This window comes from Mustela putorius, unplaced genomic scaffold (assembly GCF_011764305.1).
Source record: "Mustela putorius furo isolate JIRA1106 unplaced genomic scaffold, ASM1176430v1.1 tig00000129_pilon_pilon_pilon, whole genome shotgun sequence".
Lineage (NCBI taxonomy): Eukaryota > Metazoa > Chordata > Mammalia > Carnivora > Mustelidae > Mustela > Mustela putorius.
This window is the reverse complement of record NW_025421290.1, coordinates 36,083,200-36,653,790: the sequence shown is the minus strand read 5'-3', so window position 1 is coordinate 36,653,790 and position 570,591 is coordinate 36,083,200. Positions and strand designations below refer to the sequence as shown.

Below are 570,591 nucleotides of genomic sequence, written 5' to 3'. Positions count from 1 at the left end.
CCATGAAATCCTGTGCAGCTGTCCAAAGGAGTGAGCGGCTCTGACTTAGGAACAGGCCCAGAGGGTGCCCGTGGTAGATGGTTTAAAAGACGAGCTGCAAAGCAGTATGGAGAGTATAACCCAAGTTTTTGTTTTTGTTTTTGTTTTTGTTTTTAATGCAATAAAAACAATGTGTGTGGAAACATGTATATGTAGAAAATGGTCTGAAATGATAAATACCAAAATGATAATAGTGGGAAGCAGAATACTAGAGAGGAAATGGGAAGAAAGCGAGGACTTTTCTTTCTTTCTTTTTTTTTTAAAGATTTTATTTATTTATGTGAGAGAGAGACCGTAAGAGAGCGCATGTGAGGGGAGAAGGTCAGAGGGAGAAGCAGACTCCCCGTGGAGCTGGGAGCCCGATGCGGGACGCGATCCTGGAACTCCTGGATCCTGAGCTGCAGGGAGTTGTCCAACCCACGGAGTCACCCAGGCGCCCGAGGACGTTTCATTTATCTGTCTATTTCAATAGTATCCATATTTTTATACGAATATTTCAGCTTTGTAATGACTCTTCAAAATCAGTAACAAAACATGAACTTTTCCTGGCGCAAGCAGCGGCTTGCCAACTGCCCCTACTCCCTTATCTGTCCCTCCTTTCCATCCACAGTCTTGTCTGTTCCTTCCATCATTCGCTATCTTTGGACCTCAGACTCCTGACCAGGCTGCAGACCCCAGAGGCCCCTCCAAGCCACCCTCACTTAATCCCTCCCTCATCTCGGTTCCCCAGCAGCTTGTTCCAGTTGCTGTCTCCTGGGGGAGGTGGGCAGGAGTCCCCTTAGTTAATGCCCATCATGAAAAGAGGAGCAACAGAAAAAAAGTGAGAAAGAGAGAGAGAGATTGAAAAACAGCTGTGGCCCTATGGATGCTCAGAGCAACAGGACATGGGGCCCAGATTCTCCCTAAAGAGTGTATTTCTTCCTCTCCTTCCTGCCACCCATAGTGCTTGCTGTCAAAGCTTTTTCTAAGAATCCTGTAGGATTTGAAGATGGTTTTGACCATCAGTCTCACCTGGCAGCTGGGGATCCTGCATCCAGACCAAGCTTTTGCCACCTTCGTCTGTCCAGATGGGGTCCCTTAAGAGTTTGAGAGTCTGCAGACTCATTCTGTTAATGGCTCAGGGAAGGGATTGCATCAGACAAGCAGCTGTCTATACCCGTGATTCTCAGGCGTGACGGCACACTGGAGTTACTGGGAGAGATCTGCAAGCTACTGACATCTGGATCCTACCCCTAGAAAGTTCTTTTTTTTTTTTTTTTCCATTGTAACTGGAAGGTGGCCTGAGCACTGGGATTTTGTTATTCTCCAGGTGTTCTAATGGGCAACCATAGCTGAGAACCACTAGTTTATGGGATATGAAATATGTGTGTGTGTGAACCTGTTGTATGCATATGTAATCCAGGTGTGGAAACTTACACACACACAATATGCAAAACTGTTTGATTTCCCAATATGCAAAGGACACGGTGCTACAGAGATCACCAGCAAAGCAAGACACCCCCCCAAAAGTGTGATATTTAAAAAATGGAAAGGTCATCATGGGGAGAATCAGAATCTTTATTGGGCTTTTTTATACTTATTTTCTGATGTGGTTTTTCTTGTATTACATGTGGGGGAAAGGGACCCCACAATCCTTCCTCAGCTGAGCCCTGATCTGGCCCCACAAAGAGGGCTGTTTGCCCAAAATCGTGCTCAGATTTTTCGGTAGAAGCGTCCAGTCCCTCTGAGGGAGGGACAAAGCAGATTGTCCCCTGACTTCCCTAGGGCAAAGCCCCAGAGCCCTGACACTGAGGAGCCCAGGGGAGCCACGTTCCCAGGCCTCCAGGAACTCCGGGCCCTGCCTACTCCCTTACAGGAACAGTGTGACTGAAATAAGTGCACCCCTGTATCTGCAAGTGGCCTCCGGTATTTGGGGTTCTGGCCTCGGGGAGAGATGCCCACATTTATGAGATGTTAAGTGTGGGCCTGCCTGAAGCAGACGAGAGTTGGCTGACTTCCAAGTCATTTCCAAATCTAAGTTCCATGAGTCAGGTATACAAAGCGCATCCAGAGGAAGACCTTGTGAAAGTCCTATGGGGAACTGAACCGTTGATTTTGATCTGGGCAATCAGGGAAGGCTTCCTGGAAGGGATAAAATTTGAACTGTACCTTTAAAGATGAGCATAATTTAAGAGGGAAAGGAGAGAAAGAAGCTAGGCCTGTCTCATTCCTTCTCTCCTCCTTCTTCTCCTCCTTGACCTCAGAGAAACGGGCTCTGACCCAGGAGCCTTCTGCAGCCTTGAGGGGACAGAGGGCTCTGGGAGTGGCCTGGAAAGAAGGCATAGGATCCCTCCCTCTCACTGACCTCCTTGTGGGACTATCAGTCCCACAACTGAGCCTGCATATCTGTACCAGCTGGGCTCAGTCCTATCTCCTCTGACCTGGCTTTGAGGCCCTCCATGTTCTTCCAAAGGTCCCAGGCCCACCTATCAGTGTATTAGAGCTCCAAGTCATAGCAGGGAGAATGCCCATAGGCCTTCCCTATAGGTCTTGGAGCTAGAATCACAACCTGCCTCAGAAAGATCTGGAGAGCTTTTAAAATATCTAGAGGCCAGGACCATCCCGAGTCCATACCTACAGAATCTGACTGTCCTGGGATGGGGTGTATGCTTCATGAAGGTTCTTCTAGGCCTTCCAATGACTAGCCAGGATGGAGAGCTGTGGCCAGTGTCAAAAGCTAGGGGAGCGAGGAAGGAAGTCAAGATGGAAGGGAGGAAGAGGGAGGGACAGCTGCCCAGGAGAAAGGCTTAGGGGCTCTGAGCACAGGCCCAGCTGGCAGGGGCTCTCTAGGAAAAACATGTGCAGTGGGCAGCCCCTGAATTCTGCTCTGTTCCCCAAGCTCTCAGGGCAGGACCAGGGACCAACCGAGGGACAAAGACACAGAGGCCCCAAGAGAGGGCCTCCTGTTTTCTGTAATCGGTGCCTCCAAGAAAGCAAAGGCCATGTCCTTTGGTCGCTGCTGTGTCCCCAGGGCCTGGCACATAGTAGATGCTCAGAAAAACACGAACATCCAATGAAATGGCTGATAGAACTTTAAACACCAGCCCTTTTCCTGTGTCAGGACTGGCACAGTTTTCTCAGCCTGTGCGTTTGTTGAACAGAACAGGGTCAAAATAGTGGAGCTGAGGAGAACTTTGGGAAAACGGAGGTTTCTCTCTCCGTCTTCCCCCTGACTCCACTTCCTTGGTTTTTTTTTTTTTTTTTTTGTCTTAAAATTTTATTTATTTATTTGACAGAGACAGAGAGCAAGTGGGGGAACACAAGCAGGGGGAGTGGGAGAGGGAGAAGCAGGCTTCCCGCTGAGCAGGGAGCCCGATGTGGGGTTCAAGCCCAGGACTCTGGGATCATGACCTGAGCCGAAGGCAGATGCCTAACAGAATGAGCCACCCAGGCGCCCTTTCCTTGGGGTTTCGGATTCAGGATGTAAGGGCGGTGGGGGGAGCTTTTGGCTGCCCACAGCTGCCCTTCCAAACCCGAAGGCTGGAGGATGGAGGAGAGGGAGAGAGAAGGGCTGGGTGGGGAGAGGCGTGTGCTGGGAGCATGCAGGGGCTGCCGGCACCGTGAACGCTGTTTGATTGTCCAGAGAGAAGGGGGACAGCCAAGGGAAGGCCCCACCTGGTTGCTGAGCTCCCAGGCATCTTGTTCCAGAGCCTTGGTGGAGAGGACCCAAAGCCCCACCGCTTGGCGTCCCACACCTGTGCAGGGTACCACCCCCACTTGGGCCTGGGAATGCTTCCCCATAGGTGGCAGGAGCACAGGGTCAGCCTGTCCCAGCCTCAGGGGTCTGACATTCCCACACACCCTGACCTCCAGACCTCAGCCTCCAGCTACAGCCCATCCAGCCCTAACACATACCTCACTGCTGCCACTAGCAACCCTGTCATGCCCAGTGGGGCTCTGCTGCCTCAGGGCTGGGAACAACTCAGGGCTGGTGAGTGGCTCCGCCAGCAGCAGCCTCAAGGCCTGCGGGGGGGCACTGCTGTGGGGGGCGGCGCTGGGGCTGGCAGCTCTGGGCCCCAGGGCCTCCCTGGTAAGGGGCTCCCATATGTGGCCAGGGCTGCGTGACGTGGGCACAGACTGCTGGAGTTGCAAAGGCCCCGAATTTCGCAGTCTCAGAAACCAAGGCCTAGAGCCTGAGGGAGAACCAGTTACCTGTCCTGGCATAGAAGTCGCTACACCAGTCTTCTGTCTTTTTTTTTTAAATAAAGATTTTATTATTTATTTGAGAGAAGGACAAGAGAGAGCATGAGCGGGGAGGGACAGAAGGCGAGGGACAGGCAGACTCCCGGCTGAGCACGAAGCCGGGTGCTACTGGATCCCGGGATCCTGAGATCATGACCTGAGCCGAAGTCAGGTGCTTAACCGACTGAGCCACCCACGTGCCCCTGGGATGGTTTTCTGGCACATTGTAGAAATAAGTGAATAGGCCTTCCTGTGCCGCACCGCCCCCCAACCCCGCCCAGCCTTATGCACACATTGGACTGACTCACAGCTCCCCTTCCCCTCCCCAAAGTCTCTCTGACTCAAAATCATTAGGCTGCCTGATTTTTTAAAAAGATTTATTTATTTTAGAGACAGGTGGGGGGGCTGGGGAGGCAGGAGGACCAGAGGGAGAGAGAGAACCCAGAGACCATGACCTGAGCCGAAATCAAGAGCCAGCCCCTCAACAGACTGAGCCACCCAGGTGCCCCTGGGATGCTTGATTAAAATGCAGATTCCTGATCCCCATCCCAACGTTCCAAACCCTTATGTCTGAACATGGAGTCCAGGCCTCTGCCTTTCTCTCTAGGACCCCTCCCCCAACTACCTTCTCTCTAGGACCCCTCCCCCAACTACCTTCTCTCTAGGACCCCTCCCCCAACTACCTTCAACCAGCTCCCCAAATGTGGCCAATATGCATGTCTGGGACAGGCCTCCAGATCCATCCCCAGCAATCCTGCTTCCGGAGGGTGGAGGCTGGGCCTGGAAGCTTACATTTGTTGCAAGCCTGCCCCTGGCCCCCAACGGACCACTGGCAGACACGTCAGCATTGGGGGCAAGGTTTGTATGAAGAATCCCAGGACGTGTCCGCAAATGGGCCTGGGCTGTAGCACCTAATGCCTGTAGGACTATCTTCCTGGGATGGGCCCCATAACTGCTACAAATTCCTCATAGTGGTCTCTAACCCCACATAGGTTGGGAACAAGATCTCTTTGTTCTAGAGCAATGTCTGGAGAAGAGGGAGGCCGGAGGCAGTGTCCCTTTGGGTCAGATATGACGGGAGGCCTGGGTTCAAATATCCCCCTTAAGCCAATGCCAAGAGCCTAGGTCTGCCTGAAGCCTGAGCTGAGGCCTGGCCTCCCAAAGCCATTGCATCCAATGCAGACACCCCACCCTGGCTCCCACCTTCCCACTCGTCTCCTCCCCTGCCCACCCTAGTAGTTCCTTAGGATGCAGCCGCATCACCAGTGGGGATCTCCGAGAAAAAGCCAGGACTGTGCTATGATCACTGTGAGCCTCCGTCTTGAGCACCCAGCTCTCCTGGCCCCCAGAGGGGAGCTGTGTCTAAGTCTCTGCCAGTGGGAGGGAGGCTTGGCTCTGGTATCCTGGGATGGGAGACTCAGCCCCAGGTAGGTTAACCCTTTCTTCGAAGAGCCAGCCTCTGTCCCGAGTGGCCTTCAGCGTGGGGTAAGGGCCAAGTGTGGAGAGCAAGGGAGGAAGAACGGAAAGCCTCAGTCTCTGTCTGGGCAGTGCCGACAATTTCTCTCCCTAGTGTCTCCACCCAATAGGAGATGACCTTGTGATAATGACGCGACGCTCTTTCTGTGGCTGGGGATGCCTGCTTTGGAGAGCTGGCCTGGCCGGGCTTAGGGTCTCAGCCAGGTGTGTGTGTGTACAAATGCAGGTGCAAATGTGGCTTAGGTGTGCTCACAGGGCCAGGCGGTCCAGCCCCCGAGACAGCAGTACAGGTGAGTGTGTCCTTTGGCTCACTGTAGCTGTACGGGGTTCATGCTAAGCAGGGTGCACAGCGGGCCAGGCCCTGGGGAGTTTATTTGAAGGCCATCTTGAATGAGCACACTGTCCCTCCTGTAGACTTGGTCCCCCAGGAAGAGCAGGTGGAGGCACCGCCCTTGACATTCCATTGCACCTGAAACCCCAGCCCTGTCTGAACACCGGGTGGGGGGGGGGTGTTGGAAGTTACCTGCAGCTGCTCTCCTTTGTGAGGATCTGGTTGCAGGCCTCGGTGTGTCTGGCCTCTGGGCGAACTCGGGGCTGGCCCAGGGGGTGAGGAGAGGAGGGGGCCTGCCGGAGGTGCTTCTGACGGCTGGCTGCCCAGGACTGCTCCTCCCTGCCCAGGGCTGGACCCTGGATTCTGCCCCACCATGGACACGCACCTCCCCCCCGCTACTGCACCTTCTCCCCAGGAGTGACGTTGGAGTGGGGACAGGTGAAAGGCATTACTTGTTCTTTTCCTGCCAAAATTCCCCGGCCTTGGCTTACCAGAGAGGGAGAGCCTCCGAATCACAGACCCCAGATACACCAAGATGAAAAGCCAGACCCGTTACCAGGCAGCCAAGGGCATTGCGTCATCGCCGGACACCCCACCTCACTCACCGCCCCAGCAGGGCTGTCCCTGCTTGTCAGAGGGCGGTCATGTTCCTGTCCCCAGCCCAGGGACTTCCCAGGCACCATTACCAGGGTAGGAGTCTCCAGAAGGTGAATGGCCCTTTTGAAACAGATCTACCTCCTCCACTTGCCCCCACCTTTTACCCAAGAATCAGACTCAGCAGGTGCCTGGCCTGCCCCCCGAACCCCCACCTCCCTGGAAACATCTGGGGGTCTGCAGCTGCTGGGCCTGTCTGCCTTCACACTGAGGTGCTGGTGTTCCCAAGCTTTCCCCGAAGATGTCTGCGTTCCAGAAATGGCCAGATAGCCACGAATGGAATTTCAGGTAGTGGAGTGCAGTGGTTATGAGCCTCAAGGAGTTCAAATTCCAGATCTTGAGCTGGGCACGTTGCTTAACCTCCTGGGGCCTCCACCTCCTCACCCACGAAATGGGGAGAGAATTATCCCCACCTCGCACCTTGCGAAGCTGCTGAGAGAATGGAGTACGTGGCCCCTGAGGTCCGTGAGTGTAAGTAAACAGTAGCCACTAGTATAATCTGTGGTGTTTCCAGGACCACATCTGTTCAGACGTGGAAATATCTTTCAGTGCTTCTCAAACAGCAAAGGTGCTTTCTTCTTAACTCTCCGCCAGGCGCATACTCTCTCTCAGGGAGCTGGTAGAGGGTCAGTCTCGTCTGGGTTAGGAAATCAAGGCCTTTGAAATGTGAATGAGGACTGTGTCCCAACAGAGCCAGTTCCCAGGGAGACGGTAGAGCTGCCTTGCCCCCTGGGAAGAGGGCAGGAAAGCCCTAAGATCATGGGGGGGAGGGGAAGTGCGGGAGGTGGCCATAGGTCAGCAAACAGCTCTGTGGAGAGCTGAAGAAATCTGTGATGTACCAAGTCAGATCCTACCCTTGTACAGATGGAGAAATCGGGGGCCTTACCCACTGGTGAGTATTTACATCTTCGGAGACTCAGCTTTCCTATCTTCAAAACCAAAGGTGTAACCTCTGTTCTGCCCAGCTGCTGGGTACATGTAGGAGCCCCTTAAGAGAAGTGTGCCTTCTGGCATAGGAGGCACCATGGGGTGCGGGGGTGGGCAGGGCTAGTCAGGCAGAACTGGGGTGTGGGGCCCCGTGAGTTTGCTTACCCCTGACCCATACCTCTGGCTGACCCTCTCATAAGGAGGGAGAGCAGTCCAGGCCCACCCTGTGGGAGTATGGCAAAGGATGAACTGAGGGCAGCGCACCTCCAACAAGGACCCTGGGAGGCAGGTTTCACCTCACCAGCCCCTGTTCTGTGTCCTCTCCTGGATCATATTTGTGCTGCCCTAATTTCTAAGAGTTTAGACACTCCTTCGGGGAACCAAACTCATCAGGGGAATAAAAATTCAATTCACTTCTCCACTAAAACCATTTCCTCTGTTGAGACACTTGGCTCAGACATCAGAATCCGACAAATCCAGGTTTGAATCCCCGTCCTGCCGCTTACCGGTGGAACAACATGGAACAAACCTGGGTTCTTGGAGCCACAGAGTCCCCATTGACAAAGTTGGAAGAGTAATCTCTGCCTTACAGGCTTGTTGAGAAGATTAAATTAATTCAGTGATTTATTTCAACAAATCTGTACTGAGCGTCTGTGGTGGGCCAGGCCTCGAGGATACAGCTAAGAATACAAGACACATAGGGATATGTCCCCATGAGGCCTTCAGACAAATATCACCCAATCACAACCCCAATATCGATGTTACCAATTGTGTTGAGCACTATGGAGAGACAGTACTCATGAGGAAGCAGCATGACCTCAGTTTTGAAGGATAACGAGATGTGTTCTATTTCACTGGATCTAACACACTATTGACTGATGATACACTTTTATTTTGGATAACAAGGAGAAAGAAAATTTGTGCCAATTAGCCATGACCTAGAACATTCTTACCCCTAGACATGTTCTTTTGTGCTTACTGAAAAAGTTCTTTTAGACTTTCCTTCAATCCCAGAGGAGTTGCCAATCTCCCAGCCAATGTAAAACCAAAGGGTAACATCAGAGATCAGTGCAGGGTAAAATCCAAGAGAAATGTACGGTGCTCTGCAGCAAGCTTCCTGACCTAATACCCCTAGGTTGACACCGGATAGGTTCCTAGGTGCAGGTTCCATGGAAGGGGAAGAGACAGGACAAGAGGGCCACGCAGAGCCAGCACTAAGAAGGGCAGGAAGGGTGAGGATGGGGTCCTGGCTGTGCACTGCTCCCCGCTGGGCTCAGCTTCTGCCGAAATAGAAGCAGCAGCAGAAGGAAAAGAGCCAAATGCCAGACGGAGGGAGTCTACAGAATGGAACCTGCTGTCAGAGATTTAAAACAGGCATCTTCCCTAGAAGTTCAGAGCACCCCAGTTTCCAGATCTTGGTTTCTAAATACCATTCTCCACTGGGTGGGGGTGGGGAGGAACCAACAAACAAAAACAGGCCACTGTGGGGAAGCAGCCAGTTCCAGGGCTGGCTCAGGGAAAGTACAAGATGACTGTGGAACATCTTGTTGTGCTAGAATGTGATGATGTGCTAAAAAAAAATAATGAGGACATGTCGATAGGAATGGAAGCCAGTGTACGAGGATTTCTACCGGACAAATCTGGCATCCTGTGAGCACTGGAATAAGTACTAAGAGTTATAGAAGATAAGCCAAAGAATAAAATAATAATCTATGAGTCCATCTGACAAAGAAATAAATGAATAAATGAATGGGCAGGTGGGGAAGAACACTCTTCCTTACAAAGAATGCTAAGAAACAAATGTAGAAAAATGATGGAATTAGGAAATCATCGTTTGCCAGTTACCATGATATTTTAGACAAGAATTATGAATGGAGGGGCGCCTGGGCGGCTCAGTCGGTTAAGCATCAGCCTAAAGCTCAGGTCAGGATCCCAGGGTTCTGGGATTGTGCCCCACGTTGGCATCCCTGCTCAGTGGAGAGCTTGCTTCTCTTCCTCTGCTGCTGTCCCTGCTTGTGTTTGCTTGCTGTCAGTCAATTAATCATTCAATTAAAAAACAAATCATGAATGGCTGCTACCAGTAGTAGATGATCAGAAACAGGACACTTCCACAGAGTAAGACAGTGCACAGAGCAGAAAATCCTTCTCCTTTTGCTCTAAAGACATTAGTAGGACAGCTGGGAATGTTTGAGTAAGGTATGTAGATCAGACAATAGAACTGTAGCCATACAAATGTCCTGATTTTGATAATTGTACTATGGTTATTCATTATATGAGAATGTCCTTCTTTTTAAGAAATACAGGCTGGGGGTGCCTGGTGGCTCAGTGGGTTAAGCCTCTGCCTTCAGCTCAGGTCATGATCTCAAGGTCCTGGGATCAAGCCCCACATCTCAGGCTGAGCAGAGAGCCTGCTTCCCCTCTATCTCTACCTGCTTCTCTGCCTGCTTGTGATCTCTCTCTGTCAAATAAATAAATAAAATCTTAAAAAAAGAAAAGAAAAGAAATACAGGCTGGAAGCACCTGGATGACTCAGTCAGTTGAGCGTCTGACTCTTGGTTTTGGCTCAGGTGGCGATCTCAGGGTCGTGGGATCGAGCCCAGCATGGGAATCTGCACTCTGTGTGGAGTGTGCCTGGCACTCTCTTTCCCTCTGCCCCCACCCCGCCCCACGCTCTTTCTCTCTCTCTCTCAAAATAAATAAATAAATCTTTAAAATTTTAAAAAAAAAAAAAAAAGGAAAGAAATACATGCTGAACTCTTTAGGCTAAAGGGACATGGTGGTCACCTACTCTTAAACAGTTCAAGGAAAAAAGTATGTAAAGCCCGATGACCAGTTTCCATGGTGCATATACTCTACTTCCATGGCCAATTTCCAGTCACCCACACGAAGTCACCGAAAGGAAGTTGGGAGCAAAGTTGCCCTGGGGAAGGGGAAGGGGGTGATCTCTGTATCCAGCAAACATGGTAAAATGTTAACATTTGGGGGAACTGAGTGCAGGGAATATGGGAAGATTTGTGCGCTTTTTCTGCAACCCTTAGGTAGTCTGAAACTTTTTCAGAACCAAATGTTGGCTTTTTGAAAATGCTACTCGTACAACCGATCAAATCCAGTAAACGAATTGGGGAAAGACAGTCAAGAAGCATCCAAGTAGAGAAGTCGAGTGTCTAAAGCCCAGAGACGGAAAAGGCAAGATTCCTTTGAAAACCCAAACCAGGAGGGGCACCTGGGTGGCTCAGTGGGTTAGGCCACTGCTTTCGGCTCAGGTCATGATCTCAGGGTCCTGGGATCGAGTCCCGCATCGGGCTCTCTGCTCAGTGGGGAGCCTGCTTCCCCCCCACCTCTCTCTGCCTGCCTCTCTGTCTACTTGTAATCTCTCTCTGTCAAATAAATAAATAAAAAAAGAAAAAAAAAAAAAAAAAAAAAAGAAAACCCAAACCAGGAAAGCCTGAGCGCTGGGGGCAGAGAAGCCCAGAGATGGGTTGGGGTTCGAAGGCCATTTGGGGTCCTGGGGAGGACATCAGGGAGAAGTTACCCAAGCACTTTGAGCAGGGGGAGCTGGGCACTGTGGGCTTTTTGCTTTTATCATTCTGGCCCCTGGCTAACCCTCCATAAATGGTGGCCATTAATACTGCCAGGTTCTCTGCTGTCACTTCCCTGACGAGACTTTTTGCTCAACTGTAGCTGACCGCAGGCGGCCCCGCACCCATACCCGGGCTGCCAGGCCCAGCCCCACCTCACCCCTCGGACCCAGTCAGACCTGCTTTCTGTGCACACAGGCCCTCCCCCTCCTCCACCAGCTTCCTTCTGTCTGTCTGGGTTTCTAGTCTGGGAGTCCCAGAGCCCAGGGAGGCCCAGAGAGGTTTGAGTTCAAGGTGGAATGAATGGGCTGTTTGATGGGAATCTCCCGGGGCAACCTCCAGGCTTCGTACAGTGTGAGTGGCTGTGGGCTTCCTTTTTTTCCAGATGAATCACCGCTCTGTGCGTCTGTAACTCTGAGCACTGCCCCCTCCCCGATGTGCCCTGGGGCCCTGCAGTAACAGGAGCACAGACTGGGGATATGCTCTGGGCAGCTCCTCCTGTGACCAGCAGGAAGGACAGCGTGCTCTGCGCAGAGTGTCCTACAAGGCATTCCTGTGCGATTCCTCATCCGTCTTGCCAGCGACGGCACACCTTATTACGTCCATTTTGCAGGGCAGCAAACTGAGGCTTGAAAGGTTTACCCTGACTATTCAAGTTTACACAGCTGAGCCAAAGATTCCACGGAGGCCATCTGACCCCTAAAGGCTGCACTTCTGCCCATCCTCCCACAACCCCCCAGGCCATTTTCCTCAGCCTGGGCATCGGTGTTGATGGCGTCCAGGCCACGTGGATGGGAGAGCTGGGAGTGACCAAGGGCTGCGGTGGGCCAGGAAGGGGTTCACTGGGATGCCTTCCGCAAGCTCTGCTTTAGCCAGGCCGGTTGCCATGACAATAGCCAGGTTTGCGGGAGTCGGAGGCCAGCAGGGCAGGCTCTTCTGAATCGCTGGGTGTTTATTCTGCGGTAAACCCCTTCCAGAGTCCTCTGGGACTGCACAGGGCCACCAGCGGTGGCTCGCAGGGCCAGGGTGAAAGCACAGGTTCTCGGAGAGGATGAAGCCCAGAGGCCTCAGCCACGGCGCCCCTCACCCGCCCCATTCCCATCAGCCTTGCTCTAGCGGCAGCCACCAGGAAGACCCCAGGCTTTTGCTTTCAGTTCCCCAGTCCCCAGACTAGGTGGAACCCAGGCAAGAGCACAGATCTGGGGCCGCAGGGAGCTAATCCAAACTTGATTTATTCATTCTTTTGCCAGCTTTTGATTGCTGGCCTGCTGTCCACTGGTCACTACACCAGGTACTGTGACCTGGGGTCAGCTTCCAGAAGCCAGATAGGCTCTGCACTCCTGGAGCTGGCCTTCCCGGGGGCTGGAAAACCCCACCCATGCTTCCTATGTCACCTTGGTTAAGTCCCTTTCCTTCTCTGAGCTCATCTGCAAAATGGGCCCATCGTGCCCACACTCAGGGATGCCGGTGGGGATAAGACCTTGTATTTGAAGCATTTATTGGGGTGCCCAGGGCATAGTGGGGTTCAATACACAGTTGTGGCATGAATGTCTGTAGGCTGCACTTGACCATTCTGTTCCACCCTCTAGGCCACCCCCAGAAGAGCCTAAGGCCACCTCCCCCAGGCCTGGTAAGACTCCACTGTGGCCTCCTGGTCCTGACCGCCTTCTCCAGCACAACTAACTTTTTCCCGTGATATGGGTTTCAGCAGTTATCTGTTGATTTGATTCAGATTTGATTTTCTAAGCTGGGCTACCCTAGCCAAGGGGAAAGTTTCTTCCCAATACCAGGGACCCTGACCCCTCTGCTCCCTACTTGTCTCGCTGCCCCTCACTCCTGTCAGCCCGAAGCTGGTGTGTAGAGACAATAGAGGGAAGAACCTGATCGTGTGATCCACCCAACACTGCCCACCAGGCCTGTTGTCACAGAAGGAACCCTGCCTGACGTCCTCAAAGTCAGCCTGAGCCCCGGCCCCCCTCGATCTCCGCACAGGGCAGGCCTGCCGGGGAGCAGGAAGATGAGTGGGCTGATTACAGGGGAAAGCAGCATGGTCCCCAAAACCCACACTTAGGGAAGAAGCAAAGAAGGAGAAAAACACTTAAGAATTTCATATTCTAGGGGCACCTGGGTGGCTCAGTGGGTTAAGCCTCTGCCTTCAGCTCAGGTCATGATCTCAGAGTTCTGGGATCCAGTCCCACATTGGGCTCTCTGCTCAGCGGGGAGCCTGCTTCCCTTCCTCTCTCTCTGCCTGTCTCTCTGCCTACTTGTGATCTCTCTCTGTCAAATAAATAAATAAATTCTTTAAAACAAACAAGCAAACAAATATAATGCACTTAGATCCTTAAGGAGGAAACTGAGGCTCAGTGGTTTCAAAAAAAATAAATAAAAAGAGTTTCATATTGGATATTTCAGAAACATGAAACTACCAAGTAATCATCATGGGAAAACTCCAAATGTTGGAGCGTTTCCTCACACTTAACTCGGCGGCCCAGTGTTGATACTATTCTGCACTGCTCATGGTGGTGAGAGCCATGGGGTTTGGTGCCTCTAGAAGTCTTGACCAAGGCCTGGGAAATGGAAGTGGGCGCCCAGTCTGTGGGATCCCCCCAAAGCTGGGCCCGGAAGAACAGAGAGGGAAGATGTCTTCCTCTAGCTTCTGTTGGACACCAAGCGGCGGTACTAATGAGGTATGCAGGATGTTCTTCTCTCCTCTCTTGGATTTCCTGCTCCTCAGGCTGGGAGTCTGTCAGGGTGCACATTTATACCAGGACGGACCCTACAGAGCAGCCGATGGCTGTCATTGCGGGTGAGAGGTCGGTGGGCTGGGAGGAAGCTGTCGGGGGTGCCCGGAAGGATGACAGGAACTGCAGAGCTGAAGAAACTCCCAGCCAGCCCAGCCTCCCTGAGCTGGAAAATCTTGAACAAAGGATCCAGGCAAGCCATAAAAGAAAAGGACAGGCAGACAGACAGGCCCAGCAAACACAGCCCCCATGAGGAGGTCAGAAAACACTTGCACAGCAGAAGGAAAGGATGCAGAGGGCCGAAGAGGGGAAGGGAGACCAGAGAGGAGATCTGAGGATTTTTGTTCTGTTCTGTCCTGTTCTCTGCTTTTTTCCCTTTTCTTTTCCCTCCCTGCCTCTCTCCCTTCCTTCTTTCCTTTCTTTTCAAATAGACTTTGTTTTTTAGAGCATTTTTAAAAAATATTTTATTTATTTATTTAACAGAGATCACAAGTAGGCAGAGAGGCAGGCAGAGAAAGAGGAGGAAGCAGGCTCCCCGCTGAGCAGAGAGCCTGATGTGGGACTCGATCCCAGGACCCCGAGATCATGACCTGAGCCGAAGGCAGAGGCTTTAACCCACTAAGCCACCCGGGCGCCCCTAGAGCATTTTTTAAGTTCACAGCAAAATGGAACAGAAAGTACACCATTCTCGAACACCCCTGCCCCCTCACAGCCTCCCCCACCATTCCCATCCCCACCAGAGCGGTATGTTCCTTACAGCCAATGAACCTATGCTGACACATCATTATCGCCCAAGTATAGAGCTTACATTAGGGTTCACACTTAGTGTTGTACTTTCTGTGGATTCCGATAAATATGTACCAGTACTTATCAACCAATACGGTACCATACACCATAGTTTGGCTGCCCCAGGAATCCTCTGTGCTTCAGCTGTGCGGCCACCTCCCACCTAACCCCACGCAACCACCGATCTTTCTACTGTCTCGATAGTTTTGCCTTTTCCAGAATGCCATATAGTTCGAACATATTTAGCCTTTTCCAAATGGCTTCTTTCACTTAGTAAACAGCGTTTAAGTTTTTCCCGTGTCTTTTCATGGCTTGATAGCTCATTGCTTTTTAGTGCTGAATAATATTCCACTGTCTGGGGGTCCCTGGGTGGCTCAGTCAATTAAACGTCTGCCTTTGGCTCAGGTCATGATCCCAGGGGCCTGGGATCGAGCCCCACGTGAGCCTCCCTTTTCAGCAGGGAACCTGCTTCTCCTTCTCCCTCTGCCTCTGCCTGCTATTCCCCTTACTTGTGCTCTTTCTCTGTGTCAAATAATAAATATATTTTTTAAAATTTTATTCATTTGAGAGAGACAGAGGCAGAGAGAGCATGAGCAGGGGGAGGGGCAGTGGGAGAGGGAGAAGCAGACTCCCCACTGAGCAGGAAACCTGATGTGGGAAGCTCCATTCCAGGACTCCAGGATCATGACCTGCCGAAGGCAGACTCTCAACCATCTGAGCCACCCAGGCGCCCCTAAATAAAATCTCTTTAAAAAAATATTCCAGGGCGCCTGGGTGGCTCAGTGGGTTAAGCCTCTGACTTCGGCTCAGGTCATGATCCCAGGGTCCTGGGGTCGGGCTCTCTGCTCAGCAGGGAGCCTGCTTCCTCCTCTCTCTCTGCCTGCCTCTCAGCCTACTTGTGATCTCTGCCTGTCAAATAAATAAATAAATAAAATCTTTAAAAAAAAATATTCCATTGTCTGGTTGGACAACAGTTTGTTTATCCTCTCGCCTACAGAAGGACATCTTGGTTGCCTTCAAGTTTGCGCAATTATGGTAAAGCTGCTATGAACATCTGAGTACAGGTTTCTGTGTGGACACAAGTTTCAGCTCCTTTGAGGGTTGGATTGTATAGGAGAGTATGTTTGCCTTTGTAAGAAGCCACCCAACTGTCTTCCAAAGTAGCCGTACCATGTTGCATTCCCATCACTACTGAGCGAGAGTTCTTTTTTCTTTTAACTTCTTTTTTAATGTAAGCGCTACACCCAATGTGGGGCTTGAACTCATGACCCCAAGATCGAGAGCCCCATGTTCTAAGGACTGAGCCAGGCAGGCACCAGCATTTGGGGTCATGCGTGTTCCAGAATGTGGCCTTTCTAATTGTGTGTAGGAGTATCTCACTGTTGTTTTATTTTGTAATTCCCTCATGACATAGGATGCGAAGCATGATTTACTAGGCTTACTGGCCACCTGGATCTCTTCTTCGGTGAGGTGTCCGTTCAGGTGTTTGGCCCATTTTTAAAATTGGGCTGTTTGTTTTCTTATTGCCGAGTTTTAAGAGTTCTTTGCATATTTTGGATAACAAATCTTTCTCAGATCTGCCTTTTGCAAACATTTTCTCCCAGTCTGTGGCTTGCCTTCTCATGCAGCGGAGGCACTCAGCTTTTTTTTTTTTTTTTTTTCTTTTTTTAAAGATTATTTATTTATTTATTTGAGAGAGAGATGGTGAGCACAAGCAGGCAAAGCAGCAGGCAGAGGGAGAGGGAGAAGCAGACTCCCCGCTGAGCAGAGAGCCCGATGCAGGACTTGATCTCAGGACCCTGGGATTGCTACCTGAGCCGAAGGCAGCCGCCTAACTGACTGAGCCACCCAGGCGCCCTGAGCTTTTGAGCTAATGGTTCCAGCCCTTGACCAAGCCAGATGTGGCACAGGGTTGAATCTTTTCCACCTGCTTCAGGACCACTCCAATGAGCAGTCGTTGCCCTGGGTGCCCCCAAGGGGCTGGCAGAGACCTTGTCAACTGCACGTGGTCTGATGGCCCCGCCCAGTCCTTCATGGGGACTGCTCCCACCAGCCCACCGTGCAGACCTAACCCTCGGCTCTACTTCAGACCCAGCTGACTGGTGCTGGGGAGGAAAAAAGTCAGAGTGATGGACCAGAGAGAAACCGGAGGCACCGATATTTTTTTAAGCTTATTTATTCTTCTTTAAGCTTCTTTATTCTTATTTATTCTTTTAAGTAACCCCTGCATCCAGTGTGGGCTCCAGCTCCATGACACCAAGATCAAGAGTCCTGTGCTTTCCCAGCTGAGCCAGCCAGGAACCCCTGGAGGCACCGATTTAAACTGGGAAGTCAGAGAAGGCACCACAGATAATGGCACCATTTGGGCCTGAAACCTGGAGCCAGGACAGCATCCTGCTGCAAACGGGTCCAGAGGGAAGGTCAAGCGAAAAGCCTCTTGCCTGTGTGGCTGAGACAGAAGGAGTCAGAGGAGGGAGAGAAGATGAGGCCACACAGTTTCAAAGACGGGAGCAGAGGCAGGCCATCGCCAGAAGTTTGGACTGACTCCAGATGCAGTGGGAAGCCACTGGAGGGTTTTCAGCCTAGAAATGACACGGTCTGATTTGCATTTTTAAAAGCTTGCTCTGGCTACTCCGTGGAGGATGGATTACAAAGAAGCAGGAGGGGAAGCAGGAAGACAAGCTCGGCATGTTACTGCTCTGGTTAATACAAACACCCCAGCCTAACAGCAGCTCCCCTGCCGACGGTCACTGGGGCCAGTAGCGTAGAACCCCGTGCACACTCACTGCAATCCCACACACACATCGGGTCTCCCACACTCACAGACACCCACGGCCTGTCCCCGACACGCGTGCGTGCGCGTGTATTCACGGTTCCCCGCGCACACAGATGCAGATCAGGCTCACGCACCCACGTTGCCACTCATGGCCCCAGCAGAGACATTCTCGAGCACAGGCGAGGACACACAGCCCCGTTTACACACCTCCTTACACGTCCATGACATGCTTGCATCCAGACACACATCTCAACATCCACGCTATTTCCTATTTTCCAAAGGGAAGCAGGTCTGAGCAGGGGAAGGGGCTGGGAAAAAGGAGTGAGGGGTTTTATGAGAGGAGGCGATAGTGCAAGCCTACTTAGTCACTGGAGAAAGAAAATGCTCTAACGCCTGCTCTAATGCCTTCAGTTGCACCTGATGGCTGGGTCAGCCAATTATTAGCAAGACTGCCTTAAAGCCTTCTTTTGTCAGGTTGGGGGCTCCCCCCCATCCTTACTTTGCAGTTCCTCCTCCTGCAGCGGCTGTGGCCCAGCTGCCGCCACCTCCAGCCCTGACATTAAGCAGCTCTCACTGTACTCCTAGGGACTCACGGGGCCTTGGGGGTGGGGGTTGTGGGGGTGAGAGGGCTCTGCCCTCTAAGGCCTGAGAAGCTGAGAAGCCCTGTAGCTCCCAGGAGGTTTCCTTTCAGGACCTCATGAGTCATGATAGGCAGAGGACAGAGGGACAGAGGGGGGTGGGGGTGAGGTGGGTGGAGTGGGGGCTGCTTTGGGAAAATCTGGGCTCCTCAGAAAGACCTTTTTCAAGGCCCCAGAGGACTCCCCCACCCTCCCCCCAACCAACTCCTGTCAAGCACTTCCGGCTTCCAGCTCTGAGACCCAGCCACCGTGGCCTGCTAGCCACCAGCAATTCTTGGAGCAAGCACCTTCAAATCTTTGCTTATGCTGTTCCCATGACCACCTGGAATAGCTTCCTTATCTTCCAGACTCAGTTTAGAAGCCACCTCCTCAGGAAAGTCCTCCTGATTGTCCCACCATGTCCTCGCAAGTAAGGACCCTCCTTGTGCTCCCGTCAATACCAACACTTGATGGGCACAGCCCAGCACCCACAGGGTTACGCTTGGCTGCTTCCCCACTGGGGCAAAGACGATGTCTGATTGATGCTCTGCTGGCTGGCACATAGTAGGTGCTGAGCAAATTTTTTTTTTAATAAATAAACAAAAGTTGCTCCTATGTCCCAATGAAACTGGACAGGAGATTATTTCTGGAAAAGAGTCCTTGCTCCCTCTATCTTTTTTGCTAGTCCAAGAACCACCTGCTGACCACTAAGTCTCCAGCTCATATCATAGGGTATCTGGGGCCACAATTCTCTGCTACTTCCTCTGTCTTCAGCCAAGTCTGGTGCATGTTGCTGAGGAATGCCAGGCCCCCTGGGTTGGGGTGGGAGGTAATGGGGATGGGGGAGGGGAGATTTGGAAAGTAGGGTGACATAGGATGGAGAGAGTCAAGTTAATGTATATGATTCCCTATAAATTTCTAGGGGGAGAGGGTGGTGGACACAGGGGTGTATGTGTTATCTGTTGGTAGAGAGCACTAGGCGGGGAATTAGGAGATGAAAAGAACAGGAAAAAGACCCCAGAGAAAGAAGACTTTCAACAGCCTAGACAGAGGTGAGCAGTTTGCTGATTTAAGGAGAAGGCTGGCCAGAGCATCTGCCTTGTTGAGAAGTCTGGGCTGTGCCAGGAGAGGGGGTCCAATGACTCAGAATCTGGGCCATGCTGGTGGTCAAACAGGATCCTGGCCTTTGTGACCCCAGCAGAATCCAACTTCCCTTCCCAAGGAGCAAAGAAATATAAAACCTGATAGCCATCATTTAGTGAATGTTGATGACAAAGAAGGTGAACATAGCTCACTGCCACTTTCCAGGCTGTGCCATGACAGACATCACTAATCAATCACGAGCGTACGCATCCCCTCCAGGCCAGGATGAGATGTCTAAATTCCTACACAGTGCTCCAGGAGTCCTCACCCATCAGCTGGAGCTGGCACGTAAGGGGGACCTTTTTTGCCACCACTGATCTCCTGGTGCTTAAGTGCTTAAAAATTTATCTCATTCAATTCTCACACGAAATCTATGAGATAAATATTAACTTTCATTTCCCAGATGAAGAACAAAGGGCGGTCAGCATGATTAAGGAACTTGACCCGAGTTCATACAGGCACTAAGAGTAAGACTGAAAATTCAGACCCTAGTAGGTCTGTGTCGAAAGTCCAGACTTTTGCCACTGTCTCCCCGGGTCTCCACACCACCCCGTTGTGGGTGTTTGCTGGGACTCTGTTGCCTCATAGTCTCCAAACTTCCTGTACCATGTAAGATGACAGCAGGAGAGGGGCATTACCCTCGGACAGGGCATTTGAGGAATCTTTCAGAAGGGGATTATTTGCCAAGGGCAGACAGTGCTGAGACCAGAAGAAGTAGTGAAGACCCTGGTAGTAAGGGAGGAAAAAATACCCCCATCTCTCACCATCTCCCTTCCCAGTCTCCTCCAGTGGGAGACCCTGGAAGCCAGAGGCCTGAAGTTTGGCCGATGTAGCCCACACAGGTCAGCCTCCTGGAAGTCAGAGTGTCTGTGTGTGTGTGTGTGTGTGTGTGTGTGTGTGTGTGTGTGTGTGTATGTTGGGACAGGAGGAGATAGAAGGATGGAGGTCTGGAGGAACACACTGGGAAGGCTATCCAGAATGTTCCTTTCCTGTTTAGGGGAATAAGGTGAGAATTTCCCTTCCTGAGGAGAGTTTATGGGCCAATAGTGGCAGTTTCAGTCTGAATCCAAAGACCTGGAGGACTGCGAAAGCCAGTTGGGTATGTTGAAGTCCAATGGCAGGAGAAGACCGATTTCCCTGCTCAAGGGTCCGGCAGACAGAAAATTCTCCCTTCTTCCTCCTTCCTGTTCTCTTCAAGCCCACCACACTGGGGAGGGCAACCTGCTTTACTCAACCTAAGTATTCAAATGCTAATCTTCCCCCAAGATGCCCTCACAGAAACACCTGCAGAATAATGTTTGACCAAATATTGGCACCCCGTGGTCCACTCAAGTTGGCACATCAGATAACCTGCCATCATACCATTGATGGTAGAGGGCCAGTAACAGCAAAGGCATTCTAGGCAGACCGCCCAACGGTGTGACTTTGGCAATGACGTTGACTGCCTGGCATCCCTTGGATCCTGCCCATCTTCCCAGCTGGGAGTCCAGCCTTCCTGCGGATGCTGTGAGCAGCCCCAGATCTCTGCTTAAGAATGTCAGAGTCCAGGGGCGCCTGCAGGCCCCCGTCAGGCATCTGACTCTTCGTTTCTGCTCAGGTCATGATTTCAGGGTCATGAGAATGATCCTGGCGTGGGGGCCCTGCCCTCTGCGGGGAGGCTGCTTAAGCTTCTCTTTCTCTCCCTCTCTTCCTCAGCCCTCCACCCCTCCCTGCTCCACCCCGCTCACATGCTCTCCCTCTGAGGGTTGGGGGAAGGGGAAGAACGTCAGAGTCCATTCCTGCTGCTAGCAATCAGACAACCAGGCAGGACAGCGTGATGACACACTCAGTGGTGAGCCCTAACAGGTGTGGCAGGGATGCCTCCGGCGAGGACACAGCCTCAGAACCTCCAGCTTCCCCTTCTGAGTGTCACGGCTCTGCTGGTCCCCTAATCAGGCAAGCCTGCTTTGAGGTCATTTGTATTTTCAGCTGAGGTGCCTCTGGGACACCCCAGGGGATCTAATTCTACAATGTGCGCCCCACTCCCAGACGTGTTTGCTTTTGGGGGCTGAGAGAGAAGAGACCCCCTCCATGGCCCCGAGAAGACACGACGGGGGCCACTTTGGAAGTCCACAGTCGTACAACAGAGGTACCTCCCTGAAGGAACCCCCCGAGGGAAGGGCCCCACCCTGCCCCCTGAGCCAACCCCCACCCCCAGCCTCTCTCTGTCAGAGCCCTAGGGCCAAGCTGCCCCAAGAAGCAGCCAGCCACTATTAACCATCTCCCCCTCCACCCCTAGCCCAGGCCTCGGATGTCTCTCTAGATGTTCAATATTTGCTCAGAGAATTAGAAGAAAGGCAAAGCGAAAACTGCGGACGTGATAGGCTGGTGCCTGTGGTGACAGGAGCATGCCACCCCAGGGTTTCCAGGGAAAGTGTGGGGTGTGTGTGGCGGAGAGGCCTTCCACCCCAAGGACAGCCTGAGGACTAACAGGAGGGAACCAAGCTGGCCCTGCTCTCCCCAACCCCCAACACACACTTCCTCCCAGGGCTCCAGTCTGTGCACCTGTTGGCACCAGGGTCCCCCTGTTCTGCAGAACAGTTGCACCAAGCCTGGCCCCACTGCAGCAAGGGCAGTGGTGTTTATGTTTCTTGCCCCCAGGAAGCCCGGCCTTAGCAGGGGACACAGCCAGACAAGCACTCTTGTGGGCTACTTCGGTTAGGGCATGTCACAGGGCTGCCTCAAACCTGTTCCGCCACCCCCCCACCCCAGACCCCTGACCCTCCTTTTCCTCCAGTCCCATGGATTCTGAGGACAAGCCTATGGCCGGGCTCCCAAATGTCTCCCTGCACCTCTTCTATCTGCCCTCACAACGGCGTTGGAGACAGCTCCTGGAAGGTGACCTGGGGAGACCAGGGTGCCTCCTTCTTGCCCTCTCACTGCCCCAAATACACTGTCTATCTCTTCCCTGGGGTGTCACTGTCCTGGCTCACAGCTCGGAAGTTCTTGGAGAATGTGACCCCTTCCCAGGCCAACAGGGTGTTCGCCCTCTCCTGGAAGGTGGGGGCAAGCGTCCGCTCCCGCAGGAGTCTTAGGCCAAGCCCAGCTTGGTGGGATTTGCTGACGTCTCACAGAACAAGTCCCTGCCCAGAAAGAACAAGAATGGAGGACTGCTGGCCTAGGCTTCAGGGACCTCATCAGACTGGAGCCCAGCTATGTCTGGACCACCTGTCGACCCCCCTGGTCTGAGGCAGCTGAGCGAAGGGGGCTCCCCCCTACCCCAGGGCAGGTCTGCACCTCTGCCCACCCCGTCCACTGCTACCTGATTTTGCTGACCTTCCCTAGCTGCCTCCTCAGAACTCAGCTCCAGGGGCGCCTGGTGGCTCAGTAGGTTAAGCCTCTGCCTTCAGCTCAGGTCATGATCTCAGGGTCCTCGGATCGAGCCCCGCATGGTGCGCTCTGATCAGCGGGGAGCCTGCTTCCCACCTCTCTGCCCGCCTCTCTGCCCGCCTCTTCCTGTCAAATAAATAAATAAAATCTTTAAAAAAAATAAAAATAAAGAACTCAGCTCCAGGCTGCCCAGGACAAGGGGGGAGTCTAAGCACTTGTGAGCCTCTCTCTCTCTCCTGGGCTCTGTGGGTGGGGAGAGAGGGACTGGGAGGATGGGGGGCTCCAGGGCAGGGGTGCGGCCCTGGGAGTGGGGTCTAAGTGGGGGAGAGTCCGCCTTTCATCCTGGCTCTGGAAAGCGAAGCCCCCCCAGCCCGGAGCTGGCTGGCATTGGCATGCACCATAAATCTCGAGGACGTCGCAGCTGTGACTGGATTATTTATAGTCCCCGTCTTACATTCCTAACGCGAAAATATCACACAAAGGGAAAGGTAATGAAATCTCACCTCTCCTGCATGTCCCTCACTCCAAACTGCAGGGCTTTTTCCAGAAGCCCTCGTGGCTGAAGGAGGGATAAGAGAGGCCCGCCGCCCGCACCCCTGTCTCGCTCCCTCCCTCCTTCTGTCAGTCACACTCCTTTCCCCTCACCCGCCCCTCCACTTCCACCCGCTCTCAGACACATTCTCTCACGTTCTCTCTCTCTCACACATACACTTCCTCCCAGATGCACAGACAATCCTGTTCTCTGGCTCCCTCTCGGCTCGCCCTGCCTGAGCCCTGCCTAGCCCCCAGACACACCCCACACACATCCTTGCCCTTTTCCTTCCACTGCCGCTGCTGTCTCCCCGTGTGACTAACTCCCTTAGCTTGCGTATTTGCTTTTTGTGTGTCCGTGAAGACGCCGGCACATTCGTTACCAGGTCTGTCTTCCGCGAGGCATGTCAGCACCTGGTCGATAGTGGATGGAGGCGTCCGCTTACGTTCATCTTGCTCTGCCTTTAAAAGTCCCGTGGGCATGGCCTCCCCTGGGAGAGCCCTTCTGTGGCACGTGGCCGTGAGGACACTGGTTCCTGGGCTTGACACACTCAGACACGCAGAAAGCACACGCCACCGAACACGCTTCTCACCCCGCAGGAGGGGACATCTAAGGTTGTGCTCTGCAAATCGGACGCTGGGCCTGGGTGGGGTGTTTTCTGGTGCTGAGGATGAGAAGGGCCTCCTCCTGCTTCCTCCTGCCTCCTCCTGCCTCCTGCCTTGCTGTCTTGGTGGTGTTAAGTAGGATGAGTATGGTAGGACAGTGTCCCACAGGCACAAACTGAAGCTCTCGGAGCCCTGCGCAGGCTCTGGGGAAGAGCCAAGGCCCCACCCCTTCCCTGCCCAGCACCCCACAACGCATACCCCTAGCCCAGGCCTAAGGAAGAAAATAATCAGAAAGCAACACTTCCTACTGCATCCTGGTCTGACGCGGTCCATGACTCACTTCTGTCCAGACAGTCACAGTGACTGGGGACTGTGTGTGTGTGCGCACACACATGCATAGATCGGTGCATGCATGTGCACACACCCAAGCTGGGATGAGGACAAGTCACAGATTATGACAGTTCACCCTCGGCTGGGGGTCTGGGGAGGGGTCCTGGGGATAGAAACCTTGCAACCCACCAATAGGGTGCCATTTCTTGGAGGCCTCCTTTTTTATCTTAAAAATTCACCTGGCTTTTTGCGTTATTCACAATAACATATAGTTGTATAAAAATGTTTTAAATGACTCATAATTAAAATTAATTTTTTTTTTCTGAAATCTTTGCTTATTGTTGACCTTTCCAGAAGTTGAATCTCAAAAACCCTTTGGCTTATCCCAGAGACTCTGAGGGTACAAACCCCCCGAGTGAAGGATCAAGGTAAGGATATGGAGTATAAATTTCAGGGTAAGGATACGAACAAAGGTTCTTGGGTTTACGTCCTGGCTCTGCCAAGTATTAGCCATGCTGACCGTAGCTGAATCACTTCAGCATCTTGGCCTGTACAACGGGTGTGTGATCATAGCACCTGTCACCTAGGGCTTTTACGAAGTGTAAATGCATTAATGTATGCAAAGTGCTTAGGACAGCAGCTGACATGATACAGATGTTTGCAATTATTTTTCCGTAGAAGACCAACACAAAGCCACCAAATCAACAGCAGCGACTGAAATTAGAGAGCACTCTTGCCTCTTCCTAGGATGTGCTCTGCCCTCGGCCTGGGCTACCCACTCAGCTCCAGGCCACGGCTCGTGCCTTCTGTCTGCCGGGCGCTCAGTCCACCAATGTCTGTCCCAAGCAACGTTCCTGGACTGGCATTCTGTGTTACAAAAGACCTTCTAGAGGGGGAGACAGAAACAGGCCAACAGCACATAGACCATATGCAGAACGAAACCCAACATAAGTAAGTGTCATTCCTTCTTTCAAAGAGTTACTGCCTAGCGGCAGGGTGCCAGAGACAGACAGGTTAAAGCGCTGAGTGCAGTACCGTGGGATTATGATGACGTCGTCTAGTGGCATGGAAGACTCCTGCCTCGTGTCTCTATCAAGCCTCTTCTTTGATGTCATCTCACTTGCAGGGCCTTCTAGAATGCGCAATGACAACACTCTTCCCCAACCAGTCCATCACTCTCCCCCACCTACTCTATCCATCTTCTTAGCACTTACCACCGCCTGGCATGTTCTGACCTGATATTTACTCATTGTCCATCTGTCCCACCAGAATGGAAGCTTCGTGAGGACAGGACCTCTGTTTTGCTTCCTTCCAAATGGATCCCTTGTGCTTGGACTGGAAATTGGTGGGTAGTAGGTGGCCCACAGGTATCTGGCAAATAAAGGACCTGGGAGCAAATCACTCTTTGGTGTCTTGCCTTTCCCGTTGGTGAAGTCGGTAAAGAAGCCCCACTCTTACCGGCCACATGGGGAAACTCGAACTTGAGAAGAGGTTAAGACACGGGGACGCCTGCCTGGCTCAGTACTAGGGCATGCGGCATTTGATCTTGGGGTCGTGAGTTCAAGCTCCATGTTGGGCACAGACCCCACTTAAAAATAATAATAATAAATTTTATGTATGCATATATAAATAGAGGGAGAGATAAAAGAGGTAAGACGTGATAACTGGCTATGCCTTTAATTCACTGAAAAAATTCAGCTGAGACCAAATCTGCACATGGCTTTGCATTCCCTGCTGTTTAAGTAATGGGGAGCTGTGGTCATAGAAAGACAAGGTGTGCCTGCTCCACCGGCAGGCCCCGCAGCTGGTTCGTCTGGTCCTGGAATGGATGAACCCAGGGTCTGCCATGTCCAAGTGGGTGACAGCCTGTGGGCACATGGGCACACAGCTGGTCTGGGACCACGACTTTTGCGGTTCACGAGGACTTATCTGAGAGTCATTGGGGGGCTGCAGAATCCATCAGGCTATTTGTACAAGCTCAGGACCTTGGGAATGAAGGAAGATAGCCATGGAGGAGCCTGGGCTCTGAACCACTGAGCCCAGCGAGAGAACTGGAAAGGCCGGTCGGGCTTCAGTGGGGCTGTTTCGCAACCAGGCAAGAGCAGGTTAAAGAGGATGAAGGTGGCCGGAGAGGGCAGTCAAGGCGGGGCCAATGGCCTCCTATCTGTATATTCACTGTCTTCAGCACCACTAAGACGGCCTCCCTTGACCTCTGTGCTCCAGCCATGGAGGCATAGGATGGCTTCCTCAGAGAGAAAAATTTGGTTTGGGCCAAATTTTCTTCCAGGAACCCAGGGAAGAGCTAGAGATCTGACCAGTGGGGCAGAGACCAAAATTACAGTATCGGAGAGATTCCCCAACAGACCAAGAATGGCTTCATTCCTGAGTCATGCTTTCCTGCAAACCCGGAGCACCTCCCAGCGCTCAGGTATTCTGCACAAGGGTGGCTTTTTAAATTAAGCGTTGAACAACTAAGACCTGGAATTTTCCCCTTGCTGCTCATTGAACTCCTACTCACTTGTCAAAACCCAAGCCAAAGTGCCCAACCTAAAACAGTGGCTCCTGCACTATCAAGCTGTGTGTTTCTGGAACTCTTCCCCACTAGGCTGAACCTATCAACGAGGATTCTGGCTTATTTATGACCATATTCCAAAAGCCAAATAAATGGTAACTGACCAGAAGACCCAGCAGAGCAAGGACAGGCCAAGCTTTCTGACTCTGAGAATGTGATTACACTCTCACTCCTCCCAAATAACCCAAGCATCTGCTCTGCTAAGGGAGGCAGGACATTCCTGTTTGGCAGGGACTGTTCCTGGTTTCAATGACCTGCCCCAACCAGATCAGTATCTCTTCGGAGTTATCAGTTGTTGTTTGTGCGTCTCTGCAGGGGGCTGGGGTAAATGGTTACATAATCCAGGAAGAGTGTGTCCTCCTCCTCTAGCCACAGACCCCTGGCTCTGTGTAGGCGCTTTCCTTATATCCCCCCAATGGCCCCACAGCTACCAGGCTCTTTGGAAACAAAAGTCCCTGACAGGTGCAGCCAGTCAGCTTTCCGGACAGGTCAGAGAGCCCCTCTACGGGGGGGGGGGGGGGACCTCTTGGGGTGTTATCAGTTGGGAAGGGAATGTCACTGCTTCTGTCTGGCAATAGGCCCTGGGGCCCTGCACTCTGGAAGGGTCCATTGGTGCATTCAGCCTGGGGCGGTGTGAGCACCTGCCGCTCCCTTCCTCCCCCTGCAAAGCTGCCACTTTGCCCCCAGGCAGAGTGAGTTTCTTGCTACCCCTAAGGGCCCAGAGGACAGCTCCCAGGTAAGGCAAAGCCCATCTGCTGCTTTCACTCGGTCCCCAGTGTCTCAGGGCTCTGGGACACACAATACACTTTATCAACAACCTGTCTCTCCCCAACAACCTTCCCTAACCCCACCCCGATTTCTTCCTTTAGAATGATAATAACACATCACGATCCACAAGTAGAGGACTTCATGCTTAGTTCACAATCATTTGCTATCTCATTCGATTCCCTTCATCATGCTTGGAAGGAAGTGCAATGCTTTCTGCTTCACAGAACAGAAGTTCGAAGCTCTGAGTGACTTCGCCAAGATCACTAATACAGAAGAACTTCGAACCCGCTTCTGTCTAATCCCCAAGGCTGAATGAATTCTTCCCTAACACCCCATTTCTGTCCTTTATGGCCTTTTCTTAGGGGAGCCCTGAGGGAGGAAGGAAACATACAGTCGGTCGGTCCCCCGGAGCAAGGAAAACAAAGCTAGAACGCCAAAAAAGGGCAAGAGAGCAAGACACACATGTCAAGCTGCACCCTTAGCCCCTATCTGCAATTCCTCCTTGCCAAGCCTTTTGCCAGAGTGGCCATCTGTCAACACCAGCTTCGGAATGAGGACCCGCAGCCCCTGCCCTCCCCCGGGAGACTCTGAACGGCTGGCTTGATACCCCCAAGCCTACGACGACAGGACGGGGGACGAGGGGCTGAAAGTGTAGGGTGGGGCTCGGCGTCTGCCACCCTGGGTTCAAATTCTAGGTCCACATCTTCCTCGTGGAAAGTCCCTGTGCCTCAGTTTCTCCGTCTGTGAAAAGGCGGGATAATCATAGCTCGGACGTGGGCGTCCTGCGGAGGAAATGAGATAGGGCAGCCTGCTCAGCGCAGGCCATGGCCTTGAGTGGGGCCGTAGGGTACAGTGCTGCAGATGCAAAGGGCACACACAGGTGGGGAGACAGGCTCCGGCGCCCAGCATGGCCACGAGGAGACCTTGAGACTTGAGCCTGTGCCTTGACACTCTGGCTCTGGGGCTGGTCTCGGGGACAGAGTTTTTCACAAAGGGCTGTTCCAAGGCTCAGAATCCAGTAGAAGAAAGGCTCTGCCCTTGTAAAGTGCTCCAAATCCACTCAATTCCTTTCCTTCTCTTTCCTGGAATGTGAAACTAACTGCAGAAACCTTCTAACCTCTGGCTTCGGTTTATTAATCGAGAAGACTGTATGGCTTCCTACGGGCTGGACCCTCGATGAAGGTCTCTTCCCTTGGTGAGATGAGGGGGCGACAAGCTGGACGGGTGCAGGGCACTGGCTGGCTGGGGGGCAGCTGAGCAAGAAAGCGGTCGGGGGAGCAGGCGGGGATATGGGGCATCTCCTGACTTTGTCAGGGAGTGCTCAGGGGAGGAGCAGACAGGAGGTAGAGGACTGTCCTCCTCCTGCCTCACCCAGGGACAAGGGAGGACTGAGACGACGGCCATTTGTCTGGTGGCCACCTTGTGGAAACTCCCTGCCCTTCTCTTTCTAGGCCTGTTTTCTCTCTGCAGAATGAACCGCTCTAAAAGGTCCCGCCCACTTAGAATTTTCTAGGATGCACAATCAGCCTCTCTTTCTGGGGTGTTCCCTGATGGTGCTTAAGGAGGCCTGCCTGGTCTTCCTGCCGGTGCAAAGCTTTCTGCCTGCCTTCTCCACCTCCCACCAAGCACCCTCCTTATCAGACACGTGAGGTTCATTTTTCACCAGAGTTTACAAGCAGGATCTGGAAGAGCCGGTCTGCAGAAGTAGTGCCGGCACTTGCTGGCTCCCGCTCCAACAGGGAGGCAAGTGGCTTGGGACCAGGAGACCTGCCTGACAGGTGTGGAGCGCGGGGCAGCAGGCCTGGGGACTAACGCAGCCCAGCCGTCTTTGGCCAGCTGGAGGACTGGCCGGGGGCCCGAGCTGGCCCTGGCTGCTCTAGTGGGGAGGAGAGGGTGCACCCGTGGCGGGGGCGGAAGTGGAACCTTCTGGGCTTTCCTGACGTCACCTCCCCTGCAGCAACTGATTGGCCCAGGGCTTCCCTCTCCCTGGGGCGGGGTTGGGGTGGGGGAAGTCTCTGGGAAGAGTGACCCAATGCCCCAGTCCTCTGTCCGGCTCTGGCACAGGGGAGGGGGCAGGCAAAGCCAGGTGGCCCAACAGACAGATTAAGCATGTGCTTAGGGCACCGGCAGTAAAAGGGCATCAACAGCGCTCTGGTTTGCTTTGGTTTTTTAAAGGGCTGGCTCCTAGTATTTCAAAAATAGCAAGGAAATAGTCATCCTGGGGGAAAAAAATATCAGAAGTCTGTTGGACTTCCGCACACTGATTTTAAGGTTTAGAGAGGTTTTTATTTTGAGTTTGTACGTAGATGGGTTGCAGGCAAGGGAGGGGGTTTACATCTCAACCTCTCAGCTCTCAGGGCTGCTTAAAGGTCTTAATACAGCTCAGGGTAAATCAAGGATCAGGAAAGGGGAGGGGACATGAGGGGGTTGAAAAGAAGGCAGCACAGTGACTGCAGCCCAGAGCTCTGTCCCCTGGAGGGGGAGGCTCTCTGGAGAGAAGCGAAAGCTGGGTTAGCCCCACCTTTGGGCAGAGCGAGGCCTGTGTGAGAGTGGACAAGGTCTTGGGAAACTAGGGTGTGGAATGGTAGGGGGGCAAGGAGTGGGGTCCCACACGGCCCCAGAACTAGATCTGGCAGCTTGAAATTCCAACCGCTGGACCAGAGGTGGGATTTGTTCTCCCTCCGCTCATTCTGGAATTGGCAAAGCTCTTGGCCAGAGGTGGCCAAAGATGGTGGACGGGGAGCTGGCCACCCATTCCTTGGAAGGTGATTCCCAGGGTGGCAGGGAGGGGCAGGGCCTCTTCTCTCACAGACTTCGTGTTACTCACGTGCCAAATACCTTGCTACCCCAACCACACGCGTGACAGCAAACACTTGCTAAGCATGAACTCTGAACCGGTACTGTCCGTGCAGCAGCCGATTGAACCCCCGTACCGCCCTGTGATGTGGTCACTCCATCTCCATCCTCCAGCGAGAAAACAGCCTCAGAGATGTTCACTACCGGCTTCAGAGCACACAGCTGGCTGGTGGCAGAGGGAAGCCACACACCCAGTCGTCCAGCAGGCTTTATTCAATACTACAGGTCTTAGTCTAGCTCTGGGCCTCTGGAGGGCCAAAGCCGCAAGCTGCCACCCCAACTCACTCCGGCCTGGCCATGCTGCTCTCAGCTTCTGCCACGTCCAGAAGTAGGTCCTGATAGTCATTACAGTCAAGCACCCCAGGCCTGAGAACCAGGACAGGCGACCTAATTAGCAGACACCCAGTTCCATCCCAGGCGAGTCCCTCCCCCTGTGCTTTCTATGCCCCAAGCCTTGCTCTGAGTGTTTTACAGGCATTTATACCTTAAATCTACCCAACAGCACTGTGATTTTGGTAGAATTCTTATGCCCATTTTCCTGGAGGGGAAACTGAGGGACAGAGAGCTGAAGCAAATAAGTGGAGAAGCTGAGATACAAACCCAGGCTGCCTGGCTCCAGAGTCCATGCCCTTGACATCGCCACACCTCCGGAGGCGCCGTGCCTGGGTTCAAGTCCTGGCGCACCAGCCGCATCGCATGGTAGGTTTGCAATCTTGGACAAGTGACTTAACCTTTCTATGTCTGGGTCCTTCTTCTGTAAAATGTGGGCAATAACAACACCCGCTTTGTAGGGTTATCATGCGGACCTAAGCAGGTTAGGGGATGTAAAGCACTTAGAACAGCACCTGGCCCGTAGTCAGCGCTATGTGCACGGAGACTCCCAGTTTGACTTTGTGGAGTCCCATACTGCCTCTCCTGGAGTCTCCTCCCATGGGGGCTATCACTCATTAATTACATCCCCCTTCTGGTACACTCAACCTCTCCTTCTCCACTAGCCCTCCCCTATGGACATGCTTCTGTCTCCTCGAGCATCAGAGAGACTCCGCCCACCTGCCCCCTGGCTGCCAAGTTCTCTGTTTCCCTTCAGAGCCAAGACTCTGGGACAAGCTGGGTCTTCTGCTGCCCCCCCCCCCACTACCCTCCATCTCCATCCTGCACATACTGCGAGGGCCAGGGTCTCCAGGGACCTCCCTGCTGCCTTATCTTCCTCCTTCTCAGCCAACAGCCAGCCCTATCCGAGACACCATCCGGCAGCATCTTCTTCGGCAGGTGGGACACGCCTTCCTGTGGCTGCCCTCCCACCTCTCCGGCTACTCACCTCCTCCCCCAGCCCTGGAAGGTGAGTGTCCACAGTATTCCACAGCCTTGTCATTCTGCCCACCTGGGACCTCATCCAAACGCATGCCTCTGCCACCACTCATAAGGAAGACAACCCCTCTCGGCTCCTGCCCAGACCCGTCTGCAGGGTTCAGGCAGGCACATCCACCTACTTACCTGGCTTCTCCCCCCAGCTGGCCCATGGCACCTCAGGCCCATGTCCAAAAGGGACCAGACCTCTTCCCCTAAACCTGCTCTCATGCTGCATTCCCAGGGCCTCCGAGCTGAGGGCGACCCCTGCCTCCTTCCTCCCTCTGCCTGTCCTTCATGCACCAGAGCGCATCTTAGCACCAGAGCCTGCCTTCTCTCCACCTAACACCTCTGTGCCCCTCCCCCGACGCCACGGTCCCTCCTGACTTTGGCTTCATCACCTCCTGCCTGAATCCTGCAATTGTCTTTCTTTTTTTTTTTTTTTTTTAAAGATTTCACTTATTTATTTGACAGAGAGAGAGAGAGACAGTGAGAGAGGCAACACAAGCAGGGAAGAGGGAGAAGCAGACTCCCCGCTGAGCAGGGAGCCCAGGCTGCTGCGAAGGCAGAAGCTTAACGAATGAGCCACCCAGGCACCCCTACAACGGCCTTCTACCTGGTTTCACAGCCTTGATTCTCTTTCTGAGCTAATCTAGTCCTCATGCTCCTGCCAGAAAGATCTTTTCAAACGGCACACCAGACGGCGTCCCTCTGCTCACCGTTTTTTTCAAAGGCCCTTCAAGATTAATTTCAAGCTCCTCAGCTTAGCTCAGGAGGCCTTGCTTGCTGGTCCCACCTCACCTCTCCCCACATACCAGTGAAACCAAACCAAACTCCTTGCCCTTTTCTGGTGGAACCATGATCCCCCGCCTCCTAGCCCCTTTCTCCCCAACCTTCTGGAAGGGTCTTTGCCAGTGCCCCAGATGGGACAGACCCCATCTGTGCTCCTGTGGCCTCATTGTCAGAGCACTTACCCATCCCCTACCCCCTGCCAGCAGAGGGGGTGGAGGCACGGAGGGGAGGGGGCACCTGAACTAAGCAAGAATAAGGGTGGCGACAATGCCCACACTCACTGAGAGCCTTGCCGACTTGACTGTGTGTTTTAGCAGAGGGGCTGGGAGCGTCAAAAGGAGAGGCTGCAACCTTTTCAGACTAGCGACAGCCTGGGCTCTAGGTGTCTCCAGTCGCCTCTACCGTCCTGAGGGAACAGGAACCCTGCCGCAGGCGCTTGGCCTCAGTGGGGAGGAGAGGGAGCCCTGGGAGGAAGCCACTGGCAGGTGGGACAGGAGATGAAGTTGGATAAGGAGGCTGCAGGCTCTGACTCAGCTGCTTCCCAGGGAGAAGGGCTTGACCTGAACCACGTGGGATTAAGAAAAGTTGGTGCAGGCTGTCAGAGGCCCTCCCTTTCCCCAGGGCCCTGGAGGCAGCGGCTGTGGCTGGCAGGTACCTGCTGACCCCTTCTGCCTCTGCAGGGGAGGGGCGAGGCTGAGCCCAGGTAGGAGTCAGTTACAAGGCATGGGGTGTACCTGAGGCTGATGACCAACTGCAGGTGCCAGCTCCCCCTGCCCGCCTAGGGCCGGCCCTGCCTGCCCCAGCCCCAGCTGAGTTGTCCCACTCACCCAAATGGCATGAAGACCCTTCTGGGGCAGGGCCAGGCAGCTTAACCCCGGGTAAGGGCCGGGGGGGGGGGGGGGGGGCACCCCGCAGCATCTCTTTCTCTGGGGAAGCTCCCAGCCGCCTCTCTCTCCCCCTCCCCTAAGGCGATCCTAATTCCGGAGGGCTCCCTGGCCCCCCAGCTAATTGGCCATGCAGGCAACACCATGAGTCAGGAACCGGTTGCCCGGCTCTAGCCAGACAGAGCACTGCGGGCCTACATCAGACGAGGAGGGGCGGGGGCTGCGGCAGGAGGGGGTGGGGGCGGTGGGGGTGGTGTACGAGGTGGTCACATGACCGTCTGGGCCAAGACCCAGGGGCGCAGAGTTAATTCCTTCGCGTTCACGTGGCCGGCATTCCACAGCTGCCTCTCCCGGGGTGCTGGCGGCCAGCGTCGCCCCGGCGCCCCCGGCGACCCAAATACCTGTTCTCCTAGGCGGCCGAACCCCCGGCACTGCGGCTGCTGAGCCACTAACCCGGGGGATTTCAGACGCCTGCTCCTCACTCCTCGCAACAAAACCCAGGCGTCCATAGAAGGGTCTGCGCTCCTGCGAAGGGAAGTGGGGAAGCCCGGGCGAGGGGAGCCTGTGAATCACCTGCAGCAGTGAGGTCGGGCAGGGGCGAGGTATTTAGGGCTCCCTGCTTTGGTTATCTTGTCTGGAAAATGGGAGCAATAACAGCACCTCCTGGGGGTATTTTCCTGTCACAGGAGAGTGAGAGCAACAAGCAGCCCTAATGAAAGAGAAATAGGATATGACAATGCCTGACCCACTGTCAGCTCCAAAGGTTACACACAATAATGTTCCTCCCTTGCTCGTTCTTTTAGTCACAGGTTTCTGGTCTGCAATTCTGCCGGCTTCACCAAGCTGTCTGTCGTGGTGCGGGGAGAGGAAGGGACACAGCTATTGAGGAGAAAGGCTCTGGACGCTAGGTTGCTGGGGATACCTGGCCCCTGCGGCCACTGCCCCACTTCTCCCCACCCCCATTCCCTCCAGAGAACCCTCTGAACCACACAGGAGCTCACTCAAGGAGCCCAACACACCACAGCAAAGCAGGTGCACTGTGTGTGGGCAAAGGACATACGTCGCGCGTGTGCCTTTTGTCCAGGAGTCTATGAAGAATTACAGCTAATCCCTAGCTAGGGGGTCAGGAGACACCCCAGACCCAGACTGGGGCTCTGACCCAAGTCAGTTGCTTGTCTTGGACCTTCCTTCTTATCTTTGGCTTGTCCCAGGATCTATCCCCAGGAGATATGTATTATAAACCTAAGCTTCTTTGTGCTTCTAATACTAAAACTGTACCCGAAATAACTGTCAGAAATTCTTCCCTCGGGAGAGGGGGACTAAAGACCTGAAAGTGGAAGGAGACTGACCAACTTTTCACTGAGGATCTTTTCATGCTGTTTGATTTTCTTTTTGTTTTAATCATGTATATGGAATATCTTTTTTTTTTAAGATTTCATTTATTTATCTGAGAGAGAGAGCAAGCACAAGGGGGGAGGGTCAGAGGCAGAGGGAGAAGCAGATTCCCTGCCGAGCAGGGAGCCTGACGTGGGGCTCCATCCCAAGACTGCAGGACAGTGACCTGATCTGAAGGCAGATGCTTAACCGACTGAGCCACCCAGGCGCCCCTGTAATGTCTTTTTAATAATTAAATTACCCTCCCCCTCGCAGAGGGAAATGGTGGAGCCAAGGAGTTGGTCTGTATCCTGTAGGGCAACAGGGAGCTAACGGAGGTTTCCAAGCAAGCATGGGACATGCTCAGATGTGCAGAAGAATTGACTGCTACAGAGCCATGGCCTGGAGTGAGCAGCAGGACACCTGCTAGGAGGCTGGGGTACTTCTCTGGAGTCTAACCTGGACAGGGGGCCCATCAAATTCGGGGCCCACATTGTGGTGCTCACAGAGAGGTAAGTTTTCCTGGATCAAACCCCAAGACTAAACACAGACTGCATACACACTACACACAGTCTCCTATACAGGGTGGATGCACATCTGTGGCCCCAACGAGACAGGACAATCAGGCCAGGCTCAAGAGTTCGTTGCCACTTCTGTTCCCCTAAAACAAGCAAGAATGCCAGAGAAGATGGTGGCTTGTGAGGTTGATGCTCTCCAGAGGAGCAAGGTGCCTTAGAAATGAGAGAAATGAGAACCTTTCTTTGCTTCATGCCCACCTCTCTGTTCAGTCAAAGCTGAGATAGATTAAGATTTAATGAATTTATTTATTTAGAGAGAGTCCGAGCAGGGGGAGGGGCAGAGAGAGAGAGACTCCCTGAGCTCAGCGCAGAGCCCCTCTCCTAGGAGGTTCCCAATTGCCCCTCCTGTGTGCATCCTTGCTCCCTGGCACTGGCCAGGTTCACACAGAGGCTCTGAAAGATGAAAGAGGGCTGACAGTTGATATGTAAGCTCAGAGCCTGGATTTCTTGGGCCCTCAGGATCAGAAGTCAGAGACCTTTTGCATGGAACAACCTTGGAGTCCTGGGATAGAGTCCAGGCTCCAGGGTGCCCTGGACTTGAATTACGTAACAGGGCTGCCCTTGTGTATTTAACCTCTCTGAGCTCAGCTGACACATCTGTAAAATGGGAGTCATCAAGCCCTCCTCCAAGGCTGGCCCAAAGCTTGGATGGCCTTGTGGGCATCTACCCAGCACATGATGCCAAGGCGGGGAGGGAGGGGGCTCTTGTCTCCTTCAGTTCCCTCTTTGTCAGCAGGGAGAGAGGGCCAAGTAGAGGAGGGTGATGGAGAGGAAGGAGAGAAGTCCCAAATTAGCTCAGGAGAAGGCAGGAGGAGTCCTGGTTGATCTTTCTCTCTCCCTATTTACGTCTATGCCCAGATGGTTGCTTATCTGTTTAAAGCATCAGAAGTTTCTTATCAGCAAAGGGGGAGGTAGCGTGAAGATCCACAGCTTAAAGGTTAAGACCCCATTGGTTCCGATTCCCCTCACTTTTACAGTCAGAAACCTAGAAACTTCTCTGAACATCCCCATCCCCAAGTGGAATGCCTACAAGAGACCAAGGGATAAATGCTTGTTCCTAGTCCCTTGAGAGTTAATGCAAAAACACTGAGCCCTCCCCGCGCAGGCACTCCTACTCCTTTTTCTACCTCATTGTCACCTTTTGCCATACACTGTTCCAGTTAAGCCAGGTGTCCTTATTTTATTATTTACTTATTTTATTTTTTTAAAGAAAATACCCATTAGAGCTGGTCCTTAACAGGGACCTAGTCCAAGTTCTGCCACCGCGTGACCACAGGAATTTATTCCCCCGTCTATGCATTGGCAGCCTTATCTTTACAAGGTGGATGGACCAGACCTAAGTTCTAATCTCAGGTTCTGTGGCTGAACTTTAGATGTGCATAGACTCCTTTAAAAATTGAGTAGTACTGGTGGCATTCCAGAAGGGAACGGGGTGGGGGGGGGGTGCAGAGGGGCAATGACACCGAAAAGCCCTTATAGGGCTGTATACCCCCTTGACACCTTCTGAATTTTGTAGCAAAGAAATGTTTTATCTATTTAAAAATAAATACATAAAATTGATACTAAAGAGGAAAAAATGTTTACAAATCCATGTATACGAGGGCACCTGTACTTTCTGGGAAAAGATCCGTATCTTTATCAGATTTTTCTGCGGTATCTCTGACCTCAAAACGGTTTAGAAAGCACTTCACTAGATGACCATAGTAAGGTCATTCCCAGTTCTCCTTTCCTTGATTTGATAAAGTATGAGAGAAAACAAAAGTGAATTTCAGTAGTCATTACATTAACAGTCTGGGCCGGAGGCACGTGAAAGTGCACCCACGAATCTTCCATTCGATAACGTAGGCAAGTATGCCCACATGAGCTGAGTGGGTTCATGTGTCGATGCAGGACACAGTGACCCTCTCCTATGGTGCAGTCTTTAGAGGTCAACGTCAAAAAATGACCCCCATCAGCCCCTTCCCTCAAAACTCTCCTTGCCTGACATCCATGCCCATTAAAAGAAACATCCAGCTTGGATTAGTCGTATAAATAATACATATAAGTAAATACAATATGGGTTGTTAAATGTTAGCCACCTTGGCTCTGCAGGGGAAGGGATGGAGATGGATGGGAAGTGGGGGAACTGGGGAGCTCCAGCCAGGGGTAATGAAGGAGCCTAGGCTCACCCAGGATCCCCGACTGAATCTCTGAATCCCTAAGAATCCTCACGTGCCAGAGAAGAAAACGTTTCCTAGGCGTGCAATGTGGAAAGCTTTGGGGAAGGGGGAACCTAGCCGCGGAATCAGAGCAAGACCCGTTAAGACAACCAGACTCCCGGCTGAATGGGTCAGAGCAAAGAGAAAGGTCACATGGTTCCAAAAAAAGAGAAGGGAGAGCCGCCATTTAAGAAATGGCCCCTGGCTAGGGTAAACTTTAATTAACTGTGCCATTATAATTCACTTCCAGCCTGAGTTCCACCCAACCCTCGCTCTCCCTCCCACTCCCTCCCGCCTCTCCCCCAGGCCTCATCAAGGCAGTCTTCCTTCGTGAAACCAAACTGGCCGCCTTTGCTGGATGCCTCATTATTACAGCTACCGCCGCTCCTGAAAATAATGCACCCAGCAACAAGAAGGGGGAGCAACTACGCTGTTCTCAGCTCCTAATGACAGGCTCTTTCCTACCTAAGTGCACTAAGGCAAGGGTCTTGTAATCCTGAAAGTTCCTGAGCATAACACCCCAGCAATGAAGACACAGTGGCAGGCCCCCAGCAGCGGCGGTGCCCACAGAGACAGGTAACAGGACCCACTCCCACTTGCAGCCACTGAACTGGACCGCATCTCCACAGGTAATCCGCACATCGAAATGCACATGCGCAGTTAAGTGCTGTGGCGGCACCCACGGCTCCTTCATTCAATCGTGGTTAAATTACACCCGTGACACTCTCTGTATTCTCAGGCTGCTGAGCTTTACCCATTGGAAGAGTGTGTGTGCTGGGAGTGGGGGTTGGGAGTACCTTACAGGATCTTCCAGGCGAAACATGCTTGGTTTTTATTAATGAGCTTATGAGAAAAGCCAACCCAGACCTTTAAGTGAAATACGTGATTGGTAGCCAGGCAAGGATGGGTTTTAGAATTAACTCTTCCTACAGTCTGCTATGCATTATCACCCCCAAGTTAATTACCCCTGAGGATGAAAATAGGTTTCATGACTCATAAGCACCAATACAACACTTGGCAGCAGATGAAAATGCACGGACACATTTGCAGGAAGCTGACACGCATATCTATTTATATGTGGGGAGATTCTTAAAGAGGTGAGACAGCCACCTCCCATGTACCAGGATTAAGAGGCTGCAGATCCATCAATTGCCACACCCTAACACACACACACACACACACACACACACACACACAATCATGGTTTCCACTATTTCAGTGATGGTGGTGGTTAATCAGGAACAGAAACTAAAAGGGTGTTATTAACAGCGAGTCCCAACACCTACCCAACCTCCACACCGGTGTTCTGGGCTAACCAGTGATTTGCTTTTCCCCAAACATGCCTGCACCCATACCCACCTCCCTACCCTCCTGCTCCTGCACCCTCTTTGATAGGAGTAGGGTGAGGCACCAAGTCTCTCCCCTTATTCACTTATTCCTCACCTTCATGGGAGCTGACCTGGCCCAGCATGCCCCCTTCCTGGGAGTCCAGGTGTGACCAGGAATGAATTTCAGACAGGTTTTGTTTTGCTACCTCCCTCCTGTTTTCTACTGTTCCATTCACCTCCCACAAAGTACAAGGTCCATACCAGGTTTGTTTGCCTTGCCCTAGCTCTGGGAGAGTTCCACTCTGGTCTCAGCCAAGGGGGCTCAGAGCTCTAAAGGACATTACTGTCCTGGTCCCCTACCCTTCTGTACCTCTGTACCTTCTGTACAAACACCGCCAGGAAGATTGATTAGATGAATACTTGAATTTTTTCACCAGTGGGAATGGTTTTATTTGGTGTCATAAGTGACCTTTGCCTCAGGAACTGGATTTGGCTTTTTTCTCTCTTGCCTCATTCCCCACAATGATCTTCCGACCAGTGAAGTGTTCTGCCTTTAGAAATACTTATCATGAAGGAGGGAGGGTAGAAAAACGAGTGATGAATGAGGTGGCACTGCTTTTCCAATGCATCAGCTGGAAGCTGCTGGCAACTCTCCTGGCTCAGTACATGCATTTGTTTCCCTGGTGCCCACACCCCGCCTGCCTCCACTGACAGCTCCCAGCTCTGTGGCATTTTTGCTTTATATGTGCAGTTAAGTGTGATTTCTGCCACATCTAAGAGACGAAGCATCCTATTTTTTTTTTTTTCCCCACTTGCACAAGTCACAGCTGCACTGGGGATCAGCACACACTTGAGGGCACAGGGCAAGTTCCCGACAATGCCATTTGCAGCTGGGGTGCTCACTGGGAAAATAGAGATGCAGAAGAGTAAACAGAAATTGCTTAGTCAGCAACTGTCCCCACCCCCCCCAGAGGTGAATGTAAATAGCCTGGTGGGGGGGGGGAGGGGCAGTCCCCCAGCACGGGGCATTCCCCAGAGGCCACCTCCTCCGAAGGTTTGTGGCGGCACCAGCATTTGTGTTCTATGTTGGTAGGGAGGGTGTCCCCTATGTTGGAACTATGTGGCCTTAGCTCTAGAAAAACACACTTGCTGACTCGGGGCAGAATTAATATCAATTGAATTTATTACAAGTTACTAAGCTCCAAGGCACATTACAGTGTTCTGTTAACTACAGAAATGTATAAAGGACAAACAGAGCAGATTCCCCATGTCTAGCATTTCGCTCTACTGTTCAAAAGCATCCGTGCATCAATAAAGCAAAAACAAAACAACACGTGAAGATCCAACACATTCAGGTCAGTAGAAACAAACCAAAACATTTTCCCTCACAAACTTGCAACAGAAAACACCCCGCCCCCCCCAAACACCCCCCCTTTACCATTTTGCAAACAAAACAAGAAAAACAAAAAACAAAACAGAACAAAATGGAACAAAATAAAGTGAAGACTTCAACTCTTGGGGCTGTTTAGAAAGAAGCTTTCACCATTTTATAGCATCTTTTTTTTTTTTTTTTTTTAGGCAGCAACACTGGCCTTGGCAAAAAAAAAAAAAGTCATTTTCTTTTGTGTTTTTTTTCCTTTCAGAGAGTGCATAACATTTACAAAAATACACACCAGCAGCAGTCGTTGCTAAGGGCTATTAATTCTGTACCTAGGCAAACACTCTGCCACCAAATAAATGCTAACGAAATGATGCAAATGACCCAACCAATATTATACTGCTTAACACAAACCAGCTTATCCTTCAAATGAAGAAGTTACATACCTTTTGTTTCAAAATATAGAAACATACGACGAAAATAATGTCTATACATAAGACTAACTTTTTGCAGTTTGTTATATTCACAATTCTACATCTTGGGGGTGAGGGGAGGGAGGGTCGCTGTGGGTGGGGGAGGGGCCCTCTGGATCGGAGAGAAGCTGGTCAGGGGCAGAGGAGGTGGCGGTCTTGTGGTTCAAGGGTCTCTCTCCTTTTTCACTTTAACATCTCCAGCTAAGATCGTCGCGATTTCCCCCTGCATGAAGGCCCAAGGTACATTCGACCCAACCAGAGGGCATTTTTCTCCGCTGGGGCAGTACACCTCGCCGGTGGCCCCCTGGGCCTTGATACTCTCTCTAGAGCAAGGGAAACAGAATTTGTGGCTGGGGACGGATGGGCACTGAACGAAATGCGTGTCCTCCAAACGTTCGTGGCAAATGGTACAGCAGAGGGGCCCGCTGTTGGCCATAGGGGAATCCGGAATGTTTTGGGGGTGCACTTGGTCCATGCCCGGGTGGGTGCTAGGCGGCGGGGGCGCCACCTGTAAATTCAGGTCCCCGTTCCGAGATGCCAAGCGGCGCTGCCCGGGCACGGAGGCCGGTGACACCGGGCTGCTGCTATTGCGCCTCGCGGATGCAGTGGTGGAGTGCACGGAACTGCCGTCCTTGGGCGAGTGCGCCGTGCCCAGAGTGTCTGCCACCGACATGAGGGCGGCCATGGGGGACGGCCCGTTCTGAGGGGCTGACTCGGGCGGGGTGGTCCGGTTGGAGTGGGGTCCCAGGGGCGGAGGCGGTGGGGGCGGACCCCCCGCGGCATGCCCCGGAGCCGCAAAGCCCCCGGCCGACATGGTGAGCTTTAGGGCCTCGCTCTGGTTCGCCATCCACTGCTGCCTCTGCTGCTCCTCGCCCAGTTTTAGGGCGCCCTCGGCGGAGTCCGGGGGCTCGGGGGACGCCTTCCTCTTGCGAAGACTGGCGGCTGTGCCTCGGCCCGAAGGGGTGGCGGGCGGCAGGGTCCCGGTGCCCGGGGGCGCACTGGGGGCGCGGCTTAGACTCACCAGCGCCGTGGGCAGCATGGGGCAGCTGGCGTCCAGGTAGGGCTGGGGCAGCATGTCGGCGCCGGGCACGCCCTCCTTGAAGAAGCGCACGGCCTCAGGCAGCAGGTCTCCAAGCAGACGCCAGTCCCCAGAGCCGTGCTTCTTCTCGTACTCCAGATACTTGAAGCCGGAGGAGAGACCCCGGCCGAAGTCCTTCATACAGTCCTGGTACATCTGCTTGGCCACACCAGATGCGCTGGAGTACACGTTGCCTGAGCCCGTGGGGTACTCAATGAACAGCTTCAACTCGTAGTCCATGCCTGGCTTGGAGACAGCGTCGAAGGCAAAGACGCGGCCCAGCAGCGAGTGGTCCTTCTTGAAGCGCACCTCGTAGGGCGTGCAGCCAGCCAGCGTGAGCAGCGTGTCTCGGACCATCTTGGGCTTGTTGGCCCACTCCTCCGCGCGGTTGCGCAGGCTCTCGCTCAGCTCGGCCAGGGCCTCGGCGTTCCGCTGCTTCTCCTTCAGCTCGCGCTCCTGGTCTGTGCTGGAGACAGAGCCGGGCCTTTTTCCACCAGCACCCACAGCCACCTCCGCCACCGACGACGAGGTCGAAGACGACGCCGAGGACGACGCGGTTGACACGCCCGGGGCGCCCCCAAGACAAGCGGGGCCCCCGGGCGCCCCTGGGGGCGCGGGCGTCGGGGGCCCACGACTGCCCAGGCCGTGGGGCGGCGGTGGGGGCAGCACGGCGGCACTGGCCGGGCCGTTAAGTAGAGTCTGCGGCAGCAGGTTGGGGGGCACCGTGAGCTGGGGGCCTCCACCACCCCCCGGGTTGGGCAGCCCCGTCACTAGCCCACCATGCGTCCCGCGCCGAGACGCCACCGACGCCGCGGCTGAAGAGGAGTTGGGGCTCTGCCGGTTCAGCTCCGGGGGTCCCTCCTCCGGTGTCGGCTTGGGGAAGCCATTGGGGCCCCCCAGGCCGTTGGGCAGCCGCGCGGCGTGGCTGCTGCTTCCCAGGCTCACCGGAGGTGGCGGGTACTCGAAGCGACTACGCTGCTCCACCGCGGCGGCGGCAGCTGCGGCGGCGGCGGCGGCAGCGCTCAGGCCATAGCGCTCCAGGCCGGACGGGGCCGCCAGCACAGCAGGCTTGCTGGAACCATCGACGTGGTTGAGCTGCTGTTGCTGCTGCTGTTGTTGCTGCTGCTGCTGTTGCTGTTGCTGTTGCTGCTGCTGCTGTTGCTGCTGCTGCTGCTGCTGCTGTGCGGCGGCGGCTGCCGCCGCTGCTGCAGCCGCCGCCTCCTTAGCCGACAGGGCCACCGTCTTGACCCCGACGGGCGGCGGCGGCCCGGGGGAGCGGCCGTCCTGAAAACAGCCGTGCGCCCGCTTCAGCTGGCGCGCCGTCTCGATCACGAACTCGATGCGATCGGCGCCCTCGTAGTTGACGCAACCGCGGCATACGGGTTCCGAGAAGTCCCAGATCATGGCCCAGGGCATGCGGGGCAGGTCGCACAGGTAGCAAGACTGTCTCCGGGACGAGGACACCTGCGCCGCCGACATGATGCCGGCCCTGGGGAAGGTAGGCCCCCGCCCAGGCTGTCTCCGCGGCGCCTTCTCCTCCGGGAGGACTGGCCGGCTGGGGAGGGAGTCCGGCTGCGGTGGAGGAAGGGGGGGCGAGAAAGTTCTGCCCCAGGGGCTGGAGGGAGCGCGAGTCTCCACCGCCGGCGCAGCGCCTCTCCGCGGGGGCTCCACTGCCGGGGCGGCGGACGAGTTCAGCCCGCTCCTCGCCCCCACCTCCTACTGCGGCTGTGTCGTCGGGAGGGGAGCTCAGGCGCCTTCTTCCTGGTGCCGCGGACCCGGGCTGGAAGCTCCGGGCCCGAGGGGAGGGGGCGAGGGTGCCGGGTTCTGGCCGCCGTTGGCTCTTGGCCCCCTCCCCGGAGTGGCTGGTGCTTGGAAGCTCGAAAGGGGGCTGTCTCTTCCTCTCCCCTGGGGGCCCCCCTACGAGCTGCGTCCTCTCCCCGCCAGGCTCCCTGGGGCGAAGGCTAGAGGGTTCAGTGCCACCCGGTGCCCGGGTCCAATCTTGCTGAAGTCGCCGCTTCCCCGGAGGGCCGGGGGTTGGGAGGGGATGGCAGCCGAGAGGAGCTTCTCCCCTCCGCAGCGTCGGCCGTTCCGCTGGCGGCGGCTGGGTTTGCACGGCCGGAGGGAGCCGCCGCGGCCACTGCTTCCAGGACGCACGAGAGCAGAGGAGAGGAGCGCACGCACGCAGGCTCCCGCCGCCCCCAGGCCTGGCCGGCGCCCGGGCCGCCGCGGCTGGCGGCGCTCACGTTGGCTGCAGGGCGCTCGCGCGGCGCCTCGGCCCGGGTCGCATCCCTTCCCGCTCGCACTCGCCCGGAATGTGGGGTTGTGATTGTTACTCTACGTTCCGGAGGCGCGTCTCGGCGCTCCAGCTCGCGCTGCGGCTCGCGCTGTCCCCGGCTTGGCCGCGCGGGATGCCGCCCGGGCGGAGCGCTGACGTCACCGCCATGCTCTGCACCAGTTCTCCCCCCTCCCTCCCCTTTACACTTCCTCTGTCTGTGGAGCCCACTTGTTGCTCGGGAGAGGCGCATGCGCGGCAGGACGCCCAGATTCCTCCCAGTAGGCCCCGCCTCCGCGCCTCCGCCTTCCCCTCCCCCCTCGCCGAGTGTGTACAACAGCTGAGGCCTGGCGAGCTAATGCTGGACGTCCTGGCCCGGGCGGGGGGGGCGGGGGGGGGTGGAAATTAAACAGACGATGACCTTTCCTTTCCCCGCCTGGCTTTCCCAAGTAGAAACGCATTTAAAAACCACAAGCGTCATTTCCGATCCCGCTCCCCACTCCACCCCGAGCAGTGCATTTAAATGTCCACTTTCAAGATTTTCATTGCGAATTTCGTATAGGGTATTACTCATTTCATCTGTAATCAAACCTCCCCCACCCACCCCCGATATGGATGTTGCATTCATTGCTACTACTGATGCCAAAGCACCTGCAAAATGAGCTGTTTCCCATTGCCCAGAAACTGCCTTTTCGATTTGTTTTTGTGCTCTGGTGTAGGAACCTGAGTTTCAACGACAGAGCTAAATGAATTCAGGGTGAGCTACTCCTCCCCCCAGTCGCACTCTAAAAATTTTGGCTGAATGTCTGAAGAAGCTATGAGCAGCCGGAGGCCTTTATGGAAAACAGTCTATGGGCTGTGCACAGCTGCAGTTGGGGGCAGGGAGGAGGAAGGTGCTGGAGAGGCCGAACAGGTGAGTGGTTTTTCCGGGTTTGATAAAAGAAGGTGGGGCAGCATTTAATGATATTGCTATCTCTTTGTAAAGCACGGTGGCAGCTTTCAAAAATTCTCACGTGCTGTGATTTCATTCCACAGTGCCCCAGAAGGCTGAGCAAGGCCATACTTTCTCTAACGTTAGGGAACCACTGCTCCTCATTATTGCTTATTGTGGAACAGATATGTTGGTCATAGCTATAGTGACGGCAGTTCAACTGATTCTTCTATGTACTGGGTCTGCTCCCCCAACCGCCCTGAAAATTGAGAGAATCCTGGGCAAGGCTGGAGGAGGAGAAGCAATAGAATGGCATTTCAGGTTTTGGAGTTTGGCGGACCAGGTTGGAATTTCTTCTCTATCACTTACTGGCTTTGTGACATTGATGTAGTTACTTTCTTTCACGGACTCTCTCTTTTCCATCTGTGAAATGAGATCATAGCTCCCAGCTTACTAGGATGGTTTGAGATTTCATTTTGTTTCTTGTCACAATAGGAGGTAACTCACTGAGGTTGCTGTTAGCCAGACACTGCTAGGTAATTTTCTTGCATCATCATTAAGCTCTCAATATTATCTAAAAGGTAGATTCTGTCCTGAACGCTAAGAGGTTAAATAACTTGCCCAAGGTCACGCGGCCATTAGAGATGGAGCTGGGATCTGAATCCAGTAAATCTGGTTTGAGAAGTAGCTGTGACTAGCTCAGGTTCTCAAAGATGGTTTGTAGTGCTCGAAATTTCCATCAGTCCCCCCATTCTTCTGTAACATACCCTCTCATGTAAAGTGCTATGCAAATACACGTTCAGAACCAACCCTTATCCTTCCCTTTCCAAACAGGTTGTACCAGTGAGTTCTTACACATACAGAAGTTTTGGATCTGCCACTACCACAGACTAAAACAAATACAGCAGGTGGGCATGTTTGGAGCACTGTGTCAGCCCCCCAGGAAGCTGGCAGTAAGTGTTGGTTATTATTAGTATTGCTATTAACGTGGGTACTATCGCTAGTTAACATATGACAACCCTTTGTAAATTGTATAAAATATAAGGATCATTATTCTCATCACGACTGTTAACTACTAATTGTAATAAAGTTCAGTTGAAGAAACAAGAAGTCTTTTTTATTTTGACCCTTGACCTTCAGAGCCTGTTCTCCCATCCAGCAACTCCTCAGCACAAGGTTCTCCCACTCATTCTGGGGTCCTAGGAGCCAGGGAAGGGGAGTTTGAAGGATAGGGAGAAAGGGAGAAGGAAGAGCCCGGGGGAGCCCCTCTTTCATCTCAGAGCAGCCGGATTTCTGTTCCTGCAAAAAAAAGTGAGCTCACTATGCACCCCCCAACAATAATAAGCTTTCCCTGACTGACTGGCTCCCAGCAGTGACCGTTCTGTAAAGAGCTGCTCTGCAGCATTGCCTCACCCTTCCAAACTTCAGCCCTCCCCACACCCCAGCCACCCTGGAGTGAGTCAAAACACAGGGCTGGAAAATGTAGTGACATCCCCAGCAGCCCATGGCTCCAGGCTCATTAGGTTTGGCTAGGCTGCTTCACCCATTTCTTTACATTAATATTTATTCATTCTATCCCTTTATTAAACCAAAAATACTGAGGAACAGCAGACTATTCCCAACCCTCTAGCCAGGCTGCTAGAGAAAGCACGTTGGGAGTCTATGTCACAGTGTTATGTTTGGTATGCGCGCACATATGTCTCCATCTCCCTGTCTGTCTCTGTCTTTGCTGTTACTAAAGGAGGGATATATATATACACATACATGCCGGGTGTCTTCAGACACAGTGAGTTAGAAATAAACATGCATTTAAACAAACTTCCATTACAGTCTCATAATACTTTAATTTAAAAAGTATAGCTCTCATGATTCCCTACCCCCGTCCAAGAATCACCATCGTTTATGGTGGTCAGTTTTGTCCTCACTGCTTGTCTGAGATGGCCTGTGTTTGGGGATGTCAAGGACCATGAGAGGCAAGAACCAATGTTTTGGAGGTGGATTTTCCCCTGGAGGCGAATCCCATGTGACAGTACTGCGTCCACAGTATGGGAAGGAAGGAAGTGGGGAGTGCTCAGCCTACTCAGCCTAAGGCATCTGGTGGAGAGACTCTTCTTTGCAGTGGGGTCTGGGAAACGAGCAAAACCAGAGGTTCAACCAGGCTCCAGGGGAAACGCCTGCAGTCCTCCCTAAATGTCCTTCCTAAGTTTGTGTCTCCCGTCAGTTTGCCATCTGAGCTGGCACCCTCAGAGAACTCGACCCCCCATCCCCAAACTGGACCAAAAGGTCAGCTCTCCACTTGGCCTTTCCAGAGGCCACAGCCCAACCTTAAGGGTGAGAAAGCCACACCGAGCGTGTCCACGCACTTCTAAGCTCCCTTCTAAGCTCCGGTGCAGTCTCCCTTCTGATCCCCGAGCCGGTTTTTGGCAGAGATGGGTCGGGCTGGGGACTCTTTGGCCTGGCATCCCCGCAGCCAACTGGCTCAGCCTTCGAAGAGGCCCGGGCTGAACCTCACGTCACCCCTGCTTTGCAAAGCAGCAGGGCCAAGTGCTCTGGCAGGAGAAAGGCCTTTTTTGGTAACGCTGAGCCTGGCGGTTAAGCAGGACCCGGTCAAAACAAACGTCTGGGCTGGGCCCTCCTCCGGCCTCTCCAAGGGCCCCCATCCCCGCGAGCCAGGAACCACCCCCACCCACCGACCCCCGGGCTCTAGGGGTGGGAGAATCGATCTGCGATCCGCAAGGTAATTTACACATTTACTCCTGGGCGGGCTCTGTGGCGGAAGTATTGGCCTTTTCCTAAAGTATTAATTCTGGTATTTAAAGAAAAAAAAAAAAGTATTAACTTAGGCCAGGGCGTAGGGTTACGCAAGAGCCACTAGAGCGTGAAAGCTCAGGCACAGCGTGATTCGCTGAGAACCCCTGGGGAGCGGAGTCTGCGCCGCCCGCCAGGACCTGCCCAGCCTGCGGCGCGCGGGCCACCGGGCGCTCTGAGCAAAACTGGGTGGAAGGAAAAGGAGGACGTAGTGGTTGGTGCTGGCACGGCGGCCACAGCGAGCGATCAGATCTCCGACCGCTTTCTTCCTGAAGGGGCGGGGAGCAGGGAAGGGAAGAAAGGCAGAGGCAGTCGCGTCTGGTTCCTGCCTCCTCCCTGCTTCCTCTTTGCCAATGTGCCAGGGCACGGGGGTAGCCTAACGCTGTCCTCAGCAAAAGCTGGTGTGGTTTTTTTAGGTCCAAAAATAAAGAAACCCTGGAATGAGCCTCCTAGGGACCTGGTCTAGAGGGGGAAAGAGGGGGAGCGCTAGACAAGGGTGCTATTCACTGACCAGTTTGAGTCAAAACAAACACCCGCACCCCAAGAAGGGGAGTAGCGGAGAAGGAGGGCTTGGAGCTGGGAGTAGGGTGGGGAGTTGCCAGGGTCACAGGTGCGCAGACCCTGGACCCTCCATCCTGCCACGTGTGCTCGTGGGCCTCAGCAGGGAGCCGGAGAGCCTGTGGGTTCCCACCCTCCCCGCACCGGGGCTGGGGATTTCCACTGCCCGGCTTTGGAGACCCGAGGCTTTGGAGACCCGACGCCGCCCTGGCTTTCCTGCTGGGGGCCGCCAGAAGGCGGGGCCTCAGAGCTGGAAGCCCTCCCTGAGGCCTCTGGGTCCCACGGTCAAGTCTGCTACTGACAGGCAGCCATCACTGCTGTCACGGGTTGGGGTGGATGGCCACTATCTGCAAATGCGTTGACTTGCCTGAGCTGGCCGGTCAACCCCTAATTCGGGAGAGGAAGGAAAAGAAGGCGCTTACATTGCACATATTTACAATGCATTATACATTACATTTATACATTTACATTATATACATTACATTATACATTTACATTGCATTATATTGTTCAACTTGGACTTGGGTGACCCTAAATAGCTATCTGACCTCGAGCAAATCACTTGAACTTTGGTTTCTTAGTCTGTAAAATGGGAGTAATTTCACTGACTCCTTTGTCTGCCTCATTGGTCTGCATGGAAAATACAGTATTATAATACTGTATTTATTATAATGCTTAATAAAATGTAGGAGATTATGAACAATAAAATGACCGACATTTGTCTAAGGCCCTGAAGTGCATTCCCAGACATTATCTCACCGATCCCCACAGCAGCCCTGTGAGGTAGGTGTGACTTTCATCACCATCCTGTATAGGTGAGGAAAGCAGGTCCAGAGCTAGTTCCGATTACTGGAAACCAGGTTCTCTTGGCTTTAAACCCAGAATTCCTTACTCTCTCCCACCAGTTGCTAGCTGTTTTGGGGGTGGGCATGGGAAGAGTTCCCAGATGCCTCTAAGAAGCGGGAAGAAAGTAAAATGCCTCTCCCCACAGGACTTTGGGGGTGAAGAATGTCACTGCCATCCCAACAGATGCAAAATTATGCACACATTAACGCCAGTTATTTCGGAGGTAAAATGAGTCACTGGTCAGCTTTGAGCAAAATGTTATAACTGTGCTTCTCTGGCATCCTCTGAGACTTTTCCTTCTGTCTCTCCCTCTCTGGGTTTTCAATACCCTGGCCTTAGGTAGGGGTGATGGAGGAAAATCTGAAGCTCTAGAATACAGCAAAGTATTAGGGAACTCACTGAATTACCCTACCTACCTTTACAAGAACAGTTGCATTTTAAATATCCACCCCCGAGGAGGACCCCGGGCTGAATGATGAAGTTTGGGAAGGAAGAATGTGGAGAGGGGGCATTTTATGGTGGAAAGACCCTCCGTCCAGATCTACAAGCCATCTCCTATGAGAAACCACCCTTTGCTCTCACCTAATTCAGGTAACATGGGCTGTGCACACGCACCCAGTCTTTCCTGTCCTATCTTTGGGCTAGAGGCCCTTGAATAACTCTAGCTGTTGCCCTCAAAACACTTGTAGCCCAGGGGCGCCAGGATGGCTCAGTCAGTTAAATGTCCTACTCTTGAGTTCCCCTTGGGTCATGATCCTGGGGTCAGCTCGGGATCATGTGAGATCAAGCCCCTGGAGGGGGGGGGCGGCTCTGCGCTCAGTGAGGATTCTGCTCAAGATTCCCTCTCTCTGTTCCTCCCCCCACCCCTGTAAATCTTAAAAAACAAAACAAACAAACAAAAAACCACTTCTAGCCCAGGAGAGGTCTACACCCCTTAACAACCAAACCTGGCCTAGGCATACAAGAGACAGAAAGTGAGGGAACAAGGGGTACCCCGAACCCTGACCCATCTAGAGAACCACCATGCTTTCACACTTGACTTTCCCTCTCCAGCCAGACCCAGAGGATCCCGGCCTGATATGTCCCTAATGGGTGTGAAACTATTCTCATTACTTTCTTTTGCTTCAAAGCTGAAACGGGGCCACCAGATGGCCTGGTGGGTTCCCATTCCCCAGCTCCTTGACTGTGTCCTGCCCTTTGCCATTGGTTCCGTTTCTCAACTATTCTTTTAGAGCACTTTCTCTGTCAGTCCCGGGGATCTCATGATGAACCAAGTCTGATCGGCTTCAGCCCCAAATCTAGAAACCTCCATTTCCTCCAAGATGTCCTGGTTTCCTGAGGTAAGGGCATAAGACTTCTCAGAGAGGGGTGCCTGGGTGGTTTAGTGGGTTAAAGCCTCTGACTTTGGCTCAGGTCATGATCCCAGGGTCCTGGGATCAAGCCCCGCATAGGGCTTTCTGCTTGGCAGAAAGCCTGTTCCCTCCTCTCTCTCTGCCTGCCTCTCTGCCTACTTGTGATCTCTGTCTGTCAAATAAATAAATACAATCTTAAAAAAAAAAAAAAGTTCTCAGAGATGGTGACGGTGCTTCTTCACTGCTCCTCCTAGCCACATGACTGACTTAGCCAATCTATTTCTTCTCTCTGGGCCTCAGTTTCCTCACCCACTGAGTGTGAGTGTGATGTTAAAATGTGTTCTCCCTGCTTCAGGGGCTTACCATGTAATTCTGCGTGTTAAGGGCTACAGACAGATGAACCATTGTCCCCAATCTCTTTTCCAGCTCTAAGCACATCTCATTAAAATGGCTGGAAATCGAGGCCTGCCCACCCTCCTCACCCTGCCCCTGAGAGATCTCCTTCTGGGGTGACCAGCCTGGCATGTCTATTCTTCTGCGCTGGCAAATGCATAAACACAGACTGCCCCTCTCTACCTAAGAACCAAAGTGAGAAAGCAGAAGGTCAGGTTGTCTTCGCTCCTCTTTCCTAGAGGGACATGGATTTCCCATCCCCAAATCCCTGGTGTACGGAAGCTTGGAGCGGTTGGATTTATTTGGGGTTTTTACTTTTTTGTTTTGGTCAATTTGGAAAGAAAAGAGGCAATGACCTCTTCTTTTAAAAACAAAACTAGGCAGGAAGTGTGCTGGGCCTGAGTGGCAGGGACTAAGGGTGTAATTACAGGGTTTTGTTCGGCATTTTTGTGCAATTAAATCCAAAGGAAAGCGAGCCTGGCCCAGGCTTCTTAGATGCAGGGTGGACAAGGGTGTGTGTGTGTGTGTGTGTGTGTGTGTGTGTGTCTGCGCCAATGTGTTGGGGTGGGGAGGACAGGCAGGAGGTGAGAGGTAGATTTGCTATTCAAGCTGAAAAGAAGCGGGTTTCTCGCCTTTATCAATATTTTTACGTGTCTTTCCAAAAGGCAGCCCATTATTCACCTTGTATTGGGTCCCACTGCACTCTCCTTAGTGACATTTCCCAGCCACACACAGACTTCGCACTGATTTCTCTTCAACTGGAGCCGCTCCTCCTCCCCACTCTTTCATATTGCTGCTTTCTGCCTGCGTGCCCACACAATAAGCCCACTGCCAAATCCACAGCCAGCCTTCTTGCCTACAGTTTCCGTCCCAGCGACCTCCGACGCAGGGAAATGGTCCGTCCTTTTGTTTTGAACATCTTCTGGCTTTCCCTGTTCAGCTTTGCAATACACCAAGGGCCCCACCCAGCCTCCCCCCTCCAACCCGCCCCGTCGCTGCCTCAGTTTCCCCAGCGGCAAGCCGCACAGGAGCCCATGGTCTGTAACCCAACCCCACCCCACCCCCATCCCGCGGCTGCCCTCCCCTCTCCTCCTGATCCCCGAGGCCTTGGTGTCCCTCCGACATTTCCTGGACGTTGTGAACTGGCAGCAAGAATGGATTCACTGTCTGCTCACATTCTTAAGGGCAGGAAACCTGACCCACCCCAAAACCACGCGCTCCAAAGGAAGGGCACTTGCGTTTTCCGGGAGGGCGGGCCTCCCTACAAGAGTTAGCTAAGCTGGCCTCCACATCCCCTCCTCTCCTCCACGCCCCCCTCACTCCACGGTCCCCCACCCGCGGCCACCACGCCCCAAGATTACCCCTCCATTTACGCCCCCTTCACCTACTCTTCCCAGGAACAGATTGTTTATCAGAACGGGCAGCCAAGAAACCTACTTCTGTTTCTGGCCTCTGCCAGAGATTAATCACACTTGGGAAAGGCACAAAACTTGACTGTGCTGGGGGGTGGGGGGGGGAGGGCGGTAGTTAAAAGAAAAGACCAATAATTTTGACATTTGACAAGCTGATCAAATTGGTGCTACCTTTCCCCTGCTTTCTTTTAGTAAGTCAGTTACAGAGGACTGAATTATATTTCAGCCCCACCCCTTCTACCCCCACCCCCATATACCCCTCCTCTAAGTCTTGGTGTTTGATGCTTTAAGAGTACTGACTGGCTTTTAATTCTGATTAACATTCTCAGCTGGGGTGTGTGTGTGTGTGTGTGTGTGTGTGTGTGTGTGTGTGTGTGTGTGTGTGTGTGTGTGTGTGTGTGTGTGTGTTGGGGGCTGGAAACACACATTCACAAACCTGACCGCCTGACAAATCCCCCCTTTTCATCCTTCTCTTTGAAATGACATCAAGATGGACTGGGGAGGAGGGATGCAGAGGAGACACGAAAAAAAAAAAAAAAAAAGAGGGAGGGGGAATCAATTTATGTGCTTTTCTAAGGCAGCTAGTAAAATTCCTAAGGGAGAACAAATGCCAAAATTGACTGTCTTGGTGTATTTTAGACCCATTCGTTGGGGTGAATCATGTCAGGGCTTTGCACTGGACCTGGAAGCCTGGGACAGGCACACAAAACATCCTGTGGCCTGGAGGTGCCCTTCAGAAAGAGGCAAAAGATAGGTATTTGCTCTCGTCAGATTCCTTTCCATCAGGATTTTTTTTTTCTAATTCATTGCAAGATGGGTTAAAAAAAAAAAAAAACTAGGGCTGATAAAAACCAAGGATAGAAAATGCCCCATAAAACATGGCCCCCAAAGGGAAGGTGCAAAACCCATTTGATCCAAGATATAGATATCTCCACCCTGGATTTTTTTCCCTTTGCTTTACAACTCTGCAGACATCAGGTTAGCAAAAGGTAATAAATAGTCCTTGCACAGCAGGGTCTGGACTAGTGAAAACAGTTTACTGAAATTAATGGGCCTCGCCTGAACCAAAACCTCCACTTTGGAATTAATGCCAGACATAGTTTTCCTGAACTCTATCCAACCGCCTAAGCGGCAGACAATTTTCGTTCTATTTGTACTGGAAAATAAAGCTCGGGCCCTTGATCTCAGTGTAGATTATAATTTAAAAAAAAAAAATTCAACACAGTGAACACTATGCCAATTTCCAGTTTCTGCTAGCAGAAGCCCTTGTGCTCTGCTTGACGGTCAGAAGTTATCTGGTAAACTTTCCATTGAAAACCATTTCCGAACTCCCTCCCCATCGGTGGCCTCAGAGCTTTCACGGGGACACCCTAGAGATTCAAGGAAAGCTCCAGAAACAGGCTCAGTTCTCAATAACAACCCTCTTCCCCAGGGCTTTTGGAAAGGCTGGATCTGAACAACGCTGCCTGCATGACCTCCATTTTCCACCCGAAAACGAAGCTTCGAAGCACCCAACCGAAACCCACCCCTACACGCCCCCGGTACTCAGGCTGCGCACCATTCTGAAGCTGCTTTTATTTTTATTTTCATTAATGTACTTTTAAGGGTGAAAAGCACGCGTGTGCGCGCGCACACACACACACACACACACACCCGCTCACACCCAGTGGTTATGGCAGGTACAGCGGAGACGGGGTGTCCCGACTGTCAGTGTCTGATCCCGACCTGCCTCGTTCCCCGCACCCCCTGCCCTTATTAATAGAAACCCGGTCGTAGGCAGCCTGCGTTCTGGTTTTCATTGTACAGCCTGCACTGGTGACACAGGACATGTGGAAAATTTTGAGAGCACTGCGGTGAATGGCGTGGAGGGGGGAGTGTGATCAGGGGGAGGGGAGGAGGGGAGGGGGGAGGAGGGAGCCGAGCGAGTTACTTTTTAGCTTCCGCTAAGTACTTGGCAGCTTGCCAGGCCCGGAGGATTCTGGGAAGCGAAAGCCTCCCCAGTATAAACTGCCAGCTTTAAGCAGCCCTGACAGTTCTGCTCCTTCCAAACTTGGCAGCCGTTCAAAGTGCTCTTTCATTTGAAATGCTGGAAGCCTGCCATGTGCAATGCAGATTTGCTGTGCCTGTGCGCAGAAGGAACTGATAAATGCCGTTGCAGTTGCCATGGGGACAGGAGGCTATCAGAATGGCCTTGTGATCCGCAGCCTCTCAGCGCGGCAGGCTCTCGCTCTGCCTCCTGCCCCTCCTCCCTCTAGTCAGTGAGATGGTGAAATAAATGTTCTGGAAAAAGGTTAACCCTGCCTGCTCTGGTTCCAAAGCCGAGGGAAGGTTCACCTCGAAGCACTTCCCCGGGCCTAGAGCGGCCGCCAGGACGGAGGGCCTCGGCGCCGTCCGGGGCGGGTCAGCACACCCCCGCCCCCACCCCCTGCTCCAGCAGCCCCGCGCACCCCCCCCCCCGCCCCGACCCCCGCTTCCTGCTCCCTGGGGGCTTTCACAAAGCTGTGTTTTTAATAGAGCTTTTCAGCAAGCCCGAGTGTAAGTCTTTGAGTCATCAAAACCCGGATGTAAACACAGCAGCCTTACATTCTGCACGGTTTGCGTGTATTTTATCTTTTTAATAATATTTTGCTGGCAACTTAAAACTGCAAGGATGCCAGATAGTTGGCCAGCCGCTTACATCATGCAGCATCCATCTTAGGGAGAGTGGCTGCCGGCCCTGTCCTGCTCGCTAGCGCGATCTCTCTCTCTCTCCCTACCTTGAGATGGCAGGAAATGTGGGTCTTTCTGAAGCCATTTTATTGCGGGAGAGGCACAACCGAGTCCCTGAGAACCCTGGGTTTAAGAATGAGCATGACATCACCTTAGGCAGCAATAACTGTGGCTATGTTCCTATCTGGGACCAGACACTGGGTGATCAGAGGTGAAACCGAGCTGTCATTGACACTGTAAGCGAGGGCGCACCGGTCCGGATGCGGGGCCTCCCCCGCCCACCCCCCATTTTGCACAAGCTGCTCTTTGAAACACAGCCTGATTCAATGTACAGAAACAAAATAGCACATTCAGATTTGGTACATGTTCAGGTCTCTAATGCCAACTCTCCGGGTGGCCTGTTTAATGGGGGAAAAAATGAAATACTCCATTCCAGCCAAGGCCCGGGAAGGCCAAAGAGGTTTAGGGATTTATTTACATTGCACAGTATTCCTCCTCAATCCAACTTGCTCTTTCCTCGGGGTTTCCTGAACCTAAACCTTTCGTTAACATCCCAGGAAGAGAACATATTTTTCCTGTGGCTTTCAATATTTTCTGCTAAATATATCTCAGCCCACTGTTTATCTAGGGTTTCAGCTTTTAGACCTTTATGTACTTTTGACACCTTGAGGCTGTTCCACTGAAAAAAAAAAAATGGTGTATGTTTATTAAAGAGGACTTTATATGCTGGGCGTTAGGGCCGGGGGAAATTTCTGTTTGGGTCTGTCTGTATAAGGAGGATGTCAGGATGAGATCCAAGCCAGAGGCCCGTTTGGTTCTTAAAGCCCTTTCGACAAAGCAGGCCCTACATAGCTCACAGGAACCCTTGAATACCACAGAATGTTGAGCCAAAGGAGCTATTTCTTCATAAGCGCTCGGCTGACACAGAGGTCGGGACAGGGGGAAAAGACAAAAAATCCAAGTTCCTGGAGCTTAGCTGCCGTTTCTTTTAACCCACTTCTCTCTGGGTGTCTGCTGAGGATTGTCACAGCGGTCCTGGCCAGGGCAACACGCTGTCTCGCTGGAATTTCCTGACTTCAAAGTAGCCCCTTCCAAATAAATAAATTAATCAATAAAAGCCATCTGCTTCACCTTGACAGCAGGCTCAGAGCTTGAAGGGGTAGCGTTCAACGGGATTTTTAGGAGCAGTAGGCCCTCAAGCCATTTCGAGGTGGGGTTTGGCTTGGAATTAAACAGGAGGTAGAAGCCCAGATCAGGTGATTCAGAAAGCCCCTCTCTACTCACCCCCACCCCTTGCCCCCACCCCAACCACCACCTTCCCCAGACAATCTAGGCAGCTGGGTTTTTGGCTCTGGCAGCTGCTAAGCTTTGGCAAGCCAAAAGCACGTTTTGTGGTGGTGATTCCTTTCCCAAGTTGACGGACATGTTTCTGTACCGAGCGCAAGGGATGTTTCCTGACTGTGCACATGAATCAGAGGCTGCATTTTTCATCCAGAGCTTCTGGTGACAGTTTGAAGCTGCGAGAACAAAGCAGATCACGATGAGCCCCTATCATCAGGGTCCAGAAAAAAAGACTCCCTCCGAAAAGCCAGCCACATAGAGCTCGGATGTATGATTTTTTAGGTTTCAAGCATGCCCAGAACAGCCCATTCCTCTGGAAGGCGAGGCCCCCTAATAGGATTTCAAATGCTGCCCTTCCTCTTTCTCTCCAAGTCTTTGTGGTGCTTGCTGATTTGTTGGCTTCAAAAGTTCTTCCTTTTTTTCAGCCTTCCTCTCTTCCAAATGGGAAGATTTGCAAAAGCCATCTTGTGGCCCTCAAGTGCCTTCCCTGATGGAGGCCAGCTCCAAGATGCCGAAAAGCCCAGATTCCGCCCGTGCTCTGCCCTGTGAGAGCAGGGTGACAACAGGGGCACTCGGCGGCGTGGCCCCTCTGTACCAGGGCCCGAGGAGCCAGCTTCCCAGAAGTCCATGGATTGGGAAGGTCTGTTGGGGCTGCCTCAGGAGCTGCCCGGGAACAACTCCCTTTTGTTTTGCTGTCTAGCATGTGACCAGAATGCTGCCAGCTAATTTTAACCCTACCAAAGTACTGCTGGGGGAAAAAAAAAAAAAAAGCCCAAAAAACAAACAAACAAACAAACAAAAACCTATCTTGCATCTGGGGAGAGGAACATGGTGGGCTGGAGAAAAGCTTTTTCAGCCCGTGTTCCTTCCTGTTTCAGTTTCCAGACTCGCATTATCGGTAACCTGAAAAATGATGAGTTTCACCAAATTCCTGGATATTGCACAAGAGGACAATGAGTCTATTTCGGGTACTGTGATTGTGTCTGGCACAGACCCTGGGAGCCATTGTTTTCAGGAGGGAGAACGCTTTGGGGTTTCCTGGTACTTTCCTTCTAGGGTCTCAAAGCCCCAAATGGTCTGGGGGTGGGGCACTTTCCATGGCAACCATGGGGGCTGCTCTCTCAAAGGACCTGGAGGAGAAGTGGGTGGCCCTGGAGGTGTTAAAAAGGTGGATCCCAGGGAGCGTTTGAAGTGGGACAGCAGGAGCAGGAAGAAGGGAGAGAGCATTTTCACAGTAGCTTGGTGGCCCTCTGCGACACAGGCCACCAGCTCCCCAGCTAAATTTCCATATCCGCTTCCAGCCTCGGGAATTAATGGAGAACTTCGTGGGGTTCCTCACCCTGGATGCAGGATTCTCAAAGCATTCCCTGGGCGGTTAATTGTTGCTGTCCGGCTGTGTGGCCGATGAGGCTAGCGACAAGGTGCAGAATCACAGGAGCCAGGAAATGAAGCGGTTTGGGCAGGACAGCAGGTAGCCGGCTAGGCAGCTGCCGCCAGCCGGTCTAAAACCAGGTAGTGAGATGGTGTCATTAACCCAAGGGTCTACAGTGCAGTCTCCGAAGGTCACATGCTGGCGGCGAGAGCGAGCAAGGGGAGAGGTCCCAGTGGAGGCTGAAGGACTCTCAGCCACCAGGCGCGCGTGGGGGCCGTTGTTCTGACAGCTGCTGAGGGCTTCAGCTGCCTAAAAAGCCATTTGCTCAGGCCTGCCCTGTCTGGCCAACTTCTATGTATTTAAAAGATCCTCGTTGGTCTCTGAGCCTTCCCCCACCCCCCACCCCATCTCCATCTGGATGGTCAGGCAGAGACACCGGTCTCTGGGATCTGGGAGGGTAGGGAGCATCCCCGGGAGACCTTCGGGGGTCTGTCATCTGCTTCCCCTCTGCTGCCGTAACCTGCCCGCCGTAGTTGAGATTGCCTGGCAAATTCCTAAATTAAGGTTCTGTTTACTCTGCTGTTCCAAAGGCTTGTTTTGAGCAAGATGTTGTGCTTTAATTAAAAGACGAGAGCTCATGAGTAAGTGAAAATATTTTTGAGTCTTCGCAGAAATGTCTGCATTTGGTTTCTTGTGTTTCACAGTGGGGGGGTGGTCATTCTGGTCAGCACTTTTATCTGGGGGACCACGGAACACTCATGCTGTAAGTGGACTCTTCCACGTAGTGGACGTAGGGAGGGGACCCTAAGTCAGAAATGTGTTCCTGCCGCTTTTCTGTTGGCATCGTTAGCCTAGCCGGCTGACCAGGTGTCACCAGGACACATTCCTCATTTACCTTCCCAGCCAGAGGCTTCCTAAATGTTTCCTAAGAGCCCCACAGCTGGAAGGCAGGTGCTGCTGGGTGGAGCAAACATAATTCCTTCTGGGTCAGCAGGGTGACTGAGGGCAGGGAATCTTGGAAGGTTGGGAAAGTCCTTGTTTCTGAAGCCAGAGCTCAGGAATGAGTGGGTCCTCTGGTGTGAAAACTTTCCAGATGGGGGAAGGAAGGGCATGTTTTTGCCCTCTGGGTAGATTCCAAAAAATCGCTTTGGGGAGGCCAACTATTTTGAAATTGCCTTTAAAGCAAACAGCACAAATGTTTAAATTGACCTGGAAAACCCTTCCTTTTTCCTTTCCCTACAATCCAAGTCTGTTCCCTTGAACATTCATCAACAGGAGCGTTTGCCCAAGCTTCTCTCCTCCCCCCTACCTCTTTTTTATTATTATTGTTATTATCGTTGGTTCGGAAAACTTTTGGAAGCTTTCCCAGGCTGGAGCTATAGAATGTTTCCAGGAAAACGCATAAGGAGTGTCTGTGTTTTGAGTTTCTCTGGAGGGGACTGAGCGTGTTTTTTTCGAGAGACTGAACCGGGGGCAGCCAGGTCTTAGACAAGAGTACAGCCAAGCAAAGGAGCAGACGGTGGGGGAAGATGTGAACGCATCCGAAAGTGCTGCACCAAAGGTGTGGTCTAGCTGGCCTGCCTGTTCTCCACTTCCTTCAGCCTCTCATTATCACAGTAGCCTCTGTGTGGGTCTGTGCTCAGAAGCAGCCCAGCTCCAGGAGATATGCTGAGAACTCCTGGGGGCCGGGCTTTGAACTTCCTTCTCAAGCTAGCAGCCCTCGTAATTTCTGTCTAAAGAGCGAACACTTGAGATTTAGAGGCAGAAGAGCTGGGAGTCCATACCCACCTGGCAGGCGGGAGCCCCACCCAAGCGTGGAATGTAATAAAACCAAAGGTATCCTAGGGCTAAGGCTGCCAAGGTGGTGCCAAGCCCCAGCCCGCGCCAGTGCAGCTCCGTCTGGGCCCGGAGATCCAAGCACGCAGGTATCAGAGACATCTGTGCACAAAGCCAGAATGGTCCAAGGGCATGAGGTCCAAGGGCAATGGGGACTGGCAGGACTCCTCGCTGATGCACTGTGGTTCTTGAAAGCAAGAGCAGCTGAGGTATCCTGGAAATACAGCCATTCGGGCTGGTTCCTGGGGCAAGGAGGCAGAAGTAGCTTCCTAGGAAGGCCACCCTGAGTGTGAGCAGAGCTGTCCTGGCTACTCTTCCAGTAGGAAGGCTACTTCCCCCTGGGTCAGTCCCCTGTGGCCATGAGAACCCAGAGAGCTCAGGAGAGGAAGGAATAAGCAGAGGCCGGCGGCGCTGGAAACGAGAGGACGTAGCTCCTGGCTCTCCTTGCCCTGTGAGCCCAAAGACTATCAGTAACATTGATCTGGTTCCTGCAGTCAAATCTCTTTCCTATCTACCCAGGGACACAGTGATTCCAGAAGGCAGCTCTGTCCCAGCAGGTTGGGAGAGGTGCTTCAAAGTCCAGGCTTCAGAATATTTATGGAAGTGATGATAAACACGACTAACATTCCCCAGGAACCTCTCCTTGGGCTAAGCATTCTCTCTTCTAACCCACACCTAATGAAGTGGGTTCCGTTATGACCCTCATTATGTAAGTGAAGAAACAGTAGCTTAGAGAGGTTAAGTAACTTGTCCCAGGACACACAGCTAGTAAATGGGGGCCACAATGGGAACTTAGGGTTGCCTTACTTATCAGACCTGGGTTCGGATTCTGGTCTGCTGCATGTGACTGTGTGACTTGAGCCAACCTCCAGGCTTCCTCATCAGTTTTCATAGTTAGACACCTCACATATGGGCAATTTAGTTTAAACCTTCCTTACAGGGTTTAAATAAGAATTAAATGAGACAATGCAGGACTTAGCAGAGTCTCTACAGTGTAGCAAGCAAGCACTCAATAGACACTGGCTTTTTTTTTTTTTTAAAGATTTTATTTATTTATTTGATAGGCAGAGATCACAAGTAGGCAGAGAGGCAGGCAGAGAGAGGAAGGGAAGCACGCTCCCCGCTAAGCAGAGAGCCCGATGCAGGGCTCGATCCCAGGACCCTGGGATCATGACCTGAGCCGAAGTCAGAGGCTTAACCCACTGAGCCACCCAGGCGCCCCAAGCTATGCAAGTTTCTGCACATCCCCGTGCAGACACTTTGGCCCCAATTACAGCTGGACATGGTGCTGATACCAGGAAGGCATCATTCCTTGTCAATGACTTCTCTTAACTTATTCCGGAATCCACATATCTGGAACACACATCTGTGTCTGAGCTATGGCGGCCTCCGTTCTGCATTGTCCACTCACATTCACTTGAACTCATCGCGAAGTTCCAAATCTTCAAAATCATTCACAGTTTTTTTTTTTTTTTTTTAAATCATTCACATTTGATCGCTTTACTTTCCTGCTTCAAAATCTTCCAAGTCCTAACAATGCAGGCAGACTCCTCAGTTTGGAAGGCAAGACTGCTGGAAGACTGCCTACAACCCCCTCTTTGCCTCTCCCTGCCCCTAGATTACTTTCTGACCCCATTAAATCCCCTTTTGTTCCTCAAACACAACATGACCTTTCAAGCCCAGTCTTTGCAGGGCTCTTTTCTCTGCCTAGAAAAAAAGTTGCCCCCTCTTCTTCTTTGAGCAAACTTCCATGCATCTCTCAAAACCCCACTCAGTTTTTATCTTTCCTGTGATACTGGTCTCCAGCATTTCCTGGCTCTGTACTTCCATGGCGATCTGCATATATTGCAAAGAGTTGTACCTAAGTGTTACACACAGTCCCTCATCAGACACTCTCTAAAGTTCAAGACTGGGGCTTACCAGTCTGTCCCCAAAGTCAAAGTCTCAAAAGGCCTTGGATAAATGCAGGTCAAATGAACATACCTGAATGTAAATTCTTATGACATAATTTTATGGACAGTGAAATAATATGTGAGTGTATATGGATGTTACTTACACCCTTTCTCCAACAGGAATTTGAGGTAGATGCTGGTGGACCAGTCTTTCTTATTCATAAGCACATATAGAATGGTGCTTGGTACCTCCTATAGTAGAAAGAGCCAGGGCTTTGCAGTCAAACAATTCTGGAGTTAAGTCCTAACTCAGCATCTTACTGTAACTTTAAGTCACTGCTTCATCTCTCTTAGCCTCAGTTTTTCCATCTGTAAAATGGGGTGTGGGATAATTGCCCACACGACAGCCATCCAATGGTCAATCCTGCTTTTTCCTTAATGGTCTGAACTTTTCTTTCAGGAGTCTACCCACTCCTGAAGATGACTGGAGTGGGAGGGGGAAATCCTAATTAGTCTAAACTGATCTTGGTATGCCATTCCTCTGGCCAGTGATTAATGTCCTGATGGATTTGCCGCCCAATTCCAGTCAATGAGATGTGAAGAGGGTTCTTTGTTGGGGGGGGGGGGGGGGAGAGTTGTTCTAGGATGTACTAACTTGCTCTTAAAACATGAGAGGAAATAATTGTTCTTTTGAGACTTAAAAAAAAAAGATTTTTTTATTGGGGCACCTGGGTGGCTCAGTGGGTTAAAGCCTCTGCCTTTGGCTTAGGTCATGATCCCAGGATTCTGGGATTCAGCCCTGCATCCATCAGGCTCTCTGCTCAGCAGGGACCCTGCTTCCTCCTCTCTCTCTGCCTGCCTACTTGTGATTTCTGTCGAATAAATAAATAAAAATCTTTTTTTAAAAAAAAGATTTTATTTATTTATTTGACAGACAGAGATCACATGTAGGCAGAGAGGCAGGCAGAGAGAGAGGAATGGAAGCAGGCTCCCCGCTGAGCAGAGAGCCCAATGTGGGGCTCGATCCCAGGACCCTGGGATCAAGACCTGAGCTGAAGGCAGAGGCTTTAACCCACTGAGCCACCCAGGTGCCCCAAATAAAATCCTTTTAAAAAGAGATTTATTTATTTATCTTAGAGAGAGAGAGAGAGAGAGCACAAGCAGGTGGGCAGAGGGAGAGGGAGAAAAAGAATCTCAAGGAGGCTCTGCACTTAGTGCGGAGCCTGATGTGCGACGTGATCCCACGACCCTGATATCATGACCTGAGCTGAAACCAAGAGCTGAGCGCTCAATTGACTGAGCCACTGAGGAGCCCCAGCAATTGTCCTCTTGCAGCCGGATCTTCTATCTGGAGTGATGGCTGGAGCAATAGCAGCCACCTTGTGATAAAGATAACTAGCTAAGCCAGCACACTGAAGGTGATAGAATGGGAACATGGCAAGAACCTGGGTCCTAGCAGTACAGTTTAGCAGCTGGAGGCATCTACCTCTGGACTATTCCCTGTGTTCATGAGTTCCTTCATTGTTCAATGAGGGGCCCTGGGCTCAATCCGGTATTGTTGAGGTCAGTTACTTGCAGCCAAAAGCGTCAACTCCACAGGGTTGTCATGATGACTAAATAAAATGAAATTTGTAAAGTACCTAAGTGGACAAAGTGCCCAGCACACAGTAGGTTCTTAAAAAGGATGAAAGACTTTACTGCTGAGACCTTCTGAAATGAATGCACCAATGACTATGAGGAGTGGCCCCAGGAACTTGGCAGATGGTAATAACGTTGAGAGCCGTTCAGAGATGGGTGGGTGCTGGGATGACAGCAAAGATGGCGATGATGCTGAAATTCAAACATCATGTTAGTAAATGTCCTGATGGAAATTCTCGGGACTGTCACAGTGGTTCCCCTTTGTACTGTTCGGGCCTTTTCTTACCCTGGTCAGAGTTAAACCATGCACGACACAGGCTTTTCTAATTGTGGGTGGCCACACTTGCACGATCCAGGGTGGTCCCTATTACCCTGGGGCATGGAAGCCCGGCTATGGGATGAAGGCTAGAGTGTAATTTGTAGCTTCAGGAGGAGCCAAGATCTGGAAGCAGAACTAACATACGGAAAGCACACTGTGCATCTGACAAAGGCACACCAAAACCGTCCCGCTCCCAGGGTGCCCAGAGGAGCCGTGCAGACATCCGCAGCTTTAGAAGGACCTGCCTTGGAGGGCCCACCTGGCTTTTGGCCCATGGACCAGGCCGCAGAGTTCTGCTCCGTGCCAGCCCCAAAGCCCTTTCGAACCTTGTTCCAGGAGAGCTTGGCCACACCGATGTCTGCCAGACTCAAGTCTACCCAACTGTGTGGGCGGCCCTGGCAGCAGGGGATGGGGGCAGGGTTTGTGCAAGGACACTGTGGCCCCTACCCGAGGCTTGTGGAAGAGGTGGTGGTGCACTTACTGGGCAAGCCAGGAGGGAACCCGGAGGAGGAAGGGAGCGGAAACCACAGACTCCAGGCAGCCTCAGCCCCTTTTCAAAGACCATCTCCACCTTAGAAGCCTGTTCCTGGTCCCTGTCCTCCTGGCTGCCTCCTGGCCATTGACTTCCTGCTTGTTTGCCCCTTCTCTGCTTCCCAGAACTGCCATTCAATCGCATCCCACGTTTGTTTATTGAGAAGACTGTGTGAGATGCTGTATTTCTACTAACAACTAGTGGGTGAGTAAAGTATGAACATTAACAAGGTTAGAGTAGAAAGGACCTCAAAATGGTTTTCAAATCATCTTTACCACCTCAGAATCTTCCCCTCCGAAAGAAAAAAGGAAAGACTGCTGCAGCCGAATTCGGGCACGGGCAAGGCCCTGTCCATGGGACAGAGCCAGAGGCAGGCCCTACGGACAGAGTCTGAAAAACACTGATCTAGACCATGGGGGAAACTGAGGCTGGAGAAGTAAGGCGACCTCCCTGAGACAACACATGTCAGTGGTCCAGCCAGGTTCAAGTGCAAGTGTCTGAGCTCCTGGCCCAGTGTCCTATCCCATACACTGCCCTCCACCTGTCGGCACCTGTTTCAAAGATCAGGGGGGATGAGGCAGGTCGACCTAGATTGGAAGGCATGTGCCACGGGCTAAGGAGAGCCCCCGGTTGTAATCAGGGAGCGAGCCTGTGGGAAAGAGGGGTAGGAGTTGGGGCCTAGAATAGGACAGGACAGGCAGGACATGATGTCAAACATGGCCTGGATGTGATGGGAAACCAGGTGGTGGGAAGAGGACAATGCCAGGCCCCGGCAAACACGATCAGCTAAAGCCTGAAGAAAGCCTGATGGCTCAGGGACCTGGGTTCCAGCCCTGGCTCTCTCATTATCATCCAGGTGACCTCAGATCAGTGGCCGCCTCTGTCTGGGTGTCCTTGCACAAAGAATGGTGGAGGGGTTGTCTAGCTGGTCCTATTATTAGAAGCTATGATGCCTTCTCCCCTCCCATGGGGCTCCCCACCCCCCATTGTCACCGCTGCTCATTGACACCACTCCTCAGTGTGTGTCATGAGGCTGGGAGTGACACCAGGAGGAAAGGTCCCCAGGTGCCCCTTGAGAGCAGCCCAGAACGGCAGGCCTTCTTAAGTGGCCCACCCAGAGCTTTGGAGAACAGACCACAAGGAGGCAGGAATCCTGGGCAGAACTAGAGCATAAACTATTCCTTTTCTGAGAAGTATTCTTTCCAGTCCAGTTCCCTCTGGAGGCCCAGGCCTCAGCCAATCCCCCCTGCCCAAGTGCACTCCCTGGGAGCAGAAAGGGGAGATCTCAAGGGTAGGGGTCACAAGCTACTTACTGGCTCCAAATCTCAGTATTGTCATTTGTAAAATGAAATAAAACTAGTATCTTAATATTCTCACTTATTAAATTGATCATTTCAGTAGTTTGTGTGATGAACTGAGATAATCCTTGCCAGGTGCCTAGGACGGTGCCTGGTAGAAGGAGGCCTCAGTCAATATTAGTCCCACCCATGGCCAGAGGGCTGCCTGCTAGGAAGACCACACAGTTTGAAGGCTCTTGACACTAAACAGACTGGTTCATCAAGGGCCCCTGTATGTCTCACACATGGCTCTCAATCACAGGAGGGGAGAATGTGCCCGGTGCCTGGGGAGATTGTGGGAAGCCCACTGGAAACAATGTGTGCACGCCCCCTGCTGGCCAGGAGCAAAGGTGCAGGTCTCTGGGCTTGGGGAGTTTGGGGGTGATGTGGGGGATCCTTGTTAGCACAACCTGCTGCTGCCCTGGTATATTGACCCAATATTCAGAGCATGCTCCAGGTGTTACCAAGCAGGCTTTCAGAGGGATGCAAAATGAGTGACAGGTAAACTAGGTTTTTTTGGAGCCAACTAATTTTGGAGTCAACCATAACCCGGCTCGGGTTCAAGCTCAAACTCCAGGCCCACAGCCCCAGAAACCATCAGTGTTGCATACAGCAGTTGCAAAATTCCTTGCACCTTGAACTGGTTGTATGTGGAGTGACCTTGGACAAGGCATAGAATCCCCCTGAGCTTCCGTGTCCTCATCTGTAACACACAAGTCTTCTTCACCCTTCCTCCCAAACCAGAGGGAGGAGACAAGGTCACTTGGGAGAGTTGAAAGCAGTTGAGTCTTCTCTAGGGAAACCTCATCTCTTTGAACCTGGGCTGTCACTCGTTTGGCTAACCCAGAAAGGACCCTGTGATGCTCTTGTGACATGCCAGGCTCCCCAAGTGCTCCTATCCACCAAGTACTCTGGGAGCCTGGGCTCTGGGCCCTTCTCTTGGAGATTAATGGTGGAGCCCTAACCTCTCATGTGAGACCATCAGACTGGATGTGGCAGGATCGTGCAAACAGCAAACCTGAGCGTTCAAGTGCCCACACTGCACATTCCCTGCCACACGTGTGTATCTTCCTTGAATTACCTGGACTGCTTAGTCTCACGGTGTCAGCCTGCTGAGGGCTCTTTGCCCTCCTACCTACCTTGTTCTCTCCCAGACTACCAGGCAACTTCCGTCTCTCGCTATGGCTGCGAGGGTTTGAGAAGGATAGGAAAATACATTCTCAATGATTTTTTCTTTATAAGATTTTTTTTTTTTTTAATTTGACAGAGATCACAAGTAGGCAGAGAGACAGGCAGAGAGAGAGAGAGGAGGAAGCAGGCTCCCTGCTGAGCTGAGAGCCCAATGCGGGGCTCGATCCCAGGACCCTGAGATCATGACCTGAGCTGAAATCAAGAGTCTGTCACTTAGCCACCTGAGCAACCCCGGTGCCCCCGTTCTCAATGAATTTTTTTTTTTCAATGAATTTTTATTAACAAGTCCCATCACTACCACAATAAGCAATTTTCACTCCCAGGGGCCTTTACCACACACACACACACAACAAAGGTGAACACTGGAAACCCTCCATTCTAGAGAGATACTTTAACACCTGTATTAACACAACCCAAATTGTGTCCAGTTTATTTTTAAAATATTTTTAAAGTTCTTTCATTTTTTCATTTTTAAAATTTTATTTATTTATTTGACACAGAGAGAGAATAAGCAGGAGGAGTGGTAGGCAGAGGGTGAGGGAGAGGCAGCCTCCTCAGTGAGCAGGGAGCCTGATGTGGGGTTCAATCCCAGGACCCTGGGACCATGACCTGAGCCGAAGGCCGACACTTAACCAACTGAGCCACTCAGGTGCCCCTGTCCAGTTTATTTTTTGAGGATGTGTTTATGTGCTTTTGCATTCATTCACATAGCAAAGTTTTACTGAGCTAATGATTGCAAGGTATTGGGACAATAGCAGTAAACGAAATAGACACAAATTCTTGCAGTCAGTGGAGAGTGTGTGTGTGGGGGGGGGGGGGGGGTCATGGGATAGAAAAGTAAATAAACAAGTGGCATAACCATGTTTGATGGTTACGTGTGCTATGGAGAAAGCCAAAGCAGAGTAGGGAGTTTGTGTGCCCCACCATGGGGGGCAATTTTAAAGGGCGTGGTCAGGGAATGTTGTGTTAAAAAGGTGACACATAAGTAAAGATCTAAAGAAAGTGAGGGAGAGAAGCGTGTAGTTGCTTGGTAGAAGAGAGTCCCAAGCAGAGGGAAAGGCCAGTGCAAAGGCACTGGGGCAGAAGCACACCTGTTGACAGAGAAGCTGTCCTGGAGACAACAAGGGGAGGAAAGGGACATATGTCAGAGAGAGAATGGGGAGGGGCAGTGGGTGTCAGGCTTTGAGGGCCACTGGAAGGACACTGGTGTTTACCCTGAGTGAGCTGGGAGCCATGTAGAGTTCTGAGCGGAGGAGTGACATCATCTGTCCTACATTTGAATAAGCTCATTCTTTTTTTTTTTTTTTCCATTTATTTATTTAACAGAGAGAGAAAGCACAAGCAGGGGGAGCTGCAGACAGAGGCAGAGGGAGAAGCAGGCTCCCCTGGGCTCATGACCTGAGCCCAAGACAGACGCTTAGCCAACGGAGCCACCCAGGCACCCTGAATAGACTCATTCTGTAGGAGGTAAGTGTGGGAGAGCACGGGGGCCAGGCTGTGGGAGACATGTAGGCAAGGGGAATGGTGGCTGGTGCCACAGTCATGGTGGCAAAGTTGGTGAGAAGAGGTCAACTTCTGAAGACAGGGCAATGAGCAGGGGAACGGGTGTGTTAGAGGAGAAATCATCCATTTTGATTTGTTCAAATATTTCCCTTGCGTATTTTGTCATTAGTCTACAATCCTGAATGTATGTAGGGAGCAGGACTAGCGTGCACACCCACACCTGCTCGGCGACAGCAGCAAGTTACCATGTCCCCTGCAGGACTCCACCGCCCTTCTCGGGTAGGAGAAATGATAGCCAGGCCTCCCTCCCAGGCGTGCTGTGAGGACAGTGCATGCCAAGCACTTAGCAAACTCTTGCTCTCAATAAAGAGGAGCTGTTCTCATTAATAAAGTAGGATCAAGGGTCCCCCACACCCTCTGTCCAACCAATATGGCAAATTCCAACCCTCTTCTGAAATTTCAGAGACTAGCGCCTGGCATGTAGGCAGGGTGTGACAAAGCTCTACTTCAAGAAATGGAGTGTGGAAAGGTTAATCAGGGTAGGCTTCCCGGAAGAGGAGCTAGCCTCACTGCCTCTCTTCTCAGGTGAAGAAACCAAGGGTCAAAGACTTTAAATAACTCATGTGAGGTCACAAAGCTAGACACTGGCAGAGAAGGGCTTGTGTCCGTGCCTGTCTGGCTCAGAAGCCACCTGTTGACAAGCCATTCCCATCAGAGGAGAATGACGGCCATTCACGCGACGACCTGGGACAATGCCATCCGCATGGCCTCATTAAGTCAGGGTGGAGCCGGGTACGGGAACCTTGACGCCACCTTGCTATCCAGCCCACATTCTCGGGGTGAGCGTGAGTGGTGGGCTGGGCCCCATGCACGGGGTTTTGGCCGCATAACCTCACTTGACTGTTACCTCGAAGATGAGAAAACAAGCCCAGCAAGCTTCTGGAGCTCACCTGTGAGTGTCTTTAAAGAGACAAGAACCCAAGTGTTTTAGTAACCTATTGCTGTGACACCATCAACTAGAAGAGTTATGGCTTAAGACAACAATTTATTCCTTCTCGTGATTCTGTGAGTCAAGAATTTGGGCAGGGCTCAGCGGGGTGGTTCTCAGAGGGTAAGTTACCTGGAGCTGTGAGACCAGGAGGGGATGGACCAAGAAGGCTTCATTCCCATGCCTGGCACCTCAGCCCTCCTCCACGTGGCCTCTCCAGGTGGCCACACAGTGGCTTGAGGGTAGCTGGATTTCTTACGTGGCAGCTGACTTCCAAAGACATGAAGGCAGAAGCTGTCAGGCTCCTGAGGGGCTAGCCGTTGGCTGGTCAGAGCAAGTCACTGGGTCAGCCCAGATTCAGGAGAAGGGGAAGCATGTTTCTCCTCTTGAAGGGCAACATGCACATACCAGAGTGGGAGACATTTGTGGCCATCATGGGAGACCGACTACCATCCCCAGCCTCCTCACTGCCTTCACTCAGGCCCTGGGTATGACCCAGGGCACTGTTATTTTGGGGGACTCTGTGAAGTCTGGTGGACCCCCAGGACAAGGCCCACCATGGTTTGTCTTACGGTGCCCTCTTGCCCGACAACACCTTCATGTTCTGGGCCTAGATTCATAAGAATGTATGGTATCTTGTTTCCTTGAGGGCAGGCACCAGTTTTTCCTCCTTCCTAGGATCCCAGACCCTGAGTTAGCCTAAACCTGTCTTTTTTTTTTTTTTTCTCTTTTTTAAAGGTGTATTTATTTATTTATGTTAGTAGGGGAGGGGCAGAGGGAGAGAGAGAGAGAGAGAGAGTCCCAAGCAGACTCCATGCTGAGTGTGGAGCCAACATGAATCTCGATTGCAGGACCCTAAGATCACAACCTGAGCCAAAATCAAGAATTGGATGTTTAACTGACTGTGCCACCCAGGTGCCCCACTTTTTTCGGTAAGCTCTACGCCCACTATGGGGCTCGAGCTCATGACCCCAAGATCAAGAGCGACACATTCCATGGACCAGCCTAAGCCTGTCTTTTCTCAGGAACCTACAAGAACCTGACACTTGCAGGTAGTCAACCACCTGAACAAAACAGGGTCAGATTCACCTTTGCAGACCCAGCACGGGGCCTTTCCCAGAAGAAGATCTTCATAAATGGGGACTTTCTGGCTCCTGCGTTCATGCGCTTGAGCTGGAACAAAGGAAGAGTTTCTTACTCCAGGACCCATCCTGTCTTCATCCCCTGGGAATGTGTTTAAGAAGCAGGACAGCCCCCCACCCCCACCCCCCAACAAGAACCTGCATCTAACCAGATGTCCAAGTGATTCCTATGCCTGTTAAGGTTGGAGAGGACTCAGGTAGCAGTTCCCAAGGTAGAGAGAACAGGACAGGTTGGGAGGGCAGTTGCCAGTTGAACCCCGTGGGGTTGAGCCCAGACATCAGAATTTTCTGAAAGCTCCCCGGGTGACTTCAGTGTTCTTCCAGGGTCAAGAGCCCCTGGTTAGTATTAGCTATGCCCAATGTGGGGCTAATACTTAGAGTATTAGTTCTCTAAGTGTGGTGTGTGAGCCGTCTGCATCCAAATCACTTGGGGGCACTTACCAAATATGCAATTCCTGCCTCCCACACCCAATTTTGGAGTCTCGTTCTCCTGGGAGTGGGGCCCAGAAATCCACATTTTTAACCATCTCTCTAGGTGATGCAAATGCATTACTGAGGTTTGAGACCCATCGTTCAGGGCCGCGAATAAGGCAGCAATGAGGTTTGCAAACTCTACAAATGACAATGTGCGAAGAGTTAGAAACTCCAGACAAGCAGAAGTAGGAAACAACAACTCTCCACACTCCTACTGTCTGTAGACAATGGGAGGCCCCGCGGCACCCACTCAGGAGACAGGGAGGAGCCCTCCTCCTCCGGAGAGGATGCCCCCCCCCCAACCCCATGCGGCGGTTGGCAGTGATTTGGGTTCTGTTCTGCTGGTGGGGTGGAGCCTCTCAGCTGGCCCGGACAGAATTATTGCCTCAAATTACATGGTTGATTATCAATTACTTGTGTCCGTGTGAGAGCATGTGTGCGTGTGTGCAGAAGTGTCTTTGCAAGTCATTAAGGGTCGTAATTCTGGATTATCGTTGATTAACGAGAGGGAGGCCTGGTACCTCCAGCAGCCGGGATGGCAGCCCCGCAATTATGTCCCAGCTGATCAGTAATTGGCGCATCGCAAGATGATTTCTCTCTCTCCTCTGCCACCTCCCAGCCTCTCTGGGCGGCTCCGCAATTAGCGCCATTGCTCATTCCCTTCCAGCCCGGGGTTGGGTTCACGGGTCTGCTTTCTGGCAGGCAGCGCGGGGCTGGCTGATGGTGGAGGGGCGGTGGCAGAGGCGCAGTGGTGGGGGCGGGGAGCTGGCATGGGCGCTCTCTGGCTCGCCGAGAACTGCTGTGCCTGTCCCGTCATCGCTCTTCCCAGGGAGCCAGGGAGCTGGTCTCTCCCTCCCTGCCTCCACCCCCACGGCCTGGCTGGGGAAACTGAGACTCAGAGAAGGAGGGGGGCAACTTCGGAAACAAAAACCCCGGTGCACCAGGAGGGCTCAGTCAGTTAAGCTTCGAACTCTTGATTTCGTGTCAGGTTGTGATCTCAGGGTCGTGAGATCCAGCCCCACATCAGGCTCTGCGCTCAGCGTGGTGTCTGCTTGTGATTCTCTCTCCCTCTCTCTGTCCCTCCTCCCCATGAATATGTAAAACCTAAAAGAAAACCAATAAGTCAGAATGGTATGGCTACCTGACCCCAACCTTGCAGAGCCAAGGTGAAATCAAAGACATACCTCCTATCATCACTCCCACCCTTGGGAGGCTGTGAGGTGCCTGTTGGTTGTCTCAGTTTTTGTCCTAGAGAACTTGCAAATAGATGCGCCAGCTCCCAGGTTGGAGGAAGAGCCCTAAGGAATGTGTGGAAGGCGGCATCGTCGCCTGCTTGGATTATGACAATGGCCTCCTAACTGTTCTCCCACTTCCATGTTGGGCCCCCAACACCATCATGCTGGAACAGAGGGACCCTGAGGCACACTCCACTCCAACCCAGGTACCTCCCTCCCTCCAACCCAGGTAACTCCCCGTTGCCCTCAGGATAAAGTCCAGGTCCCTGGTCCTCACTCCAGCCGTCCTCTCTGCTCTAGTGTGGACCCCTCAGTGCGCCAGCTCCCTCCACACGCCCGTCCTGTCCTTTGCCCTGTCTGGTCCTTCTCCCCGGGTCCCGATTCCCTTCCCCCATCTTCCTTCACCTGGGGCACACACCCTCGGGAGGCCGTGATACTGCTCACGCTTGGGCTCCACTCTCAAGAAAGGGGTCCTGTCCTCCCCAGGGAGCAGCAATTAGAGAAGCAGAAATTGTAAGGAAGGCTTTACGGGGTTTTGAGGGTATAGGGAAGACGGGACAATTCCGGAACCTTCCACATAAAAGACTCTGCAAAGCCACCAGGCAGTTTGTTTCTGAGCCTTGCAGCTGTCTTGGCCATTTTCATTTTTATCTACTTAGGGTGGTCAGCAGGTCATGGCAAGCGGGAGACGTGATGCTAATGACTCCGGCTCCACGTGGCGACCATTCAGGAAAAAGCTGCAATGTTCTCTCTGCCACATTAATCAGAGAAACACATCAAGAGCTGTTGCATGGAGACAGCTTTCCTCCCAGTACCTGCCCTGCATGCTAATCACCACCCCTCCTGGCGGTGAGTCAGCTCCATGCCAGGCGGGTGGTGGGGGGAGGCCAGAAATGCCAGCTCCCTGCGGTGGGGAGCAGCCGGGGCAGGGGAGGGGGGAGCTAGGCCCCACCCCCACACCCACTGCATAAGACCATCATCGATGGGTGGACAGGTGGAGATGGCAAGTCGTGGGAGAGTCCATCCCAATGTAAACCCTGGGCTACCTCCTTGGGTCTACTAGAGAGAATTCTCCAGAAGCTGATCCCTGGACAGAGTCCAGGCTTAAAGCAAGATGGATCTCACTGCTAGGCACTTTGGTAACAATAGGACATCGCTTCTGGTAGAGCTGCACGTGTGGCAGACACACCTGGAAGCACTCTCCGTATAGATTACTCATTTAACCCTTTAGGAATATTCCCACTGTGCGGATGAGAAAGGCGACACACAGACAGGTTAAGTAGCCAAACCAGGGCTGCACAGCTAGTAACAACTGATCCGGTGTGAACCCCAGCAACCATGCCACAGTGCACTCCCCTCCACCGCCTCTCTTTGCTCTGCTGGAGCTCAGAGTCCCCTGAGGCCCTGGGTGCAGTTTGTATGTTTCATTCATTCACTTACACAGCTACTGTTTGCAGAACACCTACCATATATGAGGCGCCATACCAGGCACAAGGAGAGACAAGGAGGCACAAAACAGGCATCACCGTAGTATTAGCACCAATACCCGATTGCAGAATGTGGTAAGAGTCATGAGAAGCAGCGGGTTCCATGCAACTGTGTAATGGGAAGCCTGTTCACACGTGAGAGCCCTCATCAGGTCGCGCAGGTTTGCAGACCCCTCCTTCCCTCATTCTGTCCACAAGTACCTATCAATCGTTCATTCGGGCACGGTGCACCAGGACAGGGTGGTGGGCGGGGCACAGAGTTTCTCCCTCAGGAGTAGCCTGGTGGGGAAGACACAGAAATACAAATGTACCAGAAAAGGAAGGAACGGTGAGGGTTCTGAGTGTTATTATTATTTTTTTAAATTTTTATTAAGAAAACCTACATTTCTTTAAGGGTCTCTTGCAGGGAGAAAGCAAGAGAGAGAAAATGCATTCTGCTAAAGACATTCACCTTGGCTTTGCCCACAGCTGCTCCCGAGCATCCTTGTGGGCCCCGGTGGCGATTGAGCTGGGCCGTGCGCCAGGCCCTTTGCGTCTCTCTGAGGATGGGCTGGCCACTGTCCGCAGCCTCCCTCTCCCCCCTCACTGCCCTGCCTCTCCGTGGGGCTTTTCCACTGATGCCCCGGGAATTCCCCCATCTCCCTATAGAAAGGACGCCCCCTCCCCTCCCTCCCCATGTGGCGTCCTGCACACCAGACATGGGAGGCCACGGGCTTTGGAGAACGATAGGGAGCAAAAAGAGTGTTTTAAAACACGTCTCTGTTATTTCCCTTCTTGGCCTCCCTCAGCATCCCACCTGGCATATGAACTTGTTCTTCCCTTATATGGCTCTGAGAAAAGCACCATATGGCCATTCATCAGGCCCACGGGCTGGTTTCCATCCAGCCCACTCTGATTTCCTCCCAGGCTCGGGTCTGCCGAATGACCCGCCCTTCAGGAGGGCGCCCTTCCTGAGGGGGGAGGAAGAGAGACAGCGACGGTGAAGACATAAAGAGCTCGAGCCACCGGCCAGGGGCTGTGCCGAGGACTTGCATGTGGCGATGCTATCACTGTCCCCTCACAGATGGAGACACTGACACAGGGAGGTGTTTGGAGACATCCTCTAGGTCACTTGGCTGGTGATGGCAGAGCTGGGATCTGAGCTGTACTGACCATCAGATTTTGCTGCTTTGCGCTCATGGAAAACCCAATCTTAGCTAAAGGGTCTTGGCGGGAAGGGATGAGAGTTTAGGAGAAGGGGTCCTGCCCACGTGGTCAGGAGGAGGGATGCCAGAGGAAAGACGGATAAATCCATGAGGCAGGACAAAGCCTGGCCGACCCCCTGCCCTCTCCCCCAGGAGAACAGGGTCTGAGCTCAGTAAGTGAAGCCAGCACAAGCCAGGAGAAAGCCAGGAGGATCTGGAGGCAGCCCCCTTGCAGAGCTGGCTAGGGAGCGGCAGGGAGCCCTCAGGAGGCCCGGGGGGCCAGTTTCCCCCTTGGGCTCCTTGCCTAGGTCCTTCCCACTGGCTCCCTCCATCACTGCTTTCTCTGCTCTCCGGGACTGAGTGACAAGGGCACCCTCCCGGAAGCCCGCCCAGCTGCGAGGCTGCCTTGGGAGTAGTGGGCCCGAGGGACCTGGGCACGGATCTCAGCTCCGTGTTTGCTCCATGACTGTGTGGCCCAGTAGCGCCCACCCCCATGCCCTTGAGCCTCACCTACAGGGTTGCGTGGGGAAGAGGTGTGAAATGAACTAAGGGTCAAGAACCTGGGCAGGCTCCTGGCACAGAAGAGCGGTGTGATCCGGGCGTCCGGCCCTCATTCCCTGTTCTTCCTTCAAGAACAGAAAGGAGGAAGCAGAGGTTCCTGGGGGATTGGGGCTGGGCCTGGCAGAGGTTCAGGCCCTGGCGTGGCCCCTCCCCCGTAGAGAAAGGAGCCTTATTGGACCTGACTCCACCCTCTGTACCCCCTCAGCCTTGCTGGGCTCCTTCCCCCATGTCTCCCCTGCTGCATGCCCACAGAGGATGGACTGTCTCCGCTGTGTCTACTGGGAAACACAAGCCCACAGTGCAAGACCCAGGTGCAGAATCCAGGACGGATGTCCGCCTCCGTTGGGCCTCTCCAGTGTCCTGGGGCCTTTGGATGGGAGGCCAGGCAACCCCCCGCCCTTCACCCCAGGACATCCCCCTTGAGAGGACGCATGAAGGGACCCTGGAGGGACTCACTGCCCCAAAAAGTATGGCAAGGAATGGGAATTTGGTGACGACTGTGGTGTATGAGTGAGCCAGGCAAGCAGCGCAGGGAAGACGAGCGCGCTTTTCTTCACGCTGTTTTTTTTCTCTCCATTAAAAAAAATGTGAACGCAGAGGTAAAGAGAAAAAAATGAGAAGTTCCTTTGATTCCCATCTCTCATCAATTATCACCACTATCCCCAGCAATAACCTGTGTAACAGTTCACCGTGCGACATCATGGACTTTGCCTAGCATTCACACATGCACGCGCGCACACACACACACACACACACACACGTGTACACCCATGTGTATGTGGGTACGCTGTCAGGGTCTTTGTTTCTCTTTGCTTCTACACAAACGCTGTCCCGTTGACCACATCGCTCTGCAGTTATCTCCCCACAACAGCATATGCTGGACATTTTCTCCTGTCAATATACACAGAGCATTCTCGTTGGTGGGTTTTTTTTTTTTTCTGTGTAATATTGCACACGAAGACAACACAGTGGAGTCAATCATGCCTTTTCCACTCACACCCTCACTTGGGGTCCCCGATGCTCACCCAGCTCTGGGGAGCATGAATCAAAAGGCTTTTTTACAGTACGTGGTGGTTCCGCACAATGACAGGGGACACCACATTCGGAATGTGGTGGTCCCTTCCATCCCCCTGGAACAGATAAGGTGTCTCTGGGTTTTTTCCATGCACGTGACTCTGCAGTCAGCATCCCTGCCCGCGCCTCTCGGTGCACATGTGTGGATAGTCCTCTAGCCATTGCTAGCTCGGGGTGGAGCCGGTGGGCAGAAGCGCACGCGCCCTCGGTTGGACAGACCCTGCTGCACTATGTGTGTGTTGGGGTGGGGGTGGCTTATAGTCTCCTGCGCTCAGCTCGGCCGCACCGGTCCCCCTAGCACATATCCATCATGTGGCTGCCGGCCGGCTGGCAGCTTCCAGGAAATCAATTGCAAAGACAGGCAATTGTCATCAGCTTGAACACTGGAAGCCATCCAGAGAGTAGATTCAATTGTAGGAGAAAATCATACTGGGCTCAAGACCGCTTGTAATGGAGACCCCTTGGTGACCTTTCTGGAGAAGTTAAAAGAACACCGGCAGACACACTCCCATTCTTGATCATCTACCTCCAGTCCAGCCCTCTGCCCTTGGAGAAGCTGCTCCTCTTTAGCAGCCATATGGGAAGGGGGAGGCCTGGTCCAGGGCGCAGGCTGTCCATGTGCAGACAAGGAAGCCCGTGGGGCACCTGCTCCCCTGGAGGGTGGGCCCAGGTGACCATGAGGTTCCCAGCTGCTCAAGGTCACGGTACCCACCCCCTTCTGCTCACTGGAGAGGTGGTCTGGCCGCCAGGCAGCAGTCCTCTGGTGACTGCTCCCTCTCCACCTGTTCCCTGGGGCCAGGATCCTCTGGCTGAGTACAACCCTCTCTCCCCCACCTGCACAAACACAGGTGCAGGCACCACTTACCTCGTTCTTATGATCCATCTGGAGACCTTTGCCCTGCACCCCCAGGAGGAGGGGGCTCTCTTCCAGCACAGTGAGTACTGGAGAAGGAGGTGCGGTAGGGACTGGCCCAACATGTTCCTTAACTGTAAGGGTGCCCAGACCCTTTACCTGATTTCAAAGGAGCTGTGTTGATAAGCGCTCACCCTCTAACCCCCTGCTCCATTACTTCCTCTCTAGATCCCTGCTGCCACACAGAAAACTCAGCTATAGCCATGAACTTGGAGTAACACCCACTCATCTTCTATCACAGCTGTCCCCGCTCTCTAGGTAGGCCTGCTTACCCAGTAATGATGGAAATACCTCTGACTACCACTGACGGGGCTCACGGTTTAGGACACCAAGTGCTTTACATGTATTACCTGACGTCATTTTCACAAACTTGGCAAGGTGGGTGCCTCTATGATTTACAGGTGGGGAAATGGAGGCTCAGAGAGGTTAAGTAACTTGACCCAGGTCACACAGCTGGTTAGCTCCAATGCCAGGTTTGGAAACCAGGTCTTTGTCAGACTCCAGAGCCGGTGGGCTAAAGCGGTGGGCCACCTTGGCTCCCACTTACTTCACCTGCACCCTCCCCTTCCATGCAGCTCTGTCTTCTGTTCACTCCCCTCCCCTGGTGCTCTACTCTGCCAGGGGCTCAAGAGGTCAAGATCATCAGGGTTCTGTCGGGAAGGCAGGTCCTTATTCTGATCGTGTCCAACCTCCTCCAGCTGCCCAAGGACCAACATCTAGTCCCAAGCCCCATGTAGGTGCCCAGGTCATTTTGCGGCTGAGGAAAGACAGGCAGAGTGATGGGGGCAAGTTCTAATCACCATTTAACACCCCAGAGCCAGTAATACCCATGGAGATAAAGTATACTGTATCTGCTGGCCTGAAAAGATGTCCTCGTATAATGTTCTATTGAAAAAAGACAACAAAACAAGGTTGTTTTTTTTCTATTTTAAATTTTTCTTTCTTTCTTTTTTTTAGTTATCTCTTTGTCTAACCTGGAGTTCGTACTCACAACCCCAAGGTTAGGCGTTCCACCAACTAAGCCAGCCAGGCGCCCCAAGAAAGCAGGTTTAAAAGCAATGTACAGTAAGAAAACATTTTATTGATGAAACAAAAGTATTGTCTATGTATCTAAGCATAGAAAAGGGATATTTGCCAAGATGTTAACAGATGACTTTTGTTGTCTTCTCTTGGCTTATCTGTGCTTTCTAATTTTTTTTCAATGAATGTAGATTATTTACATGATTTTAAAAAGCAATAAAAATAAACCAATCCCAGGCTGAGTTTCTCTCTCCCAGTCCCTGACCCTACCTCCAACAGCTCTCCAGAAAACCCCACACTTCCTAGTCCTGGGCATTCCCTTCCCTCCCATTCTCTCTGCCTCTGAGTAGGGGTGGGGGTGGTCCTACCCACACCAGGTCCACCACGGGAGGGGTGCAGATGCTGACCGCCTCCGTCCAAATACACAGTGGCTAGACCCTAACCCAAATGCACAGTGGCCGGAGGCCCACTTCCTTCTCTCCTGCTACCATTTCACGGAGGAGGAAATGCTCTGCTTTTTACTGCATTGTTTGCTTCTCAGGCGCAGGAGCTGGGAGGCAGGCCCTCCAGGTGCTGTGGATTGGAGCCCCAGGGCAAACGGCTCCTCTGCCGAGAGGTGATTCTGCCAAAATGAAGAGGGAGGGGAAAGAAATCACAGCACTCCCGATCATCATCATCATCATCGGAAAAGAAAGAGCAGTACCTTGGGATGGGCTAGGCTGGTCCCTTCTAGAAGGCTCCGAGGAAGCGAGAAAGGAATGAGAACGGAGCTTCCTGAGCATCTGCTGCGTACACGCCGTGGCCCCTCCACAGACAGGCTCTGGCCCCTGAGAACGGCCTTCCCTTTGTGCAAGTCAGGCACCTGGGCCAGAATTCTTGCCTCTCTGGTGCTTCACTTCCAGTCAGAGTAGGCTCTGGACAATGACTCTGGGTGGAGACATTTGTGTTGGCTGGGAGCCTCTTCATGCCAGAGTTAGACACTGCCTGGGCTCCCCAAGAACTAGAAAGACCCCTCTGCTCAGGAGCAGGGGCTAGGAGCAAGCATTTTTCTGAGGACCTGGCTTTGTGAGCACCTTCTAGTCTAAGAACGAATTGCTAATTCCATTGTTCCTGCCATTCAACAAGCAGAAATCAGAAGGCAGCCTCGGGGGCCTGCAGAGCTGGCCTGGGGCTCAAGGGAAAGGAACAGAGGCCCTCCAGTGGTCCCCTGAACCCCTGTCTTCAAATCACATTCCCTGGGGTGGCCATCCTAGAGACCCAGAAACCAGGTTCCTGTCCCCACCAGCCTCTTACACACGCTGGACAGATGTGCGGTTAGCACACCTCATTGGGACACAGGAGACCCTGGTCCTCTTCTAGCTCCACACCTAGCCACCTGGGTTCCCCAGGCCAAGTCACTCTTGGCCACCACCACCCCTCCCCCGCTTCTACTCACACTGCGTTGCCATTTAAAGAACTGTTTCAAAGGGTGTTGCTGAAGATTGCTAAACCCCTGAATGGGGGTCTGCTATTGAGTTCCAGGCCCTGAGCAACCGGGTTTGGCTGCAGGTAGTCGAAGAGTGATTGTTAGCGACATCCTGTGGACATACTGGGTAACTGCACTCACCTGGATGGAAGCCATGGGGTGACATCCAGCTTTCCTCATTATGTGGAGAGGAGCTGATTGCAATTAATCACACTCATCACCTTACACAGGGAGCTGTCTTAGAGCTGGAACAGAATCCCTCCCAAAAACAGAAAACAGCCTTCCAGCCACAAATTTCCATCAGCCTCCAACTTTACATCTGTTTCATTTTAATTTGTCCCTTCTCAAATACTGACCTGATAGAAGAGTCTGATGGCCGTGGAGGGACAGTGCTGTCAATAATAATATTCAGACAAGAAAAGTGCCGTGGGCTGTTTACTCTTCCCATGAATTCCATGTATTATCTAATCTTCCTGACAACCCAAGGGGGCATGGGCTCTTATCCCCATCTTTCAGATGAAGAGTCAGCAGCTAGGAGCACTGTGGACCCTGGAACTTCGCACTCTTCCTGCCTTTGCAGGATCTCAGTGCTGAAGGCTCCTCCCCCTAGTGTCCCCAGGCCCCCTCCTTCTCGGGCCTCTGCAGAGGAGGGCCGTCTTTTTTGCCCATAGCTGCCTAGTCAGCAGAGGGATGGCCATCATGGCGGCTGGCCGTGAACAAGTCTGTTCACACCTACAGCCCCAGCCCCTAACACGGTGTCCAGCACACGGAAGGTGTTCATCCATAAAGGAATGACTGGGACACCTATCCACAAATGGTGGAGGAGCCCACAGCATGAAACGTCCCTGAAGAGAATGGTTCTGGGGCCCCTGACAGTTCCAAGTGATGTAGGAGGTTTCCACGGTGCCACCCTTCCTGTTTCCGGTTATCCCAAGGCCCCAGTACAATAGACATCAGTCTTAGTTATCTGTTGCTGCCTAATGGATTACTTCAGTTGTTGGTAGCTTAAAATAATAATAAGCATTAGTCCTCTCACAGTTTCTGGGAGCCAGGAATGGGGGAATGGCTTCCCTGGGTGTTCTGGCTCTGTGCCTTTTAGGGGGCAATACCCAAATATCAGCTGGGTTTGCAGCCATCTGAAGGCCCGCCTGAGGCTGTGGGATCTGCTTCTGAGGCTACTCACTCATAGTGTGGCAAGATGGCGTGGGCTGTTGACCAGGTCCTTGGCTCCTTGCCATGTGAGCCTCTCCATAGGTCTGCCTGAGGATCCTCATGTCATGGCGGCCTGCTTGCCTTAGGACAAGGGATGTGAGAGAGAGCAGGGTAGAGAGCACAGTGTCTCCTATGACTGTATTAGCCTCTTAGGGTTTCTGTGACAAAGGTGGTTTAACACAACAGATACCTACTCTCTCACATTCTGGAAGCTGGAAGTGTGAGATCAGGGTATCGGCAGGAAGCACGATCCAAGACGAGAAGTGAGGAGTCCAGATCCTAGTTCTAGCTCTCCCACCAAAGGACCTAGGGGAGAATCCTTTCTGGTGTCTTCCAGCTTTCCCGGATGTTCCTTGGCTTGTGGTCACATGACTCCAAACTCTGCCTCTGTCTTCACAGGGCCTTCTCCTTGTGTCTGTCTGCTCTCTGTCTCTCTTCCTAAAAGGACACCAGTCATTGGATTTAGGGCCTGTCCTAACCCATCGTGCCCTTGATTATAGCTACGAAGACTCTTCCTAACTAAGGTCCCATTCACAGGCACTGGGAGTTAAAGCTCCAACATGTTTTTAGGGGACACACTGAAACCCACACAATGATGTAGCTCGGAAGTCAGATACCATCATGTTTGTGATAGCAAGTGGTTGGTTACAAGGGTCAGCCCTTTTTCAGGGTGGGAGGAACCCACGCAAGGATGAGAAAAATCAGGAGGTGAGGACAGCTGGGGGCCTTCTTGGAGGCCCTAGAACCGCATCAGAGAGCAGACGGAGCACAGACTGAGCATGAGACACACCCCAGGGGAAACAGTGGAGAGCCAGATCACAGCACTTGGGTCCTTCAGCCCATCAAGGATCGATCTGAAAAGGGCCAGAGCATAGAGAACAGCCCAGGTAGGAAATGGAAACCTAAGAGTAAAGTGTCCTGTGAGTTCTACCCTCAACAAGGTGGGCGCCCTACTACCTTCATCGCCAGCCTCAAGGCGGGGGCTTCCATGAAACCATCCAGAGCCCCAGGCCCCGTCAGGCCTGTGAGAAGAGGATGCGTTTTGCTGGGATTGGGGCAGGGGCCTGTGAGTGCTTCCCAGGGAGGAGATGCAGGCTGTGGGAGAGAGGCCCGGCGTGGGGTCATTTTAAGCCCTCTGAAAGCGTCCAGGGATCTTAACAGGAAGAAGCTGGAAGGGGCTGAAGACGGCGTCACGAGTGGCTTACCCGGAAAGGAAATGAAGATGGGACCCTCAGGACAGAGCCTCGAAGATGGGAGTCTCTGAAGAACCTGGGAGAGCGGGAGGTGGCCCAGGAGACGGTTTTCACCACCTGCTGGGCCCAGAGAGCGGGCAAATCTGTGGTGACGTAAGAATTGCCCTTTTCAGGGTGCCTGGGTGGCTCAGTCGGTTGACAGTCTGCCTTCAGCTCAGGTCGTGATTCCAGGGTCCTGGGATGGAGTCCCGTGTTGGAATCCCTGCTCAGCAGGGAGCCTGCTTCTCCCTCTGCCGGCAGCTCCCCCTGCTTGTGCTGTCTCTCTCTCTCTGCCAAATGAATAAATAAAATCTCAAAAAAAAAAAAAATGCCCTTTTCCCCTGTTCTCATACATCTTCCCTTTCCCCGTCACCCCTTTAGTCCCTCCCACTCAGACCTTGAAAGCAAACAGCAAGGAAGGGGAGGTGGTCAGGTGAGAAAAAAGGTCAGTGAGAAAAAGACGGACGCTGGCCACGGGCCTCTCCCTACAGGCCAGCTGCCCCGGACTACAGAGCTCAGAGCAAGAAGAAGATTTCTTTTCTCTGACGGGAGACCAGTGTCATTTCTATGTCTGGATGTTTCCCCCCACCCAAGATTTTATTTTTAAGTAATCTCTACACCCAATGTGGGACTCGAACTCAGAACCCAGAGACAGAGTCACAGGCTCCCCCCACCCAGCAGGGCAAGCATTCCTGTGACCGGATGCTTTTCATCTCTAGATGGGTCGTGGGATTTTGTGACATAACGTGACCTTACCTGAGCCTGAACAGAAAAGGCGTGTCTCCCTGCCCGAGCTGCGCCCGGGGACAGTGAGCGGCAAAAATTGAGGGGCGTTTTGATTACACCCCACATTCAAGGGGTTGGCTTCTCTGAACTTGAACTTTCTCAAGGAAACTTAGGTCTTCCGTTCCCCACCCACTACCTCCAAGGACAGAGCCTGGACCCACAGGGAGGTTCCTGAAGAAAATTTCATCTCAGCATTTGTCCAGAATTGAACAATGTTTACTACTTCTTTCCTTCCTATCTGTCTGGAAGTGACACCAAGAACAACAACAACGACCAAAAAAAAAAAAAAAGGGGACTCCTTGTCCCCAGCAAAACACCCACACCCTCTGAATTCTTCACCCTGTCTTGGCCTGACTTCACCCCTGGAGGGGGAGGCGAGGCCCGAGGTCTGCAGGCTGCAGGGCCTGGAGGCAAGGTTCCTGGGAGGATACAGCTCCGCCTGGAAACAAAAGCTGTTTTTCGAAAGCTGTGTGCAGTCAACTAAGTGGGGAAGGAGTCTGGGCAAAGCCAGATTGAACACCAGGGGGGACATTCTGCTAAAAAAAAAAATCTAAATTCCCTAGGGTTGTTGGAGCTGTGATCTGATTAGTGCTTTAAGGGTCTTATTTGTTAGTATTGGGGAAAAAAAATCATCAAGTTGCCTCTGAGTCCCCCTCTCTTTGTCCTTGATGCAAGTTTGGGCAGCTCGGTCCCTTTTTAGGAGGCAGGCTGATAAGGAAGGGGGGGCCTTGGAGAGAAGGCACCAGGACCAGAGTCCTGGGTCTTTGGGAGCGTTGGTCTGCCGCTCAGACACCCACCAAGAAGCTCTTAGAAAGGACCCAGCTGAGCTGAGGGCTGGAATGCAAGTGGGGATGGGAGCCTGGGAAGCAAAGGCATTCCACAGTCAGAGCTTCTAGAAAAGCCCGCCTCCCCCAGCACAGAGGATGCAAGGAGTAGAGAGACCCCTGGTTCTCTGGATTTCAGTAAAAAAACATTTATTGTGCTAAGGATAACAGTGATATTTCAGACCTAAACAGGCCTCATTTTTCCATCTTTTGGAGAGAGGGCTCCAACACTTTTAAAAGATGCTAGGCCTGGGGTGCCTGGGTGGCTCCGTGGGTTAAAGCCTCTGCCTTCGGCTCAGGTCATGATCTCAGGGTCCTGGGATCGAGCTCCACATGGGGCTCTCTGCTCGGCAGGGAGCCTGCTTCCTCCCCTCTCTCCATCTGCCTGCCTCCTGCCTACTTGTGATCTCTCGGCCAAATAAATAAATAAATCTTTTAAAAAATAAAAATAAAAATAAAAGATGCTAGGCCTTAAATAAAATATCTTTGTCACAGGCCACCCATTTCCCTCTCCCGGGTGCCAAGAAGCATTCATAACCCCCACCAGGCAATGGTTGATCTCTTGGATCAGTTTCCCAAAGAGCTTAGTCATGACAGAGTTGCTGTCTCTCTGCCTGGAGCTGATGAGCCCTGGAGGGTCTCAGGGTGAGGCCTTCCCTGGTGAGAACACAGCTGTTTCAAGGAGCTCAGTTTCCCAAGTGTGTTTGGACTGGGGATTAACTCGAGTGTTTGAACTCTGCGTGGGGTTAGCCGGGCTTCTCAACCTCACCACTGACGACATTTTGGGCTGGAAGATTCTTTGTTGTGGGGGCTGCCCTGTGCTTTGTAGGATGTTTAGGATGTGGCCTCCACCCACAAGATGCCAGGAGCTTCTCCTCCCTCCCCTTCCCCCTCACTATGACAATCAAAACTGTCTCTAGACATTGCCAAATGTTCCTGGGGGACAAAGCCTTTCCTGGCTGAGAACCACTGGCTAGAAGCAGTGCCCATTCAGCAATTAGACAGCTATGGAGATCTAGGGCAGAGCTAGGCTACACAGATCCCAAGAGAATTTTCCTCACTCTACCCCAAGTGTTTGTGGTCCTTGTATCAAGGCTATCTTGGTTGCACTAAGTGACAGAAAATTCAACTCTATATGACTTCAAGGAGGGGGGGAGGTGGATGTCATCTCTCATAACTGAGAAGACCAGTGACTTGGCATAGAGCTGCATCAGGCCTAGTTTGATCCAGGAATTCAAACAACAGTACCAGGACTTGGTTTTATCTTTTTTTATTTTTTTTTTTTAGTATTTTATTTGTTTATTTGACAGAGGGAGAGAGATCACAAGAAGGCAGAGAGGCAGGCAGAGAGAGAGGGGGAAGCAGGCTCCCCACTGAGCAGACAGCCTGATGAGGGGCTCCATCCCAGGACTCTGAGATCATGACCTGAGCCAAAGGCAGAGGCTTAACCCACTCAGCCACCCAGGCATCCCTTGCTTTAATCTTTATCTCTTGACTTTGCTTTTCCTCACATTCTGTTCGCATAGGGGCAAGATGGCTGCTGGGGCTCTAGTCCTATATGTTCCCAGTTTGAGACTTGTGGAGGAAAAAATGCCAAGTACTTTTCTTTATGCATTCTCAGCAAAAGTTTCATTGCACTTCATTGCTCTGATTGGGTCAAGGTCCACCACCAAGCAATACACTGGGGAATGGGATCACCCAATTAGCCAGGCTGTAGTCACATGCCTGCCTCTGGGTCTAGGAGGAGAGTCAACTCTGTGTATAGGACATCGAAGATGGAAAAGTGGGGGTTCCCAGTAGGAGAATCAGGGTACAACTCCTGGAGGAGAGGAGAAAGGATTCTGGATGGCAAAAAACAACAGAGAGGTACCAGTTTTCATACTGAAAAGAAGCTCATTGTTGTGAAATACAGCAAGGTGAAGGTTGTATAAGGAGAACTTTGCTGAATCGCAGTATAAACCTTGTGTCACGACTGCCGGAATCAACCTCCAGGTGACAGACAAAAGCTTTGTCACATGTCTCTTACATGACAAAGTGGCAGCTGATATGGTTCACTCAAATGGGTTCCTAAAATGGAGACTACTAGAGTTTCACCAAGATTCTTCCTCCCCTTCCTCCAGAGTAACAGCTATAGTCATGCCCTGGCTGCCCAGCCAGGGATAGGACTCTTTTGCAGCTAGGTGTGACTACGTGACTAAGTTTGCACTCTATGAATAGAAGGACAACCAGATCTATGCTTTAAGAGGATGGGCCTGCCTCGTGACACTGTTTCCCCTTCCCTTGAACAGAACATGAACTTGCCTGAGACCTGGCTCTGACCATGAAGTGAGAAGCATGCCCTAGAGGATGACAGAGGAAGGTGCAAGGAAGCTGGATCCCTGAATGACCCCATGGAGCATAGCCTCTTTCCAGCCTGGAATCAGTACCTTCAGTGAGATAACCATTTCTGTTTTTTTTTTTTCCTAAGCCACTAACTTATTGCATTTCATCTATTTTACAATCAGATTTTCTTCATATTCTAATATTTCTGAAATTCACTTTGTCGTTGGCCATACACCACTTTAAGCCAGGCCCCAGGAAAATAGGTCATGGGGCTCCATTCTATATAACGAAGTAACTTAGAATCAGCACATTACAAAATGGGGAAGTCCCAACGCACTATAGTGATTTATCATTGAAGATTTAGAATAATGGGTAGAGAAGACCCGCTTAGGTGTTTATTATCCAATCAATGCACATGAGGTTCCTTGTGGCTGGACACCACCTCTTTGTGTTAAGACCCAGAAACCATCTCTTCATAATTCAGTCTCAGCCACGATGAGAAAACAATAGCAACATGTCACCCCATTGACTAAACACTGAGCACCTAATCATATCTTTTAAGAACACTTGTGCCGATGATCTGTTTCAGCCTTGACCTGCCTTTGTCACAGACTGTTGATTGCTTGATGCTCACTGAGGCTTCCTCTCTGTTATGGATATCCTATATTATGTAGAAGTGATGTTCTGTGTTCGTTTGATAGAGATTCTGTGTATTTCCAGCCCCAGACACCCTCACTGGCCAAAGGCTAATGTTGAAAGAGGGATATTAAACAAGTAACAGTGGAAACAGAACATTTGGTTTTGAACTTAAAATATACTTAGACCATAAAAGTCAATTTCTACAATCAGTTTCTCTCAACATTTGAAGAAGATGTAAAGTGTATTGCTGACTTGTCTTCCAGACTTTGGGCAGGGCCCATTGCCAAGGAGTCCCATTTTCCAAGGCCATGGTGTCAAGTGCCTACAGACACCAACCCTCACACCAGTCCTAGAGAACACCATGTATGTGCATGCACATATTGTAGGGTAGCATCCTCACCCCGCTCACCCCCCCCCCCCCCCGAGTGCCCTGGGTACTTCTAGTCAGAGGCCTTTAGGTTCATATCTTCCAGAGGGGAGAACCAATGGCTTGGACATCAGGGAAGAAGAGGATGAGAAAACCCTAGGAGGGGAAGAGTGTGACGGAGGAGAGCTACAGTATGGCTAGCTGGAAGAACATGGGAGGTGATGCCTCCTGCCCCTCATGGGGCCAAGAGCTTCACCTTGGAGGCTGCTGAGAGCCCATTAGACAGGGGACAGCAAGGTAGCCATGAACGGGTGAGCAATAGGCCACAAGATGGGCAAGATAAATATTAGACTGAAACAGGAAAAGGGACAAGGTTCTAAGTGGCAAATGGCAGCAAGTCAACAGAGCCTTTATATCAAAATCAATTTAAGGCCAATCTTTTTTCTTTTAAGATTTTAATTTATATATTTGAGAGAGAGAGAGAGAGAGAGACACAGAAGAAGAAGGAGAAGCAGACTCATCACTGAGCAGGGAGGCTGATGTGGGGTTCGATCCCAGGACCCTGAGAACATGACCCGAGCTGAAAGCAGCTGCTTAAATGACTGAGCCACCCAAGCACCCCTATTTAAGGCCAATCTTTAAGAAAGCAAGCAAGAAAGAAAGTAAGAAAGCAAGCTAGCCAATCCATCTGCTACTGTAACTCTAATCATCATCCAATACAGAGAGCGTCAAAACTCCCCCACTTAGATGGATCCGTCCCAAAGTTTGGGAGGTGGGTGAGGGATGCCTAGACCGAGAGCAGTCTTTGCTGCTGGGGTTGGGACTTTGGCGGAGGCCATTCACACTACAAAACACTGTTAATGCCAAAGTCATGACCATTTAGTGACACCCACTGGACTTTCCAAGGATATGACACAATATAGCATGCCTTTTGTTGTCATAATATATTTTTGTGCCAATGGTGAGTGGGTCGTAGGCAGGAGCTCTGCTTTTCCTGGTTTCAGAAGTACTGTTGTTTGTCACTCCCTGCATATGAAGGATCCTTCTGGTAAGATCAAGAAAGTGCCAGCATCAAACTTGAAGAAAGTGTCCACGGCTTGGAAAAGATCCCAGGCATCATAGTGAAACACTCTTTCAAGATCTGCTGCATCACCAGTGCTCTTGGTAGGAAGAACAATGTTGTTGGGGAAAACTCAGCAATGATGCTGAGATGAGCAGTGGCTCAGAGAAGCTGGCCTCCAGCGGCAAAGGGGATTTGACTGATGTTAGATGTCAGGGAGCCCACTCACGTTCCTCTAGCCACTGGTTCTAGCACTGGTCTCATCAGACTGAATATTCCACCGCAACTCAGGACAAGGTCATACATCTGGATGGGTTCTGACAGTTCCAGGCCTCAGAGTTGTGCTGGAGGCACAGGTGGTACGATGTGTGGGTGCAGAACCACACCCAGGAAAGACTCCGCCAGCCCCCCAAAGCCACACCCATGGGACTGAGCTGCTGTGATTTCTTCCTGCTTTCCCTCAGGAGAATAAAAGATACTTTACTGTTCGCAAAGCATTCTTATTTCTATTTATTCTATCCCCTTCCATTCTCACAACCCTGAGAAGGAGGGCAGACATTGTCATCACTCCATTTTATAAATGAGAAATAGCAGTTTAGAGAGGTAAAGGGACTTTCTCAGGGGACTCTGGCTTATAAGTGACAGGGCCTGGATTCAGATGAGATCTTCAGTGCCATACCCTGGGCTCTGTCCACTGCAGAGTGAGCTCTACTTTTAGGGCAATCCCATTTCTTTCTTTCTTTTCTTTTCTTTTCTTTTTTTAAATATTTTATTTATTTATTTGACAGAGATCACAAGCAGGCAGAGAGGTAGGTGGGGGTGGGGGTGGCGTTGGGGGAAGTGGGCTTCCTGCTGAGCAGAGAGTCCAATGCGGGGCTCCATCCCAGGACACCGGGATCATGACCTGAGCCGAAGGCAGAGGCTTTAACCCACTGAGCCACCCAGGTGCCCAGGGGGGTGAGTAGTCTTGACCTCATTTTCAAGTCACACAAGAAACCAACACTTCTGAGTTTCATGAATTATGGGATCGAGTATCCAGAACACCACCAACAGTCCCCCCCCCAGGTATTAGTATATGTTTGCATCAGTTGACACACTTCTGTTATTTTTTATTGAAGTAGGAAAGTTTCGAGATTTATTTGTTTGGTTTTGTGGGAGTTCCTTTGTTTGGGTGAAGAGCTCCCAGTGGAGAAACAGAAAGGAAGGAACGAATGAGCCCTCAACTCCCATCTTGGCCAGAGAGACTCATCTGCAGCCTCAGTGAGGGATGAGGTTGGATGAAAGGGAGTAATCGTGTAAGACTTTGAGCAACTGAAGATGCAAACAGTTTTGCTCTGGAACCCAGATGGCAAAGTACAGCCAGTCTGCAAGAAGTTCATTTGTGCCCCACGGCTCCATCCTGCTCTCTACTTCGGGCAAGTTAGTGACTTAGGATGGCCCCAGGAGAGACTGCTGTGCTCAGCACAACAGGAGTGACATTATTTTTTTTTTTTAAGTTTATTTCTTTGAGAGAGAGCGCGAGAGAGAGCGCGCGTGCGCACACAAGCAGGGGGAGGGGAATGGGAGAGGGAGAGAAAGTCAAGCAGGCTCTGACTCCCACTGAGTGACAAGCTCGATAAGGCGCTCGATCTCACCACCCTGGGATCATGACCCACAGGTCATGATCTGAGGTCTAAATCAAGGTGCCCCCAGGAGTCACCATGATAAGAACACCGTTCTCACAGAGGCCCCACAAGCTGATGAGGTACCCCTTTTTAAGGGGGTGTGATGGGTAGACCACCAATGGGGGGGTTGCCATGGGAAAGCATCATGGATCTGCTGGCAGATCTGTTCAGATCACTGAGGAAGAGTTGGGTGGCAGGGAGGGAACCAGAAGAAAGTTCGACAGGTGTTCAAGAAGACTCAGAACTAATGAAATTTAAGTCTGGATGTCAATATAACAACCCACAGGCTGGCGAAGTCTGATATCAGGGTGCTGTAAGACACTGGACTTTATTCTTCTATAGTCATTCAGCTTCAAATATTCTGTCTTTAGTGAAGACACCATGATACATGCTTACAGTACATACTCTTCCAAGGGCCGTTATCTGGGGCAAAGCCCCCGGTAGCCAATTGCCCTATCTCCTCCCACCTTTCCAGGCAGAGCCCTCGTAGGTAGATACTACTCAGAAACTCTTCCTGGGGTCGTGGACAGAGAAGTCTAGCTGCAGGATTTTGGGGTGGAAGGAAATCCTTTTATTCTATGTTAAGGTAGAGCCCCACATAGGATGTGCTAGAGGCTTCTGAGTGACTAGGTTATTGGGCAAAGATTTCTGCTACTTCGCCTGACATGGTAATGAGAGGGAATACAGGGTAAACTACTGGGGAAAGGGTTTAGAGGAGAGCAATGAAGGATTTCCCAACACTGAAGGGAAACAGACACTCCATCGTAGCCCCCCTTAAATAAGTAAATAAAAGAGAGAGACCCCCCACCTTATCTGCCAACCCCCCAGGTCTAGTTTAATGGCTCTCTGCACATCTTTTCCTGAACTTACCCCCCAACCCCCCATCTGAATTCACTGCTCCTCTGTCTGTGTTCCCAGCCCTCATTACAGCACTTCACAAAACCAATCTGTGACCTGCTCAGGGGTAGAAATTACATGCTATTCTTTACTGTGTCCCTGACCATTAGGAGACATATAGCTCATAGTCAACGTTAGTTGGTTGGTTGGTTGGTTGGTTGGTTGGTTGGTTTGACCGGAAGTGGAAAGCTGAGGTTAGTACTCAGTCGTGTGATAGGTATTCCCACTTCTGGAGCTCCGTCTGTGGAACACGCAGGAGGAGCTAGGGAGAAGGTGTGAGGGTAGAATATAGAAGCATAAGGCAGGGGTGCCTGGGTGGCTTAGTGGGTTAAGCCTCTGCCTTCAGCTTGGGTTGTGGTCTCGGGGTCCTGGGATCAACCCCTGTGTCGGGCTCTCTGCTCACTGGCAAGCCTGCTTTCCCCTCTCTCTCTGCCTGCCTCTCTGCCTACTTGTGATCTCTGTCGGTCAAATAAATAAGTAAATAAATCTTAAAAAAAAGAAGCATAAGGCAAACATTGATACAGTATCTGCTTTGTCCAGTGCTCTCATCCCCTCTGCCCCCTTTCTTCTGCCTGACATTGGGTCAGAAAGCAATGGCCAGGCGCTCCATGTGGACACAAGATGTCTGAACGATTTCTTGAGAAATCGCTGGCAAAGGATCTGAGGGCATGAGATGGTGGAGGCAATGAGCGTGAAGCAGGTCCTGCCCTGGGATCCGGGGAGGGTGAAGCAAACCAAAGCGTGCTAACAGAAGGTGGGAGGCAGAACTCTGGTGCCACGCTACAGCTGTCCTCAAGAGCTTTCTCTTTTCTCTATGGATTCCAGCTATAGGCCACTCAGGGGGGTTCTTAATGAGTGTGCACAGGATTCGTGAGGAAGGTGGGAAACCAGTCCACTAAACACATCAACTGCAGGGCGAGGAGCTAGTCGAACCCCAGGCTCTGCCTAGCAACTGTCTCCCCAGCGGGAAAGAACTCTCCTCAAGGGATCAGAAGACCCCCTAATGCAAGATCTGGAACATTCTGAAGTCCCTCCTTAAATGGAGGGAGGTGGATGACATTACTGCAAAGTAGACAAAGGAAGGCAAGGAGCCTCTTTTCAACTGGAAGGTGCAGAATAGAGGTGGGGAGGCTGTGAACACCTTGGCAGCAATTATGCAGAAAGCGTGCAGTATAGACGTGGGGCGGCATCACCCCACCCCACAACACTGGCAGTGTCACTCTCCAACAAGAGCTGTGTAAGAGCTGCTAATTACTGAGATTCCAGTAAGAGCTATGCCTTAGAAGTGATTCTGAACTGATTGCAGCTTTTTGAACTGATCGTGGCTACAAGCTATAAAGGAAGGAATTCAAATAAAAGTGAAAAGTCCTTTGATCAAACACAAAGGAACTCTTCCAAATAAAAATGCCTTTATTTTCCCTACACATGAGAGCTGTCTGTTTCACACGTGTAAACAAATGATTTATACACATCTACTAAACACAGAAGTTCCCTGAGACAGGGACCATACTTGTTCTTCCTCCTAACTCTTTACTGTATCTAGTACACAATCCAGCGCACAGAAGATGCTTACTGAATTGAATTTAATTGAAGCAATTGCTGTATTAATGATTTGATTAGAGATTTGTCTTTTTTTTTTTTTTTTTTTTTTAGTAATGGGCTACTCTGAAAGGAATACTACAGTGAAGCAACACAAAAGGCCATTCTAATAGCTTTAAATCCAGGAAAACATACCTATTTTTCTAGAGCCCCCAATACAGTCATTCTGGAAAGCCAACCACCCTACATTCCACCACAGAGACCGTGTTGATTGTACTGAGTTGCTAGGCAACCACTGAGTAATTCCCTGTGTAATAGAGATGAACCTGTCATCTGCTTTTTTGGCTGTATGTGACATGAGGAGACAACAGGTAAAGGACAGCCAGGAACCCCTGCACCTGGATGACACAATTCTTCCTGAAATTGATGACACAAGAAAATCCCCACACTCTGTCAGAAAGTGCCAGGGGGAGAATTTGTTAAACTATTAGCACAAGACATTCTGGTGAATTTTCTTGGCTTTACCCTGTGGGTCAATGCTGTGGGTTATCCTGTTATCCCCTTCCAGAAAGCAGGAGACCAAAAGCCCAGTAGTTCTGTGTGGGGATGGCTGTCAATTCCGGAAAGAGCTCCGGAGCAGCCGGTCCCTTGACTCCAGCTGGGATGAGACTTTTACCAGATAAAAGCAGCCTTTTAAGTCTTAAAAGGGACGCTAACCATCTCAAAGAAACCCTAGTTCTGGGGGCATAAATTGCACTTTTTTATACCTGAAGAAAACGCTCTTAGTAATTTCTTTGTCTGGACGGCACTTCCCAGACCTTTTAGGCAAATGAGTTGCCTTGGAAAGACTCCACTCCACTGTAGGTATTGACAGCACTGTCTTCCAAATAGGCTGAAAACCTGACAAAGCACTGGAGAGTGAATAAGGAATATCTCAGAGCTTCTCTAACATTAGGAAAAATGGAAATCAAATTTAAATGTTCCTTCCAATTTGGAAGGCTACTTTCTTGTAGGAAGTTTTAAAGGGACCACCTTCCAGATTAAAAAAAAAGAATATTTACCCACTCTTTACTCCCACAAATATATTTGAAACATCTTCAGAAAATCTCCTGTTTGAGACAGAATTTTGAGTTTTTGGACTCTGGGATCAGGCCATCAGTTAGAGAGAGAGCAGATTGAGAATTGAGATGAAATCAACCAGGTAGTTTTGAGAACAGTTGGGTAAGGCTTTAGCCCAACATCTGGTGCCTATTTATCCAACCTCTGGTGATGCTGACTTAAACTAGCCCAGCCAGCCAATTGTGCGGAGCGAAGCCTGTCAAAAGGACCAGCTCTGCCTAGCCGGTGCTGGAAAGAGGAGTGCTGGTGTGTGACGTTCTGGGCTTGTCTCTGTCTGCAAAGTAGAGCCACTCACTATATCGTTCATGGAATTCCAAACGAAGTCAGCCATTCCAATAGAGCCCGATCAAATGTTAGGGAGGGGGATTTAAGAGCCTCGCTGAGCAAATGCCCAGAACAGGAGAGACCTCCAATGACTGGTATGGTAGAAACAACAGACACTCTGGAATTTCCTCGCCAGAATTACTAAGTGTGCAGCGGAACCTGTCAGCAATGACCTTCACTCCGCCTTTCCACAAGCCCCAGTGACACATGCTGTTGGGTGCCAGAGGCTTGGAGGTGGGACGGAGCAGAGGGTGTCAGGGAACTTACAAAAGAAAACCTCTACGGTCTGGTCTTGCACCAGTGGCCACCTAAGTGACTCCCAACCCTGGCTGGTGCAGGTTTCCTTTTCTAGAGTCTTGTGAGTGCACTCTTAAATTTTCAGGAAGCAGGAGGTCCCACTGCCGACAACTTGGTTGAATACTTACTATATGCTGTTTTTTGCTTTGTGGGAGAAAGGCATTAGATGTAATTCCTGCCCTAAAGGGGCTTAGACTCCTATAGGGAAGGCAGATAGGTACCGAAGAGATTACCATGCAAACCAGTCTAGATCAAGTCACCAGAGATGGCGCAAGTGTTGCATCTGGGGAATAATTAATGTCTGCGCAGAGGCTGCCCCTGATCTTGGGCTTTGTAGCTAGCTTCATTACGGAAGTGTCAGGTTCCACGGAAGAGCCCCAGCCCCCTCTGGCTTTCTGCTGCCTCAGTCTGTGTGTCCAGCCTTTTGGCAGCCCTGTGCTGAGGAACACAGCTGGGACCCAAGGGCTATTTACAGAAGAGAGGGGAACCCATAAGGCAAGATATGAGATGTGGCCCAGGAGAACCTATGAGTTAAAAATCAAAGGGTTCCACACAAAAGGGAAATTGAACAGCTTTCTGGGCCATTGAGTGAAAAAGAAATTGTGAGTGTATGTCAAAAACTTCATATTCAAGGTACATGAGCGGCCGAGTGGTTAAGCAGCTGCTTTCGGCTCGGGTCATGATCTCAGGGTCCTGCGATCGAGCCCCGGCATTGGGCTCCCTGCTCCAGAGAGAGCCTTCTTCTCCTTTTCTCTCTCTGCCTGCCGCTCTGCCTACTTGTGCTATCTCTGTGTCAAATAAAATAAAATCTTAAAAAACAAACAACCAAATCTCATATTCAGTGGGGGGGCGAGGACACTTTAAAAATAGTTCCACTATAGGGGCGCCTGGGTGGCTCACTTGGTTAAGCCTCTGCCTTCAGCTAGGGTCCTGATCCCAGAGTCCTGGAATTGAACCCCAAGGCTGGTTCCCTGCTCAGTGTGGAGTCTGCTTCTGCCCCTCCCCCTGCTCCTTCTCTCTCTCTCTCCCTCTCTTTCTCTCTCTCTCTCACTTTCTCGTGCCCGCTTGCATGTACTTACTCTCAAATAAATAAACAAGTAATCTTAAAAAAATTTTTTTTTCCACTATAAAGATTCTAGGTAGATCTAACAGGTAAAAGGCAGCTGCTGAGTGGTTTGGAAAGGTAAGTGGTTTGAAACCACCATTGCCTCCCACCCGCACCCCACACCAAACATCTCTACCCCGGGCAGAGTGGATAACCAGATGGAGGTGCTGTCTGCAAAGTCTGCCTGTGTGGTGTGCAGACTCTGTTCCTGGCTGTACCTAGTGCCTTCTGGCTCCCCGCTGGCCTCCCCCTTAGCACAGCAGGAAAGGGTGTGGTGGTACTGCTTCCACAGGAACATGGAGGCAATCTAGCAGATGGCTGGAAGCAAGGATTGTGGAATTCAAATCCTGGCTCGGCTCCTTACTACCAGGGACGCTGGCAAATACCATGGCATCTTTACCTTAGTTTACTCCTTCATAAAATGAGAATAGTGGTACCACACCCATCTCATGGGACTCTGCGAGGATTAAATTAGTAAATCTAGGCAAAACACTTAAGACAGTGTCTGGTAAATAGTAAACACTCTGTGTTAGTGGTCATGGGAAAAAAAATTGTTTTGGGTTCTAGAGTATTTGCATGTCAAACAACTTATAGGGATTTCAGGTACAGGCAAGAAGATGGTGAGCCTCCACTGCCCCTGAAACCAAACCCGGGCCTGTATGTTAATATCCTGATGGTAATCTAAATGTTATCCTTTGTTGGCTCTTCCAGATAGCGCCTAAGACTGTGAGCCCCAAACCAAGCTGGCTGATGGGGGCCTGGTCACCCAACTGCTAAGAAAAAATGGAGCATACATCCCACTTTCACCCACTTCTGCCGAGAGCCTGGGATCCGTAGATCCCTCTGCCCACCACAGGCTGGGGCCCTGTCCTCTTCTCTCGCACTCCCGGCTCTGGGACTGCAGAGCACACAGATGCCTACCTTCCCAGCACAGCCTCTTAAACCACTATGAAGAGGTCAGTGCTAATAATGCTAGATTCAGACTAGAGGATAACTATTTTACAGATGGCCGGACTAAGGTTTGGAAAAATAAAATGGATGGTTCTCAAAAGCTAGTCCAAGAATTGATGCCAGTCCTTAGGGTGATGTTTTCACGGGTCTTCAGCAACACTGGAAAAATAAGAATCATGTAATGAATTTTTCATGGAGGAGAAATTATTTTTCCAATCATGAGATGATGGCCTCTCCTCCTTCCTGTGTCTATGTGGGGGGAAGATGTTAAAATGCCCTTCTTTTAGAAAATGGTATTGATAGGAGCAGGGATTTGAAATCGGATCTTTTGAATACTTTCACTGCTATTATGCTATTCTGAATTACTTTAAAATAGTTCTAAATGAACTTTAATTTTAAATTCAACTTTAAATATTAAAATAAGTATTAAGCGACTATTTACAAGTATTTTATATACTATATCGTATGCTTGAAAATTTCTTCAAATGAAACTCAGCACAACGTTGACCCTTCATGGCATCCTTTAGGCAGCATGAAAATGCAAATCCTCACGTGGACGGGAAAGTTAACAACTTAATGAAATAGGCTGGGTGGAAGGGCTGCGGCATTCCATGACAGGAGAAAGAAAAAGAAGCCAATTTACAGCTTTGAGTGTAGCATTTAAGGGAGCAGGTCTCCCCCTGCTGGTAGTGGCGGCAGCAAAATGAGTCTTGAACCACAGCTGGTACTGAGGACTAGAACTTAAAAAGGATTCTATAGCAATTTTGCTTGGAAACCCACTTTACTGTGTGACAGTAAAGATTAAAGGAGCCACGGCTCCAGGAAACTATCAACCAAGACGCTGACTTACAAACCCTGGCAAACTAACAAGGCCAGGAAGAAAAATTTTTATATTGGTTTGGCTATAGAAAAATATTATTTTTTTAAAAAGTTGTCCATTTTCATGAATTTCTTATATTGTATCATTAGTGATATAGAACCATACTCAATAAAAATCACACCTATCAGTAAACTGGTCCGATTCATTTGATTCCATTAACAAACTTGCCTTTGAAATTTATTGATGGGGCACCTGGGTAGCTCAGTGGGTTAAGCCTCTGCCTTCCGCTCAGGTCATGATCCCAGGGTTCTGGGATGGAGCCCCACATTAGGCTCTCTGCTCCCCAGAGAACCTGCTTCCTCCTCTTTCTCTGCCTGCCTCTCTGCCTACTTGTGATCTCTGTCAAATAAATAAATAAAATCTTTAAAAAAAAAGTTATTGATACACCATGGATGCTCATCAGATAGGTAAAATCAAGTAAGTCTGGTTTCCTTGCACCTTTGGAGGACTAAAATAATCCTCATGCTTTGGCTTATTTCATTTATTCTCTTTTGTCTGGTATGCATTATACCTTCGTCTACTTCCATTACATGCAACTATATTCAACTCACTTCCAGTAAATCCAACTTTTATCTGTCCTTCTTAAAGCTTTACCTTCTGCTCTCTTCCTTCTCCCACAACAAAAAACAACTGAAGGCTATTTTTTTTCTTCCTCGATTTTATTAATTAGCTTCTATTCAGAATCCTCCGGCATTTACCATATTCTCATATAGTTTATTAGAACATGTCTTTCCCCTATCAGATTCTAAGGTATCTGAAGACAAAGACTATTTTCTTTTGCCCCCCAAAGAAGCAATATGGTTAACGGTTAAGATCTTGTACTTAGGGGCGCCTGGGTGGCTCAGTGGCTTAAGAGGCTGCCTTCGGCTCAGGACCCTGGGATCGAGTCCCGCATTGGGCTCTCTGCTCAGCGGGAGCCTGCTTCCTCCTCTCTCTCTGCCTCTCTTCCTACTTGTGATCTCTCTCTGTCAAATAAATAATTAAAAAAAAAAAAAAAAGATCTTGGACTTAGTAGTTTGTGTCATCAGTGTTCTCATCTATCAGCTACAAAGACACTAGGACCAACCTCATAAATTTGCGGAAGCACAGTTAAGAGAATGCATGTAAAGCTGCCTGGCTCTTAATTACTGGATAATTGTTAACTATTGTTTTCACTCCCACCATCCCCTCAACAAAAGCTTTACATGCTGTAGGCATTCAATTATTATTTGTTGGTGGGGCTTATGCTAATAAATATATTCATATGCAGCAAAGCATTAGCATTATCTGTGTCTAGAGGGCTAAAGTGCTTAACCATGACCTAACAGCTTTTTTTTTTTTTTTTTTTTTTACAAAGGCTTGGATTACGGACACCGGACGATTTCCCCGTCCCGCGATCTAGATCAGCTCGATCGGATACAACTCTGTGTATTCTGGCAATGTGCTATAATCTTGCACTGCCCAGTCAGCTACACGTGGTCATTGAGCGTTTACAATGTGGCTAGTGCAAATGAGAAACTGAGATTTCGTATTTTAATTCGTTCAAAACCTCCTAGTGATTAGTGGCTACCGGACTGGACAGGGCAGCTCTAGAACTTGCCTCCACCCGTCGCCTGACTTCACCTGACTTGTTTTTCCAATTAGTAACCCTCACTGATCCGATGCAAGAGAATTAATCCCGAGCCCTTTTCCTTTAGCTATTACAAGTGTGTTCACTGTCACACTTCACCAAAAGCTGGCAGGCGAGGCAGTATCCATATAAAACCCAGCAGCTCGGCCAGTGGCACGGGACAAAGGGAGCCATACATCAAAGAACGTGAAACCATCCCAGAGAAATACTGATGGCATCCCTGCGTCACGGAGGGCTGTCTCCAGAGGCAGCGGGGAACGCCAGCCAACCGCCGCGACAGGCGTGGCAAAAACGTGAGCCAAGCGCCGGGGCGCTGAGGGACGCCCCTGCCAAGCCCAGACTGCGGCGAGGGTGCGCGCCTGCCCTCCCACGCCGGACGCCACCGCCTCGGCCTCACGTGCACGTCAGCAGGCCTGTCCCGGTCCCCAATCCTAAGGGTGCCCCTGCTTCCACACCGAGAGAGCCACTCCTGGCCAACCGCCACCCTCTCCCGCAGGAGAATCACGCCTCCTGCTCTGTCTGCTAGAAGCCCGCCCACCCGTGGCTCCTCAAAACCCCGCCTCGAAGCCGTGCCCCCGCGGCTCTAAGTTCAAGGTCCCCTGTACAAAATGGCGGCGAACCCTGGGAACCAACCATAGAGACGCCCGCCTTCCACCGGAGAGAGCTCAGGCCTCTTAGGGATGTCCGCGATTCCCTGGGAGGCGTGCCCGCCTCGCTTTCCGGTTGGGGGGGCCCTTCTAGGAGAACCTCGACAGTCTCCATGGTGCCGGGTCCTCCGAGTCGAGTCACGTGGCCGGAGAACGCCGCCGCGGAGGCGGAGGGAGGAGAAATGGGCGGGAGGCGGGAGCTGGTGGGGAATAGCTTGAGACCCGGCGCGGACGGGGTTGTCATGGAGCCGCGGGGCCGGGCTCGCGCATGCGCCGCTTGACCCGCTGGGCCGGTCGTGGAGAGGCGACCTCGGCCCTAGGTGAGAGAGGGAGGCTTGGGTCTGGGGGCCGAAGGTTCGCGCGGGGAGCGTGGGGAAAGGAGGCAGGAGTAGGGGAGAAAAGGGAAGCGACGTAGGCAAGAGCGAGGACGGGGGACAGAGGGCCAAATGGTGGGAGCAGGAGGCGGTGCGTCTGTTTCCCTTTTAGTTGGTTGCTTTTGCTGCGAGGGGCGCGGCTGCGTAGGAGAGGGGATGGCGGGACACTGGGGGCTGTGTGTGGGGAGGGGACTTGCCTGGGCAGCGAGCAGGGTACCCAGTCGGGGCGGGTGGGCCCGGGTCTAGCCCTCCTGGGCGTCCAGGCAGCGGCGGAGAGCCCGCAGGCCTGCAGGGCTCTGAGCAGAGGGGCAGGGAACGGGCAGGTGAATGGGAGCGGGGCTGTTACCCGGTGAGGGTCCTGGGCCTCCGGTTAGGGGGTGGACATAGTGCCCCGTCCTGGGCCCGGGACGCAGGTGTGCTGTCTTTTGCAGAGACCTGATGTCACCCATTTGACTGGCTGGTGGTTTCTCCTGGGTGGGCCACCTTGCCAGAGAGGGTGCCGGGACGTGGAGAGGTGGGGGAGAAGGTGTGCAGTGCCAAGCAAGGAGTTAGTGGTTAGTGGGTGGGTTTCGGGGAGTTCTGATCCAGGCCCAGGGCCCAGGCCGCAGCCAGGCTCCCCGTGATTGCCCAAGTCCTGGCAGTACACATTGCCTGGGCGTTTGCCCTGGGAGTCTGGTGGTGTGCCAGTCACAGCACGGTCCTAGGGTCTGCCCAGTTCTGCCCTGCTGAGCTGGCAGGCTGGTGGATGCCTGGAGCGTGCTCCTGCTGCCTGGCACAGATGCAGCGTGGGCTGGTGCGAATGGGGAGGTGGGCATGGTTACTGTGAACCCTTCTGGAAGCTGGCGATCTGGAGAATTTCGCTCATCTTATCTCTTCTTTGGAAGAGGAGAATGGAAGGAGCCCTATCTGGTTCCAGACAGAGGACATTGTATGGAATCGGGGTTCAGGATCTTTGACATAAATTTGCTGCCGAGTTGGAGAATGGAAATGGATGCGAAGGGGAAAATGAGTATTTGGGATTTCCGTTTGGGGTGGGGGGGTGTCTTCCCTCTGTTAAAGCACACAGACATTTCCCCAGAATGGTATCTCCCACATGGAGACGAAGACAAAGTAACTTCAAGGAAAAGCCTAGTAATGTTATTTCTAATTATAACTGGGTTTACTCATGATTTTCTGGGTGGTAAGGTCTTAATTTCTACGGCCTTGTCCTTTTTTCATATTTAAGTCTCTGCTTGAGTTTCACCTCACACCTCCGTCCATGCACGCATGTTCCATGCACGCATGTTATCCATGTGATACATTTTAAAGGGGAACTTGAGCTCTTGGGAAAGTTGCCAAGTGTCTATAAAAGGAAAGATCTGAGAGCAGCATTTCAGATCCTTTCCTTGTAAACCTTGGTTCCCCCTTTTATTATAAGCCTAAATCTCTGTAAAGATTGTTTCTGGATTAGACAACCTTTAATTCGGTTGGTGGACTTATCCCTGAGGTTTCACCTTAGAATAAGGGGCAAATGAGGTACCTGTTTCCCCTAGGAGACCAGACCTGGAAGTCCGATCTTGAGACGACCATGGTGTTTGGAAACGCACAGTCGTGACCTTCAAGCTGTTGGGGTATTTCGATGAGGCTGTCAGCGGGGCTCAGCAGGACAGAAGACTTGCTGGAATGTATTATTCTGTTGAGCACCTCACACATGAGTTGTGGCGGGTTGAGGTTGCAAAGATGAAAAACAACTCGAGGTTGTGGAGACAGATGACTGGTCTGGCGTGCAGAAATAAGCCAAGTGCTAGAGAGCGCTAGTTAGAATTTTATGTTATACCTATTTGTATAAACTTCTATATTTATTGATTCACTTTCCATTATGAGTTTTATGTGTCCTATTCCCCCTGAGAACATTTTGGACAATGTGTCACATATGCACCTAGGACAGGCCCAACTAGGTCGATTCTGACAGTCTGGGGGAACTTCAGCTGGAAGTCCTTTCCATGGAGAGAGAGGCATGTGAGGATCTCAGATGTTTGTAAAGCAGTGTTAGTGGTTTCCAGTCTGTGCCAGGAAGCAGGACATGGCATGGTGGGTAAGAGCTGAGTAACCCAGCTGAGTAACCCACTGCTAGCCTGCTTAGGAGCATCTGCCTTGATTGTAAAATAATATTGAGGAGGAAAAAAAAATCTTGAGGTTTTCAAACTGCCACTTGCAAGGCTCTGGGTTTGAGAACAGTGGGGTAACTGCCATCACTGTGTGCTCTTCTCTGTCCTGGGCCTCGAATGGTGCTGTGCGTGAGCAGGTCTGTTGTTCACTGACTTACTCCTCTGTGCCACTCCCAGGACGGAGTGCCTCTCCTCTCAGAGAAGTGAGGTCACGGAGGGATAATATAGCCGTTCATAGTCCATCTCACCTTCCTCAGACACCAAGGCTTTCTGTTGCTTCAAAAGAACTTTGCTTAAAAAAAAAAAAAAAAAAAAGGAACTTTGCTTTGGACAGTGGCTTTCACATTTTTAGTCACTTTCACATCCAAAGCAGTCCATTCGCTTTTCCAAGGTGGGTTATGCATTCTTTATTTCCAACTGCTACCACTTCTCTAGGATTTAACATTTTTGCATCTGTTCTCCTTTTAACCTATTAGTCAGCGTTTGTGTTTTGATTTCACAAGTACGCAACTTCTCAATGAGCCAGAAATTCCTGTGTATCTTCTCAAGTTCTGTTGGCCACACTTGGATAACAGGAGCAAGACTTTTTGGTTGTCTTACCAAAAGGACTGTAGGCTAAATTGGGATGCTTTATCTAAAATACCTGTAAAATAATTCCTATCTAGTAAGGTAATGTAAAAAGTTTGCCAAACCCTCAATTAGGTGCAACGCACATGAGCTACCTTCCTGATCTAAGGAGCAGGGTCAGACTTCTGGAAGACTGATGGCCCATCCACAAGCTACAGCTCCGTCCATTTTGAAGAAGCTTCCTGTTCCCTTTCCGTGGTGTTACTTCAGGAAAATTAAACTATGCACATTTGTTGGGTTCCATTCGAAAGGTTCCTGATTTAATGAAACATACAGTTCTACATTTTGGTATCCTTACATTTTGGTCTCCTTTTTATTTATTTTTTTTACTATTTTTTTACTTTTTTTAAATTTTTTACTTTTTCATTGAAAAAATTTTTTTAAAGATTTTATTTATTTATTTGACAGAGAGAGACACAGCAAGAGAGGGAACACAAGCAGGAGGGTGGGGGAGGGAGAAGCAGGCTTCCTGCTGAGCAGGGAGCCCTTCCAGACACTGGGTTCATGACTTGAGCTGAAGGCAGCTGCTTAATGACTGAGCCACCCGCGTGCCCCTTGGTTTCCTTTTTAACTGGTTTATTCATGCTGTCCAATTTCATAGCCATGCAGTAGAAACGCTGCTTTTCCATTGTGCTGTGCAAGGGGGGAACAGTGTCATCGTTTCTCTTTTATGCACATGGGACTGCGCTTTGTGACCAAGAGTGCTTGGTCATGAATTGAATGGGGGAAGCGCGTCCCCGTGAGTGAGTTAGATAGGATACAAAATAATTTTTACTTGGAGTTGTGCTTAAAATTGAGTCTCATTCAGATAAGTTCCCTTTAGTCTGCTTCTACTGCATGCAAAAAAGTAGGAGCAAGAGGGTTGCTCCAGGAAGCTTGTAAACATCCTTGTCTTTAATTTTATCTTGACCTGCTCCTCTGCTTCTGGTGTAGGTGATGTTCTTCACTGTATCCTCTGCTAGAGAAGTGTTCAGACTTGACATTTTAGGATATTCCAGATACAGTGCCCTTTGGCAGGGAGCTCATGTTCCTCTCCACTCAGAAGGACAGATGGATGCAAGGGCACTGTGGTTTAGAGCCTCACCAGGCATTGCTTGGACCTAGTATTTGTCGATTCATGCTGCGGTAAAAAAAACTGCACAGACTGGGTAGCTTACAAACAACAAAAATTTATTTCTCACAGTTCTAGAAGCTGGAAGTCCAAGGTCGGGGGCCCAGCATGCTCTGGATCACAGAGTATTTGCTGTCCTGTGGTGGAAAGGGCAAGGGGTTTCTCTGGTGTCGCCTTTATAATGCACTCACCCCATTCAGGAGGGCTCCATTCTGCTCTTTCAAGCACCTCCCAAAGGCCCTACCTCATACTACCATCCTCTGGGGATGGGTGGTGGTTAGGATTTCAGCATAGGAATTCGGGGCTGGGGCGGGGGAGGGACCACACACAAACATTCAGACCATAGCACCTACCCATTTGTCACCGTCATTGCCATTTTCCCTGTTTTCTTTATCCCCCAATAACCTTTGTGTTCTTACCATGCCATCCTTATCACTGCCATTCCACGGGGACGCAGATGGCCTTGTTAAAATATCTGGAATGTTCTCAGCCTCTGCCAGCCTTCTGAAGGGTTCATTTGTCTCATTCCTTGCACTGTTAGCCAGGTTCTGGATATGCTGTGGACTTGTGTGTCACTGGGCCAAGTCTAGGCTTCTTTAGCTTCTCTGGGCTCCCAACTTGCACATGTGACAGCCTCCCCAGCCTCTCCACTTGGATGACCCACAGCCACTTCTGTCTACATGGCCAAGATTGGACTGCCCTGGCCACGCCGCCGAGTCCCTCTGCGCCCTTCCTGGGCTGCCTAGCCTAGGAAATGGTCCCACCATCTACCTCCCAACATGCAGTCACCAAGCCCCATCAAGTCTTCTTTCTAAATCTGTCTCCAGTCTGTTCCCTTCTGTCCTTTGACCACTGCTACCGCTTTAATTCCCCGGGGCTTCTGGGGTAGTATCTGCATGATCTCCGTGCCTCTCTTGCCTCTCTCCACTTTAACCTCAGTCCAGCACCCAGAATGCTTTGAAAATGCTGCTCCACCATGGGTTATAAGGCACTGCCTGCCTGGCCCCCACCGCTTCCTCTAGGTGCAGGTGCATGGCCTTCTACCCCCCTGTGCCATGCTCTGGCCTCCCTGGCCTCTCAGCTCTTTGAATGTGTCAGATTCTTTGCTCCTTTAGGGCCTTCACAGCCGGATCCCTGGCTAACTCCTCTGGATCCCGTCTACACATCACTTCCTCAGGAAAGCCTTCCCTTGCCCAGTACCCCCTGCCCTGCCCCCAACGGCTTTTAGCCCCGCCCCTTTATAGCTATTACCAAAAGTCGTGATTTAGGGGAGCTCCTGGGTGGCTCAGTTAGTTAAATGCCTGCCTTCAGCTCAGATTGTGATCCTGGAGTCCTGGGATTGAGTCCCACACCGAGCTCCCTGCTCAGCTGCTCAGCAGAGAGCCTGCTTCTCTCTCTGCCCCTTCCCCACCCCCACTCATGATCTCTCTCTCTCTCAGGATAAATAAGTAATATCTTTTTTAAAAAGTGATTAAAAAGGGGCACCTGGCTCAGTGGGTTAAGCCTCTGCCTTCGGCTCAGGTCATGATCTCGGAGTCCTGGGATCGAGCCCTGCATTGGGCTGTCTGCTCAGCAGGGAATGTGCTTCCGCCTGTCTCTCATCTACTCCTCTGCCTACTTGTGATCTCAGTCTGTCAAATAAATAAATAAAATCTTTTAAAAAATCTAAAAAAAATTTTTTTAAAAAGTGACTAAATAATTGTATGATTACTTGATTAATGTCTGTCTGGCTCCCTAGATCATAAGTTCCAGCAAGGTACTAACCATGTCTCTTGTGTGCACTTGGTATTGGTCCTAGCACAAGGCCTGCGTCATAGCGGGTACTGGATAGATAACTTCCTAAATGAATGCCCCTTACCCTGAGCCTCAGTTTCCTCTTCTGTAAAATGGAGGAGCAATGGAGGAGGACATTTACAGCAGTAACGTTGCGTGTGGACTTGTATGGAATCAAAGCACTATTATACATGGTCTTACTTGTGCAGAAAAGTTCTTTTTAAGCCAAAGCGTAGCCTACACATATGAAGAATTGTGTTCAGTACCTCATCCAAAGAAGTGAAGGTTAATTTGAACAACTCTACTGTCTGGGGCCTGCCGGTGCATGCTGGGAAGGCAAGCCTTGTCCAAGATGGGCATCACCTCTCCCTTCCTCGGGAAGCAGGGGGAGTTACCCCTTCCAAAAAGCCTAATCAAGTGTGCCTTTGTTAGCAGTTTACAAAGCTTCCACTGAGCGTGGTTTGCGTGCCCTGAATTTGTAATGGAATTTGAGGGCAGGAGAGGACAGTGAACCTCCTTTTGGGTGGAAACCATTCTCCTGTGCAGCAAACTTGAAGCCCGGGTAAGCGGAGGCCTCTGAGAAAATACGGAGGAAGTGGGCGAGGCCAGTGTTCTCTGCCCTCGCTTTCCTCACCGGCAGGATCACCTGTGTCCCCTCTGCAGGCACTGTCTTCTGACATAATTGTTGTTTTCCCCAGGGCAATCCAGTTGAAAGGAGGGCTGATGAATCCACTTCCAGCCCAGTAAAACATGGAGAGGAAAAACCCGTCCAGGGAGAGCCCCAGAAGACTCTCGGCCAAACTGGGCAAAGGCACAGAGATGAAGAAGGCAGCTCGTCAACACGGCATGGCGGTTGCTGAGTCAGATAAGGACTCCGGATTTTCAGGTTAAAAATACCTCTTCCTTCCACATCGCAGTGAATGATTTGCCTAAAACTCCTCCTAAAAATGTCCTCCCTAAAATTTGTGTGATAAACGTGGGAAGCTTTCATGTATAGGATAACTAACTGTCTTACGTCTTAAAATGGTAATTCTGGTGCCCGTGTTGTGGGCTGGCGTCCGAGTCACCAGGGGTTCATTTTTGAAGGAACGATCTGCCATCTTTTTTCAACTCAGACTCTCTCAACTTTAAATCTTACATGTTCAACTGTTGTAAGTGGTTACTGGGGAAAAAAAATACTTAACTACAATTCTGTTGGCTTAGCTCCTTTTCCAGGGGAATAGCTACATTGCTGGAAGGAAAGGACTGCTGAATGGTGTCACTAGTAGCAAATGAAACAGAAATAGTATATAATTTTAGGTAACTTGTTTTCACTAAGAAAGTAATTTTGCCATGTTTAAAAACATTTCCCCCCAAAACCCACCCCTGCCAGGATCTGTGCATGTTTTATTTGAACTAAGAGACCCCCCAGTACAGTTCCAAACTGGAGACTCTATTTGAGACCAGCAAGTAGAATGGTTTTCAGGTTTCCTCACTAGTTTGTTTTAAACCTTATGTGAAAGAGCTAGCTGCCTGCACAGCAAATCTTTTAATTTTGTGCCGGGCGCTGTTACTTCCAGGTTTGAGGATAATGGCTTAAATATGGCTTGAGTGTTTCAGCATCTTTGGCCGAGAGGATGCAGCAAGGTGATGCCAGGGACTCCTGGCTGGGTGGGCGTGCGGAGAGTAGTGCCCTCTCCTAGAAGAAGATTTATGTTACTCAGCTTCGCAGAGACTCATCAATCCATCCTGTTGATTTATTAATTTATAGTGCAAAATGCAGCTGTTAGGAAAATTAGAACTCTCTCATCCCTAGATTGGTGTGTTTTCTCCCTGTAGGCATGCTGCATGCGAAGCCAAATTAAAAATAGATTGTTGCTCAGAGAGGAACAGAGTACCAGCCTTATCGAAGGATTAGAATAAGGACAGTCCAGGGAAGGAGGGCCTGCTTATTAGCCCTTTGGGTTTTTCTTCTCTCTCAGCATTGTTTCTGAGGCTTGACTCCTCATAAGACTCATCTGAGATTCTTGTTAACATACTGATCACCACCACCCAGCTACGTCCTGATTCCCCGGAGGTCATCAGTTGCTAAAGGAATCTCATCAGTATTACTTATTTAATTAGCAGAATGCCTTTTCAGACTCCCAAGGGAGTTGGAATATCGATCGAGTAATAATAGTCATGTTAACATTTATATAGAATTTACTGTATGAGTTCTGTGTAACCAGTGGTTGGCTGGCAAGTTTGCCAGTTTCCATGGTGCATACATCTCACCAGGACCAATTAATTTCAAGCTACTAATACGATGTTACCAAATGTGGGGATGGGAAGATTGGGGGAATTAGAGAAGATGTATAGTCTTAGTCCGTGTGAGCTGGTGGGACCCAGTCGCGGCACATTGTGGCATGGACTGTGTTAAGTAGTTCACATAAAATAACTCAGACCGACTGTCCTGTAAGAAAATGACTGTTACGTTCCCCATTTTACAGATGAGGAAATTGAGGCATAGAAAGACTACATGATTTCCAGGGCGCCTGGGTGGCTCAGTCATATAAATGTCCCACTCTTGATTTCGGCTTGAGTCATGATGGAGGGTCATGGGATTGAGCCGTGCGTCAGGCCCCGCCTCAGGCTCCCCTTGTGCAGAGTTTGCTTGTCCCTTTCCCTCTGCTGCTTCCCCTGCTCACGTGTGTGTGCACACATTCTCTCTCTATAATAAATAAGCACATCTTTTAAAAAAAATTTTTTAAATGTTGTTTAAAAAGGATTACATCATTTCCAAGATCAGGCAACTGGTCAACGGTAGAGCTGGGATTTGAATCCAGGGCTGTATGACTCCAAATGCCCTACCTTTCAGCACTGTTGCTGAAAGTACTCAAGTGGCCCACTCTGATGAAATTCTTTTTTTTTTTTTTTTTTTTTTTTTTTTAAGATTTTGTTTATTTATTTGACAAAGATCACAAGTAGGCAGAGCGGCAGGCACAGAGAGGGGGAGCAGAGAGCCTGAGGCGGGGCTTGATCCCAGGACTCTGAGATCATGACCTGAGCCAAAGGCAGAGGCTTAACCCACTGAGCCACCCAGGCGCCCCTCTGATGAATTCTTTAGGTTAATGTCAGCCAAATCCACCTCATCTGTTCATCTGTTCATTCAGTAATTGATCAGGAGTAGTCAGTGATGGGGAGTAAATGTTGGCTGAGATGCTCACAGTTGCTACACTGGAGTGAAAATACTGTGTGGAGACTAAAACCTACATGGGGTGGGCGCTGGGGTGGCTCAGTGGGTTAAGTATCTGCCTTCAGCTTGGGTCATGATCCCAGGGTCCTAGGATCGAGTCCCGCATCGGGCTTCCTGCTCAACAGGGAGTCTGCTTCTCCCTCTCCCCTCTGCCCCTCCCCACTGCTTGTGCTCTCCCTCCCTCAAGTGCTCTCTCTCTAAAATAAATTGTGTAAGACTGTTGAATCACAGACCTGTACCCCTAAAACAAATAACACATTATATGTTAATAAGAATAAATAAAATAAATGAATAAAATCTTTTTAAAAAATTTAAAAAAGAAACCTACAATTGGTGTGGCTCTCTATACTTTTTGGTGCTCTATAAAAGAGCCACAAGATTCCCTTGCTTTGGCATTCCTTATATATTGACCTTTGACCCAAACTCATCAGGCCTGGGCTAAGATTATGGTTGAAGTTTGGGTGGGCACATGGATATGTGTGCAGTTCCTGTTATCTGAATGATAACAGTATTGCTGTGATTAAGCTAAGGTTATTGCAGCCAGACCTTTATTGGTTAGGGTGGTGTACAAGTTCGCTAGGATGGCCATAACAGTCCACAAACCGGATGGCTGAAACAGCACATTTGTCATCTCACAGTTCTGCAACCTAGAAGTCTGAGACCAAGATGTGGGCAGGGTTCATTCTCTGAGGGAGAGTTCACTGATCACCAGACTCCTCTCCTGGAGATCATGATAGCAAAGGTTGGTGGGAGGGCCCTGAAAAGTGGGTTCTGTTGCTTTTTACACACGTCTCTGGTGATTTCTGTGATCATACCGGTTTAGGAAACATTGTAGGCCTAATGTCTCTTTTTTTTCCTTTTACTATCACGTTCGTTTTTCATATCCTAAAGGTAATACGTGCTCATTGTAGGAGTTTTGAAATTCAGGAACATGCAAAGAAGAAACTAAACATTATCCGTAATCATACCACCGATTAGTGCCAGGATGTATGATGTTTCGGTATGCCTTCCAACAGCCTCAGCCTTGTCAGGTCACGTGTTTTGTAGTGTGTCCCAAAGTCTGGATGGTTTTCCTGATAGTTGCCTAATTCTCTATGTCAAAGTGCTTTAAGAAGCATTGTGTTGGGGCACCTGGGTGGCTCAGTGGGTTAAGCCTCTGCCATGATCTCAGGGTCCTGGGAGCCTGCCTCCCCCCGCCCTCTGCCTGCCTCTCTACATACTTGTGATCTCTCTCTCTCTGTCAGATAAATATATAAAATCTTAAAAAAAAAAAAAAAAGCGTTGTATTGTTCAGATATAAGGTGAGATTAAAAATCATCATTACACCCCAGAGAGCAGCCTTGTATGTGCCTCTGGTCTCTCCTGGGCCACTGCCAGGGAGTGAGTTCATCAGCGCCCCAGTTGCCGTTCCGAGTACCTTGGAGTGTGATGGGATTTGTAAAACCTAGGTAGTTTTTCCCATTTGAATTATTCTCCCAACTTTGTGTTTTGAAAAACTTCGAATGTACACAAAATGGAATGACCATCACAGATGTCTCATTCAGATCCACTGAGGGCTAGCATTTTGCCATATTGCTGTATGTCTCTACACACATACATACCTCCTGTCCGTACCGTATATATCTATATATAAACAAATATACTTCAGTACCAGTCTCTTAAAAGAGTGGCATTCTTCTGCAGTAATTCCAGCATCAGGGTCGTAACCAAGAGTTTTCACTCGATGTAAGTTATTAATTAGCCATAATCCATATTCAGATTTTCCCTATTGTCCCCAAAATGTCCTTTGTAACTGTTTGTCTTTTTGTCGACTTGTTTGTTTTGGATCCAGGATCCAATTAAGTATTGTGCATTTTAGTTGTCCTTTTTAGTCTGATTTAGTCTAGAACAACGTCCTCATCTTCCCTTGCCTTTTCCTTCCTCCCCTTTGTCCCTTTGTTTTCTTTAATGCCAGCGACATACTTGAATGAATTAGGCCTGTTGTTCTGTAGAATGTCTCACTCTCTGGATTTTTCTGATAGTCTCCCCATTATTAGAGTCAGGATAAGCATTTTGGTTTTACCAGAATACTGCACTTTTGATGTTACATCATTCCCGTAGCACATAGTGAGACTCCCGAGTTTGTCTGTCCTTGGTGAGGCCCTGGCTGATCACGTGGTTAAGGTCGTTTGTAAGCTTATATGAGATAGCTTTATTGCAAAAGTACCTTTTTCTCTTTGCAATTAGTACATAGTTTATGGGATGATACTTTGACAGTGTGACTGTCCTCTTTCCCAAAAACTCTTTTTTTTTTTTTTTTTAATTTATTTGACAGAGAGAGAGATCACAAGTAGACCGAGAGGCAGGCAGAGAGAAGGCAAAGCAGGCCTCCTGCCAAGCAGAGAGCCCGATGTGGGGCTCAATCCTAGGACCCGGAGACCACGACCTGAGCCAAAGGCAGAGGCTTAACCCACTGAGCCACCCAGGTGCCCCTCTTTCCCAAAAACTCTTGACCAGTGGTTTTAACAACCACTGATGATGCTTGCCAAAATCCTGTACTACATTTTTTGGCTTAAAAATGGTGATCTGAGGGGCGCCTGGGCGGCTCAGTCATTAGGCGTCTGCCTTTAGGCTCAGTTCATGATCCCAGGGTCCTGGGATCGAGCCCCACATGGGAAGCCTGTTTCTCCCTCTCCCCTTCCCCCTGCTTGTGTTCCTGCGCACGTGCTCTCTCTCTCTCTCTGCCTCTCTCTGTGTGTCAAATAAATAAATACAATCTTTGGGGGAAAAAGTTACAATTAAAAAAGAATGTGCTCTGATTTACCATTCCTTGTCCATTTTAGTGGCTGACACTTCTGTGGAGCAGGCACACTTCTGTAGAGTAGTACAGACACTTCTGTAGACCCTTTGAGCACTGCTGTGGATTCACGGAATGTTCTTGTAATTCAGTCTGTCAGTCCTGTATAATTGTCCCAAACTTGGCCAATGGGAGTCCCTTCTAGATTGTTCTGTGTCTTTCTGACTTGACCGCATTTGTGTTTGAGCACTTCCTTGCTTTCTGGTACAATAAGATGTCCAGGCTCATCTTGTACTTTCCACTTCCACTTGAACTGAATTTAGCTGTTTCTCCATGGATCCCTGTCTTTCTTTTTGTGCAGAATGGTGTTTAGAAACCCAAGATTCATGCGCTCACATGTATTTTGCTTCTGAGGTCCTTTGTCTCAGGCCCTGGTTCTTCACTAGAGGTGCACACTCAGAGTCCCTGTGCCTTGTGAAAATCCACTTGCCTGGGTGCCAGATCAGTCCTTCAGTAGATCAAAGGGAGGCCCCCAGCATCCTTAAATTCTAGAAAACATCTCTAGACAGTCTGATTAAATGCAAGTGTTGACACTTACGCTCATTTGAATTATAGTCACATTTCCGTTCTGCCTCAGCCCAATTACTCTGCGATTCTTGATGAGCATTTAGTGTATCCCCAGGCTCCTCGCTGGCATGGTTAAAGCAGGCTCCTGGCTTGCTCCAGCAGGTCGCTAATTAAGGCCTTTCTGTATGGATTTCACATGGGGCGCCCTCATTTGCTTTCCCCCAGAGAGTGCCTTCTGTCTCCCATTGTGCCGGATCCCCAGGGTGCACTCAGTGTGCATTCAGGACACCAGCACCCCCTTTGTTGGAGGTGTTGGGTGGAGGGGCGGTAAACAAAGACACATTTCAGATTTCAGCTTGGATGAACTTACCCAGAATTGTGCAATGAGAAAATTTAGGATGGAGCTCTTTGCATTTCAGCATCGATGTAAGTTTTGAGGTTCACAGGCTGGTTTTGTCTTTATCCTTCTATCCTGTGGTGCCCAGAGCCTCTAAAGGTCTTCATCCTGCCCCAGGTCACACACGCAGTCCCTCCCCTCTCAGCAGCAGATTCTTGAAAGTAATGACCTCGCTTTGAAACCTTCACCCTGTTTCTCCTGTCAGCTGGCTTTAATTACTTTCACATAAACCCTAACTGATGCAAGCTTTTGTCTGTAATAGACTTAGAAAGGAAGTCTGCTGTCCTAGGGTCGCGATTTATAATCTTTTGAGGTAGGAGGGTTCATGTGTGGATTCCACTGAGACTACAATAAAAGCTAAAGACCCTTCCAGAAAAATTCACAAAAAACGTGTATCACAAATGTTCCATTCCATTTCAAGAAATCCGTTAACTCCTTAGGTCTGCTTAGGAGCCCCCAGCCTGGATCCTATGTGAACTGACCATTCTTCTGCCCAGCAGATGGGAGCTCAGAGTGTCTGAGCTCGGCAGAGCAGATGGAGTCCGAGGACATGCTGAGTGCCTTAGGCTGGAGCCGAGAAGACAGGCCAAGGCAGAACTCCAAGACCACAGGCAGTGCCTTCCCCGCGCTGTCCCCAATGGTCGTCATGAAGAATGTGCTGGTCAAACAGGTGAGGAGGACTGCTGTCTCCTGATGTGTCGGCCCATTCAAGTTTCTGAGCTCCCTCTGTACAGTGCCTCTTTTCTCTCCTCAAGGAGAGATTTTAGAAGCAGACCATGGGAACCACACTGATATGTGCTTCTGTCCCGGGGACAGTGGTTTCAGAAGGACCACAGTAATCGTGACCTGTGTTCCCATTTTCCAGACAGTAGGACTGCTTTATTTCTGTATTCCTGGTTTGTCCAGAAGGACCCCAGAAATAAAGGAACGAAGCAGAAATGTCATAAGTTCCACGGTACATTCTAACATATGGCAGAGTTGAGGGTAGAAACAAAAGAATCTCTTTTTAATTTGGGCTTCTCTTGAATTGAGAGAGGTAGGATGTATTTATTTGTTTGAGCAGTAGAGGCAATTTCGGTGTTCTTTCAAAGTCGTGTCATCAGTGAGAAAGGAGCTCTTCGGTTTGGCTGTGGCTTTCCCAGTAGATGCCACACAGCATTGTTGTGGAATTGAAAGTACCCCGTTTGGGACTTGATTACATAACTGTGCATATAATGTGATTATTGTCTGGATATGAAGAAAAGAAGATTTAGAAATGGAAATGTCAGCTCAGCCCGGTGTTTGAAACAGAGAATTCAATCACATGAACCTGGCTGAAGAACATTGAACCTTACCCGTCTTTGCTCTAAAGGGTATGAAGTTCTCACGTGGGTCCACTGCTGAGGCTGCTTGCGGCTGGTGAAGTCAGAAATCTGGCTTTGTGTGGTTGACCTTCCCACCTTAGGTGGAAGAACCTGGTGAGAGCCTGACAGGAAACCCTAACTGTTTAGCTCATTATGACAGAGGCACACAAACTGATTTTCACCAAGGCAACCTAGTGACTTGGAGGAAAGAATGAAGAATTTTTGAAGCTTTTTCCTTGGCAGATCACATCTCAGCTGGGAGCGCAGTTGTCCTTACTGAAACAGAGAGGGAATAAAGGCACGAGATGGAGCCCACATGAGATTGTTCAGGCAGCCTCCCACCCAGTGCCACTCGCTTCTTGGGTTTTTTTTTTTCTCCTGGCTTTTTTCCTCCCCGCCTTCCTCTCCTGCTCCCTTCTCGCTCTTTCTCGTGTGTCTGTCTGTGTTTATGTGCCTTCTTTGTTGTAGACGCGGCTGGCAGCTCCCGAGGGCTGAGCAGCCCGCCGTTGAGGAGTGAGTAGGCTTTTCCAGCAGAGCGGCATTCTTCAGGACAAAGACCGCCGGGAAGGAAGGCTGCTGGGCTCCATCAGGAGCTTGGAGGCTCCGGGGCAGGCTGACCTAGAGGAGCAGTCTAGGAGTTTTGTTTTATGTTTTCACACAATGCTTGAATCCAGCATATCCCAAAATTAAAATAATCATACACTTAAAAAAAAATCTCTGCATATTGTGTAATGTCTTGATATTTGCTGCTTGCTTTTAGGTATTTTTCTTGTGAGGGTCTGGTTCCTTCTCTGCCCCCGGACCATGAGATCTTGCATATCCTTGCTTAACCATCGTGGACATCTATTTGCTCATCTTTAACACGAAGGCTTTATGTGAAATGATTCTGAGATCCTATCCAAGCCGAAAATCTTGTCCCGTGTTCCCTCAGATGATTTCAGTGTGAATAACACATTGTCAGATCTCATAATTAGAACAGATAAGCTAAGTATCTCTGCGGACAGCATACAGCCGCATTAGGAAGAATCATCCACTGAAATCATCTTGGGAGAGTAGTGAGTTACACAGTTTCTGGATCCGTTTGCCTTGTAGGTCTTGTCCTTGTGGCGTAAGTGACTAGGGGGATAGCCTGAAGTTTTGCTCTGGACCAAGTGGGCCAGGCTGATCTCTACTTCAGAAGACCTCTAATTTTGGACCTCTGACAAGGAAGTGTGGTTGCTAGGCCTGGCCCTGCTTGCTTAGGCGCATTACCCCAGCCGGACTCCAGAATGGATTTTCCGGGTCATCCTAGCCTCTGTGCAGATGAGCTATAGTTGAACTTGGCTTAAAGTTCCTAGCGAGGCATCCAAGAAGCTGACATGGGTGCAACATGGTATGCAGATGTAGGAAAAGAGTCCAGAGCTTTCTTCAGATAAATGGCCCCAGCAGGATTAAGAACCTCCATTGAGTGCTCTCTTCCTAGCCTCATCTACACCCATATCTTTGGGACCGAGTTGGAACTGGACTGGCTTTTAAACATTGGGGACAAACAGCATGCCCTTCTTTGTTAGACTTCCATCTGAATCAGTACTTTAAGAATAAAAAAATGTATAATCGAGGGGTAACGTAACAAAAGCTGAGTAGTGAATGGTTAGGATGGGTTTTAGAGTCAGACCCAGGATGGAATCCTAGCTCCATGACTTAGTAGCTTAGAGGCTTAAAGCAAGTTATTTCCACTTTCTGAGCCTCTATTTCTTATTTGTGAGAAGAAACAGTAACTCCACATGGGCGCTAGGGAGATGAAAGGGGAGCACCCACAGAAACCATCATGTGCAGTGTCCCCCCAGAGTAAGCACCACATAAGCACTGTGGTCTTGAATGGCTTTCTGGTTACCGGATATCACCGACTTAAAAACGGGCCACGACAATATGTACCTCTCTAATCAAAAGTCATTTTCAGGTGAAAGGTCCGAGATACAGCTAAATGAAGACAGACTTGGGTGTAAAGACACACTTGTCTTGAGATAAGCACATTTTAACTTCGGTCAGGACTTCAGACGGTCCGTATGTTCATTGCTTCCATTGTGACCTTCACCCTGTCGTTACTTCGCCTACCTACAGTTTCTCTTTCTGCGGGATAACGCTTGAATAAAAGTAATGAGTTTCTTCGGTTTTCCCTTAAGAAAGGTTCAAAACAAAAACAAGACCCAAACTGCTGATGTCAGACCCAGATGGATTTTCAGACCCCTTTTCCGGTCGTGCTCTTGAGAAGGGCTCCCTGGAACGGGAGGGAAGCCTGTCCCCTACAGGAGCTTCCAGCGCCTCTCCTTCCGCAGGTAACCACAGCGCGCTGCTCTCCTCTGTTTGCAGGGCAGCAGCTCCTCCCAGCTCCAGTCGTGGACCGTCCAGCCGTCCTTCGAAGTGATCTCCGCGCAGCCGCAGCTCCTGTTCCTCCATCCGCCCGTGCCGTCTCCCGTGAGCCCCTGCCACGCGGGCGAGAAGAAGTCGGACTCCAGGAACTACTTGCCCATTCTGAATTCTTATACCAAAATCGCCCCCCACCCAGGCAAAAGGGGCCTTTCCCTCAGCCCAGAAGAGAGAGGAGAAAGTGGGATGCAGAAGAAAGTCTGTACCGAGAGACTTGGGCCGAGCTTGTCTTCCAGCGAGCCCACCAAGCCTGGCGCCGTGCCCCCCAGCCCCTCGGCACCCGCGGGCGCCAAGCTTGCGGAGGACTCGGCTCTGCAGGGCGTGCCCTCTCTGGTGGCAGGTGGCAGCCCGCAGACTCTTCAGCCGGTGTCCAGCAGCCACGTGGCTAAAGCCCCCAGCCTGACCTTTGCTTCCCCCGCCAGCCCGGTGTGCGCAGCAGACAGCACGCTGCACGGCTTTGAGAGCAGCTCCCCGCTGTCGCCGCTGGCCGCCAGCTACAGCTCGCCCCTGTGGGCCGCCGAGCACCTGTGCCGCAGCCCCGAGCTCTTGGCCGCCGAGCAGCGGCAGAGCAAGCACAGGCGCTTTCAGAATACCCTGGTCGTGCTCCACAAGTCCGGTCTGCTGGAGATCACGCTGAAAACCAAGGAGCTGATCCGGCAGAACCAGGCGACCCAGGTGGAGCTAGACCAGCTGAAGGAGCAGACCCAGCTGTTCATCGAGGCCACCAAGAGCAGGGCTCCTCAGGCCTGGGCCAAGCTGCAGGCATCTTTAGCCTCGGGCTCTAGGCACACCGGCAGTGAGCTGGAGGCGTTCTCCGACCACCCAGACATGTAACCCAGAAGGCATATTTTCCCATGACTTGAGTGGTTCTTTTTAACTCTTTGGCTGTTTCTACTCCTGTCTCCCACAGCTTATGTAAGAGCTTTTCCTTCTACACTTCGACTGTTGGGCAGCTCACTTAGGAAGCCACATGCCAATACCTGGCCGCTGTCTTAACCTGTGGTCTGTGCACAGTTTACATACGGCTCTGTTCCTCTGAGTCCCCGAGGACTTGTGAATGCCCTGAGTCCACTTCCCTTAGCCTGCAGGTGCTTAGATGGGTCACGGGGCAAAGCAGGAGAGATGGTTGTGTGGGGCTGTCGCAGCTGTCACCGCCCACCATCCCACACACTGTGAACAAGGGTACAGTGACAGGGAGGAGCACACAGAGTGACACCTGTCAAGCCAGGGAGTAGGTGACAGAAGGATCCCTTTGTGGAGCTTCCCTCGAATGTCTTAGTCACAGACAGAAAGAGGAGGCGAGCTCGCGTTCCCCAAGGCATCGTGCCATCTGGGCAAACACTAAAGTGCCGCGGGCACAGGTTGGGCCGAGGGTGCACGCGCTGAGCCACGTGACGCGCTGTCTTCCTAAACTGGAAAGTCGAGGGGAGAGGGTCGCACCAGTGAACTCTTACACTTTAATCACAAGCCAGATTTCTCCTCACTTAAACTGGTAGGCAAAATACTTCAGATTTTTAAAGTATGGAATGGATTCAGTACCATCTGGAATTGTAATTGCTGAATTGCTTTTTTGACTTAGACTCTGAAACAAGTAGACATGGCCAGCATCTCTTGGTTGGGAGTTGGAGGATTCTGGAAATGTATGCTCCCACCCCCACCCCCATGCCTCTTTTTGAAACAATGCAACCTGTTTTATGTGTGAAAATCTCAAAAGATAACTTAGTGGCTTCTGAGAATGTATGTAAGTTAACTCTCTGCTGCCACTTTTTTATCCCCTCTCATTTTTGTAAAAGAGGAAAGGAGTGATTACTAAGCTGATCAACTTTGAATTAAAACCATCCTGAAGTCCTGATGTTGAAGTGCCCAAAACACTGGAAACCACTCTTCGTGCTGATTGTGTTTTCCTATCCCAAGTTGGCATTTGTCGCATGTCACGGTGACATAGAGCACTTGCGGGGAAGTCTTCTGTGTCTCCTTTGTGCCCTGGATATTGGTGGCAAAGCCAGAGGTGTGGGGTTAGTTATTTGAAGCTTATCTGGAAATGGAGGGTGCGATAACAATTTCCAGGTGAGACCAATTCTTGGAGCGTCGTGGTAGAGGTAAACAGGATTCCTAAGTAGTGCCACTTCAGACTTTTATCTCTTTGGAATCTCATTTAAAAATTTCATCCTCTTGAAAATCTCCACAGAGATTACCTTAGTAAGAAATTCCGTGTGACCAACTTCACATTTTCTGCAGGGAAAAATGTTCTTAAAATTTCACCAAGGCCAGAAGCTAATGCTCACATTTACCTGGTAGTTACAACCGTCCACAGCCTTTAAATTTCAAGGCATCGGATTGCCCACACTTTGTCACTAAACTTGAATGTCTTAGATACGACCAGTTTAGAAATAGCTTGGCAAAAATCCCTGCACTCTCCTGATCAGTGCAGAATTATTACCTGCCATTTGTTTCCTGAAGGAGTTTCAAAATCCCAGCAAATGTGTCTTTCAGCAGACTCTCAGCTCCTTTCAATATTCCCCTCTTGGCCCGCTCCCTTCGCCGCCCCGGAATCCGTGTGGTACTGTGGCAGCTCTGCTCTGTGCACCATGCGACGAAGCTTCCTTTCTGGCTGACGGTATTTGGCAGCAGAGATACAGGGACAGGTGCCTTCAGAACAGCCTGGGCGCCAGTCATGAGTCTTACTGAGTATCAAAAATCTGAACACACTTGCTGAGAACCAAATTTATTCCATCGGAAAAACCCTCTGTGGAGATATCAGCCTCTTGGACTCTTCCTACTAGATTAAGATTTGCATTTCCCTTCCTGTTATGGTGAAAGATGATGAAAGCCACCATTGATCCGCACTGCTGAGTGGCAGAGGGAAGCAGCATGTCCCTGGCTCTTCTCTCATCGTGTGACTTCGTGCTGGAAGTCTCTGTAGGCTGTTAGCATGGGTGTTCTTTCCCTCGTGGAGCTATAAGCAGATGAAGCCGAATAGGGAAGTTAGTTCTTGGAAGAGGAGGTCCACTGAGGCTCCCAGACATTTGGGGCCAGACGCCAGATCGGCACATGAAGGAAGCTCGGAGTAGACCAGAAGGATCTCCGTTGGTTGCACGAGGCTGTAAGTAGTGATGGTCTTAGTGGGCGTGATTTGATCTGGTATGAAGCACTGGGGCAGGGTTACTACTTTCTGAGAGTGAGAAGCAACTCTGAGTTCAGACCGACACTTAAAAGAGAACTTTTGGCAGATTTTGTTGGCAAGGGTGAGACACGTCTAGAAAAAGCTGCTGATGGAACTGGTTATGGGAACGGAGTTTAATAACATTTGTAATTTATTACACTCATGGCTTTTTATTGACTATCATATTGTCTGACTTTACTATGATTCCTTCAGAAAAGTAACTCTCTTGCGTATATTGAAGTCTTTTTCCTGCTATGAATTCTTTAGGGTAGAGATTTATTTACCAAATGTGAATTCCTTTGAGGAAGAATGAAGTTTTTGTAGAAATTGACTGTGAAATGTCAGAGAAAAATAAAATTCACTTACTTGAAAACTATTCGGCCTTTTTGCTTTATAAGTGCTTGAAAATACTAAGTGAAATCTAGAGTAAGTACAGTCGACCCTTGAATAGCATGGGTTTGAAGGGACCCATTTATCCGTGGATATTTTTTGATGAGGATGTTACAGCGCTACACATGTCGCTTCCTTACTGTTTTCATAACCTTTCCACCAGCTTGTCATTGTAAGAATACGTACATCATCCATAGAACGTATAAAATAGGTGTTAATCGGGACGCCTGGGTGGCTCAGTTGGTTAAAATAGGTGTTAATCGACTGTGGTTACTGGTAAGCCGCCTGGTCAACAGTAGGCTTTTTAGAATTTAAGGTTTTGGAGAGTCCAAACCTATACGTGGATTTTCATGTGGGGTATCATGTTATTCGAGGCTCAACGACATTTGCATTAAGTTTCAAACATGTACTCAGGTCACCTGGGAATGTTGGGATTCGGTGTAGAACCGGTGTGAACTTGAAATGCAGGCAATCTTAAAGCAAGTGAATAGTCCGGTATTTCCTGGTGTCTTGGAGGTTTATATTGGGTGGGTTGGGAGGATGAGAGTCAGATACAAGCCAAGGATTTCTTTCTTCTGATCTGACACTTTCACAAACATTGAAACTACAGTTGTCTGCCGGCATGAGCTAACGCCCCATTAAATCAAGTTCTTCCTACCATGGAGGTCCTTAGCAAGTACAACTCCAGGCCTCCCTCCATGCTTCTTAGATTCCTAATGCTCTGCTCTTCCCTGTTCCCCAAGGCCAGTCCAACCGCCCCTCCCCAGATTTTTAAGACACTGGAAAAATATAAGCTTATCCTCATGTAAAAGCCTAGAGGGTTGCCAGAGTCTAATTCTCACAGCATTGTTTCTGTCCTACATAATTTTCTAAGTAGCTTTAAAATGTATGGCTGTATCACCACATAAATGAAATGTCAAGATAGCTAGAGAAGGTCCCCGCTGAAATCAAGAACCATCTTCCCGTAAGAAGTGGCATCAGATAGGCAGACCACACAAAATGGATCTTGAGATATTCAGGCGAGCGCGGCTGTTTGAGTTTGTGGCCCCTGCCCTTCGGTGTGATTCCCATATGGGGAAATACTTTTCCACTTAAGACGCCTGTTGGGGGGCGCTTGGGTGGCTCAGTGGGTTAAAGCCTCTGTCTTTGGCTCAAGGTCATGATCTCAGGGTCCTGGGATCGAGCCCCGCATCGGGCTCTCTGCTCAAGCAAGGAGCCTGCTTCCTCCTCTCTCTCTCTCTGCCTGCCTCTCTGCCTACTTGTGATCTCCGTAAAATACATAAATTAAAAAAAAAAAATTAAAAAAAAAAGACGCCTGTTGGAGCCACCCAAAGGATGGCATCACGACAGATCGTACGTAGCCTGGGGCAACGGGGTCTAAAGACCTGCGTACACCTGTCTCTTCTGTTACGCATGAACTGGGTGGCTTTGGGTAAGTCACTGAGCCTCTCTAGGCATCACTCCTCTTGGCTGAATAATGAAAGATCAGAACTCTTTCTCCCCATGGTTCTGTCCAGCCCTCACCAGTTGAAAGCTCTGTCAGCTGTGTTACAGGTGAGCCATAAAATAAACAGATTTAAAACAACCAGGGTTGTCTCCAAAGCAGGTTCCTAGTGCTCTGGTAAGATGATTTTGAAGTGTTCTTTCGGCTTTTTAACTTCTCTGTGGCTCGAAGGGAAGCATTTTGCCGGTCCACACTGGTTTTTCCTTTCTTGTGATTGCCTGGTTGCAGCTAACCTGAATTTGCCAATTCCCATATAAAAGCCTGCTCTCAAAGAATTATGAGCCCCACAGGAGAATCGTGTGGGGTTAAATCAAATTACGCCCTTCCTTGTCAGTCATCTGCAAACAGCTCCCTCCTTTCATCTGAACTGGACGATAACCGGTTGTATATGTTGGATGGCATGTCAATTAGCTTGCATTTCAGTCCAAATCCCTCTCCCTGCCGATCAGGGAAGATGTTTCTATGAGTGTTAGAAGGAGCCTCTTAGGTTGACTTAACATTATTATTATTTTTTATTTATTTTGTGTATTTATTTGATGGAGAAAGAGATCACAAGTAGGCAGAGAAGCAGGCAGAGAGAGGAGGAAGCAGGCTCCCCGCCGTACAGAGAGCCCCATGCAGGCCTTGATCCCAGGACCCCGAGACCATGACCCGAGCCGAAGGCAAAGACCCAACCCACTGAGCCACACAGGTGCCCTGACTTAACTTTTTTTTTTTTTTTAAAGATTTTATTTATTTGACAGAAATCACAAGTAGGCAGAGAGGCAAGCAGACAGAGAGAGAGGAGGAAGCAGGCTCCCTGCCAAGCAGAGAGCCCGATGCGGGACTCGATCCCAGGACCCAGAGATCACCACCCGAGCCAAAGGCAGAGGCTTAACCCACTGAGCCACCCAGGCGCCCCCTTAACATTATTTTTAAGGTAAATGGGCACAGACCATGTAAATGAGGTCCTACTTTTTTTTTTTTTTTTGAAGATTTTATTTATTTATTAGAGGGAGAGCACGAACAAGGGGAGGGATAGAGGGAGAAGGAGAAGCAGGCTCCACCATGGATCAGGGAGCCCAGTGCGGGGCTCGATCCCAGGACCCCAGGATCACGACCTGATTTGAAGGCAGGTGCTCAACCCACTGAGTCTCCCAGGTACCCCGAGGTCCTGCTTTCTGAGGACTTTGTTCTGGTCCCAAGCTTTCGGGCACCACTAGCAAACACGCCGGAAGAGAGATGGAGATGAGGTCCGCCTGGACGACACAGCACAAGGCGGAGGGCGGGAGAAATGGGCAGCCGGAAGCAGCCTCTATCTCCGCAACCTCAGTTTCCTTTATTTATTTATTTATTTTTAAAGATTTTATTTGTTCATTTCACAGACGGAGATCACAAGTAGGCAGAGGCAGGCAGAGAGAGAGGAAGCAGGCTCCCCGCCGAGCCAAGCAGAGAGCCTGACACGGGGCTCAATTCCAGGACCCTGGGATCATGACCCCAGCCGAAGGCAGAGGCTTTAACCCACTGAGCCACCCAGGCACCCCTCTCAGTTTCCTTTATTATAGGAAGGAGTGATCCCTGCTGTCCACTTGACATCCCGAGATTGCGGTGAGGAACAGTGATGCATCCCAAATGGTTAAACCCGCTGCACACAGCAAGGCCGCCCCCTTGCACGCACACCTAGCAGCCCCTCTCGGGTTGTCATTTGCTTGGAATAGTGAAGACTGTCTTCTACCAAAATCGCCTCTCTGGCTAAGGGGGAAGACAGCACGTATCCACCCAGCCTTTGACTGGTTTCCTAGAAGGAGGGATCTTGTGCGTCCCTGGTGTCCTGTGACCACTCTGGCCTCTTCCACTTGGAATTCCTGCTTGGTTCTCTGGAGCACACGGCTTCCCTGCCCCCCAGCCCCCAAGGATGGTTATGCAAGCCATTAGAGAATTATTTGGAAGAACAGTCTGTATGGCTCCTGCCTCAAATTACAGCAGCTGGAGAAGATGAGCAAGAGAGAGAAAAGCCTGTGGAGTAGGAAGTTAACGCAGCGAGTGGGCAGAAGCTGTTAGGGAAGTAAGGGGGGGCCTGGAACCTGGAAGCAGGAGCGCGCGGCCAGCCGCGTGCAGGAATAACCAGTGTCCGGAGCCGGCCCTTCCGAGCTGCGGGAGAGCTGGAGTGCAAAGAGCTGCCTTTAGTTTTCCCTACTCACTTTAGGAGTTGCAGGGACTTGGAGGAGGGCTCGCTCCTTCTGGTAGCAGTCTCTGGAACGGGTGGGCGTCTGTTTACCGGCCCCCACCCACCCTGCCCTCCTCCAAAAGCCTTTGACCGCTGCCGGGCAGATGGGAGCCCTTGACCCAGCGCCCACCCTCCATTTGGGGCTAGGAACATGGCAGCTCCAGGGTCTGGGCGGAGAAGCCACCAGCTGTGACCACCTGTAGATGGCAAAACCCTAACTACCCCCAAAGCTGGTTGCGGTCACCCGTCCTTATCCATCCCTTACCCAAATTCAGAATCTGTCTCAAAGTCAAGGGAAGAAAAGACACTTAAAGATGTCCACAAACAGAAAGAGTTGCACCCTCAGTGGGCCCTGACTCAGATTTGACACATGCGGGAAAGCCTGGTTCCTGGAGGCCCAGGGGTCCTCGGCCCGAGGACCGAATTCCGGCTCCGCTCTGCTCTCCAGCACGGCTCGCTCCCGGGCTGCCTGCTTGTCGCCCGGCTACTCAGGAAATGCAAATGAGTGTTCACTTCAGCAAAACACACAGAGGAAAGGCAGTGAACCACCAAAACAAACATCCCAGGGTAGCTACCGCTGACCTTGAAGGTCAGGCGTGGTGCAGACAGCAGCTTCCACGGACGGTTTTCACGCTCTGGAGGGCGGGGCTGCAGGGCCAGAATAACTTGAAGGGGAAAACCCTTTTCTAAAGCCTTTAAGGTGATCCTTGTTGAGTCAAGATATATTTGGAAGTTGTGCTTCACAGTCAGGCTGCTTTCGTTCTGGAAGCGTTTTCAGAGCATTGGTTATGCTGTGGCTGGTGCCAGTCAGGCTGGGCCACGGCGGCAGGACCGGCTCTCCGGCCCCACCAACTGTGTGCGGGCCAAGGCAGTGTGGGAGCTCCCATTCAGTCATTAATGTTTGCCACGCTGATGGTGTGTGTGTGTGCATGTGCGTGTGTGTTTAATTGAGAGGAAAGGGCTCTGGACCCCCCAGGGTCAGAAGTGAGCAGGCACCTGACAGCACAGGTCAGGCCCGGGGCAGTTCCCACTTTGGGAGAAATTTAAAAATCCTCTTCTCTGCTCCCTTTGTCACTCCTCCTCAAACTTGTATTCTTCTCAAACTTGTATTCTTCTCAAAGCCCCTAAAAGTTTTCACGACTCCTGAAGCTTACTCTGAACATGGTCATTGTTTTTTCAGAGTAACTAATACATAATTCTGTGCCAGGTGCTGGCCTTGTTGTAGGGCGGTCATTTAAACAGACCTGGGCTCCGCTGATATTCTCGCGGGAGGCTGGCAATGACCATGGACTCGTCAGTCTCCCCCTGGGTAGTTTGGATCTCACTAGGTCTTATACATTCAAAGCTGGGTATGTAAGTCTGGCAAGGTGGTATGCCCTACTCGCTTCTCCTTTTATTTTAAAGATTACCATTTTGATGACCTTTGGGTTTAGCATCCAACGGTCCCTAATGGTAAACTGCTAGTTGAGAATAGGCATCACGTATTAGCTAAATTCACCCCAACACCGCATTCTAGTGGAGAGTTCTCAGAAGTGGGTTACCTGTTTGGTGACTCACCTTCAGACTTCTTTTTTTTTTTTTTTAAGATTTTATTTATTTATTTTATTATGTATTTATTTTATCATTTATTTGACAGTGAGAGAGAGAGCACAAGTACAGCGGAGTGGCAGGGAGACGGAGAGGGAGAAGCAGGCTCCCCACTGAGCAGAGAGCCCCATGCGGGCCTCATGACCTGAGCTGAAGGCAGATACTTAACCAAATGAGCCATGCAGGCACCCCAGACTTCCCTTTTTTTTTTTTTTTTTTTTTTTAAGATTTTATTTATTAGAGAGAGAGAGAGAGTGCATGAGTAGGGAGGAGACACAGAGGGATAGGGAGAAGCAGACCCCCTGTGCTGAGCAGGGAGCCTGACTCAGGACTCAGTCCCCTGATCCTGAGATCATGATCTGAGCCAAAGGCAGACACTTAACCAACGAACTTACCGCAGACTATTTTTTTTTAAACATTTATTTATTTATTTAAGGCAGTAAGTGAGCTGGAGGAGCGCAGAGGGAGAGAAAGAATCACAGCCAGACTCTTGGCTGAGAGCAGAGCCTAACACGGAGCTCGATCACACAACCCTGAGAAAAAATCTGAGCAGAAATCCAGATTCAGATGCTTAACGGACTGAGCCGCCCAGGCACCCCGGGGTCCTTTTTTTTCTTTAATTGAAGTAAATTGACATACAATATCATGTTAGTTTCTGGTGTGCACCATAGTGATTTGACATTTTTATACATTGTGAAATGATCCCACGATGAGTGTAGTTACCATCTGTCACCGTGTTTCCAGACTTCTGAGCTCACCCACGATAGCACCTGCATCAGCGTTCTGCCAGATGCAGCCGTTGGAACGGGGCACCACCCCAAGCACGAGCACCTTTCAAAGGTCTGTGCCTTAGGCTTCTCACTTGCCGTGCCTTAGAGAGGCCCAAGGCCTGCAGAAAGATGTATGAGGTCTGGGGCCTGGAGCCTTCAGAGCTGAGCGGGGAGACGGGACTCCGGGGAAAGCGGCAGCACAGGGGTGGGCCCTGCTGCCTGAGGCCGCCTGCAGACCAGAGCCCAGGAGCTCTCCAAGGCCTCATTGGAAAGGACTCTAGGTGAGATTTGAGCCCAGCCTTGACATAGGATGCAGCTTGGATGGGCTGAGAGTAAGGGGCCAGCGAAGGACAGAGCATGAATAGAGGCATCATGGTGGGATGGCGGTATCATGGCTTTGGGTCTGGATCCAGTTGGTTTCTGTGTGATCCTAGCAAGTTAGATAACCTCTCTGGGCTTTGTTTCTTCATGTGTTCAAGTTAGATAACCTCTCGGGGCTTTGTTTCTTCATGTGTTCCGTTACTAGCTCTTCTCAAAGATTACTGCGCAGTGATGTACGATGTATCTAGCAAGGAGGCCCCGCACAGCGGGTGCTCAAGAAACAGTAATCATTAGATTGTTACTGCAGGGGAAACATGCAGTTCCAGGAGTGAGGACACGGCCAGCTGGGCTGGCCCTGGTTCAAGGTCAGCCTTTCACTTTGTACTTACAGGCAGCTGCAGCAAACCCGCCCAGCTCCCGGCCGGCTACCACATCCTGCTGCACCCAGCACAGGACCCTCCTTAAGTACACACGTGGCGGAGTCCTTGGCAAACATGCTCTTCCCAGCCTGCCCCAAGCCTCACCCCTGTTCAGGGCCATGGGGAGCCTAGAGGAATCTGGATTATTGATGGCCCCGCCCTCACCAGGACCCTTAATCTGACACCCAGCCCAGCCTTCTGGCTGGTGACGCAGCCTCAAGGCTCACCTACAGTCCACCCTCCACACCTGCATCAGCACCTGGTACTTCGGCAACCCCCCTTGCTCCCGCTACTGCCCTCCCCAGGCACCTCCGTAGCAGTGGCCCTCTAGCCGTGGCTGCACCATGGCAGCCTACAGGGAGCTTTTATTTTTATTTTATTTTATTTTTTTAAAGATTTTATTTATTTGACACAGAAAGAGAGAGACAGCGAGAGAGGGAGTACAAGCAGGAGAAGCAGGCTTCCTGCCGAGCAGGGAGCCCAATGTGGGGCTGGATCCCAGGACCCCAGGATCACGACTTGAGCCGAAGGCAGATGCTCAACAACTGAGCCACCCAGGTGCCCCTCTGGGGAGCTTTTAAAGTCCAGATGCCCAGGCCACACCCCAGCTGAATTCTATGAGTCTCCAGGAGCTAGGACCTGGCCCTCCCTTCCCCCTTCCCCATCAGGAACTGGTAAATGTCCTCAGGTGATCGCACGTGTGCAGACAAGGCTGGGACTGCTCAGGCACTCCCCATGGCCAGACCGATGTTGGGACGGGGACTGGTGGGGAGGAGGGGCTGGCACGTGTACTAGCGTGGGTACTAAAGAGGGGCTCTGTGCTGGGGGCAGCAGGCCCTTTGCGGCTCACTGCCTGTAAGTATAAAGTAAAAGGCTGATCGTGGACCCAGACCAGCTCAGCTGGCCGGCCACTGGCTTCCGGGGTGCTCAGTGTGATCCGGAGCGTGGCCATCGCCTGGGAGCTCGTCAGAAGGCGGAATCACAGACCCAGCCGACTCAGGGTCTTTGTGTTCACAGGATCCCCAGGTGATCCCTGCACAGGGTCAAGTCTGAGAAGCACTGGCAACCAACCAGTATTTACTCGATGCTCTCTGTGGTCCAAGCCCATTTCCACCTCATGGCCTCAGTGATTAGCATCCCCTCCCGCAAGCAAGAAAAGGCCCACCATTCATTCAACATATCCTTACCCAGTGCCTCCCGGGAGAGAAGCTTTGCACTTAGGGCTGGGTATCAAACATGGGTTTCCCCTGCTGTGGAACAACTCACAGGGCCATAGGTGTGAAGTCAGGGTCATGACTTACCAGCTGTGTGTTCCTCCGCTACTTCCTGGGTCTCTCTGATGTCCGGTTTCCTCTGTGCAAATCTGGGCTGTGGTCATGATTCAGCGAATTTCCCTATGCCAAATACCCATCTTCCACCTGGCTTTAGCACGAGCTCAAGAATGTTGCTATCGTTACCAATAACACCACAACCAGGTGATAGGGAGGCAGTGGGGTGGAGGGACACGGTGCCAGGGTCGTGCCTGCCGAGGGGAGGGGGCACCGGGAGGGATGACAGAGGGGTCGTGAGCGCTAAGGATGTCCCAGGAATTGAGGCACCGGGGAGGGGCGGGGGGGCTGTGGACAAGGCGGTCACTCCCTGCCTCCATTTCCCGGGATGAGTCGATTCTGAGCCCAGATCTCGCCCTTTTGCCCTCCGAAGCCCTGTGTGGCTCGGCGAGGCAAGACACCCAGCCGGGGGTCCAGTCCCGGGTTTGGTTTGCCCTGGTCCCTCTCCCGCGCGGACGCCTGGAGAGTCGGGCTTGCGACCCGACGGCGCCCCCTTCCGACGGCGCCGCGCCACTGCAGCGGGTGCCGAGCCTCCCCGAGACAGACACGCGGAGCCTTGGCCCACCCGCTGCCCACCCCGCCGGCGTGCGCGGGGGCCCGAGGAATCGGTTCAGGGGTTTCGTCTTCCTTGGAGCGCACCACTGTTTCCTGTAATTTAATTTTCTTTCCTGAAAGCGTTGCTAATTAAATCCTTTCTTCGGCGAGGCGCCCGTGCCCTCCCCTGCTGATTAAACTACCCAGCACGAGCGCGGCAACTCTCCGCTGGGGCTGCGGGCGCTCGGCTGGAGGGACCTCGATGCTCGCTCACCTGGCTGCTCCTTCCTCGGCGTGCCTCCTCGGGTCTTCTGGCTCCCTCTGCACCTGGACCGTGCGAGCCGTCCTTGCAGCCTTAGTCAAAGCGGGCACAGCCCGTCCCCTGCTGCTGGTGACCTCTGCTGGCTGGGAATCCGTCAAAGCCCACCTCACGGCATTTCACCTCCCCGGGTCCTTCCGACTCTGAATCCTACCTCTCACTGCTTTTTCTGTTAAGCACTATTCCTGCCTTCTCCCCCACCGTCCACAGCAAACAGACTAAGCAGGTGGGCCAGCCGGCTGTGTGGAAGGTCACACAGCCTATGTAGGAGAGAGCTGGGACTAGACTCGGCTTTCCTGAAGCTTAGCCTCTCAGGAGTCACCAAGTCAGAAGCCTCCAGGGGCCAAAGTAGCAAAGGAAGAGTGTGGGGCAGCCCTGTGAGGGGTAAGGTCTGTGGCAAAACAGAGTGGCTTGTCCCTTTGGAGGTCATTTAAAAAATGTGCCCCATTGAAGGCCAAGCGTGTCCAATTCCTGGTTAAGTCTAAGAGTAAGTCCTATGTGTGAGGATGGCAGTGATTTTCCCAGGGTGACAGGGACTTGGTGGCAGGACCACCGGGCACTCTGGCCTCTGTGTGGTGATCTAAGATGCTGCTCCCTGGATGGGGAGAGGCAGCCCCCTGCGGGGTTTTGCCCAGTGAGGCCTACTTCCTGCCACTCCTCCTGCCCCATGCTGTGGAGAAGTACCCCCGCCCACTGCTCATGCAGGGTCCCTTTCCCCTGAGACTATGGGGGGACACCACACTTCCCTACTCTCTATCTGAAATCCCCTATGCAGACCACCTCTGGCCCAGTTCTCAGCTAGCTGTCAGGCAGAGAAAGAAGGCAGCTCAAGCAAATCCCAGAATTTGAAAGGAGTTTGGGGGACCAATGCTATTTTTAAGTTTTTAAGGAGATATTACCGGTGGGGATTTCAGGCGTCACAAGCAGGCCAGGAAGGGGGCATTTGGGGACAGGGACTCTGGGAGGATGCCCACACAGGACTGCCTCCTCCCAGAAAGGCCTCACCGCCTGGTCCTCTGTGGCTTTCCCCTCAGGGTTCCAGGTCACTGCCCCGTTCCTGCCAGCAGAGCTTTGTGCTAATATTGCCCTAACTGGGGGGAGGGGCATTAACAAGGGATTCTGCCTCAGCAGCCATCCCCGGGGCCCCTCCCGAGGCTTCTCTTTTCCCGAATATCACAGATGAGCTTTGGCAGATGCTTTCTGCCTTGGAGCCTGCTCCATTTCCGGGTCTTCGGAGGCCCCCCTGCCCTGGTCTCCAGGGGGTGGGTGTGGAGACGGGCCGGCTGTGCTCAGCTCCATGGCAGTGTCTGGTCCCCTCCCGCAGGCACAATGACACTGCCTGGGGGTGGGCAGCAGCCCAGAAATAGCTCAGGCCTTTTTCCCCTGCTAGACATCCTTCTTGAGACCCAGGGCAGGGTCCTCAGCCTGGACTGTCCGCAGATATCCACGAGTAGCCTCTGGAAGAAGCTGCTTCATCCTAGGCAACTGGGCCATAATCATCGGTCTGGGTGGGAGAGATACACCTCAAGATTCTTGGGGTCCTGAAGCCACCCCGTTTTCTCGCACAGACTCACCCCGAGCAGCTCTGAGCTCTCTGAAGCAGAGGCTGTGCCTAATTCCTTTCTCTGTGCCCACCAACACCTCTTGAATTACAGGTGCCCCATACACAGGTTAAATGAATGAATGGGTCAATGAATTCATGAGTGTGAAAACTTGACTGTTACTTGTCTGCAGGGCATTTACTGGATGTCCACAATAGTCCACAATACAAAGACAGTCTAGTGCCTGGGATAAAAGGATGAACTTGGGAACAGATACCCTGAGTTCAAATCCCTGAGCTGGCATTTACCAGCTGCAAGGCCAACTTATATGACCTCTCTGGGCCTCAGTGTCTTTACCCAGAACATAGGGGTAATGAATAAAGCATGCCTGCAGGGGTTGCAATGAAAATAGTTACTATCGGTAAAGGGTGTATGGCACATAGTGAATGCTCAGTAAATGTTGGTCATTATTACTTATTATTACTCACGCATCAGCCATAGTGTCAGGGCTCTATACCGTCTGCTAGGTACTGGGGGAACCAGAGGACTCCACCATTGCCATTCCCGCTCTCCAAGTTTCAGCTGGGAGGCAAAACCCATAGGGGAGGGAAGATTTCCCTGGGTGGGGGCTGGACCAGTCAGAGCTAACGGGAAGAGGCCTGAGGCGGCCACTAGGTGGCGGTGTAGAGAGAGGGCGTTGCTGTGGGCCAGGAAAGGAACATAGGCCTCTCCAGTGGGGTGAGAACCCATACAGGGGGGAAAGCCCACCCCTCTGCGTGAGCCCCTGGTAGTCATCTTGGTAGAAACAGCTTCCTTCTAAACCACTTCCCAAGTTGTATGGGAAGGAAAGAGGAATGGGAGCTCTTCCCAGAGGCTCTTATTTGAGCCCAAGGGTCCCTGATGTTTCCGGTTGAGTTCTCCAACGGCTTTAAACTGAACTCCTGGGAAATGAAGGTGACCCTCTGCCTTTGGTCTGCAACCCGGAGGACCCTGCTGATCACCAGAAACACTAGACATCAGTTTGTGCTCGACTTTTCCAGGCAGGACAACCTGTAAAGGGATCAAAGGGAAGAGGCAGGTCCGCAGGGAACATGGTTTGAGGACGAACCTCTTCTTCAACTGTGATGGCAGCATGCTTACTCGGGCCCCCATTACTCCTAAATGGAGACTCACAATTCCCAGGAGTCACGTGGCATCCCTGCCCCTGCACAGTCCCTCGTACCCCCACCCCTACCTATGGCCCTGCTTTCCTGTCTGGCAACTCGTATTCATCCTGTATGACCCTGACGTTGCCCCTCTGGGAAGTCTTCCAGCCTGCCCAACAAGTGAGTGCTCTTCTTCTGCAGTACCCTGCCCTTCTCCCTCATAACTGTCTGCAATTGGTCCTCTTCCCTGAGAGCATCCCGAGGTCAGGTAATGGGTCTCATTCATCTTTGCATTCCCGGTTCCTGGCATCATGCCTGGCACGGAGTGGGCATCAATGAATGTCTGAGGAATGATTGGAGGTGCTGGGCCAGCACCACCCACAGAGAGGAATGAAGACAGAAACAGAAACCAACATCGGGAGCAACGGAGCTACCCCAGACCCCCCATCCCATTAACAGGCTCACTCTGGTTGGCGACCAGGTCCAAGGATCGGCCTCATTTCTAAAACATCTCGGATAAGGCAGGAGCCATGTATCCCAGCTCCCTGCCCAGCCCCTCCTTTTCTCCCCAGCAGGAGGAGCTGCCTCCTCAGCATCCTGGAGAGCATCCCAGAGGATGAGGGGAGTAATGAGCTCAGTTGCAGGATACTGTACTGTGGTTTGCATGTGTGGAGTGGCAAGGACAGCCATGTTCCTGGGAAAGGAGACTAGCTAAAAGATGATGTCTGCTGAGACCTACAGACTGGCTTCATTAGAGCAGGTGGGAACTCAGGTCTCCTCAAGGACTTGTGTCCTCTATTGCCACGGGCTGATGGTTTCTCCCAGCTTTGGCAGCCAGGAGGCCGTGCTGCATGGCACAATGTACAGATTGCCCCAAATCTCTTCCTCCAACGTGAGGTTACAGAGGTTACAGGTTAGTTAAGAGGGATAACCTCGCCAACCAATGGGCCAGGGACAGAGGGGAGTGATCCTGGTTACCCTGAACCCCGGGGTCATGATCTTCTCCCCACTCCAGTGCTCCTGATGGCCTTTCCTTTGAGGTCACCTTGACCATCCTATCTCAACCTTCAGGATCCTCTCGGGCCTTCTCCCCCTGGACCCCTCCAAGTCAAGCTCCATGTCTGTGCAATGGCTCTGACACATCTTTCCTCCCCAGCCCACAGCCAGTGTTCCCGCCCAAACCCTGGTTATGTCACCCTCGGCTCATGACAATGCCTCTTCTCGGGTGCTCCCCCCTTCCAGCCTAGCCACCAAAGCCCCACTTTCTGAAATCTGGCTCTAATCATGTAGCTTCCTGTTCACAACCTTCAATGGTTACCCTATCAACTTACTCCAGATCTCTTAATTTGGCAATCAAGGCCCCCTTCTGCTCAGGGGCCAGCTCCTAGATTTAACTCCCTCTGCCTCTCTGTGCTGTCCCCTATGGTCACGATCCCATGATCACTCCAAGGTTCCAGGCCTGTTCCCCTTTCCTGGAAAGCCCCCATTGTCCATCTCCACTTGCTTAAGTCTCATCCACCTCTGCAGGCTCTGCAGTTCACATGGAAACTCCCTGGACCCTACAGCTAGGATGGGCTCTCTTCCTCCTCTGGGCTCTCCCAGGAACCTCTCCAGGATGTGAACCCCTGGTGGACAGCATTGTCTCATCTGTCTTCCAGCCCCACAATGTGCACAGAACAGAAGAGATGTGGAGTGAGCAAATGAGTACAAAATTTAAGCATTCACTTGCTCAATATTTACTGAGCACCTACTATGTGCCTCGCCCCTGCTTGACATTCAGGATACAATGGTGAAAAGGCAAGAGTGTCTCCCCTGTGGAGTGTAGACAGCCCATGCTCTAGAATGTGCTCAAGATTAGCCACAAGTTCATTCATCCCCCACGCCCTTGCCCAGTATACCTAGGGTCTGCCTTCTTCGTTGCTCATTGGCATGTGTACAGAATGCAGACCCATATACAATACTGGCCTTGGCTGAAGGTTCTTCACCAGCCCAAGTGGAACTAGCACCCTGTAGTTATGTCATCCATTAGTCTAGGCCTGCTTGTCTTTAGGATGCATCAAACGTCATGCTCATGCACCTGCTCAAGGACCACTCTCTCCCTGCAGGGCCCAACCCCCTCGCAGCTGCCCCGAGGACTGGGTAACCCAAAGTCTCAGAGAGGTCAGGGAGCCTGGCTGATCCTCAAGGATGGTCAGCTCTGGCTGTGATGGAGAACCACGTGGCTTCTCCACTTCATTCTCTCCCCCCCTGTTCTCTGACCTGGGAAGGGGTGGGAGAGGAAGCAAAGCGGAAGGAAGTGGAGGAAGGTTTTCAAGTTAGACATTCTACCCCTGGTCCCCAGGGCTCCACAGATCCCAGCATGCAGACCTGCTACCAGCCCTGGGGTAGTACACATTTACCGACCACACAACACAACCCTGCTCATTCACAAAGGACACTGGCTGATGGACTGGAGTAGGATCCCAGGGTTCCGTGCAAGTAACAGGCATGGCCCTTTTCATCACTGGATTCTGAGGTGAGCCAGGGGCTCGAGGGGAGGCACGGGAGCAGCTGGGGCAGGAGGATGGGGTTTACTGGGGGAGTCTGGACAATGGCTATTTACCTACTAGAACAGAAGGGTTTTTAATACTTAGCTTAAGTATTTCAACAGCTATTATGACTGCGTTGGTGCATTCTAGCCTTGCCAGCCCCGCTACCAGCCACAGCACCCATGCGATCACATCAAATCTGAGATAACAACACATATTTTATTGATGTTCTTCATCAACAATACAGGGCCATGTGTACAAATGCTACTCCGGTCCCACACCTGGCAACCTCCCCACATCACCACCCACTGACCAGTCTGCCAGGAGTCAAACCCTGCAGGTCTCCCTTTTATTTCCTCTCCCCATGTCAAGCCTCACAGTGCTGAGCCTCCAGGAGGCCGGGAATGGCATGGCTAGCTTCCGAGCTTGAGCTCTGGCGTTGGGAGAGAGCCAAGGCCTGGATTGCCCAGGGACTCTCTTTCTGCCCCTTCCACTCCCACTGTTGAGGTACGGACAAAATTGAGGGTGAAGATGATCCCCAGTGACTTCCAGCCCACCAGCCTGGGCTCCTCTTCAGCCTTCTCTGCAAATATCCTTCCCTTCCAAGGGATCTGGCCGGCTGACACCAAGATGGCAGAAAAACCATTTTTCAAGGGGTGGGAGTCAGTGCAAGGAACCAGTGACGAGATGCCCCTGATGGCAGAGATCTTGTTTTCTTGTTCATCATTGTTTGTTTGTTTCAAGTTTTTATTTGAATTGCAGTTAGTTAACATACAATGTAATATTAGTTTCAGGAGTAGAATTTAGTGATTCATCACTTACATGTAACACCCAGTGCTCATCACAAGTGTGTCTTATTCATCATCGTATACCAGTGCCTGGAAGAGACTTGGCACATTGTTGGCACTCAGTAAATATATCTATGTACGAATGAATAAATGAATGAATGAATGAATGAATGAATGAATGAATACAGAAGGGAGTGTGAGCCAGGGGTGCCATTTCTACATTAGCCCTATAGAGGGCGTGAAGGCAGGACCAAGGTAAAGTCCTCCTGAACTCTGCTCAAGAACTCAGGGTGCTGTGTGGCAACGCTTGAGGTCGCTGTGGACACTGTAGGGTGTGGGCTTCAGCCCTGCTGTCTGCATGAATGGCAGACTGGCCTTGGGATTCAGTCAGAAGGGGCACTTGTGCTGTCCAAATTTCCAAATATGTCCCAGAGATTTGACCCTCTGGGTCCCAGAACACACAGCTGTGCCCCCATCCAGAGCCAATTAGATAAGCAGGACTGGCTTCACAACTACACCCCTATATTCTGGTCTCCCCCATTCCTGAGCTTCAACTCTCCCCATCTCACCTCTCAGAGCACAGCATGACCTTCCAGCTCCCTCACCACTGCCCGCACCTGCCCCTGACACTGCTCCATCTCCCTTTCCTCAATGCCAACCTCCCTCAACTAGCTTTAATACCCAGGTCATCTTGTCTCTCCAGAGACTCCCTCCTTGGTAGCTGGGTAGGGTCCTAGAAGTTTGCATTATGATTTTCAGACCCCTCCATGCCGGCTCCCTGCTTCATGAAAGCAAATAATTCACAGGCATCTCTATAGTTCTTGCCTCTGGACCAGCAATCACAAAGAGGATGCTAGAATCTTGGGGGGTGGGAAAGGATCTTCCCTCTCCGGACCCTGTGCAGAAATTTTTTCCATGGCATGCCTGCCAGATGACTGACCAGTCCCTGCTGGAACACCTCCATGGGGCACTCTACTTTCCCAGGCAGCCGTTCAAACACTGAACAGCTTTAGCTGCTAGAACATCCTTCAGAAATGAACCCACTTGGTCCCCTCATTCTCATTCCACAAATATCCCAGTGCCCAACCTGTGTGTGACCTCTCTCCTCCACTCCCCTAAGCATTCTCTATTTCACAACAAACCTCCTCACCATCTCTCCCCCACCACATGCACATACATACACGCCCCCTTCTGTATGGTTATGCAGTCACATGCTTCTCTCATTTGTCAGTATTTCTCCTTTCCTTCCTCCTTCTTCCTTGCCTCCCCCGTACCTAGCAAAGACCCAGAGGCTGGAGATCAAGGTGGGAAAACCTGGAAGAGTGCCAGGGAAAGGAAGCATCCAGGCAGGTCCCAGACTGGATTGGGGTGGCCAGCTGGGGCAGGCTGGACAGGGGACAGCACCTGGAAATCCCTGGTCATTAGCTGTTGCCTCCCAGAGAAAGGGCCTTGCAGTTTGGGGATAGGACAGTAAGCTACTGAGTTTCCCTTCCACTGCTTACAATTCCATAGAGAGGATAACATACCCCTCCTTTCCCAACCTCACAAGCAGTTGGCAGAGCCAACTTGGCTACCTCTTACACATGGTAATTTTAAACATTTTTGCCAGCCTCTGGATCCTGGGGAGAATCATACCAACAGCAAGAATCCATTCTCCACTCCCAACATGGATCTGAGAGGGAAAGTTCTAGCTGATAGCAGTGATGACATGAGACATGAGAGAGTGGATGAACAAGGCAGAGCGGGAGGGCAGGGGCTCCAACGGGAAGAAACAAAAGCAGGGGCCTCCTAACAGTTGGCTGGCTCCTAGGAGTGACCATTTTTCCTTCTTGCCACGATCTGTTAGGCAACACAGGTCTCTGTAGGTCACAGACCAGGGGTGGATGCTAGGATCTTGCCAGCTCAAGGTTGTATTGGGTCATGGGTAGAGACAAGAATGTCATGGCCTTATGTTCGGGGAGAGTCAAGACACACACAGAGAAATGATGGGAATGCCTGCTACTTGTCCCGCTGCTTGGAGCTCTCACCTCCGACATTGAACATGGGGATCAGCAGGCCCAGCAGCCACCTCTTCCCGAAGACCTCCTGTAAGTTCTTGCGCCAGGGCCGGGCCCTCACTGCCACCCCCTTCCGCACCTGGTGACGGGTCTGCCCCCGGAGGATCAACAGCAGCTGATGGCAGCAGAAGCCTGCGCAGGCCAGGCCGATGGCAAACCAGAGGTAGAGCATGAGGATGACGAACATTTCAGAACCGAGGACAGCTCCTGCAGGGGGGCGGGGAAACACCAAGCTCGCTTTACACCCAGGCCACGTACTGAAAAGCAATCCATGCAGGCGCTTTCCGCTAGGGAGAGAGGGAGATTAATGAGACTGAAGCTATATTTTGTAGCAATCTCAGGGCTGCTGCATCGAGGGAGAGCAAGGATGAACTAGTTGACCTAACTTTTTCTTAGTGCCAATGGCTCCTGAGGGTAGAGGGGAGACCTGGGGACATGGGGCAGAAGAAAAGGAAGCTTCCTGGGCAGTGCCTGGATGCTAACATTTCCGTGGAGTCAGAGATCCCGTCTCTCTCTGCCTTCTCTTTGCATCTGGGATCAGGGAGATGTTTTCGCAGGGGGTGAAGGGGGTGAGCTGGGGATGCTAGAGAGGGAGCTGGCTCCTGGGCAGTTGCCTTGACCACAATGCCACCTTCCTATGGAGCTGGGAGCACTGGCTGGGAAGACTCCCGAAAGTGACAGCATGATGGAGAACAGGGTCTAGTCATCAAGAAGAATAAATCACAAGCTCCAAGGGCAGTGCAAAGTACTGACTTAGAGAATAATTCAGTCATTAGTGTTAATAAGAGGACAGCATGGCCACTAGAGCATTTGGCCAGAGCTGTCCTGTCAGCCTTAGCCTTGCTAAGGCTGGAAGAGGCCCCCAAGGTCATCAGTCCAGCTTCCTGCCTTGGGCAGGAACTCTCAAACCCCTCCAAACTAGCACTCTCTATTATAGGTCTTAAATACCCACTGAGCAAGAGATCTCACATTCTTGTTCAGATCTGGGATGGTCAGTCCATGCTAGCTTGAATCTCCCAGCTCTGTGGTCTTGTACAGGTTTCTTAATGTCTCTGAGTTGCGGTTTGCTCATCTGTAAAATGGGTATAATAATAATGATCCCATAAGATCTCAGTAACCTTGCACAATTCAGGGAAATGGTGTACAAAGTGATTAGGATTGTGGTTCACACTCAGTGCAGTGCTCCTTGCTGAGGGCCATTCACAGATGAGACTAGATCCAAGAAGGGCTCACATTTAACTCTTAAGACCATCAAGTTTTCTCCTTCTTTCCAGGGCCTGGAGTCCCGGATGGGCTGCAGGTTTGAAAGCCATGGTGGAGACACCTAGCTTGACTTGTCCAGCAGCTAAGACAGTGGGTCCAGGAGAGAACTCAAAAACCCTCTTCAGCCCCTCACTCCCTGCAGGGAAAGCCCACCACACCCTTTCCTTTTTTTTTTTTTTCTTTCAAGATTTTATTTAGGACAGAGAGAGATAGCGAGAGAGGGAACATAAGCACGGGGGAGCTGGAGAGGGAGAAGCAGGTTCCCCACTTAGCAGGGAGCCCGATATGGGGCTCAACCTCAGGATGCTGGGATCATGACCTGAGCCAAAGGCAGACACCTGATGACTGAGCCGCCCAGGTGCCCCCCACCCACTTCCAGTGAGATGAATGTTCCCACTCCAGGGACCCCACCTTACAGCCTCCTCAACCTCTGCAAATGTCAACCATATCCTTCTCCACCAGCATCCCCTGGCTCTGGTCCACCTCTTCCCTGGTCTCCTCAATCCCCAGTTTCCAGACCCCCAAGGGTTGGGCTTTTAAAACTTGTCCAATCGGAGCCCCAGTGGACTCAGCAGCCAGGAGGCCGTGGGCCGGATTCAGGTTTGCTCATTAGCAGCCTCCTCTCGCCATCAGTCCTGGGAGCTTTGATAGCAGTAGCTCCTCTCGAAGTTGGAGACAAATAATCCCAGCTGCCCAGGAGATGGAAAGCTCACTCCAGCCAACATGTTGAGCAGCCCCTCAGCTGGCGTGGGGGCAGCAGAGGGACAGGGCTTAGACAGGCTGTTCCATCCCTCTGACCCACTTCTTCCTTGTCAGCACGGGTTAGCTCAGGCAGCCACGTGTAGGATGAAGGATCCTGGGCCCATGGTGCCCTTTGGGCTCCGGGAATGCTGACGGGCAAAGATGGCCCTCGAGCTGGGATGTGAGAACATCAGAGCTGTCAAATGCCTGGCCTCCCTTGCAACTCAGCCGCAGGGATAAGCCTGGGCTGACGGAAGCTGTTTTCCATGGGCTTTTTTCTGGCACTAAATCAAGACATGTGGAAAAGACCTCATGGCCTTTTCCTGGCCCCTTGCAGCAGCTACAAAAGGCTATTCTGGGGACTTGCTTTCTCTTGAAGTGTTTGAAGTTGCTCAGCCTGGCTGCTTCAGCTCCTCTGAATTATTTAATAATAGTTCTGCTTCTTTTAGAAAATCACAGAATTTTCCTCAAGGGCCTAAATGGTCACACGATCCAATCTTTCCACCCCTCCTGCCTACCAAGCATCTATGACACCTTTGACAGATGGTCACCTAGCATCTTTAATAGACGTTGAGGGACAAGAAGCTCCCTCCCTCCCAAAATGGCTCATTCATCAAGCAGCAGCTGCAGAGGCAGCTCCAGAGAGGCCGTGTGGTGCCCTGGTCAGCTCCAGGGGCTGGCAGCCCTGAGATTAAATCTTGGGTTGGAGTCACACCAGTGTTCTAGTTTAGAAGTGGTTTAAACTTGCTGAGCCTTGGGTTCCTGGGCCTTTAAAATGAATATGAGACTACTTACCTCCTGGACTTATGGGGATTGAGTGAAGTGAAGCCTGCATGGTGGGTAGCACATAATAGGTGCTCAGCAAATGTTAGTTCCTTTTCTCCTGGGCCTTCTGGTGGCACCCGCCATACTGGCACCCTTAGCCGAATGCCATGACACGGGTCAGACAGCGACGTCTCCATTTCCCAGATGAGATGAATGAGACTCAGAGAGGTGACACAACTTATACCAATCCCCTGAGGCCCAAAGAAAGTACTATTTCCAAAATCAGACTGGCCAGTCTCCCACCTCGGCCTGAGCCGCGGGCGGGCACTCACAGCCGTGCTGCGCTCCGCTGGCAGGCCTGACTCGGGGCAGCACCACAGCCAGGGACAGCTCCATCTATGACCACGCTTTCGCCTTCCCGCTCCCTCCGGTCCACCAGCTCCACCTCCTCCACCCAGCAGAAAAGAGAGAGTGTGTCTGCGAGTGTTTGGATTGAGAACAGGGGGAGAGGAGATAGGAAAGGAGAAGCTGAAGGAGTGAGGTGTGAATGTGGGCAGGGAGCGAGGAGTCAGGTCAGCAGGGGAGGAAGATGGCTGGGGTGGGAGAGTTGGTGATTAGAAATCTTGGCCTCCTTTTCTCCGTGGGGATGGGGAGAAAGCAAAAAGGGGTGGGACTCATCCTTCTGCTGCAACAGAGATCTGAGCCCCAAGGTAGGCGCTGACTGACTCTCTTCTCCCCCCAGATCAAAGCAAGGGCCCCTCTTCCTTTCTATCCTGTCTCCCAAACCTAGCACATATGGACAGGCCTCAAGCCCAGGCTTATCTCAGATCAAACCATTTCAAGATCCTCCCGTTGGAACCATTCATTCTGATGTGATGAAGCTACTTGGAAAAGAAGTGTAATCAGGCTCTCTGGCTCCCCTCATGCCTCCACCTGCCTGTGCTCACACTCCACCCTCTAGCCCGCCCACCCACCCTCCCCCGGCCTGGTTATTTTGGGCCCAGCAGACTCCTGTGCCCATGCCAGGATCCAGAAGGCCCAGAGCTCTGAATTTGGGGCCGAACTCAGCCATCAGACCTTAAGGCAACCCTACAGCTGGGGCCTTCGTGGATCTCTGAATTCCGCTGTCTGATGGCACAACAGCTCTATTCCTGCGAAGGACTGGGCTGCAGCCCCAACAAAGACTGAAATGATGGCTTCCCCTAGAGTGGAGCACAACTTTTTTGTGAATGGCCAGCCCAGGCACAACAAGACTATCTTGGGCTCTTGGTGGAAGTACCTGCAAGGTCTTTCTTTGTCCCCGAAAGGTCACTAGATGAAAAAACATGCTGCATTCCTTGTGCTACTGGGGGCTGTTTCAAGACTTGGGGGAGTAGGGTGGGGGGGGCAGAGGCTGGTGGTCAGGAGTGGTAAGATCCTGGGCAATCCATTTAATCCTATCTGAGCCTCAATGTCTTCATCTGAGAGATGGAAATAACAATCTCACTCATGCACACGCACACAGGCATGCACACTACCAACTTTAAGAACCAAGTGAGGTGACGTCAAAGGCCAGGGTAGGGATGGAATGGAAGGAAATGAGGTAGGGGTAAATTTCAAGGCCAGGTAAAGTGGTAAGAACTGCCACCAGGAGCCAGGTCCCTCTAGGCCAGGAACAAAGGAGCTCTCCCTGTCCCCACTGCGTGCACAGCTGAGTGCCAGTGGGAAGGGCCACATGCCTGGCTCCTGCAAGTGCAAGAGCCTCCCTGGAGGGTCAAATCCAACACCAGTGTCACAGCTCTGTGATGGGAAAATGGATCCATTAAACAGGGCTGCATCTCCAACCAGGGTGCCCTCTGCTCTAAGCTGTCTGCAGGCTAGAGAGCAGCCTGGTGGGGACAAACACAGTGGGCAGGACAGCAGGACTTAGCTTCCTGCTGGGGCTGGCCTGGCACCCTGGTCAGTCTTACTGTGGTTGGTTGGCAAGAACTTTGGAGGACAAAAATCCTTGGGGGAATGTGTGGGCAGGGCTGAGGAGTCCAAGCGGAGGGAGGTCATAGCGCGGGTGTACCTCAGAAGCTGCATGGAGGGGTGGTCAGCACCCGGCCCCGCCTGGCACAGAGCAGGGGTATCGTCTGGAGCCTCAGGAAATTCTATGCGCAGATGGTTCCCGGCAAGCAAGGAGGAGATGATGAATGAGGATGGGGAGTGGAGAGGGAGGTGGCCAGGAAAAATACAGCATGCCCAGTTAACTTGAATTTCAGAGAGATAGCAGAATTTTTACCTATTTTATTTTTATTTTTTAAAAAGATTATTTATTTTAGAGAGAGCACTCGGGGTGGGGGCCGGCGGCAGAGGGAGAGGATCATCGAGGCTGAGTGCAGAGCAGGAAGCAGGTCTTGCTCTCACCACCCTGATATCATGACCCGAGCCAAACCAAGAGCCTGCGGCTTAACCTGTGGAGCCACCCAGGTGCCTCGATCACAGAATTTTTAAAATTTAAGTATGCCCCATGCACTATTTAGGACATACTGAAAAGGTATGCATTGTTTATCTGGCCTTACGATTTAACTGGGCATCCTATATTTTTATTTGCTAAGTCTGGCAAACTTGGGGTGGGGTGGAAGGTCCTCATTGTAGGGCCCAACCTGCCGGCCAAGGCCACTCACCGGAGAAGAACTGGCTGATGGAGGTGGGAAGGAGAGTGAGGAAGGCCAGGGGGTGGGCGAAGGAGGTGGAAAGGGCCGCGGAGATGTAGGCCACGCCAGCCACCATGGAGTAGAGGCAGGCAAGGGAGGTGTAGAGGCAGAACAGGACGAAGTTGCGCATGTTTCTGCTGCCGATGCAGTTGCCCGTGAAGAAACAGTGATGGTCGTGCCTCAGGGTGACTCTGGCGCACACTCGGCAGAAGTGGGTGCTGGGCGGGGGGCACAGGGCCCTCCTGGCCGAGGGGCCCTGGCAGGCATCCAGGTCGTCGGGGGAGTTCTGGATGACCAGGACGTAATTGCCCAGGGCATTGGTGGAGAGGAACAGGAAGAGAGCCCCGTGGAGCAGCGCGGGAGGGAAGAGCCTGGCGGTGGCGGGGTCCTGGCGCATGCTGGGCAGGAAAAGGAAGAGCTGCAGCGCGAAGGTCACCAGGGAGATGCACAGGAAGTAGGCGGGGGCCACCACGTTGAGGAGCCTCAGGGCCAGCATCCTCGATTACATTCCTAAGGGGCCCGGGGTGAGAGGAAGACTCACTGCTGTGTCCATGGGGCATCGTCCACCAGTCCCACCCCACCCAAATCCAACCTCCCCGTCCCTGTCCCTTAGATCACCCCTCCTCTCTTCCCTAAACCAAGCAGGTTGGTGTGAGACCTCGAGACAGAAACGGCCTCTGGGGGCCAGGCCCTACTTCCAGGTGCCTGGCCCCTCAGTTTCCAAGAAACCTCGACCTTGACACTCTGGAGCCCTGGGGTCAAGCCCAAGGAGGTCAAGGGCAGGGCTTATTGGCTGTTTGGAGGGGATGAGGACCATGGGGCTAGGGCTCCACCCCTTTATGGCAGTGGAAAGGAGCTCAGGTTTGGGATTTCTCCTCCAGACCCTCTTGGAGGAGAAAGCAAAGAATTTGGGTGGGCCAGAGAGAAATGACCTACTGGAAGTCCTGCTTCACCTTTTCTCTGACCCTCCGAACCACCCCCACCCAATCTTGGGCAATACTAAGGGACCACACCCATAACCCAAGGTTCTTTGGAAGTCTGTGTGCTTGTAGGTCCATGATTTGCAAGTGTGTGTGGTGGGGAGTGTGTGTGTATGGGGTGGGGGGTTCCTTGTGTATGACTCCACATGTAATCTGTGTGCGCCTGGTATCTGTGTTTGTGTATGTATATATTTGTGTCTCACACACGCAGCCGCTGACACCTGGCTTTAAAAACAATTAATTAAAACAATCAGTACATTCACACCGGTGCCCAGCCACCGGGTGAGGTAAGGGGGTGCAGCCGGATACCTGTATCAGCCGGTCCTGGTCGGCCCCTCTCTCCATCGCTGGCTGCCCTGGCTATTTCTTGGCAAAGATCGTTTTCATTTGAAGCGACGAAATTAAAATCCCCCCTTCGTGCCCTCCCCCCATCCTCCTGGAGCGAGAAACCCAAACAACCCCGATGGCGCCGAAACCCTTTCGATGCCAACAAGCCCGCCCTGCGCGAGGGAGCGGATGCTTGCCAGCCTTTCGGCGGATCTACCCCCGCCGCCAAGCACCCCCGCCGCATCCCCACTCTACCCTGCCCCCCAAAGCCCTGGTTCCTGCCCAGCTTCGGAAGCCACCGGGAAATAAGATTCCTGGTGCCCGAGAGAACTTTTCCAGGGGCTAAGGAGTCGGCGAGCCCTAGGCGCAAGAAAAGTTCTGGGAAGGCGGCTGCACCCAGGATGGGCGAGTGCCACGAGGCCTCGGTCCAGGCTGTCCCGTCTGGAATGAGCGACTGATCACCTTGGAGTCCCCTTTGCCGTTGCCAGTGCCCCTGTGGACCTGCGGCAGCCATGGGGAGCACGAGCCTCTCTCCACCGCGGGGGATCAGCCCAGAGCACGCCCGGGGTTGGGGGGGGGTCGCTGGGGGCTCCGCGCCGCCCCCGACCGGGCGCTCCCGGGGGCTGCGGCAGCGCTGCCCACCCCAGAGAGCCCCCGGCGCGGGTCTCGGGCGAAGCAAGTGTCTTCCCCACGCCGGTCGCCAGGGGGGCGCGGGAGCAGCCTCCAGATGCGCCGCGGCGCCTGGAAGGCGGACAGGGGCTGGGGGAGCTAGGGGCGCTCGGCGGGCGGGCGGCCGCAGCCCCCCGGCCCCGCACCTGACCGCAGACCCCGCCCGGGCGGCCCGGGGGCGTGAGGAGCCCTCCGCACGTTAACCAGCGGCGGCCTCGCCCGCGGCGGAGGGCGGCACAGCCGGGAGCCTTAGAGAGGCTGGCGGCGCGGGTGACCGCCGGCTCCTCGGCCACCGCCTCCTGGACGCCGGGGAAGCCGCCCCCAGCGCCGCCGCCGCTGCCGCCGCACCGCCGCAGAGGGGTGGGGAAACGAACTCACCGAGCTCGGGTCGCGGACAAGAGGAGCCCTGGACGCCGGCTCTCGCCCTCCCCGAGGCTGCAAAGTTGTGGGCTCGGCCCCGCTGGCTCACAGCCTCCTCACGCTTCGCTTCGGGGGACTGGGCAGGTAGCGGGGCTGTGGGGAGGAGGGAGCGGGCAGCTGCCTTCCTCCCACTTGGGAGCCAGCGAGTGGGGGCCAGGAGGCGGCGGGGATGGCAGCTGGGCACCCCTCAACCCCGCCACCCCTCCCTCCCCTCCTGGGGGCGGCGCTCTGGCCACCCCTCTCAGCATCGTGGACTTGCCCCCCCTTTTCCCTGGAGCCGGCTGGGGCGCCCTGCCTGACTTCAGCCGCCGATTCCAACTGGGGAATCTGGATTCAGCGCTGATGTGGATGTCCTAGCCGTTCTCTGCTCCCTCCCTCCCTGCTGTGGCTGACACCCTCGCAGCTCCCCACTCTCTCGGAATGAGAGAAGCCTGGGGGGTTGAGAGCTCAGCTTGCCTGGGGCAACACCCATAAAGATCAAGGACGTTGTGCACACTGGGGTTGAGACCCCCCAACTCTGGAACCTGCCTGCCTGGGTCTCAGTGTCCGCCATGCACTGCTGTGTGATCTTCAGATTCGAGTTTTTCATCTGTAAAACAGAGATGTAAGAATTATATGATAATATATGTAAAGCCCCGAGACAGGGCCTGCCCATGGTAAGCACTACTTATTAGTTCATAATTACTGACACTATTTACTGGGCTCTTGTATGTACCAGGCACTGTGCTAAGCCCTTAGCGTAAGTCAGCTTTGTTAACCCTCTCAGCGGAAGTTCAGTCATCCCCATTGTATGGGAGGAGGAGGTTGAGGCACAAGAGAACCTAAGTCACATGGCCAAGGTCATCCAACAGGAAAGTGACAGAGCCTGGATTCGAACTAATGCGACCCCAGTCACCCTGAGACCCACGGGGAGCTCTGATTTGGGAGAAGGGAGGATAGCAGAAGAATGTATGTGTGTATGTATGTATATATTTAAGATTTTATTTATTTACTTGACAGAGAGCGAGCATGAGTACAAGCATGGGGAGCAGCTAGCAGAGGGAAAGGGAGAAGCAGGCTCCTCGATGAGCAGGGAACCCAATACAGGGCTCAATCCCAGGACCCTGGGATCATGGCCCGAGCCAAAGGCAGATGCTTAACCAAGTCACCCAGGTGCCCCCGCAGAAGAATTGATCCAGACCCAGAGCTTGAACCAGGAGTTCCCCCCTGGAGCCCCACCCCCACTTCCTTGTTCCAGTCTTTTTCCCCTTCCTGACTCCACTATTCTGAGATGGGTACTGAGGCCCACTAAGATGACGGGGACACTCGGCCAGTGTGTGTCCTTGGGGATGGGGACAGAGCAGAGAAAGCTTTAGCGACATTACAGGAGTGATGGTGCCACCACTGCCTCAGTTTCCTGGGCTGTCACAGCTCACTCGTGCAGCCTATCCCACTCCTCTGGGTGAAGGCTAACATTATAGATAAATGTCTATTGCTTTCTCACATGGCTGATTAAAAACAAAGGCAACCCCTTAACATGAGGACCATATGCTTAGCAGCTCAGCCTATAGTTTGAACCATCAGACACTGTTTTCTTGGTATTTGATTACATCAGTGTATGCCAAGATAAAAAGGAAGCTGGGGAAGCTGTCCATGTTCTCCAAGGGTCTTCTATGTGAGCAAAAGATTCTGAGAATCTTGGATTCTGAGAATCAGATGGCTCTGTGTCTCCGGTGGCTCCAGGGCAGACACAGGGACGCTCAAATGGCCTTTTTTTCCTGTAGAGCTGCTTTGTGTCAAGACCATGGCTGTCTGGGCCCTCTTCAGTAAGCTCCACCGGCCTCCAGCACTGGCTGGGGAGGAAGGGAGCCTGGAGTGCTTGATTTGGGCTCTATTGATTGAAGATCTCCATTCCCTAAATACCTTGAGAGTCGGGCAGTATTTCTAATTTTATTTTGCGTATGGGTGTGTGGTGGGAAGGTGTGCAACTGGATGTGTGTGTGTGTGTGTGTGTGGTGTGTGTGTGTGTGTGTGTGTGTGTAGGGTGAGAGAGAGAGAGAGAAGCTAAATGAATGTGGGAAGATGGCAGTGGGGGAAGGGAGTATTCAGGCAGGAAAGAGTCTGGCTGTAGAAATGCAAATGGACAAGAACAATCACTTACTTAGAGTCTAGCGACAGGAAGGGACATTAAAGCTTCAGAGCTAGAGCTAGTGTTTCCTCAGTGCCCCCCACCCCCCACTTAGCGAACTGAGTAAGAGGAAGAGCAGCCAAATGTTATTTTGTTTTTCTAAAATTGGTGCTTATCCCTGACAAAATCAATAGGGAGTCAATTTAAAAACTTCACCCCGATGATTCTAGACCCTTCAGAATTCAGCAGACTGAAAATGAACACTTCATTGCTTCTTACCAGCTGTGGGACTCGGAGAAGGTCACTTAACTTCTCCGCCCTCAGTCTTCTCACCCCTAAAAGGGGATGCAGATGTTACCTCTCGGTGAGAATGATCAAACAGGATAATGTAATTTAAGCCCCTCTGTCTTGGCAGAAGATCGGACAGTGTTAACTTCTTCTTCCTCCTAGCTCACTCCAGGGCCCTTATCTTTACCCCACAAGAGTACCTTGCCTTTCCGGCTGAAGCGAGAGCTCCTGGTCTATGTTGGAAATATTTTAGGGTCTCTTCGGTACCTCCTCACAGGATGATTCGCCCAGCAGACTCACTGAGTACAAGTGTATTAACCGATGAGCTGATACTGGCCTCTTTCTGAGAGAAAAACAATGTCCCAAGGTCTTTGGAATGTCTGATTAAGACCATAGTCACCACTGATCGTGCGTCTTGCCACGACCCACCCCAGGTATGACATCCTCCATAAAGAGCATCAGAAAATAATTTAGAAACTACACTCCCCATGGCCCTTGTCGCATATTCATATAGTTAAGCTATATTGTACCTGCAGGCAGTCCCAAGGGGGCAGCAACACAGACAGGCCCCTGATTGCTGCAGAGCACTTTCCCAGAAGTACGCACCATAAATCTTGCTGTTTGCTGCTATTATTTGAATAAACCCAATTCCCTCCCAAGCGGCAATCTTTCCATTTTGCCTCAAAATGTTGTGTACTAAGAGAGGAACTCTGTGCAGCTAACAGCTTCTCCCTTGGGTGGGGAACCACCCCCCCACCCCACATGTCTATCTGGCCCTACAATTCCCAGCTGTTTAGGATGGAGAACATTCCAAAATGCAAGGGGCCCCAGTGAAGGAGGCTGTGGGGATTTTCCTTCATTCTCAGACTCTCATTATTTCATATTGATCAGGGTGAAGATAAACTGGGGTCTGAAGTCTAACTGGTGCCCTGAAATTAAGATTTTAATAGACGGCCTCAGACAGGATGCTCAGGCATGGCCTGGGGCAACCACAAAGTGCTCCACGAGTCTCAGAAGGCTTAGTGAGATACCATCCCTGCCTGCCTGGGTAGAAAAAACATAAAAGTATCATCTTTGTCTCAGCAAACCACATACATGGAAATCGGATTAGTACAGAATCTCTACTAGAGGTGGTAAGGTACTTGGCCAACTATGTCTTCATTTTAGCAACAACATTACTTTGTTGTAATAAAGTGCTTTGCAGGTTACAAAGTACATCCACGAAATTAAAATTTTATTCCACGCATCTCTCAACAGCCCTGTGAGCTAGCTGGGAAAAAAAAAATTATTAAATCCATTATTCTTATAACGAAACTGAATTCAGAGATCTGCTGCATGTTAATTTGCAAGATTTGCCTATGTTTGATGTAAAATGTAACTCAATGTGGGGAGAATCTCACTGATACTTAACTTTTCTGGAACATCTCACTTGCATGAAGGAAGCAGGTATACAATGTAGACCCTCCGAATAAAAGACCTGCATGATGTTTCCATGAGATATTTATGTAAAATTCCATGAATAAAGCAAGCCTGCAGCACATTAAACAAATGTTCTCGAGCATTCTGCTGTGTGTGCTGCTGGAAAGTGTGTATGGATTTGGGAGCCGTAATGCTCTTCAGCAAAGCCCACATGTCAAGGTAGGAGCAGCAGGTCTGAACGTCACCCTCTAGGTGACAGGTTACCCCAGTGGTCTCCCTGGTGATTGATGCAGAAGAGTGGAATTCTTGGCTTGGCTTGGCAGAACCTCCTTTGGAGGGTTCAGGCTGTGGAAAAACAAATGTGATCTTTTACCAATTAGCCATGGTTTCCAGGGACCAAGCAGGCAGTCCTGGTAGGGAGGCCTCTGCCTGTGGACCAGTACGCAGCTTAGCCAAGGTGGTGGCAGCAAGATTAATTGGCCCTTTGGTCTCAAAGCCTGCAGGAGGCAGAGGGAGAGAGAAAGAGGGAGCATGGTGTGGGGGAGATGAAGAGGAGGGAGGCAGAAGGAGGAGGGAAGAAGAGGGAAAAAGAGAGCAGACCGAAAAGAAGAGGGGCTGACGGAGTGCTCACTCATCTGGCTGCCAGACTCTCACTTTATGTCTTCATGCTGGAGGGCGCTCAGGGGCACAGGGGGAGATCAGCTGTCGCTGCGGAGAGTGCTGCAAGATGTCTGGAATGGGAGGGAAGGAGACAGAAGGTTGACATCTCAATTAGAGGAGGAGGGAGGTGGGACCAGGAGAGCCACTGCTATGCCCTTGGCTGCTTGTAAGACTCTTGGATGTGTTGTAGTGGTCACAGAGCAGCGGGCAGCCCAGACTTCATACCCCTGAACCCCCTGCTTCCAACTCCTCCGTTGCTCCAGCAGACATGGCCCAGGGCCCAGGAGAGAGGCAGTGTGGTGTGATTGGTGGGGATGGGAGCAAAAGCTTTTGGTGTGAACTTTCAGTGTCTGCTGGCCTTGGCCTGAATCACTCCCTGTTTTCCCATTCACTTGCTGTGTGACCCTGAACACGTGCCTTAGCTTCTCTGAGCCTCAGACCCTCTGCCCATCAAATGGGGCTTTAAAAAAAAAATTATTTATTTATTTGACAGACAGAGATCACTAGTAGGCAGAGAGGCAGGCAGAGAGAGGGGGGAAGCAGGCTCCCCACTGAGCAGAGAGCCCGATGCGGGGCTTGATCCCAGGACCCTGAGATCATGACCTGAGCCGAAGGCAGAGGCTTAACCCACTGAGCCACCCAGGCACCCCTCAAATGGGGATTTTAGGGAACTTGTATTTTGTCATCAGTTTTACACGACAAAGATGCCAACTGAACAGCACCTGTCTCTTCTACTGAAACAGTCTTGCAGCCACCGAATAATCTTGTTTGCTTGCTGCACAGCAGACTGCCTCCATGATGGTCCCGTTTGTATGTTTACTTGCTTATTGTTTCTTTTTATCCTATGGGCTATAAACCCTGCCAAGGACAGGATCTTGCCCACCAGCTTTGTCTGCAGCTTAGGCCCAGCACAGAGCCTGGCACACAGTAGGCGCTCAATAAATATTAGAATAGATAAGAGATAGCCTGAGGGACCAAGAGCATGAGGGAACTATTTGGGGGTATAAAAAAATCTACACCTTCATTGTGGTGATAGTTACAGGACTGTGTATGTTTGTCAGAACTTACAGGGCGCTCTCTCTCAAAAGGGTGGATCTTCCTACATGTAAATTACACCTCAATATCTGACCTTTAACAAAAAAGCTATGGGACGCAATGGATAAAGAGAATTCAACTAATAAGGATTCATATTTACTGTATGTGTCAGGCTGATAGGGGGCCAAGTGCCTTTACACTGGTTAATTCATTAAATCCTTACAACAGCTCTGTCTGATGAAAGTCTAACTCTACCTATTTTGTAGAAGGAAAGGTGGAGGGTCAGAACGGTTATGAGATTGGCCAAGACTGCAAAGCATGCTGGCAGAGGAATTAAAGTCTAGGTCACATGATTCCAATGCCCAAGTCTCACCCCATGTGGTTCCTTCTGCCTCTCACATCTAAACCCTCATATTGACATAGAAATAAAGAGGCCATTTTCCTTACGGAAAAGTAACACATTATACAGATATTGGCCTCTTATACTTTAGCATGAATTAGCCAGTCAAAATCTTTTCTCAGTGAAATAAGGTATAAAGAGAATGGGCTTTTTGCTGGAGATCAGGAATGGGGTGGGATGTGAAGTACAGTTAACATAAACAAGCATGCGGTATGGGGTAGAAGTGACAGATGGGACCAGAAGATAAAAGGGAGCCAAGAAGAGGCCTCATGGCCCAGAGTGGTTGCTACTGTCCCAGCCACCATGTCCATATTCCAGTCAGCAAGAAGGAGAAAAAGAGAAAGGACAAACCTCTCTCTCTAAGGACTTTTCCTGGAAGTTGGGCACAACACATCCACTTACCTCTCATCAGCCAGAATGTAGTCACATGGCCACACCTAGCCACAGGCACCTCTGGAACCAGTTAAAATTTGTGGGTTGTATTAATAAAGAGGAAAAGGAAAATTAATTTGGGGGCCAACCGTGGCATCTCTTCGTCTACTATGGAGAAGTTTAGACATATCAAGTTATCTAGCCCACAGATCTCAGGACAGAAGCTGGAGTTTCCTGGAACGTTTGGTCTCTTTAAGATTATGGTTCCTCATCGGTCAAATGGGGCTACTACTTCTGCCTTTTCCCACCCTCCCACTGACCTGTGTCTTCCTTTGGGCATTTCCTCACAGAAACAGGCCCCGGAAATGCAGCTCCAGCCTGACAGAGCCTTGACCTCAAAAGAATATGGGCAGTGAGCACCATAGGCAGCCATGGTCAAGTGTCCCAAATCATCTGGCCAGATCAGCAGGCTTGACATCTGGCCCTGGATGCAACAGAAAGGAGAAAGAGAAAAGATATACTTAAAAATTATTTTATTTTATTTTTTAATATGTTAATTTTTAAAATTTAAATTCAATTATTTAACATATAGTGTATTATTAGTTTCAGAGTTAGAATTAAGTAATTCATTAGTCTTATATAATATTTAATGCTTATTACATCACAGGTATTTTTAATTTTAAAAAACCACACAAGTAATGTTTTTATATGAAAATTTTAAGTTATAGTGAAAAATAAGGCAGAAATCCTTTGATCCTAAACCCAGAGATAATAATCATTAATATCTTGTATGTGTCTTCTAATCTTCTACTCATTCAGATTTTTTTCCTTTTAATTATAATTTTGGACTCATATCTTCTTTCTCTTTTATAACCAGCCTTTAAAATTCTGCAATAATAAAACAGTCCTCCCATGTTGACAAATTGACTTTCCCCAAATCATTTTTTTAAGATTTACTTATTTGAGAGAGAGAGAGAGCAGGGAGGGGCAGAGGGAGAGAATCTTTCAGGCAGATTCCCCTCGGAGCGGAGAGCCTGGCTCCATCCCATGACCCATGAGGTCATGACCTGAGCCAGAAACAAAGGTCGCCCACCGAACTGAGCCATCCAGAGCCCCTAACTTCACTTTGTAATGGCCAGCTTGATTGTTTCTCTTACAGAAGAGAAACTGTTCAGTAGGGATACACCAAAATCTGGCTTTGACCTTAACGTCTCATCAAAAGATGCTCTTCAGCTTCAACTTTGGCTTTGGTCTTTGAAAGGCTGAAGGGCTCGTCCAGACTTCATTGTCATGTCTGGGTTCCCTGAACTCGTGTATGACTGATCCATGATTCTGTGGCCATATGACATCATCTTTGCATCCAAGAAGCATAATGGTCTCTGTGATACACACATGGCAGGTTACTCAGATTTACTGTTAATAATCACTTTCAAATGAAGATAACCTTCTAGATGCAGCTTGTAATGAATATCATCTTTCATGCTTTATTTGTTGAAATTCTATCAACCAGTTAAAGCTTAAATGTATGTGTATTATTATAAGAGTAAAATGCTGTATCACTCATGATAGTTATAAACATTGTCCCTTTCATGTGCAAAAATAATTAAGACATTTCAAGTGTTTAAATATAGAAGGAAACATTGAAAACTAATAAATTTTTTTTTAAGATTTTATTTATTTGTCAGAGACAGAGAGAGAACAAGTGTGCAATTAGGGGGAGCTGCAGGTAGAGAGAGAAGCAGACTCCCCACCGAGCAGGGAACATGATGTGGTACTTGATCCCAGGACCCTGGGATCATGACCTGAGTCCAAAGTAGATGTTTAACTGACTGAGCCACCCAGGCGTTCTGGAAAGAATATTGAGATATTGAGAAACATGTCAGCTGGATACTTTTAGAAGATACTTTTTGAGGCAATAACACTAAAACATTAAAATAATAATATAAAGCAGAATAATGGAAATGAAATTCTATGAGAGTTCTGATCTTTGTAGAATTGTTTGGGATACTAGTATTCAGTAACACTAAACAAAAAAATCTTTAAAAAATTGTCATTTTTTTTTTAGTTGCTTTATTCTTTTTAGACCATAAGTCCTAAAAGTTTAGTTACTTTATTCTTTTTTAGGCCATTAAAAAGCCAAGTTGTGAATATCTTTACGATTCATCTTGTAAAGATAAACTTAAAACAGGATGTCAATCAATCTCCCAATTTCATGAGGAAGAAAAGCTGTATCATACGTAACAATACCCATGGTGAGTCATATTTGACCCCACATGGAAACGAATATAAAGAGAAGAAGAGATTATCAAAAAAAGGGAGGCTCACACTCCTCCACCATCATCAGTCAACCGGAAGCATTGATCTGTTAACGCAAACGTGCATAACAGACCGTCCAGGAGCAAGCCGGCCACTGCTGGCGCTCGGAGACTGTTGGCCCAGCACCTGCCACGCTACCTTGCTCAGCACTGACCATGCAATTCATTAACAATGAAACTGTCATCAGGACTAATCTCAATTACAATTTTAGATGGACTTCTTTATCAAAAACACTTGCTGCACGAAGGGGATAGTAGACTCCGGCCTAGATTTCAGGCTGAATACCAATCTCCATACTTGCCCACCTGGCGTTCAGCCCAAGTGTGTACTGAGTGCATCTCTAACTTTAGATGATTTCCAATTTCTCCCTATTATTAGCAACATTGCAATGAATGTCCTAGCACAAACAACTCCGTGGGGCTCTGTGATTATTTCCTTGGCTGAATTCCTAGTAGGAGAGTGGCTGGGTCAGAAAGATTCCTATTGCCAAACTACCCTCCTAAAAGTTTGTACCAGCTCTCCTCCCACCAGAGGAGTGGAGTAGCGAGAGATTGTATCTTGGCTCCTCATCAGCGATGGCACCCGCATTTGCAACCTCCCACAGTGGTTGGCAGTTGGGTGGTTGAGACTAGCATCCTTCAGACAGCTCCAAACCCTTCTGAATCCTGTCATTGTGATTATAGCTGTAATTTGTTTTGTGTTTATCTTCTTTCTGGCATCGTGGTAGACAGTTTAGGTACTTCTTGCCTTTTAATGTTCACAATGATGTTGCAAAGTAAGTATTACTGGCCTAAATTTACAGATTAGGAAACTGAAGCTGGAGGGTTGGATGGTCCTGCTCCTGGTCCTAATGGAAGTTTCCAGAGGCCTGGCCAGGGAGTAGCCCGAAAGACTTCTCTTTCAGGTAAATGAAGCCTGTAAGGGCCAATCCCCGTAACCCCCAACTGTTCAATCCCCGAGAGAGCTGAAAGGGCCCCCCAGCCCTCTTCGCTGCATGCATTTCCAGCCAGGGCTTGAAGGTGGAAGAAAGGCGAAGGGCAGCGCTCACGGAACCCTCCTCTGCGTCGGGCTCAGCCCTCTTAGGCGCTTTACCTCCATTCATGTCCTCTGCTTCTTGGTTGTTGCTGAAGGAAACTGCATCAGAACCTCTGCCTTCCCAGAGTGACCCGTCCCTCCGCCTGGTGCGTGCGTACGTGCGTGCGTGCAGATGTGCAGGTGTGCGTGCGTGCGTGCAGGTGTGCAGGTCTATGTGCGTGCATGCGTGCTTGCGGGTGTGCGTGCGTGCGTCTGTGCAGTAATAGACCCTAACGGCGCCAGGAGCGGGTCAAGATTGTTGGTCACGGAGTCTTCCATCACAGCAGATGACAGCCTGACCACTTGCAGGGGAGGGGTCGGGGTAAATAGTGATCACGTGCCAGGGACTTGATATGCACGATCTCTTGGAGGTCTCAAACTGCCCGGTGAGATATTGCTCACTGCTTACCAGGGCCGGGCCAGAGGGATAGGAAAATGTTCCAGAGGTCAGGGTTAGTAAATAGTCCAGACAGGAAAACGTACTTTCTCTGAGCCAGACAGGAAAACATACTCCCTGACCCAGACAGGAAAACATACTTCAGTATATTTCTGTGCCCTTGTACCAGCCGGAAGCCTTGAGAAAGAAGCAAGGAGCCTGCAGAGCCCCCACAGGAGGTGGCAGGCTGTTATTCTGAGGCCTTGCAGGGGGAGGATGCACTGTCGCTGAGCTGAGGGGGACACAAGAATGTAGACGGCTTGGGGAATGTGCTGGGTGCTGGCCTTCTAGCTTGGAGCAGAACTGCCTGGGCTGTGTGGGTGGTGGCCGTGGAGTGTTGTCCTCTCCTGTGAGGACCTGCCCCTCCCTCCTCTTTCCACATCTGGAACTGGGGAGGTGAGACCTGAACGCCTAGAGCAGGTGGAAAGAGCTGGGCTGCTCTCCATTCTGAGATCCTTCAGCAGAGACACACACAGCGCAAGGGGCATCGCTACCAGATCCCAGAGTCACATGGATGTGGTCCAGTGCGACTCAGTCACTCACCAGTTGTGTGACATTGAGCACGTTCCTTAGCCTCTCTGAGCCTCAGTTCACGCCATAGAGTGTGGGCACAGTAATCATTCTTGGTCAGCAGTTTTAAGATTGAGTGAATAAAGGCTCCTGTTCAATTGTCACCTTAGTCAGAAGCCAGCTCCCGACTCCCTGTCTCCAGTGTCCACCTCTACAGGGGCCTGCCCTGGGCAGAACCCGGGGTCTCCTGGAATTCCAAAGAACCATCTGGGATGCTCCAGGGTTCTACCCAAAGCCTTGTAGGCTACACACTCACTGAGCCTTCAGACATTTGCATGGGCTGTGGTCCCACCTGGAACACGCTTCCTGCCCCTCTGCCTGTCTTATTGTACTCAACCTTCAGGCTTCCCATAGTTGGCTTTTTTTTTTTCCAGGAAACTTTTATAAGCCTCCAAGTCCAACTGACACATGTCCTTCTACAACCATATCACACCAAGTTTGGATGGCTTGTCAATTGTCTTCCATCGGACTCTAAGTTCAGGAAGGGCAGAGATTAGGTTCTGCCCACATTGTACCCATAGTTCCCAGCATGGAAGCTGGCCTAGGGTACCTGTTCCAGACATGAGCTTTGACTAGCAGAATAGAAGGAGGGGGTCTGGGTGGAGAACCTGTGGGAGGCAGACCATTATAGATTATTTTAACAGGGACTCCCAAGCAGGAAAGATGAGGGCAGAACTTGAACTATCATGGTAGCAGGGAACCTGTCTTTTTCCTTCTCTCAGGCAAGAGAAGATATGTCTAAGGCTGCCCTGTACAGTTGTTCAGGTTCTGCACTTTACAATTCCAGAGCATCATTTTTCACCCTTCGGTCAACGTAGATTTGTATGATTATTGTGACCATTTTCCAGCAGATGGCAGTAAAGTATCTTAAGTTAAGGCCACGTTTTTTTCTGTTTGTGCAAATGCACTGTTCAGGCTATCTGCAGTGCTGGGTCCATCTCTCCACCAGCCCTGCAATCCACTGAAAGGTTGCCCGACACCCTGTTCCAGCTTTGTCCCACCTCCTCTTCACTTTGTGGTTTTACAAACTGCACCCAAGGCCTTAGGGAAAGAGACACTAGAGTCAGAAATCCCTACCTGCATCCTTTGTTCCAAAGAAGGTAATGTTTGTGATTGAAAGCCCTGAGTTCAAGTCCCAGCTCCTGCATCTCCTAGCGAGTGATTTGAGCAAGTGAACTTGCAGTTCTGGGACCTAGCTTTCTTTTGTACAAAGAGTGCATTAATACAATGCAGAACTCTCCTCAATGACCCTGGAAGGATTTGCTACACTGCTGGGGCAGGGGTGTGCTGTGGGCCACGTGCCTCTAGTTGTGTCACACACACAACCCTCCACCACCACCAGATCCCTTCTCCTAAGGGATCTCTCTCCCAGTCTCCACCACCACTCCAACCACCCTCCAGGGACTTTGGCCACTTCCATCTCCACTCTAGACTCCTTAGTACAGTACAGACAGCTAGCCAGTGAACAAATATTTATTGAACATCTACTATGTGCTAGACTCTGAGCCAGTCTGTACCTTCTACTTGCTTACAGTCTTATGGGGGGCAATAAAATGGGCATAGTTGCCATTTTGTTCCTGAGTCATCAGCCCCAGCCCATTGCTCTGAGACTCCAAGAAGAAAGAATCCTTGCCCTGTCTCTCTCTTTATAGTTACTAGGCCACTTCATGACTGGACACTGTAGATACCACTTTGGCCCCAACCACAATAAATACCTCCAGGATCCAGACCAAGAGAGTCTTAGGTGGGGGCTCCTCTGCCCTGCTCATCCTGGGGCAAGGTTGAGGAAGCAGCAAACAAACTCATTATGAGTTCCACTTCAGTTTGGTTTGGCTGTGAAGAGACAAGAAGCCCAAAGAAGTAATGGCTTGAATGAGACAGATGCATTACCCTCACTTGTGGATGAAGTCTAGAGGCAGGCAGTCCAGAGCTAATATGGCCACTGTACAGTGTCAGGAAGGACTCAAGCTCTTTCCAGTACCCTGTTCTGTCATCTATCAGGTGTAGTTCTCATCCTCATGGTAGAGGTGGCATCTCTGTGCTGACAAAGCCCTGTATAGTATCAGGCCCCCAGACCTCGTCTATAACATCTCCCCACCATTCTTAGCATGCAGCTTCCACTTCATGGTCCAAAATGGCTGCTCAAGCTCCAGCCATCAAGTCAACATTCCACCAGTGGGAATTAGGAAAGACAACTGAGCAAGGACATACCATCTCTGCCTAAGAACATTCCCTGGAAGTTACTCATGATACTTCCATTTATCTCCCATTGGTTAGAACACAGTCATGTGATCATCTCTAGCTGCAAAGAAGGCTAGGAAATTGTCTTCACTGCAGATGTGCCCAGTCGCGGCGGGGGGGGGGGAGGGGGGGAGGGGAAGGGGGCAGAAAATGGTTATTGAGCAACTCTAAGACTTCTCTAGCACTTCTTGCCTGTGAAGTCCCATCTCCTGCCTACAAGAGGTGCCTCCAAAAAGCAGTCTCTGCGGCATAAATTAAGCAAGACTTAATAACTCAATAACCATACGATCACAAAGCAAGACTAATGCAAAGACAAAAAGGATATCATTTCCTCTCTGTGTGTAAGGAACCTTTGTACTGGGTTGTAATTATCATTGACAACATTCAGTACTGCAAACCCCCCAGCTCCCAGCGGCCCAGCCCTGTTCCTGCAGGTTCAGCTTTGGTCCCTCCACCCCCTGAGACAAAGCCTCCTAGTATCCCGCACTGCCCCCTCATCCCTTTCTAGAGTGAAATCTGGCTGAAGTGAAGGTGTGGGGAGCCATGAGGGGGAGGCCTTGTGACAGTGGCTGCTGCACAGGCAGGAGCGGTGGCGGTTGCCTTGGTGAGTTGGGCAGAGGTTTCTAGAATGCTGCTAAATGCGTTTTCCTGACCCGCCACCACATTTTCTTTCTTGCTTAGGAGACACTTCTTGGGGGCTGAGGCCCCTTGGTCCCACCTGGTTGTCTCTTCCCACCCTTTTGAAATACTCATTTGCCTATTCATTACCTCTTCCTCTAAGATCTCAAGCCCTCGGACACCCCAGGGCAAGAGATGCGGGGTCAGACGATAGCCTGTTTTCCCTGCATCTTCATGCCAGCCCTGCGCCTTAGGTACCCCATCCCCATTTGGCAGATCAAATCTCTGAGCCTGAGGGCTGTTGGGCACGGGCACCGGCTGGCCAGCTCGCAGGTGGCATCCTGTGACTGAAGCCAGCTCTCTGACGCCCAAGCCACAGCATCTCCATGAATTCTACATCCCAGGTAGGGTTCTGATGGCGGAATTTTAAGCAGGCTGTCAGGTGGCAGAGGAGACTTTGGGAGCAAGAGTCCTGACTGTCTCCACCAGCTTTTCAGGGATATGTTTCCAGCAAGGAGAGGAAATACGACCCTGCTGGGACCAGTACCTGGCCTATGGCTTGGGCGGTCACCCAGCATACATCGCAATAGGCACCACTGCTTGCTTCCTTTTCCTCTCTGTTCCCACTCCCTGGGACAGCTGCCCCCCATCCTGATCCCTGCACTCCAGGGACATTGACTCTGCCCTCTCTTTAATCTCTCCAGGCCCAGAAAAATCCCTATCCTCTCCTCAAAGGAGGCCACATACCTCTGCATTTGGCTCCCTGCTCCCCATCCCCCCCCCCCTCAGCCTGTTACCCTCCCTCCCTACATCTCAGGCTGCTTGCTCAGGGATGTGTCTGGAACTTTCCAGAAGGCCCCAAAAGGGAAGTGCCCTCTCCCTTCTACCAGAGCCATCTCTACAGAGTCTGGCACCTGGAGGCCTATCTGGGCAGCCTGCTTGTCTAGCCTCACAGCTCATGCAGCACTCTGGGTTGGGGGAGGGGAGAGGCAGTGAGGAGTCAAGGCTATCTCAGTCCACATTCCTGGAAACCAGACTTGGGGGCCAGGAGCTGGATGTTCTTTTTTGCTTTTTTATTTGTTTGTTTGCTTGCTTGCTTTAGGATTTTATTTTTAAGTAATCTCTACACCCATCATGGGGCTTGAACTCCCAACTCTAGATCAAGAGTTTCATGTTCCCCTAATGGAGCCAGCCACGTGCCTCAAGACCTGGATGTTCTGACAGTTTTTCTGCATACCCTTACTCCCACGTACAAATACCCTCTCACTCATGCTCACCAGCATGCTTGTGCTCAAACATTCACAGACACACACACACACACACACACACACGCACGCACTATTAGTTTAAATGCTTCTCAGGCCGTACACTCCTGTGTCTCAACATCTGAGCTCTGGAGGCAGACAGATGCCAAGTTTGCTTTTGCACACTGCATTGTGCTTTTTAAACTGTGGTTTCTCATTTTCAGGGGCAATCTATGAAATTGAGACCCCACATGAGTACAGTAAGTGAGGGTCCTCTTCCTCCCCACTGCTCCCAGGCTCTTGTCCCTCTCCCAGGAGATGGCTGTTGTCACCATGTCCTGTGCCTCCTTCCAGAGCTGGTGTGCAGGTGAGAGCCTCTGTCTAAGGGTGCACACACACATGCACACGCACACACAGATGTGCACACACACACGGTAGCCCACTGGCACATGGCTATACACTCCGCTTTATTTTCTGTTCGTGCCAGTGCCTCACTTAGGCTATCAGCAGGGCTGGGTGCACCTGTCTACCCACCCTCCAAGCTGTAAGACGCCCAACACCCTTCCCCAGCCCGGTTGCTGTACCTGGTGATTGTTCATGTCCACGGACACACACAGGCCCTCAGCCTTTTTTATCTCTTTATGTTTACTTGTTTTCAGATTTATTTATTTATTTGAGAGAGCGAGAGCGGGAGAGAGAGTGTCAGTGAGGGAAGGAGCAGAGAGAGAGGGAGAGGTGCAGACTCCCAGCTGAGCGAGGAGCCCGTGAGGGCTCCTTCCCCCTGTCCTGAGATCACAACCCCAGCCAAAAGCAAGAGTCAGGCACCCAACTGACTGATCCCCACCGGCGCCCCTCACCTAGGCTTTGTAATGGGAGCACGGGGTCACGCAGATGCACCGTGATTTATTTGATGTGCCTTTCTGGGTTAGCACAGATTATTTCCAGCTGTTACCTACAGTTCTTTTTTTTTTTTTTTTTTTAAGTAATTTCTTCACCCAATGTGAGGCTCGAACTCCCAACCCCTAGATCAAAAGTCGCATGTTTTTCCAGCTGCGCCCGCCAGGGGCCCCTCTGCACGCCAGTAACCCTCTGGGGCACAGTTCTCGAGTGAGTGCTGCCAGGACACTTTAGCCCACACGGGTGTGCGCAGCCCCCAGAACTGAGTATAAGGGAGCGAGCCAGCCCCTTGTACCCCGCTTTCTGAATCCATAGGTGACAATTACCAGAGCAGCAACCTCACCACGTGGGGATGAAGTGAAAATGTGCAGCCAAGGGTCTAGCCCTGCACCCAGCTCAGGGAGCCAGAAATGTTAGCTCCTGGGGGGAGAGGGTAGGAACAGGGTGAGTCGGGGCCAGCTGTCCTGCCCAGCGCCTCTCCTCAAGGCCACCAAGTTAGACAGGAGGGGCCTCAGCCCCGGGAGTCCCCTGCCCTGGTGACTGGAGTCCGGGAGATTCACGCCTTGGGTGCCACAGAGAGGAGAAGCAGGGGGCAGGGAGCCCTGGGTGAGGGGGGGCGGCCCAGCAGCGAGACAGGAGCCAGAGTGAGGAGCAGGCCTGGCTTTCTTGCTGAGTCATTCCCACTGGAGCTATGGAGGAGGGGGCAGGCCTGCTGTGAGAGAAAGAGAGGGAGAGAGAAGAGAGAGAGAGAGAGAGAGAGAGAGCGCGCGCGTTCGCTCTAGCTAGTGCACACACACACACACCCCTCCCAGCTTAAGGAAAAGGAGCCCCTCCCAGCAGAGAGAGGCTTTGTTCCCCACAAGATATAAAAGCCAAGCAGACAAAGGAAAGGCAGCTCCCACTGCCCCGTCCCTCGGCTGCCATTTCTCCACCCCTCTCTCTCTGTCCTCACCCCGTTTCCATCAGCCCTCTCCTCCACTCAACCCGACCCTGCCCCCTAGGGCCAGGGACAAGGGACAGTCCCAGGGACACCCTACTTGCTCATCTCCATCTCCCCTCCTCATCTAGCACCTGCCTCCTGGCCCGTTACCTGTACATCAGGCCCTCACAGAGGATAGAAGGCTCCCTGCCTCTGACGTGGTGTTTTGGTGTAACGGACTTTTATGAGACTTGTCGAACACTGTGGGGGACAGAAATGAATGAGGCTGGGGGCTGTGGGTCCAGAGGGACTCACACAGGTGTGGTGAGGAGGCTGAGGAAGGACTCCTTTCCCAAAGCCGGCCGGATGCTGGGCCCCCTGGGGGCTGGGGCTGCCAGTAAGTAGCAGGGTCTGGCTCCGGGGTCAGGCTGGATGGAGGACATAATGCTTCCTTCCATGGAAAGTCATTTTTTTGTCTTAGTACCCAGATCCCCAAACCCAGCTGTTGTCTAACATCCGGCTCTATGCTCTTCCAGATACATCTCTATTCCTACAGACCTGGTTTCTGGAAAAGTCCTGAATCTGACAGGATCCAAATGGGAAATGCGTTTGCTTTGTCTTTAACCACAGCCTTCAACGTGCTTTCTCACATCTTTTCTGGTTCTGAACAATATTCCAGATTCCTAGTTTTCTTCTTGTTGTTGTTTTAATTATTAAAACCCAGGTTAATCCAGTCCAATTTAAGGATGAAACAGCACATGCAAATCTAGGGTGATTCTCCTCCCCTGCTCCCACCGTCAGAACGCTTTCACCCACAGTGTCTGAGGTTGGGGTGTGATTGTGGGGGGGCGGTGAGAGCTGGAGGGCGCCAGCCACAGATCTTGTTTCCTTGGCCAATACTCCCTCAAGACCAGTGCTTCCTGGGGCAGGCTTCCAAGTAAGGTGTAGGGAATTCTCTGGGGAGAGGTTTCCAAAATACCCAGTTATCTCTAGCCCCTGAGGCCCACCACTGGAAGCCTTCCCCAGCTACCCCCTGCCCCCCACCCCCCAGGAAACTCCTGTACCCTTGCCTGGCTGGATAGAGGCACGCAGGCTCCCTCCCCTGCACCTGGCTCTGCCTTCTCCATCCATCCATTCTCCGCCCCATCCTCCTTCCCGGAGGACAAGGTCTGTTACCCAGATGAGGCCAGTCCTCCATCACAGGCACCCACTCTGGGAGTAATCTCGAGCAGCCTCCCTGCACCCCCAGAAAATAGGAGGGAAACCAGAGCACTCCTGTCCTAGCCTGGGCCATCTGACCTGCGCAGTCCCACAGAGACCCAGGACCAGAACCACCCCATGCTTGACTGAATGCTCTGCTGTCTTGAAATTCTTCATATTTTTTTTTAAAGATTTTATTTATTTATTTGACAGACAGAGAGCACAAGTAGGCAGAGAGGCAGGCAGAGAGAGAGGGAGAAGCAGCTCCTGCTGAGCAGAGAGCCGGATGAGGGACACCATCCCAGGACGCTGGGATCATGACCTGAGCCGAAGGCAGAGGCTTCAATCCACTGAGCCACCCGGGCGCCCTGAAATTCTTCATAATTTTTGAACCAAGAGCCAAGCATTTTCATTTTTCCTTGGCCCTGAAGATCAGGGGGCTGGTGCCACCCAGGACTGAGCACGCCCACCATCCTCACCGGCTGGTAGAAAGGAGGGAGAAGTGGAGAGACGCTGGTTGGAGTCACAGGGCTGGTTCTGGAGCCTGAGAATGCCCTGGGAGTGCCACACGTGGCAGAGCTTTCCACCTCTCTTCCGAGAGAGGGACGCCCCACCCTCACCTTCGGGCTCCAGTCATCATGGCCCAGGCAATGGGGTCTGAACTTACCAACATCTTGTTAGGGATCCGAGCATCCTTCCACACCAAACACACTCCCCAACTCAGGAACTGAACAGATTCAGATTAAGTGCCTTTTTTTTTTTTTAACAACAGTGAAATCATGTTGTATATACTGTTTTATAACCTGCTTTTTTTCACTTAACAACACAGGGTAAATATGGAGAAAACATTCATCTACAATCTAATTTTCAGCAACTGTTTTAGTTCAATATTGCTGTGCAACAGACCACTTACATCAACCATGATTTATTGTCTCTCATTGTTCTACAGGTGGCCCCGGCAGTCCTCCCGGCCATCCACAAGAAACCCAGAGACTAGAGAGAGAAACGGGTTTAGGGTTAGCAGAGTCCTCTCCTGCTTGGGTGACCTTGCCCAAATTACTGAACCTCAGTTTCCTCATCCCTAAAGGGTTCTAGATGAGAACAGTGATATTTTCCATACCCGAGATATTTTGAAGATCAAGTGAGAACGATAACAATAGGCTCTACCATGTAGGGGTGTCATGAGGGTTCAACAAGTTCACATGGTTAAACAAGTTCAAGTCTAACAGATGTTAGCCACCCTCATGGGCGACGTTGCTGAGGGAATTGCCCGGGGCAGGGAGGGAGCTGGTTCTCCAGCTGGTCAGACCGAGAGACACAGAAGGAAGGGAAGATTTCTAGAAGCAGCTGAAAGGACTCCGTGAACACAGCTAAGAGGATTAAGCCTAGCTCAGCTAAAAAGGAAATGAAATCTGGGAGAAATCTTGCTGCAGCATAAAGGCTTTTGCATGTTGGTCATTTTTTCCTGCATACCAATAATATGCTGATAATAAAGTCAGGAGGAAAATATACTAGAAAGCAGGTAGTACCAGCCTCGAGGCACCAGACTCCACGAATGAACCATGGGTATCTACCGCCTCTATCCCTTGCTCGCTAAGTCACAGGAGCCCCGCCAGCAGCTTCAGGAGACAGAAAGACGAGGCAGAGCACCAAGGATGCATCTCTGAAGGACAGGAGAAACAGTGCCAGGGAGCTAAAATCTAGACGCAGATTTTCTATGCTCAAATATCTCATTTAATGCTCTCATTACACTTTCAGAGATTTAAAAAATATTAAGATTTTATTTATTTATTTGAGAGAGAGGGAGAGAGCATGAGTGGGAGAGGGAGGGGCATAGGAAGGGGGAGACACAGACTCCCTGCTGAGCAGGGAGCCTGACTTGGGACTTGATCCCAGGACCTTGAGATCATGAAGGCAGACGCTTAACTGACTGAGCACCCAGGCACCCCTCGGAGATTTTTGACATGCAGAGATTCATATCCTTGTGGTCTTTTAAAATTAAGTGATATTTGAAACAAAAAGGTACAAAGAATAGCACAACAAAAATCTCAAATTCTGGGATGCCTGGGTGGCTGTCAGTTGGGTGGGTGCCTTCAGCACCTGGTCATGATTCCAGGGTCCTGGGATCGAGTCCCGCATCCCGCATCGGTCTCCCCTGCTGCTCCCCCTGCATATGTGTGTGCTCTCTCTCCCTCTCTTTCTGTCTCTCTCACAAAAATAAATAAAATGCTTAAAAAGAACACCCCAAAACTCATTTCCTTATTATCTGCTTAGGAAACCAAGCATGCCAGTACAGCCAAATATTCATGGTATACCTCCCATCACCTTTCCCCACCTTCTTGTGGAGATGACCACAAGAATGCTGATTACATCCTTGCACTCTCTTTCATTTTTCTTTTTTTTTTTTTAAGATTTTATTTGTTTATTTGACAGACAGAGATCACAAGTAGGCAGAGAGAGAAAGGAGGGGAAGCAGGCTCCCTGCTGAGCAGAGAGCCCGATGTGGGGCTCCATCCCAGGACCCTGGGATCATGACCTGAGCCAAGCCAAAGGCAGAGGCTTCAACCCACTGAGCCACCCAGGCGCCCCTCTTTTTCATTTTTCAAATACACAACTAAATCTGATGGAAAGGATATATTGCTTTATAAAGATTTGAGTTCCGGTTAAAGGCATGGGGCTCCCCCGCAGGTTTTGGTGTCTTCTAACGAGGCTGCAGGAGAAGCAGAGAACTGTCTGAAAAAAGAAACAGTTTCAGTAAACTATGACAATATCAACTGGAATACTATATATGTCATTACACTCGGGGGGTGGGCAGACACGTATTTGAAAACATAATGGCTGAATTTTTTCCAAATTGGATGAAAAACATAAGCCCACAGATCCAAAACACTAAATCAATGCCAAGCACAAAGAGAACCACAGCAAGGCATGTCATGTTTAAATTGTTGAAAACCAATGATTAAAAAAAAATTTTTTTTAAGGAACCGGGGGAGGGGTCATTACATACACAAAGGACAATATAAAAATAATCTCTGGCTTTTCATTAGAAACAATATAAGACAGAAGACTAGGAATTAAATCTTTAAGATTTAATTGAATTGAACAAAATACTGTCAACCTAGAAGTCTGTATCCGGTGATAAAGCTGAGGGAATTCATTGCCGGCAGGTGTGTTAAAGGCTTGAGGGAAATGATACAAGGTAGAGACACTCAACTCCCCACAAAGAAGTAAATGGAAAGAAATAAATACCAGACATGGTAAAAATAAGAGATGTTTCCTCCCTCCATTTAAAAATCTATGTAAAGGGGCACCTGGGTGGCTTAGTGGGTTAAAGCCTCTGCCTTCAGCTCAGTGATCCCAGGGTCCTGGAATCAAGCCCCGCATCGGGCTCTCTGCTCCGCCGGGAGCTTGCTTCCTGCTCTCTCTCTGCCTGCCTCTCTGCCTACTTGTGTTCTCCACCTGTCAAATAAATAAATAAAATCTTTTTTAAAAAATCTATGTAAAAGAAAAATAAGAGTTTATGTAAAGCAAAAATAATAACGATGTACTAAACAGTTACAGCAGATGTAGAAGTAAAATGCAGGACAGACACCCACAAACGAAGAAGAAACGGAACAACAGTGTTGTAAGTTTCTGGTGTTATCTGTGAAGAGATATAATATAATATTATGTCCCATAATATTATTTGGAGGTAGACTGTGAGAAATTAAAGATGCATATTGTGCCTATTGTAAACTTTAGAGCAACTACTAAAGAAAAAGAGAGAGGAATAACTAATATAGCAGCAGAAATAAAATGGGCCCTTAAAAATACTCAATCTGAAAGAAGGTAGCATGAACAGAAGAAAAGAGCAAGATGGTAGACATGAGCCCAACAACACGAACAATTATATTAAAAGTAAATGGACTGTATGGAGGAACATTGAAATATTATGCTAAGTAAAAGAAGCCAGGGGTGCCTGGGTGGCTCAGTGGGTTAAGTTTCTGCCTTCAGCCCGGGTCATGATTTCAGGGTCCTGAGATCGAGCCCCGCCTCAGGCTCTCTGCTCAGACAGGAAGCCGGCATCCACCCCCACCCCGCCCGCCTCTCTGCCTACTTGTGATTTTTCTCTCTCTGTTAAATAAATAAATACAATCTTTAACAAATACATAAATAAAAGAAGCCAGTCTTAAAAGACTCCATATTGGATGATTCCGTTTACATGAAATGCCCGGAACAGGCGTGTCTATGAATTCGGAGAGTAGTTCAGTAGATTCTAGGGTTGAGGGAGGGACAGGGTAGAGGAATAGAAATGACTGCTAATGGGCGTGAGGCTTCTTGTCAGCATGACAGAAATGTTCTAAAATCAGATTGTGATTGTACAACTCTGTGAATATGCTAAAAATGAATTGTACATTTTTTATTTTTTAATTTTGTAAAAATACTTTATTTATTTACTTGAAAGAGCGAGAAAGAGCATGAGGTGAGGGGAGAGATCACTTCACTGACTGGGCCAGCCAAGCTTTCCCCCAAACTGTGAACTTTTAAAAAATGGAAGTGAAGTCGGCATATAACATTACATGCATTTCAGGGGTACAACATAGTGATTCGACAAGTCTGATCATTGTGCTATGCTCCCACCTGTGTAGCTACCCCCGTCACCACACCGACCATCACAGCACCCCTGCCTGTATTCCCAGTGCTGTACCTTCCAGTCCCATGACTGACTCATTCCATAACTGCCTCTCCCACTTCCCTTGACCCATTTTGTTCGTCTTCCGTCCCCTCTCCCCTTTGGCAATCATCAGTTTGTTTTCTCTATTTTGGGGTCTGTTTCTGCTTTTTGTTTGGTTGTTTATTCATCGTTTTATTTTTTAGATTCCGCATATACGTGAAATTATATACTCCTTGTCTTTCCCTGTCTGACTTATTTCCCTTCGCATCATGCTTTCAACGTTCAACCAAGGTGTTGCAAATGGCAGGGTTTCCTCATTTTTACATCTGAAGAATATTCCAATGTGAGTGTGTGTATGTGTGTGTGTGTGTGTGTGCGCGCGCGCGCATGCACCAGGATTTCTTTATCCATTCATCTGGTCATGGACACTGAGGTGGTTTCCATGGCTTAGCTACTGGAAACAATGCTGCAATGAACATGGGATTGCAGATATCTTTTCAAGTTAATATTTTCATTTCCTTTGGATATATTCCCAGAAGTGGAATTGCTGGATCATATGGTAGCTCTATTTTTGATTTTTTGAGGATCCTCCACACTGTATCCACAGTGGCTGCACTAGTTTACAATCCTACTGACAAGGCACAAGGGTTCCTTTTTCTGTTGGAACTTTATTTATTTATTTATTTATTTATTTATTTATTTATTTGAAAGAGAGAGATCACAAGTAGGCAGAGAGGCAGGCAGAGAGAGAGAGAGGAGGAAGCCGGCTCCCTGCTGAGCAGGGAGCCCGATGTGGGACTCGATCCCAGGACCCTGAGATCATGACCTGAGCCGAAGGAAGCGGTTTAACCCACTGAGCCACCCAGGCGCCCCTGTTGGAACTTTTTTGATCACTGATTCAATCTCTTTACTCATTACTGGTCAATTTGTATTTTCTACTTCTTCTTGAGTCAGTTTTGGAAGATTGTGTGTCTAAGAATTTATTCATTTCATCTAAAGAGCCTAGATTGTTGGCATATATTTGTTCATAATATTCTCTTATCATCCTTCTTTATTTCTGTAGGGTCAATAGTCATGTCCCCACAATTTTTTATTTTAATAATTTGAGTCTTCTCTCCCTCTGTTCAGTCCAGCTAAAGGTTTGTCAGTTTTGCTAATCTTTTTTGAGCATCAGCTTTTGGTTTTGCTGATTCTTTGTTATTTTTCTGATCTCTATTTCATTTGTCTCCACTCCAAATTTTTTTTTAAGGTTTTATTTGTTTATTTGACACAGAGAGAGATCACACGTAGGCAGAGCAGCAGGCAGGGAGAGAGAGGGAAGCAGGCTTCCCCTGAGCAGAGAGCCCGTTGCCAGGCTCGATCCCAGGACCCTGAGACCATGACCTGAGCAGAACGCAGAGTCTTAACCCACTGAGCCACCCAGGCGCCCCTCCACTCCAATTTTTACTGTTTCCTTCTTTCTACTTTCTTTCTTCTTTTTTTTTTTTTTAAAGATTTTTTTTTTTATCAGACAGAGATCACAAGTAGGCAGAGAGACAGGCAGAGAGAGGAGGAAGCAGGCTCCTTGCTGAGCAGAAAGCCTGATGTGGGGCTTGATCCCAGGTCCCTGGGATCATGACCTGAGCCTGAGCCGAAGGCAGAGGCTTTAACCCACTGAGCCACCCAGGCGCCCCATCTTTCTACTTTCTTTGAGCTTAGTTTGCTCTTCTTTTTCTGGTTTCTTAAGTTGGAAGAACAGGTTATTGGTTAAAGATTTTTGTGCCTTTTTTAGTGGAGGCATTTACACGTATAAATTTCCCTCTGAGCACTGCTTTCATCACATATTGTCAATTATAGAAGTTGTATTTTCATTTTTATTCATCTCAATATATTTTCTCATTTCCCTTGAGATTTCTTATTTGAACTTTGGGTTATTTAAGGGTGTATTGTTTAATTTCCATGTTTTTGAGTTTTCCAGATTTAGTTCTGTTACTGATTTCTAATTTTATTCCATTGTGTTCAGAGAACATATTTAGTATAACTCCAATCTTTTAAAATTTATCGAGAACAGTTTTGTGGCCCAACCTAAGGTCTATACTGGAGAATGCTGCATGCGCACTTGAGAAGAATGGGCTGTTGTTGGGTGGAACATTCCAGAGTCATCTCTTAGGTCTAGTTCATTCATAGTATTGTCAAGTCTACTATGTCTTTGCTGATCTGTATCTAGTTGTATCCATTATCAAAATTGGCATTATTGTCAAACTGTTTACTTCCCCTAATCTTGTCAGCTTTTTCTTCATGTATTTTGATAATATACATATATGTTATATACATATATAGATATATATGTATATATACATATATATCTAATATATATTTGATAGAATACATATATGTTTACAATTTTCATGCCTTCTTGATAGTGACCTTTTTATATAATGATTATTATATATTTTTATATACTATTTCTATTTTCTTTTTTAAGATTTTATTTGTTTATTTGACAGGCAGCGATCACAAGTAGGCAGAGAGGCAGGCAGAGAGAGGAGGAAGCAGGCTCCCCGCTGAGCAGAGAGCCCGACATGGGGTTCAATCCCAGGACCCTGGGATCATGACTGAGCTGAAGGCAGAGGCTTTAACCCACTGAGCCACCCAGGCGCCCCTGTTATTTCTATTTTCATTATTATATCATGTCATTCTTTGTCCCTTGTAACAATTTTGCCTTAAAGTCTATATTTTCTGATATTAGTATAATCACTCCAGCTCTCTTTGGTTACTCTTCGCATGAATGTCTTTTTCATCCTTTTAATTTGAGTGTATTTGTGTTTTGGGATCTCATGTGAGTCTCTTGTGAGCTTATATTTGTATATTTCTTTTTTTTTTTAAGATTTTATTTCTTTATTTGACAGAGAGGGAGCAAAGAGAGCACATGCAGAGGGAGTGGCAAAGGGAGGGGGAGGGGGAGAAGCAGGCTCCCCACTGAGCAGAGAGCCCCATAAGGGGCTCAAGCCCAGGATCCTGGGATCATGACCTGAGCTGAAGGCAGCCACTTTACCTACTGAGCCACCTAGGCACTCTGTGTATTTCTTTTTAATTCATTCTTCCAGTCTCTGACTTTTGATTGCAGAGTTTAATTCACTTATATTTGAAGTAACTACTGAAAATATAGGACTTACTTCTATCACTTTGCTATTTGTTTTTTGTATGCCTTATCCTGCTATTGTTTATTTTCTCCACTACCATTTTTTGTGTTAAATAGGTACTTACTTTCTCGTGTATCGTTTTAATTTCTTTGTCATGTTTTATTACTATATATTTTTGAGTTATTTTCTTAGTGATTGCTCTGAGGATTACAACTGGCATCTTAATTTGTAACAATCTAGTTCAGATTAGTTTCAGTAGTATGCAAAACGTTTTGCCCTTGCATAGCTCTGTACCCACCTTTATGTTGCTATTGTCACAAATTACATCTTTATACATTGTGTGTTTATTGACAAGGATTTATAATTTTTTGTTTTATTCAGTTTTCTTTTAAATAATATAGGAAAGAAAGAAAATACATTAACACTGACTTTTATATTTACCTATGCAGTGACCTTTACCAGTGTTTCTTGTTTCTTCATATAAAATCAGATTACTGTCTACTGTCCTTCCATTTCAACCTGAAGGATTCTCTTTAGCATTTCTCAAAAGACAGGTCTACTGGTGATAAACTATATCAGTTTTTGTTTATCTATAAATGTCTATATTTCCGTCCTGCGAGAATCCCCCTGATGGAGGTGGGGAGCAGTTAACCTTAATGGAATATCAACATGAAGACTCAAGTATTCTTATCAACTTAATCCTCAGGGCATCAGCCAGACTCAGGACAGAATTGGGATAAAAATGCACAAGCTTCAACACTAAGATCTGTCTGGTCATGCTCCCAGTTGTCTCAATTCTGGATGGGAGAACCTTCCCTTTCAAATACCGCCAGAGTTCTAGCACAACAGAGGTGCTTCCTTTGTGATGTCATCAGCATCTGCCTCTGACCTGGCCCACCAGAAGTTTCTAATATTGATAATTGGCAGTGTCTGTTGGTTGATGGTGGATAAAAGTGACCTCTCACCAGTCATGAACTTCCCATCTTCTGGGAGAGAAGCACTATAAAAGAGGCTACTACTAGCTAACAACATCTAAGTGGTGGAACACTGGTGAGTGGGGCCCTAGCCTGAGGCCAGGAGGAAGGGGGCCAGGGAGGCCAGGCTGTGCCAGCAGAGGGGAGGCCTAAATTCTCTGCCATGGAGGGCCAAGTGGTTATTAGGGCCTGGCTTCACTCTGGCCCCCCAACTTGGGGAATGCCAGCTTCCAATGAGGGGTCAATGCTATATTTCTGGACTTAAGCCTGAGGCCTTGTTCTATCTTGAAATCTATAATCTCATGTCTGGTTAGATGGAAGAAACTGGAAAAATCATTTTCCACCCCAATACATTGCTCCCCTCCCTTCTGCACAGGAAATCAAATTCCCTCCTGTTCAGAAAAGCAGATTAGAGTGTGTGATAGAAACCCAAACCCCAAACATGGAAACATTCTTGGAAAGCTTTGATTTGGCTCTTGGGGGGCAGCAGATACCCTACAGTATCTGGACGGTCATTTAAGGTGTGAATAGTGATGTGATTCTGCCTTAAAAATACTGTCCCTGTTAGTGGCACGAGTTTACATTCTGGGTCCTATAGCAAAATCTGTGGAGTCTTGTGTCTATCACCTCTGGACCCACAGCCACCCTCCTCTGTTTACTCCCTAGCAGTCTTATCCAGCACCCAGCAGTGCTGACCCAGCTCCAGGTCTAGGGTGTTGGGGACTCTGGAGTACCCTTCCTGCCTTGAAGCCTAAAACCAGTGGAGTCTAATGAAAAATGGGGAGCTGACTCTTGCTGACTCTTCCTGTGTGTCCCACCTTTTCCCTGTCATACTGAGTTTTCCTGAGCATCTCATCTGGGCAGTACAGAAAGGCCATGAACAGTTGTGTAGGTTGTGTACAGTTGTGTTTGTTTTTTTGCAATTACATTCAGTTCTGCAATGAACATCCCTGTGTATGTATGTCTTTATGAGTTCAGGGGAATTTCTGATGAGATGATTTCTAGACAATAGTGGGGAGGTCCCAGGGTCACTGTGGGCCCATAACACTCTTCTGAGGGCTATGCTCCTGCATTTGTTCATTGGGATGGTCGAGAACCTCAGGCAATCTCACTGATCAATAATCAAAATCACCTTACTAAGCTCTGGGATCTACCCTCTCCGCCTTGCAACACCACCATTAAGAAGTATCTGTTGAGGGCCACCTGGGTGGCTCAGTGGGTTAAAGCCTCTGCCTTCGGCTCAGGTTGTGATCCCATGGTCCTGGGATTGAGCCCCACATAGGGCTCTCTGCTCGGCAGAGAGCCTGCTTCCTTCTCTCTCTCTCTGCCTGCCTCTCTGTCTACTTGTAATCTCTGTCAAATAAAATAAATAAAATCTTAAAAAAAAAAAAGAAGTATTTATTGAGTCAGGGCACTGTGCTAGATAATAGGAATTAAAAGAAAAAGGAGGTACGATCTGATCCATAATCTAGTAGGGAAGAAGAAATATAATCAATGAACCAAAATCTCTGCTTTCTGATTCTTGAAGAAAAGTGTCACCTTGGATGGCTGAGTTTTCTGGATGCTGACGGTCTCTACCTTTAAACATATGTTTTATTTTACGTTAACCATTTTAGATCAGAAATACTTTCTAAATTAACCTTGTTTTCATCTTAAATGAAAACGTTTGGTCAGAATTAACCTTCTCTTAATGATGTAGCGTATTTCCAACATTACCCTGTAATACCATGATGTCCCCAGGCCTCTCGGAGTGACCCTGAACTAGAAGACTTCTGACTTTGTTTCATAGTTGTTCTATCTTCTCTTGCTCTTGACTTTTGCTTGTTTCACTGCGCTTGCTTATTTATGAGTCCCTCCTTCTTCCGGTGTGCTCCTGCTCATCTGCTGTAGGCTTGACAATCAGGAGACTACGTTTGTCAGTTAGGCTTCTGGTTCAGCTGTTGTGACAGAGACCAAGGTGTTCAGCCATCCAAGGCTCTTCTCCTCCAGGTCATCATGCAACTCATGTTCTTAATGTCTTGTTGAGTGGGCAACCCGAGGGTGCTGTCCTTGCCAGCTTCATCAAGCAGCTCCCCACCCATCCCCATGCCCATGGTCCAGTCTGCACAAGGGAAAAGAGGAAGTGGGGAGCAGGCAGCTTCCTTTTAAGAGTGTGGCCCAGAAGTGAAATATGTCACTTTCACTCATTTCCCATTGGCTAGAACTTAGTCCTGTAGTTGCTCCTGGCTGCAAGGGAGGCTGGGAAATGTAGTCTCTGGCAAGGTAGCCATGAATCCAGTTTTAATCTTGGAAGCTCTGCTGCTAAAAGGAAGTGGGAAGGAAAGCTATCAGGGGACCCTTGGCAGTCTCTGCCACCCTGGATATGCTGAAATTGTATGTAGAGTAAATGTAGGTGGGCTCTCATTGAAGATATCTACAAGGTGCTCTTCTGCAGAAAAAGCACCAATTCTGACAGTGTGACAGTTCCATCTGTCTGGATGGCTCAGGAGCCTTTGGTTTCTTTGCTGTTGTTCTGGATTATGTTCTCAAACAAGGCACTGGCCGTTAACAAAACAGTCATAAAGACAATAGCATAGTAGTCATTGTCTTTCATAGAACTCCTACCTTAGTCCACATAAGAGCATGAAAAATGTTCTCAGCACCCGCGAGTTGGAAGCACCTTTCCTTCAAAAGCCTCCCCAAGCCCACAAAGCCTCAGCTATTCATTTCATACACCTTTACTGAGCACCTTCTACCAGCTTCACCCTCATCTGGGTGGCTGGTGTTCAGCTGGTTAGGACACTGGTTAGGACAGAGGGGTCATGTCTTTGATTAGATCATTTTAATGCCCGCCTGGCATTTTCATGGGTTCTTGTTCTTCCTCTTCTGTGTCTCCCTTTAGTGCATATCCTTGATGCCTCCTAGGTCTTGCCTCCAGGAGCAGGAGTGACTTAGGTTTGGGCTTATCAGTCTTATCCCTTGCTGCTGCTCAAACACTTTCCATGGCTCCCAGGGCCTACCTAGTAAAGTTCAAATTTCTGAGCCTTGTCTTTGAGGTCCTTGAAGACCTGCTTCCAGCTTTCCACTCTGGCCTCGGCTTCCACCAGAGGGCATGTCCAGGGGTCAGGCTCACTAGGGAAGCAGGCTGCGCAGGTTCTACGTGGATGGGACCTTGGCAGAGGGCTTGAAGAGCTGCTGAAACCAGCTCCTGATCTGGGCTAGAATACCCACCATTCAGTCTCCTCCCAGGACACTCAGTCCAGGATGCCTGGGAATTTCAGTGTTGGGTCTTGTCTTCACTTTATCTAGGTCTTTCCAAGAAAGGAGAGATGAACAGTGACCTGCTTCTTCTGTATGTGGAAAACTGAGTTAAGTACCTTCTATGCATTTTATATTCCTACCCACCCTGTAAGGTAGATACTGTAATCGGACTTCTTTTATTTGTGTCAAGGTGCCTGTTTTACAGATGAGGAAGGTAATTTCAGAGTGGTTAAGCAACTTGTACAAGGTGACATAGCTAGTAAGAGACAAAAGTCCGGATCTGAACAAAGGTTCAACTGCATCTGAAGACCATGTTTTTTCCACTTAACACTGGGCCTTTCTAAAGCCCCATTACATAAGGTCTCACCCTGAGGTCAGACACTGGTTCTGTAATGAGGAAGCAGAGGAAAGGGACAACAAGCTGCTTCTGTTCAGGCTTCTCTTTCTCCTGCCAGTACCCAGGACAGTAACGATGGCAAACAACCACTAGATTCACTGAGCATCTACTTCGTGCACAATATCTCATTTCATCCTCATAACCGCCTTCCAATGTTGTTATTATTTCCTTCATTCTATATATGCAACGAATGAGGCTCAGAGAGGTTAAGCCCCATATTTAGATGGCCCAGCGGGGATTCGAATCCAGGCAGCTAGAGTTCTTGAATGCTGCTCTTGCATTTATCTGGCTGAGAAACACCTCAGGAAGGCACAGCTCCCCTCCCTGCAGCATCTTGTACCTTGTATTCAGCTGCTTCCTCTAAGGTCTTCTCATCTGATTGCTAATAACTCCTAATGATCAATATCTTACCCTTATAAAACTGTAGACAGTCCCTTTTCAGCTCTCCTCACCCATTAGCCATTATACTGATAGTACAGGATAATGTCTATAAAATAAACATGCCTGGGCGGGCCCCTGTCTGGGAAAAAGAGAGTGAGTTCCCTACTACCCCTTTACTCTGCAGACGGCTCTTTGGGGGTTCAAACACGGGTACCTGCCTCCAGGGCCCAAAGTAGCGTCTCTAGCCCAATAGCCAGGACTTTGATGAAACTGGAGACAGGAAGGGGACAGTGGCCCAGGCTAACTGCAAATGACCCAGCCCACTCCTTTGGGCCTACCAGGCAGGGCTGTGGCCAATCTGTAGATCTTTTCTCTGCTGGGGAAGAAAGAGGGAGTACCAGCTACTGGGCACCAGGAGCCGGTCCCAGGGCGGGGCAGAACCCTGCTACCTTTGTGTCGTTGTGCATCTTTTCTTGCTTTGGCTGGCGCCCGGTGGGGAGGTTCGGAAGGAAGACACGCCTCAGAGGAGAGCTTGGGGTAGGGGTGAGGTTGTAGGGTGGGCGGAGAGCAGCAAGACAGCTACCGAGGCCCACGGCATCAGAGGGTGCCGGAGCCATGGCTGCAGGGATCGGCAGCCTTGTGCATTTGCGATGGTAGTTTGCAGATGGTTCCTTGTAGAGACAGGGTCTCTGAGGCGGAGCCCGGGCCTTTGTATATGATAATCCAGCCTGGGTTCCCCGGTGGGTCAGAGCAGCTTTGGGGCGGAGCCAAGCTTGGCTCCAGCCGGGGAGGAGCCGGGATGCCGCTCCCGCGGTGATGCAGAGGGGAATTTGCTGACAGTCCCTTGCCAGGTGGGGCTGGCTTCACCAGGCCCGCGAGGAGGACCGGCTGGCTGTCTCCTCCCAGGTAAGGAGCGTGCTGCCTGTCACCGCATCCCGGCGGCCGGGGCACCCTGCCTGGGGCTGGGCCGTGACGCCCAGGCGCAGATGTGGTGAGCACGCGGGTGGTGTGAGCCAGGACTGAGCAGGCCGGGAGAAGGGGAGCGGAATCCGGGTCCTGGACGGGGGAGGGGGCGGGGAGGGACTGCTTGCTCTTTGCTTTCCGGGACCTCGGACTGGGCGGGGTGGGGGGGTTGGGGAGACTGCGCCACAGTCCCTTGGCACGCTGGCTGGCTGCCGGCCTGGACCCAGGGAAGGGTGGAATGAGCTGCCCACCAGGGAAGGCCGTAGCTTGGTCGACTGTCTTCGCTGGGTTTGAGGGGGGTTGGGCGGGAGGCTCCCCCCAACCCCCCACCCCTAACCCCAGCCTCCGCCTGCTTGACAGCCAGGTGGGTTGCCTCTGCGAGTACCCCCACCCAGGGATTCCCCAGGGCTGTGCCGCCCACTCACTGGGCTGGGCTGGGAGGGGGGTGCGCTTCCCCCGCAGTCTACTGCACCGTTATGAGTTACGACAGCGTCACCGCTGCTGGCTGCCGGGTAGGGGTCTCATTCTGTATTGGTGGGCTGGGCTCCTGGGCCCCCTGGACTAGAGGATGCCACCTTTTCTCATATGCTTGCAGAGAAAGGTTCTTGCATCCCATCCCCTCTTGGCCTTGAGAGAGAAACTTTGGATTTGAGTGTAGGACCTGGGGAAACTGAGGCCGGGGGTTGCTGTGGCTTCACTGAGGTCACTTAGCAGGTCCTACAGAGCTGTCTTCCCAGGCACTGCCTTGACCATCTAATGCTCTCTGGAGGGGCAAGGGCCAATCTTGCTCTCCAGGCTCCTGGTCCAATTTGGGGTGGATGACCACCCCCACTGCAGGGCCCCCTTTTCCCAAACCCGAGAATGGAGGAGGTTACAACTTCTGCAGGGCCTCTCGGGTGTTAGGGGTGTGAACACTGCAAGGATAAGAGTTGTCTGGGGACAGGAGAAAATCGCTCATGAAAAACGCTCATCCGAGCAGAGGGGACTGTGGGCCTCTATCTCCTTGTGGGTTCTGGGAGAGAGGGAGAGTTGGCTTCTGGAGAGGAAACCCTGAGGGGGCAGCCCAGTTCCAGGCTTCAGCCCCCGTACTGGCCTTGTTGAAAGCCACCTGCAAGTTCTCAGGCTGCTGTGGAATGAGGAGATGGACTTTCTCCTCTGATGGCCTGCGTCTCACTGGAGAAGAAGCCAGGGAACCATGTTGGCAGGATGGCCTTCTCCCGACGCCACCCCTGGGGTGGAGCATCTCACCCTTGCTCTCTCCCCAACACCTGTCCCCTGGAGAAATGGACTACTGTTGGTTCTGTGGCTCTTGGAGGTGACCATGGGGTGACAGTACAATGCCAGAGAGAGAAGAGGACCTATCTGGCTGGTGTCCAGTTCCTCTGCTGGGATGCCCTGAGGGTCTCCAGAACAAGGACCACTGCCCCATCCTGAGAAGCTGGTGGTGTGTCCCTCCCGGCCAGCAGAGGCAGGGTCAGGCTGTGGAGAGGCTCCTGGAAAGGAACCATTCGTGGAGAAGCATGGCATAGGTTCTGGACCAGAGCTGTTTTTGGCTGGCCCCCTGCCGTTGGTTTTCCTACCTGACAGCTGGGCGTGAAAACACCTTCTTCAGCTGGGTCAAAGGGCTTTGGAAACATGTCACCCATTTATTACAGATGGGAAGGGCTATTCCTGGACACTGGTGTAGATCCAAGCTGTTTCCAGCTTTCTTGCGGGAAAATGTGGCTCTTCCCTCTATGGGGGATGCCCTCTCCCTTGTGGACAGTCTAGGGCACTCCTCGAAGGCTTGGAAGGCAGGCCATCCCTCCCTCGTGCACCTGGGGTTGTGTTTGGGCCCCTGAGGGCTTCTGTTGGCTGCCTGTGATATTTAGCAGAACTCCCCCACAGCCAAGCACTGGTGACCGGGGGCCCTGTGGACCTTGCTGCCAGTCTGTACCCTCCCCACTGTCTGTCACAGCCCAGGGACACTGTCTCTCCTCTGGTTCTTCCTGGGAAGCGGCTGGTGGAAGAACCACGGAGATGATGGTCATAAAGTCCTGGGAGCTGTTTGCACGCAGTGTCCAGAGTGCAGGAGACCGCCCAGCGTTTGGAGCCTCAGGCAGGCTCGCTCTGGGAACAGCCGTAAGGACAACACTCTGAGGAAGTGAGATCAGCAGCTTTAAAACACTGTTTAGCCTGGGGCAGGACCCTGTGTCCTCTCTCTGTCTTGGGAAAGCCACGGTTTTCCTGGGTTACTCACCTATCAGCTTGGGTGCTGTGGACTGGACTCCCGTTCTTGCCGTGAATTGGCTGGTGCAACTCGTGCAGATCAGGGTTCCAGGGGGAGCTAGGATGAGAATGGGGCAGCTCATGGGGTACCATGTGTCCTTGTCATGGATCTGTCTAGACTGCCCTGGGCAAACTGAGGCAGCTCTTACAAAGAACGCCAGTGGCCAGACCCCTGCATCCTGTGTTTCTAGGGCAGGGAAGGCAACCAAGCTGCCATGTTACTCCCCAGCACCCGCGGCTGCCGAAACAGGGAGAGGCAGGGGTGGGGTGGCCGGGGCAGGGGGATGCCCACAGTCACCCCCTGCCTCCTCCTGGTGATTCGGATTGTTCCAAAAGGGAACTGAAGCCTGGAGCCATTTTCAAAACCAGGATCCAAGTGTCCTGGGATCCCCCGGGCTGACGTCCCCAGGCTTCCATTCTGCTGTTCCGCACAAGCTCTCCTAAGACAAGATCAGCCGAGTCTTCCCAGAATTGTGCCCCACAAGAGGGACACTGGCCTCAGGCCATAGGATCCTGTCAAAAGAGAAGGGCATCCTGAGATCTTTGAAGGTCCAGATGGGCACGATGTGCCTTGGCCACCTGGCTGGGGATGTGGCCGTGTGATGGGCTTTGACATGGGGGCCTCAGCGCCTCAGGTGTCTGAGTGGCAGTGAGGGGACCCTAGGCTGGAAATGCTGCAGAGGGCAAATGAGCCCCTGGGGACAGCAACTGGGTTTCGCTGGGGGCCATGGAGCCGTGGAGCACGAGGGACAAGGCACACACAGACACCTTGTCTGGGGGCAGACGGGAGCCAGGTTTCTACCCTCTTCATTATCCCCGCCACAGGGGGCCAGCCCAGCCCCTGGGGCATGGGGGTGGGGGGAATGTCAGGAAGCAGAAAGGTGGACATACCTGCATGTGCTTAGAGACCCGGAACCCTGTTCTTTCCATGCACTCCCCCCTTTACTGGCTCAGTGGTGGCTGTCCGGGGTCTCTGGGCAGGCTGGCCACGTTTTGGTGGCAGTGGTTGACCAACAGTGTGGACAGCTTCGGGCACTGTTTGAACTGAGCTGTTGCCTCCAAAAGAGCAGGCAGATGGCCTGGTCTTCCCAGAACCAGAGGGTGTGTGGGGGGCATGGGGGACAGGTGTGGGGGACGTCTGTCCTTCGGTAGGACTGGAGCCCTTCTGGACTGGGAGCTCATGTGCCCAGACCTGCAAACGCAGCCAGGCTCTGGGGAGAGCTGCTCAGGCAGTGGAACGACAGCCTGAACCGTGTCCCTGCCCTGAGGTCCTGGTGCCACTGAGTGACCTCACATTCCTTGTTACTCCTGGGGGAGGGGCAGAGCAGGTGTGAGTGGCCCACTTGATGGATGCGAACACTGAGGCTCAGAGAGGTTTTAACAGCCACAACCACACGCAGGCACACGTACATTCGCCGGCTCCAGAGCGGCCGAACCCAGAGCGGGTCCAGGCCTGTGTGACTCCCAAGGAGTGCCCCTCCTCCCGAGCATGGCTGACAACCTCCGCTCACCTGCTATCCCTGCTGCTGGTGGTTTTGCTGAAGTGGCTTAAGACAAAAGGACTTGGAAGTGAAGGTCGTGCGTGTGTCCCCTTTCCCTCCACTCTGGGCCGGGTGCCCAGAGCAGGGCTCTGCTGAAGGACTGCAGGGAATACAGAAGGACAGGACTCCCACCCCACCATCACCTCAGGCCCCGGGATGCACTGCAGGCTTGATCAGACGGGCTGAGCTAGGCCAGGGCACGAGATTCAATGCAGGGGCCCTGGCTTCATGCTTCACGGAGGGTCTCCCCAGTCCCCTGGCCTGACACCTGCCTAGAGCAGCCAGAATGGAGGGGACAGGCAGCAATGGCCTGGGCTCACAGGACTGCAAAGCGGAGGACGCGGAGGGGCTGAGTCCCAGCACTCTGCTGTGGGTCTGGGGCAGAAGTCCAGGCCCGGTGACCTGATTTGTCCCCAGAGACAGAGAGGCAGAGGTGGGGGGGACAGGCTCTCTGACTTACTCCTACTCCAGGGCCTGGGTACCCCAGCGATTTACCTCTTATCACGTGAGTCATCTTTGAGCCCATCTCTGACCTGGTCACTTCTTACTGGCTCCCCAGAGCCTGCCATTGGAGACTGAGCTTGGGTTAGACCCACTTACCCTTTTCCAACCTGTCTTCCTGCTTCCTTCCACCTTCCCACACACTCTGTTCTGGCTCAAGGCTCTTCCTGCATGGAGCGGGGATCGCCCCCTCATGGTTCAGCTAAGAACCACCACTCGGTCACATCCAAGGTGCCCAGGCCGTTTGACCCACCCCCTCCTCCCAGCCCAGTCATTCCGTCATCCCCAGCCTCATTCGGTCAGACCCTTCCTGCCTTTCAAACTCCGGCTCCCATGCCACCTCCTCCATGAAGCCTTCCCTGGAGAGGTCTCATAGCCTTTATTAATGCACTTGTCCCATTAGCATCTGTCTCTTGTGCTAGACAGTGAGCTCATCCTGACATTTGTCAAGTGTTCACTGAGTGCCAGTCACACACATGTCCTCTGGTAACTTGTGAGGTTGGGGGCAGGTGGGCAAGCCAACTGATCGTGGCGACAGCTGCAGAGATGCTGGAGTAATGGCGGGAAGAAGCACCGCGGATGTTTCCGCAATGACATTCAAAACTGCAACGGTACATACTTTATGACCAACAGTTTCACATCTAGGTGTATAATTACCTCGAGAAACTCACACGTGTGCTTGAGGAGACAGCTCCAAGGGTATCTAGGGCAGTAAGGCTGGAAGCACAAAAGAGGTCTCCACGTCAGTGTCTTCAGTGTCTACAGGGATGGAACAGAGAACTACAAATGTGATCTTACGCAGCAGTTAAAACACACGGAATTGGGAGATTTTATGTTTTGTAACTTCTACCTCAATAAACACGCGCGCGATCGGTATTAGCATAAATAAATCTCAAACAGTATTGCATGAAATGGGAAATTGCCGAATAATACCGTTCAGGAACATTTCATTTCTGTGGCAATCACAGACAAAACTGTTTGTGATTTATGGATGCAGACGTGTTGCAGTAGCTACTAGACTCGCACTTGTGGTCTTGGGCGAGGGGAAGAAGGAGCTGGTGCCGGTGGATGGAAGGAAGGGCTTTTAATTTCCGAGTAATGCTGCTTTTAACAAAAAAGATCTGAGGCAAAAATGATAGAATGTTAACACGAGTTAATTCCATTGGTTTTATTCTTTTAATTTTTTGTGTTTAAAGGTTTTCAAAATTATGGAATGCCTGGGTGGCTCAGTTGGTTAAGCATCTGCCTTCAGCTCAGCTCATGATCCCCAAGTCCTGAGACTGAGCCCCGTATCTGGCTCCCCACTCAGCGGGGAGTCTTCTTCTCTCTATTTCCCTCTGCCCCTCCCCTCGCTTGTGTGCTTTCTCTCTCAAATAAATTTAAAACAATTTTTTAAAGATTTTATTTATTTATTTAACAGAAAGAGATCATAAGTAGGCAGAGAGGCAGGCAGAGAGAGGAGTTCTCTGTTCACTGAACAGAGAACCTGATGTGAGGCTCGATCCCAGGACCCTGGGATCCTGACCTGAGCTGAAGGCAGAGGGTTTAACCCACTGAGCCAACCAGGCGCCCCTAAATAAATTCTTTTTTTAAGTTTTCAAAATTAGGGGCACCTGGCTGGCTCAGTCAATGGAAGCCTGAGACTCTTGATCTTGAGGTTGTGAGTTCGAGCCCCACGTTGGGTGTAGAGATTACAAATAAAATCTTAAAAAAACTTTTTTTTAATTAAAAAAAAAAAAGTAAACTTGAATGTCAGAGGAAAGGCACTGACTTTTCCCGGGGAAGCCAGGAAAGTTTCCAAGAGGAGGTGGCAGCTGGGGATTGAAGACAGGGTGGGAGTCGTCACGTATTACTGGGTGAGGGGGACTTGTGAAAAGGAGATGTGGGATGTTCAAGGCCAGGGCACATGTGCAGGGGCACTCCGCACTTTTAAAATGTTTTCTGAATGCTCCTCCCCCACTGCCTTCCTCCTCCTCGTCCCTGATTCCAGCTACTTAGTCTCTGGGCCATGCACATGGTCAGTAGGCTGCTGTTCGAACAGCGTGTGTCCTTGGATGACTTTTTAAAGGTCTAAGTAATCTCATGGGGGTTGGGGTAGGAGTGAGCCAAATATGTAAAATTGAACATTAAAATGGGGAAATAGCCGCTAATACAGAGAAGAGAAAAAATATTCTTGGAGGATTCTGTGCTTGACCACATGTAAATTCAGCTGAAAATCAACTGAAACTGATAGTTTTCTGAGAAGATATAAATCAGCAGTTTGACCCCAGAAGAACTAACTAGAAAGTGTGAATGGATCAATAATCACGAGAGAAACTGAGTTTTCATAAAACTCTCCCCCAAAACCCTGAGGTTTAGCCAACTTTGAATTTTTATAAACCTCCAAGGAAAGGATATTGCTATGTTTTTAAAAATATTAATTTATTATGAGAGAGTTATAATTTATTATAAGAGAGATAGAGAACCCCAGGCAGATTCCAGGCCCAGCATAGGGCCCGAAGCAGGGCTCGATCCCATGACTGGAGCCAAAATCAAGAGTCAGATGCTTAACTGACTGAGCCACCCAGGCGCCCCTAATTACATGTTTTTGAAGCTGCACCAACCATGCCAGACCATAGAGAAGGAAAGATTCCAAATTATTCTGTGAAGCCGGCATAACACTGACAACACCAAAAAGGAAAAATGACTGAAAAAAAATCCAATTTCTGAAGACTGGTGCAAAATTCAAAAATTAATAACAACAAATAGAATTGCACAGGGTTATGTTTAAAAAACAAATGCACCACAAGCGAGTGGGACTATCTTGAACCAAGTAATAGGTCAAAAGAGGTGAAAACTCACGTAAACAGCTCCATAAATGCTAAAAATGGCTTAAAGGCATTTGGTAAAGTTCAACGTATGTCCCTGATTGTATCTCCACTTTTTAAATGTTTTTGTCACTTTATTTTATTTTCTTGCATCTCGGTAAGTATACTTTTTAATCCCCATCCCCTATTTTACCCATTCCCCCCCCACCCACCTCCCCTCTGCTAACCATCAGTTTGTTCTCTATAGTTAAGAGTCTATTTCTTGGTTTTTCTTTCTCTTTCTCCCTTTCCTTTGATCATCTGTTTTGTTTCTTAAATTCCACATGTGGGTGAGATCATATTTGTCTTTTTCTGACTTACTTTGCGTAGCATAGCACTTGCTAGCTCTATCCGTGTCATTGCAAATGGTAAGATTTCATGCCTTTTTTATGGCTGAATAATATTCCATTGTCTCTATATACCACATCTTCTGTATCCATTCATCTATGGATGAAACTTGGGCTGCTTGTATACTTTGATTATTGCAAATAATGCTGCTATAAACAAAGGGATGGGTGTATCCCTTTGAATTAGTGTTTTTGGTTTTGTGGGTAAATACCCATTAAGTGCAATTACTGGGTTTAGGGTAGTTCTATTGTTAATTTTTTGAAGACCCTGTGTACTGTTTCCCACAAAAGCTGTACCAGTTTGCATTCCCACCAACTGTGCATAAGCGTTTCTTTTTCTCCACATCCTCACCAACATTGTATTGTTGATTTCAGCCATTCTGACAGGTGGGAGGTGATAGCTCATTGTGGTTTTGATTTGCATTTGCCTGATGATGAATGATATTGAGCATCTTTTCATGTGTCTGTTGGCCATCTGGATTTGTCTTCTTTGAAAAAATGTTTATTCATGACTTCTACCCATTTTTAAATTGGATTATTTGGTTTTTGGGCGTTGAGTTTTATAAGTTCTTTGTACATTTGTACATTCTGGATACTTACATTTTATTGGATATGTCATTTGCAAATATTCAGTGGGTTGCCTTTTTGTTTTGTTTCTTTCACTATGCAAAAACTTTTTATTTTTTGATGTGGTCCCCATAGTTAATTTTTGCTTTCATTTCCCTTGCCTCAGGAGACATGTCTAGAAGAATGTTGCTATAGCTGATGTTAGAGAAATTATTGCCTGTGCTCTTTTCTAGGGTTTTTATGGCATCAGGTCTCACATTTATGTCTTTAATCCATTTTGAATTTATTTTTTTGTGTAGTATAAGAAAGTGGTGCAGTTTCATTCTTTTGCATGTTGTTGTCCAGTTTTCCCAACACCATTGGTTGAAGAGAGACTGTCTCCCATAGTCATTCCTCCTCTGTCGAAGATTAATTGACCTTATAATTTGGGGTTCGTTTCTGGGTTTTCTGTTCTATTCCATCGAACTATGTATCTGTTTTTATGCCAATACCATACTGTTTTGATCACTACCACTTTGTAATATAACTTGAAATCTGATACCTCCAGCTTTGCTTTTCTTTTTCAAGATTGCATTGACTACTCAAGGTCTCAGTTTTAACTCTTATTTAATAGGAATAGATGGACATTGCTTAACATAATATTATGCATGTGTGTGTATGTGTGTGTATAGATATACACACATACGAGGGGAAAATGACTTTAAACATTCTTTAACATTCCTCTAGAAGTACACTCCAATACAAATTTTGAAAATAGAAGTTATAAAAGGAGGCCAACTTATCAAGTTGTAGACGATAAGATTCATTATCTGGAGAAAAAAAGAACAAGGTCATCTCCTGAAAAACTATGAGAAATAATAAAGGAATAGAGTAAGATGACTGCTAATAAGTATTAAAATGGTATTTATGACATAGAAACTTTAGATTCTTAGAAAATAAAACGGAAGGGAACATTTACAGTATCAGTAAACGTGTTAAATCTACCTAGGAGTTAGTCTAATGGGAGGTGGCAAGAACCGGTCTGGCTGCTGCCGTTCACCCCTGTTCCCCAGCACTTAGAAGGGGGCCCAGCAATGGTAATAAAGATTTGTCAAATGCTGAAACTGGCTGATGAATCAAGGGAACAGAAGCCTTTATGTAGACAGAGACCCAAGCACATCTGAGAGGCAGTGGTGACGGTAGTCATCACTGCCATACAGTGGTCCCTGTATGCCAGGAGCTGTGGGACGCCCCCCACCTGTAGCCAAGCCTGGGACCCAGCCCGCAGAGCAGTCCTAGTGCACTCGAGAGGAGTGTATGTGCCACTGCCCTTGCGAGGGGTGTCCCACATCCATGTGTCCGGACCAGTAGGTCTATAGTGTTGTAGATACTCAAGTCCTCTGACTCCTTATTGATCTCTCTGGGGGTCTACCCATTAAACCCCCTCCTCCGTTGAGTTACTCTTTTCTCCCTTCAGTTCTGTCTGTGTCATATCATTGCGTGCTCTGCTGTTAGGTGCCCATGTATTTATAATTATCATCTCTTCCTGGAGAATTGACCTTTTTAATCATTCTAGAATAGACTTCTTTGTGCCTTGCGGCAGTTTTGAACTTTGGATCTACTTTGTCTGAGGGACAGTGTGACCACCCCTGCTTTCTCCTGGTTCTTTTCTTTTTTTTTTTTCCCCCCTCTTCTGGTTCTTATTTGCATACAGTATCTTCTCCCATACCCCCCTTTTTTAATTTCTTTTCAGTGTAACAATTCATTGTTTATGCACCATACCCAGTGCTCCATGCAATACGTGCCCTCCATAATACCCACCACCTGGTTCCCCCAACCTCCCACCCCCCGCCCCTTCAAAACCCTCAGATTGTTTTTCAGAGTCCATAGTCTCTCATGGTTCACCTCCCCCTCCAATTTCCCTCAACTCCCTTCTCCTCTCCATTTCCTCATGTCCTCCGTGTTATTTCTTATGCTCCACAAATAAGTGAAACCATATGATAATTGACTCTCTCTGCTTGACTTATTTCACTCAGTGTACTCTCTTCAGGTCCCGTCCATGTTGCTACAAAAGCTGGGTATTCATCCTTTCTGATGGAGGCATAATACTCCATAGTGTATATGGACCACATCTTCCTTATCCATTCGTCTGTTGAAGGACATCTTGGTTCTTTCCACAGTTTGGCGACCGTGGCCATTGCTGCTATAAACATTGAGGTACAGATGGCCCTTCTTTTCACTGCATCTGTATCTTTGGGGTAAATACCCAGTAGTGCAATTCCAGGGTCATAGGGAAGCTCTATTTTTAATTTCTTAAGGAGTCTCCATACTGTTCTCCAAATTGGCTGCACCAACTTGCATTCCCACCAACAGTGTAAGAGGGTTCCCCTTTCTCCACATCCTCTCCAACACATGTTGTTTCCTGTCTTGCTAATTTTTGCCATTCTAACTGGTGGAAGATGATATCTCAATGTGGTTTTGATTAGAATCTCTCTGATGGCTAATGATGATGAATATTTTTCATGTGTCTGTTAGCCATTGGTATGTCTTCATTGGAGAAGTGTCTGTTCATGTTTTCTGCCCGTTTTTTGACATGATTATCTGTTTCTTGTGTGTTGAGTTTGAGAAGTTCTTTATAGATCTTTTTTTTCCTCTTCTGGTTCTCATTTGCATACAGTGTCTTCCCCCATCCTTTTGCCTCAGCTTACATGTGTCTTAAGGCTTGCTCAGGTGAGTCTGTTACAGACAGCCCCGTAACCGAAATAACTCACTTAATCCTCATCATAGGTAATGCTGTTATTATTATCATTTTGGAGGGGGAAACCAAGGCACAGGAAGGTCAGGTAACTTCGCTTAGATCCAGTGAAGCTGGAATTTGAACCAGCACTTGACTCAGAGGTCATGCTCTTTGTGTCCATCCTTGTACATGGTTAAATTGAGATTCTGAATTTAGAGGAAGGGTGGTGGTATGGAGGGAAGGAAGAGAATATTCCTACATGACTTTGGGGCAACTCTCTACCTCCTTGGGGGAAAAATAAAGCTTGGCCCCACTATAGTCCTTACACCAAAATATATTCTAAGAAAAAAAAAAAGATTAAAATGAAGAAAGGAAAAAACCCAAATTGTACTAGTGGAAAACAAGGGCAAGTATTCTTAAGATGCTCTAGTAAGAAATTCTTCTGACTACAGAAAAATAAGAAATTTCTATAAGCCTAAGATGTCATAAATAAAATAAAAGAGACCTATGACAGTTTAGAAAAACCTCTTAAGACTCACCATCACTCAGCATCAGGGAAATACAAATCAAAACCACAATGAGATACCACCTCACACCAGTCAGAATGGCTAAAATTAACAAGACCGGAAACAACAGATGTTGGCGAGGATGCGGAGAAAGGGGAACCCTCTTATACTGCTGGTGGGAATGCAAGCTGGTGCAGCCACTCTGGAAAAACAGCATGGAGGTTCCTCAAAAAGTTAAAAATAGAGCTACTCTATGACCCAACAATTGTACTATTAGATATTTACCCAAAGGATACAAATGTAGTGATCCACGCACCCCAATGTTTATAGCAGCAATGTCCACAACAGCCAAACTGTGGAAAGAGCCCAGATGTCCATCGACAGATGAATGGATAAGGAAGATGTGGTGTACACACACACACACACACACACACACACACACAGAGGACTATTACTCAGCCATCAAAAAGAATGAAATCTTGCCATTTGCAACAACGTGAATGGAACTAGAGGGTATTATGCTAAGTGAAATAAGTCAGAGGAAGACAAATACCATAAGATTTCCCTCATATGTGGAATTTAAGAAACAAAATAGATGAATATAGGGGAAGGGAAGGAAAAATAAGATAAAAACAGAGAGGGAGGCAAACCATGAGATGCTGAACTCTAGGAGGCAAACTGAGGGTTGCCGGAGGGGAAGGAGGCAGGGGGATGGGCGGGTGATGGGCATTAGGGAGGGGATGCGAGATAATGAGCTCTGGGTATTATATGCAAGTGATAAATCTCGAAATTGTACCCCTGAAACTAATAATATACTTTGTGTTAACTAAACTGAATTTAAATTAAAAAATAAAAAAAAACAACAGGGCGCCTGGGTGGCTCAGTGGGTTAAGCCGCTGCCTTCGGCTCAGGTCATGATCCCAGGGTCCTGGGATCGAGTCCCGCATCGGGCTCTCTGCTCAGCAGGGAGCCTGCTTCCTCCTCTCTCTCTGCCTGCCTCTCTGCCTACTTGTGTTCTCTCTCTGTCAAATAAATAAATAAATAAAATCTTTAAAAAAAAAAAACAAAGATGCTTTAAAAAAATCAGTAAGATAAACTGGAGAGGACATAAGCCGTCACAGAAAAATAAATGCAAAGGCCAATCAATCAATAAACATGAAAGCAACATCTGCTCTTTCTGATCATTACAAAATGACACATCAAAACTAGACATCAGTTTTCAAGGTTTTTAAAAAAAATTTTTTTTAAAGATATTATTTATTTATTTGACAGACAGAGATCACAAATAGACAGAGAGACAGGCAGAGAGGAAGGGAAGCAGGCTCCCCGCTAAGCAGAGAGCCCTATGTGGGGCTCGATCCCAGGACTCTGGGGTCGTGACTGGGATCAGGACCCAAGCCAAAGGCAGAGGCTTTAACCCACTGAGCCACCCAGGCACCCCGATATTGGCAAAGTTTAAAGATTTGATAACAGACGGGGTGGGGGGGCAGGCACTCTTGTGTGTGGCTGGGGCAGTTCAGACTGGTTCGTCCTATTTGGAAGACAATTCGGAAACATCTATCAGAATTTTAGATGCATGTAACCCTCAACTCCTTACTGTCTATCCTACAGCTCACCTCACACATAGGTACGAAGATATATAACCAAAGATGGTTTTTTGCAGGCAAAAGGTAGAAACAACCTCTAAACACCCATCAACAGGAGTAGACTCACAGAAATTACAGTGCGTTTTTCAGTGGAACATGTGAACTGCCTGTAAAAGTGAGGGACGTGTGTGTGCTGTGTGTGTGAGGTGTGGGGTGTGTGTTAATGCGGAGATGGGGTGTGTGTGTGCTAACTAACGAAACAGAGTACCGGGAATCTGTTCCAGGCTGGGCTTAGAATAAAGATGCAGGCATGGATATGTATTTGTCAATATTTATGGGAAATTTTCTGAAGGAAACTTACAGGAAATGTGGCTGTGTTTGGGAGTGGGACAGAGGTTTGGGGGAACAAGGGGACTTTTCACTGTGCCTTAGTTTGAATGCTTTGATTTTTTTTTCCCCGATAAGCATGTTATTTTCAGAATTGAAAAAGAATAGTTAAGGAGCGCCTTGGTGGTTCAGTGGGTTAAAGCCTCTGCCTTCAGCTCAGGTCATGATCCCAGGGTCCAGGGATGGAGCCCCGCATCAGGCTTTCTGCTCAGCAGGGAGCCTGCTTCCTCCTCTCTCTCTGCCTGCCTCTCTGCCTACTTGTGATCTCTGCCTGTCAAATAAATAAATAAATAAAATCTTAAAAAAAAAAAAAAGACTAGTTAGGAAAAACAGAAAGGGAGAATACTGGTTAAGTGCCTCACCCTCAACTTTCTTTTTATATTTCTCTATGGGCTTCCGTTCTTTGACATTTGTAATTTTCCATTTGGAAGAGCCAAAGAGACATCTCCAGTCTTCATCTTGTCCTCAGGGAAAGGGGGCCTGGAGAGGTTTCAGCAGCTGCTGGGGACCCCTGGCTAGTCTGTCTGCAGAAACGGGGCTCCTGTGATGCTGCTTGTGGGAGAGAGACCAATGACCCCTTTATGCGTGTGGTCAAAGCTTCCTCCTTGGTCGTGGCCCTTTTCTGACACGTAGTCCAGCGACTCTTATTTTGCATGCATCCACGTGGGCAACCTTTTAAAATGCATTCCCAGGTACCTTCCTGGAGATTCTGATTCAGTGGGCTAGGGTAGGGCCCTTAAATCTACATGTTAGCAAGCCTCCCCCTTCACCAGAAGGTGCTGAAGTCCTACTTGAAGTCCCCTGATGGATATGGGCCCCTCTGAGCTCCTCAGCTCAGCCCTGATGGCAGTGTCTGGGTATCTGGGCTGAAGTCCCCCCACTTGGGAAAGGGGTGCTCCCAAGTCACCAGGAGGGACTTTTATTTTTTATTTTATTTAATTTTAATATTCTATTTGTTTGTCAGAGAGAAAGAAAGAGAGCACAGGCAGGGGAGCGGCAGGCAGAGGGAGAAGCAGACTCCCCACTGAGCGTGGTGTTCGATGCAGGACTCGATCCCAGGACCCTGGAATCATGACTTGAACCAAAGGCAGACGCTTAACCGACTGAGCCACCCAGGTGCCCCAGTGCTTAGACTTTGAGGGCAGTGCTCCGTCTGTGGGGTCCCTCCCCTCAGGCTCATGCTCACCTAGGATGAAGGGCGACTCCCCAGCTCACCCATCCCAGGGATGAGCAGCTGGATGCAGAGATAGGGGGCCAGCTGGGGGGGTCAACCGGGGTGCCCCGCCCCCCATGAGGACTTCCCTGAGGCAGGCCTCTTGGCGAGATGCTGACATGTGTGTGGGGCTTAGGCTGGGCTGGTTGAGGAGCCACAGGGAGGCTGGGGAGATTTGAGAGTGCTTTGTTGTCCCTGTGCCACAGAGCCATCGTCGTGGTCAGGAACCGAGCAGGGACAAGGCTGGGCCACTCAGAAGCACCTGAGGACTGATCAAGAGGAGGGAGGGCCCGTGACCACGCACCTGCCTGCGCCGCACGCCTCACCTGCTGGTCCAGGTAGGTGCTCTTTCCACCGTCCCACCCAGCAGTGCTAAGACCCTAACACCAGCTTCCTCTGTCAGCCTTAGGAAATGCGGCCACCCCATTCCCCGTGACCTGGGGCTTTCCAGCCACGGCTCAGGTGAGCGCTCTCCCGAAGCCCTCCTAAACCTACAGCCTGATGGGGGGTGCAGGAAAGCCCAGTCCTCTTTCTGAAGGACACTGTCCCAGGTGACCTTGGCTCCTGAAGCCTGGGCCTTAAGGGGGCCAGAGGCTACTCTGGCTCTGGTCAGGATGTCCCCCGCCCCGCAGAAACACCCCCGGCTGAGCGGTTAGTTGGGTCCCTTGTGGCTCCTGCCCGCGCTGAACCCAGTCTGGGACAGGCCCAGAACACAGCCAGACACATCCCTCCCAAGAGCGCCCTGCCTGTCGCCACGTTTTCCTCAGGAAGGGATTATGACAGATGGTATCTTCGTAGACTCTTCGAGCTGGAAGGGATCTTAGTGCTATATCCCACCTCAGTCTCTTTTTACTTCTCAAGCCTTACTTGTACCAGCAGCGCTGTTGACAGTGTTGTAGGTGAATGTCTCAGAGAAACTAGATGTAATTTTGTCAAAACTGTCTAGGATCCCCGAGGGTCTCAGGCAGCCCTTCCCGGGTTCGGCTGCCTCTTCCCTGCCTGGCCTCAGCCAGTCTCTCCCCCGACCTCACTTCCCCCCACCAGCCGTCACCTCTCCCCTATTTCCACCTACCCAGTGGCTCCGAGCAACCCATCCGCTCTGTGACAGGGACGCCGGTGGTGATTGGACGTCCCGAGCTAGAAGAGGTTAAAAGCCAAGTTAGCATCACAGTGAGGCTTTCTCCCCAATTTAAGTAAGAAAGTTAACAAAATCAAGAAGGGATTGGGGAGTTGATGGAGTCTGTCCCACTTATAAGATATCTCCATTTGAGAGTCTATACTATGTCTTTGCCACCGAAGAAGAAGTTATCCTGTGTGGGCTGTTGGCCGAGAAGATTGGGGTTGTTGCCATTATCCACAAAAGCGGTCCTAGATGTAGTTCGTTTCTGTGCAGATCAAAGTGCTGGATGTCCACGTCTCCCTCCTAGTTTCCTGGTCCTGCCTGAGAGGCCCCCCTGGGCAAGGAGTCTTAGCCAGAAGCAGGATCTCACTTCCATCCCTCTGGCCGTGCCCTCCGCCCCAGCCCACGCCAGACCCTCGTCCCTCCAGTTTCGATCTCTGTGAGAGGCGGCATTGAATCGTGGTGATGAACACAGACTGAGGGGCATGGAGGGTTCGGGTCCCAGCTCCACCACTACTAGCCCTGCCATCTCTGTGTATGTCAGTCTTCTCATCTGTAGACTGGGGATGGCAACAGTACCCCAGGGGAGCTGTGAGGATTAAAGCTAACATCTGTAAAGCACTTGGGACCACCTCCAGCACTCTGTGAGTGCTTCGCACATGTTAGCTCGGGTCATGACCAAAGCCACACACTGCTTCCTGAGGCAGGGTAATGCCCTTCCTGCCCTGCTCCACAGTCAGCCACGGCTCCCCGTTGCCCATTCTGTGACTACGTCTATGAGGTCCTTTAAGGGCCTCAAAAACAGAAGCTTTATCACTTTCCTTGCACGTAATAAGAAATCGGTGGCGTTTGCTGAGAGAGAGGGTTTCCACCTTGGGGAACCAAGTCCCCAAGGAACGGACGTGCAGCCCTGGACAGCCCCACAGCTGGGAGTTTGCTCCAGGCTCTTCAGCCTCCCCAGCTCTGCCCTGGATGCTGGGTGCTGGCTCTGCCCACGGGGCAGGTTTGGGCTCCCTTGGATCTGCTGGAGCCTCAAAGGCAGGGAGCGGCATTTGGACTCCAGCCCTCTGGGTATCATCAGGGTGAGGAGGGAACGCCCAGCCCAGACCAGAGCAGGCAGTGCCCACAGTTATTACTCCCATTCTTGGATGAGTTCATGCCAGGCGGACAGGACGTCCTTGTCCTTGTTCAGCGCCGGGAGGTGACCAGAACCTCTGCTCCTGGAGCTTGGCTGGGAAGCCTGAGGCCAGCAGAGACCAGCTGTGATCTGGTGCCCCGGACGGAGAGCCCAGCCCGCCCCACGCCCCGCACCTCCACTGTTTCCCTAGCAGAAGGGAGGCCCCTGGCACGGAAGAGGAGGCACTGGGTTGGAGTAGGACAGACCGTGTCCAAAACCAGGCTCCTCACCAGGCGGGGAGACCGTGGCCATGTCATTTAGCTTCTCGGAGTCTCTATTTTTCCATCTGTAAAACAGGAGAATAAAACCCATTCCATAGGGTTTCTGAGAGGCCAACGTGCCAGGGCACCTGTCCAGTGCCTGCGCGGGGCGGGCGCCCCGTGACCTGTGGTGGTTCTGTTCCACCCACCGGAGGCGCTCTTCCAAGCTGCCCGGGGCGGCTGCCTCAGTCCTGCGAGTCTCTCACTTTCCTCAGTTGAAAATTTCCTCACTTGGCCTCCGCTCCAAGATGAAGGGAAGTGGTGGTATCTTTGGCAAGGGAGGGGAGGAGGAACAGTCCAAATCTTCCCAGACGCCTGGCAGGGGAGCAAGACTCTGCGGGGCAGAAGCAGAGCTCTGGGCGGCTCTCGCGGAGATTTCCGCGCTGGTGCTGCCAAGCTCAGGAAGCTGGGAGTGGAGTGACGGGGAGAGAAAACACCAGACCACGTTGCTTCACGCAGGGTACTGTGTTCCTCCTTATTCATGCCACGAATGAATGAATTTGTTGGGATTCCAGGCGCTAGGTGGGGCACTGGGAGATTCAGCGAGGAGACGGACAGACATGGGCTCTGCCCTCACGGCGTCTTCATTCATTCTCATGGGGGTGAGGACAGACAGTGAGCAGCATAAAGGATGACAGGGGATCAATCCGGGGGAAATAGAGAAGGAGGGGGGACTGGGAGAGCCTGGGGAGTTTCATTATTAAATAGGGCCATCAGGACAAGCCTCACCGAAAGGTGACATTGGGGACACCAGTTGTCCCTCCCACCCCCCGCCCCAGGAACCCCTGACAAGCCCATGAACTCAGAATGGGGGCCGGGTGCCTTTCATGAGATCCCCGGATAGGAGCTAAATCGAGAAACCCTCCTAGTCCCAGCCCAGGTAATGTCCTGCCCTTCCTCCGAAGCCTTCAGTAGTTCCCTATTGCCTACACAGTTAAGCACAATTATTCATTCTGAGGTTCAGGACCTTCCTGTTATCTCACCAGACCCCGCTTATGCCAGCTTGGCAGCCATGCCAGTCTACCTGCCATTTCTGGAATATTCCACACTCTGCTTCCGTCCATCACTCATCTGTCCCCTCTACCCAAACTGCCCTTGTCCCCACTTGTTTCTGTTCGCCTGCCACCTCTCTGAAGCCTTCCCTGCCCCTGGGGAGCTGTGGTCTCTGAGCCCTACCAGCCTGGCTTTTCCCTTCTCATTACGGGGTCCTTGCTCTGCCCTAGATGTGTGCACTGCTTTCCCTGGGAGAGAGCCTTTCACCTTCAGCGGGTGTGGGGCTCAGCAAACATTGGCTGAACTGAGTGTGGCCAAGTTCAGAGGCCCCCAGCAATACCGGGACAAGTTCTGGGGAGTGTGGCTCACTCACACAAAGAAGGCAGAAGCGGGGAGGCCGGGGTGCCTGGGTGGCTCAGTCAGTTAAGCATCTGCTTTTGGCTCAGGTCATGATCCTGGGGTCCTGGGATCCAGCAGGGAACCTGCTTCTTCCTCTCCCTCTGCCTGACACTCTCCCTGCTTATGCTCTCTCTCTGTCAAATAAATAAATAAAATCTTAAAAAAAAAAAAAAAAAAAAAAAAAAGGAAGGGGAAGGTCAGCAGGAAAGGAGAGAGGGAACCAAGACACAGGTGAGACAGGATGGAGGTACTAGTGAAGAAAGGGGACAGAGATGCCCACCAAAGAGCTAGACCATCAGAGACAGAAGGATGGGTCTCTTCTGCTACTACGCCCTTCAGCATCCCAGACCAGTGCTTCCTTGTGTCTAACTAGAATACCTCTTGCTGTAGCTTGTGCTCATCTCCTTCAGTTCTATCCTCTGAATTCAGGGAGCTATATGAGCCCTCATTCAGCATGGATCAGAGTGGTTTTCTTGACCCCCCCATCAAAGAGGCAGGAACAAGGTCCTAATGAGGCTGGCCCCTGGTCTGGGACTTTATGATCTCGTTGAGGAGGCCAGGACCCATAGAGCTTACCAGAGATTGTTTGGGGCCAGAGTATGGGGCCTGTGCCTCAGCCACTGTCCAAGGCTAGCCTTCATCACAGTCAGATCTGTAACCAGAAATCCCCCACTACAACACTGTGCTTCTCAGGCCACTCTGCTCTGGGCCCCCTCTGCCCCGCTGGCCCCGGGAAGCCTGTGAGCTGGGCGCTGCAGCCTCTGCCATCTGGCTCGCACCCAAGGCTGGAGCAGCTGTGCCCTGGCCCCTCCCTCCACCTCTCCCCACCTCCCCCGGAGGCAGCCAGCCTGGCTCCTGCCCTATTTAGACAGATGGGGACAGAACTGGGTGTCCCTCCCATCCCTGCTGCCCTGAGGGGTGATGTGTTTCCATCTGGGACCCAGACTTTATTGGGGGAAAGCCTTTACATAAGCCAAGCCCACCTCCCTCTCCACCTTTGTGCATGCGTGGTCTCAGGGAATGTCGTGCCCTTGGCCTCCCTGTGGCCACAATTCCCAACTCCAGGTCAGAAGCCCCACATGCCCCTAAGGCTAGGGGCATGTAGTTCTCAGTGTCTCCTGGAGGGCGAAACTACAGACAGTAGTTTCGGTCATGGAGCTGTGAGGAGGGAAGGAGCTCGTGCTGACAGAGTCTCAGCACAGCACCTGGCAGTAAGCCCTCGATTAATGGGACTGCTGCCCTCTGATGTTGCCTTGGCTGGTGCCACCTCCAGGCAACCTTCCCAGGTTGTCCACTGCTGCTCCACTGGGCTCCCAGCACCCCTTCGCCAGGCCTTTGGAGGACAGTCATGCAGACCTGTCACGGCTCCTTTGTGGTCTGGGGACCTACTAGAATCTAATGCTTGGACCATAAGTACCTTGATTGCAAGGAACAGAATCTGGCCCGTTATTTCACTGAATGAATGATTTCATGAGTGACAGGTAGGCAGCTGGGAGAGACAGACTGAGAGGATAGGATGGAGCCTGCCAGGCCTGACCTTTCCAGGGCCCATCCTAAAAGACTGGGACGCCCACACTGAGGCCTGGGGGAGCGGGTGGAGGATGGAGACAGCTCCCATCCCCCGTTCCCTGGTCTAATGGAGTGAGCCTCGAAACGAGGCCCCATCCAGCAGAGTCTGCCTCACCCAGGATCTGCCAGACTCCAGTCCAGACCTGTCGTACCAGAAACCCCGGGAATGGGGCAGCATCTATGTGGAACAGGCTCTCCAGGAGACACTGAGAACCACGCTCATGTGTCCCAGTGACTCAGATTCATAGGAGGTCGAGTCTCAGGGGTCTGTGCTCTGCAGAAGGCTTTGAGAAAGCCATCAGGCTAGGACCCCAGGGCATAGCTCCTGCCAGCCCCACACCCCTGAGCTGGAGACCCCTTTGCTGATGGGCCAGGTGCCCTAGAGAACACAGTCCCTATACACCTCCCCTTTCCCAAGTGGCCCCAGACCACAACGAGTGTTTCTCCAGCCTGGGCTCAAAACTAGCCCCTGCCCACTGCCACTGGCCAGCATCCTCTTGGGACCAACCCCTGTAGCAAAATTCAGGGCAGATTTCTAGAATGTGAGGCCTAAGAAAGATCCTAGAGATTACTGGCCGCACACGTGTGTGTTCACACAGACACACGCGTGCGCACGTGCACACACGCACCCCGGCAGAGGAGAAGCCTCAGATCCTGCCGGGGAGAAGAGTCCCCGCGGTCAGGGCTGCGCGGTCTTGCTCTCCGGGTCACGTCCTCCTCCGGCGCTTCTCCCACGCGGCCGCCTTTCAGCGCGGTGTGGCTTTGATCTGTTTGAATCGGTTAGGTCGGCACAGTACAAAATTCAAAAAGGGAGAAAGAGAATATAACGAAAGTCCGTTCCTCCCCCTGCTTCGGCTTCTCATTTCCCTCCCCGCAGGCAGCCACTTGTCAGGCGTTTCTGGGCTCTCCTTCCGGAGACCACGCAGCATTTTCCATGTGCCGTCCTCATCTTGCTTCCTTCATGGAATTAGAGCATCTGTTGCCCTTTATTCTGATGGCCTGCTTGCCTGTTTCCGGGGCTCCCCTGGCGCAGTGCTCACTGAGGCCAAGTTCGTCTGCTGTTGAGCTTCCCCCCACTTTCTAGTCCAGTGCCGGCACCCAGCAGGTGTTCAGTTATTGCTGGCTCCAGCTACGCATCAGAGAACCAGCAACTGGTGGGGGCTGCGTGGGCTGGGGCTCAGCCTCCTGGCTGCAGAGCCTTGGGTCTGTCTGTCTGTCTCTCCAGAGTGGGACACCGTCCACCAGAGCCCATCCTGGCCCCCAGAAGGTGAGGGGGATGATACCCAGCAGTGTCCTCCAGCCTGCGTGCCTCTGCCGCCGGGCCCCTTCATCTTGCTTTGACTGGGGCTGGCTCGGGCATCAAGCCAGCTGTCTTTGTCCTCCTGAGCCCTCCCCTCTCGGTCCACTCAGGACTCCTGCAGGGAAATCCAGCAGGGAGGAGGCTGGGGAGAGAACAACTCTCTGGCCCCGTGATCATGAGGATGGTGACGAGCCCTTTGCCCGGTCTCTGCCAGCTGAAGGCTCCGTCCCACTTGTTAGCCCGGAGATGAGAATTGCGGCAACATCTCAGGGTTGAAGGGAAGCCTGCAGCTTTACCTGCTTGTGGTGGGAATGTGTTCGCTCCACAACACTGAGAAAAGAGACGTGCTACTTTTTTTTTCATTTTTTAAAAAAATCAAGTCAGAACTGGCTGCTCAGCCCAAGATTTCACCATGCCCTCAATCTACTGATGGAGCCCAATTCCAGAGGGAGATGGAGGTGCCTGGGGGCTGCCCAACCCCATGAGATTAGAAGCCAGGGAGATACTTGGCAGCAGCAACTTCTGCTCGTCCGTGGGAGGAGAAGCTTGGGTTACAGGGTTCGGAGGTACCCCTCCAGCCAAACACTCTGGGATGGAGATCAGGGGGCCAGTGAGGTCCAGCGCAGCCCACTACCAGCCATCCCTTCCTTCCACAAACATCTGTAAGGCACCAAGCTCTAACCAGTGCAGCAGAAAAAATATTAAGCACACTTAGCCATCACTGAGCTTTGTATCCCCTGGGGGAGTCAGCCATTTGGCATGTTATCCCGTAAATCAACATCGAATGTACCAGTTAACAACAAGGAAAATACTGGTTAGCTATATTGAGCCATTGCTCTGTATTAGTCTCACTTAGTCCAACTAAGTGAGTTGGTTCATATAATCCTCACATCCACCCAATAAGGTAGATGTTACAGATAAGAAAGCTGAGGCACAGGGAAGCTAAGATACTTGCCCCAAGACACGTAGCTTATAAATAGCAGAGACAGGATTGGGGTCCCTAGGGACCTCTACTTAAATGTCACACTGTGTCTGTCTCCTAAGAGACTCTGAGTCTTGGAATGTGGGAGCTTGGCCTGGTCTGGTGTTCTTCCCTAAGGAAGCAAAAACTGAGCTGAGATTAACTAGAGGAGAATAAGTTAACTAGTGGGAGGGAGGAACACTCCAGGTGGAAGGATCAGCATATGCAAAGGTCCTGTGGCAGCAAGAGAGAAGATGGCATGCTCCATGGATTGAGGGAAAGAAAGAAGGCCAGGGGATGAGAGAAGGGGAGAGCTGGCTGAGATGGACTTGGAGAGATAGACAGGCTTTGCTGGCCAAGTTAAGAGAGGTGCCAGAAAGCAGAGTTGAGCTGGGCCTGACAGTGGAGGGAGCATTCTTCCTCAGCGAGGATCTGGAGGCCTTTCCACAAAGGAGAGGGATGGAGGAAACAGAGAAAGCCAAGGGCTTTGAGGAGATGAGGGGCCATTCATCTGCTAGGGCTGAGGCTTCTTGTAAGGATTTAGAGGAGATAAGACTGGAGGGGTCCCTGGGGCCAAGAGGGCCTCCCCCTGGAGCAGGCCAGGAGCCAAGAGCTCAGGTGTTGAAGGAGCAGAGCCATGCGAAAGCCAGAACTGGACTCCTCGACCCCTGAGTTCACGTTTCTCCACCTACAAGCCAGGGATCAGGGACCCCTGTGGCCTTCGCTGTGATTGTCTCTCACCCCCCGCCCCCAGGAGCCAGCAATGGGGTATCAGTCTGCTGCTGAGAACTCCTTCCTCTCCTCGACGCTGCTGGTCGGCAGCACACAGCCCAAGCCCCGGAGGATGCATCCTCCTTCTTTCCACTTATAAATCTACGTGCAGGGCATTTCACTGATGGAAAGTGACTTGAAGTCGGACCCCCAGCTGCAAGGAGGTGCTGGACGGGTCACGTCTCACTTTCTAGGCTGTAGAGGGCACGTCTGCTAGAACGAGGGCCATTGGCCGCACCTAACACACGATCTGATAGATTTGTCCACCGAGAGGATGCTAGTTAAGAAGCCTGGCGCGGTGCCTGGCACATGGAACTCTCTCAGTAGACGGCAGCTGCTCGGACGGGGTCCAGGGCCCCGCTGCCCCGCCCCGCCCGCAGAGAGCCCAGCGGCTGAGGCTTCAGGGCTGGTGGGGGCGGGGGGGGGTAGGCTGACCTCGGTGCTAGGAAAAGGACAGCAAAGGCAGTAAGCGACATCCATGGTGCTCATGGTTTCTACCGGTCTCTCCCTACTCTCTCCTTGGACTGTCGTAGCTGCCCTGAGGTAGGCAGAACAGAGCGGATGGTGTCCCTTTTCTTTAGAAGTATTTTTAAAAAGATTTTATTTCTTTATTTGAGGAAAAGAAAGTGAGAGAGAGCACGAGCAGTGAGCAGTGAGGAGGGGCAGGGGGAGAAAGCAAGCTCCCTGCCGAGCAGGGAGCCCAATACAGAACTCGATCCCAGGACCCTGGGATCATGACCTGAGCTGAAGACAGACGCTTAACCAGCTGAGCCCTGATTATGTACATTTTATGGAAGAGAAAACTGAATACCAGTAGGTTAAATTGCAGTCAATAGAGCCAGATCACACCCATTATCCTGACGCCAAAACATACATTCCCTCTACTTCATGCTGTGATCCAGGGAGCAAGACTCGGTAACCCCCAGTGTGCCGGCCAGACAGGGTGGGGGGTGTGTGTAAGATGAGTGACTCATGTTATGCAAACATATGCAAATCACCTGTTATTATTTCCTGCTCCTGAGTATGGCCCTGGGGACAGGCCCTTCTGTCTTTCACTGAGGCCTCCGTCATGCTGGTCATTGTGGGAGAACCACACGATGGGGGGCTGTCATCAAGGGACCTGTCGGGGAAACTGGCTGCTCACATCCATGGAAAAGCGACAGAGCACCAGGCAGTGATAGCAAAGGCCAGCCGTACAAAGAGGGTGGGGACAGGGTGCAGACCAGGCTGCTCGCTAGAGGGTGGGGGACTTCGAGGATAGGATTGGAGCTGGACTCGCGGGCTGTAAAGGCCTCAGCCAGCCCCAGGGTGGGAGAAATGGCACAGCTCGGGGATACCTGGGGACAGGACAGATAGCAGGGTTGTTGCCCCACGAAGTGGCTAAGCCAGTGACCACAGACACAGGGAGAAACGTCAAGGGGTAAGAAGTGGTATGGCCTCTGCAGACCTCCAGCCAATCTTCCCCAGATTCTCACAGAGCCGAGGGGCAGGGGAGACCCGAGAGCGGACTGCAGAGACCCGGGTCCTGAGCTGCCGCCCGGTATGGCCACATCGCCTCCCCCTCCTTCCTTTCAGGGGAGGCAGAAGACCTTTTAGATCTGCAGGAATGCCTTATCTAGATGCAGATAATCCTGGGGACCCTAAACCGCTGTTTCTCCATCTCAGCTGCACCTAAAAACGGACTGGATGTTCTTGTTCTTAGAGTCTGGAGTGGGGCTTGAGTGTCTGATCTACAAAACACCTTCCCAGGGTCTCCCACCCCCAGCCCCAGGCGGCGGAGTCAGCCATCCGAGCCCGAGAGCGCTGAATGGGGAGCCAGGAAACCCAGTTCTGATGCCCATTCCACCACTTTCCCTAGCCTTAGGCAAATCTCGTGGCCTGCCGGAGACCATTTCTTCACGTGGAACGTTGGGCGAAACCCCCTTCACTGTGACGATATGAGGAGTTGGAGATTCAGGGCAGTTCAGGGCAGGGAAGATTCATGGCCCACTGGTGTGGTGGCTGGGGAGGGACATTACCCAGAACCCTCACTGCAGTGACCCCGCTTCCCTCCTCCCTCTCTCTGGGGCCCCCAGAGAACCTGCAGCCAAGTGGACCCTGGAAAGGGGGATGCAGATCTGAGAGCAGAGGGTGTGGAAGGGATACCTAGTGAGACCCAGAGAAGAAGGGGAGGTGGTGGGTGCCCATGGCCGGGGGCTCCAGTTCATTTCAGGTCCAAAACCATAGCAAAGCATCTCTCCTGTTGTTGCCAGAAAGGTGCTGAGTAATTGAAGGCTGTGAGAAGGCCAGATGGTGGGGGCTGGGGAGCCGATGCTGTGGCTTTGTGCACTCCAAGGGGGACATGGTTGGAGGGGGAGGCGGAGGTGGCTTCCCCACCCAGTTTCTTGCCTTAATACGTGCCTTTGGCCTCTAGTGATTTGCTTGTCCAACCGAGTTGCAGGCCTCTGGATCTGTGCCTGAGAACCCACAAGGATGGTGGTGGCTTTGGGCAGTGCTTAGAGGCATAGACTGGGTGGCAGCAGGCTGTGTCTCAGAGATATCCACAATCCTTGGTCCAGCCTGGCCCTTGGAGAATTCCCACAGAAACCCCTCATCTTACAGGCAGAAGCCCAGAGAAGAGAAGGCCACAGGTGACCCCGGGAGCCCCCAAGTCCATGGCAGTTTCCACTGCACCACCCTGAAAGGCTGGACAAGGTTCCATCCTTGGGCAAGGGCTTGCGCAAAGCCACCCCCTTCCTCTGCCCCCTGCCCAACCCTCCAGCCCAGCAGAGGTCAAGAGGGTCCAGGAGGAGGGAGAAGAGGGTTACAAACTGCTCAGGTTCAAGCCTCCCACTTATTAGCACCATGATCTTAGCCAAGTTAGCGAACCTGTCTGGGCCTTAATTTTCTTAATTTTCTCTTGCATCAGGGATGATTTTGGTACCCTGTGGTACTTGTAAGAATTAAATGGGCTATACTTGAATGGGAAGGTTTCCTCCTATAATAAGTGCTCATTAAATGTTGGCTATTAATAAGATTGCTCTCCTTCCTATCCCCCCAGCCCCAGGGCTCCTGGACCACCCTTGCTCTGGGATTTGGGGGATTTGGGTTCCTCATGCAGAGGACTTGGCCTTGAGATGGTGAGAGGGGAGCAAAGTGTGCTGGCCTGGCTACTTAGGACAGCAGTGGCTAAAACCAGGCCAGGTCTGGAAGGAAGCAGGTGAGTAAAGGGCCACAGGACTAATAAAGACTGAGCTAGTTCTTTACGAAACCCACTTGCCAAAGTAAATCTTGTCCAGGCCTAGGATTGCTGAGGCTTCAGGTTCTGCCACTGGAGGCTGGGCTGGGGGAGAAATGGGAAAGGAGGAAGACCGCGCATTCCCCATCAGATAGGACGTGCAGCTGAGGAGGGGGCTGAGGATCCTGACTCACCAGCCAGCATCGCCACCGTCTCTCCCTGCCCCTCGCTGGCCCAAAAAGCAAGGCTGACATTTGTGTCTCCTGCACAGGAAGGACAGAGGCAACAACCACCTACAGGCAGCAGCTTATGGGTATTGGACAGTCCTTCCCATATTCCAGATCTCTCCCCTGGCCTGTTCCAGAACAGAGTAGGTGGATGGAAACCAGGAATGGTCCAGTCTGGCTCCTCACCACCGTGTCACAGATAAGCTAGTGCCAATAACGACAGTACGGACTAAGAGCACACTTTCTCATGTGCTCTGCAAAGGACTTTGTGTGATTTCGCTTGTTTCATGTTCACAATAACCTCGTGAGGCTGTGCTTCTTCTATTAGCCCCACTTTCCAGAGGTGGAAACGGAGGCTCACAGAGGTGAGGTCGCTGTCCATGGTCACACAGCTAGCAAGGCTGGACCTGGGATTTCAGCCCAGACAGTCTGGCTGCAGACAACCCACTTCCTCCCACGGCCCTGATTGCCTCCCTGTGTTCTGCTGTGAAATTTATGCCCTAAGAGGAGTCCCCTGCTGCCCCCTGCTCCAGCCAGGCGGGTGCCCCCGCTCGGTGTTCCTTTATATCCCACAGATCGCAAGTTTTGTTCTTCCCAGTGCTGATACTTTGGTCTCCAGAAAGCCCTCTCTCTACCCCTGTTCTTCACCCCCAAGAGCTAGAAAGAAGGAAGGAGGAAAGCTCTCCAGAAAGGAGGGTCCAGGCACAGTCTAGGGGCGAGGACGAAAGGCGGGGCAGTGCTCTGGGTCTCTACAACAGCCTCCCTCATCCCACCGGTGCCTGCTGCTGAGGACGCTGGGGAAAGTGCTGCGGTGGGCACGAGGCTCTCTTCTCTCTGATCCTTCCTTACCACCTTCCCTCATCTGCTTCCCTCACCTGCCTCACCTTCCGGCATGCTGCACCTGCCGGGCCCCGCCTATGGGTTACACCCCCCTCCAAGCTTAGAGGCTTGCACCTTTAATCTGGAGCCCCTCCCAGGGAGAACGGCCACCTGGGCCATGCCTCTTCCAGCAGCAATCCTCTCCCCAAAGCCCAAAGGCTGGGAACCCCCTGAAGAGGACCTGGCTATGCTGCCAGTTCTTGCCGAATGACTATAACAGCAAACAAAGCACGAACCAGTGATCCACCCTGTGCTCTAGCCATGACTGTTCGGTTTTACCTTCCCCCAAACGCCATGCTCTGTCCCCGCTCTGGGTCTTGGCCAGCATGGTTCCCCTCTGTCCACGCTTCCCACCACGCTGTCCCGACTCCTCCTCCTTGTACCCGGAGGTGACTTCCTCGAAGAAGCCTTCTCTGGCCACTTGAGGTGGGCCCGCCCCATGGCCTCCCTGCCCTGGGCCATCAGGCGAGGGTGTAATGGCATATGCCTGGCATGCCTACGCGTCTCCCCGCTGAGTCTGAGAGCCTCATATGGACAGAAGCAGGTCCGCTGGGCCCCCAGAGCCTGGTAGGATGGCTGGCACATGGTAGGGACTCAGCCCTTCTTTGTGGAAGGAAGGGAGGAGGAGGGAGGGAGGAGAGGGGGTGCTTTTGGAAGGAGAGAGAATGAGTGTGTGGGAGCTGAGTGGAAAAGAGCAGCAGCAGGACTCAAACCTCCTTAGAGCCAGATGGAAGCCGGAGCTTTTCCCAGCCCAGGACGCCCCCTTCCCTCATCACACACAGTATTACCCAAATAACAAGTCACTCAACTCGACAGCTGGACTCCTGGTCACTGGGCGCGCTCACCTCCCTGGTCCGGCTCCAGTCCCCCAGACAGCCCTGACCGGGAAGGTGGGGGGGGGGTGTCCCAGCTCTTCCCCTCAGTTTAAAGACAAGAGTCCAACAAAGGGTGCCAGGCAACTGGATAGCCACATGCAAAAGATGAACTTAGACCCTCACCTCACCTCCTGTGCCAGCCTGAACTCAAATTGCATCTCAGACTTTAGTGTCAGAGCTACAACGATGTGAATTTTTAGAAGAAAACGTAGAAGATCTGTAAGACTTTGGGGTAGGCAAAGATTTCATGGACACCATACTAAAAGCCGGGTTCATAAAAGAAAATCTGTTAAGGTGCTTGGGTGGCTCAGTTGGCTAAGCAACCTTCTTCAGCTCAGGTAATGATCCTGGAGTTCTAGGATCGAGTCCCACCTCAGGCTCCCTGCTCAGCAGGGCGTCTGCTTCTCCCTCGGACCCTCTCCCTTCTCATGTTCTCTCTCTCTCAAGTAAATAAATAAAATCTTAAAAAAAAAAAAATCTGTTAAATTGGACTTTGTCAAAATCCCAAACCCTGGTGCTTCAGAGATACCAGGAAAATAAGAAAAAGAAAAGAGGAGCCACAGATTGAGAAAAACTATGGGCGAAACACACCTGTGATAAAGGCTGAGCATCCCGAGCACAAAGATGAGCAAAGCTCCCTAAGGGATGATGCGGCCCACGAACACAGCCTGGGTCGCTAACTCTGGTCTCTCCACCGCTTTTGTCCTCTTGCAGCTGCTGCAGAGCTGAGCAGAGGCCCCGGGCCTGACTCCCTGGAGAACCGACTCAGGTAAGGACAGGCTCGCTCTCCGAGGCCTTCGGATCGCGCCTGCGCGCCCCGGCCCTTCCCCAGCGGCTTCCTCAGCGCGGGCTTCCCCGGGTGGCCACTAGCAGAACTGCAGCTCCCTGCCGCAGCTGCCCGAGAGATGCCCAGAGAAAGGCTACTATCTCCTCCGGCTACTCTGACAGAAGGCTGGAGTTTAAAGGTACCGTGTTTAGTGTAAACCATTTTAAGTTTACATTTAGCTAAGCATGATTGTGTCAATAAATTGAGAAGTGACCTGGAGTAATAAAACCGTGGGCAACCTAGGGCAGAAAGAGGGGAGCAGAAAAAGATAGGCAGGAGGCTCCCTGCTCCGGTTAGATGCTAATCTAGCCAGAAGGAGGGTGAGTTCTGGTGTTTTCCTATTTCTGCAAGTTAGCACAGGGAGCCCCACACCCCCAGGCCACCTCCCCTATCCTGCACACCTGTGCCTTCACCTTTATGCCCCTTTTCATCCCCATCCCCCAAGCCTCCCCAACTCCGACCAGCATTCCATGGTGTCCCCTGGAGCCCTGCGTCAACTTTTCATCTGACAAGTGTCTTTGGAATACGTCTGTGTTCCAGGCATTGCTCTCCGTGACTGACGAATCTTAACCCACCTGTCCCTCTTGACAGCACTGTGAAGTGGGTCCTGGTTACTAACACTCCCCCCTCCTTTACAGATGAGCAAGTGAGGCAGGGAGACCGGAAGTGACTTGCTTGAGGTGGCTAGGGAGTGTTGGAACTGGGATTCAGTGCCACAGAGCCCGCGATGCCCAGAAACACCCCCAGCTTCTGCAGCGCCTCACCTGCCCGCTGGGACCTGAAACCAGAGACTCCCCAGCATAGGACTTCCCTTACCCCCCTCCAAGGCCAGTGGATGGGAGACACATTTTCCTTGCTCCTCTTTGCAACACCCAGACTCTTCTTCCTTCCTCCCTGCTGAAGTCTCTGTCTTGGACCCAAAGTGTTAGCCTAGAATCCCACATCCCATCTTGGGTACAGCCATCAACTAACCCCACCCCCCACCAGGTCACTCCCCTCCTTCCCGGAAGTGTTTCATTCATCACACCAGTGCTGTGCCCGTCTTCATTCTTAAAGATTTCCACAAAGGACACTCCGGCCTCTCCATGCCTTGACATTACTACCCCGCTCACGCCGTGGTCATGCCCTAGACCTTCTCACTACCCATAACCAATCCCTTCTCGGCCTCAGGGTCACACAGCTCAGTTTCCTATCTGTCAGCTCACAGCCTGTGGCTCACAGCCTGAGTGTGTGGGAGCTGAGTGGAAAAGAGCAGCAGCAGGACTCAAACCTCCTTAGAGCCAGATGGAAGCCGGAGCTTTTCCCAGCCCAGGACGCCCCCTGACTGGTGTTTTCCTATTGACCCTGTCAATTCTACCTCCCTGGACCCCTGGCACCTGTCACCATCCCTCACCCAACATGAGTCTCCTTTCTCTCCTTACCTGGCCAGTCATTAAAACGATTCCCTTACATTCAGTGCCAAGCCTCTTATTCTCATCTTGGGGAAACCTCCAGCCTGCTTAGGTTGAGCTGTGTGCCCCTTCCACACCTGCAACTGCACGGATGAGTACAGCAGGGGAAATGCCCAGTGAGTCTGGCTGCTCTTGCTGTCGATTCAAGACCACAACCTTCAGTGGACCCTTAGGGTCGCCCGGCAGTCCTCCCCATTCCCGCCCTCCACGCACTCCACCACTCCTCTAGCTTTCTATTTCTGCCTTTTTTCCCGTCCGCAAACATCCCACATCTGCCCACCACCAGCAGCATTGCACAGTCACCTTGAGACCTTGTTCTCTCCGAGGCTGAGAAATAGAAGCCGTGGGAGGGCACGCCCACGAGCCCCGCCAGCACACCTGCCTCCCTCCTGCTGTCGTGGGTCAGTATCCAGCTCTGGGCCAAGGCCAGCTTCACTTGGGCACCAGTGCCCAGCCCTTCCCACGTCCTTGCAGTGCTCCAGCAATGCCCTGTCTCTCCCACATTTTCTACTCGACCGTTCCCCTTGGCATACCCCGTTCTGCTACTTCTCCCATCCGAACCACTTCCAAACTCTTGCTCCTTTTTGAAGGAGCTGTTCATGCCCACTGGCTCCAGATCTGCTGGCTTCCTCCTCTCTTGCACCTGTTCCAGTCTGGCCACGGACTAAACCTCCACGTTGCTTTAACGATGGCTGATTCCCAGTTGTCCTTTTATGTGGTCCCTCCCTCCTCCTGGAGACAATTAGCTTCCAGGACACCACCCTCTCCTGCTGCTGGATGCTCTTCTAGTCCCTTTCCTGTGTCTTCCTCCTCTGTCGCAGCTCTCTGCACTGGAACACCCCGAGGCTCAGACTTTGAGCCTCCCTCTGTGTCCACTCCTTTGGCGATCCAGTCCTGCACCTCTAGGAGTCCTCTTTCTGCTGCTGATGCTCCCATTAATGTCTCCCAACCCTCCTCTGAGCTGCAGACTCAGCTCGAGCCATCCGCCTGGCATGTCCACTTAGTATATCCAACACCCACCCAGCTCCTGACCAACTCCCACCCTGCACTTCCGGCTGCCACACCCAATAACAGCATCTCCCCTCTTCTGGTTGCTGGACCTGGAGACCTCAGAGTCATCCTGGACTCCTCTCTTTTACACCCTACCTGCCACTATCCATTCTATCAGCAAGTCTTGGCTTCACTTCAAAATACTTCCAAAATCTGAGCACTTCTCACCACCTCCTCTGTTTCCGTCCCAATCCTGGCTGTGGTTACCTCTTGCCTGGATTGCTCCGATTTCCTCCTAACTGACCTGTCTGTTTCTATTTCTCTGCTTGACCCACCCCCCTGTATTCTCAAACCAAGGGTCAGAGTGATCCCTTTCATACGTTTGCTGATGCACCACCAGCATTGGTCTGGCACAAGGCAGCTGCTCATTACATATTTGTTGAATGAAGGAATGAAGGAATGAGCCTACTTTTCTTGAACGGGAGTAAAGACCTCCTAGGGTGAGACACGGTCTGGAGCCAAAACAAATGATCTTTAAAAACCAGAACAACTTTGGAGATAACTTCAAGCAGCTCCTAGTCACTTCCCGTTTTCTTCGATGCTTCCCACTCTTCTCCAAGTCTTGTAAATATTCATGCCCATGACCCTGAGCCCTCACCAGATTGGCTCAAGCCCCTGGGCGGGTGCCAATCTCCCTGGTTCAAGTTCAACATTAAGACAGTGACATTTACCAAGTCACCACTCTGTGCCGGGTGCCCTGCCACTTACCCTCATTTAGTCCTAGGAACGTCCTTTTGCTGGGAACTGGATCAGAGAATCATAGAATGTTAGACCCTGTCTGCACAGGCGTCCCGTGAATGCACTTCTCGTCTCCAAACGGAATACTCCCACTCTGGGGTCCTACCCACCTTTGTGAAGTTTGTTCATGCAGGAAATGTTATGCAAGGAAAGCTTCACAAAAGTAGGAATAAGAAGATCCATTTGGAGGTGCATTTGACAACTCTTTCAGTAAAGGGATCTGGGCTCTTCTGCCACCATGGCTCTGGGTTTGGGGCAGCTGCTGTCTTGTCTCCTGCCCTGGCCTGTTCTGGTCTGGCCATGGGCACGCAGTGTGCCCCGCCCTATCTCCCTGGCAGGCTTCTGTGCTTACAGAGAGAGAGGGTCTCTTGTCTGACCCGAGAGTCCCTTTGTCACCAGGGAGCTCTCAGGATGACTGTCCCACCGGGCAACCTGAACACAATGGAAAAGCCTCAGAACATGACATCGAATGAATGCTTCCCTTCCCGGAGCACCGTCTTGCAGGGACAGCCTTTCGGGGGCATCCCCACTGTGCTGTTCCTCAACATCTTCTTGTGGGTGGTAAGTCCTGGGCTCCGTAGTGGGTGGTGAGGCCTTGGGGGAGCGGGAGGAGGCGGGGGCGGGCACAAGTGACACAGCAGGGGCCTCAGTACTCCAAGGGCATGCCAGCCACAGCAGTGGGGACTCCCTAAATGGCAGTCCCATTCAGGGCAGTCCGGGAAGAGGGGACTGCGGGCAGAGGCAGAGTTCCTAAGACTCCCCTCCCCACACTGCTGTCCAGAGACCCACCTGGTCAGTGCCCTTGGGCCTCCCTTCTCTCTCCCCTTGCTGATTTCTTCAAAGAATGTTTTCTCTCTCTCTCTCTCTTTAAGATTTTATTTATTTGAGAGAAAGAGAGAGTGCACACAAGCAGGGGTAGGCATAGAGGGAAAGAGAGAAGCAGACTCCCCACTGAGCAGGGAACCCCATGCGGGGCTCGATCCCAAGACCCTGGGATCATGACCTGAGCTGAAGGCAGACGCTTCACTGAGGGCAGATGCCCCTTCAAGGAATGTGCTTGTCAGATGGTTCCAGACATGACACCAAAGCTGTCATTAGCAAACTCTGAGAATCCACTCTGTGCTGGGGAGGCATCCAGAGTTGAAGAAGGCATAGCCTCCACCCTAACTGGGCTGGATGTTGAGGGGGAGGGCCCAGGGAGCCCCCGGGAGCCTGAGGAATAGGGCCTACTCCGCGGGAATGCAGGAGACAGCCAAGCAGAAGACGTAGCCCCACATCCCCTTCCCTGGCCCATAGGTCATCATTTTGGTTTACTCCTTCCTCCGGAAAGCCGCGTGGGACTACGGGCGCCTGGCTCTGCTGATCCACAATGACAGGTGAGGGGGGGCTGGGGGTCAGGATGAGCGAGCTGCTCGCCTCCTTGGGGGATGTGCTGCCACAGCCAGGACCCAGCAGGTACCCTCTCGGCACCCGCTCCTGCCCTGCACTGGCCCTCTTGCAGGAAGAGAACTTGGTCGGGGGTGGCGGGTTGGGGGACAGGCAGTCATCTCTGGGCACGAGGCCTCTTTTTTCTCTGATCTAAGACTTTCTGGATCCCATGGTTCCCAAGCTACATTGGGCACCTGGCAACAGGGGTGCTTAATGGGGTCTGTCCCCAGAGCTCTGTGCTCAGCACATGAGCTAAGGCATGTCTGGTCCTGGACAGGAGCGTATTGAAGCTCTTGGCTTCGGGACCAGAGGGACAGCAGGCCCTGAGGCTTTCTCTCCTTTTCTCCCCCCCCCCCCCGCCCACTGCTCTTCCTGGCCACAGTCTGACCTCACTGATCTATGGGGAGCAGAGTGAGAAGACATCTCCGTCAGATATTTCCCTGGAGATGGAACACAAGGACAAGGTGAGTGCTGGCGGGGGAGGGGCCTGGGCCCAGAAGGTTCCTCATTCTGGGCAGCAGCCCAGTCGTGTGCAGCAAGGAGCGAGCTCACACTCAGGGGCTTTGTAGCCTGCGACACCAGACCTGGCAATGTGACCTTGGACAAATTCCTCAGCCTTTTGCCAAGCCTCTGTCTCCCCATCAGAAAGATGGAGCTATTCACCGTTCCTACCTCCAAGTAAGAGTTAATTCTATCATTTTAAAAGGATTTTTAAAACGAATTTTCCTGCTCTTCTCAAATCCTCAGCCCTTGTCATGGCCCGGGTCCTGCCCAAGCCCCCAGTCCAAGCCAAGGGACTCGGGTCCCACTTCCCATAGCGGCGTCTCGCATCGGGCAGGGATCCCCTCAGCCTCCCACGGGCAGCCCGGTCTTCTCTTCCCTGTCGGACGCCAGTCGTCCACCCACGCTTGTTCATTCGCTCAGCCCACTGTCCTGGTGCACCTGCTGTGGGCCACCCCTGGTCTGGGGACTGGGCAGTGAACAAAACGGACCAAGTCCAGCTTCATGGGACTTTCTCTCTGGCTGAGGGACCCCCAGACAAAGGCACACAGGACGGTGGTCAGTGCATGAATTCCAGGAGGGGCCAGGAAGGCTGGCCGCAGTCATGGAACGGAGCTGGAGTGTTGCAGAGAGGGTCGAGGACGGTCGTGGGCCCCGCCACTGCCCACAGCTGCCTGTCTCCCTCTGCCCCATCACGGAGCAGCCGGAAGAGCTCCCTGCACCTGTGCTCTCCACTCACCCCTCCTCGAGCCCTGCAGCGTGGCTTCTGCCCTCCATCCTGCCCAGACAGCTCACCAGTTGTCTCACGCTGGGAAACCCCGTGGACTTCCCTGAGTTCTCATCCAGGTGATCGCCCCGAAACATCTGGCCCTACAGACCATCTTCTCTTCCTGAATAGGCCCTTCCACTTGCTTCTGTGACACCGTCTCTGGGGCTCCCTTCTACCACTCCGTTGTTCTTCTCTGTCTTCTGCTGGCTCCTCCTCCAGCGCCCGTGTTTCCCTCAGCGGGTCCCAGGCCTCCCCACTCGCGCTCCTGGGTGGTGTCCCCCATACTTATGACCTCAACTGCCCCCTCCCCACAGACCCTTCCTAAATTTCCGTCTCCAACTAAACCTCCCTCTGGGCTCCAGGCACATTTATCCAATGGCCTTCAGAGTAGCTCCCCATGGATATTGTAAAGGCCTTTGGGATTCAGGATGTCCAAAACATGTCATGATGTCCCTCCACCCCCCGTTCCTCGATCCCTGGTCTCAGACTCTACCCAACACCCACCCAGGGGACCCCCCCTAGCTGTGGCCCAAGCCTCAGGCACAGCCAGTCCATGACCGAGCTGTGTTGCTGTCACCTTCCCGGTCTTGTTCCTCTCTGCCTCTCCCCCACAAGTCCAGGCTCCCCATCGGTCTCTTGTTGAATGACCAGCACAGCCTCTCACCAGTTTCCACATCCACTGTTGTGTCCTGTGCCCCTCGCTTTCCACCTACCTCCGGGGCGCTCCCAGGAGCGGGGACACGCATTCCCCTTCACTGGCTCCCTAATGTTCTTGGAATCAAGCGCAGCTGCTTTGCCGTGGCGTGTACGTTTGTCTTCTTCCCCCTGTCCGGCCTCTCCTTCCTCCTCCCAACTCCCCCATCCCCGGCCACATCGGCCACCGTTTAGATCCTCAAAATCGCCACCTCCTTCCCTCCACTGGGCCTTTTGCCGGCTCTTCCCTGTCCCCCACCTTCCAGTGGCCCCCACTCGGGGCCAACACGTGGACCCTTTGCTCAGATTTCAGCCCCGGCACCGCTGTCCCGGGAGCCCCATCCACCCCCATGTGTCCACATCTTTTGTTCTCGATGCATGGAAAATGCATTTGTCTTCTTCAAGGCTCTTACCCCAGTCGGTAACAGTCTCTCATCTACCCGACCTGTCCCGTGTGTCTGATCCCGCAGCGAGAGTGGGCGCTGACCGGGTCCTGCCCGCCCTGCTCCCCGCACCCCTGCAGCCTGCCGTGGAAGTAGCATCTGACAGGTTTTGTTGAAGGTGGTGAGTGAGTAGAACCATTTTACTTCCGCTCCCATCCCTCCGAGAGACCTGGCACGGTCTGCCCCAGGCCATGTGGGGAGCCGCAGACCAGTTCGTGTCGCAGAGTTTCTCCGTAGAATACGGACAGTCACACCTTACCTTTCATGGTCGTTCTCAGGTTTATTTTCAGAAACATGACTTTGGTTGGGGTTTTTGTGTCCCAATGGCCAAAAAAGGTCACTTATTTAAAAAAAAAAAAATAGCTGAGAAATCATGATGGCAACAGCAGGCAATCACCTTGCAGAGCTAGCTAGAAATGAGGCAGGCGGGGGGAGTGGGGGGCAGGGAGGGGGCCCCAGGAGCGCCCCAGTCACGATGCCGGGGCCTCAGTCCGGCATCAACAGAGGGGTCATTACCCCGTGTGGCGGGAGTGAGGAGGGTGGCCCACTAAGAGAGGTGCGATGAACCAGCCACAGTCACTCGGCCTTGTCAGCTGAGCGGGCTCCTGCAGGGGCGAGGCAAGAGGGGAGGAGGCATCCCTGCTCGGGCCCGCTGTTCAGCTGCTGAGATTTCTGGACAGTTTAGGCCTTTCATAGCTGTGATGGACCCACGGGGGGAGCGTGTGTGCGTGGGTGTCTGTTGTCCGTGAGCGCAGAGAGAGATGGTCCCCACAGGCTCACTGTGACTTTTGCAGGGGCCACACTTTTACTCATGACCTCTGCCCCTTGATGGACAGTCCAGTCCCGTGTGAATTCCAGGACGGGGCCCTGCCTCGTGTGGTATTGCTCTTGACACCCTCCATAGAGAGGGGGCGGAAGGGAGTCCCAGGAAGGTGGGTCCTCCACCGTTCACGACCATGAGGGACCATCCACAGACCTACTTGCTCCCTAAATAAATCACACCCTGTTCGCCCAAAGGTGGGTGGTGGAGAAAGACCCCCCAGGGCACGGAGGGGTGGTCAGACTCTCAGCCCAACACTTTCTTATTTAGCGATTCAGTCCTTCCCTGGGAACTTTCCCAGTCAATGCCACCAGCATTCTATTCCCCTTCATTGCTCTGGCTCAGGGCAGGCCCGGGGCTGGGCATCTGTCCTGATTTTATTTATTATTTATTTGAGGGGGAGGGGCAGAGGGAGAGAACCCCAAGCAGGCTCCACACCCAGCACGGAATCCCATACAGGGCTTGATCCGACGACCCTGACAACATGATCCAAGCCAAAGTCAAGAGTCTGACTGAGCCACTCCCCCAACCCTTTTCGAGAGAGTGTCCTTATCTTAGTTCCCTAGGACAGAACTGGGAAATGGTCCCCCCGAGGTGGACATCCGTCAGGTAACCCCAATCCAGGGAAGGGGTCTGGGTGGGCCTTATCCTGAAGGAAACAAGGAATTTGCTTCTGTTTCTTGCTTGCCTGACCACCCTCCCCCCCCCAAGCCACATTGCTTCCTTTTGAGCAACACCTCTTCCCCAGTCAGTCTGGTGCCGGGGAATGTAAGCCAGCCGGGCCTGCCTTTTCACTGATGTGTTTGTGGTCAGTGGGGTCAATCAAGAATCGCAGCTTCCCCCGATCTTGCTAAACCCTGCAGGGTCCCAGAAGGAAGCATGCACCAGGGTAACTTAATCAACTCCTGGATCTGGCAGCTTTTAGGGCCATGGGCCCAGCCTATCCTCGTGCACACTCTTCCCAAGCACACTTCCTCTCTAGGTCTTCTACCGCCTCCATGGCTGAGGCTGCCTTCCCCTACCACCCAGAAACCGGACAGCAAGACCTTGAGAGAAAGACATAATCTGCAGGACTCTCAGACAGAAGAGAAGAGACCCAGGGGAGAGTCCAGAGAAGTGGCTGCCTTGGGGACAGGGAAATCCAGGAAGCCCAGAGATACCACCAGGATCCCCCACTCTGGTCCTCTCTCCTCTGAGTGGGCTTTTTCCTCAGACAAACTCCTGCCTGTGGCGTTGAAGTTGGCACCAAGCCACTGCAGGGTTCATGGTGCTCGGCAAGGTGTAGGGGCTCAGGTGGAGAGAGACCCCCCCCCTCCCCACATCCTGGTCCATCAACTCCCCGGAGAGAGTTTTGGTTGGCCCCACTTGGGTCACGCTCCCATTTGTCTCTGACCACGGGTGGCAGACCCCTACCTCACGGACAGCCCCCCAGACCACAGGCCTGGGGCGGGAGGCATTCCCCAGAAGGAAGCAACGAGGGATAGACAGAAAGCAGCCAACATCCACCCCACAAAGGGTCCCTTCTGTCCCTCTGGCTCAAGGCCCACGAAACCCCCTTTTCCTGTAACAGGAAACCACATGGCAGGAATGTCAACTCACAGCTCGCTTCCGGGGAGACCCCTCCCTGGACAGTCACCGCGGATTCCAGAGGGAGCCCACTTCCTTCCAGAACCTGGCTCTTTCTCGCTGCCATCTCTTGCCTGGAAGGAGGGCCCTGTGGGCGCTGCCTCACTCCGCCTGGCTTCCCACAGCTGCAGGGCAGGCCTGGGGCTGGATTTTCTCACATGTTCTCTCCTTTCTCCCCAGGGCTTCTATTCCTGGTTCTTCAACACCGTTACCATGAAGTAAGTGCCTGAACTTTCTTTCTTTCTTTTTTTTTTTTTTAAAGATTTTTTTTATTTATTTGCCAGAGAGTGAGCACAAGCACGAGCAGGGGCAGGGGGAGCAGCAGGCAGAGCGAGAGGGAGAAGCAGACTCCCCACTCAGCAGGGAGCCCAATGTGGCACTTGTTCCCAGGACCCCGGGATCATGACCTGAGCTGAAGGCAGATACTTACCCAACTGAGCCACCCAGGTGGCCCCCCACTCCCCCTGACACTGCCTCAGCCCTGTGGAGGCAGAGGACGCCCTCTGGGGTGCCGGGGGCTTGTGGGAATGGGAACTGGACACAGCCCGCAGCCCTCAGGAAAGAACCACTCCCTCACGTGTGTGAATCCACCCCAGGAGGAAGAAATTCTTCCTGCGTTGCTACTTGCTTTATTTCTGTGAGCACCTTCCATCATACTGAGATGGAAAAGAAAACACCGGGCAGAAGGGCACCCTTCCTCTTGCCTTGGCACTGATGACCGAGGGACAGCCCCTTGCCCACTTGCCTCCCGGATCTCTTTAGGGCCAGACCCCACTTGGCAAGGAGAGAGACCCCAGGTCCCCCATTTTCTCCTGACTCCCCCTTGTGTCCGGATTCTGACTTCCTGCTCCCGATTCCATCCTGCTTCCGCTGAGCGTTAGAGCTCTGTGCCCCCTGTGTGTACGTGTGTGTACACACATGCACGCACAATCGTGCCTGTGCACACAGCTCTGTGTCCACCTCATAGCCCTGCACATTCCCAGGCACTCCCTAAATATCCCCCATACGCCCTGCCTTGCCGGTCTTTCAAACCCCTCCTCTGGGGCCCTTTTTTGCCTGGGGTGCCTGCCTTCAGGTGCAGCCTTGCTGCCCCTCCCAGGCCACCTGCAACAAGGGGCCGGACTGGGCCTGCTGATTTGTTTTATTGGCAAAGGCTCCTGGGACTTCCTTCTTCCTGCACGGGCCTCCACGCCCACCAGTCAAGGGCCTGGCTGGGAGCATTCATACACCCTCCCAAGAGCCCCCTTGACCCCCATGAGCCACCTCAGGGTGCCTGTCTTTCTCCAGACCTGCTGAAGGGGGCACAGGCACCCTGCCTAGACCCTGGGAACCCTGAGCTGGGCTTAAGCTGATGTTTAAGCTCCCACCCCACTGATGGGGAGTCCCCGTGGCCTTGCCCCTGCCCTTTACCCCCTACCCAGTCTACCTACATCATTCATCAGGGTCCACAGGAAATGATAGAGCTAGTTTGTGTGTGGTCCGGGGACCTTAGCCACACGCAGGGGGAGTGGAGGGAAAATGATTTAGCTCTTGGCACCTTTTCTGGTTTTGCTTTGGTAACTCCTAAGACATGCACAAGCTCACATGAAATATGTTTTCATTCAGAGAAGCATGAAAGTCCACCTCCAGCCCTCCTCCAGAGATGCAATCCCTGTCAACAGTTTTTAGGGAATTGTACCTTTTATCTTTTAAACAAACATTTACTTAAAAAAATTTTTTTGTTTTTATTTTTTTTTTTAAAGATTTATTTATTTATTTATTTATTTGACAGAGAGAGAGAGAGATCACAAGTAGGCAGAGAGACAGGCAGAGAGAGAGGAAGGGAAGCAGGCTCCCCTTGAGCAGAGAGCCCGATGCAGGACTCGATCCCAGGACCCTGAGATCATGACCTGAGCCAAAAGCAGCGGCTTAACCCACTGAGCCACCCAGGCGCCCCAAATTTTGTTTTTAAATGACCACCAAGGCCTATGACCTTTTGGGGCTGGTGGCCTCGGGACGCTGTCCAGGCTGGCTTTAGGCTCCTGGGTTTAGCAAAGTCATGAATGTTGGGCAGGATGGCACATTAGCTAGCCCTTTGCAGGGGTGAGAGGGAGGGGCTCCTGGAGTGCCTGGGCCTGTCGGCGCTGACTGCATCCCCAGTCCTGGGTAGCTTGAGGCTGACTTTCAGGATTTCCTCTGCCATCTGCTGACACGTCAGTGGGTGTATACAGGGTGGGGAGAAACATGTCCGTATTGCAGGAAAGAAGCGTGGCAAATACAAGACTTCATGTGATAGGTGTCTCTGTGGTGTGTGTGCAAATATGAAATTAAAGAGGCACATCACTCCATTGGTGCAAATCTGCATGCAGCTGTTGGGGTGAGCGTGCCTGGACCTGCAGGTCAGGGGACGTCAGTGTGCATCGAGTGCGTGTGCTGGGTGCGGATCCCCGACTTCACCCAAAGCCACCTCCATTAGGAACCCATCATCCGGGAAGGGAGGGAGGCTGGCCATTGCACTCTGCCTCCTGTACCCTTTGGGATGTCTAGAAGACAGCCTCACACATTTGTTGAGCAGGGACAGGGACGCCAGTGTCCCCGGACACAGAGCCCAGGCAGCATAGTTGGAGAGACAAAGGTTAATAAGACTCACTACATATAATTCATAATGGGGAGGTTATAACTGCTGGGCAAGGGACATTTGGGGGAGCAAGAAATTAATTTGAACTGGGGGGTTCAGGAGAAGCAAGTTTTGAGCTAGGCCTGGAAAGATGGGAAGAATTTCCACAGTAGGCCCAGTGGAGGGCCCATCACAAAGAGATGGCTGCATGAGTGCAAGTTTGGGGCAGAAATGGGCAGAAGCATCCAGAAATGGTCATTCTGGTAGGGCTAGAACCAAGGATACATGGCAAGAGAGAGGCTAAAAGATTGGGCTGGAAGCATCAGTAGGACCTTGACTGCAATGCTGAGAATCCTGGGCTTTGATCTAGAGCAGTAGAGGGCCCATTCCTATTTTTGAGCAGACTACTCAGGGTGAAAATCTGTAGGCAGGAGTATGAGTCAGGTGGAGGTTGCTGGCTGTGGACAAAGTCCAGAGGCAGGGTGACCATCTAAGGAAGCTTTTCCGGTGTCTGTGTGAGAGGGGGTGCTGACCGAGGGAGGAGGCAAAGGGAGAGAGATCATGGGGCTCATAGTCCATGGGCCGTGGTCTCCGCCTGGCGTCCAACTGGTTAAGGGAAGGAGTGATCCAGGTCTGGCTTCTGGGGAAGAAAGCGATGCCACTGGTTGGGAGCTGATGAGATACTAAGGTGTTGGGGAATGACGGATATGGCCAGGGCAAACCAGTATGTTGACCAGCAAGCTATTGGAAGACAGGGTTCCTTAAAGCTTTGGGGAAGGGTCAGAGTGGAAGGGCGTGGCCTGGGAGATGGGTGCACGTGGTCCTAGTTGAAGTTGTGAGAGCAGATTGATTACCCAAAGCAGGAAGCAAGATCGAAAAGAGAGTGTCGTGGGAGCAGGAGGAAGGGGCGGCCACCTCTAGGGCTGGACTCACTAAACCCACGAGGCTGTGGGGGGCAGCTTGCGAGCTCCGAGCTCCCGGCTGAGTGGAAGGAGAGAAAGAGAGGGCGTGGACATCGTGATTTGGGTCTCCTTTAGGAGGGCGATTCCAAGGGTAAGTAGAGGCAGAGGGAGAGGGGGGCAGGAGGAGGGAAGCGGGTCAGGGAATGGAGGCTTGAGGAGTTTCTTGTAGTTCAGAGTAGCCAATGTGCCCTTGAACCCGGTGGTAGCTCCAGGGTGTGGAAAAAGATGGCTGCGAACTTGAAGATGAGAGAGGACAGTGGGTACAGTGGGTCTCCAGAAAAAGGCAGCAGAAGGGAGACGACCAGGGCCACGAGGAGAATTAGGTGTGAGAAGGAGGGTGGTGGCTGGACCGCTGGGGTTCAGAAGGGGAAGGAATGGGGTAGAGGAATGCAGACGGACTCAGATCCACAGGCTGTCCCTGGAGCTGTAAGGTAGGCTGCTGAGGATAACCTGACTCCCCGCCCAGAGAGATGGAGCAATGGGCCCAGTGCCCAGTGCAGTGGGGGGAGCAGGAAGGAAGTCCCTGTGTCCTTGGTCCCAGCAGCTCCCCTCGGCTCCCTCCTGAGCCTGGAGGCTCTCTCAGCCCCATCCAGTCTGAGGCACGCTCCTGCCAGTGACCAGGGCTTGGCACCCAAGCCAGCAGCAAGGACCTCCCTTCATTCCCCCTCCCAGCACCCCGCCTTCTCATCAGTTCCCACCCACCCCATTCTCGGAATTAAATTCTCAAGTCCACGCAGGAAGTATTTTAACGGCTTGCAGTTTAAAAAAAAAAAAAATTCAAGAACTCTAAATAATTCCCTAAATGGGGATTATTGAAATGCCTTGGAAGATATGCTCTTTATAGTATTGTTTAAAAATAACTCTGAATCCCAGACTGGATGCTAGAAGTTGCATATGCCCTCCAAGCCCGACCAGAGAGCAGGGGTGAGTAAACTGGGACATCCACTGGCGGAGTGGGGAGGCCACCTTGCTACTGGGTATGAACCAGGGCTTCGTAAGCGGAGGCCACAGTCACCATTACCACCGTGCGGCCGTGAACCCTGTAGACAGACCGTGAAACAGTCAGAAAAGGCTTCGGGTTAAAAGCTAAGCAACACGGCAACACATGCAATGCTGTTTATACCATAGTCACAGAGTTGAATTGGCAGGACGGCGGCAAAGCAGAGGCAATAGACCAAAATGCTTCCTGGATAGGACTGCAAAGCAGATCAAGGATTAGAATGTTGCTGGCCCTCCAGGAGCCCCCCTCCGGCTCCCTCCCAACCCCCCTATCACCTCCCTCTACCTCCCTCTCTCTAAAGACAACCAGTATCCTGATTTCTCACTCCCTGTTCAGGGGTGCCTGTTTTTAACTCCGTGTATGAAACATTCAGTGTTGGGTCTTTCACCTAACATTGTGTTTGTAAAGTCCCACTATGGTCATTCATTTTTTTTTTTTAAAGATTTAATTTATTTATTTGACAAAGAGAGGGAGAGATTACAAGTAGGCAGAGCAGCAGGCAGAGAAAGAAGGGGGAGCAGGCTCCCTGCTGAGCAGAGAGCCTGATGTGGGGCTCGATCTCAGGACCCTGAGATCATGACCTGAGCCAAAGGCAGAGGCTTAACCCACTGAACCCCCAGGTACCCCGTGGTCATTCATTTTTATCTTCATATAGTATTTCACTCTATATAGAATGTGATCTATGTATCTCACATAGGAACATACACTTCCTCATCTCACAATTCTTTTTTTATTTTAAGGAGGCTCCATGCCCCTCAACTCACACCCTCCGAGATCTGGAGTTGCACGTTCCCCTGACTGAGCTAGCCCAGGCCCCCGATATCTCACAATTCCTGTGTCCATTTCCACCCTTAGTAGACACGCAGGTTGTCTGGGGCTGTTGGAAATGATGTGTCTGAGATTCCTCTACATGTCTCTTGATCCACGTGTCCGTGTGTTTTCCCTGGGAGTGGAGTTGCTGGATCACAGGCTGTACATATGTTCAATTTCCTTGACCATACCGTTTGCTGAAGCCGTGGGGCCAGAGTGTGTCCCCATGCGTGGCAGAGAGCTCCCAGGGCCCCTACACCCTTGCTGACACTTGGTAGTGTCTGACTTTCTAACCTTGACTCATCTGGCACTGTGGAGTGATAGCTCATGACGGCTCCCATAAGAATTCATTTTTAATTTACAAATTAAAAGAAACCACTTTAAAAAAAATCGGATGCAATTCCATATCACTACTGGTTTGTCTGGTGCCCATGTCAAGCTCAGCCTGTATGAAGAAGCGAGAAGAGAGGAAATGACTGCTCGATTTCAAAAGTGCTTCTGGACTCCCATGTGTGCGTGTGTGTATGTAACAGCTTCTGCCTTGGATATGTCTGGGAAATACATTTCAGACATGACAGAGGTTTTGAGATAAAGGCTGATCTTTCTAAAAAAAAAAATAGATAAATACAAATAAAAACTTAGGAGTAGGGTGCTAATCTCCTCCACCTCTACCTCCCTCCAGTGTACGTCGTGGCCGTCCCAGTGCCTGAGAAATGTCCTTGTCTGTGTGTCTTCCAGGAACGAGGATCTGATCAGCAAGTGTGGAGATGACGCCCGCATCTACATCATGTTCCAGTACCACCTCATCATCTTCATGCTCATCCTCTGCATCCCGTCCTTGGGTATCATCCTGCCCATCAACTACACCGGCACCGTTCTGGGTAGGTGGAGCTCAGCGAGCCCAGGGCCACGGGAACAGGAGGACAGCCCGAAGGCAGAACAGAGCTTGGGTCTCCGTAGTCTAGAAATCCAAAACCAAATCCCGCGTCTCAAAATTCGTTATGGGACCTGAGGCACCCCAAACTTCAGTTCTCCCACATGGAGACTGGAGATGAGACGTCCGTCGTCCTAAGGTTGGCTCAGGACCCTGGACAGCAGGTGTGTGGTGGGAATTTAGCCTGGAACTGAAGGCTTAGTGGCAGCCCCACGCCACACCTGGCGAGGTACCGGCTAGGCCTTTGGATGGCATGTGACCTACGGCAGAGATCCCCGACCTTGATCTCTCCCCTGCCCCTGGGGTGACAAACATGGCACTGGAAGCGCCAAATTGGTCTCCTAGGAAGTCTCGCTATTCGTGTTATATAAATGGGCAGGTCCTTTGGACAGACTGGGCTTGGGCTTCAAAGATAGACTTGGTTCCCCGGCTTTGACCCACATCAGCTTCCCAGAAAATACCTTTGCCCAAACTAGCAAATCATTTCATTTTCTATTCAGCAGATCAGTCTCCCCAGGCGTCGGGTCCTCAGCTGTCAGGGGAATTGGGAGACAGCGTGTGTCCGGTGCCTGGCACGTAGTGGGTGCTCAGGGACTAACAGCCAGTATTTCACTTAACATATGAGGAGGGACAGAGCTGCAGGCTGCGTAACGAGGTGGTGTCGTTTAGCCCCCAGATGCCCAGGTGGCAGCCAGTGGCGCCCTGGTTCCTCCCAGGGCTATTTCTCTAGCCAAAGCAAGGCTTCAGGTACTTCAAGGTAGCCCGCAACGTCTATGCTCCCAAATGCGGCTACCGGAGTCAGCAACCTCTGCCTTTCTCAACTCTCTTCCTAGCAGCCAGTATGTTGGCGATGCTATTTTGTATATTTTGTATTTGTTACATTAATGCAGGATTTCTGGACGTGTTTCCTAACACCCAGAGATGTCTAAACCGACAAGCTAATAAACTTTGCTGGGAGGATTTACTCTGTCACAATGAGGCAACGTGACATTCTTGTGATGGTTGCCATTGGTGATAGCCTTGCTGGTTTCATCCCTCCACTCATGATGGGGCCCTGGACTCCTTTAATAAGCAGTTACTGGTGTCTGCCACACTCCACTTGGACACTGGGGATGCCACACGAAGATGTAGTCTCACATCATGGCCATAGAGCCCCATCCAGGAGTCCCAGGGGGAAGAGGAGTCTGCTGGTCTTGTTGGGAGTTGGGGGCAAGTTCTCGGGAACAAGAATGAAGGGCAGGACATGGATGAGTGTCTCCAGACCCCAGGCATTCGTTCAGGAGCCTTGAATTCAAGCGGCCCCTCAACTCACTCCGTTGAGGAACCCGCCTTGAGGTCAGCCACTTTCTTCTCTTCCAGATTGGAACAGCCACTTTGGTCGGACCACCATTGTCAATGTCTCCATAGAGTAGGTACCTGATCCTCTTCCCTCCTGGTTTGCTGGCTGGGGCACTGGTGGGGAGAGAAGGTCTAGCGTGTGGGTCGAAAACATGGGGACTGCTTTGCTACTAAGAAAGGCCTGGTCTCCTTGGGACCCAGGTACTGTAGGGGTGGTGGTGGTGGTGGAAGACACTGCATCCTCTTGGTGCCTCGGTGTCCCCAGATCTGAAATAAGTAGAACTACCCTAACTGGCCACTCCTGAAGATCTGCAAAGATGGCTCTGTTTGTTTCCTACGTGCAACCCCAAAGCATCAAGGGCCCTGTAGCAAGCAGAGGCTTAAGATATTATTTCCTGCCCACAAAATTATGTATGCCATCCTCATATAATGAATAAAGGGTAGACCCAATTCCCATATGGAAGGGTGGGGACTGAGGACCCACGTGACCTGGTTTTATGCCCCTCCTATATTATGTCAGCTGACCCTGGCTCTGGGGCCATGCACACCCACCCTGAGCTTCACTCCTAGTCTAGGAGGAGGCAGGGGAGGACAAGTGTTGGATGTGCTTTGTGGATTTCAACAGCAGCCAACCCAACTGGTGGTTCAACCAATGTTTGCCAAGCCAGATGTGGCCCTGCCAGTCCACCCTGAGGAAAGAGGCCACATGGGGGGTCTTGGCCATGCGTGACCGACTTCCTGACAAAGCTAAAGGGGCAGGTCCAGCAGGTGTGCGTGGGGGTCCATACGTCCTCGGCCCCACCCCAGCCCCTCTGCCCCTTGCCCCCTCCAATCCATCCAACTCCAAATCCATCCAACTCCAGAGCAGAATGGGGCTCTGGCCTCTTCCTCACCAGCATCTCCCAGGCCAGCCACCTGCGTAAGGTGCCTATGCCTTCCCGACAAGATGTTTTAGTAGGGCAGTAAAGACCCTTCAACATCCATAAAGCCATATTGACAGATAGCTGGAATGTTTCCTTAGAAACCGTAGAAACTCACCACCTCTGAGGACACGGAGGACTGAGACCCCTAGCTAGATGGGGAATATTTGGTGAAACGTCAGGCACTTGTCACCAGGACAAGTGGCGAGGAGAGATTGTGAAACAAGGCAGATTTTCTCTTCTCAAACCGCACCAAATAAGGTGGGCCCTATTCCTGAGCAGTCCTCTTGGCCACATGCCTGGGGACAGCATCATACAAGCCCAAAGTCCTGGTGCCACCCGTCTTCTTGTCCCAGGAGAGGCAGAGCGAATCCACTGGGCCCTCCTCCCTCAGGCCCGAGTAGGACGCCCTATCCCTCACCACCGAGGACACATGTCCCCTCTGTTGGGCTGTCAGGCAGCTGTGGGGGCGTGAGCTGAAGCCACTGGCAGCCCTATGTGGCAGTGAGAAGTCCCCGAGCATCCGTTGCTCACCTCCCAGTGCTGCCACGGCTGGAGCGACCTCTGCCTCATTTCCCCATGGATAAAACAGAGATAGTCACAGTAGCACCTCACATGGTGTGAGAATCTGGTGAGAAAATGTACAGAAAGCATCTCGTCCCCCCCGGGTCTGGCATGTCGTAAGCCCTCGGTCAATGTTAGCCTGCGGTAGCTGGCGTGGGCCTCCCCCTTCTTACCATGGCCGCTCCCCCTTCTAAGGAGCCCGAGAGTCTGAGGGTGGCCCAGGGGAGACCGCCTGGGTGGGAGAGGGTGGTCTCACCCCTCCTGTGTCTTGTTCCTGGCAGGAGTAAGGTCCTGTGGTTGCATAGCTGCTTCTCCTTCCTCTACTTCCTCCTCAACCTCGTCTTCATGGCTCACCACTGCTTAGGGTTTGTGCCCAAGAGGAGCTACAAGGTGAGTAAGTGAAAAGACCTCCAGACCTGCTCCCTCCCAGCCAGAGCCCTCGCCTGCTGGACCGTCCCACTCCCGACCTTCAGAGGCATACCCCAGTTCCATATAGTCTGCACAGGGGGCCGGGGGTGGGGGGCGTCTCTCCCTCCTCCCCTTGGCCCTGGAAATCGTTACCCAGCCCCTAGCACAGCTGTCCTGGTTGGTGAACCACTGGAAGGCTTCCAAACCGCTCGGTATACCGCCACTCCCAGGCCTCTCCTACCCTGTGCCCTGCTGCCCAGCGCCTCTCTGAAGACCCCTGGCTCCCCACCATCCACAGACTAAAAGATTAACCCTAAGTGCTCCATGCCCCCTCCTGGGGAGTGCCCAAGTTCCTTGCCCTTCCACAGTCCCTGAGGTCAGAGACCCCAGGGCCTGGCCCAGGCATGCCCCACTGTCCTGCTTTGGGTCACCCTAGCTCCCAGGCCCTAAGATGAGGGTTTGCACAGCATTCATTTATTTTGAAGGCGATCCTAGGAAAAACCAGTAGAGAGTGAGGAAATAGGATGGAAAAGGAGATGTAGTAAGAGCGAGCAGTTGAGGAGCTACCCCCACTCCCCTGGGAGAGAACAGGAACTCCAGAGTTTTCTCAGCCAAGGGGAGCAGTTGGGCATGTTCCCACCGACTCCCGGTCCACTGCTGGTTGAAGCTGCATTCCGGACTTTAACTCTTCACGCCTTGCTGGCTGGCACAGGCAGTCCCAGTGTTTAAAGGGTGCAGCTGCCCTTAGGGCATAGAGATGAAGCTGAAGGGCAGCACTAGGCCTGGCAGTGCTGCCTGCCCAAGCCCACACACGCACCCACACTGGCACCAGCACGCACAGAGCCCCGGCCCAGCCCCAGCCCCAGCCCAGCCCAGCTCCTGCCCCAGCACCAGCCCCAGGCCTAGCCCCAGTCCGGCCCCAGGCCAACTCCAGCCCAGCCCAAGACCCAGCCCAGCTCCAGCCCAGACTCAGCCCCAACCCCAGCCCCAACCTCAGCCTAACACCATCCCCAGACCCAGACCCAGCCCAAACCTAGCCCAACTCCAGCCCCAAGTCAGCACCAGCCCAGCCCCAGCCCCAGCCCCAGCCCCAGCAGAGCCCCAGCCCAGCCTAGCTCCAGCCCAGCCTAAGACCCAGCCCAGACCCAGCCCAGGCCCAGACCCAGCCCAGCTCCTGCCCCAGCGCCAGCCCCAGGCCCAGCCCCAGCCCAGACCCAGCCCAGCTCCAGCCCAGCACCAGCCCAGCTCCAACCCAGCCCCAGCACCAGCCCAGCTCCAACTCAGCCCCAGCACCAGCCCAGCCCAGCCCCAGCCCCAACCCCAGCCCCAACCCCAGCCTAACACCAGACCCAGACCCAGTCCAAGACCCAGCCCAGACCTAGCCCAACTCCAGCCCCAAGTCAGCACCAGCCCAGCACCAGCCCAGCCCCAGCCCAGCTCCTGCCCCAGCACCAGCCCCAGGCCCAGCCCCAGCCCAGACCCAGCCCAGCTCCAGCCCAGCACCAGCCCAGCTCCAACCCAGCCCCAGCACCAGCCCAGCTCCAACTCAGCCCCAGCACCAGCCCACCCCAGCCCCAGCCCCAACCCCAGCCCCAACCCCAGCCTAACACCAGACCCAGACCCAGTCCAAGACCCAGCCCAGACCTAGCCCAACTCCAGCCCCAAGTCAGCACCAGCCCAGCACCAGCCCAGCCCCAGCCCCAGCCCTAGCCCAGACCCAAACCCAGACCCAACGCAGCCCCAGCCCCAGCCCCAGCCCCAGCCCAGCACCAGCAAAGGAGGAGGTGTGTGGACTGTCTTGGCTCTGGTGGGGAAGGGAAACACCTTTGGCTCCGCGCTCAGCCATTCAGAGCTCCAGGAGAGTATGACCAGCTCCCTCTCTGCCAGCCGTCCTGAAGGACCGAGTCACTTTCCCCCACCCAGGATGCAATCCACACCCCCCTGAAAGGTTACCCCACATACACTGACCTGCAGGCACAGAGGCTTGGGCACCCTTGACCAATCTGGACTCAGCTGCTGCCGCCTTCCTTCTTGTCCCCAGAAGCTTCTGCTGAGACTCCCATCCCTTGGAGCTCGAGAGAGGGCATGGCTGAGGGTGACATCCTCGTCCTGAGGAGAGAGCCATGGCTGAGGGGATGGCTCAGGAAGACATTTCCCACGCACAGAATAAGATGTGAAGTTTGAGGGGCTTCCCCATCCCTGCCCCAGAGCCTACTCCCGTCCTAACTCCCCTGCCCGTCTCACGCTAGGGACGGCCCTGCTACACAGTGGAGAGGTGGAGAGGTGGCGAGCTGGAATGAGGGTGGGGACAGGCCACACAAGAGCATGAGCAGCCCCCTTCGGTCCCGGAGCTCTGGTCCTCCTCCCTGGCTAGCGCTGTCTGCCCCTTCTGGATCTTTCTCCCTTGACATCAGCTATCTGTGGCCAGGGGCCTGCAGCAGGGCCCCAGAGACGCGGCATGCCTGCCCGCAGCTGCCCCAGCACAAGGCCTGCTGCCATCGGGGAAGCGGGCCAGGGAAGCTGTTACGGAGCTTCTCCACCAAGGGGCAGCCAGGTTGAGTAGCAGGACTTCTCCAGACAGTTCTGAGCCCACAAAGATCCAGACATCCGGGAGTCCCACATAAACACAGTCTTCTTTCTCCATTTGCCCTCCCCACTTAGGTCACAAGGACGCTAATGATCACCTATGTCCCCACGGACATCCAAGACCCGGAAATCATCATTAAGCATTTTCAGTAAGTTGGTCGAGTGGGTCGAAGCACAGATTGCCTCCTTCCGGGTAACCTAGCCCAGATCATCATGTGGGTAGGAAGTAGAGTGAGAGACACCCCAGGTGGTAGCCCATCCTGGACTTGGCTCAGGATTAGCTTTCCAGAATGGAGGAGGCCCTGAGGCCAGAGCAGGGTTTCTCAAGGCAGGGGCTTTCCTGCATGGCATGAGTGTGTTTGGTGGGTATGGGGGGGTGGTTATTAGTTTCTTCCTTTCCCTCATTGCTCCAACCACAGGGCCTGGTGAGCTCCTAGACCACAGTTACCTAGAACAGGTCATGTTGCGGCATCTTTTGTGACCCAAGTTCCTAGCTCCAGGAGCTCATTATCTCCCATGGGCAGGAATGTCCAGTTCCGTCCCCTGGCCCTATTCTGAATCATCTGGGAAGGGTGTAGCCATTCTCAGATCACCAGGAATCAGCTCTGAGATTTGACCTGAGGAGCAAGGAATCGAGTCTCCCACCGGAGAGCCAGGGACCACAGGCAGCTGAGCCACCTGGCTGTGTGGGCTGTAGTTTGGGGTGGGAGTCCGGGTAGGATGGCCAGTCCCCAGCACCACAGGCTGGCTCAGCGTCTGTGTCTGTGGCCACAGCGAGGCTTATCCTGGGTGCGTGGTGACCAGAGTCCACTTCTGCTATGACGTCAGGATGCTGATCGAGTTGGATGATCAGAGGTGAGTCTTCAGGGGGGGTCTCCCTGGATCTGGGTGGGGGGGTGCAAGGGGAGGGTATGGTTCTGCCAGCCCCCCAACCACAAGATGCTTCCTCCCGCTGCCTGTTGGCCGACAGGCGCCACGCGATGCGGGGCCGGCTTTACTACACAGCCAAGGCCAAGAAGAGTGGGAAGGTGATGATCAAGACCCACCCCTGCTCCCGCCTGTGCTTCTGCAAGTGCTGGACCTGCTTCAAAGAGGTACCCAGCCCTGGGAATCAAGGGACACGGCAGAGGAGGGGCTGGGGCACAGGGCCTCCAGCTCCATCCAGGCCTCTGTATCCCCGGGCCCCATTCAGATCTGCTCTGGGCTGTGGCTCCTGGCTCCTCCTCCCTTTCCACCAAGCCCTGCCTCCCCGTGGAGAATACAGAGGAGCTGAAGCTTTTCTTGGATCCCCCTCTGGCGTGATCCACGGCGGCTTGCTCTTGCCCATTTCCGGTCTTGGATGGGAGGACCAGAGAGAACATGACAGACTGCTGTCGGCTGCAATGCCTCGGGCTTTCAAAGGGCTAGGACAGGAGCATTGGAAGGCACCGGGCTCCATCTTATCACCCAACTGCTACGGCTAGAGGGAGGCCACAGGGCAGGACTGCACTCTAGCCAGTCCAGAAAAGAGAATCATCCCCATTTCCTGAAAATGCTGCAGACACATTCTGTCACTCCTCTGGGAGTCCAGCCCAAGTTCAAAAGCACCCCTGGGCCCTGCTCTTTGATCAGGGAGCTGATTTCAGAGTCATAGCCTTTTCTCGTTCTCAGAGTGGGATCTGGGAGCCCACTGGGATCCTGAGCTCTTTGCCAGGCTTTGAAGGGAGTTGGGAATGGAGCCAAGGCCTCGGACCCATCACCTGGATGGAGAAAGGCCTTATGTCTAGGCGAGGCCTTCCTAGAGCTCTGGCTTCTCCAGCTCTGAGGGCCAAATCTTGCCCCAGGTAGATGCAGAGCAGTATTATAGTGAGCTGGAGGAGCAGCTGACTGATGAGTTCAACGCTGAGCTCAACCGCGTTCGGCTGAAGCGTCTGGACCTGATCTTTGTCACCTTCCAGGACGCCAGGATGACGAAGCAGTGAGTCCCGGGGCCAGCAGCTTGCTGCACTCAGCCCAGCCCTGAGAATGGGCTTCTGCTTCTCTAAAACCATCCTCTTTCACCCCCGTTCCAGCCAAGGGGGGAAGGAGAGAGAACCTCCCTCCAGGTGGCCAAATTTTGACCGTCCCTCAACCCCTCAGGTCTCCTCACAGGGAGCCGCCATCTTGCTTTCTGGAGCATGTCTGCGTCCATTTCCGCACAGCTGCCAGACCCCACTTGTCTCCATAGATACCCAGTCCCCGAGCTCCCCAACCCCATATGTCCTTGCTTTAGCACAGCGGTGGTCAGAGTAGACATCTTGGTTCTTCTTCCAGGCCTTGAGAAGAATGAATCCATTTTCCCCCATTATACATCACCCCTTTCCTCACCAAAAGTGACATGATCGAGAAGCTGTCTGCTCTCCTGCTGCAGGTCTTCCCTAATTCATAGCCTTATAGCCTCCTTCCTCTTCTGCCCCAGCCTCTGGCAGCTCTACCTTGATAAGGAGTCGATTCAGAGCACTTGGGAATGTTCTGGAAGGATCCTTAGGGTGGAGTCAAATAGATGAGCGCCCAGGCCTCAGTCCTTTGAGGATTGTGGACGCCCTCCTCTCTCTGAGGGAGCCTGACCATACACAACACTTTGTCCTCACCCACCCACACTGTACAAAGGAACAGTGGAATAGCCTAGAATTTAGTCAAATACAATTGTGTGCAATTTTGCAAATCACTTACACTCTCCAATTTCTTTTCTGTCCAGTTTGTTTACTTATATCTTCCCTGTCTACCCTGCAGAGGATTAAGAAGGGATATGTGTTCCTTTTAGTATATATGTTGTATAAAACAATATACCGATGTAAGACAATACTGTTTCTTTTCTTTTTTAAAAGATTTTATTTATTTACTTGAGAAAGAGAGGGAAAGCATGAGAAGAGGCAGAAGGAGAAGCAGGCTCCCTGCTGAGCAGGGAACCCAATGTGGGGCTTGATCCCAGGACCCTGGGATCATGACCTGAACCAAAGGCAGACACTTAACTGACTGAGCCACCCAGTGCTCCACTACTGTTTTTGTTCTGAGACTCTGTCACCCAGTAGGAAGGGTCTGAGGTTTAATTACTGAAATATGAATTTTAATCACAGAAATATGAATTAGAACACCAAAGACTCCAGTGCCGGCACCTGCCCCTCTTTGGTTGTATCTTCAGGCACCTAAATTTAGTAGTCTTTTCGATTGGAATTATCTTCATAGCCCATTAGCACAGTGTCGCACACAAAAGGAACTCAGTTGGTAGCTATTAATACTGAGATGAGGCTGAAATTAGTTCTTCCCACATCAGCCTCGAAGAAAGTGCATGTATTTGAGCTGTCCCTGCTGTCAAGAGGAAAAGACTTTATCTGAGAACCATGTTGTACCCCTCCTTCCCCACCACCCCCCAACCCAGGGAAGTCCCTCCCACTGCTGCCCCTTTCCTCCAGGGACTAGGCTCTGGGAGCTGCCCACCTCTAAAGCCCTGGGAGGCATACTCGAGGCTTCGAGAATCCCCAGGAAATGGGGCCATCTGTAGGACCCCGGCATGAGACCCCTCCTAAGCCTGTCGTCCTCAGCCCCAGACCTCTGTCTCCTCCCCCCCGTCTCCACAGCATCCGAGAAGATTACAAGTACATCCATTGTGGCGTGCCCCCCCAGCAGTCCTCTGTGAGCACCATTGTCAAATCCTACCGCTGGAGGGTCGCCCTGGCCCCACACCCTAAAGACATCATTTGGTAAGCCCCCGCTGCCTCTCCCCTCTCCTTCCAGCTCCTCTGAGACTGAAGAAGAGAACAGGGTGGGAAAGGAATGGGGTCTGTTCTCCTATGGGGCTGGTCCTTCCTGAGCACCGCAGCCTCGGCCGACTCCCAAACCCAGCCCACCACCAGGGCCTTGACAAAGGGTGTGAATGAGGGGGAAGACCCAGGGCCCAGTGTGCATGCAGGTCTGGTGGTCCCCAGGGGCTGAGTTAGACCAGGGCAGCCTGGGTCTCCCACTGACATGCAGGACCCCCCACATGGGCCCCATTGAAGGGCCGGGACCTGAGGTCCTAAGCACGTCTCCCTCCTCCATCCCTCCCCCCAGGAAACACCTGTCCGTCCGCCGCTTCCATTGGTGGGCCCGCTTTATCGCAATCAACACCTTCCTCTTCTTCCTCTTCTTCTTCCTCACCACGCCTGCCATCATCATCAACACCATCGACATGTACAACGTCACCCGCCCCATTGAGAAGCTGCAGGTGCCGCCTCTGCTTGGGCCAGGCGTGGGGGCCCCAGGGAGATGAGAGAAGGACTCAGGCGAGGACGGGATGGGGCCCCCCCGGAACACGGCTCCCATGCACCACCAACATGGCGGGGGTGGCGGCGGAGCCCATGGTGGCTGGACTTGACTTTGTTCTAAAGGGGTGAATGTGCAGGTCATTGCCCATCTGAGGGGCTGGAGCTGGAGAGGAAGGAGAGTGGGGGCAGGGGTCGCAGGCAGGCTCTGGGGAGAGGTGGGGGGATGGGTAGTCTAGGCCAGAGGAGGCTTGGAGGGCTTTAGATTGGGTCCCCTGAGGCCAGCTGGGGGTACAAAGGGTGCAGCAGAGGGTGTGGCCAGTGTGACAGCTCTGTTCTCCCCACGGTCTCTAGAGCTGGGGGTCCCTTGTTTGAGGGAGAGGGTCGGGGGTGGGGAAGAGTGAGGTCAGCCCCAACACAGCTGTCCGAGAGAAGCGGGACATCCGCCTCCCTCACTTCCAGACACAACCCCTCCGGGCTGGGATCGCTGGGCCTAGGGGAACCAGCCCTGAAGTTAGAGGCGGCTTCTCCCCGACAGGGGGCTGCAGAGGAGCTGGACTGGCCCATTTCCAAATCCTATAGGCTGTTCTAACGTGCCTGGAAGGCCGCCTCTTCCATATTATCCCCATCCCTAGCTCCGACACACACACACACGCACACGCGCGCACACACACGCACGCACACACACAGTCAAGCCACACCACCTCTGCTGCTTGCTTCTGACCCCCCTTGTCAGCTTCACAGCAGGCCCCAGAGGGCACCGCAGCTCCCTACCTCTCCGCCACCTTTCACAGCACATCACGGTGAAGGGACTGTCTTCTCCCGGAGCTGTGAGATGTCAGTGACAGCAGCTGGCTCTGGCCTGAGGGCGAAGTCCCCAGGGAAGGCCCAGGCTGCCCCTGCAGGGACCTCAGCGGAGAAGACCCCATGCCCCATGAGGGCACTGCTTGGCCTTGGGGTGCCAGCCTCTGCCCACCCCAGCCAAGCAGACCCCTGGCCAGCAAGGTTGATGAAGAAGGCCACGTCCACTGCACAGCCTCAGGGAAACCAAACCTGCTGTGGGACTAAGCTCAGGGGGAAGAGGCGGGAGGTGTAGGAGAAGCAGGGGTGGCCTGGAAGGGGAAGGGTCGCCGCTCACACTGATGTCTCTCTGCCCTTCTCCACTCCCCACAGAGCCCAGTCATAACCCAGTTCTTCCCCTCCCTGATGCTCTGGGCATTTACAGTGATATTGCCTCTGATTGTCTACTTTTCTGCCTTCCTAGAGGCCCACTGGACCAGGTGAGATGGGGGCCTCCTCTCCCCGCCCGCGCTCTGCCCCAGCCCCAGCCCCTTCCCCTGCCCACTCTCCCACCAGCCTGGTGTCAGGGTCTCCCATCCGGCCTAAGGAATTGAACTGACGTGGGATGGCTTCGATGCCCAAAACTATCCCAAAAGACCAAGATGTATACATATACATACATATATACGTGTGTGTGAGTGTGTGTGTGTGTGTGTGTGTGTGTGTGTTTTAAAGAGGGGACTGAGTTGTCTCTGGGTCTCTGGCTTCAGGAACGCTGAGATGGGGCCGCTGTCTCAGGCATGTGCCCCTTGGGCTGCTCCCTCAGCCCCCAGCTACGCAGCGAAGGGAGGGAGCTATGAGCAGCTCGGAACTGCAGGCAGGACGCCCAGGGTGAGGAGGAGAGAGCAGAAGAACGCCACAGAGGAGCCCAGGAACTCAACCTGACTACAGACCCATGTAGCCCATGTAGCAGCCACATTTTATTTAAAGATTTTATTTATTTGAGAGAGAGAGCGTGAGCAGGGAGAGGGGCAGAGGGAGAAGCAGGCTCCAGATGCAGGACTCTCTCAGGACCCCGGGATCATGACCTAAGCTGAAGGCAGACGCTCAATGGACTGAGCCACCCAGGCACCCCCAGCACCCACATTTTAAACGATGGGAGCTTTAGCCCTAATGGCCCTAATGGGCTAGCTCTCCCCGTTCTATGGTGGCAGCCAATTGAGTGGAAAGTATTTATTACATCCTGGGACAGGTGAACCTCTTTTGCCTGAAGGCTGTGTGGTTTTTTGTTTTTTGTTTTTTTTTTTTAAGATTTTATTTATTTATTTGACAGAGAGAGATCACAAGTAGGCAGAGAGGCAGGCACAGAGAGAGGGGGAAGCAGGCTCCCTGAGCAGAGAGCCCGATGCGGGACTTGATCTCAGAACCCTGAGACCATGACCTGAGCCGAAGGCAGAGACTTTAACCCCCTGAGCCACCCAGGCGCCCCAGCTGTGTGGGTTTTGAAAGTGATTTCCTGCACCAGAAGTTCCTGCCATCCGACCAGGCAGTAAGCCATGAGGTTGGTCCTAACAGAAACACTTACTGGTCTTTTCTCTGGCCAAGGACATGGCTTATGTGGATTCCTGAGACACTGCAGGGATCCTGGGCATCAGTGGTAATGTCCCTCTGACAAAGACAGGAAGCGCGCAGCACCTGTGTGTCCTTCCTGTCCGTCCCGTACCCAAGGCTGACCTGACTGGTTGGTGCTGCTGCTCCCAGTGGCCGCCCAGCTCCCAGCGATCTGTGGGGTTGGCATTGGTAGGCGCTGTCCAACCCATTTTTGAGGCTAGGTAGCTGTCTCTGTCTTTCCGTGCATTCTGTAGTTATTAGGCCTCTGGTTCTTATCACATGTTTCTTTGTTCCCTTCTAGATCAAGCCAGAATCTGATCATCGTGAACAAGTGTTACATCTTTCTGGTGTTCATGGTGATTATTCTGCCCTCTATGGGACTGACCAGGTACCTCCCCTCCAAGCATCCCTCCCCCTTCAGACAGGCTCTCCCTAGAGTTGGAACCTCCTCTCTCAGATACCAGATACCTCACTACAAATCTGTTTCTCAAGTGACAGTCACTGAGCCTAGCATGAGCCAGGTAGCCTATGAACTTTAAGGGGTCAGCCATGAACTCTGCCTTCAAAGAGCTTATCATCCAGCGGGGGCAACAAGCCGAGCCTATCAGCTCACTGATAGCCCGAGGTGGGAAAAACGCAGCCCACGTGTGCTGGAAATCCAGAAGAGGGAGAGAGCACAGCAGGGGAAATGGCCAGTGAAAGTTTGCTAGAAGAGGCAGCTTTGAGATGAGGGGCCAGAGGGTTCGGGGCAGGGGTGGCCCAGCATGAAGAAGGCGGAGAGGCAGTATGGGCTGACCCACTGGACCACTAGAATGCCAGAGTCTCTAGGGATTGAGTCAGGGAGGACAGAGGGAAGCAAGCCAGGCCAAGAGAGACTGAACCCCAAGACTCAGCTCACCGATATCTTAACTCAAGGGCCTACCTTGTTCTTGCTTCTAGTTTGGATGTCTTTTTCCGGTGGCTCTTTGACATCTACTACCTGGAGCAGGCGTCCATCAGGTTCCAGTGAGTATGAGAGCACGTGCCCCAGGAGTGTCCCCATGTCCCCTGGGGCTCCCGTGGGCCCACGCCAGGTAGACACGTGTCTTCTTCATTTGCTCACACTGGTAGAGGTGACATGACACAAAGACTGTCATGAAGAAGCCTCTTAACCTTTCCCGGGCCTGGAACCCATTTGGCAATCTGGGAAAGCTCAAGGATCTCTTCTCCGAATGAAGTTTTGTCAGTAATAGTAAATTTGTAGGAAATTGCCCCCACACTGTCCGTGTACCTTTCATCCAGCTCGCCCTCCGGTAACTCGCATAACTAAGGTGCCGAATCACAACCAGGAAACTGACATTATACACCCCACGGGGCTTATTCAGATTTTGCCGGTTTACTCTGAATGGATTTCTTTAAATGCACAGAATATCTGCATTACAAAGAAAACCAATTATGCCGCAATATTGTTATCAGCATTTTTTAAAAAAGGTTTTATTTATTCATTTGACAGAGAGAGAAAGATCACAAGCAGGCAAAGGAGCAGGCAGAGAGAGAAAGGGAGGGAAGCAGGCTCCCCGCTGAGCAGAGAGCCCCATGCGGGCCTCGATCTGAGGACCCTGAGATCATGATCTGAGCTGAAGGCAGAGGCTTAACCCACTGAGCCACCCAGGCGCCCCTCAAAATATTTTTAAAAGTACATTTGTAATAAAATCCTTACTAGCACATTTAATAAGAGGACAATGCATTTTACATACCTGCGAGCCAAAGTTACATTTTATTATTTCAGAAGCATGATCGCTGAGACTGCTTAGCCAGCAGAACATTCCGTTGGGTGGGAGGCAGGATCTTTGACAAAGCAACACGCGTGGCATGTTGGACATCAGCCAATTTTGATTTTGTCTTGTTTTTAGCTTACAAATACCGCAAATTCCAGTTTTCAAAGGTGTAATGGTGCAAATGACATACAGGTTTTCACAGCTAGCTTTATAGGGCAAGGACCAGAATTCTCTAAGATCTCTGCAGTTTAATTCTACTTATGTTATGTTGGACTCTTTTTCTTTTTTTTTTTTTAAAGATTTTATTTATTTATTTGACAGACAGAGATCACAAGTAGGCAGAGAGGCAGGCAGAGGGAGAGAGGAGGAAGCAGGCTCCCTGTCAAGCAGAGAGCCTGACCTGGGGCCTGATCCCAGGACCCTGAGACCATGACCTGAGCCGAAGGCAGAGGCTTCACCCACCAAGCCAACCGGGTGGCTGGACCCTTTTTTTTTTTTTTTTTTTTTTTAAGAGGAATGAGTTCATCTTCAGTTGGGTCAGTGACTTCGCTGCAGTTCATGTTTGAGGGAGAAAAGAGTTAGTTATAGGTCCATGACTCAACTTTGATGCTATCTGGAAAGAATAGGTTTTGAAGGCATTCTGACGTGTATTCAGGGAGCTCACAGATTTCTCCTTTCAAAGAACCTGACGGAATTATGTAGATGGGGACACACGACAGGTGACAGAGATGCCTGGGTCACCAGTGTGAGGACAGGCAGCATGGCCACCCACTCAGGTGACTGAGTGACTCCTAGCTGAAGCTGGCCAGCTGTGTCAAGTACACACTGGAGGACAGGAACATTTCCATCATGTAAAGTTAGCGTGTCTAATTTAGCTGCGTGTTTAATAAGTACCATCATTTTGAACTGATGGTATATAAGTACAAGGGTATTATCAGATACCGCTACCAACTGTACTGGGCTATGAAAATATCTTTAAGATTTTTTTATTTATTTGAGAGAGAGAGAGATAAAGAGAGAGCAGGAGCCGTGGAGAAAGGAGAAGAGAAGCAGGCCTCCCGCTGGGCAGGGAACCCGATGCGATGCAGGGCTGGATCCCAAAACCCTGGAATCATGACCTGAGCTGAAGGCAGACACTTAACCAACTAAGCCACCAAGGCGCCCCCAGAAAATATCTGATTTCAACTGGTGACTGGGTCACAGCCGTAGTTGACATTGCTGTGGTTTGTTGCCATGTTCTTTTTTTTTTTTTTAAGATTTTATTTATTGATTTGACAGATCACAAGTAGGCAGAGAGGCAGGCAGAGAGAAAGGGGGAAGCAGGCTCCCTTCTGAGCAGAGAGCCTGATGCAGGACTCCATCCCAGGACCCCGGGATCATGACCTGAGCTGAAGGCAGAGGCTTAACCCACTGAGCCACCCAGGCACCCTGCCCATGTTCTTAGTAGAAAGAGGTGGTGCATTACAGTTAGAGGCTCGTGAATGTCAAGACACTTGTTTTCTTCATTTGTTCACATCCAAGGTCACAGACGCCCAAGCTTCTCCCCATGGACTCTCTGGGGTCTGTGGGTCCTGGTCTGTACCCCTACTTTAGATCAAGCCAGAGTGTGTTTCCCAACACACCCACACTTGATGTAGACCAGCCCCATCCTTGCTCAGAAGGGTGTGCATTAACCTAAACTGGGCTGGGGGCACATGTATCCCAAGCTTACTCTCCCCATCTCCACTCACCTTCTGCCCCTCTCCCCATCACTACCCCTACCCCTACCCTCCATCGCCTCTCCATGACCACCTTCTCCCCATCTCTACCCCCATCCCCACCTCTCCACCCCTCCCCCCTCCATCCCCTCCCCCCTCCATCCCCACCCTCCACCCCTCTCCCAATGTCCCGGCCCTCTCCCCCTCCCTACGGCTTCTATGCCCTCTTCCACCGTCCACGCGGCCAGGTGTGTGTTCCTGCCGGACAACGGCGCCTTCTTTGTCAACTACGTGATCACAGCGGCTCTGCTGGGCACGGGCATGGAGCTGTTGCGCCTGGGGTCCCTCTTCCTGTATAGCACCCGCCTCTTCTTCTCCAGGTCGGAGCCAGAGAGAGTCCACATCAGAAAGGTGGGGGCCGGGCTCATGCCCGCACACAGCCTTTCCCTTGGTGGGGGGGGGGGGTCCTGACGGGAGCCTAACAGGGCGGTGAGGGACCCGAGGTGAGAGGCGAGGTGGGCTGGGGTTGGCAGGGAGCCGCCTCCAGGCCTGAGCCACCGGGTAGCTCCCCTGGGGTCGACAAGGAGCTACAGGCAGGAGCAGAGCGAAGGGGACCAGGCCACCTCCAGTGACTCCCGCTCCCCGCCCCAGAGCCAGGCCATCGACTTCCAGTACGGGCGCGAGTACGCGTGGATGATGAACGTCTTCAGCGTGGTGATCGCCTACAGCATCACCTGCCCTATCATCGTCCCTTTCGGTGAGTCTCCCCTCGGGCACCCCCGGGGCTGCGCACCCTCAGGCCAGGAGGAGGGGTTGAGCTCCCCAACCTCAGAGCACGAGAAGGCCGGGGACAGACTGTGAGCAGAGCAGGGAGGGGCGGGGGCGGGTCAGGGGAGGTGGGACGGCCGCTCACACACGACGCTTGGTGACGGAGTGACCCTTCACCCAGCGGACAGAATAGACTCCGGGGGGCTCACGGGAAATGGGGGTCCCGGAGGTCAGCACCACGGGGCTCCCGCGACCCGTCCATGGCCCTCGCTACCCAGACAGACCTGAATCTGGCTTCTGTGGCCCGGGGGGGCCCGGCCTTGGAAGCAGCAGCTGAGCACGTGTGCCCTCCCGCACCCCCGCCCCCCACCCCGCAGGGCTGCTCTACCTGTGCATGAAGCATGTCACCGACCGCTACAACATGTACTACTCCTACGCGCCCACCAAGCTCAACGAGCAGATCCACATGACCGCCGTCTACCAGGCCATTTTCGCACCGCTCCTGGGGCTGTTCTGGATGCTCTTCTTCTCCGTCCTGCGGTTAGGTGGGTACCAGGCCCACCGGCCTTCCTGCCCCCGTCCACTTCCCGCCTCCGCAGGAGGACCTCGGCAGCACCTGTGCTCTGGGCAAGCAGAGAAGGCCCGGGACGAGCAAGCCTGCTCACGTCTGCAGCCCCCGGGGACGGGCCTCCAGGCCTCAATTAGGGGTTGGACCTCAGTCCCTGCAGACCTCTGCAGCCGAGGGGAGGGCGCGGACCAGCGCGGTCCAGATGGTGTGCACTTGGGTTGAGGACCCTCCGAGCGAGAAGCACCACTTTCCTTCTTTCTAACTCAGGGTGGACAGGAATATAATCTTAGCCGTGGGGCCCGATTCTGGTGACGTCCCCCCCGGGATCTGGTGAGACGCCAGTTCTTCCAGAGTGCCTAAAACCTGGAGGAGGATTCGGGGTCTGCCCCAGTGGCAGATCCTGCTCTTGGCCACAGAGAGCTGCTGTCCCTGTCCCCGCGGACCACACACGAGCAGTCCCCTGAGGGAAGAGGCTCACACTAACCTCTCTGCCACCGCGCCGCCTCCTGCCTTGTCCCCACACCTGCCTTCCCTCAGGGACCCTGCACCTTGAGCTCCTCAGCGGAGCGGAGAAGGGAAACCATATTTTCTTCGTATTTTCTTCGTCTGCTGTCACGGCGGCAGCTGGAAACCGCTCCGCTCGCCTCCACTTCTGTGCACCCTCCATCTGTCACCGTCTCCCCGTTTCTTAACCCCCTAGCCTTCCCCCGCCACCTAGCGAACCTCAGTTTTTTAAAAATCATTTTTCTCCTAAGTATAAAAGACCATAGACGTTTATTATCGAGATCCGAAAGCCCCATCTTCGCCCCCAAGCCTGCCGTCTGTCGCTCTCAGACCTCATTCTGTGCACACAGCCTGGGGGAGAGGCCGGAGCAGGAGGGGGCTTACTGGTCTATTCTTAATTTTGTTTCTTTTTTTTTTTTAATATTTTATTTATTTATTTCACAGACAGAGATCACAAGTAGGCAGAGAGGCAGGCAGAGAGAGAGAGGAGGAAGCAAGCTCCCCAATGAGCAGAGAGCCCAATGCGGGGCTCGATCCCAGGACCCTGAGATCATGACCTGAGCTAAAGGCAGAGGCTTTAACCCACTGAGCCACCCAGGCGCCCCTGTCTATTCTTAATTTTCAAAACCATCATTTCCACGTCATAGCGTCCCGTCGTGTATCCTGAGTCTCTCCCCTCACCATAGCGTTCTGCGGGATTTCCAGTGTTACCAACATCCCGTGTGAGCACAGGCCTTGAGAGAATTCCACCTGCTTCCGTCAGCTCTCCGTGGTGGGATCCCGAAGCTCTTGGCCATTTTCGCTCTTACAGAAACACAACGAGCAGCAAGCGTCTTTACGGGCTAGCCTCTGATGGCTAGCCTTTAATCTTTACCTCAGTAGAAAACTGGCATCATAAAAAAGTCACCAAATGTCCCCGAGCGACGTGTAAGTGACTTGAATTCTGGATAGCTCTTCAGTGCCACTAGCACAGGTGAGGGCTGTGCAGGAGCTCGCAGGGACTGGCGTGGCTCAGAGTCTGTGTTTGGGGGCAGCAGCATGAATTGGTGACCTGGAGTGACTTCCCAGAACTGTGTCCTGGGACAACGTATGTAAACTGACAGGTTGAGAAGGATGTATTTCCTGGGCATTTGAGTGGACTGGATACTTAAGGCAATTAAATTCTGTCACAGAATCCATAAGAGGCCGAATTCCAAGCTGGTCTCATAGCACAAGGGACGAGGTCACTGTCAGGTGCAGCGACTGCAGGTGTTAGGAGCAGGACTGGGGCAGGGGCCTCTCTGCCTTGGACTCAGAGCCCCCACAGAGGTGCTGAGGGAGGCCCCATGGGACCCGGTGTCTCTGCTGGCAGACTTCTGCCCACGGCTCCGGGCCTCAAGCACCAAACCCCACGCACGCCTGTTCTTCTCCCCGGCAGGTACACTCCACACCATCACCTTCTTCTCCCTGTCCACGCTCATCTTTTCCATGGTCATCGCTTTCCTAAGCACCCTTCTGGGGAAGCTCCAGGGGGTATCTGACTATGAGGTGAGTTACCCTTCCTTTCCTCCATGTGTTCTCGCTGCCCCCTGCCCCCTCACACCGAGCCACGGCTCTAGGCTACCTCCTGACCTCTGTACCCCAGGCACCAGATATGAAAGGTTCCCTTGCACTGGCCCAGACACCGTCCCCCTTGTGCAGTGGGGACATTTAAAAGACAGCTGTCGTCTCCTCCTCCCCTCCCCTCCCCACCCAGCACCTCCTCCAAACAGCGGGCCGCTAGCGCTTCTCTCCTTCGGTGCAAGCCTGTCCAGCCACCGAGCTGAGCTGTAAGCACCGGTGGATGCTTGAGGCAGAGAAGATGGGGTGGATGGGGGCGGGGGAAGGATGGCTGTGGAGAAGAACGATGCCCTGGGGAGGGAGGTGGGTAGTTATCACACCTTCAGGAAGCCCAGGCTATTGACCTTGAGGCCTAGCTCTCGGGGCCCCATGATTCCTTTGGCTCTTAGCCCCTGGAGCCCGACCCCATAGTCAGAGAAGGGAGATAGTCCCTGCCTGCTGAGATCCATGCCGACAATGCTGTGTGCCCTCCGTGGGCATTTCCCAACATGGCATGACTCTGTGGCCGTGCTGGAATGATTTCTGGGGACTAAATTTTTTTTTTTTTTTTCACGGTTACCCATTTTTCTCTTGGTTCACATTTATCTATTATTTCTGCTTATGTCAACGAATGCGGGTTTTCTGTCTATAATAATAAATTGTGTCTTTTTAAAATGAAGGTACATAAAGAAAAGGAAGTTAATTTAAAGTTCTGGTATCCTGCTGAGTCAAAGGAGGGATCCTCTTGGAAGAGGATCCTTTTACTTTGAGTGGCATTGCGTCCGGTGGCCCTGGGCTTAGACCCCCACGGCCCTCTCTGTCCAGCCCTGCCTTCATCCCTGGCTCGAGAGCCATAATGAACGAGACTGGACCATGCCTTCAGCTCTGTCTTCCCCATCCAACAATGCCATGTGGTTTGGTGGCCCATGGGTCCACTCCAGAGAAGGGAGACAGCAGGGGCTCTAGACCGTGACGTCGGACTGGTCCCAGAGAGAAGGGAACCCTGGGGAGGAAAGAAGAGACAGTTGAAGTCAAGGCCTTTCCGAGAGTCCAAGCAGGCTCATATTTGAATCCCAACCCCACCTCTCCTTACTTTCCCCAGTGTGGTTCTTGGGGATGGAACATTCCAAAGGGCCACCAGCATCCCGGGCCTCTCTCTGCAGGTCTGGGAAAACAGAAGACGGCGTTGAGCGCCAGGGGAGCCAGAGGCCCAGGTGCAGATCTGGGGAGGGAGGGAGCAGAGGGTGGACACCCCCATTCCGTGACCCTCCACATCTCTCCCCCACTGCTGCAGCCCGAGGAGGAGATGGAGACTGTGTTCGACATGGAGCCGAGCAGCACCTCCTCTACGCCCACCTCCCTTGTGAGTCACTGCCTTCCCCCTGGGGGACAGGTCGGGGCGGGTACCTGCAAGAGTGGGCTACTCCAGCCGCAGTGTGGGGGGGCGCCGGCATTTAGTGCCCACCCCGGGGACTGGGGAGGAGGTGAGGGCCCCTGGGCTCCTTCCCCTGACCCAGCAGGACTTGGCCCAGGTCAAATTGCTGCCGTGGCCGTGGCTGAAGGAATGGGAAGACAGAAGAGGCCAGACATACTCTAAAAGGAACTCAAAGAGGAAGAGAAAGGTCAGGGCGGGCCCAGCCACAGCGAGATCAGTCATATAGACACAGGGACGTGCTGGGGCTCGGCCTCAGGACCGAAGGCTGCCTCCAAGGGCACAGATGCCAGGCCGAGCGGCGCGCCCAGAGCGGCAGGAGCAATCGGAGGCCTGCACTGAAGGGTAAGGCAGCGGCAGCGCCGCATGAGCGAGCCCCTCAGCGTGTGAAGAAACAAGGCCAAGTCAGAACGAGGGGGCCTGGCAGGCTGGCCTGTTGGCTCCCTCGCCGTGGCTCAGCCTGGAGCGGCCCGAGCGCTCGCCCACAGCCCTGCCTCCAGTGTGGATGCGGCGCCACCGATGTCTGCTCTGAGCCGGGTACCCCGACGCCAGGGCGCCTTGCAGGAGCACGGAAGAAGGGGCCCCAGCCAGCCTGAGCCCTCAGGGAAGGCTTCCCGGAGGAGGGAACATCTAATCCGACTCTAGGGATGTGGGATGTGGGAGGAGGGGTTGCTAGGCGGACTAGGATGTGGGGGAAGAGCATTCAAGGAAGAGGATCAGCCTGTGCCAAGGCCCGGAAGAGAGAATCTGGAGCGTGTGGGCACCAGAAGACAGTTTTCGGCGTGCTGGAAATGCGGAGTGGGCAGCAGGGCCCAGATGGGTGGGTGGAGTCGGGGCTCTTGGGTCGCCGCAGAGCTGGGGAAAATGCACAGACCCAGCAGTGGTGGACATGCCCAGCCCGGCGCACAGAGCAGTGGCTCAGCCTCACCTCCCGGGGGAGGGGGGAGAACCCTCCAGACGGGCAGATTTCCCGCGGGAGGTGATGGGGAGAAGGGACACCCATTTGGAAAGTCCCCATCAGAGCAGGGGCCTCTCTTGAGGTAGCATCTCTCCCCAGGGGCCCTGGCAAGATGACCCGTCTGGACCCGTTCTTAGGAACCTGACTTGGCCATTCCCAGTTCCGAATCCTTAGGATAGGGTAGGCCCACACAGTAGGGGGTCTTTGTCCTTCTTTTACACATGGGGAAACTGAGGTTCAACCCGGTCAACTAATTGAGACCCCAGAGCATTACTGAGAAAGGCAGTGGCAGTACAAAGTTTGAAGTTGAATTCTGAAGCTTGAGCTTTAAAAAAAAAAAAAAAGAAAATCACTGGAATTGATTTTCTTAATCTTTCATGACAACCACAGTCCTATCTGAACACTGCAGATAATTATGGGGAAAAAAACAGAGAAGCAAAACCAAGAAAATAAAAAGTTCATAATTCCACCACCCAGAGATGACTATTGATAACTTACTGTCAGTTCTCTCGGGTATATATATATAATTTTTGCTAAAATGAAATGATACTGTTCATACCATTTCATAATCTGCATTTTTAGTTAACAATCTCTATCTTTCCACACACATAAGTTTCTATGTCTTCAAATACGCAGCCCATACTCGAGTCACCCTAAGTGTTCCAGAAATATCTTTCACCAAGCATATCCAGACCAAGATCCAGTCTGGGCTCTGTGCTGGATGCATCTGGTCCCTGCGTGTGTTTATTGCCTGTCAGAGAGACCCAGCCAGTGGTCCTGCAGAAGTCCCCACCTTCTGGGTTTTTCTGGCTATTTCTTCGTGATGTCTGGCAGCAGGTTCCACTACCCTGTGTATTCCCTGAAAACTAGAAGTTCAGTCCAAAGTCTGGCAAGATTCTGATTTAGCCCTAGGGGCTAAAACACATGGCAGGCAGTGCTGTGCCTACACCAGGAGACACAGACTCTCCCCTTTTTTCCCCACAAAGGATGCTGGTGACTCCCAGATGAGCGGGATGACAGCGGCCCCTCTGTTGTTCAGTTACCATTTTGTCCCTTAGGTTTACAACCAGAAGGTTTATATGGGGCGTAACTTTGGAATGCTGCAAATATCTAGATTCTTCTGGAAGAAAAGTGTTCCCTCATCAACCAGGACTCTGCTCTGGTCTCACTGACATGAATTCCTACAGGAAAGAGTTAATTCTATCCCATAATCCCGTTTTCAAAATAAGGAGTTGGTGTAAAAGCCGTTGGAAGGAGAACAAAGAACTCTGTCCCTAGTACTTCCTGTTTTTCTATTCCGCTGCTCTTCCAGGCATTCCGGGACCATTCCTGGATTTGACAGGTCCCATGGCCAAGACCTCGGCCAGCCAATGACACACCCCAGGGGAGGTGTGGCTGCACTTGTTAGGCTGTACTAAGAAAAGCACTAGCTCAGGGATGAGGGTCTCTCCAGACCCCAGATCGGGGAGGCTTGCATCATCTGCCCCCAGCTTCAGCCTGACCTGGAAGCCAGAATGATCAGAACCTTGTTGAAGGAGCAGGGCGCTAGGGGCTAGGAGGCCTGCACTGACTCACCCTTGGAGTCGGAGTTACCCTTTGAATGATCGAGAGCACTCGGCAGGCCGAACGGCCAGACCTCGGGCTGCTGCGGGTGAAGGAAGGATTCATGCCTCAAGAGGGGCAGAGGCTTGGGGGGCAGGGCATGAGTGTGAGGGTGTGCCCAGGGCCCGGCCCCAGGTGCGGCCTCACCCCTGTCTCCCCTCTGTCCCAAGCAGATGTACGTGGCCACTGTGCTGCAGGAGCCGGAGATGAACCTGTCCCCTGCCTCCTCCCCAGCTCGGCACACCTATGGCACCATGAACAGACAGCAGGAGGAGGACGAAGAGGAGAATGGTGTGAGGGGCTTTGCACAGGAGCTGGGCTCCGCCCAGTTCCAGGAAGGGCTGGAACTGGAGGGCCAGAGCCAGTATCACTGACCAGGACCGGAGGCTTCCACCTGGCAACTCCACGGGAGCGGCGGCCAGGGAAGGGCCCAGCAGGGGGAGGCAGGAGGGCCACCCGGCCCTCCCCACTACCTCCTGCAGACTTTGTGGAGGCCTCAACGGAGACACCTTTGCCCCGGCTGTTGGCCTCACGGAGGCCCGGACCTGCTGAGCAGCTCGAATGGGAGGTGCTGGGCAGTGCAGAGGGAGCCGGGGGTGGGATGAAGGCTACAGGTGGGCACCGCATCTCGGGAAAGGTGGCTAAAGCCCTGAGCACAGAGACTGCAGGCTGAGAGGCCCTCCCGGGGTCAGAGTGGAAGTGTGCGTAAAGGAGGAGGCAGAAAGACGCCCGCGGAAGACTCTCCAGGGCCTCTGCCAACCTTTAACCAGCTGCCCTGCTGAGGAACTCCCAGGGCAGCTCCCACCTCGACCCCAGCCCTGCTCTGATCCCTCCCCTGCGGCCTGAGGACGCACAGGTGTGCTCGGGCCTTCATCCAGAACAGCCCCGTCACGGGGATCACCCAGAGCTAGGGCCAGCTGAGACCCTTCCTGGTCCTCCGCCCCTCGGCGGCCATCCCCGGGAGCAGCAGGGTACAGACCTTCCTCCTTCCTATTCTTGCGAGGGCAGCTGGGACATTGTCCCTCGGGGCTCATTAAACGGGACCTGTGTGCATTTTGATGAAGGCAACCTTGGCTGGTTACTACAAGGCGGGAGGGCCAGAGGCAGAGTTCATGGAGCGGGGTCTTCTCCCCGGACGCTGGGTGATAGGAAACCAGATACAGCTCCCCAACCCCCAGGCCTTAATGAGAGGACCCTCAAGGTCAAGGATGTGGCCACTGAAAGTTGCTCCTGCCTCACACCCACCCGAGTACCTTGACCCCCAGCGTAGCCATGGTGGGCAGCCGCTCAGGCTAAGAATCCCGTGCTTCAGGCTGCAGGCACAGGCCGTTCCCTGGCCTCCCGAGCGGGACCTTTCCTCTCTCGGGGCCACCTGCATCCTGGACCGACGACCACTGGAGCGGCCTCCAGAATGGTCCTGACCCAGGCACTACAGACACACTGCCAGGAACGGGCTGGGGGTGGGGGCTGTGTCCTCCACGGAGAAGCCTTTTCTGGGGGAGTAAAGCTGCCTTCCCAGGGCCGCCACCACGCAAGACCTGGAGGGACCGACTCCTGAGTAGGAACCATGCTGGGGACACCCAGCCCCTTTGCCAGAGCCAGTGGCACGCAGACCTCTGCCTCTGAGGACAGGCCCCCATCAGGACCACCCCGCAGCACAGCAGGGGAGGACGAAGACAAGGGCTGGCTGAGGCCTCAGGGGACCAGAAGGAGCCAAGTCGAAAGGGGTCTGCGTGCTCTAGGGCTCTTCTGAGCTCCCTCCCGCAAGGGTGTGGGTCCCTGCAGCCACTCTGCCGAAAGCCAGGCTCACCTCACCTGAGCCCAACCCACCAGGTCCCAGGCACATGGGTGCCCCTGAACCCAGACCACCTGGGGTTCACCCCCGCTCCGCCCGTGCCCACACCTCAGCTGCAGACACTCCAGGCTTCACTTCGAGAAATAGCTCCCGAGAGGCAAACGTTGCCACACTCCCAGGGCTTGGCCCAGACCTTGGCGTAAGGGATCTTTCCAGAAAGCTTGAGTCAGCTGGGGAGTCACAGTCTCTCCCACTCCTGCCCTGCTAGGAATAAGGAGGAAATTATACCCAGCCAGTCCAGTCATGAACCGAGGCCCCTCAGGGCCCCCTTCTCCTAGCATTTCACCAGCCAACGAAGGGCAGGGTCCCTTCCAGAGCAGTAGTTCCGGCCCCAACCAGGAGATCTGCCCATTTCATGAGGGGGTGGCCGGCTCCAGGCCCTCCCCACCCCCCAGAAGATATATTTGGTGTGCGTGTGGCTCGCCTACAGGCTCTCCTTCCCTGGGCACTCCTTGCTGGCACCTGCCCCCCATCCCCACAGTCCCTACTGGACTATTCCTGCCGCTTCTGCCACTGTCCCTCCTCTCTCTGACCCCTGCCCACCTGGCAGCCTCTGGATGCTGCGTATGGAAAGGGTCCCAGCCCAGCCGATGACACGGCAACACAGTGGGGAACTGCCCCTCCGCATCTGAGCCAAGTGCGGTTGGTTCTGAGAAAAGATGGTAGAAATGTTGGGAAACTTCCAGAATCCTTTCACTTCTCAACTCTTTCTGGAGACCCAGGGCAACTGGCAGGCCCCCTCCCCGCCGCTGCTCAGTCTCTGAGGTCACTGCAAAGGCCGAAGGCCGGTGGCCATGCTTTGGCTCCTTTTGCACCACACCCAGGCCCCCTCCAGGCTCCGCCCCCTCCAGGCGCCTCCCCTCCGGCCTGCCCTCTCAGCCCACTGGCCTCCACCCACCACCGTCTGACCCCCCCCCCCCCAGCCCTCTTCCCAGCTGTCCTTCCCCAACCTTCCAGAGAAGCACCACCTCTCAGACTTGATTCTTTCTGGAGGGGGCTGCCTCTGAGGGAACCCAGGATTGCCTAGAGCCTCTAAGAAGTGCCCCACTGGGCCAAGAGTAAGCTTCATGCCTGCCTGTCTCTTCCTGAGATGCTTCTGGAAGCAAAGTGCCTATCAGCAGCATTGCATCCTCCGGGGCCCCATGTGTGGGGTGTGGGCTTCCCTTGGCCACCATCACTAAAGGAATGTGCCAGAATGCCGAACCTTCTTGTTACTAATGCTATGACTGTGCCTTGAATAAACAAGTCCTCCCAACCTCTGCTGGCCTGTGCCTCTGCATCTGGAAGGAGCCAGAGCTACTAAGGGATGAGCCTCCCTGAGGTTGCCAGGCTGGGGCGTCCTCCCTTGCTTCATGCCTTCGGTCCCCAAGGCCTTCCCAGGCCCCTGTGCTTACAGAGGAAGGCCCGACAAGCGCTGCCTGGTCTGCAGAGAGATGGGGGGAATCTACCCCACTCATTCTGCTGCGGGTGCGCTCAGAGCCCCCTGGGCAGGAGCAGAGGACTTCCTAGTCCGAGGGCTACCCGTGAAGCCGCCGAGCAGCTAGGCAGCACAAGCCCCAGGGTGAGTGCTGGCCCCCCAGGGTGGGCCACTGGCTAGACTAGCTGCTGGACTTGAAAAATGAAGATCTCAAGGGGAGACCCCCAGAAAAAGTGGTCTGCACCGGCCACGCAGCAGCACAAGGACAGGGGGTAATGGAGAGAGGCTGGGCCTTAGGGAGGCACGTGGGGCTGTCAGGCCAGAATGGGGTAAGAGACGCTGTCTGGCAAAGGCTAGTTAGATCTGCTGTTGTACCTGAAGTTGGGGGGAGATTCCCTGCTGGCGTGAGGTGGGGGGAAGTTGGCGCCTGTCCTGGTCTAGGAGACCAAAGTTCTGGCCTTCCTGCAGCCAGCTCCGTGACCCTAGGCTGGTCCCGAGAACAGGGGTAAAACGACAGCTACTCTGCCGTGTGACTGAGTGGAACAGACTCAGTTGGGGGGACGGAGGGAACGGGGCTTCAGGGGGGAGGCGGCCTTCCTCACCTTTCCCTGGGACAACAGGACGGTCTCGGGGTGGGCTGATGGCAGCTGTAGGACCAGGAACCTTTTCCTGGGGTTTTCAAAGCCTTGTCGTAACAGCTGTCTCTCAGGCTCTCCTCGACAGCCTCCAGGGTCCCCCAGATCACAGCTCTGGGCCATTCCTTGGTTCAGTGGACATTTCAGGGGACTTTGCTCAGGGTAAGACAGACAGATAGACAAGCTGCAAAGGGTTGGCTATCGCTCCAGCCATGTCAAGTCCTAAAGGGAGGGTAGGGGTTGGTCGGTCTGTATCAGCAGGCCAGCAGGACTGGAGACCTAGAAGACTGACAGAGCGGGGCTGGGAATGGGACGGTGGCACAGGCCGAGAGGGAGGCCAGGAGGGAGGCCTGGTGGTAGGGAGGTCCAGGACTGCCACCAGATGGGGCTGTGCCCACCGGGGCACTGGAGCCCCTGACTGCAAACCGGGCTGTGGGCTACAGGAGGCCACTGGGCTCTGGGACCGTCTGCCTAGAGGCCAAACTTTGGGGCAGCTTCCTCCAGGGCTGGCTCCCCACCACCTAATTCTGTAGTGCTGGAGGGAGCTCAGGTCTGTCCCGAGGACATTTCGAGCTTGCCACAGCTGGGTTCCTGAGTCAGCTCTGGAGCAGGCCCCAGGGGAGCCGGGGGAGCTGGCTTACAGGAAGGCAGTGCACGGTTTTCTCAGCAGGGCTGCTTTCTAAACATCGGATGGGCCCTGGGCCCTGACAGTCCTGCAGATCTCCAGCCGCAGATGCTGCCATTCTCCACCCTGGCTGCAAGTGGGAATCTCCCGGGAGAGTTTAAACGATCCCAGTGTCCACGCCCCATCCCCGAACAACCTAAAGTTTCTGGGGTGGGGCCCAGGCACCCCCAGCTGCCTCTAGTGTCCAGGAGGGTAGAGAGGGCAAGGCTCTTGTGGACAAGAGAGAGGGGAAGCTGGTCCCGGCCCTCCCGTTGTGTCTTCCTTGCAGCGTGCCGGCCGGCAGTGTCTCTAAAGACAAAGCCACCGTCTGGGAAGGCCTCCAGGGAGCTCAGATGTCCAGTGTGGGTAGGCCATCCACAGGCCCGAGCATTTGTCTCCTATCTTCGAAGCGATTAATCCCTAGCACCCGCACGACTTCCATTATCATCATCTTACTTTGTAACAAGAACCATTGTTTGAGCCGGAGGGACACACACAGGGCCTCAAGGACCACTTGAGGCCACCATGTCCTCATCAAGTCCTAAAGACTCGCTGCTCCTCTCCCCTCTGAACACAGAGCCCCACGTGGCTTGCACAGCAACCTTCCCATTTGGGTTGCAAGATTATAAATGCAATAAGCCATGTACATGATGGATGTCAGCAGGGTCAAGTGCTTTGAGGAAGGGTGGGGAGTGGCTGCACACGGGGAGGCTCTGGAGGTGAGACGTCGGGGCGTGGGGGCTGCATGGAGGGGGTGGGGGGCGGATCCGGAGGAAATAAATACGCAGCAGGGGGAGGCCGTCTGGGAGGGTAGCAGGACCCTGGGCTTTACTCCAGCGACGTGGAGGCTACTGGAGGATTCCAAGTGGGTAAGAGATGTGATCACCTTAGGCTCCGAGGTGATCACTGCAGCCTCTTGGTGGAGACAACGTGGAGGACAAAACCCCACTGGGGCTCTGCAGGAGGCCTCCAGAGAGACATGGTGGTAGCTCCGACAAGACTGGGGCAAGGAATAAGGGGGAAGAGGGAGAAGCTCGGATCAGGTCTGAGGACTTGTGGACAGATTAGATGTGGGCTCTGAGAGAAAGCAAGGAAGTGTGGAGGGCCTCCCAGTTCTTTTGCCTGAATGGCTGGATAAACGGGTTTACCAAGACACAGGATGCTGGAAGGAGCCTGACAGTCAGGGAACATACCAGGCTCTACTTTGGTGGTGTCATGCTTGAAATGCGTAGTAGGGACATTGGGCAGGGGCTGGATACGGGTCTGGAGTGGGGGGCGTTAGGCTGGAGATGTGACCGGAGTCGTCAGCATCCGTCCAGGGAGTTTAAAGCATGGAACCGTCTGGGACCCGAGCTGGAGGCCAGGGGGGTCCAGGGCAGATGAGGGGGGGGGTCTTCAGGGAGCAGAATGGGCCTTGATGAAGGAGGAAAACTGGGAGACCCTGGCATCTGGAATCCAAGGGGAAGAAAAGGACTCAGAAAGGAAGCAGGGAGCACCCAGTCCTGACCACACATGTCCGTGACTACAGGGCACAGAGGAGTAAGTTCAAAGACACCCCCAAGAAAGCACCAGCCAACTCAGAACGCTGAGATGCCACTGGACAAGTGAGCGGGTTTCTCCCACAGATCAAAGGCATAGGGAGAAGGGACAGGGGCTGGCTGAGATGAGAAGTTTAAGAGGCCCAACCAGAGGCCATGTTTGGTCCTTGACTGACCAAACCACCTGCAAAAGATATCAGGGGAATCTGGAATCAGGGGAATCTGGAACCAGCCCGGGTATTAGGTGATGCTAAGAGATACTGCTCATCTTGGCAGGTATTTTGATGGCGCAGATTAAGGTGGAAAAGGTATCATCAGCCACATGTTCCCGTGGAAGACTTTACAGAAGAAAGAGCACAAAGTCTGAGATTCACTTTTAAAACTCTCCAGCAGAATAGGGGCGCCTGGTGGCTCAGTGGGTTAAAGCCTCTGCCTTCGGCTTGGGTCATGATCTTGGGGTCCTGGGATCGAGCCCCACATTGGGGTCTCTGCTCAGCAGAGAGCCTGCTTCCCTCTCTCTCTCTATGCCTGCCTCTCTGCCTACTTGTGATTTCTCTCTCTCTGTCAAATAAATAAAATCTTGAAAAAAAACCTAAAAACCTCTCTGCAGAATAAAGGTGGGGGGGGGTCTAGAGTTGCTCACATTGATGCTGGATGAAGGGCACACAGAGATTCACTAGGCTCGGGGTTTTGTGTATGTGACATTTTTCTAGAAGAAAAAGTTTACAAGGAAGGAGTGATCAATTATTCCAAGAGCTGCTGATCAGAGGAGCAAGGTGAGAACAGGGACTCAGGCTCTGACCTGGGCAGGACGGAGGTCCTGGGGGAGCCTGGTGGAACAGAAGGGGGCGGGCATGAAAGCCTAGTTGAAGTCGGTCCCCACTCTCTCAATGGAATGTGGAGAATGGCGAGGGAAGACCCTTCGGAAGAGTTCTGCTACCAGAGGAAGTAGAGAAGCAGGGTGGTAGCTGGCGAGGGAAGGGCTGAGGGAGGAGTGGCCCCTTGCAGAAGATGGCAGATGGGGGCCGGCAGAAGGCAGAGGTACACAGGAGAGAAATCAGAGCCGAGATGGAATGGAGGAAGAAGCAAGCAGACCCCGCCACAGGCACACACACACTCGCACACAAACAGGCACACACACACAGCCCGAGCTTAGGATGGCCCAAGCTTCAGGGCACAGAAGGCCATTGGGCTTTTTTGGAACCAGGCCACCCCAGGGAAATATTCAGGAGCTGCAGGCCCAGCGTGGCCCCCCGAGTGTCCGATGTTACTAGGGCTCACAGTGGAGGAGGCCCTCTCTCCCCAGAGAAAATTGTTGTGGTGCCACAGCAGGGAAAAGCATTCCTAACATGTCCCAGGCTCCATGTCCATCGTTACACAGGCTGCCAGGCCCGGTCACCTGAGCTTACCCAAAACCAGGCTCCAGCTGGGAGCTAGCGAGGCCCTGGCGGCACCAGCAACAATTGGTCTGGGCTGAGAAAAGTCTTAGGTCAACACCAGCGGGCCCAGGGGCGGCCCTCCAGCCATTCACAGCCTGTTCACGTGAGACCCACTCTAAATGCTGCTGCCCGTCTCCAGGTCCTGGCTGGGTCTCTACCTCCATCTGCCTGATCCTCCTGACCACACACACACACACACACACACACACACACACACTTGCTCATACTCGCTCTTGAACTCCGGAAAGGTAAACCCATTTAATCTCCTTTAAAAAGCCCACTCTGGAATTGGCACCTGCCCAACCAGGGAAGGTCTACAAGACTTCCTCGGAGACCCTGTGAACCTTTGGGGTCCTCTGCTGCTCCCCAGCACCTGGCCCACTCCTCTCCCTGGCCTGACCTTGTCCACCAGGAGGTGGGCTCCCAGACTCCTGACCAGCGATCTGCTTCAGTGGATTAGTGTGGGTGTGTGTTGGAACAAAACAACCCCAAATGTATAATGGCACAAACACAATAGAAGTTTATGTCTCTTTCCTATAAAATTCAAAATGGGTGAGTCTTCGTTGCACAGGATGGAGAAGCTCCTGGGTCCTACCAGGTACTTCTGATTAGTGGGTACACTCCTCCAAGCAGCGCTTCAGAAACCCAGACTCCTTCCACCTTGTGGCTCTGCCATCTTCAAAACGTGGCCCTCAAGGTCACTGTAAGCCGTTCATCAGGCTGGGCAGAGGGATCACAGAACTCCTCTGAGCATGCAGGGGTTTGAGGGGGTGCACATGTGCACACATTCCATTGGTCAGAATTCCGTCACATGCCCCCACCTAATTGCAAAGGAGGCTGGGAAATGTTGTCTGGCGTCATGCCCCAGAAGAAGAATTGAGCTTAGTGCCCGGCTAGCCAGTTTCCATCACAGACTCCCAGCTCCATCTCTGCCACCGGCTTCTGGCCTTCCCCATGCCTCTCCTTTCTCTTATACCCACCCTGGCCTCGGCCCTCCCCACCCCATCCTCCTACCTTGTCCTTAGGTCCCCCGCCCTGCAGCTTCCTCTGGCCACAAATCAACAACCAAGAAAGGACCAGTCCCGGCAGGTCAGAGAGGCACACAGAGCAGGTTTATTCCTCATGAGCTTACACAACCAGCACACAGAGCAGAAGGTAAGAGTGCAGACAGCTTGGGGTGAGGGCGGAGGGCCTCTCCGGCCACCCTCTCTCTGGTCCAGCAGCCTAGGCACGCAGCAGGTATTAAACATGGGGAGCTGTGGCCCCACAGTGCACGTGAGCAGTAGCAGAAAGGAGGCGGGGGGGGGGGTGCGTGGCGTGGCGGGGATAAGACCCAGCCCTGCTGGAGGGGGTGGGGAAGAGCCACCTGGAACTCAGGTCTCTTTGGCTCTTTGAAATGAAATCACCCCTCCTTCCTCGAACTCCCCCCTTCCCATCCACCCCCCTCCCCCGGCTGGCTAGCTCTTCCTGCAGCGTGGTACTAAAGGAGCTCCCAGCAGTAGCCTGAATGGGGGAACAGGATACAGCAAAAGAAATACTACCCTGGCAGGGGGCATCTGGGACCCAGATGAGGTCAGCTCTCCTGTCCTCAGTGGTTCCCTTGGCTACCTGCTCCCACTCCTTGGGATTCTACCACAAAGGCTAACAAAGTCCCTCCTCTTTACTTGTGAAAGGCAAAGGCCCCTGGGAGAGAAAAGCATGGAAGGCTCTGCCCCCCACTCCCCTGCTTGGCCTAGGCCCGCCAGACGAGGGCGGCTGACAAGCACCCGAGCTATCAGAGCTCTCCGCCTTCCCAGCCGCATGCCATGTCCGTGACCGAACACTGCTCTTCTCCTAGTGGAGAAGGGGATGCCAGAGGGAAAGACGGCAGGCAACGAAGAGGCCACCAGGGGTGCAGGGAAATCCCCTTGTGGAAGGAAAAGCCACCCCCATCTACAGTTGGAGGTGAGGGGGACAGAGACCCAGTCCTGCTCTGTCACCTCCCAGGACAGCCAAGGGGACAAGGACCAAGATGCAGGGAGGGCTAAGGGAGCCTGGGCTACCACAGACACAGAGGAACAGGCAGACACAGACAGAGGGCAGCCGCCAGGTGGAGCCCTCCAGGGGCCGCGCCTCTTATTCGCCGTCCCAGCCTCGACTCATGGCCTGCACCACGGCCCGGTAGAGCTGGCTCCAGGCGGCCCGCATGGCTGGTGTGAACGCGGGGCCCAGGCACTTCTCCAACATGTAGAGCAGGGACTCCCCCACCGTCTGCAGAGGCAAGAGGCACCTTGTCATTCCTGAAGGCGGGGAGGCATTGCTTCATTCCACAGGTGAGATAACTGAGGCCCGGACCCTTCTTGTCTCCTGCACGGGGTCCATGCTTCCCAAGCAGGATTCTGCCCCAATCCTTGGGTACCACAGGGGACCCACCTTTCCCCCTAAATCTGAGGCTTTGTAGTGACTGAAGTATTTTGCTCCATTCCCAGCCTTTAAACCACCCTATGACTGGGGCCAAGGCCTTGCCTGGGAGCCCCCAGCCTAGAGAAAGCAAAGTCATTGCCCCCAGGCCTCCATTTCCTCTTCTGCAAGGCCTCACTCATGGTATTAAGAGCCCAGACTCTGCAACTAGACAGACCAGGGTTCCCTTGCTTATTCTACTGTTTATGAGCTGTGTGGCCTTGAGCAAATTTTGTGACCTCTCTGAGCCTCAGTTGCTTCTTCAGTTAAACAGGGAAAGTAAAAATTCCAGCTCATTGGATTGCTGGGACAAGCAAATGTGATCATCTACAGAAAGCTCTTCGCACAGCATCTGTACACAGTAGGCCTTCAAGAATAATAATGGCTCTCATTTGTTATTGTTAGAACAAAATACGGTTTACTTAGTCCACAAATATTTACTGACATACTGAAATATTTACTGAAGATCCAGAAGATCCACTAAAGACCAGGCACTGTGGCAGTGCTCAAGACAGGACAAGACTAACTCTGTCCCTTCCTCTGGGTGCTGACCATCTGGCGAGGGAAGGGGACTCTGGGGTAGACTGTCACGTCGGCAGCCTCCAGTGAACCACCCCTCGAGGATTCACGCCCGCTGAGCGGGGTCGCTCCACCCTGAGCCGTCACCAGGAGGGATGCAAGCAGGGGCTGGAAGAGGACGGGCACGCTGGGGCTCCGCCCTCTGGGAATCCAGCCGCCACTCTGCAAGGACGCTCAGAGAGGCCACTGAGTAACGAGACTCCGCAGGGAAAGAGATCCTGAAGGATGACAGGCCATCATGGATGCAGCAGCCCAGCTGACTGCAGTACGTGAGAGCCTCCAGGCCCGCCATGTGGAACAAAAGCACTGCCCCCACTGAACCCAGAGAAAGGAGCAATCCTTTGCTTGGGATGGTTTTATACACAGCGATAGGAAACCAAGCAGACTGGCTAATCCCAGGGGCTCTTGAACTTTCCATGGTTCTAAGAAAAGCCACACCAGGAAAGAGAAATTGGAGGCTCAGAGAGGTCAAGGCAGTGCCAGGGGTCACACAGCACGGAAGTACCAGTTGCAGCCCACCAGCCCTAGTCATCTGAGGGTGTGGAAATGGGGAGAAAGAACAGATGGACAGGGAGGACTGGGAGCATGGTGGCCTCGGGTCAGGAAGTGCCTCTACCCACCGAGAAGGAGCTGAGCTTCACACCCACTGCACGGTGCTTCTTGCCCAGGCCGGCAAGGTAGTCCTCCAGCGAGGACAGATCCTCTACATTGGTCACTGCAGTGTCAATCACGAGCATCACCTGCCAAGGCCAAGGCAGCAGTGAACTGGAGAGGCCAGAGCAATCCCACCTGCTCACAACCATAGTCCAGAACCTGGGGGGTCCCAACCTAGAGTAGGACAGGTCCACCAGGACCTTGTATTCCAGGATCTGGAAATGCAAGGCCACGGGGCATCTGGCTGGCTTCACTGGTGGAGCATGTGACTCTTGATCTCGGGGTTGTAAGTTCAAGCAGCAGGCTGGGTGTACAGATAACTTTAAAAAATAAGATAAAATCTTAACAAGAAAGAAAGGGAAGGAGGAAAGGAAGGAAGGAAGGAAGGAAGGAAGGAAGGAAGGAAGGAAGGAAAAGAAAAGAAATGCAAGGCAATCTGTGCCTACATGGAGTAGGCACTCAACATGTGGCCAAACTACTAGTGTTATACTGTGAAGGCAGCTCCTCTCCTCTGAGGGTCTCAGGGCCCGCTACATGGCAGTGGGGACGGTGCTGTCTGCCCCGGCTGAGGAGAAACTGAGGCACTGTGAGAGTCATGAGCCTCTAAGGGAACCCCTAGTGGATCAGTGCCAACGCTGAGGGCAAGGGGGGAGCAGGGACAAGTTGGCCAAGCCAGAAGTAACCTCCCGTAGCCCGAGTCTCCCATTCTGTCCTGGGAGGACCTTCTCCCGGGTCTCCAGGCTGCTCCACCTCCGCCTCACCTTCCTGATGTGGTCCAGGAACTCGGGGGATGACAGGCAGTCCTCCGGGCTGGAGAACTGGCGGCAGTTATACTGGAAGAGTGGCAGCAGATCAGGCTCCAGGTCAAACAGCCTGTGGGAGGAGGCCAGGCGTCAGTCCCAGGAGCCCTGGGGGCCCAGCGGTGCCGGGCTGGGGGTCGGGAGGCAGGGATTCAGCTGGAAGCCAGAACACACCCTCCAACCTGGCACGGACCCCGTTGCCAGCTCTGCGGGCACCCCTTTCCCACCTCTCCCACCGGCCCGTGGGGCACCCTGAAAAGAACAATGAGTCCCTAGGCCTCTCATAGGACCCGGCATACAGCAGCCCCTCTATAAACAGTTCAGAGGGCTGGGAGAGGAAGGAGTCCTCAAATAGGAAAGCCCTTCTCTGTCTCTTCCCTTCTCTGTCTCCGTCTCTCTCTCCCCCTTCCACTCTTGGTCAGAACCTTCTAGTCTCATCATGTCTGTAGGGGCTTGGGCCAGTGATGACAAACTATTAAGAACTCCTTACACTTACTGGACATTGAGTACGTTACATGTGGTTAACTTGCGGATCCCTCACAATCCTAAGCAGTAGGTATAACTGTTATCCCAGTCTTACAGAGGAGGAAACAGAAGCCCAGAGAGTTTAAGTAAGCTTCCTGTGATCACACAGCTTGGAAGTAGCAGAACCACAGAGGGTCCCTAAACCCACGGAGAAAACCGTGGCACAAGCAGAAGCTCTCAGTCCCTTCTGAGAGGGTTTATTGGGCTTTTGCGCAGCCCTGCGAATGCATTCCCCCTTGGGGAGGAGGTTTTGCAAAACCCTCCTCAGGAGTTCTGGGCTGGCTTTGGGATCCAAACTCCTGAGAAACCATGGTGACAGACCATTGCCTCTGCAGATGGCTGAGACTCTCCGGGTAAGGCTGGAGACTGACCTCCCTTCCCCTTGGGGTCTGTGCACCCCTCTCCTGCGCGGTGAGCCATGGGGGTCTTATCATCCCTGCCCTGGTGGTTCTCCCGTCCTAGCCCGGTCCTTCCCTGGGAAAGGTTTGCCCTTCTGCTGGCTGCTGGCAGTGTGCACCCCTAGGGCCTGGACCGTGCCCTCCCTTCAGGAGCCCCAGCACAGGCTCCCCGCATGAGCCCTCGTGGAGGGAGGATACACTTCAGGCACCACCCAAGGACTGAGCACTAAGGAGCCGAGCCAGGGAAGGGGCGCAGCACGGGGAGCAGCGCCTGCTGGCCGGAGTGGAAGGAGATCCGCGGGGGAGGACCCCCGCCCGTCCCCGGAGAGTCGCTGCAAGCGCGTCCGCCGCTGGAGGTGGGAGGTGGGGAGGTGTGGAGCACAGAAGGGGCTGCGCCACCCGTCGCTGCGCTCGCTCCTCTGGCGCACATCTGGAAGGGCCCCGGCGCCAAGGCAGCGGGCCAACCTTCCCTCCCCTTCCGGACCCTTCCGGTTCAGCCGCCGGGAATCCATTTCTGGCAAGGCACCCCGCCACCCGCACCCCCGGGGCGTTCGCGGAGCCCTCACCTGGCGAACAGTACGGTGCCGTGCTCCAGCGGGCTGCGGCTCACCGCCCGCCAGCTCTGCCGGATCAGCTCGGGCTCCGGGCGCTCCATGGTCGCCCGGGGACGCGGGACGCGAGGCTGGGACCCTCGGGGCGCGGGCACCGTCACCGCACGTGCCGCGCCATCTCCGCGGCGACGCGGGCCACTCTGCACCCCCGTACGGCGCCCCCCCACCCCCCGCCGGGCGGGGACCTACCACCGCTCCCTCCCCGCCCCAGGTGGAGGCGCCCCGCCGTGCCCGCCCGGCTGGCGCTTCCGGGGACCCCGCTCTGGCCGCTGCGCCCTGCGCCCCGCGGTTCCGACAGCGCCCCGCCCCGCGCCGCCCGGCCCGGGCGCTTTAAAGCAACCGCGGCCCCCGCCCCTCTCCGTCCGTCAAGGCGCTCATCTCTGGGCAACCGGCTGTGGCCAGGGACGACCTGGTGGCCCGGGAAACGCCTGGGCTTCAGAGCTTCACAGAAATCGTCGAGCCTCTCTGGGCCTCAGTTTTTCATCCGGAAACTGGTGATGATTCCACCACTTGCTGGTTAGGGCACTAGCTGAACTTGACCGCGTTAGGTAGGTCTCTGTGCGTGCCACCTCTCCGCAAGCTTTCCTCAGGGGCTACCTGGAGGCATTAGAGTTCGCCACCCCCTTGGCACAGGTTCTCCTTCCTTCTGGCCCACGTGGGGCCGGGGATGCCGAGCACCTGCCTGTGTGACCAGGTTGAGGCTGGAGAGGCCCTCTGCCCGACTCTGGGTCGGACCGAAGCATCCCCCACCTCAACCCCCAACCCCTGTCCCTGCACCCCAGGGCTCTCACATCTTAGGGCCAGGGCCAGGAGCGCCCCCATTTCCAGTCAGGCCTGGGGTTCTTTTTTTTTTTTTTTTTTTTTAAAGATTATTTATTTATTTGACAGAGATCACAAGTAGGCAGAGAAGCAGGCGGGGGTGGGGGTGGGGTGGGGGTGGGGTGGGGTGGGGAGCAGGCTCCATGCTGAGCATAGAGGCCGATGCAGGGCTCCATCCCAGGACCCTGAGATCATGACCTGAGCTGAAGGCAGAGGCTTAACCCATTGAGCCACTCAGGCACCCCAGGCCTGCAGGTTCTAGAGAGAGCTCCAGTCTGGCCACAGCTCTGCTTGGCCAGGGCCAGGTCTAGCTGGGACCACTGCAGTACCTGGATATCCAGGGAGCTAAGTTCCAGCATTCTACTATTCCACGATTTTCAATAGACTTTTAAAAATTTTAAGAGAAGTATTATTTTGTTCTTTCAGTTGAAGTTCAGATAGTAGAATCTCATGCTTGTCATTCAGGGTATGAAGCTGACCACCTGTTAAGCCCAAGCTTGATTCTTTCTTTTTTTTTTAAGGGGGTGGGGGAGGGGCAGCAGGAGAGAGACAGGCTCCCCACTGAGCAAGGAGCCCCACACCAGGACCCTGAGATCATGACCTGAGCCCAAAACCAAGTTGGAGGCTTAACTGACTAAGCCACGCGGGTGCCCCAAAGCCTTTTTCTTTCAAGCATGAAAGTTCCTCCGGCCCAGGGCTAGTCACCCAGGCTTTGGAGAGCCAAACCCCCATTTATCCCTCATTATTTCCAGTCTCTGAGCTCCTCTCAGCCTCCTTGCTTCTCTCTTTCAGTGTCCTCAGTAAGGGGGTCGGGTAGTGGGGACTCAAGGAGCCTTTCAGCCCACCTCCTTTGGCTCATGGATACAAGATGGTATTCGGGCCAGGGGTCATGAACAGGCTGAGGCTCCATGCCCAGGAATTTGGAATATACCTTATTCCTTTCTTCCCCATCTCCCCACACACCTCTGGGGTCTCTGCGCTGAGCAGGAGAGCAAGGGTAAGGCAACCTGGCTTTTGTCCAAAAGAGTCCAAGATCCCCGAGTAAGAGCACAGAGGGACTGGAGGCAAAAGCAAGAGGAAAGCTAGATTACTAGGGGGCTGGACTTCTCATTCAGTATCCATGACCTGCAGCCAGGTCAGCAGGTCTTGGGGGTAAGGCCACATAGGTCTCTGGTGACTTCCACCTTTCAGTGCCCAGATGCCCTGTGCCTTGTGCAAGTCACCTGGCTTATCTAAGGCCTCCCACCCCACTCAGTGTGCACTTCCTGGCAAGAGTCTACACTGGGGACCTTCTTGCCTCCTTTCCCCTTTGGACAGGGTCTGGGTCTGATAAGGTAATGGCAACTAATGGCTTTAGCTGGTAAGTGGTGGAGGCAGCACTCACTCTGTCTCAAGGCAGGAGGAGGGGGCTCAGGGCGCTGTCATCTCTGCTTCCCTGGAAAAAGGACCTGAGAACCTGGCTGGGCCTGAGTAGGGCCGGGGGGAGGGAGGGTGTTCCGACCAGGAGACAGAGGGTCTGAGTCCGTGTCGGAGGGCTGAAGAAGTCACAAGAGCTCCTATGGTTGCCTGGCATCTGCCCATGACCTGGTAGCAGGTTCTAGTGGAGGCAAGGGGAGTGCTGTTCTAGAGCCAATGCTTGCTGATGTGGAGCTGGCGACAGGAACAGAGCCAGCGTCCACTGGGCCATCTGGTCCCAACTCTTTGCAAGGGTCTTTACATCATTCACTCTTCATCCTCACCAGACCACTATCGAGGAGGTACCATTTGTTGTCCTCTGGTTACATGGAGGAAACAGAAGCCCGGGGGTGTGGTCACGTGTCCCAGATCCCACGGATGTACACGGCGGGGCCGGGATTTGCCCTCAAGTCTGATTCCAGCCCATTCTCCATGCCCCTGTGTTCCACTGCCTCCTCCATTCTGGTGGACTATGAGCAAGAGCTGTGTCCACAGTTGAGAACCAGCCAAGGGCCCTGGGTCTGGGTCAGTGGTGTCCGGAGCTGGCTCTTTGGTGGCCTCAGAGAGCCAGCTGTACACAGCTAGCTTTCCAAAATCTCACACAGTGACATCAGGATGGTAGCCTGAAATGGGCCATGGTGGGAGTATTTACACCACGGAAACTGGCAAGTGCCACCTCTCAGGGCTCTTTTTCCTGAGAGACGACTGGGCTGGGTCCAGCAGCGAACACCGGCCCCCGGGTCAGCTGTGGATGCACTAAGCAGCATGTACAAAGGAACATGCTAAATCTGGACACTGAGCTGCGTCCAGGCCTTCTCCCCAAGGGATCTAGGCTTTCCAGGTTGTTCTGGGAAGGGGCTTCTAGCCCCAGGATGAAGCTGGAGCAACAGAAAAGGCCGACTTGGTGCTCAGTTCTGGCCCCGCTGTTGACTGAGTGTGGAATTCAGGCAGATGTTCAGGCAAATAATAACCTCTCAGCACTGAGAGATTAACCAACCAGCACTGACCTCGCTGTGCCTTCATGAGGATCCGGTGACACAGAGCCATCGGGCTTGGGAAAGTAAGCTGTGCCAGCCGAGACATGTTTGGTCCTTTTCTAACCCGCCCAGACTTGGTGTTTTCCATGCTCTGAAGATCTGCATGAGCCCCTCCCCACCCCCTCCAGCCACTCTGGTCCCCAGAGGGCGGGGGAGTCAGGCCGCCCCCACTTCCCAGAGAGGCTACTCCTCTCCTCCCCCTGTCTACTGCCAACACATCTCACATCTTTTGGACCCTTAGCGTCACTCCTCACAACAGAAGACCCCTGGTGGGATGGGGTCTCTGGTGAGCACAGTGGAAGCTGCTACAATGCTGGGCCATACAGCTGCCTCAGGAGTGGACAACTGTTACTCTCTCGTGCTCCTTGCCCTACTACATGGCCAGTTATAAGAGAAAAAGTAAGGTCCAGCTTCCTACTTATTTTGGAGTAAGTTAAAATAAATTAAAAGAACAACCAACATTACTCAAGCAACCTTGTAGGCGGAAGGGCCCAAATGTCCCCTGGGGTAACGAGGCTCACCTGCCCAGCCAGGGCCTCGGCCACAGACACGGTGGAATGGTTCCTGCACTCAAAACATTCCTGTCTTCTCTCTGGGAACCCGAAGGAAAGTCAGATTCAATTAAGGACAAGAACACCATGGCATTCAAAATAAGAGCTATTTATTACAAAAGTAAATGGCCTCTGATTATCTGTGGAAACTTTTTAAAAAATATATAAAATTGTGGCTCAAAAAGCTGGCTGGAGTTTGCGCTAACAAACATCTTCTTCCTCCACCAGCTAGTCTGTAGGGCACGTCACATTTCCATGAATTCCTGGGCCCCAGAGCCCACATTCGGAGCCCCACCTTGATCGCCTGTCCCCAGTGTCTACCACCAACCGAACCTGAGCACGGAAGCTGCACCAGCCCAGACGGCCTTGTCCACAGAGAATGTCTGCCAGTCTGGGCTAAGAGGAAGAGGAGGGAGTAAGCCAACAATTCTCTCATCCCTGGAAAGCAGGAGAGGAGACAGAGGAGCCCCTTGTCCCCAGTGTGGCCAAACTAGGAGGGAGCCATGGGCAGGAAGCTTTCTCCTTCCCCGCCCTCACTCAGAGTGGCTGCCTCTCTGGTTCCTCGGAGTTCCTCCCTTCCAACCAGCTCCTAGTAGGAAACAAGAAGGTACAAGGGGACCTCGGTCCCCTCCCAGTTGTCGTGGGGCCACAGTTCTTGGCTGAGGGGCAAGGACAGACTCCCACTTTCTCCCTCCAGGAGAGCCCACCCAGATGGCTGCCCCGCCCAGCTCAGGAGACACCAGCTCCACCCAGGGCAGGAGAGACAGTGGTGCGACGCGGCGGAAGGGGTGAGCAGAGGTTCTTCATCCCTGCTCTCCTCCCCCTTCCAGAAACACAATTAAGCCCACAGCCCAGACTCAGCACACAGGCAGCACTTCCTGCCAGGGGAAGTCAAAAGGGCTGCAGCCCTGGGAGAGGGAGGTCATCGCACCCCAGATCTAATTAACAAACCTGCCTTGTTTTTGACATTGCTGCATTTCCTCTATTAACATTAATGATGGCCAGTCGGAACGGCTCAGGATGGCCAGAAGCGTCCCTCCCCATGCCCAGTAGGTAGCACAGCCTGTCCCTGGGCCCAATTTCCAGTCTCCGTGGCAACCGCCTCCGGAAGATGCTCTAAAGAGCTCTGACCCTGTCAGAATCGGTGGGGGTACAGAGGAGGGAGGATGAAGTGTGGCAGAGCCTCATCATTAAACCGGGAAGCATCACAGTCCTCTGAGACAAAATACTCTGTCACGCACCGGCGGGAGGGAGGTGGCTGAAGCATGGGCCTGGGCCTGGTGCAGTTCTGACCCAAGGGCTTTCTTAATTTCTTCCATTTGGGGAGGAAGTGAAAGGAACAGCTCTGAGCTTCTTGCTTGGGCCTTTAAGTGGTAGAAAGTAGAAGCTTTGCTGCATTTCTAGGTGCTCTGGGTCTTTGGGAGAAAGAGATCGGTGAAACGGTGACAGAGAGAGGGAAATGAAACATATCCAGGGCAGCAGGGAAGACAGAGACGTGGGGAACATCTCATGAGTGACAGGAGCAGCAACCCCGATGGGCTGCGGCAGCCCACTGGGACCCCAGCGTGGCACCACAGATCCCTGCCTTGCTGCCCACCAGCCTCGGCTGCTCAGGGGCCCCAGAGGTTCTCCCCACCATGGGGAGAACGCATCTGCACCACCCTGTAGCCAGGCTGGATGCGGAGGGAGAAGGACGGACAGCAGGAACCACCTCCGGCACACAGGGCCTGGGAACACAGAGCAGCCAAGGATAGGACGCCGTTCCTCCCACCAGTCATCCAGAGCCCGGTCCTCTGTGCACACTGCAGGCAGGAAGTGCAGGCACCTGCTGCCCCAGGGAGTTGCCGGCAGTTCCCCCAGGAAGCAGCTGGGAGGCCTGCCCTCCAGCTCAGGGGCGCTCAGTTCTGTTTGTTTGTGGGGAGAAGGCAGCACGGCTTTGACAGCCCCATCTGTCTGTCCTTGGTGATATCCCCAAGTGGGCCCAGTGAGCTCAGCCTTCTTGGAGGTCAGAGAATTTGGGGTGGCTCTTTTTTTCAAACTAAATCCAGTGTGAAAGAAATACCAGAAAATACTACTATAGCCCTGGACTATTTCTTACAGTTTATGACACTCAGCTGTCCACAGTCACGGTCTGTATTCCACAGGTATATGGACAAATGAACCCTCCCACTCCGACACACTCACCCCCACGCTCTCACACACTCATCCTTCCTTATGTTGCACACTTGGGGAAACGGGCCTGAGAGATGGCCTGTGTTGCTGAGCCATTCCCAGCTACGGGATCCCAGCAGCGGGATCTCTGCAGACAGCGCTGCGGCTCTCCCTAGTGTGGGGTTAAATTCCAGGTATGCTCCCAGAGCTGGATCCTGGCAGGCAGCAGAATTCCTCAGGCTCCTCGGGCAGCTTTGCCCACAGCTGGGAAGGTCCAGGGACTGGCTGCACAGCTGGCTGTCCCCAGAAAGTTCCTGGACTCAGGCTGGTGTAGCAGTAGCCTCAGAAGTCCCATGATTCAAGCCATCTTAGTCCTGCCATGGGACTTCGGGGGTCCTGGGCTAGGGGACCGACCATCCCGTAAGCCAGAGGGTGGAAGAGGTAGAAGCTGTGAGACAGAATCCAGAGGGAGGCCATTGGTACCCAGTGTCCCGGGAGAGGCAAGGGCCCCACCGATCTTTGAAATTCAGCAGCCCCTGCTGGAGCTTATCAGCTCGTCTCCACCTACAGGACCTACTCCTCATCACCATGTCTGAGTTCAACATGTAGGCACACCGTAGTCCGAGGGCTTAGTAGATGCTGGCTTAATGACAAAGAAGGAAAGGGCTCCTCCCAGGAGGCCCAGGGGAGAGACCAGTCCCGGGGTCTGGTCGGGTCTGGCCATAGCTGTTTGGCTCAGAGTACTTGTTAAAATGAGCATGTGCCCTCAGATCACAGGCCCACCATTTCCTGTTCACACTTTAAGGCTGCCAGGCCCCTTAAGGCCAGTGACTTTCACAGGGGATCTGAGACTGGCCCAGAGCTGGGGCAGTGAGGCCAAGCAACACCCTCCTGGCAGTTATTCTGAGGTACGCCCCACACCCTTCCCTCACCCTCTGCCTCACCCACCCCCGCCAGGGCTGTCGGGCGGGAAGCTGAGGCGACTAAAGAAAGGCAGCTGGGATGGTACAAAAGCTGGGCCCCCTAACAAAAAGAAAGAACACACAGCCCCAACTTTCTCCTATCTGGCTCCACATTGGGGTCACCTGGGGAGCCCTGAAATCTGGCTCACTTGAATCAGAGTCTCCAGAGATGGGGCCCTGGCACCACCCTGCTTTAAGAGCATCTCGGAGGACTCTAAAGTGCACCAAAGGTATCAGAGTTGTGGGCAGGGAACAGGGGGGCAGCAATACAAGGGGCAGGGGCTACTCACCTGTAGGCAGTTCCCAGAAGCAGGCTCAGGAGTCCTGCCGCATACATGCCCCTGGCCAGGAAAGGGGAGGCCAGACTCCAGGCACAGAGCTGCAGGATAGTATCCCACAGGATCCCTGGGAGAAAGAAGAGAGCCAGGCCTAGCCCCACGCTGTCAGAGGATGGCTTCCCGGGAAGCAGCAGAGAGCAGCCATCTAGGTCAGGAAGCAGGGAGACTCCCCCTCGGTGCTGCTCCCCGGCCCTCCTCCCCCAAGGCCAGGTAGGCGGTGCTGACCTGTCAACATGCTGGAGAAGAGCATGGCTGGGAAGTAGTGGTGGAAGTAGAGGATCCGGCCCATCAGGAAGAACGGGAAGTAATGGAGCATCCAGCCGAGCAGGAGCTGACCACCTCCTTGCAGCAGGACCTGGGACAGCCCTGGACCCCAAGCAGCACAGCTTGGTCAGCAGCCAGGGAGAAGGCAGAGACCCCTGCTCTCGTCCAGCTCTGCCCCTTCCTTGCAAGGGGACTGGATTAGGCCACAAGCCCTTACCAGGCCTGCCTCCCTCATTTGGAGCACTAAGCAAGCTGCTAAGCGAGCCCACAGCAGCTGGACCAGAGGAGCAGCTGGCCCTCGAGAGCCTTGCTCACCGCCTGCTTGGAGAGGCCTCAGCACCCACACAGATGCACCAAACAGCAGCAGGAGACAGCCCAGCCTCCAAAGAAGCCAAGATGCTGCATGGCCCACAGACAGCCGCCCCCAGCCCACTGCCATCTCCCACATCTCTGCTGCTGCAAGGATCTTTGCAGGGGCGGACAGGGCAGCGGTGAAGTCAGAGATGATTATGGATGGGACAGAGGGGGTCTAGGGCCATGGCTGTTCACGCGGGAGCTGCATAGGGTAAAAAGAGCCTGTGGGAAAGTCTCAGGGGCTGTGGTCCCTACCCCACTAGAGGACAGGGCCACAGAACAGAGAGCAACAGAGAAGAAAAGGTGGGCAGCTCTATACAGAGCATAGAGTTCCGAAGTGAGGGCTCTAAAGTCAGACCACTTGGGCCTGAACCTTAGCTCTACACTTACTAGTATATGTCCTGGGATAAGTCCCTTCTCTTTGTGCCTTTGCGTCCTAAGCCATAAAATGGGGTTAAGAATGTTCTATTCTACAGGGCTGCTGAGAGGATGGAGTGTAACACAGTACTGGGTATTTGGTGACTGAGCTCTAAAAAGCAAAGGACAAGGGAAGCGGTGGGGTGGTGAAGGCAGAATGGCCCTTCGGCAGAGCAGGCTCCGGCCAGGTGCTAGGTCCGGGGAGGAAGACCCCAGGGACCGACCTTCCACCTCCGCAGGCAGGTGTGCCCCTCTCTGCACGGCGACAGCAATGATGCTCCCCAAGAGGATGTAGAGGACAATGCTCAACAGATTGAGCCACCAGACCACCTGCACGGGAAGGAGAACGGGCGGGTGAGAGGAGAGCCGCAGCCTGCCGCGGACCCAGGCTGAGGGCCCACGCAGGGAGCGCGCGGGGCACTCACCGGGTTGCCGAGCAGATACACGCGGAAGTCTGTGTCGTTGATCCCTGAGAAGCGCAGGCCCTGCGGAGCGGAAGACACCCTGCTGATCCCGGACCCGGTGCACCCTGCCACACGTGCTCCGGCGGGAAGGAGGACCAGCTACCTTCCACAGGAAGGGAGCCTGGGCAGGAGGCTCCGGGAGTGCCGATTCTATGTGAGCTCTTTGGGAAGGCCAGCTCAGAATCAGGACAGAAAACAGAGCCCCGTCTTCGGCCACCTCATGCCAGGTAAGGCCTTGCCCAGTCGTCCACCCCACCCTCACCAAGTCTCAATGGTCTCTATTTTGGCTCCATTTCCTGGGAGCAGCTCTAGCCTTGAGCCCTACCTGATAGTTGATAGGCCAGTGCCAGGGTTTGGATGTGAACTCATTGTCCTTGGGTTTGAGGCCATTGTTCCCCTGCAGGAAAAGGGCAGAGAAGAAGTTAGTCAAGGCAGAGAGATCTAGAGAGCTGACAGAAATGTGGGGAATGGGCATCTCTGATAGATAACCAACTGTCAAGAGAAACCTCCCCTGTCTCCCTCCCTTGCAGGGGAAGAATCTGGTGTTCTCAGTCACTGTTCACCTGCTTATGACTGCCTTACTTCTGCCAACACACAAGCTTCCACTGCCACCAAACACAGTCCATTCAGACCCACTCTACTTGAGAGAAAAAAGGACTTGTTTCCTGTGAGCACAAAACATATATCCATCTTCCGGACCAAGTAGAAGGTGTCTAGAAGGCTAGTGCGAAATACAAAATCAGGCTGGCTTACTTGTTTCCTCTGGAGGCCAATTTCAAATACAAAACCAGACAGTCCGATGAGTTCCTGAACTTGGAAAAAGTTACTTTAGTCTAGTGTTTGTCAACTTTTTTTTTTTCATTCTTGCCCCTCCTGGGGCTTTTTAGACATTTTTTTCCTAAATGCCTCCCATGACACTTTAATACCACAGCTATACTCTAAATGTGTTTACATACTGGATGACTACCTGTGCTTCATACACTAGAAAGTTAAGGGTTTTTTGCCGTCCGAGAATACATTTTACTCTGGGAGTGATACTACCCCCATTCAGAGTGAACACTTTAGCCTGGAGGACCCAGATCCAGCACCTTTAATCCAGCAGCCAAGACTGTCCAACAGCCTGTCTCTACATACCACAATCAGGGTTTTTCCAAAACAAGAAGGAAAAGATCAGGACCCTGGACAGTAAGCACCAGGCCTGGTGCCAGCCTCATTATCAGAACAGACGGAGAAGCCACTTCCTGAGAGCAGGAGTGAGGTGTTATGAGTTAGGTCAGGGTTTCTCCACGGAAGGACTCAGAATGAAGAATGAATCATCCCGGGCCCCAGAGGAGCTGCTAAGGGAAATCCATTCCTTCGAACCATTGCAGTTCGGTCCCAGACTCCAGGACTCCAGCCAGAGCTCTAACCAGCCACAGAAAATCTATTCACTGTGTTAGCCTCGGAAATCCAGTTCCTTTACTAATCCAAGAAATGGAGGGAAGGAAAAACCTACAACCTTTACAGGCCTAAGCATTTATACATCCTTCCCTATGCTTAAAATCTAGAGTGGGCTCATCCCAGCTGACCTCAGCAGGAAAGGCAGCCTTCTCTGCACGGAACTCAGACCCTCCACTTAGCAGGCAGAGAAGCCCTCTCCTGTGCGGTTTCTCTCATTTGGACTATTTTGATCACCCTCCCCACCCTGACTCTATATTGGCTGAATAAGAAAGTTCCCTGGTCCCCCTTTATTCTTTGGCTCTACCTCTTAGACAATGAAAGAAGAAACGAGACTATTTAGACTTCATCTTAAAATTCTACCCAGACACAGAATGATGTTTTAGCTGACAGGCACGTACGTATTCAAAAGAGCTATGTCATCAGGCCACAGTGACAGTTACAAGCAGGGAGTCAGAGAAGAAGTGACCCAGAGATCACTTAATGTCAAGTCATCACCTCCCAATGTGCAGAAATGACAAAATTTGAATTCTCTGATCGAATCTGGTGAAGTAAGTCAACTGTATTTACTGAGGACTGCTTACATAATCACTTCCAGGAAAGTCCATTTGACAGCGGCTCAGCAGGGGACAAACAACGAGCACTACACGTTTCTGCGCCCCCGTGGGTGCAGCGATCATCACGTACCTGGCTCAAGATACAGCGATTCCTACACACCGTTGCTGCGGGATGCTGGCTTTCCACAAACCAGAGCAAAGGCATCCCCCACACATCAGCACTGCAGCAGGCTTTCTCTGCTGCCCAGGGGTGAAGTGAGCTACTGCGTAGAACTTTCTCAACTTAAGCATCTCCTCTCTCAATTGTTCTTACACCTTTCAGGCTAGGACGGCTGTCTCACACTCGTGATGGGGAGTAACAACGAGTGTTACGAAATCTGCGGTAGACTCAACCATGCCCCCTAACAGTTCCCCGTGTCTGGGAACACGAGTGGGCTCGTGGTGGGCACTTTATGCTGTAGATCAACAACATGCTCAGATCAGTATTCATGCTAATTCATTCTAATTTCCTATGATGGAAGGAGCTATCAATGTCTCAAGATCTTCAACCAAGAGCACTCTGGTTTTCGTGGGCTCTGCCGTTGAAGAGATTGGAGGATCACTTAGAATCAGCAGGGGTGGCGGTAACCAGCGTGGACTCTGAAAGCTGCTGGCCTGGCTCTGAAGCCTGGTCCACCTCTTCCGTTTAGTTCTGTGACCCTGGACAAGTTCTTTAACCAATCTGTGTCTCAATTCCCTCATCTTTAAAGTGGGGACAACCAGCCCATACGACTGTGATAACTGCTGAATAAGTTGGTGCGGCACTGTGCTTAGAGCTACGTAAGTGTGCACTGGAGTCTGTCGCCATCACCGTCATCACCATCACTGTCATCATTCTGCGATAAGGGAAATGCCTTCAAGGACCAAGTAAAGCAGAAGCGAAGACCCTTTCAAAGTCCCCCACCAGGAGACAGTGCATCTACACCATGGCTCCTGATCTGTGATGCAAATTTGTGGATGGTCGGAGCTCACAGAGAAGCCTTCAAATGCGAGGGGCCCACAGTACCCGGATCATCACCATGTGGGACTCCAGCAAGATCTCAGGAAAAGTGGGCTGCAGCACATCCAGGCTGATGTTTGGCACTAGACAAAGAAAGGACAGAGAAGAAAACCTCGGTTACAAGCACTTCTCACAGCTGTCTGTGTTCCAACACTGCTTCTGGAGCCCGAGTATAGCTTTCCTGATGCACTGGCTAATGAGTACGTTAGAGTGTTGAGGAGACAGAAGAAAGCTTGGCCCAATTCCTGATCATCCCTTCAGCTTATGCAAAGCCCTCGTGAGGCACTTGGAGAAACACAAATGTGACAAGGCCCATCCCCAGTGCTGCCATTGCTCTCAGCACTATCACCCTCCATTATGGTACAGGCTCGAATGCTGGGCCGGTCTGGGAGGACAGGGACCAAGTCCACCTCATTCACCAGTGTATCCCAGGGGCCCCCAGGCTTCCCACTATACTCACTAAAGAGTTGTTTCATTAGTAAAGTAATTAGCTGGTTGGCTAAATTAGGTACTAAGGAGAATGAAATAGGAAGCACAGAGAGGGGAAATCAAGCAGAAGCTTAAGAGGGATGGTGGAGGAGGACAAACGATGGATCCTAAGACTGAGTTGAAGATTACATTCCTGTAGAAACACCACATTGGAGCTGGGAGTACAGATATGGGGGCTCAAGGGCTATGGCCACTGCTTTCTGTGAAAGTGTTGGCTGGCTGGGGCTCTCCACAGGGGCATCACCGGAAAGCACCAGCCTGCTCCAAGCCTTGAGGGTGGGAGGAACCCAGGTGCAGGGGACAGAAAAGCCCAGAAGGAGACAAGATAAGTAGACCCGCATTGCAGGCAGCAAGGAAAAGCATCAGATCCAACAAGAAGCAGGGAAAATGGAACAAGAAAACTAGCTCTGGCCCACAGTGAGGTCACGGGTCAATTTAGGGGGAGTTTGAGGAGGATGGGAAGTTGACATGGATGGGAAGAAAAAGGAGCTACCTGTCCAGACACCTCATATGAAAAGATTAGGTTCAAAAAAGACAGGAAATGACAACAATGAGATACAGTGGCAGCAGAATCTATGAACATTGATTTTTCTAAGATAAGAGTTACTTATGTTTCCAAGAAGTAATCTCACTCACATTTGGGATTGATATGGTCCTCCACATTCCAGATAGAATTGAGGGTTTCCTTTAGGTATGGGGTGCAGGTAACCTCCAACTGTTCCCAGCCCCTGTGAAAAGCAGTCACAGAGGTCTCTCAGAAGACGTGACACTCACCAGAGAGTCGCACTGTCAAATCTCTTACATTTATAGAACCTGCTCTTTTCAACCCAGTGGCCATACTTTTTTCAACTTCACTCTTTTATATTCCATGACTGTCCTAGGAGGAGTCCAGAGTATTCCCACGTTAGAAAGGCCCAGAGCACATAGAATGTCCTAGACAGATGAACACCTATTCTGTTCAACTCTCAGAACACATAAAACACCAAAGGAACTCTGGAGTTCTGTGCTCTGTAACACACGTGATGCCTTTTCTCCCTCCATCTACCACTAAAATACAAGAAAACGTGAGGTGAACATTGACAACTGGGAAATAGAAGTTTCTGGTATACTCCTTATAGTGTGAAAGGGGAAAGATGAGCCTCAGTTGGGACATCAAAACCCCAGACTCACCACTTGGGCAAGACCTTTCCCGAGGAGCCCAGGACACAACCTGTGACCAGATGGATGAGGCGAATGCGACTTCTAAGCACTTTGATCCGGTTTCCAAATTTTCTGTTTACAACCTCAATCCGCCAGAAATCATTTGAGTCCCCTGTCCCATTCTGCCATGTCAATCAAGGGAAAAATACAAAGAAAGTTAAGATGACTTTAGAGAAGACATGTCAGGAAAGAGAGATGGCCCCCCTTCCGATGCCACCATGTTACAACGGTCAAAGACAAAATAGGCCTCAGTGGATGAGGCAGGAAGGGGAATGAGAGGGCCAGAGAAACACCCCAAGTGACGGACATTCCCTCAGTGCTCGCCACCACAACTAAGAAAAGTAGTGTGACTCCTGCGGCCCACACTCCAGTGCTTCACAGGACTACATTTAAATTCTAAACATATGTCTTTGCTCTTAAAGCAAACTCATGACAGCACCTTGAGCCAACAGAAATAGATTTGGGCCATTTGTACCCATTACTTGGCCATCTGGACACTCACTCATCTAGGCCAGAAAGGTTTGGCCTGGAGATGATATTCTGGAAATTAAGACATTTGTGTCTAATTCTCCTCAGGAGATGCCCTCAAGAAAATGATAATTAGTGGCCCCAGTAGCATGGGGTCAGCAAGCGGGAGGGGGGTTGGGAAGGCCACCTTAAGGAACACAGAATCTTGACTGATGCACTAAAGCCCCTGCAAGGGAACGTAAGATAGTCCTAAGTCTAGCTGCCCTCTCCAGTGGTTTTGTTTCCAAATCACTCCCCAAGTACTCATTGAGCTTCTTTTTCTATTAACTGCATCACCCCACGCTAGTAAAAAATTCAAAAGCACTGTGGTTAACATCTCCTGCAGAACAGGGAAGTAATCCTTAAAAGTAAAGTCAATGAGGACCTGGCAAAGAATAAATATATAAATATATGTTTATATATTTACCTAGGATCATCTTGTGGGTCCATGGCTTTTATGTCCACTGTGATTTAAAAAGGGACCCAAACAGTATTCATATGTGACATTTATTAAGTGTCAGAACAGAAAAATGGCATGGTTATTATGGGAGGGAAGAGATGGAGACAAACAGACTCACAGGCTGCTTTTCCCACAGCAAGCCTTGCCAAAAAGTTCCAAACGTTAATAGAGTCCCTGTGTAGCCCGTCATCCTCAGGAACATTCCAGAATTCCAGGGAGGATGTGTTCTGTCTCATGGCCATAAACTAGCCCCCACAATTTTTTACAGCCTGATCACACTCCAGTTGCTCACTTACTATGCCATAGCCAGTGACCTGATAGTGCTTCCGGGTCAGGGGGGCCTCATGATAGTGACTATGCAGGTTCCGAGAAGTCCTAGAAGTAAAGAGAGAGAAACGGCATTATCCTGGGGAAAAGAGACATGTAATGTCTCCTCTTTTACTAGGGATATTCAGAGTCATCTTTTACTGCAAGAAAAATTAGAATCTGAGCTATGAAATCCAACAAATCAGGAATATCTTGCCTATTTACTCACAAGAAACAGCCAGAGAATCAGAGAATTGCCCAAACCATGAGGGACAGACGGTAGGAGCCCTGGACCCTGTGCCAAGAAAGGGGTTAACTTCTGCAGTAGGGGGATGACTTACCACATTTGATGGCTCTGAAGCACTTAGCTTGCCTGACTCATGAGGCAGCTTTGGGGAGAAGAAACTAAGATTTGTAATCTACTCGTGCCTAAGCCAGGTAAGCCTCCTCCCTCCCATTTACTCTTTCTGCCCTTATCACCAGTTTTACAAAGTGGGGGTCAGAAGGGGAAGGGAGGAATTAATTCGGCTTTATTTACTTTGTTCGTTTTATAATACTTCTTACTTTTATCCACAATAAGAATTAAGTGTTTACTATAAAAATTCTGGAAATTTCCAAATTTCCAAAAATAAAACTCAACAATAAATGATAACTTTCTGTTAATAAAACAAAATGAAACTAAGTAAGTAATAAATAATAAAAACTAAAAAGTAAAGGGTGGGGGCTCAGTGCGTTAAAGCCTCTGCCTTCAGCTCAGGTCGTGATCCCAGGGTCCTGGGATCAAGCCCCGCATTGGGCTTTCCGCTCAGCAGGGAGCCTGCTTCCTCCCTCTCTCTGCCTGCCTCTCTGACCACTTGTGATCTCTCTCTGTCAAATAAATAAATAAAATCTTAAAAAAAAAAAAAAGTAAAGATTTAAAGTAAATCTTTAAAAAAAAAAGTAAAAGTAAAGGGTGCCTGGGGGGCTCAGTGGGTTAAAGCCTCTGCCTTCAGCTCAGGTCATGATCCCAGGGTCCTGGGATGGAGCCCCGCGTTGGGCTCTCTGCTCAGCGGGAAGCCTGCTTCCTCCTCTCTCTCTGCCTGCCTCTCTGCCTACTTGTGATCTCTGTCAAATAAAAAAACAAAAACAAAACAAAACAAACAAAAAAAACTAAAAAGTATTCACAATCATAGTAGGAAAAAGGTTTTCTCTCTCTCTATATATATACAGTGTGTATATATATATATATATATATATGTACACATACACACACACACACACACAGAGCATAGCTTTTCTCTATATATAATCCCTGATTTTTAAAATACTCCATACTGAATGATCGTACTATACAATATTTTGCAGAGCTGCTTCTGCTATCTATCATTCCTATTCGCTCCTGCACATGGTGCCCTATTTCCTTGTGTGCTTAGTTATTTTTTACTATGTACTATTCATCATCACTGAAAAACTATTTATGGTAATGGAGGGCAATCTCTTTCCCAAAAGAGGATTTACATCTGCTTTTAGCCAGGCACCTAGGAAATATTACCAGTCTAGGATTATATTCATTGTAATTCATGGCCTAAAGATTTTCAGACCATCCAGATGAAATTAATTTGGGCCACAAATCCATATGAGGATCAATTGGTAGATACAACTTTTCAGGAACCAGAAATAGCCCCTCCTCAACCCCTGCTCCCCCTGCTCTAGCCCTTTGTGGTTTCAAGTTTGGGGGAAGGATCATTTAATACATTTACCACTTTGGGTGAGCCTACAGCTTTGAATTTACAACTCTCTCTCTCAAGGGGCAGTCAAAACCAAAGATCGAAACTCAAGATTGCAGGATCAAGGCAGAGATGGCTGCAGCATCCCACTCATTTTTCTGGAATCTCCACACCCCACTTCCACTTAGATTTTGTCCTGGTAACTCCCTATTGCCTTGTCAGCTCTTTGATGCTTTAGGACGCTTTCATGTTATTCCAGCATTTTTAGTCATTTTCAGTGAGAATATTGCTTAAATAAACCAGCTTGCCATATTCTCAGAAACAGACTTCTACATCTTCCTAAAGGTAGCCACTTGAGAAGAAGCATTGGGTAACTCAGATACTTTTTTCCCTCCCCTGGAAAAAGGGAAACTGAACGGTATCTTCAAAGTTCAAAGCTCCCAAAGCCAAATCAGGCAGACAAAATTGGCCTGCTTATTTCACCAGACTTCATAAAAGAAGTCTGGGTTTTCATAAAATGGCTTTCCCATTCTAGCACAGCAGCCTTGTTCCATTTACTAGAGCCTCATCCAAATCGGACTTCTGTTTCCTTCCAGCTTAGAAGAACTCCTTACCTTTGGTGCCCATACCACTCACTCATCCCAGAGAGCCAATTTACTTACTCTTTGTGTTCTAGCCGAATGATGTCTCCATGTCTTACAAACTCCACTGGGAAGGAAGGGTCTAGGGGATCTGCCAAGAAGAAACCAGCATTGATATCTGAAGTCATTCACTCATTAGGCTAGTATGAAATGAGGGCCTGCAAGTAAAGAGTTACAGTATAATATCATAGACCCTAGAGGTGCAGAGTGCTGGGAGGACAAAGAGAAAGGGCCACTCCCTGTCTCAAGGAAGATATGCTTGAAAAGCTCAGAGATATGCTTGAAAAGCTCTTTAAGGAGGGGAGAATATTGTCAGGTCAACAAGTGGGGCCAGATATATGAAAGAGCAAAACACATCTCACCAATAGCGAACGGTTTCCTATAAGTGGGAAGGGTGTGTCGGGGAGAGGAATGGGAAAGACTGTGGGAATCGATGATGTGAACAAGTAAGGCCACGCAGTACAAGCCAGGCTAGGAAATGTGGTCTTTGTCTGACAGGCCCTGAAGCCTCCATAGGAGGGTTTTTAAGCTGGGAAGTCAAATAATAAGATTTTCCTTTTAGTAGTAAAATCATAGTCTTCCATGTAAATGACCATATGCCTCGCTCTCCTCAGAGTCCAATGTTAAGCCCTGAAAATTTTGTCTGTTATTATCTTGTCTCTGACAATAAACTTGCTAAGCGTGAGGTAAAGAAAATGATGAGGTGACAAAAGAAAGGGACCACATCATCTAGAAACCAAGTCAGATCAGGTCTAGCAAGACAATGACAATGGAAAAGGAGTAGTTGTAGTAACCAGCAACACAAAAAAGATCCTTGCAAACTTCTTCCCAAACAGTGAGACACTAACACTCAAGGTCAGGAAAGAGAAATGTGCCAGAACAAATCACTAGTTTTTAAGAGAATTAGAAAACTCAAGTGTAGGGCGCCTGGGTGGCTCAGTGGGTTAAGCCTCTGCCTTCGGCTCAGGTCATGATCTCAGGGTCCTGGGATAGAGTCCCGCATCGGGCTCTCTGCTCAGCAGGGAGCCTGCTTCCTCCTCCCTCTCTCTCTGCCTGCCTCTCCATCTACTTGTAATCTCTCTCTGTCAAATAAATAAATAAAATCTTAAAAAAAAAGAAAAGAAAACTTAAGTGTAGGGATGCCCATTCCTACATGGACCCTAAGGTCTCCGAAAAAGATTAATCAGCAAAGGCGACAAATCAAATAAGTCAATGGGAGGCAAGTTTCATTTTACAAGGACGTGGCGGGAGGGGCATTTTTAGCCATCAAGAACACAAAGACCTAAATAAATAAAATCACAAATGAGAAAGGAGAAGGAACAACCAACACTATAGAAATACAATCAATCATAAGACAATATTATGAAAAGCTATATGCCAACATATTGAACAATCTAGAAGAAATGGATAAATTCCTAGAAATACATAAAAAAAGACCTTAATTTGTATGGTTCCCACTTCCCTAAGTGCTTGCAGCTCTCTGCCTTCACACACCTTAGTTCCCTGGTGGAAATGCAACCACCTTAAGCTAGAAGCCACATCGAATAACAGATCAGAGATGTTCCAAGATTTGGTCGATGCCCACATAACTTTAGACGTAAAGCAGTCTTGCCTCATAACCCCTCCTTGCGATAGGCCGCTTACGTTTGTCCTGGATGAAAACAATCAATATTGTCACAAGACTGCAGCAATATGAGGTGAGGAAAGGAACAAAAAGGGTGAATTTAGGTGAACAGCCACCTACTGCCACACCAAAGCTCAGGAGCCGCTGACTCCAGAAAGGTGGAGAGCCAGGCGGGGTTTACTGAGGAGTCACAGAGAAAGCCTGTGACACAATCAGCAGGGGCTCAGACGTGAGCAGAAGATGCCCTTTGTTTTCTTCTCAGCTATAGATACAGAAAGCACAGCTGGCAGGCAGCTAGCTCCCTGACCAAAGAAAGATCTGGATATAGCCCATGTCATAAAGCCCCAAGAGCCCATTAAATGTGCTTCAGAGCAGCTTTGCCCCGGCCACCCAGGGGGCAGGCCAGCAGGTATGGAGTGAGGACCCAAGCACCAGGCTAGACAAGCCCAGCCACAGGCTCTGAGATCTACAACCGACTGGTCCAGTCCAGGGATGACCAGAGGGCAGCAGTACTCTATCCAATCAAGACAACTTGAGCTGCACCATATGCTGAGGTCTGCAAGGCTTAGTGTGCTCTCATTACAAAAGAGAGTGGCCACCATGTGCCCTCAGCTGGGTCTACTCAACTAGCCCCCAGCAGCACGTCTAGGTAACCAGTCTAGACTAAGTCTGAGCCTTGGCCGGGCTCTCTGGCTTCAGCATGACAGCTCTTAAGAGTGAGATCTTGCTCACTTCTTACCTCCTATGTTGACAACAGTGCTTGGAAGATAGTAGATGCTCAATAAGTAGCTGTTGAAAGGATAAATGAGATCAGTAAAGGTACTGCCAAGGAAAGCTCTGGAATGCCCATCTCCGTACCATTTGAAGGCATGAGAAATGTTAAAAATGGCTCAGAGTAAGCAGTAATGCAAGAAACATCAGTTCCTACATTACCTGCATTTGTGTTGTGTTTCTTGATAATCCACAGGTTGTTGTAGTCCTTGTGCAAATATGTGGTGACCTGGGTTGGGGGCAGGTGGGAGAGAGAATACCATCAACATCGGCGTAGCCACAGGACAATCAAGAGCAAACCAGCATTGCTTAAGCCTCTTTCAGAATCCCCAGCTACCAACCTGAGGGGCCATGCTGCCCAGGAGGGTTCCAAAGTAGCCCTACTGAGATTCTCTCCTTCCATCTGCATTTAGAGGTTTCTCCTTCAAGTGCCTTTTTGATCGGTCTCTCTGTATATTTCTGCATCTTATCTTTAAAGTTTTAGCCTCCTAGAGGAGGAACCATGATACATTGTGTAACATAGTCTCCAGCACACAAACAGGATTTAGTGTATTTTTTAAATTTTGTATTTATTTATTTTAGATAGAGATAGAGAGCATGAGCTGGGGGTGGGGCACAGGGAGAGGAAGAGAGAGAATGCTACCTTGGCTTCACAGCCAGTCATGGAGCTGGATGTGGGCTCAATCTCAGGACCCTGAGATCATGACCTGAGCTGAAATCAGGAATCAGACGCTTAACTGACTGAGCCACGCTGGTACCTTGATTTAGTGCATTTTAAGAAGTAATTAAGAACATGCCTCAAATTTTCTAAATGAAAAATTCATGCTATATTTTCTAGAATGTGACCAAATGAAACTAAATAGCTCCATATATATCTTGTCCTAGAAGCCGGAGGGTTTAGCCTGTAGCCATTTCATAGACACCGATTTTTAAAAAATTAAATGTGTGTGTGTGCATGTGAACATTCACATCATGCTATGATGAATCTAATAGCAAAAATTCAGAAACAGAATAAACATCCAGTGATAGGGGAGTAGCTAACATGATGATACGTCTGCAGGACAGAACATTACACAGCCACAAAAAATGTTTCTGAGCATTTTTTACCAGCATAGGAAAAGGTTTATAAAATGCTGATGCTGAAAGGGGCTGCCATTTCTCACTAGGTACTGCTCTAAGCACTGGGCAAGTCTTCTATCTCTGCTAGGCACCATAGCTAGCCCCACCTTACAAGGAAACTAAGGATGGGTAATTTGCTCAAAGTCACCACGGCCTATCGAACCAAGCAGCTAACTCCAAAGCTCCCAGGATAGAAATTATACACATAACAATTATGCCAATTACATAAACAAGAACACAAATATCCAGAAACAATCGAAATATATGCAAAGTGAGTTTTATGACTCCAATTGGATAAAACATTACTGATTTACTTGCAAAGGAATTTGGAATCAGCAGTTAGGGAAAAAATTATGTATGTATTATGGCTGCTTTGTTTCAGTGGCTTTTCCTTTCTCAGAAAAAAGTCAGGAATGATGGTATTTCGAATGTACAAGACACGTGGATGGCTCAGCTGGTTAAGCATCAGACTCCTGATCTCAGCTCAGGTCTCTATCTCAGGGTCATGAGTTCAAGCCCCACACTGGAGCCCAGCTCCCCCAGTGTGGAGCCAACTTAAAAAAAAGGGGTGGGGTGCTTGGGTGGCTCAGTGGGTTAAGCCTCTGCCTTCTGCTCAGATCATGATCTCAGGGTCTTAGGATCAAGGCCCGAATGAGGCTCTCTGCTCAGCAGGAAGCCTGCTTCCTCCTCTCTCTCTCTGCCTACTTGTGATCTCTCTCTGTCAAATAAATTCTTAAAAAAAAAAAAAAAAAAAAGAGAGAAACTAAAACATTTTGGCAGCCATCAAGAAATTAAATTCATACTCCCAAACAAAGGTACAGAGAGTCCACCGGCCTAGATTTGCTTAAAGGATCTTAAGATTTTATGTTGCTTGTGTGTATGTACTCTGTGTATTTTTTTAAACAAAACTTACTATTAAAATTATATAAGAAAAATTACTTCTTTATTACGAGTATAGTCCATGGCCTCTTTTTCCCATAGAAACATTTGTTTTTACAATGGATTTTTTTACAACAGAAAGTCTCCTAGAAACACTCATATCCTATAATAACAGAATGTTGTACGCCAAACTATGTGGGTAAACACTGATCTTCTGGAATTAATGTAGCTTTCGGTTTTGGTTTTTTTTGTTTTTTTTATTTTATAAATGTTATACTTTAAAAATATTTTAAAATGGACTCCTAGGGTTGTTGACAAGACACTAAACTCCAGGGCAGTGTGGGCCACTAGAAGTGGTTTAGTCCAACTCCCCATTTGGCAGATGAAGAAACTGGCTAAGAAAGGCTCAGTGTGATTCAGCTGGGACAGAACCAGACTCTTCCATGCCATGGCCCCACATGCTCTCTCTACATCACTATCATGACTTCACACCTCCACACATGACTGTGAGTATGTAACACCAGGACTAGTTTAACAAGGTCCTTCTCTCCCTTTGCACAGTGTAAACAATGCTGGCCTCCACATCTGTAACTTGAGCTTCTCCATGACAGCTGCAGCTCCCCATGGAAGGGCTAGCTGTGGTTTTCTGCTCTGGCCATCCACTAGCCGTTTCTGGAGAATTTCACAGCAAAACAGAAAGGCACAATGCATGGGCCCCCACCTGGATCAGTGGAGTCAGAGCTTCTATTTGGTACCCAGGCACTGGAATGTTTTAAAAACTCTCCAGTGGGTTCGAAAGTGCTAGAGACAACAGGAGAATCAAGAATGGGAAGCTTGATACTAAAACCCAACACTCTGCGTCAACTTCCTGGTGAACTAGTAAATAAGGAAATAATAATAAAGATTTTTAGGAAGTAAAACTTTTTTGCCAAGTAAAAATACCAGTCATTTTGCCAGAAGAGAAGCATCACTCCAAGCCTCTTAGCACAAAAGCCTCTCCTGCAGTCTGCGCGCCTCCCCTCTCCCCTGCTCCCTACTCCTGAGACCTGGGGCCTCACCACTCCTCAGAAGCAGTCCCAGTTAGCAACGAGGCCCGCTTTACTATCATTCAATGTGGCCTCTTTCTTAGCCTTCTCTGAGGCCTTTGCAGCACCTGAACTGCTGACCACCAGTCCTCCTGGGATGCTGTCTGCCCTGGGCTCTCCTCCCAACCCCTGTTCACACCCTCCTTCTCAGCCTCGTCTACCAGCGCCCCTCAGAGCATCTCCACCACTGCCTAAGTGTTGCTGCCCCCCACCCAGGGCTCCTTCACTGCCTCTCCTGCCTCTGCACACCCTTCCTGGGCAATGCCACCCATCCCACTGTGTCACAGATACCCATATGCTATGCACACAGATCTTCTTCCTGAGACAAGCCCCAAACCTCAAATACACAAAACAAACTCTCTCATTTCCAGAGCTATTCCTCCTCCTCCATTTCTGACTATGGTGAAACACCATTACCACAGACACCTTCATCTCCAGCCTACAGACCTAGATACAGCTTATCCCTGACAGCTGCCAGTGATGGGGCCCTGACACTGAGCTGTGAAGTGTTTCCTGAATCAATTCCCACCTCTGTTCATGGTCTTTGCCTCTATTCACCATCCTCTGTCATGATTATTGCCTCCCAACTTATTTCTTGCCTTCAATCTGCCCCTCCTTTCAATCCATCACCTAAAAATCTAATCACATCTTATCACGCCTTCACAAATCTCCGCGCCTCACCAGTGTCCACAGAACAAAGTCAAATCTACTGTAACACAGAAGGCCTCTGCACAACTTGGCTCCCCAACCTCTCCAACATCCTGCCTCTCCCTCTTAGGCACCATCTGCCACAGCCACACCCGACACTCATAGACAGGGACACGGACACAGTGTGGCCCACTCGCTCAGGTAATACTCATGGCTAAGACCCCAGGGTGCATGTCACATGTACTTCATACTTTTAATCTGCACAATGACCCTATGATGGAGAAAGGCACTCTTTATTTTCCCTAATTAAAAATGAAGATAATGAAGCAGAAAAAGGTCACGTAACTTGTTTAAAGTCTAACTCTGGTGTAAAAAGGATTCAAACCCAGATAATGTAGTCTGGTTTCCAAGTCTGTGTTTACAACCACAACACCTGACCATCATCCATGTCAAGCCAGGCACCGTGAGCCTTCCAAGAGCTAGCAAGAGTCAAGAGGAACTGAATTCACAGTTCAATGTGAATAGGGTTAGCGCAGAGGCTTACAAAGCATGCCAGGCAAACCCCTCATGTGAGAGGCATTTACCCCAGTAAGCAGTAGAGGTGGCTCATGGTAATCGGAGGCAACACTTGCTCTGAAGCCTAAAGAAGCTGGAGCTAGCCAGAGGAAAAGGATTAGGGCGCGGGAGGAAGACTGTTTCAAGCAGGGAAAATGGTGCAGGAAAAGGATGGGGGCAAGAAAGAGAAGGGCAGGCTCCGTCCTGGCCAACAGCTTGGTGTTGCTACAGTACAGGAAGTACAAAAGGCTCACTGACCTGCTGCTGGCGGGCACCAATGCCCTCGGGGTAGAGGTGCCTGTGGGAGTGGAGATAGCCGATGGCCATCCGCAGGTTCTTCACGGTGATCACGGAGCCATAGGCCAGATCTGGGAGGAAGGAAGACAGGGTGTGAGCTGGCATGGTGCTAGCGGTGGCCCCTGACTGGAAGGGGCCTCTGAAGCCACAGGACTCACTCACCCTCTCACAGACCGCACTGGGCCTAGCGCTACCTAAAGTGAGACACACAGGTGCCTTCTCAGTCCCATGGTGTCAACGCAAGTGGGAGCTCACTACAGGGTCTCACTGGTGTCCTTACCTCCCTTTCCTCCGCAGAACTTCAGAAGAAGCTGATGTTAACAGGGGTATTATCAAGCACTACTTGTAAAAGCAAAAGATTAGAAAAGGCCCATCCTTCAAAGTCTATACATACATTAAACACAACAAAGGAAGAAGCGTTTCAAGTCTTACCTAACATATTCTTCAAGATAGATATAAAGTTATGATAGACTGTTAAGATAATTTTCACTTTTGCAAAGTCCTTTTGTGTCTTTTCAATCTGATACCATATAAAGTAGCTGTTCGATGGTGTTTGGGTTTGTTGGTTTTTTCAATTCAGAGTTTAAAAAAAAAAAAAAAAGGAATAAACTAAGAAGATCCCTTCTGCCCGCAGGCCCTGGGTAACTGAGAAGCCTCTTTTCCTCCTACTGTCCCTCTTCTCAGTCCCCTGTAATCTGGCTGCCCTGGCATTCCCCAGTCCACTGAGACGCGTCTCGCTCCATCAGTGATAGACTACTCCGGTCCTCCTTCGTTCGTTCCTTTGGTCAGCAGATCGTATCAAATACGGAGTGGATCCAAAGCTGGAGGGGTCCTGGCTATGGCCCTGGGAGAGCCCAGACTTAGAGAAGAAGACGGCACACACCGATGAGCACAGGACAGTGGGCAAGTGCTCCAGCAAAGGAGTGATGGTGTGTGACACGGTGGGAGCCCAGAGCAGAGTAGGATGAATTCTCATGCAAAGAGTAAGAAGAGGCTGGCTTGATGGAAGAGATCACAGTGAGCTAGGTTTGAAACAACGAGCAGGCAGGCATTTGCCAACACCCACAGCGCCATTCTTCTACACTCTCACCCAGGCCAACATATGTAGCCCCGCACACTGCTGACCATCTTTGCTTCTGGAAATGCTCTGTTCCCCCCTTCTCAACCCACGCTCCCTCTAGGACTGCCCTCTGCAGCATCCTTTCCTAACTCCCTCCCTCCTGCACTCCCAGTGACCTGGCTTCGGCCAGCCCAGATCTCATTCTCTTTCTACAGGTTTCTAACGGATCACAGCCACTGCCACGGTATCACTCTTCCTGTTAGCTGGCTGATTCCTCCTCTGAAAGCATCAGCCACAAGCCCATTACCCCTGTTGCATGGATTTCCCCACGCATCTCAAATCAGCCTCTCTACAGTGGAGCCCAGTATCTGTCTTTCTAAACGAACTTTTTAACCTGCTTCCCCTATTTCTCATTCTGTACAGTCTTGGCGGGGCCCCTGTGTCCTAGGTACTGTGCAAGGCACTGGAAAGACTAGAAGATGTCATTGTGTCTCCAAGAAACAATTACCTGGGCTCAAGTCCTCAGTGACATCTTTCCTTTTCTCTTTCCATGTCCAATCTCCCTTGTCCATGCCCACGTGCCCCACTCCTATGGTTGCTACCACAATACCCAGCTCCAGACCCCAGAACAGCTTTCCAGAGGGGACCCCGCCTCCAATCCCGCCCCCTCCCTAGCCGTCCTATGCTTCGTATTAGTGTTGCCTCCCTACAGCACAGCCTTCCTGTCCTCCTTCATGCTCAAAGGCCTCTGCTGTGTCTCCACTGTCTATTTAATGAGTCAGATACCTCACCCAAACGTTTCAAACCCTTATAATCTGGGCCCAATCTATCCTTCCAGCCTTATCTTCTACTACTTTTCTATGGATAATCTGTGCCTTACATTGTGCCCTGTTCATGGCCTTGATCATGCTGTCCCTTCTGCGCTGTATGCCCTCTCCTCCCTCTCTGTCCGTTCAAATCTACCCATTCTTCCAGGGCCAAACTCCACGGCATCTCATTCTATGTAGCTCTGATGCCCTCCAACCCCCTAGCAGAAGTGATCTCTTGTACCCTTCGATCCCTTATGTACTTAACACACACAGTTACTGGATTCTCCACTCTGGAGGGCAGGCCCTCTACAGCCGCCAGCGTGGCTAACGTGCTGAACTACGACCTGCGAATAAGTGGCTGGATGTGCGTCACCAAATGCGATGGTGGAAAGTGACCACCAGCACCAGCGCCTGTGCTTTCACCAGATTCTCTCCGCTTGCCTTCCCACAGAGCTGACTTGGATGCTTCCACAGCCACAAGGGAGAAGTCGCTCTGTACAGTCGAAGAGCTTGCTGCTCGAGGCTGCCCTTCCTGTGTCCCAAGTCACTCTTGAGTGCCCACCCCAGATCTAACTGGATGTGGCTCCCAGTCTGCCATCTACAGGCTACACTAACTCAGGCTATCATAGTCGTCTTTTCTAATTCACCTACCCAGAAAGGCTTCTGCCCTTCTACCTTCATAAAGGCCGAGATACTCACGTTCAGGGATGGAAGCATTGTGAAGGTTGTTGCCTGACAGCCGGGCCTGGAAGGCAGAACTGAAGAAGCCATCACCAGGACCGCTGTGGGAAAAGGAGCAGAAAAGAGGCGAGTTCCTGGAGAGGAGTTCTAATTTCCTGGGAACCCTGGAAGAGCCCTGTGCAACTAATCTAAAAAAAAGACAACCACAGTGGCAGCATGGTATTATGGGACAGACATAGTGGTGGAGTTGGAGTAACAGGGGTCCAGATCTCAAATAAGCCACTTACTGGCTGCTAGGTGACTTTCAGCAGTAGCTAACTTTGTTTAGCCTTAATTCCTCATTCATACATTGGGGATTTAAAAAAAAAAAAAAAAAAAAAAAAAAAGAACTCATAAAGGATCATGATGAAGCAAGAGAATATGTACAAGATGCTGACACAGGGTCGCTACTTGGTAAATGGGAGCTACAGCCAGTAGCTGTAGATTATCGCCCTCCTCCAACTGCACGCCTTATTCTGGCCCATCCCTGTTAAGCACAGGGGCTCTGCTGAGGGATAAGGGGCAGTTTGGCTATTAGGAAGTTCTCCTCTTCCTTCTGGCTTTTCTGAGCCCTCTGGATACCCAAAAGATGGAACATAGAAGAAACAAACAGATAAAACCCACCAGGTCCCTCTAACATCCCAACCACAGACCCAGCAAATCAGAGCCCACCCGCAGGCTGAGAGGCAAGAGGAAAATGGGAAGCAAGAGGCTGGAAAGGCTCTGCTGTACCTTTTGTTCAGCACCATGAAGTGAACAGCATAAGTGGCCGTGTAGAGTGTCAAGGGCAGCACTATGAGGCACAGGACACGAGCGGTCAGGTGTTTCCCCACAGTCACCTGCAAACACAGCCAGTGCGGGGTGCTGGGCACATGGGATCTTATCCTACTTTGTACCTTATATGTGCGTTATATGTAACTTTTTATGCGTGAGTCAAAATCACAAAAAAATTGAAAAACTAACAGCCAACAACAACAACAAAAAAATGTGAAAACCCTAGTCTTTCTATAATACCCCTCCCCACCCCGGGCCCTGCAAGGGGGTGAACCCGGGCCAGCCCTCTGCTGCCTATGCAGGCCCTCACCCAGGACCCCAGACCTTCCCTGCATCTTCAGCCTCATCACTCATCAGTCCCCTCTGCCTCCCAGTTCCGCTGAGCTCCCCGTGTGGTCCCTGCGCTTCCTGCACTGCGCCAGCCCTATCTGACACACACATAAGTATTCCTGATCTATAGCTCAGGCCTCAGCTTCCCCCCAATAAATCTTCCTGGACCATGTGACCCAGGCTCACGCCCTCCACTGTGCCCTCACAGCACTTTTTGGCTGGACTGTAATCACCCGTTCACTTATTTCTCTCTCTCCATTGTCTCTGGAGGGCAGCATGCCCCTTGTTTTATTCCCAGCATACTCCAGCATGCCCCTTATCAAGGTTTTGGTTCAGAGGCGATGGTAAACCATTGTTCTGGTCTGGAGTCAGCCTCCTCTAAGCCTGAATCCTACATCCACCTTTATCACTTGTACGGTCTTGGACGCACGATTACCTCTCTAGGTCTGCACTTCCTCATTTGTGAAGAGAAGGTCATAATGACCTACCTCACAGGACTGTTAGGAGAGATAAATGAGAGTGAGGGTGAAGCCCTTTGCCCAGTGCCTGGCACAGAATCAGCTTAGTTAATAATACTTTAATAAACTCTAAAGGCCCTTACTTGCCTCCAAATCTGGAGACCCTGGGTCAGAGAAAGAACACTGTGAGTTCATGAAGTCATCCTACCCATTTTACCCACGATCCCAAGCAGCAAGTATCTTCCATATATTGGCATGAGTCCAGCTGGACAGACTCCCCCGGCTGGGCAGTTTGCAGAGCATTTAAAAAACATCACAGAAACAAATGCTAAAAGAAAATTCCAAGGATGTCGGTTCATCCTCTCCCTTTAAACCTCTCTAGCCTCTGAGCATGGCCTACTTCCTACTGTCAGGCTGCCGACAGACAACGGCCGGATCCAGCCCATCTCAGGCCAAGAACACAGCCACTCTACCACCTGCAGCAGAGGCAGAGAAAGGCCACTGGCTCTGCTGCACAATACCAGGGAGCAAAGACATTTCCACAAGCACTTGGATTCTCACCACTGAAAGACTGAGGTCTCCAAACAGGTGCCAAAGGTCTGAAATGGTGTTCCACCCCACTTGCAGGATGATAAAGAGGCCAACAAACTTGACCCCTAAAGCACCAGCCAGATTAATGCCAGTCAGGCTGAGCCAGAACCACCAGGGGGCAGAGAAGGGCCTGAAAACCAACAAGACACAAGAGTTCAGTTTGGCAGCTGGAACCAAACTAAAAAAACAAAAAAACAAGAGCAGCAGTGGGGAAGGGCAGAGGTGTTGTGACCCTGATAGGCTGGGACTGCCGTCTTTCTAGAGGGCTCCTAACCTCAGGGGCCATGGTGTGGCTCCAAGGAGCATGGGGTCTATGAAACTCCCAAAACCGCAGGAAGCAGGGTGAGAGTAAGGGGGACGTTTTTCTGGCTGGGGCTCTAGCTTTCTTGGCTAAGTACAGGGCTCGAAGTAAGAGTAAGTCTTGTTCTTCAGTAGTGACCGATCAAGTGGGAGGAAAAGGCAAATCCAGAGAGGCCCACCGGATTCAGCCAGCCCTCGCCTGGGGTCACCTGCGGCCCTTGTGAAGTCACCAAGTACTGCTTACTATGTGTCAGGCGCTGTTCTGAGCACTTCACACATATAAACTAACAGTCACTACAACTCAGCGGAGGTGGGTCGTATGATGATCCCCTCCACCCAGAGGAGGAAACTGAGTTACAGAGAGGCTCAGCAGTACAGCTAGCAAGTGGTAGAGCGCGTCCTAACCCCAGCAGTCGGTTCCAAGGTTTGCTACACTTCCAGCACCCAGTGCTCGGTGCTGCCACTTCCCACTAGCTGGCTGCTTCCTCTGCCAGAGTGAAGGCTCCTTAACCGTGAGACTTATGTACCTCCGGCCCCTGGCACAGTACCTGGCACAGAGTAAGGATTCAAGAAGTGGCAGGTGGAGGCGGACGTGGTAGAAAGAGATAATCACCCAAAGCCAGAAAGAGATGGTAGTCACTGGATCTGGCTTTACTAGCGTAATTTAATTTAATGAGTCTGGCCAGGGAGAAACCAAGCTGACTCCTAGAAAAGCCTAGGCGGAGCCAGCTCTTTTGGTTTGAATAGAATGAATGACCTACTCTACTCTCTCAGAGGCAAAAGGATGATCTAAAAAAGACCATTCTGGAAGAAGACCAGGCCCTCCAGAACAGCTTTAGAACTGACCAGGGCCTGCAGAGATCCTCTTGACTGGTATGGACTGCTTAAGCCAACCTTTATATATATTCTTCCTGTCAGTGGGTCAGGAATGGATGCAACCACGGAGGAGGGCAGGGAGACAAACAGCTCCCAGGTGGTTTCTGTCCTGGTTCCCTCCCCTCTAGGACAGAGAATGTGAAGGGAAAAGTTATTTTGGGATCCCTAACCAGCACTGGTGCCAAGGGTGGCTTAGAAGATGGTGGGGTTGGGGAAGGCATTAGGACTCCTCCATAACATCCACAAACCAGTACCCAAATCCACCCATTATAATATTCTTAAAACAGATAATTGACATTTTCTTATTTTTATACAAAACAAAGATAAAAATATGTCTAGAAAACATATTAAAATCTATTTTTATGGGGTGCCTGGGTGACTCAGTCGGTTAAGCATCCAACTCTAGATTTCGGCTTAGGTCATGATCCCAGGGTCATGAGACCGAGTTTTTCATTGGCCTCATGCTAAATGTGGAGCCTACTTGGGATTCTCTCTCTTCCTCTCCCTCTGCTCCCCCTCTTCTACATGCAAGCATATGTGTGTATGCTCTCTCTCTAAAAATAAATAAAGTATGCTATGCTTGCCTTAAGTGCAGTTTCAAGACAAGTCCTATAGGTACACACCCTGTCCCTGGTCATTACAGAAATTCTGGAGCTGCACAGTTTCTGACCCCCAATGCCCACCCCACAAAGATGGTGTTTCTGACCTGTCAGCACAGGAGTTGTACTTGACCATGCTCAGCATGGCAGCCATGATGAAGAACATCAAGATGGGGTCAAGGAGGATATACTGGGACAGAGTGAGGCATCCCGTATCTGAAAAACATGAGCTCAGCAGTGAAAAAGGAAATCAGAGATGGACCCCCCTGAGAACCAAACACCCCAACAATAGGAAATAGCGTACCTTATGCTAAATTGCATGTAAGCATTTACGCAGTCAAGACCAGATGAGTCACTGAGTCATCAGGGAGGTGGAAGGCCATAGCTTTGGGGTTGACCAAAGCCCAGGGATAGGAAACTATCTTACAATGCTTTCAGGCCCATGATCTAAGAAAGGACCATGTCATTCAAACAGATGGAGCAGTCCTGAGACAAGGGTTCTTCCTCATTTCCACCATCAAAAAGGGAGTTCTGCCAGCCTGCTTACATAGCCATAAACTACCTATACCTAGGATAGAGTCTTAGCATGTTACATGAAGTCTCTGTCGGCAAATGATTCTCCACACAGGCACCAAAATGATTGTTTTTAAAACAAAATGTCATGACATCAAGCCCCTACTTGAAGCCTCCAATGTCTTGCCGCTCACTCAGACTAACCAGGTCCTCATGACAGCTGCCAAAGCCAGCATGGTCTCCCTCCCTAAGCAATCTCCCGTCCCAACACCCTCTGCCTCATTCACTCCAATCTGGTCACACTTGGCCTCCTTGCTGTTCCCCGAATCCACCAAATCCTGCCTTGAACCAGAACCACCACACATGCTGTTCCCTCTGCCTGAACACTCAGACCTCTGCATATGGCTTAATGTTTTGCTTCACTCAGCAATCCGCTCAAGATTGCTGCCTACAAGAGAATCCCTCCCCATTACTCTCTCCTTTACCCTACTCTGTTTTCTACATTGCACTATGGCTTACATTGTTACATCTCAGACTTATAATTTACTTGCTTATCTGTCATCTGCCCCACCAGTAGGTAATTTCCATGACAGCACAGTGTCTCATCAGCATATCCTCGGGGGCCCAGAAAAGTGGCCTGGCACAGAGGAGATGCTGGAAAAACAGTTGTGGGATGAAAAAAAGAATAAATGCATAGGATGAATAACTGTGAAGGGAAATTAAAGACACAAAGAAAAAGCCACCAATCCTCTACAGAGAGGCCCTATAATCTTGCAACCTGTCAAAATACAGCCAGAATCACCCCCGAAATATCCACCTAACTTGGCCTGGGCTTCTTTAAATGTTAAGTTCTATGAGGTCATAAATTCATTTTCATAAAAATCAGAATAGCACAGAACCAATTTCTACAGATCAATGCTCATTTATCCATGTGGGACTTATCCACAGAAAATAAAGTTCCCATTTTGTTATTTCCTGTCACCCAGCTACTTTTGAGACACCTGCCCTTGCATTCAGTTGGAATCAACTGAATTTAAGTTTAAGGGGTGCAAAGTTATAGCAACCTGAGAGATCTTGATAGTAACCTGAGAGAAGCAGTATTAGAATTGTAAGCATCCTTCAAATACACGCACGCGCGCGCGCGCGCGCGCACACACACACACACACATTTATCTTCTTATCTATACCAAATTCAAATGTGGATAACCTGGAGATAATCTATTCTTGGGATTATGTATGTGAGCACTCCCCTTTAGTAATATAAAGGTGTGCTACACACAACTATTTTTATATGTAATAATCACTGGTGAAGAAAGAAGACTTGTAATACATTTACCCAATCTTAAATTTACTTAAGTACTGTGTCATGGACAGAATCCTTAAATGTATTGATTTCCACTTCCACTCATAATGTGGCAGTCAATCTCCTAAGAATCATGGTATCAGACAACTTACCAAAGGTGAGGAGGGCAGCGGAGAGCAGTGCTGCCGGGAGGGACCTGGACAGTTCCAATACAGTGAGGTAGGCAAAGGGGACCAGCAAGGAACCGAGGAAAGCACAGAACTATGGAAGGAAAAGAGAAGCAGTCAAACAGGCAAATAAGCATCAAAGATCTACCTGACTTGGTACAAATGACTGTTTAAAATGGAGGATCTTGGGGCAGACATGACTTGGTGATGTGAAATCACCTGGAATATCTATAAGCAAAAAAGGGGTGGTGTGACAGTGAATCGTCAAATCAAGCAACATGTGTGTGCCCATTGAGCACCATCGAACACTGACATGAAATCAGCAAAGTTCAGCCGAGGAGGTGTGCACAGGATGGCACACAGTTTAACAGGGGACTCTGAGGTGAGACTGGCCCATCCACTGCTAGCTGGGACTAAAAGTGTACATCTCTGAACCTCAGCCTCCCCATCTGTGTCATATGAAAAATTAGAGTTCCTGCCTCAGAGACTTTTACCTGGAGATTAAATGAACTAGTTTTATCAGCAGACACAAAGTACTCAATAAACATGAGCTTCCACTACACAACTGTCAGTACAAGCAGAGAAAGACCTCTCTACATTGTTGTAATATTCTAGAGAATTCTATTATGATTTCTGTTATTTCTCCCTTGGCTCTTTTCTTCAATCACACCAGAAAATGACTCTTTAATCTACAGGTTGCATTTTGATTCTGGAAAAAAAATTATCTGACACTTCAGTATCTGCAGAATTGTTTTTTTGTTTTGTTTGGAACCACCAGCTCTCTCTCCACCTTCCTACCCTGTCCATCAAGAGTAAATAGACAAGCCCGGGGAAATGGAAATTCTCACATTTGGGTTGTCACTTTTTGTCAACTGAAAGCATGTCCTAGTGTGAAAGGAAACGAGGCTGTCATATCTGGCCTTCTCAATTTCCACAGCAAGTCCACAGTGAGTCAGGCCTCTATCCAACTACATATGCTATGTGATGTTCAAAAGTCATTAAGAAGACGCAGAACCACTTAAGAATATGAATCGAGGGCTAGGGCAATCCTTATTTAATACAGTATAATATGACCATGCAAATCACCCAGTGATTAGCTCAAATAAGCACACAGTGTTTATCTAAAGTGCTTTGAGCTCCTTAAGGAACAAAGCCTGTAAATAAATGCAACCTGTTCTGAGAGCTCCACATCTGAAGTCAGGTTTTGTAGGTTTCATTTAGCTGCAGATAAGGGGTCCCCACAGAGTTGGGTACTTAGGCCCGGTGATGCTCCTCAAGATGGGTGCTATGACTCGGGAAAAACATGTAGCCTCTTCTAAAGACTGGAAAACCCCTTTTGGGTGCCTGAAGCCTTCATGGGGAAAGAAGCAGTGACCTGGTGTCAGGAGTATGGGATGCTGAGATCTTAAGAAGAGCCCTCAGAGACAGGCAACTCTCCAGCAGTTCTGGCCACAGAGGGGAATGACGTGCAGCTTGCCAAAGTGCTGAGACCAATGTCAGGGCTGCAGGAGCCTCCTGGCTGCCTGGGTCCTAGGTTGTTCTCCAACCCAAAGTCTGAAGCCTCACATGGGCTGGGCAATAGGTGACTGTGTGCCTGCTCCTACCCATGAAATCTCTGTATTATCTGTGGCCTCCCTTAACATTCTTATCCACCACAGTTCTGAATCTCTATACCAAAATCTCTACTACAGGATGGGGGTCTAATCTTCGACCCTCCCACTGCCACCCAAAGTCCCTTTGTCTACACCTGCCACCATTCCACGGCTCCAACTGTAAGTTCTGACTGGGTGTGGCCCCAGGGTTCAGTCTAGAGCAAGTCAGGAAGCCTTACTCCTCTCATTCCCATGTAGTTGTGATGCTCATACTTGTCCCCAGGCTTCTGGAACAAAAAAGTCCCATCATATCCACTCAGGTAGCCAGCAAGACCTATCAGCATCTGAGGAGAGAAGAAGAACAAACAAAAAGATGAGGAGAGACTTTTAAGATTCCTCTGTCCCCGAACTTCCCTCCAGCTGCCCCCAGAGTTTGGATTCCCATGACAACTGTCCATGGGAGTTGCCAATGTGACATTTTCTCCTGCAGCTGTTGCAGAGCAAAGAACCTTTTGTCTAAAGAGCCCTTTGCTTAAAACAAATCCTCTCTTGTGTTAAGTGCAGATTGGGAATAGTGCAGATTGAACGCTTAGGAAGAAAACCCCCACAATTTGAAGGGCAGTGCCAGGAAGGGCTTTCTCATTCAGCTTTCTTTCATTTGCTGTGAAATAAAACATGACAGCCCATGGGGGAGGCCATAGGCAGGGCTGATTCCTGGGAGACAGACCCTCTGAAAGGAAGATGAGATTCCAAGTTAGAATGAGGACGGAGAAAAGTGGCCAAGGAGTTCCACACCAGCAATAGGCAGAAGGGAAGAAAGGAGATTAAAAGGATGCTAAGACAGACATAGTTCCCCAGAGGAGAAAAGTCCCAACGGAAAAAATACCAAAATGTCAGAGACCAGCTTCTCCTACTTCCAATATTTCAAAGAAGCGCAACCCTGGCACATTCCAAACCAGAACAAAGCAGTTATTACACTAAAACGGAGATTTGTGAATCCTTCAAAATGTTCAAGAAGATCAGCTTCTTATTTTCTAACTTTCCAACTTCCAACAGCATAAAAGTCTCTTTTCCACACAAGCAATCAGAAGCTGCGAAGCCATGAAAACTGTCATCAAATACCAAGCAATTTTAACACCAGGCTGCCCAGCCCAGATACCTGTGCTCCAGTTAAGCTACACAGAGACACAGAATATTCTGGCTGTATTAAGAAAGCCCCTCCCTGCAACACGGCTTGGGTCTGGACCACGAACCAGCTCCCTTTTTACAATAAGTAGCTCTAACGAAGGTTATTCTCTATATTTTCATGTCAAGAAATAGAGGCCAAAATTCAACAGTAAATGATTATAAAGCCCTGTTGTGGGGGCGGGGGGAGGAATCCTGGGGCTCAGAAATTAATGTAACTATTTAACATAAAGTAAGAGGAGGTATTGAAAAGACAGAGCCATCCAAATACCTAGATAAACAAAAACTGACAGGAAACAATCAAATGCATGCCCCTTCCCACCTGGGACCTCAGAAGACAAATTCACAAATCCATCTGGTGCTGGGATAAATTCCCAGACTGCTTGGCACGGATGGTTTGCATCTCAGCTCTCTGATTGCGGACAATACCTACTATGTCTGAGCTACAAGTAGTAAAATCTCCCTTGCAGTGGGAGGGTAGGGTTGTGAGGATCAGAGACAATGCAATAGGTCAAACACCTGGCACTCTGCTGGGCACTACGCCGAGCCCTTACGAGGCAGATGAAATTCAGTGCCCTCAAGGTTAAAAGTAGCCCTGAGCTAATTTCCTAACTAACTCATTCAAATCAATGAGAAAAGCAAATTCTATAGGAAACAAAACAATAATGGCTAATAAACATATGAAGAAAATATTCAATGCAACTCATAAAGACATGCGAATGAAAACAGTGACACACCATATTTTATTCTCAAATTGGCCAAGTCCTGAAAGTATTATCATACCAGTGTTGGCGATGGTGTGGGAGAAGCAAGAACCCTCACACACTATTGGGGGGAATATATATCACCACAATATTTTTGCAGAAAAACTTAGCAATATCTAACACAAATTTAAACGTGTGTATCCTCTGATTCTTTTTAGTTTGGCTGCTAAGAACCTTTTATATACACCTGCACAACTATGAAAAGATGTATGTACAAGGATGTTCATTGCAAAATCTTTGTAATGGCTGAAAACTGGAATTAACATAAATGTCCGCCAATTAAAGATGGGCAAAATAATTTATGGCACATCTGTATAATGGAATAATACATGGCCATTAAAATGAATAGAGTACCACAGTTATAAAAAAGGATGAGATCATGCCATTTGAAAAAGCATGGATGGACCTAGAGGGTATTCTGCTAAGCCAGACTAAAAAAGACAAACACTATACGATTCCACTCATAAATGGAATCTTTAAGAAATGAATAAATAAACAAAAACAGATTCAGAACTATAAATACTGAGTACAAACTGTCGTTGCTAGAGGGAAAGGAGTGTGGGATGGGCAACGTGGGTGAACAGGAGTAGGAGATACAGGCTTCCACTTACGGAATGAGTAAGTCATGGAAATAAAAAGCACAGCAGAAGGACTACAGTCAGTGATATCGTAGGAGCGATGTAACAGGACAGATGGCGGCTACACTGGCGGCGAGCACAGCATAACACAGAAACTTGTCAAATCACCACATTGTATACCCAAAATTAATGTAACATCGTGTGTCAACTATACGCAAACTTAAAAAGTAAAAAATACAATAAAATAGATTTTTTAAAAATGGAGTGAATTTTTATGTGCTAATGTGAAAGAAGTTGGGATATATCCTGTTTAAAATACAACTTGCTGAACAACTTTAGTTTGGTCCTATTTGTATATATAAGTTGTTCATGTGCACATCTATAGATATACTCATGTATCAGTAAAAAGAATTTATTTTTTTTAAAGATTTTATTTATTTATTTGTCAGGGAGAGAGTGTGCACAAGTGGGGGGAGGGGCAGAGGAAGAAGCAGGCTCTGCGCTGAGCAAAGAGCTCAATGTGGGACTCGATCCCAGGACCCTGGGATCACAACCAAAGGCAGATGCTTAACCAACTGAGCCACCTAGGCAACCTGCATAAAGAATTTCTAAGAAAACTTATATAAGAAACTAATAGAAATGTGGGGAGAGGTAGATCTTGACCTTTTACTTCCTTCTGTGTTAATCAAATGTTTCACTCTATGCAGACATTTCTATTTCCTCCAGGGCTGGGGCCGGCATGGAGGGACAGCTAGCAGGCTCAGTACTGCAGGAGAAAACCTCCCATTCACAGCTTCAAGGGGCTTTCTGATTCTCTGACTGGCTTGGCCTTAGAACCTATGAAAGCTACTATGTTCACTCTCTTTCAACCAGGTAGAGCACAGGACATCAGGAGATAAATTAGGGGGGCAGACGGACCAAAATCCCCAGGGGCAGCCTTATAAAGAAGCTTCACATTTCCCCCTACCCACAAGGACCAGAGGTGAGCCATGGGAGGCTTAAGTAAAAACAAATCAGCCAGTGTTCCACAGGCATGTCTTCACCGTGCTGAGCACTAGGGGACTCCAAACACAGACAGGAAGTCAGCACCTGAAAGACTGGGCTGGGTTCCCTAGGGGGAAAAAAAGAAATCTCCTCCACCAGGGGGGCTGGTTCCCCCGCTAGCCCAGTGCAAACACTCAACACATTCTATTGCTTATTCCTACAGTAGCTAACAGATACCATCTAAGTGGTGGGACAAGGCAAGTATCATGAAGCAGTGTGCTTAACAGTTAAGAGAGTAGACGTTAAACCAGCCTGAAACTTGACTCTGTCACTTAACCAGCTTTCTTCCCTATGGCAAACTTCTTTTCCTCTTTCTGCCCCAGTTTCCCCATTGGCAAAATGGGGATACAACAGTACCTACTTCATAGGTTATTCTGAGAGAGAAGATAATCACCAAAAGTGACTAGAACAAAGTTTTCAATTGCTCTGATTTTTATTGCTATTCTCTTATCTCTAAAGGAGAAAGGAAGAGGCATAATATTTTCCACTCCAGCTCTGGGCTCAGAGCAAATATTGAAATAGGTCACTATCCCACCTCCTTCTCCACCCCCTCTGGTCTCTACCCAGTGCTCTCGTACCCCTAAGCCCACCTGTCCCATATCACCACCCCTGCCTCCCATGACCTCTGCCTTTATCCCCAAGTGCTCCCTGCTCCAGGATCATGCCCCCACTTTGTAAAGGACCAATTATTGCCTCTTGGTGCTAAAGATCTCAGCCACCAGTTAGGAAGAAAGGGCTGATCCATAGCCTTCTCAGAGGTCATTGTTTTTAGAGGAGTAAAATGAATTCTCACTGTGGGATTTCTAATTGTAAAACATGTGAGAGGCACAGGTCAAACAATGTACCTGCTGGGAGTGGGGGAGGAAAGGGAGTTTTACTCCCCTGTCGACAATGAGCTCCTCTCGGCAATCTCTGCTTTCTGCAACGGACTCCTTCTCTCCTTTGTTTACTTCTCTGAACTGAGGTGAAATTCATATACCATAAGACTCACCATTTTAAAGTGTACAGCTCAATGGTTTCTAGTATATTCCCAAGGTTGTGCCACCATGACCTCTACCTAATTCCAGAACATTTCATCACCCCAGAAGAAATTCCCTAACCATTTGCAATCAGTCGTTAACCCTCCTCCCCCGCCAGAACGTGGCCACACTACTAATCTAGTCTCTGCTTCTATGGATTTGCCTATTCTAGACATTTCATATAAATAGAATCATATACTATTGTGGCCTTTTATGTCTAACACCTTTCACTTAGCATTATGTTTACAAGACTCAGCCACGTTGTAGCATGTATCAACATTTCATTCCCCTTTTATGGCTGAATAATATTCCATCATATAGATATGCCATATTTTGTATATCAATCCATTGGCTGATGGACTCCCTCTCCATTTCTGGGCCCAGAGAACTTCTCAAAACATCAAAGACTTTCCACAGAAGCAGCTGGCCTGGAATGTCAGGGATTTCTTTCCACAAGCCCAAGATTCAAATCCAAAATTGAGATTTCACTCCAACCCTTCGAAGAGAGCTGTCAGTCATCACATTGCTCACCTTTCCCAGGGGTGGGTGCACATCAAAGAAAAAGGTGCGGTTGATATAATAGCTTCCCATTTTTCCAAAGTGAGTCTCATCCCAACTAAGGGAAAAACAGAAAGAGAAATGAGAATTTTAAAATTATCATTCAACCTGGGGTGCCTGGGTGGCTCAGTCCATTAAGCGTCTGCCTTCTGCACAGGTCATATCCCGGGGTCCTGGGATCCAGTCCCACATAGGACTCCCTGCTTCAATTGGCTTTTCCTCTCCGCCTGCCCCTCCCCTCACTTCTGCCCGCACACTCTCTCTCTTTCTCTGTTTCTCTCTCTCATTCTCTCAAATAAATGAAGTCTTAAAAATAAATAAATGAATTATCATGCAATCCAAATAACCATAATAAAGCATGGTTAAAATAAAAGGCTATGGGGGTGCCTGGGTAGCTCAGTCAGTTAGGCCACTGCCTTCGGCTCAGGTCATGATTCCAGGGTCCTGGGATCAAGTCCCACAGCAGGCTCCTTGCTCAGCGGGGAGCCTGCTTCTCTCTCTGCCTCGGCCTGCCCTCTGCCTGCTTGTACTCTCTCTCTCTTTCTCTCTCTCTGATGAATAAATAAATAAAATCTTTTTAAAAAAAATCAAAGACTATGGGATACCTGGGTGGCTCAGTCGGTTAAGTGTCTGCCTTCAGCTCAGGTCACAATCTCAAGAGTCCTGGGATCATGCCCTAGGTCAGGCTTTGGGCTCAGTGGGGAGATTGTTTCCTCCAAAAAACCAAAGAGTAGGGGCACTTGGGTAGCTCAGTCATTAAGCATCTGCCTTCAGCTCAGGTCATGATTCCAGGGTCCTGAGATCAAGCCCTGCATCAGGCTCCCTGCTCTGCGGGAAGCCTGCTTCTCCTTCTCCCACTCCCTCTGCTTGTGTTTCCTCTCTGGTTGGCTGTTTCTCTCTCTCTCTGTCAAATAAATAAATACTTAAACATACACACACACACACACACAGACTATAAGTTTCAAGCAATTAATGAGAAAATTTAGATTAAAAAATCATTGACACATTAGGGCATCTGGCTGGCTCAGTTGGTGGATTATGCAACTCTTGATCCTGGGGTCATGAGCCTTTTTTTTTTTTTTAAAGATTTTATTTATTTGTGTATTTGAGAGAGTACACGTATGCATGCAAGCTGAGGGAAGGACTGAGGGAGAGGCAGAGGGAGAGAGAATCCTCAAGCAGACTCCCACTGAGAGTAGAACCCCACATGTGGCTCGATTTCACAACCCTGGCATCATGACCTGAGTCAAAACCAAGAGTTCCATACTTAACCAACTGAGCCACCCAAGAGGTCATGAGTTTGAGCCCCACACTGGAGATAGAGTTTACTTAAAAATAATTTTTTTTTTACACAAGTGATTTGAGGAAGCAAGATACCAGGCTGATTATTTTTGTTGTTTTTTTAAGATTTTAATTATTTATTGGTCAGAGAGAGAGAGAGAGGGAGAGGGAGCACAAGCAGGGAAAGCAGCAGGCAGAGGGAGAAGCAGGCTCCCAGCTGAGCAAAGAGCCCAATGTGGCACTCCATCCCAGGACTCTGGGATCACGACCTGAGCTAAAAGCAGATGCTTAACCAACTGAGCCACCCAGGTGTCCCCATCACACAGATTGTTAATCTTCATTTAGACAGATGAGAAAGGTCAGCAAATATTTACCAACCAGTTATAAATTTGAGCAAAATCTCTACTTATTCTGTAGCTTGAGTTTCTATTTATTTTAAAAGACCAGAGTTTCTCTATAATATAGAAAGTTTTGTAGTAAGTGTTCTCTTCCAAGCCTGTTACCTTCTGACCCTGAGACTACTTTTGCTCCTAGGAAATAGACTACTATTACTATTACAGACTGCACCACCGGCTACTGATTAGTAATGGCCTACAAACTACGGTTGTCACAGGAGTCTAATCTTGCTCATTAACTTTCTGATAATTAACCTGCTGAACCTGAACTCACTGAGCTTATTATAATGAACTAACCAGTATATAAAAATTGAGTTAAGAGCCTATCTATAAGCTATCCTCATTGCATAAACTGTTTTGCAAGTAGACAAGTGATTCTAATACATTAGCTTTTAAACACAATGCAAAAATCTTGTTCTTCCTTACAACCATATAAACCTTTCCGCATCCTACACAAAGACTGAAGGGCAGCAGCCCAGTTATCCTGTATGGCCTGGCCATTCTGTCAGTTCCTCCCCACAGCCCAGAAGAGCAGGTACTTTCTAGTGACCAGCCATTCCCAGGTCAGCTTTCATAAGCAATTATTACCAACCTCCAATGTAAGGAGCTAACCATGCTTTTCCCCAAAATGTAGGGTTCCTTTTTTTCCCCTTTAACTTAGTGGGTCCAATAGATAGGCAGAGAAGTAAATCTACTTCTGCATCTGCTATCTGCTAAACACTCAGCTTGGCAGGGAGTGAGGACAGTGGTATGGTGATGTCAAAGAGAGAAATAACTTGCAAGCGTGTGACCAAACTGATTTGCAGAAAGAGAAATCAGTCTCAGTTCCACCACTTATTGACGGCACAACCTGCCAAAGTCAGTCATCCTCTCTGGATCCCGGTTCTTATCTACACAATGAAAACAACAGAAATATTTGCCATGTCCCCCTCACAGGGAAGCATTAGAACTCAATTCAGAAGACATATGTGGGGGCGCCTGGGTGGCTCAGTGGGTTAATGCCTCTGCCTTCGGCTCAGGTCATGATCCCAGGGTCTTGGGATCGAGCCCCACGTTGGGCTCTCTGCTTAGCTGGGAGCCTGCTTCCTCCTCTCTCTGCCTGCCTCTCTGCTTACTTATGATCTCTCTCTGTCAAATAAATAAATAAAATCTTAAAAAAAAAATACATATGTGAAAGAACTCTGTAGACTATAAAGTCCCACACATTTAAATCATCCCAACTGGGCATTATGTAAACTGTCCCAACACTTGTGGTCAGTTTTGAGGTCTGTTTGGAAACATGAGATTTTTTACTTCAAAAATTTCCCAAGTAAAACTAGTAGTAACATTCGTATTTCTTCTCAGCTTTTATTGTGTTTGTGTTGGGAGAGACCATCCTCCCTGGTTCTCTCTTGTTGCTACAGACCTTGCAAGGTATGCCAAGGACGTCCTGGCCACTCCTTCCTCGGGCCATTTCTCAGGGTTATGTTTGCAGAAAACAACCTTGAGGGAAGAGTCAGCACCTCCCTCTGGGACAGACAGCATTCTCATTTACAGTTTATTATAAAACAGTGGATTCCCCAAACTCAGTATCCCTCAGCTCCGATACAACCCGCTGCTTGTGCAGGCAGTCACTCGGACCCCTGGCATCACATGGGACTTTGGGGGCAAGAGGAACGGATGCCCACGTGCCGCTGTGCACCCTGCTTGCTGCGCCCTAAGAAATGAAGTTCTTTGTCTCCGACTCTGTACTTTGCCATCTGCCAGCACCCATAAAACAATGACAGGCTAACTCAGGAGTTTGCAAGATGGATAAAACAAAATCCCAGACCCTGACAGTCCATGGTCACAAGCATAGGGTGCTGAGACATAGGTTTCTGTAAGAGAAAGGACAATGAGCTGGGGATGGAATCTGAAAAGTCAATGCCCTCGCCTGAGTGGTGGGCAAGGAAGGTAGTGAGTGTCCCACTGTCCTACCTATTAATAAGGCTGAATGGAGAAAGAAACTGTTTGAATGCTGCCTTGGTTACTGCTCACTCTCCTCTGGGAAAAACAAAGAGACGTAATCATGACCATGGGGCAGCAAGCCTAGCAGCCCCCGCCAAAAGGCAATACGGATGTGGCTGCTAAATCAAGGAGTCTCCAAAGTTGACAAAAATGGTGCTAGCAGGAAGGACCTTGCTATTCAACACAGAACTGGGGGCAAAATGAAAACACTGAAAAGTCCTAGGGTGAGCTGTGTGCTCAAGACAAAAGTAAACACGCCTTGCTTAGTCGCTCACAGCCACTCTCTCCCTCTGTGTCCCATGATCTCTCCGCCTCTACCACAATCTCAGCTGTGTTAAAAGGAGTAAGATGATTAAAGGTGGGGTCAAGGTTTCCCAGTCCCTAAAGGGGACTGAAGGCCACACACATGCATCCTAGGATGCTGGGGAACTCCAGAGAAAAGAGGGACTCAAACTCAGGGCAGGGGTCTACATCTCTAGTTCACTCAATCCCATGGCAAGGAGAGGGACAATCTGCTAGACACAGGGGTTACCAGAGGTGCTAGGGACTATAGGGAGAGCCCTAGCAGTGTGTACAGGGGCTGAAAGAAAAGAACCCTTAAGCCCAGGGGCTCACCATAGAAGTACACTGACACACAGAAGTAAACTGAAAAGGCGTGCCAAGCTTATGCAGGGGCTAAAGGAAAGAAAAAAGCTCCCTCCCACCACCTGCATCCAGCACTCCACACTCTCCACTGGAGAACAGCATAATCTCTGGATGGCTGCCATTGTAGTTACTGATGCAGGCCTATTAGACTCATAAGTTCAAGGGGGGAAAAGCACCCAAATTCAACTGATAGGTTTGAGCCAGCTCCTAGTGGGGAAGGGAAGATAAAATGACCTTGTAGGTAGGGTCCTTGTACTACTGCTGTGGCTCCCACTGTGGAATGTATACTGGCAAAGAGGATTATCCCATTCATGGACAGCCATTTGGTCCAGGAGAAATACTATCGATTCCAAGAAGAGAAAGGGAAATCACAACCTTGAACACGTAATGGCAGTTTGAGCCGAGAGGCCATTCTTCAGGATAACAGCACCATCTGCCGGACGCAGGTACCAAGCACACACTTTTTAAAAGCACGCTATCAACCTACTACTAAGCTTTTACTGAAATTCAGCGCCTAACGGATGAAGGCCTTAGGATTCTTTGGCTTGATATTGCCACCTTGGGGTAAGCCAACTTGGCATATAAGGCTAACAAAAGGCTCAATAAGACTTGATGGTGAAATGGAAGTGATCTAGCTGGCCTGGCCCTAGAGGCATCTTTATAAGAAGAGGCGGGAGCTCCGACTTTGAGAGAAACTATCTTCCATTCCACCACCCAAAGCAAAACCACTAGCTCAGTGGAGACTTGATACACAGAGGTTTCCTCTCAAGGCTTGTGCCTGGTTGGCGGATAGCGTCCACTGGGCAGCAGCAACCATCCAGTCCCAGTGACAACTCTGGAAGGCCAAATGCAGTAAGGGTTGATGGGTACAATGGGCTCATCACCCTTGCCTTGCACAATATTCCTGAGAAACAGACAAGTTCTATTTTTATTGGCTCTTGGGCTTTTGCCATTAGTCTAGCTTCTGGTGTGCCACCTAGAGGACTATATACTGAGAAATTTAAATTACCCCTCTTTAGAGCCAAGAATTGTGGCAAAACAGTCATGGCTGCCTGTCAGTGGGACAATCTGGATCACTCATATGGAGGCCCACAGTGAGGACCAGGATTCTGTTAAGACTGACTGAAATCAAGCTGCAGATCAAGCCTGTACCAAACAGACTACTGCCATTGTAATCAGGATTCATCAATGCTCCACATGTGGAAACACATCTACCATCATGGACTGGGCACAAAGTAAAGGGCTATAAGTTTCTGAAGCAGAAGCCATCACTGCATTGTGCTGACTTGTGACTCCTGCCAAAAGTTGGCCAATTCATCCTGCAATAAAGGAGGCCACAATGGGGGCATTGGCCCTGCCTGCTCCAAGGAAACTGACTTTAGGACTTTATTAGTCCTAAAGTATTAGGACTTTGTATCCCTCTTCGGGCTATCATTGGCACTTCACTGCTACTGACACTTTTTCAGGTTAACGTGTTGATGACGTTGTTCCAGTCCAACCATCTAATGCCACATATGTTACTGCAGTAATTGAAACTAAACTATGTCATTCCAAACCATCTAAGTCTGACAATAGCATACCTTTTTTTTTTTTTTTTTTGCAATGGCCACAAAATAATGAGCCAACAGTCAATAGAAGTATCTGATGGCATTCCACACTCCTTACCCTCCAAACACATTTGATATTGTTGAGCACAGAACAATCTTCTCAAAATGATTTCTGACTCTACTTCCCTCACCTCCTCCTGGTTCACACACCTTGGTAAAGCAGTTTCATCACCTAATGCAGTCATCACCAGAAAGGGTTCATCTCCTCTTGGACAAAAGAGGTGGAGGGTTATATAAACCCATATTTTGAACATTTTAGTTTCTTCCTGGACCATACCTGGACATGATTTGTCTTTCTTTCCCCCTAACAACTGCTGATCAGCGGGGTGGAGGAGGGAGGGAAGATTCAAACTTAATCCAGTATGTTGATATTCATGCTGCCTCCTACCCTGTGAGTAATGAGTCCTTTGTCTCTGACCCAGGAGTCTCATGTCTTCTGCCAGCATTCATGAAACAATAACAAACGAATTTATTCACTTCCAAGTAGGATAGCCCAGGTAGTTTGTTAGCTGGCTTGCTTTTTGGTCAAGGAGTTCCATTTTTAACATCCCCTACACTAACCTTCTAGTCAGGGATACTGACAAAACATGTTATCACTTGTTGGCTAAACAAATTAGCCATTTTCAGATTGCGCAAAACTTTTCCTCCTTCTAGCTGGAGACTTTTTACTCTTGTCTCATAAAATCTAAGTCCTACAAAATAAAATCTTTAAGAAAACAAGTCTCTCCTCACAAGGAGAGACCCCTCCCACCATCTCTGGACACACAAATTGCCCCTGCTCCCAAGGATGATTTTCACCTCCCTTGATGCCTGGAAATCCTGCAGATTGGGAACTCAGGCCTTAGGAAATTCTGTACTAAGAATTTCCAGTTCTCCTTGGAAGGTCAAAGACACAGTCTGAGACTCCTCGGATCCTAAGGAATCCCACTGCCACCCACGGGAGCAGAAATGACTCCTCTCACATACACTGCACCTGGCCAAAGCAACCTCCCGCAACCTGTTTCTCCAGCGCAGCCCCGCCCCTCCCCCTGTGATTCCCGCCCCCTCCGTGCCCCCGGGCCAATCAGAGGGTGCATCGTTCCCACCCCGTTGCCACGGGATCCGCCGAGTCCCTTCTGTCACTCACCAGATGTGCGGCGGCTCGTCCAGACGGTGGAAGCGGGTGGCGAAGGACAGCAGCGTCACCAGGGCCAGCAGGGCCCACCGGCCGGCTGCCTCGAAGCGCCGCGAGCCCCGAGCAGGCCGTTTGGGGCTCCGCGCTGCAGGCTGGGCAGCCACGTCCGGGCCCACAGCCCTAGTGACCTGGGGCCCACAGCGGCCCCGCCGGGGACGCAGCTCGGACCCTGCGGGGCCTCCGCCCACCGCCGGCGGCATCCTGCCCCTCCTCAGGATCGCCCTCCGGCTGGCCGACACGCTCGATCTTGCGAGCCGCCCTGCCAAGAACTCACCCAGGGGCACCTCGGGGTGCCCTGGGAAATGTAGTTCCCTGCGCCGGCAGCGGGCGCCGGGGCCCCGGCCTCTGGGCTGCGCGGGGAGCGCGGTCGCCGTCCGGGCCGCTAGGAGGCGGCTGGTGGCGCAGAGCATGACGGATGGCCCGGGCCCGGCGGGCCGGCCGGGGAGGAAACGGGCTCAAGGAACTGCAACTCCCAGCAGCTCCGGGAGGGGGGGCGTGGCGGCAGGGCGGGGCGACCCAGACGGGACCGAAAAGATCATTCTAGCCCAACCCCTCGCTTTACCACGACGGAAGCGCTGGTTCTGACGTGTCGGGGCCTCACTGGGCCTCAGTGCGGGACGAGTAGGAGAGTCCCAGGCGCGAAGTCTCCCGGCCTGGAAGAAGGGTGGCCGGAGGTGCGAGATGCAAGCGGGGAAGGTCTGTGCCACACATCCGGGGACAGGGGCGCCACTGAGAATGAGAAAACCTGTGGGGCGGGGGTCAAAAGGTGCGCCGCTCGCCCCCTTCCTACGGCTTCCACAACGCACAACTCCCGGCATGCAGAGCGCCTCACGGGCTCTGTTCTGCGCCTGCGCGCTGTCCGCTTCCCGCTGCTCGCTGGGGCTTGTAGTCCGGGGAGGTTGGGGCTGCAGGCGGCTTACGCTCGTGGAGTGTGCGGGGCGCTGTGGAGTCGCTGTACTCTCGCGCTTCACCTGTCTCTCACTGTCCCTCCTGCCGGGCTTTCCAGGCGTCGTCCCTTGCCTCCCTCTTCCTTATATCCCGCGTGCTGTTCCTTGCCAGTCGGCCCGACGGGTTCTAACTGTTCGCGTAGGGCCTTCCCGGGTGGTTTGCACTTGGAGAGAGCTCTTGGGGTTGGGTGGTGGGGAGGCACTAGCACTTTAAGTCCTCTCCATCACCTGGGGAGTTTTCCCTGGGGTCATCTTTGGGGGAAGGGACCCAAGAATCTGCATGCTTAATAAGCGCCTCCATGAGCGTTTTGAAGTCTTATTCAAGTTTGAGAACCACCAAGGAAGATGGCAGGCCACACCAGATGGAATTAGCATCATCTTAATAATGCATAGCTCTCCCACTCCCAAATGGGATTTTAGGAGGCTTTCTCTCAAAATGAGGCGTGAGAAACGGTTTTAAAATAAAATCTGCTAGAGTGGTCAGAATCCATATTTGAATTGGAAACGAGGTTCCTCCAGGAGTGGTAATGAGATGAATATTTTACTTGGGCTTTAAACCAAGTGCAAGAAAGGAACGCGGGACAGTTGATATAGTTATCACTGGTAAGAGGAAGAGCAGAAGGTGTTCTTCATTATAAATCCTGATGGTCCATAAGCAGGAAACTGGAGAGCAGTGCATTCACAGTGACTCTGTGGTCACCCTCAGTACAGGTCAAGATGGAACATTTAGTAATTCGGTAAGGCATTTCTCCAGGGATTCCAAGCTAATGTCTCAGGCTCTCCAGTGGTCCCATCCCTTACCAGCAGTCCCGGCCAGATGGCCCCAAGGGCCCTTCCAGCCTGATCAGACAAGGACAGGGATGTACCTTGGAGTAGGGTACCTCTAATTTTGGCCTCCTAACTTCTCCCCTTATAAAGACATCTGCTGTCTATCACCTGCTCCCTGAACCAGGACCGTCTTTACTTTCCCTACAAAAGTGTCTCCAGTATGGGCTGGAACTTCCAGACCTGGAAACCAACCTGAGAGGGCCTAGGTTCCCACAGTGCCCTTGCCCACCTAGAAGATGAATTGGTAGTTCGGGGATGGTAAGGCAGGGTCACAGAGCAGTTTGATGTGCTGAGGGGTGCAGAAGGCAGAGGGAACTTGAGTGAAATATCTGTCGTCAGAGGGATGGTAGACAGGGGTGATCTAGAAGTTCTGCTGTGTTCTCTCTCCTTAATCATATGGATACACCTACGTCTTCCCAAAGATGCATGAGAGCTAATTACTGATAGCTCCATCCTGGGCCCTGCTTTGAAATGCTGATCACTCAAGAAGCACTGGGAAGTTTAATAAACTTCTCTTAAACTTCAGATCAGAGATCACGCACTCAGCCTCCTCCAGTGCCTCAAGGTAACAAAAATGAAAGAAGAGGGCCAGGTAGGGCACAGAGCAGATCAGAGAGGGCATGCCATGACTGAAAGAGGCTGTTAATTGTCTCCTATCAGTTGTTACTCAGGAACCCAAGACCACTGTCTCTGCCTTCATAAGAAAAAACAAATAGGATTTGCATATGAAACATCCTGATTTGTTAATGTTGGCAACCAACTGAAACATTTTCTTTTTAAAAAGATTTTATTTATTTATTTGACAGATCACAAATAGGCAGAGAGGCACGTAGAGCAAGAAAGAGGAGGAAGCAGGCTCCCCGCTGAGCAGAGAGCCCAATGCGGGGCTTGATCCCAGGACCCTGAGATCATGACCTGAGCCGAAGGCCAAGGCTTTAACCCGCTGAGCCATCCAGGTGCCCCCAACTGAAACATTTTTAAGTACACGTACACCACACAGAACCCTGTGGGCTGTCCTCTTGTGACCTTGGCTTTGGAGTCAGTGGGCATATCCCCTCAGCTATTTTTATGAGATCAGCCGAGAACCTGGAGGGCTGGTGGGTGGTGAGTTGAAAGAGAGGGTCACCAAAGCATCAAAAAACTAGAATTCCTGGTCTTTCTGTCTCTGCTGGAGGGAATTCAGCTATCATTTTAAGGCAACCCTTTGTTTTACGGATGAGGGAGAAAAGACGAGGGAATAAGGAGGCAGGGACCTGCCCAAGGTCATGCAGAGCGGGTTCCTGCCTTGGGATCAGACCCCAGGTACACCAGCTCTCAGCCCAGAGCACCACGTGAACTGCTGCTTCCAAACCAGGACACCAAACCGGGTTCCACCGGGAACAGAAAAAGTTTCCCACAGGTTGGAAAGAGTCGCCCTTTATGACACAGTCAAAGTTTCCCTGAAGCCTGTCTCACCCAGCTTCCCATTGGCTCATGGGATCCCACCCCCTTCAGGGTTCCTCCCCCTGCTCTGCAAGTTCTGGGAGAGGGGCCATTCCCTGGGAGGCCAAGGGTCACCACAACACCATGACCGAGTCTAGCAAGGTAAGGAGGGCACTTGCAGGCTGACTGCCCCTTTGTGGGCCCCTTGGACTTCAGGGATGCATGACTGGACAGTTTGGAGCTGAGGAACCCTCCCATAACTTCCAAGGCCTCTGACCCAGAGAGCTCTGAGTCTTCCTGAGGTGCGGAAGGAGGCCTGGTGGGATGGGAAGAAACCGCTGGCTGGGAGCCCCCTGGCTGAGGGCTGTTGCCACCCCAGTGTGCCCTAGGGGCAAAGAACCCCGCGAGCATGGGTTAACGTGCATCCTTATTCTGTCTCTCCTCAGCCCATCCTCTACTCCTATTTCCGGAGCTCCTGCTCATGGAGAGTTCGAATCGGTAAGAGCCCAGCCTCCACCAAGAACCTTGGTGGGAGGCGATGGGGGTAGAGAGAGCCCTGAGTGAAAAGCTGGCGGGGAACAGAGGGCTGTTCTGTCAGGGCACCTCCGCCTAGGATGTCCAACAGGAGGAGAGTGGGGGTAGCAGGAAGGGTGGGTAGTTGCTTCCCTCTCCCACACTGCTTTCCGGAGCCACTTAGCAACCACGCTTAAAGCAGGTTCACAAAACCCAGAGGTGCTTGGTAACTGGCAGGGAACAGCTGGCCTTCCTCAGTTCTTATCTCATTTCATCTGGCACATTAAACAATTGGCCTGTGTCAACCCCGGAGGCTTCATGGAAGCGGAACTTGGGGCCCTCCGGTGTCGTCCCAGCTTGACCCTGCCCTCCCTCAGCTTAACACAGCCCTTGGCAAAGATCATAGGCATCGCTCATACTGGGGGAAAACTGTGCTGAGTGTTTTTATGTACATGATTCCTAGGGTGTCAGTGGCACCCTAGGAGGGAGGCATCATTATTGTGCCCATCGTACCGGTGAGGAAACTGAGGCACGAGGACCTTAAATAACTTGCCCAAGGCTGTGTAGGTAGCAAGAGGCCGAGATGGAATTCAAACAGGTGGTCTGACTCCAGAGTCCATGTTTTTAACTCCTGCACCATGCTGCCTGGCAGATGAGGAGACAGAGGCAAAGAGGCTCATTAGCTCAGCAAGCTCCTTGTCCCGCACAGCTAGCAAACATGATGCAATCGGAATGCGAGCAGTCTGTCTCCAGGAGTCTGGCCCTCACCGGGCAGCCATCCACCGTGACCCTCCCCCACCCCACCGTCACTTGGTGGCTGCTGGAATCAGTAGGCAAGAGCACTGGGGGGCCAGAGGACACATTTCTCCCAAGAAGATATCTCCCCTGTGCCCAGAGCCTCCGCCCTAGCTGGCCAGATGTGAGCCACAGGAGTGCTGTCTCTGCGGGGCTGCCATGGCTCCCGCCACTTGTCCACAGTGGGGCTGACCAGCGCAGAGGAGGAGCCCCATGTCTCCCAGGCTCTCTTCACACTGCGACACGTCTCTGCCTCTTCCCCTCACTCCTCGGAGACCATCATCCCCATGTTTCAGTGCATGTCTGCACGCGTACACACACACACACAGTCTTCACTCGGTTGACTTGCTAAGGAAAAGGATTGAAGGGCACAGAGAGGAAATCTGGCCACTGGGAGTCACAGCAGATGCCATGAGACCACCACAAAGCCCCCAAAGCTCTGCTTGGAGTCAGTAGTCAACAAGTCTGAGGACAGAGAAAACGGTCCCCCAGGGGCACGGGGACCCCGTTGGGGAGTGGAGAGTAAGGCTCTGAGAGTTCGGGGGAGGCCAAGCTGGGCCTTGATCACCTAGCAGCGTGGAGAAAGAAGCCTCCCTCGGCAGCCTCACGGAGCCCTTGGAAGTGGAGCAAGAAGCTGTCCCCTGACTCTGCTGTCTCTTGTAGCTCTGGCCTTGAAAAGCATCGACTATGAGACCATACCTGTCAACCTCATAAAGGATCAGGGACAGCAGGTGAGGAGGCTGCCCCCAGGCCACCATGTGGGAGTTAGAAGTCTTAGAGAGGGACCCAGCAGATTTCTGCCCCCCAAGAGGTGAACCTGCTGGTTCTCCCTGGTGGGACTGGGGGTTGGGGGGTGGATAGGCTGTGCAGCTCAAGGAGCCATGGGAAAGGGCCCAGGTTCCAGGCCCCATGCCATGGCCTGGTCTCTCAGTGCCTGACCCCAGGTGAGTGGGTCCTTGCCCCATGCTGGGACCCCTGGACGTGCCCTAATGACCACAGTGTGAGGTAGGGAAAAACACATAGCTGGGCCATTGGGGTGAATCCTGGAGCTCAGCAGCCACTGGTTTGGGGGATATGGCCTGGGTCCCCCAGGCATCTCTCTGGAGCCAGGACCTTCCCCAGGGGAGGAAGGTGCAGGGGGGCTGCAGGCCTCAGGTCTTCCCACTGGCCTGGTTCTGCTCTGGACAACTGGGCCATCAGGTCCTTGTCTCCACAGTTCTCTGAAGAATTCCAGGCACTGAATCCCATGAAGCAGGTGCCGACCCTGAAGATCGATGGCATCACCATAAGTCAGTCTGTGAGTGCAGGGCCTGGAGGCCCCTGGCAAGAGCCTGAACAAGAGGTCCTCCCAGCTCTGGTTTGCGTGGCCAAGCTCCTAGCCCATAGCAGGGGCATGATAAGTTCTTGTCAGAGGGAGGAGGGTTGCCTGGTTGTTCAGGGAAGAGAAGGGAGACTTGAGCCTATGGGGAGACAAGTTCTGCAGGATGGGGGTCCAAAAAGAGCTCCTTCCTGGGGAATTTGGGCTTCACGGGCTCTAGCTGAGGTCAAGGAGGAGCTTGCTAGCCCTGTCACTTTGATCCAGGGTCCACATGCCCTCCCCATGCCTCACTGCTCCCCTCCAAACAGCTGGCCATCATCGAGTTCCTGGAGGAAACTCGGCCCACTCCACGCCTCCTGCCGAAAGACCCGAAGAAGAGGGCCCAGGTTCGCATGATTTCGGACACCATCGCCAGCGGCATCCAGCCCCTGCAGGTGCGGTTCTGGACTGCACCCCTGCACACCTCTTGCATGCCTCCCCTCACACACTTTTACCTTTAGACGCGTGCCGATCGCGAGGTGCCACAGTGGGGAACCCAGCTTGGGAGTGAGGGTGGCAGGAGGTCCGGAGGGATTCTCAGGGGCTCAGACCTAGCTCATATGGCAGAGGGGCACGGGATCCCAGAAATCAGCTGCTATGCTGGGTTCCCAGCTACATTCTTTTTTTTTTTTTTTTAATCTGATTTTTTTTTTTTTAAGATTTTATTTATTTATCAGAGAGACAGAGGGGGAGAGAATAAGCACAGGCAGACAGAATGGCAGGCAGAGGCAAAGGGAGAAGCAGGCTCCCTGCCGAGCAAGGAGCCCGATGTGGGACTTGATCCCAGGATGCTGGGATCATGACCTGAGCCGAAGGCAGCTGCTTAACCAACTGAGCCACTCAGGCGTCCCCCCAGCTACATTCTGAGAAGTCCCAGGTTCCCCCTGGACTCATCCAGGGGTGCTCAAGGAGGGGGAGGGGCCGTGTGGCAGGGGTGAGGCTGAGCAGCACAGGCCCATTCCCCGCCTTTAACCAGAAGAGCCTCCCTCTCATCTCTTCTGTATTCTAGATTGGGATCCTCAAAAATTTTTATTTTTTAACATTTTCAGTGGTAAAAAAGATAAACAAGTATTCAAGCAATTCACCTGTGTTAACTCCTGACTTTGCAAATCAGGAGATGGCCCCAGAAAGGTAGAGAGAGTTTGCAGAGTCATTCAGCTAAGTGTGGCAGAGCAAGCCCCAGATCCCAGGACCCCAGACCGTGCACTGAGCCTCCATCCCCGAGTTACCTTGTCTTGTTTAACAAAGGACGTTGGGGCAGAAAGACGCCCCATTCTACAGATGAGGAAGCCGAAGTTCAAGTAAAATGGCTCCAGGGCTGTAAGGTTGGAACCAGAGCCCAGATCTCCTGCAAGCCAGTCCTGTGCTCCTTCGTCCCGGCCCCGCCCCCGTGCCGCACCCCGCTCCCCTCACAAGGAGCTGTGTAAGGGAGACGCTTTGTGTGCCGAGGAGATGGGCTTCAGGTCATGGCCTCACACTTCAGTGCCACGACAGCACCCTGTGCCCCCACCTTGCACGTCTCTGCCAGGGCCACAAGCTGCCAGACCACAGGGGCCACTCGAGCAACCTGAGAAGGCAGCTGCTGGAATCCCTCACTCCCTCCCAGTGCCCCGATAGGGAGAAGGGGCTTATAGAGCCCAGGAGAGGACCGGTGGAGAGCCAGGGGCGGGTGGGAACCAAGCTGCCCTGAGGGGACTTGGCTGGGGGTCAGGCCCCACCTGGCTTCTAAAGCCAGTCACCGATTATCCTTGGTTGCGTAGAACCTGTCTGTCCTAAAGCAAGTGGGACAGGAGAACCAGCTGGCCTGGGCCCAGAAGGTCATCCACACTGGCTTCGACGGTGAGTCCTTCTTCCTGCAAGCCGCCCTATGGCCACTCCAAAATGACCCTTGTGCCTAGGGCCCTGGGCATCTGACACAGCCTCCCCGGCTCTTTGCCCTTGACAATGGCATGGCTGAGGGGAGGGCTGCGGGGCTGAGGAGGTAGTAGGGCTGGGTGGTATCCAGACCTGGCCTCCATCTCGGGCACTTCTGGGAACCTCAGCCACTGAGACCCACAACCCCTTGGAGCTGGCGGTCCATGCTCTGCCTCACTGCCCACTCCAGCCAGGAGATGAAGGCCAGCAACATGCCGGCACATCCGTGTGAGAGCTCCTCCCTTGGCCAGTGGCCAGCCTTGTCCCTTCTCGGGGAGGGAATGGCAGCTGGACTTGAGGAACCCAGGGAAACATTATCTGTCCCCTCGTCCCCATGAACTCTGTCCAGATATGGTTGGCCCATTACTTCAGTCACGTGCCCCAGCCAGTCCCTCAGAGAGCTGCCCATTTCAAAACTCTGGGGGGCCAAGGTCCAAACTGGGCCCAGAGTAAGATTCTTCACGTGTCCTCCCCACAGCTCTGGAGCAGATCCTGCGGAGCACAGCGGGGAAGTACTGTGTGGGAGACGAGGTAAGCCCTCCTCAGGCCTTCCCGCAGCAGCTGTCTCTCTCCACCCCCACCCCCAGCGTCGGTGCAGGCCGGAGAGCTTCCTGAGGAGGCATGGGGATGCGGAGAGGGACCAAGATCCAAATTCTGGTTCCAGGGCCCCCTCCCTCATCCTGAGGTGTCTCTTCCCTGCTAGGAGCCCTCCATAAGTGCCCTGATGGGGGTTTTTAACAAGCATGAGAAGATCCACTGAGACAATCCAAGCCTCTCTGGCCACCCGCAGACTTGGCCGTCAGGACAGCTGGAGCCTGGCCTGGGAGAAGCATGGCAGCTCTAGGCACAGACCCAGACAGGCCTGTGAGGGGAAGGGGAGAGAGTTGGGGCAGTGGGGATGGGGCGGAAGAACCAGAAGCAGACAGGAATGTCAGGGGCTATGAGGCCGGGCCATGCATCTGGATGCAAACCCCCCAACCCTCTTGCAGGTGTCCATGGCTGATCTCTGCTTAGTGCCTCAGGTGGCAAACGCTGAAAGGTAAGAGAGAGCCCCGCCTGCCTCCCTCTCACCTGGTCCCTGCCCTCCAAATGTCCCGCCTCCTCTCGCGGTCAGGTCCCAGCTACAGCTATTGAGGAAGCGTCTAACGCAGAGACTCTCATAGACTGGCCAAGGAGCCCCCCGTGCCGGGCCTTCCCAGCTCCTGTGGCTTGGAAGAGCCCAGCGGAAGAAGTCAGTGCAGTGTCCCCCACCACGCCCATCACCATCCCTCCAATCCTGTCTAGCCTCTGCCCCTAAGCCGCAGTGGCTTGCCCAGTAGACACCCCTAGAAGAAGCCACCCCAAGAGCCTGCTCCCCCCGAGGTGCTGTGTCCGTGCCTGGCAGGGAGCTCTCTTCTGCTCCTCCCATCAGCCCTTCAGTGAGGCAGGAGAGAGTACCTCCCTGGAAGGCATCTAGAAGAGTACCTCTCCGTTTGGGACATGGTGATGTTCCTACCCATGCAGTGCCCCTGAGAAGCTTCCGACATGGGTGGGGCAGTTATCTGTGCATGTAAATTATGAGCACTGTGCCCTACACATAGTAGGTTCTCGGTGAATAGCCATTGCTTGGAATAGGAACAGTAGCGATAGGGATGCTAGACCATCCTGCATGAGACCTGCCCATTCCCAGAGCCGCCTGTGAATAAGACTCCCACGTGGCCGGGCAACTTCCTGGTCCTCCCGTCGTCAGACCCCGGGGCCTCATCCAGCTGCCCCTGTGCCTCCCTCACTGCTCAAAGGACAGTCTCCCTGTGCCCTGGCAGACCCAGTGTCGAAATGGTGTTAGACGGTGTTTCTCTGCCACAGGTTCAAGGTGGATCTCACTCCCTACCCGACCATCAGCCGCATCAACAAGACACTGCTGGCTTTGGAGGCTTTCCAGGTGTCTCACCCCTGCCGGCAGCCAGACACACCCCCGGAGCTGAGGGCCTAGCTCTCCAACTGTGCCCCATGGGTGAGGGGGCAGGAGAGGTGCAGGAGCAGAAGCCAGGGTTGCTGAACAGACCTGGAAACAAGAGAGCCCTAACTGGAGAAGCAGGAGACCTGAACTCCTTGAACTTGGACTCTAGCCCTGGATCCGCCTTCCCACTGTACCTCTTTGCACCTCAGTCCCCTCCTCTGTCCAGTGCAGGGAGTGCCGGGGAGAGGATGCTGGGAGGGAGGGAGGCAGGAACATCACCAGTCATCTGCGTCTTGGGCAATCGTGAAGGTGAGGGGAGAAAGTAGCCTAAGGTGCTTGGCGGGTGCGCCAGAGAGACGTAAGGGAGCCTGCGCGCTTCTTCCCATCCCCACAGTTGTACCGGACTCCAGAGAATGCCCACTCTGAAATTTGATGATTAAACGGAAGCCCAGGCCTCCACATTATTCAGTTAAGGCTGAGCTACATTCCAGAAGGTGAACATTCTTCCTGGCTGGAAGTCCCTGGCATTTGGGCTGGGAGAGGGAAAGAAGTCCAAAAGCCTGCCAGAATCAGACCAGATCCAGAAGAGAGCAGATAGAAGCAGCAGGAAAGAAAGCATTCTGTGACCAGCTGAGTTCCTGGGGCTAGAATAGTACCAGTAAGTGGTCCACTGGGGCACGGAGTGGGAAGCGGGGCCTATCAACCCAGTCCCAGACCGTCAGGGGCCGCATTCTCCAGACCAGTACCGGAAGTGGGCACTTGGAATAAATCGTCCTGCAGGGCCCTGGGAATCAGAGGCAAGCTCCTCCTTGGGCAGAGTGACCCGCCACCACCCAGGCAGGCTCCAGACCCCACCCAGCTAGCAGCTTACCGTGAGGTCCCTTCTGGAAGTGGAACAAGATGACTTTTACGTCCTGTACCTGGGACTTCATTTCCCCTGCATGGCTAAGGCTTGAACAGTGAATTCAGGTAGACGTGTCCGGTTCAGAAGGAAGCCACCGCTCTCAGCCACAAGTCCCTTTTCCTCAGCCTGCATCTCAGGGCACCTAGTTTCTCCCATCCTCCTGGGTTCCTTTGTGGCCTTTCTTTCCTGAACCTGGTTTCCGGGCTTTAGAGTGACCCAAATGGGCCACTCTTGTTCCCGACATGCATTGGTTCTGGCAGAGCCAGAAAAAAAGCCCAGCGCAGTACGTGAGACACCACAATGACAAAGGGAGACTCGGTGGCTCCACTGGGCCTGCCACCATCTTTCCCTCAGCTTACTCCAGACTTGCCACACTGGGCAAAGCTCCCACGTGGGCTTTTTCTGGGAAACTTGGGCTCAAGAGACTAATCTCCTCAGCCCAGGGGTCAGGATTTGCACCTGATTTGGACATTTGCAGTTGAAGGGGATTAAAGGCCCCATAGATTTTTTTTTTTTATTTTTTAAATTTATTTTCAGCATAACAGTATTATTTTTGCACCACACCCAGTGCTCCATGCAATCCATGCCGTCTCCAATACCCACCACCTGGTTCCCCCAACCTCCCACTTCCCGCCCCTTCAGAACCATGAGAAACTATGGACCCACAGATTTTTAAAGACACCAGCTTGCCGTGACCCCTGGTGACTTCCCCGCCTGGGAGCTGGGATGTGTGACCTTGTGACTGGGAATGTGGCCCACAGGGCCCTTGCTCTTCTTGAACTCCTGTCCCTCACTTACCCTGGGAAATTTACTTGGCTATGAGGAACTCTGTCCCACTCAGTGTGGTTAGTCTGTCTCCTGTCTCCTTGTCTGTCTGATCCAAGATGCCTTCCGAGAGCTGCCATATTTCAGCCCCAGGTCTCCTCCTGGACACTATCAGAGTATTAACTCGTTTAACCTGGGACTCTTAACAACCATCCTAAAATTGGTGGCAAAAGCCTAATGGATTGTGAGGAATTCTAAGTCAGGTAAAGAGGTGGTACAGCCTCTGTTGTCAAAACACTAGAGAAACCATCCCTCATCTGTGGCACAAAACTCCCTTTATAATTTTTCTTAACATTCCCATAGTTCTGGTCCTCTAGCCCAGCAGGACTTCTCTGGTGCATGTCAGATAGAAACTGAGAATCAGCTGTGGGTGGATGGAAGGAGGAGAGAACAAATGCGGGGTTTCCTCCGGGCTCAGCAGAGGTCCTTGGAGCCCCGTTTCTGAGGCTCCCCTTTCTAACTGCCTTACTCCAGACCCCTCCACCCTCAAACTCAAGACAAACCTGACCTTGCCCCACAAGAACAGAAGTGTGTCCAAGCCAGAGAAACTCATCCCAGGCTCCTCTGAGGTGACGCACCTGGAAAGTGCTGGGTTTCTGCGGGCATCCCACATGGCTTATCTGCACCACTCAGAGGGAGTGACTGAACTTCTGTGACTCTCAGCTGCACTGGCTTTAGGAGGACAGTGGTCCATCCATCTTCTTCTCTCATGATGTTTTTGTAAAGGAGATTTTTGTCTGTTGAAGCTGGAGCTTTAAACCTCAGGAGCTTTCCACACAGCTGGCAGCGCCACAGGCTGGTGCCAGGACCAGGGCTGGGGTCCGCCCTTGCCACCTTCTTTACCCCAACCTGAGGAGAGTGTCTGTGCTCTCCACGGCCTACAATGACTCTGGGTGTCTCCCGTGGGCTTCAGGGGACCGGGCCTGTGGGGAAGACAAGACAGGCCTGGGGAGCCGCCAGCTCAGGGTGAACTGAGGGGTGAAAAAGGATCATGGGGACAGGGGCGTTGGGATGTGCAGAGGCTCTGACCTTGCTGAAGGGAGCACAGCTTATGAGAAAGGTCTTTTCTCTTATGAGAAAGACCAAAGAGTGGTCTGGTTTCGGGGCTTGTGGTTTTGAGTCCGAGTGAGGCTGTCACTCTGTGTGACAGCCTAATGGATCGTAAGGGCCCTCCTTGGAGTCCAGGACACCAGCATGGTCAGCTGACCTGTCGTTGAGGGATGTGGAGACCCGAGACTTTGCCGGCTTCAGCCCTCCGCCCTGGGAACCCCTCTCCAGGAACCTGTGGCTGGGTGCATGGGAGACAGCGCCTCTATTCCCAGAGGAACTCAGCTGTGCTCCAGGGAATAAGAGAATGTGGCATTTTTAAACCATCTTCCCTGCACGACAGCAGAGCTCCTTTGAGCTCCTCTAGGGCTGCACTCCTGACCCCCCACCCATGCCAAGCAGGGTGACTAGCCTTGCTTCCTTGGTGCTTGTTTGATGGAAACCTGTCTTTCCTATACAGCCATGGCTGGCGACCCCCTCCCTTCTGGAATGTCTCTGCTCTTTGGGGGCCTTAGAAGATCATGAAGAAGCAAAGATTTCCATATGCCTCCGAGGCTTAGCAATAATGAGGCTTCTCCAAAGGGCTTTGAAAACCAGCTCTTCTGTGACTTCCTCACGTCTGCAACTAAGTGCTTGTTTTCAGGGGTCAGATGTATCTCTCAATTCAAAACTGTCACCTATTTAGGGGATATTTTCCAGTAGGAGCTCCTCTCTACAGGCTGAGTGGGTGGTAAAAGTCAAGTCCTTCATTTCCACCTTAGTGGTGGGGCCTGTGGAGAACAACGGGCAGATCCCTGACTCCGGCTGGTCAGAGGCCCCAGGGAGACCTGACCTGCAGCCACCAGGACAGAGGCCACGGGATGATGGGCAGATGCAGGAGTGGCCTGCTACTGCTTTCCCCTCTACAGAAGTAGGGAGTCCTGGCAAATGCTTTAGAAGGATGAAAACCGGAAGGAGGAGCTGCCAGGAAATACTTGAGGACAAAGAAAAATATACAGGATTTTTGTTCCAAAGCAAAATATGTATCCATTAAGGAGAGTAGTGAGCTCACTGAACACACCAGTGAACACACACACTCATAAAGACTCATTATATCGGCTCCTCCGAACTTTTCAACATGACTTAATTAGTTCTCCATTCCAGAATGCCCAGCAGGCATCATTCCACTTCGGGAGAATATGTGAACTAACATGGCTGCTGAGTTTAGCTGAAACCTCATGGGTTAAAGCACATCAGACCAAATCCAATCCCGAGCTATGTCAGGGTCCATGAAATGACAGGAGTGCCCCCCCCCTTTTTTTTAAGATTTTATTTATTTATTTGAGAGACAAAACAGGAGGAGGGGCAGAGGGAAAAGGAGAGACAGAGAATCTCAAGCAGCCTCTGAGCCCAGCCCAGACCTGAAGCGGGACTCAGTCTCACGACCCTGAGATCAGGACCTGAGCCAAAATCAAGAGTTGGACGCTTAAAGACTGAGCCACCCAGGCGCCCTGAAGAGTAGTACCTTTAAAAGTTAAAAAATAACCTTCAATATGGGGCATCGGGCTGGCTCAGTTAGTGAAGTGTGTAACTCTTGATCTTGGGACTATGAGTTCAAGCCCCATGCTGGGTGTAGAGAGTACTTAAAATCTTTAAAAATAAATAACTTTCAGGGGCACCTGGGTGGCTCAGTGGGTTAAAGCCTCTGCCTTCGGCTCAGGTCATGATCCCAGGTCCTGGGATCAAGCCCCACATCGGGCTCTCTGCTCAGCAGGGAGCCTGCTTCCTCCTCTCTCTCTCTGCCTGCTTCTCTGCCTACTTGTGATCTCTGTCTGTCAAATAAATAAATAAAATCTTTAATAAATAAATAAATAACTTTCAGCATGTTGTGTGTTAGTGGTGACATATTACATTCAGCACACCCAAACATAACTCACTGAAGACCCCTAGCTCCATGTAGTCTGGAGCTTTCTCCTGGTTGTACTGTAGTATGGTAGGCAGATTATATTCATTTAACTCACAATTATTTCCAATCTCTTCCTCCTTTATACATCAGCCTCTGAACTATGTTGCAAGGGAAGGCAGAGAAAGATCTAACAGGCTTGGGGTAGAAGCACACATACCACTGAAGAGAAGATTTCAATGGTACCCTTCCTGGTCAGATTAGGAGATTTTCTCATTTTGTAATAAACCCAACTGATGTGCACAAGCAATATTTTAAGAGATGTCTAGGACATCTTAGGATGTTATTTCTGAAATGAAAATAATATCACCCAGACTGTGTTCATGATTAACCTGGTGTCCACTGTACCAGTTCTAAACTTGAACACAGAAAGTTCATTGGAAAATGAACATCACTGGAAACCAGACACAATTAAACAGTATAATGTTCCATTTACCAATCATTGCTCTAAACCCACTTTTTCTGCCACTGGGCTAAACTTAGTTCCCAGTATGTAATACTCTGCCATGAATGTAAACACAGTTGAAAGATGGGTCATTGATCTTATTCTCAGTTTTTTTCTTAATTGTTAATTTTCTTAAATTTTTATAATCAATAGATTACAGAATAATTTATATAGATTTATAGAATATCTTTCCTCTAGGAAAAATACAGAGATGAATAAAAAATGTAAAATGTAAATCAGGTTCATTAAGATAGAACTCAAATGTTTCAGGTGCATAGTGAAAAAGTTTATTTAGGACAGATTTCAAAACTTGGAAGAGAAGACAAAGAAATGCACAAAAGCATCACAAATCTGTTACATAATACAAAAACACAAGAACTGAGCTATTTAAGGAACCATAGCCCAGGAATCATCTGTGTATCACAGCAACACACTCAAAGCCACAGGGTGGTAAGAGAAGGTATTTTAAAGGAAAAACCACTCAGCAGGACAAAACGACTGAATGACAATTTGGTACAGAGCTCTTAGAAATCATAGGAAATGTTGACAGCATTTCTCAGGGGACACGTAAAATAAGATGACTGCAATAAAGGACTTGTTGGGTTATTTTTGTACTTAAAAGATGGTGACACTTGTCCCTTCCAGACCCCTTTCTGTATGTAACATCAGCGCCAATGCATGATAAGAGAACAAGTAGGAAAGAATGCCTTTGTAGTTTGCCAATTCCTTAAAAATTTGCCAAGAAGGCATAATCATCTTTCAAACAACTGACAGATCTCAGTGCATGGCGCCAAAGCAGGCCTTTCAGAAATACCAGCTAAACGGCATAAAGTAGTTTAGGAATCTGCAAGCACCTCCCTCTATTCCAAGTATCCTTACCTAAAGTCTGGCTTTCTTATAATCTATCACTTTGATTACAAAGCAACTTTCTTCTGAGAATTTCCAAAACGATTCCCATCACTAAGGGCAAATGGGTCCACCAGAGTCATGGGTTACAGGACTGCCTTTTCTAAACTTCACTTGCTCTTGAATATGGCTACATGGAAAGAAATTCAACTTGATTAAGTAAAAACAACTTCACTTATGGGACAATAATCTCAGAAAGGGATGTCAGTTGGGTTCTTAATATGGAATTTCTTAGTAAAATGTACTAATTAAGACATAAGGGAAGAAATTAAGATAATGTTTTCCATACGACCCTTGGCCTGAACCTAAGAATCAACAACAGTAACAAGGAACGTTTTAGACAGAGAGATATCAAACCTGAGTGAAGAAGTGAGTTCAGGAAGAGAACTCCTAAAGCTGACTGTTAGCTAAGGGCTCTTCTGGAACCCTATATGCTAGACTATTCCAAACCTAAACTCTAAACTTATTTGTGACCCTATATCAGAACTTTTGGAAAATGCACTTTGTCCCCTGAAAGTCATTTCACATATATTATTTGACCCTTAGATAAGTACTTAAAAGGACAGAAAACTATGGAATTTAATAAAGCCTGTATATCTAGATTTCTGGGACACCTTCTCCTCAAGTCTCAGTGTAAAGAAGAGCCATGAAATTAACTCTGGTCCACATGCCTAGGGCCTAAAAAAATCAAAGTACATACAATGGTAAATTAGATCATGGGTTCAAACCATTGACCAGGACCACAAATAATTTCAAAGCCAGCATCTTACTTTTAGACTTGTTTTTTGTGAGGGAATGACTATTTGTAAATGAACTCCATCACAAGGCGGGGCAAGTGGGTTTTCTTAGCTTAATGACAAGAGATTCAAACAGCAGGGGCTTTGTGTGGCCTTTGTGGTTCAGGCAGAGGCAACACTTCAAAGGGAGTGGTGATTTCTGAAATCTGGCCACAAGATACTTACCAAAATTTTCTTTCACCCTTTGGTCCCAAATCCTGCCCTAATCTCAGAATCTAAATAAATGGGTAGACGTCAAAGGAGTGCTCACAGGTGCTGGATGGGTTGGATCAAAAGGGTGACACTGACCATGACCAGGTACCCACTGAGCCAAAGCGGATTTTTTCTGGGTGCCTCCCCCTTTTCCAGGAAAGCGGCTACGAGCAACCAACTCCCAGAGGGTTCTTCTACTTCTGAGAACACTGAAGAGCTGCAAACTCACATTATAATCACCTTTACAGCCAGGGACAGACCATCATTCCCACAAGTGGAGGGCTTGTTCTATCTGTTACTCAACTCAAATACTTTGTTGTCTTCATCAGTATTTCACTGACACAGCTTCTTCATTCACTTGGTAAGGTTCACAAGAGTTCCAACGGATGGCTGGACAGTCCTACACAAGTCACCCAGCTATCCCAATATGGGACTATAAGTCACAATTCCTCCCCAGTCCTACTTCTTCTAACCAACGCTGATTGCCTTATCCCCTCAACAAACACTGTTATTTAATTCTGAGTAATCAGGTAAACAGAGGCCTTAGATACCATGCTGCCAATGCTAAACAATATGGTAAATAACCAAGATATCAGAGAGAAATGGAGGGAGCCTAGACCCTTTTTATCTTTCAGTTGTATGGAAATGAGAGGCCAGGGATAGGATTCCATGCACATGAAGACTGGGACTTTGGCCACAAAGATACTCACCACAGACAGGGTTTCTGGAAAGCACCTGGCTTGTGATTGGTTTTAGACACCCATTCCCTAATGAGTTCCCAAAGAAATGGCTCCCCGAGCACAACCCAATCCCCACTGAATATGATCACTTGCTCTCCAAAGAGCATAAACCCCTGAACCTGCTACTGCTCACAATAAAAAATGAAATTGCCTTCCTTCAGACAGAAACTCACCTTCCAACTCTTTTCAACCACTACGATTCTATAGGGATGGTGTTCTTCCCTTTTCCAGGAAATTCAGGTTCTCAGGAGCTCTATACACTTTTAGCCAGGTGGAAAGAGACTAGTTCAGGAGGCTGATGTGGACTTTTTAGGGTCAGGAGAAATTCTAATTGGAAGCTCTCAGAAGGGAGAACAGACGATTCCATTTACTGCTGGGTGTCTGACGATCCCACAAAGATTACAGAAGATGTTGAGTCCTACACCTCACGGGGAGGGGGGGGGTCAGCCTACAGGGGCACAGCTTGTGGCTTGAGGCTATTCTGTGATTTTGGTCAAAATTAACCAATTTCACCCCTGTCTTGGCCACCGTTAAAACCAGCTGGGGCTGCAGGGCCACAGGGGCTCTCCCTCTCAGCCTTGTGCTAGTCTCACCACCCTTTTCCACAGCACTAGACTCTCAGCCCCAGAGAATATGGTGAAGAAATGCAGCCTCGGGTCAGGGGATTACACTTAGTAGAGGAGACCTACTCAAAAAGATTCCTAAGGTCGATCCTGTTGGACGAGACAGCAAAGGGGGCTGGGGTTTCTCCAAGAAGCACAATGAGAACCAGCAAGGCTTCCGGCTTAAAGAACACTTCCAACTCATAAAATACAGATTAAAGAACAAAATTAGGATATGAGCAAAAGTCCGGGATACACTTGACAGCTTATCTCCCTTCCCCTCATTTTATTCTTTTTTTTTTTTTTTCCTACTATCAATTTTAAAAGGCAGGCCTCAAACTGCCCGAAACTATTTCACTCCTGCCCCTCCTTCACCCTCCACTAAAATACTCCTTTAATGTAAATGGTAGGGTCACTCAACTCCTTAGCTCAGAATTACAGACTTTGGGGTTAAAATGCAACTTTCTGCAGAAAAGTGGTCTTAAAAAATAAAATATAAAGGTACAGACTTTAGGACTTAGGTTTTGCCCAATTCTTTCAAAGAGGTTAGGATTCACCAGAAGTATCTAAACTCAGATATTTTCTGGAACAGTAACATCTAATCCCACAGGTTAATATAAGACAGAGAATTCTCAGAATTAACTCTTTCATATACACATAATGAGGGGCAATATAAACTTTTAAAAAGTCTGACATTTCCTTTCTTAAATAATAAAAAAAACATCTTTAAGTGCATGAATTATTTAAAAAGAAAAGAGGAATGGCCTCATTTGAAGTTGTTACCTGCTTCCATTATAAAGCTTTTCATTGTCTGAGGATCAAGTTTTAACTTCGGAGACCTGACGACCTGTTGTAAAGCAACAGATTGAAGTCCTTCCAGAACAGTCTCACAGTTCCCCTCCCTCAACCTGGTCAGTTAAAGAAGGAAAGAGTGCAGCTCTGGCCTGAGGGATAGAGCACGAGTTTTTCAAAGATGGAGATCAAGAACTTTTTTTTTTTTTTTTTTTTTTTTTATTAAGGAGGACCACCTCCCAAGTAACTCATGCTGGAGGAAACAAATCTGCTAAAAAGCCAGGGGCCCTCTGACACAGGAGAGCTGATGTCCGTGCAGGGAACGCCCTAATCGTACGCTTGTCCAAAGGAAAAGAATGGGGAAATCGTCTTTGTTTCAATTAGCAGTTTATAATTTTAAAACCTCTATGGTGGGTATACCTAAGGGTGTTTACAATCTGCTGCTTTTAAGTTCTCTGTCTGCACAACACATTTCGTGATAAAACGTTAGAAAAAATTAACACTTTAAACAGGTCTTCCTTTATAAAAGCCTCAACAGAGGGCAAAGCTAAACAAACTGAAGAAATTTAAGAAGCCAGCCGCTCTGTGTAGAGAATTTCAATCTCGCTCCCACGACAAAGTGCTCTCTTCCGACTGTTAGTATTTATTTGTGCTCTGGAGAACAGGATGAGACAGAGGACTCTGATTTCACTGTCTGGTTCTCTAAACGTGGAAAGGGAGAGATTAAGGAAAGGACGACCTCTGAGGATTTGCTGGGCTGAAAAATTCTCACTAATTCCGTGTGCTTCCGCAAGTAAATATTTGGTCCCGAAAGTGTGATTTCAGAAATTGAATAGGAAAAGAGGGAATGAATCAGATAGTGAAAATATCTTCTGTTAGCCATTTTGCGCTAATGGGACAAAGATACGCCAGCGCAAGGAAGAAATGGAACCATGTCCAGGACTTCAAAAGTGCCCAGACAAGAGGCACACAGAGGTGACGGGAACAGGCCCCTTGGGCTTCCCTGATGCACCAGAACTAGGATGCCAAAGAAAATAAGCACAGAGCAGCTCACGGCAAAAATAAACAAACAGTGTAGTCCCAGAGAGCTTGCTACGGCCTGACAGCTCCCTTTAAAGAGAAAGCCAGAAGTTAATAATAAACAGGAACCAGAAGCAAGGCTTGAGCTGAAAGGAGAACCACTCAGTAGAAATCTTTTATAGGGATTATCCTCACTTAGCTAAGGCGTGATTGAACTCCGGTGCCAGAAGAGTGCTCACTCGGCTAATCTCATGATGATGTGATGTACAGAGAGTCTGCTTTGCATGGCCAAACAGTCACTAGAATAATTTCTAGTTTCTTACAAGGTAGATGCATTCTGGCCAGTGTCATCTTCTACAAAATGCACTGAAATATAAAATAATGGAGGTAAGGTGCTGCTCAGTCCACAGCATCGTGTCCTGCTTGGGGCTTTGCTCCCCAGGGAATAGAGAAAGTGCAGGCCGTCTGGCCCTTTGCTCCAGGACCCAGATGCTGCTACAGAACTACTGGGAGGGGCCCTGGTCTTCGAGTCCCTGACCCCGGAGCGGGGAGAGTCTTGGCGTGAGACACCTGCACAAGGACGGAACGAGCCAAAGGAACCGTCCTGACTCCTCAAAGTCGGACTGTGAAATCCCAGAACCATACCATGTCCCTCACAGGCAGGTCAATTCCTCTGTGTTCCATCCTGGGCGAATGGACCAGGTCCCTCACAACCTAGAACTCGTCACAGGGAGTGCTGAGGTAAGACGGCATCATCTATCTCGGAAGGGCAGAGTCCTCCCAAAGCATCCCGGGACTGACCTGTAGGAAGGGAACATGGTCATCTCCCAACTCTTCCTAAAATCGTCATCTGACTCCACAGAAGAGGTGACAGAAGCCTTCTAAGAAACAGAGGGAAACTGTTTCAATGGCAAAATGAAATGTGCTACAAAAATAAATAAAGTAATAAATAAGTCGAATTATTCCTCAAAATTCTAGGGCAGTAACAGACTCGACACAAGGAATAAGAAACAAGGAGGCACAGACAACCACAGTGGTCCCTTCTCTGCCCGAGACCCTGCCCTGCTGCTCCTGCTACGACCACCGATGACAGCCTCCCCGACCCTGGGCACTCCAGGCCTCGGGGCTAATACGGTGGGAAAGGCAGTCGTTGGGGAGAAGCCAGCTTTGGCCTAGTAAAGAACAACTCCAATCAGCAGCAACAGTGAAGCTTCATCAACCTTTCTAAGAGACTTTGAACTCCAAAAGTTTAAAGCCCTCAAAGCAAGAAACCTAAATCCAGAAACTCTGGAAATTCGATGGGTTCTAGAGCAAAATTTCTAAATAACACTCCTACCGTAAAGATAAAAAAGCATGGTGGGGAATCGGAAGTGTTGTTATTTTTTTAACCTTCTCTCTCAGATTATACCTTCTTCTTTGATTTTTTTAAAAAAAGTAATACAGTAACACTTGACTTTCAAAGATGTGGATTCTGAGATCAATCCCGTACCTACTTCCCAACTTTTCCCCTCCAACAGCCAGCACCCAGGCTACGGGTTGCAAACTCTTGAAGCAGGAAGTGATGGAGGCGGTTATCCCCGCCCCAGGTGTTAAACTACGTGCTCACCACTTTAGATGGCATGGACGGTCTTGCTGTAAGGGCACGGAACACAGACGTGGGGAAAGGCAAGTGGAGGGCAAGAGGCAGAGTCGGATAGTCGGGACCACTGACCCCCCTCCAAAGGCAGTGAGGGCTCCCGGCCTGTGCTACAGACCACGGAGAACCAGCAGGTGGGAAGATGGCAGTGGTGAGAGGCTGGACAGAGCTCACTCCATCCAAGGAGGCTCCTTCACAATGCGCTTTTCCTCCTCCAGCACTTCCAACAGGTGAACAGTGAGCGCCACTAAACAGATCTGCAGGAAAGGCTCTAGGAGAGGAGAGAGCAACAACTGGACTAATACCTTGGACCAAAATAGACCTCATTTAAAAGACTACACCCAACCAACCTCCCTTTAGGCTCTTGCCTAACAGGTTCCTTCCCAGAGGGACTTCTGCTGGAGACTGAAGCAAGAGGAGCGTGAGTCAAGGACCACAGAACAGGAGCACTAAACCATCACCTGCAGAAGCCAAGGAGGGGGAAAAGCTACGTGGGGTCAACAGTCAGGCATGCCAGGCAGGACGTGAGGGTCAGGCACCTCACGCTTGACTTGTAGCTCTTGCCTATCCGAAACAAGAGGCACCGGCTGGCAGCCCGCTCCAGCCAGCGAACATCCGCCTGCCTCCTGTCCCCGCGGGCCCTCAGCTCGTGTAGTAGACGTGGAAGTAGAGAGTCTTGTTGCGGAGCAGGGAGTAGGAGTTGTCAAACTTGAGCAGGTAGATGCCCTCGCCAGGGTAGTCGTGGCTGCCAGCCTGCACGTCTCGGTGGCTGTCCCGCCGGTACACAGGCATGACCTCCCCATAGCGACCTCGAAGGGAGCTCCTGGAGCCTCTCTCTACATCGCCAACTGGGACAGGGTCTGTGTGAGCAAAATGGCAGAGTGTTTGTATATGACTTCAGAGAAAGAATAAGTCTGACCTCAAGGTAAAAGAACAGACCAGGTGACTTAGGGACTTTTAGCCAGGAAGATGCTCTTGAACTCCCACAGGAACTTGGAAATGTCTGCTGGCCTCTGACCATCACAGCAACCTGTGGGTGATACTGGCATTGGGTGCCCAAGTGTCCAGGAGCACTGAACATCGGGATAGCACCTGCTCAGCAAAGAAGCATTCCACCCAAATGCCAGTAAGGTCTCCACTGAATAATAATGATTTAGCTTTACAGAGCCAACCTAGTTCTGGAAGTGTCTGGACATTTCCAAGGGAGAGAAAATATATTTATCTCATTAGTTTTTTAGATTTGTTTTGACAGAGAGAGAGAAAAAGCAGAGAGAGAGAGAGAGCACACACAAGAGTAGGGGTGGGGTGGGGAGAAGCAGACTCCCAGCTGAGCAAGAAGCCTGATGTGGGGCTCAATCCCAGGACCCTAGGATCACAACCTGAGCCGAAGGCAGATGCTTAACCGACTGAGCCACCTAGGTGCCCCTATTTTATTTTTTAAAGGTTTATTTATTAATTTGAGAGAGAGTGAGAGCAGTGGGGAGGAGCAGAGGAGGAGGGAGAGAGAGGGAAAGAAATCCCAAGCAGACTCCCCACTGAGTGTGGAGCCTGACAGCGGGCTCAGTCTCAGGACCCTGAGATCATGACCTGAGCTGAAGTCAAGAGTCTGGTGCTTAACCAATTAAGCCACCCAGGTGCCCCAAGAAAAGAGATTTAGAAGGGAAGACTCTGACATCTTTTCATTCAGCAGGAAAAATAAAGAGCTAACAGAGGTAGGAAATACAAACATGCTGTACAGAGCAACCTAGAACTTCTACCTGGCCACCTGCAGAATGGCAAATTAAGACATGGGGTTCTTCTGCCTAAATACCTGAAGATTTCCCTGCAGACTTGCTCTCCCATGAAGAAGCAAGGGAGTGATTTTAAGATCATATAAAAAATCAAGATGCTTGGAACCTACTTAGAGCCTACTCTTAATATTTCATAAAAAAAACAAAACAAAAAAAGCCTCAGGGTCATCCTGAGCAGGCACTGCAAATGAGTGGAACACAGAACCCACTTTTAAAACTACTCTGGGCATGTGCTATGCTCTGGGCATATTTCACAATATATACAAATATTAAATCATCATACTGTATACACCAAACTAATATATTTTATGTCAATTACATCTCAATAAAAAAAAAAATTTAAATTAAAAAAAACTGGGGGCGCCTGCATGGCTCAGTCAGTAAGCATCTGCCTTCGGCTCAGGTCATGATCCCAGGGTGCTGGGATCGAGCCCCACAACCGGCTCCCTGTCCAGCAGGAAGCCTGCTTCTCCCTCTCTCACTCCCCCAGCTTGTATTCCCTCTCTCGCTGTGTCTCAGTGAAATGAATGAATAAAATCTTAAGAAAAAAAAAAAAAACTGGGGGTGCCTGGGTAGCTCAGTTGGTTGAGTGTTTGCCTTCAGCTCAGGTCATGATCTCGGGGTCCTGGGATCAAACCCTGTGTTGGGGTTCCCTGCTCAATGGGGAGCCTCCTTTTCCCTCTTCCTCTGCCCCTCCCCCTGTTCACTCTCTCTCTCTCAAATAAATAAATAAAATCTTTAAAAAGAACACTGCTCTGGGCATGAAGAAAGAAATAAACAGTAGTCAGCCAACTGGGACAGCTCAGAGGCGAGTACAGTTAGCAAGCTGTAATCACTCGGTTTGGTTCCAGACTAAAACTGGTAAATATCCCAAACTATGAGAGAAATATAAAATAATCCCAGGTTTACATATGATCTCTCTGCTGCATCACTGACCCACCCCTTTCCCTGCCCACTCCATCCCTGACCCCATGGAGATGTTGGGGAAATAGCAAGGGACTATAAAAAGCAAAAGAAGCTTTCTACCAAGGCACCAATAACATCCCCACCAGAATGTTCTTTGAGGGTCTGACTTTGGCCTGCATCACTCAGTTTAGCTTAGAATGCTGACAGAGATCCCTCACTTGCATTCTAAGGAAGAAAAGGACTGGCATAACACAGGAAGTGGTCACTAGGAATTGGGTTGAGCCAGAAAAAGCAAAATGCAAATTATGTTAAAATTAAATTTACCTTCAATCTCTTCCTCCTCCTCCTCGTCTTCATCCTCATCCTCACTGGAATCACTGACCTGCACAGTTATGTCAGTGCTGGTTACAGGGGTCCAGTCAAAATAAACTCCAAAGCCAATGTCATAGTCATCGGTCGCAAACTCCCAGCAAACGCGCTTCCCCTCTGGATGGGTAGGTACCCGGATGGTCACCACCTCACCCCGCTTCACCACCAGACGACTGTTCTTCTCTTTGCCCAGCTTGCTTTTGAATTCCTTCATCTTGGCAAAGGTCCAGATGCACGGAGGAGCCATCAGAGGTGGGGACACTGAAAGGACAAGCAGCTCACTACTGAGAAACCAAGAGGAACGCCTGGCCTTTGGTTTAGGGAGGGTGTTGCAGTCGAAGACCTTCGCTCTACTTCCTGGCTTCTCTGACTGCCTTTCACAAGTCACCTTCTCACTTTCCTTCCATCAGTCTGCCTTTTTTTTTTTTTTAAAGATTTTATTTATTTATTTATTTGAGACAGAAAGAGAGAGCACACAAGCCCAAGGTAGGGGGGCGGGGGATGCAGGGCAGAGGCAGAGGGAGAAGCAGGCTGCCTGCTGGGCGGGGAGCCTGACACAGGGCTCCATCCTAGGACCCCGGGACATGACCTGAGCTGAAGGCAGCCGCCCAACTGACTGAGCCACCCAGAAGCCCCCTGCCTACCTTTCTTTAAGCACCCATTGGGAGTAGAGAAATCACCTTCCATACCCCCAGAGGTCTCACCTTTCCTATGATCCCCCAGGAGATCTGCAGATTCCAAATCAGCTGAAAGGATATCTATAGCTCCTGTGTGCTCAGACTGGATCATAACGATGTCCCCGGACCTTTGTGGAACTTGGTACTTGGCCATCTGCACAACGGAACTCTGATTAGAGTGCTTACTAGAGGGCAGAGTCCAACCAGCCTCCTTCCCGAAGGCGCTGCCCATCCTGCGCTACTGCCTCCACCTTCCCTGCTCAAAGCCTGCCGGCTATGTTCACTCCTCCTTTTGCCACTTTCCCACTCCAGACCCTTTATAAAATCCTTGTCCGTGAACATCCTCCACGCTTGCTACTGACTTCTGCACCAAAAGCGTTTCTCGGCCATGCCCTGATCTAGCCTTGGCCTGCACAGCACTTCCCAGCCGCCTCCCTCGAGGCAGCACTGGCATCCAGGGCTTAGCCCAACTCCCGTTCTGCCACGCAGCCTCCTGCTACAGTTCCCACTCACGCAGAACCTCCAGATCCCTGTCAGTCGAGTCACCAAAGCCCTGCAGAGATAGGATCTGATTTATATCCTCTGTCTCTGGCTCATCCATGGCACAACTGGGATGTCCCAAGACACCGGCTTGTCATATCCACTAACAGTGTTCTATAAATAATCACCATTTTACCTGTTTCAATGTATTTAAACAGTACATTTGCTGCCAGACACATAACCTGCATGGAGAGTACAAGCATCACTTGAAACTCAAAGCCCTCGCTAGCCCATGGCAAGAGGCTTCAACCCCTCTTGTGCATTTCACATCAGACCACTCGGTTTGATGCTCCTGTTTCTTGCTTTTATGCCATCATTTCCTGCTCCTTCTCCAAGCAGTCAGCAGGCAACTCAAAACATGTACACCCACTCCCCACTCGGGTCAGCATTCCAATGAGATGACTGTCCAGTTAAGAGTCCAGAATTATATTTGCGAGAGAAAAAGAAAGCAATCTTGAATTATTCCCAGACTATATTCTTATAATATCTCTTTCTGGAGATATTATACCTCTTTCTGGAGAAAGAGAGTTCTTTACCTGCATTGCTTAATGAGGTAAATGAGACTCTGGCTAACCCACTCACATGATTCTTTCCTTTTCCAGAGGCTAAACAAAGGATTTAGTTTGCAGCGTATTAGCAGTGCAGCATTAGTAAAGTCACTGATAGGTCTTAGCTTTAGTTTCCTCATCTGTAAAATGGGAACATAACAGTACCTGTCTCACAGGTTCTCAGGAGTAAATGAAGCATTTTTATGCATAAAAGTGCTTTGTAAACTATAAAGCATTATGCAAAGGTAATTATAATGTTTGGCACTGTCTTCACTGCCACTAGTACCATTTGTTATTGTGACAGATGTGTTAATAATGATACAAACAACGCTCTCCTCCATGGCAGGGAGACCACTGCTGTCTACACCACTTCTAGGGAAACTTTATCATAAATATTAAGTAGATCTACCAGAAGAAAACTGAAGCTGAAATACAATCCCACATATCAAAGCTCCTCACACCCAGAGGATTTTAGACAACATGTGAGCATTCACTCCAACACTTCACTTTTTTGAAGAGTTGCTAGTTCAGTGAGGGGCCCAGAGGGCGACACGTATATCCGTCCTCCACATGCTTAAAAGTGAGCTTCCCCAGTGCTTTCTAGTTCCAACCCATCCAGACGCATCTAAATCTGGTGCCACAAACTGCTCCTTCCAAAGAGACGGCGACAATGTCCTCCCTACCTTGTTGAGGACCTGGGCCTGGTCTGCAGGGAGCACTTCCTGTTCCACAGAGGCCTGCACCTCCAAGGCGCCAGCTGTCTTCCGCAGACCCTCTGGGGCATCGTCACTCACTGGAGACACCATCTGTGGCCTCTCAGAGGAAGAGAGCATGTCAATGCAAAGACTCTTAAAAGGCACAGCAGTCCTAGAGAAACTAGGACTAAAACATCCTTTGAGGGCCACCTCCCAACCTCTGCTCTCGCATTTAGGTCTCCTGTCCCTTAGGCCTTGCCTCAGCCAGAAATTCATCCCCACAACAGAGGGAGTGCACGTGGACTCAGGAGACAGTCCCCCTCCGGTCTCTGGTCGTCCCTCTTGCCTGTCCCTTATGCCGCGAGCAGCCTGTCGGCGTCTCCACTTCACACCATCCTCCATGGCACACCCAGCCACCAGGTAATGAAAGACGGTCAGCACTCTCTTTCCTTTTTTAAGCACACTAATCTACTATTCCAATGACTTAAAACACAAGCATCTGAAGAGTTACTTTTAAGGAAGCGAGGGAGTCATTTCTGCTCTCCTTTTCCGCTGGCTTCCTGAGAGACCAGAAAGTGAGTGAGGAGCCGGGGCAGAAGCACCATACCCCAGGCCTCTCGGAAATCTGTTGCCAGCAGGAGATGATGTGAATTCTTTGGAGTAGCAGTTATCAGACTATGGTGCGGGGACTGCTGGGGCTCTTAAGACTGTTTTATAATAATTCTAAAATATGATCACCTTTTTTCATTTTCATCTTTTCAAGAGTATACATTAGAGTTTCCCAGAACATGACACTTGATCTCACAACAGAACAAAGGCAGAAGCAGATGTGAGAATCCAACTGTGTTTTCTGAAGCCAGACATGAGAATTACAACATCGCTCTCTCTTGCTAAATTATTTCTGCTTTGGAAAATAGTTGTTTTCCATTAAAAACATATCACTGACATTAACATGCAATGAGTTCATCATTTTCATTTTTAAATTAATCAACAAGAATTTTTTAATTTTTCAGTTTTAATTTCTAGTAGAGTAAACATTGATAGATACAGCCCACTGAAAAAAATCCTTTGGGGTCCTCAACAACTTTGAATTGTGTAAAGGTTGAGAACTACTGCTTTTTCAAGCATCACTTCCCCAGGAAAACTGAGTAAGTGACGGGAAAACAGTGTTACAGACATCATGGGGGAACAAAGGACTTCTTTTGGTGTTTATTAGCTTCTTTCTCTCTTGTTTAAACATAAACAAGAAAAAAAATCACTCTACATTGCCTCTTTTTCAGATAAAATAAAGCCATATTTTGGGACATCCAGGTCATTCCAGCTTCCCTCAGAACAAACAAGAGGAAGTCAGTATTAAAACCAGAGGTGTGGGATGCTGTTGATTGTATGGGTTTGCTTGGGTAATCCTGGGTAAAATGTAAATTAGTCTAGGCTGTAAATCTATTTACCTCTTAACCCCAGAAATTACAGTCTGCTTTTGTTTCTTGACGCTATTTATCCTGATCTGTCTCCTCTATTAGAAGGTGAGCCTGATGGCAGGGACAGGGACAGGTCTCACTCCCGGTATGCACAGCATTTATGCCAGGCCTGTCACATGGAACCCTCGTCCCCTAGAAAGAGGCCATGTCATTTTGCCTGGTCTGCTGCAGTCACAGTGGCCTCTTGAACCTCTGAGAATCCCCAAACACTTCAAGCCCTCTCCCACTCAAGGGTTTTGTACCTACTATCACCTCAGCCTAGAATATTCTTCTCCCAGGTACCTGAGGGCTTCCTTCCTTTAGGCTTCTGCTCAGCTGTTACTTCTAGGGAGGCTCCCCAGAGGTCAGGAGGTGAAATAGCTCACCCTATCGTAGCCCCATCGAACCTACACCCTTCCCCTGTTCACTCATCTTCGTTGCACTCACCACGGCCCGGCATATTATGTACCGTATTTGGTTGACTGCAAGATGTATATTTGTTTTCAGATTTTAGTACAAACAAAATGGGGGATGTCCTAAAAATTAGTAGTGTTTTACAACTGCCCAGGACTGACATGGAGTCCTTCTCCAGGAGATCTGCATTTGCTCCTGCCCGTACTCACGAAGGCTTCCGACTGAGACAACTTTAAATAAGTTCTCTGTGAGGGTTTTGTTCAGGCCACACTGACAGACTGAATTTAGACCACAAACTGGTGATTACAGACTCGTGGTTCATATTCTCAGGGGAGATATTTTTTTCCACTCCTTACACAGTGCCAAGTGGAGACACTGAAGTTCCCTTGTGATCCTTCTGTGTGGAGGAACGTTTTTGTTTTTAAGATTTTCTTTATTTTTTGACAGACATAGTGAGAGAGGGAACACAAGCAGGGGGACTGGGAAAGGGAGAGAAGGCTTCCTGCTGAGCAGGGAGCCCAATGCGGGGCTCAATCCCAGGACTCTGGGATCGTGACCTGAGCTGAGGGCAGATGCTTAACAACCGAGCCACCCAGGCGCCCCTGGAGGGACTTTTTTCTTATCTTTTCACTGAAGGCTTAGGCTTTTGATGTCCAAGCCCCACAGTGTGGGGGTGGAGAGGTGTGTATGTGTGTGTGTGTGTGTGCGTGTGTCTCTTATTAGACTCTCTACCTTGGGCATTCTTCCCTTTCTTGGTAGTTCATAAAATAACAGTACTTCTTACAGTTGGTGGCAAGTTCAGAGTCTATGAAATATGAGTTATACTTGCTTTCTGTCTGCCCTCCCACTAGAATGTAAACCCCATGAGACCAGGGACTTGGACTGTTTGGTCATTTATGGTATCTTCATTGCCTAGAACAGTGCTTGCCACATAAGTAGCAAGCAGGCTCTCAGCAAGCAAATACCTGTTGAATGAATAAACAGGAGCAGCCCCAAAATATTTGTTGAATAAATCAATCAATAAGTTAGTTTTTGTTTGGGAGCAAGAGAGGAATGCTGGCATGTGAGCATATAACAGTGGATCTGACCACAGGCGTGACCTTACTGTGTGTACTTCTAAAGTCTCTTTGCCTTTGTGCACACTACTTTGCACAAACATGGTTCTGCTTATTAAAAAAAAACAATTCTAAACAGGACATGCAATAGCCCACATAAATTTAATATTCACATGACCACTTTATGCTCTGAAGAATCAACGAAGGGTATTTTGGGAAAGTTAATTGCAAATCACTTGATGCCAGTGATAAACCACGTCAAGGAAAAACTCCCACTGTAAGCCTTCTTGTGTGTGCTGACCCAGAGTAGGGAGGGCATCCCAAGGGAGGGGAGAGCCTGGCCAGCCGAACTAGCCTCATAGCAAAGAGAGAGAACTGTGCCCTTCCAGTTCTAATATAGACAAAACATAAACAGTACACTTCAGGCGTCATCTGGGCTGGATTTCTTGCTTCGCACACCAGATTTTAGAAACAAAGCTTTAACATTAAACATTAAACCTCCTTTTTTCTAAGAATGTTGTACATTCTCACTCAAAAAACTTTATTTACTCCTAGGAGGAAAAAATCAGTTCTGTGCCTAAAGCCATCTCCCAAATATCCTTCAAATCACTACGCACAGAAAAAGGGTGATGGCAGGATGAGGGAAAGGACCTCCTCTCCTGGGACTTGATAAGGACAAGAATTGTCTCCTATCATCAAAGCCTTCGGGAGGTTTTGTCTTCTGAAAGGACTGTTATATAAATAACCTAGTAGCTCTAAGCATGGAACTCAAAACCCTTCTAATGTGACTTATGGGAACAAGCTTTAGAGTAGAACCAACCTAAAGCTCTAAAACTTGGGAAATTTTTCAATTCACTGTTTTGTTCTCCTCACTGTGGAAAAAAAAATAACTGTTTCAGGGGTGTTAGGATTACATGATATAATACCTTTTAACACCTAGTACAGTATTGAACAAATAGAAATATTCTGTAATAAGTATTTTATTGTCATTACAGAGAAAAATTTTTAAAAGTATGCCTATATATCACCAACTTTATTATTACACTAATCATTACCTTTCATCATCTGAATTCTGGGGGGAAAAAGTTTTATTTCATATATAAAAGTTAGAAGAAAGAACTTCTACTGAAGAAATAAGAGATTGGGCTCAGTCAGTACAGCATGCGATTCTTAATCTCAGTGTCTTGAGTTCAAGCCTCACACTGGGCATAGATTTTACTTTAAAATAAAATAATTTTAAAAGAAATAACAGATTGGGGAGCCTGGGTGGCTCAGTATGTTAAAGCCTCTGCCTTCGGCTCAGGTCACGATCCCAGGGTCCTGGGATCAAGCCCCACACCGGGCTCTCTGCTCAGCGGGGAGCCTGCTTCCCCCTCTCTCTCTCTGCCTGCCTCTCTGCCTACTTGGGATTTCTGTCAAATAAATAAATAAAATCTTAAAAAAAGAAATAAGAGATTATTTAAGTATTCTGATATTCCTCTCTATCCCCTAGCCATCACCTTTTTGTGAGGCACGGAGACCACAGTGGTTCTACTGGACAGAACTGTGCCATGAGCAGATCAACTGGACTATAGTCTCGATTAGCTCCATTATTTATCCAAAATACAGGTTTTCATTAATTATTCCATGCATGTTTCATGTTTCCACTTATTCCAGAGCTCAGTACAACTCTTCCCTTTCTGCCAAACAGTGTGGTATCAGTGACAGTTGATAAACAAAATGGATGGAGCAGGAAATTAAGAATAACAATCTGAAGGTCATCATAATGGCTTAATCTAAAAATTACATTAAAAAAAAACACCTCCAAAAGTGTGTGTGTGTGTGTATGTGTGTGTTCATGCATCCTCTGGGTAAAAACCAACCACGCATTCTCTTGAAAGTGCACTTGGGGATCCATGTCTAATGTTTTAACATTTCAAACTGGGCTTCTGAAAAGGACAAATGAAGATACTACACTATTTGTTACAGTTTTGCTCTCTGAGAGTAAAGAAAGTTTCATCACCTGAAAGAGATCTGACATTGCCCCCAAACACACTTAAGGATTGACTAACTAATGACCAAATCATCTACACTCTTCACTCCAACCTGTCCACCCCCTGAAAGTCACTGTCCATGCCTTTCATCTGTTCCTTATCTTAGACAATAAACGTCTAGGAGCCAAGCAGCTGCTGCCCATACCTGTAAGGTGAGGAATGGGGTTCTGGATCAGAGGCCAAAGCCACTGAGGTGACCTTGGTGTTTTCTAGATCTTCATTCTCTAGAAAATCAAGGAAAGAAAAATTCAGTATTTGAGAGGGAACATAATCATAATAATCTTGTATTAAAAAAAAAAATCTGGCAGTTTCAACCAACTTTCTCTTTCCAAAAATATTCTGGGCATCCATTTCTGAGAGGCCCAGTGCATAAATTATTCAAGTCTTCACTCACATCCAAGTATTCTCAGACCGGCATAACCCATTCATGAAAAAAATACGCTCCTTCCCAAAAAAAGCCCGTACAAAATTCATTCCAATTCAACAATCACATTTCTCAGGAACCATATGGTTAAATTAGGCAAAACATTGAAGGTAGAGTGAGATTTAGGATGAAATGCCTGGAATTCAGCATCACAGAGTGGAGTGTCCCCTCTACATTCAGTGTGCTCACGTCACTGCAGCCTGGGGGAAGGATTTCTGTCATTTCTTTCACTCACTCACTCACCGGTGACTTACTGGTGAACTGGTAGGTAGCGTCAAGGAGTAGACAGGTGAAATGCATCGTGAAAGCCATGTTCCCAAGCGAATAACAAGCCTATGGCTGGCATTATTGCCATTTTCAGGTAAAGACACTACGGCAGAGACAGGATTCACGCTCCTAACCTTTAGGTGCTACTAAGTTTTATGGTTTATTGATCTAGCCTTTCCTTGAGCACTCAGAAAAGCATAAGGTTTACTGTATTTAGCTAGGCTCTGGCTTAACCTCCTCTAGTCAAGACCACGAGAAACCAAAGCCCAAAGTCCACTTCTCAGTGCGAAAAACAACTTAAATGATGTAAACCTCAAATACTGCAAATGTCTGCGTCTGGTAGCAACATAAAAGTGCAAATGATGGGTAAATATTTGTGATTCAACTTAAATCTAGTCTCACTTTTATTTTTATATGTGAAAAGATTTATTTTTCTGTTCATCAGCTCATACTCTCATAGGTAGAAAGAACTTAGAGCGAGCTTACGCCACCCAACTTTCCTCTTGTGATGTAACAGAAAATGTATACATTCATCTCTGCCCCCAGTTCCTGGCACAGAACTCTGAAAATCCTGATGATTTCCTAAGTGAAAAGGACACTATGAGTATGTTTTGTTCTAATATTTGGTCTTTGACTCTGGTTCCTGACCCGGAGTTCCTAAATCCCTTGGACCTTCTCTGGTGATAGCAGTGTCTTTTGTTCCAAAGAGGTGACTCTGGGTGGGCTCCTGGATGGGGGCTGCTCACCAGAAAGACCAAGCCATCATCAGAGGCTTGGAATTGTCAGCCTCACCCCCCCATTCTCCAGAGAGGGGAGTGGGGCTGGAAAAGAAGTTAATGACTGATCACAGTGATGTGATAAAACCTCCATAAAAATCCCCAAAGTGCAGGGTTTGAAGAGCTTCTAGGTTGGTGACCACATCCATATACCAGCAGGGTGACGGGCGACATACCCCAACTCCAAGGGGACAGAAGCTCCTGTCCTTGGGCCCCTCCCAGACTTTGCCTTCCGTGTCTCTTTATCTGACTATTCATCTGTATCCTTTCCCATATCTTTTAATAAACTGGTAAATGTTAAGTATTTCCCTGAGTTCTCTGAGCTGCCGTAGAAAATTATCAAATCCACAGAGGAGGTCACGGGAAACCCCAACACATAGTCAAGTCAGACAGCAGTTGTGGGTAACCTGGGACCTACTACCTGAGACGGGCATCTGAAGCTGGGGCGGGGTGACAGGGGGGAGGCAACATTCTCATGGGACGAAGCCCTTAACCTGTGGGATCTGATGCTATCCTCTGGCAGTGTCACAATTCAGTTCAATTGTAGGACACCCAGCAGTGTCACAGAATCACTTGGTGTGAGGGGGAAAAAAATCCCACATCTGCTGTCAGAAGTGCTGCGAGTGGGAGTCTGTGAGACAGTAAAAGAGATACTCAGGAGGACTATGCGTTCTTTATACCTCCCAGCAAAGGAACGGAGGCTCAGGCAATCGTCAGATGTTCCCCCCAGTCTCTGCTACTCTGTGAGGAGGTCCTTTCACCAGACAGAGATAATGCGCGAAGTTCCTCCCTATGTTGACCTAAGTAGAATCTACTTCACAATAACCTCTGCTCTTCAATCCCTCCCCACAATACCCTTTCAAATATTTACAGCCTGCTATCACTTTTCCTGCAAGTTCCTCCTCAGGCTGACCATTTCCAGTCCTCTCAGTCATCCCTCAGGTGCCCTCTGACCACACTGGCCTCCTTGTGTTGTTCCTCTGTGTTCCATTTGAAGTAAGGAGCTAAAATGGACAACTTCTTCAAATGTTTCTAATCCACAGAGAGTACACTAAGACTATGACCTCTTAATAAGGATACAATATTTCTTGATATAATACTCTGAGCACTAGATTTTGTGTGTTTCCTTATTTTTTCTTTAAAAAAAAAAAAAGATTTTATTTATTTATTTGACAGAGAGAGATCACAAGTAGGCAGAGAGGCAGGCAAAGAGAAAGAGGAGGAAGCAGGCTCCCCGCTGAGCAGAGAACCCGATGTGGGACTCGATCCCAGGACCCTGGGATCATGACCTGAGCCGAGGGAGAGGCTTTAAACCCACTGAGCCACCCATGTGCCCCTCTTTATTTTTTTCTTAAGATTTTATTTAAATTCTAGTTAGTTAACATACAATGTAATATTAGTTTCAGGTGTACAATATAGTGATTCAACACTTCCATAAATCACCCCGTGCTCATCACAAGGGCACTGCTTAATCCCATCATCTATTTAACCCATCCCCCACCCACCCACTTCCCCTCAGGTAACCATCAGTTTGTTCTCTATAGTTAAAAGATTGTTTCTTGGTTTCTTGGTTTGGCACTAGACTTTTTTTAACTGCAGACTTACCCTGTTAGCCTAAATAAGTCAATCAAGATCTCCAGGGCATATAAAAATAAACTTACTCCAAGCCCAGTATCACCTGTGCTCTATTTTTGAAACAGATTTTTGGAAAATAATTGACTTTTTAACTTTAATGCAGGGCTCTGCATATCTATATTATTTCAAATTAACTTTTTGAAATTATACTAATGCATGCTTTACTCATCGTAGAACAAATTAAATACACGTAAGAAAACATTTTACATTTACCCTTCAGACTTTAATATACAAATAACACATTATTCAGTGTAGAAAAATGAGCAAAAAGAAACAAAAAATGATATAACCAACCACAAACCCATTAGCCAAAGATAACCTTTGTTAACACTTTGGTGCATATTCTTTCAGAAACGTATTTATATATTTATAAATATACATACACATACATATGTATATCTATATAGACAGAAAGAGAGAATGAAGGAGGAGAGAGATGTATATACATCTGTATGTTTATATATCCTGCCTCCTATCTCCAGTCACTAATTTCATGTGGGGCATGAAGACCATAAGTTCTACTGGAAAATACTGTATCATGAGTTGATCAGTTGGGACTATAATACACACTAGCTCAAGGTCCTGTAACTTACAGCTTTTCATTAATTATTCCATTAATGTTTCAGAGTTTCCACTCATTCTAGGACTCAAATCCATACACACACACACACACACATTTCTTGTATTTATATTTCTGAAAGGACATGCACAGATGTAATTGAACATTACTCATTTTTCAGAGTCAATAGAAATGGCGCTATATCATAATTTTAAACAACTGTGCATTATCCAATAGTCTATACTAAAATTTCTTTAACCAATCCTCAAGTCTCTATTGTTAGAGCTGGAGTTTGTTTCAAATCTTTCACCGTCAGAGATGATGTTATATCGCAGAAGTCTACAACCCTTTCTTAAAAACTTCCCCTGTCCACAGCCTTGAAGGAATAGTTCCTGTGACCAAGATCTACTACGCTGGCCGTGCTTATGATTTTTGGTGAACATTTGCCCCAAAGTCAGCCCAATTCTCTTCCCCAAAATCTGGGGTTGGTACCACAGGCCAAAACAGACAGTAAAGAGCCTCAGGTCAGGGACAGAGTCTGCCACTTGGGAGAAGCCATCACAGGCCATGTAAAAGCAGATGACTCAGCACTGAAGACAACTGCCAGAGACAGGAAAAGGATCATTTATGCAAAGAGAAGTAGAAACAAGGGACCTTGGGGTCCAGGAGGAAAGGAGACACAGAGACGCACCTGACCACTTACTTTCTAATTCTTGTAACATCCAACAGTACTTCCTGCAATTTGATTCTGTGAGATTTCTTTATGTCCTAACAGTTAGCTTTCTTTCTACTTTTTATTGTAAAATATATCATAAATATAAAAGGTGGCACGAAAACGAGACACAAAGCGAAAAACGTTAATACCAATACCTACTTAGTAATGAGGTAATTATTTGTACTTTAAAAGTCCTCTAATGCTTCTTCCCGATCCTATCTCCCCGTATTCTGAATTCTGAGTAAATTATTCCCTTGCCTTTTACTCCCTTTGTACATTTTAGGTATATTAATTACTGCTTTGTAAAAACATTTTTTTCTTTTTCAAAAATTTTTTTTAAGATTTTATTTATTTGACAGAGATCACAAGTAGGCAGAAAGGCTGGCAAGAGACAGAGGAGGAAGCAGGCTCCCCACCGAGCAGAGAGCCCGATGCGGGGTTCGATCCCAGGACCCTGGGATCATGACCTGAGCTGAAGGCAGAAGCTTTAACCCACTGAGCCACCCAGGTGTCCCTCTTTTTCAAATTTTTACTTAAATGCTAGTTAGTTAAAACTTCTTTATTTCAGAAAATTTTAAATATGCACAAAATTAGAGAGCAGTGGAACAGAGATTCATGTACTCATTATCTTTTCAACATTTTACATTTTGTTTCTTTTGTTCCCTACCATCCTGCCCCCCCACCACACACATAGTGGATTATTTAAAGCAAAGTGAAGACATCATTATATTCATTTAAAATACATCTCTAAAGAAAAAGGCTTTCAATATAGGTATGGCACCATTATTGTTACTGCAAAATTGGCAATTGCTTAATATCATTTAATATCCAATCCACATCCAAATGCCTCCATTGTCTCGGATTTTTTTTCCTAACAGCCAATTTATTTGAAATCAGGATCCAAATAAGGTTCACACACTAAATTTAGTTTATATGTATCTTAGATGTCTTAATCTATATCATTCCTCACCCCATTGTTTTTCATACAATGTATTTGTTGAAATGAAAAGTCATACGACCTGCAGATTTTCTGAATTCTGAATTTGGATGACTAAATTTTCATGATTCTTCTATTCACTATATTACCTGTAAATCAATCTTAGATCTAGAGCTGTCCTGTAATACAATAGCCACTAACCTGTAGCTCAATTAAAATTTAAATTAAATAAAAATTAAAACTCAGTCTCCTGGTCTGATTAGTCACATTTCAAGTACTCAATAGCTTCAGGTTGCTAGTGGGTACGGGATAGCACAGAAACATTTTCATCATCACAGAAAATTCTTTTGGATGGTGTTAACCTAGAGATTTCGATTCAGGTTCAGTTTTGATCTCAAAGGAATACTCTAGACATGGCACATGAAATTCCTATTGCATCACATCAGGAAGCACAAAATATATGCTTGTCACAACTTTAATGATGTAAAAAATGGTAAGTGGGTTCATGTTTTCAGCCTTATTTCACCTAATGACTTGACTAGCCATTTCATGGTCACTATCTAAAATAGATCCCTCCTTTCATAAGAGACAGAAAATGCCTTTCATAGTTCTAGTACCTTCCAAATTTATGAGTTAGAATTCTTCTATTAAAGAAAAAGATCTCCTCCCCATCAACCATTTAGTTACTCTGAAGTATTACTCACGAAAGAAAGGCAGAGGGGCGCCTGGGTGGATCAGTGGGTTAAAGGCTCTGCCTTCGGTCCTGGGATAGAGCATCATATCAGGGCTCTCTGCTCAGCAGGGAGCCTGCTTCTGCCTATCTCTCTCTGCCTGCCTCTCAGCCTACTTGTGATTTCTGTCTGCCAAGTAAATAAATAAAATCTTTTTAAAAATACTATTTAAAAAAAAGAAAGAAAGGCAGGATAGAAGATTGAGTCTTCTCTCATTGTCAGAATACTAAGCATTGTAGCAATCTCTATACAATGATTTGGGGGTTTTGTAGTTTTAGAAACATGCAGTTTTTAACATATTTCAAGTTTTTCAAGTTTTTTCAAGTTTAACATATTTCAAGTGTTTCAAGTTTTCCTAGTTTTGGCCATTGGGAGCTCTTTAGAGTTGGCTCATGTGTCCGAGTAGTCTTGCTTATAACAAAAGTTCCGAGCTCATCTTACATATGCTCTGCCCCAGCCATTTCTCTAAGGAGTCCCAGTTCCTTCTGATGAGGAAAGATACACACAGCAACCACATCAAAAAGGGAACCATGAGGGGTGCCTAGGTGGCTCAGTGGGTTAAGTGTCTGCCTTCAGCTCAGATCATGATCTTCCTGAGATTGAGCTCCGCATCGTGCTAAACGGGAAGGTGTTTCTCATTCCCCCTCTGCCCCTCCCTACCCCATGCTCGTTCTCTCTCTCTCTCTCTCTCTCTCTCTCTCTCTCGCAAATTAAATTAAATTAAATTAAAATTTTAAAAGGGAACCATCAGTTAATGGCTTTGCCTAATACCTTCAACAGACCTTTACTGGGTCCCTGCTATGTGCCAAGCACCATATTCCATCCTGGGAATACAGTTAAATTATACATGATTTGTGCCCTGAAACAGCTCAGTCTACAGAGGAAGAAAAACTCATAAACAGACAACTGTAATACAATGTGTTATTATTTAGAATAGAATTTTGCCCTTGATATTACAGGAACACAGCAGGTATTTAATTTAGGGAAGAAAGGTAATCAAAGGACTTTTCCTCAAAGATACAGCAATTATGCTTTCTTAAAGAACAGCAGGACTTGGCCACAGGCAAGGACATTGAAAAAGGGCTCTACAGGCAAAGAGGATTAAATGAGCAAAAGCAAGAACACAGAAAAACACCACGGCATAACTATAAAAATTGATGAAAAAATTAATGACAAAAAAAATGGAATGACATCCCAGGTTCATAGACTGGAGCTTAATTAACACAGTTAAAATGTCCACATTAGGGTGCCTGTGTGGTTTAATGGGTTAAGGGTCTGCCTTAACCCTCAGGTCATGATCTCAGGGTTCTGCAACTGAGCTCCAAGTGGGCTCCCTATTCAGTGGGGAGTCAGCTTCTCTCTCTGCCCCTCCCCTCTCCCTGCTTGTGCTCTCTCTCTCTCTCTCTCTCTTCCTCTTTCTCATATAAATAAACAAAATCTTAAAAACAAAAAAAAAAAGGAAAGAAAGATGAACAACACTGGAGATACCATACTTGCTGGTTTCAAAATATATTACAATGCTACAGAAATTTTTTAAGAGTATGGCATAAAGAGACCAATGAAACAGAGTAAGAGTCTAGAAAAGCATCTATACATCTATGATCAACTGATCTTTGAAAAGGGTGCCAACAATACACAATGGGGAAAGGATAGTCTCTCCAACAAATTGTGTTGGAAAAACTCATTATCCACATGCAAAAGAATGAAACTGGATGCTTATCTCACATCATATAAAAATAAACTCAAAATGGATTAAAAACATGAGACTTAGTGGCACCTGGGTGGCTCAGTAGGTTAAAGCTTCTGCTTTCAGCTCAGGTCATGATCCCAGGGTCCTGGGATCGGGCACCGCATCCGTCTTTCTGCTCAGCAGGGAGCCTGTTTCCTGTTCTCTCTCTTTGTCTCTCTGCCTACTTGTGATCTCTGTCTGTCAAATGAATAAATAAAATCTTAAAAAAAAATGAGATTTAAACTATAAAACTCTTAGAAGAAAACAGGGGAAGAGCTTCATGATATTGGTCTCATAACAAAGCTTCATGATTTTATGGATATGACACCAAAAGCACACGTAACAAAAACAAATATAGACAAGTGGGACTACATCAAACAGAAAAACTTCTGTACAGCAATGGAATCAAACAGAGAAAATGACAACCTATGAAGCAACAAAAAATACTTGCCAACCATATATCTGAAAAGAGGTTAATTTCCAAAATAAATTTAAAACTCCTATAACTCCATAGCAAAACAACCCAATAACCCAATTTTAGAATGGGCTTAAGACTGAAATACACATTTCTCCAAAGAAGACATCCAAATGGCCAAAAAGCATAAGAAAAGATGATCAATATTACTAATCATCAGGAAATGCAAACCAAAACCACAAAAATGAGATATCATCTTACACTGTTAGGATGGCTATTATCAAAATAAAAACAGACAAGTGTTGCAGAGAACCCTTAGAAATTGGAACCCTTGCACCTACATGAGAACGAAAAATGACATAGCCACTACGGAAAACAGTATAAAGATTCCTCAAAAAATTAAAAATAGAATTACCATGTCATCTATCAATCCCATTTCCAGGTATTCATCCAAAAGAATTTAAATCAGGATCTCAAAGAGAGTCTACGGCCATACCACCCTGAACGCGCCCGATCTCGTCTGATCTCGGAAGCTAAGCAGGGTCGGGCCTGGTTAGTACTTGGATGGGAGGATCTCAAAGAGATATTGACCCTCCAACGTTTCGGTGTAGCACTACTCAAAATAGCCAAGATGCGATAACAACCTAACTGTCCGCTGACAGATGAATGGATAAAGAAAATGTGGTAGTAAAAAAAAGAAAAGAAAATGTGGTAGTTACATACAATGGAATATTATAATATTTTTAAGACAAGGAAATCCTGCAATATGTGGTAATACGGATGAACCCTGAGAACACTATGCTAAGTGAAATAAGCCAGTCATAGAAGGACAAATATTGAACAATTCCATTTATGGAGGTATCTAAAATAGTCAAACTCCTAAAATCAGAGAGTAGAATGATGTTTCTCAGGGTCTTCAAGGAGAGGAAAATGAAGAGTTGCTAATCAATGGGTATAAAGTCTAAGTTATTTAGGATTAGTAAGTTCTAGAAATCTGCTATACAATATTGTGCCAATAATTAGCAATACTGTATTATACACAAAAAAATTAAAGGAAATACTTAGAAGTACTTCACAGAAACAAAAAGAACAAACATTAGTAAAATAAACAAATAAAATACCATGGCTATTCAGTGTGTACAGGAAGTTCTGTGTGTGCAGAGACCTGAGCCAAGAGACACAAATTCCATCAGTTTAACTCAATACTTAACGAATTCCTAACAAGTGCTGGCTCCACACTAGTTACTGGAGATGATGCACTAAAGCAGACACAGTTCTAGGCCTCATAAAGCTTTCAGTTTTGCAGGAAAGACTGAGAAGGAACTTTATCCCACAGATGATCAAGAATTTTAAGCTTAAATTTAAGCTAGGAAATGACAGTCAAATTTGCATTTTTTGGAGGATCCTATAGCAGCTGATGGTAAGATGGGTCTTACCGGACAGATGGGAGGCCTTAGCAAAGTTCACACAAGAGCTAATGAGGACCTAGTAGTAATATCTGAGACAGAGCAGAGAGGACTCGCTTAGAAAATCATTAGGTGGTCAAATTTGTTTTTAGGATGCCCATGCTGGCCACACTTATTGCCTTACTAACTGTTCACAAACCATCTGTGTGACATATTCTAGAACTTTGCTGAGAAGCTGCTTCAAGTTTAATGGTTACAGATTCTGGATTCTAATCTCTTTTCCCCTTTGGATAATTGATACATGGGTTCATTTCTAGTCCCTGACAGTCCTCAAAGATAGCACAGAATTACAACTGCAGGTTCTTTCAGGATCCTGGACATAGCAGTCGCCTTCAGATCTTCTAGCTTTCAAACACTCAACCTTCTCCTAGAGGGGACTGACTTCATAAACAGTACACAATGGAAGTCAGAATGGAAGATCCTTCTTTTCTAAACCCAGGAAGTTAGGCACCATGCACATGATGTAAAACAGTCCCACCAAGAACTGGAAATAGCAGTACAAAGGAGGGAGAGGATGCATTTAGCAGCAGCCAAATAGCCCTCACCGGATTATTCTTGCTGCTTAGCCTCTGGACCAGCCTACTCTTCAGCCTTCCAGCAATGCGATGAGCTTCCTATATTCTTCCAATAATCCATTTTCTGCTCAAGGCAGCCAACATTAGTTTCCATTGCTTGTAATCAAGAACTCTCACCAAAAGATCTGGATAGCACTTGCTTGGATCCAAAAGTCTGAACTTAAAGTAGTTAGATGTCCTATCTTCATTCTGCTCAGCTTCACAGCCAAGACCTAGTGAGCCCTAGTGAGCCTCACTATATGTCAGTTACTTTCTAAGCATTTTCTAGGCATCATATTTTTGATACCTCACTGAACTGCATAACTATTGAAGTTGATACTACCATTACTTCCTTTTTATCATTCAAGAAATTGAAGCTCAGCAAAATCAAGTAACTTGCCCAAGATGGCCAACAAACAGAAATAGAAGTGATAGGAGTTCAGTCAGTCCAAGTCCAAAGCGAGCACTCTTTTTTTTCTTTAAAGACTTTATTTATTTGACGGAGGCGGGGAACACAAGCAATGGGAGTGGGAGAGGGAGAAGCAGGCTTCTCGCTGAGCAGGGAGCCCAATGTGGGGCTTGATCCCAGGACCCTGGGTTCATGACCTGAGCCGAAGGCAGACACTTAAGGACTGAGCCACCCAGGGACCCCTAAAGCTAGCACTCTTAATACTTATATTACACAATGACTGCTCTTCAAACCTTTATTGTGAAATATAACACATATACAGAAAAGTACGCCAAAATGTGCAGCTCAATAGATTACCACAAAACAACCACTTAAATAAACTACTACCTAGGCCAAGAAACAGATCATTCCTAGCACTTTACAAGTCCTATTCATGACCCTCCCACTCATTACTGCCAATCATTATTACCCTTCCTCCATGATCACTGTCCTAACTTAGGGAATCATTTCCTTGCTTTTCTTTTTGGCCGGGCAACCTAAATATGCATTCCTAAACAGCATTACTTTATTCTGCCTGAATTTTATATAAAGAGAAATAATGCAGAATATTTCAAGACTAGCTTCTTTCACTCAACATTATGTTTGAAAGACTCAACTATGTTGTTGTAGGTTTGTTCATTTTTATTGCTATATAATATTCTGTGAATAAACCATAATTTATCAATATGCCATTGACGAAATTTGGATTCATTCTAGTTTTTAGCTATTATGAATGATGCTACTATATTTTAGTTCATGTTTCTTGGTATACATGTGCATGCATTAATTCTGTATGTAAACCTAGGTATGGAATGGTTGAGTCATAGAAATATGAATAAACCTTGGTAGAAAATGCCAAACTATTTTCCAAAGGGGTTGTAGCAAATACACACTCCTGCTGGTATTGAAGAACATTGCTATTTCTCTGTATCCCCTCCAATACTTGGTCATATTAATAATTTTTATTTGGGTCATTCTGATTGATGTATGCTCCTTTAGCTTGCATATCACTGATGACTTGTTTCTCGACAATCTGGAAATCTTTTATAAAATACCTATTCAATCTCTTGCCTATTTTACTATTGGAGTGTCTTTTTTTTTTTCTTTTTTAATCAAATGATCCTTGACTGAGATATTTTCCTTTGTAGTCCTCAACTAGTTGGGCATTCCACACTGCACCACTGTCGAGGTCATCTATGATGTCATGAGGGTGGCAGCCTTCAATATCACAGCCCAGTCTGGCAGTCTGAGGATCTCTTTAATGGTTCCAGAGAGTTCTCTAACTAAAGATGGGTGCCCCATCTGTCCAGCAATGTCAACAATCTCATCAAAACTGTTATTTCCATTGTACTTAATGTTTTTCTGCTACTTTCTACTGCTTGGCAGTTCCTTGAGGGCTTTGATAATGAGGGCAGAGGCAGAAAGTACCACCTCAGTCTGGACCTATCTATCCCGAATGGTCATTTTCACTGAAATCCTCAGGCCCTCCCTTTCCAATAACCAGTTATTTTGGCTAGGTCACCATCATCCTTTTTGGAAGAAAGACTCAGGAGGCCAATTTCGGGGGCCTGGGCAGAAAGGGCACCAACTTTCCCACTGATGCACCCCAGGTATATGACTTTGACTTCATTGGGGTTGAATTTAGGCAGCTCAGTGCAGGCAGCCGGTATCAGATGAATCCAGATTAAGGGTAACCAAAGAAAGTTGCACCTTGGCCACTTCTGAGCCAAAAGCTGAAAGCTGGATTGTCTTTTCGTTACTTATCGGAGTTCTAAACACAAACCTTTTGTTAATTACACGTTACAAATACCTGCTCCTACAGTGATTTACCTTTACTCTTTTAATGGTGTCCTATCCTAACGCAAAGTTCTTCATTTGAATGTAGTCAAAATGTATCACTCTTCTCTTTTTTAGTCTTTTGTATGTCCTCTTTGAGAGATCTTCGCCTATACTGAGGTCAATATATTCTCCTGTATTATCTTTTAGGAGCTTATTATGTTGCCTTTCACATGTTGGTATGCAATCCAAACAGAATTGATTTTGTGTGTGTGTGTGTGTGTGTGTGTATACAGTGTGTGAGGTAAGGATCAAGTTTCTTTTCTTTCCCTTCTTTTCTTTTAGGATATTCAATAGTCCCAGCAAAATTTAGCATTCTTTTCTTACTACTCTACGGTAGAATCTTTATTGCAAATCAAAGATTTTGTTTCTAGGATTTTATTCTATTTCTAGGGCCTATCAGACTATTTCATAAAAGCTTCAGAATAAATCTTGATACCTAATGAAGCAAATCTTTCCAGCTTGTTCTTATTCACTCAAGTATTTTCATATATGCTATTTATGGCCTTTCATTCCTCTATATATTTTTTAGAACCAGCTTGTCAAATTTCCATGCAAGAACTCCAGCAATGCCCTGCTGGGATTTTTACTGGGATTATTTTATTTATATATCAAGTTGGGGAGAATGGACATCTTTACAATATTGTCTTTCTAAGAATATGATACATTTTCCATTTATTTATTCTTTCATGTCTCTTAATAATTACAGGGTCTTGGCCACAGACACAAGATGACAAAGGGAACGACATCATTTGTAAAGTGTTGCAATAAGACGTGCACATTGTGCCACCACTGTGGCTCTAAGCCCTATCACCCTTGGAAGTTGACTTGTAGCAAATGTACTATCCTGCCAAGAGGAAGAGAAAATATCACTGGAGTGTCAAGGCTAAAAGACAAAATCCCACTGGGCCTGGTCGAATGAGGCAGCTGAAAATTGTCTACCCCAGATTTAGGCCTGGATTCCGTGAAGGAACATCACCTAAAGCCAAGAGCACAGCTATTGCAGCAACCAGCAGCTCTTAAGGATTTCAACAATTAATCACACAATACATGTCCTGGTATTTAAAATAATTATTATTATTATTATTATAATCTGCACAAAGGCTTTGCCTATATTTTATGAGATTTATTCCTAGGTATTTGAACTTTCTTTACTCTTTGGTAAATTATATTTTTATATATTTTCTAACTTCACTGCTAGTACAGGCCTACTTCATTTTACTGTGCTTCGCACTACAGCACTTTGCAGGTAGAGCATTTTTGACAAATTGATGATTTGATGCAACCCTGAGTCAAGCAAGTCTATCAGCACCATTTTTCCAACAGCATTTTTTTACTTCATGTCTGTGTCACATTTGATAATTCTTGCAGTATTTCAAGCTTTTTCATTATTATTATTGTTATAGGGATCTATGATCAGTGAATACATCTCTGCTGAAAGCCCAGTTGATAGTGAGCATTTTTTAGCAATATTTTTAAGGTATTGTACTTTTTTTGGACATACTACTATTGCACATTTAGAAGACTACAATAGAGTATAAACATCACTTTTACACGCACCAAGAAACCAAAAAATTGCACTTCACTTGCTTTATTGCAATATTTGCTTTATTGCCATGGTTTAGAACTGAACCTACAATATCTAAGGTAAGCTTGTATACATAAACACAATGAAATTTTGCATATTGGCTCTGTACCCAGCAGACTGGCCAAACTTGTTAGTTCTAATAACTGATCTGTGGATTCTCCTGGATTTTCCACATATATAGTCATCACCAGAAAATTAAACCAGATTTAATAGGATTCTCTTCTAATTTTCATATATTCTCTTTCTTGGCTAACTGTATTAGCTAGAATATCCAAGAAAATGATGAATATTAAGTGGTGAGAATGAGCTCCTGTGTCTTATTCCTGATCTCCAGAAGAAAACTTTCAATCTCACTATTAAGTTTGATGCTCCTTATAGATTTTTTGTTCTTTTATTCCTACTTCGCTATGAGTTTTGAATCATAAATGGAGATTGAATTTTATCAAACATTTTCTCTGCATCTATTAAACTGATCATTTTTATCCACTAGTATACTAAAATGGCGATTTACACTGACTTTTATTATTATTATTATTTTTTTTTTTTTTTTTGACAGACAGAGATCACAAGTAGGCAGAGAGGCAGGCAGAGAGAGAGAGGAAGGAAAGCAGGCTTCCTGCTGAGCAGAGAGCCCGATGCGGAGCTCGATCTCAGTATGCTGGGATGTTGACCTGAGCCGAAAGCAGAGGCTTTAACCCACTGAGCCACCCAGGCACCCCTACACTGACTTTTAAAGAATGTTAAAACTACATTGCATTCCTGAGAAAACCCAACTTGGTTGTATATATTCCTGGATTTAGTCTGCTAACATTCTGTTCATCACTTTTTGCATCTATGTTAATGTGAGTGAGAAGAAATTGTGATTTTCCTTTCATCTGAGACCATTTTGATACTATCTAAAGATTTCAGTTATTCAAGTGCCAGTATGCAGGTGACAAATCCTGTTTTTGATTGTCTGAAAATATCCTTATTTCATCTTCATTCCTAAAGACTGTTTTCCTGGAAAAGAAAAATTCTATGTTGGTATTTCTTTCAGTATTCTAAAGATGATCTAGCTTCTACTGTTCTGTGTAGAAGTCAGCTGTCAGTCCAATTACTATTCCTTTGAAGGCAAACTGTAATTTTTCTCTGGCTACTTTTCCTTACTTTGCTTTTATAGCAATTTTTTAAAAAGTTCTGTCTGAAAGAGAGAGAGAGCACGCAAGAGAGCACGCAAATGCGATTTGGGGGAGGGACAGAAGATGAGGGAGACAGTCTCAAGCAGACTCCCTGCTGAGTGCAGAGCCTGAGGCCAACTGGGCTCCATCTAACAACCCATGAGACAGTGACCTGAGCAAAAACTGAGAGTCGGATCCTTAACGGACCAAGCCACCCAGGCGCCCCAGTTTTATGGCAGTTTTAACTTAATGTATATCTACTGTAGATTTCATTGTACTTATCCTGCTTGGGCTTCTTAAATCTGTGCAATCTATTAGCTTTGGAAAATTCACAGTTATCTCAGCAAGCATTGCTTCTGTCCGTTCTAACCCTCCTCATCTAGGATCCAATTATATAAATATTAGATCTTTTTACCATATCTTCTATGTCTCTTACCTCTTTCCTGAATTTCCCATTGTTGCATTTTTACATATTTCCTATTGGACATTTTCTTCTGACTTTTCGTCTCATTATACTCTCTTCAGACATAGAAACTTTTTGCTAAACCCATCAACTGATTCTAAATTTTCATCTGTATGTTTTAATTATAGAATTTCTATTTGGTTAAATTTTTATAGATTTTAATTCTTTGCCAAATTTCTCAAACTCGTCTTTTATCTTGAACATAACAAATATAATTATGTTTCATTCTGTTGCCCCTTTGGATCGATTCATACTAGCTATTGTTTCTTTTGATTTTTGTTCATGTTCTCTTCCAGGAATCTGGCTATTAATCAAATGTGCCAGAAACTGTTCTCATAAAATTGTCTGTAAAAACAATCTGAAGCCAAATCTAAATAAGCCTCCAAAAGTTTGCCTTTGCTTCTTTCACATACTTGGGGACACTAGCAGCCTGGGGCCACCTTAACTCAATTTCGTGAACTTAAGATTTTTCTGAAACTGAGTTGCACTCCCGCAATAGCTGTTTTGTTTTGTTTTTTAAAGATTTGATTTATTTATTTGACAGACAGAGATCACATGTAGGCAGAGAGGCAGGCGGAGAGAAAGAGAAGAGGAAGCAGGCTCCCTGTGAAGCAGAGAGCCCGATGTGGGGCTCAAACCCAGGACCCTGGGATCATGACCTGAGCCCAAGGCAAAGGCTTTAATCCAGGTGCCCCGCAATAGCTGTTTTTAATTTAACCTTACTTCCAGAACATGGCCTTTCCTAGTCCCAACCTAGAGAAAAGGGAGTTCACCACAGTTACCCCTATTTGGTTGTTTCTGGTTCTGAGTATTTCTTGTTGCTTTAGTCCACAGAGGCACATTCACAGTCTTGACCAGCTTCCTCACTCAAGAATCCAGCATATGGCATCAGAGGAGAAAGGAGCCCCCAAAATGGACTCTCATCGTTGGACTTCTATCTTTTTACTTCTGCCCTCACCTTGATTATAGCCTGGTAATTCTTCATTACCTGGCTAGCTCTCCAGGATCTTCAAGCAAATATTTGCATGCTGACAATTATTTTCTAATTGTCTCCAGTGGGAGAACTGATCCGATTACCTAGTCTGCCATTACTAAAAATAGAAACCAACACTGCCTCTTTACCTTTTGCAGTTTGAGAATACCTTTCTGAATAAAATGGAAACAAAATAGAACTTTTATTTTTAATTATTTATTTTTTAAAGAGTTTATTTATCTATTTGACAGAGATCACATTTAGGCAGAGAGGCAGGCAGAGAGAAAGGAGGAAGCAGGCTCCCCACTGAGCAGAGAGCCCGATGCAGGGCTCGATTCCAGGACCCTGAGATCATGACCTGAGCCACCCAGGCGCCCCAAAATAGAACTTTTAAAAGTCTGCCTTCTTTCTGTCATTGGCTCACAGTATCAGCTCGTGTAAGTGGTGGTTATATCTGCCTTTGATTTATCCTTAGAAATGAAATCCCCACAAAAATAATGAAAAACAGTAGTGGGTTTGAAGAATAACATGAAATTAATCCCTAAGGAGATTTACAACCTGTATTTCATTTAAAAAAAAAAAAAATTCATCTAAGAGGAAAAAATCCCAGAAAGGGTCAGTTCCTGATTAGCAGAAATGTCAAAGATGTACAGAATGTCTTTTATAATACAAGCACAGTGAAGAATCTCATGACATGTTTGAGGTTTTTTTCTGAATAGATAATACATCCACATTATCCAGAATTCAAAAAGCATAAAAGTATACGGTGAAAACTTCCCTCTCCATCCCCACCACCAAAAGCAACCAACGTTATGAGGTTTTGTAGAGTCTCCCAGAGCTACCTGATGCACATAAGTGTGTGTGTGTGTTCATATATATTCTTTTTTATACAAATAATAAGCACATTAAAGATACTTTTTTCCCATTTATATCTCAGAGTTCTTTCCATAACTATACATGAAAAGTTTTCTCATTTTTTCTATAGTTGATTAATAGTTCATTGGCTGGAAATTCCGTAATTTATTTAACCAGTTCCCTACTGATGGACATTTATGTCCTTTCTAATCTTTTACCATTTCAAGCCATGCTATAAAAACCTTGTGTGTCCTTAAATAGGCAAAAGAATAAATCTAGAGGATAAATTCCTGGAAGGAATGGATCAATGAGAGCATATACTGTAATTGTGACAGATACTGATTAATTGCCCTCCATGGCATTTGTATTAATTTACAGTCCTAATGGCAATGCATGAAAGTCCTTGTTCCTGCACACCTGCCAACATAGTGAGAGATCAAACTGCCCGGCATATATATCATTTCCATGTCCCTTAACAGAAATCAGGTTGAGCATTTTTCATATGCTAGAAGCCACTTCTGGCACCTGAACAGCTTAATGTAGGGGGAAAAATAAGTAAAAAGGAACAGTGCTCATGATTTTTAAGGTACATGCTAAATCACGTAAGAACTACTGGTGGGGCACCTGGGTGGCTCAGTGGGTTAAAGCCTCTGCTTTCGGCTCAGGTCATGGTCCCAGGGTCCTGGGATCGAGCCCCGCATCAGGCTCTCTGCTCAGCAGGGACCCTTCTTCCCTTCCTCTCTCTGCCTACCTCTCTGCCTACTTGTGATCTGTCAAATAAATAAATAAAATCTTAAAAAAAAAAAAAAAGAACTACTGGTAAAACAACTTGTAACAGTGTTCAAAGAGGCAGGAAGTAAGAAAAGGAGAAATACTGAAGTTTATTTCCAGCAGTATCAGGTGTGGAAAATGCAGTCCTGTTGTAGAGAGAGAAAACCATTATAAACAGATCATTGGGTTTCCTAAAGCTATTTAGTGACATTTAGACCACTATAAAGAAGAAAAAGCCAATTTTTCCATACAGAGCTTTTAATGTGTCAGCCAAACAGACCAATTCTACAAGTCCTCCGAGAAGAGACCAGAGAAACTAGGACAGGTTTTGAAAATTTAAATGGGATATGGGAAAATGTGTCTTTTTAAAATTAAAATGGCTATGTATTTATTTTAACATGTATTGGGAAAAGTTGATACATCAAAATAGTAATAGCACAGGTATCATTTAAAATGAAACAAAATTTTAAATGTCAATTTAAATTAAAAATAGTAACCAAATAATTTTGGAATGTATTCTCTAATGTGGCAAAAACCATGGCATGGTACCTGCACAGCCAAAGTCTTAGAAACAATAAACAGAGAAAGGAAAATGGAAGCTCAAGAATAAATTTATAGATGACAGCCTCTAAAGCAAGGTGAAGAGTTAAGAAAAGAAATTTTCCTATAATGATTTATGTTTGACAATATTTAAAATACTAGTTTTCTTTCTATGTTACCAGCATTCCGACTGTGCTACAGATTTAAATTTATTGTGTACTTTGTACTTTCTCTCCAAAGAACAAAAAAACTGGTTTTTTTCTAAAGCATTTGAATATCAGGTCAGAGTTCTTTAGAACAGGTCTCATAGGACTTCTCCTTCACTAAACAGGCTGCAAAGAGATAATTAGCCTGGCCTTTTAGATTCAAGGGCAGAGGAACCAAAAGCAGGTTATGTGGTTATAAACTCAAGAGGCTTAAAAAAACTGGCTGAGCTTATATTCCAACCAAATCCCAAGACCACATGATCTAATTTCTCATCAGTCCTTATGAGTGAAACCAGCTCCTCTTGGTCTTTCAGATCACAAACCTTGGGTTATACCATCCTGGAATGATAAAAGGACTAACTGGCTACCTCAACACCACAAAAATACAACCACATCAGAAAACAAAACAAAACCAAAAAACCACTACCACAGCCAGACAAATTTATACCATTTTGATATAAAGCTACAATAGAAAACCAAAAAAACTGTAAGGGCTCTATGGCATAAATTTCACTGTTCTGCTCCATCCACTAAGATAGCCACCCGTCTTTTCAATAGCTACAATACACAACATTTCCATCACTGCAGGAAGACATCACACTGCTCTAAGACCTACATAAGAATCATGACAAGTTCACCTGACATGTGTCCAGTTGTTAGTGTCTAAGTGCCTTGATAGCTCTCAGGGTCATTTACACCTATCTCATTTCTAATGTTAACTTCAAGGCCATAAGAGAACTGCGCTTTATTTTCCACAAAGCTCCCTAAACTTTGGAAAAAAAAAAAAAGTCTATCCTTAAGTGATGCAACATGTATGCCTCCGAGAGTTTCACTATATAGAGGGATATCTCTCTTGGGGACTGAAGGACCCAGGTGCCCCAAATAAGAGATTATTAGAAATAATTACAGCTCACAAAACAATTAAGAGCACTGTGGTCACTGTAACGCTGAGTTCAGAAGAACATAAAGAAGTTCTTTGACTTCACTAAAACTTCAGCTAACAAACATGAACACATGCAAAAGGTACTCTCTGCAGAGACTATATTAAAAAACAAGTTATGATTATCCCGGATAATTTTAAATTCCTGTTTTGAAGGAATAAGATACACTGAAAGATCAAAACCTTTACTTTATTTTTAAGATTTTATTTATTTGACAGACAGACATCACAAGTAGGCAGAGAGGCAGGCAGAGAGAGAGGGGGAGGCAGGCTCCCCACTGAGCAGAGAGCCCAATGGGGGGCTCGATCCCAACCTGAGCTGAAGGCAGAGGCTTAACCCACTGAGCCACCCAGGCGCCCCTACTTTTTCTTTTTTAATAAAAATCTTCAATTCAATAACAACAAAATGTTCAAACTCATTTCTTATTGCTGTCCCTCTGAGAGGGGATGGCAGAAACCTCCTTCAATTTCATTCTATCTCAGGTCTCAGGTCTCTGTTGTTTACTTACTAGACCATTTTTTAGAGGAAGGTGGCAGAAGGATCCAATTAAACTCCTAATTTGAAGCAGTTTGGTTTTTTTTTTTTTTTTTTTAGATTTTATTGATTTATTTAGCAGAGAGAGACAGACAGCGATAGAGGGAATACAAGCAGAGGGAGTGGGAGAGGCAGAAGCAGGTCTCCCACTGAGCAGGGAGCCCAAGCTGGGGCTCAAGCCCAGAAGTCTGCGATCACCACCGGAGCCAAAGGCAGACGCCTAACAACTCAGCCACCCAGGCACCCCGAAGCAGATTTTTAAGTTTATTCCCCAGGTTATACAACTCTGAGCCAAGCCAGATGCATGATTTCCACCCCTCTTTGGAAACCCAGCTTCATGCTAACTCAACATTTCTCAACAGCAGCTCTGCTGATATTTGGGGCCAGATAATTCTCCACTGAGGGGGCTGCCCTGTGCATTGCAGGGTGTTGCGCGGCATCCCTGACCTCTACCCACTAGTTATCACTGACAGCCCTTCCCCTCCTCTCCAGCCTCAGCAGTGACAGCCAAAACAACCCCTGAGCATCCCCAAGCTAAATCACTCCTGCTTTAAACCCAGGAACATTCTTCATTATCTCAACCCTAATTCTTCATATGTATTTAGTGCTCCTCCAAGTCTCTGTGTTGAGACTTTGTCTCACAATCCAGCAAATATTTATAGAACCTCTAGGACACAACATAAAGGGCTCTAGGAGATCAACAGGAGACAGATTCTGTCCTCCCCTCAAGCTGATTTCTTGGGGGTAAGTAAATAAAGAACTGTAATAGGGGCGCTTGGATGGCTCAGTGGGTTAAAGCCTCTGCCTTCGCTCAGGTCATGATCCCAAGGGTCCGGGGATCAAGCCCTGCATCGGGCTCTCTGCTTAGCAGAGAGCCTGCTTCCTCCTCTCTCTCTCTCTGCCTACCTCTCTGCCTACTTGTGATCTCTGTCTGTCAAATAAATAAAATATTTTTAAAAAGAACTGTAATAATAGACACTCAATTATATAATGTTTTGAGTTGCTGATGTTTGTTCTGCAGGTTCTCTCCTCTTACCAAACTAAAAACACCTTGAGGGCAAAGACCATAACCTGCCCTAGAATACCAATACTGGATCAATAGCCAATAAAAACAAATGATTGTAAGCGTCATCAAAACAAGGTGAAATTTTCATACAGATAGTAAAATCGCCACAGTAACTTAGGCAGGTAAGTTAACCCCTCTCAGGCATAGTTTGTTCTATAAAATGAGGAAAAGGGGCACCTGGATGGCTTAATCAGCTGAGCATCTGCCTTTGACTCAGGTCGTGGTCTCGAGGTCCTGGGGTCCAGCTCTGCCTCACATCGGGCTCAGTGGGGAGTCTGCTTCTCCCTCTCCCTCTGCCCCCCTCCCAACTGCTCATGCTCTCTCAAATAAATAAAATCTCTAAAAATAAAATAAAATGGGGGCGCCTGCGTGGCTCAGTGGGTTAAGCCTCTGCCTTCAGCTCAGGTCATGATCTCAGGGTCCTGGAATAGAGCCCCACATTGGGAATCTCTGCTCGGCAGGGAGCCTGACTCCCCCTATCTCTCTGCCTGCCTCTCTGCCTATCTGTGATCTCTATCTGCCAAACAAATAAATAAAATCTTTTAATAAAATAAAACAGGGAGAAAATTACTGTTGACCAGATTAAGTCAGGTAATATTAGTAAATCTTTGTCCACTTTCTGGCACAGAGAAGCATTCAATTAATGTAAATTATCTTTACTATTATTTTATTAGCAACAAATCCTACCTCAAGGGAAAGAGTGTGCTCTGGGCTACCGTAACAAGCCCCTACATGACAGAAAAAGAAACCAACACTCACCCTCAGAAGGGAAAGAGGAATTAAGTAACCAGAAGTATTTCTATCAATGTCCTGGCTGGGGGGAGTAAACGCAGAACCCAATTTAAAAGTAGGGGGAGGAAATCACTCTCTCAGAGACAAGCCCACCATCAGAGTTGACTATTCTTAAGACTTTTCTATTTCAAATGCTTGGGTTTGTTTGCCATAAGCATACAAGGAGCTTAAGGAAAAGTTAAAAAAAAAAAAAAGAAAGAAAAAAGAAAAAAAGGAAGAAGAAAGAAAAAAAAAGAAGAAGCACAACCCTCAACTTATAAATATTGACATATGCAATGAGATATGTCTGCTGAATCTTCTGGAAATTATGCTTAAAATTTCTACTGCTATAATGTTAAATACATGCCATCAATTTTAAACATACTACAAAGCATAAAAGTTCATACAAAGGAAAAAAGGGCAAAAATTGTTAGATGTTTTAAAGTAAGAAATCATAAAGTCATGGGGGAAAGCTGGGTGATTCAATGGCGTCTGTGTGTTTGACTGGAGTAGTATTAGAGGACGGGAGATACTTGGGACAGAAGTAAAAGAGGGCAAGAATCATCACGCAGGAAAACGCACCTCCAGGAACACCTCTGACAGCACATAGAGTTGAGGTGGGCACACCACAGATCTGATTCTCAGAGTAATGAATACCACCAGTTGCAGTGTGTGCCGGGGGCTAGGCACCAGGGCCGCACCCACAGTGGCTCATGTAACTCTCCGGGCAATCTTATTGGGCGGGTACTATCAGTCCCCACAGTTTACAGATGGGGAAATGGAAACAGGGAGAAGTGACTGGCCCAAGGTCACTTAATCAGTACACTGAGGATTCGGACTCCAACCCCGGCGCCCGCACCACCTCTACCACTATAGCTGATGGTATCTATTTCCATTCCAGACTGGAAAAATTAATTTCTACTTGCCACTTAGTGAAACCAGTTATCTCCCCCAACCCTCTGAAGCTCCACGTGTGGCGAGCAGAAGGAAGCCCGAGGGCTCAAGTGCGGTGGATGCACCCCTCGCCTCTGGCTGCTGAGCCCCCCGCGCAGGAACCCGCGTGGGTAGAAAAGGCGCGCATCTCCTGAACCAGAAGACGAGGCTGCCGCGGGCAAAGGACGGAGGTCGCCAAAGTCCCTATTTCAGCCCCTAGGTCGTGCCTTTACTCAAGACGCTCAACTCCAGAGCACCTCCCGACTCCCACTCCGCTCTCCGAGCGACCGAGAGGCGGCGGCGGCGAGGCGCGGGGGCCTGTGTGCTGGGGGGCCGGGGCCAAGCGGGGTGCAGACCAGCGGCGGGCAGAGAGCGCGCGGAAAGGCTGGGCCGGGACAGAGCGGGGCAGCGGGGTGCGGAGCCACGGGCAGGGGGCAGCGAGGCCGGCGGGGCTGGGGGCCGCTTCCTAGGAGGGGCCCGCGGGCGAGCTGAAGCTCAGGAGGCGCCGGGGGCAGAGCAGCCCCGTCACCGCTATCTGGGCCGAACGGAGAAAGCGAGCGGGGCGGGAACCACAGCGTTTCGAAACAGGAGTAGCGAGCAAGCTCGAGCGCAGTCCCGGGCCGGGCGGGGGCGGCGGGGGCCGGGGCGCGGCCGCGGGGGAGCGAAGGCGGGGGCTCTGCGCGCGAAGGGGACGCCCGGGCGGGTCCGCGCCGCCGAGGGGCGCGGGGCAGAGCGGCACAGGGCGCGGCCGAGCCTCGCGCGACGAGCGGGGCCCCGAGGTCGGGCGGACCCCCCCCGCCGGCCCCCGGCTTGCGTACCTGAGGCGGCCGCTTGGCTCCCCTCCACTCCCGGGCCGTCCCCGCCGCGGCCCGCCGGCCCCCCGGCCGCCTGCCGCTCCGACATCTGCAGCCGGCTCCGCGAGCACCTCCGCCGCCGGCCGCCAGTGGCTCCGGAAACAGCCGAAGGCCGAGCGAGCGCGGCAGCAGCGGCCGCGCGCCGGGAGGAGCCGAGCGGGGCCCGCGGGCCGGAAGGGGCAGCGCGCCGGCCCCCGAGCGGCCGCAGGGGCTTTGGGCAGCGGAGGCAGCCGACGCGGACGCGGGGAGGGTGCCTGCGTGCTTTTGATCGCAGGTTTTTAGTCACGGTTTGACAGAACAAACAAAACCTGGGGAAAATTCAGGAAGACTCGGCCGGAAATCATGGTATCCATAGAGACGCTATCGGAAGTTGGGGTTGCTAGGAGGCCTGGGCGCGTCGGCTAACGTGCGTCATGGCTGAAGTCCCAGAGCCTCACGATTCCGGCCCAGTGGAAGGAGAAGATCTGGAGTATGAGGTCGAACTGCCTACGGCTCTTAAAGTGGCTCAAGACCCCGAAGCGGACACCATGGCAGAGGGAGGCCCGGAGCTGCCTGTAGAGATTGACCAGGAACCCCAGCCAGAGATGGAGGAAAAAGAGCTCAAAGTGGGGGCGCCGGAGAATATACACCTACACGCAAAACCGACCAGCACGTCCAAGGAGGAGATGCCCAAGGAGTCCGAGAGAGACCTTCCTAGCGAGACCGAGCCAGGGATGCCGCAGGAGGCAAAGTCAGAGACATGGAGAGAGATGGGAGAAGAGCTTTTCAAGGATTCCGAGGTCCTTATGGATGATAAAGAGGAGCCAGATTTAGAGCCACCGGAGGAGGCCAAATTAGATGTTACAGAGGATGTACTCACAGAGTCAGATAAGGAAACAGATCTGGAGCTCCCAGAGGAGACAGAGTCTGAAGTTTCAGGGGCCTCGATCAGTGAGTCAAGATTAGAGTTGCTACAAAAGAACATACTGGAGGTTCTGGAGGATTCATTTACAAAGCAATATGCAGGAACAGGTCCAGAAACTCCGGAGCAGACCAAACCTGAATTTCCAAGTGAGAAACCAAGAAAATCAGTTGAAGAGGCAGATCTACAGCCGCCAAGGATGACCATTCCAGGGGAAGCACAAAGAAAATCACCTGAGGAGAAAGGGACAGAGCCACCTGAACAGACTAAACCAGAGTTTCCAAAGGGGAAGCGAAGTAGGGCTACTGAGGAGGCAGGTGTAGAGCCACCAGAAGAGACTAAACCAGAGAATCCAGAGGAAGACCAAAGAAAATCAACTGAGGAGAAAGTTGCAGAGCCACTCGGAGAGACCAAATCAGAATTTCCTGAGGAAAAATCAAGAAAATCAGTTGAGGAAATAGGTTTAGAGCCAGGAAAGACCAAGCCAGAAGTTGAAGAGGAGACACTGAAAGAGTCAACTGTGAAGAAAGTTTTAAAACCACTAGAGGACACTCAACCATCAGATCAAAAAGATAAGCAGAGAAAATCAACTGAGGAGACAGGGCTGGCACCACCACAGAAGTCCCAATCAGAGGAGACAATAAGAAAGTTAGGAGAGGAGAATGATCTAGAGCCAAAGTTTCCAAAGAAAGAACCAAGAAAATTAACTGAGGAAACAGGTCAAAAGCCACCACAGAAAACCAAACCAGAGGTTCAAGAGAAGACACAAACAGAAGAAACTAAAGAGAAAGATCTAGAATTACCAGATAAAGCCCAACTGCTACTAAGAATAGTGTCATATACAGAATTTTTCAAGGAAGATAGGCCAAAACCAGTCAAATTTAAATATTCCCCAGACAAGGATAAGCTAGAACAGTCTGACTATGAAATAAGAAAGTGGTCAGTAAAAAAAACCAAGGCTAAAAGAGAGTCCACGTTTGAGTCTCTGAGAGTAAGTAAAGTAGACTCAATGAGGGTAAGTAATGAGTTTTCTAAAGATTTTAATGGACTGTTGGAAGTTACTGATGATTTACACTCTTACCTCTCAGACTCTCAGAGGGATTTAAGAGTGTCTTTTAGTGAAAAAGTTGTAGAATTGTCCCCAGAGATGAAACAGGGACACAAAGATGAAGAAACCCAGCCAAAAGAAAGTACTGAACTACAATTTGAATATCTTAAATGGAGCCCAGAGAAAGTTGCCGAGTGGATTAGTGAGCTAGGCTTCCCTCAGTACAAGGTATACAAAAATAACATTTATAAAATTAACATTCTTTCGTCCTTCTATCTCTTACTCCTCTTACCCTTACCTGAGCTCTTGCCTCTTCTTCCCTAGAAGGGGCATAGAAAAGTCCTGGACTATGGTAGAGGTAACTTGGATTTAAAGTTTGTTCTTTTCACTGATGTCTTTGGTATTTTCATAGAGGGAGGGTGGGTCACATTTATAGTTTTCCCTATTTATCACAATAGTATACTTCTCTGCAATTCTTGAATAAAGACTAAGAAATGTATATAGGCCTCTTTTCACAGAAAACTTTTTTTTTTTTTTTTTACAGATTTTGTCCAAGGTAGACTTTTTGGTACTTTGTCAAGTTGTTTTACTGGCAGCTCCCTTAACTTGTACTATTCATCTTAAGTGTCTGCCCCAAATTCGTCATGTGTATCATGAGCCCCTAACAGTATTAATTTAAATGGCCAATTAACCAAGAGTAGTTTTATTAAAAAGATAGAGTGAATGTCAACTATATGTCACTAAAAAAATAATAATTTTTAAAAACAGGAAACTGAAAAAAAAAATGAGAGGGTGAATCCTCTCATTTCACTGATGCCAATTATGTTCTTAGGCTACCACAAAAGAACATAAGGTCTGAAATCTTTGGTACTAAAAAATGTAATTGAGGCATGAAGGAAGCACTAGGTGTATCATGCCAAATATATATATATATATATATATATATATTAAGGAACAGTATGAAATTTAGTGGAGAGCTCAGATGGAAAATGTGTGGGATTATTAGGATTATTTTAAATTTGAATTTAAAACTAAAAGTTTTTTCCCTGTACAGAACTAGGAAAAAACCTGATTTTTCTCTCACTCCCTCCTATCTCTCCCCCCAAATCTTTCTTCTCCTTTGCTCCATTCTTTCTTCTTTTCTTTTTTTTCTTCCTTCTGTTTACCATAATCATTTGTGTGATGTTCTTGTTGTACTAACAGGAGTGTTTTACCACAAACTTCATCTGTGGTCGAAAGCTCATTCACGTAAACTGCTCAAACCTCCCTCAGATGGGGATAACAGACTTTGAGGACATGAAGGTGAGTTGTGTTTAATGTTTCCCTAAAGAGCACCGTCTCAGACCAACCTTTTCTTCCATCCCGGCTTCCTCTTTCTGTCAGTGATGTGATCATAATTCCAGTCCCATCTCCCTACCCGCACCCTCTCCCACACACAGTGGTTTTTTCTTCTGTCTGCTTTGATCCCTACAAAGATCCCAAGAACTGTTGGTTCCCTGTATAGCATCTGGTTTTTTTCCATTCTCACTTGTTCAGACCTCTCTTGCCTCATTCCTAGAGTATTCCATTAGCCCCCTGCTAACAGGCCCTTTGAATTCAAGGGCCCTGCTACTAGACTCTCACCCTCCAACTATTCAGACTACTCAGAAACCGTCTTTGGATCCCCTGTGCTTGCGAGAGAGTCTCAGTTCCTTAGCTTAGGACTTGAGGCACTCTGCAAGTTTTCTCCAGCCACCGCTCTTTTCCCTACCTCTCTATAGGAGTCTCCTGCTCAGCCTCACCGGGGTCTGACTCACACCCTTGAACTCCTGTGCATTCCTCCCTGTGCCTCTCTGCTCAGTCCCCCTCCCCCTGTATGACTAATATGAACCTCAATCATCCTTTAAGACCCAGCTTAGTTCTTGTCTCCCCATGAAATCTTTTCTAACCTCCCCAACCCCAATAACCTCTCCCCGCCCCCCACCAAGCTCTCACACACTGTAACACCCATTGGCACTTTCCTAACACCCATTTGACACTTTTCTAACCTATGTGTTTGGTTGCTTTGCTGCCTAACTTGGCAACAAGTTACTTGAACCTCTGGACCTCAATTTCCTAAGATCTCTCCAGCACCAGCAGTCTATGATTATGCTTCTTTGGATAACACTACCTCCATTTATAGTGTTTTTTAGTTGACAAAGCTTCACACACATAATCCTATTTATAACCTTGCCTTTGATGCCCCCCACTCCAACATGTCAGTGTTCATTCCTACACTCTTGCACATAAGCTTTGCCTCTGTGGTTCTCAAACTTGAATAGTCTTTGGAATCAGATGAGTTTTTTTTGTTTTTTTTTTTTAATTCCTAAGCTCCACGCTACAGAGATTTTGATTCATTAGGGCTGGGGTAGGCCCTGGAATTTGTTCCCTACTTGACTCTTGATCAGGCATTAAAACCATGTAATTCCATAAGTCATATGATTTAGAAAATTAAAAAATTATTACTTGTTAATACCTAAGCCCTTTTCCTGGCAACACGATATAAAGAAATCCTTTAAATTATTAAATGTAGTTAGTCGTAAGTGAACATTTAATCTTTTGAACTCTACTAATAGCTCTCCTCTGAGTGCTTACCCTGCTTTGGGCATCATACATATATTATTTCACTTAATCCCCATTTTATAGAAGAGAAAACTGAGGCCCAGAAAGATGAAGCAAGATTATTCAGATAGTAAGTTCAAGAGGCAGAATTCAGATCCATTCTGTATGATTTCCATGCTCTATTTAAACCACCATACCTCTCTAAATGAACATTTTTATAACCATGAACCACTACATATGTAATGTGGAAAAGGACCACTCATTACAAACTGGTATTTCCAATCATACCTTCACATAGATACCAAATACCACCAGATAAAATATCTCACTCTTTTTATGTTCAAAGATGATACGACTGTGTTTATGAGCTCTAATTTCTACCCATGTTTATAGTGTTTTGGATGTTCTAAAGGAATAGAATTAGCAAAATAGTACCTTATAATATAAGTTCCTGAAATGTTTAAATACCAAGAATTTCAGCTTATGAGAAAGTATTTTTCAGAATCTGCCAATTCATTTGGCTGCTTTGACATTCTGATTCTAAAAATACAATATCAACAATGCAATAAGAAAAATTATAATTATGATTTTTCTGGGCTTGCAAGAAATAAGAGGTCTTAAAAATCTGAAATGCTCATGAGTAAATGATATATCCAGTCCCCAAGAACTTTGAATAAGTAAACTTGAGAATAGTTATCAAAGTCACTAGACAAATGTAGCCTTTCCTTGAAGTCACTAGAATAATAAAGATCAAGACATTTAAAGGTATCTTAAAGAAGCTTTACTTGACACCTAGATCCATATAAAAAAGCTAATTATACACTATGACAGAGGAAACTTTTTACAGATCATATATTAGCTTAATGTTTGTTCTCAATCCTCTGGGGAACTTTCCCTGTGTAATCTGAAACTGGCTCCTGCACTCAGAGGTCAGGGAGAGATGAAGAAAGAGGCAGGCCACTCCAGATTGGTAGGTGGCAGTTTTAATAATATAAAAAGGGAATTTACATACGAGGTTTGTCTTGAAAGGTAGCAAGATGAATGGGTCTCCACACCTGGCCTTTAAATCTCAAAAGTTTATTAAGACTGGATTCAGTAACATACACTGTGCAAGTGTTTTCAACACATCCCCCTCTCAAGGCTGTGTCGTTAATGCCTCTGGGAATGGGAAAGGCAAGTGGAACCCACATTCCAAGGACGAGGAGGGGGTGAGGAACCTCTGAGTGCCTGGGTCAAGTTCACGGGTCAAACGGCAGTCACATCTTTTTTATCACATTCCCCAACACTTGAGTATGCTGTACTTATCTTTCTTACTGATATATAAGCATTTTTAATCCCACCATTGCAATTACAATGCCTAGTATATCCACAATTTATCCTGTAACAACACTTACACAGTGTAGTACTCTTTTTCATGTTAACTCTCCCGCATCATCTGGGACGCCTGGGTGCCTCAGTCACTTAAGTGTACAGCTCTTGGTTTTGGCTCAGGTTATGATCTCATGGCTCATGATCTCGTGGGTTGTGAGATCAAGCCCCACACTGGGCTCAGTGGGGAGTCTGCTTGAAGATTCTCTTCTTCTGCCCCTCCCCTCACTCGCTTGCTCACTGGCTCTCTCTCTCTCTCAAATAAATAAATCTTTAAACAATCAAACAAACCTCTCCTGCCTTGTCATTCATGGGCTTTGGCAGAGTGGCAGAACTGGGGAAAGAGCTGGTGAGTGCAGAATTCTGAGCATGCTGCTAAGAAACGGAGCCACATTTGGACTGTGCGTCCATTTACAAGCTTCCCAGTGACTGTAGGGCCAGTTTCTGTTCTCTTCAACTTCCTTGATTTTGCAATTATTCATGCTTTTACCCTTGCGGAGAGAACGTACTGTTCCCTTTGCCCTTCCTCCAACATCCTGAGAAGACAAGAGAATAACTTAACTGTGTGGGTGAGACTGATGGGGAGTACAGAGGGAAAGACCCACCAATTATTTGAATCTAGCCAGGGGAGCTCTTGAAGCCACTATCCTGTTACTCCAATTTGTAGTGCCACGTTGGCTTGGTAAAAAGGGGAGAGGAAGTCAATCTTACTTATCCTATGGATAAGCTAGACAAGATAGCATTATACCTACTTCATGTTTGCTTCTTAGAAAATAATTGTCGGGGTGTCTGGGTGGCTCAGTGGGTTAAAGCCTCTGCCTTTGGCTCAGGTCATGATCTCAGGGTCCTGGGATTGAGCCCCGCATCAGGCTCTCTGCTCAGTGGGGAGCCTGCTTCCTCTCTCTCTCTTTCTCTCTGCCTGCCTTTCCCCCTACTTGAGATCTCTGTCTGTCAAATGAATAAATAAAATCTTGTAAAAAAAAAAAAAAAGAAAAAGAAAATAATTCTCAGAATATTTTTGTTAACTCCATCAAGTGAACAAAAGAACTCTGTGATAAATATCTGAAGAAAAATATAGGAGAATTACCTATTCCTTTTGTATGCATGATTTTCTATTACAAAATATAGCCTCATAAGCTTTATGTCCCAGCAATTTTACTACACTTGCCTTGATGCAAACTATTTGAATAGTCCAGATTCATAACATCTGAGCAAATTATCACTAGATGAAAATATTTTTCTTTTTTCAACTTTCAATTTTCAAATGATTTTAGTTTTACAGAAGAGTTGCAAAGATAATACAGACTTCCTATATACTCTAAACCCAGCATCCCCTAATGTTAACATCTTATGTAGCCGTGGGACATTTGTCAAAACAAAGAAATTGGGGTGTCTGTGTGGCTCAGTCAGTTATGTGTGTGACTCTTCATTTTGGTTCAGGTCTTGATCTCAGGGTCGTGAGACTGAGTATCATCTCAGGCTCTGCACTGAGCATGGTCTGATTAAGATTCTCTCTCCCCCTCTCTCCCTATCCCTCCACCCCTCTCTCCTACTCTTAAAAAAAGAAAAAAATTAACATTGGTACAATACTATTAAACAATTTACAAACTTTATTTGATTTCTGCAATTTTTCCACTGATGTCCTTTTAAAATTTTTTTATTTTATGTTTTAAAGGTTTTATTTATGTATTTGTCAGAGAGAGAGAGCAGAAGCAGGCACAGGGAGTGACAAGCAGAGGCACAGGGAGAAGCAGTCTCCCCACTGAGCAAGGAGCCCGATACGGCACTCAATCCCAGAACCCTGGCATCAAGACCTGAGCCAAAGGCAGCCGCTTAACAGACTGAGCCACCCAGACATCCCTGAAATCCTTTTTTATTACAGAACCCAATCAGGGATACTAAAGTAGTATGACAGCCTTTAGCTGTCATTGTTGTCTTGGTGTCCTCCAATATGTGACAGTTTCCTGATCTTTGTCTTTTATGACCGTAACACTTTGAAAAGCAGTAGTCAAGTTTTTTGAAGATTTCCCTCAATTTCAGTTTGTCTCATGTTCCCCATGAAGATATGCATTTTGGGGGAGACTATCACAGAGGTGATGCACCCTTTTCATCTCATCTCATCAGGGAGTACATGATACCAAAGTGGTTTATTACTAGAGATGTGAACCTTGATCACCTGGTTAAGGTGGTGTCTGTCAGATTTCCTCATTATAAAGTTACTATGTTCCCTTTTCATATTCTATTTATTAGAAGTGAGTTAGTAGGTCTAGCCCACACTCAGAGAGAGGGGAATTATGATCCACTTCCTGGAGAGAGGAGTACCAGAGTTTATGGACATATAGTAAAACTACCGAAGTAATAAATACATTGGAGAAGGTAGTTTGAGGCTGTGCAAATATCCAGTTTCTCCTTAAAATTTGGCCTACTAATTCTAGCATCCATCAGTGGATCTTGCCTGCAGCAGTGATTACTGTGGTATTCTAATGGTGATTTTCTATTTTCCTCATTTCTTCCATGTTCAACTCGAACCCTTTATAAGGAATTCTGCTTTTAATTGTCCCTTCTCTGCCTTTTGGGACACTTTCAGTTTGGCACCTGTGTCCTCCTGATAGGCACCCCTTATTTTTTTTAGTCCTAGTACTCTAGCCAGAGCATTACATGTTACTTCAGACAATCTTCAAGGAGCCCTGATTGCTTTTAGCAGGGAATGGTATTTAGAAACCAAGATGCATCCCTGGTTGTGCTTGCTGCTATGGGGATGTCACGGCTTCTGGGCACTCAGAGAAGAAAGATGCAGGAAATATATGTATATATACAAATCCCAGGTACACACAGATTTCTATCTCCATTCTGTAAGCATGAGATCATCCTTTTATCCCTGACTCTAGCCCAGCACTGGCTTCATTCTGGCCCACCCATCCTTCCTATTCCCTATCCCACTTTGCTTCTTTCTAATGTCCTCCTCTGTCAGGAGAACGCTTATCTCCTTATCTATAAATATGTATGCCTCTGAGAAACACACCAACAGAGTACAGTGTTTGTCTACATTTCTTTTTGTCTTTATCCTTACAGTACCTAGACAAAACACTGGTTTTCAAAGTTAAAATTATTTAGGTCCGCTCCTTTCTTCCCTACCCCCTTCAGTAAGATTATGTCTCACTCTGTAATACAATTAGATTCATGGTCCACAGCCTGTATTCTATCATGCATTCCTCAGACATCCTGGCTTTTTAAAAATTTGTAAAATTAGGGATGCCTGGGTGGCTCAGTTGGTTGGACGACTGCCTTCGGCTCAGGTCATGATCCCGGAGTTCCGGGATCGAGTCCCGCATCGGGCTCCCAGCTCCATGGGGAGTCTGCTTCTCCCTCTGACCTTCTCCTCGCTCATGCTCTCTCTCACTGTCTCTCTCTCTCTCTCAAATAAATAAATAATCTTTAAAAAATTTTTGTAAAACTACTCTCTGCAGTGGACAGTTCTGTGGGTTTTCACAAATGTGCAGGGTCATGTATCCACCACAAGATCCATACAGAACAATCCTGCCACCCTAAAATTCCCCTTGTGTCCCTTGGTATATTGGTAGTTAGCCAATCAGTCCAGAACAAACCCTGGCCATCTGTTTTTTGTCCCTGTAGTTTTGCCTTTTCCAGAATGTCACATAAATGGAATCAAATAATATGTAGGCTTTGAGTCTGGCTTCTCTCCCTTAGCAAAATGCACTTAAGATTAATCCACATTGGGGGCATCAGGGTGGCTCAGTGGGTTAAAGCTCTGCCTTTGGCTCAGGTCATGATCCCAGGCTCAGCAGGGAGCCTGCTTCCTTCTCTTTCTCTCTCTCTCTCTCTGCCTGCCTCTCTGCCTACTTGTAATCTCTGTCAAATAAATAAATAAAATCTTTATTTAAAAAAAAAGATTAATCCACATTGTTATATGAATCAACAGGCAGATTTTAAGGAGACTATACATCTGCTTTAATCATGGTGATATAAAAAAAATGGTGATATAGATGATTCATATTTGAACCATATCTTTATGATTCAATTATGATATCTTTAAGTTTAAGATATCTTTAGGTTTAATTAAATTATAGCTTCCCATTGTGCAAATGTGCATAGTTACATACCATAAGATAAACAGTATTACTAAACTGTGGGGGCACATGGGTGGCTCACTAATTAAGCATCCAATTCCTGATCTCAGCTCAGGTCTTTATCTCAGGGCCATGAGTTCAAGCCCCGTTTAAAAAAAAAAAAAAAGAATAGCAGCCTTCAAAAACCATAATCAACACAAGATACAATGATTACATAGTAATAATAGAATCCTCTTGAAAGTGATATGTGTTGGGCGCCTGGGTGGCTCAGTGGGTTAAGCCGCTGCCTTCGGCTCAGGTCGTGATCTCAGGGTCCTGGGATCGAGTCCCGCATCAGGCTCCCTGCTGGGAGCCTGCTTCCTCCTCTCTCTCTCTCTGCTTGCCTCTCTGCCTACTTGTGATCTCTGTCAAATAAATAAATAAAATCTTTAAAAAAAAAAAAAAAAAAAGAAAGTGATATGTGTTAAAATATCTGCTTGAGACTAAGTGAAGTAGGTGCTCTGTATTGATGCCAAGCATTGAACATTGGCCACCATCCTAGAATGTGGAATTAAGAATCCTTAGAGGGGTACCTGGGTGGCTCAGACGTTAAGTGTCTGCCTTTGGCTCAGGGTGATCCCGGGGTCCTGGGATCAAACCCCACATTGGGCTCCCTGCTTGGCGGGAAGCTTGCTTCTCCCTCTTCCACTTCCCCTACTTGTGTTCCCTCTCTCGTTGTGTGTGTGTGTGTGTGTGTGTGTGTGTGTGTGTCTGTCAAATAAATAAATCTAAAAAGAAAAACAAAGAAACCTTAGAAAACCTTAATAGTCTTCATGAATACCTATATTTAATAATCCTGCAATTATTAAAGTAATGCATTGTTCAGTTGCTCCATAATTCAATTAAGTTACTCAAGTAAGTTGCTCTAAGTCTTAGGCAAAAATAAAATCTGTTGTTATTCACAGATTTTCAAGAACTCACAGTTTTAGATTAATTTATAGCCCATCAAAGGACCCTCTTAGTCCTTTGCAGAAGAGAGATGGTTATATTATATTTCCTGATTCCACATGTAACCAGTGCTTTTGTCATACTTTTAATTTCTGCATTAGAATATTAAACAGTGGGCACATAACTCTTTGGTTAATAGTGAACAAATTTGTTTATGACTACAGGGTCCCTCCTGGGGAACCCTCTGTAAAGCCTCAGTGAATTTGTCAAATAATCCGCTATGGTCAGGGCATTCAGGGTGTGGAACGGACCAAACAAGGTGCTCATTGTAGCAGCATCAGTTACAAATGAGAATCCTTAAAGAATAGTCATTTGGATCTAAACTTTTAGAAACCTCAGTTGCTACAGACCTCAATTGTATTCCCAGTAGGAATACAAGGCAACAGTGTAGACTCTCTTACCCACAAATCATCTCCAGAGTCGAAACAAAACCAAGAAAGATGTGAGAAAAATGTGCCTTGTCTACCTTTTTAAAATATTTTTCTAAATCAGAGAGAGAGAATGCCACAAGAAGGGGGAGTGGCAGGCAGAGAGAGAAACAGGCAAAGGGAAAAGCAGGATCCCAGCTGAGCAAGGAACCCAATGTGGTACTTGATCCCAAGACCTTAGGGTCCATGACCTGAGCCAAAGGCAGCTGCTTAACTGGCTGAGCCACCTAGGTGTATCTTGTCTATTTTTTTTTTTTAATAATTTTGTTTTTTGGTTTGTTGTTTTTGTTTGTTGTTTTGTTTTTTGTTTGTTTGAGAGTGAACACGTACAGGCATGAGCAGGGAGGGGGCAAAGGGAGAGGGAGAGAGAGAATCTTAAATCTTAAGCAGGCTCCACACTCAGCTTGGAGCCTAACACAGGGCACGATCTCACTACTGCACTGCAAGATCGTGACCCGAGCCAAAACCAAAAGTGGGGCACTTAACCAACCGAGCCACCCAGGTACCCTGTATCTTATCTATCTAAGATGCATTACTAATGGACAGTTTTGCATCAGGTTAAGAATGTAGCACGAATCCATTTTACAACCTTGTTACTATAGCCGGTAGTTTTAAACTAAGGAAAGGAAAAGGAAAAAAGGAAGGGAAGGGGAGGGGAGGGGAAGGAGAAGAGAAGGAAAAAAAGAAAAGAAAAGAGGAAAAGAAAAGAAAGCAGAAAAGAAAAGAAAGGATCTACTCAGCGCTCTGGCTGTGTTCTAACAGAAATTTCATGGACTACATTCTCATCCAGATGCAGAATATGGATTCAGATAGCAATGTTATAGCAGACCTATGATTAAAGCTAGAATTTGAAAATGCAGTGACAGTTTAATCTAGGATATCAAGTGGCATGGTGGTCAATGAATACAAAACATGTTTTAGAGACGCTGAGAATTGTGGCAAAGGGCCTTGTAAAAAATATACAAGGATAAGTACTAATAAAACAGCTGGAACTTTTTTCCCCTGCCTCTTCCCCCAAATAGCTAGAACGTTAATATCTGACTTTGTAGTGTTTGAGATTTGTGTTTAGTCAAATTGAATAACTATTTGAGTAATGACTTTTTTTTTCTTAATAGCAAGTTAACTGAGCCCCTTATAGACAAGTTATTTATTAACCTTCCCAGAGGTAGTCATGGCTCTTAATCTAAACAAATTATCTGCTCACAGGGTTGATCGGATTGTTCAGCCCAAAGAAAGAAATGAACCCATCCACGGCAAGCTGATGCAGGGCCTAGAAACATCTTTAAATGGAAGTTATAAAAAGATAATAAATTACTTGATTTTTTCTTTTTCTTTTTTGTTTTTTAAGATCTTGTTTATTTATTTGACAGAGAGAGATACAGTGAGAGAGGGAACACAAGCAAGGGGAGTAGGAGAGAGAAACAGGAGCCCGATGTGGGGCTCGACCCCAGGTCCCTGCTATCGTGACCTGAGCCAAAGGCAGACGTTTAACAACTGAGCCACCCACGTGCCCACTTGATGTTTTTCTTTTTCTTTTTCTTTTTTTTTAAGATTTTATTTATTTATTTGACAGAGAGAGATCACAAGTAGGCAGAGAGGCAGGGAGAGAGAGAGAGAAGAAGAAGCAGGCTCCCTGCTGAGCAGCGAGAACATTGCGGGACTGGATCCCAGGACCCTGAGATCATGACCTGAGCCGAAGGCAGTGGCTTAACCCACTGAGCCACCCAGGCGCCCCACTTGATGTTTTTCATAAAAACTTTGATAATGACCTGGCTACTAAGCCTTTCCGTGTGTTATTTCATTATTTTATTTTCCCAAAGATTAAGAGGTTAGCACTCAAGAGACCTAGGAAAATGAGTAAAACTTCTTTGATTTAGTTTTATTTTCAGTTAATTTTTCATTAAGAAATTATCCTTGTATTGTAGGCAATTTCCCGGCATACACGGGTGCTCCTCGGAATTGAAGAGCCATTGTTCAGTCGCACCATCACCCTGCCCTACAGGGACAATATCGGCTTGTTTTTAGAGCGAAAAGGTCACACTGGGGTAAAATCTGATTCCTTGACCTTCTCTGAATTTGTGCAAGCAGAAGGATTACAGGATTATGCTCCAAAAATAACCACCCCCGAAGAGAAGGAAGCATAGCATGACACTGAACTGTAGGGGAAAGCTGTTTCACTTACCGTGGAAGATCAAACTGAACTACTTGGGGGGAAGAAGTCTGTTCTTTTGGGTTCTCTTCTCTTCTTCATTAAGGATTAGAGTTAGAACTTCTGGTTCCACTTCCAGTTCTATCACCACCTCTCAGCACTTTCTCTTTGTTTGTGTTTCAAGTTAGCCCCATGTTTGAACAAAGGTAGCAATATTTCTCTTTCTGGGTAATTCTTGAGAAATTCTAGTAATGCATCTGGTCATAGGTACATGTTAGAGAAATGGAATTAAAAGTAAAATCTCCCGCCAACCCGAATAAGGTTCTCCGCAAATGCAGAAAAAGAAACAGTTGTATTATTGAATCAGCACTAAATCAGCAGTGTTGGGCATCACAGGCAAGGGAAGTTGCTAAAGATTATGAAGTCAAGGAAATGCCACCCTTTTAGGTAGCCAGCCAAAGGAAGAATAAAATTTCTCATATCTTGATGACAAACAGGAAGTTACTATGTGGAGCCAGGCACGTGGGTCAGGGAGACAGGTGCCATCCTCCCCAGTGCTCCCATTTCAAAGACATGGCTCCAAAGCCTCCCAAACACACAGTCTTGGAATAAAAAACCGGCAGGTCTGACTTCTTCAACTTGTTAGAGGATTTACATACATCTCAAAAACAGAGAAAGGATTTAAATTACATGTTTTCTAAAGAAAATATTTTAAGAAAAGGGGGGAGGGGAGTCTTTCCCTTTCTGCATTCAAGAAAAAAGGTTTTTAGTATTTTTAAAAATTTATATTTATCCTTACGATGTGGCTTACAGAAGTACCACTGACTACGGAATAGGGACTGGGGTTTATTTACAAGACTCTTCTATGTTGTACCTTCCAGACCTTTATAAAATGAAATTCAGGGGGTGCCTGGCCGGCTCAGTTGGTAGAGAATGCACTCTTGATCTTGGGGTTGTGGGTTTGAACCCCACATTGGGGGTAGGGTTTATGAGGGAAGGCGGGGAGGAAAGGAGGGAGGGAGGAAGGAAAGGACAAGGAAGGGAAGGGAGGGGGAGGGACAGGGGAGGGAGGGGGAGGGGGAGGGAGAGGGAAGAGAAGGGGGGAAAGGGATAGGGAAGGGAAGGGAAAGAAAAGGAAGGGACAGGGAAATGAGAAGGAAGGAAGGAAGAGTGAACGAATGAATGAATGAATGAATTCAGGCTAGAGTCTACCCATGACTCAACCTGCTCAAAAGAAATGGCCAAATACTTCTTGCTTGAATGACACCAGGTCCTCTCCAGTTGTGTAAACTTAACTGCTCTTCCTCTTCCCAGCCTCACTGCTTAACTCTTAAGAGCCACTAAAGGACTACCACAATCCAGAAGGGCAAGGATGTACTCTGTCCAGTTCCCTACACCTGAATGAATAGTCCAAAGAATCCCAATTCTTTTTTTTTTTTTTCTCCTAAGACAAGGAGCAGTACCTCAAATTACCATTCATACCAAGCGTTACTATCTGATGATGAACCTACTTTTTCCCCAAATGGGACCAATGAAATTTTGTCTCAGACCATTCTACACTATACCATTGAGATTGCCTGGCTTACAGTTATGCAGAAAGGAAAAACGTAAATGATTAACCTAACACCGTGGTGGTTTACATGTACAGTGAATGATTTTGTTCAAGAGCACTTCCGCATTTAGCAAACAGTGGTTCTGGTCAATGGCAGAGCAGAGTCAGCGTCGTTGTCCTTGCTCTCATAGTCACTTCACTTCTGTTGTCCTCTACTCTCTATCACTGACAAAATATTTGCAAAACATAAAGGGAATCACTTTGCACTATAAGAATAAGATCTATATTTTGCAAAATTATTTTTAGCCATTTAATACAAATGCCACCTGTTTATAAAAATGGTTTTGTGGTTTAAAGTGGTTTAAATCAGTCAGTGAGGGGCAGCTAGGGTACCACTGGGAAATATTTCTATGTAAATTGCCTAAAGAGATCTCAGAGGAAAGGGTCCTGACTCCAAGTGTCCAAAAATTTGAGATGAGCTATTTTTTTCTCTGTCAAGCAGTACTTTCTTATCTATTTAAAAATAAAAAGAAAATGGTTTAAATGGGAACAGTTTTAAATAAGATAGTTCCAGGGAAGTTATATATAGCTGAAATAAGCATGAAATGAGTCATAATTCAATTAAGATCATTTACCACATTTTACTTCTTTATTCCAAAGTGGTAGGAAAATCAAGACGTATCATTTGTCAGCTACACACTGCTATAGGAAAACAAGCCACAGTATATATTGTCTAATTATGACTTAACTTCTTGAATTTAGCTTTTAGAAGAAAGATAATTTATATTCCTGGGGAAGCAACTTAAGTGTGTCAGGTTATGGTTTCATTTGGTTGCTTCCAAAAGCCAGACATACCCAAATATACTGATATAAAAGACCTCATTTTATTCTGTATGTTAAAGATTAATTAGTACCATTTTCTAATTCCTCAGTGCCCAAATATGTGGCAAACACAGTACACTCACATGACTCCCAGTGACAATTGTGATAATCAGGGTGCAAGCATTGTGGAGGGAAAAAAATTCCCGAGGTCTCTTCTCTTACTGAGAGGCAGAGCCCGTGGAAACCGCTGGCTGCTGTTCTTTGGTTAGGGAGATGCCAAATGAATCACAGTATCGATAGGTAAGGTGGTCCTGGAGAGCAGGACTGACTGAGAGATGCTGACTAAAGGGAGTTTCCTTGAGTTGCACCGCAGTCAGATCAAACCAGGGGAAAGGCCTGGGGTGAAAAAAAAAATACTGTTACTTTCTTATGTCTGTTTAATACATCTGATTTGGCTGTTAAACATTTCCTTTAAAGTTTTCCAACATTTGGAAATAAGGTTCTTTATTTTCTACATCAAACTAATTAAAATTCATAAACATTCAGCTACAGCTTTTCACTATGTGGAGTTAATTGTACTTGTGATGCATTTTGCATGTTTAAGTACATTTTTCTAAGTGCATTTGGGAGGAAATTCATAATTAAAGAATGATTATAACAATGACATTGACATCCTTTTCAGTATTTGTCCCTTAAATTTAGAAATAGAATACATCAGGGGCACCTAGATGACTCAGTGGGTTAAGCATTGGATTCTTGATTTTGGCTCAACTCGTGATCCCAGGGTCATGAGATCAAGCCCCATGTCAGGCACTGTGCTGGATGTGGAGCCTGCTTAAGATTCTTCTCTCTCTCCCTTTCCCTCTCCCCTCTGCTTGCATGCACATCCTCTCTAAAAAAAAAAAAAGAAGAAGAAGAAAGAAAGAAAAGAAAAGAAAAAGACATAGATGCATAAGAGTATCATGGGCATTAGGAATACAAAAGATCTGGAGGCCTGAGTGGTGCAGTCAGTTAAGTGTCTGACTCTTGGTTTCTGCTCAGGTTTTGATCTCAGGGTCATGAGCTCGAGCACTACATAGGACTTGATGCCCAATGCAGAGTCTGATTAGGGTTCTTTCCCTCTCCCTTTGCCCCTCCCCCAGTGTTTGCACTGTCTCTCTCTCTTTTTAAAATAAATAAATAAATCTTTTAAAAAATATAAAATATCTCATTTCTTTTAAGATATCTTCTTCAACTTTATAGGAAAAGAAGTAGAAATAAATATACAAATGAGAATAGAGCAACTTTATAATTCAAGTTAAAAAGTATCAAGACATAGGGTTGTTACAGTGTTAAAAAGATCAGAGTAAAAGCAAGGATATCTGTTCTCACCCCCCCTTATTTAACATATACTGGAAGTTGTAGACAATGGAATAAAGCAGAAAAAGGGAAAAATAGCATACAGATTGGGGGAAAAAACAGATCTGTCTCTATTTATAGATGACGTGATTATGTGGAAAATCCCAAGGAATCTACAAAAAGAATTTCCCAGAACTAATGAGTTCAGCAAAATCACAGGAAACAAACAATACAAAACCCAATTGTATTTATATGTGTGTGTGTGTGTGTGTGTGTGTGTGTGTATATACACACACAATGAACAACTTGGGCACTATAATAAAAAATGCAGTTCCATTCACACATACACAAAAGGAATACTTGGATGTAAATCTAACAAAACATGTATAAGACTTGCATACTAGAGCACCTGGGTGGCACAGTTGGTTAAGTGGTGAACTCTGGGTTTTGACTCAGGTCATGATCTCAGGGTCATGAGATTGAGACTGACATCTGGCTCTGTGCTCAGGACAGAGTCTGCCTGAGATTCTCTCTCCCTCCCCCTTGCCCCTCCTGCTCATGTTTGTGCTCTCTCTCCCAAATAAATAAAACTTTACAAAAAAAAAAAAAAGACTTGTATACTGAAAATTACAAAATGTTGATGAAATTAAGGAGGTCTAAATAAATGGAGAAACATACTGTGTTCATGGGTGGGAAAACTCAACATAATACAGATGTCACTTGTCCACAAATTAATCTACAAATGTAATGGTAAAATAAAAATGGCAACACCAAATCCTGGTGAGAATGTAGAGAAACTGGATCATACATTGCTAGTAATAATGTAAAACGGTTACACTCTGTAACCACTCTGAAAAACAGTTTGGCTGTGTCTTAAAAACAAAACAACAAAAAGCATACAACTACCAAATGGCCTAGGAATTGTAATCATGAGCATCCGTCCCAGAGAAATGAAAAATGATGGTTACAAAAAATCTGTACACGAATGTTCATAGCAACGTTATTCCTAATAGCCAAAAACTGAAAGAGAAAAAACAAAAACAAAACAGCCAAAACCTGGGAACTGCTCTGGAGTCCTTCAACAGATGAATGATTAAAGTATGGTACATCCATGCTACAAATACTCCTTAGCAATAAGAAGGAATGAACAATTAATACACACAGCAACTTGGGTGAATGTCTGGAGAATTTGCTGAATGAAAAAGGTCAGTCCCAAAGGGTACATACTCCATGATTCCATTTATGTAACATTCTGGAAATCACAAAATATGGAAATGAAAAACAAATTAACAATTGCCAAGTTGATGAGGAGATGGCCAAGATGAAGGGTCACTCAGTGACAGATCAGTTCTAGGTCCTGGCTATATCGGTGGCATTATCCTGCTTGTAGTAGTCTATCATAGCTTTATCATATCCATGTAGAGATATTTGTACTAAAATGTGTACCATTGGGGGTAAGTAGATAATTGGGTATGTGGAATTGCCTTGTATTATTTTTAAAAACTGCATGTGAAGGATTTCACTCATATGTGGAACTTAAGAAACAAAACGAACATAGGGGAAGCAAAAATAAGATGACAGTTGAGAGGGAGGCAAACCATAAAAGACATTGAACTCTGGGAAACAAACAGGGTTGCTGGAGGGCAGGTGGGTCAGTAGTAATAATGTAAAACGGTTAATCGGCTGATTAACCGATAAGGGATAATCGGCTGATGGACATTAAGGAGGGCGCCTGATGTGATGAGCACGGGGTGTTACATGCAACTGATGAATCACTAAATTCTACCCCTGAAACGACTTTAAAAAAAAAAAACTGCACATGAGCCTACAATTATCTCAAAAGTTTTTTGAGGGGTGCCTGGGTGGTTCAGTCAATTGAGCAGCAGACTCGTGCTTTCCACTCTGGTTATGATCTCTGGGTCCTAGGATCGAGCCCCAAGTCACGCTCGGGGTTTAGGGCAGGGTCTGCATGAGGATTCTCTCTCACCTTTTCCCTCTGCCCTTCCCCCTGCTCTCTCTCTAAAATAAATCTTTTACCTATTTATTTTTTTTTAAAGATTTTATTTATTTATTTGACAGAGAGAGATCATAAGTAGGCAGAGAGGCAGGCAGAGAGAGAGGAGGAAGCAGGCTCCCCACGGAATAGAGAGCCCGAGGTGGGGCCCGATCCCAGGCCCCTGGGATCATGACCTAAGCAGAAAGCAGTGGCCCCAACCCACTGAGCCACCCAGGTGCCCCAATCTATTTGTGTTTTAACGATTATTCATTTAGGGGTGCCTGGGTGGTTCAGTGGGTTAAGTGGCTGCCTTCAGCTCAGGTCGTGATCACAGGGTCCTGGGATGGAGCCCCACATTGGGCTCCCTGCTTCTCCCTCTGCTCCCTCCCTGCCCCACCTCATGCTCTCTCTCTCTCTCACACGAAAGTAAATGGATACAATCTTAAAAAAAAAAAAAAGCTAATGGGGCGCCTGGGTGACCTAGTAGTTAAGCCTCTGCCTTTGGCTCAGGTCATGATCCCAGGGTCCTGGGATTGAGCTCTGAATCAAGATCCCTGCTCAGTGGGAAGCCTGCATCTCCCTCCCCCACTCCCGCTTCCTGTGCTCCCTCTCTTTGCTGTGTCTCTGTTAAATAAATAAATAAAATCTTAAAAGAAAAAAAAAGTAAAACAAGAGTTTTAAAAAATTTAAACAAGTGTTGAGAAAAAAAGTACGATTCACCAAGAGGACATAAAAGTTATGAGCATTTTTTCGTCAGATGATATGGCTTCAAACTTTACAAAGATTATTAGAAATATAAAGAGAATGTGAGACACTACAATTAAAGTGGAAAAACTAATATGTCATGCTTCTCATTCTAACAAATCATCTGATGAAAAAGAATACAAAATAGCACTTTTCCAACTTGAATACAGTTATCACTTGGGACTTTGTAAAAATGCAGATTCTGATTTCATATAACTGGGGTGGGGCCCCGGATTCTGTGTTTCTAAACAAATTCCCAGATGATGACACGGATCCCAGCTAGTCTGAGGAGCAAGGACATAATGGATTTGAATAACACAGGAACTTTGTGCCCAACAAGGTCATGGTTATTTTAAAGACCAAAATAGCACATAGCTGAAGAGGCTAGATGAACATTCTTAGCTCTTACTATTTTTATAATAATAATGTGATTGAAATTAAATGAACCGTAAATATTCAAGAAGCTAAGAAAAAGAGCCACAAAATAACACAAAAGAAAAGAGGAACAAATTATTAAAGATAAAAGTAGAAATACTTGAATTAAAAAGTTGGCCAGTAGAATAAATAAAACTATAAACTGATTATTTTAAAAAATCAATAAAAGAGACAAGCTGCTAGCAAATTTAACCAAGAAAAAAATGTTAAACTCATATGTGATCTTAGAAATACAAAATGAGATATAATCTGATGAGATTTTAAAAATACAAGTACAGTCATGGGCCATCAAATTTGAAATCCATATAAAAATGAAATATTTCTGCTAGAAAAATACCATGACCAAAGTTGACTCAAGAAATTGTAAACCCGAACAGATCATAAACTGGAAAAACTGAAAAGACAGTCAAATAGCAACTTCCCCTGCAAGATATTTGGACCACAGAGACCTATAGTAAAGTTCTGTCAAATCTTCAAGAAATCTATAATTTCTCTGTTCTGTTCCGGAACTAAAAGCTTCCTAATTCTATAGGGTTAATACAATGTTGATACCAAATTCGAAAACGACAGACCAATTTTATTTTTTTGAGTATGATTTAAATGTCTTAAATAAAATACAAGCAAAACAGATTTGGGGGGCGCCTGGGTGGCTCAGTGGGTTAAGCCGCTGCCTTCGGCTCAGGTCATGATCTCAGGGTCCTGGGATTGAGTCCCGCATCAGCCTCTCTGCTCAGCTTCTCTCTCTCTCTCTCTCTCTGCCTGCCTCTCCATCTACTTGTGATCTCTATCAAATAAATAAAATCTTTAAAAAAAAAAAACAGATTTGGAAGTGTATCACTAAGTAAAGTTTAAGAATGCAATGAAAGCTTAATATTAGGAAATCTATTTATGTTGTTTTTATATTAATTAAAGGAAGGGAGAGATATGAAACTCAGTCTACACATATATTTTGGTTAATGTGACTTTTCATTTTTAAAGATTGTATTTATTTATTTGAGAGAGAGAGAGAGAGCATGCACGCACAGCAGAGGGGTTGGCTGGAGAGACAGAGGGAGAGTCAGACTCCCTGCTGAGCAGAAAGCCCAATGCCGGGCTAGATCTGAGGACCTAGATCTGAGGACCCTGAGACCATGACCTGAGTCAAAAGCAGACGCTTAACCATCTAAGCCATCCAGATAGCCGGTTCATGTGACTTTTAAGTCTTTTTTTTTAAACCTTTGATTTCCCCTTCCTCTTTTTTTTCTCTTGCAGTTTATTTGTTGAAGAAATTCAGTTGTTTAGCCTCTAAAGTTTCCCATATTCTGGGTTTTGCTGATTATATCTCATGGTCATTTAACACTCTCCTGCCTCTTGAATTTATATCTACAGACCTGATCAAATTCAGGTTTGAATTTTTTTTTTTTAAGATTTGTATTTATTTATTTGATAGAGAGAGATCACAAGTAGGCAGAGAGGCGGGCAGAGAGAGGGAAGCAGGCTCCCCACCGAGCAGAGAGCCCAATGTGGGGCTCAATCCCAGGACCCCGAGATCATGACCCGAGCCGAAAGCAGAGGCTTAAACCACTGAGCCACCCAGGCGCCCCAGGTTTGACTTTCTTTTTAATAAGAATATTTCATCTGGGGGGTGCCTGGGTGGCTCAGTGGGTTAAGGCCTCTGCTTTCGGTTCAGGTCATGATCCCAGGGTCATGGGATGGAGCCCCACATCGGGCTCTCTGCTCAGCAGGGAGCCTGTTCCCCTTCCTCTCTCTCTGCCTACTTGTGATCTCTCTATCAAATAAATAAATAAATAAATAAACTTTAAAAAAAGGGACGCCTGGGTGGCTCAGTTGGTTAAGCAGCTGCCTTCGGCTCAGGTCATGATCCCAGTGTCCTGGGATCGAGTCCCGCATCGGGCTCCTTGCTCCGTGGGGAGCCTGCTTCTCCCTCTGACTCTGCCTTCCACTCTATCTGCCTGTGCTCACTCTCGCTCACTCTCTCTCTGACAAATAAATTATTTAAAAAAAAAAAAAATCTTAAAAAAAAAAAAGACATCTCTTCTGTGTCTATTTTTTCAAATTCGTGTCTATTTTTATCTAGTAACACATTGTCTCTCCTTCTGCAGTGTTAACACTGATTAACAGACTCAGGCTGATCTACTCATTATGAAGTTCCCCCATCAACTTTTCACCTAATGTTGCCCAGATTATTTCATTAGAGGTTGCAAAAGGATGATCTTCTATCACTTCTCCTTCATTTTCAACTTGATAAATAGTGCCAGAAGCCAAGAGCAAACATCCTACGCAGTGATTTAACATTAGAAACAGCCCATTCTCAGTTCATTTATCACAGCATATATTAATAGTAGTTACAGTGGAGGGTGGGATCTGAGGGTAGTACTTTCTTTCACTTTCTGTTTGGTACATTTTAGTTAATACCTTGTTTACTATAAGCACTTGTTAATTTTCTAAATTTTCAGGTTATTTTTTAAAAACTCCCATGAAGGGGGCAGCAGGGTGACTCAGTCAGTTAAGTGTCTGACTTCAGCTCAAGTCATGATCTTGGGGTCCTGGGATCCAGCCCGGAGTCAGGCTCCATGCTTAGTGGGGAGTTCCCTTGTCCCTCTCCCTCTGGCCCTCCCCTGCTCATGCTGTTTCTCTCTCAAATAAATAAATAAATTTTTTTAAAAAAAATTCATATGAAGAGGGGTGCCTGGGAGGTTCAGTGGAGTTAAGCCTCTGCCTTCGGCTCCGATCATGATCTCAGGGGCCCGGGATCAAGCCCGGAATCAGGTTCTCTGCTCAGCAGAGAGCCTGCTTCCTGCCCCCCACTGCCTGCCTCCCTGCCTACTTGTGCTCTCTCTATCTCCCTGTCAAATAAATAAATAAAATCTTTTTTAAAAATTCACATGAAGAATAATTGTGTAAGAAGGATTAAGATTCTGGAAAATAAGATTAAAGAGGACTTGGTCTACAGATACCAAAATATAGAGAGATATTACAGTAATTAATCATAGCGTGGGAATAGAAAAATAGGTCCACAGTTCAGAATACAGTCCAAAAATATACCCATGAATATCTTGCAGTTTAGCAAATGATAAAAATCTCATCTCAAATTGGTAGGAAAAGAAATGGCTACTCTATAAATAATGTTAGGGCAACTGGGTTTCCAAAATGAATAGAAGATATTGAAAATCCCAAACTGATTAAAGGTTTAAATATTTTTTTAAAAATTACTAGAAGAAAATATAGAATATCTTAGGATGAAGAGGTTCTTAATTAGTATGACTTGAAACCCTAAAGTCATGAAGTAATTTAACAATTTTGACTACAAAAATTAGAATCCCTAAACAGCAAAATTTACCAAAAAGTAAGAGAAATACGAAAATTATTTCCAATATACATAACATATTCCCACTAAAAACCTTTTATAAAACAATAAATAAAAGCAAATAATCCAAAGGAAAAATAAGCAAAGAATATAAAATGAGAATAAGATGAACACAAGAGCTGCAAGTTGGAAGGTGGAAAAAATATAGACAAATGATAACACTGAGCTGAATCTGAAGTCAGCAACAGGGAAAACCAAGACTCAGTCCATTTACATCACAGAACCTATGGAAGACTCAAGAAGTACATCAGGAAGTGGGAGCGAGATGGGACTAAAAATAGGATGACGGGTTGAAAATCTTAAAAAGGAGGGACTCCTGGGTGGCTCAGTCACTGGGCATCTACCTTCAGCTCAGGTCATGATCCGGGGTCCTGAGATCGAGCCCACATTGGGCTCCCTGTTTGAGGGGAAGGCTGCTTCTCCCTCTCCCACTCCCCCTGCCCGTGTTCCTGCTCTCACTGTCTCTCTATGTCAAATAAATAAATAAAATTTTAAAAAAAATTCTTAAAATGGAGAGATGCCCTCCCAGCCCCCTACCCAATGCTGTACAGTCAGGAGACTGACCCTCCTCCTCCCCAACAGAAAATTTATTCTCCTGAAGGGTTAACTAGAGGGTACCTGGACAGGGGGACAGTAGGCACTATTGAAGGAAAGGATTTGCTAAATATAGGGGGAAAACGTTTTAAAAAATCTAGTGATAGAACCACCCTCTTCTTTTTAATTTTTAATATATTAATTAATAATTTTTATTAACATATATTTGTTATATTATTTGTTTCAGGGGTACGGTTCTGTGACTCATCAGTCTTACACAACTCACAGCACTCACCATACACAGCACATACCCTCCCCAATGTCTATCCCCTAGACACCCAACCCTCTCACCCCCCTCCACTCCAGCAACCTTCAGTTTGTTTCCTGAGATTAAGACCACCCCGCTTCTTCCACACATACACAGCTCTCTTTCCCCAAGTTGGGTCCCAAAGACTTAACAATCTCAATATTCAAGGTTTTCCAAGGAAATATGAGCAGACATATGAAATATGAGCAGACAGAGTTCTCCATAGAAAAAAGCTTTGAGGGACGCCTGGGTGGCTCACTTAGTTAAGCAGCTGCCTTTGGCTCAGGTCATGATCCCAGCGTCCTGGGATCAAGTCCCACATCGGGTTCCTTGCTCAGCAGGGAGCCTGCTTCTCCCTCTGCCTCTGCCTGCCATTCTGTCTGCCTGTGCTCGCTCTCTCCCCCTCTCTCCCTCTGATAAATAAATAAAATCTTTTAAAAAAAAAAAAAAGAAAGAAAGATAAAGAAAAAGAAAAAAGCTTTGAATATGAAAGATAGAGACCAAAACAAATAATCAGAGAACAACCTGAGGGAGACAGATTCCTCACAGAAGAAAAACACCCGCTCTCATTTACATTCTCAAAGGGATAAGAGATGGTATTGCATAGTGAAAACACAACAGGATGCCATATAAAAAAGGGATATCTGGAGACTTCTAAAAAATCTTTGAAAATATTCAAAATAGGGGTCCCTGCTTAATCCTCTGCCTTCTGCTCAGGTCACACTCTCAGGGTCCTGGGACCGAGCCCTGAATCTCTGCTCAGTGGCATTCTGCTCTGCCCTCTTCCCCTGTGGCCTCTCACACTTTTGCTCTCTCTTAAATAAATAAAATATTTTTAAAAAATAAAAAGAAGGGGAGCCTGGATGGCTCATTTCTTGGGCATCTGCCTTCAGCGCAGGTCATGATCTCAGCATCCTGGAAATGAGCCCTGCATGGGGCTCCGGGCTCAGAGAGGTGTCTGCTTCTCCCTCTCCAACTCCCCCTGTTTGTATTCCATCTCTCGCTGTCTCTCTGTCAAATAAAGGGCTTAAAATCTTAAAGAGATTTTTAAAAATAAGAAAATATTCAAAATGGGGGTACTTGGGTGGCTCAGTCAGTTAGGCATCCAACTCTTGGTTTCAGCTTGGGTTATAGACTTGTGGTTGTGGGATCCAGCCCTATGTTGGACTCTCTGCTCAGCGGAGAGTTTGCTTCTTCCTCTCCCTTTGTCCCTCCCCACTGCTTGTGCTCTAATAAATAAATAAAATCTTTTTTTAAAAAGTAGGAAAGATAAAATCAGAGTACCAGTCCAGGGGGTTCAACAATGGACTAATAAAATATTTAGAAAAAGAAGAAAGAAAACAGGAAAGGAGACAATATTATCAGACATGATTGGAGAAAATCGGAGAACACGACACTCAGATTAAGAAGGACTACTGAATGTTCTGTTTCTTTTATGTGTATCGCTTACATGGATATTTCCTTTACAATGGTTCATTAAACTGGATATTTATGTATTTAGGGGATACGTACTTTTTCTGTATAAGAGTTATATCTCACAAAATTTTTTAAATTAAGGGAGGGAAAAAAGGAAAGGTTCACCCTGTGCCCAACACAGTGAGTTTAAATAGATCCACATCAAAAATAAAATAAAATAGACACACATCATGACGCAATATAAAATTTCAGGATACTAAGGTCAAAAGATCCTGTAAATTCTCAGAGACAAAAGAAACAGATTTCAAAGGATGAATTCAAAAGCTAGAATGGCACTGTTCCTCTCAACAGCAACTTGTCTATAAGACAATGAAGCAATGCCTTTAAAATTCTGAGCGAAAATCACTTCTAACCTAGAGTTCAATACCTAGCTATGTTCGCAGTAAAATATTATGTTAATATAAAAACATTTTCAGACATAGTCTCTTTAAGTTACTTCCTATGCATTCTTTTGTAAGGAAGCTACTGGAGGATATGATCCACCACTATGAAAGAAAAAAATCCATGCCAGAGGAGGAGGGATCCAGGAAAAGAGATCCAAGGCAAGAGAGATAAAGGAATCACAGGCTAACGGGGAAGGAAAATCCCCCAACAGAAAGTGCCTCACAGGCAGCTGGTGATTGATTAGAATAATTGAGTTTTACTCGCAAGGTTCTGGCTTGAACAACTTGGCAAGGAGCATGTATTTAGGCAGGAAACACCAGGAGAGCAGGTATGACAGCAGGCATGCTACCGTACTAGTCTAGTTTGAAGGGAGATGGTGGCCACAAACTTTCCTGGGTTTCAAGCTGACATCTAGGATAGAGATACAGAGTTGTGTGCTATCCATGGAAAGATGGCAGCCAAAGTCCCCGAAGTGGTGAGTACCCATGAACGAAGTGCAGGATGGCAAGCAAAGAAGGCCTAGGACAGAGCCCTGGAAACTCCCAGAGACAGGATGAGGCAGAAGAGGTGCTGTTGGCAAAGGAGGGGCTGGAGAGACAGGAGAATGTGAGGTTATCAGGAAAGTCAAGAGAAGAGATTAATTCAAGAAGGTTGGAACATTCAACAGCCAAGGAAGAAAAGGATTAAAAAGCATCCAGTGGGGGCACCTGGGGGAGTGGGGGGGCTCTTTCAGTTGAACATCCAAGTCTTGATTTCAGCTCAATGATCTGATCTCAGGATTCTGAGATTGAGCCCTGCATCAGGCTCTGCACTCAGTGGGGCGTCTGCTTGGGATTTTTCTCCCTGTCTGTCTGCTCCTTCCCTCACTGGTGCGCACGCAAGCGCACTCTCTCTCTCTAAAAATAAATAAAATAAAAGCGCACTCTCTCTCTCTCTAAAAATAAATAAAATAAAAGAAGATCTTAAAATAAATAAAAGTATGCAGTGAATTTAGTGGCATGGAGGTCACTGGTAACAAGGGCAAAAATTCTTCCCTATTAGATTATCAAAGGTTAAACAGATTGGTCAAGTAATCGAGCTATAGAGAAATGGCACACCCACACAGTACTGGTGGGAATGTAAATAGGCACCATATTTTTGATAAGCAATTCGGGAATAACTATCAAACGTAAAATATATTTCACCTCTGACCCAAAAATATTCTTCTAAAATATTCTTTTAGATATTCATCCAACAGAAATACTGGTATAAGTATGCAAAGTAAGTACAAGAATATTTAGTTGCAGGACGCCTGGGTGGCTCAGTCGGTTGAGCATTTGCCTTTGGCTCGGGTTGTGATCCTCGGATCCTGAGATCAAGTCCATTGGGCTCCCTGCTCACCGGGGAGCCTGCTTCTTCCTCTGCCTGCTCTGCCTTTTGCTCCCTCTGCTTCTGCTTTCTCTCTGACAAATAAAATCTTTAAAAAGGCGGGGGGGCAGCACCTGGGTGGCTCAGTGGATTAAGCCTCTGCCTTTGGCTCAGGTCATATTCTCAGGTCCTGGGATTGAGCCCCACATTGGGATCTCTGGGGGGCGCCTGGGTGGCTCAGTGGGTTGAGCCTCTGCTTTTGGCTCAGGTGGTGATCTTGGGATCCTGGGATCGATTCCCGCATCAGGCTCTCTGCTTGGCGGGGAGCCTGCTCCCCCGCCCTCCGCCTGCCTCTCTGCCTACTTGTGATTTCTCTCTGTCAAATAAGTAAATAAAATTAAAAAAAAAAAAAGAAAGAATATTTAGTTGGAGCCCATATTCAGAATTTGGGGCACGGGAAAACTACATTGCCATCAAGAAGAAATAAGACCAGGTGCCTGGGTGGCTCAGTTGGTTAAGCATCTGCCTTCGGCTCTGGTCATGATCCCAGAGTCCTGGGATCGAGTCCTACATCCGGCCCCCTGCTCAGCAGGAAGCCTGCTTCTCCCACTCCCCCTCCTTGTTTTCCCTCTCACTGCTTCTCTATCAAATAAATAAATCAATCTTTAAAAAAAAAAGAAGAAGAGGGGCGCCTCGGTGGCTCAGTGGGTTAAAGCCTCTGCCTTCGTTAGATCTAACGGATTCTAAAATATATATTCTAAAATATATATGACCCTGGGTCATGATCCCAGGGTCCTGGGATTGAGCCCAGCATCGGGTTCTCTGCTCATCAGGGAGCCTGCCCCCCCCCACCTGCCTCTCTGCCTATTTGTGATCTCTGTCAAATAAATGGATAAAATCTTAAAAAAAAAAAAAAGAAGAAGAAGAAGAAGAAGGGGCGCCTGGGTGGCTCAGTGGTTTAAGCCACTGCCTTCAGCTCAGGTCATGATCTCAGGGTCCTGGGACCGAGTCCCGCATCGGGCTCTCTGTTCAGTGGGAAGCCTGCTTCCCTCTCTCTCTCTCTCTCTGCCTGCCTCTCTGTCTACTTGTGATCTCTGTTTGTCAAATAAATAAATAAAATCTTTAAAAAAGAAAGAAAGAAGATGAATAAATCTAATGAAATAATGTACCCAACAGATAACCTATGCAGTTGCTCATAAATGAAGTAGATATGATTGTACTGACATAGAACAGTGTCTATAATATAGCAAGTGAAAATCAGTATACTTAGTCTGCATGTTTCTTAAATGTATATAGATATGCATACATGTTACAATATCATGACAACATAAATATATGTTTGCAAATGTATAGATTAAAAAGACAAAATATAAAAACCATATGAAATGGTGTTTGGAAAGCCAAGGAGAGCTTTCACTTTTCCACTAGAAGGAATTTTTACAAGAATATATTGTTTCGGGGCACCTGGGTGGCTCTGTTGGTTAAGCGTCTGCCTTCAGCTCAATTTATAGTCTCTGGGTCCTGGGATCGAGCCCCGCTCCCTGCTCAGTGGGAAGTCTGCTTCCCCTCTCCCTCTGCCCCTCCCCTCTGCTCGTGCACTCTCTCTCTTCTTTCTCCCTCAAATAAATCAAACCTTTTAAAAAAAAAAAAAACCCCAAGAATGTATTATTTTTATAAAATTTTAAAGATTACATGAGAGAAAAAAGGAAATAAAGATTACATTAGAGGAGAAAAGAGAACAAAGCACCTGCTGCAACGGTGTGGCGGAAATTAGAGTCGCCAGCCGTCTGAGGCCTTACCTCCGCTGAGGCAGGTTCTTGCTGTAGACCTGGCTGACAAGATCACGTAACTCGAGGGTAGGGCAAGACGCTCCATCCTTCCCACAGGCTGCGGAGTGCACAGAGAGGAGCAGTTGGTTCAGCCGCTGCAGCGCTTGTAGGTGAGGCACGTCCCTGGCGGTGCAGACGTTTAGGACCGTGTACAGCACTCCCTCCAGCCACTTGGAATTGAGGGTTATTCCCCCTGCATGTTCATGGGGAGGGAAATACCAGTTAGCATCACCAAAAGGGCTTGCCTAGAATGTAGGACAAACCCAGACAGTGAACAGCCAGCCGCCTTTTCTCCAAGACAGGTTGGTTATATGAACCTGAAGATAAGCAAACACCCCTCTTTGTAAGCCCAGAGCCCTAACTGTGCCCTTTATAACAAATAGCATGTTAACCCTACCGTAGGAGGATGGGGGTGACTAATGTAGGCATTGCTAATGGCAAAAGCATTCTAGAAATCTCTAGAATGATCCTTCCATCAAGAAGAAGAGACTTAAGGGAAAATACGAGATTAGAGCAGGGAAAAGCCGTTAAGGCCCAACATCACATCCTCCTATTTAAACAGGCTCTTACCTCTGGCTGTTTCTGGTTCAGCCTTAACAACGCTCAGACTTCTCTGCTTTCCCTAAAGCAGGCAGGCTTTTCGCCACCAAAACCGTTCCCTTTCAAAACCTAGATAGCTGGGGGCACCAGGGTGGCTCAACTGGTTGAGTGTCTGCCTCTGGCTCAGGTCATGATCCTGGGGTCCTCGGATGGATCCCCGTGTTGGGCCCCCTGCTCAGCGGGGAGCCTGCTTCTCCCTCTGCCCCCCCCCACCCACGCTTATGCCCTCTCTCTTACTCTCTCTCAAATAAGTAAAATTTTTAAAAACAAAACAAAAAAAACCTAAATAGCTGAGAATGCATCCAGCCTGTAGCCCCCTACACACATACCCGAGACACACACAAGCCCACACACGCTGGGATTATAAAGTAGCAGCAGTCTGAGAGGAAAGTAACTTTGAAGAGACTGCCCAAAACGCGGCGAGCCCTTACCAGCCGAGCTGAACGGGCAGGTGGCCTGAAGAATCACGGGATCTTGCAGGGCCGCTGTGATGTCCTTATTGGTCCCCCAGATGCTGACCCATTCTTCAACACACTGATACTGAGGCCGCAAGATACTGGTGTGGTTCAGGAGGAGTTTCAACCTGAAAGGAAAGCCCCCAAGACAGGGAGGGCAGAGCTCGGACTCCCATAAACCACCCCACGATCCCCTGCATTGGATCACATCCAACCCCAATGACTTCCTGCCCTGCACAGCACCCCTTGGAGGCAAACGTGGTGGTGGGGGGGGGGCGCAGATTGGAGGGCGCTGCTTCCTAGTCGGATTGTTCCGCAGCCTACTGGACACTTAGTGTCTCCCACCGGGCGCTAGGCTAGACAGCAGGGGTACAAAAACAATATTTGGCACACGCCGTCAATTACATTTCATGCTGTTGACTGACGGTTTTCCTTCCCATTGATGCAAGGAGGGAACACTAGTCAGCTTCAAGCGGAGGGAAACAATGCACCTGCCCATCAAAGAAAACGTTCCAGCCTCAAGCGGTGGTTATGGAGAAGTGGGGAAGACACAATTAGAAAGACAGGTTGGGTGTTGCAGAAGAAGCTGCTTCCGCCTTATTCTTGTGAATGACCAACTCCAAGCGGGATGTAAGGGGCTGGGGTGCAGGTGGGGGATGGAGCCAGATATGAGGGGATGGGGCAGCTCTGCCAGCGCCGTGCAAACAGGGTACCTGGCTATTGGGATGGCAGCTACAAAGCTGTACACGATGTGGTCTTTCTTGAGGTGGGTTTGAATTTCCAGGCAGATATTAGGCAGCTGAGATGGCAGGCAGCAGAGGAATATCACGTTGGCCCAGTCCACCAGTTGAGGGTTATGGTAAAAACACTGGATTCCCAGGTTCTGGAACTCATCTGGGAGGGATAAAGGAAGAAAGATCACAGTACAAAGGGGTTTGACCTAAACATCAGCTGTGGGGAGAGGATGACGACGACTCTTTCTCGAGTCCTGTCTCCACGTAAATCAAAGAGACCCGTCCTCACGTCTTCTAAAGCATTCGGGCCATGCCCTAACACCATTAGCAAAGCAGCTAGTGTCACTGGAGGTTGTAATTCATCCTTATCTTGCTTTTAGACCAAATGCTAGAATTTTTCAGGTTTGTTTGTTTAGGAAGAAAAATCATCAGGAAGAAGGCTTCTTGCTCTAATTTACAGACAGTTTATCTTGTGCCAGGTGGCATACAACGTACTTTACATACTTATGGAAGGCAATCCTCACAAGGACATTTTGAGACTAGTATTATTCCTATATTACAGATAAGGAAACTGAGATTTTGAGAAATCACGGGGCTCTAGCTGGTGGGAAAAGCGAGGACAGGAGAAGAACACAGGACAGAGGCTGGGAGGAGTCGGAAAGATGCACTGACAGTTTCAGTAAAGTATATTGAGAACAAGATAGTTTGAAATGTTGGGAGAAATGTGATGACTCCTGTATTTGCTTTCAGTCATTGGCAGTTAATCACTGTACTTATCTGAGATGGATTTCAAACATAAAAATGTAAACTCACATAAGGTAGTGTGTGTGTGTGTGTTTGAAGATTTTATTTATTTATTTGACAGACAAGATCACAAACAGGCAGAGAGGCAGGCAGAGAGAGAGGGGGAAGCAGGCTCCCTGCTGAGCAGAGAGCCCAATGCTCTCTAACCCAGGACACCTGGGTTAAGCATCTGCCTTCGGCTCTGGTCATGATCCCCGCACTGGGTTCCCTGCTGAGTGGACAACCTGCCTCTCCCTCTCCCGCACCCACCCCAGCTCGTGCTCTCTTCTTTCTCTCTGTCAAATAAATAAATAAAATCTTTTAAAAAAAGAAAAAAAAAACTGATGCTAAGCATCTTGAATTCTTCCTTATGCAACATGCAGGGATGTTCTAAAACTGTAATTTTATTATTAATAAATATAATGCTTTCCAAAGAATATATGTACCTTATTGAAACACATATACTGGTCCTTTTGATGAAATTTCAGAAATTTGTCTCACATGGTAAATAAGATTTTTTTTTAAGTTTAATAGAGAAAGAATACTTGCAAATTAATAAGAAAAATTCAGGCACTCCAACAGAAAAACTGGACAAAAAGAACTCAAAAAAAAGAAAAAGAAATAGAAATGGAACTATAAAACATATTCAGTTCTTCTAGTGATCAATGAAGAAAATATTAAAACAAAAAATTTTAAAGGCATATTAAAATGATGATTAAGGGGCACCTGGGGCACCTGGATTAAGGGGCATCATATTAAAATGATGATTAAGGGCTCAGTCGGTTGAGCATCTGACTCTTGACTTCGGCTCAGGTCATGATCTCAGGATTATGAGATCGAGCCCTGCTTCAGGCTCCGTGCTCAGCAGGAAGTCTGCCTGAAATTCTCTAACTTGCCCTCTGACCCTACCCCCACTGGCATGCACATGATCTCTCTCTCTAATATATAAATAAATTAATCTTTAAACACACACACACACACACAAACATTTTTCTCACTTTCTTCAGGGCTACTGAGCAGAGAACTCAGCATCTCTGTGCAGGGGTGCCTTTCTCAAGGGACCCTTTCAAAATGGCCTCGTCAACCCCCGAGCCCCTCTCTGCCACACACTGCTCCTCACCAAGGGCCTCTGGCCTCCGAGTAGAGATCCTCAGGTTCTCAGCAGGGATGGGGACAAGCTGAAGCAGTACACGAGCCAGCTGCTTCCCGAGGTGGCCGCCTCCGATGATGCCTACCTTTAGCTCATCATCATTGGGAATGTCAGCAACCACGCCAGTCGAGAGACAGCTGGAAGTTTGCTTCTCGTGGAACGATTCTCTGGAGAATGAACACACAGATACATAAATAAATACACGTGTGCTCTGTAGCTCTTCACTGTGAACCTCAATGCTCTGTGCTCCAATACCCTCGCGTGGCAGCCTGGGGCACATTAAGCGCCCCAGAGACAAGGCATTCCGGTTAGGGGCCACTTCTCCAGCATTGCCAGGGAAGGAAAGGTGCCCTGAGTGAATCTGCCCCAAAGTAAAGCGTACCCCTTCAAGGGACCAAAACTTGTCTAAAACATTTTTTAAAATGAACATATTGTGTTGCGGTTGTTACACGTACCATGCATTTCCCTGCCTGCTTAAACACAAGGTCTGAATACTTAACTGTTTGACTCAGAACTATCCCTGTGAACTGCCGACTGTCTGTGCAGCACCCTGGGACACAGGGGCCAGCTCCAGCCCCGCTTCCTGTGCGGACAGCGGCCAGTTTTCACTGCCACCATGATAAGATTTCCCCTGTCCTACCACATACCGACTCTTTCTGGTTTGCTATTGTAGTTTTGCATACATCTGGGTAACCAGGGAACTTAGCTTTTTTCAAACATCTGATTTATCAGAGTAAGTGGTATTAGGGGGAAACAAACTTGAGAATTGGAGGATCAAAGGTTTGAGGTCACTCTTTTCCAGAGGCTCACTTACTGTGGGTTCTGGATCTACTTCCTTGGCCCAAGGTGAACAAAGTCGGACGTCTGAATCCATAAGGCATTGTTTTCTGTTGTTATATGACAATCTTATACTTGTTTTCTAATTCTATTAGAATTAGTCTTAAGCTCTGGAGTTTCCATATAAACATCACAAGCCACTTTCTATTTAAGGCTTCTCTCTAGGTTGAAAGGAAAGTGTTTTCTCTGTGCCTGATCCTTCCAAATATAAAATGCCTCCCAGAAATGTCACATTCTGGTTTCTCACCACTCATCTGGGATGCAACCAGAAGGTTTATGTCTTCTTATCAACCAATCGGTAGACCATTACGCCCCTTTTTGTCTCTGCTATATCAGTAATATGTTCAATTCAGATCTGGTCCCACCATCCAGGAGTAGATTTAATTTCAGAAAAAAAAAAAATAGTTTGGGGGCAGGGGGCACTACCAATGTTCCAGGAGTAGCTTACACAATCCAAGAGTCTGGGCTTAGATACTTGGTTCTCAGACACTTCCTGTTTAAATGATCAAAGCCACATGGTACAGAGATACCAGAGGGCAGGACTAGACTGAGCTTCTTTGCAAATCAGTATCCCTGGGTTTCATGCAAGTCACCTGACCAAAAGGACCCCCAAAGTTTCAGGTGGCTTTCCTGTTAGGGAGAATTCCACCATTAGCTTAGCCCTTGAAAGTAAGAACCACCCTCATTTTCAGCCAACAGCCACAGGATAGTTAGTCATTGGTAGCAGTGGAAGACAAGCTCGTGGTCCCAGGGGGTCCAGGAAAGGGTGAACAAATGAAATGATCATTTAGCCAATCCACCCACCACACAAAATCATAATCTATGCTTCATTATGTAACCACAGCCAAGGGACTCTGGTATTCATTTCCCAGTGCCTTCGGACTCGTAGTGTTTGACTGTGGATTGGAAAAGGTAGGAGGACACACCCCCTGCCCAAGTTATCCTCCAACATAGAAAGTTTAAGTTGTCTGGATACTCCTCAGCGAGGCTTTTCTCCATCTGCCAGACCTTGGAGACCTAGCTTACCTCAAATTACACAGTAGCTTGCAGAAGAAGGTTGCATGGGCACAGGACTTGATCATCAGCCCTCGAGAACGGCCCTGCAAATACAGCCAGCTGCGATCTTCCTCTTGAATCCCATACTCAAACTGCAGGGACTCAAGGTCCCCTAGCATGTCCATTTCTAAGCCACCATCTCCTGCAGTGACAGATAGCAATCAGTTTGGCTCCCTGTCTTGGAAGTCTATGCAGGAGGGCGTGTGCCCAAGTCACAGGCTCTCATGATGGTGGGCTGACAGCACCTCTCTCCTCCCACGCTCTGTACTTGCACTGTGAGTCCTGGAGGATTCCCATGCACTGACCGCCCACAGGTCTGTTCAGGTTTTTCATGAATACCTGGATTCATGAAAACCCTGAACAAAAGCCCAAAGTAGTGTTCCTCCACATAGCTACACGCACTTTTCTCAACAGACGCATTTACATTAGCAGTAATGCTCGTGTATTGGCATGGATGTTCGTGGGCCAGGACCTTCTCTCTTCCACTCCCTCCAAGGCTTTAGAAATAGGATTGGCCATGTACACCATGCTTCAGAGGAATTCTTTTCACTAAACTCTGTGTTCCGCAAAGGATGGGAAAGAGCCCAAATTCACTAACATGGTGCCCTGCCTAGGGCAAGGACATTTGGATTTTAGAAAAGGAAGCCAGAGATATATAAACCCATTTACATTGATCTCTCACCAACCAAAGTGAGGAGAAGGTGGCACTACTTCTCAGTACTTCTGGTCTTGGAGAGTAAGAACTACATTTCCAAGGAGAATTACCAAGAAAGTTGTCATTATGACTCCTTAGCTTCCAGATTACTTCAGTCTCTGAGACTTAAAGGGGCCAGCCCCACAGAGATGCTTTCAGACCTCCCTCATGAGGACAGGAATTCCTTCCACTAGTTTCTGCCCCCCCCCAAGAATTTATCTATTTATTTGAGGGGGGAGGATCAGAGGGAGAGGGGGAGAATCTCAAGTAGACCCCCCACTGAGTGTGGATCCCTACACAGGGCTTGATCTCACATGACCTGAGCTGAAATCAAGAGTCAGACACTCAACCGACTGAGCCACCCAGGCACCCCTTTCCACTACTTCTAGGAGCACTAGAAATAGGGAAGTATGGGATCCTCCTTTTCCTAACAGAAGGTTCTAGACTTCTAGATTTTTCCTAGACTGTAATATCATAGAAATCTCAGCACTACTCAAGCAGTTATTTTTCAAACTCCTTTTGTATTCAAGATACCAATGAATAAGATGCGTAAGTTCTGGGAATCTAAGGTACACTATAGTGACTACAGTTAATTATACTATATACTTGAAATTGACATACTTGAGATCTTAAATGTACTCACCACATACACGCAAAAGATAACTGTATGAGATGACAGATGTGTTAATTAACTGTGGTAATCATTTCGCAATAGATATCAAATCATCATGTTGTATGCCTTAAATATAATTTTTTAATTTTTAATTTTATACAATTATACTTCAATAAAGCCAGGGAAAGAATCAGTGATATTCAGAACTCTATTTTATTATAGCAATGGCAAAACTGAGATCAGAAATCAAAACTTGATCAAATCCCTAATCCACTTTTTTTTAATCTCTACATTCCATGTGGGGCTTGAATTTACGACCCTGAGATCAAGAGTCAGACCCTCTACTGAGCCAGCTAGGCATCACTCTAAACCAGTTTTTAAATTAAAAAAAAAAATTTTTTTTTTAGGTGAAACTCATGTAACATAGCCATTTAGAAGTGAACAATTCACAATACACTCACACCCACTACTTCTAGCTCCAAAACACTTTTATCTCCCCAATGAAAGGAAACCTTATAACCATTAAGCAGTTACTTCCCACTTGCCGGCCACCCTCCTCAGACCCTGGCACCACAAACCTGCTTTTTGTCTCTGTGGATTTATCTTTTCTAGACATCTCATCTGAAAGGAATCACACAATATGTGACCTTTCATGTCTCTGGCTTCTCTAATCCCTTTCATAGCAGGGCTTTTTAAAAATTTTTTTTATTTATTTAAATTCAAGTTAGTTAACATACAGTACAGAACTGCTTCCAGGAGCCGAATCCAGTGACTCATCACCCACACACGAATGCAGTGCTCATCCCAACAAGGGCCCCCCCAAGTGCCCATCAGCCATTTAGCCCATCCCCCACCTACCTTCACTCCAGCAACCCTGTTTGTTCTCTATAGTTAAGAGTCTCTTTTGGTTTGTCTCCTTCTGTTTTTACCTTTTCCTTCCCTTCCCCTATGTTCATCTGTTTTGTTTCTTAAATTCTACATGTGAGTGAAATCATCTGATTTTTCCGACTTATTTTACTTAGCATAATACATTCTAGTTCCATCCACGTTGTTACAAATGGCAAGATTTCATTCTTTTTCATCAGAGTAATATTCTATTGTGTGTATGTACATATATACATGCACAGTGTATATGATATACGAACAGATACACCCATCTTCTTTATCTGTTTGTCAATTGTCAATTGATGGACATTTGGGCTCTTTCCGTAATTTGGTTATTATTGATAATGCTGCTATAAACATTGGGGCACATAAGCGCCTTTGAATCAGCATTTTTTATTTTATATCCTTTTGATAAATACCTATCAGTGCAATTGGTGGGCCATAGGGTAGTTCTATTTTTAACTTTTGAGGAAACTCCATACTACTTTCCAGAGTGCCTGTACCGGTTTGCATTCCCACCAATAGTGTACAGTTTCCCCTTTCTTCACAGCCTCCCTCACCAACACCTGTTGTTTCCTCCATTGTTAATTTTAGCTATTCTGACAGGCAGGAGGTGGTATCTCATTGTGGTTTGATTTGTATTTCCCTGACGATGAGGGACGTTGAGCATTTTTTCATGTATCTATTAGCCATCTGGATGTCTTCTTTGGCAAAGTGTCTATTCATGTCTTCTCCCCATTTCTTTTTTTTAAAAGATTTATTTGACGAGAGAGAGAGAGAGAGAGAGAGAGATAAAGAGAGAGAGAGAGAGAAAGCGCGCGCAAGCATAAGCAGGAAACTCCATACTACTTTGAGTGAGCAGCAGAGGAGGAGGCGGCTCCCAGGGAATGTGAGGCAGGGCTTGATCCCAGGACCCTGGGATTATGCCCTGAGCTGAAGGCAGAGGCTTAACTGACTGAGCTACCCAGGCACTCCACTTCCGCCCATTTCTTAACTGGATTGTTTTTAGGGTGTTAAGTTTGATGAGTTCTTTATAGATTTAGGATACTAACCCTTTATCCAACATATCATTTGCAAATACGGTCTCCCATTCCACTGGTTGCCTTCTGGGTTTGTTGTTTCCTTTGCTATGCAGAAGCATCTTATCTTGATGAGGTCCCAGTAGGTCACTTTTGCTTTTGTTTCTCTTGCCTCCAGAGGTAGGTCTAGTAAGAAGCGGCTACAGCTGAGGTCAAATAGTTGCTTCCTGTTTTCTCCTCTAGGATTTTGGTGGTTTTCTATCTTACATTTAGGTCGTTCATCCATTTTGAATTTATTTTTGTATAGGTGTAAGAAAGTGGTCCAATTTCATTCTTCTGCATGTCGCTGTCAAGTTTCCCCAACACCATTTGTTAAAGAGACTTTTTCCCATTGGATATTTTTTCCTGCTTTGTCGAAGATTAGTTGACCATCATACAAGGGCTCTTAAGTCACTCTCAATCTTAGCACTTGAAATGAAAAGTATGGAAGTTCTTATCAAGTTCGAGAAAACACCTCCTTATGTTGCATGTGATGTTATTGTCCTGAAGGAAAAAGAAGTTCAAAACCTTCCCACTCAGCCTGACCATGCAGCATTGGTGAACCTGTACAGATGTGGACTCTAAGCCCATTCTTCACTAACACATTCTCAAAAATGGGGATCCAGTGGCTGTGGCTTTGTAACATGGCAAGTTGGCTAGCCTGAATTACATTTCCCAGAATTCCCTTCCCTGAATGTTTCTGGTTAGGGTGTGCCACAAGAGACTTTTGTGCAAGACCTGGAAGGCTGAAATGAAGCAACAGCATTTTGTGTTGAGGCTTGCTAGGTGAGGGCAGGTACTTTGTCTGCTAGGTACCGTGTTGGTGTGAGGTCACAGTTGGACCAGCAATTGCTACAACTTCCCCTGGACACTCGTACAGCTTCTCACTCTCCTGAGCCAGGTGTGTGGTCAGGTCTGCAATAAAGGCCACCAGCTGTAGGACTTTCACTTCCTTAACACTGGAGCCAGTGAGAACTGACAAGGGTTCCTGTCCATCCTCCTGGGCTCCATCTTGTCCTTGCTTTTCCTCACATTTTATCCACCTTCCCTTCCCCACTGCAGGCCCTACAGACATCCAGCTCTACCACCAGATCCGAAAATTATCTTCCAGAGACTGTTTAACCAGAGCCATACTTGAATAAAGTCAAATGCCTCTAACGAATTCCACATACAGACAGACTGCATATGCCTCATGATTCTGCTCCTCTAAATGAATCCTGATAGTATACTAATTAATCAAGCCACCATGGTTTATTGGATGATCAGCCAGTAACTTCAGCACAATTTAGCAAATTAAACTCCTATTCAATGCAAGAGGGATGATTAGGAAAGGAACTATGAAGTTACCTGGAATTGCAAAGCAGAGAAGTAAGAGATGGAGTCTGATCACCTTAACGTAGGCTTGCATTACTGACATTCTGGGCAGGATGATTCTTTGTTGGAGAGGGCTGTCCTACACTGTAGGATGTTCAGTGGTGTTCCCGCTTCTACCCACTAGAAGCTAGTAGCACCCACTGGTTGTAGCAACAGCACATCTCCAGATTTTGACACAGGTCTCCTGAGGGGAAAATTGTCACCAGTTGAGAACCACATCCCTTAAAGCCTGCTATGGGTTTTGTTGTTGTTGTTGTTGTTGTCGTAGTTTTTTAAGATTTTATTTATTTGGGGTGGGGTGCCTCGGTGGCTCAATGGGTTAAGCCTCTGCTCTTGGCCCAGGTCATGATCTCAGGGTCCTGGGATCGAGCCCCACATGGGGCTCTCCGCTTGGCGGGGAGCCTGCTTCCCCCCTCTCTCTGCCTGCCTCTCTGTCTTTGTGATCTCTGTCAAATAAATAAATAAAATTTTGAAAAAAAAAAAAAAAGGGCACAGGGAGAGAGAAGCAGAGAAAGAAAAGCAGACTCCCCATTGAGCAGGGAGCCCCATGCCAATGCCAGGCTTAATCCCAGGACCGAGAGATGTCAACCTGAGCAGAAGACAGACTTTTAAGCTACCCTGGCGCCCCCTGCTGTGTGCTTCTATATAGCTCCTTTTCCTCTATCACTTCACCCACTCCACAGGAGCATATAATTCCACAGGCTCTGAGAGAAACACACCATCCTATGACAGGTTAAGATAGTAAGTCCAGAGAGAAAGTCCAGAGAAAGGGAATCATCCACCACACTGCCGTCAGCAGTAGAGCTAAGAGGCCAGGTCTTTTGTCTCCAAGCTCGGTGCTCCATTAACCATACAGCCCTTCTTTGCCATGAACACCATTACTCCATGACACGGTGACAGATAATGAATACAGTCACTGAGGCAGGTTTCTCTTGTCCCAAGAGACAAGGAAATCATTTCACTGTCCTGCACAAAACAACTGGGAGGGAAAGAAAAGGCACCAAGGAGGAAAAAGCTTTATTATGAGTCTAGGCATGTCAGGGAAACCCAGTTCAGTCACAGAGAAGAGAGGCTAATACTGGCACAGGGCAGGAGGCTAGTATTACAGAATATCCTGCTGAAAACCAAGTGTGAAACTAAAACCTCATCTTAATATCCTAACCATCTGAAATGCTTCTGAGGTTAGCCCTGGTGAACCTTCTGGAAGCTCCTAGTGAAATAATGAGATTTGTGCCTAAGGGAGGAGCACTCCAGCACTGCTGAATCCGAGCTCCATAAAAGGTTATGGGTCTAGGGTGGAAGAAGTAGAGGCTAAGATAACGGGGATGTCCTCACCTCCCACACCAGGCCATCTTGGTGCGCAGGTGAGAGGAGAACCACAGTCTCGGACAGAGGCTGGACTGGGGCAGCAGAGGGCACTGGTTGAAGAAACACGACATCTGGGCAATCTGTCATTACGTGGAGAACTCTGTGCAGTCTGGTGTGAAGGCACCTCCAACAGGTCCTGGCTATTACTGGCACCCCTTCCTGAGGTCCCTTGGGAGATAGCCATCTTGGTTCTACTCTGACTTCATTCAGAGCAGAACTGCCAATGTCCAGCACCAAGTCCAGGGTCATAATTAGTTGAGAGGAATGGAGTGGCTACTCTATGACACCTGACCTCTTAGTCTAGGTAACTTCTTTTCTAGAGCAGTCATTTTTCCCAGACCAAGATAGATCCTGCCCAATATGGGCCCAATCTAGAGATTACTCCCACCTTCATGTGAGCACCAGGTGGAGAAAATCTTCCTCATGAGTCAAAGCTTTAGATCTTGGCCCTTAGACGATGATCCTTGGACAGATCAGTCTGAAGCTGTCTGTGCCCAGGCGCTGGTTTCTGTCCTAAGAGTAGCAGGCACTGCCTGTCGATGATGGGTCCAAGCGATGTGTGGTACCGTAACTCTCCCAATGAAGAGCACGCTCTACTTTCACAGGCAGGAGAGGAAGAAATGAGGCAGGTTCGGGGCAGCTGACGCCACTTAATTCTTCCATCGAATTTGCTGTGGAAAGAACAAACCATATCCTTGTCCATGACCCCTAGAGAGAGGTAGGGACAATAAAACAAGGCTAACGGCTAGATAAAGAAAGAAGAAGAATGGAGAAGGAAGTTAAGAGTTGTTTTTCTAATATGTGGGGGAGTTTGCTTATTCAAAGATGAATCTGACACCCATTCTGTACCTTGTAAGACTGATTTAGGCCATTTATTTATTCTGGTTCTGCCCTCCACAGGACCAAGACTCACCAGCTTTTAGATGATCCCAGAGTAGTTCCCAAAACATCTAACAGGGAGCTAAGCTTCATATTCACAAAAAGCTCAGCAACTTCCCACTACGAGAGATGAGCCAGCTGTGTTACCCAAATAGCTAACACCTGTTTTACCCATTTATTTCCAACAGGTAGGTCACACCTGGCCCCAGGGAACTCCTATCAGGATATTCCAAATCTGCAGCCGTTGCTTCCATACCCCCTGGACTAGCACCTCCTACCTGCTACGTTTAATGACTACCACGCTGCTATGTGAAGTCTCAACCCCATGTCCCCAGATTACCACTGGATCATTCCACATCTAGGGAATAATTTCCTCTTTTCAAAGCAGTGCTTCAGATCCTTAGGCCCGCAGGAGATCCTTGTACCCATGACGGTCTGCAAACTCTGACCCCATCAGGCCTTGGGGATATATACTTGGTGGTACTTGGAGGACCGTCTCCTGGGACCACGGAAGGCACAAGCTGCTCACCGAGCTATTCAGAATGGCATCGATCTTCTCCTCCTCTGCAGATCCTTTATCCACCTTACTCCTGTATGCTAGCAACTGCTGACGATCCTTCAGGTCCCGGCAAGTCTATACACCAAAAGATATAAAACCTCCAATCGGCCTTCTCTACGAGGGCCTTTTGCTTTCTGCCACTCCCAACATGGGGCCAAGGTTCAAGGAGAGACTGAGGGGTTGTAGTGGGATGACAGTGGGGTCAAACACCTACAGAACTTCTTATTGAAGAGAAGTCTATAGAGCTTATGTGGCTGGATTCAGTTCTGTGAATTCCTTGAGTGCAACAAATTTATAAAAACAGATTATAGTCAAAAGGCTACGAAAATAATATAGGGAGCTCCTTCCAAACTAATTCTTGCCAGATCATTCTGTCTATCAAGTAAAAATTGAAAGCACCTCAGGATCTAGGACAGAGAATATCATAGTCCCCCACTCTCCACCAAGGGTCCAACTTAGGGTTCTCGTTTTTTAGGGACTCACATCAATGACGACATCATGGCACTTGAACTTGGTGGCTAAGTTCAACTTTGTGTCCACATCTTCCACCAGATTAACATACTCTTGTAATACCTACGGGAAAAGATACTTCTGATTAATGACTTCCAGACCCACAAAACAAAGAACTCTAAAAGGAAGACAACAAAAATCCTCAAGAAGGCAAGGGTTCTGATATCTAATGCCTACCGCTCCCATGATCAACCATGGGGTGAGTTCTGCAATGGGGAATGAGGCAGACTGTATGCAGTACTTCCACACTCACCCAGAAGAGATGGGAAGAGCAAACACTGCCTTACCCCACAGCTGGGTACCCAGGCGAACAGGTGTGCTCTAGATATGCTCCAGTGCTGTGCTCTTTGCTCCTTGATGTCCTTTCTCACTGAGCTCTCCTTTATATCATTTGGTCAGTATCCCAGTGCTTCACATAGGCTAAACACAGTAGATGCTCCTCAGAGAGGGGCAGTCTGGGATTACTTCTGAAGGCAGAGGAAAACTTCCCTCCCTCCCCTTTTCTAACTCAAGGTCCACTACAGCCATTATGTTATCTTTAAGATAAAGCAGAGCAGGTCTCAAGTCTCCCATCACTGACCAGTAAGAGGCTAAAAGCTGGGTGTCCTAGAGGATCCTGCACCCAACACTTTTTAGGGGCCATTACCTGGACAGGGGCACTGTTCTTGTGCAAAATTTCCACAACCCGATGGAAGCCAATGGGTGCTCTCTTCTTAGTGTAGCCCAGCCAGTTCTGAAAAGGAAAGAACAGGCAGCAGTAGCTAGGCAAGCCAGACTCAACACACTTTGTGACCATACATTTTATGGTCAGACTAGAATAACATGGTGGTGAGCATGGATGGATGGGAAGTGGGAGATAGAGAAGTGAAGAGAGAGGATTTTTTCAGAAAAGTCAAGGAATTTCAGAGGGTAGAAAAGAGCCAGATATATGAAATAAGTTCTTAGATCTACAGGCAGAAAAAAGTCTGTGAAATATGCCTATTTGAAATAAACAATTTACTTTATAATACTTATTGTATGAACTTATCTGGGTAGAAAAAATCCCATTCTCTGTGCTTATATTCATGTAAATATATTTGTAAATTCATGAGGGAAAGTCTGGAAAACTACCCATCAAACTTTTTTTTTTTTTAATATTTTATTTATTTATTTGAGAGAGAGAGACAATGAGTATGAGCGAGGAGAAGGTCAGAGAGAGAAGCAGACTCCCTGCAGAGTAGGGAGCCCGATGCGGGACTCGATCCTGGGACTTCAGGATCATGACCTGAGCTGAAGGCAGTCACTCAACCAACTGAGCCACCCGGGCACCCTACCCATCGAACTTTTAAGAGTATTTGCCTTGCAGAAGGGACTGAGACAGGAGCAGGTAGACAATGGACAAGGAACTTCATGTAATTTGACTGTGCTCTCATATAGTGTTTGATTTTGACACAGACATGTATTGCTTTCGTAGTCAATGTAGCTAATTAAATAACTAACCACCACCACCACCACCAAAAAGGGCGGGGACAGGCTGAGTAGGCTGAGTAGGTGGACAAGTGACTCTTGACCTCAGGGTCGTGGGTTTGAGCCCCACATTGGGTGTGGAGATTACTTAAAAATAAAATCTTAAAAAAAAAAACCCCAACAACAACAACAACAAAAACCTAACAAACGGAAAGAGAGAAAATTCTCAAACCCACAGTAGAAAAAATGATATTTATTTATTTATTTATTTATTGAAAAAGTGATATTTAAAATATAAAGAGACATGACAACCAAAGTAAGGCAAGATCCTTGACCGGATCCTGACAGCAAACACACACAAAAACCAAAAAGCTCTAATGAGCTGATTTGAATATAGACTATAGACACAATATCATAATATTAATGTTAAATATCCTGAAAATGACACTAATACTGTGGTTATAATTGAAATAAATGCTTAAGTATGCAAAGGAGAAGTGTCATGATGTCTGTGACCTATTTTCAAATGGTTCAGCAAAAGAAAAAAGAGAAAGCAAATACGGCAAAAAAATGTTACTAAATCCGTGGAGTAAGACTACTAGTATGTTTATTATACCGTTCTTCCAATTTTTCTTTCAGTTTGACATCTTGGAAAATAAAAAGTTGGAGGAAAAATGTAACCCAGTAACTAGAATGTGAGATCCCCATGAGGCATGGAGTACAAGATGATACGTCCAAGACCCAGGGGCACCAGACAGTCCCGGGGCACGCACCTTTGTGGTAAAGAGGGCATCGACATCATGCCAGGCTCGAAGCTTGGCGCGAGCAGCTAGGGCTGTCAGCACATACTGTTTGTCTGGGATCTAAAAATCAGAGACCAGGGGAATTAAGGGGGTATAGAAATGCATCAGCAGAGAATTCTAGGAAAGACGGGCAAAGATATTCCCTGGTGTTGAATCTGTCCCTTAAAATGCAAAACCCGCAAAGTTATCAAGAACCTCTTCCTTCCCAAGTCCCAGCACTGCTGCCGGCCATGCCGTTCAGGTCTTCCCTCACTTCCCACACACTCATTCCTTCTGCCTTTAACTGTGACTGTCAAAGGACTTCCTGTGCAGGGTGACCAAGCAATAGCTATTCCAAAGTTACCCTGACATCCATTTACCAAAGACTGATCAATTTATATCTACCTTAAACGTCTTCTTCAGGTTGACTGGACTGCTGAATGTCCCCTAGGATCAAAGTGGAGATGGAATTTTACTGTTACCGACTTTCCCAAATACCACCCTAACATTGTCTTTCCACTACTTAGATATTGTACGTTCCTCTCTGTAGCCATTTAAACCCAGAAGTTAACTTAAGAGAAAAACTCCACCAGGTCAAACTGGACTAAGTAAGACCGGATTAATAGGTATGGTGTATTTCTCAATTTAATGCCAATATTGTGATCATTATGATCATTCCCACCTATGACATTAAACTTGTACCTCTTCAAAAAAACATTTTTTTTTTAAGTACACACAAATACTTAACACCCTGCTGCTCTTCTTCTTACCATGCGAACCCATTTCAAATTAGGGACCGTTGAGGAGGGACTGCTGTGGGACCAGCACCGGTGAGACCAAATGGGCTATGCTAGCAAGCCAGCTCACTGGAAGCCACACAAGCCCTTCCAAACCTCTTTTTCCCTCTTGGCTCACCCCTTCTGAGGGCCAGGGAAGCTTCCAGGTAGAAGTTCATAGAACTTAACACCCACTGTTAAGAGCATACTGAAATAAGGGGCTTCAAACGTTATTCCTCTGGTGTGGTGCAAGTGTGTGCGGTCTTTCACACTTTGCCTCTACCTCAGCCTCCGTGTAATGGTAGAAGCACGAGTAGAAAAGCGTTGTCACTAACGGCATGTTGAGGATGGAAGCTTTGCGGGGGTGCTTCCGAAAGATCTCAGTCTGTCCTGCTGACTCTAGATGTCGATCATTTGCCTGTGGTGGAGTGAACCAAGTGAGAAAAAACAACAATGTCCACAAAGTACAGACAGATGAGAAACATGAAATACTATAGCAGTTGTGCTTCCTTTCCTAGGGAAGAGGCAAAGAAAAAAAGAAAGAAACTGCCCAGGATAGCCCAGGGGAGTTTAAAATCCATAAAATGATGACAGATCCATGCTGAATGAAGACTGGAGAAGTAAGGATGAAATGGGCGTTCTCGAGGAGGGGCGGGGAGAGGAAAACGTCCAGGTCAGCAGCAAGTGAGAAGAAAAAGGAGCCTGAGAACAATGGCGGGAAAGGGCAATCACAGAAAGAAGAAATGAAAGGCTCTTAGAGGATGTTGACAGGAAATGACATACACGGCAGAGCACAGAGGTCTCCCAGATGCTGAATGGCACTGAGCACTGGCACTGAAGCAGAAAATGTAGCAACAAGGAGTCTAACCTCAATAATGATCTGGCGTTCCAGGAGGGTGTAATGGTCTTGAATATGTGCTGAATCTTCTGCTGAAAATGGCAAACTGGTAAAGAGCCAGAAGGTTAGTACCTCCTTCTCTACTGAAACAAGAAACAAACCCAAGTAGACCAAACCACCACTGTAAGTAAGAGGCTCACAGCACCTCACAAATCTGATCCCAGTGCACCATTAGAGTATCCCTGCAAGGCAGAGAGAGAGGAAACAGAAGAGACCCTTGGCTGGGATTTTGTATTTTAGGTTTTGCCAATTCAAGAGGGATCCTGAGGGGCGCCTGGCTGGCTCAGTCAGTAGAGTGTGCAACTGTGGATCTCAGGGTTGTCAGTTCCAGACCTCTGTTGGGTGCAGATTACTTAAAAAAACATAAAACCTCAAAAAAAAAAAAAAAGCGATTCTGAAAGTCCACAAAATATACAGTCACCAGTGGTTTTGCTGAGGAATGAGTTAGAAACCTCTCACCGTAGGAGCTGGAACATTTGGTGAACCGGTCACTTAGTGTATGAGTGAGCCCAGCCGACGGCCCAGCATCCACATCCCAGGGAAGCCCTGTGGTTCCTGTCTGGCCTTAATGTCAACGCTTAACTCTCTTTAGGAGGGGCTTACAATCATTAGCTATTTCCTACTGCAGAGGTATAAGGTAAAATTAAATTACTAGGCATAGAGGTACGTGTATAGGCTGATAAGAATGTCACATATCCACAAAGATATCGAGGGTCCCATCCTCTTACACATGAAAAAGTTGAGAGACAAACAGTATCTTGCCTAAAAGTCATACGTGGTAAACCAAGATATAATGCCAGGAACAGCAGCCAGATTTTTTTTTTTTTTTTTAAGATTTTATTTATTTATTTGACAGACAGAGATCACAAGTAGGCAGAGAGGCAGGCAGAGAGAGAGGAGGAAGCAGGCTCCCTGCTGAGCAGAGAGCCCGATTTGGGGCTTGATCCCAGGATCCTGGGATCATGACCTGAGCCAAAGGCAGAGGCTTTAACCCACTGAGCCACCCAGGCAGCAGCCAGATTTTTAAGCTTCCAGTTCACAGCTCTCTTCTTTAGAAAGTACTGCCTTAGTCCAGTACTCTATTCACCCCCAAAGAATTCTGTAACTCAGTTACACTATCCCAGGTAAGTGTGAGCCATAGCCAATTTTTATAGAAGAGATAAAGGGAGACAGCAATAGGTTTCAGTTACTTCACTATTCCAACATTCCTCTTTGTTCACCAGAGGCCACTGTGACATAGCTTAGTATCTGGTAACATTAAAATTAAGGATTGCATGGACAAAGACAAATTTCTAAATGTGAATCCTGCAACTCCTATCCCATGAGGAATGACTAAAGCAACTGTGAATACTGAATGAGAATTAAGGCCTACTGTGTAGGGCGCCTGGGTGGCTCAGGGGTTAAGCCTCTGCCTTCAGCTTGGGTCATGGTTTCAGGGTCTTGGGATTGAGTCCCACATCGGGCTCTCTGCTCAGCAGGGAGCCTGCTCCCCCACCCCCCGCCTGCCTCTCTACCTACTTGTGATCTCTATCTGCCAAATAAATAAATAAAATCTTAAAACAAAAAAGATCTATTGTGTAGACTCTATGCCTGTCTTGAAAGACAGAAGGAAGCAAGTTTCAGCTTGGTATAACAGAAGTATTTTATGATAATGGAGGCTGTCTAACAACAGAATAAGCTACTTCCAAGAGCACCGAGTGCTCACCACTGGAAGATAGTATGTGGCTCTGGTTTTTACAGGGACTTATATCCAGATAAACACCTGTACTGAATCAGTGGTTCCTGTGTTTTGGGGTCTTGGGGACCAGTAACACTGAAAACAACATGGAAGATAAAGTGTTGCCAACCTTTTTTTTAATATATAAAGTCATAAAAAAAAAATTACATTCCATTTTACCCCCAAAAAAGGGAGAAAGAGGAGGAAAAAAAAAATCCCAGAATAAAAGGCAGCCTTTCAAATTAGATAAATTTAACTATAGAAAAAACAAAGTCTTTATATTGTCTCTATTTTTCTCAATTTACTACCCATCAGTGAAAACTCTACTGGGGAGTTACTGTCTGGAGTCACTGAGTGAGACCACCTTTAATGAGGCATGTATGACCCACCATCAGCCTTTCCCTTCAACTACCTATCGCCTCCACCCTCATTTAGTCTCTTCGGTTCTCTGTGTAAGAATATTTATACTTCAAAACATTTCTCCCCCAGACTTACCCAATGCAGGTCTTAAGAAATTCTTTTCGTTTCTCAGGGTCCTGTATGTTCAAGTGCTCACGATAATGAGACAGCTACAAGATAAGCAAATGAATGAATGAATGAATGAAAGGCTTGAACCATTTTGTCTATTTTGCCTCTTTTAAAGGGTTAAGTAGCGATGTAAGTAGACTTTCCATCCTTAAAAAACTAAACTCTTCATTATTAGAGATTCCTCTGAGTATGAATAGGCGGCATGTAGGGAGGGTAGACAGTAATTGAAAATTGCTCTTTGGGGTCTGGCTGGCTTAGTAAGTAGAGTGTGCAACTCTTGATCTCGGGGTTTTCAGTTCAAGCCCCATCCTGGGTATTGAGATTACTTAAAAAAAAAAGAAAATCTTGGGACACCAGTGGCTCAGATGGTTGAGCATCTGCCTTTGGCTCAGGTCATCATGATATCAGGGTCCTGGGATCAAGCCCCACGTTGGGCTCCCTGCTCGGGGGGGAGCCTGCTTCTCCCTCCCCCCTCTTCTGCTCCCCCAGCTTGTGCTCTCACTCTCTGTCAAATAAATAAAAATTTTTAAAAAATCTTTAAAATCACTCTTGGGTTTATCTGTAACTGCAATACCCAATACAGTAAGCACTACCCCGTTTGGTTTATATTTATGTTTAAATTAATTAAGTTAAACAATTCCTATCCTTACTTACATTAGTCACTTTACCACATGACTAGTGCTCCCACGTCCAATAGCACAGATGGAAAAGATGACCATCACCGTAGGAAGCACTTACCTGACAAGTGCTTGCCCATAATGAAGTACTAAGTAGGTGCGCGCCTAGCTTTACCCCGAAGCCTGGCTTCAGCTTCACTATTTAACTAAAGCCAGCTTTTGCTTCATCCTTAGCCTTTGAAAGGCCAAAGAACTAAATGCTTACTTCAGCATTATTTTTGGCACCCTTGACATTATACATGATCAATGATAACATGTCCCTGTAAATTTCTAGTAATTAACAATATAAATGACAGGAATAAGCGCTGTCCTCTGATTCACTGCTGACACTGACTGAAGATTCACATTCAAATACTACAGGTTCCACATATACCTCTGAAAGAAAATCTCCTTATGTGCTTTCTGTTTCGGATTCCAAGAAAAGAACTTAAGTTTAAATCCCTATTTATTGGGCGCCTGGGTGGCTCAGTGGGTTAAGCCGCTGACTTTGGCTCAGGTCATGATCTCGGGGTCCTGGGATCGAGTCCCATATCGGGCTCTCTGCTCAGCAGGGAGCCTGCTTCCCTCTCTCTCTGCCTGCCTCTCTACCTACTTGTGATCTCCCTCTGTCAAATAAATAAATAAAATCTCTTTTAAAAAATCCCTATTTATTATTATAAGGATTAACTGATGCAATAATTAATGGTGATTGTAAAACTTGCAATTTTGTGTACAATTATTAAAACTTTCCAAGAATCAGGGAGCCTGGGTGGCTCAGTTGGTTAAGCTCTAACTCTTGGTTTTGGTTCCGGTCATGATCTCAGGGTCCTGAGACCTCTTCCTCTGCTCCTCTCTCTTTCTCTCTCATAAATAAATAAAATCTTTAAAAAAACTTTCCAAGGATTAAAAAATTAACAGTCTGACAGTTAATATCAATATTAAGAGAACAAACTGGCTTTAGGAAGGGCAGTATATCCTTTTAGAAACAAGTGTATAAAAATGTAAATGAAGAGATATATCAAAATCTAATCTTCATAAAATATCTGGCATATAATCATTCCAAGTATCAAAGAAAGTCATCTTTGAGTTATAGTTAATTTATTTTTATTTTTTTTTTTAAAGATTTTATTTATTTATTTGACAGACAGAGATCATAAGCAGGCAGACAGGCAGAGAGAGGGAGAGGAGGAAGCAGGCTCCCTGCAGAGCAGAGAGCTCGATGCGGAACTCGATCCCAGGACCCTGAGATCATGACCTGAGCCGAAGGCAGCGGCTTAACCCACTGAGCCACCCAGGCGCCCCGAGTTATAGTTAATTTAAATTGTTCAATTTCCTTTTGGCCTTAAGCCTTTCAATAAAGTCCTATTTAGGTAACCTTCCCACTCTATGAGTATAAACTGAAAGCAGACTGTCAACTTGGCCATTTCTGAAGTTTGCGAGGTTGGAAAACTCTAAGTCTACATACAACAGCATGCAGGATAAATCATCTTCAGTTCAAAAATAATAGCAAAAGGGAGAAAATAAAGTTCTGGAGGAAAATTAGTTACCCAAAACACATTTATTTTCACAAATCAAACTTTGTAAGAATGCTGTAGGAAAAACTTCCTTACAGTTTCAAATCTCTGGAGATTTAAAAAAAAAAAAAAAAAGGTAAACAAAAAGCTCTTCCAAATGATTGTTACAGACTGCCAGTCCTTTTCAGTACATTATGATAAAGGATTTCGAAGAGTTTCCCATGCCTTGAATATTAACTACAAGTTCCTTTTACAAAATGTTACTGAAAAACATTTTCCTCAATTACCTTCTGCTCGGCAAAGGGGAGCAAGATTCTCAGGTAAGCTGAACGTGAACACTGATCTCACCGCCAACGTGCGGTGCAGTAATTCACAGAACGAAATGGCAGGGATGGCCACTGGCTGGTGCTGAGGAATTCTAACCTCTGCACTACTAACAGCAAACTTTTAGAAGTGGATCACTATGGTTTAAATGATAGAATGAAAGTTTTGGTACAACTTCAGCTTGATTCTTGTATTCCAGGAGTTTATTCTGTAATGGTGAAACTCTGCCAAAAATCAGTTTTAACAGTCATCAAGCTCTCAGCCAAAATGTGTCTTGAGTGTACCACCAGCTTGACCTATCTCCTTCTTGACCCATATCTGGTTTCTCATCCCTCTTAACTTACAACATTTTCTACTATTGGAAGCCAAAACCCAAAAGCTCCTACAAACCAGGAACTGAAAACAACTAGAAACTAAAATAAAATTATAAACTGAGCAGGCCAGTTTTTATTCATTCTTCAAAAAAATATTTATTCATAAGTCCTATCAAAAGAGCATCTAAAAAGAAACTACATCATTTGGATTAAGTTTTCAGGCTTCCCAGATGCCTTTCTCTTTTGGATGCGATCAACACCAAAGTAAGAAAACTGTTAAGTAGTCTGATCTCGGAGACTGGGTTTTGGCTTAGATTTCTATTAAACCGGTTGGTCCCCAACTGAAACAAAGGCCACACTTACCGCAAGCTCTTCTGTTCTATCTAGGAACCTGGGAAGAAGCAGAAGGGAGCAGGGCATTTTTAGCTATTGACGTGTGGCAACATAACCTCACAAAATAAGATGGCTGCTCTAGGAGAAAGACAATTTCAAATTCAATTCACCTCCATACATGAGTAATCCCTCCTCTTCTTAAACTTTCTACCACCAGCAATCTCTTGAAAACACATGGTGCATCAGATATCACTGCTCCCCTGATCACTCTGAGTGAAAAGCAAGGAAGGCACTGCAGGCCCCTAGCAACTTTGTAATGCTAACAGGCCTGATAGAAAGGCTCAGAGCCTCCATAAAGGTCCAGCGGTAATCCTACAGGGCTTTTTGGAAAGATTAAGCACTCTTCTCGGACAGTACAATCTTGGAAAGAAAATTCCTATATTGTTCTGTGTTGTTTTCACATACAGTGTAGAAAAACCTTTGTTTCTCCCAATGGTGTAAGGCCTTGGAGAACAAAGACTTTGTCTTCTGATTCCCTCTTATTCTGAATGGACCACTGTAATTAAATCATGGCTTTGACCTGAAGCTGATGGTTAATAAAGCCTTCTTGATTGGAAAAGGGAACTGAGGAAGGGAACAGCCTGCCTCAATGAACATGTCTTCTGCAAATCCCTGGCTAACCATCTGTAATCTTGGCCCTGGGCAGGTGATCTGCTTTCCCCACCTCCGACTCTGGGACAGCTCATCATTGTGCTAGAGTCACTGCGTTAACTAGAGTTACGTTGGACCACATATCAGCCTAAAAAGAGGTTCCAACCACTTCCCTGACATTGAAGAAAGGACATAATAAAAATACATTTTAATCTACTGGCAGGAAATAGTTTCTACTGATTAGAATGAGACAGGGAAGGACGGAAAATCTGGTAGAAGACACTCCCCCACACCGAGCCTCCAGCAGATATGCCCACCTCTTGCCTCTCCGCCTACCAGATTCCTACCTAGTCTCAATTCCTAACTACTTCCATGAGGCTTTCTTTGGGTATCCTGAAAATTGTATTTGCTGCTTCTGCTCTTCCACTGTACTTCCCACTGGCATCATAGGGGACCAAGTAATAAGAAATATCTTTATTCTAGTTCTTTTATAATAAAACACTTAAAAATATTATTAATACAGGCTAGGCATTACACTAAGTGCTCTTCCCACACTGACTCTTAATCTTCATGACCTGTGGGATAGGAATCATCATTTCCATTTTAGTGATGTGGAACTGACACTTGGAGAGGTTGGGTAACTTGCTCAAGGTCACTCTATGAACAAAGTGGTGGTGCCCATATTCAACACGGGTATGTTGGCCTCCAGGGCCTGGTTCTTAACCCCTGCTACACTATCATTTTATTGCCAGCTGAGGGGCATTATTAGTTATCCTGTTGTGTTTCAGTATCTCATCTAACAGCAAAAAAGGACAGTGTCTTTTCTCTTTGTATCCTCCAGCGAGCCTTGTATAAAGTACTTAGTAAACTTCATGCACAAGACGATCGGTTCTTACCTGAAGAGGTCCAAAAGCAGCTTTTGATCCCCTATCTCCTTAAGGAAGTGAATGAGATGTCTCAGGGCAACCTGTCGCACCTCCAGCTCTCGGAACAGGATCTCTGGCAGGCAGGCGGGAGTTAGGTGGGGAAAGATTAAAGCCTATTACACTCAAGTGTGAAACAGGTCTCCTTGCTCATACATTCCAAACATCTCAAAGCCAATCACAAGCGAGGAACAGCTTTTTATTGTACCAATTCCTCTGGCTCAACCCACTACCAACACACCTCACGACCCAGGGCCACTCTTGGCCCTTCAGTCAGCCTTCAGTTCTCAACCAACCAGCAGGCACCTAGCATGGACTCTGAGGTCCTCAAACCAACAGAGCCATCATCCTGTCTATTAAGCAGGGAGGCTTTGGAGTTCATGTAGTTATCACCCTGCAGGATGAACAACTGCCCTTACAGATGAGATGAATACTCTGAAGTCTTGCGCCCCGCCCCGCACCCCCGCTGTCTTTGAAACATAGCTGATGACAGTGAATTCTGGCATGGAGGCCCCAATGCCATTCTCCCTTCAAATGCAGCAGGCATCTTGTCAACTGATAACTTCTCTCAATCCACGCTCACCTTTGCTCAGGGTCCTCTTCAGGAAGATCAGAACCTAGAGGAAAAGAGAATAAAGAGTAAATTACCCTGTGTAACCTTTCAAACACAAAGCCCTGCCCTGAGCTCCTGAAGTGTAGGAATGAGGTCAGCGCCTCGTTAGGAGTCTTGGCTCATCCAGACAACAGATTTCTCTATGGGACAGAGGGCCAGGTGACAGACATCTGGAATTGAGTTGTGTCTGAAAGGAGTCCACCTGCCCATTCCCATACTGGCAAGAGATACCTCCCTATGGGAGAGACTGCTCTCATACTTCTCCTGCCTCAGATTACTTTTTTGTTGTTTTTATTTTTTTAAAGATTTATTTGAAATTTTTGATTTTTATTTGAGATTTTTAAAGATTTATTTGAGAGAGAGAGAGCACGTGCACTTACACATGCGCACACAAGCAGGGAGAGAAGCAGAGAGAGAATCCCAAGCAGACTCCCCACTGAGCACAGAGCCCCATGCAGCGCTTGATCTCACGACCCTGAGATTATGACCTGAACTGAAATCAAGAGTCGATCCCTCAACCGAGAGAGCCACCCAGGCACCCCTCAGATTACTTTTTAGAACAGAGTAGCCAACCTGCTGCTTCTTATCAACTAGAGCTCCATATACAATGCCTTTCCTGCCAGCTGAGTCTCAGAGCATGTATTACTGAGAATCCTACACTTGAAGAGGAATCCAGGATCTCTACTAGACATTTAACCTAAAATGTTAAAGTCCTATTCTGACAGGACTTTGCGAAAGTAATGAAAACCACAATTAAGCAGACAACAAACAAAACGCACAACTTACCGCAGTAATGACGTTTCCATCATGCATGCTTACTGCCTCCTCTAGGAGTTGTAGCTTGTCCTGTAAGGAGCGGAATCTTTCTAGTGAGCAGACCTGGCAGAATAAGCACAGAATTAGTGTGCAAGAAGTCTTGATGTCCTGATGGAGTCTTGCCAAAGCATAAGGGTGGAGATGACCTGTTCTCTTTAATGAGGTGTAATTTACATACAATAAAATCGACCCAAGGGTAGAGTTCAGTGAGTCTGACAAGCACATATAAAATTCCGTTTTACCACTCCACCACCAAGATACAGAACAACTCCATCACGCCGCAAAGTCCCCTCGTAGGCTTTGACGCCAACACCTTCCTCCCATCCTTAGCTCCTGGCAACCACTCATCTTTCAGTCACTCAAGTCTCCCTTTCCCAGAATTTCAGAAATAGAATCATGCAATGTGTACTCTTTTACATCCGACTTTTCACTCAGTATCACAATTCTCAGAGGAATCTATATGTTGTGATGAGTACTGCTAGTTTGCTCCTATTCACTGGTAAGTAGTTTTCATTGTATGGCTATACTACCAGTTATCCATTTACCTACTGAGGGATATTTGCCATTTGGGGGGCTATTATGAATAGAGCTATTATGAAAGTCTGTGTACAAGTCTTTTTTTAAAGATTTTATTTATTTGTTAGAGAGAGAGAGTGCGTGCGTGTGAGAAAGCGTGCACACAGCGGGTGGGGGGGGGGTCACAGAGTGGGAGGGACAGGCAGGATCTGCACAGAGCATGAGCCCGATTCAGGACTCAATCCTAGGACACTGAATCATGGTATGAGCTGAAACCAAAAGTCAGACACTCAAGCTACTGAGCCACCCAGGTGCCCCTGGGTATGTATCTTCAAGCATATGTTTTCACTTATCTTGGATTGTAAATGTCTACCAATAAAATTAAGTGTATGTTTAACTTCATAAGAAGCTGCCAGACTCTTTTCCAGGGTATGTTGTTTTTTTTTTTAAGATTTCATTAATTTATTTGACAGACAGACAGATCACAAGTTGGCAGAGAGGCAGGCAGAGAGAGAAGAAGCCAAGCAGAGAGACTGATGCAGGGCTCGATCCCAGGACCCTGGGATCATGACCTGAGCCGAAGGCAGAGGCTTAACCTACTGAGCCACCCAGGCGCCCCTACAGAGTAGTTTTAACATTTCACTCTCTTGCTCTCTGTATGAGAGCTCTAGCTCCTCTACAGCCTCCCAGTGCTTGGTACGATCAGTATTAAATTTAGCCACTCTAGTAGCTGTATAGTAGTATCTCACAGTTTTAACTCACATTTTCTTGATAACTTGGGTGTGGAAGATCTTCTCAAGTGCTCTTTGGCCATTCATATAACTTTTTTCTGATATAACTGGTTAAATCTTGTGCCAAGTTTTTTATTGGGTTCTTTATCTTTTTAAAGATAATATTCTTTATATATTCTGGATAAAAATCCTTTACAATGTATGTATTTTGCAAATATTTTCTCCCAGTCATGGTGGCTTTTTTCCCCACAAGAATTCTCTCTCCAGTGACCTTACCTTGCCCTTCCGGAGGCGTCGCACTGTGTCACTGGGGCTCCAGTCATTGCTGTAATCCTGGAATTTTAGCAACACATGCATCTCAGGAAGTTAAGGGATCAGAATTATCAGTGTTTCAGCTCCTCACCTAAAACTCATCTTTATTCTCTGATAGGGAAATATTTTGTAGGAGGGAATGAATGAAAAAAAAAAAAAATGAAGAACAGGGATGGTCTTGTTCTGAGTTTTTGAAGGAATTAGAACAGGGACAATGAAAGCAAGAAGAAATGGATCAAAGAGGGAAGGAATCAACTGACAAAACCCTATGCCTACTGGTTCAGGATTTCATTCCTCAGACACAAGTTAATCACATTTTGGGATTCTAATGAATGGTCTTGCAGACAGAAGGAAAGAGGAAAATGTGTTCCTCTTCTGGATCTTACGATACAGCTTCTTCCTTATGAATCAATGTGCTTTGTTATGTGCTTCTTGGGAAAATGAGCTCCACCAAGCTTCCAGACCATAGCAAGGATTAAAAGTTTCAAAGTACAGCCTCCAAAAGGCAGTATAATGGGTAAGGAACGTGTACCAAGACAGAATCAGAAAATAGATTGTGAGTCCCAGTTACATCACTTAACAGCTGTGAGATCCAAGGCAAGCCCTGGTGTTTAGATAGCCAGTTTTCTTATCTACAAAGAAGTTAAAATAATAGCTGCTCAAAAAGTTGAGAAGATCAAGCAAGATAATGTACTTCAAAGTGCTCTGAACTGTGCAGTGCAAGGAATAACTCACCCTGTACTCCCCCTTGGGTCGGCCCAGCTCTGGAGCATAGCTTTTGGCAGGTACGTCCGACAGAGCTGAAACAGAACAGGCAGCTGGCTCAGAACACCATCTTCAGGTCAATCCTTTCCTCTTCTGCTTCCTTCTCACACACCTTTTTTGACTTGTGAGGTCCCAAGGCATCTGAGGTATCCTTACAGCCCAAAGTAGATTTCAGCTCCTCCCCAAAGACAACATCCCTAGAAGTCATCCCTTACTCCTACAGCCAGCATGATCTTGACTTCCTTACTCAGTATCAGAAAATTTCTCTAATAATAGTGGTAGATTCAGAAGAAATTCTAATTACCACTAGTCCCCATGACTCCCCAGACTGCACCCTGTATCAGTAACATCTCCCAAAGCAATCAAGAGCAGAGGATCAGTGCTTACCATCAGAAAGGGACTGGAAGCTTCCAGGTCTAGTTCTCCCTGAAGGTAAAGAGTATATAAGGGAAGAGGTCAATGGTTCAAGTGAGAGCCATTTCAGACTTGGTTAAGGATGCAGTATGTACAGAACCTTTTTATGCAATATGGGAACTCGAGGCTAAAAAAAAAAAAAACCTCCGTTCGACTTCAGAAATTTGAGGTGCCATGAGACACACAGGGTGGAAAATATTTTAAATTGTGGTAAAATATATGTGATCTAAACTAGAATTTTTTGTATCATTCTTAAATGTACAGTTCAGTAGCAATGAGTATATTCACACTGTATAGCCATCACCACTATCCATCTCCAGAACCTTCTCATCGTCCCAAAATGAGACTCTCTACCCATTAAACAATAACTCCCCATCCCTCTTTACCTCCCATCCCTGGTAACCACTATTTTGCTGTCTTCATGAACCTGACTATGCTACATATCTTACAGAAGTGGAACCATTCAGTATCTGGCCCTGTATGTCTGTCTTGCTTTTTTTTTTTTTTAATATATTTTTAAAGATTTTATTTATTTAACAGACAGAGATCACAGGTAGGCAGAAAGGCAGGCAGAGAGAGAGGAGGAAGCAGGCTCCCTGCGGAGCAGAGAGCCCGATGTGGGGCTCGATCCCAGGACCCTGGGATCACGACCTAAGCCGAAGGCAGAAGCTTTAACCCACTGAGCCACCCAGGCGCCCCTGTCTTGCTTTTTTTTGAAGAACTGCCATCCTGTGCCCCACAGGGGCTGTGCCATTTTACATCCCCACTAGCAGTGCACAGGGTTCCCAACAGATACCCATAGGGGTAGGCAGGAATTCTGACCTAAGCAAATTTCTTCAGTACTTGCCACAGAGCTAGTATCAGTTTTGTTCATCACATTCCTAAAACCCAGTCCGATCCCTCTGAATTTCTCGTTTCTCCCACTTTTAATCCCTGTCAGCTCCAAAGATAATTCTTTATCCTTCAATAATCTTTTTCTTCCAGAGTAAATGAAAATCATAGCCTGAGTGCCTTTTTTTTTTTTTTTTCCTTTTTTAAGAGCACAGGAGGACTCTCTGTCCCTTTAATCATCACTCTTTACCTCTAAAAAAGCTGCTCAGGGAGTAGGTAGAAGAAGGTTTGGGTAGTTGCGCGTAAGTGGAGAAGCTGTTTCGGCTCTTCAGCTGTTCACGCCCCTCCTGGCTTGACCCGCTACTGCCAGCAGTCTCTTTGATGGACCATGAGATACCTGTGAGAGAGTAAGAACTAAGTCAGCGATTCCCATCCAAAAGAATCCTTGACATCCAGCATTTTGATAAACACTGAAAGTTTTCACCAGAGGCCCTGGTCCCTTACTGACATGGACTTAAAAAGCCGGAGCAGGGAGAAAGGATAAAATCAAACAGACTAATCAACAGGAAGAGGAGCAAAGGAAATGAATAAATGGATCACAGAAATGGAAATTCAAGTGGCTATTAAACATGGGAAAAGATGCTCAACCTCACACTTAATAAGAGAACGACACAGAGTAAAGTACGCTGAGATACCGCTGGCCCCTAGAAGACTGGCAAAGATCCAAAGTCTGATTCAAATACTCTGGTGGCAAGACTGTGGGGAAACAGGAACACTCGAACGTTGCTGGTGGGAGTACAACCCCTGTGGAGAACAACCTGGCAATGTGTACCCCGTACAGATGCCAATATCCTCTGCCAGGGTTTTCACTCTAAAAAACTGATCTTTCATGCACTCATATTGGGCAGGAAACAAGGTTACTGATAGCAGTATACACAAGGGAAGATTGGAAATGATCTAAAGGTCATCAAAAGTGGTCTGGCTGGGGCACCTGGGTGGCTCAGTTGGTTAAGTGTCTGCCTTTCGATCAGGTCATGATCCTGGAGTCCTAGGATCAAGCCCCAAATCAGGCTCCCTGCTCAGTGGGGAGCCTGCTTTTCTCCCTCTCCCTCTGCCATTCCCCCTGCTTGTGCTCTCTTTCTTTCTGTCAAAAAAATAAAATCTTAAAAAAAAAAGTGGAACGGTTAAATAAGTTATGGAAAATCCATACAACATAATACTATGCTCCTGTTTTAAGAGAGAGTGAGTGAGAAATTTCTTTATGTATGGATACAGAAAGATCTCCAAGCTATATTGGCAAGTGAAAAGAGCAGGGCATAAAGGATACTACCACTGGTGTAAAAAAGGGGAGTAAGAATAAATTCCTATATGCATTTTCACACATAAAAAGGATCTTCAGTTGAACACGTAAGAAGCAAACAACAGCAATGTTTTGGGATAGAAGGAACTGAGAATAGTAGATGCATGGTAGTGTGGGAGGGCAACTTTGCACTGTATGCCTACAATACTTGATTTTCAAATCCTGATGGTATTTCCTATATTAAGAAAAATTTTTAAAATATTCTTAAAAATCAGATGGACTCTGCAAAGGTGTTAAGTTGTATTATAAAATAGCCAGACAGCGAGGCCTGGTGGCTAAGGAAGTCAGTCCTGCCAGCCGGTTATGAGCAAGTAAGCCAGCAGTTCCAAATATGACTGACTATCAGAAGCAGCTGCAGTACCTATTATAAATTAAGACCCACCCCCCATCCGAACCCCCACCCCCAAGACCTACTAAATCAGTCTCTGGAGTAAAGCCTAGGAACCTAACTTTAACAAGCATCCTAAATGAGTCTGAAATAGCCAGCCAAGACAGCCCCAGGATGGCAGACCTGGAGAGCCATATGGCAGCTACTGCTGTTGTGTCCTCAAGTTTCTTCTGGGGTTAAATTTCTAAATGTATGCTCATGTAAAAATAGTCTCCCCTCAGTCCCCTTCCTAACAAGCACTGAGGAGACAAGCAAGTGGCGCCTTCATTAGTGACAAGAACCCTGAGGATCAATCCCTTCCTATAGCCTCCTCTACTTACTTCCCACAGGCTCCCCACTCCAGCTGACTCGCTCCAGGTCATCGTCATCCTCATCATCCACGAAGTCGCGAAGACTATTCACTGCTCTCTTGGATTCCTTTAACTGCAGAGGGACATAAGGCAGGGTACTCAGGCAGTCACTACTTCCCACCTCTCTCTGACAACCAAGAAGGTTGCCATTGGGACTGAAGATGGCCAGCACTTTCTGCAGTCGAACGCCTAGGCTGCTAAATATTTGCCAAGAAAACAAACTGCTTTTTAGCCAACACTGCAGTCCAGTGGCAAGACTTAGAAGGAATGAAAGCTGCTTTTAAGTTCTAATCATATACCTGGCAATGACTTGCTGTGTAAACCTGAGTTTTATCCAGCTCTCCAAAAATAAACCCATTTCCCCATTTGTAAAACAGAAGCAATAAAGACAACATCCAGTCCAGTTCATCGTGCAAAAATAACAAATTACATCACATGATAAAAGACTTGGGATTCTGAGAAGAGAAAAAGAAACTGAAATCACCTTAAGAATAAAAGTAAGAAGGGCAGAGAGTTGGTTTTTACAATCCTTCTGGCTCTTTTATGTGGGCTCTTCTCTATGAAGATTTTTCTAAAGATCTGACCCAAAACATTTTTGAGCCTAAGGGAGACACAGTCAAAAGCCAGGTTACCAAGGATATCAGGCAAAGGAATTTTAGAGTGGCACTGTGGAGGTGTGACCTGCAGCAATTGTTCATGAAAACCTACCTGTGAGAGTTCATCATCTTCATCATCAAAGGTGAAAGCCTTGAACTTGGAGCTGTTCCAATACTCTTCCTCATCAACCTTTGTCCGATTCATCTGGAGTGAGAGTAAGACAGACATACGTCCCTCCCTGGATTGCTTCCAAAAGAGCTCCAAAAGCTTCAGGTTCCATCACTGCAAACTCTCCCTCCCACCCCACCCTGCAGTTACTAGAGATGTTGAAAAGAATCTGAGAAGGGAAATACTGAGTCTGTCACATCAAATCCGATCGTTGGGTCTCCAACTGATCAAACCATACTTCTGATCTTCTACTTAACCACAAGTAGTCATTCATTCCTAGAACACCTACTTTGTTCAAGGCACTCTCTCAGGTACTGAGGGGATATTTATAAAGTGCAAGACACAATCCCTCTCCTGAAGGACCCTGCAACAGAACTGGGGTATTCAGCATTGATACATATGAAAGTAATAGCACAAAACAGGAAAGAGTTATAAGAATGCATCACAAATTTTGCTGAATGCACAAGATCAATCAAAGTATCGACAAAACAAATAATAACTGCATTCATGCATTATTCAACACATATCTATTACTGAGGGCCATCTCTGAGGCACTGTCCTAGGCTCCTGGAATACACTATAGTGAATAAAACTGGCAAATATCTTGCTCTCATCTATGCTTGCTAAATGCCAGAAGATATGAATGATTAAATGAAGCAGAATTGTCTTGCATCTTCAAATTATGACTGATTTACCAAAAAGTACTGGCTAAATTTTAGGAACTGAGGGTGTGGCTAAGAAATGTATATAAAGAATCGGTTAAAACACTTTAAGTCTCTCTCATAACTATTCTAAAATCAGATTTCAGGACAACCCTCTCAGGTCCCCTCCTCTTTGGGAGCTTTGTACTCAATAAACTTTACTATTAAAAAAAAAAATCAGATTTCACTCTGAAAAAAAGTCTTGCCCTAGAATTACAAACTAAATTATCAATGCCACTGGGTAGAGTGAAAATTGATTTAAACTAAGAACTAGTTACCAAAACTCCCAAAGCAACAAACATAACTCCAAAGGCTACACATCAAATTTTAAAGAATCAATTTGCTTTTCCTTTTTTTTCAATAGCACCTTTCACAACAGAAGCTTGAGATAGACTCATCATGGCAACCCTGCTGAAGCTTCTTTTTTAATGTTTTTTTTTTCTTTCTTAGCACTGAGATATAAGAATTCTTTTTTTTTTTTTTAAGATTTTATTTAGTTATTTGAAAGAGAGCACACACGAATGAGCATGAGTAGGAGAAAGGACAGAAGAAATCTCAGACTCCACACTGAGTGCGGAGCCTGATACGGGACTTGATCTCATGATCCTGAAATCATGACCTGAACCAACAATGTGTCAGTTGCTTAACCAGCTGAGCCACCCAAGCGCCCCGTTGAAGCTTCTGATGGCCCTGGATGTACTCTACAGATATTCCTCAACTTACAATGGAGTTAACATCCAGATAAACCCAACATAAGTCAAGAATATTTTAAGCTGAAAATGCTGAACAGCACACCTTAGCCTAGCCTACCTTAAACATGCTCAGAATACTTATATTAGCTACAGTTGGGCAAAATCATCTAACACAATACCTATTTTATAAAGTGTTGAATATCTCATATAATTTATTCATTGCTGTACTGAAAGTGAAAAACAGAATGATTGTGTGGGTGCAGAATAGTTTAAATATATCAGTTGTTCAACCTTGTGATCATGTGGCTGACTGGGAGCTGTGGTTCACTGCCACTGCTCAGCACCAAAAAAGTATTATACTGTATATTATCAGCCCAAGAAAAGATCCAAATTCAAAATTCAAACTATGGTTTCTACTGAATGTGTATCACTCTTAGGATGCCCATGTGGTTTAGTTGGTTAAGGGTCTGACTCTTGATCTCAGCTCAGGTCTCAATCTCAGGGTTGTGAGTTCAGTCCCCCTGTTCCGCTCTGCACTGGGTGTGGAGCTTACTTTACAAAAAAAAAAAAAAAAAAAAAAAAAGTGATACACTTTACATATATATATATATATACACACACACACACACACACACATACACACACACACACACACACACACACATATATATATATATATATGTAAAGTGTATCACTTTCATACCACCATAAAGTTGAAAAATTGTAAGGTGAAGGACTGTAAGCCAGGGAATCATCTGCACTCTCACTTCCTGACTCTTGTGTTTTCAGGGGATACAGGCATTGCAAGGTATGGTGGGTATTTTCTCCTATCTGATCCCTTCCCATGGCAGACCTCACTAATTGAGCTCTACTGAATCCAAATATAATTTAAAAGTCCTTCTGGGTATTTAAAGCCAAATAAAGCTGGCACATACAATGAAATTATCCCTAATGGTGGTATAAGCACAGGCTTTATAGTAGGCAGCTTTGAATTCAAATATTGGTTTCTGGGGCACCTGGGTGGCTCAGTGGGTTAGGCATTTGCCTTTGGCTCAGGTCATGGTCCCAGGGTCCTAGGATCAAGCCCTGCATCAGGCTCCCTTCTCAGTGGGAAGCTTGCTTCTCCCTCTCCCCCTGCTTGTGTTCCCTCTCTCTGTGTCTCTGTCAAATAAATAAATAAAATCTTAGGGAAAAAACCCTCAAATCTTGGTTTCCCAATTCTGAGCAAACTGGTTAAATAATTCTACATCTAGGTGTTGGAGAAAATGATAGCCTACTTTACAGGATTGCAGTGAAGAAGAAATAGGACTGAGGAAACACCTAGAAGAAAGTAAATATTAGGGGCGCTTGGGTGGCTCAATGGGTTAAGCCTCTGCCTTCGGCTCAGGTCATGATCTCAGGGATCAATCCTGGGATTGAGCTGGGCACTGGGAATCTCTGTTTAGCAGGGAGCCTTGCTTCCCATTTCTCTCTGCCTACTTGTGATCTCTCTCTCTCTCTGTCAAATAAATAAATAAAATCTTAAGAAAAAAGTAAATATTAAGTGTATATCTTTTTAGCACAGGATATTTTACTGACATCTTTCCATCTTGGTTTCCCAATCTGTAAAATGGGCATAGCAATAGATGCCTACCTCACAAAACTGTTGGAAGGCTTAAACTAGTTAATACATGTAGAGCACTTAGTGCCTGACACAAAATTAATGCTCAGTATTGATGTTTATTAATAAAGCATCATGGTAACTTGGGAAAATCTAGGAAGAAAATACTTTTAAGCAATCTTAAAAGTTTAAAACAATTAATTTGACACAAAAATGCTGAGGACGGCTCTCACAATCACTGAAGTCCGTGGGTAGCATGTAAATGTCCCTGGCACAGATGCCAACTTACAGAGCACTCTGTCACCCTCACAACAGCTCTATAACATAGGCCTGGCAGATTCCATCTCTAGTTCACTGATGAGGAAAACGAAGCACAAAAGGATTAGGTACCGAAACCACTTTGCTAATTGCTCTTATAATCCAGGTTTTCCGGCTCCTGGATCTTTCCCACTCTGACATGCATGGTCCTTCCCTGTCTCACTCTAGGGAAAACCAGGGCAGGTCCTTACCTTCCTGCGGTAAATAAATGTCTGTAAATATCTACAAACAAGCACAGAATGTGTCCAACAAGCCCAGGAATCCACCAGAGGATTTCTGGAATCTTTTTTTAACCACGCAACCGCAATGGACACTTGACACCACTTTGTACTTCTAAAGCCAACCCAGAACCTAGATTTACTTGCCAAGGAAAGAGAGAAAGTTAATTTAACGGCTCTAGAAGTTAAAACCAGGTACGATTTTAAGAGCGACTGAAAAGGGTGCTTCAACATGACTTCGAATACAGCAGAGGCTTGTCCCTGTCGTCACCTGTTCATTGAGAGCCCACAAGACAGGGCAGCAAATCCACACGACATGACAAAGGGAAGGAAAACAGGCATCCGCAAAAAAAAAAAAAAAAAAATCCACGACCAACACGCTCCCTACTTCAGGACTCCTCACAAACCAGCTACCGAGAAGCTGGATTCAGATTTAATCATCATCTTCAGAGCCAGGCGTAACTACGTGATAGGTGACTATGAACGAAGACCAGGGAATGTGGGTTAGCCGAAGACGACTCTCCCGACGAACGTCCAGGAAGCCGTGGATCTACGGCGCTCGCCAGGGCCCGGCGGATCGCCGGCACAATAAAAGCTCCTTCAAAATCAAATGTCGAGGCTCACCGAGAGCCCCAACGCCGAGCGTACTCGGGCTCCCAACGTACTCGGTCGCTCCGACTGCAAGAGCCGGGCCTGGGAGTCTAGGGACTCCTCAGAGAACAGGGGGAAAGGGTAAGTTTGCGGAAAGGCTGAAATCAGCCAGACACGCGGCCCACACGGCTTGGGACACCCTCACCTCTTCCACACCGAGCCCACCCTTTCAGGACAGCGTCAGACTCTTCCGCCGCTGGACCACCCTTTCTAGTCAGGCTAAGCGGCAGAGAAAATGGGCGGAAGCGATTAGTCGCGGGTGGGGCGGAAAAAGGGCACGTGTGTCAAGAAAGGAGTCGCACAGCATGCTGGAAATTGTAGTTTTTCCTCTACATCGTTCCACACGTTCTGGACGAGACACAGGGCTCCTTGACTACAACTCCCAGAACTCCCAGCGCACCGCACTTAAGTCCTTTACTTTCAGCGCGACCTTCCGCGGTTATCCAGCAGGTTACTTAACAAGACTACAATTCCCATGAGGCTCAGCAGGGCCAATTCAGAGTCTAGGGAAACAATGAGATGTGTTCTTTGTGGCCTTACCGGTGATGAATGGTTGTATGAGCGGTTGCATTTCGGGCCCCTTTAGCGATAACCCGAGGGAGCCTGAAGGAACTCTAGAACAGGCAGAAGTTGAAGTTCGACGAGGTGGAACGGAAGTACCGGGTGGGAGTGAGGAGGAGCCGGAAGTTAAGGCGGGGAGGGGCGGGGGGTGGAGGGAAAAGCAAGCCAGGAGGTTCTGCGGCCGCTTCTAGTAGTTTCCAGGCGCTGCCGGCGGCTGGAACCAGGCGGTCCTGAGGCTGTGGCTGTGGCTGCTCGGGAGTTGGTGGCGGTGCGACAGGAGAGCCGATGGCCAAGTGGGGTGAGGGTGACCCACGCTGGATCGTGGAGGAGCGGGCGGACGCGACCAACGTCAACAACTGGCACTGGTGAGGGCCAGCGGGCCAGGCCGCGGGAGCGCTCGGCCCGGCCGGGGTTGCGGGTCCCTGGAACCTCGGTCGGAACAAAGCTAAGGCCCGGGGCAGCCCTGCCGGGAGATGGGGCGGGGTTCTTCTTCTGGCAGGGGTCCCTAGTCCCAGGTCCCTCCACACACCACCACCTGCCTCTGTTTCTGTGTTTGGAGGGCAAGGGGGCGACAGGGAGGGCTGCACCCAGAGGAGGGGTTCCAGAGATGCGAGCACATAACCTCCTAGCCGATGCATCCAGCCTCAGCGGGGACATGCTTCCCACACGTGGCCGGAGGAACCAGCGAGACCCACACTGCCGTGGATTGTGTGGGGGAGACGCTGGGTTAGGCTCGGGGCTGCGGGTTTGGAATTGCTCTTCTGCGGTTTACGGGTGAGATTCGGAGTCAGCCGTAGGGGACCGCTGCCTCAGTCTAGAGGGCAAAGGTTTGGAACGTGTTCTGCAGGTGCCGAGAGCTCAGTGATGCTGAAGATGCCGTGGCCTCTCACCCGGAACTATTCATTTGGTTGTGTTGTAACTCCCGGGACTGCCCCTGGTTGCCCGGCAATCGTGGTTTTATAACGTAACCACTTTTCAAAGCCTCTTCTCCTTTATGAAATTAAAAGTACTATTTCCTTATCTGTTCACTGCACTGAACTTTGTTCACACTGTCTTTACTGTATTTTTACTTTGTTGCAGTTCTTTTGGCTTCTGGTTTCTCGGTTTCTCTACTAGTTAGTACCTCGGGAGACAGAATGATTTTTCTTCTTTATATCTCAGCCTGCCGGCGTTTGATCTGATTTTTGTGTTTTGAAGCCCTGACTTACATTGTTTTCATGGCCGTCTAGAGGACACAAAATGTTTAGGGGATTTTGAGCAATTTTGGCACAGCTTGAATTTGACAGGTCAGAACACTGTGCTAATGAGGTCAAGATGATCAGTTTATTACTTCCTGGACTTGTTAGCTAAATACTGCATTCTGTGGCCCACTCTTGTACTCCTGACCTCAGCAGGATGGTCACAGTTTTCCATTTGGTCAAACGGGGGCGCCATGTTTTAAGTGTCAGATACTGACCCTAGCACCATCATGCTGAGAAAGGAAAGCATAATTTTCCATTTGACTTGCAACCATTCCACACAGCTGTTGTCTTTATTGACAATATGGGATTCCTTGCCTTCCTAAATGGGTGGATGTCCTGGAGTGGGACTGATCTTTTCAAACTTCTTGCCAGACCTCTTTCAGCCTTGGATTCTCTTGCACAGAGCAAGCATGTGTCTTTCATGCGGCTCCTGGTCCATAGCTTTATGTCTGTTTTGCAGGACAGAGAGGGATGCTTCAAATTGGTCCACGGATAAGCTGAAAACCCTGTTCCTGGCAGTGCGGGTGCAAAATGAGGAAGGCAGATGTGAGGTGACGGAAGTGAATAAGCTTGATGGAGAGGCATCCATTAACAATCGCAAAGGCAAACTGATTTTCTTTTATGAGTGGAGCATCAAACTAAACTGGACAGGTAAGTCTATGCCAGGCTGTTAGGATAAACGTTAACCGCATTTTGGTTGACCTCTTTGGGAGCCAGGGAGAACAGTTGGGGGGAAGTTAGGAACTCTGCCAGGGAGATGGTGCTGCTTTGGAGGTCCTTAGCAGTCAGTCCTGGGTGCCAGAATTTCTCTGCTGCTTTGGGACACTAAATGTATTTTCTTTCTGAGGGAAAGAGGGGGATGTGTCTCACAAGTCCCCACCTGTGAGGCGGTTGGGCCACCGAATCTTTGGGCCACATATATTAGGACAGTTTACATAAGGTCCTATTTCTCAGACTGGCTTTTATCTCTTGGGTGGTTGATTTAAAGATGGGAAGGGGGATTCTTTTAGTCTTGATCTTTTCTTACTTTCTCCAGTGTGAATCTATCAGTTTCAACTACCGTGCTGATGAAGTTTGTGGGTGACTGTAATTTGGGGCAGTTTTATTTTCTAATTTATGTTCCTCCTGTGAAGATATTGGCAGAGAATTAAAGCCATGTGTGTGCCCCACCTAGATGATCCCGATAGTTGGGAGGCTGAATTTTAAAAGGCAGTAAAGCTCAAGGAGTACATGTAGGGGCAAAGCTTAAAATAGATTTAAGTTTCAATGAGCATTTCTCAAGTAAATGGTAATAAAGAGGGAGGAAAGTAAATCTATCTGTTTGTGACTTTAAAAAAACTACTACTGAAGTATTGTAGTCTGAAAGGACCCTTAGATGTCCTCTTGCCCAGAGCTCTTTGTATAGATTGAGATGCTGAGGTCGAGAGAAGTGAAGATAAATGACTTGCTGGTTAATTTTGAATCTGCCATAACGTCACCCATGTGTTCTAGAGATTACCGTACTGTGTAAAATTGCTCAACCAAAACCACAGGGCTTATAGGGAAGATAGGGTTAGGGACAGGACACACAACACCTAAAACCTTCATCGGTGACACGTTTTTTTAAACGTAGGAATGTAAAAAATGATAGCACAGCTCTACACGTTAGATGGGAAGAAATACAGTAAAAATACAGTAAACATGTTGCTTTACCTTGACAAAGACCTGAAGTTCACTTGTATGAGTGGTCAGAAGGTTTACAGCAGGCGGGTTATAGTGAATTGGTGGAAGGAGGGTCAGCTGAAATCAGAGGGGGCATGATGACACCAGCGTGGGTGGCCTGGCTTGTAAGACATGGGCCCCCCTGAGGTTGCTAGTAGATGAGTATTTGGAAAGTGTGTGTCTTGTGTATTCCTGTGCAGATCCTTTCAGCCGGGTGTGGTTTTGTGTGTTCACCTAGTGTTTCTTACGAAGAAATCCTGTATTAGCAAGCATGAAATTCATGCTGTGATCAGATTGTCCCCTAATATGTCAGTCGCATTGAAGCAAACTTCTATTTTCAGAACAAGCATCTTAGCAGAACTGACTGCCTTGATCATTGACCCGAATGCTCCCTGGCAAAATTCACGCTAGCACCACATCCGTATAGCTCCCAGTCCCATACAGTAATAACACGGTTGATCTCAACAGATTTAATGAGGAAAGACATTTCTTCTGAGGAAGTGGGGGGAGGGTTGATTGCATCTGGCATTCTCAGAATAAAGAGGGTCAGTTCGGTAGTTCAAAAGAAGCATAAACAGAGGAGTAGTTAGAACCCCAGAGTAGACTTTGCCTGCAGGAGAGACTAATGACCTGGCATTGCTTTTGACAGGTACCTCTAAGTCTGGAGTGCAGTACAAGGGACATGTGGAGATCCCCAATTTGTCTGATGAAAACAGTGTGGATGAAGTAGAGGTTTGTGCTTCCTAATTCCTCTTCTGAGTCTTCCACATCCTCGTTTCCCAGAGGAGAAAAATGAACTGTCATTCAAGATTAAAGCCCAGGCTGAGTCCCAGCATTCAGAACCTCAGTCTGCAGCTGATTTCCTAGGTCTGTGGTGCCATTGGGAGCTGCCAGCACAGCTCGTGCTCATTTAATTCCTCTGTTTTTAGCTAGTCACTTGGGTTCTGACTTAGCCACCATGGCTTTGACAGAGAGAACCTGAGAAGGAATACTCATGGGGATTGGAAAAAATACCCCAGCCCTCACACATTTCCCGTGGAAATGCCAGCAGTTCCCTGATTGCTCAGCACCCGCACTCCATGCTGTGGGTCCCCCGCACGTTATTTACCACCTACTTCTGATCTTTCACTCAGATTAGTGTGAGCCTTGCCAAAGATGAGCCTGACACAAATCTCGTGGCCTTAATGAAGGAAGAAGGGGTGAAACTTCTAAGAGAAGCAATGGGAATTTACATCAGCACCCTCAAAACAGGTATCCCTTGAGTAGTTCTCTATACCTTGAGGAGGTAGTGCCTCCCCAACCCCCGGCCATCAGACTGCTGATGAAGGGGCCTGACAATCCTTTCTTTGCCAAATGAATAAAGATTTGGGGGGAGGGGGCTTATTCATCTCAGAGTCCGTCTATAACCTCAATAAGGGGAAAGATCTACAGATGGGTTGTCCAATATATTGACTGTTGAGCTCTTAAAATGTGGCTAGTCCAAATGGAGTTGTGCCCTGAGTATAAAATACAGTGGGTTTTGAAAACCTGGTACCCAAAAAAAGAATGTGAATGATCAATAGCTTTTTTTATATTGATAACCTTGAAATGATAATTTGGATAGCAGAGGACTGGGTTAAATATACTGTCAAAATTAATTTCACTCGTTTTAATGCTGTAATGTGGCTACTGGCAAATGTAAAATTCTGTGTGAGGCTGACCTTGTATGTCTGTTGGACAGTGCTGACCTAGACTTGGCATCCCCAGACTCGCTCCTTGAGCACAGTCCTGGACTGTCTTTGATACGCATTCTCCAGGGACCCCTGGGGGTCATTAGGCAGCAGTTAGCTCTCCCCCTTAGAATTTCAGTTCTGCCCGTATGTTCTGATTTTGATGTTGGGAGTACGTAGTGTGGCTGTCCAAGGGAACCAGCGTAGAAGGTCACACCTCTTTTGGTGGTGCGGTGACTAGTTGTGGCTGCTCTACAGAGGTAAGGCAGAGCAGAGAAGGGGGACTGAATCTGCATCCGTGGGCATCTTGCCCTCCTCTTGAAGTCACTGCAAGTGCTGCTGCATTCATTCACTCCTATCCGTGATAGACCTCATCTGCATTTAACAAGTTATGATGCTTCTAGTGGAATTGGGTTCAAAACAACTCTAGTTAACATTGTGTATTCTACAGCGTATGCTCAGATGCCTGTCTTGCAGAGACCAAAGGGAAAGGCATGAAGTAGATAGGCTCTTTCTCTGTTGTTACCTCATTCTGGGGTAAGGTGTCCATGTTTGTCAAACTCTAAAGAAGCCCCAGATTTCATCTATTAAGAAATAACTTCCAGGAGTGGGGGTTTTATCTTTTCAGAGTTCACACAGGGCATGATCTTGCCTACGATGAACGGAGAGGCAGTAGACTCGACCGGGCGGCCAGCACTGAAAACTGAGGAGCGCAAGGTACGTGTATTTCCATGTGCTTTTCTCTCTGACCTTAACCTCCAAGCCAGAGTGGCATATGATCTGCCCATGGTGCTTTTCACAGAGTCCGCAGTATGTAGTTGTTTTGTTCCTCTTTAACCTGGTTTTTATTCATTTAGAGCAGACCCCTAGAGCAGATGGAAGCTATCGGGGGCTTCCGAGTCTCCTGACTGCATTTAATACCAGTTAGGAGGTTATGAACACAGGGTAGCATTTACCTTTTATGTGGCTTTGGTATTCCTTCCAATTGGGGTGCTGCTCTGTCCTACTTTGACACTGGAGGTCTCCTGAAGGTACCAGGGTTAGATCCCTACATTCACCTGTCAGGAAAGGATCGATTTCACATTTGCAGGGTGAGCAAATATTTTTGTGGAGGCGGACCTGTGCGGCTCAGGCTCAGCACTTGGTCTGCTGCCCTTCGTCAGCACAGTGAAGGGAATCCCAGAGGGGAGGTGGCTGCTTCCAGCTATTTAAGCACAGACTTTTTCTTTGAGAATTACACTGAAATACCTCATGGTTTGCCACATCCTTTGGTCAGTGGGGTTTTCAGTGAGTATCTCTCCTCCTTCACCCGGGATGGTGTTTTCAGTGGGAATCGACGTTCTGGGCAAGCCTCCCTCCTGACTGAACCATCCATACACATTCCCTCCAAGCCCCTGGGGTACTTAGCACCAGAGGCAGAGACGTCTGTGAGGATGAGTAACAGGCCTGTCCTGGAAGCTGTGTTCCTGCAGGTTTCCCCATCCCTCTAAACCTTTCTCACTGCCGCCTCCACAGGCTAAGTCTGCTCCTTCAAAAACCCAGGCCAGACCTGTTGGTGTCAAAATCCCCACTTGTAAGATCACCCTTAGAGAAACCTTCCTGACCTCACCAGAGGAGCTCTATAGAGTCTTTACCACCCAAGAGGTAAGTATAATCCTGTCCTTCAGGCCTCAGGGCATCTGCTGTTCTGGGTGACTTGGGTTGTGGGCACGTCCCCTCTGTGTGCAAAGCAGGTCCTGGAAAGCAGAGCTCTGAGGTTTTCCTCCTACAGGTGGAGGCAAAGGAAAGACCCTTCTGTTCAGCCTACTCAGCAAAGTGGACATGCCTTCTTTTTCCTCCCATGTACTAGTTTTGGGTGGTGTGAGTGGGCACCACTGGATGCATTCTTGTTAGGAAAGGGAACGGATCTGAAGGAATGGCATCCTGGATTCACAAAGCATTATTCAAGCCAAAGCCTTGAGTAGTGGCTGTTCCTTTGTAGTGGAACAGAATAGAACCTGGTCATTGGGCAAAGTGGTGCCTTTGGAAATGAGAGCTGAGGCGTGCAGGTGTCAGCTACCTTGGTCCCTGGGTCCCACTGAGAGGGGCATCGTCTTCCACCTACTTTGTTTCCACAGCTCGTTCAGGCCTTTACCCATGCTCCCGCAATGCTGGAAGCAGACAAAGGTGGGAAGTTTCACCTGGTAGATGGCAACGTCTCTGGAGAGTTCTCTGATCTGGTGAGTGCCTGCTAGCCCCAGACCCAGGAGGTAGTCTCTGGTGAGAGAAATACATCGTTCCCTTCTTTTTTCAGCTCTGTAGGTAAAATTTAAGCTCTCCAGTTTGCAAAGACTTATTTTTTATTTCCAAAAGAATGTTGTAGTTAAATTTCCTTGCTTTCCTCTGATTTTTTTTCCTTAGTGGAGTAAAATTAGTTCTTCTTGAAATGTTCCTTTGTGGAAGAGGGGTCATACATATCGGGGCGGTGGCTTTCCATGTGCAGCACTGAAATGTCCCCTGGGCACAGCTGACCCAACTGTACTTCAGCGTAAGGGAAAAGTGGGGCTGGCATTGGGGCAGAAGCCGCCAACTCCATGGTTGTCCACTTTGTGCCCAAGTGGTAGAATCACATGGATGATAGACTCCGTACGAAAGGATCGGGGAGGGCGCCTGGGTGCCTCAGTGGGTTAAGCCACTGTCTTCGGCTCAGGTCATGATCTTGGGGTCCTGGGATCGAGTCCTGCATCGGGCTCTCGCTCGGCAGGGAGCCTGCTTCCCTTCCTCTCTCTCTGCCTGCCTCTCTGCCTACTTGTGATCTCTCTCTGTCAAATAAATAAATGAAATCTTTAAAAAAAAAAAAAAAAAAGAAAGGATCGGGGACATGGGAGTCCACAGCTCAGAGTGATCTCTTCAATTATTTTAGGTCCCTGAGAAACTGATTGTGATGAAATGGAGGTTTAAATCTTGGCCAGAAGGTAAGTATACGGATTTGCCCTTGGCTCTTATCCCTGGAACTCGTTCTTTTCCCCTCATCTCAAGTCTTGGTGGAAACCCTGGATCCTCTCTGCCTTCCCCAGGGCACTTTGCCACCATCACCTTGACCTTCCTGGACAAGAACGGAGAGACTGAGCTGTGCATGGAAGGCAGAGGCGTGCCAGCCCCCGAGGAGGAGAGGACGCGGCAGGGCTGGCAGCGGTACTACTTCGAGGGCATCAAACAGACCTTCGGCTACGGCGCGCGCTTGTTTTAGGCCTGGCGACGGGAGGGCTCTCCGCCCCCTCGGCCCAGCCCTCTCCTGACTAGGGCATGGGACTCCCAGGATTGCACCATCCCAACCACTAACTTGGGGCTGGGGCCCCTTCCCTCCACTTATAGCTGGGGTTTGTGCATGTTTTCTGCTGGGTGGGATCAGAGGGCAATTTCTCTTTTATGTGTACATACGCTAAATAAACGTAATTTAAAAAAACGCGCACATCTGGCATCTTCTGTTGATGGGGTGGCTGGTACTTGTGAGTCCCCTTGAAGACACTGAGTTAAAGGAGGGAAAAAACAGGTTTTGTTTACATTCTGGCTGAGGGTCGAGGCATAAAGGAAGGCTGCCGCTTCCTGTACTCCTCTCTGCGGACTGGTACAAAGCTGCTGCTCTCCTCACGGTCGGAAGACAGGGCCGGGGGCGATGCTCTGGGGTGGACAATGCCCAGAAACCTTACTGCTGGTGGAGGTGGCATCCTGGGCTCCCCTCTCCGTGTGGCCTCTGAAATCCTCTTGCAGGAACAGATGAGCACTGGGTGCTGCTGTGAGATGTGGAAAGCTGCCCACACTGTGGCTGAACAGAGCGGGCCTCAGGTTCACGGCTCCTGCTTCCCGAGCAGTCACTAGGTACCAGATGCTGTGTACACCCGTACACAGCTCGCTTAACCTCCATCATAGCCGTGGGGAAGAGATACTATCAGCATTTTCTGTTGCCTAAGAATCCAGATCTTGTGTTTTTTCAGTAATACCCAAGACCTGGCAATGGCCATTTAGTAGAGCTGAGATTGGGATCAAAGACTGACCTGCGGAGCCGGTGCTCGAGTCTACACCTCTGGCTGCTGTCTTGCCACTGGGTTCACCACGCCCTGCCCCCCAGACAGCTGCTGGTGTGTCAGGCATCCCTCCTGGAAGGCTTGTTACTTCTCCCAGAAAGAGTAAGACACAAATGTTCTTGCTATTCCCGGGTTCCGCTACGCAGGTTTACAGAGCACTGACCAAGTAGCGGGGATGTATTCAAATGGGGTTCCAGCTGCCACGTGGCAAGAGAAGCAACTTTCCCCACCCCCAGATGGGAGGGTCACTGTCCTGGACCAGCCAGGCCCTGGCGTCCGGCACCCCTCAGGAGTCCGGCATCCCTCGGGAGTCCGCGCCTGCTAACCCAGACATTCGGCCCCCTGCAGGCACAGCTATTTCCTTCAACTATTTTTGTCTCTTATTAGGTGGCAGTGAGGCCTGCGGGCTAATCCTAACTTGGCCACAACATTGTAGTCAAAGCAGAAAACTAGTACCCATGGGGATCATTTAGACCCCCGAAAGCCACTCTGGGCTTGAATTACCCAAACAATGGTGGACTCAACTAATTAGCATCTAGTTTGGCTTTAGATCAGCCTCCTGGGGGCCAAAAAGATGCCTTTTGGTAAAAAGCCTGGACGGTAGCTTGACTCAAACCTAGGGGCCCCTAACAGACTCCTGCTCCTCACACAGAAGAGTGACAAAACAGGAGCCCTTTCATACCTGGCTCGGGAGTTAACCAAGTCTAGATTTCTTGAAAAAATCTGAAGCAGAGATCACAAACCCCTTAATAAAACCCAAAACATCGGGCAGATCACCTGTCCCATAACACGTTCAGTGACAGTTCACATCCCCAGTGCTGACGACGGCCGTTAAGAGTTTTTACCACTGCCATTTTACTGATAGCATTTTGGGGACTAAAAACAATAACAGAGCTAAAAAAAAAAAAAAAAAACAACTGCGGACTTGACTGCACTTGTGTTAAGTTGTGCCCCTTCCTACAAATGGGGCACATTTTCTCACCTGGATAATGGGTACAGGAGGCACCTTATCAGAGCATTCGAGAGAACACATACAGAAACACTGGCACTTAGCAGCATCTGGCAAATGTCCCCTACCAACGGCTGGACTCCAGAGCCCAAGCTAGAATTATTTTGAAAAGCTAGTTAATTGGCCAAATTGTGAATCATAGGCCAAGGACTCACCTCACTCAGAATCACCAGGGGGAACCTGTTAAAGTCAGCAAATTTTATGGACTCCGCCCCTAATTGATTCTGACTCAGTGTGGGGTGTAGCCCATGAACCTAAGAGTTTAATAAATACCGCAGGCGATACTGGGGTCAGGATGCAATTCAAGAAGCATCCCAACCTGTTAAGAAAATCTAACTGTAATGGAGGAGCCTACAGAAGCACATTTTGTGACCTTTTTGTGACTAACAGGACAAAGGCTGCTGAACCGTTCTGTCTTCCAACAGACAAGGGAAGTCAGCAGAATCAAGAAGGGTTCATAGCACCAGTTGTTTTAAACCCTGGTAAGAATTCAATCTGACTGGTCTTGCCTAACCTAGGACCCTTTAGAAGATACACAGGAGGGAAACTGGGCAAAACCATCCTGGAGACTGGGCAGTGGCAGTGTTCACGCTGGCTGCATGGCCACAGAGGGCTCCCGGTGTTTGGGACAGGAAAAACAGCCAGTCAAGACAGTGACCTCACCAACACTGGACCCAAACAGGGCGGGGGGTCACGTGGATTCTCCTGGGCCAGGTACCAGTCACACGAAATCCTCCCTTCGGCAAGGTCAGCGACCTCCCCATCACTGTTTCTCCACACACCTGTGTCCTGGGCCCTCAGCCCCCTGCACAGCACCTCCTTCTCCTTTGTAGTTTGAATAAACATCATTTTATAGCTGACTGGCTCTCCAGGCCCTTCAAGGCTCCTTTCCGACCGCCTTTATCTTCTGTCAGCTGTGGCCTGACATGATAGCAATTCCACCTGCCACTTGGATTACAGATCAAAAACATGGCCGGCTAAATTCAGTTTGGGTAACAGACAAGCATTAAATTTACACAATGTGTTTAAGTGTCAAGGTAAGTTATATCAGAAAGGAGGGGAATTAGCAGATTCCTATGGAAACAGACTCTGGGATGTTCTTATCTTCTTACTTAAGAATTTCTGCTGGGGCGTCTCGGTGTTTCAGTGGGTTAAAGCCTCTGCCTTTTGCTCAGGTCATGATCCCGGGATCCTGGGATCAAGCCCCTGCTAGGGCTCTCTGCTCAGCGGGGCACCTGGCACCTCCTTCCCTTCCTCTCTCTCTGCCTGCCTCTCTGCCTAATTGTGATCTCTGTCAAATAAATAAAATCTTTTTTTTTTTTTTTTTTTTTTAAATTTCTGCCAGGGTGTCTGGGTGGTTCAGTTGTTTGAGTGGTGGTTCTTAATTTCAGCTCTGGTCATGATCTCCGGGTCCTGGGATTAAGCCCCCTGTCGGGCTCCCTGCTCAGCATGGAGTCTTGCAAGGGATTCTCTCTCCCTCTCTCTCTGTTCCTCCCCCTGTTCTCTCTCTCACTCTCTCTCTCTCAAATAAGTAAGTTTCTGCTAAAAGATAATAAAAACATTCCTGTGCTAATAATCACGTTGATTGCCCCAGCCTAGAGAAAGGGAACAAACTTGGATCCCCTCTGGTGACCTGAGATCTGGCCCTTGCTGCCCCTGTAATATTTTAGTCTCACCACAGTGTTTTTAGACTGTAGTCCAGGACCAGACTAATAAACTTACCTCTAGGTGTGGTGGTTATGGAAACATCTGGTTCTCTGAGTGTCTCCAGGTGATGGCTGGGCACACCTTGTTTCATTCTCCTTCCTGATGTGTCTCTGTTCTTACCCAAGTGCCAGGAGTGACAGTGCAGTGTCTGTTACGGGTAGCAACCAAGGCAGAGTGCAGGTCCACTTCCGTCATCTGACAACTGTAATCCTTTGGGCAACTCTGGGCCCAGCAGCAAACCACTTCCTCTGGAGTGCATGCCATTTATCTCTGACTCACAAATCCTCCTGTCCCCAGGAACTAGCAAAAGTGCCCCTGAGGTCTGGCCAGCTCTCCCGCCTGCCAGGCAACACTGTAGACGTGTGGGATGATTCACACCTACATCCAACCTCTGCACTCCAGGAGCTCTACCCACCCAACTGGGTCAAGCAGTCGCAAACCCCACCATGGCGGGCTTGGCTTGGGCCGCAAACAGGGCTCCCTACACCTCTGTGGAGGCTCCCAATTCCTCATCAGACAGAATTTGAAAATAAAGTGCTTTATTGCAGAGGATCACGAAGAGCTTCAGGGCAGCTGTCTGGGGACCGAGGTCCCCAGCTTTTGGAGCTTCTGTGAACAGGACAATTGGGACTTCATCACTTCAACTCCACAGACCGGAAGTACGGTTCAGGGGCGGGGGTGAGGGGCAGAAGCACAAGGAGAGCTAGGATTGCCAGTCAGGCGCCTCTCTTCCCAGCCCTGAGCTCGGTGCCTCGATAACATCAGCTTGGAGCATGAAGTGGGCCATGGTGGGGTCGTTTCCACCACAGAACTGGCCCAGACCTGGGCTTCCCTGCCACCAACCCAGTCCAGAGAACTGGTTTCCCAGTTTACCGTGGGGCACATCCTCTTGAACCCGTCCTGAGCCTAGCCCAAGCTGCACCATCTCCCAGGCCTGCACGTGCCTACCTACAACCTGGACAGGACAGACATGCTAGACAAAGAGAGGGCCCAGAATAGGTTGACCTGTTCCCCGCCTGGAGCCATCCCTTGCCTTGGCCGCCTCAACCTTTCTGGCCACACTGGGCCCCGCAGATTGACTTCAGCCCTCCACCGAAGGTGTCCCCCAAAGGGAAGCTTGGAGCCTAGATTATCCTGCAAGGGGCACGCTCCTGGTCTGTGGTGGCTCCCAGCAGGGTTGGGGCAAGAGGGCCTCGTGCAGCCACCCAGAGTAAGGAGGGGGCCACTGACGAGGCTGGCTGCCAGCCTGAGTAGCACCTCAGGACCTGGACTTTCTGCCACCCGGCCGGGGAATCATTGTGTGCTGGGGAGCCCGGCCCTTACCTGTGCACAGAGCCCAGCTCAGGGGGAGAGGAGACAAAGTGCATGGCCAGGCTGGGACAGGCCTCCCAGCAGGCAGGGGAGGGCAAACCCTACCCCACCCCCGCCCACCAGACTCCTGCTTCCTCAGGTACACCCTTGGATGTCGGGGAGTGAGCTCCATCCCTTGCCCTGGCCCTTATACATCCCTCAGCCTTGTGCCCAACCCCCCATAGACCCCAGGGGTGCCAACCTGCCTGGGGTTCTCCGGCGCCTACCCAGGGGTGCGGGCAGAGGGCCGGGGTCTGCAGAGGCGGGTTCTCGGGCACAGCCCCCCCACCCCCCCTTCAGTACTCCTTGGCCTCCTGCAACTGGGCCAAGTACTCTTCCTCGGGCGGGTTGTCGGCACAGGCCCGGCCGTTGTTGGGGGGCCGCACCGTGTGGTAGCGGCTCCAGTCGCCCTTGCAGACGATCCAGGGCTCCCTGTCGAGCTTGAAGTGCAGCTCGGGCGAGAAGTCCGTGCTGATGAGGTCGGGGGCGCCGGCGCCCTTGCCCCGGGTCAGCAGCCGGTTGTCCTCGTCGTAGCAGCAGTGTTGCGCAGCCAGGGTGCTGCTTTCGTCCGACAGCATGGAGCGGAGGCAGAAGCGCGCCGTGGGCTGGTACACGTCCAGGCGCTCCCGCGGGCCGCTCGCGTCCTTCCAGCGGAAGCTGCGGCCGCGGCGCTCATCCTGCAGGCTCACGGTGCTCGACGCGGCCTCCAGCGGGTACGAGCAGGGGCAGCTGGGCAGATCCTGCAGCACCTGACGCATGTACTGGGCCAGGAAGTCGCTCTTGCAGTTCAGCCACCTCTCGCAGCTGTCCACCTCTGCAGGGGGGAGGGGAGCTGGTCACCGGTGCGGAGGGAGTTGATCAAGGACCTAAGCCCGCCCCGAGAGGGAAGGCCCCACACCAGACCTGGGTGCTGTAGGGCACCACTGCCCCCACCCCCGTGGCACGCCCCGCCCCCGTGGGCACGCCCCCACCCTGACCTCCCCTGTGGACAGAGAAGGGCTACCGCACAGCCCCCTCCCCAGGAAACCTGAAGCCAGAGGCCACAGCTCAAAACGATATTGGCCAAGGGGCTGTCCCTCTACGTGCTGGGTGGTGGGAAGGATCTGGGGTCTTGGGGAAAAAACTGGGAGGTGCTGGGGGCAGGCACCACTGTTTTAAGCACTTGGTAAGAAAGTGTTCCGCTGTCTTCACCATTGGTCCATTCTCGTTCTTACCTCCACCAGCTTCAGGCTTACCCTGCCTCTCTGCGCCCCCTGCGGCCCCTCTGTCTAGGTTGCCTCCTCTCTTCTCTTTTCCTTGAGAATTTGGCCACACAGAAAACATGGCTCCTTCCTCTTTGCTCCAGAATGTGGGGGCATGCCCTGCCACGTAGTGCTCAAGCTGGCCGTGTGTCTCTCCTCCTAAGGCCCGAGCTCCCTGAGGGCAGATCCCCGGCCCCGCACAGCGCCAGGCACACCCCACCGGCTCAGGGAGCCCCACAGGAGTGAGCATGGACCCCACCTGCAAGGGGCCTGTCGGCAGCTGCCACCCTCCTTGTGGGGCGCAAGGGACCCCAAGAGATGCAGATGCAGAATGTTCTAGTAAAAACAGCCTGTTCCCCTACGCTGCTGGAAGGAGCAGTTCCGGAGTTCTGGTCCCTGCCCTGTTTCTGACAGCACCCCTTCCCACACAGAGGCTGCCTTCCCACCCAGAGCCTGTCTTCCCACACAGAGCCCCCAGAGTGACTGAGAGTGGAAGCCAGAATATCCCATCACATCCCACAGCCAGGCAGAGTATGCCCCCCAGGGCAACCTCCAAGTTCTGTGGCTCCCATCAGGACCTTCTTCCCAACAGGAATGTCAGGCTGGGGAAGGTCAACGGCCTGGCTAGGGGAACTGACAAAGGCCGAGGTCCCTTTGCCAGATAGGGTCATCTTCCAGCTGGAACGTGTCGCCTGCCTCCATGGATGGAGGTGGGATTCCTGTCTGCAGTGATGCTCGACACTCCCGGAAAGCTTCTCCCCAAACCCCTGGGAGCAGGGCCTACCTCCTCACTGACCTGGGCCGAGCATGTCTAGGGCATTGTGGGCCGGGCGCTGCCACCCCTCACTGGGGAAGCCCAAGGACTCTTTGTCCTCGGTGCCTTTGGGAGGAGAGGCAGCCAGGCTGGTGGGACCCTGGGGCACCTCCGTGCTCCCTGTGGGGGAGGCCCAGCCCTCACTAGGCTCTCAGTGCCCACAGCATCCAGGTTAGGCCTGGGCCGAGGCCAGGCCACTGCGTCTCTGAGCCCCCTGCCTCCCTTCTCCAGGCCCCATCCTCAGACAAGGTGCCTGTGCCCAGGGGATCACCAGTGTGTAACAGCTGCCTCTGCCGGCCCCGGCCCTGGGGCTCGTGTCACCATGACAAGGGGGCAGGCAGTAGGCTCAGGGCCTGGTGGTGGTGCAGGCACGGTTGCAGGGCTGAATCCTCCTCTGGTTGGGAGACCAGGGCCTCCACTACTCTGGGCGCTCAGAGTCCGAGTCAAGGCAAGGAGCCAGGGGTGAATGAGCACCAGGGGAGCACCAGGGCCCATCACCAAAACACACCCCTTCCTCGGGAGCACGCTGCTCTTGCCAGGGTTCCCGGCCTAAGGGACGAAGCATGGGCTGGATTCCAGCCCCCACCGGTCCCTCAGCTGGGCACCCCCATAGAGCAGACCTTTGTGCAAACCACATCAGTCAGAACCACCGCTGACAAGATCACCCTGGCACTGGGATATATATTTTTTTTATTTTTAAAGCTATTTTGACAGAGAGAGGGGGGAGGGGTCACAAGTCGGCAGAGAGAGAAGGGGAAGCAGGCTCCCTGCTTAGCAGAGAGCCCAATGCGGGGCTCGATCCTAGGACCCTGAGATCATGACCTGAGCCGAAGGCAGAGCCTTTAACCCACTGAGCCACCCAGGTGCCCCCTGGCACTGGGATACTAAGGAATATCCTGACTTCCCACGCTGGGGACCCAGCCCTGGTCTGAGGAACCCAACGTCCACCAAGACAGGCTGTGCAGGGCTGGGACCGGGGGGCGGGGGGTGTCTCTGTGGAACCCCCAAAGTCCTGACATAATACTGACAAAACCCGCTTTCTCCTCACTTCCCAGGCAGGTCTGAGCAGGCGGGCACCAGGAGCTGAAGGACAATTCATGGAAGATGAGCTGGAAAGCCTGAAGTTTCTGCCAGTTTACATTATTTTGGTTTTAGTTCTCAGCACGGCACCTCCCTCCAAGGACCAAATGCCAGGGCTCTGGGGAGAATGGCTGCGATGGTGCATGAAATAGGTCTGCGCCCAGGGAAGCCCAGACTGAAGCATAAAACATAAAAACGGCCATTATGGAGGTCTGGCCAGGGCTGAGGGGGCATTTTCTGGATGGTCTGGGCTGTTAGGTGGTTTTCTGATAAAAACAGCCACTATTTAGTTTACTACATGCAGGCACTTTAAGTGTATTAACTCACTTAATACCCTCTACACCCAGTCTTATTTAGTGAAGGTTGTGTCATTCTCCATTATAGAGAGGAAGGAAAAGAGGCACAGAGAGGTTAAGTAACTTGCCCAAGGTCACGAGGCTGGAAAGCGGTAGAGCCAGGATGCAAACCGCACAGTCTGAAACTGAAGTCAGTTGTGAGTGGTGGGGTTTAAAATGTTTCCCAACATTGGGAACTGTTGGCAACTGACAGATATGAATATATATAAAATTACAAATGTTCGCTTTGCTAAGGGGGGTCTCAGGGCTGTTGTGGAGGTCAAATATTTGGGAAAAAAAGAAAACCCAAATTTTGCCAGCTATGGGTAATGTTGCTATTTAGGGGATGATGGTGTTTGTACAGGCCTAGCTCCTGGTCTCCTCCGCGGCCCCTGCTCGGGAAGCTCTCAGGCCTCTCTCTAGCCCCGTTTCCACTCAGGACCTCCAGAAGCCACAGCTGGGAATGCCAAGATGGGGGTGCTCACCATCGCCGTCCGGCTCCTTGAAGGCCCAGTCCCCAGGGGCCAGCCAGCCCTGCTCCTGGCTGCCTGTGGCCCCACTGAACCCAGACTCCTCCTCGTCATACTCTTCGTAATCACTGGCCTCCTGGTCCTCACTCTCGCCGAACTCTGCAAGGTAATCCTTCTTCTCCTCTTCCTCCTTCTCCTCTTCCTCTTTGTCTTCATCCCCTGGGGCTCTGCCCTTGAGATCGGTGTTCCCCTCCTTGCCCTCCGGGATGCCCCAGAACAGGGGCCAGAAGAGCTCCTTGACAGGGAGCCAGCTCGAGGCCCCCTGGGGCCAGTGATGGCCGGGCTCGGCCAGGAGGTCCATCTCCACCTGGGCCTGGGGCTCCTCCACCACCTCAATGGTCACCTGCAGAGGGACAGATACAGGCAGGCAGGTAAAGGAGAGCTCAGAGCAAGACACCAAGGATAGGACAGATGACGATAGGGGCAGAGGTCCTCCCTTCCCTCCAAACCAGCTCATTTTCTTCACCAAACTTCCTGGCCTCCCAGGGCACGTGAGGTCACAATTTAAGACTCAGCTGTGCATCGCCATCCCCCAGGTATCAAGACCCCCGACCCAACCCTAGACCTGTGTTTAACTACCTGACATGGGGCCAGGGGCGGCGACTTTAACATTGTGCCAGGATAGAGACCCACTCTTTAAGATGCGCTGGCTGGTGGGGCGCCTGGGTGGCTCAGTGGGTTAAAGCCTCTGCCTTCGGTTCAGGTCATGATCTCAGGGTCCTGGGATCAAGCCCCCCATCGGGCTCTCTGCTCAGCAGGGAGCCCGCTTCCTTCTCTCTCTCTGCCTGTCCCTCTGACTACTTGTGATCTTTGTCTATCAAATAAGTAAATAAAACCTTAAAAAAAAAAAAAAAAAAGATGCACTGGCTGGGAATTATGGCTCCAGTGGCCTGTGGGCGCCCAGCCCAGCCATAGGGGCCGCTAACACCCTGGGGGCTCACTGTGGGACTGGAAAATAACTCCAAAGATAGCAAACTCCCATAGTGTCTCTGGGTGGGGAGGTTTGGGGAGGGGGACAAAAGGGGAGCAAAGGGGGTTCCCTCACTCACCCCACGGTGGACAGGAAATAAGGAACAGGAAATCATTTATGTGAAAGGGAACTTGAAAAACATTATTTTTGGCTATTACAGAATAATATGAGGGGCACCTTGGGTTGTCTGCCTTCGGTTCAGGTCATGATCCCAGGATCCTGGGACTGAGCCCTGCATGGGCTGGGGAGGGGGAGGGGGAGGCAGGCTGTGGGCCTCCCCGCTGAGCCTGCTTCTCCCTCTCCTTCTGCTTCCCCCTCCCTCTCTTGGTGTGTGCTCTGTCTCTAAAATAAATAAATTAATTAAATATTTTTTAAAAAACATTAGATTCTATGCTTTTTTGTGGATTTTTTTTTAATAAATATAAAGGTTTTATTTACTTATTTGAGAGAGAGAGAGAGAGAGAGAGCGCGCATGTGAGGGGAGAAGGTCAGAGGGAGGAGCAGACTCCCCGTGGAGCTGGGAGCCCGATGCAGGACTCGATCCTGGGACTCCAGGATTGTGACCTGGGTTGAAGGCAGTCACTTAACCAACTGAGCCACCCAGGTGCCCTCTCTTTTGATGGAAGTGTTTTGCAAACTGTAGATGCTGAACAAAATGCAGAACTACTACCGTCAGGAGGGTGCCTGGGTGGCTCAGTGGGTTAAGCCTCTGCCTTCAGTTCAGGTCATGATCCCAGGGTCCTAGGATTGAGCCCTGTGTCGGGCTCTCTGCTCCGCGGGGAGCCTGCTTCCTCCTCTCTCTCTCTCTGCCTGCCTCTCTGCCTATTTGTGATCTCTGTCTGTCAAATAAATAAATAAAATCTTAAAAAAATTTCCGGCTGCTTAGGTCTAAATCCCCAGATAGCCTGACTTCTGACTTTGGGGACCATGACAGGGACGTAACCTCTACGAGCATCCTTATCTGTAAAATGGGGACTAGTGATGGGAAAGAGCTGGTTTCCAGCAGGTGCTCAGAATGTGCATCTCCAGGCTCTTCAGTCTCTCCACTCCCTGGTGCACAGGTGGACCTGATAACCAAGGCCACAGAAAGCCCTGGCTAAACATCCCAGCCACACATGCCACCCTTCTCGAGCTGCCTCCTGTCCCCTGTTTCAGACCCAGGAAACCCCAGGAGTGGAGTGGAGTGGAGTAGAGGGCGGACACCCGTCTTAGTTCGGGTTTCTTCAGAAGCCAAACCTGACACAAAAATTCAAGGGCAAGTCGTTCCTTTGGAAGGTGATCCCAGGAGACAAGAGCAGGGAGTCGGGGCGTGAGTCCGGCATGGGAAGCAGCTAATTCAGAAATGCTCCCTCAGGTTAGTGACCACGGTGACAAGTGGAACTCAGTCCCATCGGGTGCCTCAGCTACTCCCCCCGGAGTGGGGAGCTGGGCTGCGTACCTACCAGCCCTGCCAGTCACTGGTTGAGGGATTCCAGAGGGAGGAGAGGGTTTGCTCCCTGGGCGCCTCAGGCTGGCCGTGACAGCTCAGAGCAGGCCCTAGCGGCAGTGACAGCCGTCTGGCCGCCAGACACTGGCAACTGGAGGCCAGGCCAGGGCCCCGCCCTGCAAGTGCTGTTGCAGCAGGGATGTGGTCCCCACAGAAGAACCCAGGCAGGAGGGGACCACGGCCTGAGAGTGAAGAGCGCAGGCCCAGAGGAGGGAGCCTGTGGGCCTGGGGCACCGTCCCACATATGGCTGGGGAGCTCAGTCAGCACTTCCATCCCGGGTGTCGTCCAGCCAGATGCCTGGCATCAAGGACTGGATTGCAGGAGCCAGGGCACCAAGAAGCACATACTTTCCTGCAGGTTGGCTTTCCTTGGTTGGGGTGTGCCCCACTTCCTAGCCTGGTCCCTGAGTGAGTGTGACCCCAGCATATGTGTGATGCCGTATGTGTGATGCTCAGACAGCACATCTTCCCTCCAGGGCCTGGGTTAGGCCCTTGATGTGCCTTCTGTCACCCCAGCTAGACTGCAGGCAAGACTTTTTATCTGCTTTGTTCCTGCTGTAGCCTGTGCCTAGCGCAGTGCCTGGTACACAGGAGGAGCTCGATAAATCACTGCCTAGCTGCATGAACACGAGCAACCCAGAGGGGTGACTGTGACTCTCTCCGTGTGACTGAGGAGCCTACGGGGAGTCTCAGACCGGGCCAGGGACTGACGTGAGGTCGCCGAGGTTACAGCACTGGAGCTCGGGTTCAAACGCAGCTCTGTCTGATCTCCGTGCCCGTGCCTCGGTGCACACACACGTGTGTGGACACGCACTCACGACTACCCCCTTGCACAACCACCTCTGTATTCACGGAGCCCTCCCATTTTCGCCATCTCGCTGGCAGCCAACCTGGGCAGTGACGGGTGGAGGGTGGAGACCACACGGCCTGGGTTCCAGTCCCAACTTGTACACCTACAAGCTGTGTGACTTCGGGTGGGTTAACTTCCTCTGCCTTAAATACTGCCTCCATCAATTAAGGCAACAGCAGTCTCTGTCTTGCATGGTTGTTGGGTTAAAATGAGGTCTGCCTCAAACAAGGACAATGTGCAGTGAGCCTCACCTAGAGGTGGTGACAGATGGTGTTGAGAGAGAGAGGACCCCTCTTGCCAGGCCCTGCCAGCTCTTTACATCTTAGCTGGGCTGAAGTCCCCAGCACCACTCCCTATGCAGAAACTCTGGGGGGGGGGGCGGTGATCCCATGGCCTGAATTCTGAGGCTCAGCACATTTGAGAACACCTGTCCTATCCCACAGGACCAGCTTCCCCATCTGCTACCCTTGCACAGGGAGTTTCACACAGGCACAAATACCCAAGTCCATGCTTTGGGGCAATGGTGTCAACATCTATGCCCCTCCCCCCATTCTCTCTCTCTCTCTCTCTCTCTCTCTCACACACACACACACACACACACACACACACGCATTCTATTCTTCCCTTTCTCCCTCAACCAGCTTTCCAGTAGTTCCAAACTCTGAGCTGGAAGAATGGTCAAGAGGGAGAGCATTGGTCAAAGTCAAGGTCCAAGGAGGTAACCAGCTGCTGGGGGAGGCTGAGGGCGAAGCCACAGGCTTGGCATCACACATAGGCTGGGGTCACACTAACTCAGGGACCAGGCTAGGAAGTGGGGCACACCCCAACCAAGGAAAGCCAACCTGCAGGAAAGTATGTGCTTCTTGGTGCCCGGGCTCCTGCAATCCAGTCCTTGATGCCAGGCACCTGGCTGGAGGACACCCGGGACGGAAGTGCTGACTGAACTCCCCAGCCGTATGTGGGCCGGTGCCCCAGGCCCACAGGCTCCCTCCTCTGGGCCTGCGCTCTTCTGCGGGGACCACATCCCGGCTGCAACAGCAGGACCGCCTGCGGCTCCACCCAGGGGGGACCCTTCCTGCGGGGCAGTCCTTGCAGCCTGGAGGAGCTGTCCTCTCTCTCTCTCCTCTCCTCCTAGTTCTCATCTCCATCACCCTCCTGTGACCCCAAGTCCTCAACTCTGTTTCCCCCACCCCCGGGTCTTCCCTTGGCTGCCCAGGAGGTGGTGGGTGCCAGGGCAAGGTGTCCAGGGGTCCCAGAGTTAAGCCAAGCTGGGTTTCAATCCCGGCTCCCCGCTTACCAGCTGCAGAACTGTGGGTTAGTGATTAGACCCACTGTCCGTCTCCTTAACCCTAAAATGAGGAAAACAAGGCAAGGAACGCAAGAGGCTAGGCACAGTGGCTGTGTGGGTGGTGGTGTGAGCTGAGCTAGGGCAGAAGATACCCAAGGGAGAGAGCTCTGCTGTTCCTTGCTCTCCTAGCCCCCAACAAATCATTGTAACGACGATGCCACACACATGAGCCATGCTCTCTCACTTAGCAGGCTAGCCACCAGAACGGGCTCTCTTACTCCCAGTTGACTGTGAGGATAAACCGAGGCTCAGCAACAGGCCTGCCCAGAGAGAGGGTGGCACGTTTTGTTCCTGATGCTGATGATTTCGAGACTTTTCAAGACTTCAGATGAGCAGGCTAAGGGCCCCTGGAATAGCTCTTGAAATGACAGCCCTGGCTCCCAAGCTCTATTAGGCTTACCGTCTCTGTGCCTTGATTTTTCCCTCTGGAAAATGGGAATAACACCCATGTCAGCAGGGTGTGACAATAAAATAACAGCACATAAAGCACTTCGCACGGACTCTGCAAGGCCCAGAGAAGGCTCGCATCCCCTCAGTCATCCTGTCATCCTGTTATCCTTCAGCTGCTTCTTCGAAGTCTTTGGAGCTGTCAGTTATTCCTGCCATAATCACCTGTGGCCCTAGAACACCAATCTGCCTTATCTCAGAGTGAGATTTCTTAGCTAACGCCTTGATATAGAACAGCTTTAACGCATATTACACAGACTTCTGAGGCAGTGTTTGAGCTAGACGGGATCCCAGAGAAGCCTCAGGCCCCTATTTCAAATAGGAGATCATGGGTGAGTCATACATGAGTTAATGACCCACTGGGACCAGAACCCCAGGACCTGGGCTCCAAGCTCTGTTTTTCCTTTGTGGCACTAATTTTCTCTAACATGCTTTTGAGGATTCTGACAGGCCCTATTCTAGGGCTGGGGATAGGACTTTGGCTCTGAAATAACTCATCCTCTAGGCTAGTCTTAGGGGAAGATATGGCAAACATATAAAAAAAATTATTACAGTAAAAAACCGTAAGTACTAAAATAGAAAACGCCAAATGAGTAGGAAAAAAACAAGTCAATTAATTGTAGGACCACTGTCATCTCTAGGAGGTGGCACTGGCCAGAGGCTGTTCAGTTCCTCCAGATTTGTCTACAGCAGCGGTTGCCAACAGAGGTGGCTGGGGGAGGGGTGTCCCTCAGGAAACACTGGGCAATGTCTGGTTCTGTCCAGGAGTGGGTGCTGTAGATATCTAGTGGGTCAAGGCCAGGGATGCTGCTAACATGCTACAGTGAACAACAAGGAATTATACAACTCAAAATGGCAGGAGTGTGGACGTTGAGGGGCTCTGGTCTATAAGATGTACTCTGAACAAGGGGCAAAAATTGGAAATTGGAGGCAAAAAGTCTTGGATATTACAATGGTTTGTAACATACCAAAGTGCCATAGTACATAAACAGCATATTTACAGTATTAAAATTTCAGAGGAAAAGGCACTTTGGAGGAAAAATATCTAAAAGTCTCCTTAGGAGGGCAGCATTGAAAAAAAGGCAGATAAACACCAGTCCATAGAGACCCCAAGTACAGGCCAGGCCCTTGCTTCCCACGGGCCTCTGGAGGGCCTCAGCATCCTGGGCACTACTGGCCCCCAAGCTGTGGTACCTCTCACCGTCCAGTCTCCCCCACCCGGCTGGGTGTCTCTCGGTGTCCTCATACGGAAAATGGGAAGAACTACTCTGTCCTCCTCCTCAAGTAATATCTACATGGGAGGAGCCCAGACCCCCTGCCACACCAGCCTGCATATCCCGGAAATCTGGAGGGTTTTGACCCCATGGGGATGAGCGGCCACTGCAGTCCACGGAGGAATGGCTGGACCGCTGGCCCCTGGTGCAAAGAGGCAAGTTTTGGCAGACCGTATTCCTCTCCACGTCTAAACCACCCTTTTCCAACTCGCTCCTCTGTTTTCAGTCTCATCCCCAAAGCGCACGCACAGGCGCTCAGAAAGTGCCCTCCGCCCGTCCGGTCTTAGCGACCTCTTCTGCTCTTCCAAGCACATACTAATACTAAGGACCCTGGCTGATCTTACTCCCCTGCAAGTTGAAAGACTCCACTCCCTACCTCTTCTCATCTCAATTCACACCCAAAGAGAATAAAATCCTTTGCAGGTCTGATTTGAGGATGCACTGGCCAGTCGAACCCCAGTAACTCGGCGCCGCGTTCCCCTCCCATCGTTCCAGCTCCTCTCGGAGCGCTCCCCTGGATCGGGGGCTGCAGGAGAGGTTCCCTCAGGGCGACGCAGCCGCGGGCGGGAGAGGCCAGGCTGTCCCACGGGGTCCGGGTTCCCACGCTCAGCCCAGCAGTGGAGTCTCTCCCCCGCTGGCCCGCCGCCCGGCCGGGCTCCCGCAGGTCCCGCGCACCTGGCCCCCCGCCCGGCGCCCGCCCTCGGAGGTCGCCGCTCGCGCCCCGGCCCCGCCGCTCACCTCCTCCAGCCTCGAGGGGCTCCGGGACCGCGGCCTCCTCTGGGGGAGCGCCCGGCTCGCGGCCAGCAGCGCCACCAGCAGCACCAGGCCGAGGAGGAGCCCCGCGCGGCCGGGCAGCCCAGGCATGGTCTCCCTCCCCGCGCAGCTCCGCACCGCCCCTCCGCGCCTCGCGAGCGTCTCCCGCGCGTCGGTCCCTTCGCGCCCCGCCTCTCCTCCTGCTGGTGGAGCGGGAGCGCGCAGATCGCAGGAGCGCGGTGGTGCCGCGCTTTTCTCGGGTCAGCGCCCGGGACCTCCTCGGCCCTTCCCACAAGGGCGGCTCCTCGGCGCACGCGGACAGTCTCCGCCCGGCGGGAGACTCCCTTTGGTCTGGCCGCCTCCTGCCCACCGTACCCGCCGCTATTGCCGCCCTAGCCCCAGGCGAATTCCTGGCCGGGGGACGTCGCGGCGGGCCAGACGGTCGGCTCGCTCCAGACCCGCGCTGCCGCTCCTGCGGGTCGCCCACCGGCGGGCGCGCCGACGGCACAGGGACACGCGGACCGCCTGGGCCGGGGGGTGGGGCGACGCGCCGAAGCCCCGCGCGGGCGCCCTCAGCTCTTGGGCAGGTGTTTATTTACACCCCGAGGTCGGTCTGCTTGGGGAGGAGGAAGGCCAGGAAGTCTTGCCCCCAAGGCTCCCCCAGCTCCTCTGCTGGAGGAGCAGCCCGGAGAAACACCTGCTGCGGTGCGCCCCATGTCCTCAGGATGTTCTCAGAGCTCTTCAAAAACCCGGAGAGACTTGAGACTCAGATGTGAGGACAAGTCCCAGAAGGACAGCCAGCAGCTAGACACGTCTGAGGTCGTGGTCGGAAGATGGTGCCATGCTACTGGATGTCACCTAGTTTAATCCCGGATAAAACAATGGGATCACCACTCCCTCTATCGAGACATTCGTGCGTGTTTCCTCACCTGTAGGGTACGCTGGTCATGAAATGAAAAGATCAGGAACTCCTAGGGGCAATGACAGTTCTTGTGGCATGTGGGGTCTATGAGGGAATGTAGGCACAGTGACACAAGGTGGGACAGGTCAGTGAGGAGCTGTCAGAAGACACTAGGAAGATGGCCACTCCGGGGCCACAAAAGCTACCTGGTTTCAAGGCCGGGATAACAGATCCTGGGGGTGCTGGGGAGGAGGGCCAGGAAATCTGCCATTGGGGTAAAACTTGGGATCTGAGTTTAGCCAAAGTAAAACTCGTAGGGGCCCCGGGCACAGTGCTGTGAAACCACTCCTGTCTGCAACAGCACAGCCCAGGACTCCGCGGCGATTTCAATAGTGCGTCCAGAGTTTACAACGCGGGTTTGGAGTTTGCCACAGGGTTTTGAATCCTGCCTCTACCATTTACTAAGAAGTTACTATTGGGCAAGGTCTTGGACCTCTTGGTGCTTTTCTCACTTATAAAAGTGTGTGTTTGTGTGGGTGGGGGAGTACCTACCTCGCAGATGCAAATAAGAATCTATTTTAAAGATTTTCTTTAGGATGAAGTTGCCATTTTTTGGTCCAAGGGGTCAAATATTGGCAATTTCATGTGGTTCAACCTAGTAAGATGCTTGGAACACAGTAAACACTCAAATGTTAGCTGAAAGAAACTGGCCTTTGAGCACGTTCTACACCATATGACTCTTTCTAGACGAAAGGTGAGGCTACCTGGTTCTTTAGTTTTTTAAGATTTCTTTTTCACACACAACCTATTTTCTTATCATCAAATTTCCGCCCCTTCCACCAGATCAAAGTCAGGCTCAAGTAAATTCGTTTGGGTGGGCCTATCTCTGAGTCAGGCACTACAGCTGTACCCCAAACCCCTTTCCCCTCTTTACCTGGACCGCTGTCAAAGTCTCCGGACTGGTTCTGCTGGTTCTTGTTCTCACTCACTCCTCACCGGTGCTGTTGGTTATCCTCAGTGGAAAACAGTGCATCATCTAAACACCGTACAACCTTCTGCATTAATCTGATTCCCGTCTTTCATTCTTTGAGCTGTTTTACAGCTCTGTAGGGTGTAGGTAAGAGCAGCGAAGTAAAATCATTCCTGTCTACAGAAGTGAAAATTATGTCTGACCTCTCCCCGTGTGGAAGAAACCAGTTTTGCCTTCATTTGCACATTCATTTCAATATTCCTGCTCTATCACTGCTGTTTTTCAGTATCTCCTTTCATTGCTTGTCATATCCTTACTCATTTCCTCATTCATGAGTTAAATAAAATCTTTAACTCGTGCTCATTCTTATATCTGTAAGGGAGTCGTGAATTCTTGAGAATGATCTTCAAACAGTCTTCTTGCACCCAGTTAATTCCTACCTCCCCAGTCTTGGCTCCCGGCAACCACTCGTCCACTGTCACCGCAGGTTAGTTGTGCCTTTCTAGATTTTCATATTAATAGAATGGTATTTTTGTATTCTTTTGTGCTTGGCTTCTTCATTGGAGCATGTTTCTAAGACTCGTCCGTATAGCTGTAGGTATCAGCTATTCGTTCCTCCTCGTTGCTCAGCAGTGTTCCGTCGCATGTATACACAACATTTTGCTCACCCGTTCACAATGGTGGCATTTGGGTTGTTCCTAGTTTAGAGCTATTATGAGTAAAGCAGCTCTGAGTATTCAAGTGCACGTGTGCACAGGCTTTCACTTTTCTTGGGTGAATGAAATTGCTGCCCCCAAACTGCCAAACTGTTTTCTCAAATGGGCTGGGCACTTTCCATCCCTACATCTTTGCCAACACTTGGTATCATGACTTTTTTTGAATTTAGCCATTCTGGTGGGTGGGGGAGTGGTGGAATCTTATTATAGTTTTCATTTGCATTTTTCTCTGAAGACCAGAGATGTCGAACATTTTTCCATGTGCTTTTTTGGCCATTAGTATACCTCCTCGTGACGAGTCTGTTCAAATCTTTTGGGGCGCCTGGCTGGCTCAGTCGGTAGAGCACTGACCCTTGATTGAAGGGTTGTGAATTCAAGCCCCACTTTTGGTGTAAAGATTACTTAAAAAATAAAATCTTTAGGGGCGCCTGGGTGGCTCAGTCGGTTAAGCTTCTGACTCTTGGTTTTGGCTCAGGTGGCCATCTCGGGGTCCTGGGATCAAGCCCCACATCAGGCTCTCTGCTGAGCGCAGAGCCAGCTTGTCTCTCCCTCCCCCTCTGCTCCTCACCTGGCATGCCTGTGCATGTGCTCTTTCTCAAAGAAAGAAAATCTTTTAAAAATAAAAATAAATTTTTAAAAGATTTATTTATTTGAGACAGAGAGCATGAGTGGGGGTAGGAGGGTGGATGGGGGCAAAGGGAAAGGGAGCAGACTCCTCACGGAGCGACGGCCTGTGCGGGACTCAGTCCCAGGACGCTGAGACCAAGACCTGAGCCTAAGGAAGACATTTAACTGACTGAACCACCCAGGTACGCCCCCGCCCAATAAAGTCTTTTAAAATGTGCTCAAACCTTCTGCCTATTTTTTAGGTTTTTTTTTTTTTTTAGTTTTAGTTTTAGTTCTGCCTTTTGTTTTTCTTAAAGATTTTATTTATTTATTTGACACAGAGAGAGAGATCACAAGTAGGCAGAGAGAGAGGAGGAAGCAGACTCCCTGCTGAGAAAAGAGCCCAATGAAGGGCTCGATCCCAGGACCCTGAGACCATGACCTGAGTCAAAGGCAGAAGCTTTTATTTTTTTTTTTCATTTTTTTTTTTTAAGATTTTATTTATTTATTTGACAGAGAGAGATCACAAGTAGGCAGAGAGGCAGGCATAGAGAGAGAGAGAGGAGGAAGCAGGCTCCCTGCCGAGCAGAGAACCCGATGCGGAACTCGATCCCAGGACCCTGAGATCATGACCTGAGCCGAAGGCAGCAGCCCAACCCACTGAGCCACCCAGGCGCCCCTTTTTTTTCATTTTTTAAAAAAGATTTTATTTATTTATTTGACAGAGAGAGATCACAAGTAGGCAGAGAGGCAGGCAGAGAGAGAGGAGAAGCAGGCTCCCCACTGAGCAGAGAGCCTGATGCAGGGCTCAATCCCAGGCCCGTGGGATCATGACCTGAGCTGAAGGCAGAGGCTTTAACCCACTGAGCCACCCAGGCGCTCCAGTGCGGCCTTATTTTTTATTTTGTAGTTTTAGTCCTACATTATTGAGGTGTTTTGTTTTTTAATATTTTGTTTATTTATTTGACAAAGAGAGACACAGGGAGAGAGGGGATATAAGCAGGGGGAGTGGGAGAGGGAGAAGCAGGCTTCCCATTGAGCAGGGAGCCCGATTCAGGGCTGGATCCCAGGACCCTGGGATCATGACCTGAGCCAAAGGCAGAGGCCCAGTGACTGAACCACCCCGGCACCCCCCTACCTTATTGAGTTTTAAGGGTTCTTTCTAAACTCTGGATGGAAAGCCTTTGTTAGATATCTATTGTGGATGTTTTAGCCTCGTCTGGAGTTTGCGTTTTCCTTTTACTGAGTCTTAAAGTTTTAATTTTGATGAAGTACAGTATATTAGTATTTTTGAGCATGCTTTTTATGTTCCAAGAAATTGTTGCTTAATCCAAGGAACCAGATTTTCTATTTTCTCTTGGAAGTTTTATAGTTTTAATGTGCGGATCTATGATTTTGAGTAAACTTTTGTATATAATGTGAGGTAAGGGTTGAAGGTCATTTCCTCCAGACACCTGTGTTGTTTCAGCACCATTAGCTGGCTGTACTTTCTCGGTTGAATTAACTTGGCACTTTTGTTGAAAATCAACTACCCGTATATGTGTGGGTCTATATCTGGACTTTTCACTTTCATTCTAGTATGTTAACATACAGTGTTATGTTAGTTTCAGGGCGACTGTATACGTTTCTCAGAAATATGGACTGCTTCGTGGATTTGCATGACATCCTTGCGCGGGGTCACGCCTCTCTTCCCCACATCATTCCAATTTTAGTATACATGCTGCTGAAGTGAGCACTGTCTCTGGACTTTCTATGATGTCTTACTTGTTCTCTCAGACCATTCTAACGCCATATGCAGTTTTGGTTACTATAGCTCTGTACAAAGCTCTGAAATCAGGTAGTACAACTTCTTTTTCAAAATTTTTTGGGCTGGTCTAGATCCTTTGCATGTCCATATACATTGTATCAATTTGCCAAGGTCTACCAAAAGAGGACACTAGAGATCTTTTTCTTTCTTTCTTTTTTTTAAAGATTTTATTTATTTATTTGACAGACAGAGATCACAAGTAGGCAGAGAGGCAGGCAGAGAGAGAGAGAAGGAAGCAGGCTCCCCGCTGAGCAGAGAGCCCAACATGGGGCTCGATCCCAGGACCCTGGGATCACGACCTGAGCGGAAGGCAGCGGCTTAACCCACTGAGCCACCCAGGCGCCTCTAGAGATCTTTTCCAATGCTTGCAACCCTTCCCTGGTTTCCCTCAGCGTGTACGATCACCGCTCACCCCTCACAGCCCAGTGCAGGAGGCCTCTGCTCCTCCTCGCCAGCCTCCCTGTTGCTCCTGGAGCATCGGCCACGTGTTTCTGAACCCTCCATGCCTTAGAAGAGTTTTTTCTGTCACCTCTAACCCACATACTGGTTACAGGTTTTTAACATGCTTTTACTTTTCCTTCACAGCACTTACCAGTTTGTACAATGATGTGTGTCCATATGATTATTTGTTTACTATTTGTTTGTTGGCTGGTATTGGTCATGCTCAGTGCAGAGCCTGGCATGGAAACAGCACTCAGTTTTCCTTGGTTGAATGAATGGAGGCAGAGATCGCTTTCTGAATAGTTTATTTGGGCAAAACAATATATTTGCATGGGATGATTCTTAAGTCATCTCAAGTAGCTCCCCTTCGGTTCTTAACATGTGCTCTCCAACAGATACGCCTAACCCAATCCATCATTTAGAGCTTCACAGTCATCCAACAAGGTGTAAAAAAAAAAAAAAAAATCATCCGGCAAAAAAGGGAGACGGGGTAAGAGAGAAGAGTGACATTTTAATACAGTACTAGAATTTAAAATTTTTTATTTACATTTGCCCCTCTCGCTTTCTCAGATTATACAAGCATCACAGCAAAGGAGAGGGATTTCACAGCACCTCTTCCAAAGTCCAGTTTACAGGCAAATTGGTCAATGGAAAAATAAAGGCCAACAAAAGAAGATCTCAGCTCCCCATAAGCGAATTCTCTATTCTTATTCTCTTTCCCCCTTCTCTTAATGTTCGCGACCTTTACACAGAGAGGGATCATCAAGACCGTGTGGGCACGCTGGCTGAACTGACAGTGGTCTCACCAGGACCCCGTAAAGAACCACCAAGGATGCTTTTTATCATTCCAACCATCGGTTTAGCGCCCCTGAGGTAACGGGACCTAATGCTAAGGGTGAAGACAAGTTACCATTCCACCTCAGTCAGGAGTAGGTGCCACACCCCCATAGAAGGCCTGTGCCCAGCCGAGCTTCGCACAAGAAAACTGAGAACTGTGGGGAGAAGCAGATTCTGAACCGAGTCAGGGCTCCTGGGGCCGAGAGGGATCCACTCATCCACGGAGATGGCAACAAGGAAGGACACTGGGCACATCAGGGGACTGCTCCTGTCCTCACCTTGCATTCAGCTTCCCAACTTCTCCAAAGGGACGGAGCTTTGGGTATTGCTTCATCAAAAACGCCTAACCGCAGTGGCAGAACCACTGCGTTCTTCAGGGTCAGTTTATCAGAACTCATCATAGCAGAGTCACAGTTCAGGGCCATCTATCCGGTGCTCTAGTAAACAAGACCTTGACCATGGCTGCCCCATCAGGCTGCCCCATCAGGCCACTCCCCAGGGGCCGACTAAGAATGCCTCCGGCTGGAGAAGACTAGAATCAACAGCTTCGGTAGGTCCGAAAGCTAACTCCTTTGCCTTCCACTCCCCGCCGCCCCCAGAAGACTCCACCTAAAGCACAAGGTGCTTGGAGAACAGAAGTCACTGGAAATGACAAAAAGGGCAACCTTTTCCTAATTCGGCTATCTGGGCACATGGTAATTGGGTAGGGGCCTAAACACTACATTTCCCGTGGATAAAGCTGAGCAGAGAATAAGATCCATTTCTCTCCACGTGGGAGGTATTTTCATTAGCTGGTTAATGGATGAGATGCCTGCTGGCTGAGCACTGAGCTTCCGTGGTAAGCAGGCAGCTGCAGACCTTTAGGTTCTGGGGCTGCATTTAAGCCAGGAACTGCTCAACAGCCACGAAGAATCATTTGATTTTCCTAACTCCCCCTTCACGACCCGCTTGGGCGATGCCGAGTTCACCTGGGCGAAAGGCTCAGTAGTGCTGATCTTCGTGAAGACAGACCTGAAGGAAAAGCCCCTACGCTCTTCCTCCTTTGCTGACCACACAGCTTACAGCCAGCAGAGATGAAAGCCCATCTTGGCTTACCTCGAACACCAGGAAAGGAAAGACACTCTGGGGATTAGTCACAGCCGTTCTTCATATGAGAACCCAGAGCCAGTCAGTTGTATCTACAACTTCTTACAAAATAAGAACTATCCACATTCTTTTTCTCCACAGCCTATGGCCGGACTAGCGGTCCTGTGCTGCCTGCCAATCCAGGACAACTAGTTTGGATGGGGAGCAGGGTTGGGGGGAGAAAGAGGCCGGTAGTGGTAGATAGCATCGCTTTTCCCCCCTTCCCTACGAAGCCAGGAAATCTCTCCACGTGAGCCATTCTTCCTCCTGGTTTTCACTAGTTGAAATGAAGCAAAGCATATTAAACACTAAAAAACTCAGCTAGACGGGACTAGTCCTAACAAACTTAGATACAGGCTCCTTCAAGTAGGGAAGAAAGAAGTTCCTAGACTCCCCTGGAAATGTAGGGCTGGGTGTCCCAGGACAGGGTATCTGACCCCGTGATCCTCCAAACACAGCACCGCCATCTAGGTGTTCTCCAGAGTTGACATTCTAAAACTCAAGAATGGGAAGGTACAAAGAAAGGCCAAATGCAGTGACAAGTCACTGGCACAGTATTTCATCCCTGGGCTTCTGAAAGAGCGTTAGCAAACACATAGCCCTCAGCCGTTGTTTTGCTTTTGATGTAGTGGTTCCATGACTCATTGCTTATAACCCTCAGCCCTTTCCAGGGGCGTTTCTCTTCACCTTCCGTGACTCCTTCAGGAAGAAGCGTGTTTTCACCATCGGAAGCTCTCACCCTGTCGTCAAAGTTTAAGATAGTAACTATAGGACAGATGCCAAGTTCTTCAAACAAGCAAGCAGGACTTTGGGGTTCTGGGGGTTAGGATGATTTTTAAAGGGAAGAAATTTTCCAGAGCAAAGCAAAAAGTTAAAAGTGCTCCAAGGACCCAGCCCCCGAACACACTCTTTCACTATTTACTTACTGTAGACTGAATGCCATATTTTAGGGTAAAACTTTTCAAATAAATGTGGGAGGAGAGTCTGCCACTGCCTCTTGATCCATTCTTTGTGATTCTGATGTCTCCTAGTTAGAAGTTTCTGGTTTCTGATGTGATCTGCTGAAAAAGCTCTTATAAGCCGGAAATGGATAAAGGCAATGCTAAATAGAAAGAGGGATGAGGAAAAGTGGTAAGGATTAGTCACATCTCTACTGACTGACTCCGACTACTACCCGCTTTGGTGGTGACTTGAGCTGACACCTGTGTGCGTCCCATCCAACTCATGACCCAGGCGACCTTCAACCACGCACGACACAATACTTAGGTCCACTCATTCCCAGTGACTGTATTTATATACACCTGCATGATGCCTATGATATGACTGGACCCTATATCACAGTTTCTGACAGACAACCAGCATGTAGAGCATTTTGTCCTCCAGAAAGCAGAGATCCCGTGTGGATCACAGTTTTGTCTCTTCAAAATAAACTTGTAACTTAACTACATTTATTCTGACATAACTTTGCACCAGCAAATATATGTCATATATATGTATATATACATACATACACATATATATTTATGATGTATTTCAATGCCCATATGGACATTTGAAATTGCAGTGACTCCATGCAAGCCGAAGTAAAAAGAGTAGCAAGGTGAAGTTCATTGCTTGAACTTTGGGACTTTTGCAAACCCTACACCATTTGGTAAGTGACTGCAGTGCAAAAGCTATCTGGTGTTCTAGTAGGGTTCTACGGTGAGGAATGAGATGCGGAGGTTAGCGATGTATCTTATTCTACAGGGCTAGTGACTTAGTTACCCCAATGTCTTTTTTTTTACTTCAGTTTGTCCATGCTAAATACAGTCCCTGCATTTCTATTTGGTTCTTTGATTCACCCTTTTCTAGCCTTTAAAAAGGTAAAGCAGAACCTTGGAATATTTTAAAGGCCGAAGGCTCTCAGATGCTGAGAGTGACTGAAGAGAACTTAAGACAGAAAAGCAAACCCTCACCGACGGTCCCGTGGCTCCCCATCTCCACCGCATGTGTCGGAACAAGCGCTGCAGCTGAAGACAAGGAGCACAGGAGAATCTCTACCAACCCAAGGAGGGATTCCAAAAAGAGAGACGTGCAAAGCTATTTTTACACAGGGCTCTTCCATGCTGTTTCCAAGTCTTCCCCGTTCTACTCCGATGGCGACTAGAAGACAAGCTGGTCTGGTTGTGGGCGTAATAATGTCAAAAGTTCTCTTCACTTAGGCTTTGGTCAACAGAAAAAAGGAAGAGCTTTAACATGGTGGTTTTCAGATTTGTTCTTTGGTCAAGCAGTTTTATAAAGCTCTCTGAAACTAGTCCCCTCACCTAGTATGGAAAGAGTCAAAATAGAGGATCCCAGTTTAGCAAAGAGATAATGTTCAGAATTTCTCGGGGTGGGGGCGGGGGGAGAAAAAAAAGAGAGAGACCCTAAACCCCAGATGCCAGATTAGAATTGTCTTAGGACATCAAGAGTAAAGGAGAACTAGCACTCAGAAGAGTAACGTTTAAATAGGTCAGCTTCTAAAACGGGCAAGTTAATAACTTTAATCCTTAAACAGGAACATGACAAATGATTTCTGAGCACGGGATTTACCAACATTTTCCTTTATAAGTTTAAATCCTGGACCCAGACCCAGGCAGAGGCACAGTTCTGAAGAGTAGAAAGCAGAGTAGGAAGCAAGCACAGACGTTTGCCAGCTCTGTCCCCCAGCTCTGTCCCTTCGGCCCTCGCCCCCTGCTGGCTGAGCAGCTGTGTGCACAGAAGACACAGGGAGGCGGAAGGCGGCCTCACCACAAGGGTCTGTCAGGCCAGGGTGGACCCTGGATGTGGGTGCTTTCTGAACAATTCCAGCATTTTAGATAGCAGGTTAGTTTAGAGCTTAGAAGAACCCAGAAACCGGACACACGTCTCAGACAGTGACCATTATCAATATCTGATGGTGAAAGAAGAAATCACCCGGTGACCAGAACAAGACGACACCTTGGGAGGCTCCTGGCCAGGGGGAGTTCACAAGGGGCGGTTTTTAGCAATGTTAGTGTTCACGGTATTCCTTAAACAGCTCAACTTCGGACAAAAGGGAGAACACTTTGGTTGAATACTTGACTGGTTTCGTAAGGATTTCAAGGTTGGCAGCCTCTGAGACCTGGACTGGAAGTAAGTGGAAGGCACTTGCTCCCTGGGGAGGAGGGCTGGGTGAGTCTGGAGGCTGCGATGGTGGGGCTAGCGGGAGCTGTGGGTGGGCCGAGTCTGCAGGTGGCAAGGAGAGGCTAACGGTCTGGGTGGTTAGCCAGGGCCAAGCTAGGGTCAGCGTGATTTCATAAGAAGGAGAGTTATAAAATAAAACATTTTTAATGGACAAAAAAGTAGAGTGGGTCACCTCTATTTTTTAAAGGTGAAATGTAGCAAAGGAAGAATGTGAAGCAGTTTTTTACTATTTACAAAATGCCATTTAGAAATGTCTTTTGCGTGAGATGGCCACAGAAGTCTGGTTCCTGGAACTGGCTCAGAAGGCCACACACTGTCCTGGGTGAGGGAGAGTTCCTCCAAGGGAGCACCAAAAAGGCTCAGTCTTCTGTTTCTTCATAGGTTGTCTCATCAAAGGGCCTGTCCAGTAGAGGCACCAACCGATGACGGGAATACTTGAGCTGCAACAGGTCCCCAACTTCATCTATCTCCTTGAGCGCCTAAAACATAGAGGAGCGGAGGTGAGTCGGGGCTAGCAGGACGCAGGCACGCCTGGTGCATTAACGTTTCTAAAAACATTTGTGGCAATATTATCCTCTCGTGGGACCGTGTGTATCTAGTGCATGAACTCTGATCAGACTACAGGACAGCTGTGGAAAGAGCTGCTTTTTGAGCAAGGACGTCAGGCCGGTCATGACTAACGGGTTGTGAAGAGCAGTTATGCAGGGTAAAGGTCAGCGTTCCTTGAAGTCGGAGGAGAAAAGGAACATACATGCGCCTTGTACTTGCCAGGCTGGCTACCACGGTCCTTTGTCCTCTCATACATCAGTCCTCACAACTTCTATCTCACAACAAAAAAACCGATGGGAAGTCTGCATGGAGATGCGCCCTAGGCATAAGAGAACCCCCATGGTGCACCACAGATCAGACTTTGTAAGAAAGCGGGGAAGCCATGAGGAGACTGGGTAGGTCATGGACAGGGTGGGGGTGCGGGAGCAAGAATGGGCGGAGCCAGGACTTCAACTCAGGCAGGATTCTGAACTCGAAAATCCTACCCTTGCGAGATCGTCATATCTTCCCATCAAAAACTACTTATCTCAATATAATGTTCTTTCTTACAAAAGCTGTTTGTTTTTCAAAAAAAAATTCAAGCACTACAAAAAGTTATGAAATGAGAAGTCCCTTCCTGATTGTGACACCCATCAGCTCACAGAGGTAACCTTTCCAAACCGCGGCTCAGAGGGTCAGAACGGAGGATCCCAATACAAGAAGGGGATACGTATTCATGATTTCTCAAGAAAAATCCAACAGAAGGACATGGACACTCGAAGCCCCAGATACTTCTCGGAGAAATCCGAAGAAGACTGTAAAAATAGTATAATCCTAGCTTCTAAGGCTTTTCGATAAAAGCACCTCACGCAGGCCACACAATGCAGTTTCCACAGCGTCTCTCCAGCCCTGTCATTCACTCCCTCTGAGCCTGGGGACGTTACCCAGGGGATAATGTGATAAATCCAGGGTGAAGGGCCTTAGCTTTGGGGACAGGGCTCTCTCCAATTTCCCATCACATCACAGACATCTTCTGTCCACTCTTATGGTCATAATTTCATATGAAAATGCATACCTTCTACTTTATAACAGGAGTCAGTCAGTTGAGTATTAGTAAAAGACGTATTTCTGTGTTTTTAAATTTAACTTTGATCCTTTTGAAAAAGATTTATTTGAGAGAGAGAGAGAAAAGGAATGAGTCGGGGGATGGACAGAGGGAGAAAGAATCCTCAAGCAGACTCTCTGCTGAGCGTGGAGCCCAATGTGGGGCTTGATCTCGTGACTTGAGCTGAAATCAAGAGACAGATACTAAACTGACAGAGCCACAAAGGTGCCCCTAAATTTAACTTAAAAATCAATGTTTGGGGGGGGTGCCTGGGTGGCTCAGTAGTTAAGCATCTGCCTTCAGCTCAGATCATGATCCTGGGGTCCTGGGATTGAGCCCCACATTGGGTTCCCTACTCAGCGGGAAGCCTGCTCCTCCCTCTCCCACTCCCCCTGCTTATGTTCCCTCTCTCGCTGTCTCTCGCTGTCAAATAATTCAATAAAATCTTTAAAAAAAGAAAAAAAAATCAATGTTTGTAGGTAGGGGTGCCCGGGTTGCTCAGTTGGTTAAGTGTCTGCCTTCGGCTCAGGTCTTGATCTCTGGGGTCCTGGGATCGAGCCCCATATTGGGCTTCCTGCTTGGCAGGGAGTCTGCTTCTCTCTCTCTCCCCACCATCACTCGTTCTCTCTCTCAAATGAATAAAATCTTAAAAAAAAAAAAAATCAGCATTTGTAGAGAGAACCCCCCCCACAATAAATAGCATTCCTTATTTATTCTAGCATAAGAAAACATTCTTCATTCAAAATGTGGAAAATATAGAAAGCAAATTAAAAGCTGGACCTAAGGGGTGTCTGGGTGGTTCAGTCATTAAGTGGATGCCTTTGGCTCAGGTCATGATCCCAGCGTCCTGGGATCAAGCTCTGCATCGAGCTCCCTGCTCAGCGGGGAGCCTGCTCTCCCTCTCCAGCTCCCCTGTGCTGTGTTCCTTCTCTCTCTATCATAAATAAATAAAATCTTAAAAAAAAAAAAAAAAGAGCTGGCCCTCAGTATGCTTTCAGTACAGTGGTATCTTGGGGCAGCTGGGTGGCTCAGTTGGTTAAGTGTCTGCCTTTAGCTCAGGTCATGATTCAAGGATCCTGGGATCGAGCCTCACACTGGTCTACCTGCTCAGCAGGGAGCTTGCTTCTCCCTCTCCTGCTTCCCCTGCTTGTGCTCGCTCTCTCTCTCTCTAATAAATTAAAAAAAAAAAAAAAAAAAAAGGCAGGGCGGCGCCGGGTTGGCTCAGTGGGTTAAAGCCTCTGCCTTCAGCTCAGGTCATGATCCCGAGGTCCTGGGGTCGAGCCCCACATCAGGCTCTCTGCTCAGCAGGGAGCCTGCTTCCTCCTCTCTCTCTCTCTGCCTGCCTCTCAGCTTACTTGTGATCTCTGTCAAATAAATAAATAAAATCTTAAAAAAAAAAAAAGAACAGTGGTATTTTTGAGAAAAGGTTTAACTGAAAGCTCCATATGGAAACAATTTAGGATTGAATTTCAGCTGGGAGGAACCCATTAACCATTTATCCCCTGACCTCAGATATAGGATTTATTAATTTAAAACAACACAGGACTTACTAAGATCACAAAGTGAAAGCCATTTATGAACTCTGACTTTAGAATATTTTTTTCATTGATGTAAAAAAGAAAATGAATAGAAAAACTCACAGTAGCCTAAAGGGATCTAGAGTCCACGATTTCCTCTGATCCCATAACAAATATTTCAGATAAATAGGTTTTATTTACATAAAACTGTAACTTTTATGCCATTATGTGGGTCACCCGGTTTGAGCAGGAATAAGGGACCGTTCCAAGTATCGCCATCTATTAGCAAAACATCTACACTTGACCACCGGATCCCAGGGTGAGATGGGTTCTTAGGGGAAAAATCGTGTAAATCATAGAGTGGAGTCTGGTCCCTGAATGAGAGAATATTCTAGGATAGCTGCGCCCTGGAGCTGATCGATAACCCTGCCTTTCTCATTTTTAAAAATAAATTCATTGTGACACAATTCACATGCCATTAAAGTCACCTTCTTAGTATATTCACAGAGGTGTACAATTTTCATCAGTATCTAATCTTAAAGTATTATCACCTTAAAAAAAGGAACCCCATACTCACATCCTTCTCCCTGTCTTCCCCAAGCCCTGACAACCACCAGTCTATTTTCTGACCCTATAGATTTGCCTATTCTGGACATTTCATAATGTGGTCTTTTGTGCTTGGCTTCTTTTACTTAGCATGATGTGTTCAAGGTTCACCCATGTTGTAGGGCTCCCACTTCATGCTTTTGTATGTGGTTATCCAGCTGTCTGGTACGGTTCATTGAAGACACTATTCTTTCCCTACTAATGAGTCCAGGCTCTCCTGTGGCAAATCAAGTGGCCACAGATGTCCAAGTGTATTCATGGCCTCTCAGTCCTCTTCCAGCACTGGCCTCACGTCTGTCTTCACGCTAGAACCCCACTGCCTTGACTACAGCCGCCTGGCAGTAAGTTTCATACCCGGGAGGTCTGAGCCCTCCAACTTAGAGTCTCTCTCTCCATACTGTTTTGGCTACCCGGGGCCCCATAACGGTCCCATATAAACCTTTCTTTTCTTTTCTTTTTTTTTTTTTTTTTTGAAGGAAAGACAAACTTTTGAACATCTAAATAGAAGAGAATGGAAGAAACACTGAAAGGCACAATCCAAATAAAAGAAAAAGAAGATACAGCAGCAATAATAAACGGAATCCAATTTTCCAAGGGTCAGGATGTGATGAAGAACATACTCGTACTTGCGAAAGTTTTGTTTGACAGAAATAAGGACGAAAAGTCAGTCTTCAGAGGCCCAGAAATAAAAATGCCAATTAAACTGCTACAACGAACCCTTAACATGTATTCTTACTCTTCAAGATTAGTAACTCTCCAATGAATCAGTGGGTACTTCTAGCAACCGCAGCTGACCCGTGAACAACTGTGTGTGGGTCCACTTATATGTGGATTTTTTCAATAAATACAGTACTATAAATGTCTTTTCCTTACAATCTTCTTTTTTTTTTTTTTTTAAAGATTTTATTTATTTATTTGACAGAGAGAGATCACAGCAGGTAGAGAGGCAGGCAGAGAGAGAGAGAGGAGGAAGCAGGCTCCCTGCTGAGCAGAGAGCCCGATGCGGGACTCGATCCCAGGACCCTGAGATCATGACCTGAGCCGAAGGCAGCGGCTTAACCCACTGAGCCACCCAGGCGCCCCTCCTTACAATCTTCTTAATAACATTTTCTTTTCTCTATCTTACTTTATTGTATGACTACAGTATATAATACATGTAACTTACAAAATATGTGTTCAGTGCCTATCTGTGATAACAGTAAGGCTTCCAGCTGACTATACCTAAGTTCTGGGGGAGGCAAAAGTTACATGTAGATTTTACTTTGGGATGGGGCAGCGTGCTAGCTCCCCTATACCATACCCCTCATGTTGTTTAGGTCAAAATAATTTTATGCAGATATCGCACTCTAGAATTCTATAAACTCCCAGAAAGCAATACTTATTTAAAGTCTTAAATGTGAAATAATAGCACGTTAAGAGACTATCACAATATAAGAATTAAGAGACCATAATTAAATTCAATAATTATGAGCCCTTCCTACATGCCTGGCTGTGGTATATCCTGGAGATATAGAACAAGCAAAAGAGATGTAGTCTCTGCCCTCAAGATTTATACAGTGGAGAAGACTGCCATCAAATAATTCCAGATGGGAAGGATTTACTAAGGGAGAATCTTAAGAGTCCAAGGAAATGGCAAGCAAGAGGACTGGGGAACACGCTTGAGCCAGTTTCCTTTAAGTGGAGATGGGAAGAATCTGTAGGAGTCCGCCAGCCAAGGAGAGAGAGGACTCAAGAGAGAAAATTCTAGAGAGACAGAACAACATGTAAGAAGGCATATAGTAGAAACAGCTCGAGTACAAAGAGAGTGAGACGGTTGTAGAGGCCATCATAAAGGACAGCGTGGAACGAGACAAAGCCATCAATTCCCCACAGCCCTGATCACACAGGGTCTAGTAGGCAATGCTAATGGTTTTGCTTTTTTGTGTGTGTGGGGTGGTGGTGGTAATTAGCAATATTTTAAGCAGCATCGCATACTCCCTCCTCTATTTTATCGATTAATACCTCAGGTGCTCAAAGAACTTCAGGATCAACAGATGATCAATTTCATCTGATATCCAGGCCTCTGTAGCATAGATGTATTTACATCAAGGTGAGAGTGTCTACTTACAGTGTCAAGTATTTCTTTGGTATGAGCTGCGGACAGGCAAAACCTGGCTCTGGACTCAATAATTGGAGTAGCAGGAAATCCCACCACAACTACGCCGATATTCCGCTTCAGCATCTCCCGTCCAAAGGCGCTGCGAGGGGAAAACAGGGTAAAGAAACCAGGAAGAGTAATAAACACAACACAAAGGTCTTGTGGTCCTGAATGATTTAAACTCTTAGATGATACAGACCCTGGAGACTTCTATTAGGAATCTCTTCTAACTTCTTCTTCTTTTTAAAGACTTTATTTATTTATTTGACAGACAGAGATCACAAGTAGGCAGAGAGGCAGGCAGAGAGGAGGAAGCAGGCTCTCTGCGGAGCAGAGAGCCCGACGCGGGGCTCGATCCCAGAACCCCGGGACCATGATCCAAGCCAAAGGCAGAGGCTTTAAACCACTGAGCCACCCACGTACCCCTCTACTAACTTCTTTTAAGTTAAAATTGCCTCGGGGTGCCTGGGTGGCTCAGAGGGTTAAGCCTCTGCCTTCGGCTCAGGTCATGATCTCAAGGTCCTGGGATCGAGCCCCGCATTGAGCTCTGTGCTTAATGGGGAGCCTGCTTACCACCCCCTCTCTGCCTACTTGTGATCTCTCTCAATCAAATAAACAAATAAAATCTTAAAAAAAAAAAAATTGCGGGGCACTTGGGTGGCTCAGTGGGTTAAGCCTCTGCCTTCAGCCAAGGTCATGATCCCAGGGTCCTGGGATCGAGCCCCGCGTCGGGCTCTCTGTTCGGCAGGGAGTCTGCTTCCCCTCCTCTCTCTCTACCTGCCTCTCTGCCTACTTGTGATCTCTGTCTGTCAAATAAATAAATAAAATCTTTTAATTAAAAAAAAAAAATTGCCAGACTTAGGGGCACCTGGGTAACTTAGTCGGTTAGGCAGCTGAGTCTTGATTTTGGCTCAGGTCATGACTTCGGGGTCCTGGGATTGAGCCCCACACTGGAGCACTGCATCAGGCTTTGTGCTCAGCAGGGAGCCTGTCCCCCTCTCCCTCTGCTCCTCTCCACTGCTGGCTCGTGCACTCAGACTCACACACACACACACACACACACACACACACACACACCTTCTTTCTCAAATGGATAAATAAATCTTAAAAAAAAAAAAAAATTGTCAGACTTCTTCAATTCAATCCTAAAGTGGTCTTATCCCAAATGGTCTCCTTCACGAAGGTGAAGAATATAGTTCTCAGAGACCTATTTTTTTTTTTTTTTTTTTTTTTTTATTTTAAAGATTTTTATTTATTTATTTGACAGAGAGAGATCACAAGTAGGCAGAGAGGCAGGCAGAGAGAGAGAGAGAGAGAGAGAGGAGGAAGCAGGCTCCTGCTGAGCAGAGAGCCCGATGCGGGACTCGATCCCAGGACCCGGAGATCATGACCTGAGCTGAAGGCAGCGGCTTAACCCACTGAGCCACCCAGGCGCCCCTCAGAGACCTATTTTTGACAGGGCTTGCCTAAACTAATTTGCTGTTACAACCTTAAAGTGTTCTAACACATAAGAGTGATTCAGAGGCTTCAAAATGAACATGAGTTTAAAATCTTGTCCTTGAAATGTTAAGTTTGGCAGTTTAAGTAATTCTTTTTTTAAAAATTTTAAATATTTTATTTATTTATTTGACACAGAGAGAGTGAACAAGCAGAGGGAGGTGCAGGCAGAGGGAGAGGGAGAAGCAGGCTTCCAGCTGAGCAGGGAGCCTGCTTCTACCTCTGCCTGCTGCTCCCCCTGGTAGTGCTCTCCGACAAATAAATAAATAACATCTTAAAAAAAAAAAAAAAAGATTAAGGGTGGAGAGGAGGATCTGCTGTAACACTGATTTCTTTCTGCTGGCAGAATGGCCAACTAGCATTAGCCCCCTAAGTTTATTTATTTCAGTGATTTCTATATCCAACACAGGACTTGAACTCACCACCCCGAGATCAAGAGTCAGATGCTCCTCTGACTGAGCCAACCAGGTGTCCCAAAGACCAGGTATTTTTTTGACTGACTTGAATGTTAAGCTGTCTTTGGAATTTAGGGTTTCCTTTGGTTTTGTGAGGCAATCTCATCCCCAGGCTTCAGCTGACTGCCCAGACTCCACAAATCTTGTTTCACTCCCCACCCCAGACCAAACTGGTGACATGGGACCTTACTCCATATACATATCTTGTCTAAACGACACAATTCTAACTTCATGTACATTTTATTTGCTAATTATGTTGTTTCTTGACCATTCCCTTAGGCTGTTTTTTTTTGTTTGTTTGTCTGTTTTTTAAGTTTATGTAAGTAATCTCTATTCAATGTGGGCTTGAACTTAACCCTGAGATGGAGAGATCAATGTTCCTCCAACTGAGCCAGCCAGGTACCCCTTCCCTTAGCATTTTAAAGCATTTGTTTGAGAATAAGACTCCCCCCCATTATAATTACCTGAGTAACTAATTACATAAATGCCAGCCATTCCCCTCTCTAGTACTTCCTCTGACCCCGACCACACTGGACCCTCCCAAATGGTCTCACCCTCTGTAAATCTTAATTATAATGCACATAGTAGCTTCCCTTGTAGAGCAAGTTAGACCCAGTTCTCTCTAAAGAAACAGTTCTAGAGTAAGTCCTCCAGATCAGACAACTCTTTGTTTACTTACGATAACTCCATTTAAAGGAGAGAAAACCCTACACACACCTCTGCTTTGGTTCATACTCTCCATTGCCTCTGAAGACCAAATGCGCATATGCCTTCCTGTTGAAAACTGAACTCCTTTTCCCTCAGTGGCCACCTTTTCCCAACTGCCCTCTTATCATCTTTGGAATCCCCCTACTTCTAGGCTCTCCACTTTTGTCTCCCCTCCTAGAGATCCACTTCGATGAATATTTACTGAGTGCCCTCTAACTGCCAGGGACTCTGGTGGGCCCTGGGGATTCAAAGATGAATAAAAATATTTGCTCCTTTAATGAATTCCACTAAACCTGAGAAACGATCCTCATCCAATTTTATAGTAAGATCCAGTCAAAACTCACAAATCTGAAAAGATGCGTGTTTTTTTTTTTCACTGAGCCTATAGTAAGCAGATAACTCCTTTCTTCTACATTTCTGATGCAGTTTTGCATACATTTGATTTGCAAGTAATTTTATTTGCTCACTTCCTATTACTTTTCAAATGTCTTCTGGTTTGGTTACACCCGGAGCTCTCAAATACACTGGAAGCTATTCCAGGGCAAGGCTTTCTGTTATACATGAGTTGCACACACGGAAGAAACTGGTGTAGGCTGCACCTTGGATAGCCACGCAACCACACGCCCTGACCCCGCAGCCCCACTCAGCCCTGGAGCACTGCGCTTCGGCTCCACCCACCTTCTTGCTATTCCTCAATCGGGTAAGCATGTTCCTGTGTTCTGGCCTCTGCAGAGACCTTCTTTCTCCCAGCGGCTAACTCCGCTCCTTCAAGCTTACATGTCATTTTCCCCTCCCCGCTCTCTTGCTCCCCCCACCTCCCCGTTTCATACCGTCATCTGCCTGCCCGCGGGACACTCTCAATCCCCCATATCCTGCTCTACTTTTCCCTATAACATGTAATGTCGTCTAATAAATTATGTCACTTATTTACTACATTTGTCTGACTCCTGCCCCATTAGAATATAAGCTCCCCAAGGGCAGGGATTTTTATATTTGTGTTCTGTCCACTGATCTATCCCAATCTCCTAGAAGAAAGCATTAAACTCAATATGTTTAATGAAAGACTAACAAGCTAACACGTCTTACAAATTAGAATCTACTAACCCGGAATCCACTAATTTGGAATTTCTAGCAAATCTTGACGGTTAACATAGTGAGGCCCAGATGATATTTCCCAACAAAATACACAAGCCTGAGTCTAATATCACAGGAGCCCTAAGTCTAATGAGGCCAGTCTATAGCCTGCAACAAAACATACCCAATTTTGGCCGGCATATAGAGCATCAAAGGCACAACTGGAGAGTCTTCATTCCCATAGATGATGAAGCCCATCTCTTTCAGCCGTCTCCTGAAATACCTCGTGTTTTCAGCTAACTGCTGGATACACTCTTTGCCTGGAAAATCATGAAGAAGAAAACACAAAGTAATACTAAGAAAAAAGGAGTGGAAAAAAGACAGCAATCTATCTCCATTTTATCAATCAGTCATGTATTCGGTTCTTCATTTCTAACACAAAATATTTTCACGTAACAAACTGTATGGAATATAAACAAATCTTGCTTTGTGGTTTGTCACAGTAGGTGTTCCCGGCAGATTTTGTAATAACATACGAAATGAAGTTCAACGATTAGCACTGTCTTGGCACGTTAGCATCCTTACACATTGTCACTCCACCGCCCCTTCACAGTCGTGCTCTTCATTTCATAGATTCGAGGACTCTCACAAAGGTGGTGACTGGTCTGCAGTCACACGGTGATATGAGACTAGAATCTAGGTCTCTCATCTTCAAGATTCCTTCCAATGAACCGCGCTGCAAATAATTTTACACATACGACCAGATATACAGCCATAAGAGCCCTAAATTTTCCTCTAAAGAGTTTTATTTTAGGGGCATGTGGGTGGCTCAGTCAGTTAAGCGGCTGCTTTCAGTTCAGGTCATGATCCCAGGGTCCTGGGATCGAGCCCCGAAATTGGGCTCCTTGCTCAGCGGGAAGCTTGCTTTTCTCTCTGCCGCTGCCTGCCACTCCCCCTGCTTGTGCTTGTTCTCTCTCCTTCTCTGTGTCAAATAAATAAATAAAAGCTTAAAAAAAAAAAACTTCAATGTGGGTGGTATTTTAAAAAAGTTTGATTTTATGTCACCATCTTCCTAAAACTTCTATCAGACAACAGTAGTGTATCCATAATAACATAAAATCATATTTTTAATCTTAGTTTATTCATCTTCCCTAAAATACAAATGGTTCAAACAAACATTTCTTAAACTCCTAACTAACTAAATATTTGGACTGGGTTTTGACATTATGGTAGATCAATCTATGAAAAGACATCCAAAGAATCGTTCTGCTCTGAAGAGAAAGCCTAAATTTGAAACATCAGCTTGCAAAGGGCCAAGAACTGTTTTAGGGTCTTCTCGACCACAAACACTCACAAACAAGGAAAGGTCGCAGTTATTTTCTCACGTATATTAGAGAGCCAACAAATTCACATTTTACAAAATACAAACGTCATAAAATTCAAAAGATAAGTTAATCAGTTGGTCAGAAATACAGGTGGCTACCAAACATCCTTAGAATACCAAATTATCCATCCATTCACTGACGAAAAGCTACCCTAGATAAGTCTGCTACGAATAACCCAAAGTTGATACTTTGTGCAAATAAATTCAAGTTGACTTCAACTGGCTCACTGTGAGCTCTGAGGAATGCCACTTCAGTTGCGAGCCCAGTCTCACAACAGTAAAGCAGGCATTAAAGTGCGTTACATTTCCTTACGCTGAGAACTGGTGAGCCCTGTGCCCAAGTTTCCCCCCAGAAATACCTACACATGCTCACTCTATGTTTAGGAAAAAAGAGACTTCTACTTCTGGCCAGGATAGAGTACCCAGAACCAGATTTTACCTTTCTGCTATCAACAACAGAAAACTGGACAAAGCACACAAAACAAAATGTATACAAAATGTTTTTCAAACACTGGGCCATGGGCAGCACGGGACTGTGCTGTTGGAGAAAAGGAAAACAAAACATGAGCCTCTGGATTGCTCCCTGACTGGCTGGAGGCAGGTCCAGGCTGCTGCCCAGGGAGAGGAATCTAGTCTGGTCCGGTGAGGACACCTGAGATCGGCGTTGGGGATGCTAAGGTGGCTAGGATTTCTCAGGCAGGATACAAGAGAGGAAAGAGGAGCAGAGAGAGGTGTGGGGTCTGCAGCAGGGTCCCCCGAGCCTTTGGCAGAGTGCCATCTGGTCCGCATGAGAAGAAACCACCAGGGGCTGGGGAAAGAAGCACCAGAATCAACAGTTCCCAGGCTTATATGGAGCTGGCGACAGTTTGTATTTTCACCTCCCCAAATGGGAACACCTCAGATCATACTAGTCGTGGAACGAAATTAGCTCTAGACTAAAAGTTGCTATGGATCTCTCCTGACACCTTAAAAGCAAGTCTGGAAAAGATCCAACTGATTCGAAGAACACAGTCCAATACTACCGAAAGGAATGCAACAAGGTGCAGCCCCCAATAATGTGAAATTTACATCTGGCAGACAATAAAAAATTCCACGCATTCAAAGAAACAAGAAAATATGACCCATCAACCAGGAGATAAGTCCATCAACAGAAACAGACCAGAAATAACAGAGGATCGGCAGACAAGGATATACAAAATGCTATCGTAAATGCCCTCCATATATTCAGAATGGTGGAGGAAGCGTGATAAAGGGAGAAAGGAAATATATAAAAAGGAACACACAAGTGATACATGCAACAATGCTGATGAATCTAAAAAGCATTGTTACACGAAATAAGCGACACAGATTACACACTGTGCATTCATTTATAGGAAATCCTAAAAAAGACATAATTATAGATCCAGAAAACAGAGTAATGATTGCCAGGGAATGGAGAGAGGACTGCCAAGACAGGGGTAGCAGGGAACTTTTGGGGGGCGGGTATGACAAAAATATTCTATCGCTTGATTGTGGTATGGTTACCTGACTATATACAATTGTCAAAACTCATGGAATTATACACTTAAAATTGGTGAACTGTACTGTATATAAATGATATCTCATTAAAGATGGTTTTTATTTTTATTTTATTTTTTTAAAGATTTTGTTTATTTATTTGACAGAGAGAGATTACAAGTAGGTAGAGAGAGAGAGGAGGAAGCAGGCTCCCTGCTGAGCAGAGAGCCCGATGCGGGACTCCATCCCAGGACCCTGAGATCATGACCTGAGCCGAAGGCAGCGGCCCAACCCACTGAGCCACCCAGGCGCCCTAAAGATGGTTTTTAAAAAAATTTAGTGATACACCTGCATATTAGTATATATTATTTTTGCTGCACCCACTTTATTATTTTGCAACTTGCTACTTTTTTCTCATCACAAACCAACTATTTAAAGATTTTTTTTCTCATTCCAAGAATATAAGAAAAATATCAAGGAAAAAAAGAAATCTTAAGGATGTAGACCATAACTTCTCCTCCCTCCCCTTTTAAAAAAGATTTTATTTATTTATTTGAGAGAGAAAGCAGGCAAAGGCAGAGGGAACAGCAGAGGGAGAGGGAGAAGCAGGCTCCCCAATGAGTAGGGAGCACAACGAGGGGCTTGATCCCAGGACTCCAGGATCATGACCGGAGCCAAAGGTAGAAGCTTAACTGACTGAGCCACCCTGGTGCCCCAGACCTTAACTTTTCCAATTACTGTATCATTCTAAGCAAGTTTTCTTTCTTTCTTTTAAAGATTTTATCTATTTATTTGACAGACAGAGATCACAAGCAGGCAGAGGGAGATGGAGAAGCAGGCTCCCTGCTGAGCAGAGAGGCCGACTTGGGACTTGAGCCCAGGACCCTGGGATCATGACCCAAGCTGAAGGCAGAGGCCTCAACCCACTGAGTCACCCAGGTGTCCTAAGCAAGTTTTCTTTAATGAAAGCAACTGAACATCTGTCTCACTATTCATCACCACCTGCTCCCCGACAAGAGTCTCAGAAGAAAACACACCTAAAACGACACTCACATACCACAACCTGAACATACTGGGAACAGGCATTTAAAATCTCCAACTTATACATCCCCATTATTGTTGAACAGTTTTCCTTTGTAAAGATATACCACCATTTTTCTGTTTGTTTATCCACTCACATGTTAATGGACATCAGAGACTAAAGACCTTCATCTTGGCAGCTATAAAGTTAGATTAAAAAGAATTCTCTCCGAAACATATATTTAAACATCCTAGTCACACTGGAATTGAAATAAAATTTAAAAATAAAATGAAAATAATAAAAAAAGAATTAACACCTCAATTTCATTTGATCCTAACTGCTTTTAGATGGGTAGAGTAAAAGAATGTACTGTTTATACTTTACACATAAAGAAACAGGCCCAAGGATGTTAAATTATTTCTCTAAGGCCTCTCTTTCTGGAGGCAGATCAAGATATTCTGATTCTGTCAGTGCTTTTTCTTCTACACCACACCAAGCAATCAGGTATTTTTCAAACTTTAAAGTGTTTAGCCCTTTATTGGGTAGGAGTATCTGAGTCTTATTTTTAAAACAGCACCGACTGGCAAATGAATGGGGTTGGGATGAATGAGCCTAAGGAGACCCAGGGTAAGTATGAGACAAGTGAAAAGCAGTTATTCTAATAAACTCGGCCTAACCAGCAAACGGCAATCACTGCTGGTGAGTACAGACAGGAATGAAGACTGGAAGCGTCAAAGAAAGAAGTCAGCTCAATCCGAAATGGCAGTCACAGTGAATCACACGCGTTAAGTGGTCTATTTAACCTACAAAGTCATAGCCTGAACCTTGAAACTGCCAATATTTGACTGTGACCTAAAAATGACAATTTCTTGTGGTTCAACCTAAAAATTTTAAAGATGGTAACAGGAAAAACAGACAAATAATTGTACACAATTCAGTAAGCTCTGGCACTTATACATACTAGGAAGTAGTTACATAGTTATTCTTAAGGTGATGCTGAATTACAAAGACAACACAATTACCCATTTTTAATTAAATATCATCTAAAATACTAGTTAAGAGGCACCTGGGTGGCTCAGTTGGCTAAGCTTCTGTCTTCAGCTCAGATTCTGAACCCAAGGTCCTAGAATCCAGCCCCATGCTGGCTCCCTGCTCAGCAGGGAGTCTGCTTCTCCCTCTGCCCACCCCACATTCTCCCTTGTGTGTGCCATCTCTGTCTGAAATAAATAAAATCCTTAAAAAAAGTAAAATAAAATACTAGTTAATACTAATGCCAAGAAGTGTAATCGCTACTTAAGTCCACTCTGCTAGCTCATTTCTAAGGAGTTTTCTTACCACAGAGTTGCAGCAAGTTGTAATGGGCTGGAAGAATGGTCTAATCGCAATTTCTTCTTTCTTTCTTTCTTTTTTCTAAAGTAATCTCTACACCACCAACATGGGGCTCAAACTGATGACCCGAAGATCAAGAGTCACATGTTTTACCACGTAAGCCAGACAGATGCCCCTCCAATAGGGATTTAAAACATGTGAAGTGTAAAAAGATTTAGCTTTACTGAAAAAAAAAAAAAAAATCTAACTCTTAAAATGTCTTTATCCTTTTTGAGAACACAGATGGTGAAAGAAGAGGTCAGCATTCTTCTCTACTTTTCAAACATAAATCTTAACTTTTTTTTTTAATAAAATTTTTAATTTATTTATTTGACAGAGAGGTCACAAGTAGGCAGAGAGGCAGGCAGAGAGAGGGGGAAGCAGGCTCCTCACCAAGCAGAGAGGCTGACACGGGGCTTGATCCCAGGACCCTGAGATCATGACCTGAGCTAAAGGCAGAGGCTTAGCCCACTGAGCCACCCAGGTGCCCCAATTTTAGCAGACTTAACAAAATCCGCACACAACTACTGTATATGCACAGTTTTAACTCTTGGTGAACAATATAAATTGGTCATTTTCTCAAATCTGAGCACTTTTCTTTTAATTGACAATACTGAATTTGATGAAATAGTTCATCATTTATATGGTTCATATAAATGATCTTTATATAGTTCATCATTTCATTCAATGAAACAAACATGTTTTATTGAGACTTTTATGGATGTACATATTTGTTTAGAAGTAAGGATCAGTTTAATGCAGATTCAACATTCAGTTGTTTTCCTTTAGGCTCCTGAAAACCCCAGAGACTTCAGAATATTTTTTTATTACTGTTGGTTATCAAATCTAAATGTTCAGTTGCCAGCACACTTCCTCTTTCTTGGAAGAAGTAAATTATTTTTAGAACTCTGATTTCCTGATTAAGTAGAGTCAGGAATCCCAGCAATTCTCCCCATTAAAGGATATGCTTGCACATGTAAGGAATGTTCTGTTTACCTAGGGTTTATTTAGTTCAGGAATATCTTAAGTCTTGGGACAAGTCCGGCCTTCCCTGAACTGTGTGCATCTGCTCCCTCTGCTCAGCTTTACCCAGTTTAAAATCAAAGTCAAACCCTCCACTTTCCAAAAGAACCCATCCTTCTCTTCTAATTTATCAAAAGCATTAGTCCTAAGAAATTAATATTTTGCCAACATTACCATATTTCATGGTCAGGTTTTCAGATTTGAGTCTTTCTTAGAAAACACAGTCTCAAGAGACTCTGTTTTTCTATGAATTGATAATATTACGCTCACCCAGAGATGTTTAAGCTTTTTTAATCCCAAATTCACCTCTCTGGCAAACCCTTGCTCCTACTGCATTCCTACAGTAGCATCATTTTTAACTTGTTCTCTGCTGAGTATTTCTGTGCCCTATCACACGCTGCTAATTCCAATTATAATGCCCCATAGCTCTCCTAAAGGCATTCGTCCAGTAGGCAGTGAGGACCAGACTTGTTAGCAATACTTTGTGCTAGCCTTTCCTTAGTTTTTCCCTCTTACAAAATATGTAGAAGAAAAACCCAATACTAAAATATCTAGGGAAAATGACTTTGTGAGAATGAAAGCAAATGCACAGGTGGAAAATAAATATTTGTATGGTTAGTATTGTCTGATTTGTGCCTTCATTCATATGATTTTTTAAAAAGAGAAAGGAAGGGCCAGCCCCTTTAGGCTTTCATTTCCTGCCTCTAGGCAAGGGCTTTAACTCCGTAAGTACTGTTTTCATAACACTTCCCCTGTCTTAGAAATTCCTGGAACACCCAGCACCAAAAATTTCAATATTTTTCCAGGTTTGTCTTAAATAACAAAGGCTGGCAGGAGAATGCCTGAGACCACCCCATAATATCTAGATAATTCTGTGGTGTCTGTTTTAAGTAAAAGGGGGATTTTTTTTTTAAGCGTGATTATTATATAGTAGTTGAATATTTTTAAGATATAAATTGAGTTATCAGAAATTTAATCTCATTCTAGTTTTTTTAACTTCCTTTGATTTTCCAAGTATTTAAATGCTTATTTTTACTTAAAGTATTAACATTCCTACAATAACATGCACAAATCTTAGGCATACAGTTCAGTGAATACTGAATACACCTGTCTAACCACCAATCAGATCATGAGATTAGAACGTTTCATGTTTCCCAGAAGGCTATCTTGTGCCTCTTTCCAGTCTCCATTCCTCCTTGCTAAAGATAATTTCGACACTATTTTGACTTCTATCACTGTATATTAGTTTCGCCTATTCTTGAACTTCATATAAATGGGAACATCCATGCAATACATATTATCACTCTTTTGAATCTGGTATATATTATTCATCATTATGTCTTCTGAGATTTATGAGCACATTTGGGTGGAAAAATATGGTTCATTTGCATTGCTACCTAGTATCAATAAATATTGTTAGAATATATTACTAGTTATTCATTCTGCTAATGGATATTTTTAGTCATTTCCTGATTTGGGCTGTTATTAAGAGTGGCTGTCTTGTATTATCTTACGGCACACAATTCTGTTCTGTGTTTGTACCTAGGAATGGAATTGCCAGGTCATAGAATAGACAGAAGCTTACATTCAGCATATATTGCCATTTTTACAAAGTCTCAATTCACAGTTTCACTAGTAACATCTTGAGCATTCCATAGTCTTGTCAACACTCAGTATAACCTTTCCAACACATTTTAATGTATTTAAAAACACATTTCTAGGGGAATTAGAGAGGGAAGAAACATTATTTATTCTTACTGAGATTAGGAGCTGTATCATTTTATCTAAATGTGTTTATTCACTACTTGCTTTGCCTTGCCTTGTCAATCCAGCTCAATATTTTGACAATATTTACTGCGTTCTACCCAAGAAAAAAATGTACAAAAAAAGCAGAAAGAAGACCTAAGCAAATGGAAAGGTATCTGTGCTCATGAGTCAGAGGACTTAGTATTGTTAAGATGACAGTACTTGCAGGGCGCCTGGGTGGCTTAGTGGGTTAAGACCTCTGCCTTCAGCTCAGGTCATGATCCCAGGGTCCTGGGGTCAAGCACCACATCGGGCTTTCTGCTCAGTGGGGAGCCTGCTTCCCTCCCTGCCTCTCTCTTCCTGCCTCTCCGCCTACTTATTCTCTCTCTCTCTGTGTCAAATAAATAAATAAAATCTTTTTTTTTAAATGACAGTACTTCCTAAGTTGATCTATAGATTCAACAATATCCCTTTCAAAATCCCAGCTGCTCTTTTTGTAGAAATTGGCAAGCAAATCCTAATATTCATTTAGAAATGCAAGAGATCCATAATAGTCAAACTGGAAAACAAACAAAATTAGAGGAGTCTCGTGTCCCAAAGCTGTAGTGTCAAGCTAGTGTCGTATTGGCATAAGTATAAATACATAGACCGAGAAATACACGAAGAGTATAGGGGTACCAGGATGGCTCAGTCATTTGAGTGGCTGACTCTTGATTTCAGCTCAGGTCATGGTCTTGGGATCTTGGGATCCAGCCCTGTGTTGGGCGCTGAATTCAGCGAGGAGTCTGCTTCAGGATTCTCTCTCTCCCTCTGCCCCTTCTCCTGCTTGCTCTTTTTCTCTCTCTAAAATTAATAAATCTTTAAAAAAAATACACACACACATATACACACACAACTAAGAGTCCAGAAGTAAACTTGTTAATTTCTGATTAGTTGGTATTCAACAAGACAGCCCAGTGGGGAAAGAACAGTCTCTTTTAATGAATGATTCTGAGACAACTGCATATCCACATGGAAAAAATTAAGTTGGGGGCACCTGGGTGGCTCAGTTGGTTGAGCGACTGCCTTCGGCTCAGGTCATGATCCCGGGACTCCGGGATGGAGTCCTGCATTGGGCTCCCAGTTCCATGGGGAGTCTGTTTCTCCCTCTGACCTTCTCCCCTCTCATGCTCTCTCTCACTCTCTCTCTCAAATAAATAAAACAAAATCTTTAAAAAGAAAATTAAGTTGGACCCCTGTCTCCCACCATATACAAAAATAACTAGGGGGACGCCTGGGTGGCTCAGTGGGTTAAGCCTCTGCTTTCAGCTCAGGTCATGATCTCAGGGTCTGGGATTGAGCCCCCCATCGGGCTCTCTGCTCAGCAGGGAGCCTGCTTCCCCCTCTCTCTCTGCCTGCCTCTCTGCCTACTTGTGATCTCTGTCAAATAAATAAATAAAATATTTTTTAAAAAATAAAAATAACTAGGAGCACTTGGGTGGCGTGTTAAGTGTCTGCCTTAGGCTCTGGTCATGATCCCAGAGTCCTGGGATCGAGCCCCGTATCTGGCTCTCTGCTCAGCAGGAAGCCTGCTTCTCCCTGCCCCACTTCCCCTGCTGCTTGTGTTCCCTCTTTTGCTGTGTCTGTCTCTGTCAAATAAATTTTTTTTTTAAATCTTAAAAAAAAAAACCAAAAAACCTCTAAATGGATCAAGGGCCTAAATGTAAGAGCTAAATTTACAAAATTCTTAGAAGAAAACATAGATGCAAAACGTCATGACTGTGGGATTAGTCAGGGATTTCTTTCTTTCTTTTTCTTTTTCATTTTTTTTTTTTTTAAAGACTTACTTATTTTTGAGAAGGAGAGTATGTGCATCCAGGGGAGGGCAGAGGGAGAGGGGAAGAGAGTCTTAGGCAGACTCCTCACTGAGTGCAGAGCCGCACTTGGGTCTCAATCTCATGACCCTGAGATCAGTTGGATGCTCGACCAGCTGCACCATCACGGCACCCAGGCAGTGATTTCTTAGTTACAGCACCCAAAAGAACAAGCAAGCAAGAAAAATAAATTTTCCATCAAAGCTTTTGTTCTTTGAAAGACACCTCATCCATAAAGTGAAAATACAGCCCTCAGAATGGGAGGAATTTTTTAAATCATGTCTGATAAGAAAAAACCTTTACAACTCAAACTAAACAACACAATTAAAATAACCCAAGTAAAAAATGGGCAAAGAATTCAAATAGGTATTTCTCCAAAGAAGATACACAAATGGCCAATAAGTGCAAAAAAAGAGAAGGTATTCAAAACTGTCAGACATTAGAGATATTGAAAATCCAATGAAAACCACAGGAAACCACGTTACACATACTAGCGTGGCTAAAATAAAGACAGTAACATCATTAGTGAGGATCCTAGAAATCAGAAAGCTCCCATGTTACTGGTGGAAATGTTAAGTTGCCCAACCACTTTGGAAAACTAATATTTTTATTTCCAGCTCCTCCCAAAGCAGACACCATAGAATTAGCATCTTACCCAGAATTCTCTTCCTAGGTATATTCCCAACTAAACTGAAAGACCATGTCCACATGATAGCTTGTATGTGAATATTTATAAGCAGCATTTTTCATGATAGCCAAAAAGTGAAAACAGCCCAGTGTGCATCAGCTGATGAGTGGATGAACAAATTGCGGTGTGTCCATGCCCAGACAGTGAAAAAAGAACGGAGTATAGATGCACGCTACAACATGGATGAACCTGGAGACCATCATGTTAAGTGGAAGGAAGAAGACACAATAGGCCACATATTATATTGTTCCATTTCTATGAGACGTCCACGGCAGGCAAATTCATAGAGACAAAAAGTAAGGTTAATGAGAGAGGAAATGTGGACAGACTGCTAACGTGGTTGGAGTTTCAGGGCGGGGGGTGGATTATATACCAGTGATGGTGGCACAACTTTGTGACTATACTAAACACCTCTGAATTATACACTGTAAAGGTGTGTATTTTACAGACTGCAAATTACATTTCAGTAGAAGGAGGAGAAAAACTAAAAGAGAGTAATGAGGGAGTACAATGATATAAGCTGTAATAATTTGGAACAGTCAATTAATGGAATAGAATTACAATTCCAGAAAGGTAAGGAAAGGGCCTGCTGAAGAGAGGCCCTACCTAACCATACAGTATATTACCTTTTAATACACTGTTAATTGGTTAGCTCGTACTGGGTTTTCCCATGTGTGATTTTATACTTTAAATATACCAGATTTCCCCACATGTATATCTTTCTCTAGATAGTTGGTGATTGACTCTAAGGGAGGTAAAAACGTGCCCAAGATCTATATACAGCTAATGCATCTCCCACTTAAGTTTTAAGGCTAGAGAGAAAAGAAACCTATGCTCCCTCCCTGTGAAGAAATAACTTTAGAGCCAATAGTAGTTCTCAACTAACCAAGAACTCTGCTGCCTTCCTAAGACACTTGGGAAATGTCTAGGGGCTTGTTTGGTTGTCGCAGTCTGGGCTGTGAGGAAGTGGTACTGGCATTGATCACCAAGGGGTCGGTGATTCTAAATGCTTTTCAGGACACTGGACAGCCTTGACCAAGAATTGTTAAGTCACTAGCAGTCTTACTAAGAAATACTGGCAATGGTTGACTGAAATTTTCCAAGATCCCCCTCTTTGAAAGGTGGAACAGTATTAGAAATCCTGCAATGGAGATTTGGAAGTGTTACCAGTCAGGAGAACCAGTTCCAAACTCAGATCCAGCTCCTCACCACATGAAGATCGATGCTGGAGAGACAGGTGATGATGGGAAAGGAAAGGTTACTTTATTCAGGAAGCTGGCAACCTGGGAAGATAGTAGACTAACGTCTCAAAGACCATCTTCTCCATCCAGGGCAAGGCCGAGTGTTTTGAAAGGGAAGGCACGGGAAAGGGGAGGGGGCTACATACAGGAGAAGCCGGGTCCAGCCAGTTCCTCCTGAGTGGACATGAGCCTGATGCCTGCTGGCATCCTGGCAGCTGTTTCCAAATGGAGTCAGGCCTTATCTTCTGGGAAGGTTGAGTCCTTCATGCCTCAAAGCCAGTGGTCTACAAAGCTCAAAGAAAATAAGTCAGGTCTGCTACAGGTCAAGGGACTTAGGTCAGAAAGCAAAGAATGCATAAGCCTGAAGCAATTCAGCCCTTAAGACCAGCTGAAGTGCTGTTGCGAAGGAGGATACAGGATGAACGGAAGTCTCCGGGCACCACCTCTTTCCCTAGGAGCAGATGGAAGGGGCCCAAGAATCCAGGAGCCAAGTGGCCTCAGGGGCAGGCGCTCTCAGTGACATCAACAGTTACTCAGTTCTCCTTTTTTGTTCCTGTTAACTAGGATTCCCGTGTAAGACCTACTTAATATAGAAGCCAGAGTGAATCAGTGAGCAGTGGTTAAGGACACAGTCTTAGAAACCAGAGGAACCAGTGGGGGTGCCAGGGTGGCTCTGTCAGTTAAGCCTTGGACTCTTGGTTTCAGCTCAGGTCATGATCTTGGTCAAGAAATGGAGCCCTGTGTCTGGCTCGGCGCTCAGCAGAGACTGCCTAAGTTTTTCTCCCTCTCCCTCTGCTCTTCCCCACCTCTCTAAAATAAATAAATAAATCTTTAAAGAAAGAAAAGAAAAAAGACAAAGAAAAGAAATAACTAGAAGAACCAGGGAGTTAAAATCTTGGTTCATCCAACGGATGAACCAGGTGTTGGTTTGTTTCTGCGGCCACGGAATAACTCTTGAACCTGCCGGTTTCTAAAAGGGGAAGGAGGGCAACCCTCCTAAGCCTCCTCTTCCTCTCAGAAGTTACTGATGCAGGAAAGATGCTGTGGCTTAAGTAGTGAGCATGAAAGGAATTTTGATTCTCAGCTGAGGTCTACTGGTCTCTTTTGAAAGTGTCATTGTGATTTTGCATCTGAGATCTTCTACCATGCAAATAATTGACTGTTCTCAAAACTGCTGTTATAACAATAGTTAAGGCAGATATGATTCCCTCTTCACCTCAGCTCAAAATACTTCCAGGCTGGCAAGAGATTGAGCTGTTGTCCTAACATGGGATTCAGATGTAGCACCATTAGTATAAGAGAATGCCAGTTTAGATTAATAAGAATCAATATATTCTTGCATTCACTCATGGTAAACTATAAGGTAGTATCTTATCAGGGGGTAAGGCTGGATGGTAGTCAGCATGGAAATATTTAGAGATACAGCAACTGAAACAAAAAGGAAAGGGAAGAAGCATTTATAGCACTCTGTTTGCTATACTAGGTACTTTCTGTGCCTTAAAGGGAACAGTACGAAGAGCTTTCTTAATCACCATGGGAATAGCCTTTGAAAATGTAGTTTGCATGTGATCTCGTTACCTGATATTATATAAACATTTGTTTAAGAGATCTTTAAGATATAACCTCATTGTAGATTTCAATGGCAACATATGCTTAACACAGCAACATAATCCAACCACAGCAAACTATTGGAAAAAGTAACTTTCCAAGTAGCAAAACTGAGACATTTGGCAGAACATGAAACTAAAAGGTTGGTAGTTATATTCAGTTCTTAGATATAAGGTATTAAAGAGATAGTATATGGGGGAAAAAAAGTATATGAAATACACACAATAATGTGTTTAATAGTATAAATTAGAACAAGGTGATGGGTAATATTTTTCCATATTTTATCCTGCCTTATGACCCTTACCTCACAGTTAATACTAAAAACTAATTGAAACCATTCTTGGGGCTACCTGGTCTGTTTGGCGGACCCTCAATTAAGAAAACCCTTATCTGCTCTGAGATTATGACCTTTAAGAAGGGGGGAGTTCGGGGTGCCTGGGTGGCTCAGTGGGTTAAGCTGCTGCCTTCGGCTCAGGTCATGATCTCAGGGTCCTGGGATCGAGTCCCGCATCGGGCTCTCTGCTCAGCAGGGAGCCTGCTTCCTCCTCTCTCTCTCTCTGCCTGCCTCTCTGCCTACTTGTGATCTCTCTCTGTCAAATAAATAAATAAAATCTTTAAAAAAAAAAAAAAAGAAGAAGGGGGGAGTTCTTCAGGAGAAGTCTTTTCAAGAAGGAAAGAGGTTCTTCAATTTCAAATTCTTCCAGCCCATTATAATTGATTGGAAAGTATAAGTCTGAAGAGTAGCAGTAATTTTATTTTATTTTTCCCAGGAAAACAGATTATGTCAGCATATCCAGGAAATCTAAGAAGATTAGGAGCTATCTAATGGAGTATGATATGAGTTAGGGGACCAACTCTGGTTGAACATCATTTCTATTTGTGTCCTTTATTTTGAAAGATTTCAGTTAACACTGGAAATGTTATTTTTGAAATTGCAGACTCAAACACATTTTTTTGATTATGTTATAAGTTATACAAAAGCTCATCAGCTAAATTGACAATTATATTGCTATTTAAGCAGGTGATGAGTACATGCTATATTCTTTGAAGCATATGTTCTGAGTAGTTAGCCCTAATGCCATTTAAGACAAAAATGTCTGCTGCCTTTTATATACCCTTACTTTGTACATAGGTCTTATCCCGTTTTTTTTTTTTTTTTTTTAACCAGTCCTGAGACTTTAGAAAATTTGTAGCTCACAGAATACTATCTGTTCTGATTGATACCTGTTTGGGAGGGCATATGAAATTTTATTTGAGTAATGATCCAGTAGTTCCTTCAAACATTCACATTTACATGGCTGAATGAGAATCCTGGGGAATCTGGATTAAGACATAAAAAAGTGTACCTTTTGGAGAACATCTGGAATGCAGTTGGTTCAACTTCACAATCTACTTGGCAGTGGTTAATATATATAGCTCCAAATCTAATCCTTTTTCGTAAAAGTGATATAAAATTATCAATATAGTTTATCAGTAGGTAGGTAATCATGATGCTCCTCCTTTTTAGGCTTTCTGTTTCTTTAAAAGAATTAAATCTAATGATGCCATCACAGTCTATTGATCCTTTATTACTTCCTAAACATAAAATTTATTGCAAAGAAGTTGAGGATTCAAAAGGGCCTATTAAAGTTATCTTTTACATTTTCTGAGAAATTAAATTATGTACTCCTGTTTCCTTTTCTTTCTCTCTTTTGTACGACGGCACAGATTTTGACTGAAGAACTCTACACATACACATAGCCTCCGAGTGAGGCTTCGTTGTAAAGTTCAAGAGAATCAGGGTAGAGGTTTTCCTCAGAATTGCTTTGTTGCTTTTTATCATCCTTAAAAGTAAAGATTTATTGGGGCACCTGGGTGGCTCAGTGGGTTAAGCCTCTGCCTTCGGCTCGGGTCATGATCTCAGGGTCCTGGGATCAAGCCCCGTGTCAGCCTCTCTGCTTGGTGGGGAGCCTGCTTCCCTCTCTCTCTGCCTGCCTCTCTGCCTACTTGTGACCTCTCTGTCAAATAAATAAATTAAAAATTTTATTAAAAAAAAAAAGTTAAGATTTATGTTTGAAAAGTAGAGAGGAATGCTGACCTCTTCTTTCACCATCTGTGTTCTCAAAAAGGATAAAGACATTTTAAGAGTTAGATTTTTTTTTTTTTTCAGTAAAGCTAAATCTTTTTACACTTCACATGTTTTAAATCCCTATTGGAGGGGCATCTGTCTGGCTCAGAAGGGAGCCTGCTTCCCGCACCCCCTTGCCTGCCTCTCTGCCTACTTGTGATCTCTCTCTCTCTGTCAAATAAATAAATAAAATCTTAAAAAAAAAAAAGTCTGCTAAAATAAAATTGGGATTTTTATTGCTTTTTCTCCTGGCTGCAGCAAAAAATCACTATAAACTTTGTCTTTTTCAAATGAGCTGCATTAAAACCATACTTTCTCAATACAAAACTCGTTTCAAAATCTTCAAAGTGTTCAGATATCAAAGACAAATACAGATTTTTTTTCATTAATGATAAGGAGAAACAAGAGATCCAGTTGTTGTTGTTTTTGTTTTAAGATTTTATTTATTTGTCAGAGAGAGTGAGCGAGAGAGTGAGCAAGGAAGTGAGCATAAGCAGGGAGAACAGCAAGCAGAAGCAGAAGCAGCCTCCCTGCTGAGCAAGTAGCCCGATATGGGACTCGATCCCAGGACCCTGCAATCATGACCCGAGCCAAAGGCAGACACTAAACTGACTGAGCGACCCAGGTGCCCCTCAAGGTTCTTTAAACTCTTAACGGTTTCCATTAAGTAAGTCCAGAAGCAGAAATGTGCACACATCCCAAAGCATCTTCTTCATTGGTTTCCTGTGCTTTCTTTGCATTCTGGTCCTCTTTTGCCTTATCTACTAGTGGTATTAACTGCTGGTGTTCTGCTAGAGTCTTTAATGATTCCAAAATGAAAGGCAGATAATTATACTTCCTTTTGATATTTTCAAATCTTTTTAGTTTCTGTATTTCTTCTTTAATAAGCATCTGGTTTCTGGGAACCTCTGACTGAACAGCAGTTATATTATTACCCTGATCTGTATCCACTGGTTCCTCAGCAAATTGTCTTTGTAACTCCGCTATCTTCTCTTCATATATCATTTTTCTATCAGATACAATGCCCATTAAGTTAAATCAAATTTCACCTTTGCCGTACTTTTGTACCCTTTTTTCTATGACTAGCCTCACTGCACTGACCCAGTCATCTGGAGGCGCGTACAGAAACCAATCAGTCCTTCTCTTCATCCACCTAATTAATGCAATCTTCCATTTACAGGAACATAACTGACAAAGTGAAAAGCATCTTCTTTTGCTGATGTCTTTGCACCAAATTCAGACATCTGCTGTCTGGCAAAACTGTTGTGTACGTGTCAAATCACATCTGAACTGTTGAGTGCCAAACCTTTCAATAGCTGCATCAAACTTTGTGAAAATTCTTGAAACTCTGATAAAGTCTCTCCTAAACAGACACCTTGATGGGTACAGTTCAATAACACACTTACTATGGCTTGAGTAGCACAAGCATCTTTAATTACCTGCTTGGCAAATATATCCTGTCAGGTCCAGAGTCCTGAACTACAGAGCCTGCTGGTTCTTCTCCTGGCTGCCACTTGAAAAGAAAAATTAACCCATCAACTGGCTTTAACTCTTCAAAATTCTCAGGCTCTAAACTCCTTAATTCTTCCACTTGGGCTCTTTGGCAACCAAATTCTTTAGTGAGTTCCGTCAAGATCCTAGGGTCCCTTTTTATGAGGCACCACTCCCTAGTACTGCCTGTCATGGCCCAGGCCACAGAATGCCCTGGCTGCTACCTCAGGCTCTGTCCACCTCCCAACAGCGGCCACGGGCCACTGATCTCAGTGACCTCAGCAAACCTGCCAATGAGCTCCTTATTTAGGCCCTCGTCATCCTGCCTGCTCCCCCCACAGCCTGCTTCAGTCGGTAAGTGTCTACCTTCGACTCAGGTCACAATCCCAGGGTTCTGAGGTCAGGCTCCTTGCTCAGCGGGAAGCTTGTTTCTTCCTCTCCCACTCCCCCTGCTTGTGTTCCCTCTCACTGGGCCTCTGTCAAATTTGATTTTATTTAAATAAAATCTTTAAAAGAAAAAAAGGAAAGAAAGAAAGGAAGAAAGAGAGAAAGAGAAAGAAAGGTAAACACCTAAAGAAGTTGAATTTGGAGACTACTAACATTTTTTTGAAACCTTATCTAACATTAAGCTACAAAACTGTTAAAAAAACAATAGTACATAAAAATAAAGGATAAAAATTTCATTTATTTTAGTGTCTATTTGGTAGAAATACAAGAGACAGAGAAGTAGCATCATAGTCTTTACACTAAAGACAAAAATCTCACCAGGAAGACTACAGAGAAAGGGAAGAATGTATCGTGTGCTAGGCAAACAGACATGAAACAAACGGATGCTGAGTATCCACCAGTGTGTGCCAGACATCCAGGCCCTGGACACACTGTATGGAACAAAAGAGACAAAACTGCCTGCAAGAGGCGTACATTCCAATGTGGGAGGGTGGACAATGAGAAAATAAATACCCCACTCGGCTGGTGTGTGAGAAATGACCTGGTGAGCCGAACACGATCTCCACAAAGTGCACGGCCCAGAAAAAGAAGCACACCTGCCATTTCCTAGGGCAGAGTGAACCAGCAGGTGGGAACAGAGCCAGTCAAGGGAGTGTATGGTACAGAAGGTCCACAAGGGGCCAGATAACAAGGGATTCACAGTCTTCACTGTAAGGAAGGCTCTGACTCTGACTCTGACTTTGACTTTGAGAAGCAGAAGAGTCGCTGGGAGAATTCTTAAACAGAAGATTGATAAGCTCTCTGGTGTTTCCACAGGATCATCCTGACCGCTGCATTTAAAGAGAGGTGAGGACAGAAGCAGAGAGGTCGTGGGAGAGGACAGTGGCTTGGACTAGGGTGACAGCAACAGGTATGAAAAGCAGATGGGGGGTATATTTTGAGGGTAGATAGAAATGTTGCAAATCGTTAAAGCGCATAGAAGATACATAATAAATATTTAACAAATGAATGAATCCTGGATAGGAAGAACAATCTGGACTAGAGTACTCAGGAAAGATATCCAAGAGTCATCATGCCGCACTGAACTCTCTGCATGGAGGTCTCCTACTCCTCATTTTAAGCATCGTTAATTTATCTTAATTCTTCCAAATAATTTTTTCTTGATCCTTCTATAACTAGTAAATCCATGTGAAAATAGAAGTCTAAGTTAAGCTAGTAACAGTGGGGATACAGAGTAGCAGAGAGGTTCAAAGATAATAAGGAGGCACAATCTAAAGGCCCTGGTGATTAAAGATATGGAATGTAGAAGCAAAGAAAATGTAACAGTGATTTCTTGTTTGGACAACTTCATAAATAGTGATGCCATTATTTGAGGGAACACAAAAGAAAAAGCATGTCTGAGGGCAAACAAATGGAAAAGCCTAAAAACTTTAGAGAAACAAAACTCAATTTGGGGGCTCAAGTATTTTTAAAGTCTAAAGGTTTAAAATTAAGTAGGTCAAGCCGACTACTTCTAAACTTAGATTGGCATATTTAAAGTTAATTACTGTTTGGAATGATGAGAAGATTCTGGAGATGGACAGTGGTAACGGTTGTACAATGGTGTAAAATGTACTTAATGCCAGTGAACTGTAGACCCCAAATTAGCTAAAATGTTAAAAATTTTATGTTACATATATTTTACCACAATGTTCACTCACTAGAGGTCAAGGTTCTTTTTAATGAGATATTAATTCACATTCTATACAGTTCACCCATTTAAAACATGCAATTCAATGTTTTTAGTATATCTGCAGAATTATGCAACCATCATAATCATTAACTTTAGAACATTTTTATTGCCCCCCCCCCCCGCCAAGAAACCAGCACACATCGGCAGTCAATCATTCCCATTTCATCCCAATCTTCCAGCCTATATGTCAGGTATAAACAATACTTTTTTTGTTTTTGAAGAATGCAATATAATTTATCCCAAACTCACCTTTTTCTATGTAAATAAAAGACTTAAGGGATAAATTCGAAAAAAGTCCACACCTCTTAAAACCCTAAGTCCTTCTCCACCATTAGCTTGGTGGTAAATACACAGCTCTACTAACAAAAATTCCTGGACAATTTTTCTGCATTTTAGATGAAAATCATACAAATCACTAAATATGAGCAATTTGTTTTTCATTTCCATTTTGTTTTGTTATTTTCTACCAATATTTTGTGTATTTCTAAGCTTGAAAAACTTCATAGGAACCAAGAACACTATGAAAGATGAAGGACAGGGTGCTTGCGTGGCTCAGTGGGTTAAGCCTCTGCCTTTGGCTCAGGTCATGATCTCAGGGCCCTGGGATGGAGCCCTGCATGGGGCTCTCTACTGAGCAGGGAACCTGCTTCCCCTCCCCCCCCCCCCGCCTGCCTCTCTGCCTACTGGTGATCTCTTTCAAATAAATAAATAAAATGTTAAAAGAAAGAAAGAAAGATAGATAGATAGATAGATGAAGGACAGAAGTAAAAAAAAATCAGGTTATGGAAAAATTTCTGGCACCTTTTAAGACATGTCTCTACTCTGTACATCATTAATTTGTTCTTTTTATAAGTTTCTGTTTCTGTTCTTACACCTTTCGTGTGTTGTCTCCTGACCTCAAAACAAACTGCAAACTCTGAGGGCAAATACATTTTTCTCCCCAGCATGTCCCCCCAAAATATACAAACATTCAAATTGGTCTGAGAAAATGGAAACCCTTTTATGTGTTCAAATTAATTCAGATTTACAGCTGAATTACCTATATTCAATTACACTAAGGCAAATAATAATGAAATATCTCATATACAAAAAGCATTCTGACATTTGAACCTTGACATCCAGGTTCAAATTCTGGCTCCATCACTTGTAACTTTGCGACCTTGGGTAAGCAACTTAACCTCTCTGCTGCTTCACTTTATAAAGGAAGGAGAACTTTGTCTAATACTTGTTCTGAGAATTTATTTACACACTTAGAGCAGTGCTCAGTAGATAGTAAACACAGTAACATTTTCACTATTATCATTTCCCTCCATTCATGTATTTTTCCCTTAAAATTGTGCCATTTACATCTTCCACATTACATGATCTGACCCTCTAGCTTAGTTTTCAAAGATGAAATAAAGGATCCTCTTGCTTTCCCTCACTGTTTCTAGTCCTCTACTTTCTAATCTCTTATCACACTCTTAACATATAACACAGGTCACAGCTGATATTACCATCATTTAAACACATATGACACAGAAGTTTATAATTTATAACTACACCTCATATATTACATCCTCTACCATACACTACTGACTTTCCAAAGCTAGTTTTAACCAGTGTTCCCTGATCTCTACCATCACATCACCCATTAATTGCCATCCAGATGAGACCAATTACCTATGTAATTCGAGTATTCAAGATGGCAAGCAGAGGCCCTTATTTTTGAAAACCACTCCTCACCATAACAGGGATGGGACCTGGTCTCTACCAGGGCTACAGAGATTCTCTCCCCTAGTCTGAAACAGGCATACAGAGTTGCTTGTGCTGATGTTTTAAAACCTGAAACCATCAGAGAGCCATTTTTAAAGTAAGACATCAAAGCAGTAAAAACAGGTCTGAGAAAGACAGGAAATAATAACTTCACTGTTTCTTCCTAATTTCACTCCTGAGCTTTAGTCTGGACACTTCTGAAGTCAGACTATCTGGGTTTATGTTCTGGCTCCACCGTTGACTAGCTGTAAAGTTGTGGCTAGGTCACTTAACTGCTCTGAGCCCAGTTTCCTCATCTGCAAAATGGAACTGAAAATGACGATGATGATTTCACCTACTTTGTTAGCTTGTTTTAAGGATTAAGTTAAATAATACAGGCAAAGTGCTTAATAAAATGCCTTGTACATGGTGTTTAAAAGCTCACTGTTTCAATTACTTTGTTTATATACGTAACAATTTACTATTTTTATTATTTTACTTATAACAATATTTTAAGGACTTATTCTTCTTTCTTCAAATTGGAAAAAAGCCAGGAAATAGATGAGTATATATACTTTGTCTTCTAAGGAGGTACTAGAAATCTTGAGCAAAAAGAGAAAAAGAGAAAAAAAGAGAGAGAGAGATAAAGAGAAGAAGAAAGACAAATGACTCTTCTACCTCTAAAACCTAATTAGATGCCAAAAGGGGCAGAATAAAAATTAATAAAATAAAACACAGAAGGTGTTAGGAGGTATTAAGAAATGCTAGGAAAATGTTGCTTATTTTGAGATTTCAAAAAACTGAATGCTTTGCCTTAAGAAGTTTTTGAAGATACTATGTCATTCTTCATGGCTGGCACATGGTAAGTAGTCAAAAAGTGATTGCTGAGTGAACGAAATCTTATTGTGCCTTAAACTAATTGGGGGGGAAGGGAGCCAAAATCAGATAAAAGAAAAGTAGTAAGAAGTTCTATCTGGATGTGTGAAAGATCAGATAATATGCCTTAAAAAGACTAAAAAAAATGTAACAAACACAGCTCTTATCTGCTAATAAAATAAATTTAACAATGTATTCTCAATTAACTGTGCAGATGGGGGTAGAGTGAGGTACAGCAGTAATGGTGCTCAGATAACCAAAAAAGTCTCCATCTGAATTTGAAATTTACGTATTTTTTAATTTTTAAAGATTTTTATTTATTTATTTGACATAGAAGAGAGAGTGTGTGAGCCATGAGGAGTGGAGAGGGACAGAGGGAGAAGCAGACCCCCCACTGAGCAGGGAGCCCCACATGGAGCTCGATCCCAGCACCCTGAGATCATGACCCGAGCGGAAGGCAGACACTTAACTGACTGAGCCATCCAGCTGCTCTTGAAATATATTTTACTATCCAAAGCAGACTTACTTACCTTATTGCTAACATTTTTATTTATTTATTTTTAAAAAGATTTTACTTATGTATTTGACAGAGAGACACACCGAGAAAGGGAACACAAGCAGAGGGAGTGGGCGAGGGAGAAGTAGGCTTCCTGCTGAGCAGGAAGCTGGATGTGGGACTTGATCCCAGGGCTCTGGGATCATGACCTAAGCTGAAGACAGATGCTTAATGACTGAGCCACCCAGAAGCCCCATACTGCTAACATTTAACTTTGGCAAAGTCCACAAAGGGCAGTTCTGCCAAGACGGGAAAAGACTAACACCATATCCCCTAACAATATTTAGGGGAAATGATACACATGTGTAGTTGCACAGGGGGATCAGGATGACAAAAATATACGAAACATGCAAAATCCACAAATAAGCAAAAATTAACTAAGAAGGTCTGTTTGCAAACACTTTATATATACAGAAGAACAAAAAATTCAACCCAAAGCAGCACATTCATCTGTCAAAGGTAACTTTTCCCAAGCAATGCCTTATCATGGCCTATTTTCATTTCAATTACTGTTTTGAGCTTAGAAATGAGAGAATTCTAGGTAGAGAGACTGCGCCATCTGGTTATAACATGACCCCTTTCAGGAGGGTGAGGGATCTGCAAGCACATGTGTTCCAGCATAATCCTATGGAGATGTACGTTCAGACAGGCACAGAGGAGACTGCTTCTCCTCCTGAATCTCCTGTAATTATGGCAGGTTTCTGGCAATTCCACGGTTTCTTCTACTATCCTCACAATTCCCAGTCGCTACTCCCAGGCTGCAGTAACATCTGTGATGCCTGACACAGTATCAAAGGCCTTCACTAACTAATCCTACTTCTTGCCGATCATTACTGGCTGAGTTCTCAGCTCCTGCCTTGAAGAAACTTCCAGAAATCATGAAATGTGTGTCTGCACATCTGGCATACTCCATTCCTTAGTGTATGATAGTTCTATCACGTGCGCACATTTGCTGGCCATTACATACAGGTCAAAACTGATGTTAGTACACAAAACACAAAAGAAAAAGAAGACACTGCCAAGGCTCAAGTCAAGATGAGAAAGAGCCTCCTGCCCAAGAGTTACCTGTGTTCTGCCAGGGCACAGGGCAAATCTCATTGGTCTGAAGTCGAGGAGGGCAACTGGCTGGACTCAACTCTCACCAACCATGGGCAGGAATTAACAAGGAACAGTAACAGAATGGCTTGTTTTATTTTTGTTTCATTTTCTAATACCTCAGAGAGAATTAACATTGTAATACATTAGTCTTATATGGGGTGCTATCAGATGAAGGTACCCACATGAAATGCTGGAAAAATATGGAATATTGCACTTACCATAATGACAAGATTCTGATATTCAAGCCAACTTGGATATGATCATTTGTTTAGGCATTGTTAGTGCCCTCATTTACAGAGAACGCACAAGCTGACAATCTTCTCACAATGTGATTTCCTTCTCTCTCTCTCTTTTTTAAAGATCTTATTTATTTATTTGTCAGAGAAAGATTGAGCACAAGCAGGCAGAATGGCCGGCAGAGGCAGAGAGAAGCAGGCTCTCTGCTGAGCAAGGAACCCAACATGGGACTAGATCCCAGGACCTTGGGATCATGACCCAAGTTGAAGGCAACCGCTTAACCAACTGAGTCACCCAGGCAACCCGTGATTTTCTTCTCTTCATTCTTCTTAAGCACTATAAACACACAGGGTAGGGGAGGTATCCTAGCAGGACTCACCTGTTTTCTGTTCTACCCAAACTACGGAATACAGTCCAACAACCCTAGATCAAAACTGACCCCGGTAACTGCTAAAAAGGCAGTAAGCATTCTCATTTTCTTCCTTCCCATAACTACCAAACTCTTCTAATCAAGTGGTATTGCTAAAAAGGAGTGACAGTGATAAATCCGTAGACCACGTGCCAAACGGCTGACACGGGCTATCCACGCACACACAATCATAGAGACCGTACTTTCTGTGATCTATCTGTGATATCTGGGTTTTGAAAATGAGCATGGGTCAGTTTTATAAAGAATAAAAATAGATGAATACATTCACATTGGCATTAAAAATCGTGCATTTTGGATCCTGAAGACTGATCCCTGAGCAGCAATAATGCATTCGTGTTACAGATGATCTACTTTCTGGCAAACTGCCCAGGGTGTAAACATCATGATCGGGACCAACTAAAAATCAACGAACACACAGAAACTAAAATATAAAGTTAACTAACTTAATATTATAAAAACGGTTTACATTTGAAGAGAACCAGAGTTTAGAACCCAAAACTGCGTCCTCACTGCCAAGCACAATATGGAGGAGGAAAAAACAACAGGCCTAGTACAGAATTCATTCACTTAATTATTCCTACTGAGCTGGAAAACTTTGCAGGCAAATGTTAGTATTTAAAAAAGCATCAAGAATGCTGGGACAGCTGTATGTCAACTTGACTGAGCCACAGTGACCAGATATAGAGTCAAGCAGAATTTGGGTGTGCTTTGTGAGCATGTTTTGGATGAGATTAACATTTGAATTGGTGGACTGAGTAAACCTGAGTAAAGACTGTCGAGGTGGGGGGCACCTGGGTGGCACAGCTGGTGAAGCTCCAACTCTTGGGGTTTCAACTCAGGTTATGAGTTAGGGTTGTGAGATTTGAGCCCCGTGGTGGGCTCTATGCTCAGTGCAGTGTCTGCTTAAGACCCCCTCTCCCTCAACTCTGCCATCCTCCCCAGCTCTCTCTAAAATAAGTAAATTAACCTTTAAAAAGGGGGGGGGCGGGGGGACTGTCCTCCCTAATGTGGGTGGGCTTCATCCAATCCTTTGAAGGCCTCGGGAGAACAAAAGGGCCCTCTCAAACAGGAGGAAGTCCTGCCTGTGATGCTGGCACATCAGGTTTTTCCTGCCTTCAGACTTGAACTGAAGCGTCAGCTCTTCCGGGGTCCTGAGATTAATGGCACTTCGACTAGAGACTAGAATTCTATCAGCTCTTTTGGGTCTGCAGATTGCCAAATGCAGATCTTGAGACTTGAAAGCCTCCATAACTATGTGAGCCAATTTCTTATAATATCTTCTTTTCCGTTCTCCTTCTTCCTTTCTATAAAAACACCAAACAGGAAAAGCCCAGCAAATGCTTTATGATAATGATTGCAGCTTTGATGCCGCAGAAAGCTTAGGATCCTGTCCAAGAAACAGCCATTTATTCTTCTGACCAAGTTATCCCAAGCCCAGTGGGACTCAAGGGATACTTAATAGAATATTTTCTTTCTTTCTTTCTTTTTTTCTTGAAGATTTTATTTATTTACTTGAAAGAGAGAGACCGCGAGAGAGCAAACACAAGCAGGGGGAGTGGGAGAAGGAGAAGCAGGCTTCCTGCTGAGCAAGGAGTCCAGCCCGGGGCTTGATCCGAGAACCCTGGGATGATGACCTGAGCTGAAGGCAGATGCTTAAGGACTAAGCCACCCAGGCACCCCAACAGAACAATTTCTTAAACAATGGCCACACTTTTACTCAGACGTTAAAAATAATCCCCAGCTGCTGTTAAAGCTAGTCATCTTCTACTATCATCTTTCTAACTTCTCTCCTCAAATGGTCACCATCCCCACTGTTAATGTTTGAAGAATCAGCACAGAATTAGAAAGAGTACTAACCCATACAATTACTGTACTTCATTTGAACAGTTTTGATTATAAAGAAGAGATAAGAACCCCCTCCCATATCAAACACAAAACCTAGGTACTTCCTTTACCCTTCATCAATGGCAAAAAATAGGGCTTGAGGGAAGACCTCACCCTGCCATCTGTGGGGTGCTGTTTAGGAATCACAGAATGGTACACATTATTCAAATCACATACAGCAGCATCTGAGACCAAAAATCTTACAGCCATACTCTCTGTACATTCCTACAAGACCAGGGTATGCTAAAGACCTAAAAACTGAGTAAGTGCAGTAAAGGTAAAGATCCATTAATGGAGAAAAGAAAACCTTTCTAGGAATAGAGGCAAACACTTAGTACTTGTTACAAATTTTGATAACTTTCGCTTACCTTATGAATCTTACGAGTACCTAGGTACCAAAGTTGATTTCCATGCCAACAGAAATATACTGACAATTAACAAGGTTAAGCCTCGAAGGAACTTCCACTCCATATTATTATTTTTACCTTTTCACATCTAGATGATACCTTAGTGTAGAGGCTGGCAGAACAGTGATGAATTCTTAACTAAGTCATCTAAGTTTCTTTCCTAAAGCAGCAGCACTCACGTTTCTCAATTATCTGTGGTCACCTTCTATGGACAGCTCTAAAGTGGGTGGAGAAGGCAGCAGACAACACTTTTCACTTATCACAGCACTCTGTAGATCAACAGGTTGTACATTTGCCACAAGTACCCAGTCAGGAAGTACTGGAAGGAGTAGGATCTCATAGCTTACTGGAAAGTGGAGAGAGGGACAAAAGAATGCCTAAACACACCAATCAACTGCCATTAAAGGTCCTCCTTTGTTCTTTAACTTCCACGTGAACAGCTGCAGAATTTCAACCTGCAGATTGAAATTAAGATCGCTATGCCTAAAACTATCTTCAAGTACCAAATAGGACTAGGAAAGGAAGTAAGGGTGAGAGAGGAAAGCATGGGATGTGAAGAAAAAAACACAGTGAAGCTATTCCAACACAACCACACTGTGCTGGAATTTCAATTTATGAGTTCAGCTTTTCACGTGATTTCAGAGAAGGAAGGATAAAGTAACCAGGAATGTTATCTAAAACAAAAATAAAGGCAATATTAGCTAGAAGGCAGGGCAGACTGATTTGAATAACACATTCCCCTTAAGTACCAACTAAATTGCACTAGAAAATCTTTGTTTGAAGGTCCTTATAAGAGACCCAAGGAATAGGAACATAAATGTATCCCTGACCCACTATTTACAAGCAATTTTCGTACTCCACTGAACACTCTTGTAAAAGGGATATTTATAAGGGACTTCCAGAAAGCAGGAGCTCAGTAACTATTTAACACTGAAGCAAAATGAGTCAGGGGCTAGGTCCAGTATCTCCTAGAAGCAGCCACTATTTTGCTAGACTGGGAACAAATAAAGTGTTCAGCTCAGGCAGTTGTCAAGCTAATGAAAATCAAAGTAGGCAGCTGCCTCTCCCTCCCCTAGGGACACTGTTCCAAAGCAGACTTGGGTGTTCCGTCTCCCTACCAGATGCAGCCGAGTATCTGACTCTACTCCGTATCACTACCGCTCTTTCCCTCCCCTGCACCTCGAGTTTTTGCCAACAGCACACACTGCACAGTGATGCTCTAAAGCACCACTTACCACCCTCTCTCGAGAGTGGCAGCTTAATCCTTTAATCAGTTTCAAGGCCCAAAACTAGGATTTCCTGAGGACTGCTACAGGATGTGCACCAAGCAGCAGGGGCTAAGGCTTAAAGATGTTCAAGAGTTTCAAAGAATAGTTGCCAAAGCACCGTCAAAAACAGACAGCCCTAAACAAAAGGAAGAAAGGAGGCCAAGTGCCTTCGAAAAATTAAGGAACTGAGTTTTATTTATTTTTTAAAGACTTTATTTGAGAGCGAGAGTGAAAATGAGAGAAAGAGAGAGAGCATGCGCATGGGAGGTAGGAGGGGGCGGCGAGGGAGGGAGACGCAGACTCCTTTCCCAGCCGGGAGACCAACAGGCCAGGCTTGATTTCAGGACCTTGGGATCATGACCTGAGCCAAAGGCAGGTGCTTAACCCACTGAGCCCCTCAGGCACCCCAAGGAACTGAGTTTTAAAGGGTGCCAGCTCACTGTCAGGACAGAAAATCTGTATTTGTCCAAAGACTATCCTACTGTCCTTTGAGGCTTGAACACATAACAAGCTAATTTTAGACCAAACTCCAGGAATGAGGAAATCTGTACCGTGCTCAAGCACCCACCTTCAGATAACGAGGGTCAGCAAATAAGGCAACTGCTGGTAAAGGCGAGGCTTGGAATGAACCCAGTAGTTGCAGAGGTGGAAGACAAGGCCATAGTGAGTTTCATGAGCGAATCAGTATTGTACTTTTAAAAGTGTATAGCGGGCAAGGCCATCTGTAGGTTCCGTACTAAAAAATTTGATTCTGAATTAACAGGCCATTTTAAAAAAGTGAAACAAATATAAATGCACCTAGACTTAAAGAGCCAACCATGGGTCTCTGAATTCTTAATTCTCTTTCTCTCCTCCAAACTGATTTCTGAGTTCTCCACCCATGCCTCTGATTCATTGCGCAAGGATCATCAGCTCTCTAGAAGAAAGCATCAAATCGTCCAGATTTCCAAAAATGATGAAAACTGGCAACTTAGTTTTTACCACCAAGTTCCTGTTCCACAAGCCAACATGTCGCTTATTTTTCTTTCAAAAGAAAGAGACCATATGTCTGGCCTTCCAATTTCCTTTCCTTCCCAAATTACCACCTCTCAGTAGAGAAGCTCTTGGTTTCCTTTGGTGTAAACAAGCTCAAGCAAACAAACGGTCCTTAAATCCCTTAAAAAATTAGTTTGCATTTTAAACTGAGATTTTCAGGGCACCTGGGTGGCTCAGTGGGTTAAAGCTTCTGCCTTCCGCTCAGGTCTTGATCCTGGGTTCCTGGGATCAAGGGAGCCCTGCGTTGAGCTCTCTGCTCAGTGGGGAGCCTGCTTCCCTTCCTTTCTCTCTGCCTACTTGTGATCGCTGTCTGTCAAATAAATAAATAAATAATCTTAAAGAAAAATAAAATAAAATAAACTGAAGTTTTCTTTAAAGTGCATACTCTAGGACCCTGTCCATAAGACTTCGTGGTCGGTAGAGTGGACTAGAATCCTCATTTCTAACAAGCACTACATCAGTCGTGCTCAACCCTGGCTACATATTAAGATCTGAGGTGCTTTTAAATAACATCCTGCAGGGGCCTCACCCTCTAGAAATTCAGAGGGTCTGTTAGGGGCCCTGACAACAGCAGTATGATTAATTTTGAAGCTTTCATCTGTGTAAGCAAGGTTAGGAACCACCACACTAACAGTGCCTCTGATGCAAGGTGGTCCATGGACAAAAGTTTGAGAACATAGGCCCACAAGAGTATACCTGAATGAGGTTCTTCTGAACCTCGCTCCACCACCAAAGCAGATGGCAGGTGGAGTAAAATATTTGGATAATTTTTTTTTTTAAAATCAATTCTTCTTCAGAAAGCTCTCAAATCTGGCAAGCCTTCAGAAGGGTATCTGGTTCTTAATGGAGATCAGAGTCCATACATCTTCTCACTTGTTTATAAATACTACGTATTCTTGTAGCAATAAATAGCAAAGCTGATGAAAAACTAGGGTCAAGTCTCTTAGACAAGGTCCTTCGAAATAATTCTGGGGGAAAAAAGCACTTCAAATCATGCTGAGGTTTAGAAAGTTGTTCTACTTCAAACAAAACAGAGCCTGGATTATAAGGTTCACAAATTCAATCAAGTCGTAAGAATAGACTGAAGGAACGGTCCTAAGTTTCAGCTAAACGGTAACTGAATAAATCAAATTTGGGGGGGAAAATCTTTAAAATAAATCTCATTATGAAATATAAATAAGGTAAATGACCCACTTCGGTCTTAAAAAGCAAACAACTCACGGTACTTTAATTAAGAATTAGTTTCTTTATATCATCTTACTAAATCTCCAAAATGAGATACATCTAGTACAGGACTCCTTTCCTGTCCTAGGGGAACAACCTCAAACTCTTTATTTATGCTTTGCACTAAGAAAAATATTCTACTAAATGAACAAGTCTACATTTGTTCAAAGGTTAGCTCCCAGGCCTGCCTGCTGCCTGTGGGCATCTTACTTAACAGCCAGCTTCAAACAAACTCTCAAACAAGGCACAAAAGGAGAGAGAAACAGATAGGTAAATGCCCCCACAAGGCTTTCATTTGTCTGGCTGATCACTCACAACTAAATTTAGCTATGTTTTGGAAAGTTAGCAGACCAGAAATCAGAAAATTAGAAAGAGTTCATAAATTTTTAATAATTTATGGTTTAATAATATGTTAATATTATTTAATAATATTAATGTTTTAATAAAATGTTAAATGTTGGGCTGGCAGAAAGGGCTACTTAAGATGGCAAAAGTTCCCACCACAAGACCTGAGCTCCGACAGGAGAACAAAGGCCCAAGCAGGAATCTGAGACCCTCCCGCCCTGGGCTCCCGTGGACCAATGGGACCCTGACAAACAGGAATCTTGAGATCCTTGCCCTGGGCTCCAGTGGACCAATGGGACCCTGAGGAGCAGGCGAAATATCCAAATAAGGGAAACTTGCCAAAAGATCCCTGAGCTCTCCCCTCCAGACCCCTTAAAAGCCCCCTCCTCCCGGCCTTCGGTGCGACTTCCGACTTCCGCCACTCTGCTTTCCAGAGTCGCGAAACCTCGCCCGAGGGTGCCCACCTCCTCCCCGCGCAACTTTCCTGGCTCCCCTTCTCCTGAGCCCTGAAACTTCGCCGGAGAGCGTTTTTAATAAATCTTGCCTTGTACCCACTTTGCCTGGTGTTGTGTTTATCTCGCCGGAAAAAACTTTACATTAAATATCCTTAATGCAACTTTAGAAGAAGTGGATGCAGTTCAAGAAAGCCACATTCCTTCTATTCAGAGACACGATATTGAGAAAGCTTCTACAGTTTATGGGTGCAAATTTCTCCACCATAAAGTGGTCATATTGCTTGCTGACTTTAGAAAGCTTAAACCATTGGTTAAAAAGCCCTTTGGGCTAGATAATGATGAAGCTAATTTACAAAAGGAAAATCTTTCTTTTCCTTTGATAGCTGGTAATTTACAAGAGTGATAAGCTTCTTCTTCTTCTTCTTTTTTTTAATTTATTTATTTGACAGACAGATCACAAGTGGGCAGAGAGGCAGGCAGAGACAGAGAGAGGGGGAAGCAGGCTCCCCGCTGAGCAGAGAGCCTGATACAGGGCTCAATCCCAGAACCCTGGGATCATGACCTGAACTGAAGGCAGAGGCTTTAACCCACTGAGCCACCCAGGTGCCCTTAAGCTTCTTTTTTTTTTAAAGAGTGATAAGCTTCTATAGAAAAAATCCACTTAGAAATATTGATAAGGAACATAAGATTAATAAGATCTGAGTTTGTTTCAAATAATTAGCTAGTTTTAAGGAAGTTTACGATTTTGGTATGTGTGTGTTGGGGGAGGGCGTTCAGTAGTAAGGAAGGAGCTTTTTGGAGAGGAGACTTAAGGAGGAACCAGAGGAAGGGGGAATCTGAACAAAGGAAGAATTTGCCTGTTTCTCTAAGACCAGCCCTTCTCTGGAATCCTATCTTTACCACTAGATGGTGTACATTTTATCAAAGACAGAGATCATGCGTTGTTTAACCCTGCACTGGTCAACTGCAAACCCACCACAGGGTACAGAGGAGATGCTTGATGAATGTTTTATAAATGTGGAATCCAACAATTTTTAAACAGCATCTTAGGCAGTCAATTATAAAGACAGGAGGTAATCTAATCTGATTCTTGGTGTCAGATACAATGCTAAGCTATAAGTAACCAAAAAAACTGTGTTTAGGGGCAGCTGGGTGGCTCAGTCATTAAGCGTCTGCCTTAGGTCTGGATCATGGGCCCAGGGTCCTGGGATCAAGCCCCATATGGGGCTCCCTGCTCAGTGGGAAGCCTGGTCTCCCTCTCCCACTCCCCCTGCTTCTGTTTCCTCTCTTATTGTGTCTGTCAAACAAATAAATAAAATCTTTAAAACAAAATAAAAAAAACTGTGTTTATTAGAAGCCTTGATTTTTATTTACATGAACTTCTAATAGCGAAATGAACAAATTAGGTAAAAGCAGATTAATGAAGAAGAAAGTGGAAGCCAACAGTCCTGGGCTCAGAAAGCATTGGGGTGTCCAGGCTCTGCCCATCAGCCAAACACAACAAGTGGATACAACAGCTGTCAGCGCCCCCCCCGCCCCCCGCAGAGAAGCAGGAAATTCTCCCTGTGCCCGCCCTCCCCCACCAAGATTGTTTTAATAGTCTGCCTCCTTAGCAGGGGACTCGTGGAATGCTTTTTTTTTTTTTTTTTAAAGATTCTCAATTCTCCTAAATCAATTTTTGACAGTTCCTGGGATTCTCAAGTTGATCATTTAACACATCATTAACAAGTCTATTATAGGAATTAATTCAAATGAGCCAAAACTAATTTTAATTAAATCTCAATCTGCCCAAGGTATTCTTTTTTTCTCCTACACCAACAGGCACCTAAATAGGCCCAGTTCTTTCAAAAATAAGAAGTAGAAAAAGTGCAGTTTTCTGGAAAATTACCTGTCATTTTAAAAAAAGATTCTATTGGGGCGCCTGGGTGGCTCAGTGGGTTGGGCCTCTGCCTTCAGCTCCGGTCATGATCTAGGCATCCTGAGATAGAGCCCCGCATCAGGCTCTCTGCTCAGCAGGAGGTCTGCTTCTCCCCCCCCTCTGCCTGGCTCTCTGCCTACTTGTGATCTCTCTCTCTCTCTCTCTCTGTCAAATAAATAAATAAATAAATAAATCTTTTAAAAAAATAAATGAATATTTAACTTTAAAAATATAAACAAATAAATAAATATATAAATAAGATTTTATTTATGTTCTTGAGAGAGAGATGCACACTGGAGCCAGAGGGAGGGACAGAGGGATAGGCTGACTCCCTGCAGAGCAGGGAGCCTGAGGACACAGGGTTCCATCCCCCGACTCCGGGGTCATGACCTGAGCCAAAGGCAGACGCTTAAGCAACTGAGCCACACACGGGTCCCACTTGTCATCACTTTTAAATTAACCTAGTAAAGTGTACCTATTTATTTCATTCCATGATTTGGCCATTTGATTTAACATCCACCTACTGAAGCTTTAAGAACCCACCATTTTCTAATAGTTACGGATCACGTGTGCATTCATTCAGTTATTCAGCAAATTTATCAAAAGCCTACTGGAAGTCAGACACTAAGCTGGGGGCTCTTCATGTTATTAATTACATCTCTGGCCAGAAGTAAAATACAACTAAGCACAGCTCTGGAAAATTGAAGAGCACAATTTTAATTTCTTTACTCAGACATGTTTTGCCTTGACTCGTAAATAGATCTTACAGCTAAATTTCCATTACTGGATGGATGTGTGTGTGTGTGTGTGCGTGTGTGTGAAGTGAAAGCTTTTTCTTCCCCCTTTACTGGCTTGCATTTAATTTACTTTTAACCCTTAAGTTTTTAAAAGTGAAATTAATCAAAAGGCAAGGGTCTGGGAAATTCTTTTCCAACACTTTCCGTAAACTCCAATTTTAGACACTTTGGAATAAACCAAGATCTTCATTGTTGACAAGGTTTATGTGAGTTGCAGAAATTTCCCCCCTTTTAGCCTGTACTCCCCCATTCAATCTTGACTGCCACAATGAGACAGACAGAAAGCGCGAGGACTTTTTTCTTGCATCTCTAGTGGAAACCTTAGCAGCAGACAGGAACTGCTCCAGGTCTGTCAAATGGATGCATGAGAACATTTCTTAACAATCAACCATGTATACTTTGTGTGTATGTTTAAGCCTTACTTTCAGTTGTATTTTATTTTTATTTATTTTTATCAACATATAATGTATTATTAGCCCTAGGGGTACAGGTCTGTGAACCACCAGGTTTACACACTTCACAGCACTCACCATTGCACATACCCTCCCCAATGTCCATAACCCCACCACCCTTTCCTTACCCCCCACCCCCTGGCAACTCTCAGTTTGTTTTGTGAGATGAAGAGTCTCTTTATGGTTTGTCTCCCTCCCGATCCCATCTTGTTTCATTTATTCTTTTCCTACCCCGCAAACCCCCAACACTGCCTCTCAACTTCCTCTTATCAGGGAGATATGATATTTGTCTTTCTCTGATTGACTTATTTTGCTCCGCATAAGACCCTCTAGTTCCATCCAGGTCATCGCAAATGGCAAGATTCCATTTCTTTTGATGGCTGCATAGTATTCCATTGTATATATGCAATAGTATTTTAAGCAAGATGTATTTAAGATTTAAGCAAGATTTATTCCCATAGGTTTTCATGTACCGTGGAAGCTGATAACAAAAATGTCTTAGTCATAAAAGTAACATATTCATATGGTAAAATAAAATCCAAGCAGTACAGAATATTAAATGTAAAGTACAGAAGTCCCCCCTCCCCTCCTCAGCCAGCCACCTCCTTTCCCATCCCAGGAACCAGTGCCAGGTTCTCCTTCGGGCATCTCCGACAGCTAGCACTACAGAGCTCAATGGGCTTAGCCCTCTGCTTCCCCTTCCAGCAGCCCTACCTGGTGGTGTGGTGAGACAGCTGTGCTCTGGCTATTTTCCATGTTTTCTTGAATAATCACCACCAAGCTTTGTTTTTAATTCTAGCGGCCAGTCACCTTCATAAACCTAAAGCCGATTTCTTCACTTCAAAGTTAGTACCCACTAACTTTCCACCAAGTACATAATAGAAACCGTCACACTTCCATGTCCCTCACCTTCCTTTACCCCTTTCCACACCTCCAGTCTGCTACTGTTTACACTGTCAAGATTTTTCTTATTTATACCCAGTTTATAGCCACTGCTAAACTTCCCATGCTTTACCTGTAACTGACCCTATAAACTCGAAACTAATTAAAAGCAGTAATATGATTTTACTCCACTTGTGTTTTTTCTTCTTCTTTTTTTTTTTTTTAAAGATTTTATTTATTTATTTGACAGACAAGAGATCACAGGTAGGCAGAGAAGCAAGCAGAGAAAGAGGAGGAAGCAGGCTCCCCGCTGCGCAGAGAGCCCGACGTGGGGCTCGATCCCATATCATGACCTGAGCCGAAGGCAGAGGCTTTAACCCACTGAGCCACCCAGGTGCCCCTTACTCCGCTCGTATTAAACAAAAGAAAGTCTTCCAAGTATCAAAGCTAAGTGATTTCTTTTTTTAACCCTTAACAATTCAAGTCACATTTTAGTTTATTTTTTTAAAGGCTTTTATTTTTTATCTTTTTAAAGATTTAATTTATTTATTTGACAGAGAAAGAGAGAGACAACATGAGAGGGAACATAAGCAGGGGGAGTGGGAGAGGGAGAAGCAGGCTTCCCACTGAGTAGGGAGCAGAGCCTGATGCGGGGCTCGATCCTAGGACCCTGGGAAGATAACTTGAGCTGAAGGCAGATGCTTTAATGACGGAGCCACACAGGTGCCCCAAGTCACATTTTAGTCTTAATTTCATCTTAAATGAAGATGAATAGTTCACCATTTCATAGCTCATTGTATTATCATTATAAAACAACTATTTTAGATCCACTAATTCTGGCTTGGAAGGGAAAAAGGAAAAAATCATATTAAGCTCATAACTGGAGAAAGAACAGTAGCCCCTGTGAAAATATATCCTGCCATAAATCTTACATTCTGACACAGGTCACATCTTTGCTTAGAATAACAGATACTAATAGATAACCTGAAAACCCAAGTGAAGTATTTAATGACAAGCAAATACATACATTTTAACTCAAGTCTAATCTGTTTTAGTTAGCTATAAATCCTATTTGTAAGAAACTAAGTTTAGCATCTCTATCCTAATCTGATTTAGAATGTTTCCTCCAATGATACCTAAGCTCCCATTTCTTTTTTACTGATGAGATACAGCTGCCAGTTAGAATGGAACAAATGCCTCCCGGGCTTAGAAAGCAAGCTTCCAAATGGTTGCTTCTAGTTACAAGAGGACCTGGCTAGAAAGAGCAAAGGCCAAACTACCTGTTTCATCAAAGTTTGAAGATTTATCCCATTAAGAGAAAATTAGTAACAACATCAAATCAAAGATACATTTATATCTTTAAAACTAAATTATCATATTTTCCCAAGTCCTATAATTCTAAGAATATTGGTCAGTATACATGAGGCTTCCATTCAAGAATAATCCTATATGAGTGAATGAGGGATCTTATCCTCTTAGGTCTATAAATTTCTTAAGTCCTCATCATTTAAGAATACAAAGAATATAATAAGGACTAAATCATAAGTCATTAACTCTTACAATACCTCTCTTCAAGGCACCAAAGTATTCATTTAACCATCTACCAAGCATTTACTGCACACCTACTATGTACCAGACATGGTTTTCAACAGAAGCAATGAAGTGAACAAGATAGCCAAAACTCCATGTTTTCATGGAGTTTATATTCCTCTTTGGGAAGACATAACAATTTTGTGAATAATCAAGTCAAACAATTACTGACTCTTAAGTTTCTGGTATAGGCACTATTTAAGATGCAAAGGAGGAGCGAGACAAGGATCCTACCAGGGGAGCTGACATGACACAGAAAAGTTACGTAAAGGGTTAGGGCGCCTGGGTAGCTCAGCGGGTTAAGCCTCTGCCTTTGGCTCAGGTCATGATCTCAGGATCCTGGGATCAAGTCCCCAGTTGGGCTCTCTGCTTGGCAGGGAGATCCCCCCCGCCAATGCCTGCCTCTCTGCCTACTTGTGATCTCTCTGTCAAATAAATAAATAAAATCTTAAAAAAGAAAAAGAAAAACTACATCAAGGGTTAGTGAGTTTTCACACGTTATACAGTGACATCCCTAAGCTATTGATTGCTGACCTATGTCACCTGGCCAACAAGAGTAATGAACACAGAAGCTGTGGTAATATTCGGTGAATATTACACAACAGTGAAAATAATGACTAAGAACTTCACACTCAACAGAAATAATGCAAACAAATAATATTAAGCAAATAAAATGAGTTATAGAACAACTTCCCCAATATGACCAATTTATGTAACATTTAAATACACAAAACAACAGGAGCATCTGGTGGCTCAGACAGTTAACTCTCTCTGCCTTTGGCTCAGGTCATGATCTCAGGGCCCTGCATCGGGCTCCCTACTTAGCAGGGAGTCTGCTTCTCCCTCTCCCTCTGCTCCTCCCCTGCTCATGCTCTGGCACTCTCTTTCTCTCTCTCTCTCTCTCAAATAAAAATCTTTGGGGAAAAAAAACCCCACTGCACACACAAAACAACATAGACAGTCCTTGTTATTGGAATGCAGTCTGTTCCTAAATGTGTGTTACAGTGTGAATTTTCAGGTAGCTGAGTCTACATTACATCATTCAAAAATAGGAAAAACCACATGTTCCTAGCTCACCCCAAACTCCAAACGATATTTTTTCCCAAGCCATGAAATACTCTTAAATATCTACATAATAACCTGCCAAGAATTTCTGTAAAACGGACAGCATCTAAAATACCAGTGACTTATTTTTACCCTGAGACAACAGAAGTGCTCTCGCATGTGTGATGACTCAACGGTGTGGGACAATATGGAGTCCATCATGGTCCCAGGTGGGCCATCCCTCGTCTCTATGAGCTTTAGCACTCCCACATGCTCTGCAAATGTAGGGACATCTGTGGGCCTCCTTTGCTCACCTACTTTCTTCACAGGTTTTTCTACATGTCGCAGGACATTTTCATTGGTAACGTGGGGCAGATGACAGAGATATTGCACAACTCATTTAATAACTCAAGAGGACAGGAGACTGGGTCCTATCAGGGAAAGAGCAGAAGCACGGCGGAAGTGCACTCTACAGCCTCCCCCTGGACTCGTGCCCAGCTGAGAACATGAGTGCTGTTCACATGACAATTTATCAAGGTGGCTTTTGATTCAGACAGCTAAATCTCACAAGCATTCCTGCAAATCATCACAGCAAATAGTGAGCCTGCAAACAGTGGGGGATACTTACTATATGGATACAATTCACAGTCAAAGCATAAAAGTACAGAAAGAGACAATTTCAGGATAATGATTATCTCTGGGGAAGGGGTGAGAGAAAAAAAAATCAAGAAGGGACACTAAAGGGAGCTTTAGTTATCTTTTTATTTTTAAAAAGTGACATATATGGGGTGAGATATTAACAGTAAAATATGGGATCACGGGTACATTATTTTCTGTACCTTTTCATAAAATACGAAGGACCAATAACGTTCTTCACCTGTCTGATGCACGCCAGAAGCCTGTCAGCATGAAGCAGCCCATAGATTCACAGGAATCTTGAGTTTGATACTGAACCAGAATCTGAATTTGATATTAGGGCAAGAGAACCAGTGTGTCCATGTTTTTTTGTGTCACCCTAACACCCTTCACAAGTCTGCTTCCCGTCAGAACTGCCATCCTGTGCACCTCTCTCCTTCCCCACAACCCCTCTGCCTACACTACTATGCTCAGGCCACAGTGGTCTCCTTGCTGGTCCTGAACAGAGTAGCCTCCCTCCCTAGGCCTTTTTATTCCTGGATTTTCAGGGCCAAGTCCTCACCTTCTTCATATTCTTGCTAAAGTCTTACCTTCTCAGCAACCGTTTTGTTACTGGTTCCCCAGAACCCCTGGTCACCCCCCTTCGCTACTTCCCTTTCTCCCGGGGTACTTATTTTCTAGCACACTGTATAATTTACTTCCTGTACTAGAAACCCCATTATGCAAAAAACTTGGGGTTTTCATCCTTGATGCATCAGGAGTGTCTAGTGATAGCACCTAGCACATAGAGGGCAGATATTTGGTAAAGTGATTGGTAAAATTTTAATTTTTCTATGTTCCAGTACTCTCCAGGATTGATACAACAAGACTCTATCCTCTGCATCTCCAGCACTCCCCAAGTATATATACTCCTCTCAAACCATCTGCTTGTATGCCCATTTCCTGTGCATTCTGATTCAGAGTCTAACACAGAGTGAGATACTCAGTGTCTGTAGAATGAATGAAATTCAATGTCTTGAACATAGAAGTTTCTCTCAGGGCAGGCCACTTCTACTACAAACTCACACCCAGGTAAATTAATTGCAGGTACCTTTTTTTAAAGGTCACCTTAAGGCACAAAGGGCTGTGGCTTGATTCACATTCTTTCACTACAAGAACAGTAAGAAGATGCATTTTATGATGCCATAAAAATAAGCATTACCTCACATAATCAAATCTAAAAGAAATCAGGTAAAATGTAATTAAGATCAGGTAACCAGATTCAAGAAAGATGGTACTTCTCTCTACTTTGGTTTACTTTTTTTTTTTAAGACTTTTATTTATTTATTTGACAGAGAAAGAGAGATCACAAGTAGTCAGAGAGGCAGGCAGAGAGAGGGGGGGAAGCAGACTCCCTGCTGAGCAGAGAGCCCAATGTGGGGGCTCTATCCCAGGACCCTGAGATCATGACCTGAGCCGAAGGCAGAGGCTTAACCCATTAAGCCACTCAGGTGCCCCTTGGGTTACATTTTTATTATCCTCTATTTTGGCAGAGAAGCACTGTGGCAAAAAGAAGTTTGCCTATACTAATTAAAAGTTTTAGAGAGCAATTTTTAAAATATATAAAAGCTGGTAGTGGCAAACTGTAAAAATGGCCACAAATTCTTGGACCCACTTCCCATTTGACGCGGAGTATGATTTCCCACGCCCTGCAGTCTGGACTGGCCTCAGTGAGCTGCTTGTTAACAACAGATCAGCCAAGGTCATGGGGTTTCAGCAGGTTCTTAGGGAACGCTTGCTCTGAAGCACCCCTCTCTGGATCCCCAGTCACCATGCGACAAGGAGCCCATGCCTCACAGGGAGGTCACATGAAGGTGCTCTGGTCAACGGCCTCCACTGAGCCCAGTGTTTAAGTCACTTTGGCCCCAGTGACATGAAGGGAAGAAGCCTCCAGATGATCCCAGCCCCCAGCCACCTGGGGCTTGGGTCTTCCCTGGCAGCTCCAGCCCCAGATATTTTGGAGCAAAAACAAGCCATCCCTGCTGTGCCCTGACCGAATTCCTGACCCGCAGAATCTGTGAGCACAATCCGATGGCTGTTGTTTCGCACCACTAAGCCTCGGGGGTGGTCAGGGAGGCAATAAATACACTGGAAAATGAGCGCTAACCCAAAGCCTGTAACTAATTACCACATTTCATTTTCTCACCATCGGCAGAGACTAGATTTCACTACTTAGTACAGATAACCCATTCATGCAGAGGTCACACATCACACAGATCTACGTTCTGGGACAGGGCAAAGAAATTATCCAAAATGAACTCTGACGGCTATTAGCCATTCATTTTAGTCACCTGTCTGTATGCTGAATCAATTAAGGTTGACGCACTTATGTGAAGTAACTAGATAATTGCTAGCTATATAAATATATATCTCAGATCAAAACATACTACTTCTACGAACACCAGGAGGAAGAAGGGATGGTAACACAGCTAATGTGAAGAGGGAGTTACTCCCCAGGCTCCATGCTGTGCTCACAACATGAATGAACTATTTTCTTCTCCAAGGAATCAATTCATGAGACTGAAAATGATCAACATGTTGAAAATCTATTTCCAAAAATCTCTCACTAGAGATAATAAGGATATACTACAGATCAGAAAAAAAAAACTGGGAAAAAATTCCGATTTAAGAAAACAGGTTTGCATCAATCAAGATCAGACTACTTCCTTCTTGTTTTCCAATGCAAATCAAATGAATCTGATAAGAAAATATTATATAAATGAAGAGTCGAGAGCTCAAGGCTGATAGTGTAAAATCTTTGACAAGAATAAAACTCATTTTAGAAGCATTTAAAAAGCAAGTAAAATTAATCTATGTCTCATACAATGGAAATACTTTTAGAAGTGAAACAAAACAAAACAAAACAAAAATCACAATTGTTCTAACTTTTCTGCAATCAACACTGCCCTCTAGTGATGCAGAAGAAAAGTACAAGAGAAAGCAAGTGTCACATTTTGCTCATTGTTCATTTCAGTGTGTTCATGTCAGAGCGCCGAGTTTGGACTACAAATTCCACCAAAGACAGAATAAACAAATTCAGGATGCCTTTTATTACCTATTGTTCAATTAGAAACTCTTTTGAAAGGCACTGAATCAAGGACATTAATACATGCAAAGAGCAGCTTTTAAATACAACAGGAATGAAACATCACTACACACAGTCAGTTACATCTTCATATAAAATTGAGCAACTCAGAAAAAAAAAATTGTGCAACCCAGGAAAGACCCTGCAGCTTATCACTGAAGACTTATAAAGACAGTAAGACAGTAAGGTTAAAGCCTCCATCTATAGTTACCATCTATAGACAAGAAAGTTCAACAGGAAGCAAGCCAACCTAGTTCTCCTGGCACATGTGTATCAAACATGCTGCAAAGTGTCCGTAGCAACCAAGGCCTCACCCACCTGCCAGTTCAGCCCATCCATATACCCGACTCCTCATTTTAGGGAAAAAGTTCAAGGAAAAGAGCTCGTTTGACTGCTAAGCATTTACGGAGCAGAGGAAATCTTCCAAGAAAACAGAGACTTACCAAGGGTCGTGCCGTCCTGCCCCATGATGCACTTCATAGAGGTGACGATCTGTTCCACGACCGGTGGCGACAGTGACGTGGCATACACGGCACTGTGAGAATGTGTCCGCAGATAGTCTATCAGCTCCTGGGGAGTTCACAGAAGCGAGGCATTAGAGGGGAAGCCTCAGTTCTCTGCAATGTCACTGCCTGCCTTCCAGGTAAAAGCAGACTCCTCCCTCAACAGCCCGGGAAGAGGGCCGCTCATCTGAGATGCAAGCTATCTGCCATGGTCAGAGGACACTCTCAGCGACAACTGTGTCTGATACATGCCAACACCCTCACTTGGGCTGTTTGTTTTTTAAACAGGACACAACTTGAAAGAAAGAAAAACTAGCTTTAAAGAAGCCCTCTAAATTTGGAGAACATCTCAATGTTATAAACAGATCTAGAACGCTGAATTAAAGTGCTTGGACTGCTTTTGAGAAATTCCCTGGGTCTTTCATGAGAACAGGAAAGCCAAACGAAGAAAAACTTTGTATGTCAGTTGCAAGGAGTCCAAAGCAATCAGTGGTATATCCCTATTCTCTGCTTTTAACTTCACTAACTCTTTCAATAAAACAGGCACACAAAATAGCTCACGCACCAGACCCCAACAAGGAAACACAAAATATGACTATAAAAGAGTACATCACTTCAAAAACACTAAAAACTGTATAAAAGCCAACAAAACCACAGATATACCAGACAAAAATGATGTCCCAGAGTTTATTCTAAGTCCTCTGGTTTAGCAGTAAATCTCACCAAAAAGCAAACAACTCTCCAAAGTCAGCCTGGTCCCATTAACAAAAGTTTTAGGTAAAAAAATCTACCAAACTTGACTGAAACCAATAATGAGTTTTCCCTAAAGACAATCATGACTAAGAGAAAGTCCATGCTTTAAGCTTCCCTAATGTCAAATTTTAAAAAGGAATTAAAGATACTTATGAGTTCCTACTATATGCCACAAAATACTGGACAATATATTTTTATTAATACTATGGAGGTTTTTTTGACAATAAGTTTTATTGAGATATAATTCACTTTTCTGAAGTGTATAGCTCAGTGGCTTCAGTATGTTCACAGAGCTGTGCAACTTTCATCACTATGAAAATATTTATATATTTAGTTAGTTAGCTATTTTGTTTTTAAGTAGGCTCCACACCCAACATGGGACTTGAACCCATGACCTCAGGATCAAGAGTTGTATGCTCTACCAACTGAGCCAGCCAGGCACCCCACTATCTAATTTTAGAACATTTCATTATCTCAGAAAAAAAACCTCATCCCCACCAGCAGTCACCTTCCACTCACCTCATCCCCTCAGCCCTTGGCAACTACTAATCTACATTCTAATTTACCTGTTCTGGATATATCACATAAAATAAATAATATGTGACCTTCTGCGACTGACTTCTTTAAATTAACACAATGCTTTCAAGTTCATCCATGTCGTAGCATGGACATACACTATTTTTTCAACCTTTACTACAAGTTTATATGCTGGGCATATTTATCTCTGTTTTACTGATAAGGAAATGGGAAGGTTAATAAATGTTTTGCCCCAGGGCTCACAATGTAAGGGAAATATTCAAACCTAGGTCTCTGTCTCACGGTTCAACAATTTCCACCACACCATACTGATTCTCAAATGCCTCAGAGTTCATTACACAATTTTTAAATTGAAAAATACAATGCCTTCTAGTAAACCAGATTATGCAAAATAATCTTTTCCTTCCTGTCTCTATGCTCACCCAAGATGCCTTTGAGGCCAAGGGCGGGGAAACCAGTCTTCTGTTCCCACTGGCTCTCAGAAACTCACTACTTTTGGGAAACCGCGGGTGCAAGTCAAACCCGGAAGAAGACTGGCAAACAGGCAGCACCACTGCGCGTCCTTTCACACAAGAGGGTGTTCTGTATGTCAGATCAGCACGTCGTTTAGGACGAAGCTCAAATAAGAAAACAACAAACAATGAACAGAACCAGCCTTTAGTTGCTCAGAATCACTCACTGAGCAGCTGAAGTGTGAAGCCCGCTGGCAGTGTGAGCCAAAGCCACAAACAAATCCAGGATCTCCACATCCTGGTTTGGGATGCTTATCTGCTCCCTGTGAGTCACCAAATGTGGTAGCCAGAAGCACCTGCACCCTTAGCTGCTCAATCCAAAGGGCCTGCTTACCTTCTTCCCCCCGATGTAGCCTCCAGAAGCCCCAAAGCTCTTCGTGAATGTCCCCATCATAACATCCACATCCTGAGGATCCAGGCCAAAGTAATCCACCACACCTCGGCCTGTAGGGCCCAGGGCCCCAATGCTGTGAGCTTCATCCAGGTACAAGTATGCCTTGTATTTCTTCTTAAGAGCAATCACTTCAGGAAGGCGAACAATAGATCCCTCCATGCTGGCAAAATGGATACAAAACACACACATTGAGTCTTTTTAACTCAAAATTAGGAGTTGGCCACCCTACTATTACTATTCCTTTTTCCAACTTTTTTGTTGCTTTTTTAAATGGTTTGACAACTCTGCCCGTGATTTTAAACTGGCAAAGTCAGATGATGCCACAGCTAGGCAGATGTCTAGGGGAAAGGAAACTGGATCTTTTCAAACAAGCACCAGAACAGAATTGATCTTCATTCGCCACAGATGGATAAAGGTCACAGAAGAGTCTTCTAACACGTGCAATTACAGGCAACATTGGATTTTGTATTACACTGCAGATGAAATTAAAATGGCAGAATAAGAGAATAAAAAAGATAGGACATAAGAGAGTAAGTGCAAGGGCTGCAAATAAACCAGAATAAGATCTTTCTTAAAATGACATCATGTAGAATTGGTTTTGACACATTAGAAAACATATTCCAGTTCTTGCCCATACGTACACAAACAGGAGAAAAATAAAGGATGCGAAAAAGAAAGGGGATTTGAAGACCATCAGCATGATGGAAAAAATAAGGAAAAACCAGACAAAAAGACTTCGGTGCTAGTGCTAACTCTGCTTCCAGGTATCTTACTATCAAATCATCAACACTGCCTCCTTAGTGTCCAGAGCGGTCCTGATTCTAGTTCCTTCTGCTTAAAATATTCTACAACTTCCTGGAGCCAAATCAGAAAGATAAGAATAAGAAAGCAGGATTACCTATATATTCCCTCCACAAGGATTAGAATTTTCTTCCAGGGCCTTCGTGTCCGAGGCTGACCATAAACAATGGCATCTTTCAACAGCTTCTCTAGGCTTTGCATATCTGTAGCACACAAAACAGAATTTCAGCACAAAGTACCTTCCTCTTTCTGAACTTTATTTCAGAAATGCAAATACACATTTCTTATTCAGGAAGTGTGTCACAGACAGCGAAGGACATTAACATAACCAGAACTGAGCAGAAAAAGATAAGGCAAAATGGGTGATCTCCTGCTAGCCTGAATGACAATCTCATCTAAAAGGTAATAAATGTTCACAACCACAGAAATTCCACTAAATGACTGTGGCACAGGCGGTTCCGTTGGGTAGCATGCCTGTGAAATGACCGATGTTTCGTGTTAAACATCTGGCTGTTCACTTTTTGTTTTTTTGTATTTGTGGAATCAACTGTATCTTTAATCCTAGTGACTCATTCAGAAATACATGCATAAAGAAGACTGACCAAGAGTGCAAATAAACAAATGCACACACCTCCTAAAAGGCAAATACGGGGGAAAATTCAAAGTAAACGCCCTGCTTCCTTTCACCTAGGATACACTCAATAAACACTTGTCAAACAGCTTTCTCTTAGCAATGGGCTCAAAATACATCAGTCTGGGCATGCATGAGATTACGTGCTAAGAACACTGGCCTTCAGTTGAGACTGTTCCATGTCTGACTTGATCAGCTCTCCTGGTCCTAAGGACGGTTACCAAGCCCAGAAAACAACCTGTCTTGTGCTACAACTGAGGATCGTAATTCTCCTGTTACTGATAAAGGCTGTGAAGACCACTGCCACCACTACAGTAGGCTTTACACTGAAAATGTCTGCCCTGAAATAATGGCCTTAAGGACCTTTGCCCCCAAATCTATGCAATATTAAGTCTGGGGTACATTTAACAGAGGTGGGAGGCACCCCATCATAAAATGTGATTTTATATTCTCTACTGCTCAGGACTGAAAGAGGGGGTTACAAAGTTATCTAATTTTGCCCTTCCCATGAAAGGACTTTGGTTAGGAAACAGAAGTAAGTCAATAAAAACACATACCACAAGTAAGATGGCCAAAGGTTGTGACTGTACTTATACCTTCAGTTACTCATAACAACACAATACGCTACCTAACCCAGAGACGGGATGCTACCCCAGAAAATACTGTGAAGTTGCTATGTCTGCTGCAGACACCAATGTGTGGCGACCAGCAGGAGACAAATAAAAATGCACTCATTGTTTTAGTTTCCTCTGTTTATAGACAGAAAGGAAGAGAAAAATACTGACTCAAAATTTTAGATGAAAGGAAGTACCTATAGTAGAATGCTTGACTGTATCACCTACTTAGGAAAAAGATTCAATTATCTCTCTTGTATTATGCTCCCTAAATTCCATGCAAATTGAAGACTTAAATAAAAAAATATATCACAAAAAAACCACAAAAAGAAAATATAGAAGAGGGGCGCCTGGGTGGCTCAGTGGGTTAAGCCTCTGCCTTCGGCTCAGGTCGTGGTCTCAGGGTCCTGGGATCGGGCCTCGCATCAGGCTCTTTGCTCGGCGGTGAGCCTGCTTCCCCCTCTCTCTGCCTGCATCTCTGCCTAGTTGTGATCTCTGTCAAATGAATAAATAAAATCTTAAAAAAAAAAAAAAGAAAATATAGAAGAATAACTTTATGATCTTAAAACAGGGAAGGCATTATGCAAACTCTAAAACTTATAAGACAATAAATGTGCCAACATCAACATTTTTTTTTTAATATTTTATTTATTTATATGACAGAGAGAAATCACAAGTAGGCAGAGAGGCAGGCAGAAGGAGAAAGGGAGAAGCAGGCTTCCTGCTGAGCAGAGAGCCCGATGTAGGGCTCGATCCCAGGACCCTGGGATCATGACCTGAGCCGAAGGCAGGGGCTTAACCCACTGAGCCACCTAGGCACCCAACATCAACATTTTAATAAATCTACCAGCAATACACTAAAAACAAAGTTAAAAATGGAACAAAAAATACTGCAACACAGAAGAAAGAATAAATAATATAAAGGGCCCTTATACTCAGTGGAAAACAGAAACAATTTGAAAATGGCCAATTCACAAAGAAATACAAACACAATTAACTGTATTTAAAAAAACTGTTTAGCATCTAATAATTAAAGAAATAGAAATTAACATGTTATTGACTGATTCCATTAGAAAATATTTTAATTATGGACACTGGGGAGGATATGTGCTATGGTGAGTGCTGTGAAATGTGTAAGCCTGATGATTCACAGACCTGTACCCCTGGGGCAAAACATACATGATATGTTAATAAAAATAATTAAAAAAATATATTTTAAGTGATTCATAATGTCCTATGTCGGCCTGTGATTACAGTCACTATCATGTTGTTAAGTAAAAATTTGCATCATACTTAGAGGCAATTTGGAAAAGTCTAAAAATTTTATAACCTTTTAACCAGGCATCCTAAGACTACTAGGAATTTATGTTAAGCCATTAATCCGATCACTGAGCAAAAATGTGAGTAGGTAGTTAGTACTGTTTTTAGTAGAAAAATTGAGAAACGATCTTGATGTCCAAACTGAGGGACGGACTGAACGCGGGCACCTCCGCCCGCCACCCTGGCATTAGGGGAGGAGGAGAGTCCCATGGAGTCAAACGAAGTTCAGGATGTGTATAGTAAGCAAGGAGGTTACACAATTGTGTCTAATAATGCCATGGACTTCATAAAACAAAATACTGCTTGTATCATCCTCATTATAAAACATCTTAGATAAGACAAAGACAGAAGGAAGAAAGTTATTAGCATGCATAAGCCTTCCATCCAGAGTACAGATCTCACACTTGGGTATTTATTCTTCCAGACTTTTGTCTGTATGTGTACACATTTTGCCAAAAAAAAAAATGGTATTAGGCGTACAGTTTGGTAATCTTTCCTTCCTACACGTGAGTATTTTAACTACAAAAGTTACTTTTGTATTGTTAATCGTTATTTTGCTAATACACCAGACACTTCCACTTAGGGAGAACGTTCTGGCAGTGCCATCTTCCTCCGTGCCTCTACAGCATCTGCTCACATCTATAGTCCAGTATCTGTTCTGTATCAGTGGTATTCCACTAGTGGTTTCTCTATAGTCTCTTCATTAACCAGATGGAGATCCTTAAGACAAGACCCTGCTTTTTATTCATCTCAGTAGCCCTGGTGTTACAGAAAGATACACCATAGGCATCTAGTAAACACACACGGAACGAGTGACTTGTAAACAAGGAAGATGAAAGAGTTGAAAGTTAAGTAAAAGGAAAATGTGGTACTTTGTACTAAAAGGCTTCCTTCAGCCTCTATTTCTAATGAGGAAGAGGGTAACTTTTAAAGGACTGGACCAGAAGGACATTTTAAATGTTGTTACATGCTTCATTTGTATCTCCCATTATTAATGTAACTAATGTTACCACTGCCATTAACACAGAGAATATGAAACACTAAGGCCTGCAGTGAAGTCATCAAACTCACTGTTGTGTTTGAAGATTCGAATGGTTGCTCCTGAGAGTCTGGCTCCTAGAACCAGCGATGCGTGGTTCAGCTCATCACTCAGAATCAGGCAACCCTGCAAAACCACCAGCACAGAAAGGTCAGAAGCTAGGGGGAAAGCCTTACTTACACAAATGACAAAATGCTAAAATCATTAATGTGCTATTTTATCAAGGAAAGCTTATACAACAGCAAAATTATCAATTTCAAGAAGAAAGGTATACATATTTGCAAAATTAACTTGGAAGCAGATACAAAATTCTAGCCTTTTAATTTCTTCAGTCCCGTGACAGACTTAAATATTCAGATATGCAGAAAGAGGCTTTTATTTATACCTAAAATCTGATGTATCGGATAGTATTCATAGGGTGTCAGTTTTCCTGGTTTGACGGTATTCCATATGAGTTTGGGTATGATGTACTACTACTCATGGGAAAAGATGGGGGACAAGGGCGCTGAGGGAGTAGAGCATTCTTCCTCTCACTCCTAATAATACCTCCCAATTCAATAAGGATTCCACTTACTAATACTCTCCCCACTGACATGAAGTGTAGGCCTCAATTTTGCCTTTAAAATCCCTCAATAAGCTCTACTTTAATATATCAACATGAGTTTCTCCTAAGGCAACAAGAAAAGGCTGAGGGATTTTATTTCATCCCAGGTTCCTACTCTTCCACAGATCAGGCCCTTCAAACCATTATGATGTGAACTCAGCAACAGGTTTTTCTGCCAACAGTATCCTCAAAATACCCAATTAGATTTTAAGACTAAGTTGCAGAAAGTTGTTCTCAGGAGAACAAAAGAAAGAAGACAGATAAACACACACACACACCCACACACTGATTTTAACAAAATATTCTTAGAGGAATACTTAAATTTTAACAGCAGATGTCTAATTTTTACTGTGAGCCAAGTTTTTATTATATTATTAATTAAAGATTTTATTTATTTATTTGACAGAGAGAGACAGTGAGAGAGGGAACATAAGCAGGGGGAGTGGGAGAGGGAGTAGCAGGCTCCCTGCTGAGCAGGGAGCCCAATGTGGGACTCCATCCCAGTCCCTTGGGATAACCAGAGGCGAAGGCAGACCCTTAACTACTGAGCCACCCAGGCACCCCCAAATCTTTGATTATTAAAATAAAAAGCTACTTTGTTAAAAATGTGCGCATTAAAAAGAAGTAGAGTTGGAGGTAGCAGTAAGGGCTGATGGGTTTTAAAATGTATATGTAATGTATACACATGCACGCAGTGTATGCATGAGTTAAGCATATATGCAGATATTTTTCTAGCTCTTTGCACTGAGGGACAAGAAGCAGTGACACCCAAGTGGCCATAAACACAACAGACCTTGATTTCTAAATACCATCCTCCAGTAAAAACAAAAACAAAAACACCAGGGCTGAAAGAACTGGTTGATCCCCAAACTAAAATAGGTTTTGAAGAAAGAAAAAAAAAGAAAGAAAGAAAGAAAAAAAGAAGGAAAAAAAAAAAAGCCCAGAACCTCTTGTCCTGCTACAAATTAAGAAAGTGCTCTTGGGGGCGGGGTGGGGTGGTGGGGTGGCGGTAGGATAAGCGCACAGTCAAATGGCACAGGAGCCCATGTGAAAGATCTCCCAAAGGCCAAAACTGGAACAACTTCAGCAACAAAATAAAGGGCAACCGTGTTGGACCCAAATAATAAAATATTCATGAATTTCTACTAATATAAATGAATAGGGGAGAAGCAACAATTCTGCCTTCGGAAGAGTCAAGATAATGAAAGACAAGGAAAGACAGGAACTGTCACACACTAGACACGGAGGAGATCCCATGAACATCAACAGAAAATGGTATTGGTAGAAAAACCTGGTGAAATTGAAATAAGCTCTGTACTTCAGTTAATTGTATTATATCAAGCTTAGTTTTTGGGTTTGATAAATTCTACTGCTGTATAAGATATTAACATAAAAGGAAACTTACAGAAGGGTATACATGAACTCTGTATTCTTTTACAACTCTTCTGTAATGCAAAGTTAATCTTTGAAAAAAGTTAAAAATGGGAAAAAAAAGGCGAGGAGGGTGCAGAAAACAAAGAGATACTGAATTTCTCTTCTGCAAATCTCCAAACCCTTTACTTAACCACTCCTGGCATTCCATTATACCTTAAAAGGATGCCCCTCCTTCCTCTCCATACAATTTTTTTTTTTTAATTTTTATTTATTTTTTTTATTTTTTTTTTTAAATTTTTTTTTTTTTTTAAAGATTTTATTTATTTATTTGACAGACAGAGATCACAAGTAGGGAGAGAGGCAGGCAGAGAGAGAGAGGAGGAAGCAGGCTCCCTGCTGAGCAGAGAGCCTGATGTGGGGCTCGATCCCAGGACCCTGGGATCATGACCCGAGCCGAAGGCAGAGGCTTTAACCCACTGAGCCACCCAGGCGCCCCCTCTCCATACAATTTTATTTTCTTCTCTTTCCTGCTCATTTTTTTTCTGACAAAATCTGCAATATAACTTGCTATGTGCCTCCTTTTAGACAGCCTTATTCACCATTTCAATGTATCAATCTACTATGATGCTCTATTATATCCTTAGTTCAAAAATAAAATAAAAATTAAATGTCAGCAGTTAAATGCTAAGTGCTTAATATGTTCCGGGCATTAGGTTAAGGGTTTTAAAGGCATTATTACTTTTAACCCCCATTTTAAAAAAATCTATGAAGCAGGTACTATTATTATCCCCACATTACATAAGAGGAAACTCCCTTTTAGAGGAGTTACAGATATTGCTCAAGGTCACAAGCCTAATGAGTGACTCATTAGAAAGCTTCTGCTTCCAGAACACATGCTCTTAATCTATAATATACTGTCTCTGCCTGCCTTTAAAATCAACCACCTCACATAGAAACTTAGTATCAGATTCAAAGAAATATTAAAACTGGATTAGTTCCTGCCTTTAATGGATTAAATGATACTTAGTAACATTTAACTGTAATGTTTGATTTGAAAGATAAATCTTTAAGGTAGTATCTTCCAAGTCTGTATATAAGATCTCTAATTCTATGTGATTAGTTTCTTTCTTTTTTTTTTTTTTTAAAGATTTTATTTATTTATTTGACAGAGATTACAAGTAGACGGAGAGGCAGGCAGAGAGAGAGAGAGAGAGGGAAGCAGGCTCCCCGCCGAGCAGAGAGCCTGACGCGGGACTCGATCCCAGGACCCTGAGACCACGACCTGAGCTGAAGGCAGCGGCTTAACCCACTGAGCCACCCAGGCGCCCCTATGTGATTAGTTTCTGAACATCCAGGAAAGAACAGGATGAGATCATTTAACCCTCTAGTGTGAAAAATTCTGAGAAATTCCAAATAAGAATCTCAAGACTTATACCACTCAAACGCAGGACAGGAAAGTATTATAATCAATGTGAAGTCAAAGAACCATATATCTATGTCTTTCGAGGTATCTGTCCATTGTATCTAAATTGTTGAATTTACCAACATAAAGCTGTTCTTAATATATCCTTGTTATCCTTTTACTGTCTATCGGATGTGTAGAATGATGGACTCTTTCTCATTCCTGCTACTGGTAATTTGTATCTTCTCTATTTTTTACCCTTACCAGTCTGGCTAGAGATTTATCAATTTTATGCATTTTCTCAAAGAACCACCTTTGGGGGGCACCTGGGTGGCTTAGTTGGTTAGTTGGTTTGCCTTTGGCTCGGGTTATGATCCCAGGGTCATGGAATCGAGCCCTGGGACTGGCTCCCTGCTCAGGAGGGAGCCTGTTTCTCCCTCTCTGTCTCTCAAATAAATAAATAAAATCTTAAAAAAAAAAAAAAAAAGGAACCACCTTTGCTTTCACTCATTTTTCCTAATTCATTGATTTCTGGATTTGGCTTTATTTTATCCTTCCTCTATTTGAAATCTTTGGGTTTAATCTGCTGTTCTTTTTTGAAGTCCATATGTAGAAGGCAGATTCAAAACTTTTCTTCTTTTCTTATTATAAGCCCTTAAAGCTATATATTCCATTTGAGTATTGTTTTAGCTTCATCTCACATACTGTAACATGCTACATTTCTATTTAGCTCAAAGTATTTTCTATTTTTTCTTTCTTCTTTGACTTATCGATTATTTGGAAGTATGTTGTTTAATTTTCAAATATTTGAGGATTTTCAGATATCTTTGTGTTACTGATTTCTAATTTAATTCTATTATGATCAGAGAACACACTATGAACAATTTAAATTTTTAAAAATTTGGGGCGCCTGGGTGGCTTTTCAGCTCGGGTCAGGATCCCAGGGTCATGGGATCGAGTCCCGCATCAGGCTCTCTGCTCAGCTGGGAGCCTGCTTCCCTTCCTTTCTCTGCCTGCCTCTCTGCCTGCTTGTGATCTGTCTGTCAAATAAATAAATAAAATCTTTTAATTAAAAAAAAATTTTTTTTTAATTTGTTAAGGCTTTTTTAATGGTCCAGAAAATGGTCTATCTTGGTAAATGTTTTGCTGTTGTTAGGTGAAGTGTTTCATAAATGTCAATTAAGTCAAGTTGGTTTTGATAGTGTTTTTCAAGTGTTCCATAACCTTACTGAATTTCTGTCTAGTTCTTCTATCAATTATTCAGAGAGTGGAATGGAGAACTGTAATAAAAATTATGTATTTTGTCCATTTCTCCTTTCAATTTATTCCAATTTTTCCTTCATGTACTTTGAAGCTCTATTGTAGCTCTATTATTAGATACCTAATTTAATTAGGTACATAACAATTTAAAATTGTTATGTCTTGGGGTACCTGGGTGGCTCAGTGGGTTCAAGCCTCTGCCTTCGGCTCAGGTCATGATCCCAGAGTCCTGGGATCAAGCCCCGCATCAGGCTCTCTGCTCGGCGGGGAGCCTGCTTCCCCTACCCCCCGCCTGCCTCTCTGCCTACTTGTGATCTCTCTCTGTCAAATAAACAAATACAATCTTTAAAAAATAAAAATAAATAAATAATAAATAAAATCACTATGTCTTTTAGGGGCGCCTGGGAGGCTCAGTCAGTTAAGCATCCAACTCTTAATTTCAGCTCAGGTCTGGTCTCAGGGTCATGGCACTAAACCCCATGTTGGGTTCCGCACTGGGTGTAAAGTCTGCTTGAGATTCTCTCTCTTTCTCTCTGCCCCTCCTGACCCCCCAATTTGTGCACTTGTGTGTGTGTGCCCACACTTTCTCTAAAAAAATAAAAAATAAAACAAAAACCTTCAGGGCCCTTTCAAGCTGAGAGTGCCAACCCTCTAAAATATGACTTACAAAATCTCTTATCTCTTCTCTCCTTAACTACCCCCTTACAAACTCTACCCACACACAAACTTTTATTACTATTATTACTATTATTTTTAATCTTCATTATTATTTACTTATATTATTACTTTTAACCTGTATCATTGCATGTATTTTACATATATACACATATTTTGCCCATGTATCTCTGAGCAACATGCATTATGATAAGAACAAGTATTAGGGTACCCATGTATTTTCATATGTTAAGTAACCTTCCAATTTAAACATTCTTTCTTTTAAAATTTTAGCCTTTTATGAAATTTTTTATTTCTTAGAATCCCTTTCAAAACTGTATGAAATGAAGAAGGCAAGAGTCATCTAATGGAAGAGAAAGAATCATGGGTTCTAGCAAGAAAGCTTCAACTGATAAAGTCTCCTTGGGATTTACTTATCGAAAATTAGTGACAGAAATATCTTTGGGTAGACCACGTGTAGTCTGAAGTTTACAATAGCCTTGGGCTTGCTGTGTATGCTTTACAAAACAAAACAAAATATGCAAGAATATTTTCATAAACGACAGTCTAAGTCTTACTTTGCCAACAAGAGCAGGAATGTTCATTGAATTTGTTGCAAATCCCATGCCATATGCCATAGCCGCTTCTACTCCCAAGAAACTCGCCACAAGCTTTTCTAGCTCTTCATGCTTGTCCAGGTTTCCTGCACGGAAAAGTTAATGAAGTTAATACCACTAAATCCCAAATTTAAGAACCACTCATTACTTTATAAAAAGAAATCATAAGCTACATGGGACGACCTTTTCAGACTAAGCTCCATGGGAGAGTATTATGAAGAGAAAGGGCTGATCATGGACACTGTAGTTGAACACATTCAGATTCGCCACCTGGGAGGGAATTCCTGTAAAGAAAAAGTTGCCAACAATTTCTCCCATCCCTTCTGACACATGCCAGTTCCAATCTAAGCCTTAAGAGCCTTGCAACATCTGCTTTTGTACTTTTAGAGTCAGCTACCATGTAAAATAGTCTAACTAGATGTTGTAAAGAGAGGCCACAAGGAGAGAGAGAGGCTCTGGAGGACAAGAGACTATATGGAAGTGGAATGCAGGGCTCAGTGAGGCCTCACCTCATCCCACTACATGGCTGAGGTGCCAAACATGTAAGTGAAGCTGTCCTGGATCCTCTGTCTTTGTCCAGAATGCCCCGCCCATACCACATGGAGTCAAGATAAATGCCAAGCCCTCCCCAAATTGCGGCATCACAAGCAAATAAATGTTTTCTGTTTTAAGTCACTAAGTTTTAGAACGATTTGTTATGTAGCAAAAGACAAATTAAAAAGCAACCCCCCTCACTTTGTACTGTGATTTTATATCAATACTCAAATCCTTAAGGACCAAACAAGACTGATCAATGATACTGGCTAAATTCAGAAAAGAGGATGAGAAAAAAGACTGCTGAACTAGGATGCTGCATGTTCTCAAAGCTTTAATCAAGTCATTTAACCTCTCTGGGCTTCAGTTTCTGCTAAATACCAGTAATAATATTTGCTCTGTCTACCCCATGATACTGTTGTGAGGATCAAGAGAGAGAATAGGTTCAAGCAATTTATAAAGTATAAAGTGCCATAAAGATGTAAGGTTTGACTACTATATGTCATCATGGCACCATGCTCCTTGGCCACATCATTAAGGACCCTGAGTGGAAATGACCCAGCTACATTTGCCAGTCTTTGGACCCACAAGAAATAATGAGGAATTATTGTTTTAAATAATTCTGGGGTGATTCCCGGTAACAAATATCCTGGAAGTTGCCTTATAATTTCTGTAGTTTTTAGTTCTCTCAAACAAAATCGAAGAATCTGAAATCTTCCTATGAACAAAAATTAATTCTCTTTAGGGGCTCCTGGGTAGCTCAGTTGGTTAAACGCCTGCCTTTGGCTCAGGTCATGATCCTGGGGTCCTAGGTTCGAGCCCCGCATCTGGCTCCTTGCTCAGCCTGCTTCTCTCTCTGCATTCGCACTATCTCAAATAAATGAATAAAATCTTAAAAAAAAATTAACTATCTTTACATAAATCTGTTCACCTTTACATTTTATAGATTTACACTAGTAATAAAAACAGTTAACATTTACTGAGTGTTTACCATGTCACAAGCACTTTACCTGAATTAGCTGATTTAATTCTTCAAACAGTCCTATAAGATAGGAATTATTATCAGTCTCCAATTACTGGTATGGAAACACATTAACCTTCATATATCCATGAAGTCAGTACTAGTAAGTGGCACCCTTAACCACTATAATTTGTAAAAGTCAACATTAAAGTTATAAATGAATCAAATGTTTATGGAATCTTTCTAGACCCACTTTATTATACAATGGAAAAGGTAAATATGTCTCAAAATGTGTTGAAAGCTTTAAAATCATCCATTACTTCAAAAACTATACGGCAAAGTACGTATTTGGATGCTTACTATTCTAGCTCCGTACCAGCATTATTCCCTCCTGAGTAGCACAGTGGAGAACATCAGCTGGTCAAACAGAGCCTGCACTTACCGATTTCCTGCCGAGTGCTACACACTCCGACTCCATACTCCTCTAGGACTTTGGCAGCTGCTTCTTGACATGATCCTGTATTCCGTGCAAAGCCAAGATAGTTGTAGGAACCCATGTTTATAACGCCTTTAATTATATTCCCTGTGTACCTGTATTTCAATAGCATAAAAGTTCATGAAACTCATGAGCAAATCAAACACTTACATGTGATAATAAACATACTGGTAATACAAAAGGAAGCACAATATATAGGAAATGAGATTATTACAGCCTCAGTGACAAGTAGCTCAAACTTACTACCAATTAAGAAAATGAAAACTAAAATACTAATTTTTGCTTATCAATAATGATAAAGATTTAAAGAATGACCATATCCATGTTAGCCAGGATAGTCTCATATACTGTAGATAAGAGTATCAGCCAGTACTTTTTTCTTTTTTTAGAAGGCACTTTGGCAGTACTTATCATTTAAAAGACATACACACACCTTAACTCAGCAATTTCCACAAACATATGAAAAAATACATGCATAAAGATCCTTTAAGAGTCACTACACAATGGGGCACCTGGGTGGCTCAGTCAGTTTAGCATTCGACTCCTGAGTTTTGGCTCAGGTCATGACCTCAGGGTGGTGGGACCGAGCCCTGAATTGGGCTCTGTACTCAGCAGGGATTCCGTTTGAGATTCTCTCCTTCTCTCTCTGTGCCTCAACTAACCCCCCCCCGCCCCCACCGAACCTTGCACCCTCTCTCTTAAATAAATAAAGTAAAATCCTTAAAAAAAAAAGTCACTACACAATTTATCTGTCATGTCCCTTTCCCAGGCACACAGACCAGTGACATCCCACATGTGGAAGCTCCAACAGCCTGGGCCCACAAGTGAGAACAACATGGTTCAGAGGCTCCACCAACCTAAGGCAGACACAGAGTATGAACAAGAAATAAACTGTTCTGTTTGATCTCTGAGGTTTTGAGGTTTTTAACAAAGACTGATGCAGCCCAACATCTATATACTATATACGGCTATACTCTGGGATAATCAGTAGCCACTACTAATAATGAACTTGCTGTGAATACAGATTACCTGCATTTTAGCAAGTAAAAAAGCAAGACATAAAATGATTTCTGTAATATGATCCCATTTTTATAAATCAAAAACTACCTATATGTCACTCCACAGATTCACTACATACATGCCCCACAAAAAACATCTGGAGGACTCCTACACAACAAACGGGTAACAGTGGTCACCTCTGGGGAATGAAGACTTGTGGAGAAGTGGGTTTGCAGAACGGAAATGGTTAGTTGTCATGGGGGAACATTTCATTTATCTGTATTATTTGTCTTTAAAAAACAAAAAAACAAAAAAACAATGCAACCATGTAATACTTGTGCGATCTAAATTATAAAATTTTACGAATATGAAAAGTTTTCCAAACTATTCAATCTATTTAAGTAAAACCATTTCATATGTCCTTCAATCATTTGAGAACTCAGAATACCCAGAAGTAAATTCAGACACTTAATTCTGGTAAGTGGTGTAATAGGACACCACTGTTTATTATTGTTATTGTTGTTTTTCTTTCTAGTAAGTCAAATTTTGTTTTCAATTATAACCCAACACAGTATCAAATGAAATAGAAAAATGCATTTTAAAAATCCAGATAACAAAAAAAATCTGGTAACAACGAACAATATGCAAGGAAACGAAGTGTGTTGTACTGTACTCTCAGCTTCTACTCGCTTTAACAGATTACTCAATTTGCAACAGGATGCATTCTGAAGTGAAGAATTTTTTTTTTTTTCTTGCTGTCAAGAAATAATTTCCCAACTGAGACTCACTTGAAGGACCAGTTGTAATCATGAGACTGCCTCTCCATGATGTCCACCCTGGCTCCGGGCACACTGCAGATCGGCCGGTTCCAGTTGTCTCTAATCCTCATGTAGAGGTTCCTTGTATAGAAGTTTTCGAAATCCTGATACAATGACACAAAGTCCTGCCAACAGATGGTGAAATACCATGAATTTAACTGAATCACCTTAGAAAATTTTTACAACCTCCCCTCCCATGTTGCAAGAGTGCTTGAGAATGAGAGGTCAATTACATTGAATTAAGTGATAAGGAAAACATTTGCAAAGGCATCAATTCTTTACGTTTAAACAACTTTAAAACAACTCTGGGAGCATCTGACGGGCTCCATCAGTAAGAACATGCAACTCTTGATCTCAGAATCATGAGTTCAAGCCCCACAATGAGCACAGAGATTACTTTAAAAAAAAAAAAAAAAAGTAAAACAACTCTTAATCAGGTGAATGTCACTCAGCTCTGGTGGTTAACCTGTATGACATGGTTGTAAATAACTATCTGACTGCATGAATATAAAGCCAAAGAAATTAACTCAATTAGTAGGCGTCATAAAAATAAAACTTAGTTGTACAATTCTGTCATCTAAATGGTTTTCCTTGCTAATAACCTCAAAAAGACTTCTCTTCTGCCTCCCAAGTCATATATTGGGAAATGCCATTAAAAAAAAACACTATAATTTTGGGACGCCTGGGTGGCTCAGTTGGTTAAGCAGCTGCCTTCGGCTCAGGTCATGATCCCAGCGTCCTGGGATTGAGTCCCACATCGGGCTCTTTCCTCAGCAGGGAGCCTGCTTCTCCCTCTGCCTCTGTCTGCCATTCTGCCTGCCTGTGCTTGCTCTCTCCCTCTCTCTCTGATAAATAAATAAAATCTTTAAAAAAAAAAAACACTATAATTTTAGGTTCAAACAAGAAAAGCACTTCTGGAATTAAAATTCCAGCCTCTGCAGATTTTTGAGGATCAAAGTGAAAAACTTCCAAAGAAAAATGATAAACAAGAAACACTTAAAGATAGTTTATATAGAAAGATATCTATCTCAGCTTTCTTTCCCTTGATGGGATTTAAAAAAAAAAAAGATTCTTACGATGAATTCCCATGACCAGGTACTTAAAGCTCTCCCTTCTACTAGGAAATAAGTTACACTAAAAATTAAGTCTATAAAAAATAATCTGGGTGGAGCTAAAATGAATGCATAATGTCATGTCCCATGTGGTATGACCACTGCTCAGAACATGATCAGACCACATTAGATCAACTCAACTCCTGAAGATAAGGAGTAAACCAAACAAAAAGAAAACTATACTATAGTTTTACTATAGTTAGCAAACTGCTGGACTTCCAGCCTTGAGTTCTGGACTTACATTAAATAAGCTAATCAGAAACATTCAAGTTTAAGCCTTATTTTGTAACATCAATTGCTAAAGAAGACTCTTCATAAAATTTTATAATCAACAACTTTCTATGACATTGGGCTCTAAAGTAATCAGTAGATAAAATCTTAAATTAAGCTAAGCAGAGTCAGAAAGTACTCTTAGGAATGTACAAGTACCTGATACCATCTCAACATTTACATTTCCTTAAGAGAAAATATCCATAAATAACCTATCACAATTGGAAACTTACTACTTAACTGGTATATCCCTTTTGATAGTCTCCTCTTCCAACAAGAATACTGAGTGACTGAAAACTGGAACAAAGACATCCAAATTCTAATTTAGGACTTTTCCTTGGCTACTATTCACACGCATTTATTTCCCAAAGGAAAAAACAAAACGAAACCAAAAAGTTGTTGTCAATCCTTTTCAATTCACACCAAATAGGGTAAACAGTACTAAACACTGTACATTAATGGCAAAAGTATTAACTCAAACACCTGAGAGAAATTCTCCATCACAAATTTTTATTAGCAACAAAGAACACTATTTTTGTTTTTACTATATAAACATCAGAAAACAGTTAAAAAGTCTGATCCCATCTACCAGAAGGCTTACCAAACCCCAGTATAGAAAGAAGGCTGCAGGCAGCTCTGGGTGTAACCAGTGACCTAGCGCTGTGTGGCTGGGAGGGGCGAGAGAAAGGCGTTCAGATCTCCGTAACAGAGACTGCCAACATCAGGGAGCTCACTGCTCATTGTTCATCCTTACAATAAGAGAACAACTAAGTCCTTGATTTGGGAACAGACTTGATGGGGAAGTTGCCACAGTGAGGGATGTTAGAGACCAAAGGCAGCTGGGACAGAATGGCAGAAGAGAACACCCATGCCCAGGGTAGCAGTCTGACTACAGCTGGAGAGTTTACTGGAGAGAGCTGAAAGACAGCTACCCAAACTCCCTACAACTTAGTAATGAAGAATGGGAATGGAACACTATTCAGGGTTCTAGTTCTAGGCAACAAGGGTGAGTGCCTATTTCCAAAAATATCTCATACAGGTTAAATATTCAAGGACTAGAGGACAGACAGTTCTCTCTGCAAACTATGACACCCCCACTACACCTGCCCTCACCCTCCCATCCTGTCCCCCATCCCACTCTCCATCCCCACCACCCCCTTCTTCCTCCTCAGTTCAGTCACTGGGAAATGACTTTAGTCAGGGCCAACCTAATACTTGTTTGCTTGGTCACTGAACAAACATTTATTGAGCTGTCCTTTCCAGGCACTAAGGTAGTAGGCATTAGGGATAAAAATGAGTAAGACACAAACAACCTCCACACTCCCAAGATCTCTTAGTGGAGCAGAGTGGAGTGGCACACAAAGGAAGGTGAAATACAGTGTAACAAGCACTCTAAAGGGACACTTGCCCAGACAAGAGTACTGAACTGGTAAGTGAGAGGCAATGATAAGAGTCAAGTGCAAAGAGCCTCCATGCCCTGTTTGAACTTGATGCACTCATGCACATGCTTCCTCAAGACCTTTCAGTAAACCCATATACTAGCAGATATCCATGATAAACAGAGAACAGTGTCTCGTCGAGGCTACACTCTGGATTGCTGGATGTGAAGGACCCTGGTAAGTGACTTCTACCAGTAGCCTCAGAGAAAACTTCAAATTCATGGATTTGTTATTCGGGATCATTGAAGACCTTACCAAAAGTAGTCTGGAGTCATCTTAGTAATTAGCCAATAAATATCTTCTATTGGTTGAAGTTGAGTCTTTTAGAAAACATCCTATACTCTTTTAAATAAATAGGTACCACCTATTCTAGCCCCTGTGCAGGCCGAAAGAGCACAATGGAAAAGGCTGAGTACTAGCACTTCCAGAAGCTGACTTCATCATAACAATTGCCCATGGTTGTTAAGAGCAATTCTGGCCCAACACAGATGTCCAAATATGATGATAACAAAGACGATGCTAATCACAACAGCAGCCAGAGTTCCCATCTGAGTACTTAGGATACTTACGGTACGTCTTCTATTACATACATTTGTTCTTTAATACCCCTGCACCCTCTTAAAAAAGATATTACTCCAATTTCAGAAAGATAAAATGACTTTCCCAATTAGGGAACGAGCCAGAGGCAGAGCTAGGAACTGATTCAGGTCTTTTCACTCCAAAGTCTATGCCCATACATTTCCATGGCACACAATTTTGTCTGAAAGGTTTGTGTGTCGCAGCTTGTTGAGCTGCCTGACTCAATGATGTGCATCCCAATTTGCTTGGCCTAACATCTGATCACAAGAAATTCTACTTCGTCTGAGGGTGCTAAGATGCTTATGTATCTGGCAAAGATAAGGATGCTTCAAAACTCTCAACCACTGAAAGTGGAGACAGGGAATGACATTTCAAAAGTAAAGACCACTGTTTTCTTAGATCTGAAACTGAGTCATCTGTGTGTTCATATGTGCATGATTACACATACACACACAACCCTGACTATGAATACTTCAAAAGACTCAACACTTTTCACTGTTATTATCACCACTCCCAATATTATTATCTTAAACATTTACTGAATGTTTAAGAAGTGCAAAGCACTCTTCTAGGCAGTGGGTGTACAATAGTAAACAAAAAGACAAAAATAATCTCTGCCCTTGTGGAATTTACATTTTGGTGGAAGAGAAAGATACTAAGCAAGACAAATGTATAAAATATAAAGGATCTTAAACAGTGAAAAATGCTAACAGAAATAAAAATCACATAGGAAGGGGGCTATAAAATGCTGGAACCATGCTAAAACTTGGTGAGGGTGGCCAGAGTAGAATAAAGGAAAAGGAAGTGAAGGAACTTGCCGTTTGACCATCTGGAGGAAGAGCTTGCCTGGCAGGCAGACAGCTGGTGCAACAGCAGTGGGGCAGGAGTGTACCCGACATACCAGGGAACTCCAAAAGGCCAGTGAGGCTGGCGCAGATGAGTGAAAGGCTAAGCAGGAGCTGATGTCCAGGTTGAGTAGTTAGGATTTCCTAATGGGCTACATATGCTGTGTGGCAGAAAGTAGAGTCAAGGCTCTCACTGCGGTTTTCAGCCTCAGCAACGGCAGAAGAGAACCGTCATCCATAGAGATGAGGAATAGAGCCAGCTGGTCGGAGGGATGTCAGCTCAGTTTTAGATATGTAAAGTCTGAGATGGCTGTGTGGGGATGTCAGATGGGCAGCTAGATACCCAGGTGTAGAGTTCAATGAGGAAGTCAGTGGCAGAGATACAAACATGGAAGTTATGAGCATACAGAGGTACCCAAAGCCATGATGATGGATGAAATCACCAAGGAGTGTATGCAGATGAGATGAAGACCAATGATGAGGCCACTGCCATACCCATTTCAACATTCAGAACTTGGGCTGATGAGAAGGATCTAGCAAGAGAGAATGAGAGTGGCAGGAGAAAAACCAGGCAAGTATAATGCTTGAAAACCAACCAAGTAAGCAAAATGCTTCTGGAAGGAGAGTGATCAATTCTGTCAAATGCGACTGGCAGACCAAACAAGGTACAGACTGAGTAAGGAACGTGAGATTTTGCAACACGGGTGTCATGGGTGATCCTAAGAATCAATTTAGCTGAAGTGGTAGGTGTAAAATCCTGACTGGAGTTGAGTTCAGTAAAGAACCGGAAGCAAGATCCTGGAAACACCTACGTCAAAGAATTTTACTCTAAAAGGAAGAAAGACGGGTGTCTGGCTGGCTCAGTCGTCAGGACATGGGACCCTTGATCTTGGGGTCGTGAGTTCAAGCCTCACTGGGCGTACAGCTCACTTAAGCAAGTAAGTAAGCAAATAAATAAGTGTACGTGCGTTAGAAGGAACGAAACAGTAGATGGAGGAGAAAGGATCAAGAGAAAGTTTGTGGGTTTTTTTGTTTTTGTTTTTTTGTTTTATTTTTTTAAAGACTTTATTTATTTATTTGACAGAGAGAGAGATCATTAAGTAGGCAGAGAGGGAGGCAGAGAGAGAGGGGGAAGCAGGCTCCCCGCTGAGCAGAGAACCCAATGCGGGGCTCGATCCCAGGACCTTGAGACCATGACCCGAGCTGAAGGCAGAAGCTTGACCCACTGAGCCACCCAGGCGCCCCAGAAAGTTTGGTTTTAAGATGGGAAAAATAACATGTCTATGCTACTGGGAACGATCTGGAAGAGGACAAACAGATGCGACGCTGATCCACTAGACTCCCAATGGCCAAAATGGAACGTGTAGTAAACAGCAGCCGAGCACTGGCCGGTCACCACGTGTTGTCTCTGACGAGCTCCATGGGATGACCAGATTTAAGTAGGGCAGATATTTACTACCAAAGCTGTCATGGTATTTTCAAAATGCTTTCATGAGAAAAATATATAAAACCAAAATATAGCTTAAAATGTAACAAAACTTCAACAGGGTTTCTTCAACTGGGACCAAAGAATTGTGGAGGGCTTGTGGGTAGTCTTAAGAATCTAGGAATCCTATTTTTTTAAAGTTTATTTCTTCCTTCTGATAAAACACTTTAAATCAGTTTACCTGTTTAGCACCCTAACGGAACTCAATTAAACTTGGAACGACTTAGGATATTAGGGCACCAGATCTTTTTAAATTTTTGCATTCTCAGTGAGTAGTAAAAAACAGTTCCAAATTTTTAAATGCAAAGAGTAGCTCAAAAGATAGAAGGCTAAAGATTCAAAAGACCCCAAAAAAGCACAGGAGGGGGGCACCTTGCTAAAAAAAAAAAAGCTGCACTGTTGCTCTGAACAGAAAAGCCCAATGAGTAACAGGGACACATCTGCAAGTCTATACATGTCACCAGTGCAAAAGAATGAAGTGGTTCTCGGTGACAAAACTCCTTAAAAAGGTTTACTTGGCATACAATTTTGTGCCAGTGAGAAGTCCATAGAGTAAGTAAAAATAGAAGACTGTCGTATATGATGGAATACGACCCAGCACTAAAAAGGAATGAACTACTGAAATCTACAATAGTGTGGACGAACCTCAAAAAGACTCCTCTGAATGAAAGGGGCAGACACACAAGATCACACACTGTACGATCCCATTTTCAGGAAACATTTAGACATAGTCGCCTAGTGTAATGAGGGGGAGTAATGAGTTACTGCTGATGGGTATAGGATTTCCTTTTCAGATGATAAAAATGTCATAAAATTAGATTACGGTGCAGGCTACACACCTGTGAAAATACAGTTGACCCTTGAACATGGGTTTGAGCGGCGCAGGACCCCTACACACCGTTTTTTTGGTTTGTTTGTTTTTAAAATTTATTTACTTATTTATTTGACACAGAGAGAGAGATCACAAGTAGGCATAGAGGCAGGCAGAGAGAGAGGAGGAAGCAGGCTCCCTGCTGAGCAGAGAGCCTGATGTAGGGCTTGATTCCAGGACCCTGAGATCATGACCTGAGCCAAAGGCAGAGGCTTAACCTACTGAGCCACCCAGGTGCCCCCACACAGGTTTTTTCCAATAAATACAGTTAGTACAGTACTCAAAATGTATTTTCTCCTTATAATTTTCTTTTTTATTTTTTAAAGATTTTATTTATTTATTGGACAGACAGAGATCACAAGTAGGCAGAGAGTCAGGCAGAGAGAGAGGAGGAAGCAGGCTCCCTGCTGAACAGAGAGCCCGATGTGGGGCTCGATCCCAGGACCCTGCGATCATGACCTGAGCCGAAGGCAGAGGCTTTAACCCACTGAGCCACCCAGGCGCCCCTCTCCTTATAATTTTCTTTTTTTTTTTTTCTTTTTTTTTTTTTTTTTTAAAGATTTTGTTTATTTATTTGACAGACAGAGATTACATGTAGGCAGAGAGGCAGGCAGAGAGAGAGGAGGAAGCAGGCTCCCTACTGAGCAGAGAGCCAGATGTGGGGCTCGATCCCAGGACCCTGAGACCACCACCTGAGCCGAAGGCAGAGGCTCAACCCACTGAGCCACCCAGGCGCCCCCCTTATAATTTTCTTAATAACGTTTTCTTTTCTCTAGCTTACTGTATTGTACAATACAGTATATAATAAATACAACTTACAAAATATGTGTTAACTGTTTATGTTATCAGCAAGGCTTTGGGTCAACAGCAGGCTATTAGTAGTTAAGTTTCAGAGGAGTCAAAAGTTACAAATTTCCAACAGCATGGGGGAAGGGTCAGCACCCCTAACCTCCACATTTCTCAAGATCAACTGTAATGCTAAAAACAACTAAATTATATACATTTTAAACAGGCGACCTTTATGGTATATAAATTATATCTCAATGGAGCTCTTAAAAAAAAAGAGAGGATTCCATCCACACAGATAGAACAATGGCAAGAAGAGCTCTTTGTAAATCCCCAGAAATAAAAAAGACAAGCCAAATGATAATCCACCAGCTTAATATGTCAAGTAACTGTACTACATTAATAGTTTTTCCAAACTGCCAGAATATTGTCAGTAGACTGCTTTCTAAAAAGGAGGTCAAGGATAAAATCCTTCCAGGAATTCCTGTTAATATATTTCAATCAATTTCCCTCTTTTGTATCTTAAAAATTAAACATATCAGGGGGTAAATATATAATGTCCCTTCCCAATGTCCTGTCCCTCCGGTTTCTGAATATGTGGTCATGAACAAACTGTAGAGGCAAAATGTTAGGTTTAGTAAGCATGTGGTAATTACCTGCCACAATTTGCTTCTTAGACTAGGTATTTCCTACCTAGATACTAAAACATTTAAAATTCAACCTTTTGCTTTATCGAATCACACAGATTAGATTTGGAGTGCTAGTTTCACCTCACATAAAAAAGAAACAGACCAGAGACTGGGAAAAAAAACATTTCTAATCCAAAAAACACTAATAACAGAGATCAAGTAGTAAAGAATTCAAAGAATTTTTTGTAATTTATATAGAACAAATGCAGGTTAACTCATCTTCATTTTTTAAATTTAAATTTTTTCTTTTGTTAACTTATGTATATATTTTTTTGAGATTTTATTTTTTTTTTATTCGAGAGAGAGAAAGTAAGAAAAAGCATGAGTTGGGGGAGGGGCAGAGGGAGGGGAAGAGAGAGAGAGAGGGAAGCAGACTCCGGGTGGAGCAAGGAGCCTGATACAGGGCTGAGGCTCCATCTCAGGACCCCAGGACCAAGATAAGGCAGCTGCTTAACCAACTGAATGACCCAGGAGCCCCTAACTTATCTTTAGAGTGGGACCATGGGACTCAGTTATACCCAAAGCAACATATGAAGAACCAGCATAGTTAGTTAAAATAGACTCTCTTTTACAACGGAATGAGGAAGAAAGTAAGGATGTAGTTATAAATACCATTCACTCAGTGAAATGAGGAAGTGGCAACATTATATTTGCATTTTATGATCCAACCAAGCACTTTCCCTAATCTCTTCTAGTGTAACACTTTGAAATTTGCATATCCCTCTCACTACATCTAATCCAGAATCAGAAAACAAACATGCTGTACCATAAGGCTGAATGATCTTCCTTACGTCCAAAAGCTGAATTTTTGTAAGAAAATGGCGAATTCAGCTGGTTTAACTGTTAATGTTATCTACTGTGAAAATCCCATTGAAATGAATTTGAATAAATTAGCATAGTCCTTCAAATTGCAAATGTCCCCCCCCCCACTGCCCCACATAGTTCCTCCTATTACTTCTTCCTCCAAGAATTATTTCCTGATTAACTCAATGCTACTCAGTTATTTTTTTGTTCTATATCTACATACAATTCAAACACTACTTATCTGTATAGGGCTTTACAAAGACCTGCTGGATTGGAAGAGTTTGTTTTCTCAACAAAATCAGAAACTACCAAAGAATGAAATCTATGTGTTCTAATACTTTAATACCAAGGTCAAGCATACACAGGCCACCATAATACTCAGGAGCCAATTCACCCTCTGGCACATGAGACAAGTTCCAAACATCACGTACTCTTTCACAAAGTAATCTGGATGCAACTCCATTGTTTCATTCATTCTTCATCACACTTTGACAAAATACCAGCTGTGCAAACTCTCCTGTCATACCCCTGTTCAAAAACCACCCAGATTCCTCACTGCCTACCAAAGTTCACTTGACATTCACAACCCAATCCCTCATACATCCACATTCCAAGTTCTCCCAAACATCCTTCATGCCTGTGCCTACTCCATTCCCTCAGCCAGGACCACTCTCCCCATCAGTCAGCACCCCTGACCTCCACCTTCCCATGTTACTTAGCAGATCTCTACAGGGTGCCCACAGTAGGAGAGGCCCCTGTAAAGGGTTTTTTTGAATATGGGAATAAAACTTCAGCTCCCATTCGTCACAACCACCAACAACTCAGTCTGATAGGAAGGTACCAGGCTGTAAATAAGTGACTGACATACCGGACAAGCCCGTAAGTACATAAGAAGCTCTAACCCACAGCCAGCAGGCCCCACCTGAGCCACGTACAAAATCAACATACTGGCCAAGCACTCTAGCCCTAAAGTCTATCTGGGATGTACAGAGGCAGAAAAAAAGAAGAATCAAAAAATTTAAGAATGTGTTCTGGTTTTCAATGATCAAAACTAGTTTGGCCTACTGGACCAAACTCTGAATACAGGGCTTTGCTCGCATTAGGTATTCAAGAAATACCTTTTTCATGAAATGAATCTGTAGGCATTTCAGGGCAATGAGGAGGAGGACCAGCTCGTGGTGCTGAAGCTAGGAATGGTGCAGAATGGCTGAAATGAGAGGAAAGAAAGCCTGGCTCCTGGGCTCTCCCAGGACCAGCCAGAATCTTCAATCCCCATACTGACAGGTTTTGATCCTTTCTTTCCCCATGTTTCTAGATGCTCCCTTGCCCTTCCCCCACAGGACCACCACCCCTTCCCAGTATCTAATGGCTCCTATCTCAATGGTGACCTTGCTGCCACCATATCTACCTCTCTCTTCTAATACCCACAAAAATTGAGAAGTATGATGACCAAAAAAATCTAACTTCAGAAGCCCTTCTCTAATCTAGTATATTCTTTGGGCTAGAGGACAACCTCTCCATACTTCACATGCCAAGAACAAACAGTTTGTTTTTAGAAAAACCGGCATTTCACTCTAATTTTATTTATCTTTGAGAATAGGCAATACCTGTAGCCTGTGCAGAACTCTAGAGGTACGAAGGAGTATATGGAGGAAAGCGAAGTGAGATCTTCCCCTCAGAGACAATCAATATCATCTCTATTTACAATTACTAAAACAAGATTGCCTTTTTTGTTTTTTTAACCGTGAACAGAGTAGCTCAGCCACATTCTGTTTTTAGGCTTGTTTGGGGAAAAGAGCTATCTGTGAGCCAAACACCTACGTATAATGTGTCTATGAGAAAACACATCATGAGTCCTCCAGAACTTCTTTGTCTTCTTAGAAGATTGGAGATACAACTTGGGATACAGCACAATACCATCAACATAAAGAACATGGCTTCTGGCATTTTACAGACCCATGTCTATGTACCAGCTCTGACACTAAGCAACTCAGGAAATGTTAAATTTTTAACTTGTGAATTTTAGCTTTCTCACTCAGCAAACAGGAATCAATTCTTGTGATCATTAAATTAGATCTGTTAAATGTGGAGTGCCTAGGTGGATCAGTCGGTTGAGCATCCAACTCTTGGTTTTCACTCATGTCAGGATCTCAGAGTCCAGGGTTGAGCCCAGCCCAGCAACCTGCTCAACGCCCTGCAGGGAGTCTGCTTGAGATTCTCTCCCTCTGCCCCTCCCCAACCAGCACGTACGCACGTGTACTCTCAAATAAATAAACCTTTAAAAAATAAAAAAAGAAATATGTCAAATGCTTTGATTTCTCCATGCCTTAACTTGGTTTTCCACTTTCTTTGTGAAATACTTTCATTTAACTGCATGTAGAATATTTTTATTTTAATGTGTATACAAATTTCCATTTTTTTTTTTTAAAGATTTTATTTATTTATTTGACAGAGAGAGAGAAAGCACACACACAAGCAGGGAGAGCAGCAGAGGAAGAGGGAGAAGCAGGCTCCTGCTGAGAGGGAGCCCAGAATGGGGCTCAATCCCAGGACCCCAGGACCATGACTTGAGCAGATGGTAGAGGCTTTACCCACTGAGCCACCCAGGTGCCCCACATGTATCAAAATTTCTAAAGAAAAAAATGAGCGAGAATACTAGGATGTCTATAAAAGGTTTCCATACAAAGACTTTTAACAATTACCTGTTGTTCTTTTCTTTCTGTTGCATGATGACACTTTTCAATTCTCCAATGCCTCAAGAAATCTCGAAGATATCCAAAGAGAGTGAGTACACCATATCCCACATAAGTAAGCACAGCAACCAGCATTGGTGTTTCTTCAAAAGCTTCATTAAATGGTCTTTTGTAAAGTCCTCCATTTTGTGTAACATGATGGATCTAAAACAGAGGTTAAAGACATTTATTTCGATCCCAAGAAAAAGATTACCACCTAAAATCTAATTCCTTACAGATTTGCATAACTTCAGAATTCTCTAATAGTCAAAAAATCCAGTAAGACCTAGCAGGGCATAATTTTTTTCAACAAAAATATTATATGTTATATATACTTTAGATAAACAGCAAAGAAAAAATAAAACAGAGAAGTAACTGCCTAAGAACAATGCTTAACACTCATTTCTATCATTATTTGATTTTTTAGCTAGATCTTAAAATACTCTGGTTGGATTGTGTAAAATTTCCTTTGTTCTAATAAAGCAGATAAAAAAACGAATCAACAAAGAAAAAGCCTATCCTCAAAAATAGCATTTTAGCTTACAAATGAAGTATTCCAAGTAAATCAGTCCCAAAGCAAACTAAAATATTTATGTTTTCCTGCTATATGGTCTTTTTTCCCCCCTGCTCAGTAAGTCTTAAAGCCACCAGCTGTTGTATTCCAAATAAGGGCCAGCACTAGGCCCCTGTAAAAACCCACGGTTTATTAACAGCTTTTGTTGAGGTAATGCAAATAAAGTATGCACAAAAGAAAAATGCTTATATAAGAGTATCTAGTGCTGTACAGAAGTAGAAAGTGGAATGCGACACAAGGGGAAAAACAGTTAAGAACGATCAATAACTGGGGGATTTGGGGGGCTCAGTGGGTTAAGCCTCTGCCTTCCACTCAGGTCACAATCTCAGGGTCCTGGGATCCAGTTGAGTGTCAGGCTCCCTTCTCAATGGGGAGCCTGCTTCCCCCCCTCTCTCTGCCTGTCTCTTTGTCTCTACTTGTGATCTCTCTCCTCTCTCTCTCTCTGTCAAATAAATAAGTAGAATCTTAAAAAAAAAAAAAAAAAGTTTCTGTCCCCCTTCAGCTTGACCAAAGTATCCATTTCCACTTTAAGATTATCCCTGGTTTCATCCTTTGGGATACTTGAATTTTAATACAGATACCAAGCTATTGCACTTTTGATCTCAGAGCTCAAAGCTTTTTACACTTTGGCCAATCTTAATGGAAATCTTTTATGGAAAAATCTCATCAGAGACGTCTGTGCGTTAACTTTAGCCTTAAGTCTGAAACAGCCAACTGCAGTACGGGTGCTCATTCACTATTCAACAGGGACATATTTTCAACTGCACACTGTGCTAGAGTTACGAAAAACCCCTATTTTTATGAAAGAATAAAAGATTCTTTCTTGGCCTCTCAGGCAACTTGATCCATGGATTAGATATATTTTAGAATATTATATCCCAATAATATTCTTTTGGGAAAGCTACCTGTATGCTGCAAGTTAGAACAGCTGGAAAAGAAACAGTTGTTCTAGACAAGGGAAAGGCCTTTTAGAAAGGCATGATACTTGGAATCCGATGGCACTGCTTCAGTTGCATGGCCTAAAGAACTTCGGAAAACCATATGTAAAACTGATATGCATCTTCATCAATCTCTTCCTCAAAGAGGTGGAAGTCTGTGTCAATGTTTACTACTTAAACTTTTATGCAGGAACAAGGTTGCAATGTATTTAGAACAGAATAGCTAGAAGCAAGCCAATAACTGAAGAGATTGTTTAAAAATTAATACAGCATATAAATAAGTTATTAAGCTGGACAAAGCAAATCAAAAATACTTAAGACACAACAAAAATAATATTCTTTTTTTTTTAAGGCTTTATTTATTTATTTGATGGACAGAGATCACAAGTAGGCAGAGAGGCAGGTAGAGAAAGAGAGGGAAGCAGGCTCCCCGCTGAGCAGAGAGCCCAATGCAGGGCTGGATCCCAGGACCCTGGGGGTCATGACTTGAGCTGAAGGCAGAGGCTTTAACCCACTGAGTCACTCATGTGCCCCCCAAAATAATATTCTGATTATCTCTTTAAAAAACTGTATCTAGGAACACCTGGGTGGCTCAGGCAGTTAATCATCTACCTTCAGCTCAGGTCGTGATCCCAGGGTCCTGGGATCAAGTCCCCTGTCAGGCTCCTTGCTCAGGAGGGACCCTGCTTCTCCCTCTGCCTGCTGCTCCCCCTGCTTGTACTCTCTGACAAATAAATAAAATCTTAAAAGAAAAAAAAAGTATATAAAAGAACACTGTATTTAATACCAGTACCCAACTCTCCTTATCTCTGGAACTGTTTTCTCTCAATAGAACATACTAGTAAAAAGTAAGGCAATTTTCAGAGCTCCTAAGTCTCTAACAAATGTTTGACAGATTGTCTGTCAGGAATGCTGTGGGTGGATCTCTTTAAAAGATATCGCCTTGATCTGAGACACACCCAAACCAGCACCACCATGTACATTCATGCAGTTGGCTGGACTGTCTAGGAAGAAGGAAGTTAAATCATGAGTTTGCTTTTACATACTGTGATTCTATCACAGTGCTACTTTAAATTAACTGCATTTTAAGGAACTGAGATTCAGCTATTAAATAACTTTTAGAAAACAGTCAGTCAAAACACAGTTCACTCTGATCATTCAGGGTGAGAATGTACAGGCCAAGTGATATGCAAACCTCTGAAAGTTGACAGAATCTTAGAAATTAGAGAAAAAAATCACCTGCTCTTCAATTACTGATGCCAAATTTTATTTTTGACATGACTGAAATACAGTAGTATTACTACATCTGAAACTAATGATGTACTATACGCCGGCTAATTGAATTTAAATAAAAAATGGGGGGAAAAGGTAGTATTACCACCATCTTACACATGTATCATGTTCCATAAGGGAAAGCACCAGGCTTATTTTGCTCATTATGGCACATCGCACTCAGGAGAGTATGTATTAAGTGCTAACAAACAGTAAGCACTCAGCAATGGTTCCTTTTAGTACTATCAATATTAGAGAAAGTGGCACCTTACAGGAACTCAATAAGCATTTGTTGAATGAATGAAAATACACATTATGCTTTTTGCTCTTTCAACAGTAAGTACCAGAGGGCTTTAAACAAGTTACAGTAATTACACAATTCGTATTAGGACCTTTCCAGATCCCACATCTAATACCTTAGTCTCAACTACATTGCAGGTCAAATTCACACTGAACAAAACATGGGCTACAAACTCTTCCAGGGTATTTTATATTCTGGATTCACTAAGCAAGAGGGCTCTCAAGAGGCCTTTCATTCATTCTAACGAGAATTATACTGTCAACAAGACAAAAAAAAAAAAAAAATTAGCTTATTACTCCCTCCAGGGGTTAAAAAAAAAAAGTTGCCAGTCTGCTCACATTAAACAGGTAAGAGTGTAACAATGGTAGTATTATTAATCAAGGGAGATTTAAGGACTCCAAAGAAAACCAAGATATGTTTGCTTGAAAAGTAACATATTTTTTTCAATAAAATGCAAAAGAAAAAAAGACCAAGGAAGAAATTTTTTTTCGGTCAAAATCATAAGCACATTATCATAAAATACATTACAAGAAGAGGAGAGGGGGAAACAAACAAACAAACCAATAACCCATTTTGTTCACATGCCTGAAGGCCATCAATTATACTCATTAAACAGCTGAAAAAAGACTCTTAACCAAAGCAGTAATGGAAAGGTATAATCAAGATAAACCATAAGCAATATACATGCACTAAAATCACCTGGAAAGAGACACAGAAATTGGAGTGGGGAGTGGGATAGAGGCAGAACGCCTACTTCCTATTTAAAAACCTCTGAACCAATCTGATTTTTCATTTTAACAGAGTACACATTACTGAATTTTCATAAGAAATGTTTAAACTGAGGGAGCCCGGGTGGCTCAGTTGGTTAAGCAACTGCCTTCAACTTGGGTCATGGCTCCCAGCTCCATGGGGAGTCTGCTTCTCCCTCTGACCTTCTTCCCTCTAATGCTCTCTCTTTCTCTCTCTCAAATAAATAAATAGATCTTTTAAAAAAGTTATTTAAAAAATGTTTAAACAATTTTCTCACTGATTTTATTCACTTTTGGGCTAAAACAGAGTTAATAAAAGCAACATATGCCTCTCATGATAACCTTAGGTCTCTATCTACAGCCTCTCCAGAGAATTCTCATCTACCTGCTAGATCTCAAACAGACTGTAAACGTTGGTAAGTATCACAAATCTCCATGTCAATTCCAAATTTTCCCCAGAACTCCAAATGTACATTTCCACCTGCCACCTGGAAGTTCCACTTGGACATCCCAACTCAACAGTCTAAAGCTGAACTTCTCTCACCATCTTCACTCCTCCCTCAACTGAAATCAGATTATCCTCCTCTGTCAGCCACCTGGCCGGTAGCATCACCACCCAGTCCACCCAGTCTCCCAAGTTTGGAGTCATCTTTAGCTCCACCTCATTTTCAGACTTCATTCTAGAACCAGTAATGAATTTTTGTGCCTTAGTTCAAGACCTTCTTGTGGGACACCAGGGAATTTCAAGGAGGCTGGAAATGTTCTACATCTTGAGAGAGGTACTGGAGACACTGTACACACATGGGTAAAAAGTCATGGAGCAGGATATATTTTACGCACTTACCTGAATGTATGTTATCCTCAGTTTAAAAAACAAACAAACAAACAAACAAACAAAAAACCCCTCAGTGTCTCTTTCTTTGTTGAACCACTGCAATACCCTCCTTTTCTTGTTTGGTCTCCCTGCCACGGAGACCCTCTCCACACCCCAATTATCCTTCCAGTCACACCAAACTTCCTGCCAGAGTCTTCCCAACAAGAATCCTCCCCTAGATAAGGAGCGCAAATCTCCTAATGGAAATAAAGCAATAATAAATAATGTTCACTGTGAAAAGTCAAGAGGCAGTAAAATAGGCATTTTAAAATGTGGAGGTAAACACAGGAGATGAAAAAAAGAGAAGAGAGCAGACGACTGTGGCATATTTCATAACAAGCTTTGTGGAACTCTCTGATGCTTGAAACCACGTGCTACAGGCTATTAGGAATTCTTAGATCCTACAGGACTGGACCACAGAGCCAGAAATTGTGCTATTTTCAAGACAAGAAAAGAATAATTCCAAAGACAGTTTAAAGATCATCAGGGTACCCTTCTCAGTTTCAAAGGTGGGGCAACCATCACTTCAGATAGAATCAATAGGTAAGTGCCTTGGAAAGGAAGCCTGAAGCATAGGGGGTAGAGGTGAGTGACCCCAATCCCAATGGGTCCAGAAGGCATAGAATCAAACCAAAGAGGATTAAACTTGGTCCTTAAGATCTCGTGGAATTTGCCTTACTAAATTTTGGACGTGGTTGGGACCCATCACCCCTTTCTTCCTTCTGATTTCTCTCTTTTGGAATGGGAATGTCGATCCTCTGCCTGTCCCACCACCGTATTTTTGAAGCACATAACTTATATGCTTCAAGAGCTCACAGACGGAGAGGAACTGTCTTAGGATAAGTTGTATTTCGCGTTTCACTCATATCACATGATTTGGACTACGGACCTTAAAGCTGATGCTGGAATGAGTTAAGACTCTTGAGGTTGCTGGGACAGAACGAATGTATCTTGCAGGCAGGAATGTGATTTTAGAGGGATCACGGGCAGAATGTTACAAGCTGAATGTTTGTCTCCCCCTCTGCTACCTCATTCATATATTGAAGCTCCAGTGTGATGCCATTTCAAAATAGGGCCTTTGGGAGGCAATGAGGGTTACATTAGGTCATGAGGGTTAGCCTCATAATGTAATTAGTGCCCTTATAAGGAAGGCAGAGATCTCCACTGAAGAATGGCCCCATGAACACACTATGAGAAAGCTATCTGCAGGTCAGGAAGAATGCCTCACCAAGAACTCAGTCTTCCAGCAACCTGATCTTGGATTTCCTGAACCGTGACAAACATCTGTTCTTTAAGCAACCTCATCTGTGGTATTTCGTTAGAGCAGCCCAAGCTGCCTAACACAAAGGTAAAGGGAGAGAATGTATACAGCCTACTCCCAACTGGTTCAGGAAAAAGTAATTGTGTGGTGTGGTATCGTGTGTGCACAGAGAGAGAACGATGGAGAATTTTCTGCCTGAACCATTTGAGGCAGGTGCAGTTATGATGTACGTTTATACATTAGTGTGTCTCTCTTAAAAACAAAGATATTCTCTTACATAACTACAGAACAATTTTCAAAATCAGGAAACCAATAGATACTAATTAATATCTAGTCTATAGACTTCAGTTAAATTTTGCCAATGGTCCTAAAATGTCTTCGTAGAAAAAAAAAAAAGTCCTAGATCATGTGTTACATTCTATCTCTCTAGTTTCAGAACAGAGAAAAAGGTAAGGTTTGATTAGACTGTACACTGATGTATAACGAATGATCCTAAGCAGAAGTTTCGAGAATCCCATGAAAGAACATAGGGTAACTATGTAATGATGCAAAAATGGGGAAATAAATAGTGGGAAACAAAAGCATGCACTTCTGATATGAACAAATAGATATATTCCTGCTGAATGTGACAAGAGTATGACAGAACCCAGCCACCTGGCAGATAGTTTGGAACATTTAAAAAAAAAAATTAACATCCAATATGAACACCCGTTATTCTTTGGCAATCAAAGGACTGCCACCATGCCTTTTCTGCTAAACAAACCCCATTCACTTCCAGTAGTATGTTCTGTTGTTCCTTAAAATTAGTTCTGCTGAAATGGCCCTTCCTTGGAATTTTACTGAAATTTACTAGCCTCTCCCTACTGCATACCATACATGCTGAAGACAATAGTCTGGAACTTTGTACCAGTCACACGAGGATTCACACTCTGAACACATATTTCCAGAAGTGTCCTCGGTTTTCCACAGGCAACCTTTGAAATTAGGGAGTCCACATTTTTTCTTGCAATTGGGATGAATTCCCTACTTTTGGTCAGTAAGTATCTTCTGCGGATTGGCTGGAAGTGCTTCCAAAGCTCGCTGGGAAACAAACGTGTTTTGACGTTATGTGATTTTCCTCTTTGAAAACTCAGAAACGGAGACAGCCACGTGTGCGCGCCCTGGCACATTTTCAGCTCAGTGGCACCCCGTGCACTTGGGCAGCAAGGCTGTGCCCCGGAATCACCGCTCTGCCCTGCCACTACATCTCCTCTGGAGCACCTTCTGAGCTCCAGATAAGCATCGTGGTGCAACAGGGGATGCCGCGGTCCGGAGATGGGAGTACCAGGGCAGCTGGTACATCCGGAGATGGGAGTACCAGTACCAGATGGGAGTACCAGATTCTGCTCCTGGGTCCAAACATTCTTCTGCCTCTGACCTGTTCTGTAACTCCATGCCCTCCATGTAGTTCTGGAGTGGACAGCGCCTGAGGGACTACATGGTTCACATCACTTTCGCTTCTCTGCGGATGGTCTCTGATACATGGGGGTAGGCCCCTGGTGGCCACATCTGTGCAGCAGGACTGTTTTCCTGGGTCCTAACTGACTGGCATGGGGGTAAGCACCTATGCCAAAATGAACCTAACAACCCTCTCTCACGGGATTTAGATTTCAATAGGTTAAGAGAGTGAAGGGCACTAGACCTCCAACATCCTCAAGAAAAGGTCTGTAAACTCCTGCTACTGAAGTCCCGGGTGCTGTGCTATTTCCTGCCTGACTTTTCTGAATTATTTGTCAGTTCTACCCAACTACTCCCTCCTTTTGTTTATTTTTTGCATGCCTATCATTCTTGCAATAAATCACCTTTTGGTTTAGATAGGGTCAGTTTCTGTTGCTATCAACTGAAAAAAATTACATGGTATTGAAGGACATGAGATTCTCATTGCTTGCTCTAACTAAACTGTTTCCAGGTTCCCATTAATACACATGAATACAGACCAAAAAAGGAAAACAAAAAATCTGAACTAGTATTTTTTAAAAGGGCAACAGAAAACCACAGATCAAAATGCCAAAACACGTTTGTTATCCAGCGAGCTTTAGAAGCACTTTTCAGCCTACTCCACAGAAGATACTAATTGACCAGAAGTAGGAAATGTATCCTGACTACAAGAAAAAATGTGGACTCCCTACTTTTCAGAAGTTGCCTATGGAAAAAAGAGGACACTTCTGGAAATATGTATTCAGAGTGTGGAAATTCAGACAATATCTGTCTGCTAACTTTGCCTAACTACAGAAAACATGCTCATAACCATTAAACAAGACTCTTTCATGGTTGAAAAATCATAAACCAAAGGGGATATGTTAGATTATTTAGTACAAGAGCTTAAGAAAACTGACTGTTTAGGAAAAAAACTCTGGTTAGAGCTTCTCCTCACACCATACTATGACAAAGACGGCTAACTGGCTCCCTATGGACATCCTCCCTATATCCCCTTTAGTAATAGAACGTCAGTTTTAGCTGGGTCCATGGACACCCGGCTTACAGTCTACATCTCCCGATCTCTCCGGCGGCTGCATAGCCACGTGATGAAATTCTGGCCAAAGAGGAAATGAACAGAAGGGACAGGTACCAGAGCCGGATTACAGCCTGAAAACAGCAATTGCTCTCCTTCCACTTCTCTCTCCCGGTGGCTTGCAATGGAGATGGGTTGAGACTGAGATGTGAATAAAAACATCCTAAAAGATTACAGAACAACAAAGAGGATAAGATAGCTCATAATCTACCTACCAAGTGCAACCAGTCTACCTTCAGACTTTCTGGAGAGAAATCATCTCTAAACTGTGTGAACAACTTTATTTTTAGGTCATATTTACAGCAACAAAAACCAAAAAAATAGAAAAATAAATGCTTCTAGGTTAAAATTAATAGGTAGAGGCAAGCTATCAATTTCACAGAACAACTAGATAAAACAACAGAGATTACTTAAGACAAGAAATAGTTTTTAAAACTATTTAAACTATTAAACTGCAGGTCCATGCAAACCAAAGAGGGCAAGATACACTAAAATTCCAGAGAGGGAAGAACCTTTCCTTAGTGAGCTGAAATTGCTAGTCATTTTCTCTCCTGGTAGTAGTTGCAGAATGTGAGCATGAATGATCATAACTGGGTTTGCCAAAGGCAGAAATCTGCTAAGAAAAAGAAAAACCAGTGGAGCTTATGACAGCTCTATAGGATGATGTGACAGACTAAATTCTAGCACAGCCCCAGATGCAAGGCCAGTTTTCTGCACAGGACACTTACCAAGTGCTAGAGAAGCTGGAGAGCTGGACTAGACAGGTGACTTGAAACCAACCACACCCTTACAATGCTTCACAGATCAAGTCACAGTAAAGGGAGAGCCTGCAACAAACACACAGTGGGTCCCAGCCTTAGACATCCTTTCTACCGAGGAGCTCAAAATCAGCATGATCATCTCATTCTTTTCAACAAATATTTCATTTCTGTATGTCAAGGACTGTACTCTGTACTGGAAAATAAAAAGAAGAGATACTCCGGGGTGCATGGCTGACTATGTCAGTGGAGTGCATGAGTCTTGGTCTCGAGGTTGTGAGTTTGAGCCCCACACTGGGTGTAGAGACTACTGAAAAATAAAATCTTTTTTAAAAAAGAAGATAAAAAGGGCAGTGGGTGGCTCAGTGAGTTAAGCCTCTGCCTTTTCGGCTCAGGTCATGATCTCAGGGTCCTGGGATCCAGCTCCACATGGGACTCTCTGCTCAGTGGGGAACCTGCTTCCCCCTCTCTGCCTGCTGTTCTGCCTACCTGTGATCTCTATGTGTCAAACAAATCAATAAAATCTTTAAAGAAAAAAAAGGAGATAAAAAAGTAAGAGATAATCCTAGTATTCACAAATTCTTCAGGTTTTTTTTTTTTTTCACCAAAGGATGCAAAGAACAGCATGGTTTTTGAGATAAAAAAGAATAAGGAAACTAACTATTTGAAAGAATATTGTCAAAAGGGATTTACATTTAAATATGCAGGATAAAAAATACAAAGTGAAAAGCGTTTCTTTTACAAGTGATTCTCTCTTCCTCTTCACATGACTAAATGACAACACCAAAAACAGAAGATTAAGCAATCTGTCTAGTCATAAGAAAACTCAACTCAAAGTTGGGATTAGAATCCAAGTCTTTACATTTTCCACTTACTGCCATTTCTTAGTCATATTTCTGAGATTTTGTATGGATCCAGTTTTTCTTCAATGATTTCAGAAATACTACAACTTAGTCTGATCATTTTAAAATCATCATTAATATTAGACTTTCACTCTAAACTCACCCTTTGTGCTCCTTTTTGCTCTTCATATAGAATTAGCTAATTTTGCCGTCCATATGACTAGCTATATTTGGACTGAGGTAAGTAGTTATATGAGCTTCCTCTGTTAAGAAAATGTCTGTTTTTAGGAAATCAGAACACTAATTTTGCTGTCCTTTGCCTCCATATACAAGCCCAGCCTGTACAGGAGGTGATGAAGATACTGTCCTTTAGCAAGTACGGCAGCTTTCTGACAGGTAGCTCGTTTACAGTCCCATTGGTGATCGCAGACCAGGTTTCTCAGCCCAGCACTTAGCTCCAGGCGGAGCTAAGGTGAAGACACAAGCCCTGGGGCAGGTGCACTCCATGTGTTCGGGGAAGGGCAGAGAGGCCCACCTGGCTGGAGGACAGTAACCTGGGAGGACATGTTCGAGAGCCAATGATACAGAGCCTTGTAAACCAGCAGAAACCGTCTTTTGTTGTCAGTGATAAGAAGCTCTCTGGAGAGCGTCATGCTCTGATTCATGTTAAAGCAGTTCCCCAATTCTTTTAAGAAGTTTGTCTTAGAGAAGTGCTATTTTAACCCTTTTCCCCCAAAAGTATAAAAGCTACCCTTAATTTGGTGTTTATCACCTTTTTAAAAATAAATATCTTTTGTTAAAGATTTTATTTATTTTTTAATTTATTTGACCGAGAGAGAGAACGTGAGAGTTGAACACAAGGAGCAGGAGAGGGAGAAGCTGGCTCCCTGTGGAGCAGGGAGCCGATGCAGGGCTCAAACCCAGGACTCTGGGATCATGACCTGAGCCGAAGGCAGACACTTAACGACTGAGCCACCCAGGCACTGCCAAAATAATACCTTTCTTACATAAATACATAGCCATAAACAATACAGTATTGCCCTGCATGTTTTTAATCCTTATATACATATCATACTGTATGTATCTTTCTGCAACTTTTGTTTAACAATATGTGTCTGAGATTTGCCCATGTGAATAATACAGATCTAGATTAATCTTTTCAGTGCTATATTCATTGTAACAATATGCCATACTGGTTTTTTTTGTTTGTTGTGGGGGTGGGGAAGGGTGGATAAGTCATGCTCCTACTGATGAAAAGCTAGATTACTTCCAACTTTTTGTTCTTATGTTTTTACAGTAAACTTTCTTAAACACGTCTCCTTGTGCCATGAGCAGAATTTCTTCCGAAAACCATGTGACACAGGTTGAATTGATCCTCCCAAAAGTAATGTGTTGAAACCCTAAGCCCTAATACCTCACATATTACATGTACATAAGTTTGATATAAAAATGTTTCTCGGGGTGCCTGGGCGGCTCAGCAGGTTAAGCCTCTGCCTTCGACTCAGGTCATGGTCTCAGGGTCCAGGATCGAGCCCCACAACAGGCTCTCTGCTCAGCAGGAAACCTGCTTCTCCCTCTGTCTCTGCCTGCCTCTCTGCCTACTTGTGATTACTTTCTGTCGAATAAATAAATTAAATTAAAAAAAAAAAAAAAAAAAAGATGTTCTTTCTTAGTTTAAGCCGGAACAAAAATGTTTGAAAACCTCAGCTGCTGTATATACCCACAGACAAACTGCATAGGGTAGTCATTAGGAATGTGTATTTCAACTTTTGTAGAAATTGCAAATTGTTCTCCAAGGCAATTGTACCAATTTGTGCTAAAAGCACCTGTATACAGTTCCCTTTGCAACATCAGATTGTCAACCTTTAATATGATCGTATCTTTACAGCTTTCAAAAGCTACAGATGAAAACAGTTACTTAACCGTTTTAATTTATAGTAACTTGAACAAAGTGAGGATGGGCATATTCACGTATTTTCTAATCAAGTTCCTTCTTTCCTATGAATTGACAGTTCTTCTTTCGCCCATTTTTCTCCTGGAGTGCAAGCTTGTTTCTCCCTAATTTATAAGGCTTTCTGATCCGGATACTAACCCTTTCTCAGTGATATGCTAAAAAAATGTCTCCTCCCAGGCCATGGCTTGTTTTTTCACTTTTGGTGTCCCTTTGTTTATGATGTCATATTTTATTGGAATAGATTTAAAATGTCATTAAATTCGTTCTTTCCAAGTGTACAGTTCAATGGTTTTTATTACATTCACACAGTAGTACAACCATCACCACAACTTAACTTTAAAACATTTTCATCACCCCAAAAATAAACTCCACCCCTGGCCCTGGCAAACTCCTAGTCAGCTTTCTGTCTTTATGGATTTACCTATCCTAACATTTCATGCTAGGGGAATCATGCAATACAGAGCCTTTATGTCTGGCTTGTTACACTACACATAATGTTTCTTTCATCCATGTTGTGACATGTATCAGTTCTTTATTCCTTTTTATTGCTGAAGAATATTCCACTGTATAGTATAATCCACAGTATAATCCACTGATTATATTTTATCTGTTCATCAATTTATGGATATTTGGCTTGTTTCCACCTTTTGACTAGTAGGAATAATGTTCCTATGAGCATTCACGTACAAGTTTTTGTGTGTACATATGTCTCATTTTTCCAGGGAGTAGAAATGGTGAATCATATGGTAAGTTTATGTTTAACACTTTAGGAACTGTTTTCCAAAGTGGCTATACGATCCCACCAGCAATGTATAAGCGTTCCAATTTCTCCACATCCCCACCAACACTTGTTAATGGCTTTTTTTTTTTTTTAAGATTTTATTTATTTATTTGACATACAGAAATCACAAGTAGGCAGAGAGACAGAGAGAGAGGAAGAAGCAGGCTCCCTGCTGAGCAGAGAGCCCTATGTGGGGCTCCATCCCAGGACCCTGGGATCATGACCTGAGCTGAAGGCAGAGGCTTTAACCCACTGAGCCACCCTGGCGCCCCTTGTTAATGGCTTTTTATCTTAACTATCCCAGTGTGTATGAAGTGGTATTTCACTATGGTTTTGATTTGCATTTCCCTAATTGACTGACACAGAGCATCTTTCCATGGGGTTATTAGCCATCTGTACATCTTCTTCAGAGAAACTATCTATTCAAATCCTTTGTCTGTTTGAAAATTGAGTTGTCTTCTTATTGTTGAGTTGTAAGTGTACATTACATATTCTAGATAATAAGTCCCTTATCTACTATAGGATTTCAAATATTTTCTCCCATACTATGGATTATCTTTTCATTCTCTTGATGGTGTCCTTAGAAATACCAAATGTTAGAAATAACAAAAAATTACAAATGTTCATTTCGACCTACTCCAAGGTTGCTTATACCTTTAGAGTCATATCTAAAAATCCACTGCCTAATCAAAATTCACAAAGATTTATACCTATCTGTTTTCCTAAAAATCTGACAGTTCTTAACTCTTACATTTAGGTCTTTGGTCCATTTTGAGTTAATTTTTTTGTATATGGTATGAGGTAGACATCCAAATTAGTTTTTTTGCATGTAGATATCCAGTTATCCCCACACTATTAGTTGAAAAGGCCATCCTTCGCCCCCTGAACTGTCTCGGTACACTTACAGAAAAATCAACTGACCATAAATTAAGGGTTTATTTCTGGACTCTCAATTATAGTCCATTGATCTCTAGGTATATCTTTATGGCAGTACCATACTATCTTGATTACTATGGCTTTATAGGGAGTTCTGAAATCAGGAAGGGTGAGTCCTCCAGCTTATTTCTTCAACACTTTCAACACTTTGTCTCTCCTGGGTCTCTTTTATTTCCATATAAATTTTAGGATCAGTTTGTCAATGTCTCCAAAAGAGTCAGCTGGGACTCTGACAGGGGTTGCATTGAATTCATAGAGTATTACCATCTTAACAATTTTAAGTCTCTCTTTTTAAGTAAGCCTTATCGTCAAGTATGGGGCTTGAACTCATGACTCCAAGATCAGGAGTCCCATGCTCTGGGTCAGCCAGGCACCCCAATAGTTAAGTCTTTTTTTTTTAAAGATTTTATTTATTTATTTGACAGAGATCACAAGTAGGCAGAGAGGCAGGCAGAGAGAGAGGAGGAAGCAAGCTCCCTGCTGAGCAGACAGCCCAATGCGGGGCTGGATCCCAGGACCTTGAGATCATGACCTGAGCGGAAGGCAGAGGCTTTAATCCATTGAGCCACCCATGCGCCCCAAGTCTTTCTTTTTTTTTTTTTAATGTTATTTTTTCAGTGTTCCAAGAGTCATTGTTTATTCATCACACCCAGTGCTCCATGCCTTCCTTAAAACCTACCACCAGGCTTTCAATTCTAGAACATTGGATGTCTTTGCATTTACTTAGATCCTCTTAAATTTCTTTCAAAATGTTTTGTGGGTTCCAGTGTGCAAGTCTTGTACTATTTGTTAATTTTTTTCCTAAGCATTTTCTTTTTGATGCTATTGCATGCAAAAGTTTTATACAGTCAAATCTATCAACCTTTATAATCTGTGCTTTGGTGCTTTTAGGAAAATCACTCTATACTCTAAGGTCATAAATATTTTTTCCTAAATACTGAGTTTTATATTTATTTTTATTTTCACATTTGAGTATCTAACAACCTGGCATTGACTTTATAGACCGGTGTGAGGTTGGGATATGTTTTTTTCCCTCTTCTTTTTTCATATAGAAAAAAATTTTTCTTCTTTTTCCATCTTTTTTCCCCTTCTTTTTCCATATAGAAAACCACCTGTCTCTGCATTAATACATCCCCCACTGATGTGAAATGCCACCACCATTATCTATCAAACTCCGTATTCACGGGTGCTCCTTCTGGAATAGAAACTGCCACTTTCATTATAGCTTTATGCTACGTCTTATTATCTAATAAAGGTGATTTCTCCTACCTAATTTCTCTTCCTAACTGCCTTGGCTCTTTCTGGTACTTTGCTTTTGCACATGAATTTTAGAATCAATTTGTCAGGAAAGAAAGAATGAAAAAGAGAGTGAAGGAGAGAAAGAGAGACAGAGAAAGAAAAAACCCAAAACATTTAGAGGGTAGGACTCTACACTGGAACTGCCCTGACTTAAAGATCAATTTGAGGAAAGTGACATTTGAACCATATTTTCACCAAAGGATTTTAGGAACCTAAGATGATTCTGTGTTACATTATATTTTGAGATACTAGTTTAATTCATTTAAAGATGAGGTTTGGATCACTTAAATTGTTGTCAATTACACTTTAGAAATCAGAAAACTTTAAAAAATATCTCTAAAGCTTCCTTTAAATTCACTTAAAAATGATATTCGGATTCTGATCAGAATAATATATATACATTTATATACACATATACTTTCTGAGTGACACTATTTCTAGGCATTTATCCTTATGAAAAAATCAAAAGTGTGAGATATATAAAATGTTCACATATTGAAAATATGGGGGAAAGTCTACACATCATGCACAGGGATTCATTAAACAAATTACACTATAGATTCATATTATGGAATTTATATACCCCTTAAAAGAATGATGTTTGTCTTACTGATTGGTGATAGGATGTATTAATGATATTAAGCAAAAAAAAATTAATGATATTAAGCAATTTATTTTATGTAAAATTGCACCCCCTCCCTGCCTATTACACATACACAAACATATATATATATTTGTATATTTATGTATTGTGTGTGTGTGTGTGTGTGTGTGTGTGTGTGTGTTTGTCTAGCAGGATATACATCAAAATGATATAGTGGTTATCTCTGGCTTGTAGAATTTCAGGAGATATTTATTTTCTTTATACTTTAATGTGTTACTTTAACGTTTTGCAAGAATGATGTTTTTCCAACTCTAGTATTTTCACGTAAAACTGCACCTAAAGTATGTTGACTTTAAAACAGAAACACTATGGGGCTCCTGGGTCACTCAGTTGGTTAAGCATCTACTTCAGCTCAGGTCATGATCTCAGGGTCCCAGGATGGAGCCTGGCATCAGGCTCCCTGCTCAGCAGGGAGTCTGCTTGTCCCTCTTACTCTGCCCCTCCCCTAACTTGAGTTCTCGTTCTGTCAAACGAATGAAATCTTTAAAAAAAGAGAAACAGGGGCACCTGGGTGGCTCAGTGGGTTAAAGCCTCTGCCTTCGGCTCAGGTCATAGTCCCGGGGTCCTGGGATCGAGCCCCACATCGGACTCTCTGCTCAACGGGGAGCCTGCTTCCCTTCCTCTCTCTCTGCCTGCCTCTCTGCCTACTTGTGATCTCTGTCTGTCAAATAAATAAATAAAATCTTTAAAAAAATAAAATAAGAGAAGAGAAACACTACATGTGTCCATTTTAAATTTTATTGACAATATGCAAATGTTCCTACTGGGTATTTACCCTACAGATACAAATGTAGTGATCTGAAGGGGCATATGTACCTGAATGTTTATAGCAGCGATGTCCACAATAGCCAAACTATGGAAAGAACCTAGATATCCATCAACAGATGAATGGATAAAGATGTGGTGTACACACACAAACACACACACACACACACACACACACACACAGGAATACTATGCAACCATCAAAAGAAATGATATCTTGCCATTTGCAACAACATGGATGGAACTAGAGGGTATTATGCTGAGCCAAATAAGTCAATCAGAGAAAGACAAATATCATATGATCTCTCTGATATGAGGAATTTGAGAGGTGGAGTGGGGGATCTGGCGGGTAGGGAAGGAAAAAATGAAGTAAGATGGGATCGGGAGGGAGACAAACCATAAGAGACTCTTAATCTCACAAAACAAACAAACGGTGGTTGGGTGATGGACTTTGGGGAGGGGAGGGTATGTGCTTTGGTGAGTGCTGTGAAGTGTATAAGCCTAATGATTCAGACCTATACCCCCGGGGCAAGTAATACATCATATGTTAATAAAAATATGTTAAAAAAATAAATAAAGCATTGAATTCTTTTTTTTTTTAAGATTTTATTCATTTATTTGACAGACAGAGATCACAAGTAGACAGAGAGGCAGGCAGAGAGAGAGCAGGGGAAGCAGGCTCCCCGCTGAGCAGAGAGCCCGATGCGGGACTCGATCCCAGGACCCTGGGATCATGACCCAAGCCAAAGGCAGAGGCTTAACCCACTGAGCCACTGAGGTGCACCAAAGCACTGAATTCTTTAAAAAGAAAGAAAGAAAGAAAAAATATCCAAATGTTCAAGAAATACTTGTTAAAACTGAAAAAAATATAAACCTTTTCAGATATGTAAACTCTGATGAGGAGTAACACAGATACTATTTTCCTTAAGGACAAACTCTCTCCCTGGAATTTTTAAATCCCCATAAGAGGGTTCCTGGGGTCACTGTAGCATTGGTGCCTACCCCCATGCCAGTCAGTCAGGACTAGGAAAACGGTCCTGCTGCACAGATGTGGCCACCAGGGGCCTACCCCCATGTATCAGAGACCATCTGCAGAGAAGCAAAAGTGATGTTAACCATATAGTCCCTCAGGCGCTGTCCACTCCAGAACTGCGTAGAGGGCACGGAGTTACAGAACAGGTCAGAGGCGGAAGAGTGCTCAGAACCAGAAGCAGATTCTGGCAGAGCTGCCCTGGTACACCCATATCCTGACCGCGGCATCCCCTGTTGCGCCACGATGCTTATCTGGAGGTCGGAAGGTGCTCCAGAGGAGATGTGGGTGGCAGGGTTGAGCGGTGATTCCGGGGCACAGCCTTGCTGCCCAAGTGCACAGGATGCCACTGAGCTGAAAAAGTGCCAGGGCGTGTACACGTGGCTGTCTCCGTTTCTGAGTTTTCAAAGAGGAAAATCACATAATGTCAAAATACATTTGTTTCCCAGCAGCTTTGGAAGCACTTCCAGCCCATCCACAGAAGATACTTACTGACCAAAAGTATCCCGATTGCAAGAAAAAATATGGACTCCCTAATTTTCAAAAGTTGCCTGTGGAAAGGGACACTTCTGGAAATACGTGTTCGGAGTGTGGCATAACCTGTGGCATATCGAAATTAAACCCCTCAAATGTTACACCAGTAATTTCTGAACTGCCAAATCTGGTCGCTTAATAGAGTAAGATACACCAGGCTACACCAACTAACTAACTGGGACAGTCATTTAAAGAGTCTGGAATTCAGTCTTTAGAACATGGTGCTTTTATTTGCCCTGCAAGGTCCTTGTGAAGATCAGACCGGTGAAGCCAGGGAGCGGGGTGGGGGGTTGCGGGGGTGGTCCTGGTCACAGTAAAGAGTACCTACTGTAATTGCACCTTTGGTCTCCCACCACCAAGATGCTGCTTACCCCTCCTAACTGAAACAGCCTCCCTTTCCTTCTTTTTTTCTTTCTTTTTTTTTTTTTTAAAGATTTTATTTATTTATTTGACAGAGAGAGATCACAGGAGGTGAGAGGAAGGGAAGAGATCACAGAGAGAGAGGAAGGGAAGCAGGCCCCCTGCTGAGCAGAGAGCCCGATGTGGGACTCGATCCCAGGACCCTGAGATCATGACCTGAGCCGAAGGCAGCGGCTTAACCCACTGAGCCACCCAGGCGCCCCGTCTCCCTTTCCTTCTCATACCACTTCCTAATGCTTCTGTTCTCAGGATCAACCTTCCCCAGCAGTGTGTGAGTCTTCCAGTAACATTATGACTCCCCAATATTACACCCTTCTAGCTTTCTCTTCTTGCTTAATGCCATCTTCTATCTGCTTCACCAACTTGTATGGCTTCAACTATCACCCATCCATTCCTTCCACTAAGATTTCCTGAGTTCCTATCACACAGCAGGCACAATGCAAATATGGTAGTCACCCCCATTATCCACGTGTTCAGTTACCCACGATCAACCACAGTCTGAAAGCAGATGATCCTCCTTCTGACATATCATCAAAGCTCAACAGCAGCCTTAATGCTGTGTCACAATGCCTACGTCATCCCCTCACTCCGTCCCATCATGCAGGCATATGATCATCTCACATCATCATAAGAAGGGTAAGTACAGTACAATAAGATATTTTGGAAGATCACATTCACATGACCTTTATTACAGTATACTGTTTTAATTTTCTATTTTGTTATTAGTTATTATTGTTACTCTCTTACTGTGCTTAATTTATAAATTAACCTTTATCATGAGTATGTTTATATAGAAAAAAAATAGTATACACGGGGTTCAGTACCATCCACTATATACAGTGGGTTCATGCATCCACTGGTGGTCTTGGAACATGTGGCCTGCAGATAAAGGGGGCTACTGCAGTAATATCTCAGATGTTTGCTGAAAGGGCTTACTAATTAGGCAGCAAGAGGCTTATTTAGAATAAGTCAAAACCTTCACATGTGAGAGGTCAGTACTTTACCTACACAATAGTTTCTAAACTTCCCAGATTACAAAATTTGTTGAATACTTTCCCCAAGCTCAGTATGTGTTATTTGGAGTAAGGCTGGGTCATACCCACGTCTCAGTACAGCTGCATATTTCACTATTACTAGAAATGATCAGAAAGCAGCAGACTGGTTAAGACAGACCACATTAACCCCCAACACCGCGGGTTATCACAATCCTTTAGGGTCCTGTAGTACACATGTATTATTTCTATAATCAGAAGCAAAGTATTTTAAAACAAATGGGAAAATAGCAACCTGAACCTTTATAATGGGCCTTGAAGGTAGCCTAAAGACAACAAAAGTTAAGGTAAATTTTCTGAGATTAAAAGTGTGAAGAGCAAGGACTTACTTAATCAGTCACAAACTACAAATTATATTATGGAAGTCTTCTTAGGAGCTGTTTAGAAGGCAACTGACTTCTGAGGCCACAAACCATGTCTTTAATCAAGTAAGGCACACCCACTCAGAATGCAAACAGTCTCTACCCATCCCTCTCAATTGCCCATTCTGCCAATAAACACTACCTCTTTCTTTCAAAAACTGAATCTAATTGAATCTCAACCAATTAACTATCTTGCCCAGAGCACTATGAAGTTTCTAGGGCACCTAGGCCAACCCCAAAAAGTGGGTAAGTTTGCTTTCTTTGAATAGGCAAGTTTTAAAATACTATCTTTAGAACATAGCAGTTTATATATTAAATACTGGTCTCATTTCCCAAGAATCTGTATTAAAAAGAATTCCTGAATAACTCAAATGACTCTGGCATCTTTCAGATCTAGCTAGCAAGATCTGAGATGTTCTTCTGAAAACAAAAAGCATTCAAAACAAAGATCTATCTAGTCCCACAGCTGTAGTTACAGCATTATTTTTGCAAAGCCTTGAGGTCTTCGGATATCTCACCAGGACTTCAAAACTTGAACAGGTATCCAGGCCATTCTCGATACTCCTCCCATTCTTCTAACTAACTTTCCAGTTACTGTTTCCTCTCAGGGGAAACAAAAGCTGGTGGCTCTTTAGTAAAGCACCCTTCATTAGTTATTCATCTGCCGCCTTCTAAGTATAAGGAACAGTGTCAACTCTTTGTTCTCTCTGCTTTGCTTGTCCTAAAGAACTTGACTATTGCCCCACGTCCTCCTTAGAATCTTAGCTATTTTGGCAGCTTTAAAAAGCTGTCATCATTCTAATATCTCATTAAAACTACTTAAAAAAAAAAGATGTTATTTATTTATTTGACAGAGACACAGCAAGAGAGAGTGAACACAAGCAGGAGGAGTGGGAGAGGGAGAAACAGGCTTCCTGATGCAAGGCTGGATCCCACTGAGCTAAAGGCAGAGGCTTTAACCCACTGAGCCACCCAGGTACCCTAAAACTACTTCTAAAGGGAACAAAGTTAGGCTCAAAAAAGTCTCAAAGGCAGATAGTTTCTTTCCTTCAAAACTCGTTGAGGAAAAAAAAAAAAAAAAAAAAAAAAAAACTCGTTGACTAATTAAGGAAAGTAAATTGCATGTCCAAAACTCAAAAGTTTTATAAAGAAATGGAAGATCTTTTAAAAAGTGCTGTAAATAAGGAGCTCTAAAAGTAAAAACAGACAGTATTATATTTTAGGTACAATGAAAATATGGCATTTATTTAATCAAACATTAAATCCACAGTTTAAAAAAAACCTCTTGTAATTAAAATCACTGAACATTGCAACATGCTGCTGAAAAAATTTCCTGCAAATTCTCTAGAGGTCTTTAAAAATAGGATAGAATCATCTATCAAGATTAGTTTTAATAAAGTCCTACAAAAGGATAATGGGACTGAATTACATAAACCCCTAAAGGTTTCTTCCAGCTCTAATTTTGCCAAAGCTTCCAATTCTAACTCTTTCAGTTTCCCTAGTGCTAACTGCCACCCTTTACCTCAAATAAAGGCTGACCCTCCTCTCCTCTGAATGGCAAGGGAGGAAAAATCACTGCTTTATCGCTCCTCTTCTTGTGCAAACTCTGTGTATACTGTCATCATTAAAAACCAGTAATGTCTACCCATGGCTGCTGTAAAAAACAGAACCCAATACTGTGACACTTCTAAACTCTCAGAGCTACCACACTCCCAGCACTTCTGACACCTGATGGGGGGGCAGTTTCCACTCCCCCAAGCACTTCTGTGACACCAGCTGGTATCAATTTAACTCAGTTCTGACACACTCTACTCAGAGATAGTGTCAGATCCCTCAAGTGAAGGGCCTGGTCCCGCAAGACTGCTCCCCCTCTCCCCCTGCTTCAGGTGCCTGTGGCCAAGTCCAGGCTGTTCCCTGCCCACAGAACCCATAAGCTATTAACCAGGTTCCCACCACTTCCTCTTCTGGTTGATAATTTGCTATAATGGCTCACAGAACTCAGGAAAACTATTTACTTACTGTTTCCTAGTTTATTATAAAAAGATGATAAAGGATACAGGCAAGGTGTGTGGGAAGGGGCTGCCACTCTCCTAGCATCTCCACAGGGTCAGCAACCCGGAAGCTCTCTCAACCTGGTACTTTGGGGATTTTTACGGAGGCTTCGCCACACAGGCATGAACAATCATTAACTTCATTTCCACCCCCTTCCCCTCTCTGGAGAATGCATGGTGGGGCTGACAATTCCAAGCCTCTGATCTGGTCTTTCTGGTGAGCAGCCCCCATTCAGGAGCCCACCCAGTGCCACCTCACTAGAGCGAAAGACACTGCTATCACCAGGGAAATTCCAAGGGATTTAGGAACTCTGTTTCAGGAATAAGGGTCAAAGACTAAATATTAGAACAAAAGATGTTCCTAGTATTCCTATCACTTAGGAAATTACACAAGTTTTAGGAGCTCTGTGCCAAGAGCCAGAAGCAGAAACATATATGCATACTTTTTCCCTATGATCTCATAGCTACAATGAAGAAAAAAAAAATTGTTGGTAAGGATGTGTAGAAATTGGAAACCCTGTGCACTGTGGATGGAAATGTAAAATAGTTTATTTAGCTGCTGTGGAAAACAGTGTGGCATTTCCTCAAAAAATTAAAAATAGAATTAGCATATGATCCAGCAATTCCACTTCTGGGTATACATCCAAGAGAACCGAAAGCAGAGTCCTGAAGCGGTATTTGCGCACCCCTGTTCAAAGCAGCATTATGCACAATACCTAAGCCCTGAAAGCAACCCAAGCGTCTGCTGAAATGAACAGCTAAGCAAAATGCGATATGTACATGCGATGGAATATAATTCAGTCTTAAAAAAGAATGAAATTCTCAGTTAAGCATCTGCCTTCAGCTCAGGTCATGATCTCCAGAGTCCTGGGATCAAATCCCACACTGGGCTCTCTGCTCAGCGGAAGTCGGCTTCTCCCTCTCTCTCTGCTCCTCCCCCTTGTTCACGCTTGCGCATTTTTTTTCCTCTCTCTCAAATAAATAAAATCTTTAAAAAAAAAAAAAAAGGAAAGAAAATTTTGATACACACTGCTACATGGATGAATCAGGAGGACATCATACTACATGAAATAAGCCAGACACAAAAAGAAAAATACAGTATGAATTCATTTATACTAAGTACTTACAGTCAATTCATAGAGAAAGAAAGCAGAATGGTGGAGTTACTGTTTAGTTACTGTTCAGTTTTGCAAGATGAAAGAGTTCTGGAAGTGGACGGTGGTGATGGTTGCACAACATGATGAATACGTTTAAAGTCACTGACCTGCACACTTACAAATGGTTAAGATAGTACATTTTATGTGTTTTACCACTATAAGAAAAAACTGGAGGAAAGAACCCAGAAAACAAAACCAGCAATGTTGGTTGTTTTACATACCCTTTTTTTTTTTTTAAAGATTTTATTTATTATTTATTTGACAGACAGAGATCACAAGTAGGCAGAGAGGTGAGCGAGGGGAGTAGCTCCCCACTGAGCAGAGAGCCTGATGCGGGGCTCGATCCCAGGATCTTGGGATCATGACCTGAGCCAAACGCTGAGGCTTTATCCCACTGAACCACCCAGGCACCCCTTATACGCCCTTTCTACCACAGGATCTATTTACTCAAACTCTAAACCCAAATCCAACAAAGGGCAAGCACATATAACCTATACCTTCAAACACTAAAACTCTCGAGAGTGTGAAGGAATCCTAACCTCTCTCCTGTTCATTAAAAGACAAATAGTGGGATATGTGAGGAAATGAATGTATATTCCAGGTTTAAAAACTCTAAATTTAGGGAGCCTGGGTGGCTCAGTTGGTGAAGCGACTGCCTTCTGCAGTCATGATCCCGGTCATGATCCCAGAGTCCCTGGATCAAGTCTGCGTGGGGCTCCCAGTTCCATGGGGAGTCTGTTTCTCCCTCTGACCTTCCCCCCACTCATGCTCTCTCTCTCTTTCTCCCTCAAATAAATGAATAAAATCTTTAAAAAAAAAAAACCCTCTAAATTTATATTTTAGTTAAAAGATGACACACAATTGCACACTTAACATCTTATGTGTATTTTTATGGCATAATTGGCAACATTTCCCCTAGAAAGCAGGGGAAAATAAATATGGTTGGTGCACTATCACTGTAACTGAAACAAAACCAACTTAAAGTATTTTAAAGATACGCTTGTTCCCATGAAGTTACCAAAAACCTCTCTTTTACTTAAGAAAACAAAACAAAACAAAAACCTAATAGATAATAGTCCTCACATTCATGTACAAAGCTATATCCCTAAAGTCTTTGTTTTAAAGATTTTTATTTATTATTTATTTGACAGAGATCACAAATAGGCAGAGAGGCAGGCAGGAAGAGAGAAAGGGAAGCAGGCTCGCTGCTCGATCCCAAGAACCTGGGATCATGACCTGAGCCGAAGGCAGAGACTTAACCCACTGAGCAACCCAGGCGCCCCAAGTCTTTGTTTTAAAAACACTTGTGACAAAGAGTTTTCTAGAAGTGATAACTGGAAGCCTAACCATTTTTTCAGGCATTCCAGTAGCCCAGTCTTCCAGATGCCACTACAGTGACTTGAGTGGAATTTTTCACTAAAATACACTAGAAAAAAAAATCAGCCAGATGCTAGAGTCGTACACATTTTAAAATTTCACTTTAGCAACTTGATATGTCTTCATCTTACTATTAGTTGGCAACCTCTAAAATAATATTGTACCTATAAATGCTAGACTATTAGAGATCATGGGAGAAATTTACTATTAAATCAGAACATAACTCCTATGTTAAATGAAAAGAGCTCCTGAACACAAAACACCTCTGAACACCTTTCTCTTGACTTCCTTTTCCCTATTAAAAAATCATAATCCACTCCTTCATCTGCAAAGTATTTTCTGACTCTCACCCATCAGGTTTTCCTGTTACATTATCACAGCAAATTTGTCTTATTAGCCATTTATGTTGCTAAAAACAACAACCCCTTACACAGCCAATAATGAGAGTGTTCTTACACTTCCTCTCTCACTCAATTATTTCTTTAAAAATGACAATAAATATTTGGAATCTGTGCATTATGGTGCTTTCAACCTTACAACTTCAGGGGAGGTCAAGGCTCTTTCATGTGTTTTCGCTCCAACTCTCACAGCCTTGCTATGTCAACATGACCCAGAGGAATGATTTTATTTTCTGTTTCACACTAAACAGTAACAGGCCTATCTATCCCATCTACTGACTGGGGGGAGGAAGCTGCTACATATCTATATTAAAGACAAACTAAATCACAATAGTCACACTACTGCTGTTCAGAACAGTTGACTTTGGCGCAAAAAAACCCCAAAAAAACAGAAATAAAAAAAACACGTTTTCCTTAATATCTAAACGGTATGTATAACTATTAAAGTCAACTGCAAATCTTACAACACTGTTCCAGCAACACTGATCTCTTCATCTTTTTAACCAGATCCTCTTTAAAAACACATTTCAGGAGAATCTGTCCATCCAGAGAACTGGAAGGCTGTTCCTAATTACTGCCTTCAATTCAAACCTTTTCAAAATATTTCAGAACTCCCTGGACTTGGCTGGGATTCAGCCTTGGTTAACTGGTTTGGAGACTCATCACAAGTCACCCCCTGGGTTCAGCAAGCCCCTTGGGTGACAGCACTCCCGCTCCCAGGGACCACCTAACTCAACCTGGAGCCCGGGATGGGGTCCCACCGCAGGCTGAGTAAGACCAGAAGGCTAGTGAGGCACCAGCCCGGGTTCACTGCCAGACGTGCGGTCCAGTGCCTTGCTTGCAGAAGGGCTAGGTATATGGTAGGAAGAGACCTGGGTGTTGATCGGTCTGGTATCACCGTCTAACTTTCTTGGCCTCCTGAGGCCCCCGAGGATGGTTTTCCTGGGAGGGTTTCAGGACTCTAAGAGGAAGCAGTCGCCTCGAGGACATAAGGCGGGAGCCTCGAGAGAAAGAACCAAGAGCCCTCGAGTGGACCCTCCCCGAGGGCCGGCGCGTATTTCTGGCCAGATCGGCGGGAGGAAGGTCCTCGGACTTGGAGCAGAGCCCAAACCTCCGGAGGACGACCTCCGACGCCGAGACACGAGGGAGCCCCCACGCCGCCCTTGAGCCTCCCGCTTGGGGCAGGCCCGGTCAGCGCCGGGACACCGCCGCCAGCACACCTGAGCCGCGCCCGGCGCCCGACCCCGCGGACGGTCACCGCGACCTCGCCCCGCCCCACCGCCCCCTCTGCCGGCTCCGCACGGACGCAGCTCGCGGGGTCCCAGCCCGCCACCTCCGGCTCAGCCCGGCCCCACCATACCTGGCCGGCGGCGGCTGCGGCGGCTGCGGCGCTGCTCCTCACGTACCCATTCCGCACTTCCCCGTTCGCCACGCAGCCGTTCGCCCGAAGCGGGCGGCGGCAGCAGCAGCCTCCGGGTTCCGGCCGCATCGTCCCGGCAGCACCAGGCGCAAGGCAGGCTCTGTAGGCGGCGGCCCAGGCGGCGGCCGCTCCAGTCCCGCTCCGCACCCCACCCACCTCCCCGAAACCGGAAATGGCTGCACGCCGCCGCCAATTACCGGCCCGGCCGTCACAGGGGGCGGGGCCCGCTCCCGCGGAGGCGGGGGCTCGCCCGAGGCCCCGCTGCCGAGGGGAAATGGGGCGGGGCCGGCGGGCAGGAGGGACCGGAGCCTGGGGACTGCTGTCCAATCTGGAGGAGGGGAGGCGGATCCCAGGCTGCGGTCGGGCCAGTCACGGGCGACAGCAAAGGCGGCTCGCCGGTGTCGAGGAGGGGGTCTGGGGAGGGGTCGGCGGCCCCTCGGTCGGCGCAGAGGAGGCGGGGCCCAGGAAGAAGTCGGCCAATTAGAATGTGAGGAGAGGAAGGGGGCTGAGCCCTGGTGTCCAGAGCGGGTAGCCGTTCCCCCTGCACAGGTGGCGCCCTCTCTGCCCTTGCCTCCGGGGAAGTTCTGGGATGGGAATTCTAGGCGGTGACAGGGCTCCTTTATTTAATCAAGGAATTCCTATGTGGGTATCTATAGAATAGCATTTTTGGCATTCTCTCAACATTCTTCAGTACGCTGCCTACATCAGCACATTTCTTAATAATTCGGATGCCTCTTTGCCCTTCACATTTGTCCCTAATCAGGGTTTTCTGACAATTTCCTTTAAAGAGTACTTCCTTGAGAGTCAGGAAACCTGGCCTCATTCCAACTCTGCTAATAACTGAAAGACATACCTCCGGTATTTAGCCACGTTCGGAGCCAACTTCTCTAAAATAGAGTTAATACTTTGTTTCATAGGCTCACCCATCATGATGCCTGACCCATAGTAAAAGCATAATAAATACTGTTCTGCACCCCTCGGGTTCTATCTTCCCATTGGGGTTAGAAAGGAAGTGGGTCTACATCATAACAAGAGACTTTTGGTTACCTACAAAAATTTAGTGTCGTAGTTAAGTATTTAACTGTGTCGTAAGTTAAGTATTTAACTGGTGTCGTAGTTAGTATTGACTCTGGAGGTACTCTGGGTTTGAATCCTGTCTGTGTCACTTATTAGCTGAGGGAGCACTATGTCTTCCATCTGTTCAGTGGAAATAATAATAGTTGTCCTGAGGATTTGCCTTAATACATACAGAGTATTTTGTATGAGACCTGGCCACTGGGGGCGCCTGGGTGGCTCAGTTGTTAAGCTTCTGTCTTCGGCTCAGGTCATCATCCCAGATTCCCAGGAACAAGCCCGGCATGGGGGCTCCCTGCTCCACGGGGGGCTTGTTCTCCCTTCCTCTCCCCCCTGCTTGTGTTCCCTTTCTCCCTGTATTTCTCTCTGTCAAAAAAAAGATTAATAAAGTCTAAAAACAACAACAACTGGTCATTGGTAAAAATTCATTAAGTGTTGGTTATTTTTTAAAAAGATTTATTTCTTTTAGAGAAAGAGAAAGAGAGAGTGTGAGTGGGGAGAGGCAGAGACAGAGAGAGAATCCTCAAGCAGACTCCCCACTGAGCATGGAGCTCTACTTGGGGCTCAATCCCAGGACCCTGAGATCATGACCTAAGCCCAAATCAAAAATCAGATGCTCAACCGACTGGGCCACCCAGGCACCCCAAGTGTTGGTTATTTTTAATTGCTGAATGGGCATATAAGATCCCCTGCTATCAGCTTTTCATGGTTTAGGAACTAAACAATCTCACAGCAAGTGGACAGAGCAAACACCTTCTTTGAGTCAATAAACACTATGATCCCAAAGAATATAAATTCGTGAAAAGAAAATGTGTGGCTTGTACCTCATGGCGCTTGCATTCTAATGAGAGAAAAGACGGCCAAGTGTTAACACAAACAGCAACAAAAGGTCTACAGAAGGCTGGAGTTCTCATGAGGATGGCTGGACTGCAGTGACAGGTCTAGAATTTCCATGCAGACAGTTTTTCAGGGTAGGAATCAGTTGGAAGCAGAGCTAAGGGATTTAATCGAAGCTCAGATAGTAAGCTGAATGAATTTGGAAAAGACCTGGGAAGATGTTGTAGGATGAGCTTACTCTTCAAGAATGAGCAGTATTTGGAGAAGTAAGGGGAGGGTGTTCCCAGGAGAGGGAACCTTCAGCAGGTCAGGTACAGAGGCTGAAAAGAGCAAAGCCTTCAACTGGAGCCTAAGAGTGAGGACCAGCATCTAGATTAGAGGAATCCTGTTAGCTAGTCCCTCTCTCCGGAGGGCGGGACACAGGTCCTTGTCTTGTTCTGCCACTTACTCACCATGTGTGGTCTTGGATGAGTCATGCAACATCAGCCTTGGTCTCCTCACCCATCTTACAAAATTAATACCTGTACTACTTACCTCACAGGGCTTTTGTGACCATCAATGATATAATCCACACATGATCTGATAACCTTGCACAGCATTGCTAAATCACAAAAAAGATGCCACAGAAGGCAGTAGGCAACACCCCAGGCTCCCTACAAACAGGAAACAGCTCCTTCCAGACGCATAAGCCACCTCACCACCATTTTACTGAGTTCATATGCAAAGTTCTGGGCTAGGCACCAGGGTTACAAGTCTTCCTTCAAGATTGCTCAAACCATTCCAACTGTAAAACCTTTCTTGAACTCCAACCTCCTCACAAAATTAGTCTCTTTCTTCACTGTGTAAGCAAGAATGTGCCACATTATTTGTGGATTTTTTTTTTTTTTTTTGAGATTGAGATTACAGGGTGGTTCAAAGCAAGAGCTCCATGGTCACACAGAATTGGAGACCCAGCTCTAGCACTTAAAAGCCTTGTGACTTTGGCAAAGCTACATGACTTCCCTGTGACTCAGTTCCCTTGTCTGTAAAATGAAACATACCTTAAAGAGTTGTGAGAATGAAAAAAGAAAAGTATTTAGTCCCAGGGCCTGGCACATAATAGTTAATAAGTGCTAGTAATCATTTGTGGACTAAATGAATTATTTGCTAAATGAAGGAGGGAATGAATACATTTATACCCCTGACTAGACAGAAAGCAAGCTCCTTGAGGTCAGGGGATTGTCTAATTCATGTCTGGGTTCCTAGCACCTAGCACAGTGCCTGGCACATAATAAATACTCAATAAATGTCTGATGAGTAATACATGGACAAATGAATGAAAATCTGGCCCTGACTCCAAGGAGCCTTCTATATCTGGCGACTGTGTTAAGATTCTTGTGATTGGGCGCCTGGGTGGTTCAGTGGGTTAAGCCGCTGCCTTCGGCTCGGGTCATGATCTCAGGGTCCTGGGATCGAGTCCCGCATCGGGCTCTCTGCTCAGCGGAGAGCCTGCTTCCCTCTCTCTCTGCCTGCCTCTCCGTCTACTTGTGATTTCTCTCTGTCAAATAAATAAATAAAATCTTAAAAAAAAAAAGATTCTTGTGATTGCAGCTAACATAGGTCAATATTAGAAAACTTCATCAAGAAAGGTAAAATAAGGGACGCCTGGGTGGCTCAGTCGGTTAAGCAGCTACCTTCGGCTCAGGTCATGATCCCAGCGTCCTGGGATCGAGTCCCACATCGGCCTCCTTGCTCAGCGGGGAGCCTGCTTCTCTCTCTGCCTCTGCCTGCCACTCTGCCTGC

At 47.8% G+C, this 570,591-nt stretch overlaps 14 protein-coding genes, 2 long non-coding RNA genes, 2 other non-coding genes and 3 pseudogenes across 35 annotated transcripts; 7 read left to right on the top strand and 14 right to left on the bottom strand.

The window, feature by feature from the left end:
- Positions 1-39,987: 39,987 nt before the first annotated feature.
- Positions 39,988-43,230, bottom strand: IRF2BPL (interferon regulatory factor 2 binding protein like). The gene has a single exon (XM_045071919.1). The coding sequence runs from the start codon at positions 43,228-43,230 to the stop codon at positions 40,837-40,839; it is 2,394 nt and encodes a 797-aa protein (XP_044927854.1). The 3' UTR covers positions 39,988-40,836.
- Positions 43,231-67,838: 24,608 nt separating this feature from the next.
- On the top strand, positions 67,839-75,660 carry LOC101674450. The gene is made up of 3 exons (XR_006604316.1): positions 67,839-67,957; positions 71,838-72,038; positions 72,492-75,660. It is a non-coding gene; the product is annotated as an uncharacterized LOC101674450 (long non-coding RNA).
- A 2,397-nt stretch (positions 75,661-78,057) lies between these two features.
- LOC106006177 lies at positions 78,058-82,209 on the bottom strand. The gene is made up of 3 exons (XR_001180092.2): positions 81,954-82,209; positions 80,943-81,186; positions 78,058-80,829 (listed from the first exon to the last, which is right to left on the bottom strand). It is a non-coding gene; the product is annotated as an uncharacterized LOC106006177 (long non-coding RNA).
- A 16,977-nt stretch (positions 82,210-99,186) lies between these two features.
- CIPC (CLOCK interacting pacemaker) lies at positions 99,187-119,284 on the top strand. Of its 3 annotated transcripts, none has more exons than XM_004739187.3 (4): positions 99,187-99,330; positions 105,741-105,928; positions 112,497-112,666; positions 115,689-119,284. In XM_004739187.3, the coding sequence occupies exons 2-4, from the start codon at positions 105,793-105,795 to the stop codon at positions 116,577-116,579; spliced, it is 1,197 nt and encodes a 398-aa protein (XP_004739244.1). In that variant the 5' UTR covers positions 99,187-99,330; positions 105,741-105,792; the 3' UTR covers positions 116,580-119,284. The 3 variants fall into 3 exon arrangements, with proteins under 3 accessions (XP_004739244.1, XP_004739245.1, XP_004739246.1); XM_004739188.3 differs by lacking the exon at positions 99,187-99,330 and adding an exon at positions 104,997-105,604; XM_004739189.3 differs by lacking the exon at positions 99,187-99,330 and having other exon boundaries at positions 105,800-105,928; positions 112,437-112,666.
- A 14,397-nt stretch (positions 119,285-133,681) lies between these two features.
- ZDHHC22 (zinc finger DHHC-type palmitoyltransferase 22) lies at positions 133,682-144,567 on the bottom strand. Its single transcript, XM_004739186.3, has 3 exons — positions 144,147-144,567; positions 141,763-142,302; positions 133,682-136,552 (listed from the first exon to the last, which is right to left on the bottom strand). The coding sequence occupies exons 2-3, from the start codon at positions 142,286-142,288 to the stop codon at positions 136,287-136,289; spliced, it is 792 nt and encodes a 263-aa protein (XP_004739243.1). The 5' UTR covers positions 142,289-142,302; positions 144,147-144,567; the 3' UTR covers positions 133,682-136,286.
- A 26,097-nt stretch (positions 144,568-170,664) lies between these two features.
- On the top strand, positions 170,665-247,028 carry TMEM63C (transmembrane protein 63C). Of its 8 annotated transcripts, XR_001180087.2 has the most exons (26): positions 175,328-175,658; positions 190,400-190,531; positions 204,656-204,710; positions 208,406-208,567; positions 209,303-209,382; positions 209,817-209,898; positions 214,467-214,504; positions 220,393-220,535; positions 221,948-221,996; positions 223,692-223,800; positions 226,480-226,553; positions 227,179-227,259; positions 227,375-227,498; positions 228,228-228,361; positions 230,001-230,123; positions 230,473-230,626; positions 231,837-231,943; positions 233,356-233,442; positions 233,994-234,059; positions 236,757-236,919; positions 237,160-237,265; positions 237,654-237,821; positions 239,766-239,875; positions 241,221-241,289; positions 241,459-241,703; positions 244,092-244,217. XR_001180087.2 is itself a non-coding variant. In XM_013058192.2 (25 exons), exons 4-25 carry the CDS (start codon positions 208,418-208,420, stop codon positions 244,290-244,292), a joined length of 2,421 nt encoding a protein of 806 aa, XP_012913646.1. In that variant the 5' UTR covers positions 175,329-175,658; positions 190,400-190,531; positions 204,656-204,710; positions 208,406-208,417; the 3' UTR covers positions 244,293-247,028. The 8 variants fall into 8 exon arrangements, 7 of the variants coding, with proteins under 7 accessions (XP_012913627.1, XP_012913618.1, XP_012913646.1 ...); XM_013058192.2 differs by lacking the exon at positions 241,459-241,703 and having other exon boundaries at positions 175,329-175,658; positions 244,089-247,028; XM_013058209.2 differs by lacking the exons at positions 241,459-241,703; positions 244,092-244,217 and adding an exon at positions 241,090-241,140 and having other exon boundaries at positions 175,330-175,658.
- A 5,968-nt stretch (positions 247,029-252,996) lies between these two features.
- Positions 252,997-257,543, bottom strand: NGB (neuroglobin). Its single transcript, NM_001310210.1, is given in 4 exon segments — positions 252,997-253,716; positions 255,105-255,224; positions 255,900-256,011; positions 257,428-257,543. Coding segments are annotated over 4 exon segments (456 nt in total). The 5' UTR covers positions 257,517-257,543; the 3' UTR covers positions 252,997-253,581.
- Positions 257,544-261,338: 3,795 nt separating this feature from the next.
- POMT2 (protein O-mannosyltransferase 2) lies at positions 261,339-304,374 on the bottom strand. Of its 2 annotated transcripts, none has more exons than XM_045071868.1 (21): positions 303,885-304,374; positions 296,818-296,902; positions 291,936-292,040; positions 290,090-290,198; positions 288,229-288,337; positions 286,317-286,476; positions 284,926-285,032; positions 284,173-284,255; positions 281,566-281,675; positions 277,184-277,250; positions 274,648-274,717; positions 272,270-272,348; positions 270,977-271,128; positions 270,443-270,534; positions 269,324-269,400; positions 266,610-266,681; positions 266,246-266,305; positions 266,045-266,150; positions 265,011-265,151; positions 264,738-264,852; positions 261,339-261,375 (listed from the first exon to the last, which is right to left on the bottom strand). In XM_045071868.1, the coding sequence occupies exons 1-21, from the start codon at positions 304,340-304,342 to the stop codon at positions 261,354-261,356; spliced, it is 2,379 nt and encodes a 792-aa protein (XP_044927803.1). In that variant the 5' UTR covers positions 304,343-304,374; the 3' UTR covers positions 261,339-261,353. The 2 variants fall into 2 exon arrangements, with proteins under 2 accessions (XP_044927803.1, XP_004739233.1); XM_004739176.3 differs by lacking the exon at positions 261,339-261,375 and adding an exon at positions 261,428-263,933.
- Positions 304,375-304,493: 119 nt separating this feature from the next.
- On the top strand, positions 304,494-314,120 carry GSTZ1 (glutathione S-transferase zeta 1). Of its 4 annotated transcripts, none has more exons than XM_004739178.3 (9): positions 304,494-304,628; positions 307,576-307,627; positions 309,101-309,168; positions 309,654-309,734; positions 310,064-310,189; positions 311,555-311,633; positions 312,187-312,239; positions 312,698-312,747; positions 313,554-314,120. In XM_004739178.3, exons 1-9 carry the CDS (start codon positions 304,614-304,616, stop codon positions 313,678-313,680), a joined length of 651 nt encoding a protein of 216 aa, XP_004739235.1. In that variant the 5' UTR covers positions 304,494-304,613; the 3' UTR covers positions 313,681-314,120. The 4 variants fall into 4 exon arrangements, with proteins under 4 accessions (XP_004739235.1, XP_044927814.1, XP_004739234.2 ...); XM_004739177.3 differs by lacking the exon at positions 304,494-304,628 and adding an exon at positions 307,182-307,291; XM_013058153.2 differs by lacking the exon at positions 304,494-304,628 and adding an exon at positions 307,300-307,431.
- Positions 314,121-319,074: 4,954 nt separating this feature from the next.
- On the bottom strand, positions 319,075-360,213 carry TMED8 (transmembrane p24 trafficking protein family member 8). 2 transcript variants are annotated; one of them, XM_045071863.1, is made up of 6 exons: positions 360,088-360,213; positions 336,125-336,203; positions 331,009-331,138; positions 329,265-329,391; positions 328,516-328,821; positions 319,075-326,355 (listed from the first exon to the last, which is right to left on the bottom strand). In XM_045071863.1, the coding sequence occupies exons 1-6, from the start codon at positions 360,170-360,172 to the stop codon at positions 326,138-326,140; spliced, it is 945 nt and encodes a 314-aa protein (XP_044927798.1). In that variant the 5' UTR covers positions 360,173-360,213; the 3' UTR covers positions 319,075-326,137. The 2 variants fall into 2 exon arrangements, with proteins under 2 accessions (XP_044927798.1, XP_004739231.1); XM_004739174.3 differs by lacking the exon at positions 360,088-360,213 and having other exon boundaries at positions 331,009-331,140.
- Positions 346,775-348,510, bottom strand: LOC106005668 (annotated as a pseudogene).
- Positions 349,202-349,494, top strand: LOC123389655 (annotated as a pseudogene).
- A 323-nt stretch (positions 360,214-360,536) lies between the features above and the next one.
- Positions 360,537-374,310, top strand: SAMD15 (sterile alpha motif domain containing 15). Its single transcript, XM_004739172.3, has 3 exons — positions 360,537-362,300; positions 363,276-363,374; positions 373,449-374,310. Exons 1-3 carry the CDS (start codon positions 360,537-360,539, stop codon positions 373,665-373,667), a joined length of 2,082 nt encoding a protein of 693 aa, XP_004739229.1. The 3' UTR covers positions 373,668-374,310.
- A 1,535-nt stretch (positions 374,311-375,845) lies between these two features.
- On the bottom strand, positions 375,846-396,316 carry NOXRED1 (NADP dependent oxidoreductase domain containing 1). The gene is made up of 6 exons (XM_013058119.2): positions 395,389-396,316; positions 393,496-393,692; positions 391,572-391,752; positions 390,835-390,986; positions 389,774-389,996; positions 375,846-376,442 (listed from the first exon to the last, which is right to left on the bottom strand). Exons 1-6 carry the CDS (start codon positions 395,541-395,543, stop codon positions 376,265-376,267), a joined length of 1,086 nt encoding a protein of 361 aa, XP_012913573.1. The 5' UTR covers positions 395,544-396,316; the 3' UTR covers positions 375,846-376,264.
- Positions 393,611-426,908, bottom strand: VIPAS39 (VPS33B interacting protein, apical-basolateral polarity regulator, spe-39 homolog). Of its 4 annotated transcripts, XR_006604292.1 has the most exons (21): positions 426,407-426,535; positions 422,025-422,117; positions 421,287-421,389; positions 419,469-419,615; positions 418,361-418,399; positions 417,944-418,008; positions 417,173-417,229; positions 415,620-415,712; positions 414,804-414,837; positions 414,194-414,296; positions 412,677-412,704; positions 409,473-409,546; positions 407,231-407,306; positions 406,646-406,780; positions 405,992-406,033; positions 405,578-405,667; positions 404,005-404,091; positions 403,332-403,421; positions 402,819-402,923; positions 401,799-402,081; positions 393,611-393,692 (listed from the first exon to the last, which is right to left on the bottom strand). XR_006604292.1 is itself a non-coding variant. In XM_004739165.3 (20 exons), exons 2-20 carry the CDS (start codon positions 422,115-422,117, stop codon positions 402,061-402,063), a joined length of 1,482 nt encoding a protein of 493 aa, XP_004739222.1. In that variant the 5' UTR covers positions 426,802-426,908; the 3' UTR covers positions 401,036-402,060. The 4 variants fall into 4 exon arrangements, 3 of the variants coding, with proteins under 3 accessions (XP_004739222.1, XP_004739223.1, XP_044927781.1); XM_004739165.3 differs by lacking the exons at positions 393,611-393,692; positions 426,407-426,535 and adding an exon at positions 426,802-426,908 and having other exon boundaries at positions 401,036-402,081; XM_004739166.3 differs by lacking the exon at positions 393,611-393,692 and having other exon boundaries at positions 401,036-402,081.
- A 43-nt stretch (positions 426,909-426,951) lies between these two features.
- AHSA1 (activator of HSP90 ATPase activity 1) lies at positions 426,952-434,941 on the top strand. Its single transcript, XM_004739170.3, has 9 exons — positions 426,952-427,187; positions 428,524-428,714; positions 430,414-430,496; positions 430,898-431,015; positions 432,102-432,190; positions 432,989-433,117; positions 433,591-433,692; positions 434,376-434,427; positions 434,530-434,941. The coding sequence occupies exons 1-9, from the start codon at positions 427,108-427,110 to the stop codon at positions 434,700-434,702; spliced, it is 1,017 nt and encodes a 338-aa protein (XP_004739227.1). The 5' UTR covers positions 426,952-427,107; the 3' UTR covers positions 434,703-434,941.
- Positions 434,942-438,776: 3,835 nt separating this feature from the next.
- ISM2 (isthmin 2) lies at positions 438,777-451,027 on the bottom strand. The gene is made up of 3 exons (XM_045071833.1): positions 450,717-451,027; positions 443,559-443,946; positions 438,777-440,417 (listed from the first exon to the last, which is right to left on the bottom strand). Exons 1-3 carry the CDS (start codon positions 450,840-450,842, stop codon positions 439,900-439,902), a joined length of 1,032 nt encoding a protein of 343 aa, XP_044927768.1. The 5' UTR covers positions 450,843-451,027; the 3' UTR covers positions 438,777-439,899.
- A 4,527-nt stretch (positions 451,028-455,554) lies between these two features.
- Positions 455,555-455,660, bottom strand: LOC123390530. The gene has a single exon (XR_006605085.1). It is a non-coding gene; the product is annotated as a U6 spliceosomal RNA (small nuclear RNA).
- A 1,035-nt stretch (positions 455,661-456,695) lies between these two features.
- SPTLC2 (serine palmitoyltransferase long chain base subunit 2) lies at positions 456,696-567,071 on the bottom strand. Its single transcript, XM_004739164.3, has 12 exons — positions 566,839-567,071; positions 540,549-540,743; positions 528,936-529,090; positions 527,095-527,243; positions 525,119-525,243; positions 519,279-519,372; positions 515,740-515,845; positions 514,782-515,001; positions 512,586-512,712; positions 471,129-471,264; positions 467,181-467,310; positions 456,696-461,796 (listed from the first exon to the last, which is right to left on the bottom strand). Exons 1-12 carry the CDS (start codon positions 566,965-566,967, stop codon positions 461,677-461,679), a joined length of 1,686 nt encoding a protein of 561 aa, XP_004739221.1. The 5' UTR covers positions 566,968-567,071; the 3' UTR covers positions 456,696-461,676.
- Positions 487,048-488,409, bottom strand: LOC101692747 (annotated as a pseudogene).
- On the bottom strand, positions 504,649-504,780 carry LOC123390580. The gene has a single exon (XR_006605127.1). It is a non-coding gene; the product is annotated as a small nucleolar RNA SNORA31 (small nucleolar RNA).
- Positions 567,072-570,591: the final 3,520 nt, after the last annotated feature.

Bases quoted from the DNA above. Each gene is read 5' to 3' on its own strand.
- IRF2BPL (XM_045071919.1), bottom strand. From the start codon at position 43,230: ATGTCGGCGGCGCAGGTGTCCTCGTCCCGGAGACAGTCTTGCTACCTG.
- CIPC (XM_004739187.3), top strand. From the start codon at position 105,793: ATGGAGAGGAAAAACCCGTCCAGGGAGAGCCCCAGAAGACTCTCGGCC. The intron at 105,929-112,496 runs GTTAAAAATACC...TCTGCCCAGCAG, and splicing joins TAAGGACTCCGGATTTTCAG to ATGGGAGCTCAGAGTGTCTG. The intron at 112,667-115,688 runs GTGAGGAGGACT...CTCTGTTTGCAG, and splicing joins AGAATGTGCTGGTCAAACAG to GGCAGCAGCTCCTCCCAGCT.
- ZDHHC22 (XM_004739186.3), bottom strand. From the start codon at position 142,288: ATGCTGGCCCTGAGGCTCCTCAACGTGGTGGCCCCCGCCTACTTCCTG. The intron at 136,553-141,762 runs GTGAGTGGCCTT...GCCCCCCTGCAG, and splicing joins CATCAGCCAGTTCTTCTCCG to GAGCTGTCCTCGGTTCTGAA.
- TMEM63C (XM_013058173.2), top strand. From the start codon at position 208,418: ATGACTGTCCCACCGGGCAACCTGAACACAATGGAAAAGCCTCAGAAC. The intron at 220,536-221,947 runs GTAGGTGGAGCT...CTTCTCTTCCAG, and splicing joins CTACACCGGCACCGTTCTGG to ATTGGAACAGCCACTTTGGT. The intron at 227,499-228,227 runs GTACCCAGCCCT...ATCTTGCCCCAG, and splicing joins GCTGGACCTGCTTCAAAGAG to GTAGATGCAGAGCAGTATTA.
- POMT2 (XM_004739176.3), bottom strand. From the start codon at position 304,342: ATGCTCTGCGCCACCAGCCGCCTCCTAGCGGCCCGGACGGCGACCGCG. The intron at 290,199-291,935 runs GTAAGGCTTCCT...TTCCTTCCATAG, and splicing joins ACTACATGGGAATGAGAGGA to TTCTGTGCTTTCCTCGGTTC. The intron at 274,718-277,183 runs GTAATGTAGGAA...TCTTCTTGGCAG, and splicing joins GAAACACAACACAAATGCAG to ATCCCCTAGACCCTTCCTTC.
- GSTZ1 (XM_004739177.3), top strand. The intron at 309,169-309,653 runs GTGAGGAGGCTG...TTGTCTCCACAG, and splicing joins TAAAGGATCAGGGACAGCAG to TTCTCTGAAGAATTCCAGGC. The intron at 310,190-311,554 runs GTGCGGTTCTGG...TTGGTTGCGTAG, and splicing joins GCGGCATCCAGCCCCTGCAG to AACCTGTCTGTCCTAAAGCA.
- TMED8 (XM_045071863.1), bottom strand. From the start codon at position 360,172: ATGTCGGAGCGGCAGGCGGCCGGGGGGCCGGCGGGCCGCGGCGGGGAC. The intron at 331,139-336,124 runs GTATGGGCAGCA...TTCCTCTGAGAG, and splicing joins CCCCATTCCTCACCTTACAG to GCCACAGATGGTGTCTCCAG. The intron at 329,392-331,008 runs GTAGGGAGGACA...TCCGTTGTGCAG, and splicing joins AGGCCCAGGTCCTCAACAAG to ATGGCCAAGTACCAAGTTCC.
- SAMD15 (XM_004739172.3), top strand. From the start codon at position 360,537: ATGGCTGAAGTCCCAGAGCCTCACGATTCCGGCCCAGTGGAAGGAGAA. The intron at 362,301-363,275 runs GTATACAAAAAT...TTGTACTAACAG, and splicing joins TAGGCTTCCCTCAGTACAAG to GAGTGTTTTACCACAAACTT. The intron at 363,375-373,448 runs GTGAGTTGTGTT...CTTGTATTGTAG, and splicing joins CAGACTTTGAGGACATGAAG to GCAATTTCCCGGCATACACG.
- NOXRED1 (XM_013058119.2), bottom strand. From the start codon at position 395,543: ATGGACATGCTAGGGGACCTTGAGTCCCTGCAGTTTGAGTATGGGATT. The intron at 393,693-395,388 runs GTAAGCTAGGTC...TTCATTCTCCAG, and splicing joins AAGCTACTGTGTAATTTGAG to AGAATCGTTCCACGAGAAGC. The intron at 376,443-389,773 runs GTAAGGCCTCAG...TTTTCACCCCAG, and splicing joins AAGAACCTGCCTCAGCGGAG to GCCTTTCCCCTGGTTTGATC.
- VIPAS39 (XM_004739165.3), bottom strand. From the start codon at position 422,117: ATGAATCGGACAAAGGTTGATGAGGAAGAGTATTGGAACAGCTCCAAG. The intron at 414,297-414,803 runs GTGAGCGTGGAT...CCTGCCTGCCAG, and splicing joins GAAGAGGACCCTGAGCAAAG to AGATCCTGTTCCGAGAGCTG. The intron at 406,781-407,230 runs GTTAGACTCCTT...ACTCCACCACAG, and splicing joins AACGCCAGATCATTATTGAG to GCAAATGATCGACATCTAGA.
- AHSA1 (XM_004739170.3), top strand. From the start codon at position 427,108: ATGGCCAAGTGGGGTGAGGGTGACCCACGCTGGATCGTGGAGGAGCGG. The intron at 427,188-428,523 runs GTGAGGGCCAGC...TCTGTTTTGCAG, and splicing joins AACGTCAACAACTGGCACTG to GACAGAGAGGGATGCTTCAA. The intron at 434,428-434,529 runs GTAAGTATACGG...TGCCTTCCCCAG, and splicing joins GTTTAAATCTTGGCCAGAAG to GGCACTTTGCCACCATCACC.
- ISM2 (XM_045071833.1), bottom strand. From the start codon at position 450,842: ATGCCTGGGCTGCCCGGCCGCGCGGGGCTCCTCCTCGGCCTGGTGCTG. The intron at 443,947-450,716 runs GTGAGCGGCGGG...GTCCCTCTGCAG, and splicing joins GCCCCTCGAGGCTGGAGGAG to GTGACCATTGAGGTGGTGGA. The intron at 440,418-443,558 runs GTGAGCACCCCC...TCCCCCCTGCAG, and splicing joins CAAGGAGCCGGACGGCGATG to AGGTGGACAGCTGCGAGAGG.
- SPTLC2 (XM_004739164.3), bottom strand. From the start codon at position 566,967: ATGCGGCCGGAACCCGGAGGCTGCTGCTGCCGCCGCCCGCTTCGGGCG. The intron at 519,373-525,118 runs GTAAGACTTAGA...GTGGTTTTGCAG, and splicing joins TTCCTGCTCTTGTTGGCAAA to GGTTGCCTGATTCTGAGTGA. The intron at 515,002-515,739 runs GTAATCCTGCTT...CCATTTTGCCAG, and splicing joins CTTGTGGAGGGAATATATAG to CATGGAGGGATCTATTGTTC.